This window comes from Camelus bactrianus, chromosome 18, assembly GCF_048773025.1.
Source record: "Camelus bactrianus isolate YW-2024 breed Bactrian camel chromosome 18, ASM4877302v1, whole genome shotgun sequence".
In the NCBI taxonomy this organism is placed as follows: domain Eukaryota; kingdom Metazoa; phylum Chordata; class Mammalia; order Artiodactyla; family Camelidae; genus Camelus; species Camelus bactrianus.
In genome coordinates this window covers 35,434,977-36,011,692 of record NC_133556.1, presented here as the reverse complement: position 1 = coordinate 36,011,692, position 576,716 = coordinate 35,434,977, and the positions used below count along the sequence as shown (strand labels likewise).

General features: G+C 43.7%; 1 protein-coding gene and 1 non-coding gene across 2 annotated transcripts; both read right to left on the bottom strand.

Annotated features, from left to right (window-relative positions):
- Positions 1-180,606: 180,606 nt before the first annotated feature.
- Positions 180,607-180,679, bottom strand: TRNAV-GAC (transfer RNA valine (anticodon GAC)). The gene has a single exon. It is a non-coding gene; the product is annotated as a tRNA-Val (tRNA).
- A 116,106-nt stretch (positions 180,680-296,785) lies between these two features.
- On the bottom strand, positions 296,786-562,831 carry SHISA9 (shisa family member 9). Its single transcript, XM_074345433.1, has 5 exons — positions 562,193-562,831; positions 549,818-549,945; positions 324,639-324,794; positions 317,509-317,556; positions 296,786-300,048 (listed from the first exon to the last, which is right to left on the bottom strand). The coding sequence occupies exons 1-5, from the start codon at positions 562,753-562,755 to the stop codon at positions 299,669-299,671; spliced, it is 1,275 nt and encodes a 424-aa protein (XP_074201534.1). The 5' UTR covers positions 562,756-562,831; the 3' UTR covers positions 296,786-299,668.
- Positions 562,832-576,716: the final 13,885 nt, after the last annotated feature.

The following is a 576,716-nucleotide window of genomic DNA, read 5'->3' as shown; positions in this document are numbered from 1 at the left end:
TTGGAGCTTTTTTAGAACGTATAGTTTTGTTCATTTTGCCTTGATTCAGTTCCAACACTGAGGAATTAAACTCAGTCATTTTACTTGTTCTGGGCCTTTTTAGAGAAATGCTCTTCCATTCATAGGCTTGTCCTACATCCTTGCTCGGAGAAAGAGGACGTCTTCCCTGATCCCAATCCTTTGTATCCAGACAGTGTTTTGAGGGGATAAACACACCCTTGTAAGTTTTCACTGTCTCTATCACAGATGAAGGAAGGCTGATGGCTTAAGTTAGTGGTGGAGTGAGGGTTAGATTAAGGGGATTTCAAATCCTTGTCCAACCACCCGTTTTCCACCACAATTCTTTTGTTTTCTGTACTGAGTTTGTCTTTTAAGATTAATATCAACATTAGCCCAAGAGGTCTGGGTACTGTTCAATATCATATACCACCAGTCCTACACAGGCTGAGCTCTAATAACACCAGCCAGCTCTTTGTTCTCCCAGACATCCTTTGGCCTTTTATGTCTTCCTGCTTTTGCATACGTGGTTCTCTCTCCTCTTCCTGCGTATCCACTTTTGTCTGGTGAGAGCCTCCACTTTCAGGCTCAGTTTAAATGTCACTTCCTCCAGGAAGCCCTCCAAGCTCTCATTTTTGCTCCAGCTTTTTTAGATGACTTTAATACTTTCTTTTAATATTCCTATCAAGTGTATAGAGCTCCAAGCTAAGAGAAGGCAAGAAACCTACTATCTGTGCCCTGTATCTCCAGGAATTCGTGGCAGAACCTGGAGTGGGGGGGACGTACTCTCTCCTGATCGTCACTTGCCCTGAGTCTCTGCCTTTGTTGAGTTTCTGACCTTCTGCTTCTTACCACCTCCTGCAATTTCTCTCTTCTCTGCATTCCCCCTGACCTGTACTGACATGGTCTTCAAACTACCGCTGACACAGTCTGTCCTGTCTAGCAGATATTTATTTAACAGAAGATTTTTTGCTCATAGGGGAAGATTACATCATGGAACAGAATAGACAATAACTTGAGAATGAAATGTTAGGTGTCACGATCCCAGGAACTCATCAAATGTTTCCTGGCACCCGGAGTTTCTCACTGGCCATGTCTTAGCTGAGGATTTCACTTTCTACACTTTTCTTGCCCTGCCTCCCTAGATGCCCCCCGCCACACACACACACACAGACGCGCGCGCGCGCGCTTTTGTCAGCCTTGAACTCTTAACCTTCTTGTGACTTAAAGGCAGAGCATTTTGGTGCTCTTCCTTCCCCTGCAGTAAGCTAATCTCTGGCCTACTTTACATATCCAAAATTTTCATTAAGATGACCCCACTGAATAAAGGGCTTTTACTCCTGGTATTTCCCTTTAGCACACAATGCACATCGCTTGTGGACATTATTTTTTAGTAGCATTTCCAATGGGTGAGAAAATGGAATCAATAGAAGGAAAGCAGTCAAGGACTCTGTTTTCTTTTCTTTTATTGTGTATCTCCTAAGGGTTTGCATTTTATTTTTACAGCAACTGTATATTGGTTTATTGGTGTATTTGTAATGAAATTGTTAATGCAAAAAAAGTTTAAAATGCACTTTGAAAACAAAGTACAGCCTTTTCCCAGTTCTTGGGATGCTATTCAGTTCTTGCACAGGAGTTTCTTTCGCAGGGGACTTGTAAACAGAAGAGAAGCAGCGTCAAGATTTATTCTCCTTCTGTCCTTTGTTGATGTCAGTTTTCCCAGATGCTGCGTAAGAAGTCGGGGACAATATCTTAATCATCTTTGTAGCGTAAGGAAAAGTGGAAAGTTTCCCTTTGCCTGGAGGGCATTCTTCCTGGTTATCGAATTCTAGGCTTTCACTGTCCTTGAGTTCTCTGATGACTCTGTAAGTTGTGGCTAACGGGTAGCAATGCAAAATCATTCCTGCCAGCAGACATGCAAAATTCTGTATCAAGAAGGTTCAGATCTGTACAGTGGAGGTTCCCAAACTGTGGAAGAGGCCGGTTTTGCCCCCATTTGCATATTCATTTCCAATTTCTGACCTATGCACGTGCTAAGCCTTTGCATTCTCCTTTGAACTGATAGTTGTATACTACCGGTTCCCTCATTAATGACAACTAAGTTCTTTTGTTATTGAAGTATAGTTGATTTACAGTGTTGTCTTAACTTCAGGTGTACAATATATAGGTGTGTGTATATATATATATTCTTTTTCAGATTCTTTCCCATTATAGGTTATTACAAGGTATTGAATATAGTTCCCTGTGCTGTACAGTAGGTCCTTGTTGTTTATCTATTTTATATGTAGTAGTGTGTATATGTTAATCCCAAATTCCTAATTTATCCTCCTCCTCTCTTTTCCCCTTTGGTAACCATAAAATTGTTTTCCATATCTGTGAGTCTATTTCTGGCTTGTAAATAAGTTCATTTGTATCATTCCACATATTATATGATACTTGTTTTTCTCTGTGTGACTTACTTCACTTAATGTGATAGTCTCTAGGTCCATCCATGATGCCGAAAATGGGATTATTTCATTCTTTTTATGGCTGAGTAGTATTCCACTATATGTATATACCATATTTTTTTTATCCAGTCATCTGCTGATGGACATTTAGGCTGTTTCCATGTCTCAGCTATTACAAATAGTGCTGCTATGAACATTGGGGTGCATGTATCTTTTTGAATTAGAGTTTCCTCCAGATAAATGCCCAGGGGTGGGATTGCTGGATCATAAGGTAACAACATTTTTAGTTTTTTAAGGAACCTCCATACTGTTCTCCATAGTGGCTGCACCAAACTGCATTCCCACCAACAGTGTAAGCTGAGTTCCCTTTTTCCACATGTTCTTTAGCATTTATTATTTGCAGACTTTCTAATGATGGCCCTTCTGACAGGTGTGAAGTGATACCTCATTGTAGTTTTGATTTAACTAAGTTCTCTAACACATTTTCACTTTACTTCTGTGGCAGAGTCATAATTTTACTTTTTCTGAAATTTCAGAAATAATCCTTAAACAATTTCTTTATTGCCTTGGTCAAGGAATGATGCATGGTCCCCATGATAAATGTTTGTCAAATGAATGACTAAATGAAAGAAAGGAATGTCTAACCTCATTGCTATTCACATAACATTAGTTCAAGTGGATGCATTATTAACAAGTGTGAACTTGCCCACTGCTGGCTAGGTAATGTCAGGTTTGGTGGTATCTTGAGTTATCTCCATTCCATTCCATTCTAATTAGAAAAATATTATTTACTCAGAAAAATCAGAAAAGATAGAAAGGATAAAGAATAATACATTGTAACCATCCCATAATCTCTCTCCCCTGAGTAATCGCTAGTAATTCTTGGTTGATTTCCTTCTAGATTTTTCTCTGCCTCTCTTCATTCAAAAAGAACTTACTAAGTGCTTAGTGTATGCCAGGTGCCATGACTATAGCAGTGAAGAAAACAGACAAAGCTCCCACCCTTTGGGAGCTGACATTCTAAGTGGGTGGGAGGGGAGAAAAAATAGACACATAAATGAATAGGAAGAGCTCAGTCAATAAAGAGCGTATGTGTGCTTCTCAATGAATGTTTTCTGCGTGTAGAGCTGGTGTGAGATAGTCAAGTTGGTTTTAAGTCATGCATCCCTGAGTAACAGCCCAAGCTCAAATGCAGCAGTATAGAATCGGTCTTTGAATTGGCATCCGACTCTCTCCTCTCTGGTCCCTCTCTCTCCTGCTCCTGCAACATTCTATAAGCAGGTATATGAAATTAAAGTTGGTCCCCGCCAAAGGTCAGTGGTTTAGCGGCTCCTCCATGTCCCTGAGACTCAGTCAGGCTTTCAACTTAAACATTCTCCTGGGGGAGCATAGAGTAAGAGTAATTTTGTTTTTTTTTTCTGTAGGGTTGCAAAGAAGAAAGGCATTCCCAAAGTGCGGGGAACTTGAATTTCCCTTTGATCTGTCCTTGGTTGGTGGGAGAGGACTATTATGTGGAGAGAGAGAAGCAACAGTGGCAGAGGATAAGGTGGGGAGATGAGGCAGCTAAGTTTGACATCTTCCTCTTGAGAAGGTCATGCTCCTGCAGGCACACCACACATATACGGGGAGAAATCAGTTTACGGGCATCCAGACATGATCGCTTTCTTTGCTTGTCAAGATGTTTCATTTAAGATAAAAAGGTTCCTCAAACTTGAAAACTTGTATTAAATTTGAGAACCTTATCTGAGAAGTCCTATCTTGGAGCTGAAGGAGTATGTGTGTGGTGTGTGTGTGTGTGTGTGTTTAAATTTTAGACTAGCTCCCGCACGGGGACTTTGCTCTGAGGTTGGGAAGCACGTGAGACTATTTGAAGGGCTTACCTTGAATCGATTCCAAGTCTTAGCTTAATACTGATTTATAATAAATTTCCTGTGGGGCAGATTCGTGAGTTGCTTCTTGCTGTGACCTGAGACATGAGAGCCCTGGTTTTGTGATAAATGATAATGGCCTTTTCACATGGTCAGAGTAGGGACAAGAGCAGAGTAGTCTGTTTAGCTTCTCCCCCTCCCCCTCCCTCTCCCTCCCTTTCTGATTCTGATGTCTCAGAATTCTTCTCCTAGAGGCAAGCAGAACAGTGTCTCAATTCAGACATCTGAGAAATTGGTAAAAGGGTTTACCAAACCCAGGCATTTGAGAGACACCACGTTCATTTTAAGGCACGTCTCCACTCACTCAAATATGTATATATTTAATTGAACTATAGTGGACATTGACTATGATATTAGTTTCAGGTGTACGACATTGTGATTCAACATTCATTTACATTACAAGATGTCATCACCGTAAAGCTAGTGACCATCTCTCGTCACTGAAAGTTACGACAGCACTATTCATTGTATTCCTAATGCTGTACATTACCTCCCCGTGACGTATTTATTTTATAGCTGGAAATGTGTGCCTCTTAGTCCTCCTTGATCTGTTTTGCCCATCTCCCCGCCTCCTTCCCCTGTGGAGACCACCTGTTTTTTCCCTGCATCAATGAGTCTGTTTCTCTTTTATGTTTATTTGCTTTATTTTCTAGCTTCCACATATATGTGAAATCATATTGTGTTTGTCTTTCTCTGTCTGACTTAACTTCCCTTGGCATGATACCCTCTAGGTCCATTCATATTGTCACAAATGGCAAGATTCGTTCTTTTTATGCCTGAGTAATATTCCATTGTGTGTGTGTGTGTGTGTGTGTGTGTGTGTGTGTGTATCTCACATCTTATTTTTCCATTTATCTATTGATGGACACTTCAGTTACTTGCATATCTTAGCTATTGAAAACAGTGCCACAGTGATCATAGGGGTGCATATGTCTTTTTGAATAAGTGTCTTTCTTTTCTTCAGATAAATACCCAGAAATGGAATTGCTGGATTATATGGTAGTTCTATTTTTAATTTTTTGAGGAACTTTCATACCATTTCCATATTACATTCCCACCAACAGTGGACGAGGGAGAAGATGTTTGAAAACCATATATCTGATAATGGGTTAAATCCAGAATATATAAAAAATGCATACAACCCAGTATCAGAAAAACCGGACAATTTGATTAAAAAATGGGCAGAGGAACCAAACAGACATTTTTCCAAAGAAGACATACAAATGGCCAAGAGGCACCCACACGAAAACCTCAGTATCACTAATCATCAGCTAATTAAAATCATGATGAGACATCACCTCACACTTGTCAGAATGTCTGTTATCAAAAAGAGAAGAAATAACAAGTGTTGGTGAGGATGTGGAGAAAAGGGAGCCCCTATTTCTCTCTCTCTCTCATACATATATATGCATATATATACACATACACATATATGTATATATACACATATATTTTAAATATTCCTTTTCTGATACTTTTAGGGGTGAGTCTCAGTTTCTTTCATCCAAATGTTGATGACTGATCTTTGATATGTTTTAGATTCTTTACCTAACATATTGAGTTATTGGGTGAAGGCTGCCAAGATCCCCCATCCCATCAGTTGCTGTGGCCGCGGGGTGATAGAGCTGATGATTGAGGGCGGGAAGAAAAGGAAGATTATTTGCATACCACCGCTTCCAACAGGAAAGACAGGAGGTTTGCACTTCCCTGTCCAAATTAACTGATAATTTAATTTTGTTGTTAAACTTTAGGATTAATGTCCTTCCTCTGTGGGTTTAAAAGTTTACCTTAACTGACTGTAAGCCCATGGTGGACAGGAATTGTCTGTGACGTCTTTCCCTAAGCCACATACTTTTCATTTAGGTTATTGCAACAGCCTCCTGAGTGGTCTCATTACTTGTACACCTGCCCCTGTAATATAACCTTCACACAGTGAAGTGGCCAAAGTTTTTTTTTTTCAAAAACATAACTCAAATCATATTACTCCCTTGCTAAACTATCCAGTGGCTTCCCATGCCCCTTAGTATAAAATGAAAATGTTACCACCGCTTACAAGGTCAACCTCTACATCCTGACTGTTTGTATTTCCTCCTCCATTCACTTGTTAAGGTTTCAAAAATCTAAAGTTCCTACCCCAAGGCCTTTGCACTACCCATTCCTTCTTCCTCCAACGCGCTTCCTTAAGGCTTTTGTGGAGCTGATTTCTTCTTGCTGTTCAGATCTCAGGTTAAATTTTACCTTCTCAACCAATGTCAAACAGCCTGCCTCTCATTCTCTTCCCTCGTTCCACTTTTACTTGCCTGAAAGAGCCCTCATCTCTGCACGACCTTTTTCTTCATTTTCTTCTTTCATTTGTCCGTCTTTGGTTTCTTCTCATGAAGACGTAAGTTCTTTGAGAGCAGAGGTCTTACCTGCCTTGTTCACAGCTGTATCCTTTCTTAGCATCCGGTACACAACTTGGCATATAGCGGGTGATCCACAGCTGTTGGCTGTTTGAGGACTGAATGGATGAAGTATATACTGTCCCCTCCACTCCACTGGTATAAACTGTTGCACATGGGCCGTGAGAGTGGGGGCGCCGACTGATGGAAACATCGGTGGCTGGGGTCACTGGCATTCAGCCTGGCATGCCTGAGCGACACTTACTCCCTCCCTGAGTGGTCACAGCTATTGGTGTCTGAGTGCGGTGCAGGTTCCACGGGCCCAGAGCAGCTGTAATTAGCCGCCTAAGCCTTGGAAAGGTTTTCTGAACTAACCGAGAGCAACCGACCTTTGTAAATAGCAGTTTAGCTAGAGGAAAAGGTAAAATTCTGTGTGTCATCCTGCTTTCTATCCTATGCATTTGAAAGTTCAAAGGGATTATATTAAAATGAATATTCCAGTGTTCTCATATGTACCTGCCTTCAAAAGAGCGAAGAAACCCAGATTTTTAGTAGAGTGGCTGGTACCCCTCTTTAAGGACTAAGACCAGGAGTGTTTGAGGTGCAAAACGACCAGGCTGGGGAGAACCATTTCTCATCGTTAACTCTGCCCAGTGAGACACGCTATGTTAACGGGTGCATTTGCTCTCAGAGTAATTTGCGGGACAGATATTGCCAGCCCTATTTTGTAGATGAAGGGAGATTGAAGCCTAGAGGTCAGTAATACACAGTCAAGTGATGTGTTTTTTTTCATTCAAGATTTATTAGGTACCCACGGGCAGCAGGGGCCGTTCCAGAAACGTGTACTCAGCAATGACCAAGACAGATGCACGAGGTCCTATTGTAGAGCACGGGGACCTACATTCAGTATCATGTAATTACCTAGAATGAAAAGGAATGTATATATAATTTGTATAACCAAATCACTGTGTTGTACACCATAAACTAACACAGCATTATAAATCACGACACAACATTCATTGTAAACTATATTTCAATATAAAAAAAAACCAAAAAACAAAGAATAGAGGCAGTTCTTTCCTGTCCTCATGGAGCTTAGAGTCCTCAGTAAGGAGGACAAGCATTGGACAAATAAATGTGCAGATCAATTATTTGATTACTGCAGTAGAGCAAAGGCTGTGAAGGGAAAGGACAGAATAATGTCAGAGGGGATGAGAGGGAACCTGCTTCGAATTAAGGGTTCAGGAAAGCCTCTCTGAGGAAGTGACATTCAGCTGAGACCAAAGAATGAGAAGAAGCTGGGGACAAAGTGCTCCGGGTGGAGGCAGTGGTGTGTGCAATCGACCTGGGCCAGGAAGGAGCTGTGTGTGAACCAGTGTTGGACATGACCATGTGGCTGGTTGATGGTGTGTCCGGGGGGAAAAGAAGCAGTGGCTGGTGGGAGGCCAGACTGTGAGAGGTCCTAGAAATTTGCAATTTATTCTGCAGTTAAGTGGAAGCCAAGACAGGGGATGTCTGAGACTGAACTTCCCTAGAAAGCTAAAAAAGGAGGGGTCCCCAACCTTGTCAGTGTTCCCTAACGCAGACGAATTTAAATTGGAATCAACCTTGGAGGAGTATAACTAATCCTCCTTTCTGACTCTTGGAGTCATTCTAACACCATCCAGTCCTTCTCAACAGCTAAGGATGTTGACTGTTACAAAACTCAAAGGAGATTCACTCAGATGATGGAATAATATGGACCCACTAAAATAATGAGGAAAAGAATTTAAAGGATGAGCAAAGATTGTGTCTGATTACAGAGCAGTATATACTGCATGATCCTGTTTTTAAAAAGTTAAAAAAAATCCATGTTTTCAAAAAGTGAAAATCTTGGATGAATATTTATCAAGATGGTGCTTCTAAGTGGTAGGATTTAACCCCCTCTCGTAACTTCAAGAATAGACACTGCCAGCTCTAATTTCTAGATGAGGGGACACTCAAGGTCAGAGGCAACACGCTGTTCTCATTCACTCATTCATTCAGGAAATATTTGGTAGGTATTTACTATGTAGCAGGGGCTGTGCTGGGCACTGAATTTTCAATGATGAATGTAACAGATGCCTTAAAAATGTATTCTGCATTATTTGAGACATACTGAAAAAAATATTAAAGAAAAAGTGTAACTGATATCCACGTATCCAATACTTAGCCCCCAAAATAAAACGTTACCAAAACAATTGAAGATTCCTGTATAGTATGACTTTCCTATTACACTCCATTCCTTCCCTTTAGGGGTAAACACTACTGTAACTTGGGTGTTTATCATTCTCAGGCATTTCTTGGATTAGAGTTAACTTTTATCTCCTTTTTGCACGCTCACATCTTTGAAATTTCCTGCCGTGAATACATATCTTTTCAAGGGAAAAAAAAAAAAACAAAACAGGAAAACTTATTTTGTGAAACCCAACAGAGATGATGGAATTCAGGCTTGAAAAAAAAGTCCCTTCAGGAAGCTGCAGTCAATGGCCTTCCTTCGTCCTGGTGGGTCCCTTGAACCCCCCTGCCCTAGCCGCTCCTCCTGGCCCCTCTCCTGAGATTTAGATAACCGTCGGACAGGAAGGACTCCTTCTTAGGTCCTCTTGCCTCCTAAAAATATTTAAAGGACAGTGTTTGTTGATGCCTGGAGCTGGGGTTGTCAGACGCCTGATGGCACTGTGTCCTGGATCTCTTGCTGCTCCAAGGACACCCATGTTCTTCCGGAAAACACTGACCAAGGGCAAAGGGGATCAAATGTTCAACCCCAGCGGCAGGAAGGGATGTCACCCGAATGCATTTCCGATACAAAAGCTGAAATTAGAATGAAACTTTCCCTTGCATTTTTTATGATGTGTGTCTTAGTCAACTTTTCTATTTGCAAAGACAGAGGGAATTAATATTTAATATGGGCGCAGGGAAAGGAGAGGGGGAAGAACCTCCCTCTGCTGTGTTTTGGAATCTTCAGTCTCCTTGAAATATCAGCCTATAATCTCTTGATTGTAAGACAGGCCTTGTCCTGTTCTGTTTCTCACTGATGTGGGGTAAGAACTGTTTTATCCTTGGACTCAGACCTGAGCTTTTGTTCCAGCTCTGCCATTTGTGTACTAGGTGACCTTGGGCTTCAGTTTCCTCTTCTGAAAAAATGGGGTAATAATCTCTACCTTGTGGGGTTGCATGAAGACTGAGTGAAATAACTAGGTGTAACCGATGATAACAGTATTTGGAACCCTACAAACCCAAAGGGACTGTCGCCCATGAGCCTTCGGGGGGATGAGGATGGGGTGGCTGTGTATGTCATAGGAAGGGTGAAAGAAAGACTGGTGTGGAAAAGAAGAGGGAGTGTCTGAAGTGTTAACGCTTCTGTCTGGTATTTGGTGCTGTGTAGAGACCCAGTCTTGGAATAGTTGACAGTTGATTTCAACAGAGGTATTTTTTTATGTTTATGAATATGAAGATGGGTCCAAGGCTAAATTGCCTTACAAAATAGGGGGAGGATCTGAGGATAAAGGAACCCGAGAAGGCAGAGAATGGAGGAGATAGTCTTGTCGGGGTAGAGAGCTGTTGGACAGGGCAATATGGGACCCAGCCCATGCGGGGAGAGCTGAGCTGGAATTTTAACCCCAGTCCATCCAACCCTAGGGCATCTTTTTTTTTTTTTCAGTACAGCCTTGCCTTACTTATTCCTTACACATGTGCGCGTGCGCGCACACACACACACACACACACACACACACACACACAGCCTCACATCCTTTGTCCCACTGCTTGCTGTCCTCCTGAACACAATTTGAATTTGATGTGCTTTAGACTTGCTGACCCCTCTGTCTGGAGAGGGCTCACCTCCCTCTACAGATTCCCTTTGTCAAAATTCCAGTTATCCTCCAGCCCAACTCCAGCGCCAGCTGCCCTCTGAAGCTTTCCCTGGCCCCTGGGATGAGTCTGCTCTTCCCTCACGTGTGCCCCTGCACGTGCATGCCTTGTGCACACCCTGCACACATCTTGCACCCGCCTCTCCTAGGCTGACCCCTCCCTTCCCAGCTTTACTTATTTGTGCCTTGGTCCTTTGCTTACAGTGGACTGTGGGCTTCCCGAGGGGCAGAGAGGGAGTCTCGTTCGTTTTTGCATTGTTAGTGTTGGGTACGGGGTCCGGGACATACCAGTTTGTTGAGTGAATCAACATGCTCATTTATTCAACAAACATTTATTGGGCATCTGCTCTGGGCTGGGCACTGTGCTAGGTGTTCCAGACGTTGTGATGGGTAAGAGACAAAAATTCTTGTCCTCACAGAGCTTGCATTCTAGTGGCCGGGTCATGGACAAACATAATAAATGGGTTAAATTATTTAGTACCTTTGAAGAGTCGGTGACATAGGAATATTAATGGTTGTGAGTCAGGGGGATTGAGAGAGTCAGGGTATGGGCTGCAATTTAAAAATAGGTGGTCATGGAGATTGTCCTACTAAGTGAATTAAGCCAGAAAGAAAAAGAAAAATACCATATGATATCACTCATATGTGGAAGTTTTAAAAACTGACACAAATGAACTTATTTACAAAATAGAAATAGACTCACAGACATACAAGACAAACATGGTTACCAAGGGGGAAACGGAGGGGGCAAGGGATAAATTGGGAGTTTGAGATTAGCAGATACAAACTACTGTATATAAAATAGATAAACAACAAGGTCCTACTGTATAGCACAGGGAACTATATGCAATATCTTACAGTAACCTATAATGAAAAAGAACATGAAAAGGAATATATATATATATATACACACACATACACACACATATATATATATACACACATATATATAACTGAATCACTATGCTGTACACCAGAAATTAACACAACATTGTAAACTGTGCTTTCATAAAAGAAATATGAATCATTTCACAGCTGCTAAAAAAAAAACAAAATAGATGGTCAGCAACACTGTAAATCAACTCTGCTTCAAAAAAAATAATAAGCTACAAGGATATATTTACAACACAGGGAATATAGCCCATATTTAATAATAACTATGAAAGGAGGGTAACCTTTAAAAATTGTGAATCACTAAAGATGCCTGCGTACATCACTCCACAGGTTTGTGTGAGAATCGGATAGTTTCCTAAAAGTACTCCAGCACTTTCTTGACCATAAAGACCTGTTAAAGTAAAGTTTGTTAAAAATACAGATTGCTGGCCCTCCTCCCAGGACTGCTAGTTAGACATCTTTAGGAGAGAAGCCCAGGATTGTGGGTTTTTAACAATCTCCCAGGTGAGCTGATAACCAAGCCAGTTTGAAATTCACAAGCCATTGTATATGGAGGAGCTTTGTAAAACTGTTAAGTGCTTCTCACATGCGAGGCTCACATGACTCTTGTCGTTGTCTCTTCCTGTCGCTAACCCAGTTTCCTTGGCAGGACTGATTTCCAGTCAGTTGATCCAACAAGCAGGGCCAGCTCATGAGTATGTGACCTGTGCACCCTCAGAGGGCCCCACCCTCAGAAGGACCCCGTGCTTGATTTAATGCTCTGCTGTCACCATCTTCAAATTCTTACTACATTTTTAACGAGGAGCCCCGTGTTTCCCTTCTACACTGGACCCTGCAGATTATGCAGTTGTTCCCAGATATAAGTAAGGAGACATTGCAGTGAAGCCAGTTGAAAATTGGAATTCCTTATACCTGTGCACAGCACTTGATAGAATTACCAACCACATCCACGTAGATTAACACCAGCCTTTGAAATGCATAGTTTTTTTAATTTAAATATTTTTTATTGAAGTATAGTCAGTTTACAATGTTGTGTCAGCATCTGGTGTACAGCTTAATGTTTCAGTCATACACATACATACATATATTCCTTTTCACATTCTTTTTCATTGTAGGTTTCTACAAGCTATTGAATATAGTCCTCTGTGCTATACAGTAGGACCTTGCTGTTTATCTATTTTACATATAGTAGTTAGTATCTGCAAATCCAAAACCCCTAATTTATCCTTCCCTCCCCCTTCCCCCTGGGAACTGTAAGCTTGTTTTCTATGTCCATGAGTCTGCTTCTGTTTTGTAAATAAATTTGAAGTGGATAGTTTTATATACCCATTGTTCAGATGAAGAAATTAAATCTTGCAGGAATTCGGGGTAACAAAATCAAGGAGCACAAAAGGAGCTGATGGTGAAATTTAGAGCCTTTTCTGCTGCAGGGAGTAAGAGTTGGTTCAGGGGTTTACAGATTCTTGGGTCCCCCTAAATTAGATTCCCCAGGAGAGGAGCCTGGGGATTAGCATTTTAAAATAAGTGTTCTGTGTGATTGGAAAAAAATCATCAAGTTTGGAAAGTTCCATTTTACAGTAATTACCAAATTCATTGCTTCCTAATCTGACCGTGGAAATGTTTAAAAATTCAGATTCCAGGGCTTTGGTCCAGGATGCTGAAGCAGCATCCCTGTGGTAGGGAAACTTTAAAATCTGTAGTCCATGCCATTTAGACGCTCTTCCTGGATTTCAAAGTACCGACACTGATGACCCTTTAGTCCCTCAGTGGCAGCCAGCCACCCCTTTCTTTCTGATCTACAGTTTGCCCCTGGCCAGCTGGCCACTGGAGGGCCTCTGGATTATCTGGCAAAGACCAAGTGAGAATCAGTCCGCATGCCCGAGGAGTTTCTCTCTCTGAAAGGAGATCAGGTCGAGGTGGTGACTCTGACGATGGTCACCATTCCAGAAGAAGACATTCTTTCTGCTACCCCTTTCTAAAAATCTGGATCCAAGACAAGTATCTCAATTTAAAGATCCCAAGCTTCTTCTTTTTCTTTTTTTTAATTTTACAGACCAGAGAAGAGAGCTGGGTCCCTATTATGGTCTTCCATGTCTCAGCAGGTGGAATCGAGGGAATTAACAGGGATGTTCTAAAAGAATCAGCTTCACCAAAGGAAGGACAGTAAGAAGGGGCACCTGCCGTTGTCTTAGGTGATGCTTCTCTAACTCTGATGTGCAGGCATGTCACCTGGAGACCTGCTTAAGGTACAGGTTCTGATTTAGCAGGTCTGGGCTGAGGCCGGAGAGTCTGCGTTTCTAACAAGCTCCCAGGTGGTGACGCTCTGCAAGTGCACAAGTCACTCTTAGAAGAATGAGGTCTTAGAGAATTCTTCTTCACTCATCTGACAAGTCCCTAGCAATGAATGGAGACTGCATTCTCAAATATTCCTGTGGGCTAGACAATTTATTCCACTTAGCTTTGAATATGAAAATGCTGTGTAACCTTGATGCATGCTAAGTCATACGGTTAGCAGCTGCCCAGAAGCCCTCATCAGGTGTACTCATGATGACCAAGGTTTCCTTTTAAAATATTCGTAACGTGCGTGGAAGCAAAATGAAGCATTGAGGAAAACAGTGCAGGGGTGGCACACTGATTCTTTGTGATTCTTTGGTCTCATGTTTAGAGATGCTGTGAATAAATAATTTGAAAAACAAAAGGAAACCCATGTGTGAGGGTCATGGAAAGTAATAGGGAATAGGGAGAAAGGCTCAAGGTCGAAGCTAGAGTGAAGTTCGCCCTCTTGATTTCTTTCTATCCAGGCTGTTTGATTAACTGGCTTTCAAGTGGGAGGACAAGCTTGGAGCTGAGCCTGGAAAGAGCTCAAACTTAAAGGTCCAGCCTCCCAGGGTGATTGTAACGATCAGCTAGGTAAGAATGAGTTAGTGTCTTAACTTATTAATGAATTCTTTGGACATGTAACCAGTTTTTACTGAGTGCCTATAATGTCTTCACGGAGTCACACACAGTGAACAAAGTGGATACTGTCCTTGCCCTCTTGGAGCTTAAAGTCCAGGAGGGTAGACAGACACGAGTCAATTAAAATAATGAATGAACATCAAGTCGCCAGTGCAGCTGGTGTGCTGTTCCCAGCCTTGCTGCCGGCCTTCCAGCTCACACCTACAATCCCCAGCAAAGGCTTCCCATTGTGGAACTGGGATTGCCTCAGAGTTCATAGGCTCCCCCCACCCCGACCGCCGGGCAGCTCTCAGTCTCTGACTGACTGATAACGGGGCTACAAAAAGACAGCTCCTTTTGCCTCAAGGCAGGACAAATTCAGCGGTTCATTTCCTGCTCCAGAGCTCCCCGAGGGCTGAGGCAACCTGTCGCCTGAACTACATTTTTTTGCTCAGCTTTTCCCACGTCGTCTCCTGCCTTCCGGACTCCCTTACAAGTTTCTCCCAAGTGCCTCCCCCTTAGGAAGCCAGTCAGTTACACAAGAATCCCCAGGCTCTGCTTCTAGGGAAACTGACTTGAAATGTAAGATAGCTCCTGGTCGTAATTAGGGCCATGAAGACAGAGAGCAGGAGAAATGTGGCAGAGGGTGATCAGGGGAAGGGTCTTATTTTAGATCAAGTGTCAAGGAAGGAGAAAGATGGGGCATTTTGAATATTTGAGACCCGGATGGTAATGAAGAGTGCCTGTGTGCTGACCTAGGAGGGAAGCGTTCCAGGGAAGAGCTGGTATATGAGCTTCAGTAGGAAATGAGCTGAAGCCTGGAAGACAGCCAGAGGGTGGAGTGTACTAGATCAGGGGAGCCTGGAAGGAGATTCGTCCAGAGAAGCAGTCATGGTGCCTTTCTTTGCAAGCTAGGGAAAGGAGCTGGGCTGTAGTCCAAATGTGATGGGAAGACATGGGGGTGGGGGTGGGGAGACCTGATACAGGCTTCAGAAAGATCACTTAGGGTGCCTGCCGTCCGATAAATAGGTGAGAGCTCAGTGCCTGGAAATAATCATTGCTGAATAAAAAGTAGCTCCACCAGCAACTCAATTCCCATCCTTCAGAGCTGTCTTAGAGAAGATTCCTGCGTGAGGAGGGAAATTGGCATGACCACCATCCAAGGGCTATTTGAAATCAACTAATTCAATGACCTATTATGCTGCTACACTTGTGGCCACACGGCTCAGTGGCTAAGACATTTTGTTATTACTGGGTTTCATTTATTGGAAAAACTGAAAAGGTTTAAGATTGTTACCAGATTTTTTCATTGGCAGATTCTTTTATTGACTTTTTTCCTTCTTTCACTGACTTTAAAACTTTTATTTTATTTTTTTATTGAAGTGTAGTTGATTTACAATATTAGTTTCAGGTGTCCAGCAAAGCATTTCATTGACTTTTAAATCTAGAAACTTGCAGAGTGCAGATATTTGACCCAATCTGGTTGTGATACAGTATGACTTTCCTTTTCTCCCCTTCAAATATTTAGTCTCCAGGCAACTGGCCCCTCCTTGCTCTCCACTAAAAATGTTGATTTTAAACATCTTCTATTATGTTTTCTAATTAGAGAAGGAATACAACCGTATTATAGAAAAAAATCATAAAATCCAGGCCAGCTAAACACTTACTAAAAAGTAATGGCTGAGATGTATTGCATACTTACTATGTATGCCAGACACTGAGTTTGGCATATATTTGCATTATATCATCTGTATTCTCACCATAACTCTGGGAGGCGGGACTGTTACTATCTCCATTTTAGAGAAGAGAAAACAATTTGAGTGGAGTCAAGTGGCTTGCTTAGCTAGGCAGCTAGTAGATGGCAAAAATAAAGTGAACTCAGTTTGCCTGACCCTAAAACTTGAGCTCTGAACCCCTCAGCCATTGTCCCACACTTGCATGAATTATCATTGGTGTTTGGTACATAGCCTGCCATATATTAGAATATAGGCAATATGCACATGCATAAATGTGATTTTATCCAACTTTACCATCCATCAAATATATCTCATTTCCAACCAGAGGTACAGATGTGTGTGTGTGTGTGTGTGTATCTCACATACACACATGCACAGTAGGATATAAACACCGTGAGAGGCTGGTCTCATCCCCCACCCTCCATATCCCTAGCATTTTGAACAGTGGAATGAAGTAGAAACTCAGTGAATATTTGTTAAATGAACAAGCTAAATAAATACTTGCTCAATCAGCAGCTTTTATCTATAAATATACAAATGCTTTGTAAGATGATTCTTCCCTTGAAGCAACATGTCACCAACATCTGTGACACCTGCTTTAGCATCACCTCGCTTTTCATGGCTGTGCATGGTTATAACTGGACATTTTCAGTCTTTGTTTGTTTTATTACCTCTGGGGAGCATCTTGAAACATTCTCCTTCACTAGCCCCTGGAATTCTACCCTTTCCTGGTCTTTCTGTGATCATTCTGGCTGCTCCAGTATCCTTTGCCTTCTCCTCTGCCACCTTCCTCTCCAAGGAATGCTAATGTTTCTTGGGGGCTTGAGTTGAGCCCCTGCCCCTCCTCTCTCTTCACACTTCCTGGGCAAGCCCATTCACATCCTTATCTTCAGTGAGGACCCTGGCATCTTCCGGCGCATGCGAGGTGCTCCACATCTCTGACCTTCTCTCACTGATTCTTCGAGATGCTGCTCTGAGGTGCGCACATCAAACTTGGGAGCTCCGTGAGGCTGCGTGACTTCACACATGCTGCCCAGCAGCTGGAGAGTGGAAGGGCTAGGATTTTAAGTCAGATCTGTCTGATCAAAACACAGGGGCTCTGTCCTCTATATTCTCCAGAGTGCTTAACACAGCACATCTTCTGCTGCTTAATAACTGCTTGTTGAAGCAGTAAATCCTAGTTTTTAATCCCCAAGGACTACTTTTGGGAGCCATTTCTTCTGACTGAATGGATTCTGCCTTGTATTGTCTTCATTTCTCTTCGCTTTGACTTTTCCTCCTGATTCTGGCTCTTCCTATTGTTTTGCCTTTTGAGTCCTCAAGCCTGACAACTGGAGATTCCACCCAAATGTAATTTGAGCTTCAGTGGAATTTCCAAGTCTGTCTTGTAACTTCGGAGCAGTTAACATCCACTAATTGAGTTTTGGCTGCCCAGAAATATCCTGAACTTAAGCCAGTCAAGTCACTGCACTCTGCTGGCTCAACTAATTAAACTGGGGATGTCCAGCTTCAAAGGAGCTGTTTGTCCCTGCTCACTCAGCACTGCTACATTTGGGGAATCAGGAGGCTTTAGCAACAGCACCATTACCCAGCCTCCTTTTCTCTCCCTTTCCTCTCTCAGCTCCTCTACCCCCATATGGATGCAACGTCCAGCCATGGAGAGGATCAATGGAGAAGAGGAGGATGACTGTGGAGGCAGAGGCTGGGCTTTGGGGATTCCAGGAGCCCCAGTGAGGTTAAACTGTGTGACCATCCAAAACCATCCAAAGCCATGTGTGTAGGGAAATGAGTCTTGGTGGCCCCCCTGGGAATGCATAATGCCTTCCTTTAGTTCAAATGGAACTTGCTGGGTGATTCTGAACATTGAGAGAAGCAATACTTCCATGTACATTAGTGTTAGGAATATCTCAGATGAGGATTTAACTATTAGAAAACCTACAGTGTCCTGAAATGGTCTATTCTGGGGAGTCCGATAGAACCTTCTGCAATGATGGAGATTTTGTGTATGTATGCTGTCTGATCCATTTGCCAGTAGCTACATGTGGCTACTGAGCCCTTGAAATGTGAGTAGAGCAAACAAAGAACTGAATTTTAAATTTTACTTAATTTTAATTAATTTAAATAGCCATGTGTGCAGTTGTTTCAAGAAAAACAAAGGCATGGAAAAGAATACCTAGAGAGTAAGTAGAAGGTTAAACATAAAATAATAGTGCTTAAAGGTAAGGAGATAACAAGGAGCAGACATTCATGTTCCTGCCCTCATGAAACTCATGGTCTAAGGAAAAAGACAGTAATCAAATAACCATACAAAGAGTTAACAATCATTATAAATGCAACAAGGAAAAGTTTGGCATGCTGTGAGAGCAAATCGTAGGACCACTTCACCTAATCTAAGAAGGATGGTAGCTGCCCTTATGTAAGATACAGGTCTAGTCTATTACATATCTCTCTCTCCATCCATCTATCGTTTCTATTTATCTATTTATCCTTCTTTCTCTCTGTGATGGGCTGGATTTTGTACCCCTAAAATTCGTATGTTTAAGTCCTAACCCTTAATTCTTCAGAATGTAACCTTACTTAGGAGATAGGGTCTTTAAAGAGATACTTAACTTACAATGAGGTTATGAGGGTGGGCCCTAGTCCAATTCGACTGCTGTTCTTAAAAGAGGAGATTAGTACACAGATGTACACAGAGGGGAGGGAGATCATGTGATTATATAGGGTGAAGACAGCCATCAACAAGTCAAGGAGAGAGGCCTCAGGAGAAACCAGCCCTGCTGATACCCGTAGTGCAGATTTCTAGTCTATAGTATTGGGAGAAAATAAATTTCTCTTGGTTAAGCCACCCAGTCTGTCGTACTGTTATGGCAGCCTGAGCAGACTAATACATTCTCTCTCCATCCATCCGTCCATCCATCCATCCATCCATCCATCCATCCTCCGATCCATTCTCCCATCTATCCATCCTTCTGTTTACCCATCCATCCATCCATCTATTCAGACATCCATCTATCTAGTAATTATGATTTCCTTAAACCACATCATGAATTTGAAACGCTACTAGAAGATCATGTCGTTCTCTGTCTTCAACACGTGTTACCGCTAACTTAAAATTGACATCAATAATGACAGCTACTGTTTCTGACCTCCCAGCTTGAGCTAGGTCTTTATACTTACTTTCTAATTTAAACTTCCCAACCAGCTCAGACATGTTAAATAAAATATTCACAATCAAAGTCTATAATCCGTGTCTCTTGGCCTCTCAAAGTATTTGATGATTTATCTCCTTCATTATTCATTATCTTCTACTTTATTCTTTCATACTCCCTCAGTTTCGATCACAAATGCCTCAAGCCAGGGATAGGGCAGGAGTGATTCATACATAGTCTCTTTTGCAATCATGAAGGAAAATAACCCGCAGCTTCTCAAAGCCCTGTTGGTTCTCTATATCTTAAAATACTCTCCCCCGATAATAGTCTTCTACTGTTAGGAAGAGATACAAGGTACGATGAGGAGAATGGCCTTGGAGCCAAATAGAACTAGGTTCAAATTCCAGCTCTACCATTTACTCACTGCCTGGTAACCTAAGGCAAGTTACTGAACCTTCTAAATTTTCCTATCTATGGAATGAAGATAATGGTATGTATCTTGATACATATCCACCTGTTGAACAATTATTTTTAAATAGTGAGTGCTGAGTATGTGGCTGGCACTGCATTAGATGGTGGCAGTAGAGCAGGGAGCATGACACACATTGTCCCTAACCACACAGAGCAGTGGTCTAAAGGGAAAGTCAGATATTAGTCAAATAATCATACAAATAGTTAACTACACTGATGATAAATGCAACAGGGGAGAAGTATGGTGAACTATGAGAGCACATAGTCATGGCATTTGAAGAGGTGACCTTTATCCTGGGATCCAGAGAATGAGGACGAGTTGGCCAAGTGACAGGGTTCATGAAGTGCCTCCCATACAGAAGAAGCACCAGCCTTGAATGTCCAGGAGGAGCTTGTTGTGGTTGAGAAGCCAAAGATGGCCAATGTGGCTGGACCAGTGAGGCTGGGTGGGAGAGGGTCAGGCAAGGGTCGTGGCACAGAACACTGCTCCAGCAGCAGATAAGGACAGATTGATACAGAACCTGAGCCTGGCTTTGCGGTATTGGTTTTAGCCAAGTTGCAACAGCAATGATATCAAGGAGAATGACAGCAGTGGCTAACTTTTACCAACCATGAACTAGGTAGTAGGCGCTGTTCTAAGAGCTTTACACATGTAATCTTATGTATTTATCTTCAAGATAACTAGTGCCATGGGCACTTCTATTATGCTAATTGTATAGATGAGGAATATTTGGCTTTGCAAATTCAGATCACACTACTGGTCAGTGCACATTTGGGTCAGTGCACATGAACTCAGGTCTGTGTGACTTCAAATTTTAAGCTTTTTACCACTATAGTCAGCCCTCCGTATCCTCGGGTTTTGCATCTGTCGATTCAACCAACAGCAGATAGAGGGCCAATTGGAGTCATTGTATTGCGCCATTGTATGTATTTTATTTTATTTATTCATTTTTACTGAACTATAGTTGATTTACAGTACACAATGGAATACTACTCAGCCATAAAAAAGAATGAAACAGTGCCATTTGCGGCAACATGAATGGACCTAGAGATTATTATACTAAGTGAAGTAAGTCAGATAAAGACAAATATCAAATGATATCACTTATATGTGGAATCTAAAATAGGACACAAATGAATGTATCATGCCATTTTATATAAGGGATTTGATAACTGTGGGTGCTCCTGGAACCAATCCCCTGTAGGCTACAAGGGACAACTGTACTTTGTACTGCCTCCCATGTCAGGAGGAGTCACTGCCATTACTATTACTATTTCTATTATATCTCTTCTTCCTCCTCCACCTCCTCTAACTGCTACCATTGTTACTAGTATTACCAATTTCACTATCACTTTTACTTCTACTATTACTTTTAATATATGCACTGTTAAAGAAATCATTATTCACGATACTTGTTGAAGACAGTAAGGCAGACTGTATTCAAGGAGGGCCATCAGATTAGGTGTAGGGACCCCTGTAATGGGGTCTTGCAGTGGGGGAGAGAGATTGGACTCAACTCTGAACACAGCAGGGCAAGCAGGATTTTACTACCAAAGGATCAGGGATCCTACTACCAAGGTCAACGGATGGAAAATTACTAAGAGGAAACGTGAAGGGTAAGCAGGATTCTGGCTAAACCAGCCTGACAAGATTCTTGCGGAAGGCGGGGTGATCAGACATCACCTGGGCTGTGGTAGGGGATGAGGTACCTGATTAGATACTGAGGGGGATCAGATATGAAAGATGGAGGATTCTCACTAGACCAACTTAGCAGGAGTCTTGCTCAAATCTGACAATGCAGAGACAAACATGGGAGTCCCAAAGTCAGTCCTAGGTGGAAAGGAATCGAGCAGAGCCTCCATCAGGTTGAGTCAGTGAGAGAATCTTTGTCACAGCTACGTTAACCTCTTTTGAATCTGCTACTTTTATTATTTCTACTACATCTACTACTATTATTTCTCTACTTTCACTTCTACTATTTCTACCACTTCTATTTCTGTGTCTGTTTGCCATTATCATTTTTCCCCCAGTGCTTCTGAAAGTTGAAATTTTAGCCAATGACCCATAGATAGAAACCTGATTTTTGCAAGAAAGCTTTAAGCTCTAGATGAGGCATAAAATGGTCTCAAATGGATAAGGATTATCGTAAACATAAGGAAGCAAAAGAAAAGACATTATCTTAACGTGTAGTCTTGGATTTTTCCATACTGAAGCGAGAAGGACGACTTTTTTTGCTTTGCTTCACACGGTCTTGCCCTTACTTGAAACGCGTTCTAATTAGAAGCTGTGAGTGTGTAAAGCATCTCGTCCCCCAGTCTAAAGAGCAGGACGCTCTTGGACCTGAGTTTCTGCCTGCCCACTTTTCCACGTGGTCACAGGGGTTTAAGCTTCATTCAAAGTCAAGGCTGAAAGCTCTCCATTTTTCTGTCTCCAAAACCCTGTGCAGAGGACAGAGCCTGGGGAGAGGGAGAACGCCATCATAATGCAATTATCTGTAGCTGGTGGGCCGGGAGGCACCACTGCCCACATTGAATGATGTAAGAGGGCCACTCTCATTCTGATCCATACATTATGGTTAGATATTAAGAAGCAGCAAAATTCCCATTTGGGGTGAGGGAGTGGGGACCCTGGGATCTAACGACTTCCTCCTGGTCCTAGGATGTAGAACTTAAAATACTCAGTGTACATTTTGGGGAAATGGTGTTTATTGTTTCATTTTAAACAAAATTGTATTAAAAATATGAATACAAAAAAATTAAAATATTTTGAAAATATAATAATGAAATCGACCCCCCCACCTCAGATCTCCCATTACTCTTCCCACAGACAACCAGTGTTTTTAGTTTTTTATGTATTTTTTACAAATTTTTTATGCACGTAGAAGCATATGTATGTCAATCTATCTTTTCTTTAAACATAAAAGGGATGAGACTAAGCACACTATTCTGTATATTGCACCTTTCACTTACTATTTCCAAATAAATAATGCAGATCTGCCTTAGTATCTTCTTTCCCCCTAAATCGGTATATACTGTCATCTATAAAACGAGCCAGTCTTGACCCACTTTAAAAATTTAACAGCACTCCTGTTGATGAATATTATTTAGGTTGTTTCCAATCTTTCTCTTTTATGAACAGTGTCACCATGAACTTTCTTGTGCTTTTCTGCAAGGAGAAGTATAGAGTAACTTCCTGGTAGATCATAGCATTGGTGTCTTACATACTGTACTGTTGGGGCTAACTTGCATTCCCAGAGTGTGCCTTGATTAACACACTCGTGTCGACTGAAATAAATGTGCAGCCTAAAAGTTGAGAGTTAACGTTTTATTTGGCAGGAGGACTCGAGCCGGGATGACAACCCCTCAGATGGCTCTGAGGGACGGCTCTGAAGAGGTAGGGGAGGAGCTAGGATATATAGGAGCTTTAAAACAAAGACCACGTAGTTGGAACAATAAAAGATTGCTTGTTAGCTAAAGAAAACCAGGCATCTCAAGTTAAAGAATTTAGTGCTTTTCTTTGTATGGGAGGAAGCAAACATTTGGGCTCACTGAATTCATTCCTTTGACCAGCTCCTAGCTACCTATGGCCAGTATCCTGTCCTTTCTTATTCTGAGTCCCCTCAGAGGGCACCACTGTGAGTGGCTGCAGTGGCCGGGCTGCAGGCCTGTCCTCGCTGGCGGGTGGCGGCAGCCGCTGATGGCTTGGTTTCAGCATTCTTTGTTTACTGACATGGTTGCGGTATTTTCGTTCACACTCACCATGTGGTCAAGCTCTCACTAACACTGTATATTACACATCTCTTAATATTTTCCAGGCTGTCAGGCAAATATTAAGGCCTCATAGTTGTTTTCATTTGCATTTCTTTAATTATGAGAGAGATTAGGCATCTTTTCATATGTTAATGGGCCATTTGACTTTTTTTCTTCCCCCTCCTGTGAACTGTTTATTGTCCCTTGTTGAGTTTTTCACTAGGATATAGGTCACTTTTTACTTCTTTGAAAGAGCACTTACTCAGTGAAAGAAATGGATCCTTCCTCTGTCGTAGGTGGTGTAAAAGTATTCTTCCCTTAGCTTGCGATTTTTCTTTTGTCTTATTATGGTTAGGCAGAAATGTATTTATTCCAATTTATTCCGATTTCCATAGTTGTTCCTAAAAGACAGCCAGTCCTTTGGCTCTTTTACCTAATGTCTTCTTAGTTCTCTGATTGATTCAGTCAACAAATACTTACTGAGCTCTTACTGTGTGTCAGGCATTGTTTTAGATTCTGGAAATACAGAAATTAAAAAAAAACAACCCCACAAAGCTTCATCCTCTAAGGGCTTCTGAGGAAAGTGAGATAGTCCCAAAGCAAGAAAACTAAAGTATGTTAAAGGTTAGATGATTGTAAACGCTAAGGAGGAAATAAAGCAAGCGAAAAGGATAGAAATGTCATGGGGGTCGGGGGGTGGGTAGGGTGGCAGTTGCAAAGTTTGAATTTTCAAAGCCTTATTGTGAAGGTGACATTGAATTAAAGGTGTGAGTGGGGAATGGGAATGAGCCACATGACTATCTGAGAGAAAACCATTCGGCTAGGAAAACAGCGAAGTAGCCAGTTGGAGCTGAGGCCAGACATGGACTGCCGAGGAGGGCAGACTCACTGACGTTGTCATTGTGAGGAGTAGAAGCTGGGGGAACAGCGCAGAGGCTATGGTCCTAATACGGGTAATAAATGATGGCTTTGGACCAAGGTGGTAGCAGGGGAGAGTACAGAAGAGGTGGGATTCTGGGGATAGTAGCATAAAGGAGGAGCCAAAGTGATACAGGAAAATGTGGGGCGAGAGGATGGCTATGTCCCAGGTCTCGGTTGAGTCCTTGGGATGTGCCCCGCCAAGTGAGGGTCCTTGGCTTCTTGCAGGAAAGAATTCAGAGCGAACCACAGTTGAGTAAAGGTAGATTTATTCAGAGACATACATACTCCATAGACAGAGCTCAGGCTGTTTCAGAAGGCGAGAGAAAGGCCACAAGGTGTGGGGGTAGGGTGCTTAGTTCAAAATAAAAGTAGGTACACACTCCATAGACGGAGTGCGGTCTTTCTCACTCAGAAGGGACAGTGGCCACGAGGTGTGGAGGTTGTTAGTTTTTATGGGCTTGGTAACTTCGTATGCCAACAAGTAGGAAGATTATTCCAACTTTGGGGAAGGGGCTGGGATTACCAGGAACTGGGCTAGCACTCACCCTTTGACCTTTTATGGTCAGCCTTGAAACTGTCCTGGCGCCTGTGGGAGCGCCATTCAGCAGCTGTTGTATTTCAGTGAGAGTATATTGAAGCTCAGGGTCTACTGGGAGTTGAATTGGTGCTAATTGCTGTGTCATTCTTTTAATGGCTGTGCCCTGCCCCCTTCCCTTCTGTCTCCAAAGGGGCTCTACTGAAGGATTTGCATGGGGTATGACAGAAAGGAGGGACCAAAGGAGGGCTTCAGTTTTGGTCAGCCTTTGCTGAGACTGGGAAGGGACAGATTTAAAGGTGCACACTCAAAAGTCCAGTTTTGGATGTGTTAAATCTGAAATGCCTGTTAGCCATCTAGAACTAATATTGAATAAATAGTTGAATACATGGGCCAGAAGTACAAGAGAGAGTTCTAGGCTGGTAATAAAATTTGGGGAGGGCATTAGCTTAAGGATACTGTTTAAAGACATGATGATGAATGCACAAGGAAATAAAAATAGATAGAAAATAGAAGTCCAAGGACAGAGTCCTGGGACCTTCCAAAAAGTGGCAAGAAAACTAGGAGTATGTGGTGTCATGGGCCAACTGCCTCTGCTACTTCAGGTGAGTAAAAAGTTCACTGTCTGAAGAGGCAAAGGTAGGAAACTATGTACCGAGCAGAGGGACCAGCATGTGCACAGGCCAAAGGGGAGGAAAACACGGTCTAGATCAGGATTGTAAACTGACAACTGGTAGACCTCATTTAGCCCACTCTTGGCTTCGATTTGTAGTCCCAAGGGCAAAAAAGCTATGCCCTAAAGTTTCTAAACGCGACCTTCTTTCAGTCTGGGTTCCTCCGCACTCCACCCTAGGATCAGGTGTGGTGGCTCCTGTTGGGGGTACGTCTAGGCTGGGTGTGTCGGGAGGCTGGGGGTTATGTCCTCCTGGTTCTGTGACTTACTGTGTGATCTGAATCAGTCTGACATTTAAGGTTACCGACTGCCCAGGTTGTCCCAGATGTGACAGGGTTTCCCATGATATGGGACTTTCCGTGCTAAAACCAGGAAGGACCCAGGCAAACTGGGATGGGCGGGTCTCCCATCTCTTTATTTTAAACCCACCTGGTCCTCCTGGTTGAATGGCAGGCATTGAAATGCCTTGCGTTTTTTCCTAAGACACAGACAATGCTCTTTAAAACTGGTTAAAGAAGGGGGGAGGGTATAGCTGAGTGGTAGAGCATATGCTCAGCATTTACAAGGTCCTGGGTTCAATCCCCAGTACCTCCTCCAAATATAAATGAATAAATAAATGTAACTCCCACCCCCCCACCGAAAAAAAAAGACAAAGCAAAAAGTTCCCCTTCTCTGAAAAACTGGTTGAAGATAAAACTTGTGTTAGAAAAAAGACTAGTCTTTGAAACCAAATCTTTATAATAGTGAGACATTACAGACAGGCCTTGTCGATGATGCTCATGACAATGATTACTAGAGTTGTAATAATAACAGATGACACTGACCGTGTGCCAGACCTTGGACTGAGCATTTTGTACGCGTTCACGCACTGCATGCTGGGAGTAGCCCCGTGAGGTAAGGACTGGTATCCCCTAATACAGATGGAGAAATTACATCTGTGTGTGTAACGTCACAGAGATACCAGTGACGGAGCCAGGATACACACCCAGGCCTGTGTGTGTCTGAAGTCAGCACTCTTTCGATCAGCGTCAAAAATCCAAACAGATACACATTACTGCATATAAAATAGACAACGAGGACCTGCTGTATAGCACAGGGAACTACATTCAGTTTCTCATAATGAGATGTAATTGGTATATAAATCAATCAATCAATCAATCTGAATCACTTTGCTGTACACCTGAAACTAACACTGTAAATCGACTATACTTCAATAAAAAATAAGAATTAAAATAAAAAAAAAACCCACATACTTCTTTAGGTGGCTTGCTTTGCCTAGATTGGTTGCAAGCTAAACAAAGCACTTCCCCCTACAATCTTCCAGGTCAAAACTCCCCACCAAAGGCCTCCCTGTTCCCCAGAAGTTGCAGGAGCCTCTGTGGAAAGCCACCTCCTCCTACTGTATTCTGATTACTTTGTTTTCTGCCGAGTGGCTTAATATCCTGGCAACACCAGCCCTGGCATTTTATTTCCTCCCTGTTTTCTGAAATTCGCAACCAAATGAGAAGTGCTTTGGGCTCATAATCTTAACCCCCTCATCTGCAAAGCAGAGATGGGATCAGCGCCAGCCCACGTGGCAGCTGCTCCCTTACGTGGACGTGGATTTAATCAGGCTTCTGTGTAACACAGGCTGGGGAGAGCTGTCTTTCTGTTGGGCTTGTGGCAGGTTGCTTCCCACCTGCCCTCCTGGTTCCCACAGTGGGTGGGGAAAAGGAGACTCTTTTCTCTGAAACTGAGCTGTGAGTCCCAAGGATGAGCCTTTGTGCTTTTTCTTCGGTGGGAGTCATTTTGAAATGGAGCAGGATCCCATGGGGCCTTCCCAAGACAGGACCTCCCCTCCAACCATGTCCTCCGCCCACCTCTTGTCTGTAGAAAAACTTTAGTCAAAGAATACGTTTAATCAGAGAAATAAGAAAATACAGAAACAAAGGGAAATAGTCAAGCAAAACAAAACAATGTTCATTTAGTCCAGGACCTTTAGTTCCTCCTCAAGGGCTCTAGGTAGTATTCTGAGCCATCTCCTTTGAGCTGTCCTGTAGATGCTAAACCCCCACCAGGTGGAAGACATTAACTACGTGATGACCAGCCTGTAGCCATGACAGAAGCTGCCACAGTTCCAAGAACTGGCCTCAAAGAAATGGGAGCAAACCGACCCTGGAACTCAAGATTAACTACACTTAAAACAATCAATATGACACTGATCAGAACCACCGCAGGACTGATTTCAGGAGGATTGTCAAAGCTGACTGTGCCGTTCCGTATGTAGCCCCCTACCTCCACCTGTACACCCCTGAAACTCCCCTTTATTTTATTTTTTTAAACATTTTTTATTGAGAAATAGTAATAGTCATTTTATAATGTTGTGTCAAATTCCAGGGTAGAGCACAATTTTTCAGTTATACATGAACATGCATATATTCATTGTCACATTTTTTTCGCTGTGAGCTACCACAAGGTCTTGTATATATTTCCCTGCGCTATACAGTATAATCTCGTTTATCTATCTACATTTTGAAATCCCAGTCTGTCTCTTTCCACCCCCCGCCCCCTTGGCAACCACAAGTTTGTATTCTATGTCAATGAGTCTGTTTCTGTTTTGTATTTATGTTTTGTTTTTTTGTTTGTTTGTTTTTTAGATTCCACATATGAGCAATCTCATATGGTATTTTTCTTTCTCTTTCTGGCTTACTTCACTTAGAATGACATTCTCCGGGGACATCCACGCTGCTGCAAGTGGCATTATGTTGTCGGTTTTTATGTCTGAATAGTATTCCATTGTATAAACATACCACATCTTCTTTATCCAGTCATCTGTTGATGGACATTTAGGCTGTGAAACTCCTCTTTAGAAGCTCTGACCCACTGATCAGCGTGGGGTGGGGTGGAGGGAGTTGGACAGGAGCAAACTTTCCTTTCTACCAACATGTGCTTTCTCTCTGTATTGGCTTTCGCTCTGCAAGCAGCGGGACCTGCGTTTTCCATTAAGAATTTGACAGCTTACATAGAGGCCAAAGCCATGTGCAAGTCTTGTCAGAGACAACAGGGGCCTGAGCACCCCTTCCATGCTCCGTTTGGGGATTCTGATGCCCCCAGGAGGCCAGGAATTCTATCAGACCTCTCTGGAGAAAAACATGCTCCTTACGTCTTCAACCCACGGATACTTCCCACCTCCTCTTCTTCACCCAGAACCTTGGGCCTTTGCAGCAGGCCCCAACTTGCTTCCCTTCACGTGACTAATTCCCACTTGTGCATCAAGAAATGCCCCTTTTCCAGGGACACCATTCCCGATCCTGTTGACGAGGTTAAACCCTCCTGTTGCCTGGCCCCCCAGCACACTGTGGTTTTCTCTCCTTCATACCCTTCCCAGCTCCCACGTGTTTGGTGTCTCTCTCCTCACCTAGAAGGATCTATCCAAGAATGATTTTTGAAAAGTCACCAGCGTGACTTTTCATGCAAATGTAAATTGAACTCACGTCTGGATCTTATCTCACTCTTTAACAAAGGAATCAGTCAAAAGGTAAAACTTACTCAAAGAGCATTGTGAAGAACTGGGTATCTACAGGCATTTTGAAAAGGAGAATGTTAGAATAAGACTGCCAGGTTAGATACAAAACCGAGGAAACTGTCGCCTACAGGACAAGAAAACTGTAACCTCTAGGGCCGTCTTTTCAATTGCACAGGAGCCTGCAAGTGGACATGGAGTTTCATAGTTGGTCTCCAATCAAAGAATAAATAGCAAAACCAATACAGATACATCCTCTAAAGGAATTAAATAAATCTTGAGTGAGCAGAACTGTTAAACAGGGCGCTGACATGATATGGAGAGCACATACTATGTTTTTTGACCCTAGGTCTACCTGTTAGATAATTTTTCTTAACAGCCTTTAAGGTCAGGGCCCGTTTTGTGATGTCGCCATAGCACCCAACCCAGGACTTGGCGTAGGGCTTTTGCTGTGGTCAGGGTCTGGTGGAGACTTGTCAGCTACTTACTGAAATAAAAGAACAAACACTATGTAGCAAATAAACCTGAGGCCTGTATCAGTCAGCTCAGGCTGCTAGGCTGGGTGGCCTGAACAACAGAATTTATTTTCTCGCATTTCTGGAGGCAAGAAGTCCAAGATCAAAGTTCTAATGATTTTCAATTCTGGTGAGAACTCTCTTCCTGGCTTGCGGAGACCTGCCTTCTTGCTGTGTCCTCACATGGACTTTCCTTGGTGTATATACAGGGGGAGAGAGAGAGAGCGAGCGAGCTCTGGTGTCTCTTCCTATAAAGGCACTAGTCCTATTGCATCAGAGCTCCACCTTGATGACCTCATTTAACCTTAATTACTTCCTTATTCCACGTACAGCCACGCTGGGAGTCACAGCTTCAACATAGGAGTTTGGGGAGGATACATACATTCAGTCCATGAGAAAGCCCAATTTTGAATGGAATCAGGTATGAATCAGGTGTATTCACTTTTATACATGACAGACCCTCTGGGCTTCTCCTTGTTCTGGATAAACTATGCAGGCTTCACCATTAAATGAGTGCCCATCCCGCGACTATTATTGAGACAGAAAGGGGGCAAGGCACAGCCATTCAAGGAATGCTACAGTAATTAACATCAAAATAGTGGAAGATTCAACCCCCAGTAGGCCTTGAGGCTCAAGATGGTGGGAGACTTGACTTCTAGCAGACCTTGAGCTTCATTATATGCCCATTGTAATATATTAACAAGGTGAATAACACGCCCACAGGCACCATGGCAGTCCCAAGGCTAGCCACAAAAGGTCAAAGGGTGGGAAATGGCCAACTTCCGGGGAACCCAAGCCCCTTCCCCAGGCTAGTTAGACTGGTCCTTCCACATATTAGCATATGAAGCTACCAAGCCCATAAAAACTGACAACACAGGCACTGCCCTCGCTCTCTCCCTCTTCAGAGAGGGCCCACACTCTGTCTGTGGAGTGTGTATCTACTTTTAATCTGAGCACCCAACCCCTTGTGGCCTTTCTCTTGCCTTTCAGTGTATGTCTCTGAATAAATCTACCTTTACTCAACTGTGGCTCACTCTTGAGTTCTTTCTTGTGCAAAGCCAAGGACCAACACTTGGCGGGGCACTTCCCAGGGGCTCAACTGAAGCCTGGGACAAGGCCCTCCTCACGCCCCACATCCATTTTTCCTGCATCATTATCACTCTTCTGGATTCACAAAAGTTTGTAGAGATCAGTATGAAGCAGTGCAGTAAAGCTTTTCTCCTCTTGTGTGGAACCCAGTAATATCCATTGACAGATAGTGAAGTGAATACCTGTCATTTTTGTCCACTCAACATCCATTCTCCTTCCTTCTGTTATCAAATGCTCGATTATCGTCTGGGGGACCACATGTCCCCTGCTCTCAATCCATGTGATTCAGAAAGGGTTTACTCCTCTGTTCTCACTTCCAGCAGTAGCCAAGGGATTCAGGCATACCCAGTCAGAGCACAACAAACCCCCTGGGCCTGATTCCTTTATGGTTGGGCTTGTGATTTGACCTGGGACAAAGTCTTACCTAGGACTTTTTCTGTAGCTACCAAGAAACAGTCTTTGTCTTTTCTTTTAGGGATGCTCAGCTTTTATAACATAAACCTAAAGGAGACTGATGGCCATTTTTGCAGGTTTATGGTGATATCTTGAGAATCAGGTTATTGAATAAATACCACCAAAACAATTTGCTGGTAAGACGGAGCTGAGTTGATTTTTATCACTCCAAGGAAGAGCACTACCTTAATAGACTCTTAGTAGCATCACAGAGGAGTGAGGACCAAGTTGAGATATTTATTGAGATTCTGAAGTTGATTTAAGCTGGGTCTGTAAGGGTGGGGACTTTGTTAGACTCAGTAAGGACTGTGATATCATAGTTTAGGACTGAAAGGCACAGCAGGATGAGAAATTTGAGATGAGGGATTCAAAGGGCCTTGGGGATAAACTATTGTTTAGTGCTTTCTGTTGAAGAATTGATGGGTCTTTCATGATGGTCCTTGAATGAATAATAATGTTATTTGCAACTTTTATCTTGCTGGGTAAGAGTTTTCCAGAACAGTAAAGTTATGTTGATGAAGACAGTGAAATAGTAAAGTCATGTTAATGCAGACATGGATGGATGGAAGTGGTTTCAGTATTCAGTGGAAGGCAGAGGGATGAAAGCTGTAATTCCTGTTAGCATCATTTGAATTTCTGAATCCAAACACACTGAAGTCAGAATGTGGGAGATTGAATCACTCTCTCTGCAGTAGAATTACACATTCCATGCCCTTTATCATGCATCCAATTAGAACACCTCATAATAAGCAATATGGATTCAGTTTCACAACTCTACAGATGTTGAGCTAGTCACATGACTGGTTTTGGCCAAGAGAATGTGGGCAGGAGTGATGGTTGTCAGTTTGAAGCAGAGACCCTGAAGCACTGGAATTTCCACACCCCCTTTTAAGCTCCTGTGGTCAGCCCTGAGATGATCCTGCCACTGCCCCAGGGTGGAGACCCATGGAGTAGTCAGAACCAACCAGAAGTCCTAAGTCTAGTCCAACTTGTATCTGCTAAAAAGCTGCCTCATGGACTCATGGGGAAGAAAAATAAAGATTTGTTGTTGAAAGCCACTGAGATTTGGAAGTTGTTTGTTACACATTGAAAAATGACTAATATTCATAGTTCACTCCTGGACTTTTAGCTATGTGATCCAATAGATTCTCCATATTGCTTTGATCAGTTTGACTTGGAGTTCTGTTTTTTATTAATCAGAAGAATTTTCTCCATTAGTGTCTTTTTATGGTGTTGCATCATTTTTGGCTCACATGAGCATTTATGACGCCCTGGATCTTTCTCATGGAAACCACAGCCAAGTCTGACCCTCTCCATTCTTTACTTGAGCAATTGATTTTTTAAAACAGTATTTATGCATGTTAATGCTTATCTTTTGGCTTGTGTCTAATGTTCCAGCCTAGCGAGATCTTTCTCAATTTGATTCGCTCATTCTGGGGCTTACCTGTCCCATTCAGCATTTTGTCAAACACAAATTGGATCAGTGTGGCCATGAGAGCCTCCTCCAAGCCCTTGAATTTCACTGTAATGATCTCGTGGTGTTGCACTAAAGACTGTCCTCAAGATTGAACCCAAACCACACAGGTGATCATTATTTAGGCCAGGTAGTCTAGATAAATGTCCACAGGACAGAAGTATCTTTTAGACCTTTTTTTCTTGCCACCATAATGATCTCAGAAGAGTTGAAATCAGGAGATATGATGTAGCAGCGGCCTGAAGCAAAATCTTCCCAGATACAATTTTCCAAATCTATCAGCAATGGAGTGACCCAATTTTCAAGGCAGTGGGTTGGAATTTGTTTCTCTCTTGAAAAAATAAAATTGCCCAGCTCTTGAGTTCTAGTCCTGACCATGATGTAAAACCATGGACCTTGAGCGAGTCACTTGTAGCTTTCCTCTGACCCTGCTACCGTAACTTGGACAGGATTTGTAAAGATCTCTTAAAGTCCAAAAGACCAAGGCAGCTATAAACTTACAGACTTCTTTGGTTGAATGAATAGAACTTGTTCTGAAGTTCTGTGTCTGTGTTGAAACAGCTGGATAATGTTAATCGTTAGCCTGAAGCCTTGGCTAATGTTAAATTTAAATTAAAATATACTCTTGGGTGACTACATCTTCAATTTCATGGTTGATTCCTTTGTGATTGACTTATTAAGCTAAACCAGGAGTTGAAAACTAAAATACCTCGAGGGGCCAGAAAGGAAATGTAATAAACAAGTGTGGTTAGATACAGCTGAAAAATATCCAGTATCTTCCTAGGAATAGACACCCAGTGTTGCTAGATTTTCTGTTTTTTTCAGAGTAGGATTTTAGTTTTAAAATGTGCTTTTAAGAAATGTAAAACTCCCGATCTATAAATTTTTTAGAATTCTGAAATACTGAAATGTAATTTCTAAAATATTGTATAGGCCAAATAAAATATAAAACGTATCTGCAGCCCAGATCCAATTCATAGGCCATCAATCTGAGAAATGGAGTTAAATGTTTTACACTTGTAATTGTATTTTAGTTTGCAATGAATATTTAATTTACAATGAATAACCCTGGATAGTATCAAATACTATGTTTATTGTTGAATGATATAAACCCGATGAAATTGATAGAGATTCAATTAAGGCTTGTGTTTGAAGCCTGAGGTTAGATTTTAGTGGACACACATCACAAAGGGTTTTCAAGATAGCAACTTACAGGAAAGATTATGGAATTAAAAATCAATCTTTAGCAACTGGTACTAGTATTTTACTAAACAAAATAGATACCTTGAGTCAGTTGTTTCCAGGTAACTGATCTCCATTATGGTTGAAATAATGGAAGTTATGTCACCCTTGAAAAGCTCCCTATCCCACCCCCTGTCCTGGCCCCATCATGTTCTCAATGGTTAGACATGAATATTCATAGAGAGAGATGGGTCTCTTAACTGCTTATAGCCTTCAGCCCATCAATTACTGCTCTTGGTTCATCCTACTCAGTTTAGTAACTACAAGTCAAGCATGTTAAAAGTCTTATGTATTTACCAAGATAGAAACCAGAATTTCACCTTGGACAAATGACCACATTAATCAAACCTTACAACTTCCCACAAGCGAAGTCCATCTGAGGGTTTCATTTTATTAACCATTCACTGAAAGACATATTTAATATTCATGCCTAATTGACCCTAGATACCAAATTGATAAGGCATTATATAGCATTTTTTTTTTTTAAGCAGCAAGATATTCAAATAACTCTGCAAGTAATGTCTGAAAGGACCACTGTATCTAGGACCTGGCCTTCCTATGAGAATCTGAAAAGAGAATTGTAGGTGCCTAAGAATGAGAACTCCAGTAAGGAAAGGAGTGGTGGGAGAGTAAAGATAGGGTGGAAGTGAGTAGAGTGAAAAATGTAGGGTGCTTTCCCACAGCAGGGATCTGATCTTTTATGCCAATACCTGTCAATGTGTAGAGAAGGGTGAGGATGCTCTACTGAGGATGATTTCAAGACCACACACTACTTTAGAGGGATGGAGTGCTGTAATCGATTAGTAATGTCTGCTACAGGTTCAGGAAGAAGAAATGGCAGTACGCATGCATATGCTACCTGTGGCCTAAATATAATAAATAAAACTGAATATTTACATAGGATTGTCATAAATTTCAATTTGACTAGGACAGTCTCAATTTATGTCTGTTGTAAATCAGTTAATCCTTGTTAGTTATGCACAGGATCTCTCTTTATTTTCAAGAGTGTCCTAGTCTGGGTAATGAGTTATCTATAGCCACTTAGGAAAGATTCTTGCATAATTATTGTTAGTTTACTTGTTTACTCAAGAAATATTCCTAAATCTCTTCTGTTGGGCCCTGATCACTCATTATTAACCACAATCTTCCTTTTTTGGGCCAGGGTTGTCTCAATATTCTGCTCAGAACATCTCAACACAACACAGCCTTTATTTCCTTTAGATACAAGCATGAGTTCACACTTCCCATCTAAAGCACTCTCTGATATACTCTGGAATACAGCCACCAGATCACACTCCTTAGCCATTCCTATATCTCTCATAATTCTCCCCTTCTCCCTCCCCAAAATAACTCCTGAAAAAAATGTAATCTCTCTTCTGAGTGGAACTCCTTTATATTTTCTGCCTAATGCGTACCCTGTCTGTATCACATAGTGATGATCTCCAAAAGCCCCAATCAGCAAAAGACTGCAGAACATATATATCTCAGACTTTTCCACTGCAGAGTTTAAAATCTTGGATTCTGTCTGAATTTTCCAGTTGGGCAGAGCCTGGGTCTTCTAACACAAACACCCACTGCAATGGAGGTTCTTAGCTAGATTTGCTCTGATGGACGTACCAGTCAATTTACTTGTTTGTAGCCAGGCTTTGGGAGAAGCCAGATTTCTCAGTCTCAGAATATTACCATTTTGGTCTGCATAATTCTTTGTGATGCGTGGGACTATCCGTGCATTGTTGGATGTTTAACAGCATCCCTGACTCTACCCACCAGATGCTGGTAGCACTCCCTCTCCCCCAACGGTGACAACAAAAATTTCTCCAGACATTGCCAAATGGCCCCCGGAGGTGAGACAGAATTGCCGCCTTTTGAGAAATACTGGAATAGTCACTCTGAACATCAAGACAAACCACTCTTTCTATTCTTGAGCAAGTCATATGAGCGACGACGTTACAAAACTCTTAAGTGCTCTGTTAAGAGCTTGGCAAACGTGCTGTGGGAGCCAAAGAAAGGGGAATGAATTTCTTCCCAGTCAAACAGAGCTTTACAGAGGGCCCACCTTTGGGGCTTCAGAGGGTAATTCAGTATTCTCTAGGTGGGAAAGAAGGGAGGGACATTCCAAGCAGAGGAATAGCATATGCAAAGGTGCTGAGATATGAAGGAAAATAGCATACCTGGAACAGAGTAAGCAGTTAGAGGGAATGGAGTGATGGGTACCCTGGGGAGAGAGTCAGGGATTCAGGGATAGGATGGGTTCTTAGATTTAAGTCCAATTCGGAAACTTATTAGGATATGGACCTGGACTTCACTAACTAGGCAGCAGAGAATCACAGAAGGCTCATAAAAGGGATATGGCCAGATCTGGACTTTAGAGAGAGCCCGTGTGGGTTGGCTAGAGGCAGGACATCAAGGTGAATGGCATTGTCTTTGGAATCAGGCTGCCCTGGGCTGGGATCTTGCTGTGAGTAGTATGTGGGCTCCTGGGCAAACCATTTCCTTTCCCTAAACCCGTTTCCTCCTCTGCAAAATGAAGATGATAATCCTATCTACCCCATAGGGTTGTTGCAAGGATTAAACAAATTAATCCATGTAATGCGCTTAAAATGTCTGGATATAGTTGAAACTCATTAAATAATTATTCTTCTTAGATTGCCAGGCGCCATGGAGGTCGGAAACTGAAGGCAGGGAGATCAGTTTAGAGGAGGTATTGAAACATGACGGGGAGCTAACACAATGATTCGGTGACGGAGAGGAGGTAAATTAGCTCCCACCTGGACTGAGTTGACTGAAGCAACTTATATTCTCTAAGGTCCCAGCCGCAAGACATCCAGTTCTCCAAACAGATGCACCATCCCTGGGGTTTCCTATCAACGTCCAGCTCTGGCCGGTCCCACGCAGAAAGTTTCCGCCATCTACAGCCTCCCTGACAATGTGAGCCTGTCATCTGAGAAAGTAGGAGTTAATTAAATGAGGGTCCACAGTTAGTTAGACAGTACGTCTTCATCTCATTCCGCCTCGTCTGTGCTTTCCTGTTCTTTTCTGCAGCCTGTCTTCTGTTCTGAGAAAGAGGGGCTGCAAATGACCTGCTTCAGGACCAAATAACAATTTAATAGAGTGGAGATTCATTAAGACAGTGCTGATGGCAACCGTAGTCTCCAGAATGGAGAAACAGCCCAGAGGATTTCAATTCTCTACCTGTTTTCTGACCTCAATTTACAAGGCAGAATTAAGTTCTGGAAACCTCAGAACAGAACAAAATAATGAAACTACTGGCTTTTAATCACTGGTGGAATCATGAGGAGTGAGTAGACCTTTAGCCTTCTCCTTAGGTCTCTCTTTTTTAAAGGGAAGTTTCGATATCAGTGACTCATAGCCCGATGTGACTGCTGTTTTCTCTCATTTTCAAAATGTATTCATCCAAAGATATTAAAAAAACAAACTATGTGCCAGAACAGTGCCAGGTATCGGGGAAACAGTGATAAACAAGACCGACCTAGTCCTTACTTTCAGGGAGAACCAGACAACAAAGAACTACCTTAAAAAATTGTGGCTATTACTAAAAAAGGAAATACACCAACTTCTCTTTATGTAGCTAAATGCAATGGATCCCAATTTTAAACATGCTTCTCAGGGTTTTGTTTTTTTTTTCTTTCAGATCATCAACATTATGAAGCAGACAGACAATTTTATATCCACCTCTGGCAGTTATTGGAATTGACTTAAATGTATTGAGTCAGGGGTTAATAAGCCAGAGTTATCACTTTTTTTATGTATCTAGGAAATCAGGGTTCCTTGGAGGAAAAGAGAAACTTTCTTGGTTTTAGTTTTTCCATAATTAGCTGAAGTTTGGTTTCTTAGGATATTTGGAGGAAACTTTAGTAACAAAATTCAAGTAGGGGTTAGGAGGATGGGCCCTGAAGTCAGATGCTTGGGTTCAAATCCGGGCTCACTGAGGGTCTTCAGCAGGCTTGTTCACCTTACCATGCCTCAGTTTATAAAAATGGGATAACAACACACTTCTTAGCGCTGTTGTGAGAGTTGAATGAGACAACGCATACAGAGGCATAGCAAAGTGTCTGACACATATCACATACTAAAAAAAATACTATAGCAGAGAAAGGAGATGGGTTATATTGCCAGGCGGGGTGGAGATTACTGACCTAGTCTCTAAACAGCAGCAGCTGGCAGCGAGGGACAGTAGGTTCAAGTGCAGCTTTGCTAGCTCCTAGCAGTATGACCTTGGACAATTCAGTGCCCCTCTCTCAACCTCAACTTCCTCCTCTGCAAAATAGGGACAATAATGACCATCTTCTGAGGCTGTAGTGAGGATATGAAGAAATGTACATAAAATATTTTGTATGTGGGCCAGTACATTTCACAGTCCTCAGCGCACATGGTAAGGACCACCACCACCACCATCATCATCACCACCATCATCATCATCACCATTATTAGGGTCAGTTGTTTCTGCTGCTTAGCATGTTTTTTCCATTCCCCTGTGCCTTAGGTTGTGTTGCCTATAAGCAGAATCTGCAATAGGGTTTCTTGTGCAAACGGTTTATTGAGGGACGGCTCTCAGAACAAACCTGCAACAGAGTATCAGGGAATCAGCAGAGGGTGGGAGGGAAAGGACGCAAAGAAGTGGTTTCAGATCCTGCAGGGAGCTCTGGTGCATTGCAGCACAGAGTTTGTCCTATCTAGAGGCCAGGGAGCTGGGCTTTATATAGAGGCCAGGGAGCTGGGCTTTATACCCCCATATCAGTCAGCCATTGGTTGCTGGCCACTCCCAGAAGAAGGACCTAATTTCCTAGGCAAGGGAAATCCTCCAGAGAAGGATGCAGGGTGAGCTATTGGCAGCCAGCATCACCGCAGCTGGGAGATGGATACACAGCATTGTATTGAGGAGATGGTTAGGACACCAGTAGCATATACTGCACCTTTCTAATGCACTTTGAATTTCTTCGGGGACCTCCCTCCCCTATATTCACTCTAAGATCCCAACTCTAAGGGGAGGCTTGTGACCTGGCCAAAGAAAGTATGAGATTTGCCTGCCCGTAGTGGTTTGTTCAGGGATGATCATGTGATCTCATGAGAGTCAATAAAACACAAGGAAACTTTTGCTAGGGATGCTGGCATGGAGCTGCATAGTCTTCTCTGCAGATACTGTGAGCAATTATAGGGTTATAAGCTAGACCAGCCAGGGGCCAAACAGGAGGTCAAGTGACAAGAGGGAAACAAAGGAGTACTCAGCTAAGTCCCTGGACCAAGACATGCTTGAAATTTACTCTCCCCTTGCACTTTTAAGTTACATGAGCCCATTTTTTCCCTTTTCTCCCTTTTGCCTAGTTCTCTGAGCTGAGAGTTCTGGGTACCTGCAACACAGAGTCCTGACTGATATCATTGCTATAATGGACCCAGAAGCACTATGTAAATTAGAAGCAGTCAATCAACTTACAGGATTATTGTTGTTATGTAAATAAAGTTCTCTTTTGACTGAGTGAGCAGAGCCTTCCAAGCCAGGGCAGCTTTCCAAATTAGATTCTCATTGTCTCAGCCAGAGAAGAGGCACTTTGGGTGACTCAGAGGGCACCACTGCTGCCCCTAGCTCTGAGAAAGAGATTTTCCTGCCAGCTCTCCCGGACAGTCTAGGACCAGGTGCTAGCAAAGTGACCTTCAAACAAAATGGCCATTGCAAGGCTGACAGCCCAAACCAAGCCAGAGGAAGGGACAGAACCACTTGAGAAGGAGAGGTAGGCCAAAGGAGGGTGGGGTTGGCCGATGGATAGTATCTTGATATTGCTAAAAGATAAACTGAGGCATATTTTAAAATTTAAGAGTTTATTTGAACAAAAATCACTTTAAATCTGCAGGCACCAAACAGGAAGTGGTTAGGAGTACTCCATCACAGGAGTTAGGGGAAAGACTTTTATAGAGAAGAGGAGTGAGGGGAAAGACTTTTATAGAGAAGAGGAGTTAGGGGAAAGACAGTGAAGAGTTGGAAGTAAAGCAAAGACATTGTTTGGCTATAGCTTAATGGGTGTCTTACTGTGGAGAGCCTAGTTGTCTGTGATTGGTTGTCCTTCAGTTTCAATTTCTTGACCTTGAGATATTTCAGGCCTGGGTTTTGGTTTGCTTATGCTGGCTACTAAGGTATTAAAATCACCTTTGTCTTTGACCTCCTTGTTTAATTAATTTAAAAACAGGAACAGAAGCAGTTCACAAACAAACAACAAAAATCCCTTTTAATCCACACAGAGACATCTACTATAATGTGAAATACATTAACCTTACTCATGGTTATTAGCATTTAAAAAACATTTATTATATTTTCATTTCTATTTCTTACCCCCCCCCCCTTTTTTTTGGAACCTTTTCGGTACTAATACAATATGCATTTAGATTGTCCACTGGCCTTAAGTCACACAATCTCCAAACTAGATGCACTCAGAAAAAGAACACTTAGAAAAATTTGTGGGGGAAAAAAAGGTGTTTTAAGAGCCATCAACACATTTCCATTGGACTGAGCTTCGTTTCTAACCTTTCTGAACAGAAAGAACATCTTTTCTATGAATCAATTTTGGAAACTTTGTAATGACTTTTCTTTTTGTTGGAGGATTCTTCCAGCCTAAGGGTGGAGAGGGCTCTGGTAGTTTTGGGGTGTTTAGGAGAATAAGAAGTCTAAAGCCACAAGGAGAAGACTTTTGGGGAGAGCCATCCAAAACCAGTGGAGTGACAGGTAAAAAGACAATGATAAGACAAGAAGTGACAGGAAAAAAAAATTTTGTGGATAAACCAGTGTAGAGAAAAAGGGAGGGGAGAAAAAAGTACGGATGTAAGTTCCAGTAATACGGCTCCAGTCTGCCTGGCTGATTGGGGCAAACTGGCCAGCTGTGCTTGGCATAGACCACCCCTGGCTGGGTTGACATCGCTAAGAGATGTATTTTCCTCGAGTAGCGTTTTTCAAAGTGCAGTTCAGGGACCACCTACATCAGCATGTCCTGGGAGGCCTATTAAAAAGATGGTTCTTGTATTTCACCTACTCAGTAACCATATCTGGGCATGAGACTGGAGGGTTGCATTAGTTTTACAGCTTTATTGAGGTATGATTGACTTACAATAATTTCACATAATAGAGTTTGGACATTATGATACATCTGTGAAATCATCACCACAATCAAGATTGTGAACATCTTCATCACCTCCAAAAGTTTCTTCATGCTCTTTTATAATGCCTTCATCTCCATTCCTTTCCCCTCCTCCCACCCCCAGATTATCATGGATCTGCTGTCTCTGCAGATTACTTTGTAATTTTCTAGAGTTTCATGTAAGTGGATTCACAGATTGCATACTTTTTTGTTTGGTAACTTTCACTTGTTTATCTGTCCATCTGATGAGAGACTGTTCAGATGCTTCTGTTTTTTGGCCATGACATGTAAAGCTTCTTTGACCATATGTCTACAAGGCTTTGTATGGACATATGCCTCAATTCCTCGTTGGTACATACCTAGGAGTGGAATAGTTGGATCATACATTAGTTGAATGTTTAAATTTTTAAGAAACTGGCAGACTGCATCCCAAAGCGCTTGTAACTGTTCACATTCTTGGCAGCAGTGTATGAGCATTCTAGTTCCTCCACATCTTCACAAAAACTTGGTGCAGTCCACCTTTTCCACTTCAGCCTTTCTGGTATGAGGGAAGTGGCATCTCAGTGTGGATTATTTTACATTTCCCCAGTGACTAATAATATTGAGCATTTTTGTGTGTGTGTTCATCTACCTTCTATATATCTTCTTTGGTGAAGTGTTTGTTCAAATATTTATATTGGGCTGTTTGTCTTATTATTCAGTGGTAGAATTTCTTTGTGTACTCCAGATAGAAGTCCCTTGTCATATATATGTTTGCAAGCATTTTCTCCCCATCTGTGGCTTCCTTTTCATTTTCGTAGACTTGCTTTGGTGTCTTTGTCAGAAATTAATTGACCATATACATGTAGGTCTACTTCTGGACTGTTTATTCTGTTCCATTGATCTTTGTGTCTGTCCTTTTGCCAATACCATGCCGTCTTGATTACTGTAGCTTTATAATAAGTACTGAAGGCTTGTAGTGCACATTTTCCAAATTCGTTCCTCTTTTCCAAAGTTACTTTTGCAATTCTAGGTCTTTTGCATTTCCACAAGAATTTCAAAAGTGGCCATTCAATTTATACAAACAAAGTCTGCTGGGGTTTTGAGTAAGTTTGTATTAACTCTATAGATCAATTTGAGAATTGACACCTTATGAATATTAAGTTTTTCAATTCACAAACACCAAATCTCTATTTATGTAAATGTTCTTTAAATTCTCTCATCAGTGTTTGGTGATTTTTAGCATATGGATCTTGCACAAATTTTGTTCAATTTATCCCTCAGAATTTAATATTTCTGGTGCTACTGGAAATCATATTGCTTTATAAATCTTACCTTCCATTTATTCATTGCCAGTGTATAGAGACAAAATTAATTTCTAAAACATATTGATCTAATGTCCAGAAAACATGTTAAACTGACCTATCAGTTCTAGTAGGTTTTTGGTAGATTCTATGAAATTTTCCTTATAAATGACCGTGTCTGTGAATGAAGACAGTTTTGCCTTTCCCTTTCCAATATGGCTGCCTTTTATTTAATTTTTCTTGCCCTACTGCACTGCCAGAACCTCTGGAATGACACTGAACAGAAGTAGTACAAGCAGGCATACTTACCGGATTCCTGATCTTGAAAGCATAGACTCTTTTACCATGAAGTATGGTGCCAGCTGTAGGTTTTCCACGGATGCTTCAGGTCAGTGAAGTTCCACACTCTATCCTAGTTTGCAGAGTTTTTATATTGAATGGATGTTTGTTTTTGTAAGGTTTTTTTCTGCCTCTATTATTGAAGGAATCATACTTCGTTTTCTTTTTCTTTCTTTCTTTCTTATAGGTTGCTTTTACAGTGAGTTTCATGGATTAGTTTTCAAATGTTAAACTAGGTTTGTATTCCTAAGACAAAACCCACATAGTTATGATTATCTCTTTTATAATGTTAGGTTTAATTTGCTCAAATCTTTTGTCTTTTTTTCCTCTTTTACTTCTATTTCTATGTCTTCAAGTTCACTATTTTTTTTCCTCTGTAGTGTCCAATCTGTTGCTAATATCACCAAGTGTATTTTTTTCATCTTAGAGATTCTATTTTTCCTTTATAGAAGTATGATATTTGGATCTTTTAAAATATCTTCTCTACTTAACACCTCTTGATCATATGGAATATAGTGTTAATAGCTGCTTTATTTTCCTTATCTACTTATTCTCTGATGTATGTCATTTCTGGGTCTCTATTGATTAATTGTTCTCCCTATTATAGGTGAGTTTTTTCTACTCCCTTGCATGCCTGGAAATTTATTATTGTCAGTCATTTTGAATTTTACCTTATTCACTGCTGAGTAGTTCTGTAATCCTATAAATATCTGGGGACTTTGTTCTGGGACATAGTTAAGTTTGATGCTTTCTAGGCTTGCTTTTTAAGTTTTGCTAAGCAGGTCCTCTAGTCCAGGGCGGACATTTCCACAGTGATAAGATGACACATTTTACAGTACTTTACCTCATATTCCCCATGAATTATGAGGTTTTTTTTTTTCTCTCCAGCTAATAGAAAAACAAACTATTCCTGGAACTTTGTCAGCTTTGGGAATTGTTCTGGGGTTAAATTTTTGACAAGCTTCCAGGGTACTTTTAGGTACACCTAGTTGTGAATTTTGTCCTAAGCAATTTGAGGATGCTGATAGAAACTAGTAGTGACTCGGATCACAAGATTAGGCAGCAAAGGGGCATCTATAAACTCATGGCTATTTTCTGACCTGAGGAACCTCAAGTCTGTGGAAGTCTGAGAACTTTCTTGTATCCTTTAATCAGATGGGTGAGAAGGGAAGGGGGTTATGTGCCGTGTTGTTTCCAATAGGCTTCAAGCCTGGGCATAATATAGGTCTCATGAGAAAGCACGTAAGGTGGCCTAGATGAGGCTGGAGTAAGCTGTTCTTCTTGGGCACGCCACCATTCCTTCCTGTTATGCTCTTAAGGACCTGTGTTTAGATACTCTTGAGAGTTTGTGTTTACTGGACACTCAAAAGCCAGTGGGAAGACTGTTGACTCAGAAATGCATTATTAATGTATAACATATCCAGCGGACACACAGAAAGACTCCTGATTGGTAGACAGTGAGGACAATCTCTTGGGACATGGCTAATGCCTGCTTAACTTGAAATTATACCACATGCCCACCAGGCCAGGGAATCACTTCCAGTCCCTCATTGAGCCATCAAACTCAGAGATCATTCCAAACAGGCATTCTGTTCCCATCACCCCACTGTTTCCACAGATCTTAATCTACATGAGAACAACAGCTGATAATGCATTATGTCAGGTCAACTTTGAGGATTGCATTAAAAAATTTATTGGAATTTTATTTGCCATCTATCAAAATGTATTTGATTCCAGTAGAATGTAAGCTTCACAAAGGTAGAAATTTTGTCTGTTTTTCCTACTGCTATATCCTCAGAAGGTAGGGTGGCACCTGGCACATAGTAGATGCTTAATTAATTTTTATTGAATGGCTGAATTGTAAAAGTTACACAATAGTTCATGCTTGTCATTGCAAATCAAATTACACCAAGTAACATGTAAGGAAATGATTAACCTCCCTGTACTCCAAACTCCTCTCCCCGCAAATTAGATTACTGACATTTACTTTTTTTTTTTTTTCATTTTTTTCAAGCTTCATTCAGAGATATGCAAAATTATACACATTTATATTGTTTATTCTCTTTTTTCTTCTTGTTTTATTTTGTTTCCTTTTCCCCTCCCTTTCTTGCTTTTTTTTTTCCCCTTAATTTAACAATGATGTCCTTTCAAGTTGGTGGGTCTCAACTCTAATTGCGCATTAAAATCACCATGGGAGTTTTCAAACAATTCCAAAGCCTGGGTTCATCCAATACCAGTAGAAAGACTTTGGACAGTGGCATTGTTAAAAGCTCTCTAGATGATTCATACATACACCCAGGGTGGAGAGCCCTTGATCTACCTCAATACAGAAAAATGTGACTCATCCATTTTTGTAGCTGCATAATATTTCATAGTAAGCGTGCATCCAAATCTGTTCATCTGCTTCTCCAGTCATGGTCCTTAGCTTGTTTCTGATTTCTTTCCCTAATGCTCTGCTGTTTGGTGCAGAAAGTTTCATGACTATTCTCTTTTCTCCACGGGTTACACTTTCTATCATTTTATAATCTCTCATTTGGGCAGATTTATGCTTTTGGCTTGAACTGTATCCTATCCAATGATACTATTACCAGTTATGCTTTCAATTGTTGCTTTTGCATTTGCCTACTTCGCTTTACCTGCAGATTTTTTCACAAACTTTTGTTGCCACTTGTGTTAGGCATAAATAACGTATAACTGGAATTAAACAAAAAATTCTGATCTAAAAGCCTTTGCCTTTTTATAAGGATATTAGCATTTTAAAAAGGATCCAGAAAGACTATAAAGTCTTCACGCCTCAAATTAATGGGCTTCATAGTGGAGTTTTGGGCACCAGGCCAGCCTGCGAGACCAGCAGGATGACGGTCCCAACCTCAATTCCTGTATACACAGCTGCCACACAAGCCACTTCTTATTGCAGATGCAAATTACAAATGTAAACTGTTTCTTTCTCAATTTTTATCACTTTCCCCTCCTAATTTTCAAGAGGCTTAAGTCATTAGCACTTGTCTGATCAATGCAGCAGCGCCTGGTGTCTCTTGAGGAAGTGTTGCCGATCACTTCCAAATGATGTCACCCCTGCAAGCACAGCTCCAAGCACCATTCCACCATGGGCATTGTTCGGAAAGAGCCTCAGTAATTCAGAGTGCCCCGCAGCCCTGATGCATTTGTAAAAACGCAAATTGAAAAGTAAGTCAGAAACTTCATTTCCACGTCTGGGGCTCTCAAAACTCCATATGTTTCCGAGGTACTGACACACCTCATCAGTGGGGGCAGGGAGAGGCTGGAGTAGCCTTCTAGGGGAGCTGAAAGATCAAGTTCCCTCTAGGATCTCCTTTTCTCAGGTCCTCAGCAGCAAATTGGGCATTTTGGGGAGTTGATTCCGTGCCTCCCCTTTCTGTAGTTTTCCACAGTAACGTTTATTAAACACGTACTCAGCTCCAGGCACTGTGGTAAGCATCCGAACAGATGATTGTATTTAATTAGCACCACAAGTCTATGAAGTAAGCACTGCTAGTTTCCCATTCTTCAGATGAGAAGACTGAGGTTCCAAGAAATGGTGTCACTTGCTCAAGATCACCCAGCAAGTTAGACAAGGAGTATGGATTTGACCCCAGCTTTGTGTGGTGCCAGAGTAATACCTTTATGCCCTGTGATAACCTGATTCAATACAGTATGAAGGACCCATCATGATCAGGTCCCTGTCAACCTCCCTGGTCTCATCTATCCCCCTGACACTCCCCCACAATCCATGCTCCAGCCACACCTGGTATCCCCTCAGTGTGCTTTGTTGTCTCACCCCACCACACCTTTGCTCACAGCGCTCACACTGAGAGGGAGTGACCCCTGGACTCCATGCAGAATTCTGTCACAGCTCCCCTGTGCTTTACAGCGCCCTGTGCACTCACCCCACCCCCCTTTACAGGTGGGCTCTCTGAGGGCAGGGACTCCGTCTCACTCACCTCTCTCTGATCGCCTGGCACAATGCCTGGCACACAGCAGAAACTCTGTATTAAACTGAATGTTACTCGTTCCCTGAACTTTCATTCCCCGCTGCTATGAAAAAAAAATCCATCCCTTTTGATCTGTCATTTCATTCCTCTTTAGACAAGTAGGAGACACGTTTGTTTCTACCACTTCATTGGTTGTTGGCCTTGAACACTGGATTGTCCACAGCGCCACAGGGTCTTGGACAGGCTTAGGGTTCCTCTCCAGGAGTTAGACAGACCAGCAGAGCGTGTGTTTCCTGGAGCTGATTCTGACTGCTGTGCTTCCATGAGATTTAATCGTATGCAGATGTCAAGGTGAATGGGTCTAAAGATCGAATGGACAGCATGATGACTCTAGTTAATGACACGGTATTGAATACTGGAAATTTACTAAGACAGTAGGTTTTGGGTGCCCTCACCACACACGTACGCGTGCACGCACACGCACAGAGGTAACTATGTGATGTGTTAATTAGTTTGGCTGTAGTGACCATTTCACTATGTACCTGTATGTCAAAACATCACATTATACACCTTAAACACACACACTTTTTATTTTAAAAAGTATGAATGGATGGCTTTCATCAGTGCCATCTTGGGTGACGTTTCTTTTTCTCATCTCACTTCTCATGTGGTAGAAATAAGAACGATCCCACATAGATTCTGTGCTAGGTGTCGGGTACTAGGGATATGGCCGTGATAAGTACAAATAGGAGTTTTCCCTCACGAAGTCTGCGGCAGAGCTCGTGAACTCAAATGCCCACAGGGACCAAGAAAGAAGCTTAAGTGAGAGAGGTGGTCCGGCGGGAGACTGGGGCAAACTGGAGAATACAGCCATGTTTCAAGGGGCAGTCCCTTCTTACTGCACCCAACTGTTGCCTCGTGGGAATTCTAGTTTACTGCCATCAGAAATTTCAGCTTTTCAAGACTACTTAGAAATCTAGATGGTTGTATAAAATCTGAATTTTAATCATGGCTGATCATTCTAAAATTAAAAAAAATAATCTTCCTGGTAAACACAGCCCATCTCTTGGCTTGATCTGGCTTGATTTTGCCAGTTTTCTATCTCTGGCTTGGATTTTCAGACAGGGCTAAGTAGTCAAACTGATCTGGGTTTGAATTCCCATTCTGTCACATGTTTCCTGGTCTCGGAGTGCTGGTTTCTTCATTCTGAAGATGGGCCCTCTCCACAAGTCTTCTGAATCCAACCAAGTCCATGGAAGTTCAACAAGAGAAGCATTGAGTTTGTTGAGCCGTCCTGAGTCCCTAGAACAGTGCCTGGCACATAGTAGGGGTCAGTGTGACATTACTAGAAAGAGTGAATATTATGCTATCTTGTCTTCAAAGCAGGTGATGTGACAAGCAGAACCCCAAGTGGTTTCTTGACACAATTTGAGCAAAATGGTCATTATCACTTAGGACTTATTTAGTTGCAAGTAATAGAAACCTAACTTCAGTGGTTTAGACAAAACAGGAAATCCATTGGCTCATGTCTCCACAAGGCTCAAGGCTCCAGGTATGACAAGATCCAGGGACACAGAATTGTCTCTTTCCATCTTTTGGCTCCACTTTCTTCTGTGTTGGCTTTAGCCTTGGACCAGATCTCCCTACATGGTGGTAAGATGGCTGCCAACTGCCTGGTTTTAGATCTTCCTGGGTGTAAACACTTTTCCCTTGCTCTGCAAGAGTCCCAGGTAATTCTCATTGACTCTGACTGGGTCATGTGCATTCCTGATCCATTCCCGGTGGCTGGGAGAATGAGATGCTCTGATTGGCTGGACCTGAGTCATACATCCATCCTTGGTCTGATCAATCATCTCCAAACTGTACAAAATAAGAACTGAGAGAGTGGTTCCCTAAAGAAAGAAGAGAGACTAAATGCAGGTGGTCAAAACAGTGTCTGCTCCAGAGGCTACATCTGAATGATTTGGATCTACAAATGCCCCACCTAACTGCCTTTAGAGAGCCCCCACATCTCTCCCCTGAGATGGAGAGGGCTACAGAGTGGAGGCACCAGCTGCAGACCTCCCACCATGCAGAAAGCCCGGGGTGCTTTGGCCCAAGGCAGATGAGGCATGGGGTATTTGCAAAGCCCTCTCCAGAGGGGTTGCAAAGCACAGAAGAAATGTAATACTATTATCAAGTAATCACACCGCACGCTGGACTCTTTAAAATGCACTCCTTCTTTCCTTTGATCTTGTTCTACTGGATAATGCCCATGGCATTCGCTGTGACCTAAATCCCTCACAAGATTGCTGGGGAGGAAAACCGCACCACAAGAGAACAGTGGCCTGGAATATCAAGTGTAAGGGGCCAATTATTCCTGCTCCTTGAGACCCCGTCTGCCCGGCTTGCATATTCATGGGCCTCATAGGCAGATGAGATGGCAGCTGCTGATTAAAACGACTCACTTTGTTGTGGGGGAATTTGGGGACTCTGGGGAGACCTCTTGAAGCTGATGGTTGGTGAAATGTCCTTGTCCTCTTCAGGGGTTGTGCTGTTCCCACTCAGTGTGGTCCTTTGGAATAATAAAAAATCTGGATCTTTCAGCTTCAAGGAGCAGATGCTTGCCTTCCAGCTGGGTTGTGCTGGGTGGTTAAAAGTCTGGATATAAATTGGGAAGAACAGATCCTTGGTTTACCTGCTACAAAACTGTCCTAAACAATCTCCCACCCTTTATTAAAAAGGGGTGGAAATGGGGGTGGAATAGAGGTAGAGGTCTGTGGAAATTTGACTTGGAAGAGTGCTGGAGACTTGGTGGCTCCTGTCTGGGATGGTCTGTGGCAGTACTTCTCAACCTTTGTTAAATAGACGCATGAACCACCTGAGTCTTTTGTTAGTGCTGCAGATTCTGTTTTGGGAGGTCTAGGGTGGGGACAGAGATTCTACATTTCCTGCAAGCTCCCAGGTGTTACCAGTGCTGCTGATCCATGGGCCACTCTTGTTTAAGAGTATAAAGCGATGGTCCCCAAACTTGGTTGCATATTGGAAATGCTTGAAGAGCTTTTAAAAATCAGGATGCCAGACCACACCCCAGGCCAGTGAGATCAGAATCTCACAGTGGCACCCGGGGGTCAAGCCTCCCAGATAGTTCCGGTGTGCAGCCAAGTTTGAGAAACAATGTTGCAGTGGTTCACAACTCTGTCTACTGCACATTAAAATCTCCTGGGAAGTCTGAAAAATACCAACACCCAGCCCTATCCCAAGCTGAACCTCCTGTGGGGTGTGTCTCGTGGGGATGGACCTGAGCATTTCTATGTTTTAAAAGCTTCGGAGCCGATGATCTGCAGCCAGGGTTGGTAATGAGAGATGCAGAAGGAATCACCCTTGTGGTTCTCTCCAGTCCTGAGACCTCGTGAATCTCTTTTGCTATTATCATCACTAGGGATATTATTACCACTTTTGGACTCAGATCTGTATCTCCTAAGGTAACTGTAGGTACATTGTTGTCTAGTGGACCTTTAGAGTTTATTCATCCTGCTTAACTGAAACTTGATGCCCACTGATTTGTAACTCCCCATTTCCTCCTCCCTCCAGCTCCTAGCAACCATCATTCTACCTTTTTATTCTAAGAAGTTGACTATTTTACACACTTCAAATAAGTGGAATCATGTGGTAGTTGTCCTTCTGTGACTGGCTTATTTCACTTAGCAAATGTCCTCAAGGTTCATCCAACTTGTAGTATATTGCAGAAACTCCTTTTTAAGGGTTGAATAGTATTCCGTTTTATGTATACACCACATTTTCTTTATTCAGTCATCTGTTGATGGACATTCAGGTTGTTTCCACATCTTGGTTGCTGTGAAAAGTGCTGAAATAAAAATGTGAGTGCTAATATCTCTTAGAGATCAAGTCTTTTGGATGAATACCCAACAGTGGGATGTCTAGATCATATGGTAGTTCTAATTTTTAACTTAATGTCCTTCTTGTCTTTCTTCTTTTCTAAGTGTGGAGTTGTTTCATTACCACATTTTCCCTCTTTTTAATATATCACTTCCCTTTTTCATTTCTTCTTCTATAAGACATTTCTTAATGCCTGTAGATTATCATAATTCATTTAACCATTCTTCCACTCTTGATAAATATTTCTGTTGCTTCTAACTTAAATATAATTTCTTTAAGAAAACTTGTTAGATATGGAATTGTGGGCTCAAAGAGCAGGAACATTTCTTTAGGAGAATGCATTCAAATTAGGGCTTCAAAATTATTACTCATTTTTTGAATATACAGTGCCTTGTATACAGTAATCACCTAGTTGTTGAATGAATGAGTGAATGAATAAAGTGAATCACTGCATCTCCAGCATGTAACAGGGCACCTGGCACATCAGAGTCATTCAACAAGTGTTCCTAGAAAGAATAAATGAGTAAACCGTAAAACTATAAAAACACTTTTAAAAAAATTATCCATGGTTGGGCTATGTCAGAAGGCTGACTCTAGAATATAACTTACTTTTGCTCCTCCCAAGCTGTCAAGCCCAATTACCTACAAATACTTCCCAAAGTGAGGGCTAACATCATCCTTTGCTCTTGGTAAGGTATCAGGAAATTAATTGTTCTATTTCTCAAAGACCTTTACTGTGCAATATTAAAAAAAACAAAAACTCCACTGTAGCAATTATCTATAATTACTAATGAAAACAGGTGTCTTCGATGCCTTTTCAAATTGAGACATGAATGGTTCATTATCATAGCAGGCAACTACCAATATCCAATTTTTAATGGGATGTTGAGATCACACATAATACGGAGGATCATTGGGGCACACAAAGGGAATGGGCGCTTCCTGGACGCTGCTCATTAGAAGACATTTGGTGGAAGGGGCAGAGGTTGACAAGCATTAAAATAAGAAGCAGAGTTTCTTGGGGATGTGGAGCGCTGCGTGGTTGAGAGAGGTGTAAAATAGCAACAGTGAGGGGTATAAAAACCTCTTCTTCCAAAAGCCTTTTCATGGAGTGAAATCAGCTCAATCAAGCTATTGTCTCTGAGCTTACTTTCAGCATCTGTTGAGTGGCCACGAGAAAAACCTAAATTTATTCGGCCAATGAACCCCTTTTATATGTAAGATATAGGGCTGTTATGGAGAAATAACTGAGAAAATGGGTAAAAGGGGAATAGCATAATATGTGGCACAGGCCTGGAGGTCGAGATGTGATTCCATTCTCCAGTGTCTCCTTTGAAGTTCTCTTTAATTCTCAATTTCTGTGAACTTGTGATAAGAAAGGTGGATCAGAGACATGGAAGCAACCTAAATGTCGATCAACAGATGACTGGTTAAAGAAGTTGTGATATATTTATACAATGGAATACTACTCTGCCATAAAAAAGAATAAAATAATGCCATTTGCAGCAACATGGATGGACCTAGAGATCATCATTCTAAGTGAAGTAAGCCAGAAAGAGAAAGAAAAACACCATATGATATCACTCATATATGATACCTAAAAAAAGGGGCAGGGGGAACACTATGAACTCACCTACAAAACAGAAAGAGACTCACAGACATAGTAAACAATCTTATGGTTACCGGGGAAAGAGGGTAGGAGGGGATAAATTTGAGATTTACAAATGTTAGCCACTATATATAAAAACAGATTTTTAAAAAAAAACTTTCTTCTGTATAGCACAGGGAACTATGTTCAATATCTTGTAATAACCTTTAATGGAAAAAATATGAAAATATATGTATGTATATGCATGACTGGGTTATTGTGCTGTACACCAGAGATAGACACATTGTAATTGACTGTACTTCAATTAAAGAAATAAAAAAAGAAGAAAGGTGGATCAGGTATAGTAGAGCATCTAAGCATTGCAGAAATTAGATCTCTGCACTCCTGTCCCTACAATTCCTGTTGCATTGCATGCTGGGAGTTACCTCTCATGAGCAGATGCCTAAGGCAAGAAGCCGACAGGAGAGAGGATGAGAAGTATCAGAACTCAGCCTGGCTGGCTCAGGTCACGGTCTCCATGCATTTGAAGGGTGGGCACATTTATTTGGGGGCATTTGCAGTCCCTGCGTCCTAGTTTTAGCCAGAAATAGTGAAGTGGGATGGATATTTTCTCTAATGTTGTTCTTCGGGGATACCTTGTTGTAATCCAGAGAACGGAGCTTGTGGTATCCATCCCACTGACAGTACACCTAGCAGAATGCCCCCTCAGACTTTGCGATTTCCATGAAACACAAGCTTCAGAGGGTGTTCTGCTCTAAAAGGTTTCCATGGCCTAACGCGTTTGAGGAAAACCGTTTACTACCTTTCCCTCCGAGGAAATCTGCAACGGAAACTGACGTATTTCTGCAGTGAGAGTCCTACAGCAGAGAAACCCGGGGAACTGGGTTCACCCAGTCTTTTCTAAATCTATTTGGCCACAGAACTCCTGTTATATGTAAGAACTATTAACATCCCACTAATCTTGTGTTCTGTGGAGCACGTTTTAAGAAACATTGGTTTATCGTCTTTCCTCTGGTTTTTCCCATCAAGTTTTGTGTTCCCATGTACCTCTACAAGTATGTTAACGAGAAATGAAGTTACAGAGGGCAATTTTGTTTCTGTCCATCCGACAGTCTGTGGGTTTATCCTTCCTCCCCTTGAGCTGGTGACTCTGGGGAGTTTCCAATCACAGAATCCTCATCCTGCCTCTGGCTACCACAGAGTTGCCAGATAAAATATAAGACACCCAGTTGGATTTGAATTGCAGATAAATAATTTTGTAGTGCATGCCTACACTGTCTTTTTTTTTTTTTTTTTTTTTTTGCTAAATCTGGCAAGCCTACCATTAGGGTAGCTGTGCACCTGTGCACCAAGGCTGGCCAGCCTTGGACCTCCTTTCCTCTGGTTCATAATGCCTGTTCCCAGGGGTGGTATCCAACCCTAGCAGGTTAATCAGAGAAGATCCCCGTCAGATTCCTAATTTGATGCTGAAGGAAAAGGACTTTGTGATTGATGTCACAAAACTGAAAGAAAGGTAGTCAGAGATTGGGGATGACCATCTTCCCCTCTAATTGGGGAAAGGCTATCTGTGGAAGGTGAGGATCAAGCCACCACCTACAGAGAAGCAAGCCAAGAGATGGAGAGAGACCAAACCTTACAGCTCCAACCATGTCTCTGGTTCAACTCCTGCCTGGAACTAGTTTCATCTTCAACTGTCCAGGTACATAAGCCAGTACATTTGTTTTTTGCTTTGTTGTTTTTTCTTTTTTTAAGCTAATTTGAATTGCAACCAATACAGAAGTATACCTGGCATTGCTTTCCTGCCGCAGTCCTATATGTTACTGAACATTTATTTAGCATCTACTGTATGACAGGACGTGCATGTGCTGGGTGATTCTTTTTGCTCATTGCCTGGCACTTAGGACCAATCAGGTCACTGCCTTGTCCTGTGTCACACGATCAGACTCACCGAGCCAGCCCTTCCTCTAGGTGGGAACTTCTGTCACCCCCGTCTTCCCACACGTGACCACTGCTGTGTCGTTAGTATCTGAATTGGAATGGAATCTTGAAGGACTGGAGTGCTTCAGCCCAAAACCCTAGCAAAAGTGTCAGGTGCAATTTTGCTGCAAACCTTTTCCCTCCTGACAGCTGTCAGCAGAACACGGAGAGGTTCCTGGCCACAGTTTCCTTCTCCCTTAGAATGCTTAGCAGTGGAGCAGCTGTTCCACATCAGTGTGAGAGTGAAGTCTTGGGAATAGAGACGGCCAGTGGAGCCGGTGTGTTGTGAGGAATGTGAGGCTGAATCCTCCCCCTTCAAACCCATGAGTTCTGTAAGGAAGGCAGTGACTGGTGAGAGGAGGTTGCTGGTTCTCTCAAAGACATTCCCTTGGATGAGTCATGCCCCTCTAATATTCTGGGGCTAGGTGCTGCCAAAGACGTCACTCGACATTGCAAATTTCTGACCCCAGTGTATGTATCATATTCAAAAAGATGTTAAGGGGAGAGGGCATAGCTCAAGTGGTTTTGTGCATGCTCAGCAGGCACGAGGTCCTGGGTTCAATCCCCAGTGCCTTCTCCAAATATAAACAGACAAACCTAATCACCTCCCCCTCATAAAAGCAAACAAACAAAACAAAAAACCAGTAAACTGTTAAGAAAAATAAATAACATGGAAAGAATTTGTTGTTATTATTCAAGGACTGAGATGGCCCTGTTATTTCTCTTGCTTCCTCTCCTTTTTTTGTGTGTGAAGTTTATGATCCAGCTGTCTCGAATTGCCAGAAATTCTTTGGGCAGTTCATGTCCTCTCCACCCTGTGTCTTTGCACACACCGTTCCCTCATGTTGGAATATTTTTTCCATCCTGATTCTTACTGTGAAATCCATCTGGGTAACTCTTCGCTCTTGTTGGACATCTGGCTCAGTCATTATCTTTTCCTTCGAGTTCTTTTCAGCCTATATGTGATGCCTCATCTCTTTGATTCCACAATGTCCTGAATTTACCTCTGTCATTGAGTGTACCACACGGTATCATAATGATTGGTGTATTTCTTTGCTTCATCTCTAGCTTGTGAACTTCTTTGGGGCTGGAGATTGGGAGTCTTTCATCTCCGTGTTCCCAGAAACTAGCATGGGACCTGGAACAATAATATTTGTGGATTAATAAATATTTTCTAGAAAATAGCTGTTTCTGAAATCTCTATTCTCACTTTGGGGAATTCCTTGAGGGTGTTTGGACTCATATGTGTGTTATAGTGTAATAGAAAATGGTCGCTTTCCAAGTATCCGTTCCCCTCCCCTCTTTCTACCAGCCTTGAATTTTGGTAGATTCTTCAGGTACTGGGAAAACTGACCCCAACCTCTGGATTTACAGTTGGAGCATGTGACCCAGCCCAGCCAGTCAGCAGCGTCCATTCCCCTCACTATGGGATTCAGGGGTAGCCAAGTGACCTAAGCCAGTTCATCAGAGTGAACCTCAGATCTCTGGCTGGAAGCTCTGGACCACGGAAGCTCTTTTCTTCCGAATGCTGTTTTGGGTAGATGCTAAATCTTGGGCTCCTGCAGGCAGTTTGCTACTGTAAGGGAAGCCATCCTGAAAATGCAGCTAAGATAACTGCGGAGAAATCAAGCTGCAAAACTGCAAACTCAGTGATAGCTTTAACCTCTGGAGCAGCCCACATTGAAAGTCCTCTCTAACCCTGGACTTCCTGGTTGCACAAGTCAGTAAATTCTTTGTCTTGCTCATTTGAAAGCCGATCTGAGATTAGTTTTTCATTATTTGCCATACAAAGTTTTGACTGGTCCTCAGAGCCTCTCTTTCTACCCCATGAACTTTTTCCAGGGTGAGCTATTGCTGAAAAGTAAGTAAGTCATTCCAATAGGTGTGATTGACTTTAGCTGAAGGTACAGGCTGCATTTTGATCTTCTGGGAACACCCTCCACCTTTTCTGTACGTAATCCACCCTGTCAGTGTTTAATGAACACTGCTCTGTTCCAAGCACTGGGCTAGATGCTCTGTGACATCCCAATAATAGCAAAGGTCCCATCTGCAAGGTACTGACTGTATAGTGAAGCCAGAGGAGCCCTGAAGCATGGCTTAGGAAATACTTACTTGCTTTGCCCCCAGTTTGCTTTGTGACTTTGTGCTGATCACCCCCCAACCCCCTTCCCTGGGCTTCAGCTTCTCATCTATGATGTGAGGGCCTTGGTTGATAATTCTCTAAAATCCTTCCCAGCATTAACATGCCACACTCTGTGTACAAATAATGGAAATACATTTGACATGGCGTCTGGTCAAAACAGAGCTTCAGGCTTATTTACCCAGCAACATATTTTTTTTCTTGAAGTATAGTTGATTTACAATGTTGTGTTAGTTTCTGGTGTACAGCATAGTGATTCAGTTATAAAATATATATTCTTTTTCATTATAGATTATTACAAGATATTGAGCATAGTTCCTTGTGCTATACAGTGGGACCTTGTTTATTTTATATATAATAGTTTGTATCTGCTAATCTCAAACTCCTAATTTATTCCTCCCCCACTTCCCCTTTGGTAATTATAAACTGTTTTCTATGTCTGAGATTTGTAAATAAGTTCATTTGTATCTTATTTTAGATTCCACATGTAAGTGATATCATACGGTATTTGTCTTTTCTCTGTCTGACTTACTTCACTTAGTATGATAATCTCTAGATCCATCCATGTTGCTGCCAGTGACATTATTTCATTACTCTTTATGGCTGAGTGGTATTCCATTGTGTTTTTATATATATACATATCACAACTTCTTTATCCAGTCATTTGTGTAAGGAACATTTAGGTTGATGAACATTTGGGTTTCTTCCGTGTCTTGGCTATTGTAAATAGTGCTGCTATGAACATTGGGGTGCATGTATTTTTTCGAATTAGAGTTCCCTCCAGATTCATGCCCAGGAGCGGGATTGCTGGATCATATGGTTAAGTCTATTGTTAGTTTTTAAAGGACTCTCCATACTGCTTTCCATAATGGCTGCACCAGATTCCATTCCCACCAGCAGTGTAGGAGGGGTCGCTTTGCTCCACACCCTCTCTGGCATTCATCACTTGTTACCTAACCAATATTTGTTGAGAGTCTATTATATTCCAGGTGCTGGAATCACAGCCATGAACACAAGAGACAAAAGCACCTGCTCTTTTGGAGTTTACATGCTGGTGGCAGATAATAGATAAATATCTAAGTGAGATTTACTGTAGATTTTCATTATTCATGGAGTCAGTATTTGTGAATTTGCCTACTTGCTAAAATTTCTTTGTAACCCCCAAATCAATACTTGAGACACTTTGACGGCCATTGGCTGACAAGTGGGAAGCGGTCAGAAATCCGAGCCCTCTAATGCACACTTTCCCACCTGAGGTCAAACAAGATGGTGCCTCCTTGTTGCTGTTCTCACGTTGTAAACAGATGTTCTTTTAGCACAAAACTTTTAGTGCCAAGGTTTTCACGTTTTTGTGCTCTTTGTGAGTGATTTTGCTGTTGAAAATAGCACTCGAGTGTAGTTCTAAAGTGCTGTCTGGTCTTCCTAAGGGCAAGAAAGCTGCAGTGCGCCTTACAGAGAAAATACGTGCGTGAAGCTTCATTCAGCCATGAGTTACAGTGCTTGTTGGTTGGGAGTTCAATATTAATGAAGCCATAGATATTAAGTAAGGTGCCTTTAGATGAAAACATGAAAAACACGGTTAGGTATTGATTAGTTGACAAAATCTGGAGGCCAGAGTCTTGCAGGAACCAAATGTTACGTTACCTCTAGGAGCCAGTGGTTCAGTGTTTGCTAATTCAGAGTTCACTGCAGCTTCATGGAACATCACTACCCAAGAAACAGCAGGACACTGTGTCAGATGGTGATAAGAGCTATGGAGGAGAGCAAAGTGGGCAAGCAGGGAAAGGAGTTCGTATCTTAAAAGGATGCCAGAAAAGCACGTTTCAGGCAGAAAAAGTGTCTAGAATGAGAACTCTGCAGGGAGGGTGTGCTTTGCATGTTGAAGGGGCAGCCTGGCGGCTGGTGTCACAGGAAAGGAATTAGCACCGGGGACAACAGGAGGAGATGAGGTTGAGAAAGTAGCAGAAGCCATTCCGTGTAGGGCTTTGCGGGCTATGGCGAGTACTTTGCATTCGGAGCCAAATGGGAAACCATGGGAGGGTTTTGGCAGAGGAGGGATATGATCTGAGTTTGTTTTATCGGGGTCTCTCAGGCTGTGGCATGGAGAACAGACTGAACCAGGACAAGGAAGAGGACAGCAGATGAGTCAGGAGGCTGAGCCAGTGTCTTGGGTGAGAACTGACAGTCAGTCTTGAACAACAGACCTGCACCAGCACATCAGCCTCCTAATGGAGCGGAGGTTGCTGGGAGTTGGAGAGACTTGCTCTTATTGCAAAAGTCCTTGAACTTGAGCAGTAAATTATCCTCCAAGTTTCATTAGCGCACCTTGGCATGGTTCTCTCCTCGGGCGCGCTGTGCCATGTTCTTCTGGAGAAGTGGCTATAAATAACCTGTGATTCTGCTCTCATCAGGGAGAACAGGACCTGGAATCGCCTTCCGGACACATTAATAACCACCCTCTCCTGACCCCCAAATTAATCTTGTTGTGAGGCAGCTTTGCCCCGGGTACCTTCTAATCACCATTTAATCCCAGGACTCAGCCATCCTGTTATGCACTAAGCTGTGCCTTTCCTTAGTGGCCTCAGAGGAGCACTGGGTTCCATTGACTTTCCTGCCAAACATTTTTTTCCCCAAACAAATCACATTGTGATAGAGAGACTGTATTTTTGATCGAATGCACTGAATTCATCTTGATGGCTGTTTACGTGTAATTTGGGGCACATTGAGGGCAAAATTCAAGGTTGAAGGAGAAGGCAAAAGATTTGAATTCAACTTTCACTAACTCCTTAGGGACAGCAAGAAGGGAGGAAGGAAGAGGGAACTGACATTTGTTGGGAATGTCCTATTCATGCCTCCATTTCTTCATTCAATATTTATTGAACACTTACTATGTGCAAGGCATTGTTCCAGGTGTTGGGGACAGAGCAGAGACCAAGACATGTATTAAGCAATGAAGTAAGAAGCAGAGTGGTGCAGATTAAGACCATGAACTCTGGAGCCAAACTGCTTACACCCCAACCCCAGCTGTGTAACCTTGGGCCAATACTTCACCTCCCCAAACCTCAGTTGCATCATCTGTAAAATGGGAGCTAATAAAAATACCTGGATCACAGCTCATTCAGTTAAGTGAGTTCACATTCAATGTCTTAAGTATCAGTCTGGTTGTTAGTGCTTGGTAAGTTACATGAATAAACACGTGTCCTGAAGGAGGAATTAAGGGAAAGCTGAGAGTGTAAGGGAGGGGGGCTGGCCTTGTCTAGTTAGGCATTGTGTTCAGGGCTTTGTTCATCTCCTCTAAATCTCCACACAATCTCAAGAGGTCAGCTGTATGTCCTCTTTCTGAGAAATGAGGAAACTGAGAATAAGGAATGGGAGGGTGTTCACTGCTGAGTGCATGGAATGCGATCTGTGTGGCCGAGTGAGGAATCGAGCCCAGGTATGTTTGATTCCAAAGTCCCACTTCCCCCTAGGCTGAACTTCACTGTGGGGCTAACAGGCAGAAAGTCATTTTACCCCTAAATACTCTGCCCCTTCCCTCCACCTAAGCAGTGCTGAGGACAAGGATCTCTAGGAAGAGAACATGGAGTATCAGTGTAGCCAGTAGCCTTAATGCTCAGCTGGTCCAACACTCCCTTTATATGACCTTGCAACAACCAACAGCGATGTGTTTTCTTGAACTCCTCTCGGTGTGGGGAACTCACTACCTCCCCAGGTGAGTCCGTCTCATTTGAAGTCCTCTTGGTTTGCCTGAGATGCCTACTGTATAAGTTAATAAATTCTCTCTCTTGCTCATTTTTTAAGTGGTTGGACTTGTTCATTCTAAAATGGTTTATTCTCATGCAGCTCATGTATGCCCCTTTCCTCCCGTCTTTTGAAGGAGCTACCAAATTTTCTTGAGTTCAGGTTAAAAAATTTTTTTCTTTCCCCCAGCAGTTCTTAGAAGGGTTCTTGAGGGTGGTTATGCCATCCTTATTTGCCATAAAAGAGGCCTCTATGTGAGTGACAGGACTAATGTTTTCTAAGTCCAGATTGGACTCTGGGCCTGATAACACATGTTTTGCACAGGTAGAATATTCGAGAGATAACAATAGCTAACTTCTATTAAGTGCTTTTTATGACCAAGTGCTGTACTAATGCCACATGTAGATTGCTTGCTCATTTAATCCTAACAACAACCCTAAGAGGTTTTGATCAGCCTGTTGAATAGATGTGAAAACTGAGGCTCAGAGAACTCAGTTACTTGTCTAATAACAGATAACTGTGGTGGAGTCACTTTTTGAATGCATGTCATCTGACTTCAGAGCCAGCTTCTTTAACCACCAGATCACAAACTCCCTGCTTCACAAAAATTCTAATGATGTGATATAAAATACTGTGTATACTTTAAATCACTATATGGCTGCAAGTCTAACAGTTTGTCTCTGTGCCAAGTGGCATGCTTAGAATATAGTCAGCACTCAGTAAGCACTGAATGAATGAATGAATGAATGAATGACTTCCGGCATAGGATTGGTACAGTCTCTGCATGGCTTTTTTTTTTTTTTTTTTAATGATGTTTAGTTGATTTACAGTGTTGTGTTGTGTTAGTTTCTGGTGTACAGCATAGTGATTCAGTTATATATTCTTTTTCATATTCTTTTTCATTATAGGTTATTAGAAGGTATTGAATATAGTTCCCTGTGCTATACAGTTGGGCCTTGTTGTTTATCTATTTTTTAAATCTATTTTATATACAGTAGTTTGTATCTGCTAATCCCAAACTCCTACATTATCCTTCTCCCCCACCCCTTTCACTTTTAGTAATCGTAAGTTCGTTTTCTATGTCTGTGAGTCTCTGTTTTGTAAACAAGTTTATTTGTATCATTTTTTTAGATTCCACATATAAGTGATATCATATGATATTTTTCTTTCTCTGTCTGGCTTGCTTCACTTAGTATGATAATCTCTAGATCCATCCATGTTGCTACAAATGCCATTTTTCTTTATTTTTTATGGCTGAGTAGTAGTTCATTATATATATATTCCATATATATATCTATCACATCTTCTTTATTTAGTCATCTGTTGATGAACATTTAGGTTGCTTTCATGTCTTGGCTATTGTAAATAGTTCTGCTATGAATATTGAGGTGCATGCATTTTTTTGAATTAGAGTTTCCCTCTGGATATATGCCCAGGAGTGGGATTGCTGGATCATATGGTAACTCTATTTTTAGGTTTTTTGTTTTTATTTTATTTTATTATTTTTTAAACTTTTTTTTATAGAGTTATAGTCATTTTACAATGTTGTGTCAAATTCCAGTGTACAGCACAATTTTTCAGTTATACATGAATATACATACATTCATTGTTGCATTCTCTTTTGCTGTGAGCCACCACAAGATCCTGTATATATTTCCCTGTGCTACACAGTACAATCTTGTTTATCTATTCTACATTTTGAAATCCCACTCTGTCCCTTCCCACCCCCCATCCCCCTGGTAACCACAAGTTTGTATTCTATGTCTATGAGTCTGTTTCTCTTTTGTATTTATGTTTTGCTTTTGTTTGTTTGTTTGTTTAGATTCCGCATATGAGCAATCTCATATGGTATTTTTCTTTCTCTTTCTGGTTTACTTCACTTAGAATGACATTCTCCAGGAACATCCATGTTGCTGCAAATGGTGTTATGTTGTCAGTTTTTATGGCTGAATAGTATTCCGTTGTATAAATACACCACATCTTCTTTATCCAGTTATCTGCTAATGGACATTTAGGCTGTTTCCATGTCTTGGCTATTGTAAATAGTGCTGCTATGAACATTGGGGTGCAGGTGTCATTTTGAAGTAGAGTTCCTTCTGGATATATGCTCAGGAGAGGGATTCTTGGGTCATATGGTAAGTCTATTCCTAGTCTTTTGAGCAATCTCCATACTGTTTTCCATAGTGGCTGCACCAAATTCCATTCCCAACAGCAATGTAGGAGAGTTCCCTTTTCTCCACAGCCTCTCCAGCATTTGTTATTTGTGGACTTTTTAATTATGGCCATTCTGACTGGTGTGAGGGTATACCTCATCATAGTTTTGATTTGCATTTCTCTGTCAATTAGTGATATTGGCATCTTTTCATGTGCCTACTGATCATTTGTATTTCTTCCTTGGAGAATTGCTTGTTTAGGTATTCTGCCCATTTTTGGATTGGGTTGTTTGTATTTTTCTTATTAAGTCGTATGAGCCGCTTATATATTCTGGGGATCAAGCCTTTGTCAGTTTCATTTGCAAAAATTTTCTCCCATTCCGTAGGTTGTCTTTTTGTTTTACTTATGGTTTCCTTTGCTGTGCAGAAGCTTGTAAGTTTCATTAGGTCCCATTTGTTTATTCTTGATTTTATTTCTATTGCTTGGGTAGACTGCCCTAGGAGAACATTTTTGAGATGTATGTCAGTTAATGTTTTGCCTATATTTTCTTCTAGGAAGTTTATTGTACCTTGTCTTATGTTTAAGTCTTTGATCCATTTTGAGTTGATTTTTGTGTATGGTATAAGGGAGTGTTCTAGCTTCACTGATTTACATGCTGCTGTCCGGTTTTCCCAACACCGTTTGCTGAAGAGTCTGTCTTTATTCCATTGTATATTCTTGCCTCCTTTGTCGAAGATGAGTTGACCAAAAGTTTGTGGGTTCATTTCTGGGCTCTCTATTCTGTTCCATTGGTCCATATGTCTGTTTTTTGTACCAGTACCATGCTGTCTTGATTACTGTAGCTCTGTTAAGTATTGTCTGAAGTCTGGAAGAGTTATTCCTCCAGCCTCTTTTTCTTCAGTAATGCTTTGGCAATTCTAGGTCTTTTGTGGTTCCATATAAATTTTATTATGATTTGTTCTAGTTCTGTGAAATATGTCCTGGGTAATTTGGTAGAGATTGCATTAAATCTGTAGATTGCCTTGGGCAGTGTGACCATTTTAACAATATTGATTCTTCCAATCCAAGAGCATGGGATATCTTTCCATTTTTTTAAGTCTTCTTTAATTTCCTTAATCAGTGTTTTATAGTTTTCCTATTTTTAGTTTTTTAAGGAACCGCCATACTGTTTTCTATAATGGCTGTACCAAACTACATTCTCGCTGTGTAGGAGGGTTCCCTTTTCTCCACACACGCTCCAGTGTATATCATTTATGGACTTTTTAATAATGGCCATTCTGACCAGTGTGAGATGATACCTCATTGCTGTTTTGATTTGCATTTCTCTGATAATTAGTGATATTCTGCATGGCCTTTTAAACTTGCTTTAACAAAATCAATTTTCCTTCATTGACTGTCAAAGTTAATATTGAATACAAAAATTCTAATCTCTTGGGATTAGAGTTTTGGGAACTTCCTGGTAACAGTAACCTTGGCTTTGGGGAATTGGAAGCAATTATAGGACCCCAGAAACTTGCAGTCTCTCTTTCCCTGTCCAGGTTGGCTTAACCTTGGTAATTCCTAGTTATTCTTTTAGGTCAACCGTGGGGTATTAAGAAAACAAACTTGAAAGCTCCAGTGTCAAAGAGATTTTATTGCTATTGGCTTTTTCTTGAATGTATTATGAATAGGATATTTGAAGGAACCAATGAGCTGTGGATTATTTGCATATTCACGTAGTCCATTCATTTATTCATTCGTCTGGCTGTGGAATGAAATGAAGGAGACGACGTTAATTTTACTAGAGAGTGCATGCTACTTTTTGCTCCAGACTAATGTGTCTGTAAGAGCTGATGATTCAGAGTTGGGAGTTCTGGGGGAAGGTGCAGCTGAAATTTGGACATAACTGCTCGTTAGCAGTGTCCCCAGATATCGCATCATGAAGCCATGATAAAGTAAAGGGCACGACCTCTTTAATAGCTACATTCACAAGTTGTCGATCTCATTTAAAGAGTTTGTTTAAAATAGTGGTACTGTGAGTGAAAGAAGTCCCCAATGCAGGTTTTCAGAAGCAGGAGGATACAGTATTTTGAAGTTAAGGAGTCTTAGCCTCCCAGCTCCACTGCTTCTTAGTGGTTTGGATTCCTTGTCAGTGAGGATGTCAGTCTGCGTGGAATCTTGGGGAGGCCAGGCGGTTTAATCCAGGGATGATTTGCCCCCCCCCCCCCCCCGGGGCCATTTGGTGATGACTGGAGGCATGTTTGGTTGTCACAGCCAATTGAGGGGAGCTACTGACATCCAGTGTGTAGAGGCCAGGGATGCAGCTCAATATCCCACAATGCACAGGACAGTCTCCCTGCAACAAAAAACTGCCTGGTTCAAAATGTCAGTAGTGCCCCAGGCTGAGAAACTGCTATCGTTAAAAGCCTGAACCAGCTCATCCTTTGTTCCTTTGTGGCTTTTGTGACTTCTGCTTCCCAAGGAAAGTTGTTCCCATGGGACAGAGACTAACGATCAGAGAGGAGCCAGACTGGCCTTGTGAAATGGATTGCGCTTCTGCTCGTTTTAAAAGTCTGTTTAAAAATAAAGCTTTTTTTAAAAAAAAAAAAACAAAACCCTCATTGTTCTAAAACTCCAGGCTCTACCACCTGCTGGGACTATCTTTCCAAATCCAGCCTGGGCTCAAAGGGCAGCCTCATCAGTTGTGACCGTGAGCCAGTTCTCACCTCCCTTAGCCTCACTCTACTCACCTGCAAAATGGTGATAACAGTACATTTCCTTTCTCAGGGTTATTGCAGGAGTTCTGTGAGTTAAAGGAACAGCAGCACTCAGCCCACCGCCAGCACCATAGAAGATGTGAAATCACTGCCGTGGTTCCTGGGGGTGATTAACTCTTCCAAGGCATCAGGACACCTGCCCTTACCACCTTGCGTTGCAGCTAAAAAAAAACAAAAACAAAAACAAAAACAGCGAACACAGAAGTGAAATCGTCTCCCCAACCCACCCCGCCCCCACCCACCCCAAGTCAAAAGGAATGATAAACATAAGTGTGTTGCTATGAATTAGCAGGATGGTGAGGACTATCCTGGGAGACTACCTCTGGTGAGGATTTCATGAATTTCAAGAGCAGAGATCTGGCTCCCCGCAGAGCCAAACCTCCTCATCCTCCTGGTCTTTGCAGAGATGAATACCAGAGCCCGCTTCCCCCGAGCCTGCATCTGATTTTCTGGCTGCTTCACTTCTTTCACTAGAATTGATTTTCCATTTCATAACGGGGGTAAAAAAAAAAGCACAGCAGAAGCAAAAATGCCTCCTCAATCTTCTACCAATTGTATTTCTTTTGCTCTGCTTATTTAGGAAAACAATAGGAAGCCCCTGAGTGTGTGTGTCCGCACACAGCAATTGTGTGTCCACACGTAGCAACTGTGTGTCTGCCTGCTGGGGTCGGGGGAGCCATCACATGCATGTCATTTGAGTGCTTCTGAGTACTTCTGCACGTGAGTGCATGCCTGTGCGTGTGCCCACAGTTACATGTGGGTCAGTGTGTGGCCTCGTGTGCCTGTCTTTATATTTATGTGTGAGTTTCTCAGAACTTACATCTGAGGCTGTGTGTGTACCCGCATGTCTGTGCTGTGTGTGCACGTGTTAGCGTGTGAGTGCTCTATTGCAAACGCACATTGGTTTTCTGTTTGTAAGTATGACAGTGGATGGATGTGTGGCTTATGTGACTATCATTGTAAGCGTGTCGGGTGCATGTGAATATTCATACGTGTAGGCAGTTTTTGCTTGTGAATACTTGTGCAGGCACTGCAGGCTGTTAATATAAGTCTGTGTCTGTGCTTGTGTGTTTTTTAGTGACTATCATCAATGACTGTGCATCTGATACATTGGTATGTGATTGCAGGGGTGTGTGTGTGTGTAAAAGACAGAAAGGGAGCAAAGAGCATCAGTGGATTTTTATCTTTGTGTCCATTAATAAATACTTGGATTGAATGTTCTCCCCGACTTAGTCATTTCAAGGAAGAAACAGTGACAGAGATCATGGAAACGCAGAGGGAAAAAAGTTATTAGTCCATTAGTTCCTCCTTCCCCTTTCAAAGTGACTACTTAGATATTTTTTAAAAAAACAAGAGTGTAGGGAGGAAGCTATTTTAAAAAGCTTCATTATGGATCTGATATTCCCAGAAAGGCCTGGAGTCAGAAGGGCCAGACTGTCATCCAAGAATCTTGCTTTGTTGATGTTCTGACGAACTGCGCATCTGAGAGACCGTGCTGTAAATTCTCAGCTCAGCTGTGTGTTTGCAGATCCATGTTTAAGAGTTGCCACTTTGGTGGTTTTAAAAATGATGATGAGAATGTTTTGCTGGTGCTGTAAGGGGAAGCCAATGCATTTTAACTCTGTAATCTCAGAAGCTCAAGTTCTATATAGGCTTGAGCCGGCGAGGCACTGACACATTGTCTAGTTTACCTTTCTTGTTGCAGGGATGAGGAAACTGAGAACCAAGGTAGGAGCGTTTGTTTCTAGGAACTGGAAAGACAACAGTGAACAAAATAAGTGAGGTCTCAAACCTACCAAGGGAGAAGGGGGACACCTCACCCATGCTCACTGGGCTCCAGCCACTTTGCTTTCTTTCAATTCCTCAAAGTTCCTTCCTGCCCCCAGGACCTTTGCACCTGCTGTTCCCTATTTTTGTAATATTCTACACTTCATATGTTTCACTCCTTCTTGTCACTCAGCTCTCAGCTCCGAAATTAACCTTTCAGTGCACTCTGCCTAACATACTCCCCACCCAGTGTTGTCTTCATAGCCCTTCTCACTAAATGAAATGATTCTGTGTGTATGTTAACGTAATTATTTTTTGTTTCCCTCAATTAGAATGTGAGCTCCACTCACATTCTAATGACAGAAACATTTCTGTCTCATCCACTGGCCTATACCATTTGCCTCACACATAGTAAACACTCAATAAACATTTGCTGAATGAATAAATTATTTAAGTAAAGGAATAAATGTAGAATTTCCCAAGTAATATGTATAGTAAAGAAAGTAAAACAGTGGAATGGTCTCTCTGAGGCATTTGAGGTAGGAGCTTGGTGGTGAAAAGTCAGCCCTGTGAAGACACAAGGAGGGACATTGGTCCATGGAGAGGAGGGGCTTCACGGAGGCCGGTGTGGCTGGGGCAGAGGAGGATGGTGGACGGTCCTGTGGGTGAGCCAGAGACCAGAGCCAGATGATGTCAGGCAGGGGTCGGCACACTTTCCCAGTAACGGGCCACATGGTAAATAGTTCGGGGTTTGCGGACCATATGGTTTCTGTTGCAACACTCAACTTTGCCATTTACAGAAAAAGCAGCCTCAAATGACACAAAAATGAGTGGGTGTGGCTGTGTTCCAAAAAACCTTTCTGATGAAAACAAATGTTTGACTGTCTTTGGCCCAAGGGCCACAGTTTGCAGACCTCTGATGTTGGGGCACCAGAGGCTAGGGGAAAGCGTTTGCAGTTCATCCTCAAGGCGTCAGGAATCACTCTAAGGAAAATGGAATAGAGGGGGCAGGAAGGAGCAGGGAGACCGGGAGTCTTATCAGCATCATCGTGGCTTAGACTAAGGTCGTAGCACAGAAGGTGTTCTGGGATGGCTGTTACGAGCAGCAAATCCTTAACTCCCCTCTCTGGGTACCTCATTCCCCTAATGGACCAAAGGCGTGTTCGGATGTACCTGAACTCAGCTGTCCTCCTTAGTCTCCTCAACTAATAACAGTTCCATCTGTAAAGTGGGGTGCTTATGCTTTTCCCATATGGAAAATTAAAGGAGGGCTGTGCACGAAACATGCTGGGGCAGGAGAGGCACACCCAGCCAACCACAGCCCACGACCTTATCCTCCAAGCTCAGAGGCTAAGGAGTGAGTGTGTGAGCTCACACATGCTCAGGAGGAAACAGAACACATGCACACACAACACAAACATACATACACATACCAAACACACATAAATATGCACACCACATATGTAAATACATACACACAAAGAGAACATATATCAAACACATGCACGCCTGTGTGCGCACACACACACCGGCCTAGAACTTAGAGTCAGACAAATCTAGGTTCAAATCCTTAGGAGACTTGGACAGGCAACTCAATTTCTCCGAGTCTTTCCTTCTTCAAAAGAGATGCATAGAGATTTGGTGAGGATCCCACAATGAGAACATCTTGTGTTTGAACTCTTACATTCCCATCACAGTGTGTGTCCTGTTTCTATTCACATCTAATGATAATATGAACTATTAGTTTATGATGGTGTAGTATAATAATAAATATTGTAAGGATTAATTTTTTAAATATTTGTAGAGGGCTTAGAATACTGCCTGGTGTTAGATGTCTTCTCGTCCTTCATTCTGCGAGTTCACCATCCTTTCCTAGTGACTGATACACTCACAGTTACGAGTTCTGAAGAATCATCCTCACTCTCTTGACCAGTCCACCCTTTCAATCAATGCTGGTTGAATTAGATGGTGGTTTAGCTCTTAACAACCTTGGGAAGGAGATGCTATTCCTGAAGACATGACCTGGAAACTAAGCAAATGTCCATCAACAGAGAATACACAAACAGTCTGTGATATGTCCATCTGTATGATGGAATACTCCTCAGCAATAGAAAGAGGCAACAATTATTATATGCAACAATGTGGATGAATCTCAAAAACATTATGCTGATGGAAAGATGACAGACACAAAAAGGACAAACTATGATTTCATTCATAGGAAAATTTAGAAAAAGCAAAGCTAAACTATAGTGACAGAAAACAAAAAGTGATTGCTTCTGGGGTTGGGTGGGAGACGTATTGACTCAAAAGAGTTATGAAAGAACTTTTTGGAGTGATGCATATATTCTGTAAGTTGAATATAATGATGGTTACTCTGATGTACGTATCCAAATTCATCCAACTTCATTTAAATGATTGCATATTACTGCATATAAATTACAACTTTAAATAAAGGTGATTAAAAAATAGCTTTAAAAAGAGTGAAGGAACATAAGGGGACATTAAGAGTGTCTTCTGTAAGGGGTTTAACATGTGAGTACACATGTATGTTGTGTATATATAACTGGACATTGATTTGAGGAAGGGATGTAAGCATTGGGTTGAAAGTTAGACTAAAAACCCTTAAAGATCTATCCAGCCCTAACCTTTCATGACACTCCAACATCAACAGGATGTGTTGGTTGCTATGCATTATCCTCCATGGGTCATCTCTCTTGACCCCCAAGATGATGTCAAAGACCCTCAGAGAGCATTAGAATTCACATTTAGAGCAGGCTCCTTGAGTGATCAACTTCCAGCTGTCAAAGTTTTGGCTTTGCAGTTAACTCATTGAAGCCATTTCCCTTCTCAGTATGAGTCAGCAGCCTTTTCTTATCATCCCTGTACACATTTTATATCAAATGGCATTTTTTAATCCAAAAAAGATTGTGTTATTAAAGTTTTGTGTGAAGCTGTGATTGCCATCCTTGGAACTGAAGATGCAATCAGGGGACAGAATTGATGCCTTATAATTCAATGAATGGATGTGCTTCTGTGGTAATTTCTTCAGTAATTACTTGTGTACACTGTGTGTTTCTGTAATTGAAACTCAACAGTGTGGGATAATTTATCAAAATCTATAATTTATTATAGCTTCTCCATCTTGTTTCTTGGTTTCTCTGCTTGTCCTCATTAGCATGTTGTCCCCTCACCACCACTTCAGTTCATCATAACCGTTCAGACAAGGAGGCAAAAACATATATTGCGTTTGGGAAAAACTTTCTGACGGAATGGAAGTTTAAAATCCATTTTCTAAAGGACACAATTGTTATTGTTGTTTGCAATATGTATTTTCTGACAGATTCCAAGATGTGATTTATGAAATAGTTTTGAGGAGATTATCTACTTCAAGAGTTTAGATAATAACACAGTTTTTCTCTGGTCGTCACCAAGTATTCTGAGTGTGTCTCATGTTTCTTCACAAAAGCCTGGAAAGGGAGGCAGGGACCGGGGTGTGGGTTTGTTAGCAGAGGACATTGAATCACAGAGCCTTCTAAGAGAAAAGCTATATCTTCTGACCTGAGAATTGCCATGGGGCGATGGAAGTGGGCGTCTGTTAGAATCCCATGCAAAGTTCATGCTAAAGCCACCCTAGCAAATGCCCAGGAGCTGTCCATGGTGCTTACCACCATTTCCTCTCCAGTAAATCATAGATATCAAGCAAAGTGGTGTAAGCTGTTTGAAGGACCCTAAAGCCAAAGACAATCAAAAGAAACTTTAGAGAAACTTCCATAACGTAACATATTTTTAAAGGAAACTTTACTTCTTTCATCATCAGAATGAAGCACAGAAAAGGAAAAAAAAAATCTAGAAAACGTCTGCTGTCCCACCACCAATAGATAATCTACTGTTAGTATTTTGGCATAGTTTCTTCTAGTATGTTTTTCTGTACATAGTTCTATGTTACTTGATATTGTTTCATATCGCATGTGTAATTTCCCCATGGCACTCAAAATAATAAAAAAATACAGTTTAAAATTTTTCTTGAGGATTTTGGGGGTATAGTTTACACATGGTAAAATTCACCCATTTTAGTGCACAAAATTCTCTGAATTTTGACAAATGTGTACCATTACCATAATCAAGATATGAAACAGCCCCACTGTCACCAAAATTTTTCTCATAAACCTTTTAAATCATCTCCTCCCAGCCCTAGATTTTGGTAGCCACCTGTTTTTTTTTTTTTTTCTGACCCTCTAGAAAAATATTATTTTAATGACTGCATAAAACCACAATAAGTAGGTGTACCATATTTTTCTTAACAATTTTGTTTCTGTTAAGTATTTAGTTAAATATGCATTTTCTCCTATTATAAATAATACTGCAGTGAACACTGTTGCATGTATAGTTCTTATAAGACTTTAGGTAATTACTGTATTATGGAATTCTAAGAATGAGTTTGGTGCAGGAGAGATTATGAAAATTTTGAAACTTGACTCTAGAACCAGATACCAAATTAATACCCTTAATAGTGAAAATCCAGAGGAACTATTTATAAAAACTTCATAGTAGAGGAGAGACAATTTGGGATGTACAGTAGGACATCACTAATACTGGATACCAGCATTTCTGATCATGTCATAATTATTCTATTTAGTCTTCAGTAACTTCTCGATGACCTCAGAAATGCATAAACATCTTAGCTTGACATTCACGGTCTTTTATCATCTTCTGCATATCTATTTCCACCTCCCTCACCCTGATCTATGTGATCTGTGGTATGCTCTCTATGTGCCTCTACTTGTGCTCTCCTAAGTGTGCCACCTTCTCTCATAGTGCCTGTCTTTGGACAAATTTCCCACTCTTCTTTCTGCCCCTTCCACTGTCTCCTCTTCTAACCTTTTTTTTTTTTTTTGAGTAAAGGTATATTTATTTAGAGAGATACATACTGCATAGAGTGCAGGCTGTTTCAAAAGGCAAGGAAAGAGGTGTGGGAGTTGGGTGCTCAGGTTAAAGTAAAAGTAGGTACACATTCCATAGACAGAGTGCAGGCTGTCTCCAAAGAGGAGGGAGTGAAAAAGGGGCCTCTTTTCTAGCCTTCTTAACCATCCCTTAGTGCTATATGCCTTTGTTTTGTTATCCCACGGTTCCTTTTGCTCATCTCTATGTTAGAAGTCATTCATTTATACCCTCAGTGATTATATATTGAGAGTCTACAATAGGAGGGCACTGTGGACATGGCAGTGAATGAGAGAGACAAAATCCCTGTCAAATAAAAAATGACATTCTTATAACAGATGAGATACTGGAACAGAGACCTGAATAATGAAAAGAAGGAGCCATGGGGATATGTGGATGGAAAGTGCTTTAGGCAGATTGCAAAACATGTACAAAGACCCTGAAGAATGAAAGAGCTTGGCTTATCTGAGGAACAGTAAAAAGGCTATAGGGCTGGAGTCTGCTGAGTAAGAAGAAAAGTTGTAGGAAACAAAGTTGGAGAGGAAAGTAGGTCCTGATCATTTATGGCCTTGTAGGTCGTGACACAGAGTGTGGCTTTTATTGCAAATATGATTGAACAATTAGAGCCTTTTAATTAGGGGAGTGACAACACATGATATGTATTTTAAGAACACCATTCTGATTTCTGGGTGAATAAAAAGGAAAATAATGGAAGAAAGACTGCCAGCTAGGAAGCCAGGGCAGTCACACAGGAATGAAACAATGGTAGGTTAGGCCAACAGGCAGCAGACTTTTTCTGTAATGGTCCAAGTGGTGAAAGTTTTAGATTTTGTGGACCAGATGATTTCTGTCACAAGCACTCAGTTCTACTACTGTAGCATGAACGCAGACACAGACAATATACAAATGTGGAGGTTGGCTGTTTTCCAGTAAAACACATTTACAAAAAACAGATGGTGGGCTGGATTTGGCCCAAGGGCCATAGTTTGTTAAGCTCTGCCTTACGATAAGAGTTATGATGAAGGTAGTAATGAATGATAAGATTAAAAATACATTTTTTTTTGGATATGGAGTAGGTTTTCTCCGAGAAGTCAAAAGTTCTGTTTTTGACCCAACGTACTCAGGATGCTCATTAGATGTCTACATGAAGATTTTGAATCAGCGATAGGAGAGGTCAGGGAAGAGTAGAGGACTGTGGAAAGGTTGGCTGGCAATGTTAATTCTGGGGTTATTAACATGCAGGTGATAAATGAGAAAGGGATGACTCCATCTAGAGAAGAGCAGAGGAGAGGGGAGGGGAGGCAAGGGAAGATGAGGCTAAGGATCAAGCCTTGGATTATTTCAGCATCGAGAAGTTAATATATGAGAAAGATCTAGCAAAAGACACTGAAGACGAGCTTCCAGTGAAGAAGAAAAGGGTGATATCTCCGAATTTAGGTGCAAACTGTTTTTTTTTTTAATTGAAGTGTAGTTGACTTACAATGTTATATTAGTCTCAAGTATACACCATAGTGATTTGATGTTTTTATAGATTACACTCTATTTAAATTTATTATAAAAAGTTAGTTCTGTTGCCTTGCCATACATTAATTCTTTGTATCTTTTTTATTGTATTCCTTGTAGGTAATACCTCTTAATCCCTTTTCTCTATCTTGCTCCTCCTGCAACCTTCTTCCCGCTGATAACCACCAGTTTGTTCTCTGTATCTATGAGTCTGTTTCTGTTTTGTTGTATTCATTCGTTTGTTCCATATTTTGAAGAAGGAAGAATGGCCCCATGTATCAAAGATTGCTGAGAATTCTCGTAAGAGGAGGGCTGAGAGTTGACTGTTAATTTTGGCAACATGGAGGTTATTGGCAGCCTTGATAAATGAAATGGTGTAGCTAAGACTCACATAGATACCGTTAGAATAAGCCTGGATTGTGGCGTAGTTAGCAGTAAGTTGAAAACAATGGGATGCTAAAGGGAAGGAGATATAGTATCCAGGGAAGTTTTCTTAAAACGAGAGCTGCCATAGCTCATCTGTGTGCTTATGGGAATGATCCATAAAGAGGGGAGAATTGATGCAGGGGAAAGAAGAGACAACTGAAGCAGTAAAGTCTTTGAGGAGGAAAGAGTCGTAGTGGAGGGGTTGGTCCAGCCTAGACAGTCCACCCAGCATAACAGGGAAGAAAGAATCAGTCTGTACTGGTGCCTGTAAATTTGGTGGTGGTGGTGGGACAGTGAAAGAGTTTTTTGAATCCTTCTAGTTTTTAGTGAAATAAGAGAAAAGTCACCTGCTTTCCAAGGAAGAGAGAAGAGGCATGGGAATTTGGGGAAAAAGATATTGAATAGTCATCCTGGAAAAACAGAAAGGCAAACGTTCCAGGGAAACACAACTAGATTTTCCAGTATGACTATGGTCATAAGGGTAAAGTGAAGTCAGTCAGCTGGGTTTGTGTTTCTCCAATCATGTTGTGTTGTTGGGCTGCAGGCTCAGAAGAGGTGAAGCATTGGCTTGACCTGGATGGGGAAACAAAACAGAGGGAAGGGGAAGTAAAAGAGTTAATGGTTGTCCCCAAGAGATATGGTTTAGTGTTTGAGAACGCAACTGTGTGAAGAAGAAAGGAAGAGTGGACAAAAGATGATCCGTGAGGGGGTACTATGGGTTGGAGACCTTAATGGTGGGGGAAGAGTAATTGGATTAGAGGTTCCCGCCAAGGATGAGTTAGAAAAGTAAGAGGAGGGAATACCTAAGTTTGAGGTCTCAGACCTGGTGCTCTCAAAGTTCTAGAGTGTAGTCATGCAAATGCGTGGCTGAGGTGAGACAAAAGAACAGATCTATGGCAGTAGGGTGGCCAAGGACCCAAGGAACTGGATCCTTGGATGGATAATTGGATAATTCACATGGATATTGAAGTTACAAGGAAGGATGAAGGGAATAAGGGTGGACAGGAAGACAGTGGTCCAGGTGCTAGAATCTTCAGTGAGTGGCTGTGAAGCCATTAGAAGGCTGTGAAGAGAAGGGGCCGTGGATGGTAAAGGCTTGGCTTGAACTTCAAAGAAGCTGAAATTTTGGAAGCAGGAAGGAAAAGAAATGGCTGGGAAGCAGCCATGTTGAAGCAAGAAGGATGCTTTCCCACTTCATGGTACATAAGAAGAAAAATTGTTGCTCTCGGGGGATGGTCATATTTTATTAGCATCTCTGTATACAGGCACACCTCATTTTATTGTGCCTCACTTTATTGCTTTTCACGGATGTTGGTGGGTTTTTTTTACCCCTCCCCCCCAAAAGAAAACCCCAAGACAGAAACAGACTCACAGATATAGAGAACACTCTAGTGGTTACCAGTGGGAAAAGGGATGGAGGAGGGGCAAGGTAAGGGTAGGGGATTAAGTGGTACAAACTATTATGTATAAAATAAATAAAATGCAAGGATATGTTGTGCAGCACAGGGAATATAGCCAATATTTTATAATAACTTTAAATGGAATATAATCTATAAAATCTATAAAAATACTGAATCTCTATGTTGTACACCTGAAATTAATGTAATGTTGTAAATCAACTTGAGGTTTGTGGCCACCCTATGTCAGGTAAGTCTATTGGTGTCATTTTTCCAATGCCATTTGCCTACTTTGTGTCTCTGTGTCCCATTTTGGTAATGTTAATGAGTCCAAGCTCATATTGTTTGCCGCACAACAGGCCAATAAATCAGGAGATGAGATAGTAGGGCAAGGAATAGCAACTTTATTTGGAAAGCTAGCAGACTGAGAAGATGGTGGACTAGTGTCCCAAAGAACCATCTTGCTTGGGTTTGGATACTAGTTTCTTTTATAGAGCAAAGAGAGGGGGAGGTGAAGAGGTAAAGCTAAAAAGGAGAGTTGTTGCAAATATTTCCTGGTTCTAGCCAGAGTCAGGAGGGGATATGTTAATTTCTTCTTTCCTGCTGCCTTTCACAAGTGGGCTGGGACAGGATGTTTCCTGTGAGTGTAAACAAAAGGATTTTAGCTTAACACTAAGGCATGGGAGGCAGGGTTCCCAGAGGGCCATTATGTATACTTTAAGCTATAGGCAACACCCTTTTAGTGAGTAATTTGTAGCAAAAGCAAGAAAATACAAAGGTTAAAGTAAAAGAAACAGACCTCTACTGGAGTCAGATTTGTTCTTCCCTATTACAGTAATTCTTGCAATATTTCAAACTTTTTCACTATTATTGTATTTGTTATGGTGATTGGGATCAGTGATCTTTGATATTCTGCTGTGACTCTCTGAAGGCTCAAGATGATGGTTAGTGGTTTTTAGCAATAAAGTATTTTTAATTGAGGTATGTACAGTGTTTTTTTAAGACATGATGCTATTGCACACTTAACAGTCTACAGTACAGTGTGAACATAACTTTTATATGCACTGGGAAACCGGATACCTCGTGTGACCCACGTTATTGCAATATTCGCTTTATTGCGGTGGCCTGGGACCAAACCCACAGTATCTCTGAGATATGCCTGTATAGGTTATTATTCCATTACACAGGCAAGAAAACCGAGGCTCAGCAAGATTAGGGAACCTGCCCAAGGTCACAGGGCTGCTTGGATTCTAGCCCGCGGAACCTGCGTTCTGGTTTGGTATGATTCACAAATCCAGACATCATGCTGTCTTCATTTCGGCCACGTGTTACTTCTTCTGTCCTGACTGTGGAGCTTCCTCCTTCAAAGGTCATTCCCTGAGGTTACTCAGAAGGTTCCTGGCATTTGAAGCCTTACCCAGGGCAGGGCTAGGCCAAGAATCCTTGGATATTGTCCTCGGGGTTAATGACCCGTACAGGGAATTCACCCTCGACTTCTTCTCCTTCCCAGATTCTATTCCGAGCAGGGACAAGTTGGTCATGACAGCTGGTCTTCGTTCTCATGGTGCTGACAGGGAGATAATGAGTCCAATTGGCCTTGGTTATGAAATGAAGCCCTGGAAGGGAATTAACATCAGACTGCGTAGTGAGGAGATCAGAGAAAGGGATTTCAATTACAGTGGTAACTGCCACCTTGGTTGGCATTCAGATAGTCTCCTGAAGTCTTTCTTCCTCTTCATGTCATCATTAAATGAGGCAGAACAGGCAACCGGTAAATGGGAGAAAGGTGGGGAAATGCTCAATGCTGTGATAGCTGATCTCTGATGGCTCTCGTTTAGTCTCTGACTCACACACTGGACGGGAAGCATTCTACCCAGTCAGTCCCCACAGCCATCCCACGAGGTAGGCAAACCCCCTGCCCCCTTTACGAGTCAGCAGTTGAGTCACAGTGTTATCTTACTCGAGGTCACACATACATCCCTGACTCCCAGATCAGCCCCCTCCCTACCTCGTGGTGGTCCCTCTCTAAGGACCCTCTGCATCTTCCTTGACTTTGCTTAGAAGTTGGAAGGAAGAAGGGAGGCCAAATCAGGATATCAGATCAGATTTCCTTGCAGTCTTCCTCTCCTCTGTATCACAGGTTCTGGTGCTTGGCCCCCCTGGGTTTAAATATTGCTTCTATCACCTACCGGCTGCGTAACCTTAGGGAAATGACTTAATCTCTCTGAACCTCCTTCTCTCCTCTGTGAAATTGGTATAACTATGCATCTATCTCATAGGGCTGTTGTGAAGATGGAATCATTTAAGTATGTTGAGCACTTAAAACTGCCGGCACAGGGGCAATGTTCGCTGTCATTTTTATTATTCTTGGCTAGTGATGAAAATGATTCTGATGGCGTCAACAGTAAGAGCTAACCGTTTGTTGTGCCCTTACTGGGGTGCCAGGGCTGACTGGGACTAGTGGTTTACACGTGGTATGTCAATGAGCTCTCATCAGTCAGGATACTTTTGGATGCAAGAAACAGAAATTGCACATCCAGCTGGTTTCGGTGATGTCACTCACAATGTCTCTGCCTGTAACAGGAAACTCAGAGATGAGGCAGGTTTCAAAGTAGGCTGATTCAGAGGATCAGTAGGGATCCAGGACTCCAGGCTCTTTTTTATCCTTCTCTGTTTTTCTCAGTGTTAGTTTTATCCATAGGCTGGCCTCAAGATGGTTGAGGAAGCCCCAGACATTGCATCTGGACCAGATAACATCCAGGAATGGAAAAGATTCTTGGAAAGACAGAACTTTTCTGAAAAGTCCCTAGTAATCTGCTCTTGTCTTGTTGACCAAAGCTGTGTCGTATGCTTATTCTGAATCAATTGAGAGAATAGGGTTTCCTCCAGACGGATCAGGTCATCTTGGGAGCTGAGGGTGTGACCAGCCTTCCAGGAGCATATGGACACCTGGGAAAATCATGGCACCTGAAAAAAAAAAAAGTCACATACTCTGTGAGGAAGAAAGGGAAATGGATCTGGATGGGCAAGATCAGGTTCCACTCTAGGGAGGTGCTGTTACTTTTAACAGAGGAGGAAACCGAGGGTCTTGAAGTTTCAGGAATTTCACTCGGCCGTCAAATTAAAAGCAGAACTCAAACCCAACTATGTCTGATGCCAAAATGCATGTTCTTCAGGGACACATTAAAGTTTTATGGGGTTATTGGTTGAGCGCGTGCCGTGTGCTGGGTACTTTACACGAATCTTACTTAATTCCTTTAATTAGCCCAATAAATTAGGTGTTTGAGTTCCATTTAATAGGGTTGGGGGTAAACTGAGGTTAAAACAGGAGATGTGACTGGCTGAAAAGCCACAGATCTAAGCAAAAAAAAGTCAAAACTTGAACCCAGGTCTCTCTGGCTCGAAAGCCCAAACTTTTCATATGACCCCCAAATAACCAAATGTCATTCTCATAGTCCTCTATTATTTGGGATGCATAAAAGTCAAACTTTTGGGGCGGGAGGGTATAGCTCAAGGGGTAGAGCGCATGCTTAGCATGCACAAGGTCCTGGTTTCAATCCCCAGTGCCTCCTCTAAAAATAAATAAATAGACCTAATTACCCACCCCCTCCCCCCCAAAACTCAAACTTTTACTGAGGACCCTGATGAATTTCAATTCCATGACCCAGTTTTGTTTTTCTAATTTTTATTTCAAAATAAGACTTTGAAAGCACAGGCAGCCGTGAACTTTTTCTCTCTTTTTGCACTCCAAGCTCTGTGACCTCCTCTTTCCACCTGCCTTCACTGAGGACTTTCAGGATAAAACATCTTAATTGGCTGCTCTGATGCCCTCGGGGCTGCATGAGGTCAGGACTATGGAAATGGCCTCCTTGGGTGTCAGGCTGGTTTGCCTCCTCTTCTCCCTGGGTCAGGAGCACGCAGGGAGCTGAAGGGATCATGATCACTTGAAATCCAGGTCCTGCAGAGATCTTGGGTGGTAGCCCTCAGCGGTTTCTCCTCTTCATCTCCCTGAGAGCCCTTCTAGTTCTAAGACAGGGAAAGGAATTCTGGCTAGTTGAGGCCCCAGCAGAGTGCCAGGCAGCATCCTACTGTTTAATTTTCACAACCTCCACATGAAATATTGGTGTCCTTAGTGAAGGGGAAAAAACGGTGGTTCACAGAGGTACAGTAACCACCTAAGGTAATACAGCTGGTGCGTGAGGGTTTGGGGCTGACCTGTGTCTGACTCTAGATCTTTGCTTTTTCTCTAGTGTTTCCTGGATCATAAATTCCTGCAGGGAATCAGCCAAAGTCTGATACTTCTGTGCACCTCTCCTCTGTCTCCTCTGCATAGTCATCTTAATTTATTTTGGTTGCAACTAACAGAAAACCACTGAGATTAGATTAAGCAAATAGAGAAATTTATTACTAGAACACTGGTGCCTCACGGAGCCCAAAAGCAGGTCTGAGTGTCAGAGCAAATAGGAATAATCAGGGCCTTGAATGCCACATAGATGCTCCCTCCATTATATGAGCTCCTATGTGTTTTACTTCATTCTTGTTCATTTATACTAGCTTCCTTTACTTCCCACAAATTTAAAAAAAAAAAAAAGACTGCTCCTCTAGTTTGCATGTGACTGGATTATTCACCCAAAAGGCTTTTCTTTTTTCCTTCTTGTCCTCTGTCTCAACCCAGCTCAAACCCCTCCACATTATGTGCTCTCAGGGAAGGGACTGATTGGCCTGGCTGAGGCTTGTGTCCAGCATGGGTCCAATCATCTGTGTCTAAAGGCTGGGAGTAACGTTCGACCAAATGGCAGCTTCCCTTGGAACTTCGTGGATGAAGGGTGGAGGAAGTGGTCTCAGAAAAACAGGGGGAGATTCCAGCAGCTGTGGTTACACTAGATAGGAATCTAATGGTTCTCCTTGATAATAAATACTGCAACTGCGCCACCTCATTAAGAAGATCCAGTGAATTACAGATAAAAGCATGTAGAATTGCTCAATAAATGCAGAGGGTTTTTAATTCCCTTCTTTGACTCTTGAGGTGGAGAACAGAAGTTGCCATGTGGAGAGGAGAAAAAGTCAGTGCATGAGCTCGGGGGGTCATGGATAAAAGGCCGTGGAGTTCTTCTTAGAATTGAAATTGGTGCATGCTTATCTCTAAGGCAGAGGTCCTTTGGTTACAGGGAGGATCAAAGTATTTCCAGACTTTTTTCTTCTTCACTTAAAACCATGTTCTTAACCATGGATGCACATTTGGACTTTGAAAACAGAAGTGTTTTAAAAATACTGATGCTTAAAATCCCACCTCCAGGGACTCTGATTCAATTGGTCTGGGGTGGGGCACATGCATTAATTTTTCTAAAAGCTTCTGAGGTGAGTCTAATACACACAGAAGGGAGTGCTACTAGTTGAAAGCGAGTAGCAGTTGCCTGAGGACCTGAGTCTATTCCAAGGAGATGCTAAAACCAAAATGCCACTTGATCACAGGCAGGCAGGCAATGAAGGTGGCTTTGGCTCCAGGCAGACGTGGGCCAGGCTCCGAAATGAAGTCCTCTCCAGGAGGTGCTATGCTGAAGCCATTGATAGGTCTCTTCTGGAGTGAGACCTGTTTTTTGGTAATTACAAGAGAAGTAACTGAATCTCGGGGGGAATCTTGTTAGTTTCAAGTATACTCCTCCTGGCTTCAAATTGCTCTGCCCTTTTAATTCATCATCTCCCATTTGAAACGGCATTAGGGCATGTTAGGAAGAGCTCTTAAAGACCGAAGGGGATGGGATAACAGGCTCAAGTGCCCATTCCTGGTGCACAGCCAAACTTTAAGAGCAGAAGAGGAATGTATGCTTGCTGCGTGAGCGCATGTCAGGGATGGCTACCCGGTCTCAACATTTGCTCCTTTTTAAGACAGTTACAACAATCACCCTGCCTAGACAAAGCTAGTAACAGCACCTTGACTCTGTACAACACTTTGCAACCTATAAAGCACTGTTCCAAACCTCAGTGCTCCCCCAAGTGTGATAACGTGAACCATGGGAGGTACACAAGATGATTTTAAGGGGTATATGGGGATTTTTCAGAGTTATCTTAATGCCTATTTGGGAAAACATAATTATCAAGTGAAAACTGCTTTCACAGATATTATTTCTTATGAGAAAAGAGATGATTAAGGTTTTTTTCCCCCTGCCTCTTTGAGTGAGTTGATTTAAACAGAAGCATTAATTTCAGGTTATGGTAAATATGGTAAGTGACATGTTTTGAGGATGATCGAAATTTGGGGAACACTAGGTTATTTCATTGAGTCCCCAACAGTCCAGAGTAAGCTGATTGTCACTTGTTCTTGCCTTTATTTTATGGATCAGGAAGCTGGAGCTTTGAGAGTTTAAAAAGTCACCCAGTCTTTTTTTTTTTTTTTTTTTTTTATAAGCTCGAATTCACATCTTCTGAGTCTAACTCGAGGCTTCTTTCACTGCTTGACTCTTCTGTTAAGGACAGTGTCTAAGCCAGAAGCTTTGTTTTTCTGGCAGGTGAGGGGGACCTTCCCAGAGTCATCCACACTCAGGATTAATGACATGCATGGTTCTGGATGCAGTATGGAATGGACTAACTCAGTGGTTCTCTGAGGGTGGTTTCTGGGCTAACAGCAGAAGCATCACTTGGAGTTTGTGCAAATTCTTAGACCCACCCTAGAACTGCTGGGTCAGAAACTCTGAAGATGGGATCCAGGTATCTCTATTTTATCAACCCTGTAGGGCAGGTCTAAGGTACACTAAAGTTTGGGAACTATCCTGTGGTTCTCAACTGGGGGTGATTTTGTCCCCCTAGGAGACATCTAACCATGTCTGGAGACATTTTTGGTTGTCCCACCTAGAGCAGAGTGTGCTGCTGTCATCTAGTGAGTAGAGGCCAGGGATTCTGCTAACTGTCTTACAAATGCACAGCACAGCCCCTGTAACAAAGAGTTATCCTTCCCCAGATATTGGTGGTGCCAAGACTGAGAAACCCTGCACCAAACTTACTGGTCTTGGCTTAATTAGAGCTGTGGTTAGGCCCATGGAATACAGCTTAGAGACCAAAAGCTGTCTTAACATGGCAGCTTACTTTGACCTCTGGTTGGGTGAATAGCATAACTGCCATTTGCCAGTGCTCAGAGATGAACGGTCAGGGGGCAAGGATCTTCCCCAAGCTGCCCCCAGCCATTTTCATGGTATCTGAAATGGATATCAAATTGTGGTCAGTGTTGGTGGTGGAGTCTCGCCCAAGAAACCAGGGCAGCCCAAGAAAAATGTGTGGGACTTGGGTTTTGTAGAATGGTACCTTGCCTTCTCAGCACCTAGTACTTCAAACTGTCCACTGGATGCTAAGATTCCAGACCCTCCAGAAAAGAATGCATCTCCAGTCCCCTGACAATGAGGCAGTGTGGCATAAAAGTCAACAACACTATTTGAGAAATCCAGTCATTTGGAATCAAATCTCAGCTTTACTGTTGCTTGGTTGTGTGACTTTGGGCAATTCCTCACTTGTCCTGAGCCTCAGTTTCCCCATCTGTAAAATACAGGTGATGATAATTGTAGTTCTTATGAGGACATATGACACAATGCATGTCAAACTCCTAGAACAATGCCAGAGCCAAGGAAAATGCTTGTCACATGCAAAGTATAAATATTATTAATTCTCTGTGTTTTCTTTTTAGGTCCTGCATCTTTACAATGGCAAGTCTGTCCCCTTCGTGCTAAATCAGAATACCTGGTGCCCCACCTCTTTGGGCTCCTTCCAGCTCTGGTCTCCTCACTCTACCTCAAATCTGACAGTGGATGTGGCTTGTTCAGAACCAACCTCTTCTCCCTCTTCACCTCCAATATGCCAGGTAATGACTTGGATCATATACCTTCAGCTTCTTGGACTCCACCCTGATCCAGGTAATGACTTGGATCATATACCCTCAGCTTCTTGGACTCCACCCTGGTCCTGGAATGTTGGTGTTATTATTACATGGGGATGGGACAGGTGTCTGGCACTACATGAGCTGCTCTCAGTTTCAAAGAATGCATTTTGAATGATGGGTTATCAGCATCAGGGGAGATATTTTCAGGCGATTGATGGCTTCCCCCAACATGGGCAGACTCTCACTGCAGCTTTCATAAGGTCAGCCTTGCCCAGGTTAATATGGCTTTCAAAATAATAAAGGGGAAGAATCAAAATCTGTTTGCATTCATTAAGCCTAACCCTTTCCTGCATATTAGAATATGTATAAATCAGCACCATGGAGAAGGATGGCTGGCCTCCAGGTCAAGCTAGGTCCAAAGGAGAAGAATGAAGCTCCTCATTAATGGTCCAGGAAGCAAACGGGGTCAACATCATTAATACCAGAGCATCCCCAATTTGTCTTCAGATGATCAAACCACTAAGGGAGGGGCCAGTGGGGGAAGCTCTGAACAGGTCATTAGGATAAGAACGGTTCAAGCTTCTTTTTTTCTCTATATAACCTCAGAAGTATGCGGCTCACAGCTCAAACCATCGTCTTCCTCTTGCAAAAGCCTCTTTCTGTCTTTGCATCTCAGCATCACAGTGGGAACTCCCAAATCAAAACAGAATAAAAAAAAAAGGAAAATCTCACACAGATGGCTATGCAGCCTTCTTGATAACAGTGCCCTCATCTTATTTGGAAAGCAATATGAACAGGCTTTGGGTTCCAAGGCTGGGGGAGGAGAGAAGCTGGGGGGTTTAGACATTATGGGGGCTCGCGTCAGGTCTGTTGTTGTTATTGTTGTTCCAGAGTTCTGTTTCTGGGCCACAGAGTATCTCCCAGGGTATACGTGGGCTTCGTGCAAAAATAATAAAGTCAACAGCCAGCCTCCCTCCTTCAGAGGGAGTTATTTCTCAAGTGTTTTTATGAGCCGCCCTAGGAGGAGGGCAATGATGGATGGAGACTTCTGTTTCAAAGGTTTGTTTAGTTTTTCAGGGAGAAGTGATATTTTGGTGACTCATCCTAACAACAGTCGTAGGGGGGAAATCTGCTACAGGTTAAGAGCATTAAACATGAGGAACACGAAACAGTTAAATGATGGGGGATAGCACACCAAGCCCTGTGCTGGGTGGAGGGACAATAGCGCTCAACATTGGCTGTGCATGAGCGCTAACCTTGGCACTCAGAAACAATTTGATACAAAAGCACAACCCAGTGCCAAACCCTAGACTCATTAAACTGGAACCTCTGGGGATTCTCCCAGGCATCCCTAGTTCTTCAAGTTCCCCAGGAGAACCCCTGACCTCACTTGACAGTTGAATAGGATATAATTTGCTCCCTTGAGAAAGTAAACAGGGACAATCATGTCAATAAATGCATGGGATATAAGACATTAGATGCACTAATCATAATGCGTACAAGGAATAGGGGTTTTGGAGAGAATGGATACACTAACTTTCCTTGGGAGGATCAGGGAATACTTCATGGAAGAGATGACGGATGACATCAGAACAATTTTGAAGAAGACAAAGGATTTTTAGCAAGTTGACAAGCAGGGGAGAAGATTGGAGGGGGGCTGGAAGCACACATGCTGTGCATGCAGGTAGAGAAAAGTTGAGAAGATCCTGGAGATGTACAACCTACAATATCAGACATAGAACAATCTGTGGGGAATGGTCACCACACCCAATCCAAGAGCAGCTCTTGGCTGATGAGAAATGAGTGGCTGGGAAAAGCCCCCTTTCTCTTTAGTGCAGCTTGTGGTGTGAGAGAGCTGAGAGCTGAAAGGTGGTACACGTGCAGAGATGCCCTTCCCAGATTGAGGGATGACAGAGGGGACGCTGAATGACAGCCAACCTTTTATGCTACTAGTATTTTTAAGGCATTTTTTTCAGCAAGACCCCTCTTCCTGCTCTTAATCTTCTCCTTGGCTCTTTTGGTGAAGAAACTGACCTTTAAGATGACAGGTGGCTTTGGGAGCTTCCCTTCTCCAGAATGTTTTTTAGTAGCGTGGTTGTATGTATCACACCCACCATGAGGGCATCTCCAGTCTTGTTTTTGGTAACATTTACCCAGGTCTGCTGACTGGCTAAGATCCATAATTTATAGAAGTTGACAGTGGGGCAGAAGTGCCAATTCCTCTTTAAGGAGTAATGTCTCATAGTAACCTCGTCAAAGTAACCTGGGTAGGATTTGTCTAAGCTGATCGTACGGTGATGCCTGCCACCAGCACGACCCCACTTCCCTGGTGCTTCTGGTTCTTGCTGATGTGGCTGTTGCCATGGCTCATGGGGTCCTGAAGTTGATGGGTCTTCCCTAGTCTGGACGGCAGGTCAGTGACCGAGACAAATGAGATAGATTACTATGTTTTTGAAGTTGCAGCCTTTTCACGAGTGGATGCTGTAGCTGATAGAAACAAAGACAGCTGTCGTTACAGAGATACAATTTATGAAGTCTTGGTACTTGGTGCAAATTTTGAAAACTTAGTGTGAATTCTGGCAGTGGCCTTCGTGTTTGGACATAGTGCTTGATGTCAACACCAGTCAAGCCGCATACTCATCACCAGTTCAGTTGTGACATCTTGTCAGTTGCCACAGTTCATAGTGGAATCGCCCATAACAGTGCGACAAGTAAAGCAACAACTACAATTAACAAGTATATTGAAGGCTTACTGTGCCCTAAATGTGATAACTATTTTAAGCAATCTTTGATTCTGTTTTGCCACTTATACTCCATTTGCTTTATTCTTGTTTTAAAAAACATTTTTTTATTGAGTTACAGTCATTTTACAATGTGTCAAATTCCAGGGTGGAGCACAATTTTTCAGTTATACATGAACATACATACATTCATTGTCACATTCTCTTTCGCTGTGAGCCATTTGCTTTATTCTTAATACTCCTGATCACAAGTTTTACTTGCATATCAGTTTACTCATAATGAGGATGCTATTTTGAAAAAATTTGAAGAGATGGGTTTTCTCCTTTTTGTGGTAAATCATGTTCTTCCAACACAGCCGTAGAATAAGAAGGAAGGAAAATGCCAGCTTGTGGAAGAGAAGAGCGTAGACTAGGGAACATCACTGTGAAACAGGAAGAGGAGCTGACGGCCCATTCCTGCTGTTTCAGGTGGGGCTGGAAGTTAGCAGCTCAACCAAGCAGGTGGTGAAACACATTATCTTTATCAAGCTCTCTGGGCTGAATTGCAGGGAGGAGAAACCAGCTAGATACATTGGAGTTGGGGGGAGGCAGTGAAAGCAGAAGGAGGTTTTTCTTTTCCTTCTTTTTGTTTGCAGTCAGAGAGAAGGATTTATAATATGTCCCCCATGTTAACATGGCAGGGGCTACTTCAGAGCCAAGTCAGCTAAGACACGCTGTGCTTAGGGGAAGAATTAGTCTGAGACAGTATCTTAAGCCTCCCTTGGCTCTTGCGGGGACTGGAAAAAGCCAGAATTTTTTTCCGAATTACTGAGGGACCCGGATGTTAGCTGGGCACGACTACAGAGCTTGCCTTAGGGGTTGCTGCTCTGGAGGCCAAGTGACCTAGGGTAGGATGCTACAGGGCGGGCCGCCTGGCCAGGGGAGGTGCTGAAAGGGAGCGGTCAACTTCAGAGGGATGTGCAGCTTGAGGAGAAGCAGTGAGGGACCTGTCGCAGGCCCTGAATGGGTTAGGTGAGCACAGGTCTAAAGTTTATGGGTCATGGGTTTCCAAGTGGTCCACTGCCAAGCAGGGCGCCCAGAAACCGGGCAACGAGGGACATCACCATGGAGACCAGGGGAGCCTAGATTCAGTGGATGGGCCTGTGTAGATGGCTCCGAGGCCCCTTCCTGCCCAACCACACTCCTGCCTCCTGATTCCCATCCAGTGCCCAGTGGAGAATAAGTGTATGGAGAGGAGAAGGAAACGGGGAACACCAGAAAGATGCTAACTCACGGTAAGAGATTGAAGTGTTGCATCAGACTGCGTTACGCTGATTAAACTAACTCCATGTTTTCCCCACGACCACTTGGGATAAGGATTTGGGAGGGTAATCAGGTTAATTCAGGAGCTATAAATGGTGCACTTTCTTTGAATTCTGAGTGTAATGTACAAATCTGTAATCCAGCGATACTCATTTCCAGGACTGCCGCAACAATGAGTGGCTTAAAAATAAAAGGAATGTATACTCTCATGCTTTGGGTGGCTAGAAAGAGGAAATCAGGGTGTCAGCAGTGTAGGTTCCTTCTGGAGCTTCTGAGGGAGCTCCTCGGGGTTGCAGGCAGTCCTGGGTATTCTTTGGCACGGAGAGTTATCCCTCAAAACCTGCCTCCATCTTCACCTGGCATCTGTTCTCCTCTGTGTCTCTGTGTCTCCTCTTCTTCTCTTATAAAGATGCCAGTTGCTGGGTTTGGGACCCACGCTAATCCAGTATGACGCCATCTTAGCTAATTACATTGGCAAAGAGCCTCTTTGCAAACATGCTGAGGTTCTGGATGGCATGGGTACTTGGGGATACCATTCAACCCAGGACACCAACAGTACTTACTGATTTCCCTCTCACTACCCTGTAAATTCTAGGAGGGCAATGACCAGATCGGTTTTATTTACCATATTTGGCAAATCACACAGAATGTGTTCCCAGCATGTATTTATCCACTAACTTTAAGAATGGATGCACTTCACTGGTTATGACTTTCACTCCTTCCCTGCAGTTAATTCTTCCACCCGTCCCAGCAGTTCCTCTTTAGTCCATCTTGGGTCAAACTAGTCCTTTGTCCTCATTACCCAGGACCCACACCCACCTTCTTCCAGCCTCTGCAGGAAGTTTCTCCAACAATATGGCTTCTACCTGTGAGCAAGTCCTCAAAATGTATTCCCCCTGCTTCTAAGTAGAAGGTGAATCCTGAACCTTATTCTGCCTCCTCTAGCATTTCTTGAGCAAAAGAGGAGCCCTGCCTCTGCACATGCAGAGGACATTGATTTCTCACCTTGCAAGACTGGGAGAGGCCAAAGCCCTGTGCCCCCCTCCCGCCCCTCCGTTAGCTCTGCTGTTTATCTGAGTCGAGGATTAGCCGGGCAAGCAGGACCCCTCCTCTGCAGGAGGGAATGTCTCCGAGCAGAATTTTGGAAGGCTTTTGATCAGCCTGCCATGTAATTAGGAGATAAAATAAGGCATAGGCAACTGATGAAAATGGAAAAAAAGTAAGTTATTCAGTCAGTTACAGCCATTGTGCCTCATCTGTGGTATAACGATGATTACTTCTGGTGGCTTATCTTGCTGTATGCTTGCAACAAAAGGGATTAACCTAGGCAGGGGTGGTCAGATGTTTAGGACCTCCAGACTAAATTCAGTGTAAGACCAGGTACCAAAACTGCTCGCACAACCCGGAGAGCCTCCGTTTTCCCTGTAACAGCTGTATTCCAAACCGAGATCTAAAGTGTGGCCGAAATCAGGTCCCTCTTCCATCCTCAACGCTGCCAGCCTATTCTAATCCCCCTCTCTCTAAAATGCTCCTGGAGGAGGGGAGAGCTCAGTGGTAGAGCACGTGCTTAGCAGGCATGAGGTCCTGGGTTCAATCCCCAGTACCCCTGTTAAAAATAAATAAATAAGCCTAATTACCTCCCTCCAAAATAAAATAAAATAAAATAATTCTCTTACCTTTGTTTACTGGCAGTGAAACTCAAAATTAACATCCAAGCCATGAAGTCAGACAGACCCAGCTGTGCATTAGCTGTGTTCTCTACCAGTGTTCTCAGCCCTGGCTGCATGGTAAAGTTACCTGGGGAGCTTAAAAGTCCTCATACCCAAGCCCCGTCCTACACCAGTGAAAGCACAGTCTTTGGGGATGGGACCCAGGCATCAGTATTTATTAAATCTCCCCAGGCAATGACAACGTGCATCTACATTTCAGAACCAGGGACCTCAGACAAGTCATCTGTCTTTCTAAATCTCAGTTTGCTCTTCTGTAAATGGCGATAACTTCTATTCTCATAGAGTTTGGGGATTAAGTGACAGTATGTGAAACACGCTTAGTACAGTGCCTGTCAGTTAATAATCTCTCAGTATATGATAACTATTGCTATTATCTTTAGTCTTTTTTTTTTCCTTAAATGGTTTCTTACGTCTTATTTCCAAAGTAAAATAGTAAGTGCCCCTCCTAGGGACTGTTACATTGTGTTCTTAATTAACTAATTAAACAAATATTTATCGTGGCATGTCTCCATAGTAAGTACTACAGGGAAGAGGATTTAAAAATAGTTAAGACAAGGCTTCTTATCTCCATGAGCTCAGCATGGAGCAGGGACAGAGGACGCAACATACGCGGCTCTAGTCCAAAGTGCGCTCCGGGATAAGCACGTGGCTATAAGTGCCCAGGATAGGCAGTCGGGGAGCGCGCAGTTTATCCTGGTTGGGGTGCTTGGAAGGCTTCTTAGAGAAAGTGGAGCCTGAACTCACTGGGCTTTGTGGAATGAGGAAGTCTGAGATGGACATCTCGGTGCGGCCAGAGAGCGTGAAGTGGGAACAGCTTGTGCAAAGACACGGGATGAAGAACATGGGATTTTTTTTTTTTTCTCCCAGAAAAGCAAGCGGTTCGTGTCTCAAGAGTGCATTCTGGGAGGAACCACAGTGGTAGAAAAGAACATAAAGTTGGGTAGAGGCGGTTTCTGGATGGCTTAGAAGTCCAAGGTAAAGAGTTTGGATTTTTAATTTTTTTGTCTGTTTCACTGGTTGGGAGCACAGGTTGTTGGTTGTTATGATCTCCTTGCTGCTTGGAATTGAGCTGTGCAAATAAAGAGCAGTCCTGCTTGCAGCCTCCCGTGAGGCCCTGTCACATCAGGCCCGTTAGCATCAAGCCTCATACGAAAGAATGTACACTTCCCAAAATGTGTGTCGGACAGACAGTGGTCAAAATGCGGTCCATTGACCAGCCACATCAGCATCACCTCAGGGCTTCTTAGAAAAGCACAATCTTGAATCCTATCCCAGACCTATTAAATCTAAATCTGAATTTTAACAAGCTCCCCAGTGACTGATACGCACATTAACATCTGAGACGCATTGGACTAGCCTCTTCTCTTTGTAACATCTTTCCCAATCTCCGTCCAGTGGAACATTTCTCTCATCACCATAGCAACTCGTATCCCATAATAACCAAGAAGGATTTTCGCAGAAAAGAGCAAGTTGGCAAATATAGCCTCTGCCCCCAATTTAGAAATGTTTTGTTTCCAGGAGTCTCTGCTGGTAACACCAGTTTCTTCTTTTGGGTACTCCTCACGCTTTAACATTCAATATTTACTTATTAATGTTGGAAATGTCACCAGTAGAGTATGGGCATTCTTGCCACCAGTGACCTCACTCAATGCATACTTGCATTTTCCAAAATCCAGCAAAAATACTAAGGGTACATAAACTTCGAGGATTGCATCCTCTGATTACCTGGTATCTTGATTGCCAACAAGAGAGTATTTAAGTTATGCTCTAGTACTAAGAGTTGCATGAAGAAGTTTCCTGGGGTAAAATTATTATGGGAAGTCCCATATATTTTCTTTCCTCGCTTAGAGATTTATAATGTATGCTAACACATTTAAGATTTTATGGTATCCGATAGGAAATAAGCCTGCTGAATTGACTGTTCCCACGTGTTTCACACACAGAACACACTTAATGATGTGCTCATTGCTCATACAGCACAGTGAGAGAAATTCTGCTCTGGGAAAGACAGGGATACACCACATCAGGAAGCATAAAATGAACCATTTAGAAATGCCCTGTTCACAGAGAAATGAGGTGGAGAGGAAATTGTGCCAAGACAAACCTAAGATCCACTGGCCTCCGACTTCTGTCCTGCAAGCAGGTACTCAGTTAGTCCAGATCCATTCTGATTGACTGCATTCTGTTTTAAGCCCCTCCACATTTCTGAATATGTTCTCAGTAAATCAAAATATATGAATCAATTTCACAGTGAGAACCATGTAACACATGGTTACAACCATAGAACCATAAACTTCTTGGAAGGGGCGAGGGCTTTGGTGACAGACGTATCTGTGACCCTGGCTGAGTCCTTCATGTATATGAGCCTTAGTTTTCTCATCTCTAAAATGGGAACACTGATTTCCACATGCCAAATCCTTGTGAGTATTATTATATATACTTTAAACAGTTAGGTCTTAAAGAAATTAAAAATACAAGAACAATCACATACGTACCCCTGTGGTTACCATTTCTGGTCCTCTGCATTCTTCCATGTTGCTCCAGATTTCCATCTGAGATCATTCTTCTTCTGCCCAAAGGAATTCCTTTGACATTTCTTCTCGTGCCAATCTGCTTCTACTAAAATATTTGGATTTTGTATGTGTGAGAAATTCTTTTTTTCACCTTCATTTTTAAAAGACATTCTCATTGGTTATAGAATCCTAGGTTGACAGGTTTTTTTTAAATTGAAGTATAGTTGCTGTACCATATTATATAAGTTACAAGTGTCCTATATAGTGATTCACAATTTTTAAAGGTTCTACTCCATGTATAGTTATAAAATACTGTATTCTCTGTGTTGTACAATATATCCTTGTAGCTTATCGTATATTTAATAGTTTGTACCTCTTACCCCTCATCCTTATACTGCCCCTCCCCATTTCCCTCTCCCTCCTAGTAAATCAGATAATTTACCAAGAATGTGACCGCTAGTTGTTCTGTGTATCTGTAAGTCTGCTTCGCTTTGTTATATTCACTAGTTTGTGGTATTTAGATTTCACATGTAAGTGATAACATACAGTATTTGTCTTCCTCTGCCTGACTTATTTCACTTACCATAATGCCCTCCAAGTAAGTCCATCCGTGTTGCTGTTGCTGCAAATGGCAAGATTTTGTTCTTTTTTATGACTGAGTAATATTCCTGTGTGTGTGTGTGTGTGTGTGTGTGTGTGTGTGTGTGTGTGTGTAACCACTCCCCTCCTTCCCTCTCCTCTCCACTACTCTTCCCAGAGACCAATGACCTTGGTCTCTCTGAATTTCCATCTCCACCTTAACTCAGAGAGATCATTGGACTTTGCCTAAGTTTCTCTTCCTTACACTGTGGCCTGAAAACTCTCCAGTAGTTAGGTGGGACAGTTTGTGAGACTTACCTGATTTGGTTCCTTTATTCCAGGGATCACTGCATTGCACTGCCTGATGACCAGTATCAGAAAACAGAAGTTTCATTTATTGCACCCACTTTTTTAGGTGTGTTAAGAAGATAAATCTGGTCCTTGTTACTTCACGTTGGTTGCAAACAAAAGATCTATATATGAAAAATGCTGAATGCAGGCAGACAGTAGATAAATAATATCCATTTACATCTCCTTATGTTATAATTTATAATCTTAAACTGAGGTCTCCATTTATTCTTAGACATTTCTGCTTCTTATGTTCAAAAAAATGTTTTGACTATCACAACTATGTGTGAATTCCACCTATTAGCAGTGGGGTCTCATATCAGTGGCTAATCCCCCCTCCCCAAAATTTACAGTGAAGTCCAGGGGTCAGGTTTCGGCTTATCAGTGACTTTTTATGTGGGTATAACTACAATCTGGGCTGTCATTAATTGACTTATTAGTAATTAGTCACAATTTATGAACATCTGTCAGAGTTTTGTCTTTAGCCAAGATATATGACTAAGATATTGATGTACCCAAAAAGTGAACCATGGGCTAAATTTTGCTTTCTCTAGGTACCCGTACCTGGGGAAAATCTAGTTGGTCTGTGAAGGCAGAGACAAATGCCATCTAGTGGCTGCTTCACAAATTGCAGGCATAGTTCTAGTAGGTGTTAACAGGTTCTACCACAACACTGGGTTCCCAGGCCGAAGTACCTCGACAATGAAGGTGTTTGATTGCAGAGACGGCAACCTCTAAACTATGTTTTTATATCATAAAACCTCAACAGAAAACTCGCATTTCTCAGCAGTGAGCCTACACAGCTTAACTACAGGGTCATTTATCATTGTTGTTTCTTTGGGCCAAGATGATAAAATACGAAAATAATGACCACTGCTTAATAAGCAAATATTCTGCTCAAGCCATCATTTCGAGGCCTCAAAACAACTGTGGAATAAAGGCAGAAGTGAGAAAACAGAGGCACTGTTTTCAGCACAGTGTGCTTTTCTGCTTGGTAAGAAAGCTGTTTAGCAGTTACAATTTTGTTTGACTGATAGGATTGTGAGAATGAATGGATAATTACCACCCCAGTACAGTTTGTCAACGCGATATAGTAAAATGGGTATGGTCTTTGGAATCAGACATACGGATTCCAGTCTCAGCTCACTCATTAGTTTTGTGATCCTGGGAAAGTTACATAACTTACCTGAATGACCCTCAGCTTCTTTACTATCAGTAAAGTAAATGATACATAAATAATAATAAGGTTCTGCATGACTTGAGCACTTAATATGTGCCAGCTATCACAGTAAGGTGAAGTCAAGATTATTATTAGCCTTGTTTTACATGCGAGGAAAATGAAGCTTAGAGAGGTCACCTGCCCTGAATCACGTGGTTAATAAAGTGAAGATACAGGACTTGAACCCTGATTCACAGTAGTATGCAAAAATAGGGCAAAATGACTCCTATCTTAAAAAGTCGCTGGTAAGGATTAAATGCCATGATGCGTGTTTCTGATACATGGTGATGCTTCAGTCAGTGGCACTTTATGTCTTCACTGTAATTTCTTAAACAAGGATTCCATAGCAGGGGATCTAATGCTTTTAAAAATGTAGTTCTTGGTGTGAGAATACTTGAGGTCAACAGGCAAATTCAAATGCAGACAATGAAGGAGACTTATAGGATCTCTTCGGAATACTATTGATTTACTCTGTCTGGGCTCCATGCCCGAGGCTATTCTCAGATCATCTTTGCAGCTATCGTAGGAGGCAGGCTCTATCATCCTCACTTCTAATAAGAATTGTGAAGGGTATGTCAGTTCCATTCAAGTTCATCTGGGAAGGACTGGGAAACAGAGTCAGTCTTTGACTTCATACAGTCCAAGTCCAGAGTTCCAGTTCTAACCACTAAACCTACTGCCTCTTCCTAGCTCTTACACATTGTTTTTAACCAGCATTTTTGCATTTCTGGTGGAAACCAGCAATGGGCTTGCACTAGGATTGTCTTAATCACCTAAGAAGATTCTACCCCACTCACAGATGCAGCATCCCACTTAAAGTTCACATTGCAAGTTCATGACAGGTTATGCAAGTATTTCTGCTGCACTTTGCATTGTATAATTACCCTCTTGCCACAGCCTGATTTCACATTCCCGCTCACGGAAGCGGATTTGGAGCCAGGCAGGGCTGAATGTGTGAAATCCTGGAAATCAGATGAGAAATCCCTTTTCCTCCCAGGTTTACAGCAATTAAATCCTTGATAATGAATTGCTCATCAGTTCTGCAGGCGTTGGAAGTGATTGCCTCTGCAGGTAGCAGTCATTTTGCACGATTGCCACAATTACCAACCCCCTTCAGGATGATTGGAATTTAGCAATAGGGACCAGAAAAGTGGAAGGTTTTTCAAGATAGGGACTAATATTAGAAACTTGCCAATGAGAAATGAGGTCTTTCTGCTAATGAAGGTCTCTTAGAAAGTGAGCAGAGGTTAGAAAATGATCAGCATTTTCTGAATCTCTTCCTTTACAGACTTGCACGTGCTGTACACACCCAGAAGATGTGATAATTTTAAACATCTGTCACGGATGTTACCTTTCCTCTTCACGACTTCCACCAATTATGCTGCTGACACACATTCATTTCTGACGTGTTAACTTCTAGGTAACTTTTAATGGTAGTCACGGTATTGTGAGTAAACATTTCCCCCCCTAGAAAAATAATTTGGCAGCATACATAAAAAAGTCTTAAAATGTTTATTATGCTCTCTGTCCTTGTCATACCTTTTCTGGAAGTCTATGCAAAGAAAAGCAGAGAGGGAGGAAAAGATGTAAACACTCAGTGTTATTTCTAATGGAAAAATATTAGAAAAACACTTCAATGCTCAATAACAGAATAGTTAAGTAAATTATAGTTCATTAAATGATGGCGTATTATGCAGCCATTAAAAGTCATGTTTTTGAAGAGTGGTTAATGACACATGGAAAACATTCATTATAGAATGTCAAGTGGAAAAAATAAACACAATCAAAACTGAGTAACAGTAGATATAATATAATTTAGTAAGCATCCATTGTAGAACCCTGAAGCATAGTTATTTTTATCCTCATATATCACAAAAGGAAACAAAGATTCCCAGAGATTAGGAAAGACAGAGAGAAAGAGGAAGAGAGGGAAGGAGGAAGAATGCGATATGAAAAGATACAAAATTTGTTGGTAGTTACCCTGGAGGAATAGCAACTAAAAGCAATGTTTTTTCATTATGCATGGTGGTAATTTCCACCGTAAGCATGCATTATATTTGCAATTAGAAAATAATAAATATCATTAAGATATTCTGGGCACCTAAGAAACAAACAGCTTTGGGAAAGAATTGGGGGGGGCAGGCTATGTGAAGCAGGAAGCAAACCTGAGTTCTAACCTTCAAACTCCCAGACTTGACCAGTCTTTCTTGTTGCTCTGGCCCCCGGATAGGGGTGATTCAGACACGGGAATTGGCCCAACCTGGTACAGGGCTAGTAGTCTCCTTCCAGCTGTCTCCTCTCATTATGTATGAGTCTCTGTCCCAGCATGAAACATCTGGTAAACTCACCCACACTCAGGTGTTTGGCACTAAAAGTGGTGTTTCTCAAAACACCTGGTTCTGGTTCTGGAACCGCTGACATAGGGATCAGCTGGGCTCCTTATTAAAAATATAGATTCCTGGCTCTTTGGGTCAGGATGAGGCTGGGGATTCTGCAGCTGCAGCAAGAGTTCCAGGTGATTCTTACATACACTCTTGTTAGAGAGCCATTGCCCCGGAAGAACCTACTGTTAACAGGAAGAGAATAGAGAAGGAAATGTTGGACCCAGTGAGAGCTTCTAAAGGAATATCTGGGGGGCAGAAAACCCCTTTAATCACATCAGGTAGGCAACTTCCTCCTAGGATTCTGGCTCTGTTCCTTCTCACTTGGGTGACCTTAACCCTGGGAAAGTTACTTCCCCTCTCTGAGAGCCTCATTACTTTCATCTGTGAAATGGGAACAACATGGTGATGATGATGATGATGTTGATGAGGAGGATGAGGAGGATGATGATGAGGATGGTGATGGCTGGGTCAACTTTATAGAACCGTAGCCTGAAAACTAATGTGCAATGGATTCCTCAAGCCAGATCTTTTGAAAGGCCTACAAGGTCCTACAGGATCCACTCTCTACCCGCCTAAGCTCCCTGACCCCACTGTGTTCTTTGCTTCTGTTTAATCAAGCCAAACACATGCCCATTGATAGGCTCTTCCATTTGCTATTCAGACTGGCTATTCCCATGTCTAATTCAGTGACGTGTCTTGCTCAAAGTTACCTTTTCTATGAGGCCATCATATTTTAAATTTCAACCCATGCCTCCTCATGACACTCTCGATCACCCCTCACTTACTTTCCTTTTTAAAAAAAAATATATATTACTTTAAATTACTTTTTTCTTCCAATTTTTAAAAAAAAATTTATTGAAGTGTAGTTGATTTACAATGTTAGTTTCAGGTGTACAGCAGAGTGATTCAGTTATACATATACATGCATATATATATTCTTTTCAGATTCTTTTCCATTATATGTTATTACAAGAAAATAAATGTAGTTCTCTGTGCTGTACAGTAGGTCCTTGTTGTTTATCTATTTTATATATAGTCATGTGTGTCTGTTAATCCCCAAGCCCTAATTTATCCCTCCTCACCCTTTCTCCTTTGGTAACCATGGTTTATTTTCTATGTCTGTGAGTCTCTTTTTCGGTTTGGAAATAGAATTTGTATTTTTTTTTTTTTTTTTAGATCCCACATGTAAGTGATATCATGTGGCCGTTGTCTTTCTCTGTCTCACTTAACTTTACTTAGTATGATAATGTCTAGGTCCTTCCATGTTGTTGCAAATGGCATTAATCCATTCTTTTTTATGGCTGAGTAATAATCCATTGTGTGTGTGTGTGTGTGTGTGTGTGTGTGTGTGTCACACACACACACCACATCTTTACCCAGTCATCTGCTGATGGACATTTAGGTGGTTTGCTTCCCTTTTTATTAGACACTGCAGTTGTCACCTTTGAACACACTGGGTAATTGACTTGTTTATTATTCTTACTGTTTTTTGCACACCCTCTCCCCCCACCTATCTGTTGAAATGTAAACCACTGCAAACCAGGGATCTTTGTCTTTTTGTTGTTGTTAATCAGTGTCCTCAGGTGCTTTGAACAGTGCCTGGAACCCAGTAGGTGCTCAGTAGATGGTTGGTGAATGAGTGCATGGGTGAATGAATGAATGAATAAAAAAGAACTTGATGCATCTGTATTCTCTTCTTCACCGGGATACTTTCTTAGGGAAGAATGGCTTTAATGTTATAGTATTTACTTATTTGCCTCTGATTGTTTCTGAGTTTTAACTAAGTCTTTGGAAGTCTCCATGAATCTACCATATTCTTCTTGCCAAAGTTTTTGTGTCTCTGGGACCTAGATCTATGTACGGGTGACTTGGATTGTTCAGCAGCTGGCCAGTGGGCAAGGGTCTGGAGAGCTGTTTGCCACGGGCATCATTTAAAAAAACAAACAGATGTCTCTGAAAAAGATGGGTTGTGTGCCTTCCTGCTGCAGGCATGGGGACAAGGCTTTCCGCAACGGACACAGACCTGGACTGTAGTGTATTCCATCAAGACAAGATTGCACTATTACAATGATCTCACCAGAGGAGCCTCTTGACATGAATCTAATATAATTTCCCAAGTTCTGACTCTGCCTTCTCTGAGTTCTCCTTGCGACCCTCAGAAAACGGGACTACTGGCTCAGAAATCAAAATATGTGTAGGGGGGGAGATGTTACAGACTGTAAAACACACCCCATTTTAGTGATGGGTATTATTATTATTACCATTGTTATTTATTTGCCTTCCACTGTACACAGGAAGGAAGACTTGGTAACCGTGTTCTTGCTTCCTTGCTCTAAAAGCCTTCACATTTGCCCCAAATTGGCCTGAATGGTACATTTAGCCCAGAACAGCCACTCCTTGTTATCCTGATAAAAGCAAGATTTCTCCAGGCCAGCCAGCTTTCTCTATTACCTCGGACCTCCAGGAAGGGGATCGATAAGGATTATAAAGCACCCAGAAGGGCATGGTTCTGGGGAGAGGGGACCGGGGGGCAGAGCCACAAAGGGCTTCTCAGGGCTGCCTGGACTCCCTGACGCCCAGCCCCTGGACGTGAGTGATTGTGTTCGTCATTCTGCACAGCAAGATGCAATTTCTCTGTTCTGAGATTTCAGGACAGAATGCTCTCCTCTTGGGCATGGGGCTGTTTTGCATAACCACCCTGGGTTCTTTAGCAATCCCGCACAGCGGCACACACCAGAAAGTGGAAAGAGAAGAAACAGGCAGCTCATGGAACAGTCAAATGCCATCCAGCAGCCTCTGTGTAACTCCTGGCACACCAGGCACAGATCACGAGGCAGCCTGGGGAATCAGACCGACCTGACCTGATCTATCTAGAAGGTGATCCAGAACAACGGGACGGTGGGATAGCCAGGGCGCGGGTCTCAGCCAAGGAAGACCTTGATTCCAGTCGTGGTTCTGCTGCTTTCCATCAACGTGAGCCTGGGTAACTTACTGAAACATTCTGTGACTCAGTTTCTTCGTCTGTAAGTTGGGAACAATAACACCTCTTATAGAGCTGTCGTGAGAATTACAGCTGATTATGTAAAGATCTGGGTACATCACTGGTACTGAATACATCATTATTACGTGGAGAAATGCCCGTTTTGAATCCCACAGGGGCTGGTGGCCCATATGTTGTGAACAGTGGGTTCATCACACCACAACTGAAGTCCCTCTAATCTCTCAGTCTTTCTGTATCACTGGTTATTTTTCCCCCTCAGGCAAAGATCTCTGGTGATGGCGATGATTTCCAAAATCTTGTCACCTTAATTGCTGCTGTCACTGTAGGTATCGAAGTTAATTTTGATTTCTTTTTGTTTCTACTTAGCACTTCGGAATGTGACTAATGGGATTATTTTGGGGTTTGGTGTAGAGCAGTGTTCCTGGCAGCTAGAAGAGCAAGCCTGAGCTTTCTTTCCACGTGGGGCCACTAGTTCTGTCCAGGGACAAGCAAGGGTGTCAGAAATCTCAGGGAAGGGAATCAGCTGGTTGTGGTCCTTTCGGCCACGTGGCACATAAATGGTGTGTGCTTTCTGATTGTCAGTTCCCTCTTTTTAATTTTTTTAACCTTTTTTAAAAAATGGAGGTACTGGGGATTGAACCTAAGTCCTCACGTATGCTAAGCATGTGCTCTGCCACTGAACTATACCCTCCCCCTGTCAATTCCCTCTTGCACACCCCAGTGAAACCTTCCGTGTTGGTCTTACCACAATCCGGGTACTGGAAGGAAGGAAAGAAAAGAAAATTTATTGAAGGTCTAGAGATTTTGTTGCTTTATGTGAATTATGGGACTCACCATAAAAACGCCAGGAGCCGGGGTGACTATGTCATGAATGTTAGACCCTTCACATGCTGCCTGCCTGGAATCCAGTCTGGAGGGAGACAGTGGATTCACCTCAGCTGATCCTGCTGCAGCTTCCAGAGGAGACCAGTCTAGCTTTCTGAAGATTCTTGGAGCTGCCTTTTTTCAGGCTAGTTCTTTAAGCTTCTTGGTGATTCTTGGAGCCACCTCATATTCTTTCGGAAAGTTCCCTTTCTCCCTTGGTTAGTTAGTGTCAGTGTCTGTGACCTAGGATCAGAGAACCCTAAATTCTCCTATGAACTTTACATTTTAGGGTACCAGTAGTGACAGTCTCTCTGTCTCTCTCTCGGTCTCTGTCTATGTCTCTTTCTCTCTCTCTCTTACTCCCTTTACTGTGCCTGAAATACCCTGCCCACCTAGCCATCCATCCTTCAAGATCCAGATCAAATGTGACTTCCATCCCTGAATGTCCCAGGGAGCCTTGATGCGGGTTCCTCCGTGTCCCCCACGGGGCAGTGTGCATTCCTCCAGGGTAGCAGCTGTCCCAGCACACTGCTTTATTTGTTTGCATGTTCACCTTTCTGCCCCATAGCATTCCTTTGGGGGTGACAGTCGAAATTCTGAGGGTTACACGTATGACTCTGAGCACAGTGGCACCCACAGGGTCCCTGCTCAGTCATCGTTCCTGGCACATGTCGGTGGATGCATGGATGCACTGACCCCGTGCAGGGACAGAAGGTCTGAGAGTTGTCAGATGCCCTGGCTGAGAGCAATGGCACTGAATTGTCTCAGAATAAACCTTTAGTGGGTTTGTACTCATATGTTCAAAGTGCCCTGGGCCAAAATCAAAGAGTTTATTCCTCCTGATGAGCAGAGGACAAATAGTGCAAAGTCACTATGACCTCTAAGATCCTGCTTTCTTCAAAAATAACATGGATTTTTTTTCTGCTTATAAAATCAGTACAAACATATTGTAGAGAATTTCTATAATACCAAAAAGACAGAAAGGAAAAAATAAGAATCATGCATAGCCCCACCATCCAGAGATAAATGCTGGCATTTTAAAGTACCTTCTGGTCTTGTTCCCCCTACGTATCGCAGTTTGTCGGTGTATTTATTTACACACTGTTTTTGTTACATGCTTTCTCCCATTTGATCTTAGATATGGCCCATGTTCTTTTATGTGCCACTTTTAGAGTTTGTATGATACACGATCCTATAGAGAAACTAACACTGAGTTAGTCAGTTCCCTCACTTGCCATATCTATGTTGTCCTGTTTCTGGTGTGTGTTACAAATAACGTAGAGTTGGGGCCTGGGAGTGGAGTTAATAAGCAGTATCCTCTGTTCCCACCCACCCTCGGAGCCACACAGAGAATTAGGACAGGTGGGGGTCAAACTGTCAACTTAGTTACTGATTGGTTACTAATCTGGAGGATGTGGAGTAACAAAGACCCCCCTGGTACCCCACCCCAAAATATTTTTTTCCAGTTTTGTTGAGATGCAATTGCCCTATGCCACTGTGTACGTTTAAGATGTAAAGCAATGGTTTGACATATGTATATGTCGTGAACTGGTTACCACAATGAGGTCAGTGAACACATCCCTCACCTCGCGTAGTTCCAGTTATTTTTGTATGTGTGCTAAGACATACAAGATCCACCCCCTCAGCCGCTTCCGACGTCAAGTACAGTATTGCTAGCTGCAGTCACCGTGCTGTGCATTAGGTCCTCAGCACTTGCTCATCTCGTAACTGGAAGTGTGGACCCTTTGACCAACATCTTCCTGTTTCCCCCACACCCCCAGCCTCTGGCAACCACCAATCTGTTTTTGTTTCTTTGAGTTCTTTTTTTTTTTTTTTTTTAATATTTCACATGTAAGCAAGATTATACAGTATTTGTCTCCCTCTGTCTGACTTACTTCCCTGAGCATAATGCCCTTAGGTTTCATCCACGCTGTCACAAGAGGCAGAATGAAATGCATATATATGTGTATATATATATACATATTCCAGAATTTGACAGGCTTACCCACGCAGGCGCAGGCAGCTCCAGCAAACCTCAGGACTTCTTTCAGATGAGCTTCTCACCATAAAAAGAGAGGAGGATGGAAGGCATCCTCTCTGCGGGGAGGCAGAGTCCACCCAAAGGGAGGAGAGAGGAGGCGGGACTTCTCAGCCCCAGTGTCTTCTCCCAGATTCACCAGCCAGACAGATGTCTCCCCTGTCCCTCAACCCCCCCAACCCCGGTGACCAAGAAGTAATACACTAGTGATATCTTCTCCCTGGCTGACTGTCGGATTTTCTGAAGTGCAAGCCCATGAGTGTTTCCTTGAGGAAGATTTCTGGAAGAGTTACTGGGAGATTGAATATTCTTAAGTCTTTCGAAATGGATTTCCAACTTGCTTATTGCAAAGTTTGTTCCAGTTTACCTGGCCGCCAGCAGTGTGCTCAGCTGACCGTGTCACTGAACCTACATCAGCACTGAGCGATGTCCCTTTCAAACTTTTCTTCTCTGCTAGAAAAAAGGGGCCGCTTAGTTTTTCATTTCTGTTTATCTGCATAGTAACAAAACTGATCTCTTTTTTTTTTTTTCATCAGTTGTAATTTGAGCTCCCTTTTGCTCTGAATTGTGTCCTTTGGGCATTTTTCTGCCGAATTTTAATTTTTTATGAACTCATATCCCAAGTATAGCAAATTTATTTGATATATTTTTAATTTGTTTTATTTCGTGTAGAGTTTAAATAAGTTATGTAGTGTTGAATTTGTCGAGTGTTTGCTTTGTGATTCTTCTGTTGCTTGTAAATTTCTTCCTTTTTCAGATTAAAAAATATTTGTCTACACATTTTTATGATTCTAACATTTTAATATGGTTAGAATTTACTTTGCTGTGTGTTTCAGGCTAAGGCTTCTTTCCCTCCATAACAAACAGATAATTCATTGCCTCAAAACCATTTATTTTTTTCATGCTATTTTATGTAGTATCTTATTAGAAATTAAATGTCTAGCAGGACAAGATGCCCCTCCTTTTGCTTCTGTCCTGTTCCCCCCCGGATCTCTTGGTCAGTCTCATCTCATATTTTCAAGTGAACTTTAGAATAATTTTATTATGTTCTAAAACAATCTCTTGTAAAACTCTGTTTTGCCTTGAATTAAATGCATGAATTAATTTTAGGAGAAGTGGCATTTTAATAAGATTAAGTTTCCCATTCAGGAAAATGGCATACTGAGCTCTTCAAATCTTTATGCATATTCCTTGGTCAAGATTGCCTCTGTGTGTGTCTGTGTGTCTGTGTGTGTGTGTTTTGCCCATCAGTTCTGGGTGTTTTTATTTTATTTTTTGCTACTGTAAATCAAGTTTTTTTGTAATTTCTTTATTTTATATATATAAATTTTCTTTATTTCATATATATATATATGAAAAATGTAGGCATATTAATTTTGCAACTCATCCCCTTCAAAACATAATTATTTCCATTTTTTCCCAGCTTATTTTTTTTTCCTAAGTAGGCAGTCATATCTTATGGAAGGAGGAATGAATTTCCCTGCTCCTTTATTTCTCATGACCTGTCGGATAGATTAGAATATCCAACATATTAATAAGTAATAGTGGGCTTTCTTGTAATGTTAACGAAAATATCTCCTTCTGTGATGTTGACCGTTGACTTAAGACAATTAAGACGTTGTGTTGAGCCCTTTTGTTTATTCTCGTTGCACTAGGCTTTTGTTAGTAATGCCATGAGTGTCAACCGTATCCAATGCCTGTTTTTGCTTATTAGATGATTTTGTCTTTGCTTCATGCACTGACACCAAGTTGGAGATTTGGTGGAGATTCATAATCTTTCCTCCTCAAATCTTGATGATATGGAAGAAAAGCTTGAGACCAGTTTGATGTTATAGTTTTTCTAGGAAACAAAACCATTTTTTAAATTGTTTTTTTTTTTTTTCCTGCTTGGCGGCATATAGGATTTTTAAAATTTCTCCTTGAAATTCTAAAACTTTATCACATTGTTTCTAGGTGGTGTCATTCATTGTGTCTGTCAGAATTACACATTCAGGTCAGCCATCAATCTGGAAGGAGTTTTGCTGTTTTCTCTCTGGTTATTGCTCTTGTCTTACTTTTTTTTTTCTGATTGCTTTTTAAGAAACATCCGTGGAATGCTGAATCTCCATGTTTGGTCCTATGATCTGCCGTTCCCTTTACTATTTCCTGTCTTTATTCTTTCACACAGCATCCTGGACGAGGTTTGTTGACCTGGGCTACGCATCATTGGTTCGTCTCTGTAGTATTCAGCACTGCTTTCAACGTATGGTTTAATTTTGCTATTACATTTTGTACTTCTTTGCAATGTTTCTTTATCTTATCAGGATATTTTCTTCTCTGCCCTTCTTTCTCCCAGTTCCCTTTTATAACACTAACATACGTGTTTTACCTTGAATATTATTCATTGGTCAAATGTTTTATTTCAATGACTAAATTTTGAATTAATCAGCTTTTTTTTAGTATCTAAAAGTAACATATTTACTGCAAAGAGTTTAAGAAATACAGAAAATTATATAGAAGAATATAAAATGACCTTTATCCCATTAATCAGGAAAAAAAATCACTGCTAGTATGATGGAGTATTAGCTTGTAGTCAAACTTCATATTTCTTTGGCATACATTTTTTTCCCCTTAACTTTTACTTTGAAATAATTATAGACTCACAGTAAGCTGCAAAAATAGCACGTAAGTTCCCATGAGCCCTTCACTCTGCTTCCCCCAGTGGTGCCAACACACAGAGCTTTAGTATGATACCAAGCCAGGAGGTTGACATTGGTAAAATACTGTTTTCTAGACATAGATTTTACTGAGTTTTCACCATTTTTTAAATGCATTTATTTGCATGTGTCTGTGTATTCAGCTATGTAATTTTATCCTATGAGGAGATTTATGGAACAACTACTTCTACCGTCAAGGCACAGAACTGCTCCATCACCACAAAGGAACGCCCTGGTACGTACTCCCTTATCTTCACACCTCCGTCCTTGTACCTTGGCAACCACTAATTGGTTTCCATGTCTCCAGTTTTGTCATTTCCAAAATGTTCTATAAATGGAATCATACAGTACATAGCCTTTGGGGGTTGACTTATTTTATATGCCTAATGTCCTTGAGATCCATCCAGGATATGTTGTATGTATCAACGCATGGGGGGACCAGAGTTTATGTAAACATTCACCCACTGAAGAACCTTTGAGTTGCTTCCAGGTTTTTCCTATTATGAGTAAAGCTACTGTGAACATGCGTGCACAGATTGGGAATCTTTGGCATTCACTGTTTTTAAATTCCACTTTCAAAATAGAGCATTCTACTGTGAGCATTTCTCTGTATTATTATTTAGACTCTGGAAACATAGTTTTTAATGGCTGTGTAATATTCCACCACATGGCTGCACCTCCATTTATTTAACCATTTCCCTACAAGTTCATGTGGCCTTGAATTTTATTGAAACTGCACTAGAGACTTTTAAAATTTTTCTTCTTTTTCTCAGGAATTCTTTTTAAAAATGTGTGCACTTTCTGTTATTTTGAGTGCAGTGTTCCATGTTTTTTATCATAGGAAGTTGTTTCATAGATGCCAGGTTGTTGGCTTTTCTAAAATTCTTCTTCCCTTTTCTCAGAAATGAAGAGAGGCTCAGGCTGGCTTGGTATTTGCTGATAGGCTGGGTGGATCTTCCTGGGTCTCCGTAATTGTCTACCTGGGTGCAGTTAGACCTCCCTCCCTCAGACCTGTTGATGGATGGCTGATGAATGCATCCCACTGCCAGCCATATTTCTGAGGCCTGGTGGCTATATATTGAGCATGGACAGAAGAGAGATCTTTGCTCCACTGATGCTGCAGCAGTTTATTCAGGGGTCATTTCACAGGGTGTGCAGTCCTTCCCTCGTCAGAGGCAGTACGTGAAGCACCGCACAGAGTACACCGTTCCTACTGCTCCTTCTCTCTCCCTGACTCCTCCCCCTTTGATTGTCACATCTTGCATCCCAGGTGACAGTAAGCAACCACGGTTCACTCTTTCTCTTTGCACCCTTCACCGTGTCACAATTCTGGCTATCACAGCCTCCAAGTGAATAATAAGAACGGCACAGTACTGGAGGGATGAGCCAATGAAGGAATCATGACCTCATCGGATTTTATCTCCTACATAGCAGAATCCTATGTGTCTCAGATATCAGGGGGCAGGGAACATCAATTACCTTTTTCCCCTTCCTGACCTTGCTGTTCTGCCTCAAGTGGCCAGGAGTGAATTCTTCATAGAAATGTCTTCTGGAGGCTGGTCAGTGCTATTGCAACTGTGCATCTGGATGTGGTTTGAAATTGTTTCAACAGAAAAGAAATGCTGCAAAAATCAGATGCCTCTAGATTTCTACCCTCATTACCCAGAAGTCTGTAACAGCTTTGTGATCTAAGAGGATGGTATTGGGGGCAGTTCCTTATTCTCCTCTAAATGATGATGACTGTCAATTCTGAAACACTCCTTTGTTTAGAAAGCACTTTATATGCATTATCTCAGCTCATTCTTCCAGGTTCTGAGCGCCTGTTATATGCCAAGCACTGGGGACACCAAGTGAATGACATCTCTTTTTTTTTCCCTTTTTCTTTTTGCTTAAAATCCTTCAATGGCTTCACATAACACTTAGAATTAAATTTCAGTTCCATACCCTCACTATGGGAGCTGACCCTTTCCATCTCTCCAACCGTATCTCCTCTCACTATATCCATTTTCCATTTCTCTCTAGCCACAGAGGCCTCTGCCTGCCTCTCAGATCCTCTTTCCCACCCCCAAAATCTGTTATTTCTTTCTGCTGAAATTCTCTTTCTTCCTAGTCACTAACTTGCTGCTTCCTGTCATCCAAATCTCAGCTTAAATGTCACCTCCTAGAGAGGTCAAAACATTCTGCTTTGAATTACCAAATATAGAAAAGACAGGCACTTTGCCCCAACCAATCATCTCTTGTGTTATCTGCAATCAATCAACTAATTGATTAATAATGAGTAAGTGTCCAGTATGAGTCAGGCATTGTTTGGCACTGTGTATACAGTGGGGGTATTGCTTAACTTGGCCCCTAACTTTCTGGAGCCTGCATTCTTTTGGGACTTAGTCTTCAGACAGACCAGACCTTGGCAGAGGATGGGCAAGACAGGTAATAGGAGGTGATGTCAGCCTAAGAAGATAGCTGTGATGGTCTGAAACCCCTTGCCAGGAACCCTCATTGTTCCTCCTCTTTGATTTCTAATCTGCTCTTTTATGAGCTCAGATTCTGAAAGAAAAAGGATTAATTTTCAAAGTGACCCAAAGGCTCTCCAAGAGCACCATTAACCTTACCTATTTAGGAAGCTGGCCAGCCTCCCAGCTCCAGATCCAGGAGTGATTCACTCTATTTGAGTGAGGACACAGAGGCCCGAGCACACTGGCCGTGGTGTTGGCCCACAGAATGTTCCCATGGAAGCTCTGTTTGACTTTTGCTTTTCCCCTCCGTGTGAAGAAATTGACTGGGACTCGTTGTCATGGTGACACAGGATGCTGAGAACCTCACGCTGGGAGAACATTTTCTTTGTTCTTCCTCCTTAGTGGAGAAGAGGTGAGATGGTTAGGGCCACGCGTGGAATCTGGAATCTGAAACAGGCAAGTACCTCAATTTCAGAGGCCACTAGCTCTGCTTTAAAATCCCAACCCTGCCAAGAATACACTGTTTGATCCCAGCAAGTTGTTTCACCCTTGTTAATCTCAGTTTCCTCCTCAGAAAATTGGAGATAATAAAGAGCTTTGTTTTAGAAGGTTTCTGAAAAAATAAATGAAGTTATTCTTTTAAGTGCTGAGGTCAGTACCTGGCACATAGCAAGGCAATCATTACTTTTGCAGATGTTCACAGTGATTACTTCTATGACTCCTGTTACCATCATCATCCTCACCAACAGCTTCTCAGTAGTGCCTTTGTAGAAGGAAAGTGCCCTGGCAAAGAACAGAGAGAACCAAGTTCAAATCCTGACTCCACCATGAATGAGCAAATCTGTGGACATGTCTCATAAAGTGGAGACAATGAAATCGCCTTTTCAGGGTTATTTTAAAGATTCGATGAACTTAGTTAAGTGAAAGCATCCGGCACATAGTAAGTGCTTATTAACGCAAATTAGTTGAACCTCAATTTGAAGACGGTGCTTGCAGCAAAATAGCCTTTGGTTTTAGGGTGTCTCTCACTGCTCAGACTTGAAAGGGGCTTAATAATGAAAGAAAAAATAAAAACCAACACCCCCCTCCCCTAGACCGTGAAAACCAGAGAATATCTTACAACCTGTTTGAAGTAACAGTTAACCCTGCAATAACTTCTCTGGCAACCTGATGTTACCATCACCACAGTCAGGTGCTGGGCAGTCAGTTGGCTGATCAGCAGACACCTTCTGTGTGCCAAGTGTTGTTCTTAGTGCTCTACAGAAGGAAAGAACATACAGAAGGCCCCAAAGATCTTGAGTAAGTCAGTACATGTATTGCACCAGAAAGCTAATTGGGCAAGGAGTCAGAGATCCTGTAATTCCCAGACAAAAGGCTCAAACTCAGTCTACCCCCAGGACCTTCGGGCTCTGGTCTCTCCCTGTCTTCCCAGCCTAGTTTCCTACCATTCTTCACAAGCACTCAAAGCCCTGGTCAGTAGGATTGTGTGATGTGCTCTGATGCCCCAGTAACTTGGCTCCTGCTATGGCTTCTGCCTAGGTCACTCTGCCCCCAAGTTTCTGTGCCTCATCATCTTTGCAAACTCAGTGAATCTCAGCACCCCCCAGGGGGCCCGCTTTGACCTGCCGTCTTGGGTGTCTGCCACATTTCCATCTATCTTCTGTTCGCTCGAACTGTATGAAATCGCCGTTTTGTCCGTGAAGAGTGGTGGAGTGGTGTTAATTTCACTTGGCTAGGCCAAATCCCTGAGCATTTGGTGTATGAATCTGTGCACGGCTTCCAGCCCCACCTGTACTGCTTATCTGCACTGTGACCTTGGGAAAGTCACCTAACTGCTCTGTGCTTCAGTTTCCCCATTTGTAAAGTGGAAATAATAGAACCTATCTCGTAACATTCATGGGGGGATTAAATGAGACTATATATAAAGTTTGACAGACTCTTAGGCATATAGCTATTGATAAATAATGGTAAGTGTGTCAGTTGATTATTACAACATAATAGCTGGTTTATTTTGCTGGGCTCCCCTTCTGCACTGTAAGCTCTCTGAGGTCATGTCCCGACCTTACTACCCTACTGCCGAGAAAAGCAACAGTGATAGTGACTAACAGATACTTACTGAATATATAAAGAGCTGGATATGAGATCCCGTTGTGTGTTCTTGGGCAAACACTCAGCCTCTCTGAACCTCTTTTTTTTTTTTTAAATCTAAAAAATGAGAATAATAATTTAAAAATGCCTTTTCTACCTCTTAACATTTCTGTAGCTAACAAATGGCATTCATTAATTCTACAAATATTTTTCACGCCTGCTATGTGCGCGCCTGGGTGTATGCGTACTGCCCGAACATTTTGGAGGTGAAGATGCCTTGTCACCTGTAAAACTCTAATCACATGTAAGGGGTTACTTATGGAAAGAATCAGCCACTGGGCATGAGGGAAGAAATAAAAAAAGATGTCTTAATATGAAAGCTTCCCAGATGATAGAGAAGAATGAAGCATTTCTACTGATTCTGAGACCTGAGGTCTGACAGTAGGTCAATAACAGTCCATAATTAGATTTTTTTAAATTGTCCTCAAATACACATTTCACAGTCTTTGACATAAAATTAGAAATAACTCCTTTTTCTGCAGTTTGAGGGAGTTTGGTATCCTTAGGCCGAGCACATTTAATGCAGAAGGAAGAAGGGAGAGGGTGATGAAGCCATGAGGGGCCTTAGATGGGAAGAGAGGGAGACAGATGGCTGCTGGAGTCAAGTTTGCAGGCTAACACGCCTCCCTGGTGACCCATCATTTTTCCAAAACATCAAAGGGGATATTTGGGATGGACACCACGGTTTGTTACTTTGGATGCAAGCCAAGTTCAGGTGCTGGCCTTGTCAGAAGGTCTGTCTGGCCTCGCTGAGTTTGGTCAATTGCTTTAAAAGGGATTCCCCTCCCCCATCCCAGCCTGTTCTCACCACCCCACTCGCAGGAACATCGCCATTGTCCCAGCCCAGACTGTCCAGGCTCAAATACACATACAAGCAATGGGCAAAGTCAAAGCAGACTTGATGTGGAGTGAAAATGAGTTGGCAGGAAGTCTAAACTTTATTTTGAAATAAAAATTTTTAAAAACCAAGTTGATAGATGTTAATCTCTTACCTGAGTGTTGACTCTTGGTTGCAAGGGATAGAAATCCAAAGAGTCTCAGAAAAGTAGAATATTGAGGTGACCCACAGAGGCCAAGAGAGCAATCTGACTGGGCCTCAGGTCTACTGGGAGCCAGGGAGTGTTCTCAAGATAACCTCGTCTCAGTCCACCTCCTCGCTGAGTGGCGATTCCATTTTCCTTCTCTCACCCCAGACTGGCTTTCTCCACTTCTGACCAGCACCTTTCTAGCTTTACATCTTTACAGTCCTGAAGACAGAGAGGGTCTCTTTCCCAGGTCCAGATCCCCGGTTCTCGGGGAAGGAATCTGATTGTAGTGGACGGGCGTCCAGGGACCATCTGGAGTCAGCTCTGCCCAGGAGTGGGATAACACTCTTCTAACAAGGCACCTTCTAGGATGACCCTCTGGATGGAGTGAGAGGGGAGACAAAGAGGTCTGGGCAGATACTCAGCACGGGGATGAAGAGGATGTAATGGTACAGGGAAAAGGGGGTAAGTGTTATCCCTGCAGCGTAGAAACACCTGCCACTCAGAAGTTCTCTATACAGCCAAAGAGGTGACACTTAACCAGTTAACAACGGCTCGTGTCCAAGGTCTGCCTGTAAGTGTGCTGGGCGCTCACACCTGGCTGTGGGCTGGAGCTGTATGGGGTGGGGGTGGGGCAGAAGGAGGGTGACCAGCCGTTTTATCTGCTGTATTGTCTATGTCTTGTTCTGGCGCTTTACATACTTACATCTCGTTCAGCTCTCACCCCCATTTTGCTGGCGTGAAAACTGAGCCTCCAAGAGGTGAGGTGACTTACTCCAAGTCACAGCTGTAACAAGTGGTAAAAACAAATCCTAAAAGCAGTGCAGTTTCCAGAACCTTTCTCACTCTGAAATCAAGCTCAGTTGTGACCACTCTTCTCTCCTCCCCAGTATCTTTTCAAACTTAGAAAAAGTTTTAACTTTAAAGAATAAAGTTAAGCAGCAAGCATCGGGTTTCCTTCCAATTTCTCTAAAGCCTTTGGTTCCACTCTGGCCTCAGGGAGATGCTTGCCAACATCTCTGAATCAGTCCAACCATCCCTTTTAAAGAATGAAAAAAAAAAATGCAACCAACCCAGCCCTAAATGATTCATGGCACCCAGCATACATATTTATGGGCTGTATGCGAGGGTGAAACCCACTGGAGGCTCCCTTGTTCACATCCCAGCGCATCTGCGCACCCGTGTTGGGCACTTGCAGGAACCAGAGACCCTGCCGCCTGCTCACCCACACATGTCTGTGATGGAGTTTGAGCTCTCAGTGAACCGCCAGCAACTTGCAGAGCCAAACCCTAAGTGCCCATCTGTGGAAGTGGAGTTCTGAAATGAGAGTTCTGCCCTTGGCTCCCACGAAGCCTTCTTCTAGGCAGTTTTTCTTTGAGTTCCATCTCCCTTCCCTTTGGAGATGGGGGTAAGGGGCACTGGCATGAGAGTTGGGCAGGTCTAGGTGTGATTATCTGTTCCTACCGACTCTGACCTTGGACACATCTCTTAATCCTTTTGAGATATAAGGCCCTGTCTTTAAAAAGGAGCTATTAAGAACCTGCACCATGGGACTGCTGCTGTGAGTAAAGTATGGGGTGGGTTTCAGGAAACCCACAGGCATAGTCAGTGCCTCTGAGGTAGTAACAGAAGGCAACTGATATCACTCCGAAGCCAGAAAGGGCACGAGGAGGAAGCGGTTACTGGGACCCAGAGAAGGTAGCCGTATGGAGAGGGCTTGTGGACAGAAACTGTTGTCTATAGCTGGGTGATGCAGCCAGCTCACTCATGGTGACCTGGTGGGGGGTGGGAGCCAGGGAACTAAATACCTTGACCATATTCTATACCTTCCCTCTGACATTTGCTGGTGCCTCCCATTTGTTGAATCCATGTAGAGCTAGAGGAATAGAGGACCTTTGAAGTCTATACACGTTAGCATCCCAGCACCCAGAGCAGGATGAAGAAGGGGTGAAGGGCGAGCCTGGAGGGGCCAATGGGACACATGCAACTCCAGTAACATAGAGAGGGAGGGATACACGCAGAGGGTGTCAGCCCACTGCTTGGCAGGTGGTGTGTGTTTAATAAATATTGGCCCTGATTACTCTAAGTGTGTAGAATTAGAGATCCTTTCTACTTCAGATTTTGAGGATTTATGGATTCCATTCGACTTCAAATTTCAAGGTTCAGTTTTATGGGAAAACTAGGGGAAGATGGTTTCCATTCTCAGTGTTATTTGCTTTGCAGATTGGCAGACCCTCTTCACCCCGGCAATGGCTGCTGGCACTTTCTATATTTCTTCTTAAGGAGGGCGTTCATTCATTTCGTCAGTTACTCAGCAATGATTTACTAAGCACCTTCTGTTTGCCAGGCATGGGAGCCCACGGTGGTGGACACACACCTTGTCTCCATGTTTGGATGGTAAGTGATGTCAGTCTGGCCCCTGAACCATCCTGGCAGAGGGCAGGGACACATAAGCTGCTAATTATGAGACAGCATGTGAGATGTGAGGCAGCTGCAGTGAGAGGATGGAGGGTGCGCACCCACAGCATAGTCTGGGCTCCGTTACTGCTAAACCTTTGAAAGTCAGCACGCAAGGATTAGCAAAGAGGAGAAGCTTTTTGCAAAGGAAGATCGGTCTTTGAATGCAGAGGTTTGAGGATTCGCACAAGTAGTTGCCAGCCCCAACTTTGGTGCCTTTCCAACTTTGTGGTGGTGTGTGTGTTTAAATGAAGAAGCGTAGGGTCGTTTCTAATTACTTATAGAAAAAGACTCTTGTTTATGTGCTGAAGCACATTCTTTTCCAACTAATTAGCTCAACAAAGCTGAACACAGAGTCATTTCTGACCCTCCCTAGGCAATTAAACATAAGTGTTTTATACCATCTACAACCCTTCCACCGCCTTCTGAGTTTCGGCTGCCAGGGAGGGGTGTGCAAGGGATGTATGCGCATGTAACTAAGGAATCATGGTGGCGTCAGGGGCTCTGGTCGTGATGGCAGCCTTGGCCCATTCTCAGCCTCTTATCTCTGCCTACCTATGAAAGAAAACAACTGTGAGAAAAGTCGGACTTGGTTTGCCCCAGAAGATGTCCAGCATATTGTGGCAGAAAGAGCATAACTCAAAGATGGCAAGACCCTAGAATGTCCCCTCCCTTGTTATCTGGGAGTAGCAGAGGATAAATAGAAGTGGCCAATTGTCCCCAAATGGATGCACTGAGATTCCCAAGGTTCTGAGTGATGAACAAGGGACATCTCCCCACTCCCCATGCCCTGAGAGAGAGCAACCAAATGTTTCCCATGCTCAAGAGAGGCTGAGAGTGACTGAAGCCTAGAGTGGCCATGACTTTGACCAGAAGGGGCAGAGCAATGCTCAGGGGGTGCTAGCACAGACTGATAATGATAGAAAAATAGAATACTTCCTCCCTTAGTGCGATGTCACCAAAATTAAGTCACAACCTGTTGAGAAAGGAGAGAAGAACCCCAGGTGGTCCAAGATTTAGTTTTCTCTGCTTGGTGGAATTGAGGTCCAAAGCAAAAATTAAGGTGTATTATTGAAAAAGAGTTTCCTGTCTTGCCACAAGTTTCCTATGGTCCTACCTCTGTCTCACACACACCAAGCAAAGCACAGGTCCAGGTGTCAGAATCACTGGGTGCAGGGCTCCAGTGCTCACTGCCTGTTAATAGCTGTGAAACCCATTTTGCAGATGAGGAAACTGATGGACAAGAAGGTTAAGTAACATGTAGCTAGTAAGTGACTGCGGCAAGATGCTAATTGATGTTAGTCTGGCCCCTAAACCATCTTGTTTAATAGTCCGGACACTGTCCTCTGAAAAGAATATGTTTACAGTCATGAAGTGGAGGGGCAATTTCTGATTACCTAGTGGGATATGAATCATTATTAGCAAGCATTTCAATGGCGTCTCCTAGAGTCAGTTCATTGGCTTTTACAAGAGAAAAATTACAGCAACTAATTTGGAGACCCTTCTGTGAACCCCAGCAAAAACAAGAGGACCTGTGATTAGATGAGTCATGGCCCCCAAAGTTGTCCCTGTCCTAATGCCCAGAACTTGTGAGTATGTTACTTATATGCCAAAAGGGACTTTATAGACATATTCAGTGAAGGATCTTGAGATAGGAAGATTATCCTGGATTATCCGATTGGGTCCAATGTAATCACAAGAGTCCTTTAAAGAGGGAGGAAGGGAGATCAGAATTCAAGTCCGAGGAGATGTGACAGAGGAAACAGTAGGAGTGAGGCAGGGACACAAGCCAAGGAATTTGAACATCTGCTAGATGCTAGAAAAAGCAAGGAACTGAATTCTTCCAGAAGGAGGCCCTGCCGACACCTTGATTTTAGCCCAGTGAAACTAATTTAAGACTTCTAAACCTCCAGAACTATAAAGTAACAAATTTGTGTTGTTTTAAGCCACTAAATTTATGGTAATTTGTTATAGCAGCAAATTGGAAACTAATACAGCGGGTAGCCTGGGAAACATCAGATGCCCCAATGGTGCATCAGAATCACCTAGGCAGCAGATCCCCAGGCGCCACCCCAGGCATTAGGATTCATTAGATCTAAGTCCAGCCCGTGAGTGCATTTTTAACACCCTCCCCTCCCCCAACACCCCAGTGGTTCTGATTCGGGGGCATTGAGAAATAGCCCAGTAGGGAAATGGAGACTAAGAGGACCTTGAAGGTTGTTTTTCAGAAGACAGGTAATGGTTTTTGTAATATGTTTGGCAGAATCACTAAACTAGAAGTAGGTTATTCATAAAATCCTAGACTGTTAGAACAGAAGTGGACCTTGGATGGATGATCTCAGTCAATGCCTGCACTTTTCAGCCCTAGGAATGGGTGCAGCAGGAGGGCCTGGATTTCTGGGGATTAAACTATGGAGTCTGAGTCTGGATCAGAATCCAGCACTGCTGGATAATTCCATTAGAACAAAGCAAGAGGGAAACATTGGTTCTTTCTAGGGTGTAATCTTCTGTTTTGGGAAAACAACATTGATTTGAAAATGTGCTTTCTCTTAGATCTACAGACAGTGCAAACTAAATAAAAAACCCAGTTTTCATGCTGATATGTAATTTTGGATTGTATATTAACATATTATATTTTCCTGTTGTCTTACCTTTCTACTTTCTATCTATCTATCTATTTCCCTGGATTTTAAAAAAGTTTTCTATTAGTGAAATTTTATGAATTCTTACAGGTCATCTTGAGTTGCTAGTGGAATGAAAAGACTGATGTATATATATTTTTAATTCCCTGAGCTGTTTCTTCAAAAAAAATGAGATAAAAGACATTAAAATAAACTGAACATCAAATAACTAGGGAGTTTTCCCTGAAGTGCTCTGCCGTGGGATCAGGAACAGACAGAATTCTCATACAAGTTGCAGCACAAACCCTGGTAGACCAGAAGCCCTCTTCTCACAAATTCCTGCAAGAGTTTGTATGTCTGCGTCTGTGTGCAAGCATGCACATATATGTGTGCGTGCATGTTGTACATGTGTGCTTGTGTGTACACGTGTGTCATGGAAAGCTAACAGGATAAAAAGAGCAGGAGAAGAATTAAATATATTTTTCCTTACAAGGTAAAACTTTCAAGGTAATAACCCAGGAGAGTTCCCTAAACAGTACTCTCGAACTCCACGAAGAAGCCCCCAAACTCTCAGCGCTGAGAGAACTTTGGCGACAGTCCCTGGAACAGAAACAGAAGGAACAGAGGAATGCCCTAAGTGACTCCAGATCCCTTTCTGTGTTTAAAAAGATACACAGACAATAGATTCTGTCAGGATCCTGACATGTTCCCCCTGGCAGGTTCCCTTTTTAGTTAAAGAAATGGTTGGATGAAAGAGAGACAGACAGAATTTCAGATGAAAACGTCGAGATGTCCCCCCAACAAAAGAGGATCCATGATCAGAATACAGCAGGTCCCCAGAAAGGAAGATGGGGAGAAAACTGACAAAGTCTAGTCTTTTATATGCAGATTCCAGTTTGTACTGGGAAGTCCTTCCCTGCCTTTTTTGGGGGGGAAGGGGGGAGAAGGAAAGGAGGATGGAAGAAAGAGAGGAAGGAAAGAGTGTGGCGAAAAGGCTTTGTAATGAATTCATGGGGAGACAGGCTGGGACCGTCATCTCTCTCCCTCCTCTCTTTCACTTTATGGTCCCAGCACATCCTAGTCCCCTGCACTTGTGTCTAATTTCAGACTTCTATGACTTCACTTGGACTGCACTGTCTGCTTTAGAATCCTTTTTTACCCCTTCTTTTTGTATGGAAAATCCTTCTCCTCCTTCTCCTTCCTCTAAGAGAGCTTTTGTAATAACTTCCCCAGTGTCATATGTCCTCCCCTGGGCCCTGGTGCTGTCCCCTGCTGATCTCTATCGTGACACTAATTATGCTGGATTAAATAACTGTTTCTGATTCTGTTTTCCAATTAGACTGTGGGCTCCTTGAGGACAGGAAGATCTCTTTCTCATTTTTGATTCCTTAGTAACCAGCCCAAAGCCCGACACATAGTAGGTACTCAGTAGATGTGTGTTGGCACTCCTGTGATAATCACTAGTGGAGCATGTGAGGAGAGAAAGTGAAAGAAAAAAAATCCACAGGTGCTTGTGGCACAAACCCAAGCAAAAGACAAGGCAGCAGGAAGGGTCTATACCATCCAAACGCTTGGGTTTCTCCCCTCAAACCCTGGGAAATTCAATCAATTATAACATGAGGTATCGCATGAGCTTTGGCTTATAAAGACTGAGTTTGCATTTCCGATTCTTTTGAGCACTTTAGTAATGAGGCAAAATATTCTCTGTGCCTCTGGATGGGTGTGTGTGTGTTATTATTTATATGCTGTTTTCTCCTCTGTGGCTGTGAATTCCATGAGGAACCATGACTGTCTTGGCTACTCATTTCTTCTGTACCTCACACATATTTGTTAAATGAATAAATAAAGACATTAGAAATGAATGTGATGGGCTAGCTGTGTGACCTTTGGCAAGTTACATAATCTTTATATATAAAATCTCTCTCTCTCTCCAGCCTTTCTTTTTTTACTTTATGGTCTGAGCATATCATAGTTCCCTGAACTTGTATGTTATTTCAAACCTCTATGATTTTACTTGAATTGCTCTGTCTGCCTTAGAATTATTTATAGCTATCTGTCTTTCTATCTATCTACTATCTATCTGTCTACTATCTATCTATCCATCTATCTGCTATCTATCTACCTACCTACTATCTATCTGCTATCTACCTACATACTATCTATCTGCTGTCTGTCTATCTATCTATCTCCTTATATATAAAATGGGGGTGATAATTCCTTAGCCAGAATCTTAAGAGCAATTCCTGATCCTCCTCTCATAGCTCATAGCCAGTCCATGAGTAAGCTCTGAAAACTCCACCTTAAAAACATATTCCAATTTCATGTTCATCCCTCCGGTCTTTACTCTCACCATATCCAAGCTGACAGCTGCAAAGCTTCCTAATTCATTTTCCTACTTCCACTCTAGCCTCTCATAATCTATTCATTCAAGAGCAGCCAGATTGATTTTGTAAAATACAAATCACATCATAGCGCTACCTTGCTTAAAATCCCCCAGTGATCTACCATGGCCCTTGGAATGGCATAAAAACTCCTGACCTTGCTTTACTGAGTTCTTCATGACTGTCATGTCCTGTCTCTTCTTATTCTCCACTCTCCAGCCATATTGGCTTTCTATTCTTTTCTTCTTCTCCTTCTCCTTCCTCTTCTTCCTCTTCTTCTTCTCCTCCTCCTCCCCCCCCCCCTTGTCCTTCCTCTTCTTCTTCTTCTTCTTTTTTTTTTTTTTTTTTTTTTTGCTCTTCTTTGAATTCACCATGCTTGTTCTCAGCTAGCTATGCTCTCTGCCTGGGCATGCCCTGATTTTCACACAATAGTCTCACTCTTGTCATTCAGATTTCCCCTTAAGTGGCACCTCAGAGACGCCTTCCACAATGACCTGATCTGAAAGTTAACACATGTTCTATATTTATCACATGTTTTAATGATGTTTGGAGATCTCCTCATAGTCTTGCACTTCCATTTGATTTATTTATTCAGTGTTGTCTGTCTCCCTTACCAGAATGTAACTCCATGGATGGAATGTCCTGTGTATAAGTCAATGTCCACAGTACCTAGAATAGTTCTAACAACTCAGAAATACTTGTTAAGTAAATATACAAATCCCTAAATCTTAGTGTGGTTTTGAAGATCAAATGAGATAATTTATGTGAAGAACTAAGGCCAGTGTTTGGCACACAAATAACATGCAGAAAATGTAGTAATTTCCACATCAGTTCTGGCAAACCCATTGGGAATTGGGGTGGAGGAGATCCTCTAAGCAGAATTGAATTGTTTCTGTTTTCTCTGTTTGGGTAATTGCATAGACAAGAACTGTTACCTATGGAGGAAAGGAACAGAGGGCTATAAATCAAGATAATACTCAGCTGCAAGTAACAGAAACCAAGAAAAACACTGATTTAAGCCAGTAAAGGGTTTTCTTTTTCCTCACATAGCAATATCTGAAGAGACTACCTCTTGAATATTTGGCTAAATACAGATTAGCACATGCATGTGAGGAAACCACCTGATGTGAGGGAAAGAATCACCCAGTAAGATTCCAGGTAGCAGTGCTTAGCGCTCATATGGGACTGGGAATAGTGATTCTTCCCCCGGCCAAACTAGAAAACCTCTGATTTATGAGGCACTGGAGTGAGAACAGAGATAGATCTTGCCTCATAATGGGGAATAATTGTATCAAGATGGAGCACTTCTCTGGTCCTGCCCAACAAATATTAAAAGCAAGATTGGAAAGAGTGAAACTTTTCCAAGGAATTTGTGTCCCAACACAAAGCTTAAGAATATTTATAGGAATACAAAGATTTTGAGCATCCAACAAGGCATAATTCACAATGTCTGGCATCCAATCCAAAATTAACAGGCAGGAAAATATGACCCTTAATGAAGAAAATAATTAATCAAAATGGACGCAGAACTGACACAGATACTAGAATGAGCATATAAGGACATAAAAATAGTTACAATAATTGTATTCAGAGTGTTCAAAATTTAAGTAGATATATGGAAGTTTTTTTTTAAACTCACATTGACATTGTTGAGATGAAAACTACAATGTGTGAGATTAAAAATACTAGATGAGATTAATAGGAGATTTTATATGGCAGAAGAAAAGACATAGCAGTAGAAACTATCCAGAATTAAACAGAGAGAAAAGATAATTTTGAAATATTAACAGAGCATCAGTGGGCTGTGAGATGTATTCAAACAGTAGAATATATGTGTAAGTGGATTCTCCCAAGGAGAGAAGCAGAAAAATACTTGCATATAGGTTACAGAGTCAAGATTTTAGAGCTACCTTAAATAGGAAAATACAGGGAAAGCAAATTGGAATACACAAGAGTAGCAGACATGGATTCAGTCATTCATGCCTATAGGCCAGCAAGTGTATGTTTTGTATTGAGCCCATTTAAAGAGCCAAGCGCAGGGCATAGAAGCACAGAACTCAGATCCCTTTTACTTTTCAGAAAGAGTTTGATCCATATCTGCTCCCATCAAATTAAACACCTTCTTGACCATCTCATTCTGCAGAAATGGGACATTTCCATGCATTGCTTAAGCCTCTCTCCTAGTCCTTTCTTCACCTGTCTTTATGGTTCTGTTAGTTACACTAAGAAATACAGACAACAGTCCAGTCTTTCTTTATCCTCTCTTTGGGTTTTTTTGTTGTTGTTATAACACTAACTGACCCATATCCGATATCTTGTGTAAGGAATATTCTAGATATTACAGTGACCTTTTGCTTCTCTGTGGCTGTATTCTCTAAGATTGTTGCACTATTCAGGGTAGGCTAGGCTTTGCTGTGATAAAAACAAAGTCCTAAATTCCAATGGATTGACCCGTAAAAGCTAATTTACTGTTCACTCAAAATCCACTGCAGGTCAGTCAGCTCACTGGGGTAGTCCTTTCTAAAGTCACTCAGGGATCCAGCCCGCTTCCTTCTTGTGGCCATCTCACTAGGTGCATTCAGAGTTGCCACTGCCGGGGAAAAGAAGGATGGAGAACTGGACAGAAACTGTTACTATCTCAGTTTGGAAGTGACAGATACTGCTCAATTGTTAGTCTGTGGACCAGGATTAGTCACTGCAAGGGGGCTGGAGGACCAGATATAGATGTGCAATGATAATTTCAAACAGAGCAGTGTTTCCTGAATTATGTACATAGAATACAAATGTGTTGGATGTTAATAACCTAAAATTCTAAGGAATTTTAAACTGTATGGTATAGTAAGTATTTGTGATGACCATAAGTTTTTAGCATCCCCCCCTGATTTCAGCACTGCTATGGTGGACAGCTCCATGCCCCATTGTCAGTCTCCATTCTGCTCTTCCCAAATTTGGGGAATGCTTATCAACTGATCACCTCAGAAGTACAGGAAAGTTAAATTCCTTTAGGGAAACTCCCAAACAATGAGGGATATGGGTCAGTAGATAAATGTCTAAGCTCTCCTATCCAACAGCGGAACAGGTCTGTGATGCATTCTCCGTGAGTCTTTAGGAGGACCCCTTAGCAAGACTAACCCCCATTGTCTATAGCACTAATGGGTTCATTAATACACTCTTGATTGGCTTTCTTCCCTACTCTGCCTCATTTCCCCCACCCTTTGGCTTCTGTTTTCTAAACTCTCTGCTCTATAAACTAACTATACCCAAGTCCTAATCTTAGGGTCATCTTTGGGGGAAAAGGAAAGTAAAGTATATGGTAAAATAAATTTGGAAAATATTGAGTTAACTTAATTGCAGTTAAACATCCTTTCTTTTTACATGAGTGCTAGTGCTTTAATATGCTAATCTTCATTCTGACTCTTCATGAGGGGAATATAGAAATTTGAGCTTCCCAAGTTTGGATTGTAAGCTTTTACCCTAAGGCAACTTGGAGAATTACACTCCATGAAACACATGCTAGGGATGCTTGATGTAAGGTTTTTTTTTTTTTTTTTACAGCTTTTCTTATTTTTAAATAAAGGAAAACGTTAAAAAATTTAAAACATCTAGAAGAGTTAGGGGAAGAAACAGGATTTTAAAATATATCAAAACATGAATACCTCATTTTGTACTACCATCAAAACCAAAATTGGCTACAATGCTGATACCTAGCCCCCAGAAGAAGAGACTCCAGTAGCAGGTCCCTGGGGTGGACGCTGAATGGCCAGACATTCCCTGGAAAACTTCCTGCAACTGGAGGATGGAACCATGTGCTCTTTAGTGGAAAAGGAGCAAACTCTTCCTCTCCCCCACTAATTACCGTGCTGGATGGTGAAATTAAACCCAGCAGGTAGGCAGCTCCTATACAGATTTCTGGAGCTATCTCATGCTCTGGTTAATTGTGTCAGCCTGTAGAGGCTGATTAGTATAATTAATCTTACCCTGTGATTACCCTGAGGAGGAAGAAGTTCTGAATGCACAGGTGGGATCTGGCGACTGCGTGTCTGTGTCTGTCTCCAAGGGACAAAGAAGCATGGGAGAAGGTTTGAGAACCAGAGCTAGAGTCACTTGGAGCAGGGCTTCATGGGATAGGAGAAGAGAGGAGGAGAGAGGCAGTTTGCACAAGTCATTGCCTATGGCCGGGATGTGCCCACATATCTTTATATAGTTGCAGAATTCCCAGTCTCCTTTCTCTGCCAGGAGCTCCCTGAGGACCAGGTCTTTGTCTTCTACATCTTCTGGAGTTCTTCCATCACCTGATACAGGGATGGGTCTCCTATTAGCTTTGGGTAAAATAAGATATTTGGGATGAGACAGGGAAAGCAAAAGAATAGATGGAATTAGAGGAAGAAATGAAAGTACTGTATGAAAAATAGCGGAAGATAGATGGTTAGACGGATGGATGAGTAAGTAGATAGAAAGATAGACTGTTGTGTGACACTGACCACTTGCCAGGCTCTGAGCAGCTTCAGAACTGCTCTCTGTATAGCATCTTATTTAATCATGACAACAGCCCACTGCACACATTGTTTCTCAACTTAAAGGCACATAAGAATCACAACAATGCTTGTTAGAATGAATGTTAATGAGTTGCACCTAAAGGGATTTTAGGTCTATAATCTTCAAATAGGAGCTAGGAATCTGCATCATTTAGTGGCCCAGGTGGTTCCCATGTGGTTGGGCCTAGGACCTCACTTTGGGAAATGTTCTTGAATGAATGAAGGGATGAGCCTGTCCTTTGAGGCTGTTATTCTAGTAATCATTTTAGAAAGGGAGGGGCCGAGGAGCAGAGCCAGCGAGGAGCCTGTTCAGGCTCTTGCAGCCAGTGACTGAGGGTGTGTGTGCCGCATCTTTTCCCTCCCTACTGGAGGAGACCTTTAGCGAAGTTTATAAAAGAGATCCCCTGTGCCTTGCAGCCCATTTCCTTAGAGCAGAAAAGGAGGCAGAGGCTCAGAAGGATGTACCCAATTTGAATAATTTCTTCCTTCCTTCCTTCAACCAATATCTTAAGTACATACTCTGTGCCAGACACTGAGATTGTAATAATGAACAAAACACACTTGATTCCAGCCTTTTTAAAGTTTACAGTCTGGAGTAAATAGATGTAAATACAAACTTCTTAATTGCTCCAAATATATATAGACTTTTTTTTTTTTTTTATAAATACAGTGTTTATGGTGTTAACAGAAGATATGACAGGGGGCCCTGACCTGGCCATGAGAGTCAGGGAGACACTCCTATTTGAGTTGGTGTCTTCAGTATGAGTTCGAGGTATCCAAATGAACAAGATAGGAAGCAGAGAGTTCCAGGCAGTGGGAAAAGCATGCACAAAACTCTGGGGGGTCCAGAGAGCAGAGGGCTTGAAAAACGGGGAGGATGTATATAAGGCTAGATCCCTGGAGCTGCATCTCCTGGGAACCAAAGGGTGGTCTGGGCAGTTGGATAAGGCACATCTTCAGCAAAGAAGGATGGAGCCCCAGTCATAGTTTGGGGATGGGGAAAAGCACAACTCTCTGAAGGCAGGTTTATATGTTGGAGAAATTTAGTCAGAAGGAGAATCTGAGTGGTCAGAAGCTGGTCTGGAATATAAGGATGGTCTAGGAGAAAAGGTTCTGGAATAAGCTTGTGAACAGAGTGAGGGTGTTATAGACCTGCTTTATTTGATGCCAGCTGCAAAATCCAGGCGCTTCAAGGAGCCCAGTGGGGTTAAAGAAGCCTTTAGGAAGGCATATCATAAAGGAGGGTGGAAAGACAAATTCCCACCAGTCCCACTGTCCATTATAATGAAAGCATTTGCATGTTACCTCTGGCCCAGAGCTTGAAGGTCATATTAGCTAGTTAGTATATGAATACTGAGCATATACAGTGTGTCAGGCACTAGATACTGTTTATACGGCAGTGAACAGAACTACTAGGTAAGTTTCCACCTTCATGAAGTTTACAGAGGAATGTGAGACACCCTTATTAAGTAAATAATGACAAGTGTGATCAGTGGGATGAAGAGAAAGTGCAAGGAAATGAGAATTTCACCAGGAACCTTACCTAGTCTGAGAAGTCAGTGGTTGGGGTCGGGAGGGGCACTTTAAGGACATGGCATTTAAACTGAGACCTAAAGAACAAGGAAGGATTAGATGGGTTTAAAAAAAAAGTGGCTGGTGGGGTGGGGAATGCATAAATGGACCCTGTGGTGGTGGGTACAGCCATCGGTATGGCTACAGAGCAAAAGTCCATTGAGAGAATAAACCGGAGTTTGTGAAAGCGTAGACCGTGCGGGGGTTAGCAGCCATGGTCCAGTGAGTGACTTTCTTTCAAGAGAAATGGGTGACTATTGAGAGATTTCCCACCCTCAGAGGATGGCAAGACCTGGCACGTTTTCATTCTGCAGGGTGTTACATCTCAGCAGAGCACTGGGCAGGGATTTTTATCCCGAGCAAAGTCTATGCCTCAACTCAAGAAAATGGAAAGTATCCAACAGCTATAAGAAGGAAGGATGTGCGCAGGAGTCCGGACTCTGAGCAAGTCACACCCCCCATCTGAGCCTTTTCCCTCCCCTAGCCACCAAGAATTTGGGTCCAGCGCTCAGCAAGTACTTACTGAATCACTGGAGATAAATATACTTGCTTTCCAGCCATAAGCTTTTTCTGGAGTGGAGCTCACTTCCCCTCCTTTAAAAGGCCTCTTGAAATACAAGAACATCATTAAAAATGAGACCTTGCTGTAGATTGATACGTCCCAATACTAGACGAGAAAGGGAATGAAACCACATCCATTTACAATCCGACAGAGGAACAGGAGAATAAACCCCTCTCTGTCTAATGGCGGGACTGAGCTGGGCTTTGCTGTGACTTTTAGTTGCCATTCAGTCTCTCAGCTCTTCTGAAGAGAGAGAAAACACCCTCAAGAATCATGACGGGTCGAACTGGTGAATTTCAGGGGCATTCGCACATGCAATTTGTGCTGCAAGTCTTCCTCCCTGAATTGTTTTCACTCTTCAGTTGAGGCATTTTTCTAGTGGAGACAAATGAACCTGGTGTTAGATCAACGGAGGAGCAAGCCAGAAACGTGGCTGGCAGCCCAAGATTCCGTGTGGGAGTGGAGGAAGGAGTTCAGTGAGACAAGCCCAACGTCTGGCTGTCCCCTTGGCTCCACCCAGCATGGCACCCACTGGAAAATATCAGTAGAGAACCGTTCTCTGAATAAGGGGCTGGTAAACTTTCAGTAAAGGATCAGACGGTTAATTGTTTGGACTTTTCAGGACATGCCTTCTCTGTTACTACTGGTCAAGTCTGTGGTTGTAGCACAAAAGCAGTTTTAGATACGGAATGGGTCCATGAATGGGTCTAGCTGTGCTTCTGAAAACAGGCAGTCAGCCACTTTGACCCATGGGCTGTGGTTTGCTGACTCCTACTCTCAATCATCTTGGTGGCTTCGTCTTTTCTAAGAGGCAAAGGGGAAAGAGAAAGGGCTGTGGAGGCCAGATGTTGGCTTGAAACTGACTCTACCTTTATAGGACTATGACCTGGAGAGAAATGACTATGTTTCTGAGGCTCTGTGCTGGATGTCATTTGGTGTATTTGCTGCCTAGCATCCTGTACTCCTTTTTGAGATAACAAGATGTCAGGTTTTGTGAAGTTTTTTGTGGGGAAGGGGGTCTTACATCTCCACCACCCTCAACCTACATGGTTCTGGTGAAGATGACTCCATTTCTGGATCCAGAGGTGAATCATGTGACCTGGGCAGTACCAATCAATCTGCACCATTCTCCTGGCTTCAGTGATTGGTTCAAAATGACTTGACACAGCAAAGTCAAGCCAATCAGAGTCAAGGGGATCTATTCTAAGATCTTTGCTTGAGTTTGGAGGGAAGCGCACTGAAATGACCAAGCCTAGATAAATTGGGAGCAACAACTTGGGATGTGCGACCAAAGCCAACACAGAGAACAGCAGAGCCAAGAGAGAGAAAGCCTGAGTTCTGAAGTTAAGGTTTGAGCCCTGGCTCCAACTGGACTCAAAACCAAATTTTTCAGTTTCAAGAGATAACAAATTAATTTCTTTGGCTCAAGCCAGTTTAAATTGACTCGTTAGTCATTGAGGTCCAAAGATATCAGCATCTCTAATATCTTAATCCATCTCGATTTCCTCATCTGTAAAATGGAAAGAGTGATGCCTACGTGATACACTGTGTTCTGATGGGCAACTGTACACAAAGCATTTATCGCAGAGCCTTGATTGCAATTTGGTGCCCGCAGTGACTGCTGTGGTTTGCCATGAGATCTCTTTTTTAGGATCAAGGCATTTATTCCCCAAGCTGTCAAGAGATCTGGCTGCTAGGGACTCATAGCGTAGTCTCTGCCATGGATTTTCCCTGGTTTATATCTCCTCCAGGGGCGAGTCAGCATCCAAGAAATGGTCAACAGAAGAACAAATGCCTCATTTCTGTCTGTCAATTTGGGGCAATTCTGAGGGACACCCTCGCTCCACAGCCAGCCATGGGACCACCAGAGACCTCTGTTGTTCTGCCCAATCCTGCATCTCTCACTCTCTGATGGGTGCTGTTCCTAAGGCACCCCCTCAGTCAGCCTGACCAAAGATGGTGGCTTTTCACCTTCCTGCCCCACACCCTACTAGAGATCTTATCCTTGCCGGGCAAAATCTTGTGCCTTGGGCTTTTCCCATGACCTCCAGACCTACCCCAAATGAAACTGCCCCATGTTCAACTCCATTTGAGAGATGACTCCTGGCACTATTCTGTGCTTTAGAATCTGAGGAGTGGGGATGACTGGGGATCCAGAAGACATTTGGCAACATCTGGAGATATTTTTGGTTGGCACATCTTGGTGGAGGTTGCAGGGGAACTGGCATTGGTGGATAGAGACCAGAGAGGCTGCTAAACATCCCACAAGCACAGGACAGCCCTTCACAATGAGTAATTCATAATGTGTCCCCAAACATTAAGACTGCTAAGGCAAAGAAACCCTACAATGACATTAATAGCTAATAGTAACTTTCTCTTTGACAAAACATTGTGTTTTAGGATGGAGCCTCCATGCTCCTTTGTAACAAAATCTTTGCCAAGATCCTTAAATATCAACATCAGAATGAGACTTTTTGAGCATTTGTGAAAGCCTTCACCTAGATGTCGTACTTCATGAATTTCTCCTGTTCTCACTTCTCTCAACTGTAAAATGGGCATAAGGATGGAACCCATCTCAGGAATTTTATGCGAACTAAAGAATATTATACACGTGACTTCCTGAGCACAGTGCCCAGGTCACAGAGAGCACTCGATCTTAGCCACCACTATTATTTAATAATTAATAGTTACTGTGGACATCTTCCAGTTTCTCTACTCAGGGGAAATGGATCAGCGATTTTGGCAACAAAGGGGGCAATTTCGGTCTTAGCGAAAACAAAATATAAATAAAGTTCCAAGAAGGAGGCTTTAGCTCAAGACCAGGAAACCCGATTCAGACTTTCTTTACAAAGTGGAACTAGACAGCTGAAGCATCGGAGAACTTAGGCCAAGATGGAGAGACCAGAGTGGGGAAAATGCAACCTGCTGTGGTTTTGTGGGGTTGGGAGTTTGGGACTATCTCAGATGAAGCTTAGCAGCCATCCAGTGAGAAAGCTATAAGGAGACAGCCCAATGCAGGAATGATGAAATCTAGCAAGTGCAATTCTAAGACTTCAGAGTCCTCTAATAGATCAGGAAGGCTTTGATCACATCTGCCTACAAATGGGGCGATCATTATTTATAGCTATGCTTTATTGAACCCTCACAAAGTACCAGGCAGTACACTCAGCTAGAAGGCATCTTCTATTCCTCACAATTACTCTATAAAGGAAGTAATGGAGTTAAATGAATTATGCCCATTTTAGAGAGAAGGGAACTGAGGCACAGGAAGTTTAAGCAATGAAACTGCTGGGTAATTCTCACAGCACACTCGTAGTGGGGTAAGGAGAAAGGAGTTGTGTACTTTGAGCCCGGGAGAGCCTGGACCTTTCTATTAATTAGCATTCCTTTAGGGCATAAGGTAACTAGGAAAATAAAAATAAAAAAGAACAATCGTGTCAACTAAATAGTGAAGCAATTAGATGAAAGTCAATATTAACAAGCTTCTGTGATTCCAGGGACCCAAAGGCAAGGATTCAGAAGTCTGTACCACTTAGCAGCCTTCTAGACGTGCAGCCTAGCGGGGAGGGATGTGACACAGGAATCGATTCTTTGCCAGCTGATTGCTTGCGGGATATTTCCCAAGCCGCCAATAGTCCCGTTCCAGCCAAAACCATGAGGATGCTGCAGACAGTAACTGGTTAAATACAGAATCTGTTAAGGAAGCTCTTTCTTTTAGGAAACACCCCACCCCCACCCCGCCACTCTACAGAAAGACACAATTTGCAAAGCGTGTTTTTCCTACTTCTCATCCTTGGCTACCCAAAGCACCAAGCCAAGAACAGAGTCAGTGTTATCATAGTTGACATTAAAATCCCCTCATTTATATATGGAGAGAGAGAGAGAGAAAGAAAGTGATTTATTCTGAGGGATTGGCTCATGCAATGATCGAAACTGAGAAGTCCTCCAGTCTATTGTCTGTAAGCTGGAGGCCTTGGAAAGCCAGTGGTGTAATTCAGCCTGAATCCAAAGGCCCAATAACCAGGAACAACAAGGTCCAACAGCAGGAGAAGATGGATGTCCCAGCTCAAGTAGAAAGAATAAATTCACCTTTTCTCTGCCTTTTTGTTCTATTTGGGCCCTCAGCAAATTGGATGATACCCACTCTTATTGGTGAGAGTGATCACCTTCGTTCAGTCTGCCAGTTCAATGCTAATCTCAGTGCTAATCCAGACATGATGTTTTACCAGCTATCTGCAAGTCCCTTAGCCCAGCCAAGCTGACCCTCAGAATTAACCGTCACAAGAGGCTTTTGCGTCTACAGCCTGGGCAGAGCTCAGAAGGGAAGTCTCCCCTCTACTCCACTTGGCGTGAGCTGTGGCTACTCCCCTGTGAGCTGAGAATCTGCTTCCAAGATGGGTCACCCTCGTGGTTTCCAAGTCAGAGCCGGCTGCTGGCTGGGAATTCTACAAGAACTCTGGGGTCCTTGGTCTCTCCCCATGGATGCACCTTCGTGTGTCCTGGGTTTCCTCACAGCATGACGGCTGGGTTCAAAAGTGACTCTCGGCAGAGAGAGCCAGGCGGAGCTGTATCTCCCATTATGCAGCCTTAGAAGTCACATAACATTACACCTACCAGACTCTATTATCCTAGACCATCACAGAGCCACTCAGGTGCAAGGGGAGGGGACATAGACTTCATGTCTTGATAGGGGTGGCAAGATTCTGTAGGACATGTGGAATAGGACAATCCAATCCACCATGACTTTATTGTGATAATTCAATAAGATGATGAATATAAAGTGCTTAGCTTGGTATCTGGCAAACAGTATGTGTTTTATAAATATTTGTTAGATGAATGATAAGTGATAAATTTACCAGCTGTGTGACATTAGGGAAGCTGCAAAGCTTTTAAACGTGAGCGTTCTCATCTGTAATATGGGATTAGTGTGATAGAACTCAGGGGCTTGCTGTGAAGTTTACAGCACACAGTAAGCAATCAGTACCTGCTAAAAGTCTTTGTATTACTATTATTTTGACCTTAATGATACCTTTCCTCTCTCCGAGGCACTCAGAACCGACTCATTTGGAGGTTGTTTATATGTTATATTTATGTACCAATAGACTCTGTCTCCAAGAGGGCTGGGACTGTGTCTCCCCTTTGGCATCATCTATGACCCCAGTGTTGCTAAGTAGCAGTGGGCACTCAGTTACTGCCCACTGAATATGCAAACGTGCATTTGAGGGATCATATCAATAAATGTATGGAGCTTGATACTGACTATAGGGATATCTAAGGATGTGTGCAAATGTATTTCTTTTTCCATACCTGTTATTTTAAGGTAGAGGAGCTTCTAATGGCCAGATATCAGCACAATGCCTTTATTTTTCCTTTGTTCCTAAGTTAATTATGTTAAAATGCCTTCATTAAGGTCTCCAGACATGGTATGTGGGGTCAATCACAGTGTAATATTAGTGACAAATAGGCTGGAAAAGGTGAAGAGGAATGGACATTTCCCTCTCCCCTGAAATGTAAACTTTCCCTATCTGTTATATGAACTCCAGTGACTTCAGATTTTGATGTATGGCCTGGGGCACCAAATAACCTGGTTATGGCTTATTTGGAAAAACAAAGGAGATACGGCCCCCTGAAGAAATAGAATAAAAAAATCAATAGGCTAGAACATCTCCAGGCAAACGTGAAGGTGACACACTAATTTATCTTGTTTCTCTGGGTGATGCTCCCTTTGTCTCCTACTCCCCTTGTCATATGTGTGGTGACATGGGGGCAGGGGGGTGGCATTGAGAGAGGGAGAGTGGAGGTTTGCTTTATAAAGTCTGTAAAGTCCTTTCTCCCTGAGGGATGCCTAGACCAGGACTGTGCTCGGCTCATAAGGCATGGGCACGTGCTAAGAATAGCCAAGATCCTTCCAGTCAAAGAGTCTCCATCATTTTTGTGACGTTCCATGGTCCCCAAAGATCAACAACTGGTGGAAGGAGAGGGTGAACAATAACAAAATAAGTGTCCCCAAGAGGTTGTTCTTATTATCCCCTGTGTTTCCTTCTGATGCCCCCCAGCCCAGCAGGTTGACTGGTAGAGTGAGTACATCTTTATCATCCATCACTGTAGCTCCAGTCCCTAGTACAGTGAATAAAATATGGTAAGTGCTCAGTATACGTGAGTTCATCCACACATTGAACAAATACTGCAAATATTTATTGAGCTTCTAATAACATGTCAGACACTGTCCTTGACATAATTGAGGGAAAGAAGGAATGAAGAAAAGTGACAAGTGAGGAATTCTCCCTGAAGTCTTGCCTAGAGAGACCCTGGTCATATTTCTTATTTCTCATTATGGAGCCATTACATCATTCAATCTTCTTTTTGTTTCTCAGGTAAGTTACCTGGACCTTTAGTTCCTGTTTGGGGACTGTCCTAAGCATAAAGGGTGGCAATAGGAGGTTTGGGGGACTGTGTTAATTGGTGGTTGAGTAGCCAATATGAAGAAGCTTGTTCAAGAGAATTTAATACCATAGATGGTAAAAAGGTTCTAGGTGAGATAAAAAGGACATGGGAGAAGAAAGAGAAGCTGGAATAATGAAAAGCCGTACAGAGATGGTACCTGTATAGGGAACAAGCCAAAGGGAGGCATTCAGAACTTAGGCTGTGAGCTGTAAGTATGTGTAAGATCTTCCTTTTAACGTGGTAGCATGGGGCAGGCACGTGGCTGTGAGAGTGAAACAGCCCTATAGTAGAGGGAACAAAATCTGCACAAGGATGATCTCACTTCTGACCAATTGTAGGCTAGGGGGTCCCCAAAAACACTTTCAATTTTGGTAATTTGCCGGAAGGATTCATGGAACTCACTGAAAGCTGCGATACTCATGGTTACAGTTTCTTACTGATTTCATAAAATCAGTTAATGGAGGAAGTTCATGGACAGCATCCAGGAAGTTTCAAATTTGAAGCTTCAATCAACCTTTCTTCATGATGTTATGGGTAGCATGACTCTCCCAGCATCAGTGTGTGACCGTATGCACACAGTATTGCCAACCAGGGAAGCTCACTTGAGATTCTAATGTTCATATTGAGGCTTGATCACATAATGCTTGTGTGGCAGTCCATCTGGCGGTCTTCAGCTCCTTCATAGACAGAACTGATACTGTATGGCCCAAAGCCTCCCTTATAAGTCACATTGTTAGACTGTCTGGTGGCCAACCAGGGTCCAGGAAATCAAGGACACTCCTATCAGGCATGACATTCCAAGGGTCAAGGGGTTGCATCCCAGGAGCCAAAAATAAAGGCTAGGTCTCTCTTAGGGTAAGGTTAATTCTTCACTGCCCAGTGTCCCAAAGAGGACATGCAGATGGCATTTTTCGCTCAACATTGCTATCATCAGGGAAATGCAAGTTAAAACCACAAAGAGGTATCACCTCACACTTGTCAGAACAGCTATCATCAAAAAAGAACACAAATAACAAATGTTGGCAATGATGTGGAACAAAGAGAACCCTCATACACGGTTGATAGGAATGTAAATTGGTGTAGCCCCTCTGGAAAACAGTGTGGAGGTTCCTCACAAAACTAAAAATAGAGTTGCTGTAATGATTCAGCAGTTCCACTCCTGGGCATATAACTGAAAAAAAACAAAAACATTATTTCAAAAAAGTACACCCCCCCAGTGTTCATAGCAGCATTATTTACAATTGCCAAGATATGGAAGCAACTTAAGTGTCCAGTAACAGATGACTGGATAAGGAAGATGTGGTATGTACACACGCACACACACTGGAATATTACTCAACCATAAAAAAGAACAAAATGTTGCCATTTACAGCAACCTGGATGGACTTGGAGGGCGTTACGCTAAGTGAAGTAAGTCGGGCAGAGAAAGACAAGTACTGTATGATATCACTTTTATTTGGAAACTAAGAATATAGCGAACTAGTGAATATAACAAAAAAGAAGACTCATAGTTGTAGAGAACAAATTAATGGTTACCAGTGGGGAAAGGGAAGTGAGATAATAAAGGAGTAGGGGATTAAGAGGCACAAAGTATTATGTATAAAATAAGCTACAAGGATGTATTGTACTACAGGGAATGTAGCCAATATTCTAGTGTAACTATAAATGGAGCATAACCCTTAAAAATTGTGAATCACTATATTGTACACCTGTAACATATAATATTGTGCATCAACTATATTTCAATTTTAAAAATAGACATCCCAGAATTGCCCCATTGAATCATTCATTCATTCATTCATGTCTCTGTGCAAATATTGTGCTAGGCATTTTAGAGGAAATGGTGGTGAAGGCAAGATTCTTCAGCTGACTCAGATGTGAGCAACAATTGGAGACAGGGAGCAGGTAAAAGATGGAGAAGTGATCTAGCTAGCTAAAGAGGGTAGCACCAAAGATGAAAAGAGGAAAATGCACAATCTAAGGGGGTAAGGGACCCCCAGTTCTTATTCCAGAAGGGTGAAAATGAGGAAGTCCAACCATATGGCTAGGGCATGGTGATAAGTCATTCAGATCCACCGGATCTTTACCCCATTTTACTTCCCTTCTAGAATTTACTGCATCTGAAATTATCTGATTTTCTTATTCCTTTCTTCAGTGTGCGTCTCTCTCAGTAGGATAAGAGAGGATGTTTGCCTGTCTTTCCCACCAGTCTATTCCCAGTTCCTAGAAGAGTACCTACCACAAGGTACACACTCATTATTCATTTGTTCAGTGAATTTTATTCCAACCCCATGCCATAAGAAGGATCTCTGAGCATTCTAACTACAGGGCTTAGATCTCTCCAGCCAAATCAAAGACAAAATCACAGCCACCAACAGAGTGTCTAGTTCCAAGTCGACTCCTGTTCATTTTTTTTCCCCCGCCAAGAGAGCAATGCATTGTATCAGGAGGAGCAGGAGGCTGCGGGTGGTGTGGTTCGTTTGTCCGTTTAGATCTGCTTGAAAGCGGAGGGGTAATTGTAGGTGCAAAACTGCTGCCTTTAGCTGTAAAAACTCCACACCGAGTTAATCAAGAACTGGCCACTTAGCTTCATGTTTTTGCATCTTAACACATGAAGTCATTTTTCAAAGGGTTGAATGAACATAATTATCAATTTCTACATGCATATTATGATTCAGCTGGGATCAGGCAAATGCTTCCTAAACACGGGCTCTTGACAATGGCAATGAGCACTTCTACTCACGGCTCTCATCCACCATGTGCAAATTTGTGTCACTTTCTTTTGACTTCATTTTCTTATTTTCACGTAAATCTCTGGTGAATGCAAAACACTGAAGCTGCTCTTGAAATCAGTCAAAATAGACTTGGACTTTGTTTTGTGTAGAGGAAATTAGAGATACATCCTGATTGGGGGGGTCGTGTATAAATTGGCAAGGGATGACTTGGGGGCAACGCAGAGGTGAACCTCTTTTACTTACTGGCAGACGAGAAATTCAAAGACTAGGGTGAGGGATGATGCAAAATATTGAATATAAAGGGAATCTTTTGTTTTGGAGAGGGAGCGTATTCTAAATTGTGTATATAAAGTGAATTTGGAGAAATGGTTTATAAAGATAAATTATGTGGTTATATGCATTTGGAGACAATCTGGTGTAGAAATTGAATGGACTAAAATAATGGAGTTAGAATATGACTTGGGAAATAAGATGAAAAAGAGGTGGTTGATTCTGTTTCTGTGATGGTACTAATGAGGTGAGGCAAGAACACAGGTGGAATTCAACAGTAGAGTGGAGTGTCCTACTACAGGTGAAAAAATAAGTAAAATTCCAAATTGCCTGGCTCTGAGAGCTCCATCCCTCAGGCTAATAAATGCCTTTGTGGTGACTAGAGCCACGTGCCTGGAAGTGTATAGTGACCAGGGGGGAGAACGACGTGGGTCTAGCAGCTCCAGTTTGGAAGACGGTCCAAAGTGGGATACAGAAGAAGCAGTTCTCCTTCCCACAGCCAAGGTCTAATGCTGCATCATGGGCTACAAGGCACAGTGTGGCTTCTTTCCTAAAGACTGCATACACAGGCATCAGGTTAGTCTGCCTGGATTTGAATCCCACGTCCATCCCTTACCACCTTTGTGGCTTTGGGTAAATCTGACTCTTTCCTTCTTCATCTGTAAAACAAGGATGATAACCGCCATCTCAAGTTATAATGAGAGTTAAATGAGCTTGTACAATGGCATGTCATGATCAGTCATCAAACTTTTTCTATTACGATACTGAATACTCTAAATAGAGGACACACGAGTGTGAGTCTGGGTGGAAAGTGGGATGGCGTCACTGAAGGCAAAATCCCTTCCTGAAGTACCTCTTATGCTCTGCCAGCATCTCCTAGTCCTTGTTCCTTCTGCCTGAATCTTTCCCCTCGGTTCTCTCTCTTATGAATTAATTGACATAGTTTCTCCTTCGATTTCAAAAGCAAGCAAGCAAACGCTTATAGGGGAAGAGGGTGTTCTGGAAGCGTCAGCCTTTTACAACTGTGCATGGTTGGTCAGATATGTCCTGTAGGGGGAGCCATTCCCTTTCCCTCGCCTCTTCTTATAACCACTCCATAGAAGAGAAAGTTCTGTCCTCTCAAAAGGATCGAGTTGCCATCTCATTACCTCTCACTAGTACCCCCTGAAGGGTGACGGGTTCTTTACTAGACTTATGAGGTGAAGGGATTAGAACATAAAGTGGACCAGCCTTCTCTATTGGAAAGAATGAATGTGCTAAAGGCGGTGGACGCCTCGGTTTCTCACCTCTTTTCTCTTGATAAGAGTGAGGTGAGCTATGGTTTTTCATGCGGCTGAACAACGACCAGCCAGACCTAAATCTTCACCTACCTGGGCCCTTCTAGCATTTAGCGATTGGCATACAATAAAGCACCTTAAAACACAGTGGCTTAAAGCAACGACTTACGATTGTTTACAAGTCTATGGGCAATTGAGGTAGTTTTGCCCGTTTGTGGGGGGAGGTGCTCCTTCATGCATCTGCAGGCAGCTGGAGGGCTGGCCAGAGGCTGGCTGGTCTCAGGGGGCCTTGCTCTGCTCCATGGGTCTCTCATCCCCAAAAGGTTAGCCCAGGCTTGCTCTTGTGGTGGTGGTAGGGATCCAAGAGTGAGTAAACCTAGTTGTATATGAAGACGAGAAGAGACTCACATGTGCTTTCAAGCTTCTGATTGCATGTAGTTTGCTATAATCTTTTTAAAAATGTTTTAATTGAAGTATTCTTGATTTACAATGTTGTAGTAATTTCTGGTGTACAGCATAGTGATTCAGTTATACATATATATATATTTATATATATTCCTTTTCATATTCTTTTTCATTATAGGCTATTATAAGATATTGAATATAGTTCCCTGTGCTCTACAGTAGGACTTTGTTGTTTATCTGTCTTATAGATATTCACTTTATAGTAGTTAGTATCTACAAATCCCAAACTCCCATTTTATCCATTCCCATCCCCTTTTCCCCTAGTAACCATAAGTTTGTTTTCTATGTCTGTGAGTCTGTTTCTACTTTATAAATAAATTCGTGTCCTTTTTTTTTTAGATTCAACATATAAGTGATAGCATATGATATTTGTCTCTCTCTTACTTCACTTAGTATGATAATCTCTAGGTCCATCCATGTTGCAAATGACATTATTTTATTCTTTTTTATGGCTGAGTAGTATTCCATTGTATATGTGTACTACAGCTTCTTTATCCAATCTTCTAAGTTTGCTATAATCTTATCTTTCAAAACAAGTCACACATCTGAGCCAGGGGACTCCAGAATGACAGGCGAAGGGTGTAGATACAGGCAGGTCATTCACTGGGGCCATTCTTACAGTCAATCTACTCCAGTCCCGAAGTCTGCAATATGGGAGTTTGTGGGTACACAGATTGCAAAGGTGGGGACAGTGTTACCTGGGGAGTCTGGGACAGCTTTACAGTGGAGGAGATTCCTGAGCCAAGCTTTATTTATTTATTTTTTTAATTTTGTTTAAGATTTATTTTAGTTTCAAATTATGTCAACATCCCATATTTGTTCATAACAGAAAAGGATTATTAAAGGACTCATTCATATAATTTCATCTGAACACAGAAAATATAGGTGTTAGATGACGATGGCCCAAAACAGAACTACAGACTTGACTATAGGTCTTATAAATAGAACACTTATCTTGTTTTAGAGTCAAGCAAATGCTAGGAGGCACTGTTTATGAGTCTGTAAAACTCCAGTTAACTATTTGTCCTGCTTGAGAAAATGGGACTTGTTTTTCTTATTAGCAAATTAACAGTCTTTTTAAATACTGTAGTGCCGTAATGTATTAAAAAATTGCTGATTTCTATTTCTAAATTTATCGTCTTGTTTAAATATAATGGAGAAAGTTTTCCAGTGGGCTTGTAGCTCTTGAGTGCTGTAGCAATAGCTTGGGACGCTTGCACGGCATTTCGAGTTGCTGAGGTGTACTTTGGGCCTCAAAGTTATAGATACTTCTAGGGAAAACTAGGCTACTGTCCAATCATAGGTACTGTTTTTTCATTACATGATTAAGGCAGAAAATACAGAATGATCCTAGATCCAAACCTCTCTGTGGCCTGTGTCCAAACCTCTTGTGTGAGAGAGTGTTCACTGATCGCTACAAATTCTGAAATCTGCAACTTTTTCGTCACTGTAAGATTACGTTACCTTTTCTCTCTTCTAGTTGTGTTGGCAAGTGATGGACTGCTCGTCAGTGGAATGCAAGTTTCAGTCAAGGGATTAGTGAAATCTGTATCTTTCAAGATCAAATGTCTGAATCTTAAGTTAAATATAGATGATGAGAAACCTGTGTCAAAAAACTGAGCTTTACAGTTTGACAGGTCTTGCCGAGCCAAGCTTCAGAAGGCAGCACGTGTGCTTTCAGAAGGCTCAGAGGCCTGACCAGCTTCGTGCTTTGGAGGGACCAGCAAAGTAAGTAAAAGGCACGCTGTGCCAGCTGAGGGGGAGAGGTCGAGCTGAAGAGCTTAGATTTTTTTTTTTTTTTTGTCTCCCATCTACTGGAAACCACTGAAGGTTTTTACATTTTCAAATGAGATGCTCCGCCTTCCTTTGGAAAGATGACCTTGTCCCAGGGTTAGGAAGAGGAGGAAGAGCTTTGCACCCACCAGATCTGCGAGTCAGGAGACTTCTGTGTCCGATCATACTCCTTTCTCCACCCCCCTGCTTTGTTTAGCTCTTTTGTTCCCCTCAGGAACACAGCTAAGTAGTTCTGATTCACAAACCTGGAGGCCAGCTCTTTTTGTAGTCGTCAGGCAATAACATATCCGGATTCTGGCCACACACATACACACAAAAGAACACCAGAAATAACGGCTGGAATAAGAAGCGAAGCCCCAGTTTGAGGCTCTCTCTTGCATTCTCCTCCTGAAGCCTCTATAATTAGACCAGGGAGAAATGATTTATTTAATTCATGTTATTTCACGCAAGATCATTAGCTGCGTTCGACCGTATCTTTATTACGCCTGTGCACGCGACCTCTAGAACAGTTGAGAGCAACAATGGGGCTTTACTTATCTTCAGGAAGCCAGCCCATTGTTTTGATGAAGGAAAAATGGCCCCAGCCCCAGGTTGCCATAGACACTGGAGAAGGCTGTCACGGAGCTGCGGCCCACCTAATTCTTGGTGACGTGCAGAATTAGCGGTGCTGGGGAATCAGAGGGGAAGCTAGCCTGGGGAAACAGAGGGTCCCTTCACCTTCTCCTGACATGCTTCTTTGCAGAAGGAGCCTCCCCGTGCCCCTTCTCTGTCTCCCCTCCTCCCTGAAGCCAGGTGAATGAATTTGAATCCCAAGAATGGAGGCAGTAACCGCCCTGCTTAGCTCAAATCCAAAGACCTTCCTTAAATCATTATTAGTGGCTTCCCATGGTTGCAAACTTCTTGATGTGCCTACAGGCCCTGAAAGGTCGGTCACCTGCCAGCGTCCCCACGTTCCCTAGTCACTCCGCCACTGCCATACTGTCTTCCTCCGAGTTCCTAAACAGGCAGTGCATTTTCCCACCTGGGAGACCTTTGTCCCCAGTGCTCCCTCCCCCTGCCTAAACTCTCTCGCTCTTGCCCTTTGTGTGACTGGCTTCTTCTTACTCTCCAGGTCTCATTTGAAGTTGGCTTTCCCTGGATAGCCTGCCTGACCGTTGGGAGGAACCTAGATCTAAAATCATTCCTCTACCCCACTTCATTCTCCATCACATCATCTTGGTTCTTGCCTGGTAATTTTCACAATCTGTAATTATCTTTTATTTCCTGTTTGTTTACTTATGGCTGGCCTCCCCCACTAGGGTGCAAGCTGCAGAAAGGCAGGTGCCTGATAGATGTATTGGCTCATCTTTGCTTGGTTTCCTCCCACAGCAGACAGCGAGGCAAGGATTCAAGTGCCAGTGGTTTATTTGGGAGGTGAAGGGAGTGCAGTAAAGGAATGACAGTGAGACAAGGAAAAGAAAGGTAGCCAGTAAAACTCTGTCACAAGAAGTTACATTCTGCATGCCTTATAAGCAGCAGAAATTTATTTCTCACAGTTCTGAAGGCTGGAAGTCTGAGATCAGCCTTTGTGATCAAGTTCGGATGGGAACCCTCTTCCAGATTTTCCTTGTGTCCTTTCATGGCAGAAGGGGAAGACAGCTCTCTCCCATTCATAAAAGCTCCGCCCTCCTGACCTAATTACTTCCCAAAGCCCGCCAAGACCATCGCACTGGAGATTACATTTTAACAGATGAATTTGGGGGATGCATTCTGTCTATAGCAGTTGTGTTATCAAGTGAGATACCGTTGGGGCAACTGGGATAGGATGGTCCTTGGACTCTAGGAGCCAGTGTAGACACACACTCAGTGTTGCCCCACCCGAGGAGTTTGGTTGTTACACATCAGCTCCTGTCAGTCATTGAGGACTGTGCCCAGGGAGCAGGAAGTCTCCAGCGCTGTCATCCTGCCATGTCCATGGGCAGAGGATATCAGGTAAGGACTTGAGGATACCAGCACTGGGAGTTGGGTTGTGTGTGCTATATTGATACGGCCTCAGAGGAAATGGAGGGGATGCTGACAGCATCTGTTACAGCCCTCCACAGGCATCTGTTGAATGAATGAATGGATGAACGAATGCTACGCTTTTTGCTGCAGCTAAGATCTGACCCTCAAGAAATGTTCAACAACTAGCACACATAAAAGAAGAAAAAGCACAGATTTTTGACTCAGGTGGAGCTGGGTTCAAATCCACCTGGGTCACCTTAAACAAATGACATGGCCTCTCTGAGTCTCAGTTTCCTCACCTGTAAAATGGGGATAATAATCCCCACCTCATAGGAATATTGTAAAATGATTAGAGATAATGTAAACCAAATTCATAACTGTGTCTGGCATCCAGTAGGTCACCAATAAATCTCATTTGTCTTTGCCATGAAATAGTAAGTTCCACAGGGCAATGTGTGGTTAAGGGCTAAATTGGACAACAAAAATTAGGAGACCCATGAAAGCTGGAGTGGTCATGAATGGCTTCTAGAGGGGTAGATAAGTTTTGAACAATGGAAGGGGGCAGGGTGGATCAGGGCGAGATGCAAGACTAGTCTGGCTAAGAATAATATTCACCTCTACTTATTAGATGCTCAAAACGTCTTAGCAGGAGGCATTTTGTAGATGTAATTCATAATCTGCACAATATCACCTTATGAAGTTAGGTATCATTAACCCCCTGCCCTCAACCCTGAAGATGAAAAAACGAAAGGATAAGTTACTTACCTGAGACCACTCAGCAAGTAAATAGGGGAATATGGACTTAAAGTACGAATTGTCTTTGGAGAGCTCTGTAGGAAAGAGACAATGTAGTTCTTCCCAGAAGGTGCCTACAACGTAAAGGTGGGAGTAGGACATGTGGGTGGGAGAAGCTCAACAGGATGACGGGAGCCACATGGACATGAGAGCTGGCCGAAAGTATCATGGAAGCAAGGCAAGTGGGGGCTGCACGTAGTCAAAGGGATGCAAGGGTCAACATGCTGTGTTTTTTAAACTGAGGTGAAAGTTGCATACAGTGGAGCATACACATGTTGATGGTACAACTCAGTGAATTTGTACCTCTGTATACATCTATATAACCACCACTTGCGTCAGGATAGAGAATGTCTTCATCACTCTAGAAAGTTCCCTCATGCCCCCTTCCAATCAGTAGCTCCCACTCTGCCCACACCCCAGGAATCACTCTTCTGCCTTTTATCACCAAAGATTAGATTTTTTTTTATTGAAGTGTAGTTGATTTACAATGTTGTGTTAGTTTCTGGTGTACAGCACAGTGATTCAGTTTTATACACACACACACACACACACACACACACACACACACACACACATACACATATTCTTTTTAATTATAGGTTATTACAAGATGTTGACTGTAGTTCCCTGTGCTATACAATAGGACCTTGTTGTTTATCTGTTTTTAAAATCTATTTTATATATAGTAGTTTGTACCTGCTAGTCCCAAACTCCCAATTTATCTGTCTCCCCTTTCCCCCTAGAAACCATAAGTTTGTTTTCTATGTCTGTGACTTTCTTTCTGTTTTGTAAATAAGTTCATTTGTGTCATTTTTTATATTCCATGTATAAGTGATATCATATGACATTTGTCTTTCTCTGTGTGACTTACTTCACTTAGTATGATAATCTCTAGGTCCATCCATGTTGCTGCAAATGGCATCATGTCATCCTTTTTTATGGCTGAGTAGTATTCCATTGTGTATATATAGTACATCTTCTTTATCCAGTCATCTGTCAGTGGACATTTATGTTGCTTCCATGTCTTGGCTTTTGTAAGTAGTGCTGCTGTGAACATTTGGGTACATGTATCTTTTGGAATTGGAGTTTCCTCCAGATGTATGCCCAGGAGTGGGATTGCTAGATCATATGGTAAGTCTATTTTTAGTTTTTTAAGGAATCTCCATACTGTTTTCCAAAGTGGCTGCACCAGATTACATTCCTACCAACAGTGTAGGAAGGTTCCCTTCTCTCCACACCTTTTCCAACATTTATCATTTGTGAACTTTTTAACGATGGCCATTCTGTCCTATGTGAGGTGATACCTCATTGTAGTTCTGATTTGCATTTCTCTGATAATTAGCAATATTGAGCATCTTTTCATGTGTCTATTGGCCATCTGTGCATCTTCATTTAAGAAATGTCTGTCTAGGTAGATTTTCAAGGTAATATCTTTTTAATGTGTAAAAGAAATACAGGCTTATAGAAAAGGGATACAATGACAAAAAGATTGAAAATAGTAAGTTAAATCACCTATAATCCTGTAACTTGGAAGTAACCACCTTGAACATTTTGGTTTATTCTTTGCTGTCTTTACTGTAGATTTTAAAATTTTAACTTGAAACCATTCTATATATTCAGTTTTATATATATATATTTAAATTAATCATTAGGACAGAAGCATTGTCCCAGGTTAATTACAAACTGTAAATTTCATTTCACATGACTTCCAATATTCCACTGAGCAATTCAGCAAAAGGTACTTACCAGTCTGCTGCATGTTGGCTGTTTTAGTTTGCTTCCAATGTTTCTTAGTCATGAATGACGTTTTCCATAAAGCTGCCTGGATTTCAGACTGTTTTATTAGAATTGGGTGGAAATACTGGTTAAAATAACACATACTCTTCACGCCCTTGATGCATACAGTCGAACAGTTTCCCAGAGCAGATACATTGCTGTCATCAAGGTCCACAAAGGGCACCCAGTGAACTTCTCCGTGGGTTTTTGGGTGAAACTTGAAGGGCTGTCAAGGAAAACTCAGAAAACTCTCGTCCCAGAAGCTCGAGGCTTGTCCACACTGAAGGATGATGCTGGTTTGTTTTTCATGTTTTGTAACGCGGAGCTGTTCGCAATAGGTGACCTCGAAAATCACTTTGGCTCGACATCTGGAACCATCAAGGAGCCATGAGTCGGGAGGACAGACAAGGGACATTTGCGGGCTGCCTTGGAGCAGGGTCACAGATGGCCTCCTGTTATATAATCTCCTTCTGAAGAGTACATTCTGCCCACTTCCCATTTCATCACGGGCCGAGGGAAGGAAGAAGTTGACAGACCCAGGCTGTGACTTGGGCAGCTTCAAAGGGGGCCTTTGTGAGGATGGGAGCAGCATGAGCGCCGATAATTACAGTGGAGGGCACAGCTGAGAGGCCTAATGATCAGGGCCAACCTAACATTTAGGTCAGACTCCATAACGACCTTTGAAGGCATGTTCCGCTGTTTAAAATTACCCTCCCATCTCCAGGAAATCTGGCCTTTTGCACTGGAATAAAAGGCCAGAGTATGTGTGCAAAGCCCTAACAGGACACTTCCAAACTTGCTTCCAGGAAAACCACTCCAACAAAAATTCTCCACCATGAGCAGGAAAACTCACTTCTCAGAGACTTTGAAAAGTCCCCAAAGAGGAAGTGCAGTGACGATTGTGTCTGAGAGCCAGAGGCGCGGGTGAACGGGTGGCCTCCTTCCAAACCCACCTTGGAAGGACTGCTTCCTTGTCTCAGGTTAGAAACCTGTGCTTATTGGACATAAGGCTTCCCTCCCGGGTTCTCCCCTTTGTGACTTTGGGTCACACAGTGGCCATCATCACCCTCTTTCTTTCATACCTCCATTCTCAAATCCATCCTGCATGATATTCATGGGCACATGATGATTTTTGTTGTGAGTGTGTGTGTGTGTGTGTGTGTGTGTGTGTGTGTGTGTGTTTTCCAGAATCCATTATTAGGTGCTGTAATGTTTATCCACAACAGTAGTTATGACATTTCTGTAACAGTCTTTCACTACCTAGGAAAAGAAAAGAGAAAAAGAAAGGTTTTGTGTGTGTAAACAGTGTGCAGCTGGCAAGTTTATGCTCTCCGAGTCCCCTGAACCCTGACATCCTTGGTTCCTTTGTGTATATTCTGTGATTTGCCATTTATAATGCATGCCCACCCACTCTCCCCGCAAAATGATTCCAATTTCCATGGAGCTTAGACTGCAGCTAAACAGGCAAATACCTGGATGCTGGATGCCCCGGTAGCCTGGATTTACCCATTGGTGCGGCATCTGTAGTGGGGTGGGCAGGTGCCCTGTCTTCCCCTACCTGCTCCCTGGTGCTGGGTTAGCTACCTGACCTTGCAGCCATGCCGTGAGGCCAGGGATTGGGCAACAGGTGACCGACCTCCCTATACATCTCTGTCATTCCTCCCAGAGTTCCTGCCACCTCCTTGGGACACTGTGAACATGTAGGATGCAAGTTCCCAGTACATTTGGAATGCAAATCACCACTTCTAGAATTAGGAACACTCCTGTTGCTCCTGCAGCTTCTGACTAAATGTGCTCAAAACACAGTCCCCACTCCCCTCATTCACATACTCTCTTAATGGATTTGGGGGAGTAAAAATCAGAAAGGGGTATGATGGTATCTTCAGCTTTGACCAAATACGCTCATTACAAAGGCACACAAATGCCAGGCTTTCTCTGCTTCCTCCTCTGCCTCTTCCTCTTCCTCCTTTTTTCATGGTTTAATGCCCATGGTTTTATTATACCCAAGCAATGATCAACAGCAAAAGGAGAAACAGCTAACACAATAGAATAGTATTCAGCCGTAAAAATGAGGAAATCCTGCTATTCACTTCGTGAAGGTGAGAGGAGGTGATCTTCCTTCTAAGATGAGTTGTATAAAACGTAGATCTTGAGAGAGAGCTCTGCTATGAACGATTATTGCTTCTTCAGGCCAAGAAATACTTCAAATAAGTAACTGGACTTCCAGGCTGGACTCCTACTTTATATGAGATAGAAACGGCCCTTAAAGAAGATTGATGTTCAGATTATTCTGTAAGCAACAGAAAATAATGTCAAGGTGGGGAGAAAAAATGAATAAAGCCAGGCCTGAGAAGAATAATGAAGGGGCATTAGTGGGGTGGTTTATGATGCATGGCATTTTGTTAATGTTAAACTTTCCCAGGTGTGCCGTATAACTCACAGAACAAGGCAATGGATGGAAGTTTTATTTTCTTGTGTGAACAACGAGCACCTATGAACTATAAATAAAAATACAGGGGCTTGGGAACATGGGGAGTGGGTTACCAGGGCATAAAATTGATCTCAGGTACTACATCCCACCACGTACCAATGAAACAACCAGCATGGCTTATGTTTGTTCACTGCTTTAAAGATTATCAAGTGCTTTCCCATTGCATTATTCATGTGATTTTATCTCGGCCCTGGGAAGCAGAAATTGGATCATCCCCACTTTATAGATGATGGAGAAGGTGATGGATGAGTCCTGCTCAAGGTCTTTCAGCTGGGAGGGACCCAAACCGGAATTTGAACTCAGGTGCGGTGACTCTTAAAATGAATTCATTTGTTGTGTGTAGCACCTCCTCCCTGGCAGCCTTAGCACTGTCTGCTCGCCTTTGGGTGAGTTATAACTCTGGAGAAGCAAAGCAGTCTCTCAACACTGGGGGGAGTGGGGTAGATATAGCTGCCCAACCTCGTTTTGTTTGCAGAGCATGTTGTTTTGAGCCACTTTTCCCTTCGTTTTTAACGCCTTAACATCATTATAGATTCACTAGAAGTTGCAAAAACAGTACAGAGAGTTCCATGTACCCTTCACCCAGCTTCCCCCAATGCTAACATCTAATGTATCTATAGTACAATATCATTGCAGAGCAATCGTGATTTTTTTTTCTGAGTTAGCAAAACTAATACAAAACAAACAAGCAAACATTAGCAACAAAACTGGGACAGCTAACATAGAAGTTAGAGTTCTGGTCTTTCTTGGAAGCTTGGAAGATCTGGCAGGGTGATTCTTGCATGGGCACTATTGCCAGCTAGTATGGCTGCCCCTGTCCACAGGCTGGCACCTTCCTTGTTACGTGGGGCGAAGGTCTGTGAGGCCTCCTTCGTTTGCATTACCTGCCTGGCATCTGGAGGCAGCTGAGTTTTAACTGCATTCTTCAGAAGGGGAAGTTGTTGGTTTTTGTTCTCAAGTTATAATTAACATGTACTATATTGTATTAGTTTCAGGTGTATAACATAGCGACTCAATATTTTTATCCATCAGGAAATAGTCACTACATTAAGTCCAGTTACCATCTGTCACCAAACAAAGTTGTTACAATTTTTTTGAATATATTGCCTGCTATTTACAAGAGCCAAGACATGGAAGCAACCTAAGTGTCCATCAACAGATGACTGGATAAAGAAGATGTGAGATATAGATGATACATAGTGGAATATTACCCAGCCATAAAAAAGAAAGAAGTCTTACCATTTGCAATAACATAGGTGGACCTTGAGGGTATTGTGCTAAATGAAGTAAGTCAGACAGAGAAAGACAAATATCATAAGATTTCACTTATAGGTAGAATCTAAAAAACAAAATACATGAACAAACAAGTCAAAACAGAAGGGAAAGTTTTGAGTGACCTTTGGGTACCTCTCCAGCACCTTCCTTAAGACATGGCTTCACCCATACATAACAGCTCCAGGTCAGAACACCTCTGAACTCAGGGTTCTTAAACTGGGGTCCACAGATCCCTATTGTTGGGATTTGGTGATTCAAGGAACCTCTGGAAAGTGTGGGACATTTTTGTGTCCCTATGATCTGTGAAGGATTAAGCATTTCCAGCTTATAAAGATATGTTACTGCTGTCTACGCTTCCTCTGCTGTAATTCAGCTCACACATCCCCTACAGACAGAAATGGGGCTCCAAGCACACCTCACTATTTTCTTTCAACTGCTTTTATTTTTCCATACGTTACTTCTTCTTTGCCATCTACTGTTCCTCTCCACTCTCTCCTCAAACCCCATCACTTCACCTAATTTTTGCTGTTGTGAGTTGGATTAATCCCAGGATTTAGAATATGATCAGATCCCTTCTTTAAACACAACATATGCAGGTTTTAAGCTAATGGAAAAGACATTTGGGAAGGAAATTTGAAGCAGAAAAAAAAGGAGACTGTTAACAGAATAACTAGGAGACATAAGAGGTAGCCAGTGTTGACATTTCCAAATCTGACGTCTTGTATTTTCTCTGTTTTAAAGCCAGACAATGACAAAGGCCTTCTTTCTCCTTCTCCTCCAATAAAAGGGCTTAAACTCTATCCTTGATCCCCAACACAGCAGGAAACTGGATAGACCGGATCTAATGATTGACAACTCTCCCTGAAACCAAAGAAAGGACAAGAGGAGCACTGCTTGCGAAGCGAAGGTGTTAAAGGGACATGATGCCATGGACTGGGAATGGGGCATAGAGGAGATACAAAGGGGAGAGGTTTCCTTCTAAGGAAAGGGAGCCTCTGGCATCTAAAATGAGCTCCCCCCATGTACACACACTATTAGAAGCCATCTGCAAACTCATAGCTTCTGTGGGGGCATTTGAGGGCATACTAGTAAGACCGATAATTCCCCAGGTCTCCTCCTCCAGTAAGTGCAGGAAGACCATGACCCTCCCAGAACACACATCCTCCTCCCTTGTGCCTGCCTACATTTTAACTCAGCCCCGTAATAGCATTTCATCTAATCGTAGCCCCAGCTGCCCATGCTGGTAAATCACTGAGATCACTGCCCCTCTAATGGAAAGTTTGGAAGGTCAAAAGAAGCAGAGTTGGCTCCCAACTGGGCTTTTGAGAGCTGACCTTTCATTTCCTCCGTGGCTCTGCGGCAGAAGCAAGTCCTTGCTTCCCCAGAAGGTCCCTGTAATTGGGTTTAACACAATGGCAGCTGCAGAGGGACTTAGGAAGGTGGAGATTCAGGCTCATAATCAAGGAATTAAAAATCTGAGAACTCGAGGGGCCACCAGAAGCCGATTGGTCCAGTCTCTTGCCTTCAGTTCTGACCATTCTTTTATTAAGATGTAGCACATCCTCCCCCTTACCTCCCACATTCCGGACATGTCACACCTGACAGACAGGCTTTCCTGGAAAGACAAATCAAGACTCTCTTCTGGTAGCTTTTTAAGTGTTTACTTTATGAAATAATGTCCTGAGAACTGCGCCTGCATTTCCTTTGCTTTATTTTTAAGTCAGCTTCTTGAGTTTTCTCATTAGCGGAGATGGAAGCGATGGAGGACACCTCATTTTGCGAAGGGATGAACACAGTAATTAAGTTGCCAGTGTCGTCTCTTCCTTTCTGGGCTAAGTAATCCCAATTATTTTTAACCTTTTCATATGGGCCCTTTTTTCTGACCTTTTAATGAATTTTTCACTGCTTACCTCTGGTCCATCTCCAGAGGTTACATATTCTTCACAGTTTGCCAAAGCTTTTCAATAGTAATAATGAAATGATTACTATTTTCTCCCTAGTTGTAATAGCAGACTCCCATTTTTGAGAAATAGCTAACAACAATTATATGCCTCATTTTCAGCTACGTTTCTGCAGTGACATTCCTACCAAAGACATCAGCTACACTCTTTTTTCTTGCAGCTAAATGTTTTATCTACAAAATAAAATGATTATTTAAGATATTTTCAAACAGTTTTCAAAGCCCTACTCGGTATGTTAGAGTGTGTGCTACGTACTGTAATAGACAGAAAGTAGGTATTTTTTGGTCCTTGTAATATAAACACCCCAATAACGAGCATGGGGACCTGAGGTTCCTTTGAGTACCTACTATGTGTCCAATACAGACTTAATCTCTTAATCCTCCTAGAATCCCTGCAAGATGGATGATATCATTGCTGCTTTTCAGATGAGCCAACTAACGTTCAAAGAATTTGAATGGCTTGCACAAGTTCTCATGGTTAACTGAGTGGTAGAAAAGCACTATAAACCCAGACTTGTCTTGCCCGAAAGCCAATAAATGGAATTTTAGAGGGTAGATGGTTTTCTGCTCTATTCATGTCTATGACCTTGGATCTCTTCCCCTGCCAGTCAAGGGTCACCTTGAAAATACGAAGCTGATATTAGTCACTGTTACATGAGATAAGTGTTGTTGTCCCCAAGAAGCCCAGGGGGTGTTTACAGGCGAGAGGATGAAAACCCATCAGGATCTTCCCAATGAAGTCACGGTGGTCCTGTCCTTCATGGTTGCCGAGGACGCACAGAATGGAGAGCAAACATATGGCCCCTGGGTGGGACTGGGCTGGTTTTCATCCCAGCCTCTCCACATAATGACGGTGCAGCCTTGGGAAAAATGTTTCCCCTCTTGGCTCCCATTGTCTCCTCTGTGCAATAGAAACATTGGTAGCATTTACCTCACTGGGCTGTCTGGTGTCTTAATACATTTAAAGTGAGTAGAATTGAGCCGGAAATAGGTTAAATGCGGAGAAATTAGTAACCGTCACTCTCACAGAATTCTCTTCTCCCCAGGGTGGAGCAGCTTTTCATGTCCATCTTTTCTGGAATCATGTTGTCTTCATGGTCACCATGGCAAACAACCCTGTCTAGATGTTTCCAGGGCGTGGTTTTTGTTTTTTTTTTTTTTTTTTTTTTTTTTGCTAAAACAAAAACTTGAAAATCTCTTTTGAAAACCAAAGATATCTAATTCTTCCAGGCCAACAGGAATCTAAATTTCCATCAGAGCTGTAAAATGCTTTCAGCAAGGATGGCGGATTAGACAGGATGTCCTAAAGCAATTAACTACACCAATGGATGAGACAAAAATCAAATCTATCTGAAATTCAAGGTCATTATGTTTCAAGGTAACGGTGGCAACTTCAGCAGGAGCAGGAAATGGAAAGAATTCTGAAGTGTCCTTGCTTACCGGGGTAGTTTATTCCTTTCTGTTTTCTTAAATATAAAATTTCTATTGACGTAGAACCTGTATATTTTATGGGCAAGGATACAAATCTTACATGAACTTTTACAAAGTGAGCACACACAGGTATAACCAGCATTCAGATCAGAAGCCAGAGCATTGCCAGAACCTCTGCCACCTTACTTCACTATTTTTTCTTCATACACACAGCCCTACTGAGGAATGACAATATTCAAATGTTGAAAATCAAACTATTTCGCTTGAACTTATCAGAAGCTGTGGGGTGAACGAATTTTCTTTTTCCTCAAATTTTGGCCATGATTGAAGCCACCAGAAAAAATTTTTCAAAGCATCTGGGTAGTTTATATATTAGCTACTCATTGAAAACTACCTTTTCCCAGTTCTATGTCAATAAACATAAAATTGTAAAAAAAAAAAAAAATTCCATTGGAACAAATGTCATTCTTCACCAAGCTGGGCTCAGTTATGCACAGGTGTCGGCCCTTTCTTGCGACATAATTTACTATCATTTGCCCAGTGTTTTGTGATGTAACTTTTGTGTGTGTTTATCTTCTCTTTTCAAACACATTTCAGATTCCTGTAGGGAGAGCTCTTGCTGGACTTCTTTGAAGCCCTTGCCCTTCTGAGTGTTCATGACAGACAGTCATCTCACTATATGATACTGAAGAAGCGACTCCAGGAGTGGGTGTATCTCCCATCAGACTGGGAGTTCAAAATTTGTAGATACTGACGGGCATGTGCAGAACAGATAAACAAGATTATACTGTATCGCACAGGGAAATGTATACAAGATCTTGTGTAGCTCACAGCGAAAAAAAATGTGACAATGAACATATGTATGTTCACGTATAACTGAAAAATTGTGCTCTACACTGGAATTTGACACAACATTGTAAAATGACTATAACTCAACAAAAAATGTTAAAAAAAAAAAAAAAGAATGGGTGTATCTATCCTCTCTGGCAATACATACTGTTAAAGTAATAGAAATTTTACTACACTAAACAAAAACAAAAAGAAAACCTTGCTTCTTGAAAGCTGGTGTTTGCATTAATTAGCATAACGGATCCAGGATAAATAGGGAAGAAGTTACGTCTGCAAAAGAACAGATTACCTACAGGGCTGGAATCCTGTCACACAATACATCTGCAATGTTAGTGTATTTTTCACTTTAAAGAGGGGTTATTAATTAAGCCTAAAGGCATTCTCTGTTCACAGCATATTCTGACAAATACCAATCTTTTTCCAATCAAAGGAGACTCCATCTACTTTGTAATAAGAAGACTGGCTAAGAGGCTGTTGAATGTTACTGAGTTAGTTAGCTAAAGTTCTGCTAAAAATCTGGAACACCAATCCACCTTAATTAGTTAATTAGTTAATTAATTAATTAATTAACAAGAATCACTGAGGGTCTGTTGTGTACCAGGCATAGCTTGTCTAACACAGAAATGTCACCAAGCTGTCAAAATCTGGCAACAAATGGTCTTGAACCAAAGCACACACAGTCTCTCTATCCTGAGGTGATGAGGTTAAGTCAGGTGGGCAGATCCTCCAGGCCGTGCACAGATGCTACCTGTTCCGTGCATCCATTCATCTGTTTCCCCCTGCAGTCTCAAAGTTTTTACCTGGTACTTCCATTTTCACGTTATTTCCTTGTGTGTTATATTATTGTTACCTTGGATGCTGGGAAACAAGGTGGTAAGAATCTGAATTTTAGACTCACATTGAGATTCGGATCCTAGCTTTAACCCTTACTTGCTCTGCGTCCTCAAACAGGAATTAATGCCTCTGGACCTCAGTTTCTTCACTGATGAAATAAGGATGATAGAAGATTGCGACAAGGTGTAATAGTGCAGTGTGTTTCATGCACTTAGAGATGATAGCAGTTGTAACTCACATGTAGAGCGCTCGCTGAATCTTTCTGGGTACTTTAGATATATTAGCTCATTTAATTCTCACGATAACCGCAGGGAGTAGGCACTTTGGTTACTGCAGATGAGAAACTGAGATGCAGAGTGGTTAAGGAACTCTCCCAACGTCAAACGGTGAGTTAAGTGGTGGATCAAAGTTTTGAATTGAGGGATTTTGCCTCCAGCCTTCACAATCGTATCACTCTGCTCTACTGTCTTTTCTAGAAGAACGTGGTTGGCATTAGTAAGTGGTAGCTGTTATAGTAAACCCATTTTAATCATCTTTTCCCACCACTATGTTAATAGCATCTTGAAACAAAAACTGTCATATTCATCCTTGTCTTCCTACTTTTGTGCTTTGCACATAGTAGTTCCACAGCATTTGTTCACTGAATTGAAATGCCTTTCCGAAAAACAAAACAGAGCAAAAAAAAAAAAAAAAAAAAAAAAAAAAAACCCAACTAAGGGCTACACTACCTTAAATTATAATTCTATCAATTTTTTTGATAAATGTTTTTCCCATGACCCTAGAGACTAGTGCAAAATGCAAATTTTTGAACATTTTAGGATGTCACCCTCCATTTCAGTCCTTTCACAGCTCACCAGCTTCCAGTTTTTTCCTTCCTCTCTCAATCCCTCACAATAAGCCATTCTTAGAAAATAATTCTCACCTTCCATTCCAGATTTGCAGCTTCTTTTTTTTCTTTTTTCAATCTTGTAATTAGTCACCTGCCCACTGGCCCAGGGGAACAGGCTTCTGTGGGAAGAGGTTTAAAAAGAGTACAGATGTCCTACATCTTCTGAACTTGGAAGTATAGAACAGAGCAATGTGGGAGGACTGACCAGCTTTTTCAATTGGTTGTGCAGCTTTTCATCTTTCAGAGACTATGGGAAAGAAATTTGTAACATGAGACCTTGCAAGTCCTCTTATCAAATAAACATCGTGTAATCACTCTTCATATAACTTAATATCAAGTTCCTTCATCTTTCTGATCATCTTTTGCTGATAAAAATAAAATTAACTATTTATTGAGTCCTTTTCAGGACTAAGCATATTTCGTGTATTATCTCCATCTTCACCACAAATCCTTGAGAGACTCTTTTTTACCCCACTCACAAATGAGAAAGTGAAGGCTCAGAAAAGTCACCTGCCCAAAGTAACACACCAGAGCCTTGGCTTTTAGCAGCTGATGGTAGTGCTGCCTAGATTCCCACTTTATTTAAATGATCAGAGACAAAGGCTTAAGATATCCTTGTCTACCTTTTAGCTGAATGAAAGCATTATGTCAAGGAAATAGGATGCACTGGAACCAATCAGGAAAATGAAGTGAAACTCCTGTCTGTAATTGTATTTGGCCTGGCACTCTATGTTCTGAGTAGGGAGGACAATGTCTTTGTTAGAAGAAATGTGGTGTAACTGTTGTGTTAAGTACGTGGACTCCGCTGTCTGAACTGTGAAGGGTCAGTCACAGCTGTAGTTGTGCCTGGTAAACACAGCACACCGTGTGCCACACCCAGGCATCTACAACTCCAAAACCATGGAATTCTGCAAGAGCCACGCCCTCCATCCCTGTCTTCCTATCATTTCGTGTTTTTATGTTTCTTCACCTTCTGCCCTTCATTCTAGAAAATCTAAATGACCGTTTACATATTTTATGAGAAATCACACCATGGATCACGGGCAGTTTCCACCCCATGGGACACTTGGCAAAGTCTGGGGACAGTTTTGGTTGTCACAACTGGGGGTGTGGGGATGAGAGTGGGTGATGCTGGTACCTAGTGAGTGGAGGCCAGGGATGCTGTTAAACATCCTGTGGTGCACAGGACAGCCCCAGACAGCACAGAAGGATCCAGCCTCAAATGTCAGTGGTGCCGAGGCTGAGAAACCCTACGTTCACTCATTCATCTCTCATTCTCCATCCCCTTTTCCTCTCCCCTAACTTCTCTTTTTTTCCCTTCTTCCATTTTGTCTTCCCTTTCCCACCATTTCTTTTTCCCTTTCCTCTCGAATCCTCTTGTCTGTTCAACTTCCTTCCCCTGTCAACGGCAGATAAAGTGAAACACTGCTTTTCCTCACTGAGCGAAGTTTGCATCTAAATACCCAAGTGCTAATGGTTACCAGGAGCAAATAATATGGCAGCATTTAGGATGCCAGGACTTGTTAAAGTAGGTGGGTGCCCTCTAAATACTTCTTTCTCTGAGCTTCAGGCCTGCTGGAGTTTGCAAACCGTCAGATTCCCAGAAGGCAGCACTAATCTTGTACTTTGGCAGATGAGAATCTGGTTACCTGGAAAGACTCAGCATTCTCTACGTCCAAGTGTTATTTCCTGTACTGATCAGGCAGGTCGGGCATGAATCTAATATCCTCATTAGATTATTAAGGCCTGTGTTTTAGTGTGCGAGGGCTGCCATCACAAAGCACCACAAACCGCGTGGCTTACACAACACACATTTGTGTTCTCACACTTCTAGATGCTGGAGGTCTGGGATCAAGATGCCTGCAGGGTTATTTCTTCCGAGACCTCCCTCCTCGGCTTACAGATGGCTGTCTTCTCCCTGTGTCCTCACGTCGCCTTTCTTCTGTGCTTTTCTCTTCTTCTTTCTTCAGCTTTTTATTTTTTCCAGCTTTACTGAGGTATACTTGACAAATAAAAATTGTATGTATTTAAGGACTATAACACGATGTTTTGATACATGTGTACATTGTGAAGTGATTACCACCACCAAGCCAATTAACATATCCGTCACCTCCTCTTTTAAGGACGCCAGTCATTGGATTATCTCCCCTCCCTAATGACCTCGTGTAACCTTCATTGTCTCTTTAAAGGCCCTGTCTCCAAATATAGCTGCATTCTGAGAGACTGGACTTAAACATCAATTTTGGTGGAAGGGACACACTTTCAGCCCCTGACAAGGTCATTGCAACTCATGTTTAATATCCCCTTCACCTGCAAAATAGCTTAATTCACAAATAATAAAAACATACTCAATCAGTCACCAAGTCAGTTATAACTCCAAAAATCTCCAAAGTACCTCTGAAATGGGTCTTGTCATGGGTTGAGTTGCGTCCCCCCAAAATTCATATATTCTAACCTCAGTACCTCCAAATGTGACCTTATTTGGAAATAGAGACTTTGCAGGTGTAACTAGTTAAGATAAGGTGATACGGGGGGTAAGGAGGGTCCCAGTATGACTGGCATCGTTAGAAAACAGTCAAATTGGCCCACAGAGACAGATGTGTGCAGAGGGAAAATGATGTGAGACACACAGGGAAATAGCACGTAAATATGGCAGGAGGGATTCGGGTGTCGGAGCAGAAGCCGTGGAATGCCAAAGATGACCAGCAAGCCACCAAGAGCGAGGAGAGAGGCGTTGAACAGACTCTCCCCGAGAGCCCTCCAGAAGATCTCACTGCTGACACCTTGGTCTTGGACTTCTAGCCCCCAGAACTATAAGGCAATACATTTCTGTTGTTTAAGCAGCCCAGTTTGTTGTCGTACTTTGTTGCAACAGCCCTAGCAAACCAGTAGTATTACTAGTATACAGGTCCCCTCCTCTATATCTGTAAAAAACTAGTAAACAGAAATCTCAATTAAATAGAGTCTAGAGACCAGAAGGGGGAGCTCTCACGCCCTGTGATGATAGCACAGCCCATCAGGAAGAGGAAAGAATCCTTTCCTGGCAAGGAGTCAGCCAATGAAAGGCCAAGGGGTCACAGTTTACTACAGCCCTCTCAACTTCCTTTCCTCTCTGTGAAAGTGCTCTTCCCTTGCCGTGTAGGAATTTGCACATGGCTTGCCATGGCTGCACACCTCAAATTGCAATTCTCTGCTGATCCCAAATAAACCCATCTTTGCTGAAGAAATATCTGGCAGTCTGTTTGTTTCAGGTCAACAGCCCATAACTACGGCTGAAATTGAGGTCTTCATCATTTCTAACCTAGTCTATCGCAATCAGCGTCAGGGACTGTTGCCACGGCAAGACTAACACCCTCTCCTTCTGTTCATTCTCCACCCACTTGTCTAGTGACCTTTCTACAATTCAAGTGTCACCTTGTAAGGAATCTTCACCATTATCCTCAGGATGTGTGCCAGGATTAGCAGCTCCTTTGCAGGTACAAAGCCCTCCATTAATAAAATTACTTCTCTTCCTGGAGCATTATCTATCGAATTTTTAGATCTCATAAGTGTCTTCTTAGGGGTCAGAATTCATTTGGGCATGAAATGGAAAGGATGACCCACTGTCAGGAAAGTGAGTTATCTTCTGGAAGCTATCCACCAGAAGTGAACATATCTATCTTTAGGATTGGAGATCACCAGAGTCTCCCAAGCAGACGTCTCTCTCTGGTCAGAGTGTGTGTATTTTGAGATAAGAAATCCCCAATTGTTTTGCACTCCTGATCAGTGTACTTGACAATCTAGCCCTTGTCATCTCCTTGGTGGCCCACCCAGGAGGATCCCCAGTGATGGAATCCAGCCAAGGATGTAGCTCAGTGATAAAAGTGTTCTATGACTGCATTTCTTTCTTTTTATTTTTCCCCTTGCTGGAGATTCTAAGCACGAATAATCAGCTTTATTATGCTGGGTTAAGAGGATGCCCTTCCACAGAAAATTACCCACAGCAAATAAAAACAATTCCATATGGCAGCCCCATTCACTGCAAGACTAGTTAAACCTTGACCACACAGTTTGCGCTAGTGTTTCATCTTTCTTGTTGTCTTGGCTGTTTGCCAGCATATGGTGTTCTATGTCCTCAGTGACAAATTCAATCCAGAAAATTCCTCGCAGGGTTCCCTTTATCCCTAGACTTCTAGTGGTTCTTTCTGTTTTGTCCTCAGGGCAGACTCTAAACCTCAGATACACTTCTCCTGGAAATCATTCAATGTCCAATAAATATTTGTTAAAATACCTATTGTGTGATGTGCCAAGCACTCTGTAAAACTCCAGCACTGCTGTGCTTCTACAAAAGATGAGGCTTTTGACTCATTAGTGAGTGGGTTTGTACCTTCAGTGTTTTTTTCTAGTTGTGAGGCTGAGTTGGTCTAGAATAATCCCATGTTCACACATCCTTATAGCTAGGAGAACAAAACCTGTAATCTGTCATCAGTCTGCCTTTCGTCTCATCTCCTGCTGCCTATTTCTCTCCTCTCAAGCCCCACCTCGCCATTTACCCACACTGCATTAACTATCCTGTCTTATTCTGTGCTCTCCCATCTCTATGCATTTCCTGGAATGCAGCTCCCCATCGTTTAAGATCCATCTCAAGCCACATCTCCACAACGCTTTGCCTGTCAATTTTTAGCTCTTCCACTACCCAATTAGAATTATTTATCCCCTACAATTCTTTTTTTTTTTTTAGCATTTTTTATTGATTTAAAATCATTTTACAATGTTATATCAAATTCCAGTGTAGAGCACAATTTTTCAGTTATACATGAACATATATATATTCATTGTCACATTTTTTTCTCTGTGAGCTACCATAAGATCTTGTATATATTTCCCTGTGCTATACAGTATAATCTTGTTTATCTGTTCTACAATTTTGAAATCCCAGTCTATCCCTTCCCACCCTCCGCCCTCTTGGCAACCACAAGTTTGTATTCTATGTCTATGAGTCTATTTCTGTTTTGTATTTATGCTTTGTGGGGTTTTTTTGTTTTTGTTTTTGTTTTTTAGATTCCACATTGAGCGATCTTATATGGTATTTTTCTTTCTCTTTCTGGCTTGCTTCACTTAGGATGACATTCTCCAGGAGCATCCATCTTGCTGCAAATGGCGTTATGTTGTTGGTTTTTATGGCTGAGTAGTATTCCACTGTATAAATATACCACATCTTATTTATCCAGTCATCTGTTGATGGACATTTAGGCTGTCTCCATGTCTTGGCTATTGTAAATAGTGCTGCTATGAACATTGGCATCCCCTACAATTCTTTCGAGTTTTATTTTTCATTTTATTTTTCATTCAATTGCCTCTTAATCTATTTTGTATTACAGCAACCTGTTCACACTTTTTTATCCAAGAGGGAGAAGAGTGAGTTAGAAAGCCACATCTTGGCTCAACTGTTGATCTGGCTACATAATCCTGGATAGGCTTTCCCTTTGTCATGAGATTCTGGCTGATGAGTTTGCACTAAAGGGACATGTGACATTTCTAGACTTGAGCATTGAATTGGTGAAGTGCGATGCTTCCAGAACTCTCTTTCTGTCTGCAATGACAACCAGTGACATTCCAGACCAGTTCCTGGTCCAGCTGACTACTACAGAGGTACAGCATGAGCAAGAAATACAACCTCTTTTTATAGCCTCTAAGATTTGGAGGTTGCCTGTTACTGCAGCAAAGCCTAAACTATCCTGACTGATGCAGAGGGTTATTATGAGAATTAAATATGATAATGTAAGTAGAATGTTTGGTGATACTTGGCAAACAGGAAGCGCTCTATCATTGTTAACACCCTTCGTAAAGCACACAGTGAAGTAGAGATGATGTCAATTCTAAATTACCTCAGCACAGCCATTCCATTTCAGGGTTATATTTTGATGTGGTCTGAAAGATCCAACAAGTAAAGAAGCTTTATTAAGTTAGCTCTGTTTGCACTTGCTTCCTCCTTATATATTGTTCTGTCTGAAATTAAGCCCTCCAGCCCGACTTGAACTAATAGAACATCAATAGAAGTACTTTATTAAATGGCCTTGGTGTTAAGAGAATGTCAAAAATCTCTATGGTGCCCTTCATAAGAGGGGCTATTTCCTTCTATCACTTTGGGGACAGAGGGAATATACACAGAGAATGTGTCCCCAGGGGACTTGGTCTCTTTGCAGGGGCTCCTGGGTGTAGTGGCTAGGGGAAATGGTCTGTAGTCAGAGAGCCCTGTGTTCGAGATTGACTCCACCACTCTCCGGCTCTGTGAACCTGGGGACTGGATTAACCTCTTGATACTACAGGTTCCCTTGCAGAAAATGGAAGGAGCAGTAATGCCTGTCTCACAGAATGGTTTTGAGAATCAGACGAGAAAACACATAGAAAACACTTGGCAAAGCCCTGGCATGGAGTATGCTCCCAATAAATGGCAGCTATTATTATTACAGAAAGTTGCAGCTCAAACTACATTTTCTGCCAAATACTCAACAGAACCCAATGAACAGTGAAGTTCCTATTATAATAGGAAGAAAAAAAGAAAGAAAGAAAGAAAGAAAACAGAGACCTTTGATGTTGGCATGGGAAAAGGGAAGGTAAGTCTTCTGTTGTCTGCTTCCTGCCCGTTGTATACCCCTTACGGAGTGGCTGTAGGGAGGGGAGCACAAGTTACTTGATGTTGAAGTATGCCTGAGAACTCCATTTATATCTACAGAATCCACAAAACAACAATGACCCTAGTGTCTAGTTTCTTCTCGGTCATTGGGTTGCTTAAGAATTCTTCTCTGGGAAGAAACAGATGAATAGATAAACAATAACAACAGTGACCCTCAAATTGGTTTTTCTGAGGTAATGTTAATCCAGAATGAAAATCAGGACCATGGAGAGCGACAACTGTTTTTCATACAAATGAAAATGAATAGTTCTTTTTGAAAGGAGAGTTCCTCTGGATGTTATGAAGTTTGACTTTCCTATGGTGACCTGGGGCAGGAGTTTCCTTCACCCTCGAGGGATAAAGAAGAGACTCATCATATCTTGGTCAATGGATTTCCTGTAGCTACACAGAATGGGGGTGTGTGGTAGGCACAATTCTAAGCCAGCTCCCAAGATTCCTGCCTCCCATACATGCTTTATATAATCCTCCCTCCTTGAGAGTGGGTGGGACCAGTGAATATGTCTGGATATAACTCCCTTGATTGGGTTACGAATCATCGACTTGGCGTTAATCAAAAAGGGAGACCATCTGGGTGGGTCTGACCTAATCAAATGAGTCCTGAAAAAGGCCAGGGCTCTTCCTGTAAAGAGAGTCAAAGCATGAGAGAAGCCCAAAGTGCCCTGGCTGACTTAAAGATTGGGGAATGTGGAAAGAAAATCAAAATAGAGTCATTATTGCTAGGAGGACTCTCAGAAGTGGAGCCAGGAGGCCACTGAGTAAGTGTGACTTACGCACGTCTCAGCTTGGATAGAATCTGACCTTTTGACCACTTAGGCGTCCAGGACATCTTCACAATGTTGCAGAAACTCAAGATACTTATTGGACCCTCACCCTAAATAACTTGCAACCACCTATCTCTTAAGGACAAATACTTCCTTTCTTGTGTCAGAGTCAATTATAATTCTTGCCAGACAACGTTAACAACCTTGTGGCTTTTGCCTTTATGATTTCCTGACCATTTCTTTTCCCCAGAACACTCTTTCAGCTTTACTTGACTCTGTGTCTCCCGAATTGCAATTCCTGAGACGCCAAATAAAGCTCTCTGTGCTTTGCAGAACAATCTGGATACAGATGATTGTTCAACAGGAGACAGATGTGTGGTGAGGGATGCAGGCAGCCTCTTGGATCTGAGAGTAGCTCTTGGTTGAAAGGCAACAAGGAAGCAGGGACCCCAGTCCTACAATTGCAAAGACCTGAATTCAGCCATAGTCTGAATGAGCTTGGAAATGACTTCATTCCTGGAGCCTCCAGAATGGAACACAGCCCAGATAGCACCTTGATTTCAGCCACATAAATCCCTGAGCAGGGGACTCAGCCATATCATGCCTGAGCTTTGTTATCAGCTCCTACATTTGTGGTCATTGTTTACGCAGAACCAACACAAGGAAAATGAGTTATTTCATTTGTGTATTAAATGAAAGACTGCTCATAGAAAGCTGAAGAACATGGGGATGATTTCAGTAAATGGTGACTTTCACTTGGACATATTGAAAGCAGGTCTGGAGGATGTATGACAAAAATTAACTGTGAGTATTTTTGGGGGGTTGGGTAGATTACAAGTGTTATTTCTTCTTTTTGCTTTCCTCTTCCTTTGAGCATGTCTCACTTTCCAAATAAGACAAAAATAAAGGAAGCAATTTCCAGGAAAACACAAGGCAGATATCAGATGGCCAGAGACCACAAAAATGAGCGGACAATCATTTTTGCCCTGCCTGACAGCTCAAAGCCTTCTTTATTCTCCAACAAACATTTGGATACCTGGTCCCCATGAGCTCATGGATGCAGTTCAGAGAAGACACCCAGAATAAGCCTTTTGCATCACTGACTAATAAAACCTGGATGCACTCAAGCCCACCCCTCTCTTTTTGTAGGTAAGGGAACTGATTCTCAGAGAGACTAAATTACTGATCCAAGGCTGTGCAGCTGATTGGTGGTAGAGTTGGGATAAGAATTCAAGCTCTCTTTCTTCCCATCTGGAGCTCTTTTCTCCTCGCTCCAAAGTTGCCACGGGAACATTCCATTTTAGAGCTGGAAAGAATCTTCAGTCTCATCTGGAGTCAGAGCCTCATTTGGGAGACAAGGAAACAGAGACGCAGAATTGGCGAAATACTATCACTAAGCTGACATGCCAGACAGTGGAAATTACAGGGTTAGAATTCCAATTTCACTCCTTTCCCAGTTGTCTTCTGTTGACCATTTTGAATGTACTTTTCTCCAGTCTATTTGAAGGTTGGTGGCATTGAGAAACACTTTTTTAGTTGAAATATAATTGATTTACAATGTTGTGTTAGTTTCTGTTCTATAGCACAGTGATTCAGTTATATATATATATATATTCTTTTTCATATTATTTTTCATTATAGGTTAGTACAAGATATTGGATATAGTTCTCTGGGCTATACAGTAGGACCTTGTTGTTTATTTTATGTATAGTAGCTTATATCTGCTAATCCCAAACTCCTAATTTATCCCTCCCCCTCTCTTCCCCCTTGGTAACCATAAGTTTGTTTTCTATGCCTCTGAGTCTATTTCTGTTTTGTAAATAAGTTCATTTGTTTCATTTTTTAGGTTCCATGTATAAGTGATATTATGTGATATTTGTCTTTCTTCATCTGACTTCACTTAGTATAATAATCTCTAGGTCCATCCTTGTTGCTGCAAATGGCATTATTTTATTTTTTATGGCTGAGTAATATTCCATTATGTGTGTGTGTACCATCTTTATCCAGTCATCTGTTGATGGACATTTAAGTTGCTTCCACATCTTGGCTATTGTAAATAGTGCTGTTATGAACATTGGGGTGCATGTACCTTTTGGAATTGGTGTTTTCTCTGGATATATGCCCAGAAGTGGGATTGCTGGATCATATGGTAATTCTATTTTTAGTTTTTAAAGGAATCTCCACACTGTTTTCCTTAGTGGCTGCACAAGATTACACTCCCACCAACAGTGTAGGAGGGTTCCCTTTTCTCCACACCCTCTCCAGCATCTATCATTTGTCAACTTTTTAATGATGGCCATTCTGACCAGTGTGAGGTGATACCTCATTATGGTTTTGATTTACATGAAAAACTTTTTTTTTAACCTGACATTTATAGCAGGGAGAGAAACATATCTTCCACTTGCTTTCTGCTTTGGCCTGGGAGCGTAGTTAACACCCCATGCACATTTGGCACCTCTGTCCTGGCTCTAGGGGCACATTTGCAGAATGCATTTGACTGTGGCATCAGGGGCCACATTTTACTAGGGGGTGCTTCTGGGTCCTTGAGAATGCTCTCCTCTGCAGCCCTCCTTTTCCTGTGGCCACAGAGCGATAGGAAACTGAGCAGCTGCTGCTCGGTTGTCTCTGCAAACTCGGTCCTCCATTAGAGGACACAAGGAGTAAAAAGCCCCACAGTTAGGGGCCGACCTAGCCATTCCCCATGCTTGTCACCAGGCATTTAGCTTCTCCTTTGCATCCTGCTGATCGGACCTTTCTTTCCGGGTGACTGGAAAGGATTTGTTCCAACCTGGGATTTATTTATGCAGATGTACCCAAGGCATCTGGTGACATGGGAAATGTGGCCCAGGAGAGATTTTATGAGACTTCAGACAAAAGTGTTATACAGTAGCATGACCTAGAAGAAAGAGAAGAGAATGAATATTTGATACCCCCTGCATGTCACATATTGTGCTAGGTCCTTTAACATACAAAATAATGGAAGTTAAAATTTACCAAGTGTTTACTGAGTTCCACTGAATGAAGTTCACCGCTGGGTTAATCAGAGCCCAAGGACGGTATATCGGAATTATATGGAATGCAGAAAGTGCTTATTGTGGATAATGACACAGATTAGAAATGGCACTTCCTCTAGGAGATCTAAATGCAGTGGACCCTCTCTTACCTGGCACTGGCAAGGGATGGAGAGTTCCAGCCAAATGCATATTCTTGTGCAAGGGAAAGGCTCACTTCCAAGTGCTCTCTAGGTTTGCATTAATTGGTGCCAGTTTAATCAGTGTTGAAAATGATGTGGAAATCAACTCTCTCCTTGCCTGGTGTGTGGGAAGAGAAGTTGGATCCCTGCTTTCCCCTGAAGCAAATTTTAACTGATTGGCTTAGAGTAGCCATAACACCATCTTCTCAGGAGTGTAATCAATGTCTGAGTGAGAGGATTTTACCGTGTTTGTCATTTGTAGAATCTCAGTTGTTTCCAAACAGGGCTGATTATCATACATCCTGATGCTGGAGAGAATATGGGCTCTTGCTGGGGGGTCAGGGACGCTTCACTACTTGTGTAATTCTTTGGGTGATCCCAATTTCTTGACGCCTCCAAGTTCGTCTCTCCCCCGTTCCTTCCTCGCTCTCTCTGTTGCAGCCAGCCTGAACTTTTCTTAGTTTTGCTAATGAAACCCACTCTCTCTCACCTCTATGCATCTGAAACAGCTGTTCCTTCTAGAGGGAACACTTCTATGCTCCTTAATATCCCTACTTCCACAGAGCATCTGTGCTAAGAACGAGGTTCCTCCAGTCTCAGATTAAACGTCACTTCCTTGGGGAAGTCACTTTGTGGCTCCTCTATGGTCTTAAGATTAGGTTAGATCCTATTACATCTTTCCTTCCCCCTTCCCCTAGGTTGGAAGCTCTCGGAGGGGAGGGTCCTGTCTACCAGTTCAGCTTTTTAATCCTCCTTGACCAGCACAGCGCTAAGCACACAATGAACCTGGAGTAAACATCTGCTGAGTGAACCGCTTCGGTGTCATGTTCTTAGCACCCATGGTCAGCTTAGGGTAGATCTCCATAAACATTCACAGCATGCAGTAGAAGGTCTAGTGCAGGGCTTATGTGCCAAATCCAGCCTGCCACTTGGTTTTATTGAAGCTGCTTTTAGTGATTTTATTGCAACACAGTCATATCCATTTGGTTATGGACTGTCCATCTGTAGCCGACCGAGCGCTACAACAGCAGAGCTGAGTGATCACAGTAAAGACTTTATGGCCCACAAAGCCAAAAATATTTACTCTCTCGCCAACTCCTGGTCTGGATTCTTTCCTTTCGAGTCTGAGAAGAGAGATAAGTCAATAACTACTTCAAAACCCCTCCTCTCCTTTTGGTTTTTCAATCCCCTCTTACAACCACATTTAACCTTCCCATTAATCTTCAAACCCCAGAGTTCCACACATTACACACTGAAAATGGCTAAGGTGATGCTGTAACTGATGACACTTCAATTTAAAAAACTGTTTTAACGTTTAGAAAAAATAATTGTGTCTTGGGCCAAAGCCATTAAAAAAAAATATTGAGTTTTGAAATGTCTTCCATTCTCTGCTTCTCCTCTGCCTAATTATATTTTACCAACTTCCCTAGCACGGATCAACTTCCCCTCTTTCAGGAGGCCCTGCTGTTCCTTCCAGCTCTCAGAATGTCTTTTTTCTCTGAGGTTATTCCTATAAAACTTAAAGCATGAGCCATTTATTTGGGGCTCCCTGGTGACAGCTGTTTTATTGTCTTACACCATTATTTAATGTATATTAATTTTATTTTCCCAATTAGATGCTAAACCCCTGAGGGTGAGGTCATTAAGTACAAAGCTTGAACTAGAAATATTATCAAATTTAATTCACATCTTCACAATCCAGTTTGTGCAAATGGGCTTATATAAGATTGCGTATCCACATTTCACTAGTTTTGCTTCAACTACTTCCAAAGAACCACCGAGTCTCGGTAGAGGGTTCCTAGTTTGTGTCTGGGAATCTCCCAAGGGCTGTCTCATTTGTGCTCATTAACCAGGCTGTTAGCCTGGCCACTGTGTATATGCAACATGTTCTTTCTCTCCTGCTCTGCCGTTTGCTGTTAATTCTGCCCCTTGGGCTGGCTGATGGTATCTCACCGTGACCATGCCAAGCATACGGCCTCCTGTGTTCCTAAGGCTAGATAATGACTGGCAGGACTTAAGATGCTCGAGCCGTATTGTATGGTTATGAAATCACGCAGCAGGTGAATAGGATCACCCCACCCACGTGCCGCTTTGCCGTCTGGACCACAGAGCATCTCTGCTTGGTTCCCCATCATTAGAGCTCCTGCAGCTTCTGCTCTCTCCTTGGACCCAGGCAGGAGTCTTTGGGTCTGGTTGAGGGGATCCAAACAGACCCCCCATTATACAGTTTATTTCCTCTGTGATAATGAATCTCTGATGATGTTTCATCCCTCAGCACCTGTGTAACTAACAGAATGTACCAGAAGTGATGCTGTGTGACTTCTAAAGGCTAAGTTCTAAGAGGCTTTTCAGCTTCCGTTTGGGGCTCTTTGAACACTTGCTCTGGGGGAAGTCAGCTATCATGTAACTAGGTTGAGTGTCCTGAGACCACCATATTGTAAGGAAGCCCTACCCAGTCATATGGAGAAAAAGCAGTGCCAGTCGACCCCCTAATGTTTCAGTCACCTCGGCCCATTCACCAGGCATGTGAGTGATGTCATCATCTGGGATATTCCAGTTTCAGCAGATGCCTTATGGTACAGAGTTGAGGCCCCAGATATCCAGCCCCAGTGGAGCCATTCCAGCCATCTCCAGTCATTCAAATTCACCAGACGTTGCGGAAGACGGACATGCATGGAAGGACAAACTATCTCTCTACGTGCTTTCAAATTCCCGACCCACAGAATCATGAGCATATTAAAACGGCCATCCTTCTATGCCACAAAGCCCGGGGCTGTTTTACTACACAGCAATAAATAACTGGAACACCTCTTTCTACTTCTTTCTTTAAATAGCTTGCTAATAAACAAGGGTAGGCCAACGACTCTAACAGCAGATCGGACATGCCTAGACAAGCCACATCCTCAGAGATGAGTATAACCTCATTTCCAGCGAGGGACTCCACTGTAAAATATGTCAGGTGTCTGTTGGATGAAGGAGTAAAGAAAGGAAGGAATGATTTGAAGAAGGAAGGGAGGGAGGAAGAAAATAAGAAATTCTTGGTTTCATCAAGAAAAATACAAGCTGGGGCTTACGTTAGGGTATCATTTGGCACAGGCCTTTCAAAGTGGTTTTCAGAGCTCTACCAGCTGCACCGCACCAGCGCTTCAAGCATCCTCTGTTTGACTCCAGGGTTTGGTACGTAAGTCATAATGACCACGTCAGTAGGGTACGCTGCCACCCCCTCTCCTTGCTCTGCTCAGTGGAGTTAATCTGCCCATTGTCTCTGCTCAGGGAAGCTGCAGTGGGCTGCTCCTGGGGCCGGGGCTGCCACACATCTAGCCATCACCCACGCACGAGGCGTCTTTGTAGCTGATGCTCGCTGAAGCCGCCTGTGCTGGGGAGGTCTCCCCGGGGGCGTGATGCCCATGCCTGTGCCATTCAAGTCAGCTGCTTCTGGGTTGGAAATGAGGGACACAGTGGGAGTTAGCAGGTCAAAAGAGACCCACAGTGTAGACTTGTAGAAAGGAACCCAATCGCTAACGAGAGAAACAGTGAATTAACTGAGCAAGTAGCTATTTGCCCAGCCTAGCTGCTGTTTCTGGCTACTTCCTGGTTCCAGTCCAGTTCTTAGGAGTAACACCCTTGTCCTTTAGTGGATGGTTAGTCTCTGATTTTTTTTTTTCCAGCCTAAAATCCTCCAAATAACACAAGTGACAAGAAGAGAAAGTTGGCTTCCATTTTCACTTTCTAAGTGCCTCCATCTCTGAATTCCCCCAAGTGACAAAACATATCATAAAACATGCAACACATACCATTCTCTCCTTCGGGTGCCAACCATCCTTCAACACATCGTCACAAATCCCACACTGATGTTAACAGTCATCTAACTTCCTGAAAATGGCGGCATCCATCCACGTCTTCTCCAGTTGCTCCGCAGTGATATAGGCAGTGATTTATTCAAAAAGAGCCTTCGGCAAGCAGAAAGTAAAAGCCCTCATGATTTGCTCGGTGGCTGCCCTACATTTTTGATAAGCAGTCTTTCTCCAGCTCCGTTAACACTGGATTTTGATTTAAACATTTTCTTTTCTTCCAGAGGTAACGTAAGGGAATTTATCCCAATGTCTTAGGTTTCTGAGTGGTTGTCACAGGAATTAACGTGACTCAAACTGCTCCTGGGTGACCCAGGTTGTCCCAGTGTTGGAGAGACTATGTCACATGATGGTTAAGATGTGGACCCTGGAGGTGGGCTGCTTTGGTTGGAGTATCTGCTCTACTGCTTATCTGCAGGGTGGTCTAGGTTAAGGTAATTAAGATTTTGAGCCTCTCTTTTACCTTCTAAGAATGGGGTAACAATGGTATTCACTTTGTGATGCTGAAAGAATGAAATAAACAAATGCGTAAAAACTCAAGACTCTAAGAAGCCTAAGATAAAGGGCCAGCTACTATTATTATTATTTAGAAATATTTTGATAGCCATCATCTAGCTTGTTTCTTAACTTTGAATTTGCTTTTTTTTTTAATTTTTGAGGTTTTATTCATGTATATATAAAAGGGTGCTGAGGTCATAAGAGTACAGCTCAATGAATTCTCACAAACTGATCACCGTCATGTAAGCAGTCCCAGATCGAGAAACAGAGAACATTATCAGGACCCAAGAAGCGTCCGCCCCACATCCCCTTCTGGTCACTACTTCCCGAGGAGAACAGCTGTTCTGATTTCTAACACCATACGTTAGTTTTGCCTGCTTTTGAATTTTATGGAAATATCATCTTCCTGTATTTACTCTTGTGGGTCTGTCTTATTTTGCTCAATATTTTATTTGTATGATTTCACCCCTGCTGCGGCATGTGTAACACCCCTTGTATATAATACCCCACCGTGTGAATACACCAAGGTTGATTTGTCTGTCCTGCTGCTGATGGGAATTTGGGTAGCTTCCAGTGTGGGGATGTTATGAATGGTGTTACAGGCGTTCTTGAGCATTCCTTTGGGTGGGCAGGGGTGCACATTACTGTTGGCAGTAGAATGCGCGGTTCATAGAGGATGTATGTATGTAGCTTAGGGGACAAGCCAAACAAGTATTTCCTGTCTTTTCCATTTTAGCCATTTTGATAGGTGTGTTGGTTTTGCTTTTAAAAGTCAGTCTGGCCAAGAACAATGAAAAGAACATTACAGTAAAGAAAACAAAAAATTTTTTTTGATTGGAGCCCCTAACTCTAATTTGCCAAATCCATTTCCTAGATGGGTAACATGGTGAGTCATGTTACTTCCCTGAGCCTATTTCCTTGTGCTTCAAATGAGGCTACCAATGTCCCCGGGAGATTCAAAGCCCTTGTTTCAAGGAGTGCTGTGCGGGCATTTGCGAACTCCTACTCCATCCTGTTTGCAAGTCCATTTCTCCTTGTATGCTAGAACTTACTCATCTGCTGGGACTGTACACCAATAACAAATTGTCATCATTAGGTCGAGGTAGTAATTTCTGTGGTTGGGAAGTCAGGGCTTAAGGGGTCTTGCTGCTCTCTCAACGGGACTTTTGAATACAAGATTACAACACGGAGAGGTGGCAGAGGGTTTGTTCCCTCCTGTTTACTAAATTAAGAAGCGGAAACAGAACCTAGTGACAGTTTAAAACTGTACACGTATTTTAGGACCCCTAACTCTGTCTCGTTTGTTGACCAAGTGAGAAAGCAAAATTTAACTCCTGGGGGAAAAAAAGCCACAAAAAAGACTTACCAAGATGATCTTTGAATGGTGGGACACAGTGAGAACAGGTCAGTCTGGTCACAGAAATCCCCTAATGACCCTGCAGTTAACCTTCTTCAGTTCCGGTCGCTGCTGCACTTCCAGGATGACTTCAGACTATGTGATAAAATGACCCAGGTTCAGCTTAGAGAAGTCCTGCTGCCTTTTCTACTTAATATCCCACTGAAGATATACTAATAGATACCCAGAATGGCAACTAGCTGATTCAGACATCTGGTAAGCCAGTTTCTCCCCACATGTGTACATGCAGACTGCCCAAAGCAGCAATGCATGTTTAACTAGAATCTCGGCATCAAAGATGCTTCCATTCACTCTATAAGCCAAGGCCTTTTAATGTTTTCAAGAGAGAAATTCCTTCTTTTCAGAGCTGTGAAGAGCCTCAGAAATAGTTCATCTGCTCCTGTTACAAATGATAGAACTGATGACAAGAAGGGATAAATGACTTACACAAGGTTAAATTTAGTGACAGTCTGTGTTTGTCCAAATTTCCTGATTTTGGATCATGGGATTTTCTTCAAATTCCATGAGGGAATTTGGAGGTGGGCATGCAACTGACAGTAAAGACCTTAATTATGATTGCATGGGGGTCTCTGTCTACTGAAAAAAAAAAAAAAAACACATTACAAACTGCTCCTTATCCTTCAGAGTCAGACTAAATGTCTCCTTTGAGGAAAGTTCCCTGAGCTTTCACTTGATCCAGATGAAATTAATCGCTTCTTTTTCTGTGTGCCTCGGTTAATTTTGCTTATTTCTCTGCTATACTATTTTTATTCATTCACTCATTCATTGTTTATTTTTTCATGTGTGTACGTATGAATGCATTTCCCCAAGCATATCACATTTAGCATATCACAAAGTTTGTTACCTAATCATCCTTCTTCTTGAATCTGAGAGCTGCCTGAAGTCAGGGACCACAAGAGGTTCATCTTTGCATCTTGCATAATGGCTATCACAGTGAGAGAAATACAGAGACAGAGACAGAGACAGAAACAAAGAAAGAGACAGAGAGAAGGAGAAGAGAGGAAGGAGAAAGAGAATGTAGGGTAGGGGAAGGAAGGGAGAGGAAAGAAAAGAGAGGGGAGAATTTAGGAGATGGTATGGACATCTGTTGATTTTGCCTACTGAGCATCCACAGTCCTTTCTTCCATCTTCAGCATCAATATTTTCACCTGGGAAACCAGCCCTCTCTAGTATATCACCCAACTCATGAATCTCATGTAGGGCTGACCTCACAGTCCCTCACTCTGGGGATGAACACACAAGGCAGGCTATCCGATCAGCCTGTCCCATTTTTTGACCATAATGATGGGCGTGTGTGAACAAGTCAGATTGGTGTAACTCAATTCTGGGAATTCGATTAGAACTACTGAAAAGAGAAACTCTCTTTCCATGGGTTTCAAGGGAGTGGGTCTGGGTCTGCCAGCAGCCATTTTGTCACCATGAGGGGAGGGATCTGCCAGTGAGCAAAGTGTATTCAGATAGAAGCAGAGATGAAAATAGATTCCTGGTGCTGTGATTTGAGCCTCTGTATCCAGCTGTGCCTGAAGCTGGCTTATTTATGAATCTAGTTATAGGAGCCAATATATTTCCTTTTTCATGCTAAAACCGGTTTGAGTTAGATTTCTTTCCTCTGTAATCAACAGAGCTCCAGTTAATACAAGTGTTATTAAGAGAGGGAAGGAAGATAGTAAGAAGAGGAGAGGCTTTGGGCTTTGAGTTCTACTGGTAGGTCCTCTCCACTGGGAGTATTCATGAGGTAACACATCAGCAGAGCTAGTGAATGGACTTTCTTGTTAGATGGGAAGGAAAGGCCATGCCAGGACAGAGCCATGGTGGAGGTGTGTTTGGACAACGGCCCCTTTCTCAGCCCTCTGCAATTTACTCTACCTATCTCTACACTTAGGAAATGTCATAACCATGGGTAGAGCTCTCCCTTTCTTATGTTCAGCAACTCTAACCATAAAATGAGTGTTTGGCCTGTATTTTCAAGGCCCTTTTTTTTTTTTATCTCTGACACCCCAGGTGCCTCAGTTGGGCCTGTGGAGGATTGTGGAACACAGGAGTTTTAATGCTAAAACCCAGAACATCCCAGGAAACTGGGACAAGTTTGTCTGCCCAGACTGACATCTTCCCCTTAGCTACTGCAGCCCCAGGACGAGGCTCCCTCTGACAGAGTGACTGTAACCTGTCTCTTAAGCATTTCATAACTTTGCAACAGTGAGTGCCTTGTAAAAACATTGCTTAATTTTTTAAGTCTCATGATGATAAAGATCAACATGTTATTTGTAGAAAAGTAGATTGGAATAGATAGGTACCTAAGAAGATGATAGATAGATAGATAGAGATAGATAGAAAGAGAGGGGGTACGCCCATACTTCCCTTACCTTGCCTTCATCCATCTTGCTGTTTGGAATTTAGATGTGCTATCAAGCCATCTTTGCTGATGCAAACAGGAACAGCCCAGGGATGGCAGAGCAACAAGGAAGGAGGGTCCTGGATCCCTGAATGACCTCACGGAGCAGAGAGGCCATACTGGCTTGGACTGCTTGCCTTGGATCTCATCTTCTTCATGTCTAAGTCATTACTATTCTGAGCTACCGATACACACAGGTGAACTCATTAACACACGCATTATCTCCTCTGACTGTTGCTAGAGCTGTTTCTGAGGAAGAGAGTTAAGGACTCTGCCCTTGACCATGTACCTGGTTAGTGGCTGGGTTTCCAGCAGAATCGAGTCTTGATCTGGATATGATTTGGGCTCCTAATCACCATGTTCTACTGTCATTGCCACTTTGCTTTTTATGTAGTACCTTCTAGTTTCCAAGGTGTTCCACAATTACTACTCAGTTAAGGAGGCAGGAATTATTATTATTGTCCCCATTAGTCAGATCAGTTAGGTAATTTGACTAAAATCATCCAATGAATTAGTGATGGATCTAGGATGAAAGTCTCAGTCTTTGAAACTTTGAGACTTTGCCCTTTTCACTTGACTCCATCAATCAGGATCTCTTGGAAGGACCAGACTCCACCAGCCTCTCCTAATATATTTTTTAAATACTCTAAGCAACTCATTCATGTTTTAAATTCAAGAACACTAATAACAGCTGTTTTCTTTGAATTAAGATGTATTTGACAGAAAAAAATTAATTTGTTAGTCAAGCAGAAATGAAGTTACGGTCAATTTCAGTCTCCCCTCCCACAGACAGTATCTTTTTCAATAGGTTTATTCATAATTTTTATCAGTGAAAGGGAATTTACGTTAAACACCCGCTCTTTGAGCAAACAAATGATCTAATTCAGCCACAACCTGTCAGACGGCTTTGTTTATTGAGATTTAACAACGGTACCTAATTCTTATCATCAGTTTAGCATCCTTGAAGCAGTCAGCTTAGCTCCCCAGTACTAAAGTTTCTGACAAACGCTCTATTTTACTTGCATATTTTCTGAACTGTAGGTTCTAATTCTGTGTTCCAGTTAATTAGCACCGTCTGTAATTTTAGACAACCCGTATCTGTTAAGACACCCAAAATTCCATCTTTGTTTCCAAAGGTGGCTGTTTGTTGTGCCAGAAGGTATTTAGCTGCCGAAATAAATAGATGACGTATCACTTATAAAAAGTGCTGTCGCCTCATTGGGCAGATGTCTCTTGGTGACGGTGACTAAATATAGTATGCCGATTTTAGGGCAAAGATGTAATTTTAAAAAGTAATCATAAAACTATTGATTGGAAAGACGTCACTTTGATTTCCTGTTCACTGCAATTATAAAGACCTTCGTCCTTTCCAGGCATAGAAATTTTTAACCCCTGAAAACTAAAGCCCTCTCAGGAACAAATTTTATATTGGAAAACGAAATAGGTATATCCACCTAGAGGTAGAAAAGTGTGTATCGAAGACTTGTTTCAGTCCTTTGATTCCAGCAATGAAAACATTCAGGAGGCAAAAAACAAAACAAAACAGAACAAAACAAAACTGTGGGAGGGAGGTACCATCTTAAATAATACTAATACTGCTAAAAATATAATAGTTGCTACCATATTTCAAAGTTTGCTATGTGCCAGACATTGTGCTAAGCACTTTATTTATATTATGGGTTTATGATCAGAGGAAGATGTATTTAAGGTGAAGCAAACAGACCTTAAGCTATAGGGTCCCCTCTCTTGCATGGACCATTTCTAAGGCCCTAGCAACATCACCTTATGTTGTTCTGAAAATTTGTCGAAGTAGATGTTTGGACTGTGATGGTTTAAGGCTGGGAATTCTTCCGACTGGAATTTCTCCTTTGTCACACATCCCGTCATGTTGGTTGGCGCTAGCGAGGCTGAGAGCATCTGGGGATTTGGGATTCAGTAATACATCAGGATGGAGTTTAGCGGAATACGTTTATGTGATTCTCATTCATTTCCACGAGTAGTCAAGTTACTCTAAGCTACGCGGGAGTAACTTATCCCTTTGGCTTCCAGGAATACTCCTGCCACCACTCTGCTGACTCATCTGGTATCTTGCTATGAAACAGCAAGGCTGGAGGTGGTATTGCAATGGAGATAGAAGAAATGCAGGTAACAGAAATTAGGTTTGAAGTGTAAGGAGTCAGAAGCTAGTCTGTGGGGGACTCTTCTAAAGCATGCAACTCATCTATGAAACAACCTCCTCAGAGCTTTCCCCAAACTTAGTGACAATCCAGTTTACATGACATGACTCATGATGAGTTGTGAAGCTGGAAGAAAATTTTCTGAACTATCAATAGTAATATTAATTTTTCATCAACCATGCTAGAAAAAATGTTAGAACTATTTATTCTCTCTATAGAAGGTATTTTTTACAAAGTTATTATCATATGAAGTCAGAGTAAGCAGCCTGAACATACAGGTTTATTAGTCAGTTAGTGTTAAAAACTATTATTTTAAGAAAAATTGTGTGATATGGGCATTTATCAGCTTTTAACATTTGGAATCTGCTGTAGCTTCCTTTTTAATTCTAAGTAAATATTTATTTTCACATCTAGTTTTGATATTTTAAATTTTGTATTCTTTTACTGAAAGAATATATACTATTTAGTGTAACTTTCAGATCCCATAAAATGTGAAAAAAAAAAGGTCTAAGCGGTAGAGATATTTATTTCTCGTATGATAAAACATCTAGAGATAGATGTTTCAAGGAAAGCAGATTCAGCACCTAAACACCGTCAGGGCTCTGTATGGCTTTTCTGTGATTTTCTTGACCCGTAACGTCTGCTCCAACTGGTGTAACAAAACATCGTAGATTGGGTGACTTAAACAACAGAAATGTATTCACTCCCAGCTCTGGAAACTAGCAAGTCCAAAATCAAGTCAATTCAGTTTCTGGTGAGGGCTCTCTTCCTGACTTGCAGTTGGCAGCCTTCTTTCTGTGTCCTCACACGGTGGGGAGAGAGAGATCTCTGGGGTCTCTTCCTCTTCTTATAAGGGCACCAGCCCTATCAGGTTAAGACCCCACTCTTATGACCTCATTTCCCCTTTATCACCTCCTCACAGGCGCTATATCCAAATACAGTCACAGTGGGGCTGAGGGCCTCAACATGTAAATTTGTGGGGGACACAGGCATTCAGTCCCTAACCTGGTCTTCACAAGGACTGGAGGTAGCACGCATGAGCCCTTTTCAGTTTCTGGGCTCCAGTATGGTGGGAAGGGTATGGCTCTGGAGCCAGGTTGGCAGTTTGAATCCTGGCTTCTCTGGGTCTAGCTGTGTGACCTCAGGCAAGTTCCTTAACTTCTCTGTGCCATAGTTTTCTCATCTATAAAATGAAGCTGATAAGTATATCTAACTCATAAGGTTATTAAGAAGTTAAAGAAGTAGATGCAGGTAAAGAGCTCAGAAGAGTAACTGCAGCATAGGCACTTGATAAATTGTCTTTAAACTTTGGAAGATTCCATGGGATGTGCATTACTCTGACGACTTATAGTGGTAATTCCAAAAGTGTGGTCAAACTGTCTAGGGCTGGACCTGGAAATATGCATTTTAGCACATTCCCAGCGTGACTTGGATGTAGGCTTACACTGGAGAATCACCAGCCCACCTGCTAAGAGAGGTTGGTTAAACATGTCTGCTTCACTCTCTTTGTTTGGTTCTCAAATACAAGTTTCTTCCACGGGGATGAAAGATGTCAGTGTCAAGAAGAGAGGGCCCCGTCACTGCCCCGGACAGCTGACGTTCAGTGCCTTCTTGGCTGTGTCCTTCAACAGCTGACTCATTCAGGGTCAGTGCGATGTGTTTAAACATGGAGTGAAGCTGGTTGGGATGAATTTTTCACTTGTCATCTGATCGGGTCACCATTGTTGGGACCCAGGCAGCAACTGCCTCCCTTACTGGAGAGGATGCTCCCTGGAGGGCAAGGAGAACCGTGGCTGGAGCCGCCACCACCACCACCATGAGACTCGGTGGGTGGTGTCTGAATGTGGCCCCCCAACAATCATGCTTGATCTTTGTGAAAAAAAAATAATGATCTTATGTTCTGATGATTTTGGCCCTGTCAAAAATCCAGAAATACCAAAATTATCCATTTCTAGTCAATTTTTGTGTATGCTGTGAGGGAGTGTTCTATTGATTTACACGTAACTGCCCAGCTTTCCCAACACCACTTGCCAAAGACTTTCTTTTCTCCTTTGTTACATTTTTGCCTCCTTTATTGAAGATTGACTATAGGTATGGGAGGTTTGCTTCTGGTCTCTCCAATCTGTTGCATTGATCCATACCTCTGTTTTTCTGCCGTACCTTGCTGTTTTGATTACTGTAGCTCTGTAGTGTTGTCTGAAATCTGGGAGGGTCATTCCTCCAGCTTCATCCTTTTTCTTCAGTGTTGCTTTGGCAATTCTGGGTCTCTTGTGATGCGTTATAAGTGTTAGGATTATTTGTTCTATTTCTGTGAAAAAAATGTCCTGGGTCATTTGATAGGGATCCCATTAAATCTATAGGTTGCTTTGGGTAGTGTGGCCATTTTGACAATATCAATTCTTCCACTCCAAGAGCATAGGGTATCTTTCCACAGACATAGCAAAACTAAAATGACCAAATCAGTAAACAGTATTTACTAAGGGTTTATTGTGCATACAAGAACAGTCTGTGAGCAGGGAGCTTTCAAATTTAAAAACTGATACAAAGCTCAGGGGCATGACATTACAGGATGGCTTATAAAGTAAAAAATAGGGAAGCTGTTTAACCTTTACAGTGATTGGTTATTACCGAGGGGGTTTCCAGATGGCAGGAGATTAAAATTGATTACCTTATTCCCTCACCATAGGAGGCATGTGGTTTAAGGATATAAACTTGCAACTAGTAGATAAATAAGTCCTGGAGGCCTCAAGCACAGCATCGTGATTACAGACTGCAGTGTCGTAACAGAAACATGAAACTGGCCAAGAAAGTAGAACTTAATTACTCCCATCACAAAAAAGAAATGATGATTATGCAATGTGATAGAGGTATTAGCTAAATCTACAGTGACGATCGTATCACGATACATAAATGCATCAAATTAACATATCATACGCCTTAAACTTATACACTGTTATATGCCAAGTATATTTCAATAGAGAAATTTTTTAAAGTGGTTATCTTATACCAATTTCAGCAAGATGACCTATGTTTCCTTTGATTATCAGAGGCATTTATGAGAAACAACATAAGTTTCACTTTTGTTCATGAAATAAGCTAGATTTAATTTGGCTTAAATGATTTTGTCTGTTTAGAGAATTTTCAAGTCTGATCTCCATTTTGTATTTAATTTGAACAGCCCCCCAAAGGAAACAGGCCTTTGGTCTCAGTTTGAGTTCCTCCGAAATCAAACCCAGAAGCAAGGATGAGAGTCAAAAAGAGTTTACCTGAGATCCTGTTGTTTGAGCTGCCCGGATTTGGGTGCTTTACGGCAGCCCTAGCAAACCCAATACGCTGGGTTTGACAAATGCATTAATCTGTGCAACTCAAGCTCCTAACAAAAAATCAAACATGATTACCCCCCAGAATATTCTCTCATTCCCTTCCCAGTCCATCCCCACCCAAATATTATTCTGAATTTTTCTACTGTTGGTTAGTTTTGTCCATTTTAGAACTTCATAAAAATGGAATTATGCGTATGTACTCTTTTTGTAAGGTTTCTTTCACTCAGTATAATGTTTCTGAGATTCACCTGTGTTTTTCCATGTATCGGTACTTCATTCCTTTTATTGCTAAGTATCATCCCATGGTATGAATGCCCCGCAGTGTATCTATACCTTCTCCTATCAGTGGACATTTAGACTGCTGCCAGTGTTTGGATATTATGAATAAACCTATTGTGAATATTCTTGTATACACACACACACACAAAGAGTTTACCTGGGAGATAGTTGCTGGACATACCACACTGGGGAGGGAGAGAGATGGGGAAGAGAAAAAAATCAGTTAACAGGTGTTATCAACCAGGTGGGTAGTTGTGGCTTTATTCTCTGGGGAACTCTGGGAGCCCATATAAATTGATGCCTCAGAAAGATTCCACCAGAGGAGCAAGGGAGATGGGGCCTTTATGTCCCAGTTTCCTGTCCATCATTGGTTGGAGATTGATGTAGGGGGCCTTTGCTTTCCAGCATTTCCGGTCTGCCTCTCATGAGGGCCAGTCTTGCTGTCGTGGGCTGGAAAAGTAGCAGGTCTTCACGGTGGGAAGTGTTGGGCACAAGGAGCTGAGTTCTGACACTGGTGGGCAGGTTACTAACACTGTCTCCTACACCTCAAAGCATTGGCAAAATGATCGGCCCTACTTTACAGGCGTGAAAATGATCACAGCCAACGTGGACTGAGCATTTACTGGGCCCACATCCTCCATCCTCGCTGCTCCAAGTGTGGGTCCATGGACCAGCAGAGTCAGCAGCACCTGGAGGCCTACCAGAAATACAGAATCTCAGGGCCCTCCCCGCACTGCTGTCAGAACCTGAATTTTAACCAGACCCCCAGGCAGTTCAGATATACTCAGCTACCCTCCTCATTTCTGGGCTGTAAAACCACAGCTGGCCTGTTGTGCAGCAGTGAAGAATTGGGGTTGGGGGGGGGCTCCAATGTAAGGCCAAAAAGCCACGCTCCTGGAAGGAACCAGAAGTAATAGGGCCAGGGGTGATGTGGCAACTGGACCAGGAGGTGAGGAATGAGAACATACGAGGACTGGTCTTGGAGCACATGAGAAACATTCCTGAGGACTCAGGTAAATAACTGAGGGAGATCTCAGGGGAGGGTAAAGTCATGCAGTTCTTTGCTGGTGACAAAGAGCCATTGCAATTTAAGTGCTTATGCTAATTTGGCTCCGTTTGTGGTTAAATCAGGAGAAACCTGGGTGATTTTGGATATACCTGTGCACGTTTCTGCACTGGATTTTGATCACCCAGAAGGAAAGACCCTGGTCTCGTATGACTTTTAATCCCAGCATCCGGTGCTCAAAATTGGTGCTTCATTGATACTTGCTGAAAGGCCCAATGAACTCCATTCATTTATTTAACAGTTAATTACTGACATCCATTATAGTCCAGACACTATGTTTTAAGCTGAGTTAACATTGGTGAATACGCCACATTGTTAGCTGCCCTTGTAAAGCACGTAATCTAGTTGAGGGACGTACAAGCGCATAAAGTTAATATCTAATTGCAAATTATGACAAGTGCTACATACAGTACGTAGTGATAAGTGTAAATGGGAAGGGGAAATGCGTTCCAACGGGGTACCAAGGGAAAAATAAAACCCTTTGAGGACTGATGTATAAGCCAAAAACTGAAGAATGAGAAGGATTGAGCCATGGGGAGGTAGAAGAGCATTCTAAGCAGCCACCACAGCAAGTGCAAAGGCCCTGAGGCAAGAATTCACGGAGTGGTACATGATTGATAAGACATGTAACCCACCCTCTAGACTGCTGCTCGCTGAACAGCCACCCTCTTTAGGCAATGGAAACCCTGAAAGAGGAGTCGAGTCAAGTCTGTCTGAGACACACCAGGTTCTGCTGTGAGCCCTCGGAGTTAATTTAGTTTGTGGTCCTAGTAAAAGGAGAGTCATCCATTTGGAAAATCCAAGCACTGCAGAGTTTGAGCTCCTGTGAGACGTTAGAGCATCTGGGGGCTCAACATAGAATCCCATCTCGTGAGGACTTACAATTCGTTACGCTTTCTCCCGCTCTCGATCATGGAAGATGAGCACATGAGTCATACAATTTAGAATGTATCATAGTGTCACATTTCAGGGCCAGGTTCCAGATAGAAAGAAATATATATTTTTTCAGAATATAATGAAAAGTTCTAGGTCTTTATTTATTATTTATGTGACCCAGAACATGTGACCTCAACTTCCCATGCCTGGTTTCTTCCTCTCTAAAATGATCTTAGTGATCCCCATGGTGTTTATGAGAATTGGTTGGTTTTCATGCAGCATTTAATGGTCAGTCACTCATTTGACAAATGTACTGAGGCCCCTTTCAGTATGTTCCAGGCACTGTGTTAGGCTCAGGAGATGGCATAATAAAGTATGACAGAGCATCCCACCTTCCAAAAGCAGACCAACTTTTCCTGACCCACCGGGAAAGACAGGCTTAAAGTGGAGCAGATGCAAATTTAAAACCAAAATATCAAGATGCAAGGAATAGCCAAGATATTTATTGTCTGTAAAATCAAGTTAAGTCTCATTCCAAGCCCCAGTCCTGTCTGGCTAGCAAGTAATTTTCTCTGGCATGACTATGGCTCGCTCACTCGATGTGGGATTTTGCAAAGGACCTTGATTTCAGCCTGTGAGACTCCACATAGAGAACTCAGTTACATCCTGCCTGGATTCCTGACCCCTAGAAAGGGTGAGATAATAAATTTGTGTTGTTTTAAGCCACTAGATTTGTGGTAGTTCTAGTGTAGCAATGGAAAATGACTACACAGGGGTCTCCACCCTTCCCTTGGCGTCCCTGGTTTCTGTGAGAGCCCTGCTGTGTGAGTCTTCATGACTCCTGCCCTTGTTTCCGTGTCACCTAAGAAACAGGCATTCTTGCTGATCGGGAGGGAGCCTGGATGTCGGGGTCCAGCCCCTCTTTGGTGCCCCAGACCTCCAAGTCCTGGTGCCGAGCATCCAACCCCACTATCCATCCTTGCTCCAGGGGAATGTCTTTTCTCACAGCTAGAGCCCAAAGCCGTGCTCTTTCCTCATCATCCCCCTGCTGGGATGACGCCAGAATGGCTTAGGGTTTCACAAGATGCTGGGGGGGAAAAAAAAAAAAGCAGATTCTCATTTTGCTTTAAAATGACATGGAAACAAAGGATCCTGTAGACTCCCTGGGATTGGTAGTGGGTGGGGAAGGGAGCCTGCAGCCTGCAAAGCCAAGCATGGCTATCTCTCATTTGTTCTGATCCTTCTGCAGCAGTGACAACAGAACACAAATAAACGTCTCAATATACTTTCCTACCAAACTAGTGATGACAATATAGTGTTTCAAGTGCTGTGATAGGAGAAGCACATGGTGCCACAGAGGCACAGAACTGGGGCCATTAGCATTTCCTACTGAGCCTTCAAAGAGATTCACTGGTGGAAGTGGAATTTAGACTGAGAACCAAAGGATGAGAAGGCGTTAAGGAGGTGAAAGGGTAGTGGGCTTGGGAGCGGGGATGGAAGGAGAGAATGTGTTATTGACTCAAAGCCAAGTGAGACACACAGCGTATTTAAAGAATGAAAGAACGGAGCGGGTCGTCGAGAGAAGGGGATGGAGGGTCGCGGGGATACGGCTGGGTAAATAAGGAAGGAGCAGCCAGGAAAAGCCATGCAAACCTAATCAATACATTATTTCTGTATCAGTCAGCTTTTGCTGGGATCACTCTGCATAACAAACCCCCCCCCAAACTCACTGGGCTATAGAAACAAGCCTTTAAGTTTGGCTTATGGGTCTCTGGAGGGGCTGGGACGCTTCTGGGCTTGACTGGGATCGGCTAGGCTTGAATCTAGGCTGGGCATTGGGTCAGCTGCACATGTTTCCTCATCCTCTTTGGACCGATGATGACATGAGGCATGTTCTTCTCATGGCAGATGGCAGATAGGCAAGGAGGCGAGAGGAGACACGTAATGTCTCTTAAGGTCTCAGCTGGGAACTGGCACAAGGACAGTTCCATTCAAGTTCATTGGCCAAGGCAGGTCACCTGGCCAGCCCATCCGTGGGGCAGGGAAGGTCACCGCCCGCAGAGGGATGGACACACTGCAGAGGGCCATGGTAAAGGGCGGGGATGTACAGTTTCTAATTCAGGGAGGGAGGAAAGAAGTGGGAACAACAGGCCAACTCGTCACAGCAACCTAGGGATGAGAGAAACCCATGCCAGGGTTTCAAGGAGAGTGGTGAATAAAATGATCAGATTAGCAAAACGTTATGAAAACATGAGTGGCTGGCACTTTCCAGCGCTCCCTCCATGATTCTCCGTCACACTCGGTCACCTGAGCCCTGAGGCTGGACTGCCGGTTCCCAGAGAGACACGGTCTTTCACAAACGGCTGCTCCTTCCCTCAGCCGTGGTCCTTAATGGGACTGCGAACAAACAAGAGACTCCTATTCAAACTGGAACACACGACTTGGATGTCCAACACAGTCACCTTCTGCCATCCCCTCCTGCCCCACATCCCTGCAGATGACCAAAACAATGTCATTAAAAGGGAACCTTCATAATGTCATTGAAAAACAAAAAGCGAGTGACATTAGTGGACCAGAAACAAGGAGAAACTCCCATGAGGAAGTAGACAGGCTCTGACTGAAGGAAGGAAAATTGGTGGGAGGCTTGGGGACGGGACTGGCTCCAGAATTTGCAGGCCCTGGGGGCAAAGTGAAATGCTGGGCTCGTGTTTTATTTTGTTTTTGTTTTCAACACTGTCTTTTAATTTTTTCAAAATGTTTGTTTGTTTGTTTGGTGAGAGGAGGTAATCAGGTTTATTTACTTACTTATTTTAATGGAGGTACTGGGGATTGAACCCAGGACCTTGTGCATGTCAGGCACACTCTCTACCACTGAGCTATACCCTCCCCACCCAGGATGGGCCTGTGTTAAAAACGATTCAGGATGTCAAGATGGTGACACCAGAGAATTAAAACAAGCCCGAGATCCCTCCGAAGTGTGGACCCGTCCGCCACGGAACAGGTCTGGTTCTCACGTAGCCGGCCTGCTGGGGGCAGCAGGTACAGTGAGCAGGAGGGCGTCCGGAGCGGCAGTTATGGGGACTGGTTTGGAATCAGGCTGGGAACCTGACTGGCTCAGGGCCTGTCCTGGCCCAAGCCTGAAACCCTCCACTTGTTCCCGTCAGTGGGCAGAACGGGTTCTTCCATGCTGGGGTGCCGTATTCCTTTGCCACGGCCGCTGTGACAATGAACCACCACCCGGGTGGCTTAGACGACAGACGTGTACTGTCTCAGAGCAAGTCTGACACCCTGGTGTCGGCAGGGCTGGTTGCTTCTGAAGCCGGGAGGGAGGTCTGTCTCCTGCCTCTTCTCTAGCTGCTGGAGATTTGGTGGCAATCTTCGGTGGTCCTGGGTGTCTAGATGCATCGGCCCCATCTCTGCCTGCAGCGTCCCTTGGCGGACTGCCCGTGCGCATGTCTCTGTGTCCAAATGTCCATTTTCCCTAAGACACCACTCCTCCTGGGTTAGGGGCCCACCCTACTCCGGCATGACCTCTTCTGAACTAATTATATCTGCAACGACCCTGTTTCTAAATAAGGGCACATGCGAAAGCACTGGAGGGGAGGAATCCAACGTATGAATTTGACCAGGGACACAATTCAACCCATAGTAAGTGTATCACGGGTGCTTGAGCCAGAGGTGCAGGGTCCTGCCCTGGCCCAGGCTTTTCCACTCCCAACAGATGAACGGGTAGGAAAGCCGCCCTGCCGCCCACCTCGCCTGGCTGTGCGCTGCCCCCACCATCACCGGCAGCAGACGGCCATAAACAGACAGCAGCAACCAGGACCATCGAACACTCGGGGCGAACCAGATGTCAGGGAGCGAGATAGTTGCTCGTGAAGAGTATCATTTGATTAAACCGCATCACTTATCCAGAACAGATGGAATTTTCATAGTCCTGTGACAGTCCTGAATTGTTACCTTAATTACCCAACAGGTGCAGTCATTTCTTGAGCAGCCTTACCTGTGGCAGTCAGGTTAGAGAGTCTGGAAACACTGTGACTTGGTTCACTGGCTTCTCCAAGATCAGAGGTCATCAACCTTGGCTACACACGAGAGTCACCTGGGGGGGGGGCTGTGAAAATACTGATGCTAGGGTCCTACCATTTAATTGGTCTGGGGGTGCCACCCGGGCCCTGAGATTTTTTCTTTCTAAAGCTCTCAGGTGATTACAGTGCATGGCGAAGTTGAGAACCACTGGCTTGGAACTCTCCCAGAGCCCAGCCATCTGCGTGTCTGTAGTGATGCGTATTGATTGCAGATGGCATGGCATGGGCTGGTTGGGGGTTGTTTTTTGTTTGTTGCTTCCAAATAAAATGCATCCATCTCTCTCTGCTTTAACTCTGCAACGCCATGTGCTCTCTTTTCTTTTGTTTTGTCTAACTTCTTTCAGTTGCTAAGGAGCCAAATCTCTGCTGTATGGAGTTTGGCTTTTGCTTCCAAAGGCAGCATCTCAGCTGGACACTGAGGCTGCGGCAGCACAGTGAATTGTACTAAAGTGGAATTGAACAGACAATAGGCTTGCATTTAGTGCAGTTTATTACAAGGAGCAATAATGTGGGTCATAGCATCTTTTTTCCACGGACGCAGGTTGGTCTTGCTTACTCTATTCAGCAGAAGACATTGGTCTATGGTGTCCAGGAATCCCTCCCCCTCTCTCATGTTTTCTTACTTTTACCCTCTCTTGTTGGCTCTCTTTCTACCCTCTTTTATTCTCATTCTCTCTCATGTTCTCTGCCGTGTTGTCTCTCTCTTCCCCTTTCTCTTTTCAAAACTCTTGCTTTCATAGATTGTCATGGTTGGGGTAGAGGGAGGGGTAGATTCAACAGCCAAAGGGCTATGAGAATCAAGACATACCATGTGCACACCCTGCAGTCTTCTGGGACATTTCCTGTTGCCTCTTGTAAAAGATGTGAGGAGAAACCGCACAGCCAGGAGAACTAACCTAGTTCTGTGTCTCTGTTTCCCTCAGCCCATGAAGTCTTTCTCTCCCAAAGCCTTCTCTTTCTAATCTTCTGTGTCACCCTGTTTGCTGGTCCCAGAAACTACCTGGGGAAGTTGGCTACCCAAATTTGGGGAATAATAATAATGATTGACTATAACATGCTGATTACATGCCAGGTAGCCTGCTAAGCACATTTGACGGATCAGGAGACCGACGCCCAAAGAGAGGAGGTGATTTCAAGCCTAGACTATTTGTTCCAGCATCTTTATATGACAAGCACTTCAGAAGGAGGCAGTGAGAGGAAAGGAACATCACAGAGTATGATAGCAAGACAGAAAGAGAAAAAGCAGAGAGACCAAAGACACAGAGGGAAGGCGAGAGACAGCCACCAAGATGCAAAGAATCAGAAACTGGATGAGACCATAAAAACCACAGTAACAACCACAGAGCCGAGAGAGAGAGAGGCCTGGTGAACACACTTCACATTGGCTCCGAATTGGATAAAACAACTCAGGTCTGGGGCCAGTTTAGATGAGATATTCCCACCGTATGAGATGTAAGTCCGGTTCAGGTGTGGATTGAAGAATATTTTGATGTCAAGGTTGACTGGTTCTAGAAAATGCATGCTTGCTTCTGGTTCACCTGCTATCTTTTGAAAAGGGAGAGAAAAAAAAATTCCCCTTTAGCCCTAGGTTCAGTCCAGAGAAAACGAACAAAAATAAAATATAGTACTTAAATTGTGTTTAATTAAGCCTTCAGGAAACCAAGGCAAAACATTCTGATTTGTTCTCAAGTCTTACTTGCACTCGCCAGCTGAGGTTCTTCAAAGACCTTATAGTTGGTGGAGATACCACGTTGGGATTTTCAGGCCAGTCTCAGCACCCCCAGCTAATCAATGTTGTTTCTTTAATTTCGTAACGTGCTGGGGGTTGTGATGCTAGAGACCTAAGACTTGTCTTTTGCTGTGCATCGGTGGGACCCTGGGTTATTGGGAGGAACCCGTTTCACCTCCAAGTGGTCTCTGAATGCTGCTATCTGCTCATTCTATGCCGTGGTCATCCAGCTGTAAGGTGGAGACCTAATTTAATGTAATAAAAGATGTATGTTCTTCAGTAGGTGAATGGATAAGTGAACTGTGGTCCATCTATTATTCAGCGTTAAAAGGAAACAAGCTATCAAGCCACGAAAAGACATGGAGGAAACGTAAATGAATGTGCCTAAGTGAAAGAAGGCAATCTGAAAAGGCCACGTACTGCTTAATAGTCCTTGTGTTTTGATGTGAACCTAAAACTGCTCTAAAAAAATATCTCTTTAAAAACCTTTAAGGTGTATGTATTGAACAGTTGATAATCCCATTTGTTAGGATGCTATTAGACGTAGTAATTCCCTTTCCTCCTCATCTTTTCCATCTCCTCTGGCATTAGGTCCTATTTTTGTTTGGTTTTACTTCAATCTAAATTCATCCATGATAGGACACCTACTATGTGCCGAGATCCTCTATTTTACAAATAAGACAAGCTCAGAAAAGCTATCAATATTTCTGAAGGACAGAGAGCATGTGGTAGAGTCAGGATTTTCAAACACAAGATTTTACAAATTCTGAGCTTCCCCACTACCTCTCCATCCTGAGAGTCAGCTAGAGGTTTGGCAGTCATTCCCATGCAGGTTTCTGTAGGTTCCTGTTTAACTTCTGGGAATGAATACTCTCATCTCCCGTTCCATCTTGTGATTCACAAAGACTACCCCAGAACTGATAATTGGGGGGGCCACCAGGACCCAGATTTCAACGAACAGGGATTGCTTTGCAAGACATAGAGCTCCCGGAGTGGAATGGGCTGCACACTGACCCCGCCTCCCCCCGCCACAGGTATTCAAGCGGCCATCGGAGAGACAGAAAGACCAAGGCTTCTTAAACTGGGTTCACGGGTGGGCTCTGGGGCATCTAAAATTGCCAAATTTGGAGTGTGGAGATAAGTATACCTTTTTTCTTGGGATTTCACCAAGTTTTCAAAATTTGCTTGACACAATGAGTGCTGTAGAAACCAAGAGAGGAGAGGAGGGTGGAATGAAGTTGTATCCCAAACTTGACCACCTAAGAGTCTTTTACTGAGTCATTTTCATGAGTGAAAAATGTGTCATCAAGGATAATACAAATCTGAGAATCAGCAGAAGGATTTGGTTCTCCTCCCTACTCCGTCTTAGGACTCAGGGCTTTCCTAGAGTCGGAGAAACAGTAACTGTAAACATGCATGAGGAGTCTTATTAAGGTGATGAAAACGTTCTAAATGTGTATATGTGTATTAGTTTCCACTTAAAAAACTATCTAAAAAAACCCACTAAAAACGAATGTGTATTAGTTTCCTAGAACTTCTGTAACAAAGTACCACAAACTGGGTGGCTTAAAACAACAGAAAGTCATACTTAACTAATTATACTTACAACCACCTTGTTTTCAAATAAGGTCACATTCCGGGGTACTGGGGCACAGGACTTCAACGTATCTTGTTTGGTTGGACACAGTTTAATACACAACAAAGTGAATCAAAGCACTGCTTGCAATTTTGCATAAATTTACAGAGATGGGTAAGTTTTATAATATGGAAGTTATACCTTGTGGAAAAAAAATTAATGAACAGAAACCTCCATTAACAGAGTTAGGGAGACCAGAAGGGGGAGCTCTCATGCCCTGAGATGACAGCACAGCCTATTCGGGAGAAGACAGACTCCTTTTCTCTCCTGGCAAGGACTCAGCCAATGAAAAGCCATGGACTCTTTGTTTGCTACAGACCCCCACCCCCATCCCTGTCTTCCTTTTTTCTCTATAGAAGCCATCTTCTCTTGTTGTCTGGGGACTTGCCATGGTTGCAGACCCTGAATTACAATTACCTGCTTATTCCGAATAAATCCATCTTTGAAGGAGAAATATTAGCAGTCCATTTGTCTCAGGTCAACATTTTCAGTCAAGTAACTTTTAAAGAGTGGCAAGGAGATTTTTTCAAGCCATTGCTGGGGGTCCTGAAACTTATATAGACAGCACTGAATCCTGACACATCATCTGAAAATTTCAAAGGCATGTTTAGTGAAGCAGCTTTTCCATTTCTCAAATATGTATCCCAGAGACACACTCACAGGAGTTTAGACAGCACAAAACTTAGGAGCAATCTGAATCTCCACCAATAAGGAAATGGTAACAAAATTTAGGTCTAGCCAACCATGGAATACTATGCAACAATTACAGAGAAGGAGATAGCTTGATATTTAATGACATGGGAAGAAATCTAAGACATACTTTGTGGGGGGAGAAAAAAGTAAATAACAGACTGACACAGAGAGCATGACACTGTTAATATGAAACACAAAAATCAAAATCAAAGAAAGTTACGCTCCATGTTTTCTGAGATTCATGCGTAATAAAATCAGTATCAAGCATTCACCAGGTGCAGGCACTATTCTAGCAGACCGACACACGGTAACTTACTGACTTCTCGGAACAAGCTGACTACTGTTACTGTAGCCCGTTTAATGAAGAGGAGGCTAAGCTAAGGCACAAAGAGGTTAAGTTTCTCCTCCAAAGCTACTGAGTCGTGGAATCAGAATTTGAACCCAGGCTTCTCTGAGTTCACAGGGCTCTTTCTTCTCCTGCTGTCTTATGTATTCTGGAATAATACACATAAAAGTAACGAATGGTCACCTGCAGGAGTGAGTGAGAGGGGCGTCATGACTCCAGTCAGTGACCAGTGGGATTTTAATATTTTGACAGTTGTAAGAAATAATACAGAGAGAGCCAGTGTAACATTTACTCAGTTTTCCAGAATAATGATGTCTTGCCGAACTACTAAAATACCACACTCAGGGTACTGACAATGGTATAATCCACTGAAGCTTGTTCACATTTACCTATTTTTACTCATTTGTGTGTATGTACTTGGCTCTGTGCACTTTTTTGATCATAGTATATGATCCTCTTAATGTGCTGTTGAATTTTATTTGCTAGTATTTTTTGAGGATTTTTATATCTGTATTTATCACAGATATTGGCCTGTAATTTTCTTTTCTAGTAGATCCTTATCTGGCTTTTATATCAGGTTAATGTGGCCTCATAAAATGAGTTTAGGAACATTCCCTTACTCTTCAATCATTTGTAGGAGTTTGAGAAGGACTGACCTTAACTATTCTTCAAATGTTTGGTAGAATCTACCCATGAAGCCATTGGGTCCTGGGCTTTTCTTTGTTGAGAGGTTTTTAATTACTGATACAATCTCTTTATTAGTAATTGACCTATTCAGATTGTCTATTTCTTCATGATTAAGAAAGACTTAGTCATTTGCATGTTTCTAGGAATTTATCCATTCCTTATTGGCTGTCCAATTTGTTGGTATATAATTGTTCACAGTAGTCTCTTACGATCCTTTGTATTTCTGTGGTATCATTTGTAATACCTTCTCTTTCATTTTTTAAATTTTATTTATTTGAATCTTCTCTCTTCTTGTCATAGTCTTGCTAAAGATTTGTCAATTTTGTTTATCTTTACAAAATATCAGCTCAGACTATCATTGATCTTTTCTGTTCTTTTTCTAGTTTCTATTTCTTTTATTTCTGCCCTGATATTTATTTTCTTCCTTATGCTAACTTTACTTAATTTGTTCTTCTTTTTCTACTTCTTTGAGATATAAAGTCAGGTTGTTTGTTTGGGATCTCTCTTTATTCTTAATGTAGGCATTTATTGCTATACATTTCCCTCTTAGAACTGCTTTGGCTGTCTCCCATAAGTTTTTGTATGTTGTGTTTTCATTTGCATTTCTCCCAAGATTTTTAAATTAATTCCTTCTGATTTCTTCTTTGACCCACTGATTGTTCAGGAGTTTGCTGTTTAATCCCACATATTTGTGAATTTGTGTTTTCCTCCTTTTTTTGATTTCTAGTATGAAACTCTTGTCACTGGAAAATATACTTGGTAAAATTTAATATTCTTAAATTTACTAAGACTTATTTTGTGACCTAAGATATGAATTGTTCTGGAGAATGTTTCACGTGTGCTTGAGAAGAATGTGTGTTCTGCTGCTGTTGGATGGAATGTTACGTAAATATCTGTTGGTTTTGTTTATTCTAAAGTATAATTCAAGTCTAATATTTCTTTATTGATTATCTATCTGGATGATATATCTGTTGCTAAAAGTGGAGAATTGAAGCTCACTACTATTACTGCATTGCTATTACTGCCTTCAGAAATTTGCTTAATACATTTAGTATTTGCATAATATATTTATGTGCTCTGATGTTGAGTGCATATATTTGACAATTGTTATATCCTCTTGATAAATTATCCCTTTATCATTGTATAATGACCTTCTTTGTTTCTTTGAGGTTTTACTTAAAGTTTATATTTTATCTGATGTTAGTATGGCCACCGCTGCCCTCTTTTGGTTACCATTTGAATGGAATATCTTTTTTTCATCCCTGAACTTTCAGCCTATGTGTGTCCTTAAATCTAAGGTGAGTCTCTTTTAACAAGATATAATTGGGTCTTGTGTTTTATTTAATCCATTCAGCCACTTTATATCTTTTGAATGGAGTATTTCATCCATTTACATTTAAAGTAATTATTGATAAATAAGGACTATTTTCGTCTTGCTTATTATCTTCTGATTGTTTTGTAGTTCTTTTCCCAACTCCTCCAATAAAATCATATCTCAAATACAACCGCACATTCAATATTTACAACGTAACCAGTGCTCGTTGGTAGCTCATGACCCAGTTAGTACATAGAAGTTTACTGCTGAGTCAGGCGGTAACCGTGGAGTATCTTTTCTCAGTTATGTAACTTAATGTTTTCCTGAAGTGGATAGCTGCTCAATTTTTCTCTTGCTTAGTTTTCTATTTCACACTCTCCACGGAACGTTAGAAATCTTTTTGATACTCTTTTTCTCACAGTCAAATGAAACAGTTAATCTACTGGCTCCACTTTTTGCTGGAGATACTCTATATATAGCTCTCAAGTTCCTCTGTTTTCCTTTTCTGAACTTTTGTAGTTGCTCTCTGGGCCTAGTTCTCACTATCATCTGGAGACTTTCCTGCAAAATCATTCTTTAAATTACCTTTGCTTTTATTCTCTGCTAGATCCCTTTCTTAAGAATCTTATTTTTTGGTCTTTTGGCATACTTCTTCTTTTTGGAGGAACATATTGCCCAATAGCTTTCAGAGAACTTACAAATTTGAAGGAAAAAAAAATTTTCTACTGTATACTTGATCTAGTTTGAATGGGTATAGAATTCTCATCTGGAAATCATGATTCACCACAATATTGAAATCATTGCTCTGTTGTCTCCTAGTTTCCAGTGGCATTGTTAAGAAGTCTAATACCACACTGATTTTCAATTCTTCGTACATTATCTACTTTTCTTCCCTCTTTTGAAGCATTTTAATGTTTTCTCTGTTCCCCTTGTCTTAAAAGCTAATGATGATATGTCTTAGCTTATTTATTTATTTACTTAGTTATGAGCATGTGTTTAGAAAAAGAGTGTTTCTCAAACCGGGAAATTTTTCTTGTATTTTTTTCTTGTATTTTTTCTTGTATTTTCTTTCGTCTGTAATTCCTCTACATTTTGCAAACTCTTTTTAATGAAATATCGGATGTCTTGCATTGATGCTCAAATGAAAATTATGTATGTATATGTCTGTGTGTCTTTATGTTTTGGTCCTACTTTCTCTGAGTTATCTTCAATTTTATCTTCAAACTCTTATGCTTATTTAGATCTTTAAAAAGATTGGTTATGATGTTTTAACTTAACAGTTGTCTTTCATACAATCTGATAGTTTCCTTATTTATGGTATCCTGTTTCATGAATTATGATAGAAAGTAAAATTATCTGTAATGATAGCTAGTATTAATTGACCCAGAGAATATTTTAAGAACTTTATAAAATTAGCTCTTTTAATCCCCGGAACCATAGATTGAGGTAAGAGAGTACATCTCCAAAACAAAAGAAAGGCATTGAGAAGAGAAGAAAAGAAAATGAATGTGGAATGCCAGAAATGACAGATGCCCACGACAGAATGATTCAAGATACTATTTGCCTACCAGGACCCAGGCACTACAGTAGTCACAGGGGCCGGGAGCTCGGAGAGGGGCATCAGGCACCACCCCTGCTGTTCTCACATCCTTCAATGTAGCTGAAAGCTAATGGCATTTGCCACTTGTCAGCCCCTGATGCATTCCTCCCCCAGTGCCTGGAAGCAGCCAGAAGCTCTACAGGAAAGGCAGCCTGGAGCAGGAGAAGGGAAGGGAGGGGACCAAGGAGTTGCTCTTCTTTGTGAAAAACTCTGATGGGAAAATTGTCAGCTGCACTCCCACTCTCTCTGAAAGTCAGTGTGATGCTGCATCCATCTTAATCACCGTCGGAGGGAGCAGGCATTTTAATAGGCAGCATTATTCATGAAAACTTTGTTCTCCTTTCCCACTTCCTTCCAAAATAAGATAGACATGAACTTGGAATGAACTCCTCATGCGTCTCCTTCTTCTTGCCTCCTCTTTATATTCGAACCTACTACCTTCTCCCCATGGCCCCCATCCTCTGGGCATCTTCTGGGGAATAGGTGAGGAGCAGCTGTCCACCTCAGGGGAGGGAGAGTGTGGCTGGAGGTGTCTGGGTCCCTAGTGGGTAGGAACCACTGGGCCTGTTGCTGGGAATTGAGAGACAAAGGAGATGGATTCCTGCTGTGGTGGAACTTAGAGGTCATTCACTCAACCAGTTACTTATTTAACAAGTATTAATTGGTCACTTCACGTGTGCTTCACTGAGAAGGCAGTGAATCAGCTATGATGTCTATCCCCAGACAAACTATCAATTCATTCAACAAATACTTTTGAGCTGCGGGACAGACCCCAGACAAGATCGTTAGAACGCATATGGCCCCTGTAATTCCTTGCATCGTAGGAACAGTTATTGATTGCCTGTATGTCATAGGCATTGTACTAGACCCTGGGCTTACAAAGACACAGAGAGTCCAAGCCTTTGTGCTGCTTGGCATCTAGAAGAGAAGAAATTTAGGGGAAAAAATGAAATCTATAACACACATTGCCTGTTATGGTAAAAGACATGGATAACAGCTCACAACTTCTCCCACCTCATTAAGTTCTCCATGTGGTTCAGAGGCGCTAACCTCACTCTGTGCTCAGAGATGGGCTCGTGAAACAGGGCTGGCCAAGTGACGCGTCGCATCTTCCTGGATGTAGTGATTGCTTCAGAGGTGGGAGCAGGACTCGGGCAGGGCTAATAACACAACACTTTGTGGGGACTTTGCTGGGGCTCTGTGGTAGTAAGCACTCTGTCTATGCGAGGGTTGTAGTGTGTACAGTCACCCTGTTACCGCACAGAGGAGCCTGACTGAGAACAAAACCAATGCAGAGCAAAATGGAGCAAACAGATGGAAAGGGTCCAAACTCTTGTGACATTATTTGAGTGTCTGGAACCAGTCATACCTGAAGTAGCCAAATAAGAATAATCACCAAATTGTTCCGGAGCAAGCAGACCTCATTTTATTGTGTTTCATAGATACTGTGGTTTTTTGTTTTTTTTTTTTTAATAAATTGAAGGCTTGTGTAAATGCTACATAGAGCAAGTCTATCCATGTCATTTCTCCTACGACATTTGTTCACTTTGTTTTTCTGTGTCACATTTTGGTAATTCTCACAGTATTTCAAAACTTTTCATTATAATTTTGTTATCATGGTCTGTTACCAGTGATCTTTGATGTTACTATTTTGACTCACTGAAGGTTCAGATGATGGCTAGCATTTTCTTTAGCAATACAGTATTTTTAAACTAAAGTATGTATGTTGTCTTTTTAGACATAATGCTGTTACACATTTAATAGACTACAGCATAGTATAAACACAACTTTTCTATGCGCTGGGAAACAAAAAAATTTGTGTGACTTGCTTTATCGTGGTATTTGCTTTATTGCAGTGGTCTGGAACTGAGCCTACAGTATCTCCAAGATATGCCTGTATGTTAATCATTAAATCTCCCCCTTGACTTAAGCCGGTTTGAGTTCTGTTCCTAAGTGATGTAAGATCTGAGACACATATCCCAATTCTTCAGCCTTTGCAGATTCAGTGAGGGCCACATTTCACGTTTCTTCAATATTTACAATGAGGATTCTTTTTTTCATGCAGAAAAAAAAAAACGAGAAAAATGAGGCTCAGAGAAGTTAACCAATTTTCCTAAGGTTACACAGCAACCATGTGGCAGAGTTGAGATTTGGATTTAGGTTAGTCTTATTCCAAAAAAGAAAAAAAATCATCATGGTGAAGGTACCATATAACTACCACTCAGAAAAGATAACTCTTACCTGGCAGTCGCCAGAAGTTTTACACAGAAATTGTGTATCCGTGTGTGTGTGTGTTTGTGTAGTATGTAATGCTCACAGAATTCTATGAACTGGATAATTTTTATGTTCACTCTACAAATGAGAAAACTGAAGCTCAGAGAGGTCACTTGGGTGAGATCACATACCATTAAGAGGCAAATCTTGAATTAAAACCTAAATCCCTCTAGTTCCAGAAGCCTGTTCATACTTCTTCCAGAAAATCAGTTTCCCAAGCTCACTCAGCGGTGGCAACAGGAGACCTGTTTATTTTCCGGGAGCGAGCTCTCCGTGGTGCGCGGCTGCGGCCCGGCTCGCTGCTGGCCCACAGCTCTTTGCCCTGCGCACGTTCCGAACCCCGGGGTGGGGGGGGGGGAGAGTGCTGAGTCCTCTGCGTCAAAACGGCATTTTAAGAAATGTTCCTTCTACCTCCACCTTCAACAGTCACAGAGACATCGTTGTGTAGTTTACTTTTAATCTGCTTTTTAAAATAGCTCTCGTGCTAAAACTGAAACAATGCCAAAGTACTTACAGTGAAACCTGCGTCTCTCTCCCACCTGAGATCCCAGGCCTGCACTACACAGGCAGCCTCCACCAGTGATTCAGATGCTTGTTCTAAAAACATTCTGTGCATTCGCAGACACCCATCGCTCGTAAGTTCCATGAATCGAGAGTAGTGGTTCTTAACCAGGGATGCTTGGGCCCTCCTCTCCCCAGGGGACAGCTGGCGATGCCTGAGGACATTTTTTATTGTCATGACTTGAGAGTGGTAGGAATTGCTCCTGGCATCTGGTTGGTAGATGCTGCGAAACACCCTACAATGCACGGGACAGCCCCCAACAACAAAGAGTTATCTGGCCCAAAGTGTCATTAGTGCTGAAGTTGAAAACCCCTCATCTACAAGAATCAGCTTCACTGGAGAGGATGTGGGGCAAAGGGAACCCTCCTACACTGTTGGTGGAAACGCAATGTGTTGTAGCCATTATGGAAAACAGTATGGAGTTTTCTTTAAAAACTAAAAATAGAGTTATCATATGATCCAGCAATCCCATTCCTGGGCATATATCTGGAGGAAACTCTAATTTGAAAAGATACATGTACCCCAATGTTCATAGCAGCACTATTTACAATAGCCAAGAAATGGAAGCAACCTAAATGTCCATTGAAAGATGACTGAATAAAGAAGTTGTGGTATAGCAATGGAATACTACTTAGTCATAAAAAAGAATGAAATAATGCCATTTGTAGCAACATGGATGGACCTAGAGATTACCATACTAAATGAAGTAAGTCAGAGAAAGACAAATATTATATAATATCATTTGTATGTGGAATCTAAAAAAATGATACAACTGAACTTAGTTACAAAACAGAAGCAGATTCACAGACATAGAAAACAAACTTACGGTTACCAATAGAGAAAGGTGGGGAAGGGATAAATTAGGACTTTGGGATTAGCAGATACAAACTACTATATGTAAAACAGATAAACAATATGGTCCTACTGTATAGCACAGGGAACTATATTCAATATTTTGTAATAGCCTATAATGAAAAAGAAGATGAAAAGGAGTATGTAGAGAGATGTATAACTGAATCACTATGCTGTACACCAGAAACTAACACAACATCATAAATCAACTATAATTCAATAAAAAAAAGAATCATTTTCTAACTTGCTTTTAACACTAGCAAGATGTGTTGAACATCCTTCCATACCAGCTTACACTGATATTTTTCAGTGTTTTAAACAGCTTCGTGGTGTTCTATTATATGGATATGTTCATAATTCATTTAATTAGCCTGCTATTGATAAACATTTAGGTTATTTACCGTATTAGGCAAGTATAGTACAATATTATGCAGCCAGGGGAAAGCTGGTCTAAACATGTCTTTGCACACAGATTAATGTTTCTGTAAGATACAGTCACAGAGGGTCAGTCACTGAACCAAAGGGAAAGCATTTTTCTCTTTGCCTTGACAGGTATTTCTAAAGTGCTCTTCAAAGAAGCCCCACCGGATGACACACCCACACCAGTGAATGAGAATGCCAGTTTCTTCACACTCTCACCCATACTGGCTTTTACCAAACATTTAAATTTGTGTCAATTTGATAGATAAATAATTGGATCTCAGTGCTATTTAAAATAGCATTTTATTAATCATGAGCATCCTTGAACATCTTGGATGTGCCTAAGTTCTGAAGTTCTAGAAATGATCCCTTGTTGCTATAGGACCAGGAGATGTGCCCTTTAGGAGGGAGGCTTTACCACCTCTTTCCTTTGCACCTAGAGACCGACTGATTCTCTGGCAGAGCCCTCAGAAAGTGTGAAGATGATGTCAGCACACTCATGACTACCTGCTTCTCAGAAACCTACATATTAGAATCAGTGGGCAATCCCGAGTCGCTCCCTAATGTACCTGAGGCCATTCCAGTCCTTATCTTTATGATCAGAGGTCTTTTTTTCTAGAGATTCCAAGAGAGATGAAAGTTGCAGAAAATCAGAAGCAGGACTGTGCCTGTGAATAAGCAGATTAATTCATTCCAGGCTGATTAAAAACTAAATTTCTGCTTCCCGGAGTAGAGCTGAGAGAACATTCCTTATTCTGTAAATGATGAGATCTTTATATCAAGAAGGCTGATATACCCAAAGGGAAAGTAAAACAGAAGGAAGCTTTAATGCCACCGCTACCCTCTCAGGAGGCAGGAGAGAGGAAAGAGTTGCAGCATCTCATCACTCAGCAAAGGCACAACACTCACCAGTGGTGGAGAACAGGGTGGGCTCCCAGGAGCTGGATTGTGCCTTGGATGGTTAAGGAACGAAGAACTCTTCTACCAGGATGGGCAGCAATAACCATGCGCAGTATATATGTGCTGTAGCTCAGGTTGTCCAAGTACAGAAAGCTACGGGCTGATCTTTTTATGGGGTGAGCTGAGTATGAAGGGCAGCCAGATACTCGGGTGCTGGTAACCCATCAGTTCTTTTGCATTGCATTGCCAAATACCAGTCATTCATTTATTTCTCAAACATCTCATTTTTTCTTAATTTTAATGTCTAATAAACTTGTGGGGAGGGGAGGGCAAAGAGGATTGTCCTGACACTGCTCCGTGATGACTCGACCCCGTGTTAGTACGTTGTCAGCCTATCTGAAATATCCCTCGTGGTGTATCATGGAGCTGCTCGAGATTTTTACTCCCCCTCTCTAAAGGGGGAGTATACATTTTTCTCACTGATACCAGGCTTGGCCATGTGACTTGCTTTGGCAAATGTAACATGAACCGAAGCGACGTCAGCCAATTATGAGAGGAAGTTTGAAAAGTCATCACATGTATTCCACCTTGTCAGTGGCCTTGAGGTGAATTAAGGCTGTGGGACCCAAGGCCACGATCACGGCATGTTTGTAGTATGCAGCAAATAATGACTGTACGCATGCGTCAGTTATATAAAATTTAGAACAAAGAAAATAGAAGTATGCACGTGCTAGAGATATTCTGTAAGCCTCACAAAGAAATTGACACTGCGCATGTGCTGGCAAAAAAATAGATTAAAACAGGACAGCTGCACCATCGAGCACACGCACCACCTTATGACACTAAAATAAATAAAGTTTTGTAAACTCCATGTTTGCTCCAGATAAAGTCTGTTTGGCTGTATGGCAGCTCCCTTTACATTTTTTCGGTTGGGCCACTCACCTCCTCGAATTCCACTTCAGCCTCCCTTGGCTGACACACCTCCTCTCTTTTTTCTCTGCAACTCTACCGGCAAGGCCCCAGGTAGACGTCTTCAATCAGCCTGGATACTTGTGTTGCTTGCTGTAACGTCTGAATCTAGGAAATTTTGAGTCCTCCAACTTTGCTCTTTTTCAAGATTGTTTCGGCTGTTTAAGATCCTTTGCATTTCCATGTGACTTTTAGGATCAGCATGTCAACTGCTACAAAAATAGGGGAAAAATTTTAATAGGCATTGTGTTGAATCTGTAGATCAGTTTGGGGAGTATTGCCACTCTACAATATTAAGTCTTCTGATTCATAAATACATTGTATCTTTCCATTTTCTTTTAGGTCTTCTTTAGTTGTTAGCAGTGATGTTCTGGTTTCCACTGCACGAGTCTGACACTTCTTTTATTAAATTTCCCAAATATTTTATTATTTTTAGTACTAGTATTAGTGGAATTGTTTTCTTCATTTCCTCTTTGGATTGCTCATTGCTGCTGTATAAAAATACAACTGATTTTTGCATGTCGATTTTTTTATCCTATATCTTGCTGAAATAATTTGTTAGCTTTAGCAGCCTGTTTTTATTCCTCTGGATAGTCTGTATACAAATCTTGTCATCTGCAAATAGATGCCAAGGTGCCAGTTTTATTTCCAATATGCATACCTTCTATTTCTTTTTCTTGTCTAATTGCCTTGGTTAGAAACCCTCATAGAATTTTGAATGAAGGTGGCTGAAGTGGACATCCCTGTCTTGTTCCTGATCTTAACGGGAAAGTTTTCATTCCTTCACCATTAAATGTTCTCAAATGCCTTTTCTGCATTTGTTGAAATTACAGTGTGCTTTTATCCTTAATTCTATTAGTGAGACATACTACATTGATTGGTTTTTCATACATTCAACCACCATTATATTTTTGTAATAAATCCCACTTGGTGATAGTATATAATTCTCTTTATATTTTGTTGGATGTATTTTTTAGCATTATGTTGAAGATTTTTCTGACTATATACACAAGAGATATTGGCTTATAGTTTTCCTTTCTTGTAATGCCTTTGTCTCATTTCAGCATCAGGGTGCTATTAGCCTAATAGAATGAGTTGGACAGTATTTCCTCCTTTTCTGTTTTTTAAGAATATTTTGTGAAAGATTGTTGTTATGTCTTCTTTAAACATTTGATAGAATTTGCCAGTGAAGCTATCTGGGATTTGTTTTACATAAGTTTTTTTCTTAACTTGATATTCAGGATCTTTTTGAGTCAGTGCTGGTAATCCTTGTCTTTCTAGGAACTTGTCCATTATATCTAGACTTTCTGTTTGCTGGTGCACAGTTATTCATAATAGTCTCTTACAGTTCTTTTTATTTCTATGAGATTGGTAGCAGTGACCCCATTTTCATTCCTGATTTTAGTAATGTGAGTCCTCTCCTTTTTTCTTGATCAGTCTAGTTAAGGATTTGTCAATTTTATTTGTATTTTCCAAGAGCCAAAGTTTGGTTTCATTGATCATTTTCTCTGTTATTTTTCTTTTCTCTATCAGTATTCCTCTCTAGTCTTTATTATTTCCTTCCATCTGTTTGCTTTGGGTTCAGTTTAGGCTTCCTTTTCTGGTTTGTTAGTGCAGGAAGGCTAGGCTACTGACTTGAGCTCTTCCTGATTCTCCCACCACGTTTTGTTCTTGTCTTTGCTGCTGCTGCTTGTTTAGTGACTTTCCTGAACTAATTACTTAAAATTTGTATTCCTTGTTATGTGTGGACATTGAAGTTTCTGTTTGCTTAGCCCCATAGTCAGCTAATAATTGAACAGAAATTTCTTTAAATTTTGGAACCAGTAAGCCACCCAGCCTTTGCCCAGGGTCTCTGTCTGTATGGGGAGGCATCCCCTCAGAGCTCAGGTAGGCATTTTACAGTGCTTCCTCAGCCTTCACCTCCTGCTTGTGCAAAGCCTCAAGGTCAGCAGTGAGAACTTAGGGCCTTCTGAGGGCTTTCCTGAGCATGTGCAGCCTGTGCATACGTATATTCTTCTAGATTCTCAGGGACATGTCAGAAATTTTCAAAACCTTCAACAGACATCTCATTTTTCAAGTTTTCCTTAAAAATCTTTTTTGTCAGCTTTTTGTTTGCTCAAATTTTTTATTGCCACCTCAGGCAGCTACTATGTTAAACAATTGCTGCTGGTTGTTTTTGACAAATGCCTAGAAGGAAAAAGTTGTTCATGAAGAGAAGCCTCTGAGACAGGTCAGGTAATTGCAAGCTTTGTTAGTGGGTGTTTCCTGGCAACTGTCAGACAGGTCAGTAATGACAATTATCTGAGAATGGTGCGCTTTTAGAAAGCTTTGAACTTCCTCTTTCCCTTCCAGTAGCCATGAGGCTGCTGGCTTTCACTGTGGTTTCAGGGTTTTGGTTTTTAAGGCTATCATGAAGCTGAGGAAGGGTGTTTGAATGGAGCAAGTTAAAATGCCACAAAATTCTCTGTTCTTGCTGATATTTATCTGTTTTTCTGGAATAAATTTTTCTTAGATTGTTGCAAGCCTTTGGTTAATTTCCAGAGTTCTGAAAAAAGTTTGTTTTTGACAATTTTTACTAGTGTTGTTTATATGAAAGAACAGATTTTTGGAGTTCGTTACAATGCTATTCCCACTGATGTCCCTCTGATGAATGTTAAATCTGAGCCTAAATACTTTACTTTTATAATCATTAAAAAATATCTCTCTCATTAAACTGAAGGCTCCACAAGGGCAGTAATTGAGTTTTACCATCTCGTTTTCTTGTTACTGCATAGTACAACGCAATGTAGCAAGCACTCACTACATATGTGATGAGTCAAGGAATGAATAAATGAGTGAATGAATGAATGTTCCCCATAGCCAACCAAAATACAATGAAAAATTTAAACTAATCAAATACCTATTTACATTCCCACAAACAATGAACTAGAGTTCCCTTATCTCCACGTTCTCACCAACATTTGTTGCATGTTGTCTTTTTGATGATAGACATTCTGACAGGTGTGAGGTGATAGCTCACTGTGTTTTTGATTTTCATTTCCCTGATGATTAGTGATGTGGAGCATCTTTTCATATGCCTGTTGGCTATCTGTATGTCTTCTTTGTAAAGATGTCTATTCAGGTCTTCTGCCCAGTTTTTAATCAGGTTGTTTTGGTTTTTTTATATTGAGTTATATGAGCTCTTTATATATTTAGAATATTAACCCCTTATCACACATATCAGCCACTATGGGAAACAGTATGGAGATTCCTCAGAAAAACCGAAAACAGACCCACCATGTAATCCAGCAATTTCATTTCTGGGTATATACCCAAAGAAAATGAAAACACTAATTTGAAAAGATATACACACCCAGTGTTCTTAGGAGTATTATTTACAATTGCCAAGATATGGAAGCAACCTAAATGTTTATAAATAGAAAAATGGATATGGAAAATGTGAGGTATCTATATCTATACCTAGGTATAAATATATACACACAACTGAATATTACTCAGCCATAAAAAAGAGTAAAAATTTTCCATTTGCAACAAATAGAATGGGTGGACCTGGAAGGTATTATGCTTGGTGAAGAGTTAGACGAATACTGTATGTTTTCAGTTATATGTGGAGTCTAAAAAAATAAAGCAAACAAATACATATGACAAAACAGAAGCAGACCCATAGATATAGAGGGCAAACTAGTGGTTACCAGAGGGGAGAGGGGCGAGAGGAGGCAAGATAGGGAAAGGAGATGAAGGGGATAAGCTACTATATACAAAATAAATAAAATATAAGGATGTAATGTACATCACAGGGACTATAACCAATATTTTACAATAACTTTAAATGGAGTATAATCTATAAAACTATTGAATCACTGTGTTGTATGCCTGAAACTAATATAACACTGTAGATCAACTCTACCTCAATTTAAAAAATAAATAATAAATAAATAAAAATAATCAGTGATCTTACTCAGGGAAGAATTAGAACCACCGGGGAAGGTTGTGACTCATCGGGTGTGGGATGGAACCCACTGAGTGATCCCACGGTGGGAACCAAGGTTGAAAAATCACTGCTTCATTGCCTCCCAGCTCTAACTTGATTCAATGGTGTGTTTAGAGGGTCTCAAACTACAGGTTCATCATCTTCAACTGCAGAGCTTGCTCAAAAAGTCCAGATGCCAAGAATCCACCCTTAAGCCTATTATCTCAGAAACTGTGGAGATGAGGAGAGCCGTCTGGATTTTAGCAAATCCACCAGTTGCCCAGTCAAGTTGAGAACCAGTGATCTGGCTTTATTCTTCCACTCTACACAGGAGGAAGCTGCCCAGAGAGGAAAATGATTTTTCTGAGTCTGTCTCTCTCAGGTTTCAGGTCCTCTCACCAGGCACGGTGCTCAACCTTAGTAGACACAGAATAGATGTTTGCTGATGGAATCGTCCATGAATGGCTTTCACCGTGTTAAGTGAGAGAGGCAGCACATTGTTGTGGGGAAATTAACAGGCTCTGGAGCTGGGGACTTCCTTAGTTCAAAGCCCAGCCCTGCCACATTACTAGCTTTGTCACGTTGGGTGAGTTACCCAACACTCTGCCCCTGTTTTCTCAACCGTGTCATAGGAATTATAATAGAACCTCCCTTGTAAGGAATAAATGGGGTTTATTCACTTCGTGAGTTGACAGAATCAGCAAAGAAAAATGCAGGGACTTATGCTAAAGAAGCATTCACTGTTTATTTGTAATCCAAGCTTAACTGGATTTCTTGTTTTTATTTGCTAAATCTGGCAACTCTATCACTTAGAGCACCCAGCAAGTGCTAATAAATGTTTTCGATTATTATTTTTTTATTTTTATCATTAAGCCCACTCTATTCCAAGCCATTTTCTCAGAGTGAAGAGCCCTTCAGAACCTTATTAATTTGGCTTCCAATAATGTTAATGCATAGCCATTCAAACAGAGGGGAGGCTGGGGCTTTTCATTTCTAAGCAAACACTCCTTCAAAAATAAAATAATTTTATGCTAAAACAAGATCAGAGTGGGAACACTTAAAATAGTTAACTGAACAAGATGTTTTTATGAACCTTCACATGTTTGAGAAGCTCTCATTTCCGTACAATTAGGATAATTATAAATTATTTTGTGCTTGAAAGAAGGTCCATTTAATAGCATCTTCTTAAGCCAGTTCAGGTTAACAATATCGTGTCTGGAAAATAAACCCTTATTAATAGAATTTCCTTTAATTTTGTTTTCAAGATGGTGTCAGGAAATTAGCATTTGAATCCTGGATCTACTGCTAAATTAGTTGTGTGTCTTTGGGTTGAGGTATTTTGTGTTTCAGGACCTTCATTTCCTCACTTTGAAAACAGAGCCACCATATTACATAGTCTCAGAGATTCTGTTAAGGGCCATTGACTCTGCTCTCCTTTTCCCACTGAGGTCTGTGTCCAAGTAGAAAAGGCCACCAGCAGGGCAGGCAAGGCCATGTGTATTTGCAGATACAAGTTACATTGGTTGTTACCAGCCCAGGAGTGAAAACAGACAGAACCGATGGTTACGGCGCTCTGGAGCACACATTATATCCCAAGGGCCTCAGCCTAGGCTGCGCACTGAACTAAACTGGGAAACTTTCAATTAAATGCCCATGCCAGGTCTCCACTCCCAGAGATGCTGTTCCAGTTGGTCCAGAGAGGGGACAGCCACCCTTAAGCTGCCCAGATGTTGCCGATATGCAGCTGGCGCTGGGAACCACTGGCCTAACTGGCCTCTGTAAGCTCAGTTCTTACCCTTCTCTCATAGACTTCTCAGTTTCACCCCAGATTCTCCAAGGCGGGGCTCACGGGATCACAGGTCACCCTGCTTCAGATCACTGGATTCTCATTGGCATGTGGCTCTGCTAATTATGGTGCAGTTAGCATGAAGAGGGGAGTCCCATGCAGGACTGACCCCGAGGCCCCAGAAGTGGCAACAGCACAGCTCAGCCTCCGGCTCTCCTGGCTGAACGTGCTGTTCGTTTCAGTTCCACTCATCTCGCTCTTGAGGTCACAAGAAAGTAAAGCCCCGCATTGTGACTTCTAAGTCTCATTGTCCAGGATATGGTCTCCTCGATGCACCAATTCAGCGCATTTCCCTCCTTGGACTCCTATGAAATGTTTTGAACATGCGGAAGATAGATTCATTTCAGAAACCAGCGAGCGGCCACTCCCATCTCCCAGGGCGTGAACAAATGCTAATGCTTTGTTCAGTCTTTCTTTGTGGTCTTTTCTAATCTTATGCCCTTGATGTGCTCCCAGGTGCTACCACTACCCAGAAATTAGCGAGCACCCCTCTTATCCGTGATGTTACAGGCTTTTACGTGTGCAAATGTTAATAAACATCAAAAGATATTGTTGTGTATGTTTTGAAAACTATGCATGAAGGGAATCACACTGAACACATTATGCTGTAGCTTACTTTCTTCATGTGGCATTTTGATTGAGATCTATCTAAATTCAGTGTATTCAACAAGTTCTGTAACGTTCCATTATGCAAACATCCAACGCTTCATTCATTCCAGTGCATTCTCTTTCTGCCAACATAACATTTAGAGTATTTCCCAGCCCGCGTACTCACACATGAATGACCTTGCTGGCTGAAGAGCCTCCTCTCTACCGGGGAGAATGTTTGATCATACGCCCAAATGTGTGCATATTCATTTATACGCTGCGCACTTATCCCCCTGTCAATCATATGTTAAAGATCCACAAAGCTTAATTTCTTTCTTAATCTGAAGTAAAAATAAACATTTTAAGAAGCTCTAATACTTTCTTCCCACATTCCAAGGGGATTTTTTTTGTACACATCTTGCTTTGGAGACCGTTGCTCTAAGTGGTGCATCTTCTAACTGAATGGAATGTTTTTCTGTCCTCTAAGACAAGAGAATTCTCTTCTGATCAGCACAACTTATTTTTCCACCAGAGGCATGTGTCTTTTAAAAGTCTTCTCTCAATGTTAAAACAAGTGCACACTGCATTACACACACCCCTCTCTCCTCGTCTAGACCACCTCTCCATCTCCCATCCATCCAGCTTTAAAACCTGAGCAATCCCAACAGGTTCCGAGTTCCCAGGGGTCTTTCGCCGGAGAGTTATGTCATGGTCCCTCCCATAAGCATGTATCTGTATATAGAGGGGATAGTGGTTCAGTGCGAGCTGGGCCTGTTGCAACCCCTTGGACAGCAGTGACAAGAAAGAGCCTACCTATGGTCATGCTGCCAAAATTTCTTGAAGTTCCCCCTCTTCCCGCCTCACTGTGTCAGAAGCCACCTCTGGCTCCCCACGGGATAGAAAAGTAGTTGCAGAATCATCCTCATGATTACACCTGCCAGTGCCCACTGCTCAGATATGGCTGATTAGAAATGCCTTTGCAGGTGATTTCAGCCTGGTTTTAAGGACTTGTTGATTAACTTGGTTGATTAATCACCTGGAGCACAGTAGGGAATTGCCAATCTGTGGGTATTTTGGAGATTTTTCTGAATTATACATGATTACAGCCATTGACAATATGGATTTGGATTGTAACTGGGGGCTAATGGCCTGGAAGACTGTGGGATGCCCAGGGATAAGTGAGGGCTCGTTAACAGATCTGCTTCTGGGCCAGATTTTAGATTTAGGGAAGGAGACCAAGACCAGCTCAGTTCTGTGTGTGTGTGTGTATCTGTCTGTCTGTCTGTGTGTCTGTATACGTGCCACCTATTTTAGGAGAGATCTTTGTTTTCTCAGTGCATTCTGATAGCTCTTCATCTTGTTTTAGGACTGGGAGTGGCATTTCTGTTCCAAAATGATGCAAAATTCTGTGGAAGCTGAGTAATCGACTCATTAATAAAAAGACTGAAGGTTTAATTCTTGGTTTTCCATTCAAGAATGATGAGAATTTGAGCAAATGGCTTGACTTCTCTGTGTTTTGACCCCCTGTTCTGAAAAACAGGGACAACGATAGTATTTTCGTCTTAACATTGTGAAGATTAAATGGGAGAATGACTGTGAAGTGCCTGGCACAGCACAAGAGCTTAATAAATGGTACCCATGGGTGTCATCTTCCCTTCTGTTTAATGTATCCTGTTTTCCTGAATTCAGATCTCAGCATGGCTGGGTACCACAGAGTAAACTCTGCATGATGCCTGGCATTCAGTGAGCACTCCACACACGGTAGTTGCAAGAAGTTTGATCTCTGAATGGTTGTTGGCCCTTATGGTAGGACATTTATTTAGAAGTTCACCCTGGTAGTTGGTTTAACTCTTTGAGTTTAAATTTTGTTGATTGGAACTCCTTGCGGTGCTGGTTGGAGGTTATTAAGATCTTTGAGTGAGGAGAGAATTGTTGACACACATTAACTCAGATTTTTCACCCCAGATCCTTGATACTCATAGTCTGGAGACCAGCAACACCGGCATCACCTGGGAGCTTGTTACAAATGCAGAATCTCAGCACCCTCAGACCGACTGAATCAGAATCTGTATTTTAAGAAGGACCTTGGGTGATTCGTATGCATGATTAATTTGAAATGTATTTACCTAAATATGTATACTGCATGTGAAAACACACTTCTACTCTCCTTAGATAGATGTACCCTCTGTGCATGCTGACTCTGTCTATAGCTGACATGATAGGAAAGTGAGTGGACAAGACTCAATGGTACATTAAAGCCATACCTGTTGAGTTACCAGTAAGATCTTTTCAAATAACATTAGCCACTCAAACAATAGATTGGCTATTTTGTCGCTGAGTGAACTGAAGGCAGTTTTGTATACACATTTTTCATGTGGCCCTTGAATGATCCATAATTCTCTGGACCCACTGCAAAACAAGATTACCAACATTATACCATGTGATGACACCAAAGTTGGGGCTCTGTGCATTTTGATTCAAAGCAATCTGGAAGACGTCAGTGGAGCTTTTACTTGCTATGAGATAAAACTTTCTCTGGGGAGAATTTATTAAGTTATGGAGTCATTCCACTCTGTGAGTTTTTTGAGATTCAGTTCCATAGGTGGTCCTTGGAGTGCCACAGATAGATGCAAATCTGGGAGTCTTTCCTGACTCATCACCATCATCACCACCATCCTCACCATCATCATCCTTTTGGAACGTCATTATGAAGTCCCAAGGTCCTTGTATGTTACCATCCACTTCCACCCTCTCCATTGTTCCATACCCCAAATGGCTCATGTCCTCATTCTTACTGCCCACACAAGGATTGAACCCCTAACCCTGGCATTGCCAGCAACTTGCTCAAATAGGCGTGATGCCCCAACCAAAGAAATTAATCAGATACAGAAGCTTTCATTATAACTGTCACTTGCATTATTCAAAAAGTGATTAATGCCCAGGGAAGGAACCTATTCTGAGCTCACAATATCCTTAGACATTGGGAATCAGGCCTCTTTCAGAGGTTGATCAGAGAATTAGTGAAATATGAAACAATCTTCCAGGAGCCTCTTATCATTAAATTGTCTATTTAATAAAAATATTCCCTGGTGTTCATTATAATTGGGTATTGTCTGTTTAATATTGTCTGTATGGTATATTGTCTGTTGAATAAAAATACTGAATGGTGTTAATTATATTTGGGTGGATAGAATCATCTTGCATATTCATTGAAAGACATAAACCACCCAAATTCTGCATGTTGAGTGAATGCTGAATGGGGAACTATTTCTCGTTGCTTATTCTAAATTTGCTCTTCTTTATTTTCTCAGGGCGTCTCTTGTCTTTGTGTGATTCTTTGTCTTTGGCAAGAGACAATTGCTTTTCCTCCCTTACTTGGAGTATGCGAACATTAGAGACTAGCCTTTCTTCTCTCCCCAGATTCTGGTCTATTTCGTATTTTTATTAAGGACCTAGTGGACACAGGGCTTTCAGAGGAAGTCCAAGCTAGTTCTAAAAGGCGGAGTAAATCTGTCCACCTGGTGCTAAGCCAATGGCAACAAAAATTGGACAGATCATCAAAGAGATTTGTGTTTTTGTTTCATTTTGATTTTCAGTATAGATTTTTAACCCTGCGTCTTGAATCAGGCGTCTTCACACTTGAGGATGCATCAGAAATCACTTGGAACGTTTGTTAAAATACAGATTGTTGGGCCCCACCCCCATGGGTGTCTGATCCACAAGGTTTGGGAGGCGCCTGAGAAAGTGCATTCCTGACAAGTTGACAGGAGATGCTGGCGTTGCTGGTCTGCCCTAGAAGTCCTGCACCAGAATATTCTGAGACTTGAGAATGCACCTGTCTGTCAGGCATGCTATGGAACTGTGCACCCCAAAGTTTAAGACAACCATGTACACTTACTCTGAAGCCAGACTGTGCTAGATTCAGCACAGAGGCTGCAGGCGAGGCTGAGCCCTGCTGGCCTCTGGGGCTCCATCCTCCACATGCCCCGGCCCTGCTTCATGGCCCAGCTCTACCAAGCCACTGACAGTTCTCCAAGTTCAAAGCTGTTCTGCACTTCCACATCCTTGCACGCACCTTTTGGTCTGTTTAGAATCCTCTTCCCCACTTACTGGTTTCATCCTTCAAAGCTCAGTTCAGATATCCTATTCCTCACCCTCCCCTGAGGAGACTTGTTCTTCAAGGAAAACCTTTCCCTCAAGGAAATCACAATCTGGAGAGAGAGTCAGGAAATGACAAGTTCCAGATTGGGATACTGCCTCTGTATTTTGCCTTACACATATTCCAGTGTTGGGCTTATTACCTAACAGTGAAATAGGTGCTTTCTATGTCCGCGTCTCCCCTTAGACCATGGCCTCTCCGACGGCCAAACCTGCATCTTTTCATCTCTGTGTGCTTAGTTCCTGTAGAGACTTGGTCACATGGTTGAAGGTTTTCTGAATGTTTTCTGAGTTCAACACGACATAGCTCTTCTTCCCAAAGGGATGACAGCCTTACACACTAACACTAGTGCAGCCGATGTGGAAACCTTCATTATGTTATTAGTTGGCATCAGAATTCTCTTTATATGTGGGGACTGTTTCTGTTGAGAGAAATCCCTTGAGAAGCCACTGGAGGCTTGAAGAAAAGCTCAGAGTGCCTGGATTTGTTGGGGGGAAAAAACCAAGGCAATGAAAGAACAGGCCACACGGCTTTGTGTGAGATGATGGAAGGGAGGCGTCTTTGCCCTTGGGGCAGGAGGAGAAGGAATACGGGAGAAAAGGAAAGGGAATGGGAAAGTGACAGGTGAATGAGACTGAGAAAGAGAGGCACCTGTCACCAGTGAGACGGGCTGAGGCCAAGGCACAAGACGGGATGACGCAGCCCATGAGAATTCTCTAGTTTCAGTATGACCAAAGCATTTCAGTGACAGATGAGGTTTTTTGTAGGACTTTGATTGGGAAACTCTTCTCTGTGTGCCTGCTACACCCAGTAATCTTCAATAAAATTCACCAACTCCCAAACGCCTTCTACAAATGCTTTTTGTTAGTGTTTGCTTTGGGCAACTAAAGGAAGAGTCTGAGTTTGGTGTCTGGGTCAGCACACTGAGGACTGGAGCCAGGATTTGCGGGACAATGGCAAGATGATGTGTGAGATGAAGTGATTCAGGTGGATCAGGACGCCGCCCAGTCAAGAAATAGTCCCTGAGCGTGACTGGGTGCTGGTCATTCCTGTGGAACTGGCAGTATGCAGCAAACAAAATGGAAAATTCCTTCATCTTGCAGAGTTTATGTGCTTGTAGAGGAGACACTGAATGTAATCAGGATGCTGAGTGCTAAGCAGAAAAATTAAGTTAAACGATGGTGTCGTGATGGTACGTGGTGACTGGGGAAAGCCTCTCTGAGGGGGAGATGATGGAGCAGAGGCCTGAGTGAAATAAAAGGGTGAGTCCTAAGCCATCTGGGGTAAGAGCCCTCTGGGCAGAGGGAACAAGTGAACAAGCCCTGAAATGCAGAATGATTGGTCCAACTGAGAACAGCAAGGACGGCCGCACATCCGGAGCAGAGTGAGTGCAGGGAGGGAAGGAGAGGAGGTCGGCCAGACAGCAGGGGGAGGACCGCCTGGGCTGTTGAATGGCCGGGAATCTGGGTTTCACCCTGAGTGGAGTGGGCTGTGGCATGGCAACCATCGAAGGGTTGAGAGCAAGGAAGGGACATGATCTGGTTTGAGTTTTAAAGGCTTTTTCTGGCTGCTGTGTGAGAACAGGCTATATGTGGCGTAGGTAGAAAGAAGGAAACCAAATGACCTTAAAAATTAAAGGAAATCTTGAGAAGGGCTTCGAACTTCCCCTGGCCATGGACTCAAGGTTCATCTCTTGTAGATTGCATGTGGTTGGAAGACCCCCTTAATATCTGAATTTAGCACTACTGCTACTTCTACTATTATTCACTGTTACTGCTATTACTAATAGTAAGTAATAATCACTAATAAGTAGCAAGCAATAATTACTAGTAAACAGTAACACTAGTACTGTTACTACTGCTGCTGTTACTACTGCCATCGCTGCTGCTTAGTACTGTCTTACTAAGAGGGTACTTTGTTACTACTACGCTGCTTTATCGCTACAGACTGATAAACATTTATTATGTGGCAGAAGCGTGGAAGAGTGATTTGCATGTATCAGTGATCTCTTTCAGTTCTCTCAACAAACCGACCTACGGGATAGGAGCTATTTTTAATTCATATTTTACAGACAAGGAAACTAATGCTGAAACGTGCTCAGTGAGTTACCCAAAGCCGCCTCACTATTAAGTGACGGCAGTGGGGCTTGACCGTAGTAGCCCTTTGCACGCCAAATTCCTTCCCTCTCTTCAGAGATGACTAACCACAGTGAACGCTTCAGCGTTAATGTGAACAGCATGCCTAGGGGAAGAGCTGGTTAGATAAAGGCCCGTTCTCTCCACAGGTCATTTGTGTGAGACCGCCATAGAAACAGAGGAGACGTCAGCTTGGGTGAGGGAGGAAAGAAAGAAGCCCTGTGACTGGGGAGGGTGGAGACGGTGGAGTGGGAAGGAGCAGCAGGAGAGTGTGATGCCTTGGGAGAGGTGGGGAAGTAGATGGTTAAGATCATGAGCTCTGCAGTTAGGAACTGGATTGACATTTCATTTCCCCACGCACTCACTCAAACACCCTCGGGCAAGTACCTGGACCTCTCTGTGCCTCACTGTTGTCATCTACAAATGAGAGGAAAATAGTACCATCCCTACAGGGATGTCAATAAAATAAAGCATGTAAAGCTCATAAGATGCTTATATATATATATATATATATATATATATATATATATATATATATATATATATAGCATATGGCAAATACTCAAAAGAAAAGTTAGCCATTATTAATTTAAAGAGAAATGGACAAAACTGAGAAATGATTAGCATTTGGTGATTGATTCCAGGATGAGAAGAGAATGACCCTCTGCTTCCTGGATGAAGAAGCTGAGGGGATAGTGGTGTCATTAATTGAAATGCATGACCCTGGTGGAGAATTGGGCTTTTTCCCTTCAACTTATCTTGTAGTCCTATTTCCCAAAGAAAGAAAGATGGGGCAAGAGATATAGAGGAAAAGGAGGTGGTGGATTTTTCTCAGTCTTTAAGGCAGGACTTGGATCTCCATGAGTGTGGGAAATGAAGGAGGAAGAGTGTGTTAGAAAGGGGAAGAATACTTAGCATAGCCATGGTGTTAGTTAGAAATCTTCCCAGACAGAACCTGAGACAAGGACGTGGGTGCAGGCGGTTTATTTGAGAGGTTATCTATCTCTAAAAGTCAGAATTGGGAGTAGGGCATGTGAGATGAGAAAGGAAGGAAAGTGGATAATGGGGACATTATTGAGCTGATTATCACTATGGCAACCAGAGAGCTTCCTGCTGGGGACCATCTGAGAAGCCATGCAGAATGCACCTCAGAATGCCCCCTCCAACGGCCGCCGGGAAGTTGGGGCATTCACCTCCTGACTCCCATCTCCCATTGGCTAAGGGTCACCATGTTGGCATTAACCCTACTGTGTTCCTCTGTGTGGCCTGAGTGAGCTGCCACCATTTTGAAAAAAGCCCCAAGACAGAAAAGTGGGGACACACAGTGGGGACTGGAAGTTGGACAAGGGCAGTGACCGTTTAGCTCAGCTAAAATCAAGAGGTGGGCTGAGGGAAAGTGACACCAGACTCCAGTAGCCTCTGCTAGGTGGTAATTGGGGTTTAAACCCATGTTGGGTGGAATCCAAAACTCACGCACCACAGTGCCAGCCTTCAGCAAAGAATTCTATTTAAATGAAAATGGGAACAGCATTAATGGGCCAACTCGTCGTCCCAGGACTAATTATTGAAATCTTGCTGACTTATTGTTTTCCAGTCCAGGACCTAAAAATACCCATTTCTTGAGAGACTAGATACACATCACAGACTCTAAAGAGGAAAATGAGAGCCTCAGAGAATCCGAAATTGGGTATTCTTCTCCAGCTGAAGTCCAAGGGATGGGAATTGCATTTCTCAGCCCAATCATGAAATTCTTTACCTCTAGGAATACGTAGCTATTAAAGCGCCAGGCTTTTGGCCTCGGAGAAGGAATTCCAAAAATTCCATCTGTAATCTGCTTAGCTCAGCAATGTGCCTAGTGAACTGAGCTATTTTTCTGTTTTCCTCATTCTGACAGATCCTTTAAACACTGTTTGGTCCTACAAACACCGTGTCTTCTTGGCCTGTCAACCACATCATGTTCATTTTCCTAGGGCTGCGCAGAAAACAGCACAGAGAGCAGGTGTTACAGTTGCTGTTGACATCTGGAGTCCAAACCCCTCAACAGTCTAGCGTAAATGAGGCATAAGGTGCTGGAGAGGGTTCTAATCCTTCTGTAACCTTGGGACCTTCCACTGGGTGGTTGAAGCATTTAGAATTGTGCTGAATTTATGAGAGTCCTGAAAATAGGGTAAAGTTTTCTTATGGTCTTTGTGTCCTGCGGGATGAAAAGGAACAGGAAGGGGAGGGGAGGGGAGAGAGAAATTTATTGAGCATTTACTTATGCCTGCTACACACTCGTAGATCCATTTCATCTAATTCCCAGAGGTTGGAAACAGATCCAAGAAAATTAGGGTGACTTTTTAAGGTTCACAAACTCGTACTCAAAGCCAGCACCTGAACTCGGGTGTCTGACTTCAAACTTGGCTGGCAAGTACAGCCCCTCTGCTGCCACTTCCTCTCCTGCGCCCAGGTAGACATCACTAATCAATCAGGCCTTTCAAAACCTTTCTCACCTCAGTGTCCCAGGTAGTCACTACCAATTGAGTAAGAGCCAATTGCTACTCTTCCCACCGTTAGCCTAAAACAGTAAAGCAGCCAGTTATTTTTACAAGCAAAACGGGTCCCTTTAGAAACAGTAGAGAATTGCAATTCAGGATATACAACTACAGGGAATCACATGCAAATGTGGTAAAACAAAAGAGAGGAAACTCCTTTATAGAGGAGAAGGGGCAGTTGGGAGGGGCTGTTATAACCAAAAGTCCATTGGAGGAAACCGGAAGTTTGAAGTGTACTGGCTTTTCATTGGCTGAGTTATGATAGTCTCTCATTGGCTAAGCTTTTGCTAGGTTACAAGAAAAAAAAATTTTTTTTTTCTTTTCAGGTTGGGTAGTAGTGTCAATTTCTGCTGGAGATGCAAAGTAGCCTCTTCCTTTGGGATCTGTATTGACAGCCAATGGTACAGGTGTGAGAGCGCCCCCTTCTGGCCTCCAGACTTCTGACATTTAAGTGAGGTTTTTCTTTGTTAATTTTCACATCACTTAGCAAAGATTTGCAGGCAAAAGGAAGATTCTCTTTCCTTAGGGGAGGCCAGGCCCATCACAGAAGCATGCCATTACTGTCCAGACCAATCTAAAAGGTCATCACAAGACAATAGGTGTGCCCCAGACTCCCGCCAGGATCAGCCTTTTATAGTAACGAAGAGTGCTGGCCGAAAACTATCCTCCCATCACCCAACAGCAACCACTGATAACATATTAATGCATTTATTTTCAGTATTTCCTCACTCTGGAAATTTTGCTGCTGACTTGAACTTACTGTGATCACACTGCAGCTGCATTTCAAATCCTGCCTTTTCCATGTAACAAAAGCATTAAACAAACTCTCCTATCACAGTGCTCTCTATTTATTAATTTTTATTTCTGCCTCGGATAGATGAACACAAAGAAATCAGACCATGCACTCCCTTCTCCCTCTCTTCTGCACCCTGTGGCTCAGAATGCCTGTTTAAAGGAGACATAAGTGGGCATCGCTACTCAGCTTGGAAAAAGTGGAGACTTTGGGTTGGAATAGGGGAGGCATGGGTGGGAGAATGTTTGTGTTAGAATTTCTAGCTGGAGAAGTTTTCCTTCAGCCGTCACTTCTTGGCTCCATGATCACTGGAGCTTCCTGCTCCATGATCACTACCAATACGCATCTCTCCTGCCTCCTTTGATGTCGGCAAGTCCATTTTATTTGGGCAGCAGCCAGAAGGACCATGGCTGATTCACCACCTGTTGTCATTTCCCCCCTCTCCTCCAGCAGTGAATGTAGAAAAACTCTTCACAGGATAGCAGCGTGTTTGCTATGGTACCGCAGTCCCCTGCTTTTGATCTCATGTTTCTTGCCTGCAGCTTGTATTCCAGACTAGAGTAAATTATTTACCAGTGTTAGCCACCAAGTCTTGTGTTATTCAAAATATAAATGTGAGATATCGCAGCAATCAGACCTCGCCAGCTGACACTGTTTATGCTCTGCAGATACAGAGACAGATCAAAGGATGAATCATAATTATCCCAACACATCAATTTTTCCAAGTGAAAGAGGAGGAGATGCAATTTGCTCTGGCGACCATGAACTTAAAGAAATAAACATTAATTTGAGCGAGTGCCTCCTCCCCAGTCCTCCCCAGACCCATGACAGCCTGGAAAAGGGAGGGCGGGCGTGAGTGGGCGGCCGTCTGGCCCCCTTCCTTTGCTCTTTCAGCCCCCTTGGCCGCCAGGGGCCCTTGGCCGGTACGTCTGCTCATCGCGGTGCGTGTTACTTGCTTTTCGTCTCCCTTCCCTTCCCTGCCACCCGCCGGTCTATGAGATCCTGAAGGGCAGGAAACCAGGTTATACAAAAAAGTGTGTTTACGTGGAAGCAGCTGCCATCCGCTTAAACACTGTGCGGCTAGAAACCCTGTTTGTCCATCTGCTGGGCAGCTTCCTTTGGGATGGAGAAAAATAAGTGCCCTGTGGCGGGCATTGTGAGTAAGATGGAGCCTTGGGGTGACATGGGTCCGGGTTTGAGTCCTGGCTCTGCTGCATTTGGCCGTGTGCCCTTGAGAAAGCTACTTGATCTCTCTGACTCCTAATTTTCTCCTCTGTATAGTGGGGATTATTATGAAAATTGACAGGCAATTCATATAGAAGAATTGACTCCTATCAAGAATTTAGCATTGTGCCTGCACATCAGAGCTTAATAAATGATAGCTGTTTTTTACTGTTGGGAAGACCTGCAAATCTTTCATAGATCCATGAAGGACTGTTGGTAGAAGATTCGAGGACACCACATTCTCTGAAAGAGCTGGGTTCCACGTGAGATAAATTCTTCCTTACTCTGACTTTGCCAGAGCCCCTTTTGAAGAATAAAGAGGGAATCTGTGTGGTAAGGAGCCACATCTTAAAATCAGCCACTCAATGAGCCATTCAGACTTAATCCTCCGGGGCTTGCCCCTTTCCCTCATTGCCTCTCCCTCTCCCTGCAAAAATGAGCGTGGCCACTTAGGCGAGTCCCAGAATGACTTGTGCCCCTGGGGTCTGAAAGCACATCTGGAAGGGACCCACTTCTGTAAACTCATCTCTGCCTTGTGGATGCAGAGGTGCAGACCCGAAGCTCCCAAGGACGGCTCTGAGAGGACTGAGCCCTGAGCCTGTTTCCAGGCGCATCTCAGTGGACATAATATGTACCTTTATCAGTTTAGGAGCCTTTTGGAAAGCTCTAGTGAAAAGAATGGGCGCCCTAACTTCTGCACTTCTCGGGGGTTAGGTCTGTCTTTCTCTTTGACCCAGTCCCTCACTTTCAGAGCGGACCCCTCAGTCTGCTCCCCTAAACAAAAGTAACCATCCCCACCTGAGGTTTATCACCATGCTTTCAAGATTCTAAGACACCCTCTTTGTAAGACACATCATTGATTTGATAGCGTCCTTCTGGAAGAAAAACACAAAAGGAAAGGTACACATCAATCATCAGTTGTAACATGCTTTCAGAAATGTTAAAATGTGGTTAGATGTACTACTTGGAATCAAAAAAATCTAGTCAGATTAGCTAAAGGGCACTTGTTGCAACAGAAATGCTACAGTTGTCTGTGGATTTGAAAGGGAGTGAGGGCTTTAGGTTTCCCAGCCCCCCCAGCCCTTGTCCTGTCTCTGTCCTGTGGTCCTCAGGGAACTTGCACCTGGCTTCAGAGAGCTGGTGCTTAACCAGTGAAGCCACACACACATTGATAATATCTGTCCCCTGTGACTGCAACCTCTCTCCTTACTTAGGTAATTTTTGTATTTTCTGCAGAAAATCAGACTGCCACAATGAGAGATCCCTTCCCCTTTATTCACCGTGTATTACTGCTGCGGGTGATTAAGACACACTGAGTATCGATACAGAAAATCTAAACTGATGGCTGCCTTGCAAACCTCATTGGCACGTTGCTGGCAGGGACACAGAGGACAAAGGGGGTTAATATTTACTACATGAAGATCTAGATGGGAATTACATGCCTCATACATCAGTTTGGCTCGCCCAAACAGATCTCTCCTTGGTTACAAAGACCCCCTTACCTGAATAGAGAACGAAGTGGACACAGCCATTTGTTAATTCCAGAGTGTGTGGAAAGTGTTTGAAAGTGACCTTGGGGGACCATTAACCTACCCACTTTGGGTGTCCGTTGTCAGAGGGGAAGATGAGTCCACATCGAGTGGAGAGTGGAAGGGAGAAGAGCTGATGGGGCCACAAAGTACCAAAATGAGGGAACTCTGTAATAGACACCTTTCGGTGGGATGACAAGTTGTCCTGTATGTCTTTCTTTTATCTGTGGAGGTGGACAGCCCCCGCCCCGTAGTTGCCGTACATAACCCCACCTCCCTGAGTATCATCTGATTAGATGAGAGCTGACCGCCTGATTCATCGGGGCCAATCCCATTCTCTCTAACAGAACTCAGACTCCAGTCAGGCAGTGGCTTTTCAGTCTCTTATCTGTGGTTGGCTAAGAGAATTAAGTGATAGAGTCAGACACCTGGGGTTAGCTGTACCACCTCCTAGCTACATATATATGTCCAACTGCCTGGTCATGATCTAAATTGAGTGCTCCAATTTTAAATAGGGCTCTCTTGTTTGATCTTAGTCCTGTTAAGGACCAGGGCTGAGGGAAGGAACAGCCATTTGTGAAGGACTGCGTGACCCCCTGGAACCTGTCAGTCCAGCCGTGGGGCTCAGGTGACCAAGTGTGACCGAGAATCGTGGCGGGAGCACTGTATCCCTCAAGACCTCTGGAAGTGGTCATATATGACCTTAGTAGGTGAATTAATATAAAACCAAGATCAAAATGACGGCCAAATTCAGCCCTATTGGTTAGGTCTCCAATCTCAGCACTCCCCTCCTTGGTTGTCCATGAAATCAGTGAGTCAGGAAAGCTCTGATTCTGCCCAGTGACTCACACACAGTGAGTTTCTTGATATCATTAAAAGTATAATAATTTCAGGGTTTTCCTGTGAATGAAATAATCCATACTGGTGACAGAATTGTCTTGTCATTTGTCGCTGCCGACAGTAATGTTTTGAAAGTCCTGGGCTATGAGACTGACGGTGACCCTAAGGCTGTGACAGGCCATGGTCTTCAGTGCCCTGGACTCATTTTTTTAAGGAAATTTCTGCCTTTGTACCAGGACAGTGGCGATTAATCTCATCCAAATGACACTTTCTTTCATTGTTAGTCCACTGTGTTTTTCTGAAAACTTTCCTCTGGATTAGTATTGATGCTTGGGGTTCCTTGAAGGGACCAGCCGCTGTAGCAAAAGCTTCCCAAGATGTGTACTGATGTTCGTCTCATATTGATCTAATTAAAGACCATGATGCCTAATATAATTGGTTCAGTTGTCCTCTCTGTCTCAATAGTTCTTACACGTTTAGACATGTAACCACAAGAGATAAGTTACTCTGGGATAATGCTTTGCAATTCTGAAAGAAATGACTTCAGGATTTCCCCCTTTATTACTATTTTTTTTTTAGCAATTGATGCTTATGTTCCTACTTGACTTTATCCATCTAGAGGCCAGACACCCGGCAACATTATCTGGAACATACTTTAAATTCTCTGCTTAATGGATTGTACAGAGCACGGGGGTGTGGGAGCTGGTGACTTAATACTTTAGTTCAGGTGATGATTAGCATTTTATTTATGGTATAAGAAAGAAAGTGGGAAAATGTAAATGTCTTAAGAAAGCAAAAGCATGTTAAGAGCCAGATCATATGTTAAGGGATTGACTTTGGGAAGAGGAAAAAAAAAATGATACCAGAAGAGCTATTGGGATGGTTGGAGATTTGGTGATAGCAAGATTAGGGAGTTTGTGTCTGAAGTTTTCTAGTTTCTCAGTTAACTATGAGGTCATCAGGTGAGAGGAGGGTGGATTAATGACAATAACAACAACAGCAATAATAATAATGTGAACAATAGCCAACATCCATTGAGTGCTTCCCATGTGCCAGGCAATATTTTAATCATTTTGCATTTATTAACTCAGTCTTTACAACAGCTTTATGCATTTGGTTGGATCTTGGAGGGCAGGAAAGTAAGCTCGGTAGAAATACATTATAGGATAAAAAGCCAGGATCCTGGTTTTATTTTCTCTCTATTGCTTTTAGCCACTCAGAGGTAGCCACAGAGAAGGCAGATGGCTTGCTATGTCTGGGGTTGGGTTTTGCCAGGTCAATATGGCGGAGAGAGGAAAGGAGTCAAGGATATGGAGTAAATGAGCCTTTGGGAGCAGGTAATTGCGAGCGATGGGTCGTGAAATCAGAATAAGAATGAGAAGAAAAGGGGCTAAGGGATGTGGAGAATGTATATAAATTGCTTAGGGTCATAGTGAAGTTGAAGAAGGATGTCTGAGAATTAGTTGCCTTCAGGCTGGAAGAATAGGAATTTGCAGTCACAAAGAAGGAAGAGGGTGGGCATGACATTTGTAAGTGAGGCAGTGTTCAGTGATAATGAGATCTAAGACCTTGAGTGGCAGCTGTGATACAAAGGAGGTGAAGTAATAGACACGATCAGATTTGTGATTGGAAAGATGAGCACCGTGGAATGGGCAAGCCTGGAAGCAGGGAGACGATGAGAAAAGAATTTCAGTCACCCTGGAGAGAAATCTTGACAGTGTGGCTAGGATGGTGGCAATGAGGGTGCAGGTAACGAAGCAGGTGGATTGAGGAGATACTTAGCAGATACAGTGATGGATGGTTTAATTGAGTGGGGGCTCAGGGAAAGGGAAGAAGCAGAGTGATGCCCAGATGCTAAGTCGTGGTTTAGGTAATTGGGTGAATGTTGGTCTGGTTCAATTACAAAAAGAAAAGCCTGGGAAGGAGAGAAACAATGAATCCAGGGGGGTAGACCTGAAGAGCTGGAGACACCTGAAGACAAACCTAGATTTTTTTGCAAAGTATAAAAAGGATCCTCAAGTTGCTTTCAATGTTTTCATCTCCTGGAAGGAGATTTTTGCATTTAACTAGGTTACTAAGTAACTCAAAGGAGGTCTGTGGTGGGAAAGAATGTTGCCAATAGAGAAGTGAATACAGAAGCTAGGGAAAGCATTGTAAGGACTGAAGGTAGGACCCCACAAAAACTAGAAAGAACAGAAGCGGAGTTCCCTGGTCAGTCTGGGTGGTCTGCTGAGCCAGGGTGTCAACAGCAGGTATCAGAAGCAGCAAGGTAGGATGACTGAAGTCATCATCGTTGCCTGTGCTGCAGATCCTCATTTTGAACCATCTTGGAAGAAGAAACCTCTTGGGATTATTTCAGTCTTCATCTCCTTACAGCAGCATAAAGGGTCTCACTGGGTTACAGACAAGAGAACCCCACTCCAAGAGATTAAACAGGGGAAGGATGGTGAGGGCATTTCATTGCTTCAAATACATACATATACAAAGGAAAGCAGACTTCAAGGAGAGCGGGTGTGGGCACCAGGACGAGTCTCAGACCTCAGCCGCAGCGGTGTGTGGACTTTCACCCTGTAGCTCTTCTCAGCCCTGGTGCCGATTCATTCGTTCGGCAAGTACTTACTGAGCATCTGCTGTGGACCAGACCCTGTGCCAGGTACGAGGGATATAAAAGTGAACACAAGGAGAGATGACTTCACCCCGATGGGGTCTGGAATCTGCTAGGAGTTACCATCATTAATCAGATAATTGTGCGTATTCAAGTAGAATCACAGCTGTACCTAACGTTAGGATGCAAAGGCACACAGTGCCAGCGAAAGCCCGTACTGCACAAGTGTGCCCCAGTCAGGGAGGTGTGGGAGGGCTTCCTTGGGAAAGTAACCACAGAAATGATACTGGAAATGTGAGCAGGAGAGTAGACGGGCTGGTGTTCCAGGCAGAGGGAACAGCATGTGCAAAGGTCCTTTAGCAAGAGGGCACGTGGTGCACTAAACGGCCGGTGAAGGCCAGTATAGATAAAGCACTAAAGAGAAAGGTGAGACTGTGGTGTGAGATGAGGCCCTGAAAGTCCATGGTGTCTAAGGCCAGACTAAGCAGGTCCTTATTCCAAGGGCAGTAGAGAGCCACAGATGTGTTTGAAGCAAGAGGAACGTGATTGATTTTCAAAAGAATCACTCGCTGAATTGTGATGTTGGCTTTGGAGGAACCCAGCTTTCAATTCCCAGCTCCTCAGAGAGTGATTCTGATTGGCCTGGTTTGGATCAGGTGTCCAACCCTGGTCCAATCGTACAACAGGAGGTGGTGTCCCATGGCAAGAACTCGGCTTCTGAGGACCCACCTGGGGGGAAATTTTCAGAAAAGAACTCCCCAAATAACTGACATCAATTCGCATGGCACCACCCCTTTGCATGATATGAAAACCCAAAGACTGCCACTGTCCCCTAAATGTTCCCAGCATTCTTCAGAGAAGATCATTTCTGGGGAGTGAAAAGGGGAAGGGGTTTTGGGAAAGACACTTGGCCAAACCATCTGTGTGTCTGTAGGCAGATGGCTGAACCACCCTTACTTCCTCCTCTGTAAAATGAAGTGGGAGGGGGGAGTGGGTATAGCTCAGTGGTGGAGCACATGCTTGGTATGCAGGATGTCCTGGGTTCAATCCACAGTACCTCCACTTAAAAAAATAGAATTAAAATACTTTAAAAATAAATAAAAATAAAATGAAACGGGAGACCATCACAACAGCGAGTATGTCCCGAGCTGGTAAACTGCGATCTCATTTTAATGTCGTTTGAACCCCAAGAGGTAGAAACTATAATCTCTGTTTTATAAAAGTAAAAATGAAGGTTGAGCATATTTTAAACCAGGAATGATGTCAAAGTCTATATACTCTTCATCATTTTCCTCCCCAAATCTCTTAACCCTCTACATCAAATGAGTAATTATTATCATTATTCTTAACAGAAATAATAGCAGGGTTCAATTAATAATACAATGAACTACTGATAGCTAAGTTGTATAGCACACCCCATGCCAGGCATGATTCTAAACACCTCCATATCTAGAATGACTAGTCATGCAACCTTCATAACAATCTATGAGGTAAAATAGTACCCTTATCTTTACTGTACAGATAGGTAACTGAGACACTGAGAAATTAAGTAATTTGTGCAGGTTAACTAAGTAATAGGGCCATCACTGGAACCCCAGCAGGCTGGCCTCCGAGTCCAGATGGTTACGTAACATCTGTTCTGTTCTTCTTCATTCTCTCTCTCTCTTCTTCTCTTCCTCGCAACCTCTCTCTTAAGTTGTTTCAGTTCACTCACACACACGCGCGTGCACATACACACACCCCAAAGGGGGAAAAAACTAGGACTATTATTGTTCATAAATTCTTATCTGAATATCTTTTAAAAATGAGACACAGGGGAATATACACTTTGGGCAACACCTGTGTGACATTATTGTGCTATCATAATTGTCTCCATTTTACTGATAAAGAAACTGAGGCTCAGAGAGATGCATACCTTATTTGAGATAACACAGATTGTAACTGAAAGAATTAGGACTCAAATCCAGATCTGCTTTATCCCAAAGTTCTGTTGCTATGAGGACATGAAAACAATTTTCCCATCATTCTCTCTCCACTGTTTCCATGGGAGCCCTTCTCGAATGAAATTTGGGACCCTTGTGAAAAAGTAAAGACCAATGATTAAAAGTGCCTATTAGCCCTGAAGTTATGCCATCTCCCACTCTGTGACTCCCATGTACCCATACCAAGCTGTGTCCCCATTAAAAAAAAAAAATCACAACCTGGGATTAATCTCTGGTATTTTCTGCTTCAGTTACAATCTCTGACATGGAAATGAGTTGTTTAGATTGCTGGGAGCTGCCAGTCCCCATACATTGCAAGAGGGGGTTCAGCAGGGTAACAGGTGACACTGTTTTGCTTTCTGCCGTACTGTCTGTCTCTCTCATTACAATCTCTCTCTGCACTTCCGCGTACCAAGTGGCCATGAATTATACATGTACTTTCTGAAGTTTGATGAAAGTTCTCCCACCTATTAAATTACCAGGTTCCCAAGTCTAACATAAATCCAATCCAAACACACTTAGGAAAGTATTGTGCCATTTGTTCTTCTATTATTGTGTCTTTTGCTTTATTGCATCATGTATTCAAAGCGCCGGGAGCATTGGCTTACTGTATTTTCACCGGGGGATTACAAACCAGTCAAATGAATCCGCAACATGGCTCAGAGATGTTAGAAATCCAGAAAACACAGCCTCAATCATTCCACCCCATCACGCAGAAGAAAGTCAGTCCACTGTTTTGGAAGTAACGAGCAGGAAAAAACAGGACCTGCAGGAGAGGTGCCAAATAACAATCCCAAGGCAGGGAAAGCTGGGGTCACTTCCCAAGACTTTCCCTGGCCTCCTATTGCCTTTGAGTGAAGAAATAAACTTTTAAGGAAAGCATCCTAGGTTTTTCGTGGTGTAGCTTCTTTCTGTCTGTGCAATTTGCTCTGGTCCCAATGCACGTTCTTTTCTAGCCATTTCAAACCACAGCAGATCCCTACTTAGCACGTTCACATTGAACAACCCTGTTATCAACTATTTATGAATGACTCTGAGGTCTTTCTTATTGATTGGGTTTTTTTTTTTCTTCAGTTGCAAGTAAAAGAACCATAACTCAAACTGATTTAAAGTAAAAGGAAGAAATTGCTAGGCTGTGCAACTGGGAAGTTCAGGAATGTCAAAAGCTTCAGGTGTGGCTGGATCCAGGGGTTCAAATGACATCCCCAGGACTCAGCTTCTCATCATCTCTCAGCCCTGCTTTCTTTATCTAAAACGTTGGTGTCAGTTTCGATAAGCTCTCTCCCTAAGTTGACAGGAAGGCCCCTGAGAGTGCTTGGCTCCCATCCTATCCCTTCAGCCAAGCTAGAATAAAGACTGTGCATCACCCCCTCCCTCCACTTTTTCAATACCAGTAGAACAGCTTCAAGTATTTAATAAAATTTAAGTCAAGAAAAAAATCAGAGTATCACATATGAATATCCTGGTTGAAATTATCTCTAGAAAAGTCAGATGACCTGGCAATATCGAGCCTTCACTGGTAGGTGGTAATCAGGCGCTGGTCCCTTAGAAGTGCTCCCTGGAAACAGGGCACAGCTTCAGTTTATTACCATCCCTCCCACACCCTGTTGTCTCCCAAACTCTAGGGCAGTTGTCATTCATCCCCATGCTTTTGCTGTTGTTTTTATTTTAAAAGAGAAGTATTTCTTTGTGGCCACATCTTTAAGAAAAGTGGGTCAATTAATGAACACTGAGAGAGCCATGTGAGTTATCTCACACCTGCCCCACTTTCGTTGTGTAGGTTTCCTGCCTAGCTTCAGAGGGTGAGGAAGCTTGAGCCTTCATGGGAAAGTAGTCCTACTTTGGTGGTGCAGTGAGTGGGAGAGCTAGCAGTACTTAGAGAGCCAGGGTCCAGGGGTGGACAAAGGGGTGTGGACAGAACGAAGGCACTGATGATATTCATCCACAGTTTGAATATTTCACCTCCCCTCACCCCAGACTGAATCCCCTTACCCAATATTTGGTTCACAGCTAAATTGACAGCTGTTGGTGAAGTCCAAGGGCACATACGTAGGAAATACATTCCTCATCTTCCAAGCTGACCATCCTCTTGGGATGGAGAGAAAATAATCTCCAACTATTTAAAAAAAAGCAATGCTGAAGGTTGCTACATACTTTCAACAAGCGAGCTTCCTTTCTGGAATGAGAATGATTCATTGAGTGCTTTTTGTCTGGGACCAGAAAAAAAATTTTTTTTTCTTTTACATCTTTTCTATGAATGCTGAACAAGGACTCAGATTCATAACAGGAACCCCCAAGTATGCATTCATTAAATGCTTGATTATTTACTTGGATTCGTTCATGACACACGATCTTGATCGGCTCTTTATTTGGCGTTGTGGTTAACCCTTTTTAAAATAAGGAAGGATCAGTATTATGCCTCCACTTTCGAGCTGGAGAAAGTTGATTCCGGAAAGGTTGGCTGGCATGCCTGCACGTGCCTGGGTGAGTCTGAGCAGAGCAACCACGCAGCCTTTCCACTAAACTCCCAGGAAAGGGGTTCTGATCTGACAAGGCTCCACATTGGAACCTTTCCCTTCAGTATTTAACTATAATTAGCGAGAACCATCCATATGGTGACTCTTCTCAGGCCAGATGGGTGCTTGTCAGGCGGCACATGATCTTTGCTTCACTTCAGAGGAGACATGAGTAATCCTGGGGATATTAATCCAACAAGGGCTATATTTATCTCCATTTCTTTGGTTGATAGCACATCTCTATTTCTTCTCTAGGGATCTGGGAGTACAGGGCACCAACATGATCCTGCCTAGAGCTGAAGGAAACAGGATGCCTTCACTCTGTGTTTCCTTCTTGACTCCACAGACCCATCCTTAAATGGCCTCGGCCACCCTTGAAGGCACAGAGCATTGGAACCTTGTCGGGTGTCGGAGCCTGAGAGTCTGTCCAGGCAGTTAGACAGGTGAGGAGACGGAGGCTCAGAGAGGGTGTGTGGCAAGTTAAGGCTGGGGCTGGTGTAACAGTCACATCATCTCTCTCTGGTTTCGTAAGAGTGGTTGACATCCTATTTTGCATCTACTGAAGCAAAACATGAAAAATTATATTGTTGCCATATTTTAAGAGACTACAGTCACCTTTCAAAGGAGGCAGAGTGGGTAGACACTTTCAGCATATGTATGGTGTAAGTGGAACTAGAAAAGCTGTCAGGACTCAAGGTGGTTCTACAGAAACCTACACTATCCACCTCTCTCCTTCTCCTACTGGTGGCTCTGCGTCTCCTCTCTCAACTGCATTGCCCTCTCCCTTTCACCCAACTGGTCCTCTTCATGTTGATGGGCCACATTCCCCAGGAAGTCAGTCTGATTGGCTCGACTGACAGCCATCAACCCAACGGGCCAATCTCCTTTGCTTCAGGTGACCTCATAGGTCACTAGCCAGCCAATGGATGAGCTTCAGATCCCCAGATCAGAAACGCCCCATGGAGACAGCAGCTCAGCTGAGTAGGGACTGAGAGGGGGCCTGTTTCAGCTAGAAGAGGCTGTTGGGCGCGGGGAGCTTTGGGTTGTGAAAAGCAGGGTCCTCCTTAGAATTTTGTTAATGACTTTATTAATAAGTCTCTATCAAAATGATAACACACTTCTTTTGAGCCCTTCCTGGCACCAACTAAGCGCTTTATGTTTATTTTCTTAATCTTCACACACTCATGTGGGGCATGTATATTCCCATTTTACAGATAAGGAAATAGGGGGTCCAGAGATTCAATAATTTGCCTAAGGTAACTCTAATGCAGCTTTTAAAATGCTGTTTTGACCTAGCTTGGAAGCCCTGGCTAGAGGCTAGTCAGTTCTCCTTCTTGAAAAGACAAATCTACACCTCAAGCATCTGCTTAAAGAGCTCTCACATTCCAGGAGGATTCGTCCACCCAAGTACCCCTGGGCCAGGGAACCTGGGGCAGCAACTATGCCCCAGAGCCCACTGAAATTATTCAAATAAGCCAATTGTCAACGAGCTGACCCTGCCTCTCCCTTTCCTTCCCAAAGAAACCACAATAAGGTTGCCTGCCCACAGTCCCCTGTTCACCCCTTCTCTGCCTCATGATGAACCAAGTATGTCCCCGGAGTGGCCCTGCATGGCTCACTGTTTCTCCCCAGGGAGCCATGAGTAGAACAAACCACCAAACTCTTCTCCATTTCTCTCTCTTGATCTGCATCTGGCCACACCATACATCACCCAAGGCAATACCCAAGGTAATATGGTTCAAAAGTGATGTAGCTGGGAAGAGGTGAAGCCAGGGTTCAGACCCAGGGAGCCCTATCATCGAGAGCCACACACATGATTGTGATGCCCTGTCTCTCATCCATTGCCAAGTACACCCTCCCAGGGCTGGGTACCACCGTCTTGCTACTCTGAGTTGACTCTGACCTTGGCATAGACAGAGTTGCTATAAGTAACTTGAGCCCCTCCTTCCAAGAGTTGTCTTGGGCGTCTTTTGCCTTCTTTTCTAGGCTGGATACCTGCCACATCCTACTTTGAAGGTCCTTGATATCAAGTAAATATTTCGGCCAACATGACCTGGCAAAGTTTATGGTATCTTTCTCATTTCTTATAGTTGTCATTGTTGTTACTATTTTGCATTTTATTAGTAGTCTGGAGAGCCTTCACGATCTAAAAGTAGGAACTTCAGCTGCAATACAAAAGAAAAGGGGAAAAGACTCAAAATGCAGGTAGCACACACCTGCGAGTCTGGACAGGTAACAATCTTTCAGAAGCTCCATGTCTTCATCTGTAAAATGAGAACAGTACTTCCAACCTTGTGGAGTTGTTGTGAGGGTTGAATGAGAAAACGCCCATGGAAGTGCCGAGCAGGGTCTCTGCACCTAGTACTTGCGCAGTAAGTATTTATACCCTGGCTCGAATAATTCCTCAGGCATCACCCTTGTGCTATCCATGTGGCCCTCCAACAGTCATGCATCATTCTCCTTCTTTGTCCTGAAGTCTCTGCCACGAGTTCTTTCTCCAGGGTATCTGAATTGATTATCTCTGGGTCTGATTCATTACCTACTTACCTATTCTCCTTTTTCTGACCTTAACTAGCCCGTCACACCCGAAGCCCTACTCTTCTTCCTCACTGTGGCCATCGGATTTTGTGGATGGGTGACTTGCCTCCTCTTTGCCCCACCCACGAGACGTAAATCAGTTAGGGTCTTCTCTTGTTTCCTAAGCTAGAGATGGCAAATATCTTTCCAACTGAAGGCTGACTGTGATTGTGTGAGAGTGGCTGGGTTCTTAACATTCTAAGTCCATGAACGGATTCGGTGCAAAGGAGTTCCTTGATCAATGAGCAATGTCTGCCTGGGCACAGAGTGGAGAGTGACAACCCATATTCCATAGCTACCCTCTGATTATTACCCTGATTTGCTCCTAGAATTGTAGCCACATCATGCTGTTGGTCAGGATGCAGGTGAGGTCATAAGCAAGCACTAAGTGCACAAGCCCCCACTGCCATTTGACAAACCCCTCAAATGCTTTCAGTCCTGGTTCATCAGAGAGTCCATCTTCACATGCAGAAATGCACATTGTGTGATTCACTCATTGTTGCATAAGAAAAACAGACCCACCGAACCATCCTTCCTGGGTCGTTGAGGGAATTAGGCCAGGAGGGTCTCTCCATCTTTTTCACATGTCTTCAAAGAGCCAGGCAATTAGGAAGGAAAACTCTGGGACACAAGGTGTTCTTTAGGACACAAGAGCAGTTGCATTATTAATGATGCTTACTATATATGAAATAAACAACCAATTTCTTGTGTATCGCACAGGAAACTACATTCAATATCTTGTAGTAACCTATAACGAAAAAGACTATGAAAATGAATATATTTATGTATATGTATGACTAAAACATTATGCTATGCATCAGAAATTGACACAACATTGTAAACCTACTATAATTCAATTAAAAAATTTTTTAAAATAACAACACCTTAAGGGGTCCCACTGCTATCTAGCTAGGATTGTGATTGAAGCAAAGCCTTTGGCTTCTTGTAACTTTATAGCCACCCTCTGAGGTCAATACTATTAGTATTTTCATTTTATAGATGAGGAACTTGTCCACATTCACCCTGGAGTTGAGTAGTAGAGCTGGATTTTACCATGGGTGCTGCCTGTGGCCAAAATCCAAGTTCTTCCCAAAAGATCATGCTTCTGAGCAAGGGTCTGGGAGACCTTATCTACAGGTCAGCCCTCCTGGCCTAAATATGCCCTTTCCTTATTTGCTGTTTAATTGGTATTTGAGATAGAGTGTGTGTGTGTGTGTGTGTGTGTGTGTGTGTGTGTGTGTGTTTCTGCAGTCAGCCCGCCTTTCTGCAATAGATTAGACTTAAAAGATTTGGGCACAAAGTGCTGGGCTGTGCAGCATGCATCTGCTGGGTCGCCGAACGGAGGGCAGGGGGTGGGGAGATTCTAAACTGGGCTTCACCCCCTGGCTGGAAAGATCTGGATGAGCCCATCTCCTGGTATGCTGGCTTCCTGGGTCTGCCATAACAAAATAGCCCAAATTAGGTGACTTACACATCAGAAATTTATTATCTCACAATTCTGGAGGCCAGAAGTCCAAAATTAAGGAATGGGCAGACCCATGCTCCCTCTGATCACCTCCTAAAGACCCTACCTCCAAATAAGGTAACATCCTGAAGTACTAGAATTTAGGACCTCAATCTATATTTTTTGGAGGGGACACAATGTGACCCCCCCCACCCCCGCTCCTAACTCTAACCCTAACCCTGACTCCTGGGTTCTCTGTATGGGAATCAGAATTGAAGAATTAGCTTTGCACATGGAAAGAATCAAAAGACAAGAGTAAGGAAGCGGGGAAAGTCCTAGAATGAAAGGTGGGATTCACATAGCCTCTCAGAACACTTGGGTCCGAAGCACACAAAACTGGAGCAGAATATCCAGCTCTAGGAGGGGTGGGCAGATAACACTTGCTGAGCACCTACTATGTGCCAGGCTCCCTGTTAAGCGCTTTCCAATTAGTACTCTATTTAGCTCAATTAGTAATGAGCAAACAAATATTCCAGTCAGTTCATCAATCCTTCAAAACAAACCCAGGAGGTGGGGATTCCTATTGGCTCCATTTTACAGAAGAGAAACCGAAAGCCTAGAGAAGGGATGATGGCTCAGCCAGCAGGATTAGATTTCCAAACCAGGAGCAGTGAGCTGTTTCTCCCCATCAGCATCGGTCATATGTGTCCGTGGGGATTGGTGGTGACCAGCACGGGCTCAGACTTCATACAACTGGGCCAACGACCACCAAGAGGCAGATTCTTCCCCTCAGAGGCGGTGAAAACATGAAAAACCCAAGAAAGGGGAAACCAAACACAGAGTTCATTGACTAATGACAGTCATCTGTCTCCAGAGAGATGAAAAGCAACTGGATTTCTCTTCTTGATGTTCAACTTTTGACATTAAACTTCAAAACTCAGCCCGAAAGTCCAAAGATCAAACCTCAGTGTCCTCATCTGAAAACTGGGGACACGAATGTGGCTGGGGAGTCAAATGGAATTAGATGAGTGTAGAAACAGGAAAACGTGACGAGAATGTTTATCTGTTTAGTCTCCGTGGTCGTAATTAGAGCAGAGACAGTTTGGAGGTAGATAAGATGACCCTTTTCTGAGAGCTGCGGCCACTGTCTCCTTTGCAATAAGGTTGTGGAGTTTTAACAAGGAAGCAGAGGGCAGAAATTCTGTCAGCAAGCAGGGGCACTGGAGAACCCCTCCACCTCCACATCTTTTTGCTGCTAAGGACTGCATGGTTACTTTAAGGCAAGGGAGTTTATGTAGATAATTGCATAAATATGCAGATATTTACATAATGATTTTCCTTCCGTTCCTGTTTTAGGACATACCTGCTGAGCTCGCTCACCCTTCTCTCCCAGACCTTTTAGTGGGTAAGTGGAAACCTGGGTTATCATTTCTCAAAGTTAGAAAACTTGTCCCTTCAAATGCAGGATGTGGCTCTTGGCTCCAGAAAGTCTGAGATGGTTGGAAGATGTCCAGAAGCTTCATTCACCCTGGATGCCATGAAATATGCATGACACCAAAATAGGCAGACTTGAAAACCTCCCTCCCTTCTGGGTGTCGGGAGGGCAGTGTTTGTGATCTACATGCATCTCAGTCAAATGTATATCTGGGGACAAGCTTGAAGCATATCAATAATTCCATCAGGGTGATAACACTTCACTCGCTACTCAAACCAGCTTCCTCCTTTCCAGATTACCTGAAGAGCTTTGACTGCAGCTGGAAGGGCTCCAGAACCTCCGGCTGTGGCTTTATTTCCTTTCCCTTGAAAGAGAGAAGACAGGCTATTTGGTGTTTGGCTGGGTGTTCTTATCATGCATGCACGTGGATGACCCCCTCCTCCGCAATTTGCAAGGTCTGAGAGCTGGACCAAACACCATTCTCTTTCTCCTTCCTCCAGTGAAGGGTAGTTTTTCCAGGCCTCTGACTCCCGAAAAGAGACACTGCAGAGGACCTCGTGCTGAGAATAGAAGCAGGATGAAGGGCTGGATATCTTTAAAAGACAAACACAGACTTTGAAAGAGGAGTTAATCTGGGGAGGGCAGAACAGACCCCAGGGCAGCTCGGCACATGTCAGGCAACCCTGGGAGTTGCTGGCAGTCCAAACCCTGGGCCAGTCAGCACCTGTGCCCCGAGAGGGGATGGGAGAGGCCTGAGCAAGACCAGGACAGAACACACAGATGCGCAAAGGCAAATGCCCAATTACTTTACTGTGTCATTAATGATCCTCCCACGTGGATCTGAGAGTCCTCTGGAAGTCACAGCCCGGATGGATTTTTTTCATTCTCCAGTTCCTCTTCTTTCTCTGTAGGGAGACACCACCTTAGCTACTCCGGGACCTCTGAGGACATCAGGCATCTCATCTGAGCAGTATCACTTCTCTGCTTCTCCGGTGGAGGAGTCTTGTCCTTGTTTGGGGGAAGAATGTCCTTTCTAATCAAATCTGAAGCTTCTTGAGGAGTCCAAGTGGATCTGTGAGGGAGGATGGGGACTCTCCCGGCCAACTGGGGCAGGCAAATCATTCCCCAGTTATAATCTGCCTCATCTCTAGTGTTTCCTTGGTCCAGTGTTCTCTCACCTGCCCTTTCGATAGTTCTCCAGCAAGAAAAGGAGATGACTTAGCCGCCATGTTTACAGGAAGTCCACCCATGGAAGGGTGGACTCATGACTTCCAAAAGCTTAAGGCACAGGGTGACTAACATGCCTCAGTCTGGGTCTCTCCTGGTTCTAGGAATTGAAAGTCCCACATCTTGGGCCCTTTCTCAGGCCCAGGCTGACCAAGATAGTTGGTCATTCTAGAGGTGCCTCCCTGTGCCTTCCCAAAGACCTGTCTTCTCCAGTATAACTACAGAGGGTCTCTATTTTTTTTCTGATGTCACCATTTGCTTGAAATCTACCTCCAGTCATTTCTCTAGACTCCAGGTCCCTCACTTTTTTTCCCCTAAATACCATTATTGATAATACTAGATACTATATATAAAATAGATAAACAAGGTCCTACTATATAGCACAGGGACTATATTCAATACCTTGTAATAGCCTGTACTGAAAAAGAATATGAAAAGGAATATATATACACATCTGACTCACAATGCTGTACACCAAAAATTAACACAACATTGTAAATTGACTATACTTCAATTTGAAAATAATTAGGAGTGGGGTGGGAAGGGACAGACTGGGAGTTCAAAATTTGTAGATACTGACAGGCATATGTAGAATAGATAAACAAGATCATACTGTATAGCACAGGGAAATATATACAAGATCTTATGGTAGCTCACAGAGAAAAAGAATATGATAATGAATGTATGTATGTTCATGTATAACTGAAAAATTGTGCTCTACATTGGAAATTGACACAACATTATAAACTGACTATAACTCAATAAAAAAATGTTTAAAAAATAAAAATAAAATAAAATAAAAAATAATTTAAAAAAAAAGATAAGGAAAAGAATGCCACTATCTAATTTCTTCCCCCATCCAGGTTAGCAAGAAGGACAGCTGGCCCAAGATAATCGGGAGAATTTTCTGAAGGATATTAGGAAATGCAAACAGAACCTGAAGCCAACCTAATACATGCCCAGAACTGTACCAGCTACTTAACGCACCATGCTTTCCTTGCAAAGTGAGGTAAGTAATATTATCATTTCCACTCTCCAGATAGGAAAGCAAAGATTAGGAAGATTAAGTGACTATTGGGAAGTCACACTGCACACATACACTGGAGCTGGAGTCAGAGTCCAGGCCTGGTCTAGAGAAGAGAAGAGATCATCTTGGAAGGGAAGTCTGAGATGACAGTTAAAAATTTCCCAAAGTGTTGACGGCAGGGGGAAAGAATCCGCTGCGACAGAGGAGAGCAGATGAAGCAGCAACGTGGGAAACCTGAAATGTATGCATCTCTCTCTTTTAAAAAAAATGTTAACACTCTTTATGGAGCTTAAGTCATTTTGTAAGCTTTGAAACATAAAAATGTATTATGTATAATGTGCTTTGCTCATAAAATTATCATGTTTGGTGTATTTAAAGATGTGAGAACATAGGAAGAAGGAGAAGAGTTTTGGGGAAATAGATTTCTCCTTTTTTTGAAAAAAGTTAAAAGGTTTTGAAGAAAAAAAAACATGTTAAATAGAAGTTTTCTGTATTTTCACCAGATGTTCACAGTTCTATTTGCAGCCATTCATTTTTCTCTTTCTCTCTCAACCTTCGGGAACCCACATACTGACCCTCTGGGGTTCCCCCATCTGCCCAGAGGCCGATGCTCAGCATCATTATCCCCACCCCCTCTGCACCCCCTCGTTCTCTCTAGTTGTGGGTACTTCACAGCTCTGGCATCTTCAGTTTTTCCTGGTCTTTTTTCAAGTCCCTGCCTCTTATCCAGCTTCCTACTCAGTAGCTCTTAGTCGGTTCTGCCTCGTCATAATCAACTACTCCTTATGAGTAGTTAGTGTCTGTGGTAGTTCATGGTGGCTGCTGGTCATCTCACTGAGATCATTTATGGTCTCTGGGATTGCTGGATTCAGATTCAGATTCTAGATACTAGATTCAGAAGACTGCCTCTTTAAGACTTTCAGAGGGGTGAAGCCAAGGAGCTCCCTTTTTACCACGCCTGTATGGATCGGGGATACAGCCCTGCACTAGGGCTGCTCATTTGATGACTGGAGTGTGGGCTTGAGTGTCACTCCCAGTTGGCCTCTTGGCCAAGTGCCCATCCCTGCTAGTCCCAGAGCAAGCCATGATTTTCAAAAGAGTTTGGTCCAAAGACTGGAAATAATCTAGCTGCCCACAGTAGGACTGGTTAAATTATGATGTATCCATAAAATGGGATACTGTGCCGCTACAACAATATCAGGGTAGAGCTATGTCTACCAAATATGGTACTATCTTTAAGGAAATTAAACTGAGAAAGGTGAAACACAAAATAATGTGGAAATATGCCCCATATACATAAAGAAGAATAGAAATGGGAGGATGGGTGCATATTTGCTTGTTTGTCCATAAAATATCTTCCCAGTCTCTGCAGTACCCACGGAGCTACAGCGGAGGCGACCTAGGGGATTAAGGCGGAAGAGCAGGAGAGGCTAGGCTTTGAGTGGACGTCATCTTGCAGTGCTTACGTTCTGTCATTTGCACGCATTGCCTTCTGGTCGTTGGTCAACCAGATAGTTAAACAAATAGATAAAGGAAAATTTAAAGGTAAGCTGACACATTGGATGCATTTAATAAGCATGCTGTAAACTAATTAAATGAAAAATACTGCTGATTGATCAATTCATCTTTGCATAAGGGATAGCATGCATGTAGTCCAGCGAATCTGAAAATATTTGTTTGTCTCTGAGGAAGGAAGGTACATGAACTTGCTGCCTGTCTGGATGTGCCTCTAGATGGTCCCTCAGATATTTAGTTATTTCTACAACAAACACTGAGAACTCTTGTTCCAGCATGGAGATAGACACTTGTGCTGAGGAGCTGATCTGTCTGGATCTCACAGTGAACAAGAGGGGCAGACACATCAGTAAATCACTAGCACAATGTAATAAAAGCTCAACCCAAAGATACTGTGGGATGATTCACTAATGGGATTACTGGAGGTCTGGAGAAGATGCTGAATAATTTAAGAGATAAAAAGGACCCTTAAGAATCTTCTACTTCAATCCCTTGATGAAAGCTGAGGAAACAGACCTGACCAAGATCACAGAAGCATAAAGTGGCAGAGCTGGGTGTATGGTCCAGATATAAATTTTCAATTCTGCTGTGTAATGAACACCCCCAGTATCTCAATGGCATGCAACAGTAAGCATTTATATGGCTCAAGTTCTGTAGACTGGCTGGGGGTAGGCCCAGAGTTATATGGGGTGGCTCTGCTCTGCTCCATTTGATTTCATCTAGTGGGCCATCCTGGGCACGTCCTTCTCCTGGTATGGCAGAGACACAAGAAAGCAAAGGGAAGCATACCAGGCCTCAGAGGTGCAATCTCAGAATGGGCACGATGCCACTTTTGCCTCGTTCTCTTGGCTAAAGGAGGTCACATAGCTGAACCTGAATTAGAAGAGTGGGAAGTTATTTTCCACTCTGTCAGTGGAAGAAAATAAAAGTCGTAAGGCAAAAGGCATGGCTAGAGAGAAGGGTGAAGAATTAGAGTCAACAATATGATCTACCACATGAATTTTCACTCATCTTTTGGTCCCAAGCCCAGTGCAGTAGGCTACCTCTTAGCAAAAAAAGAAAATTGTTGCTAATGTGAGGAAGTCCAAACTCCCTGCTGAGCAGGGGGACCTGTAGACTATGCATGTGTAATCACACTGGTGTTGTTAAGGAGGAAAACAGATCCTGGCTAGAAAGCTGACACGTGGGAGTTGATCTTTTCTTCTTTTTCAAAGCTATTTCAACCTTTGCAGAGGTGTGCAAGGGCATCTGCTCCAGCCCAGTTTGAAATGGAGAGTAGGGGGAAGGGGACACAGTGCACTTAGCAGGGGACAGGAGTGACAGTGTTCTCCTCTTTGCGCAACTGTCAAAAGTGGAATCTTTTCAGTTATTTGTTCACATTCTATATGAACATGATGTTGTTTTGAGACTGATGAGTCATTTTTAGATGAGACAAGTGTCAAATTGCAACCTTGAGGCCCAAAGAAATGCCAAAGCTAGTGCCTTTATCAGATAGCTCGATGATCTGCCAAGGAAGAGGCTCAGGCCCCACCCCAAGAGGCCCCACCCAACAGACCCCACCGCAACAGGCCCCATCCCAACAGGCCCCACCCCCAGCTCCTTTCCTCACTGGCTGTTCCTCCAGTGGGGTGGCCAGAGAGAAAGGCTGGTAATTCTCTACTAGCTTGTTGTATTAGGAAGTGTAACTTAGAGTATTACTTTCACAGAGTGATAATGTCTCCTGGAGGCAAGACTTCTAAAACTTGGTAAATGCTATAGCAAGAACTGAAATAACTGTTACCATGCTGTTTAACACCTAAGTTGTATATATTGTTGCTGCGGAAGAAGCAAATTGGGCTGGTTTGCTTTTCAGGTTGTTTTCAGGATAAGCAGGTTGCAAAGACATTCTGTGATGATTCACTGAATTACTGACCATAAGGCAGAGAGAGGAGAGAAACAAAAATAATAACAATAGCTACCCGTAGAGGGAATACCTGTTATGTACTGATATTGCACAGATCACTTTTCTCACTACCCTAATACAGTAGGGACTGGTACATGACTTAATATCAACCAATCAAATTCTTCCTGGGACTTTGATTCGTCAGTGAAATGATGCAAGGACCATGGAAACCAGTGAGCTTTGTTTATTCCAATGTTGGCACCTGGGTGAGACCACTGTAATGGTTAATTTTTTTAACTGAAGTATAGTTGATTTACAATGTTGTGTTAGTTTCTGGGTTACAGCATAGAGATTTGGTTATACACATATATTCTTTGTCATATTCTTTTTTTATAATAGGTTATTATAAGATATTGAATATAGCTCCCTGTACTATATAGTAGGACCTTGTTATTTATCTATTTTATATATAGTAGTTTGTATCTGCTAATCCCAAAGTCCTAATTTATTCCTCCCCATCTTTCCCCTTTGGTAGCCATAAATTTGTTTTCTATGTCTGAGAGTGTCTGTTTCTGTTTTGTAAATAAGTTCATTTGTATCATTTTCTAGATTCCATATATAAGTGATATCATATGATATTTCTCTTTCTCTGTCTGACTTACTTCACTTAGTATGATAATCTCTAGGTCCATCCATGTTGCTGCAAATGGCATTATTTCATTCTTTTTTATGGCTGAGTAATATTCCAGTGTGTGTGAGTGAGTGTGTGTGTGTGTATCACATCTTTTTTATCTATTCTTTCTCTCTCTGACTTACTTGTGATGGTTAACTTTATGTGTCCACTTGACTGGACCACCAGGTGCCCAGAATACTTTGTCAAACATTATTCTGGATGAGATTAATGTTTGAATGGGTAGATGCATAAAGTCGATTGCCCTCCCCATTGATCATGGACCTCAGCCATCCACCAGTCTGTTGGAAGCCTGAATAGTAAAAAAGCTGGGGTAAGAGAAAATCTGCTCTCTCTGCCTGACTGTTTTCAAGCTAGGACATTGGTCTTCTGCATCAGACTGGAACTTACCCTATCAGCCCTCTTGGTTCTCAAGCCTTTGGATTCAGACTGCAATCACACCACGAGCTTTCCTGGGTCCACAGCAGAAGAAGGGACTTCTCAGCCTGTATAACTGTGTGAGCCAATTTCTTACACTAAATCTCTTTGATAGATAGATAGATACATAGATACATAGATACATAGATATATAGATGATAGATAGATCCTACTGATTCTCTCTGGAGAATCCTGACTAACATAACCATCACAAGGTTTGTGTTACCAAGGCCTTTTGGAGAGGCTCAGCTACTTTGTACCATCTGTTCCCTTCTATACTGGAAGCTGCTCCATATTTTTCTAATTAATTTCTTTTGGCTTAAGCAATTCAGAAACAGATTCTGTTGCTTATGACCAAAGAATCATAGCTGATAATGTAACCCTAGTAGATTGGTAAGTACTATTCCCCAATAAAGGTAAAAATAAACAAAATCAAAATGCACAAAAATAACTGCAATTCATGGAGGTGGAGCTATGCCACACAGCCAGTGAATGGTGGGTGGCGGTGAGCGGCGGGGGAGCTGGGATTTGAAATCAAGATCTGGTGCGCTTTCCCCTTTTTCCTTTGGGGTTGCTGGACTTAAACTGGCTGGAAACTGGGCTGGGACTCTGGAGGTGACCCTCCACCAACTCTTGAGCTACCGAAACTCCCAAGGGGCAGCTGACCTGGCTCATTCTGGAGCAAGGAAGATGCTAAGAAGTCAAAGATTTATAGAACTAAAGGCGTCAACTCTAATTCAGGGCTAAGCATTAAATTTGGGGTCTGCCACTAAGTCACTGGAGGTTCTGCCTCCTGAGGGACATGGGAGACAAAGTAAATGGATTGGTCCCATGCCGAGTGCAGACTTTGTGACAGGACATCGCCAGCCTGACTCCTGGCCACGAGACTGATCATGTTTCATTTCCAAAAGTGTGTTTGGTACAAATGGAATGATAATGAGAGCTAGCATTTATTGGATGCTTATTTTGTGCTAGGCGCTGTCCTAAATGTGTCCCGTGCATTATCTCCTTTAATTGTCGCACCAGTATCGACATTATTATTATCCCCAGTTAGAAAAGACAAAACAGAATGTTAAATAACTCTAAAAGGTCTCAGAGCTGGGACTTTTAACCAATTTGATTCCAGAGTGTACACTTTTAAGCAAACACAGCAGGAAGAGCCTGGGAACCTCAGATGCCTCATTTATCAGGAAACCCCTCCCCCATGCACCTACCTCTCAGGATGTGGCCCAGCACCTGGGACAGCATAATCAAGGCACAGACTGGCTGGCAGCGTCTTAGATTTTACTGACTGCATAGTATCTCTCATGACACGGGCTCTTCAGGCCAGGTTTGATGTAAAGGGGGATGTCACAAAGACTTTACAGCTCCAGAATTGGAGTTCTATCTCAAGTTTCCTGCACTGCACCCCACGTCGTCCCTCCTGGACAGACAACTTCGCAGCCACCCACATCCCTAGAACAGGGATGGGGGTGAGGTAGAGGGAAGCTCCCCTGGTGAGGCAGCTCTGGTTCTGTCCTGGTTCTCTGGCCTGAGCCGCTTTATCTCAGCCTTTGACATTCAAAATAGGCCTTGACTAGCCTCCTGGGCGCCCCTGCTAGACTTCGTAAACCAGAGAGTCTGGGTTTTGTATGCAAAAAAGAAGGAAACTGACATTCCCCGCTTCCCCACCTGCAGGCTTCTATCCTTGGGCTCTGAGCCTGGAGCCACGTTCGGCTGGCTGACTTTGCCCAGAGAGGAAAGGATGGGCACCACTGTGCAGCTGTCTGGCTACTCAGGGCCCTTCTGGCTCCAGGCGCCTTAGCAGAATTCTTTTCACACCAGACTGCCGTGTGGTCCCTATTGTTGCTCTTCAGCACTGCTGACCTGCTGATCTATTAGGCTGAACTCAGTTAAGATGCTCTGCTTCTCTGAGGCCATTCCCATCTGTAAAACGAGGCTAACATACTCGTGGTTATGAGAATTAAAGGTCAGAATATGTGTAATCCATGTAATATGATTACTAAGAATTATAACAATATGTAGACACAATATGTGATCCCAATTCACATACGTTGTTTAGAAACCATGTGTCAAGCACCTGTGATCCATCAGGTGTTGTATTAGGTACTTCAGAAAAAAACCTTACTTACCACCAGCCCCTAGGATATAATTCCTATTGTTATCTCTGTTTCGTGGCTAGAGGATTCCAAAAGGTCAAGCACTCAGTCGAGGTCACGTTAGCTATTACTTGCTGGAGACTTTACTATAGTGACTGGGGTTTGGGGCTGGCTTCCTCAAGGTGTGCCACCCTGGCACGTGGATTATTTTGAGCTGAAAACAAGAAAGGCCCCAAAGACTCGGGAAGGGCCTTTGATCTTTCCCCTTCCCGCCTAAAAGAATTCAAGGGGGAAAGCCTGTCCCCAGGAGGAGCCATTAGCATAGATGATACAGTGAAGTATGAACTCGGGGTAGCAGACGGGGAGGAACCTGGCAAGGCCGATTGATCCGAGTCCTCTCTGTATCCCCTTGTCTCTAGGTGGCCCAGCAAACATTTGTTCTTTGAACACGAATTCTTTCCATCTTCTTGTGAATTACCGACTTCCCCTTGAAGTCCCAGACCCTGCCTCCTTCTCCGCAGTCCAGAATGGTATAAAGACCTCATCTTGCCTGACTGTCTTTGGAATTCTTCCTCCTTATGTGATTTCCCCATCCATACATACTCAATTTGATTTTCTCCTGTTTTTCTGCCTTATGTCATTTTAATTGCCAGCCAAAAGAACTCAGAGAAAAGAAGGGGAAATTCCCCTCCCCGACATGACGATTATTATTTTTGTCACATGGAGCCCGACTGTCTAAACAATGCAGATCCCCCATCTGTATATGACACACATCTATGCTCAGACACAACCAGAAGTTCTCAGACAGACACGCCTGACCACACGAGGAAACACATGCATTGTGCAACACATAGCCTCCCCGAAGCATTTCGCTTCTCCCTTTACTATCAAAGTGGCCTTCTCCTTTGTACTATTCCTTTCAACGCTGCACTAATCTGACAGAGTAATGCAGGTGGGATGTTAATAATGACTTCATTGCAATGCCTTCCCCAGGGCGGCTGCATTTTAAAGGATGCAGTGTGGCTACCACAATGTAAAGGCTGCCAGATGTATTGGCTTTTAGGGGAACTTCATGCCTATGGTAGGAAGAGAAAAGAGAGGACCCTGGGAAAAGAGTATTCATTCATTCACTGAAATGTGAGTGAGTATCAGCGACGTGCTACAAGTGGATGAGGCGCGAGAGAGGAAGCGTAACAGGAGAGACATGATAGTTGACTTCACAGGTATTGGAATCTGCTGGTGTTAAAACTGTTCTTAACCACGTCCTCCCAATGCCACCTATAGATGGAGATCATCATAGTCTGGGGATTGTAGTTCCATTTAGATCCTCATTGTGGCTTCCCAGAATATTGGAGCAGTGCTATCCAAAATGGTAGCCACTATCCAAGTGGGCTGTTTACATTTGAATTTAAATTGATCGAAATTAAATAAGATTGAAAATTCAGTCCCATGCTATCCAATATGGTAGCCACTAGCCATGTGGGCTATTTACATTTGAATTTAAATTGATCGAAATTAAATAAGGTTGAAAATTCAGTCCCATGCTATCCAATATGGTAGCCACTAGCCATGTGGGCTATTTACATTTGAATTTAAATTGATCGAAATTAAATAAGGTTAAAAATTCAGTTCCTGGTTCCGCTAACCACATAGCAAGTGCTCGGTACATCCGTCTGGCTCATGGTTACCATCTTGGGCGACACGGATATAGAATGTGTCCATCATTGCAGAGAGCTTCATTGAACAGCGCCAGACTAGAGTACTTCAAAGCGTGAAGATAGTTTAGAGATGCTCAAACTCTACCCTCTTCATTGTACAAATGGTAAAACTGAGGCCCACGGAGAAGTGGCCCGAGAACGAGCCCATGGTGAGTCCAGCTATAAATGGAATTCTTTCAGTGCCTTTGCCAAATAATAGCCTCACCCTCAGCCCTGCCCACCCAGGTTGTCAGCCTCCCTTCACAAAACAAGGCAAAGAATCACTGCCTTCAGATTCGACCTCACTGTACACTGTACACGTTCCAGGGATTCTGAAGACTTGGCCTTCAGAAGAAGCCGTTCTCTAGAGGTGACCTTGCTATCTTCCCAGAAGGTTTTGTGTGTCAAAAACTACAAAACAGCAGCGACAAAGAAGCCTTCCCTTTATGCGTGGAGAACTTGGCGTGCCTTAGCTCTACTTAGCTTCCCCAGCAAAGAGTTGGTATCATTATTACAGATAAGGAAACCAAGGCTCAGGAGGATAACTTCCTGAAGAGAGAAACTGTGACCAGACCAAACTTGGGTCCCCTCGCCTGCATGCACAGTAGAGCCAACCTGATACCGGGCTGTGGTGAAGGGAAGTGCAGTGCTTATTGTCAGGTGCCAAGCAAGGAGCCCAGGGCAGCGAGTGCTCAGAAAGGCCCAACTCCCTGGTGGGTTTCAGCAAGTCATCTTTAAAGGTCAAGTGAGGGAGGGGCGTCGCAGGGCACGTGGTCAGCTCGTGCACAGTTCTCTGGTGGACTGATGATGAGGTCGCAGGACGGTGGCACAGGGGTTAACGTTATCAACCCTTAGGCGCCTGTACGTGTGCTCTTGGCCATCAAGTAGTTAACATCTTCCATTTGGTGGGAGTTTTCACTTCTGTAAAACAGCTCAGGAACCGTGCAGCAGGCAGGAATGTGTAGGTGCTTCAGAGAGGAGCTGAAGCAGAGGACTGGGGGAGGGGTCTGCCCCCGGGAAGGCCCCGTGGGGTCCTGCTCGGTTACAGAACCTGAATTGGAGCCCGGCTCTCCTGACCCCAGAGCCCACTGCTGGTTTGCCTCCATTCTAACCTAACATTTCATTTTAGAGCTTCACTTTAACAGGATAAGAAGCAATTATAATTGCAGATTTTCCTCGTTCCTGGCCCTGCTTCAAATTCAAATACCAAAACAAATGTAAAAGCAAAGTTTAAACAAGAACCATCCTTGCTGGAAAAGCCACACGTGTTCTGTTCCTTGTTTTTTCAATCAGCTCTGTGCACATCTCTGCACTGAAGTCCCTTAGAAACCCTTCCATGGGGCTGGGAAGGACCCCCAAAAAGTCAGAGTTGAAAGCCAGGGCTTCCTGCTGTAAACTCAGGACTGCACCTAGTGGGCGAACATGAAAGGCTAAAATTCAGACCTGGAGAACCATCCCCCTCAACACACACACACACACAGACACACACACACACACACACACACACACACACACACACACACTCACTCTCTCTCTCTCTCTCTCTCTCTCTCTCTCTCTCTCTCTCTCTCTCTCTCTCCCTCCCTCCCCCACCCTCATCCTGGAAGTCAGAGAGGAAGAAACAAATGTCAGGAAGGCGCTCTTGAACTTGGGATCTTTCCAAACACAGCCTCAGCAGTACCATTTCAAATCTGGGTCAGGCAAGGAGGAGAGTCAGCTTTATTCTTGTGCAATAAAGCATTATCATATCTTATTCATGTAGGGTTTACCTCTCAGTGTCACGCTGACGACTGAAATATTTGTTTGAGACTTCTCCTGGCCAATCTCTTAGGGCAGGAGAAATGCAGCTGGCTGGAGAGCTTTCCTGCCAAACAGTTGGGTTCGTTTTGCAAAATAAATACGATGAAATGAGTCCATGGGGACTGCCTTAGTCCTAACAGGAGCATATGACTGAGAATGTAGGCTGGACCCGAGTCCGGTAGGGCTTCAGACGTCAGCTAAGGAATCTGGACTTGACTTAGGAAGTGATAGGGGAAGGTGGAAGCGGGTTTTTGCTGGTTTGTTTCATTTTTAGCAGAAGATTATTTGATCATTTTGCAAATATAAAGCACCTACTATGTGCCAGCTACTCTTCCAGGCCCTGGATATTTAACGATGAACCAGACAGACACAGGCAGGTTCCCATGGACCTTATGTTTATCTAGAATAGTGGTTTTCAACTAAGGGCATAGTGCCTTCCCAGGGGAGGAGGAATCTTGGGTTTTCATAACTAGGGGAAGGCGAATTTGCTACTAGCATACAGGAATAGAGGCTAGGGCAGTTGTTAAACATCCTACAGTGCACAGGACAGCCCCCACAGCAGAGAACTGGCAAAATATCAATGGTATAAAGTTTGGAAGTCTCTGACCTAGTAAGTCACAAGCTCGTGAATGATAAAGATCTTTTCTCCTTGCGTATAAATCTTAGACATTACTCCAGTGCTGGACACAGAGCATGTAAATAGCAGGTCGAATCAAATAAGGCATATGTGGGATGGCTTTAGAAATTACCCATTTACATGCCACTGTCAGATATTAGTTATTTCCGACAGAAAATTTAAGCACCAAGCAGAAGCCCCAGAAAATCAAATATGAGGCATTTCCACCCTTGGAGACTTGAGGTACCTTTTAGGGAAAAAATGATACATGAAGCTCTAGGTATCAGGAAGATTCTGCAAAAAGCAGCCATAGCTTTTGACATTTGTCATGTGAGGAGAGGAGTGACAGCTGTCATTTATTAAGCACTTAATATGTGCAGAGTACGATGCATTATCTCCTGTATCCCCCCAACTACAGTGTAGGGTAAGGCTGGTGTGATCTCCATCTTACAGATGAAGGAACGGACGTTCAGAGGGGTTAATTAACTTGCCTCAGGTCACCCAGTTAGCAGACAGAGCCAGCCTGGGAGAAAAGGCAGTTGGACACCAGAGCCTCCACTCTTCACCCACATTTCCATTTGGGGAACTGCCACTGTGCATGGTGTAGGGGAACCACCAGTGAGCAACTCCTGCCATAACTCACACCAGGCCAACTGGAGTTTCTGGCCTGGAATGTTGACTCTTAAATTTTGTGACACAAAGACAGGAAAATTAAACAGAAAAGGTTGATACATGTCCCTTCAAGCGGATGTGTGAAGACTCCCTGGCATCTAGATTCCTTGTGTTGTCTGGGGTCCCGCGTTCCTGTCCATGCTGCCAGCTGCCTCTTTTCTCACCAGTAAACTCCCTCTTCTGCTTCTGTAGGTCATCGTTAGTTTCTGTTGTTTGCAACCAGAGAATTCTGGTACAGAAAAGATGCAGGAGGGGGATTGTGGACATCTTGGACCCTGCTGGCCTCTTAAAGCAGCTAGAGAGTCAGTCTGTGGAGCAGGGAAGGCTGGAAGGTGTGAAGACAGGCCTAAGGTTCAGCAGAGAAATGGGGGGAAGGAGCTAAAAAGAGCCATCGAGCCCTTGCCTTAAGGGCATGGAGAACAGACGAGCTGCAGATTCCCGGAAGTGCGTGGACTTCCTCCAACCTGCCTAGATTTAAGCTGTGGCTCTCTCTTACAGGTTGTGTAACTTTGAACAAGCTATTTAATGTCTCTGAGCCAGCTTCCTCTTCTTAAAGGGGGTGTATATTAATACCTGCTTTGTAGAGTTGATGGGAGGACCAAGCGAGCTAACAGTGTGTTTCATCACTTCTATGGTGTGCATTTTATCATCTCTAAAAATTAGAAGGTGGCTTCCCATGGATAATGCAACACAGATTATTGTGTGGAGTGGGTTTTTTTTCTTGATGGTACATAAAATGAAGGTGAAAGTTATTGCTGCCATCTTAGATGCAGGGATACAGTGTGCCTGGACTTAGGACTTAAAATATTAGAAATTATTGTTCCTGTTTCTGTCACCAACTCCTAGCACATCAGAAGCACTCAGTAATCGTAGGCTCGAAGAAGATCCCTCATGAGCCTGAACCTGACCTGGAGGTGTATTTGAACACCTAAACCCAGTAAAGATCACGGAGAGGTCACACTTGGGCTCCCTTCCTGGGGAGAGAGGTCAATACAAACCTACAAACAGAAGCCTCTGGACAGGAAGAAACAATGAAAGTCTGGTTGCAATAAATCACTCTGGACAAATTTCCTGTGCTCTCAGGGAACTTTCCCAATCGTGTTTTTCCTTTGTTCCACAATTTGCAATACAAAACCACTCACCCCTCCACCCCTGCTTCCTGCCCCACCAACCAGCCACCCAGACGATAGGCAGCAACTGAGAAGCCGGCAGTGAGTGCGTGCTCCACGCTGAGGCTCTGCCGGACCAGCGACAAGCCCTTTCCAAATGCCATCGCTCATCTTCAGCTTGGCCACAAAACCGGGCATTTGCAGCTCTCTGCTGGTTATTGATGTAATTGTTCAGATCACAACACTTTTTATCAGATTTTGTTTACTCTGGCCTAGACATGCAGTGCTAAGTGAGCCTGCAGTTCGTCTGGGCATTTTTATGCACACTCACGGGAAATAGTTGAGCAGGGAGAGGGGAAAGACAGCGTGATGATTAAGAAAGCAAGCGCTGCCATGGAGCCGTCTGGGTTTGCGTCTTCACTCCTAAGCACGTGACCTTCCTCCACAGGAAAGCGATCCAACTGCTTTCAGCCCCAGGAACCTCAACTATAAGACAAGAATAGTAACAGCTAACATTGTCAGGTCCCAGGCACTAGCTACCCCCTGCAGTTAACAAACAGCTGTTTATTTAATCCCCACAACCGTCTCTGAGATGGGCATCCTGTTAACACCCTCATTTAACAGATGAGTAAAAGGGTGCTTCAGGAGGTTCTGTAACTTGCCCGATGACACGGCTAAGCGGTGGTAGGCTGGCAGTCCCCAGAGTGCACGCTCTTAACCACAACTCTGTGTTGTCTCCTCAATCTGATAGAAGTTGCCTCCCTGATCGCAAGAGTGTGGCAAGATGAAGTGAGATAGTGAGTGCAAAGCATATAGTTCAGTGCCAGGCTTTATAAACACAATCAGGTTTGGTGGCTGTTGTGACTGCTTTCGTTTACCAAGCGTGCTGTGTCCCTGACCATGCAATCTCTCTCACCCTCACAGTGACCCTGGGAAATAGAAATTATTGTTACCCTCCTCTTCAAGATGAGGAGCTAAGTTCAAGTGTTCAAATACACCTCCAGGTCATCCTTACAATTACTCTGTGCCAGTCACCACTATAGGTGCTGAGAGGTGATTTGCGGTGGGGCACACAGCTACTGAGTGGGTAGGTCTCCCTGACTCCAAGACGTATGGGTTTAATCTCTCTCCATTAAACCCATGGCTCCAACAACAGGTTCTATGTATCCTGAGAAGGCTGCTGAGATTATTTCAAAGGGACCAAGCAAGGCTGTTGTGGACCACAATGATCAGAGAGAAGGAGTTGTTCCCAGTGCATAATGAATTGCCCTAGAATTGGTCATAAGATGCCAGAACAAGAAGGGAGCTTGGCAATCATTTCATTCCCAGCCTTCTCTTTGCAGTAGAAGAAAGACTGGAGACCTGCCCGAGGGATGCAGCCCCTCAGCGGAGCCAGAGCAAGACCCCATGGCTCCTGACTCCCAGCTGAACCATCCTGTTCGCCAACCACTCCACACAAAGAGAGGATGGCAAACTGCGCCGAAGGGCATCCATTCAAGTCTTTTAATATATAGTTAATTTTGGTATCATAAAAGCTGTGCATGTTTTGCTATAGAAAATGGGGAAAATACGGAAATGAACGAAGTTGTGACAAAAATAAAAGGATGCTGTTTCCCACCACCCAGAGAGCTGTAGATAACTTGGCATGGTTCCTCCTAGGCCGTTTCCTATGTGGAGCTTTGTGTTTGTTTTGTTTTTAGTTTTTAAATACTTGTGAATGCACTGTGTATGCAATTTGTTACCAACCTTCCCACTTAAATTATAAATATTTTCCATGTTATTACAGACTCTTCATAAACAATGTTCCTTTTCAATTATGAAATGTAATAGCCTCCTGCTCTGTTCCTACACCTTCCCTGCTCAAACACATATACCTTCTGAGATCCCCTGGGGAACCACTTTTAACCACCTACGTTTAAGGTTTTTCTGACTGTTACCTCCATATAGCTCGATAATATGTGACTTCTAGATTATTCCACTTTGAGAATTATCTGTTGATTTCCTGCTGTGATGGGTGGGAATTGAGTTTATTTCTGCCACCACCTCTAGATACACCCTTCCCCCTGTTTCTTCTCCCAATAATTATGCCGTTATTGTTTTTCATTCCCTTCTTGGTTGCCGTTATGATGGTGAAGAACCTACCCACATCTCATCTTCTCTTTCTACTAATTACATTGGGTCTTTGTTCAATATTTTGCAAGATAAGGATCTTGTTTTTCTCTGACACTTCAACTTTTGTTAACTGTAGTTTTTCTTTTAATTTGTCAGTTTTGATGTTTATATTCTGTCCTCAATTCATAATTAAGACATTAATGCTTTCTTTTTTTTTCTTTTTAATTGAAGTATGTCAGTCTACAATGTTGTGTTAATTTCTGGTGTACAGCATAGTGATTCAGTTATACATACATATATTCCTTTTCATATTCTTTTTCATTATGTGTTATTACAAGGTGTTGAATATAGTTCTCTGTGCCATACAGTAGGACCTTGCTGTTTATCTGTTTTATGTACGGTAGTTAGTATCTGCAAATCCCAAACTCCCAATTTATCCCTCCCCACCTATTTTCCTATAGGTAACCACAAGTTTGTTTCCTATGTCTGTGAGTCTGTTTCTGTTTCATAAATAAGTTTATTTGTATCCTTTTTTAGATTCCACATATGAGTGAAATCATATGGTATTTTTCATTCTCTTTCTGGTTTACTTCACTTAGTATGACAGTCTCCAGGTTCATCCATGTTGCTGCAAATGGCATTATTTTATTCTTTTTTATGGCTGAGTAATATTCCTGTGTGTGTGTGTGTGTGTGTGTGTGTGTGTGTGTGTGTGTGTGTGTGTATCACATTTTCTTCTTTATACATTGATTCTGGAACTTGAAAGCTAATAAACAACATTTACATTATTATGAGGAATGGGAATCTATCATGCTCCATAATATTCTGTAGCATGGTTGTCCCTCAGTTTCCCTACCATTAAATATTTAAGTTGGGTTTAAAGAGATTTTTTTCTCCCCAATTATTTGCTATTATAAATCACACTGTGATGAAAGTCTTTGATATTTTTGTGTCTGAATCTGCTTGTCTGATGATTTCTTTAGGAGAGATACCCAGCAGTGGCCAGTAGGGTGCCTGACATATTGTGACTTCTTATTCAATATTTGTCAAAGTAATGAATGAGGTGTGGCAGGTCTGAACAGTTTTAAGGCTCTTGATATATTGCAAAACTGCTTTCCAGGAAGTATTCTGAACATTCACTGCTGAATGTTTGTGAAATCCATGATTAAGAGTGGGGCTAGGAGGAATAATTTATATTTGCTCATTTGAAAAAAAAAAAAGAAAGAAAAGGTGTGGAATTGTGACAGTGGAAGGGCTAGAGCAGGGGTCAGCAAATTAGGGTCCACTGGCCAAATCCAGCCCACATCTGTTTTTGTAAACAGAGTTTTATTGGAACACAGCCATGCCCATTTGCTTATAAATTATCAGTAGATCTGTAGCTGCTATAAAGCTTGGTTAAGTCACTGTAACAAACATTAAATGACCCATGAAGCCTAAAATGTTTATCATCTGGGCCTTTAGAGAACTATTTGTAGACTTCTGGGCTAGAAGATCTGGAAGAATAAAGCTGAAGGTTGGTGTACACTGTTTCAGAAATTGAGGGTTATCCAGTTCCTTATCCTTCTTCCTGGACATCCTTCCTGAAACTGTTATTGCAGGAGAAAAATAACAAGCAATTGTACGTTTTTACTATGTTACAAGCAGAGTACTAAGGACTTAACATATTATTTAATTTTCACAACACTCTATGAGGGAGTTACCATTATCATCATAAGCTCATTTTTGTAGATGAGGAAACTGACAGCAAGTAACTTGCCACCGTTATAACTCTGGTAAGTGGTGGAGGGAGGAATCATGCCTGGAAGGCAGACTTCAGAGCCTGTGCTCCTAATTGCCACATTATAGAGAAATGAGAGCAGAAGGGACCAAAAAGAGCAATCTCCACTTGCTTGTAAACAGAAATTTTCAGGAGTGGACATTTTGTATTCTCCCAGCTCACAGTCACCTTTATTTGTAGCACTGCTTAATCTAAAAAATTCTTCATTTTTTAATCTGAAATTCAAATTTAACTGGGTGTAATACATATGCATATATACACACATGACACATACCATATAAAATACATAATATGTAATATATAAAATATGTTATATATGAATATGTATATATGCATATTTGGGGGCTAAATCTGGTAGCCCTATGAATACCCTTATTTTGGAGAAAGTCTGCATGCAGAGCAAGAAAGACCAAGCAGACACACAGAGAGAAGCAGAGGCAAGAGAGAGGAAGTATCTCCTAGCCCCTGACGCAGTTCCTTCCTATAGTCACAGCTTTGGATTCCACCTGGACTCCCTCCACTTACAACAAAAAGAACCCTTAGACGATAATCCTTCAGTAGAAAATGTGAACGTTCTAGTGTAAAATCAACGCCATTAACTACAGTGCATTGTGGCGACTTTAGACCAAACATTCAGACCTCTCTCTCAATTTTTTTTCTAGAATTCTTCAAGATAGTCTGGGGTAAATGGACACATAATTCCACAAAATAGTCTTTCTTCCATCCCCATCTTATTGAGTTAGAATACCTCTATTAAACAAACATGCCTCTAGGAATGATAAAAAAACATCAAGAAAGCAATTCTGTGGGTTGAGAGGGCAGGATAAGACTGAGGGGCACACAGAGGACTTCAATTAAAGTATAGTGTTTTATTTCTTTAACTATATGATCAATACCTAGAAGATCACTAAATTTTTCTTTCTACACATTTTACATCCTAAATATTTCATAGTTGAAAAATAAAACTTTTTTTTAAAGCCTGACTGAGTTCTTGAACTTAGTTAAAACGCTCTAAGCATGGGTTGGGTAGAAAAGATTTAAAATCTCTTTACATTCTATTTGATATTCAAAATAGGGAAACTTGTATTTTTTGAGATTTGGCCTGCAGGTCCTAGGAATGTTGTCATCATTCATATGGAATTTTAGCTTTCTCAGTACAAAAGCTTCAGCACCGAGAACAGCACCTGGCAAATAGTGTTCAGTGTGTATTGATTAAGTGGATGGCAAAAACACTAAAATCACAACTGTATACCCTCTTTTATGTCAAGGTTTTCTCTGTATCTTTCCATCTCAAATTATGGTTATGCTAAGAGTTATGCTGGGAGTGGGAGAGGATTGGCAGGACAGGATTTGAAGGAGTTACTATCTTTGAGATACATAGGATATCCAGGATGTTTGTTTGAGATCCTGTGGTCAGCGTCATCTCCACCAATATTCCTGCTGAAATGGTCTACCTTGAATAATGTCACCCTGGGACCTTTAGCACTATGGCCACAGGGGATGGAGAACGACCAGAGGTCATTACAATCGGCGGGAGTCTCCCGTCCTGCCACTCCACCTCCACAATGACATCTGAAATGTATATGATGCTTTTCCTCCACATCCTCACTTACAGGCACCAGAACAAGTCTCTCCCCCAGGAGGATGAGCCCAGAGCAAAGACTACTTTGATGAATATAATAGAGCAGTTCATACAATCTGCTGCTTTGGGGGTTAAAAAGTCCCAGAACATTCTATTCCCTTCTTCACTGCCCTATTATTCATGTGGTGCCTCAAAACAATTATTTTCTGAGAGTATTTTAGTATCCCAGATGCATTTTGAATGTCACGAAAGAGCAGAGGAAACATGAGCATTAGATGTGGAACGAGGCAAGAACAGAAAACACATTGCCGGGGCCTGTGATGTATGGCACCCAGAATAAACACGATGCACTTTGTGAAAGCAGGTTTTTTATTTACAGGGAAATCCAACTTTAATTGTCGGCAGGACCATTAATTGTCTTCACCTAATCATGGAAATAAGCCCATCTAAATTTTCCTGAAAATTCCAACTCACTGGGTAGGTAAGAGGGATGGTCTTTTTAAAAGGGAAAACATTTAAAAGGCACTTTCATAAAGTGGCAAAACCTGCCTTCTGTTCATTTCCTCTCAATTAAAGGTGCCTAAACAACTTATCGATTCCTGTAAAGAGAAAGAGCAGGAAAAAAAAAAGATCATGTACAAACTGAATAAAGACTTAGGGGTTTATTACACTAGAGCTATAATTCAAACAGGCTTTAGAAAGAACTTTTGTCTAATTAGTCATTGTAATCAGGTATCTATGGGAATAAGTGTTAATGCTTGGAAAAGACAACCTATTAATCATGTCTACAGAATAACTGGCATCAGGCTGCCTGCTTTTTAGACTTTTATACAGCAAGTACAAAAAAGGAAGCTATCCTGTGCTTTTACCAGAATAGAATGCACATCCCCTTTCTGGACTAGGAGGCCCCTGTGATCACTCATCCCTAGATGTCCCAATGCCTGCAGCCTCAACCACCAGCCAAGGGGAAAACAGCAGCAGAAAATACAGGGAAAGCACATGAAAGGCCACTCCATTCAGGAACGCATGATATTTACAATAAATGACATTAGAAATAACTACTGTGTGACAGTCAGGGGGCTTAGTCCTGTGCATATATCAGATCATTTAACCTCTATAACAACTCTGATAATGGGGGGCTAGATTCTCTGTATAGATGATGAAACTGAGCTGTGGAGTAGTTAGATGCCTTGTTCAAGTCTGCACAGATGGAGCCAGGATTCACATTCAAGCCAGTCTGACTGCAAAGTATACGATGTATCAATTTCTTAATACCATAGAACCATGCTTGTAATATATTCAATGAAATAGGTTAAAACTTCTGCATATAGTGTAATTATTTCACTCAAAAATATGTACTGAGTACCTACTATGAGCTAGGCACTGGCAGAGAGACATATGTGTGTGTGTGTGTGTGTGTGTGTGTATAAAGATACGTTTACATATTTTTTGATGTTCCTCACTTCTAATGAACGGAAGAAAGCAGAAGTGACAGTGTATGACTTAGGAAACCAGGTTACAGAATGCCTTCTGGCCTCCTGCTTATTCTCTCACTCTTGGCTTGCTTTGCTCTGGAGGAAGTTAGCTCTTGTGTGGAGCATCCCTGTGGAGAAGCTCATATGGAAAGGAACTGAGGCCTCCAGCCAACAGCCATGTAAGCGTAGATCCAACAGCCCCATTCAAGCCTTCAGATGATAACAGCAATGCCCAACATCTTGACATCTTGACTATAATTTCTTGAGAAACCCTGAGCAGCTAAGTCACTCTCAGAATGCTGACCATCAGAAACTTAATAAATATTTGTTGTTTTAACTCTCTAAGATTTGGGGTAATTAATGGCATAGCAATAGATAAGTAATACTCTGCGTGCGTGTGTGTGTTTGTGTGATCCCAAATAGTGATCAAAGAAAACTAAAGAACAACACCCTGAAAGATATCCAGGGCCTGTCCCAAAGGCTCACTGCTCTTTTCCTGTGATTGCCATCTTAGCTGATGGCACAACAAACCACTTCTTTAACAAAACATAAAAACCCAGGTCACCTTTGATTCCTCACTTCCTACAGGTTGGACACCAAATCAGGATAAGCCCACTTCCTAAATGGTCTTGCTTCCCATCTTTTACCACTCTAGCTTGTTCATTCAAAAAATTATTGTTTGTAGCATCTTTTTAGTGAACTCCTACTCATATGTCAAGGCCCTAGAACTCTTCATGGATGCCAGATGCCCTCTACCAGCTTTGCACCTTGCACACACTTGTAACGCTCCATTTTAAATTATTCTGTTTTCATCTTACTAGCCCATGAGTTCCTGGAGGGTAGAGACTTGTCTCATTCCTCTCAGTCTTTCCTGTCTCTAGCAATAGCCTATTACTGATTATCAATGACTATATAATAAATAACCATCTTCAGCTCCTCCTGCTATGTTCCCCTCCCAGAGGACAGGAGCCAACTCCTCTGCTCCCTGTTGATCAATGAATGGCAGTCCTTCTCTAGACTCAGTTCATCCATTCATTTATTATGTTTTTCAGCCCTGGGCATGTTGCTTAACCTCGCTCATGTTCCAGCTCCCCATCTGTAAAATGGGCTGAATAATAGCACTCACCTTGTAAGTTTGTTGTGAAGCTTAAAAATGCACATACTAACTCATAGTTAGCATCGTTCTCAAAGCAATGTAACTCCTCAATAAACAAAAGCTACCTTTACTGTTGTTGTTGACTACTGTTATAATTTGTCCATGAAAGTCAAGATATCTAAAAGACAGCATCTGTGTGGCAGGTGGCAGGAAGCCACCACAGATAAAAATCTTCCCAGAAATAGACATTCAAAAAAAATCCAAGGAAGAGAATGTAGGACCCCATTGGTACGTGAGTGTGGACGCCCCAAGATAGAGGCTGGAAGTAGTTTGAGAGTAAGTTCCCCCAAAGCTGTAGTATGGATAGAAATCAGACTGGAGAGGGGGAATTTTTATACATTGCCTTCTTTAAAAAAAAAATAACACTTGGTTTCCTTAAGCAAATACTATGGTTCTTTAAAAGTTAAGGATAACTCACCTCTGCTAAGGGACCCAGGGATATGATGCATACAGTCTGTAAAAAGATTAAGTCTGGGAAGAGGAAGGGAAATGGCATTTACTGAGTGACAGTTACTCAGCCACAGAGTGCATTTGGAGTTCTACTTGCATTATCTCATCACTCTCACCCAGCCGCATTAGGCCGGTAATTATTCCTAACTCCCACGGTTAAAAGTGGTGAAATCCACATAATTAGCCATTTTAAAGTGAACAATTCAGTGGCACGTAGTGCGTTCACAGTGCTGTGTAGCCACCACCTCGACGTTGCTCCAAAGCATTTTCATCACCCTAAAAGGAAACCCTGTACCAATTAAGCACTTATTTCCCATCCGTTTCCCACCCCCAGCCCCTGGCAATGACCAGTCTGCAGTCTGTCTCTCTGGATTTACCTCTGCTGGATATTTAACACTAATGGAATCGTACACTGTGTGACTTTTTGCGTCTGGCTTCTTTCACTTCATGTTTTCATATAATGTTTTTGAGGTTCATCTACATTGTAGCATGCATTCACACTGCTTTGCCTTTTATGATTGAATATAGCACGATTTGTTTACCCATTTATCCTCTGGTGGACATTTGGGCTGTTTCCACGTTTTGGGTGTGGCGAACGATGCTGCTGTGAACATGCGCACAGGAGTTTGTTTGAGTATCTGTTTTTCAGTTCTTCAGGGGTATATTTCTAGGAGTGGAATTGCTAGATCATACGACAAAATTATGTTTAACCTTTTGAGGAACCGCTTCATATAGTTTTTTTTTTTTTTACAGATGGAGAAAATAACACGAATGCTCTAAGTTGAGAGTAATCAGGCTACTCAGGCATAAAAGTCATTGCTGTCTCACGGGGTTACAGCGCCATGAGGGAAGGCTTCCTGGAGGAGGTGAGGCAGCGTAAGGGAAGCATGTTGCTTCTGCAGGATGAAGCAGAGCAGGCAAGGTGTAGATGCCAGGATGGTGCGAACAGAGACAGAAGCATTAGTCTGGTTGCAGCCAAGGGCCTGTCTGCAAAAAACTCAGGCCGAGGGGCTCCATTCCTTCCTCCAGGCTATCAGGCTGCATGTATCATTATTTACCTTTCAGACGCAGAGAAGCTGATCTCTGCTAGGTTTCATTTTAGGAAGAACTGTTTACCCCAGGATACGCTTTGGGCTCTGTCCAGCTCACTCACAAGCTATGGGGTTTTTTGCTTTCTAAAAAAAAAAAATAGGTTAATTTCTTGCCTGCACCCCAGTTCTATGGGAGCAGAAATGAGAGATTACATGGATAGATTGTCAGCTCTCCTGTTCCCCTATTAACAATCATGACTCAGCCGGACCAAGAGACAAAAATCTAGGTCCTACAATGTGAGAAAGAAGGAAATGACTAACTTAGATCCTGCCACCCCACTCTAATAAAACGTTCTCTGGTGGCCCATGTCTTTTCACATCAGGCACATTCCACAAACTATCTTTTTTAGCCCTCATGACAACTCTGCGAGGTACATGAGAGCATCCTCATTTCACAAAGAGAAGAGTTTGGTTCCAGGAGAATAAGTTGGGGAGAATCAGGGTTTGAGCTCAAGTCTTGGCCGAATTGCAAAACCCATGTTCCTTCTGCTGCACTGTGTACCCAACTTCACTCACCCTGCTGTCTAGCACATCTCTGTAACTTACTTATCTTGAGCAACTGAGACTCTGTGACCTTTGACCAATGTCATCCCATTTCCCTCTCCCCCCAGCCCCTGGCAACCACCATTCTGCTCTCTGCTTCTATGAGTTTGGCTATTGTAGTAGCATTTTTGAAAAAGCAAAGCGAATAGTTAGAGAAATAAGGAGGGTGGGGAGGAGGAACCACAGAGCGAATGTAGACAGGAAAGAAAGCTGATGAGGGGGAGAGTGGGAGAGAGAGAAGCTGGGTGGGGAGGGGGCAGGTGGAACAGCATGTGGAGAGAAGGAAAGAGAGAGAGATCTTACCACAGGGCTGAGAAGTGCCCCCTTTTGTGCATTTGGCAGAACCCCCATGTCTCTTAAGTGAAACCTGGTCCCTTGGAATGATCTCCCCCAGGCTGGGGAGAGTGGAGCCGGGAGACAGTGACACAAGCACATTTATCAATTCCAGATAGACCCCGCCGGAGCCCATCAGAATGATTGTCAGGATTCAATTGAATTGACTCATTCTTTCAATTAAATTCTTTCATTGCCGCTCAGCTCCTCAACAATCACCCAGTTCTGTCCTAAAGGGGCCCCGATTCCCAATTAATAAAGGAGACCTTGCGTAATCTCAGGTCTCCCAGTGGGAGTGGATCACATAACAGAACAGGTCTGGGGAAATGCAGGAGCATACACCTCTCTGAATTTTTCCTCCCAGAGGGCCCACCTGGATGAGCTAGTTTGGGGGAAGGGTAGGGGAAGAGTGCGGTTACATGTTCAGGGAAGCTCAAAAGACAGGTCCTTGTTCGAGGGGAGCCAGCTTCTCTTTGTGGCTCGTTCCATCATGCGACCCCACTCAGAAACGGAATCCGAGGGTGGATCAGGTCTAAGAAGTCAGCGCCCCTTGGAATGCAGGATTATCGGAGGGAAAGGTGGGCAGGAACCTGCTCCTTCTGGACTGGGTTCCCCTTCCCTCCATCACTTTGAATTCTTTCTTTCCCTTGGATCAAGAGGAAGTTTCACATATTGGAGGATGGAAATAGCTGGGCTGCTTTGAAGTAGGGGCTGAACATAAAACTTCGGAGAGTGAGTCTTTTGGGGAGACCACACTCCTCCCTGGAGCATCACATGCACCATCTCATTTATCTTCACAATTATCCTAGGCAGTGGATAGTGCTAGCACCTGTATCTCTCAGATGAGGAAACTGAGGCTCAGAAGACTTAAAGGATGTCCCCCCGAGCACGTAGCAGGATGAGGTATAGCCGGCATGGGCACACAGGTCTGCTCATCTCCAGCTCCACGGAACAGTTAGGAGTATGGTTCTAGATCCAGCCGACCTATATTTGAATCTGAGCTCCTCCCTCTAACAGCTGTGCGGCCTTGAGCAAGTTACATAATATGTCTGTGCCTGATGTCATCTTGTAAAAGAGAGACGAAAGTGTGCCCACTTCACAGGTTGTGAAAGGGTATCTAAATCTGAATGATCAAGGTCCTACTGCGGAGCACAGGGAACTACATTCAGTGCCTTGTAATAGCCTATAATGGAAAAGAATAGGAAAAGGAATATATGTATTCTGGACACCAGAAGCTAACACAACATTACGAATCAACTGTACTTCAGTTAAAAATTTTTTTTTAAAAAGGAAAAAATCTAAATGATCAGAATGGTCAGTGGTTGAGAGCAGTGACTACCTGCATGAGGTAAGTCCTAATGAGAGTCTGGCAAATGAATTTTTACATCCTTAGCCACTAAGCAATATTCAGCCCAAGAAAAGAGAGGGTGTTTGTCTGCTGGACTTCACTGCATGAGCAGGAAGTCGTCAGACTGTCCTTCCGAGCGTCCTTCTGCGGGTCCCCTCCAAGGCACTCTTCCCCTAATTCTTGCAGCTCCAAGGGGAGCCAAGGAGACTGTTCATTTCAGCCAGTGGATCTGGGGACAGGCCTGCAGACACCTGCCCAGGGAGCTTCCCACTTGGTGACCAGAACTCAGCGGTGTGTAGCAGGGAGGCTGCACGTGCTCTCCCGACACATGGAGCCCCTTCCATTGCTCCGAAAGCCCTAATTAGGCCAGATCTCAGCGTGGCAGCCGGGAGGTGTTAGAGGGGAATGTCCAGCCCTCCTTCCCCAGAGCCTAGTTAACAGAATAAACTCTTCCAAAAGGCTGCATAGCAGCATTTCCCCAGATAAAATATGGCTCGAACAGAGCTTCCACTGTGAGGCAAACCAAAAGGCAGAGTTCTTCAGACAGAAGTGTGTTCAAATCCCAGCTCCACCACTTCCAGCACTGAGATCCTAAAGAAGTTACTTAACCGCTCCAAACCCCAATGTCCTCCTCTGTAACATCAGGACAGTAATATTACTGGCTTCTTAAGGGCGTTGTAAAGATTAATATGAGATAATCCACATAAAGCTTTCAGCACAATGCCTGAGAGGTCATCTTTTTTTTTCTCATTTTTTTTGAAGAACTTTACTTTTTATTTTTTTTACATTTTTTATTGAGTAATAGTTACTTTACAATGTTGTATCAAATTCTAGTGTAGAGCACAATTTCTCAGTCATACATGAACATGTATATATTCATTGTTACATTTTTTTTTCGCTGGGAGCTACCACAAGATCTTGTATATATTTCCCTGTGCTATACAGTATAATCTTGTTTATCTATTCTGCATTTTGAAATCCCAGTCTGTCCCTTCCCACCCCCTGCCCCCTTCTTTTTCTCATTTTTTATTATTTTATTTTATTTTTGTTTGTTTGGGGGCTGGTAATTGGGTTTATTCATTTCTTTCTATTTGGAGGAGGTGCTGGGGATTGAACCTAGGACCTTGTGCATGTCAAGCATGAACTCTACCACTTGAGCTATACCCTCCCTCTTCTCAGTTTTTAAAATGAAGTATAGCTGATTTACAATGTTTTGTTAGTTTCAGGTGTACGGCAAAGTGATTTAATTATGTATGTATATGTATGTGTGTATATATATATATATACACAAACACACACATATACATATATATGTATATGTATATATAGACATATTCTTTTTCAGGTTCTTTTCCTTTATAGCTTATTACAAGATATTGACTATATTCCCTGTTCTGTACAGTAGGTCCTTCTTGTTATCTATTTTATGTATAGTAGTGTGTATACGTTAATTCCAAACTCCTAATTTATCTCTCCCCCTCATCTCCTTCTCCTTTAGTAACCTTAGTTTGTTATGTGAGTCTGTGAGTCTATTACTGGTTTGTAAATAAATTCACTTCTATCATTTTTTTAAGATTCCACATACAAGTGATATGTGATATTTGTCTGTCTGACTTACTTCACTTAGCATGATCATCTCTAGGTCCATCCATGTTGCTGCAAATGGCATTATTTCATTCTTTTTATGGCGGAGTAGTATTCCATTGTATAAATACACCACATCGTCTTTATCTAGTCATCTGTCAGTGGACATTTAGGCTGCTTCCATGTCTTGGCTATTGCATATAGTGCTGCTATGAACACTGAGGTGCATGTATCTTTTCAAATTAGAGTTTTCTCTGGTTATATGTCCAGGAGTGGGATTGCTGGGTCATAGGGGAACTCTTATTTTTAGTTTTTTAAGGAATCTCCACACTGTTCTCCATAGTGGCTGCACCAATTTACATTCTCACCAACAGTGTAGGAGGGTTCCTTTTTCTCCACACCCTGCCTGAGAGATAATCTTAGTATTTATTATGTTTATTATTTGATAATCTATTGATGTTAATAATTGATACCATTAATGTTAACGGAAATTAGAGTTTTCCGGGGCTTTTTCCTGTCGGGGCTTCATCATGCATTCCTTCTAGCTTAGTGGGTCCCTCAAAGTCTATATCCTCTAAACTTCTGAGCCATCTGAAGGACAGGACCATGGCCAGGAAGCTTGCTAAGAGTTTCTATAAGGAAGGGAGCATCTCTACATGTGAATAAAAATCTCCTTTTTTTCAGTTGAATGGCAAGTGTCAATGATTTGGATCACTCCCCTGAGCAGATTTTCCTGCATTCAGGAAGTTCCTTGAAGGTAGGAATTCCAGAAGGCACTGATCCCCTGAGCTTAAGCTGCCCTTCTTACTCTGTCAGGAAGTTCAAAGCCAACAGTCAGGCCATCCTTCTTACTTTTTCTTTGCTAGGACAAACCTTTGCTGCCTGGAGGGACTCTGTGTCTGCTGTATCCTTGCAGGGACTCCGCTCAGATATATGGGTGGGTCTCTCTCACCTCATTCAGGTGTCTGTCATTGTCTTGGTCAGTTTGGGCTGCTACAATAGCGTACCATAATCAATCCGGTGGCTTATACATAGCGTACATTTATTTTTCATGGTTCTGGAGGCTAGAAGTCTGAGATCAGGGTGCCAGCGTGGTGTGGTTCTGATGAGAGCCCTCTTCTGCACTGCAGCCTGCTGAGTTCTTTGCTGTATCCTCATGTGGAGGGAGCAGGGAGAGAAAGCAAGCTTGCTCTCTTGTGACTCTTATAAGGGCACTAATCGCATTCATTAGGACTCCATCCCCATGACTTCATCGAATCCTAATTACCTCTTGAAGGCTCCACTTCCTAATACCATCAAATTGCAAGGTAGGGTTTCAACACATGACTCTGGGGACACAGACATTCAATCCATAGCAGTCACCATAGGGACACCATACCTGACTGTTCTATTGCAAATCTCAACTCCACCTCAGGCATTCTCCAGTCCTGAAAGTGTTTTTATTCCCCTGAGGGCAAAGGGAAGCCTCAAATACAGACTGACCTAGACCTGGTCTCAGAAGACCTCACAGTATACATTTGTATCAATTTCCTATAAAATTATCAAGAGACTTAAAATATCCATTCCATTTGACTCATATAAATAGCCTTAAGATAATAATATGAGACTCAAAAGAATGATAAGCAACAGCATTCATCCAAGTAGCATTTGTAGAAGTGAAATTTTGGCGATCACCTAAATATTGAACCATAAGGGGATGGATGAAAATGTTATTGCACACCAATGTGCTGGAACACCATGCAGGCATTTTAAGTCTTTAATACCATAGGGATACCATTAGAGTACAAAATAAATCTGGCTATTAATGTTTACTTACAGTGTAACTCTGAATGGGTGCATGGGAGACTATATTTCAAACTATTAAGTTTTTCACCGATGGAAAGAAATACAGGTGATTATTCTCTTTACTCCTCTTATATTTTCTGAGATATGTTTACAATGAACATGCATTACACTTATAATAAGGAAATAACAGTGTAATCTACGTGAAGGTTTTTTTTTTATCAAGTCCCATCATGTGTTTTGTTGCCGTGAATACAATTGTCAGTCCCACCAACAGAATGTGGTCCCTCGGAAAGAATGTTACTAACCGCATTCCCAGTGTTCCTGGACACAGTGAGGCAGGAATCTGCTTTTTTTCCCCCCTGTGTGCTATTCAAAAACCAGCAGGCACAGCAAATAACAACCCTCTAGATAATACAAATGGGTAAATATTGCTAGGATTTGTTACACAAAGTGCTAAAAAATACAACTTGAGGGTGTAATCATTTATTTTCCCACCTTCAGAAAGCCCAGCATCTGTTCTTGCCAAAAAGATGGAGGGTGGGGAATTTGGCAGAGAAAAAAAAATTCCTAAGTCTGTTCTTTCAGACTGACAGAGGAAGAGGTGGGGTTGATAATGGAGGAAATGCTGCACTAAAGAAAATAAGATACTTGGCTGTTATCACTACCGAAATATAAGTGAGCTGGATTTTGCAGCATGAGAGTGACAAGTGAGACCTCCGGAAGGACAGGGGATTAAGGGACAATTTTCAGACTTGCAAGGAAGGCAGGGAAAGTCCTTCCCCTTCGCTAACTAATAGACACACAGAGTCTGATACAGCTCAAAGAGAGGTAGGCTGATTCCACCAGGACTTGCCTTGTGATTTGGGGCAATTCAAGGAAAAGCTTTAGGAAAAGGAGGAGAAAGTTCTCTTTGAATCAGTGTTCCTTGCCTGGCGTTTTCAAACTTTCTCTTTGCCACGCCCACCACAGGCACTGTTCCTCTCTTACTGCTGGACCCAGGCCTGATCTGCAGACTCAATTTCCAGTGCCCTCTAAAGGACTGACCAATGTGCCTACCTGATGCCCTGGACCAATGCCAGGGTGGGAGAATCAGCCAGAGTTTTGTGAAGACACTACCAGGATCTTGGAGATTGATTTCTGAAGCTCTGATTGAGTTCAGTATTTTTCCAGAAGAGTAGGAGGCCTGGAGTGTCTGGGCAGCTACCCTGACTTCAGGATGATAAAATTGTCCCGAGCAGACCAAACCTCTAGGTCGAGCAGTGGTCTGAAATTAGATGTCCACAGCCAAATTAAGCCTGTCAATATATTTTCCTTGTCCTGCACAATGACTTTTATGTATTTAAATGACTTATCAAGATATAAAACTTGAACGATTCCATGGGGAATCTGCATTTCTGGCTTTTTTTTTAAAATAAAAAGATTTGGTGGTGGAGTGTGATATTTAACAACATGAACTCTGGAGCCAGGTTGCCTGGTTTAGAATCCCAGCTCTGTGATTTGGGGCAAGGTATTAAACCTCTCTGGGCCTCAATGTTCTCACCTGTAAAATGGGAAGAATAATAATGATACCTATCTCAAGTGCATGTTGTGAAGATTAAATGAACTAATATAAACAATGCTTTTAGAACAGTACCTACAGTATATACGTATTAGAACAGTTCCTACACTACGTCGCTATTGACACCCGGTGGGGCATTCACAACAGTCATCTCCCCGTGCTCCAGATAGGCATGACCTCTCCATTTAATTAAGCTTCTCACTCCACTCTATTTACTCATTAGCTTCCTGACCTCTCTAAGTATTTATGATCGAGACCCCTGGTGGCAAGTGGAGGTACAGTATTTGCCAATGTGACCTTTGTAAACCCATGAGGGTAATTCCACCTTGGGCAACAACCAACAGATCCTACAGCTGCAAATTTCCTCACACCAGGAAATCTGTTAGCATAATAGGTGGACGTTACTTCTTGCTCTTCATTTTGCCATATGACTCGGTTTGCTTTGGCAACTGCATGAAATAGAATTGATGTTGTGCCGGTTCTGAGCCTAAGGCGTCCGTGTTTCTTCTTGCATTTTCACTATTTCTATTGAGAAGGAAAAGCTCAGGCTAGATGCTCATCCCTCGAAGAAAAGGATACCAGAAGCAGGGCTTCCTCAGTTAAGGTGACCTCTCCAATCCAACAAAGAGTAGGGTCCCAGCTGACTTGCAGAAGTATTAGCAAACTCAGCAGAGATCTGCTGAAACCAACCTAGATCAGCCAAGCCATAGTGAACCCACACTCGTACAAGACATAATAATAAATGGTTGTTATTTTAAGCCACTGAGTTTTGGGGTGGATTGTTACACAGCTAACACTATCAGATAAATTGTTCAATGGACCCCCTTAGCATCACCCAGTAACAAAATGGGACATTGCGCATTTTTCCAGGATCCAGCGATGATGCCATCTGTGTTAGGCATGATCTGAAGCTCTCTGAGAACTGGGCTGTTCTCTAACTCACATAACGAGTCAAACATTCAAGGGCTGTAGAGTTAGATAGTCGGTTGGGTTCCCCAACCCTTCACATGACCTTGGACAAAACCCTAGGACACAGGAGAATACAACCCAAAGCCCTTCATGAATTTTCTTAGTTTCCATGGCTTATTTTCTCATGGTTCTTGTCATCTCCACATCCTCACACATACACACAATAGCACCAATTTTTGCCCATTTGTTAGTTTTAACTGTTCATCCTGACTACCCAGTGTGAGAATGGACTTACGGAGGCAGAGTCAGGAAGCTGTTGGAGTGGGGTGGGTATAACTCAGTGGTAGAGCGTGTGCTTAGCATGCACCAGGTCCTGGGTTCAATCCCCAATAACTGCATTAAAACATGTTATTGGAGGTGCCCAGATGGATGGTAGTATTGGCTTGAATGAAGATAGTGTGATTGAGGAAGGACATAAGTGAGGAGATTCAGTAATAAAAACAATGTCAATAACAACACTTCTCAGGTGCTTGTGTGTCAACCACTGTTCTAAGGGCATTATGTATGTTCAATCAACAATTTTACGGATTAGGTACTGTTACTCCCTCCATTTTATAGATCTTGATGCAAAAGGCAGATTGAAACCCAGGAAGTCTAGATCCTGAGTCTGGGATCCCAACCACTGCATGATTCTGCTCCTGCGTTACTTAAGGGCTTTGCAGGTGGTAGAATAAGCAAGATTCAGTGGTTGATTAGCCATAGGGGGTGAGGAACAGGGCGTTCAAAACAATTCGAAAACAACATGGTCTTCTCATTTGTTCTAGGGAAGAGAGTGTCTGTCTTGTGTGTGTGGCCACTTACAGTGACAAACAAGGTAATTCCACTAAGAAGAGAAGATTCATGGAGAAGTGACTACAGATATTTGGTGGACTGCCTCATATTTGGTTCTGACTTGTTCTCTGGGGATCAAGGAATTAGAACTGAGACAAAGGGGTGGGAGTTTCTGAAAGAAGAAGTTTGATTTTAATGTAAAGAAAAATTTTCAGTGGTCAGAACTTTACATGGATAGGGTGAGCTGCTTTGGAGGGACAGAGAAGCCTGGCCCTGCAGTGTCTAAGCAGGGATCGATATAACTGGGCAGGGATGACGAGCAGAAGACTGCAGCAGTGGCTCGCGCGCGCGCGCGTGTGTGTGTGTCTTAAACAAGTAAATTATTTCAAAACAACCACAGAACCATTTTGTGAAAGAACTTCTGACTTGTCTATGACAGCTGAGTTCTCGTTTCACTCTTGTGGAGTAAGTGGAGGCTATTTGAAATCTGTTTGCCTGTTTGGTTTTTCTACTTAATACAGTAGCCAGGACTCAACAAGATAAATAGCCATTTGGAAGGGAAAAACTGGGTATTCTTGGCTTTGTCTCATTATTTAAAGGAAAAAAAAAAAAGATCCTTGTTTGATGAAGAGCAGCATTCCATCTCTTTAGAGCAGAGATCAATAATAGCTTTTCTGCTAGAGCTAGCATGTGTATTTTCTTTATTTCCAAAAGATGACTTCTGGGAGCAGGGAGGCAGAGAGTCCTCATTTAACTGGATGTCCTGTAACTTTTGCTCTTTGACAAAAATTTTGAAAAGTGCTTTGGAAGCGCTCACTTCCTAGACAGCCCCTCAGGCTCCAAGTCTTTGACCTTCTCCCTGCACTTGCCTTGAAGTTAAGATTTCTTTCTGTATGACTCCCCCTTGTCTGAGTGATGGGTGCTATCTGGTAGGGACCAGATAGCCAATTAGAGGATGATGAATGTATATCTCTGGGACTTGTGCCTGACTATATGGTGGAGGCCACCAGGAATAGATAGAGATGTTAGTGCAAACTGGATATTTGAGATAGAATTCAAAGGATGTGGAAAAAAACTCAGAAAATCTGCCACAAGATTTGGTATGAGCACAGAGATAGGTAACAGAGTCTAAATAGAAAGGTTAGAGAAGTGTAAACACAGAGCTATTCTAAGAGGTGAGGTACAAAGATAGAAACAAAGAGAGAAACCCAAGCTTTTCTTGATGAGCTGAGCAGGGATACCCACCTCCTCTGTTGTAGGGTTCCAACTGTTTGATATGAAAGAGTGTGTTATGAGTGGCCTGGTTTAGAAGCAGCAGTTAGGACAAACACACACACATTCTGAGTGTAATTGGACTCCTGTCAGTCACAGCCTAGGGACTCTTAGAAATCAGGGACTCAGTCCATCTTTGATTTTTCCTTGGCTCAGCACCATGGACAGAACAATGGGAGCATGGTGGCTCCACATTTGGTCTCTGCTCCTTATTAAGATCACATTTTAAAAGAAAAATGAAACTGATCATAGGAAAACTCCACTGAGGTTACAAAGAGGAAGAGCAGAGAAACTTGTTAAAGTGGGTCATGAACTCCAAGGGAGGGAATGCAGTCTTGACAGGAGGCTCTGTGACCAAAAGATGGAAAGTCTACTTTCTCCATCTGTCTCTGCAGTAGCCATGTGTTGTGCTCTTCCTGGTGTCTCCTGGGAAGCCCAGAGTCAAGTTTGCAGTTTGCCTATCAAAAGTGGCTAAGGACATAAGGCTATCATTTTTAAGTCATTTCTGGCTCCATTTTATTGCTCTTATCTTCTGGGTATTTTTAAAAATTATATTGCATTTACTTTAAATTTGGTCTTTGTCTTTGATATTATGTATCTGTGGGATGAGCAGGCCGGAGAAGTGAATCCCCAAAGCCCCTTTAGGTTCTGATAGTCCCTGTTCGTGTGACTAAAGCATGCCTTCTCAGCTCTTTAGTCACAGCAGGAGCTCTGGAGTTCTATCGTGACAGGCTGGAAGCCAGCGAGGGGGAGGCAGGGGGTTGTGTTTCATTCTGTCAGCTACCCTTCTTCTAAAGGGTAATGTTGTCACTCACAGCTTATCTTGCTGTGAACTTTCCTTAATGGTTTAGCTGGATTCAGGCTCAGATTAATCATCCTGGGCAACAGGCAACACGACAAACTCATCACTAATTAATTGGCAGCAACACAAGATACCACATTCCCTGGTGCAGACGGTCTGTTTCTATATCAGCCTCCATCCTCCTGGGTCCTAACAATGATGCGCCATTTCACTCTCCGCGCACTCTTCTTGGCTAAAAGCGTAAGTGGATACTCACCATGGGGAAGAATAACCATGGGGAAGGTTCAGTTCAGGAAAGTGTGTTTCTGTTTATATCTTTGTTCCTAAAACCAATGTTGTATTTAAGGCAGAAGTTCTCTGGCTGTCTTCCATAAATGAAAATGTTTGCCCTTACAGTATTAAGAAAATGTTCAATATTATTGCTACACATGCAATACTGTGGACGTGAAGATTAGGTCATTCCATAAATAGGCTCTGAATTTTGATTTTCAGCAGAATTTTTATCAAAGAGATTTATTCATGCTCAGCTGTACGCATACATGGATATATAGACATCTATCACCTATGCTCAATGCTAACTCTCCAGTGCACAGAACAGTAAATGTTTGTGGAAGGAAAGGGTGAACCTCTCTCACAGACCAGCTACGCTTTTCTGTGCTTTCTCATCCTCTATTGGTTCCTCGGATCTCACCGCGTTCTTGCTTTCATCTCCACACCGACAATCTCAGTATTACTCAAGATTCTCCAAAATTTTTAGGAGCATCAACACAACTTTTAGCTTAAGCAAAAGAGGAAATTTGGGGGTTGTGTATCTGGAAAGAAAGTTGGGGGGCTTATGGTGATCAGAGGAAAAGATCTGGGAGTTTGGGAATTGAAGGTTCATCCTGAAACTCAATGTTTCCAGAAATCAATCAAAAAACCAATATTGTCTCTCTCTGTCTCTGTCTCTGTCTCTGTCTCTCTCCGCCATGTATGGACACAGCAAGAAGGTGGCTGTCTGTAAACCAGGAAGCAGGAGGTGGGCTCTCACCAGAACCCAACCATTCAGGCACCCTAATCTTGAACTTCCAGCCTCCAGAGTGGTGAGAAAATAAATTTCTGTCATTTAAGCCACCCAGTTGGTGGTATTTTATATGGCAGCCTGAGCTGACTAATACACCAATCTAAGCTAGTTTTCTCACCTCCCTCTCTAATATTTTATCTTTTATACTCTTTTTGGTTGACTTTTACCTAGTCCCATGTTTTCAATTATCATTACCACTTAGGCCTCCCAGATACAATCTTCAGCTCAGATTCCCATAGGAGCTACAAATTAATCTTCCTGCCCTCTATGCTGCTCCACTGGTGCCTCCCACTCAGAAATCTACAACTGAAGACACTGTCTTCTCCCAAATCTCATCCTCCATCATTGTTCTCATCCACACTCCTCATCTCTGCGAGTGGACCTGCATTCACCCATCAGTGAACAGATACCAACATCAGTGCACTCTTCTCCCTCATTCTCAGGTGCAAACACTCACCAGATTCCACTTACATTACAACTGCCAAGTAGTTCTAGAACTCCTCCGTGTATCTTCACTGACGCTGGCAAGACCTTGGTAAGAGTGATCACCATTGCTCAGCTGGACTTCTATACCACTCCCTGAAGAGGTCCCCATGATTCCAGTTCTGCTCTGTATTCTACATTCTGCAGCCAAGCTTGATCATGCTGTTCCTCTGCCGGAAACTCATCACGCGTCAAAGATCCTGCATGCTGTGACTCCCACCTGGCTTTCCAGCAGTATTTCTTGCTCTTTGCCCCTCGCACTCTTGACCTCAGTCGTGTGGACCTACTTACAGTGCTTTTGGATCAGATCATTCTCACTAATGCTTCTGAATGTTTGAACTCCTATTTTCTCTACCTAAAAAAAAATCCTTTCCATTGCTCTCTGCCTGATTAATTTCTACCGGTCCTTCCGGCTTCAGCTTGGTTGTTCTTCCTTTGGGAAATCTTATCTTCCCCTGACCCCAGTTTAATTAGGTTCTATGGGATCTCATAGACCATGTTATTAGTCTTATTGTATGATCAGTTTATGGTATTATAAATTATGTGCTTACTCTTTCCCTCTTCTGTTCGACTGTAAACTCTTTAGTTGTGGGATTAGTGTTTGGTGTCTGTTGTGAATACTTAATTTATATTTGTTTAATGAGCGAATAAAGTAATGAGTGGAAAAATACACAAAAAATCTACAAACCTATTCCTACACTCCAGTTGCATGGTGACCATAATTCATTCAGCTCAGTGCTTCCTACAAAAATAAACAATAAATAAAAAACTCCATAGCTTCACCTTTTTAATGGAAATATGTTTGTAAGAAGTATCACTTTTACACTTATGTACAAGGTCAAGAAGTTTATGCGTTATCTATGCTAATTCCATTATCTTCTTCTGGAAAATCTATTCTATCCATCAGTCTCTGCTGTTCCAAGGAACTTTGAATGAAGATCTGTTTCATCAACAGTTGTCCCCTAGTGATAAATAAATACACAGTAAATCCCTCAGATGGGCTTTGCAAATGACATGTTCCTTCTTGTTACTCCTTTTCCGAATATGAATTTAATTGTTTCCTAATCACTGTGGAAGAAACAGACACTGGCTATTATGTTTTGCTCAAACAAGTGGCTCACTCAGATCTGGTTGCTTGGTTTATCTAGGCTTCTTCAGTTTGATTTTACATGGATGTGAATACATATGGTGATAAAGGAAATGCTTAGGTACAAGTGGTTACTGAAAAATAGAATATAAAATTGTAAGTGGAGACTTGTGGTTTAATACGCAGGACTAAGATGACAGAAGAAACATATTCACATTTTAAAACATCCACAGTAGACCTGGAGAGACAGGAAGGGTACCAACAAAACAATGTGATGGAAGAGAAAAAGAAGTGGAAAAAACTGTCAGTGGGAGTAGAAGGGACAAAGGACAAATGGCCATGGGTTGTTAGCATGGTGAGTAATTACAAAATAGAGCCATTAAGCCAGGCCCTGCACATCAGAGTGTCTTCATCTGACATTTGTCCCTAAGATAATGTTTTTGTTTTTGTTTTTACTGAGGTATAGTCAGTTTACAATGCTGTGTCAATTTCTGGTGTAGAGCACAATGTTTCAGTCATATATGAACATACATATATTCATTTTCACATTCTTTTTCACTGTAAACTACTACAAGGTATTGAATATATTTCCCTGTGCTATACAGTATAAACTTGTTTATCTATTTTATATATACCAGTCAGTATCTGCAAATCTCAAACTCCCAGTTTATCCCTTCCCACTTCCCTCCCCACTTGCAACCACAAGTCTGTATTCTATGTCTGTGAGTCTGTTTCTGTTTTATATGTAAGTTCATTTGTCTTATTTTTTTAGATTCCACATATGAATGATATCATATGGCATTTTTCTTTCTCTTTCTGGCTTCCTTCACTTAAAATTACATCCCCCTAGGGACAGCCTTGTTGCTGCAAATGGTATTATTTTATCATTTTTTTATGGCTGAGTAGTATTCCATTGTATAAATATACCACAACTTTTTATCCAGTCATCTGTCAATGGACATTTAGGTTGTTTCCATGTCTTGGCTATTGTAAATAGTGTGGCTGTGAACACTGGGGTGCACATATCTTTTTGAATTAAGTTTCCCTCTGGATATATGCTCAGGAGTGGAATTGCTGGGCCATATGGTAAGTCTAGGAGGATAATGTTTTATGTACAATTCTCCACCTAGAAATTCTGACAAAGACTCCTGAGATGTATGGCCAGTGAAATGGGGCTGTGCCTCAGACAAAGTACAACTTCCAGGAAAGACAGAGAGATCACATATTCCAAGTAAAAAAAAAACCCTCCACTTACACACCTTAAAGGAAACTCCACTTAGTCTTCCATCCCCTTCTCTCATAAAAACATGAACATTAAGGCACTTACGATCTGAATCTGTAGTCACTGCCAAGAGAACGTGAAATTTCACTTGGGCTGAGGAATTACTCCCCAGCTGCCAACGTCGCTCGACTTAAACTCCATCAATAATGGTGAACAACCACCAATAAATACCAGAAGTTGGGAGAAGCCAAACCGTGTGAAAAGGAATTTCAAAATGCAGTAAACAACAAAGTAATGAATGTGCGAGACCAGGTAACACAGTAAGTGGAGGGAAATCTATCGAGTTACCGCACCAACAGGGAAGAGCAGGCTGCAAAGGAAAAGAAACAACCAGAACTCTCAAAAGAGAAATTTTTAAACCATGATTGCCCACCTAAAGTCTAAAACTTGGTAGGTGGATGGTCTGCCTAGAAGAAGAATAAATATCCATGAAGACTAAAGTCTGGAATGGGGCACTAAACTGAGTGATTCTCTCAGAACGGGCGGAAACAGATCAAATATGGCAGAGGCACAACATTGTAAACTGATTATATATATAAAACCCAGGGGACAGGGGTGTTAAGATACATGACAGATCTATCCAGGAGGTCCAGCATCTATTTAGTAAATGCTCCAGAAAGAGTGGAAGGAAAGAAATTATCAAATACATAATAAGGGGGATTTTTCCTGAGATGAAGAAAGGGCCGACCAGGTAATCGGCTGGCTTGTTTTATTTATTAAACAAATTTTTACTGAGCACCTGGGTCTCAGGCACTATTTTAAATGCAGTGATAAGGAAGACAACCATCACACCCAAATAGATCCTGGTTGGTGTTGGGCGGGGGGCATAGCTCAGTGGGAGAGCGTATGCTTAGCATGCACGAGGTCCTAGGTTCAGTCCCCAGTACCTCCATTAAAATTAAATATATATATATATATATATCCTTGTGAAGTTGTCTGTATTCCAGATATTAAAACAAAATGCTAGGGGGGAGGATGTAGCTCAAGTGGTAGAGTGTATGCTTAGCACGCACAAGGTCCTGGGTTCAATCCCCAGTACCTCCTCTAAAAATAAATAAATAGACCTAATTACCTCCCCCCCTGCTACCAAAACAAATACAAATAAATTAAAAATTTTTAAAAAATGCTAAACTCTTCTGCTTCTGACTATGATAGAGGAACTGGGACTGGACTAGCCTCCCTACTGTTTATAGTAAACAACTGTAAAACCAGACAAAATAGACCATCCAACAGATTTTCAGACAGCACCACAAGACTGTGATACCTGGAGGAGGGGACATCCCCTCCGGTGAGCCACATGATCACACAGCTCTCTGCCTGGGGATAACCTCCCCCGCGTGACACAGAGAGCAGGAGTCTGAGGCTAGAACAGCGGTTCTGCTAGGTTGAGGAGGCAGAGGGCGGAGTTTGGGACATCGGAAATGAAGCCAATTTGTCTAAGGAGTGGATCAGTGAAATAATGAAGTCCTATTTAATGAAGACATCAAAGAGATGGAGGCTGTGCGGAGGGGCAACCCTAGAAGTCCACGCAGGTGGTCCCTTGCAAGTCTATCTGGGTCAATGGATGTTCACGAAACCTATTGTGGTAATCATTCCACGATGTTAAGTCTAATCATGCTGTTCACCGTAAACGTATAGAGTGCTGTATATCCATTACACCTCAATAAAACTGGAAGAGAAATACGCAAATGCAGATTTCCAGAAAAGTAATTAAATAAATTAAAGTGGCATAGCAAATGCTAAAATGCTGAAGGAAAAGAAAAACGTTTACACAAAAAGAAATCAGAACTATGTCAACATCGTCTTATCGGAACGACAGAGCGGGGAGCACCTGGAGTTCTTTATAGCACAGGGTTCTGAACTTTAACTTTTATATCAGACGAAATTGTATATGCACTGTCATCTCAATTATGTAAAAAGATGCATAGAAAATGTCTGAAAAGGAATGTGTGTTGAGCACCTAACCATTTCCAGTATTAAGTGTTTTGGAAATATTTTTGGAAATATTCAGACAAGGCAGGCAAGGGAATGAGAAATTTAAAACAAGGGACTCATGAGACCTTGAAAAAGATGGATAAGCCAGATGTTCTGAGGCCCTGGTTTACACCCCTCTTCGCTTTTCCTTCCCACATACAAACAAGGGATTTCTAGATACGAGTGGGCATGAGTGCTCGCGAGATACAAAAATACCATCACAGGGAGGGGGCATAACAAAGCCCTTCCAGCCACCTGCAGACACAGCTCCTCCGCTGTCCACGGAGGTCCTGTCCCTCTGTGCTATCCCTTCAGCTAATAAAAACTTGCCGTGTGCCGTTAACTCTAGAGTCTCCTGTGAATTCTTTCACCGAGGATGGTGGGTCACTGACCCCTTCCCTGCACCGATGACCACACTTGATCCTCCCAGCAGCCCTGGAAGGCAGGGAGTATATTCCTCTTTATTGGCCAGTCTCTCAGGGCTGTTGGAGAGTAGAACTGAAGCCAAGTCCATGCCTTCTGCAGAGGAGGACATCCGGCTGCACGCCCTGTCACCAGATGTGAGGCATTTTCACTTGATATTGAGTGACAGATATCCCTTGCTGCATCAAATGACCAACGCCCCCCACTCAAAGTGGACCCAGCGTCCAGCACTCTGGACCGGACTTCCGGTGGAGCTGGGGAATTTGTATTTGACAAGGGAGAGGACAACTTGACTAGATTCTCAGCATTGGCTGATGTATTTCTGCTGCTGGGAGTTAGCGAGATCCCCCTGAAACCTGTTTGATTCCACTGGGTTTCCTCCAAAGGGATGGTTTGCGTTGCTACAGTGGCTTTTCCAGCTTCAGGGCAGCAGGGATGACTTTTTCAAGCATTCGGATTCCACACAGAGTCAGCAAGTCATGGAATTTGGGCGACTTGATATAATCGGGGGCTTTCTCTTCCCGCCTTCTTTCAGGGTCAGCCAGCAGTAACTTGGCTACCTTCTGTCTGCTCACATTATCTCTACCACTTCACTGCACAGCCGCTAGAGGCTGGAATAATTAATTAAAAATTTAAAATAAAGCCATTTATGAGCCTTTGCATCTGAAACTATAGGAATGGATAACCTCTTCCAGGCATTGCAACTGAAAGCTTCCCCCCCCCAAGAAGATATTAGCAATATAAGTGTATTTCTTAAGTGTCTATATAAATAATCAAACCGTAAAAGCAGACATTAAAGAAGAACAATCTTGTTGTGTACAACAATTGGAAATTTATCCACAGGATCAAGAAGGATTCATGCAGGGAAAGAGAGAGCTAGGATACGAAATTAAAAGCACGGATGAATAAAAGTGACAATTCAAGATGATAACCGGCCCATCTTTCCCTTTTATGAGGTGCCCCCAGAATTCGTGGAATAGTCCAATAACTGATGGACAGAAACACATTTTTATGTTTTGATTTTCTGAGCCTTCAAAGGAGACGTAAGCAAGCTAACGGCATATGTTAGAAACACTTGTCTAGCCAGATGTGTTACTTCTGCCTAGGTGAGAAAACTAAGACATCTCTCTCAAGTCATTGAAGTGACTTCCTCAAGGTCACGCAGCAAGTGATTCCTTCCTAAAAACAGCCTCATTGGAAGAGTCCTGATTTACTTTCAGCAGTGGCATTTTCCGTTTCAGCCCGACCAGAACTGATGCTCTGACATGGACTGCCCAAGTTGCAAGTGCTTGGAAAGTTGATGACAATAATGCAGTTTCTTGATTTTTCTGAGGCTTGGAGAAGAGAATGGGTACTCACTGAGCCTCTGTCCTGTGCTTGGACGCTTTGTGTAAATAATCTCATTGAATTTTCACAACCGCCTTGTGCAAGAGGCCTTCCCACTTAACAGACCAAAAAAAAAAAAAAAAAAAAAAAGCCTGGAGAGCTAAGCAACTTGCCCACAGTCACATAGCTGCTCAAACGCGCACCTGAGATTTCAAACCGCCTCCACTGGGCCACCTCATTGAGATGTTTGCCAGTGGCGGGGCGGGGGGGCAGTTCTCTTTGTTTGCACTGGGGTGAAAGGTGCAGAGGCAGCAATGGGGTCTTTAGCAGGTGCTCCTGTACGCTGTTCACAGCAGATGGCGGGCTGAGTCAGTGTGATGCGGTGAAAAGTACCAATTCTGATGGCAATCAGTTCGGGGCTTGGCCCAGTCACCGTCACTGCTGAGTCCCTGGCTCTCCCAGTTCAGAAAATGAGAAAGAAAGCAATAACTCTAGTTCTCCTGAGTTTAAAATCCCAAATAAAAACAGTGTGAGAGGGAGAGGGAGAGGGGGAAAGAGATTATTGGTGTGAGTCTACCAAAAAAAAAAAAAATCTTCAGTACAGACAAAGGACGTGGGTGAGTCTAAGGGCTGTGGAGAAAAATGAAAACGCCATCTGATACATGGACAGTTCTGGTGGTAAACAATGGGGTGAGAGCATATCATAAAGAAGAGGAGAGAAAGACAGTAAGCTTTGGCCGAGGCAGAGGAGAAGGGCACCTGTGTCTACTGCACATCTTCCCCTGCTAAGGCACGATGTTTATATACGTATCATTTCACTTAATCCTCAATTCATTGGTCTCAGATGCTCTATAAACTTAGTGTGAAAATATGGTGATAATTCTTTTATTTTTTAAAAAATAATCCTAGCATCCTCACCTTCTAGATTGGCAAAAAAAAAAAAAAAAAAAAATCTGATAGCCCTCTCATGGGTCTCCCCATTAACTTCACATACGCCAGAAAGAACTTGGGTTTTATGCTGTCTGCATGTGGTGGTGGGGAGGGTGGGCGGGTTGTCCAACTTCCACACTCAGGCAGGAAAATCCGTGACTTTTAAACAGTCCACCTCCACCATTGCTTCTTGCTGCCTCACTGAATTGCTTTTATAAACAACTTTATTAAGGTACAGTTTACATATCATGAAATTCAGCCATCTCAGTTACACACTTTGATCATTCTAGTAACTCTACTAAATGGTGCAACCATCATCATAAATCGGTTTGAGAAAAATTTTGCACAAACACCCCCCTCGCCATGCTAATCTGTGGTCCCTGTGTCTGTCTTTTCTTTTTCACTTTGCATAATGTATTTGAGGCTTATCCATGATGTGGTATTGTGTCCATAGTTCATTCCTTTTCATTGTTGAAAAGCATCCCATTGTATGGATAGACCACATTTTTTCTGTCCATTTACCAGAGTCCACAGACTTGCACACGGATGTTCATAGCTGCGTTATTCATAACGGCTCCAAAATGAAAACAACCTCGTTGCTTTTTAACATTTGTCTACACTGGTGGTTTCCAAGCCTGGCCCCACAAGATAGTTTTGATTTAATGGGGCTGGTATAGAGCTCACAACATGTGTTGGTTTTCAGAGCTTTCCAGACTATTCAACAGGCCAAGAGAATCCCTGTTCTACAGAGTCGACCAGATAACCTTTGTCCTCTTGCTTTACATTGAGGTAACAGTTCTTGGATCGCCAGGGTGCTTCTTGGATCACATCCCCTCAGAATTAAGCTTGGCCAAAGATACCCAAATGTGAGCTGCGTATTACAGAATTTCATGTGTGTCCGCCTTGGGACATACCCCTGCTACCCCCAGAACCTCAGAGTTCCATCCATTTCCCCTCTCAGAGTCTGACGTCCGTGGTCAGCTCACACTTTCTCTTAAACCCTTAGAATCCAAATGCCTTATACACATCTCCTTTCCTAGAGAATGGGGCACTTGATCTGCTTCCCACATGAAACTCCAAACCCTATTCCCCTCTCTAGGGATGCTGCTTTCAATGGATCAAAAGCAATTTCTTTCTAAGGGAGACTCCAACTAACTCCAAGTTGCCAACTACTATCCTCCTAATTAGAGGCTACTTTTATGACTCCAAGGTGCTCTGCACCTCCCTTCTTCCTGTTGATTGTACATATTTCTTGGTTAATAAGGCAGAGAAAAAAATACATTCGGTGACCGCTGTGTCACAACCTGCATAATCACACCATCCTGTAAGTATATTATTATCCTCATTTTCAGACGTTGATTCCCAGCTCGGTTAATTGGCCAAGGTTATATAGCTGATAATTGCAGATCAACACTTCAACTCAAGTCTTTCTTGACTCCAAAGCCTGTGTCACTTTCTAAGTTTCTGCTGCGATTTGCTGGCCTCTCTCCACCTTGCTTCTTTGCAGAGCAAGGATTTCCACATTCCCTGTAAAAATGCAATTTAATTGTAAATACCTTCTTGCAAAAGCACATTCTATCTCCCTCATTTTCTCCTTTCCTTCCTCACTCTCCTAAGAGAGAGTCATTAGGAAGGTACATTCTGTTTCTAAGTCTGCTTTGCCTTGTACCGAAGGCACAAGGGAAACCGGGTGGGAATGCCTAGGAGAGTTGCAACGGTGTCCTTACACACTCTCTGTTGTGTCTGTAGAATCTTTTAGCCTTGAGGAACATATCCTACTCTTTTTCCCAGCCAGGCTGCAGCCTGCAGACCCTCACCATCAGGGGAAATATAAATTAAAGGCAAACTGTATTTTTCATCAAATAAACAGTCGGATTTTGTTGGAGTCTGGTGAGCCAGGCAGGGCATTGCTCCATTTAAGCCCTTATCAGAGCCCAGCAAACATTTCCTCCCAATGTAGCTGGTTTTAAATTTTCTGAGACAGGTGCAGTGATGATGATTGGGTCAGCCTCTCAGGGTCTTGTGCCAATGCCCATTCATCCAACTATAACTAACTTTTGGCAAATGTCAGCCTTACTACTGAGGTGGGGTGAGGGGAGCATTCTAGAGGTCAAATCTCATTGGTCTATAATGATTGCAGGGGCATGGATTTTGGTAGCTTGGACCTAGCGTCAAATCCCAGATCCGCTATTTTTACAAGGTATGTGGCCTTGGGCAACTTCTGTCACCTCTTTGAGTCACAGATTTCCACCTACCTCTGCGGATTTAGTTCAGTCATTGCCTCCTTATTCTTTCTCTTCATTCATTCTGCCTCAAATATATTACCCCCAGGACCTTTGCATAGACTGTTTTCTCTGCCTAGATCACGCACATTATAACTGAAAGAGGCCATTGTGCCTACCTCCCTCATGTTATAGATGAGGAAGCTGAAGCACAGAGACAGGAAGTGACTTTTCCAAGATCGCCCAGTGAATCAGTAGCAGAAGAGTCTAGTCGGTAGTCTTACCAGTAAGAGAGCAAGCAGAGAGGGGTAGGCAAGGAAGCCGGAGGAGCAAACAGATCTTCATCTTATGAAAAGTACTTTCTATTTATCATCACCAGGCGTCTGAGCGCTCCTGGGTACTGGAGAAAGAGTCACTGCTGTATATGCCCCATACGGCGTATTGCTCTTCCCATTTTACGTATGAGAAGAGTGAGGCTTAGAGAGATTGGTTAGCATTTGCAGCAGGCACGGCTGGTAACTGACTGAGCTGGGATTTAATCCAGGGCTCTCTGCCCTCAAAGCCCTACTTTCACACCCGAGAAAGATGCAGGTGTGTTGCAGCACCTCTCCCTGCTTTCCTTTCAAACATTCACAAGCTTATTCCCCTCAAGGATCAGCTCAAATTCACCACCTCCTGAGACCTTTCTTGATACTTTGGCCGAACACTTCCCTCTCTTTTCCTCTGCCGCCACTGCACCTTGCTGTGTCATTGTGAGTCTCTCCTGGCTCCATGTCATGGTTATTTCTTGACCTGGGTGTTTCCGCCACCCACTGCTTGCTTGCTGAGGACCAAGACCATGAGTTAACTTCCACATCTGTCCATTACAGACACATAATCGCCCTACCTAGAGCTGATGGGAGGTATCCAGGTATAACTGGTATTACGTGTCCGGGGTGTGGTGGGGGGCATGAAGTTGGTATCCAGCAAATACCTGCTGAATGGGTCACAAAGCTAGTGATGGCGGTTTTCTCTAAGAATTGTGATTTATTCTGGCTGCAAGTTAAGTTTTTTATTAAACGATTCCCGATTGATATAAAGACATTTTAGCTCATTTGAAAGGAAATATCATAAGGAATTGTGCCCACCATAGGAGAAAGGAAAACATGCTGACATTAAAGATGAAAACGAGACCATAAACACTACAGAGAGAGGTTCCTTCACTTTCTCCTGAACAAGGAGAGTATTATGTGCTCATAAGCATCATGCAAGTCATGAATATTTTAGAGAGAAAATTTTTCATTGAACGTAAGGAACGGCTTATTCGTCTCCACATTCAAAACATCTCCCCAACCCCTACCCTTAGCCTCAGTGTCTAGCACAAAAACGTCTATTCAATCCCAATTGAACGGGGAGAGTCTTAGGAGAGAAGCAAGAGGCGGGTATGTGGGGTCCTTGAAGACCTCCCCCCTAGATTTATGTAGCAGCTGTATCCCCTCTGACCCCCAAGTATTATAAGCCTTTCGCTCTCTGCTAATGCTTTCCTAGTGAAATCCTTTGGACACAAGGAGCCTTTGAATCACAGGAGTATTTCTCCCAACATTTGGAAGAACATTGCCAGGTGCCAAGTCAAGAAAGACTGAGAAACAAGAAAAGTATCCCTGGTCAGTGTACCCAATACCAAGTCAAAATTCTCACGATCACCCAGCAGGGTCCCCTTAGTTCAATTTTACAGACAAGGAAGCACAATCAGACATGGAAGCAGAATTCCCTGGGACACAGGGAAGATAAGCAAGGAACAGATCCAGCTTGGTCAGACCCACTACTAATTCCTTAGAATAATCCAGCAAATGGATTTCATCACTTACATAATGATCCCCCCTCTTGTTATACATTTAGGTTGCATTCTCCTTTTCACCATTGTAAACAACACTGCAATGAAGTATTTTTTGATATAAAACCCCTTGGCTGCCTTTAGGATTGCCGCCTTGAGGGTAGAACTGTTAAATTAAGGAGCTTTTGACACCCATTGCCAAATTGCCTTCCAAAAGGGCCGAAGGAAATCGCTTTGCCTCCAGCAACGCACGAGAGTATCAGCTTTATTACCACACCCCCATCAGTTCGGGTATTCTGCTTTTTTTGGAAAGGTTACACATTTGCTAGCTGAAAATAGTATCTCCATGTCAATTTGCATTTCTTTGATTACTAGCAAGGTTGAACATTTTCCCGCATGTTTTTCCAAGCCGTTTTGTTTCCTCTTTGTGATTTTTTATTTTCCTGTCTATTTTAGCTTCCAGGATCTTAGTGATTTTCATAATAATTTAATACGCCCTTTCATGTGAAGAATATCAAGCCTTGGTTTGTCATCTTTGCTTAGAATATTGTCCCATTTTGCTTCCTTTTGACAATTTTAAGCCAAAGACTTTAAAAATAGATAATGAAATACATCAATCTTTGATTTTGTGATTTTTATCTACCCATATCTCTCTGTTTCGGCAACTCGATAAATGTTCAATTTTATTTTGTTCTGGTGCTTATTTTTAACTAAAAATGTTAACGCTTTTACTCTATCTGGAAGGTGTTTTTTTTTTTTTTTTTCCCTTTTTTCAGTGCTAAATCTGATGTGAGGGATCAACCTGAGTTTTTGCCAAGTTGCTAACCAACGTTTCTCCCAGCAGTGTTCACTGAATAATTCCTCAGCTTCCCCATGGCTTGTTACCATTTATTAAGGTCTTATTCCTGAGAGTGACTGTTTTTCATCCTCTCTTCTCCGAGCTGTACAAGGGCCTATGAGATGTCCTTTCTCCTCTCTGCTCCACCCATCACCATCTACTCAGTGCCCCCTCCAGGAGGGTCCCCAGAGCTATCCTTGGACTTCCAACCAGTTTTCCATCTTGAAAGTTTTGTTGTAAAAGCATTTGCAATGCTGGCCTATATTCCAGGACGCCTAGACCTCCCTGAGTAATTCCAACTGGGAAACAGCCACAACCAGTGCCCGTGGGAAGACTGCTTATATGTTTGAATCTGGCAACACTGCCCCCATCAAAGCTCTCTCTCTCTCCAGCCTGGACAAGCCTCAAGGTAGGAACAGCCTGTGTAGGATTCCAAGAGGCACTGCAGGCTCTGAGAATCACAGAATCCTTGTTTTAGTCCAAGATAAAGAAAATAACTCCCCCACTTATAAGAGAACTAAATCCTTATCTTCCCAAAGAGAGAAATCAATAAATAATGCCTGGGGAAAATTAGTCAAGAAATAGCAATACAAGCATATTTAGAAACATAGAGCTAACCATTATAAATCCTTGCCTTTGGGAAGGTACCCAGCAGAGGAGAATCGGACACCTGGAGAAAGATGACCTCTGATTTTCCTTATAAAACTGATTGATATTTTTAACTCTGTGCATGAAATTGCTTTGCTATAAAATTAACATATCTTAAAAAACATCCATTGGACATGACAATGCAAAACCAAAACAAACCAAAATATGCACCTACTTTCTTGTCTGATGTCTGGTGAGCAGAATTGAATCTTTCTTTTCTGATCCCGTATCTTAAGAACAGAAATTCTCACCGCCCAAGCCTGCAGATGGAGATGAATTCAAGTTTAGAAGATTGATTGCAATATGAATGGGTGGCCAAAACACTCTGGATGTTGGCAATTATTCTTTTTAAAATTAAAATCCTCTAAAGCGGCTTGCTTTTGTTTGATTAACTTTTGCCTAGAAAGGAGTAATTTCTGTCTCCTGTACTAAACTCTGCACTCTTGGAGAGAAGGCATAGGTAACTCTAGTTTCCATAGCCTCAGCATATATCACATATGTATACGCTCAATGAATATTTGTTGAATGAATTGATGGATAGGATAGGATGGAATAGCATAGGATAGAATTCCCCTGGGTCTCAGGAACTCAATGTGCCCACTCCCTTTCCTCCAGGTGGGAATACATTAAAACCTCCTATGCCAGAGATGTATCTGACCTCTGCCTTGGGTCTGCAGTTGTGGCAGTCAGTGTTTCTCATTTAGGTAACATTTGCAGCAAATACAGCACAAGGTTTGGTCTGTATCCAGATCCTATATCCAGGTCATTGCTAGCCCCATCTTTTCCCTCAGCGATAACAATCTCTAAGTTTTGTATATCACTTTGGAGTTTTCAAAGTCCTTTCACAGGCCGGTTCTGTGCCATTCTCATGACTCTACCATGAGAATAATGTTACCTTTCTCAGCCAGAAGAGAGAAAATCAAGGCCTGGAAAGATGATGTGGCCTATCCAAAGTCTCAGAGCAGATAACCAGTGGAACCAACACTCAAACCCAGTTCTTCTGTCTCCAGGTCCCGCCAATTTCTGAACCCAGCACAGCGGCCACGCTGCCTGTTTCATGGGGTGGAAGATACGGTGGCCACGTTTCTAACTGGAAGAAAAGATTTGATGACTCTGGATAGCTCTGCTATTGAACACCATGGTTTGCTTCCCTGGAAAGATCAGTACCAGAAATATATACTCTTTTCATTCAACTTCTATTATGACTCCTAAACCAAGGCTCACTATCAAGTCAAACCTAAGATATTAAAGGGAGGGGCTTCTGAAACATAACTCAAGGCTAGCAACAAGAGAGACATCCCGTTTAGCATAGTGATGTAGGGGAGAACTACTAGGATGGAGGTAATCTTTGTAGTACAAAAGATTTTCCTGTATTTTAGTTGCTCCATTCTGAGGTCAGACAACCAGGGAGAACCCTGCTCCTGGTTGTCTCCATTCTCAAGGTTTAAAGCAATTCCTCTCTTCCTCCCACCCCCTTTAGTTGCGGACGTAGACCTAGGTGATGGTGAATGACAACACACAGGGAGGACATACTATGGTGGGGGACAAAGGCACTAAGGCTCAGAATTGTGGAAGTAGCTATGTCAGTGTTAACAGAATTTTGTGGATCAAATTTCACTTTAAGAAATGGATTTAAAAAAAAAAGAAATGGATGAAAGATATGAATCTTTTCCTTGAAAATTAAATAGGTACGTGCACAAGATTTTTTTTTTCAATTTTACGTATTTGGTTGCTTTACCAGATTTTTAAGGACTTTTTATTTCAACTTATTTCTAGACTCACAAGAAATTTTTGAAATACCGGAGGCAAGTCCCATGCACCCTTCCCCCAGCTTCTCCTAACAGTGGCATCTTACATAACTATAGTCCTTTCTCAGAACTAAGAAGCTGATACTGGCACAGTCCCACACAAGATTTTATATACAATTTCGAAGGAATTATGGATTCCTAAAGGCTAGTCACAAACTCCATGGCCATGGACTTGCCAAGTTAGGTGCTGCCTTTGTTTATAACAACTCCCCTCACTAGAAGAAATAGCTAAGAGAGACATTCATGAGAAAGGGTAGGATATCGTTGGATTGAGATGAGGGGAGCAGAGTGAAGACCCTGGAAATGGGGCTTAAGATATGAGACATACTCTGAATGCAGGGAGAGGTCAGTCATTTAAGGTGGGTAAACAGAGGATTTTGGTACTTGGATTGAGGTTTGGACTAAAGAGATCCCCATGGCTATGCATGAGTGAAAGGTGTGGGTGCACCTAGGGAGAGTGATTTACCAGGAACAGAACAGAGAAACAGTTGACGTCCCCTTCTGAAACTCAAGGCTGAATGAGCAAAGACTGCCTTTATATCTCTCAGTTGGGCGTCATAGTGAATGAAATCCACCCCAATCACCATGCTTCATGCTGGAGTGTCCCATTACATAGGCAGAATGGCTGAAATCTCTTCCTTCCTTCCTTCCTTCCTTCCACAAAAAAATGTTTCAAGAACCTACTTCCTGAACCAGAATAGGGAAGCTCTGTTGGTCCTACCATGAACCAAGTTTTAAAAGTAAACAAGATAGTTTCTACCTTTAAGGATCTCCCAGGTAGGTGAATAAGGCATCAGGTAAACAGTGTGGTAAGTAGACAGAGTGCAGTGAGAGCTAAAAGAGACTAGTGTGTTTGGGGAAGGAGGAAACTGAGAAATGAGGCTGAAATTCACCAGAGGGCTGTGGATTCCAGAATCAGGAATTTGGACTTTTAAGAATGTTTCATGAAAACCAATATACTTTGGCCATGGTCACCTGTGTAGGAGCTCAAGCTGCCTCACATCAATTTATAGCTGGTCTCAACCCCCTTCTCTCATGGCACTAAGCATATCAGGACCAGTTTCCTTCACTGGGTAACTGACAACATGCTATTTTGCCAGACTGTCTGAGGGCATTTGAAAGTGGTAGAGATGTTGGTTTCCTCTCACTCTCAACCTCAGAGGGAATGCCAGGCTCTTATCTCTGCTTTGTGAGCAGAGGATGGCTCCACTTTCTACATGGAATGGCTGAGTTAATTAATGTCTATGTCATCCATCTGCCACCTTTGAAGCTGCTGTCAAGTTGTTGATATTAAAGCTGTACAGTGACACCCCTGTGGGCTCCACCTGCCAGCCAACTCCCATCTCCTGTCATCCTCCGCCATGGCCCTAGAGGCAAGGCAAGAGATGCTTTGATCTTGAGGATGTTCAGAGCTGATTCTGAGAGAGTTAACCACAGATGAGTTTGAATCTCACTCACTCCCATCTCACAATGTTCTTTGCCAAAGTCTTCTCAGACTCATGAAAGCCATGGTTACCAGCTCACAGGAAGTATTCATGGTCACATGGCCTCAGCACATGGCATTTGAGAGGCATTAACCCACCAGCTTCTTCCTGTATGAAGCTATAAAATATTGAAAACAGTGCATTTGGATTAAAAGAAAGAATATAGTGGATGTCATCACAGTGCAAGGATTTGGATGCTCCAGTTTTCATTCCTGTTTCATTTCAGAGTAAATCTTCAATCTCCATGAGCTTGGAGAGATCTGGTGAGCGTCTTGGGCTCTGGAGTTAGGAAGAACTTCAGTTTGAACTGGACTCTGACACTTATCAGCTGTGTGGCCTTGGTCACATCACTTACTGTCAGTGCTCAGCTCAAAATGTGAGCGCTAGCAGCAGCAGCAGCAGCATTGTCATCATCACAGTCACGATCACTAGCATCATCGTCGCCATCACAATCAGGATCACTAGCATCATCGTCGCCATCACAATCAGGATCACTAGCATCATCATCGCCATCACAGTCACAATCACTAGCATCATCGTCGCCATCACAGTCACGATCACTAGCATCATCGTCGCCATCACAGTCACGATCACTAGCATCATCGTCATCATCATCACAATCATGATCACTAGCGTTATCATCACCGCCATCATGTTGCTGTAGGTGATAACCACCATCAGTACCATCATCATCTATAATCCCATCTATCATCCACAAACAAATCCAGGCTGGGTTAGATTCCTCTCCTGTGGACTCCCAAATCACCCTAAATTTCCCCATCTTAGAGCATGTCACATTTTACCACTAGACTTCTCAAGAGCCTGGGAAATAGGGTTCTGCTTGTGAAAAAGTAGAAGAGAAGGGAACCGACTCTGATTGAGAACCTATTATGTGCCATATACTTTGCAAATTTATTCCTAATCCTCAAAGAAATCTTAAAATATTTCCATTCCCATTCTCATTTCTTGGCTGAAGAGTAATAACGACCCTGGAAAGTGACTTGACTGAAGACACACAGTTAATATGTGGCAGAGACAGTACTAAAAAACAGCCAGCCCGATGATCTTTCTCTACTGTATGACTCCCTAATGAACCAGAAAATTTACTTACTCAGAATCTTCTTTACTCTGACTATTGTAGGTAATCAAAGTTTTACTGTCTCCAAATGGGGTCGTAGGGGAAGAGCACCAAAGTTGGGGAAGTGGACGGCAGATGGTGTCAGAAGCACTAAATTACATGGCCTCAGGGTTGCTAAGATTTTCTAGTCAAATTCCAGGCACTTGAAATTAAGAAACTGCACATTTTTTTTTTCCATTTGCAAAGCCGTCCATGCACACAGGGTGTGCTGAGCAGTCTGGTCATGATGTTTTTATTTGCAGAGGGCTGCTTTCAAAATCTCAGAGTTCTTTGCAAAGAAAATGGCAAACACAGGTTTAAGTCACCAAGAAAATTAAGCGCTTAAACTGGGTTTTCCTATGAAAAGCACATAATGGGCAGATTTCAGATTTCATCAGCTTCAGGTAGCACAGAAGGGAGTCAAAAACATTAAGGCAAGAGAAAGCATTCCAGCTCTAAAGGTCAAGTTGAGGGCTTTTGCGGAAATGTTTGATTCCAGGTGGACACTCACAAAGAGGTGGTGGCATCTGCAAAGATACCCACCCGGGTTGTTCCTCAGAAGTACAATATTTAAATTGGTGGAAATGACACCTGGAGGGAAAGATATCTGCCAGCACCCCTCCTGCTTTCCAAAAAGGAGTGATCAAAATAAGATCATGTTGTAAAGGTAAAGCATCGCTTGGTCAGATCAGGAGACCTGAATCCTAGGTGTAACCATGATAGTGGTGGTGATGACGATGAAGATGATGGCATGATTGTTGAACATGCACCACATACCAGATACTGTCCTAGTCACCACCCTTGAGTGTGACCTGTTTAACTCCTTGTGGGTCTGTTATTATTAGTCCAGTCTTAATGAGGAGGAGAGAGAGTCCCGGAAGTTAACTGGCCATGTAATTAATAAGAGATAGACCAGGTGCCACGTAGACCAACCAACTTAATTACATTCAATTACCATAAGCAACATCTCCAAGAAACACTTTCCAGGGTTATAACGAAGCACCTCGCAACAGCAGCAACACAGAAAAAACACATTGTCTAAAGAAGGTTCCAACATCAGTGGCCAAAGTCTTCAGCCAAGAGAGTATGTGATGTCCCAGGGGAAACAGAAGCATGAAGTTCTAATTCAATCTCTGCTCCTACAAAGCTTAAACGGACAGAGATTCTCTGGCAGATCATTTGTATCCTGGTTTCATTTCTAGAGTTGGAGTTCTTACTGGTGGGTTCAAGGGATCCAGAGGGCAACATATGGGCATCAAGAATCCATGATTTCTCTACAACTATATCAGATATATTGTGTGTGTGTTTCCTAGGAAAAGTGTCACGTCAGGTGCTCAGAGGGATCTAAGACACCCCCCCTGCTACTACCAAAGGAAGGTTTTCAGTCCCTAGGTCTTTCAAAACACAAATTGTCCCTTGTGCTCAGTGAGTCCTAGACTATTCAACACTCAGAAAGGCAACAAGGTGTAGTAAAAAATTTGCATCCATCCATTCAAGTATTTATCCACTGCCTTACTTTATACCCTGTTCCAGGCAGTGGGAATTCAGAGACAAATTCATTTTTAAGGAGCTCCCAGTCTAATAGAAAGAAAGATCCCTAAGCAGATGATAAACATAAAACAATCTTACAGTTTCAATAATAGATATTTACAGGCCATGAGGAGGAGCATCCAATCCAGGATGAGAGGGTGGGGAAGATTCTGATCTGAATCTTAAACAACAGGTACAGTTAACCAGATGGAGAAGGAAAGTCATTCTGGGGAGAGGAAAGAACCATGCCAGGTGGCAGGAAACAGGACGGTGGATATATGAGGGAACTTCCAATAGCCTAATTTTGCCAGGACATGAAAAGGTAGAGAATGGTATGAGGTGAGCCTGGGGAGGTGGCAGGAAAGGCTGTGGAAACTGTTGTATGACACATACTTATTCTACAGGGAAGAGATTGTATCAAAGGGTTTAAACAAAATTGTAGGTAATTTAGCTGCGGTATGGAGAGTGGGTTGAGAAAAATTTGATTTATTAGCCCAGGCATGAAGTTATGAAAACATAACAAAGATCGTGGTCATGTTTTTCTATGGTAGACTTAGATCATGTCTTATTCTACCTTTTCTGTCACTTGTCCCAGACCTACTCTGATACTGACATATAGAAGGTACACAAGTAGTATATGTTGAATGAACAAATTGATAGGAAGGATGGAGAGGTGGATATCACGTTTGAGAGATATTTGGAGTATTACATGGGTAAGAACTGGAAATAGACTGGACATGGAAAGTGAGGAAGAGGGAAACTGAGGCAGCTTCTAACAGCACAAGCTTTGGAGTCATCCAGACATGGATTTAACTTCTGTCTTCCGACCTTGAATGGTGCTTGTTTGGGACAAGACATGTAGGGATGGAAGATGGTTTAATGTGGACTGTCCTTGAGACAGAATTAATGCTTTGTATGTCGATGAAAAAGGGAGAGAATTAGAGAAACAGAGAGACAGAAAAGACAGAGATAGAGAGTCCCAAAGATGGAAAGCCAGAGAGGAGAAACAGAAAAAGGAGACTAGAAAGAAAGAAAATTAGAGAGAAAAAGAGGAGAGCGAGAGTGAGCGAGAGAGAAAGGAAGGAAGGAAGATGGATGGAAGGATGGATGGATGGGTAAATGGAAGGGGAAAAGGGAGGAAGGAAGGGGGGAAGGAAAGAAGGGGAAGGAAAGAAGGGAGGGAGGGAGGAAGGAAGAAATTAAGTTGATGAAAGAATATGGGAGAGAAAGACATAAGAAGGGGTAGAACCAGAACAGAAGAGGGGAGGAGGCAGCGTGAGAAGGCAGTGGGGGGGTGTGAGGAGTTACCCCAGGTGCTAATAATTCTCTTGACCTGGTGAAGTCAGGTGTACAGGTATGTGCTGTTATTAAGTAGAAGCTCAGAGGATGAGTAGAGGAGAGAGTAGGAAGATAGAGAAAGGAGAGAAAAAGCAAAACGAAAGAGGCTCCCGCTGGAAGGAGAGGGAACAGACCCAACTCCTCTCTTGCTGCGCGGCAGACAGTCCTGGCTTACACCTGATCCTCCGTTACCTGGTATTAATCTGCCGATCTATCGCACACCCGCGTTGCCTCTGGGCACGTCTGCTCAGCAAGACGCCTGGCACGTAACAAGCCTGGAAGGGGCTGTTCCTTCCTTTGCGAACGTCCGGTTCTCTCACTTTGCCCCCAAGGTGTATCCACCGTGGACTCGCAGGGAAGCCGTGGAGACAGCCGAAGTTTGATGCCACAGCAGGAAGATTTGCCCCGAGACTCTGTTCGGTCCTGGGTGAGGTGGCGTGCCAGACCAGGAGGGCCCTTTCTGGGAAAACACCATGGTGATTGCTGGCAGCCGCTGTTCAGTAGGTAGAAGAGTTCAGAAATAACAGAAGAATAAATAAGCAATCAGTCTGTTCTTGGGTCCGCTACTACTCTGCTTCCGACTGGGTGTCTCAGAGTCCCCTGGGATTCCCTCAACTACAGCATTGCTCCCAGAGGGACCACGAAGCTGAGGCTGAAGACGTAACAGCTCATAAGCAACATTCTGATCGGACTTGGTGGCCATGCCGGAAGTGGTGACACGTTGTCCTGTTGTCTTATCTTCTCTCTCCCCACGATCCCCTGTGAAGCCTGAACGTGAAAAGTTCCTGACCGGAGAGCAGACTTGAGCTCGCATCCCGGGTCTGCCGGTCCCTAGTTGCCCGGCTCCAGGCCAACCACGTCACCAGCCTGAGCCTCTGAAACTTAGGGCTAATGGTTCCCACCTCATATGATTTCTTGCTAATACATGCAAATTGCCTGGCACATAGTAGACTTTCAATAAATGATAGCTTTTCGTATTATTATTATGGAGGGCATCTTTGGCACGGATGCAAAAGACTGGCAGCCTGACAAACAAGAAGCCAGAGCCACATTTTGAAAACTACCACCGAAGTGTGCAGTAGCCCTAATTAGAATTCTCATTAAGTTCTGATAATGAGAAATGTACGAGAAGACACTTTTCAATCTCCCGAGAGAAAACAGGAAGTGGGAGGATTAAACCAAAAAAAAAAAAAAAAAAGTGAAGAAAAGAAAAGTAATTCTCAGTGGCATCTTATTTTTGTCTTCTTAGTCTTAGGGGGCGTTAGGAGAAATTAAGTGAGACCTTTCTTCCGTGCTCAACTTTTGACCTAATGGGGGCGTTTCATAATACTCTTGTCCAAAGACAATTAGTGTCCAAGAGGATGTATTTCCCTCCCAGCTCAAGAACTGATAGGACTTCGGAATAACTGAGGACGTTGTAGGAGGGAGCATGATGTGAGCAGGTGGGTTTGGCTTGCAATATTCTTTTTCCCGTAGTGTCTTTGCCTGGCTTTGGTATGAGAGTGACAGTGGCTTCATAGAATGACTTTGGGAGTGTTCCCTCCTCTTCAATCTTTTGTCAGTGTTTGAGAAGGATTGGTGTGGGTTCTTCTTTGTATGTTTGGTAGAACTCCCCCAGAGAAGCCGTCCAGTCCTGGATTTTTGTTTGAAGGGAGTTTTTTTTTTTTTTTAATTATTATTATTGTTACGGGTTCTATTTCACTTCTAGTGATTGGTCTGTTCATCTGTTTTGGCAGGCTGTTATGTTTCTAGAACTGTCCATTCCTTCTAGGTCGTCTGGTGGGTTTGGATAAGAGGCTCAGGATTAAGGTTGTAATTGGCAGAATGGCTCTAGAGAATCTCTTTTTTTTATGAGATTTGCCATGAGACACGGGTTCGAAGTAGAAGCTTAAAGGTAGTTCTTTGGGGAAATGATCCTTAGGAAAAGGGAGGCAGAGACTGGGAAGAGGAAGTAGGAAAGGAGGAAGAGCCAACTGCAGGGGGCTTTATGCATCTGAAGACCACTGCAGGTAGGAGGGCTCCAGCCCACCAGGACCTCTGGGGGAGCCGATAGAAGGAACCCAGAGTTGTCTGCCCAAGAGACGGAAGTGGGGAATTTCTACCACCAACTCCCATCCCACTGGTCAGCGCTTGGCCCATGGGGGGTTAACCCCTCTCACCTGCCGCACTGCGCATGCTTCAGGACAATCGGGCTGGTTCCTGATATGACCCTACCTGATAGAGGCAGGAAGGCGCCGCGACAGAAAATAAGAGCGCTGTAGCTCACCTGGCCCGGGTGCTGTCTGGGTGCACCCGCTTAGCTGGTTGTCACAGCCACAGCTAAAGTGAAAACAGCCGACCGAGAGGAAGCAAAGTGGGGCTTGAGACGTGTGTGATGTAGGAGGTGGGGTGACGGGCCAAGGCGTTCACGCTGATATTCTCTGTCTGAAGTCCCTTTGTCTCCGAGAGTAGAGAAGTGGGACCTTGGGGGGAATGCAACCTCACACGCAAAGGGCATCCATCACCTTTGATTCTCAGAATGTTCCCATCTTCCATTTCAACTCTTCCTGACAGAAACCCTGCAGAATACAGGGCAGGGGCAAAGAGCCCATTGGGTGGACGGGGAAGGATGCTCAGAGACCTTCCACAGCTACGCTGGGGCATCGGGGGCAGAGCCAAGCCCAGGTGTCTAGAAGTGATTCTCAAGCTGTGGTCAGTCAACTACCCACATAAAAATTCCTGATGTGTCTCTTAAAATGCTGATTCCAGGGCTCCCAGAGCTACTGAATTATGATAAACGAGTCTGAGTTCTGTCTTAGACAAGCCACCAGAGTTTCCCCCTCCACCCGGAGCAGCTGCCCTTAACTTTGCAATAAAATGGTACCTGTGTTCCAGCCCCAACAGAGTCTGTTTCCAGGGCTCTGGATGCACATGTTTCTCAAGCCTAATGCTCCTCATCCCCCAGAATCTTGGGATGAAAAAAAAGTTGGTTGTTATTATAGGAGCACCTAGTATAGGTACCATTCCAAGACACAAGGTGCGGGAAGAGTCAGAGGTTTTTGAGAGCAGCATTCCTGCCCAAGAGGACCTGAGCCATCCTGAAAGATCACAGCCTCTGTATCAGGTGGATGAGAAAAACAGCGTCCAAGATCATGCGCTAGTTCCAGAGCTGGAGTCAAAACCACACGAATTGCCTGACTCCTAACCCGGGGCCCTTGGGAGGTCGCCCATCTGCAAAACAGCAAGGTAATCCCCTCTTGTCCAGACTCTCCCCCCGCCCTCCAACCCCCACTTCCCCCAAAGTAATGAGCCATACATTCTATTGGCCAGTCCCCAGAGATGCCTACTTACAGTCACTTCCCCACAACCCTGCCCACGCCTGAGCTTTAACCGAGGTTCTGGTTGGTTTTCTGTTATCTCCAAGTCAGCTTCTGGCACACGTGCGGGTCTGGGTGGAATTGAATTCCCCAGAACTTCACAGATTCTGCAACCTTCAGAAGGGCCCTCGGAAAACAACAGCGGGAGGCAGGAACTTCACAGGCAGAAGGTTGGATATTGTCCAGTTGATAGAGGAACTAGGTCTGTGTGGTAGGTGGCTGCAAGACAGAAATACGGAGAGCAAGTGAAGGAAGAAAGAAGTGGGGCTGGGCTGGAAGGGGGAAGAGAAGAAGGGACAGCAACCAAAATAAAAGAGAGGGGGACAGAGAGAGAGAGGGAGAGTGTACAAGGAAGGACATGGCCTGTGATTTATGTCTGCCTCCCCCACCCAGTGACAAGGCCTCAGAAGGCGGGACCCATGTCTGATTCATTTCAGGGTCCCAGTGCTTGTTAGCCGTGCGCTGACACATAGCAGATGCTCAATATGCGTTTGTCAAATAAATCAGCAAACATAAAGACATCTCCACCTAGAACAAACCTACACAAAGTATATCATCATTCTTAGTTTATAAACGAGAAACTTGGGAGTCAGAGAGGCTACAGCAGTTGAGATTTTTGTCTTCAATCAGGCTGACCTCAAAGCTATGCCCTTAACACACCTCCCATTGGCTGGATTTAGACAGATAAATTCTCCAAACTTCCGGTGCTTATACACCAAGGAAAATTCATCTTACTTATCAGGGCTGGTTGGGCCAGGGCTAATGTCCTCCAGAAGTCAGAAAGGAGGTAAGACCAACAGAGCCAGTGCTTCACCCAGATGCCCTCATATCCCCTTTCCTGTTTCCATGCACCTCTCTTCCAGATTCTGTGCGCCCTTGGTTCTAACTTCTAGCACCTGAGACCCTCTGGTTAGCAGCTGTAAGAATGAAAACCCAGTGTCTGTGCTTGGCAGGTGCAAAATCTGAGGAGTAGTACACACCAGAGCTTCCCTCTATGAGACGTGACTTGAAATGGCACCCATGTTTGGTTCCTTCCCCTTGTGTCTAACTTCCAGCATTTCCTTCTGGTTTCTTTCTACCTTGCACATGAAACCTTGTCTTGGGATCTGTTCCTGGGGATCCTAACCTAAACAAAAGGCAGAAACCAAGCTGGTTTCCAATGACGAGGAATCAATGATAAGCAAATGCTTCATAATGGCTCCGATTTATTGAACATCCCCCATGATTGAATGTTTCACAAACCTTATCTCAGATGCTCAAACAGTTGCAAGGTAGGCTATGGCTGTGTCCATTCTAGAGATGGGAAAACCTAGGCTCTGGAAAGTTCAGTAATTGCCCCAAGGTCTCAGAGCTAGAAGTGCTAGGGCAGAAATTTGAATCCAAGGCTAACTGACATCAAGGTTTTCCTCTACTCATGACATCTCTCTATATGGTACTTGCTTGTCCATTTGCCCATCTTCCATCTTCCTTTGTTTTTTAAGGGGGGGGGGGCAATGGCAGAGAGGTCCTTGTATCTTCGGGGGCTAGTGTAACACTTGCCCCATAGTAGGTGCTGTATTTGTTGAGTAAATAACTAAATAAAGTGCTTTGAGAGGAACCAAACAGAAGTGTCACTAAATTTTACCCCCAATTTTGTTGGCCCAGTGTAAGGAGATACCCATGGCAGATACCCATGGCAAATAAGGAGCCCCGGGATAAAGGCTCTAAGACCAACCTGGTGTTAACTTTTGGTACCCTGAATCTGAGGACTCAGCTGACACCCAGCCTGCAGAATCCCTGTATATTCATCTCAATTGCCTTTGGTACGTGGACACTGAGACATAAAAACAAAATTACAGCATCAAAAACGGCTTCCAGTTACCAGGAAATAAGGCACCTGCGCATCATAAATTGCCTTTTCAGAATTTTCCCATTTTGTACCTTTTAAGATGAAGACAATGAACTGTTCTACTTGGACACTGAGATTTAAAAAAAAATGAGATGCCCTTTTATAATATTTGAAAAAGAGGCATTATGGGATTTGAATCTAACTGAAACCTCTGAACTGGCAAAGAAGAAAATTTCAAGAGGATGTGACAAAATTATTTCTAGCAACCATGACATTTCTTGATGTGAAGTGATTTCTTTGAACTGTACAACACAGCACGGGCTGGGATTTGGAATCTGACAAGAAAGTAAGTGAGATGCCAAGCTGCCGATGAAGGTGTTCTTCTCCTTCGAAGGCTTTTACCTCCATAACTGGATCTAGATCATAGCAGCAACGCCAAGAGGGCTAAGTAGGGTGCTGGAAATGGCAGGACCGGATAATATAAGCCAGGTTTAGAATACCACTCCAGCACTTGCTCTGTGACCTTAAGTCAGTCGCTTAACTTCTCGGTTTCCTTATCTACGAAATGGAGTTGCTAACGCTTTCAGAGTTGCTGGAAAGAGTGAAGACTAGGTATGTACATTTCTTAGCACTGAGTAGAAGTTTAGTCAATTAAGATGATGATGATGGTGCTGAAGTGTTTCTGATGTGCCAGACACTGTTCAAGATGTGTCATCTGTTGCATTTCTTAAGGAAATTCTAGCTCTTCAAACAGATGAACCCTGAAATCTCAGGGCTTACTCAATGTAAGATTAGCTCTCACTCATATGAAGTTCGGTTAGTGGTGGGAATGATGGCAAAGGAGGCTACTGCTGCACAAAATCACGAAGACGTGGGCTGACCAAAGCTCCGCCATCTTCGATGTGCAGTTTCCAAGGTTGTGCTGGGTGCTGGCATCCATCCAGCCAACGGGGAAGGAGGTAGGAGGGTTATGCTGCAGGGTTTTATGAGCTGGGTCTGATAGTGGTTTACGTCACTTCCACTCACATTGTCCAAAACTCTTACTGTCCAAACTCATCCAAAACGTGACCCTCATCCAGATGAAAGAGGACAGAAGGTGGGGAGCATAGTTTTGAGTAGCCATAACTCTAGATTAGGGCTTTATTGGGCAATCATGTGTTTTATTTCTCATACACTCCATAGTGAAGGCCTCACACAATCAACCTGAGGAGCGGGGTTATTATTATCTCTAGTACTGAAGATGGAGAAACTGAGGCACAGACAGTGGTGGAGCTAAGATTCGATCCAAGTCGAGTTATCTCTCTGAAAGTGATCATGGGCCGTAATTTTGCTCAGCAACGCACTTCTCACAAAAGACCTAATAGCTCATACTTCTGTACTGGAGGGGCCTCAGTTACCACCTGCGACAGGCAGCCTCTAAGTTGACCCCCCTCATCCCCATCTTCTGGTCTTCACAGCCTTACGTAACCCACTTCCTTTGGACAACTTGCTTCTAGCCAGCAGAATAGGGCAATGAGGAGAGGTGCTCACTTCTGTTATTAGGTGACAAGAGCTTGCAAGTTCTGTCTTGCCAGCAGACACTCTCCTGCTGCCTTTGCTAAGACACTGGAGAGGTCCCCATGGCAAGGAACTTAGGACGGCCTCTGGCCACGAGCCAGGTAGGAACCAAGGCCCTCGGTCCAACAGTCCTTGAGAACTGATCTTACAAGCAGATCTTTCCCCTCTTGAGCCTTCAGATGAGACTCCAACCCTGGCTGACTCCTTCACTGTAGGCTCATCGGATGTCGCTAAGTGATGCTCATATCCCTGACCCCTGACAATAAATGTGTGTTGTTTGAAGGAGCTAAGTTTTAGAGTAATTACCTAGTTATGCTGCAATCAATAATGAATAAGCCATCCAAAGCCAGGAGTTCACAACCATTATTACAACCATGGATTTCATTTATTATGTCTTTATCCCCTGTAGACCGCTAGGTCTGAAAAGTTCAATCTATCAAGAAAACCACATTCATGGAGCAAGTACTTTCTTTCCTGTTTTTTAAAACTACATCTAATTGGGTCTGCAGGAAAATCAGTTCCTCGACATGCTCAAGACATCACCAACAGCCACAGAACTGGAGGACAAGGAGTCACACCGAGTTCAGATATGTCTTACCCAAAGCCAAGATGCGTGATTTTCTTCTAGTCCCTTCTGTGGAGCCTGGGTGTGTGATGGTTTCTGAATGAGGTTTTAAAATAGTAAAGATAGTAAAGATAGTATTGCCTGGGAACTGTGCTCAGAGCTTTGTAGAAGTTGTCTTATTTCATTCTCCTAACAACCCTCTGATAGGTGCTATTATTATGCCCCCAATGGATTCAGACTTGGACCCTTGAACTCCTGAGGTCCTACTCTTAGCCAGAAGATTGCACGGCTTCCTGGAGAGGGCAAGTGACTTTTCCAAGGTCATACAAAACTTAAGGCACACTGAGTTAAAATTTCTAGTTTTCTGTCTCCTTGCCCCAGAGGCCTCTTCTGGGCCTGCTTTCCTTCCACCTCACAGACACTAAAGCATTCAAAAGATCAAGCCTGTTTTGCTGGAGGACAGTCTTGAAGGACATGAGTGACAGAAACATCAGCTGAGGCAGCGTCAGGCCAAGCTCAGTTCTTCCAGGTCAGTGACAACTCGTAGGGGTGAACACTGACCAGTGGACACTCTCCGATCCAGAGGATACATTTCCCTGGATTTAACTGTATCTCCTGGGATATGATTTTGGTATGCATGACAGTTCCCAGTTCTTTCCCTCAGAGGAAGCAAGCACAGGTATGGGTCATACGAGAATGAAATGGATCACTGTGATAGGGTTGGCTTTGGAATCATACAGATCTGGTTTAAATTCCAACTCACTAGATGCAAGATCTTGGATGAGTCATTTCACCTCCCTGAGCCTCAGTGTCCCCCACCTCAAAAATGGGGAAAATGCCTCATCCTCAGAGCACTGTTGAAAGGAGAAAATGAGGCAATGCTCAAACAGTGCCTGGCAGGTCATGAAAATCTCAGTAATTGGTAACAGAAGGAGTTGTTGAGGTTATTATCATGATGATGATGATGATGATCTTTCAAGGCTGAGAACGTCTGAATTATTTCAGTTTTAGGTGATGAGTACATTTCTAATGGGATTGATTTAAAGAAAAAAAAAAAAAACCCTGAAAATTTGTGGGACAGTGAGGTCCTAGTCACTGGGATCTTCTAAGCAGAGGGCTGGGAAGAGCCTGTTTTGAACAGGAAGACATTATTATTAACTGTCTCCAACATGGCTTTAAATGCAGAGTCCCCAGGCAGGTCTGACAAGAGTTTCCTAAATCTCTGACATCTGCTTTCTCCTTGGAGAGGGGAGACATTGAAGACATCACTGGGTTCTACCCCAGTGTCTGGCTGGCCTCATTCCAGGGCGTAGTATAATTGCTTGAAAGAAGGAGGAGAAGAAGTATACAACATGATATGTGATCAGGAGCCTGAGTTTGCATCGCAGAGATCTGGGTTTCAATCAGCTCTGACACTCGCTTGCTGTCTGTCCTTGTGCAAATCTCTCCGAGCCTCAGTTCCTTCTTGGAGTGGGGGATATAATAAAATGCTGTTTCATAGGGTTATCATAAGGTTTCACTGAAATAATAATTATGGTAACAAGAGCTAACTTTTAAGTGTTTACTAAGAGTTCATTAGTAGGTTTTAATCTCTTATTTTATTTCTCACAACCGCCAATGATAAAGATGCTGTTATCATCCCTATTTTAAAGGTGAGAAAATAGAAGCACTGAGAACATAGGGAAGTAGCTCTAAGTCCCACGAACCCAATGAGCACTTAACCTAGACCCACAGACCCTCAAGGGGACCCACGGATAGCATTCAGTGGGTTTAGGAACTTGGATGGTACAAAATAACATCTTCATTTTCACTAGCCTCCAATTGAAATGTAGAATGTCCCTCAATTGGTGACGATGTCACCAACAGAAGCACAGATATTGTCACATCAAATTGCGGTTGTAGCAGATACCTCCAAGAATTATTTGTGCTGAACACTGCATTGAAACCTGTCATTTGGTCTTGTTAGTTAACGCATGAGTTAAAAATCGCATATACTGCTGTATCAACAAATGTGGACTTCTAAAATACTTTCATCACTATATTTCAAGCTAATAGGTTTATTTTGCAATCCTATGCATTTTATTTTATGCCTTTAATAGTATCATTCTGAGAATGGATCCAGAGGCTTCAGGAGACCCCCCCCCCCCGAGGGGTCAGTGGCACAAAACAAGTTAAGAACCTCCCCGCTAGTCCATAGCTGTTGAAGAAATGGAAAGCCCTTAGTGTAAAGCCAGGTACGTAGCACATGCTCAGTGCCCAAAAGCCATTACAATAGTGGTTATTATTACACCCAGCGAAATCCTGTTTATCCAGGAGCAAACTTTTGGAAGTAGGAAGAGACTCAGTCTGGGTGAGGGGAGGGTATAGCTCAGTGGTAGAGTGCATGCTTAGCGTGCATGAGGTCCTGGGTTCAGTCCCCAGTGACTCCATTTTAAAAAAACTAAAACAAATGAAGAAATAAACCTAGTTACCTTCCCTGCAAACCATCTCCGCAAAAGGAAGAAGGGAGTCAATCCTGTTGGCTATCCTAATGGCACAGTGATGAGGAGCGGGAACGCTCAGCCAAGCAGGATTGGAGATGACCTGTCCCGGTCTCCTCCTTGGGATGAAGAAATAGAGTCCCAAAGAGGGCTATTTTCAAGCCCCAGTGCACATGGAAAATTAGTGTTGGAATCAATACCAGCAACCAGTTCTTCGGGAGTCAGTCTTCTGTCCAGTAGAGGACCCAACCTTCCAACGTTGGACATGAGACTTAAAGATGAAGGTCCCTCTCTCTGGAAGAACACACCTTCATCCCATTTCCTTCTGCATCCCAAGGTCCACAGAATGAGCCTGCAGATGTTAGATGGTCAGGGCACACGGCATCATGCAATGCCTCTCAGCGGGTGTGGTCCAGGAGCAACTGCATAGCGAGGTGAGGTATCTCTTACAAACACTGAATCCTGGGCCCCCCATTCAGACCCACGGAGCTCGGGAATCAGCATCTTTTAAATCAAGTTCCCCCCGCTGATTCGCAAGCTCATGCAAGTGATAGCTACTGTACAAGAGTGAACGTGTGAGCTCTGGAGTTCAAATCCCAGTTCCACTCCTCAATAGTTGGATCGCTTTGGGCAAAATTTCTCAAGTTTTAGGTAGATCTCTCACCTCCAGAGCTAATAATGCCTGCCTTATACAGTTGTGAGGATCAAATGCGACAGTCACATCAAGTCTTCAACAGTGTTTGGCACCGAATGAGGACGTGAGAGCTCTACACATACAATTTATAAGTTTGTTGTTGTTGTTGTCTGTGACTTGTAACCAAGCAGACAGCTTCTCTAGAGGAGGACTCTATGGCTGCCCCTCCCCCTACCACACAGAGTCATGATTCTCTGTGGGCTGTGATGTGCGCTGATTAGTGACGCCACTGATCTGAACAGTTCCCAAGTACTGGAAAAGTGTCTTCTGCCATCCAGAAGTCTCCGATGACCACAACTATGCCCCAGAGAGAGAGAGAGCCCATGGGATCTGCTCTGGGAGACATCAGATGGCCCGTGACCAATGAAGGATCTCCAGATCCCTGGGTAAGGACCCTCACTCTGACTCCAGTCTGTGGTCCACTATTCCCTATTGACAACTTCCTTAAGGATCCAGAGAGTGGAGGCTTCATTCCCAGGAAACCTCAGACATCTGGCCTTGAGCAGTTCCTGTAAGCCCCCATCCTCATCCCCAGGGTCTTCAGGACTTCAGTACACGTGGCTGACTTCCACTTAGTGCCAGCGTATGGGATAGGGAAGGAACTGTCTCCCTGCTTTGTTCTGGCGTCTCCCCTCTAAGTCTCCCTTCTCCAGCATCTCTGTGCCTGGGGCTTTCTCTGACACCATGGAAATCCCTCTGTCCTTGCATGTGATAGCCTGGGAGTGTCTGAACATTAATACTCCCTGAAAGCAGTGCTCAAATGATGTCTAATGGGAGTTGGTGTGTAAACACCCCAGCTCCACTTGGATGAGATAATTCTCCCAGTTTCCCTGCAACATTAAACTCTAGGGCCCTAGAAAGAGACATGGCAATCTGAATCACATATAATCAGTTTTATTGCCAGGTAAGAAATTCATATTAATATAGTGAATACATATGTTTACAAATAAACATTCTTAGAAAACAAACAAATGTTTTTTTTTCATTGTAGGAAGTATTGTTGGTATCATAAACTCTGCAGTTGTTGACAAGTATTAACACAGGTTTACTTGCAGAACATACGGTTACTAAAATACTTGCACATAAAATATGCTCCATTTACACAAAAAAAACTGGGGGGGAGTTAGATGGGGATGCCAGGCGGCGGAGCCCAAGGCAGATGGAGGCTGAGACGCTCTGGGAGGGCAAAGGGAGGTCAAACTCTGGTCCCACTGGGTTGGAAGTTGGGGGGGAGCTAAAGGTAAGAAGTAGAGGCTAGCGCCGCGGCATGGGATGGGGAAGGGATAGGCTCTCTGCTCTGTTCTGGTTTCTCTCTCCTAAGACTCCTCACTTGAGCTGGAGGATCCTTGTTGATACATGGTAGCCACAGTTCCATGAAGCATCCATCATGATCTTCCAGTGTCTTGGTGTCTATCCACCCCCCCTAGAAGAGGCCAAAGAATTGACTTCCCTATCCAGACCCCCCCCCCACTTCCCCCATCTCAGTTCAGCTCCCAAAGCCAAATGGGAGGCTGAGAAGTACTACTCTCCCTGGTCTAGCATCCCGGCTGCCTCTCACTGACCGTGCTGCAACTTGGCCGCCAAGTTGATAGCTCCAGACCGCCAATGAACACAGCTCCCTGCGTGAAGTGTACTCAGGAGAGAAGGAGCATGAAGAATAAACCCCGTAACTTCAGAGACCAAGAAAGGTCCTTAATCAGGGCCGGGATAAAGGTCAGATGCAGACATGAGCAAAGAGGGAGACTAGGATGAGAGAACTTTTGAGCTGGAGGGTATCTCACAGACAAGCCAGCCCAGTATTTCCTGAAGCGAGTGTGGTGTACCACTAGTGTATGCAAAGTAATCTTCAGTGGGACGTGGACAGCGCTAAGTAACACTGAATTGTACAGGAAAGGATTCCCTTTTCCTCAAGGAGAAGGTCTCCATGGGGTGCTGGTATATCTTTAACAACTCTTTAAAATCTGCTGATCTGTTTTTAATTTAAAAAGGAGAGGGGAGAGCGAGAGAAAAAAGGAAGGGAAGGGAGAGAAGAGAAAGGAGGGGAGCAAATGTCAGGCTCCGGGTTCAAACCCTTCCACAGGCAGCAGTCTGCGGCTTGAATTTAACAGTCGCTGCATTGTTGCCTTTACACTTGTTTTATTATTACTATTTATCGTGACTGATACTGGTTTTCCATTTGTGATAATGGCAGGAAGTTCTCCTTTCAGAAGTTAAACATATTAAGAATGTATCAATTTAGATACAAGTACGGTGACAGTGATACACAGGGATACCAAAAGTGTGTTGCAGGCACACGGATAACTAACGTCAGGGAAACACTGACCAAGCCCAGTGGCGTTTCCTCCACGGTGAGGGGCACTGGGATACAGCCAAGAGGCTGAGGCAGCGGGCGCTAAACCTGCCATCCCTGCTCAGTCCAGCACAGAGCCTCGTTGTAAGTGGCATCTTCCAGAGGCTCTTCTCTGCACAGGATCATTGTTTTTCAAAGGGCAGGAATTTTGCTATTTCAAAAAGTTTGAAAAGCTCGATCTCACTCCAATTGCCCACATTTCAGATGGGAGACTAAAGCCTAGAGAAATAAAATGCGCTCTCAATAGCCCCAGATCAGCCGGGAGTGAAAATGAGAATAAACAACTGGTTTCCCTGATCTCACGGCGTCAGAGTGGGGAGACCAGAAGGCAGAACGCTGAAGTCCAGCAGGCCAGGAAGGGTCTTGTTGGACCAGACCACGTGCAGCTTCTGACACCACAGAGCTAGGGGTCTCTCCGAGGTTCCTGTTCATTAAGCTAAGCTTTTTTAGGGGCCGGTTGAAAACTTCTCACCTTAAATGAAAATCTTTTCTCTGTCAACTCCCCTCATTGGGCTTCCCCTAAACGAATCAAACTAGTAAGGAAAATTGTCTTTGTGGGAACCCCCAAGGGCTAGGAGAACCAACCTGAATGACAACCTCAGGGAATCGTAGATACGGGGATGAACGCATTGCAGCACCTGGGGTGGGGGGGTTGGCGGGACCGTGGGAGTTAGGGGACCCAGCAATGTTCGATCGGTTTGGAAAGCAAGAAAATGGTGGGGCGCGGGGGAGTTTTGACGGTGTGGGAGGGAGGGAGGTCGTGGTCTTTGCAAGTCGCAGTAGCCCCCTCAGAGAGTGTGATGGGTTGGGCTCACCAACAAAGGGAGGGTGGAAACATCTTCTACCACTGCAGAAAAAACAGGAGGGAGGAAGGCGAAAAGAACACACGTTGCACTTGGGAAACAAGACTGTCATTCAACAGTGACACATTGAAGGCACCACCCACGCTTATGACATTTTCAGTTCAAAGCAGTTGAAATTCGGCAGCGGCAGCAGCAACAGGCTGAAGGGGGGAGGGAGGTGGGGATAGACAGTGAATGGAGGACTGGTTCCTGTGTCTGTTTCTTGTCTCGGAGGCCAGATGGGAAACGCCAGAAATCAGAGGCTCTGGGTCCCCTTCCCACCTCTTGCCAACGTTTCAGCTGTGAATTCTTTTTCTTTGCTTTTCAATTCATGTCGTTGTTGATTTCCTTAAGTCTTGAAGATGCTGGACAAAAATTAATCTGCTGTTTTTGTCTGTTTTGTAGTGGGATTATATTTTCTTTTAAAAAAATGTTAGTTAAGACTCTCTGGACCCTCTCCCCGCCATGAAAGCTTACCCCTCCCATTTCCATGGTCACGGTCTTTTTGGGAGTTCTCTAAAATGTTCTTTCTTCCCCATCACTGTCGGTGGGTTCAGGGTCTATTCATTTTTTGTGTGAGTTTGTGTGTGTGTTGTTTTTTGCTTCCAACATTGATGATATGAAAGGTCCTGTAAATAGCATGGTTGGGGTCCGGTTACTGTCTCACTGCTCATCCAAATTTTATGCCCACCTCACTACTTCCTGGGATGAGAAAACGCTCATCACGGGTCCAGAGTTTCCTCCGCAAACATTTCCTCTTCTCAACACCCCCTCATCCTCCCACCTTGGCTTTTCTGCCCAGAAACAGACAAGGCGTGGTAAATGGTATATGTGCTCAAAGGGACAATTTCTCTAAATTGTGCTACTGTGATTTTTTTTCACCGTGGGTTTCAGTTTCAAGTGAGGAGGACAAGAAAAGTCAGCCCCACGGTTTGGGCACGTCGAGTCGGCCCCCTGGACCCCAAAGTCGAAAGAGGGTGTCGTGGCGTCCCCTCCGCTGTATTGCTCCGGTCTTGCTCAGCTGCCCGCCGACCCGTGCTTGGCGTGACCCGGGGAAAGCATGACTCCATGTCGCCGGTAGGTTTGCCATCGGTTGGTGTGGAGAGTGAGTGTGGGTGGGTGTGCGGCCGGGGGACGGGGAGGGTGTGGGCCGGGATTTTTTTTTTTTTTTTTTTTTTTTTGCCTCTCTCGGTTGAGTGTGGTCTCCAGGATGTCCCCTGGGGTGACAGCTCAGACCGTCACTTCTGTTTTGCTGTTGGTGATGAAGTATGGCTGTGGGGGTGGGTAGTGCTGGGGGCGAGTCCCCAAGGGGTCGCTGGAGCCCGACTCGGCCACGCCAAGCTTGCCCTTGTTCCCGTAACCCTGCCGCCGGAGGGACTGATCCTTGGGGTCCCAGCTCTTAAAGTTGGCGGTGGAGTTGTAGGCCAGGGGGTGGGGGGGAGTCTTGTTGGTGCGAGACTTCTGTCCATTCTGCTTGGCGGGGCCGTGCTCGGGACTGAAGGTCCGCGGCTCGTCCTCCACTCTCACGGGATGCAGGGGCAGGTTCCCCTTGGCCGCCAGCTCGGCCAGGTGCCGGCGCTTGGAGTAGAAGTCGTCGTTTACCTTGTCCGCTGTACGGTGGGTCGGGCAGGGAGGGGGACGAAGAAGGGAAGGAGAGAGCAGAGACAGAGAGAAAGGAGAGAGAGACAGTTAGGGACCAGCAGGTCAACCCAAGAACAGCATCTAAGTGGGCCAACAGTCCAGACGAGACACACACTAGAAACTCCACCTGGAACAGACAGAAGGAAGGAGGACAGGGTCATATTCTCTCCACACAAGAGCAGGACCAAGAAGGCGGGCGAGGGCATCCCCAGAGGAATCTCTAGGTCCCCTCCTTAAATCCTTCTTCTCTCTCGCACCTAGCACTCCTCCATCCTCGCCTTTCTTACAAAATGCAAATATTGTCTCATTACGAAAAGGATGCATCCTCATTACAGAAAATACAGAATGTGTTGAGAAATATTCCTCTCTATCAGCCACCGCTCGAGACAGCTGATGTCAACACTTGGCTGCATTTTCTCCAGGTTTTCTCAATAAACAGAGTTTCATTTGGGGTTTGTATTAGTGCCTTGGTTTGCTTTTGTTTTTGCTTTTACCTGTGTTCACCTCCCAGCTCTGCCACCTACTAGTGGTGTAACTTTGGCTAAATAACTTTCATTACCGTTGGGTTCTGCATAAAGACAGCAGTGACAATAAAAAAAGCATATTTCGTAGGATTGCATGGGGGGTAAGTGATATGACGTATGTAATGTGCTGAGATGTTAGCACCACCATTATCATCATTATCATTATAAATAACTGTTGAGTTTCTCATTGCAACATTCTAGCAAGAAATTCTTCACATTGTTATAAGTTGCCAGCAAACAGCATTCCAACACCTACGTGATATTTCAGTGAGTGGAGCAACAGAAATTAGTCAGTCGTCAGGCTGATGAGCATTCAAGCTGCGTCAATACATTGCCGATACGAATAAAGCCGAGATGAGAATCTCCTCGACCAAAGCTCTCTTTGTAGTTAGAATCTTGGATGTAGCATAATTCTAAAAATACTTTCAAATCTATACCAGAGAATGGGAAACTATAGCCCATGGGTCAGTCTAGCCACCACCTGTTTTTGTACTTGAAGTTTGACCTGAACGCTGCCATGCGCATTCTCTTCCCTGTTGTCTGTGGCTGCTTTTGCTCTGCAACGGTACATTTGAGTTCTTGTGGCAGAAACTGCACGGCCCACAGAACGTGAATATTTACTATCCAGCCTTCAAATGGATTATCAGAAGTGGAATTACTTGGCCAAAGGGTGTAAACATTATTCAGGCCCTTTATACATATTGCCAGCTCTGCTACAAAAGCATTATGCCAATTTCCACTTCATTCGCCACACGCTAGAGCACGGAGTGACTTCCTTTCCCTTCCTTCCTTCCTTCCTTCCTTCCTTCCTTCCTTCCTTCCTTCCTTCCTTCCTTCCTTCCTTCCTGTCTTTCTTTTCCGTTCCTTTTCTTTTCCTTCTTTCCTTTCTTTCTTTCCCTTTCTTCCTCCTTTCTCAATTTATCTGATACTTTCCTGAGCCTTTCTTTTCTTTTATTTTCCCTCACCATTCTTTTAGTAGAAGATTTCCTATACTTGCAAAATTAATTTTAGTGATAAACCTTTGAACTGCCATCCCCCAGGAGTCCGGAAATATTTGCTGCTCTTTTATGCACATTTCCAGCACCCCTCACTGTTTACATGTGTGAATTTATGTAAATCCCAGGAGGTCACTGCCCTTCCATGTTTCTTTTCTCATTTGATCCTTTCAACAACCACAAGAGGTAGGCAAGATGGGGACTATAACCTCTGCTCGACGGATTAGGAAACTGGCGAGCGGAGGCAGGTGGAACGATTTCGCTGCCATCACCCACAGCCAGTGGGTGAGCCAGGGTGGAGCCTAACTCCAGTCGACATGATTTGATGCTTTTGAAAGGCCGTAGAGGGAAAAGCTTTGTTTTCAGGAGTGAGTGGGCAAATCTGCCCCTACTTGCCCGCTCTGTGTCCAGGGCAGACATCACTCTTTGATCACAGCGCTGTTTCCTAGCAAGGTTGGCCTCTGCTGAGACTCCCCAACACAACAGCCCAGCAAGCCACATGGAACTTTCCATGCTTAATGCAGTTTCAGTTGGGTTTCTGTCCCTGTTAATGTAAACAGCCTTGAATAATGCAATCTTTCAAAAGAAAGTCCCCCCGTCCTTCCATTCTAGAGCCGTCTGAAGATACAGAATATCAGTGCCAAGAGGAACTATGGAATAGCTCCCGACGTGGGAAGACCACACATTCCCGAATTACGATGCACTGCTTAAGGTGGCATGAGTTACATTCAAGCCGATGTTAGAATCATATCTTTCTGCCTTCCAGAGGTCAGTTCAAGGTTTCCAGTGTGACGATGTTTCAACAGAAGAACGCTCTGACATTCACCCTTGGACTTCAAAGTTCATGTACCCAGCTCCCTCCAGGACAGATGCACTGGGATCTCTCACTCAAGGGGGCCAAGCCTGAATCCATCAACATCACTCACTTCTGTTCTCCAGACTCGCCCTTCCCTCCTGTGGGAACACCAACTCTCTAGTCACTGGAGCCGGAAACATGGGAGCAGTGGCTGACGTCATCCTCCTCATTCCCCAAGGACAACTGCCAACCTACGGGTCCTTCCTGCCATATCTACCAAAGGCTTCCAGAACCTATCCCACGTCTCCTCCCTGCTTTGAACACTACTCCACTTCCACCACCAAACTGGCCCCCCTCCCTCGAGTTTCACCTCCCTCAGTCCAAAGGCATACTTCTAAAATGCAAAACTGACCATGTCACCCATCTACCAAAACCCCTCCGAGCAATTTTGTTCAGTCATTTAGTGATGCGTCAAATGGGTATGGGCCAGGTGATAGATACTGGAAATCTGAGGAAGAATCAGAAACAGACAAGGTCCCCGTCCTCGTGAGGGGGACCTTCTACTAGGGAGGGACAGAATGTGACCAAATAATCCCCTAAGTCACAGAAAAGGAGACCTACCGTTAGTGCCGTGAACTATCCTGTCTTATGAGTATTTATAACGAGGTCTCTGAGCTGGTTGGAGAACCAGATGCCAGAGCTGAGGTGTCTCCCCTCTTCATTTACACAGGTGCTCTGTTAATTCATCTTTCAAGACTACGCTAAGGTGTTACTTCCTGATCTCCCCACTCCCGGCTCCCTCAGCAATCTCGGCTCTATCATAGCACTGACTCTGCCGTCTTCTAATTTTCCACTTTCACATCTATGGGCTCTCACTGGACTGTGAGGGCTTTGAGAGCAGGAACCTAATCTTTCCATCTGTGTGGCTCGGTGGTTCTCCATCCTGGCAGCGCACAGGAACTGCAGGAGAGAGCTGTGACAGCATTCAGACTCCTGGATCCCTCCCCCAAACAATTTAATCAGAATCTCTGCGGATGTGGCCCAGACACAGGTTTTTCTTTAAGCTTCCCAGGGTGATTCTAATGTACAGCCAGAGTTGAGAACCACAGGTACAGCCCTGGCGTCTAGCATGGTGCCTGCAAAATAGTTTTTTTTTGGGGGGGGTGAGAATTAAAAAGAAGTGACTTCCCATCTTACTCCGGCTAATCCCACCTGCCTCCCTGCTCAGGCACCCCTCCCTTCCAGGGAGTCTGACAAGGTCAGGTCCCTCCATAACAGGCCCTTCTCCAGGGCACGGATCAGAGCTGCCTTTTTCCTCTGTTTACGTAGTTCGTTCATTACTGTCTCTCTCTCCCACTAGAGTTCCAAGAAAGTGAGGCCAGGTCTGATTTTTGCCCACCATTGCATGAGCAATGTCCAGCCTAGTTCCTGGCAGATATTAGGTACCCAATAAATACTCAGTGAATAAATTATGCACAAAATACAAAGCACAGAGACTATCAGGACCATAGTAGGAGTGGAAGCTCCTTTCCCCCTTTCAGTCTCTTACTGAATGTCGCTCGCCCTCACTATGTGCCCCGGCGTGATCCAGAACCATTCATTCCCACATTCCTCTTTCTAGATGATGGACTAGTCTTAGGTCAGCTCAGAGCAGGGGCTGCAATTGAGGGTCCCTGTTTCTGACAAACAAAGGACATTGATTATGACGTTGGTGTCCCAACAAAAAAGTTCTAAAGAAAGAGAGTCACAGGCATTCAACTCTTGCCATATCAGAGTGGGTAGAGGGAGAGGCCCCCCCGTGAAGAGGAATCATGAAGTCCCTCGTGGAGAATCTACAACCTGCTCCACAGCCAACCCTGAACTGGTCCCTTAGTGAACGTGGCACTGGGCACCCCCAGAGATTGATACCTGGGGTAGGGGTGGAGTAGACAGAGAAATCTATAGACTCTGGAATCGGACAGACCTGAGTTTACAAGGCCTCAGGAAGGTCACATATCTCTTAGACCTCTAGTTCCTTTGGTGTAAAATGGGGATAATATTGCTACTCTCAGGTTTACTGTGAGGAATAAATTACATGAGACATATAAGCTTTATAGCGCAATTCTGAAAGAGAGTTAACTATTCAGTACATATATTTTGTCTGTCTCCTGGCTTATGAAATAGGCACTGGATTAAATCCAGCAGACATTTACTGAGCACTCACTCTGTGCCAGACAACCTGCTAAGCACAAAAGAGGCACTTATCCAAACCAAGCATCCTTCATTCCTGCCTTCCTAGCTCCCCTCCACCTGCCATGCATGTTGAGTGCCTAGTTTTTTCCCTAGGAGATGACCTAAGAAGGGACTTGATCTGTTTGGGATGAGGGGCTGCTGAGGGAAGGCATCCTTGAGGATGCTCTTTTAGTTGTAATCTGAAGGTGAAGGGCAGCAGAAACAGCATGCTGGCGAGGGCACACAGGGTGTACTGCAAAATGGCCATGAAACTCTGCAGTTCCCTCCATCAAGAGGCGGAGTCTGTTTCACCATCCCTTGAATGTGGCCTGACCTTGTGATTGGCTTTAACCAGTAAACTACAGCAGAAGGGATGTCAGGCACAACCCAAGCCTGGGCTTTTAGAAGTACTTCAGCTTCTGCTATCAGGCTCTTGGAACCCTGCCTCCATGCAAAGAAGGAAGACCAGGTTAGCCTCCCGAAAGATGAGAACCATGCAGTCCAGTTGCCCATGTACACCAAAGCCAACAGCAGCCTGCTATCTGCCAGATGCCAACTGCAGCCATCCTAGACCGTACATCCATTAGCCCACTTGCCAACTGACCACAGATACTCAGTAAGTCTGGCCAAGAACAGCCAATCCAGCCAAAACATGAAGAAATGCCCAGCTGACCCAGAACCACAATCCTAGTAAGCAGTTGCTATGTCAAGACACTAATTTTGGGGGGTAACTTGTTACACAGCAGTAGATAACTGATACAGACCAACATTTGCAAAAGCCCTGAGGTGGGAAGTAGCATGGTAGTTTGAAAAAACTGGAAGGGTATCTATGTAGAAAGCAAAGAAAACAAGGGTTATCAGATCATCTAATGTCCTGAAGGCAGGGTTATGTCATTCACATCTATTTATTTGTCTGACCAATCTTCCCTCCACAAGACTCTGAGGTGTTGTAGCCAAGTGCAGAACAGGAACAGACTTAATTGCCTGGGGCATGAAAGTGTCCTTCAGAGAGTTATTTTCAAGATTATTTCAACAAGGATGTGTTTGGTGGTTAGGTGGGTGAACTGTTCCCTTAACCAGGAAATGCAATTTTTGTGAAATCCTCTTTCTGGTCCCCTCCAATTTAGATACAGAGGATGGGGAAGAAATACTTAACCTGGCCACTCTTGGCTTTGTGCGTTGTGGTTCCTGTCTTAGTATATGAACAAGTTGCTTGTGAAAGAAATCACAGATTCATTGAACAGCCTTGTAGGCCCCATTAAATAAATGTATTAACCTAATCAGCCTGGGTACCTCGTGGGCAGATGGCTGACAAGTCGACCAGGAAACAGATTGTGTGAAGCTTTCGACAACACTAGTCCTCTCTAGTTTGATTTTTCTTCATTTCAAAAGAGGAAGAAAGAATGAAAAAGGTGCTTCCCTTCCAACAAGCCTAATTGCCTTGAAGGAACCAAGTCTTTAGAATTAAACTGAACCGTCCCCCATCTGTCTCTCTCTTAATTAGCAGCAGACACTTGTACAGGTGCAGGGCGGGATGGCACCTCGCCTCCGTGCAGATGGAGAGACTCAAGGTAGTAACCAGTTTTCCAAACAAGCTGCACAGCTGAGGGTCTCGGCAGGTGGCCTCCCACCTACCTTCTCTCCTTGGGCCAAAGATATCTTAAGGAGGGGGTTCCTACAGCCCATTCTCACTTGGTGATGATCTCGGGTCTCAGGTGATGGATTGCGCCTGGTAAGCAATGCCCCAACCTAAGCTTTCACCCATTCCTCGTTTGTCCCTCCCTTTGGTCCCAGAGTATGCTGAAATGGAGATTGATGTCCACAGGGCCGTGCTCCCTCTGCAGGCTCTAGTGGAGGATCCTTTCTTGCCTCTTCTAGCTTCTGGTGGTTGCGGTAGTCCTGGCATTCCTTACCGGTAGCTGCCTCTCGAGTCCCTGCCTCTGACTTCGTGTGGCCCTCCTTTCCATGTGTGTCTACATGTCCAAATTCCCCTCTTCTTAGAAGGACACCAGTCATTGGATTTAGGACCCATGTGAATCCAGTATGACCTCGTTTTAACTTGGTTACATCTGCAAAGACCCTGTTACCAAGTGTGGTCACATTCTGGGGTTCTGAGTGGATTTGGTAGGGGGAGATGCTATGCAACCCAGTATGCACAAGATTCCTCTCTGTTCCTGAACACATCAAGCTTTTCACCATCTCAGAGCCACTGGACCTGGCCCCTGCAGTTCTCACTGCCACAATGCCCTTCTTTTTGGTTGCATCTCTGGCCCTTCTGGTCGTCTGGTTCTCGGATCAAAGGTCAATTCTTCAGAAAAATCCCTTCTATTGAGACCATCAGGAGAGATTCCCCCATCCCCAGCTGCTTTCATCACCTCTCCCTGTTTTAATATGAAAATATCTCCATCATTATCTGCAATTATCTTTCTTAGTTACTTGTGTGTTGTCTGTCTCCCTTGACAAGAGTATAAGCCCCGATTAGGTTAGAGATCATATCTGCTCTGCTCCTTCCTGTATCCCCAGCATCTAGCCCAGCACCGGGCACATAGCAGGGTGCAACTATACACATCTGATAAAAGAAGAAAAGCAACAGAGGTATTTCAATTCCAATGACATTCTCTCAAATATTAGAAATGGGCAGGATGTGTCATCTTCTGGTCATCTAGTCTGTGGTAGTTAATTTTATGTGTCCACTTGACTGGTCCATGGGGTGTCCAGATTAAATATGATTTCTGGGTCTGTATGAGATTAACATATAAATCAGTGGATGCAGCAAGTACACCAACCTTTCCCATCTAGGCGGGCATCAACCTAATTTGTTAAGGGACTGACTACAACCAAAAGCAGAGGAAGGGAGGATCCGTGTCCTTCCCTGCCTGCCTGCCCGAACTGGGACATTGGTCTTCTCCTGCCCTTGAACTGGGATTTACAACATCGGCTCCCTTGGTTCTCAGGCCTTCAGACTTGGACCGGGACTACGCCACCGGCCTCCTGGGTTTCCAGCTTGCAGGTAAAAAATAGTCTGTGGGACTTCTCAGCCTCCATAATTGCATGAATCAATTCCTTGTAATAAATAAATACATATATATACACACACACATATATAGTATCCTACGTGTATAATGTATCCTACTTATGTACAATATATATATCCTATGTATCTATCACACAGATGTAATCAAGTTAAAATGAGGTCATACTGAATTAATGTGGATCCCAACCCAATGACGGGTGTCCATATATGAGTAAAGAAATTTGGACACATAGACACACACAGAGGAGGGCCATGTGAAATTAGAGGCAGAGACCGGAATGATGTAGCTACAAGGCAAAGACTGCCAAGGATTGCCACATCCACCAGAAGCTATATATATAATACACACATATATAAGAATACAAATCTCCAATTGGTTCTGTTTCTCTGAGTAACACATAGTCCACATCACCAAAAGCTAAGTGGCCTGTGCTTTACAGGGACAGAGTGCCTGGAGCTTCTGATGCTGCTAAGCTCCATACCCCTGGCTGAAAACCAGCAGAGGCGTGGGTGTTGTCCAGCAGTGGCAGCTCCGGGGAGGGACCATGAAGTCAGGTTCAGGAAGCAGGGATCGGTTAAGGAGGCCCCCTGGCTGTGGTGACACGCCTCCTCTCCCGGCCCCCGCAGCGGGCAGCTCAGTACAGGAGCACCTTTACTAAGTGCGTGCTTTGTTCCAGGCACCTGGCTAGGAAGCTGACATCTGTCATCCCCTTTACTACTCAGTCTCCTAACGAGGTAGGTGCTGTCATTGGTCTCACTTTATAAATGGGGAAACTGATGACAGAGAGCTTTAGCAACATGTGCAAGTGACAGCACTGGGATCCGAACCCAGGACTCCAGGCTGAATCCCAAGTATCCCGGAATTTATGAATCGGTGATGACAGCCCTCGCCATTTAGTCAACCATCTGCCTGCCTTATAGAAGAAGCTTTTGTTTCTGCCACAAGTTCCTATCTGCAGGAAACTACTCCCTCCCAAACTAAAGAAAATGGAGGACAGAGTGGGAATTATACAGAGAAAGCACTTTCCTTGATTCTTTCTCTCAAAACATCAGGGATTGAGATACACGTGTAAATATCTTACTCACAAAGAGGAGACATCAGAATGTCACAACTGGAAATTTCCCCTGAAAGCAAAATAGGTTTGCCTTTTTATGCCTTAAGGTGGAGCAGGAGAAGGGAGCTGGGACGTAGGGAGACTGTCTCTGCCCGGTCCTGGGTCTCCCAGAACTCCGGGTTGGCTGTGACACTGAGGTGCCCTGGCATTGGCTGGAGTGCTGGACAGTCACCAATCAAAAGTGGCTTCCTGTCTCTGAGCTGGGTTAGATAAGGAGCTAAATGCTTCTCTAGAACCAAGAGGAACCTGAGGCTTCCTCACTGCTCCAGCCCAGGCACCGTCAAGGTGCCTTCCACGTTTCATCTCACTTACTTGGCTCCCTGCCCCAGCCTGAGCCAATGAGGTGGACGTGGTTGCCTGGGCTCTTCATGCTACATCACCCCGATTCCTTCTGTGACAATGTAGGGTGATCCCATTTGGAGACATTAACCCATATTTCTTTGCCCTGCGCTTCCACTGTCTCCTCCCCCACTCAGAGCAGCAGTCACTTTGGATAATGACAGAGTATTCATGTTGCTTTTGAATCCTACACTGAGCTCTCAACAGCCAGAGTAGAGTCTTGGAAGGCGAGACTTCAGCACTAAGATCTGAGAATGTTGAGAGAGCAAGAAGGATTAGTGAGGTCGAGAGCTTGGAGGCTTCGGTGCACCAGGTTTATACAGCAGATGGCGGAGTCTGGAAGAAGTCACACTGCTTTTTTTTGTGACTGTAAAATCTTCCTTACAAGATGGTGGGAAAGAGCATATGAGCTTTGAGAGCAGATGTATCTGTGTTCAAATCCCAACTCTCTCACTTATCAGCTGGAAACCCTGAGCAAGCGACCTAAGTTCTCAAAACTTCACCAATAACACTGGAAAGGAAAGAGCAGTGCCTGTGCGGCAGCGAGTTGAGGGTGTCCGAGAGAATCACGTAAAGTACTTCACATGCTGTAAAGTGCCAGGGTCCTTGCTCCACAGTAAGTATTCAACGATGGTAGGTGCTATTGCTGTCATTGTCAGAAGATAAAAAGAACATAAAATGAGAATAAGAAGACCTACTTTGCAGAGTGCAGCAGAGAGGTAAGCAAGACACGGCGTGAAAGCGAAGCTACTATGCATGGCACATAGTAGGGCTCCTTAAACGTGTACCCAACCTGAGAAGATACTGTAAAAGTCTGCTGCTTGTCTCCCAGATCTCTTGTCCCTTTTACTCTTGGGCACATGGCCACTCAGCCCTGAGCTAGACTTCTCCAGCCTTCTGGGAAGCTAAATTTGGCCATGTGGCTGATCTCACACCAATGGAATGTGAGCAAAAGTGATGCATCCAATTTCCACTTCACCTTACCTGCTTAAAAGAAAATTGGTTGCCCTGGATGTCCTCTCTCCCCCTTCCCATAGGCTTTAACAGCAACCAACTTTAACAATGCAGATGAGGGCAATACAGTGCCAGGTGGGATAGCAACAATGCTGGAAGAACCTGGGTCCCTGAGTGACGGCTTGGAGTGGAGCTGCCCTGCCCACCCAGACCACTCCCTTTGGGACTGTTGCCCGAGAGAGGAGTACACTTCTTTCTCTTAAGCCACTGTATTTTGGGGGCCTTTTGGTTCACTAGGACAGTGTTTACTTTTGATTTATATAGGAATGTTTTCTGGGTCCCTACTTTTTTTCTCTCCATCACAAGCTGAATTAAAAAAGTAAAAGGGGGAACAGTTCATGTTAGAAAAAAAATACCCAAGTATGAACATCCCTCTTACGACTGCTTTGCTGCATCCCATAGATTTTGCATGATTGTATTTTCATTGTCATTTGTCTTAAGGTATTTTTTAATTTCTTCTTTGATTTCATTGTTGACCCATTGGCTTTTTAGTAGTCTGTTCTTTAGTAGCCCATGTTTAGTCTCCACCTTTTTTCTCATTTGTTTTTCTGTGGTTGATTTCTACTTTCATGCCATTGTGCCCAGAAAAGATGCTTGAAATAATTTCTATCCTCTTAAATTTGTTGAGGCTTATTTTGTGCCTGAGAATGTGTCTATCCTAGAGAATGTTCCATGAGCACTTGAAAAGAATGTATGTTCTGTTCTGGGGGGATGTAATGTTTCTACTGCAGAGCACAGGGAACTCTATTCAATGTCTTGTAGTAACCTATAATGAAAAAGAATATGAAAAGGAATCTATGTATGTATATGTATGACTGAGACATTATGCTGTGCACCAGAATTGGACACTGTGTGATAAACTGACTATACTTCAATTTAAAAAATAGCCAAGTGCTTCTCTCTTCTTTTGAAATACGTGGTCTAAGTCTGCACAGGCTCCCGGGGCTATCTCAGTAGGCAGAAACAAGGAAGGCAGGGGAAAAGCTGAGCTTCCCAGGCAGGAAGGGGCCGGGGAGGAGACGGGAAGGTTTGTCTTTATGGAAAATGAGCCCCGTTTCACCTGGTTCTGGGCCTTGTGGCAGAGACACAAGGAAGGAGAAATCACATTTGAATCAGGTTCGAATGAAGCTCAGGACTCCTGGCTGTTCCTACAGGGCCCCATATCTTTCCTGAAGCCATATCTCTCTAAGAGAGAAAATTGCAGAGGGGAGTCCAGGAGCCTGGTCTTTTTTTGTCTCAGCCCTGAGGGCTCCCAAGAGGAGGCACTGCTGCCTTTGCTGGTGAGGATTCTGAAACTGCCCGGCTTGGGCTTTGCACCAAAGCTGTCCAGTTGTACCATCAGGCCCTCTGTTGTGGCTGCAGGGGGCCCTCTGTGAATGTCTCGCTGCCAATAGACCTATGAACCCTCAGGCTCTCTGCCTCTTCCCTTAGGCAGTCCTGATGGGCACTCATCACTTTCTGAAAGTCTATTGAAGATGGATGGACTCATGCTGCATCCGTGGCCAACCACAACGCCCCCTGGATGGAAATTGTGCATTCATCCACCACCCTTCCAGGCATCCTGCATTGCTGCTTCATAGATGAAGACATTTCTTTTCAGAAATCCATTGCACGGTTTGTCTTATGATCAGCCTCCTGGCTGGTGAAATTTTATACAACTAGTGGGTTTTTTAAAGGAAGGAAATAAAGGTTAACTATTTCTAATCCTACATACTTCCTTCCAATTTGCTATAGCAAAGGACCATCTCCAAGTAGATAATGATAAGATTTGGGACCCTGTGTTAGACTAACTGATGAATGATCTCAATTCTTCCCCATCCCCTGTATTCACACTCTTTTTCTGTGACTTTGAAACTCACCCTCAAAAAGGATGATCTTGTTTCCCCACCACTGGGTTCTGAGTTCTTCCACATGATTATGAAGGTAGCAGACATGACACAAACATAAGTTTGAAAAGTGCTTGCTGGCATTTGGTTGCTCCCTTCCACCTCTTCCCCCATCATGAGAATGTGTGTAGGCTACCCTCTCTGAGGATGGAAGACACCTGGAGCAGAGCTAAGTCACCCCAGTCATCCCAGCTAAAACCAGCCTACATCAGCCAACACCCAGCCAACCTCCAAATATATGGGTGAACTCAGCTGAGACTAGAAGAACTTCCCACATCAGCATAAATCACTGGCACAGAGACCCCTCCCCATCTCAATAAATGCTGAGCTAAATAATTTTAAGTCACAAGATTTGAGGTTGTTTGTTATGCAACATTATTGTGACAAGAGATAACTGCTACAAATGCCAATCATTCACTCAACCTAGTCTTCGAAAGAGCCCCAGTTTCAAGGTAGGGATCCATGCCTCCTCTACTCTTAATCCACATGGCTTGGATGACATACTCCTCCACTCCCTCACCCGCTAGCCATTCCCCGGTGGCCACAAACAATCCATTTCCCTGCCTTCACCATAACAATTTGTTCAGAGGTGGCCACGTGACAAGGCAAGCCAATCAGTATGAAGCCTGAGATCTTTACTTACAGAGACAGAGCAGCCAATGACATCAATGATCCCACCTTCCATTTATAGGAGAGGCAACTGGAGCCCAAGGACACCCAACAGAGCAGAATCAGCACTGGATCTAAACACAGGTCTCCTGACTTCCACCTGGTTGATGTTTCTGCTCTTTCCCAGTGCCTCTTCAGAAAAGACAACAGGATTCCCTTCAAATGCTATGCTTAACTTCATTTAATAACTTCTTAATAAAATGTATGTTGAGTGTTTTCTATAGGATGGGGGCACCATGCAAGATTCTGTGAAGTTTAGCATGAATGGTATCTAGCTGGCTTAGCCTCATAGGGACATACTTCCAAACGAGTAAACTATTTTTTGCAATCTTGCTGTAGTGACATTTTCTGCAAAGCAGAGAACTCCTTCCACTGGCTCATGTCCTATGAGTTCCCAAGGATGCTCATCAAAACTCCAGTGCTTGCTGTGCGCTTTTCAAAAGAGGCTGAGCTCGGGAGCTGGTAGGATTTGATTTTTATTAAAAAAAAAAAAAAATCACCTGCTCTGTACCCTACTGCTCATCAACAAACCAATAACTGAAGTCAGAAAATTGCAAAAGCCTGAATTTCATGAAGTACTGTTTATAGGCTGCTTTTAGGTGGGTCCTTTCCCAGGCTGTATGCACTCTGACGGAATTGTAACCCAACTCCCACATCTTCTGTTGCCCTGTGCCTTCTGTAACGTCCCCTGGGTGAACATTTATCAGTGAGGTACATCAATTTTCATAGGAGAAAGAAAGAACTAGGATTTATTGAGTACCTACCAGGTACTAGACACTGTTTTAGCAATTATACCTACATTATCTCATTTAAATCCTCTTAAAGGTAGATGAGGAGACATTATCATTTTTTTTTTCATGTGACAGATGAGAACTAAGGCCCAGAGATACTGAGTAATTTGGCTGCCAAATGACTCTGCCACAGCTAAGCGGTGGCAGAGCAGGGAACCAAATCCAAGACTGTCCACCTCCAATATTCTTACCTTCCTGCTGTCGCCCTCAGATCAAACCTCAACTAAGAAAAGTTTTATTTCAACGAATGGTAGAAATCCTGTTTGGAGGAAAGCTGGCATGTGAACATTGGTGCTCTGGGCTACACTGTGTTTGTATCTAGGGTTGGGTCTGAGAAAAAGGTAGGTCCAGAATTTAGTGTACATAGAATTACCCAGGAGGTGCGTTTTAAAAATACATGTGAAATGAAAAGTGAAAAAAATGTAGAGGCCCCATGCCTGTAGGAATGGGCGGGCCCAGACTGACGTTGGTAAGAGGCATCGCTGGTGATCCTGGGTCAAGTTCTCAAGCCGTTCTTTGAGCTCTGGGACCTGGTCCTGGGTGTGATGTAATGTCTGGTGCGGCTTTCGGCAACAAGGGGGCTCAGTCCCCTTGCCTACGGAAGCTCAAAGGGCGAAACAGTGTATTTTCTTCATTGTCTTCATCAAAGGGTATTATTTACATTGTCTCGTAAAGTTACCCCCCCCAGCCTGATGGGCTGCGAACACTATCGTGGCCGCCGTTTTGAAAATGGCAGAAATGAGTCAGGATGGAAGTGGCTTGGACAAGACCACATGACCTGACTCCAGCCAGAGCCAGAGTGAGTACATCATTGCGCTGCGCCTGCGGCTTCCCCCACGTTCAGGGCTCCAGTGGGGCACTGGATTAGGTTCAAAGATTCATTTTACAAAATAAAAGATTTCCAAGACACACCTTCATATTGATTAGAAAAGTCCACTGGCTTGAGGTTGGTGTCTTCCATCCTGGCTATTAAGTAAATATGCCAGGAGTCCCCGGGGCTGGGCACGAGTGGAGCCACAGCAGCGACCCTAGGGAGCAGCTTGCCCTGGAAACCTCAGGTAGTGAAAAATGAATAGTACAAACTGGTGAAATCTGTTTGCCATTTCCTGGCAGATATGTTCCCCTCCAAGGTGAGTTACAGTGGATACAGGTGGAAGCAGGAGACTTGCATCTTCAGGGACCTAGTCCTTCTCCTTCCCAGCTACTGCTTCCTTATCCAACCTCCCCACGAGACACGCACCCCTCTGCCCATGCGCTGTGTTCCCAAAGTGGGTTCCATTCAAATCACCGGATCTGAAGACGTGAACTAGTTTTCTGGAGAGAAAAGAGATCAGACATCGAATGTGTTTGCGAAATGATTGGTTGTACAGAGTTTGACAGTTTTTGTTACCATGAGATTTTTCAGGGCTTTAATTTGCTCACCTGATAATAATACTAATAACACTGCCAGTTACACCTTCCTGTGCTGATCACTTTGGACGCGCCAGGCACTGGACCCATGTCGTACGCATTAGCTCATCTCGTCCTCACAACAACCGAGCGGGGAGGTGAGAGCGTTGTCTCCACTTTGTAGATCAGAAAAGAGGGGCTCAGAGGTGTTGAATGACTTGGAGGAGGCAAGAAGACTAACCCCATGACGGGGCCACGAGTGGAACCCAGGTGTGTCTGAGGCTAAGTGCATCACACCCCGACTGTATCTCCACTTCAAGACAGTGGCAGGGTGGGTGGTGGGGGGACATACGAACACCCAGCCTTGTCATCATGCCTTATGTAGTGTCTGGAGGTCGAGTAGGAAACACTAGGGGCAGATCAGTGACCCCAGAGGAACTTGGACCATCCCTCTCTGGGACCCCCTTTCTCCTCCCCAGACAAAGCAGCATAAATAAAGGCGCATTTAACAGAACAGTGGAAACTAGCCTGGTCTGAGTAGAAAAATAGCTTATAAGCCCTTGCTTTTGACCTGTCCTGAGATCTCTTCTAAATGCATCAGACAACAACCAGCTGATATAAAGACAGGGAGGCTGACTGCCTCTAAATGCTGTCACGGGAATCATAATGGCTTTGTTTTTCACAAGGGAAGGGAGGAAAAAAGTTTATGCCTCAAATTAGCAGGTCTGTCGTGTTCCAAATTGTTTGCATTTCTAAAAATGGACGTTGACATGTGAATGGTTATTATCTAATGCAAGACCCAAAAATCTGCCTCTCTCAAGGCAACAACTGGGTAATCAAGAGATGCTCATTAGACACATGGGTCTACAGCTCTCTCTCCCAATTCTGGAATATGGAGTGACCCCCTTCATCCCCTCTCCTCGCCCCAGGGCTCAAGTTGCTTCCGAGCCTCTGGGACCCTGGTCAGACTCCTCTTTTCAGAATCCTCAACTCACAGAAAGATGCTTGGAGACTCAATCCAAAGGTCTTAGTTCCCCAACAAGATTTTTCTCCCGCAAGTGGTTTTTATGGTCCCCAGACCAGCAGCATCCGTATCACCTGGGAGACTGTCAGTAATTTGAGTCTCCAGGACACACCCAAGGCCGAGCGAATCAGAAGTTCTGGGGTGGGGTCCAGGAATTGGGTTTTAACAACCTTCCAGGGGGCCGCTGCTACACACTTAAGTGGCCAACGTGAGACTCGCAGGTCGGTCGGCCCACAGCCGCCTCCTCCCCACGCCCATGCACACACTCGCTGCGTTCCGCGGTCTCTTCGTTATCCTCTGCTCCCTTTTCTTCTCTTCATCCTCTACCCACCCCAGTTCAGGTCACCGCCCACCTGGATGACTCCAACTCCAGCCCACCCACCCCACCTCCAGTCTCCACTTGGAAACTAGAACTATCTTCCGAGAAAGCAAAATGATCCTGCCAGCATCTTACCTAGAGCCCTGCAATGTCTTCTAACTTCTCCCAGTTCAAGGTCACTAAAGAGTTTCACCTCCACCTGCTTGGTCAGCTCTATCCTCCCGATCATCAAATCCAACAGAGCATAAGGAGTAGAGAAAGAAGAGAACTGAGTTTCCGGTCTGTTCTGGAAAAGAGCTTCTCCCGTCACAACCCAGTGGGAAATAACTTAAGCATTTGAGTCAGAAAGATATGGGTTCAAATTGCAGCTCTGCCACTTAGCTGCTCTATGTCTTTAGACAAGCAAGACCTATCTTCACTTAGACACCCATGTCCTCATCTCTAAAGGAGAGGGACAATGTGTACACAGCTGGGGCATGGGAGACTCAGTGATCCAATGACAGAAAGGGCCCAGCCCTCTGTCTGGCACAGAGCAGGGAGTTAATAAATTACAGCTACCACGTGGCCTGGCCACCCAAGCCAGTGAGCTCACAGACTCAACTGGACCAACTCCTTAACATTTTTTTTTTACTGAAGTATAGCTGATTTACAATGTTGTGTTAATTTCTGATGCACAGCGTCGTGATTCAGTTATACATATATATGTTCTTTTTCATATTCTTTTCATTATAGGCTATTACAAGTCATTGAATGTAGTTCCTTGTGCTATACAGTAGGACCTTGCTGTTTATTTTATACACAATTCCTTAACTTTTGATGCTCACCGCGGTTGCCAGGAAAGTTGAAAATAGCATCCTGTTCCCCAGAAGCCAAATCATTCCCAAGACCCAAGCCTAACAACCTGACTCTGTTTACCTCTCCCTCAGAAGGTGTGTTTTTTTCCCCCTGCATTAATTTACCTTATGTTTTGCCATTTGCCTGTGTAGCTTCTGGAGGAAAAACAACATTTCCTGGATGTCTTACCCGGGGTGGTTTCTGATAGTGACATTTTCCTTCAGGCAATGAATGTTGGGAAATGACGAGTAGTACGCTTTTCAACAACAGAGCGGAGCAGAGACACGCCATGCCAGGTGCACACGCGCGCGCACACACACACTCACATACATACACAACACCAACACACTGGAACTCAGACGGACCTGCAGGTCCACCCAACGCGGACACACGTGTGCACTGGTCACACACAGACACTCTGTGCCTTCACCGATTAACGTCAAATCCAACAACACCTGGACAAGAGGGCTAGAAAAAGCCGTACGGTACCTTTTGGTGACTTAAGTGTCGCCACTGCCCAGTCACCCTCAGAACTTCCTAAAAAAATAACAATGGAGAGATGCTGATCTGTTGGCCAGCTTCCCGTGTGCGCTGGGCCCTCACACCCAGGTGCGGCTGGCTGGCACCCCAGCTGCAGCCTCCCAGGGGGGCAGGTCTCAGGGGACCTGGGGAAGAGGGCCAGGGACCAAATGCACAACTGTGATTATGTGAACACCTCTTTCTGCAAGGCCCTGAAGCACTGTCAAGATAACACCCAACACAGGATCAAAAGAGGTTCCCTCAAAAAGGCCTAGATGTTTTCAGGGAGAGAGAGAATTCTCAGGTGGTGAATCTGGCTCTAAATTTCAACCCTCTAAGAAAGAAAGGAAAATCTGAGTTACGTGAGGTCACTCTGGCTGACAGCAACATTCAGTAGACAAGAGAGAAATTTTTATCTTTTACTGCAATCTCCCTCTTAAAAAGGGGGGCGGGGGTGCTTTATTAGCTCCAAATTCAAGGTGGGGGCAGGCTCTGCTGACTGCAGCTCTAAATGCTGGGTGATAGGCGAGGGGTGGAGAGTGCAGAGGGTGGAGATCGCCCTACCACACTGCCTGGCACCCAGTCTGTGTTTGCAAAATCCTGTTGAATGCATGAATGAATTCAAGGTTCTCCACAGAGTCACTTTTCCTAAGGAAAGGAATTCCCCTAAACGCTAAAGGGATCAGTTTTGTTATCTGAGAATCCCATAATGCCTGGAATTTTTCTTATCATAAATCGGTTTGTCTGAATTGAATTCCGTTTCAGATGTTTGGCTGAACATGGCAGCACCCTACCCCGGATTCCTGGACAGGCCTCCTCCGGAACATCGGGTTTTGCTCAAAGCGGGGCAAACCCACCCACGGGCCCGTGCAGCAGCCTCTGCCCATTGGCTGGAGGCCTGACCAATCAGCGTGCGCTCCTAGCTCGCCTGTCCTTTCTTAGGAATCTACCTGGAAAAACCAAGTCTTCAACATTTCTGCCCAATTTCCAGAGATATCAGGCTGCCAGCTGGGAGGAGACGCAGGGAACAGTTTGTGATCTGAATGATTACAGAGCACGGATCCGGCCCCATTTAAGCATTTCTGGTTGGCCTCCCAGGCGTGCCAAAGGACGCTTAAATTGCCACGTTCCCCCTGCGGATATGAACTCTACACCCTCATCACTCACAACGGAGGGGAAATTGGAATGACAGGAGACGAGTGACGAAGTTAAAATTAACTGGGACCCGCCTGGGATGACTTGGTGTTTCTTCTCCTCTGAGACAGGGTCACTGACATCTGGAAATAGTGACGTGGCCCCAGATCTTCCTGTGCAGGTGGACACAAGCCTGTTGGCGTCACTGAGTCATTGGGCCCAAGGAAGCCACCTTGTCCCCAAGTCAAATCCATCACTGTTTGCTTTTGAAGGCAGGAAACATCCAGTGGTCACCTCTGTCCCCACTACCTAAGACAGGGCTTAGCTCTGGCAAGGCAGTAACAAATTTTGTTTCATAAATCCATTGCTAATAAGGGCATTTAATAAGATGTCACACAAACTACCAAATACATAGTTAAGGTCTCCTTGTGTGCTTGGTGGCACTAGTGGACAATAGATAAATACTTCTTGGGTGAAAAATTGAACCCTTATATAAAGGGGATGAGCCTAAGGCAATGAGGAAGGGGACATGAGGGAACTTTCTGGGAGATGAAAATATTTTTTATCCTTAACAGGATATTAATTACCCTAGTGAATGTATATTTCAACAATCACACTATTGTAAAATTATGACCTGTGTATTGTACTATATATATCAATTTATACCTTGACTATCATATACTTGAAAAACGTTAGACCTCAGTTATACTCAGCAAACAAAGAAAAACAATGACTACCTTAGTAAGTTCTCCCCTACAAAAGAAGAGAATGGGCCTCTTCAATTTTTGTTTTGCCTGTTTCTGCCCTTCCGGTGCCAGAAATTGCTCTGCGGAAGACAGCATCATTCCGTGGGAGGAAGACGGCCTGAATCAGTCAACCCTGAATATGATTCTTGGCTCTTCGGGTGTGACTGTAGGGAAATTACTTAACTATACTGGGCCTCAGTTTCCCCATCTGCAAAGCATTGGGCCTGATACCTCCCTCAGAGGTGTACTGTTTGAGAGTGAGTTCAATGATACTAGCTCCCTTTCTTCCATAACTTAAAAAACAAACAAACAAACAAAAAACTAGCAGTGGCGGAAGGGCTTATGTATCATGTAGCCTTTTCACATGTGATTCCTCCAGAAAGAGTGAAAAAGGAATTCTTGCCGCGTCGAAGTGCATTGCTGCCGTGGTGGTAAAAGGCACTGTTGGAAAATGGAACACGGTGCTAGCAAAAACAGTCTGTCCACTGTCAAACAGCAACAGAGCAAAGATTTTCTTATTAAAATTTTGAACTACAAACAAAGGCACCGTAGCATTTTATCAGTAATACTGGTGCCTCCTCTCTTGATCTCCCTGGGCAGCATAAGTTGCGCTGAAGCATCTGAAGGGCACATGGTCAGGAACCTTAGGCAGCCAAGGATTTAAACTCTCAGATACCTGGAGGGAAAAAACCTCTCGACGTGAGGCCAATAGAAGTTAAAGCCAATGTGCAAGTGATTTTTCCTTTACAATGCTCATCAGGAATTAATAAAATAAAAAAAAGTGGTCTTTTGCCAGCTCTGGAAGCAGGAGTCACCCATCTCTGAACCATCAGATGACCCTTAGGGATATCTTCACCACTGTCTTGGAAACATTTACCGGAGAGGAGCCATAACGTGGGTTCTCACATTGTAACCACCCATCACACCAGTGGCTCAGGCCAGAGGATGTGTGTGCTTAACTGGATTTTCAGGTTATAGTTCGGCTGAGTCTAGAACAAGACACACATCTCAACTTTCCTTAGTAGAAAATATTTCTAAAATGTTTAACCCCACATTTCTGACTTTAGTAAGAAGCATTAGTTGAGTAAAACCGAACCTTTCTTTGATGGATTTTAGGAGTCGTAGGTCTGGGCACATGGGCCTTCTTTGTCCAGGCTATTGATGGGGAGAGTGAAGAGGTTTGGGCTGTCTCTCTGCCGGCCCTAAGCACAGCTCAGAGAAGTCATTTGTTGTCTGCTTGCTTGTTTGTTTCATCAGATCCCTAAAATGAGTTAGCCTTCGTGCACGTCTTCCCCATCAAACTGGAGTGAAGGATATGGACACAACTCTGTATTTCCTTCAAAATGAAATCTACCAATTGCATGTAAATCACGGGACCGGTGTGTTTGGAGATTCGAGGAAAAAATATGACCAGCAAACGACTCTGCCTGGAGACTCTCATATGTGGCAGGATGGACGGAAGGCTGACTCTGCACCGAGTTAAGCATGTTCCCTGCACTACATCGCTGAATCTTCCCAAGAAACCGTTGTTGTGTGTTTTTATTATCTCCATTGTACACATGGGGAAACTGAGACCTGAGGCGGTTAAGTAATTTCTGCAATAAACATGTGAAACAAATCTTGAACTCAGTCCTGACCCACTGCTGAGGCTGTGCTACAGTCTAGCATCCTGCTAGTCCCCTCCTGCTCCTGGCCTGATGTGAGCAGCGCCTGTCACGTGGTATTATCGTTCACCGGTTTTGCCCATATGTTTGGGGGGGGGGCTTATTGAGTTCCCTTCAAAGTGATAGGAGCTGGGGATACACTGATGAATGAGACAGACTTGGTTCATGCCTCGGGGGACCTTACAGTCAAGGGACGCCAGATTAAATGTTTGGAGAATGAATGAATGAACTGAACAAAAAATGATCCAACTCCATCACTCCTTCTTGTACAGAGGACCACGTGGTTTTAGCTCCTTACATTTCCCTAGTGCGTGTTAATCTTTTACCAACAACTGGGCAGTGAACTCCTTGGGAACAGAGGTCATTCTGTAGCCACATGCTATATGTGACCAGATGTTCCCAAATCCCTAAATTATAGAGAGAGAAGAGTTCTCTTTAGACATGAATGAGTAGGATTTCCACAAGCAAACAATAATAAATAAAATAAAATAAGATAAAGCAAAATTAAATAAAATTAAATTAAAAATAAGATAGACATGAAGGCTTTTGGGGGGCAGAATTTTTCTTAAGAACAACCAGTTCCCACCCATTTCTCCCCAGAGTTGGTAGTGAATGAATGGGACATACTTAATGGCCCACAAGCATTCTAATAACAAGGATGAGTAGAATTATTCAATTTTCTAATTTGTAAAATTAAAATGGAGCTTGGAAGCTATAGAATTCAGCTTCGTCATTTTTCACACGAAGCAGCTTAGATCAGAGGGTTGTGGTGACCGGCTCAAAGCCACCGGATGTTCTGAATATTAGAGCCTCCAAGAGAAATTTATTTTTCAGAAGAGCTTGTGAACTTGGCAGTTAACCCTGAAGGTTGTCCAAGCCTCCGCTTATTTGCTGAACTGAGAGTTTCAGAAAATGAGTCTGGTTCTCAGAGACCGCCGTGCTTTCAACAGCAGACCACTTTTTAAACAGCTTCTCTCCTGGGTGGTAATGATTTTGATAATGAAATGCATTTCCTCATTCACACCATGGTCACATTGTATCTTAATAAAGAACCCTTGAAAGAATGTTTATTATGGGATTTGCATGTCATTTGGGCAGGCAGACTCTGGACTCCTGGGTAGCCCTTTGGGTCAGGCAGTCGCTCAGCCTGCCCCTCTCGGGACCTCTACTTGCTAGAGATTCACAGGACCATCCGTGACTCAGATAAAGCTTGTGAACTCTTGTCACAGTCAGAAAAGAAGGACAGAGAAGAGGAGCACACGGTCCATATCCAGGATTGGGGTGGGTCCCCCAAGTGAGATCCCTCAGAGTTTTTAGAAGATACAAGGATGCTCCCTTCCAACTAAGCTATTCTTTGATTCTTGTCGAAGACAAACTCATTCATTCATTCAACAAACATTTAAGGAGTTTCTGCGTTGTAGAAGAAAGAGTTACTCAAAGTCAAAGAAACTTTCAGACTTCAAATTTAATTCCAAAGGCATGGCAGACCTTTGCTATACAAAGGAGCCTTGTGTAAATAGGGAACTCTGTTGGAATATCAATTTATGATTTATCCAAAGAGCTACTGGGTGTTGAGGGGGAATGAGACACCAAGCGTACGTTGAAGACATGAGTTGTTTTTGGTAATGTGACCAGTTCCAAAAAAAAAAAAAAAAAAAAAAAGATGTCTGGGTGGATTCTTTTTCTGTTTGTTTTTTTGTTTGGGGTCGGGGAGGTAATTAGGTTTGTTTATTTACTTATTTATTTAAATGGAGGTACTGGGGATTGAACCCAGGACTTTGTGCTTGCTAGGCATGCCCTCTACCACTGAGCTATACCCTCCCTCCTGGGGTAGATTCTTTTTATGCCCAAAGAATCAAATGTAAGGGCAGATGCTAATTATCACCCAAATGCAAGGCTGAGAGAGGGAGGCAGGTTACCAAATCATGCATGAAGGCTTCCGAAGTTACATCCACACAGATACCCTAACTCTTTCTCTCCTAGGCAGCGGCCCTCATCCCTTCCTAGTAATGTCTGCGTCTCTTTGAACATGCTCAGGATGGATATGCTATAGAAACAGGCAATACGGAATAGAGGAAATCTGTCATGGGGTGTAGATGATGGTTGAGTTGGATGTAAAAATTCAACATGAAAAATGGGGGGCAGGTGTGTAAGATCTTACGAAGCTTGGGATTTAGGAAGCACATAATACATAAACACCCTTCAACCTTTTTCCAAATGATCCCATTTGGAAGTCCTAGGAGATGGGGGAACATGAATTGCTAAAGATAGACTTCTGGTTCTCACGCTAAGCTTCAACTATGTGCCTGGCCCTCTGCCGGGCACCAGTATGCTTGTTCTATGAATCTGAAGTGCATAGACCATGGTTACTACAGCAGCCTAGACACGTGATTGTGTCTGTGCTTTGGTTTCTGTCCTCAGTTGGTAATGTAGTTAAGATTTCATACTGGAATTGATTAGCAAGTGTCTCCTATCCCAGGTCCAAGGAGGAGCTTGGCAGTGGGGGAAGGAAATAGGATGAGAAGCTGGTAATAAAAGAAGCACAGGGTCCGTGGGTCTTCTGCCTGCCCCAGAGCTTGACTTTGTTGTGGCTGTGGCTTCCATCCCACAGAACGCAGCCAGGAGGAATCTGTTCAGGAGCCTAGGTCACGTCAGGGTCGCTGTCACACTCCCTCATGTACGAATTGGGGGCGACGGACTGAACCCTCCCGGGGCTGGGGGTGGGGGTGGGGGTGGTCAGCAACAGGAGCACAGGCTTTGGAGTGAAAAACACGAGTCCAAGTCTCAGTTCAAGTCGCCCAGAGGCTGCTTGATTTGGGGCAAGTTAAACTAGCCTCTTCGAGTCTCAGCTTTCCGAATCTGAAAACTGGACAATATTGATGCCTTCCTCTTTGGATCGCTGTGACAAAATGAGACAGTGTCTATAAAAGGACCAACACAACGTCTCACACTCGATAAGAACTCAGGTAACAGTAGCTCTCCAGGCTGCCGCCCCAGGAACTATCTACATCTGGATGAGCAGAAGCTGCCAGGATAGGAACGTGCAGGCTTACCGACTTCTCAGGGAGCGGATGGATGGTGGGAATGCTGAGTGTCACCCACGAAAGGGCAGGGGGTTTGGGAACCAGGTGTCCTGAGTCCTACGTCTAGGTTCTGGGAGGATTCACTCGGACAGATGGTCAATGACAGAGGGGCTGAGGTATCAGTGGGACCAGGTGAGTATCCATGGTCTCTTCCTTGGGAAACAGCCCCCACAGGTGTCCTTCCCCCTCACCCCACCCCACACAGCAAAGGAGGATTAGATCTGGGGCTGAGAGAAAGCAGCTGAGGGGTTCTGGTCACTAGTGAACTGTGTCCCAAACAGAGAGGCCCAGATTATATGAGAGACAGAGAAATTTTGAAAGGTAGACAGATAGATGATGGGTGGATAGATAGATAGACAGACAGACAGATGAGAGAGACCAGAAAGATAGAAAAAGGAGTAGAAAAGGAGGCAAGGAAGCTTAGAAGGAACAGAGAAGTTCTGGGGAGAGAGGAGAAACAGAACAGCCCTTACCGACCGCCTTCAAGGAGGCGTACTTGTTGAGCTCTTTGCCGGGCGGCTGCTGTTCGTAGGGGTTGGAGATCTGGCCCAGGCTCGGGTAGGAATGTGGATGGCCCATCTGCTGGAGCGAAGGGGAGGTGGGCACTGCGTTGTTTGCCTGGGCGGTGTCTGGAAGCGAAGAGAACAGAGGGAAATGGTCACATACGGGCAGGACCTGCTACCCACCCTGCCCACGGCCACATCCCTCGAGACCCAAAGTCCCCACCCTTTGGGGACCCGAGAGGGGGGAGCGGCAGAGGATGTGCAGGTTCACCAGCGACAACCCCCTGTACAGGCTTCGCTGGAAGCAGCCGAGGACGGATGGGTAAAGAGCAAAGGATGAGCTTAAAACGTTCCCATCTCCCCACCAAATTAACACAAGGTCCTATCGCTGCAGGGCTATGTCTGTTATCAAAACAATGTACGTGTGAAAGGATGAGCAGCTTCAGTAACAGCCAAGGAAATGCAAGTCAGGACAGCAAGAAGCCACTCCTCTGCCGAGAGCTGGGCAAAAATGGAAAGGTTTGAAGGACACCAATCTGGCAAAGATGTTGGAAACAGAGTGGTCTCAAAAATGCATCGTGGCCAGGCGATTTGCTATATTTGCAGAAAGAAATCTGGCAGTGTGTATTGAAATATAAAGTGCACGTGTATGTTGACCAGATAACACCACTTCTGAAGGACTGAGCCTTCAGAAATGGAAGTAGCAGCATGTGAGCTTATTTCCTCAGAGATGTTCTTTGCACCACTGTTGGGAACGTGAAAAATAAAAACCACCCTAGTGTATATAAATATTATTCTGGCATTTATAATATCTCTCGTTGGCCACCTGCACTCTGAACTCCTACCAAAATAGGAATTCTTAGATGATTGTACATCCCTATTATGTACATGATATAGACATACATGTAATGGGATATCATTCAGCTGTTAGAAAACAATGACTTAAAAATCAGTTAACTAATCCCACTCCTGGGCATATTATATTCAGGAAAAAACTCAAATTCAAAAGGTACATGCACCCCAATGTTCACAGCAGCACTATTTACAATAGCCAAGACTTGGAAGCAACCTAAATGTCCATCAACAGATAAGTAGATAAAGATGTGGTGTATATATATATACACACACATATACATACAATGGAATATTGCCCAGCTATAAAAAAGAATGAAGTGATGCCATTTGCAGCAACATGGATGGACCTAGATTTTATCATACTAAGTGAAGTAAGTCAGACTGAGAAAGACAAATATCATATGGTATCACTTATATGTGGAATCTAAAAAAATGAGACAAATAAGCTTTTGTAAATACGAAACAGGAATAGACTCATAGATACAGAGAACAAACTTATGATTACCAAAGAAGGTGGGGAGGAACAAATTAGGAGTTTGGGATTAGCAGACACAGACTGCTATATATAAAATAGATAAACAACAAGGTCCTACTGTAGAGCACAGGGAATTATATTCAATATCTTGTAATAACCTCTAATGAAAAAGAATATGAAAAAGAATACATATGTGTATAACTGAATCATTATGCTGTACACCAGAAACGAACATGACATTATAAATCAACTATACTTTGGTTAAAAAAAAAGAAAAGGGTAAAATTGAAAAAAAAAATCAGTTAGCTATACATGTCAAACTAAAGAATTTTCTTAAGGTTTGTATTGTTAAAGGGAAAAAGCAAATGTCAAAGTAATGCAAATAATATAGCATTTGGTTTAAAGAAAGGAAAATCTATGCCTATTTTTGTGTGCTGTGGTTTGCAAAGACTGAACGAAATACATAAAGATACACAAACTGAATATTGGCTACTTAGAGGGAATGAGATTCATGGGAAGAGAAGTTCAGGAAGATTTCTCCAAGGAAATATACGCCGAGCTGAGATCTGAGATCTAGACGCTGGTTAAGGGCGGTGGATGGTGGAATGTGCGGGGGAGGGTGCCGCAGGCAGAGGAAACAGCAGGGGCAAAAGCCTCGAGTGGGAAGGAACGCTGCATCCTCACAAACAGAAAGATCCCCCCCCACGCCCCGCCCCCAGTCTCTAACCAGAGTGTGAGGAAGGTGGGACAAAGTGGGCCTGGAGAGGCCGGCAGGACCCAGTAGAACTTGGTGAGCGTGTCTGTCTTCACCCTGAGAGCAATGAGATGGACGGACCAGAGGCAAGAGTGAGGTGGGAGTCAGGGAGTCCAGGTGAGATCATTATGGTCCAGCTTCCGGCAGGAAACCAGGGTTCTCTCTAGCCTCATGAAGCGTGTCTGGAGAGCCAGATTAATGTGGCAGCAGTTGCTGGTGGTGCCCTGGAAGATCCCCCTCCCCCAGCATGTTTACGCATTTCCCAGCTGCTGTGTTGGCTGCTAACAGCTCACAGCTGCCCCTAATGTCCAGAAAATTGTTCTCAGTTGACGGGGAGCCACCATCCTGGCTTAGTCTGCTTGACGCACCTCACCCTCCACACCAGGGGAGGGCAGCACCCAGTGCCCAGCTGACACCGAGGTGCACAGCCCAGCCCCTGGCCTCACAGGTGGGGATAACTCGATGGAGCAGTGGGCGCCCCAGAGCTCCCCTGGGCTGGGATAAGTTTAGAGCAGCGGTCAGCAAACTCATTCTGTAAAAAGCTGGACTGTAAATAGTTTAGGCTTTGCGGCTGGAGCAGTCTCTTTGGCAACTACTCGACACGGCCCTTGTAGCAAGAAAGCAAACATAGACATTATGTAAACAAGTAGGTGTGGCTGTGTGCCAATAAAACTTTATTTACAAAGACAGCTGGCAACTGAATTTGGTCCGAGGGCCATAGCTTGACAACCCCTGGGGTAGACTTTATCTGAAACTGAGACTGCCCCCAACCTTGTATGGCTCTTTTATCTTTCCTATTTTGTTTCCCTCACAACCTTTAGAGGTGTGTGTGGGTGGATGGGTGACTGAATGTGTGTATTTTACTGAAGAGCCCTCCCTCAGAGTTTCACACACCTGAGCCCCTCTCGCCGGCACGGCATCTAGACAATTCAACCCATGGCATGTATGGAATAAGCTTGGCTTTAGAAACCAATATACTCCAGTGGAAAGAAGCCGGGACACCACAGCTGAGACACAGAGATAAGGAGAGTATTTTTATCACTGCACATGCATGGACCATCACACCAGCCTAACTGGCTCATGGGAATATCGCCAAACATAAGCCAAGTCACACAGCCTCTGGCCAGCATCTGAGGAGGCAGACGTGTCCTTCCGCCGTGATAGCCTTTTGGCTGGGATTTAGCTGGGGTGGAAGAGTCCTCAGATTAGTGAACTGTTGGTGGAAATGTTGTCTCATATAAATGCAGCTCTCCCTGTAGCCTGGACCCCAAGATCCTCTGACATCTTCCTCTCCGGATCAGCTGGTCCGTCTGCTTCCATTGGGCAACATGTTTTGTGCCCAAATGCTCATGCAGAAGGAATAACTTCTCATTGTTTGCTGCTCTCTGGGTTTTTTCCCCCGTTACATGCATGTGCATGTGTGTGCGCGTGTGAGCGTGCATAGGCAGCTGCTATTTTTGTGTATTTAGAACCACCACCTCTTCTGGCACACTGCTCCAGCCCCATCTGAGTCACGTGGTGAGCTGCTAGTCACAGTAACTCTCTTGGTTTGGGTTTTCCCAGAAGAATTCACGAAGTACAAGCCTATTTTGGGGTGATGTCTGGACATACTGCAGAAAAGGGGTGAGGGGCAAGACAGGGAAGAGAGAGGAGCCAATAAAGAGTGCCGTGCCAAGCAAGGGCAACTGTGGTGAGCCAGAATTTAATCCCGCTCTGGAATTCTGGCGAATGGTGTTGAGCACACGTCTCAGAATTGCATCACCCCTCGGGCAAGTGAGCCCCCGAGTGTATGCCAGCTCCCATCAGTCACCGTTCGAGGGCTGGTTCTGGAAGACAGTAATTCCTCAGCACTTGTAACCCACCATGTTTGTGGACGGAGGGAGCTCTGGTGGCAGAGAACTCTTACTGAGGGATGTAAGAAAGAGCTGGCAGTGGGAAATCAGGCCAGTAACTCACCGCTATGGCCACAGAGTGAGCACATGAATCAAAAGAGACCAGTCACAACCACTCCAACTCACAGTGAATCGGGCCAGAAGCGAGCATGTGATCTAGGCTGGGCCAATCAGAGTTCTTGCCTGAAGTTTTTCTATTTGGAAGCCTTGGAATCAAGAAGCCAGGAGGCCAGGAATTCAAGTGAGTTTGAATCTACCACATGGAGAAAATCGTTCTTCATTGTGGAAACATAAGGACAAATGGAAGAGAAAGCAAAGGAGACGGGAAGCCTCTTTCTAAATAAGCTAGTGTGCTTTGGGGTAACTGTCACGTGCAACGGAGAGTTCTGACTGATGCAACTGTGGTCCGGATCCCCTCTGGGAAGCTGACACTGGCTTCCCATGGGGCCCGCAAAGTGCATCAAGGCTGAACGGGCACTGGCCTTGGGTTTTCTGCAGAGCTTCAGCAGATTTTCAAAGAGCAAATTGTCTCAATAGCACATAAAGAGTGCCCAAAGACATTCAGAAGTTAATTAACTAACATTCTAATGTTTTGTTGTTGTTTTTTTGTTTTTTCTCTGTAAATAGATCCCAAACACTAGCCAGTCTAGTTAAAGAGCGGACACCACCCAAACCCAGGATCCGGTGTGAGCCCTCACTGCCATCTCTTTGTGCCCATAGTCCCAGGTCCCACCCTCTGTGTTCAGACCCTGCTTCCAGTCCAGCCAGGGGAAATGCTGAACACTTCATTAAGGAAAAAAAATGTGTAGAGATGTTCCTTACCACTTGGGATAGCCTTTCATATTATTAAACAGAATACTTAATACTCCATTATAAAGCATTTGCTTTTGGACGATTTCTCCCAAATCCTGAGCTCACTCAGGGGAAGCAAGCAGTTACTTAATGGAAGTGGGTCTGACCGAGATAGCCCACCAAAGTGACCCCTCACAGAAGAAGACCAGGCTGCCCCAGGGTCACGTTCCCGCTTTCACATTCAGAACAGCAGGCAGCAAATTTCTGGCAGTTTTAGATAGCCATTTTGTGCTAGCTTCCAGGCATTGCTTATTCAGAAATATTGAAATCCCGTCTCAGGGCAGCAATCAAGAATTATTACACAGACATTGGTGATGGGGGATTTTAAATGCTATTTTCACTTTACAGAACGGGAAGATGGGCCAGGCCTGGCGACCTAGTTTCTTGGTGAGTTTTCCACACATATATCCAAGTATAGAGGACAAACTAAAGAGTAGATGGGCGGTAAGCTCAGGTTGGCATCCAAGAAAAACAGAACAATAGGGTTTGTGAAGAGAGAGGAGTGGGTGAGATCTGGGTTATTATCTGCAAATCCTGTCCTTGTCAATTGAGAGAAGAAACACAAAGAGAGGTAGGTAAATATTTGACTATATGTATATATGTAGTATGTGTATATGTCTACACATGTGTTTGCATTTATATATGCAATATATAATTATATATTGTTTTATCTATTATGTAATACATATTTATATGTGCTTGTACATATAAATACATTTGTATTTTATATATTTATATATAAATATATATACACTGCAAAAGAAATTACATATAAATATACGTAATTTATATATAAATGATATAATGCATATATAATTAATTTACTTAAATTTATATACTCTCTCTCTATATATATATACATATAGATAATTATAATTATAATCTATCTACTCCCTATCTATCTACCTATCTATCTATCTCTATAAAATTTCTTTTGCATAGACACAACCGTAGAGGGAATCCAGTGGGTCCAGCAATGTCTTGCTCCCATCAGTATGGTTTCTATTCTAGACACGCCTCAGCCCCAGAGATATCTGACCCATCTCACCTCTGTAGGAAGGTACTTCCTACCCAGTGTCACCAAAGAAACTTTCCCTGCCTCATTATAATTTTGTAACTCATTCTGACCCTTAGAAATAGCTAACAAGGACTTGCTGTTCTGGGATGCTGCGTTCCATCAAGACCCTCAATCTGTAAACAAGAAGTTGATTACGACACCATGCTCTCCTTCCTAGGCCAGAAAAGGGGCCTCGTGGATGTGACACACATTTTCAAGGAAAGTTAAGGTACACTTACTCTAAATGGAAGTATCTGGCAGACTTACACCAAGGTAACTGCCATGTAAGTACCATTACTATGTACTAAATGGAGGTGAAATGAATGCAGTCCTCATAGGGTCAATTAAGGCAAAAATGCTCAGTTATAAACACTCTGGTGACGATTGATGCTCTAGTTTTCTCAGTGCAAAAGAGACGACTATCAGAAACTAGGCTGTTTGGCTCATCTTGGAGGAAAGGCAACAACAGTAAGTTCTTCACGGAACATCACGAGGAAGAATAGCACAGAAGGGCACATGATGGCCAAACAGTGTTGTTTTGTGGAGCATATACTACGTGCCAGTCACCTGGTAATGAAGTATTCACGCACTACCTCCTTAAATCATTGTATCACTCCTACGAAGTAACGATATAAGGATGACAATCTTTTTAAATAATTTTTTTTTATTGTAGAACAATTTTAGATTTATAGAAATACTGCAAAGACAGCACAGAGAGTTCCCACGTAGCCCAGAGCCAGTTTATCCTATTAGTAATATCCTATTACGAGGGTACACTTGTTACAATTAATGAACCAATACTGATATATTACTATTAGGTAAAATCCACACTTTATTCAGGTTTCCTTAGCTTTTGCTTAATGTCCTTTTTCTGTTCCAGAATCTCATCCAGGTAGCACTTTAAATTTAATCATCATGTTTCTTTGGATGTCTCTTGCAAAGAGAATCTCAGAAGAAGCAAAAAGTTTCTCAGACTTCACTTATTTTTTGATGACTTTGTCCGTTTTGAGGAGCCTTGGTCAGGTATTTTGTAGAATGTCCCTCGTTTGGAATTTGTCTGATGTTTTTGTTTTTCCCCCATGACTAGACTGGAGTTATGGGGTTGGGTTTGGGGGAGGACAACCTGACAAATAAGGTGACATTCTCATCAGACCATCTCAAGGACGCGTTCTGCGATGACGTCGCTGTTGATAGTAACCTTCCTCACTGCCTGCGGCAGTGTTTATCAAGTCTCTCCACTATAAAGTTACTCTGTTTTTCCCTCTTTCCGTACCATACTCCTTGGAAGGAAGTCACTGTATACAACCCACACCTGAGGAGTGGGGAGCTATGTTATGCTCCACCTCTGTGAGAACAGACTATCTACATAAATTATTTGGAATTCTTCATGGGAGTTCTGTCTCTTCTTCCCCCTTTAACTGTTTATCCAATCATTTGATGCATATATCAGTGTGGACACGTGGATATGTACTTTATACTCTGGATTATAATCCAGCACTATGTAATTTGGTTCTTTGTTCAAATTTTCCCAGGTTTGGCCATTGAAGCTCTTTCGGTCGGCTCTTACGTTCCCCCCAGACCCACCCACCACCTTTTGTTTTTTGAGAACTTCCTTACTTTCTGCCAATCCCAGATGCTCTAAGTTCACATTGTTTATTTCCTGTCCCATCCCCGTATCAGCCATTTTTTCAAGGACCCTGGTTCTTTGTCTTGGAGAATAGTATTAGAAACCAAAATCTGGGTGCTAAGTGTGCTCAGGGCTTCTGGTCCCTCTCAGCTGACAGGAAATATGTGTGTACACCAACTCGTACATATATACACAGCTGCAAATATTTATATATGTAACCATCTGTATCTGTATTAAAGCTAAACCTGAATTCACCTCCAACTCTAATCCATGGGTCATTCCATCCCCTCTCCCTGTGCTCACTTGTAACCTCTCACCCCAACAATGAGATGCCTGGCTCCCATCCTCCACCATCAATATACTTAGTTGTTTAATTCCAGTACACATGTCTAGCGGTATCAGAATTGTTAACCCCACAGCCCTGTGGGAAAACAACTGTATCCACTAGACTACAGGTCTTCAGGACAATGTAGTTTTCAAATTATTAACGTGCTTTTCTGTTTTGTCTTCCTGAGTATGTGAGTTTTGTACTACATGGTCCATGGCATCCATATATCTGGGTAAGGCTAAGAAATTAGGATTTGTTGAAGAAGGAACACAAAGAAAAATGATAATGAGGATACTGATTAATAAGAAAGAAGGTGAAGACACACTTATATGCATACTAAACAGGTGGCATTAGGTGCCAAGCACTATTCCATATACAAACTAATGTATCATTCCAAGAATCCCTGTGAGATACTATCAACTCCATCTTGCACAGAGACGTTTCGTAATTTACCCAAAGCTACACCGCTTGTAAGCGGCAGAGACGCGCTTTGGCCAGGCAGCCCGCCCCTAGAATCTGTGATCCTAGGCACTTCTTTACTGTCTCTAAGGAAGTTAAATGCCAATTTCTGGCATTCACAAAATGACTCTGCAGCCAGACGATAATAAAATTTTAAGCCACGCTATTGACTTTGAAAGGTGGTTTTTACTAAATTCCTTTATCTCTTCTCTTTAGCATCTTAAGGACCAGAGTTGGTTAGCAAGACCACAGAAGTTTTTGGCAAGGGTGGACCAGAGAGGAAAGCAGGTAAGAAGCCCGAGCATTCTTATTCTAGGGAATTGTGGGAATGAAAAGAAAGAAAGAAGAGGGACTAAGATCACGTCACTCAACGTTCCCTCTTTGGTCTTCAGACCCAGATGAAGGAGGAGAATAATGGATAAAGTTGAGAGAAACGCTGAGGGTAAAGGGATAAAGTGGTATGGTCCAATTACAGGACGGCCTCGCTGACATCCTCGGTGACCCTCATATACCACATGGCCGCAGAGCCAGGATCTTGCCACAGAGCCTTGCACTCTGGGGCAGTGGGCCCACGTAGTGGCGTGGAGTGATTTTCTTTCCACTTTATTCTGTACTTTCTCTCCCAAGAAGATGGCTAGCCAACTCAGACAAAAGTCATATACCCAGAAAGGCCAAATAAAAATTAACCATGTGAAAAATGTACCCCTGTTTCTCTGAGTGTTAACAATTCTAGTTTACAAATAAGGAAACCGAAGCTCAGAGAGGTTGAGGTGCTTGTCCGAAGTCACACAGCATGCTAGTAACCATCATGATTCGATCCCAGGTATGTCTAATTGCAACATTGGTATTTCCTCCAGTAAGCTAGGCTACACTTAGCATGGACCAGGCTCAGCATTGCGCCTCCCCTGTGGAGAGAGACTCTTCTGTCTTGAGTATCTTTGCTTGTAAAATTTCACACTCAAATGAGTAAACTATTGGCCAGATCTATGCCTGTTTGTTTCCTCTTTTATCCAGAGAATAGAACTTACAAGGGCTCCCCTATCCTGAGAATCCCCTACTGCCTTGTGGAACCCACCTGTGCCCTGACCTCTCCAACTTGGCTCATCCTTCTATTCCTCCTTACATATTTGTGTCTACAGTGAGTCAGGCATTGTGCTTGATGGGCAAGTCGTAGCTCTTACACCACTTACTAACTAGAGGAACTCATAACGTTTTTCCAAAGCTTTTTTCACCCTTGAGAAGTACCATATTTTTGCCTGATCCTTGAGGCCATGTTGGTCCTGTCCAGGGTCCTTCTTCATCCCCTCTGCTTCTAACACACTCTCTGTGCCCCATGAGGTAGCCTTCACAGACTCCCCACAGACCATGCCATCCAGACGGCATCCTGGATTCAAATTCTGACTCTTCCATTTCCCAACAGCATCCTTGGGTGTGTCATAAAGCCTTTTGGAGCCTCGGTCTTCTCAACTCTAAAAGAGGACCACAACAGCTTTCTAATGGGTTTGCTATGAGGTAAGAGACCACACATACCCCACACTCAGCATCGCACATGAAGCATCGTAAGCATCTGACATATTGTAGATAAGCTTTATTGCCTCCAATTGTCCAGGTACCCAAGACAACATGATGGGTGGCCACGAGAAGAGGAGAGTGTTAAGTTTCCTTAAGGCCCCCTCTGGATTCAGAATTCTTGGACATATCCCAGATTATTCAGTTGTCCCAGAAGTGGACAAATGAGAGGGAAGAGGCAGGATGTGTTCCTGCAGGAGTCAATTGCACCAGTAATTCTCCTAACAACCAAAAAAGCAGAATAGACATTCAGAAACCATAACAAGAGCTCTGGCTCTTAGCTCTGTTTTCCTTTCTGTCTTTTCCAAACCTTTATGCCCATCATCCTTTTAAAGAGAAAACCTAAAAATTATAGTTTGAAACATCATACAGGTTTTACTCTGGCCACAAGCAACCAAAAAAAAAAAAAAAATCAGATCTAACTCAAAATTACCCTGAATTTGTCAAAAAAGAACACAGCAGGCTAGGCTGTCACCAGAAAAGAGTTGATGTAAAAAGAGAATTAAATTCATCTTATTGAATCTTGGTGGCATAGGGATTGGCAGGGATTTGCAATGGAGAAAAAATGTACATATACCATTTTAAAGCCTTTGGCAAATTGGGCATTTGTGTTGCCCAAGGGTTTATATCTTTAAGCATGCAAAAAAAATTTTTTTTTTAATTTTGACCACTTAGGATGTGAATGTTTTGAAGGAGTTGTTAAACAAATATTTGTTTAATGTTTTAATGGCCAAAAGCTATTTTGTATGCAGCCTCTGGGGGACAGAGATTCACTTCAGATTTCAGGTTGTGCTCCGAGGTGATGCAACCTAGGATCGGGGGCAGATCAGAACAACTCAGGTGCGATGGAGGAGTTAAAATCAGCGTGATCAATCAGTGCTATGATACAGCAAAATGCAGTTCTGTGAAGGCCCAGGGGAGAGGGACCTAACCCAGTTTTAGAAGGTACATTTTGAAAAGGGGACTCTCAAAGACAGCAACAAGAAGAGAAGGACCATTTTAATTTGAAGTAGCATCGTGTGCAATAAACCACAGTTTATTAGAGTCACTTCTGATATAGGACACCTCTGAGGTGGCTGCGCTCACCCTTGATGGCTCAGCATTGTCATTAAAGGTGTTTTATGCTCCAAGCAGCCGTTTCCCCAGAAGTCAGTTTCAGGAGCTAGTGTAACCGTGGCTGCTGGTCCCTTCGCTCAAAAGCCCCCGCGTGGACAGGTGGTTTCATTTCTGCTCCTTCTTCCCTTCTCCCTCTGTGTCTTCCTCCTCCTCATGTCACGTATTTAAGTCTCCTTTTCTCCTCCATCATGGTCAGTCCGTTTTACCAGCCACAAAGTGGGTAGCAGCCAGTCCTTTTGGACTTCGTCGGTTCTAGTCCTCAACGTCTTGTGGGACTCAAAACCAAGACACCACACTTGGCAGAATAAATTATAAAGTAAGCACTAACCGTACATCAAAATGCTATTTCTTCTGTCAAATGCTCTCTTATTTTCTACCTATTTCCCAAGCTGTCTCTGAATTATCTTTCCAGCCTCTGCTTAAACATCCTGTTCTCCGAGGGGCCCCCTACTCCAGCCCTCTCCTATCTTAGGTACGCCTGGAGCTCTCTGTACTCACTTGCCAGGGCTGACGTAACAAAGTAACACAGAATGGGTTGGGGAAGGGGTGTTGCTTGGACAACAGAAATGCATCATCTCACAGTGCTGGGGGCTAGAGTCCGAGATCTAGGCGTCTGCAGAGTTGGTTCCTTTTGAGGATGGTTCCAAGCCTCTCGCCCAGCTTCCGGTGGTTTGCACGATCTTCGGTGTCCCTCGGCTCCGCAGAGCATCACGTCCATCGCTGCCTTCATCTTCACGTGCTGTTCTCCGTGTGTGCACGTCTGTGACCAAATCCCCCTTTTTCCGTAAGGACACCAGTCATACTGAATGACCGCCCTCCTCCAGGATGATCTCAACTGAACCAGTCACACCTGCCACGATCCTTTTCCTAAGGTCCCTTTCCAAGGTACTGAGAACTAGGACTTTAGCAGATCAGTCCAGGGACAGGAGGACACGATTCGATTCCTGATACTCCTTTTACTTTGCTTCTTTATCCACATGAGCACATTTATTCATTTTTAATGCCTGTTTTCCCACACCACTCAGGTCAGGGAATACATTTATCCCTTCCACCCCACCATTTACCAGTGACTGTCCAAGCTCCTTGCATGGAACTGAATTCTAATACAGGAAAGGACGAGAGAGAGAAAAAAAAAGAACGATTTTCAGGCACCTGCTGTATGACAGGCAGCATGCAAGGTGTTTCACCTAAAAGTCAACTATTTCTCTAAGAAAAGTGCATTGATTGTATTGTCCATTTTATTTGCTCTGAAATTGGTTTCTTTCTTTCTTTTTGGAGTGTATGTGTGGTGAGTAAGTGTTTTGTCAGCGAGCCATCTGATGCCTGGGACAGCGAATAAAAACAAAGACAAAGTAAAGCAACGTAACAGATGAAAAAACGGGGCTCAGCTTAACCAAAGACTGTGGATGCTACACTGCTCAGGTGTGCACCCTGCAGGTGATAACGCAGCACGCATGCCCCACGGATGGAGGATGAATTCTGTTCTACACCAAGTCTCCAGCAAAGACGATTCCATACAGGGGTTGAAGGACCCTCTAGCCAGTCCCACTCCAGGGGTTGTGCAAGGAATTTCCCCACGTGCACCAAAAAGGCCTTTATCTCACGCTGTGGTTGAAGCTTTGCAAAACCAACGCATGGGGCGTACGACTCTTCAATTTCCCTAAAACCCATGCGTTCTGGCTATTCAAGAGCCCACTTGATTGAGGTGCAAATCTCTCCCACTTAGGGCCTGTCACAAAGAGTATAAGTGACTGATTATAAAAATTCACAGTGATGGATACTACCATCTCTCTCCCTCTTTTCCGGGTCTTCTGAGGTCCCCCCAAATGGCCTCCTCTCAATCAAGATACCAGTCCCTCCTCTTGAAAAATGTTTGAGAGCAAAGTGAGGTTATGGAGAGAGAATAGATCATTTAGAAACAGAAAACCTGAGTTCAAATCCTGCTCCAGCAGTGTATCAGCTGTGAGGCCTTAGTCAAATTAATTGACCTCTGGCACCTCTGCTTCATCGCGTTTTAAATGGGGAAAATGGGAAACTAAGTATTACTGAATGCAACACACATGCCAAGCAAAGAGTTAAAAGCAGGATCTCGAAGAGGTATTTGCTCACCCATGTACCTTGCTGCACTCTTCACAATAGCCAAGACGTGCTCATCAAAGGATGAATGATATTAAAATGTGGGATATTCATACAATGGAATATTATTCAGCTTTAAAAAGGAAAGAAATTTTGACACAGGCTACAACATAGATGAGCTTTGAGGACATTATGTTAAGTGAAGTAAGCCGGTTACAAAAAGACACATACTATAGGAGGCCCCTAGGGTAGTCAGATTCATAGACAGTCGAATGATGGTTGCCAGGGGCTGGGCAGGGAGAAGGGAATGGGGAGTCAGTGTTTGATGGGTATCAGAATTTCAATTTTGTACAATAAAAAATGACTGGAGATGGACGGTGGTGATGGTTGCATAACAACGTGACTATACATTACACCACTGAACTACACACTTAGAAATGGTCAAGGTGGTAGAATATGAAAATGAATACATGTATGTATGTGCACGACTGGGACACTGTGCTGTACACCAGAAATGGACACACTGTAACTGACTGTACTTCAATATAAATAATAAATAGATAAATAAATAAATAAATTTAAAAAATTAAAATAAATTTAAAAAATAAACTGCAGAAATGGTTAAGGTGGTAAATTTTATGTTACGCATTCTGTACCACAATTAAAAAAAACACACGAAATACTTTACCCACACCTCCTTTAATATACCCAAACCCACACCGTAAGTTAGGCATTACTGTCCTCATTTTGCAGATGAGAAAACTGAGGCAAAGGGAGGCTTTGAACCCCTTGGTCAAGGTCACAAGGCAAGAGACAGACTCCAGCTTTATCCAAAGCCAGTGCTCCCTCCTCTATACTAAGTGATCGTCTATGACAGAGTTCAGGAAGGGACAAAACAAGACACATCCTGAAAACACTGGCCTTCACGCTTGGCACACATGACAGCCTGTAATGTTACATCCTTTCCCCTGTAACAATTCCATTTTTTTAAAAATTTAAGCCCCAAGGAAAACAACCCAACCATTTCCTTCTCTGAGAACGCTCAAGGTGGTGATTGTTGAATAAATCCAATTCTTCCTAATTACAGGTTGGGCGAATTCATTCATTGAATAACCCACTTATGAAATAATCACCATGCATCATTTCTAGGTCAGGCATCATTCTGGGTGCTGCAGAAGGAGGAATGGATAAGACCCACTCCAGCCTTTGGGAAGCTCACAGTTCAATGGGGGAAACAGACAGGAAATACCTTCCCTGTAACACATGTGATATTTATTAACAGTAGGTCCACAAGCCAGAAGCAATGTCTGTTTCAAGATGGGGCATAACTTAGAGTAATCCCTCCAAACTCCTAAAAACAAAATATCAAATATCAAAAGGAAACTTAAAAAATGCAAAATGATACCATAACAAGCCATCATTACCCAACTATGAGTGATAAAAACAAAACAAAATAAAAAACCTGGCAGTGCCGGGTCCTGGTGAGGAGATGGGGCAGCTGAAGCTCTCGTTCCTTTATGGTACATTGCAAATGTCTAGACCTAATGGACCCTCAAAACTGTTCGTCCTATGTTCCTGGGCAGTTCAGGGTAAGAAATTAAGTTAACCAGAGGCCATTTGCCTTACAGACTCTTAGAAAATTTTCCTAATTGCCTGATAACCCTCTCAGTTCATAAAGCCATCAGTGTCCTGGGTCAACGTCAACCCCAAGAAAGAGACCAAAACAAACACTGCAAACACTTACCCATCCTGCTCCCAACACATTTTAATGCCTAGATCCTTCTGCCAGGGAGAGGTTGCAAGAGGGAGATTTGGGCTATGACCCTTCCTCTTTATGTTAAGGGGAATCTTATTCCCATCCAGTGGCCTTGTCTCCTCCTTGAATTTGGACCATCTGGACCATATGGAACCATCTGAACCATAAATTCTTGGATTTCTACACTGAACCTAAAAAATTATTAATTCACAGAAGAAATAAGGGTGAACAGTCACTTTCCCCAGCCCCACCCTCCTTCCCAGAGGACCGTCGTCACCGGGGCCAAGGCCAGGAGGCCTGCTTATTTAATAGGGGGTTTTCCCTCAATTACTTGGGGAGGAAGAGAGGTGGATTTGCTTGGGTGTGAATCTTGGTTCTGCCTTTTAGTACCTGTATAGTATCGAGGACATTTCTTAACACCTCTTGTTCTCTGTTTCCTTAATATAAAATAATGATAATCATTGTATCTATCTTTTCATGGTGTTGGAAGGGTAAAGTGACATAGTGCTTGTAAAGATGTTTATGCCTAGCATATAGTCAGCCCTCGGCAGCCTTCAGGGAGCTGTTGTCGTCATGAAAATATCTGGCCACTCAGAAGCCTTCAGTGTGAGCAAATGAGGCAAGAATAAGGTTTGTTTCAATTCTCAACCCACCTGATAATTAATATCAAGCCTTTCCAGGATGACTGATATTATTACCGAATAGGGCAGCAAAAACAAGCCAGTCGGCCTCTGAGAAGTTGGGCCCGGAAATAGACGGAGCTAGTTAATGTTTGTCTGGGCACCAGCTCATCATCTTCTGCTGCTGGGCAAGATTGCTAAGCCCAAACATGGCTTCTCTCTAAGGCCTCATTGCCCCATGGCCGGAAGCTGGCTTCTCCGTTCCCAGTTCCCCAGGTCCCTGGGGCAGACGGCATGGTGGGTGGGAAGCTGTCTGTGGGGCTGGCGACTGGGAGGGCTATCCCGGAGTCTCGGAGCTAGATGACTCTGTCAAACAGCCAAGTGGTTAAATGTTGAAGGCTGTAAATGAGGCTCGCCTGTCAGTCGTGGGCGGGCACTGGTTGCATCTGCTGTGTCAAGGAGTCTAGAGAGTGACTGGAGGAAGAACTTACAAAGCACGAGGCCCAAGATGGGAGGCAGAAGCCGCCTCCCATTGTAGAACCCAGCCCCTTCAAAAGTTTGACAGATGAAAAATGAACCCACAAAAGACCTAAAGAGGAGCTGGACTTGGCCATGGTCGCTCAGCAAACGTGCAGGATGAGTGTCTGGAAGAGAGTAAGCTCTCCAGAATTCCAGATCGCTTCTCTCTCCACGCAGACACACCTGACCCAACTTACACATCACCCAGGGGTAGAGGAGATGCTCTGAACAACTTGAGAATAAAATATCCCAGGTCTCTTTCTACACTTGCATTTGTTTTTCAAGTTCAAGTACCTCTCCCTCTCTGTAGAACCTCCGAGTAGACCTGGTCACATTCATTCATTCAGTAGATAATTTTGGAGTGCCTCTATGCACAAGGCATCACCCCAAGCATCGGGAACACATTGATGGAAAAATGGACCTAGTTCTTACTTCTGGGACCTCACAGTCTAGTGGGCAAGACAGACATTAGGGAAAAAAGAAAAGAAAATCTTATGAATATATATTTATATATCGACAAATTATGTCAGTTTTTTAAAGAAAAAGTGTTGAGCACTGGTTGTTCCTGATTCACATCTTGTGGAATATTACGAAGGACGGAGTTTGCTGTATTTCCTCTCAATACCACACTTCTTTTTATACAGTGACTCTTTCTTATTGGGCAGATGGCCACAGGGCGGCCACAGTTTTGATGGAGAGTTCCCACAGCGGAATCAGACAATGAAGGGGTCAGATTCCAGGTTTGTGAGTGTCAAAACACAGCATTGAGATGGACAAACATTTGCTAAACTAGTGTTTTATTCCTGGCCTGGAAGATACGAGATGTTCTGGCTACAGGAGAGGCAAAAGTTAGATAAGAGAGCAGTTGAGTCAGCTGTTGGTGTGTATTCTCCAAGGTGGGGTTCTGTATGCTGCCCATAGAAACAGAACACAGATCTCCCCAGTTCTCAGGTCCACAGGCACCCTGGATCAGAGATAGCACCAGCTGAGGAGCTGAGCAGGGGAAAGGAAATGCGGAGAGAATCAGGCCTTCCCCAGACAGCAACTGAGGCGGCTCCCCAGGCCTGGGTCCTCCAAGATCAAAGGCTGGCCGACAGTCTATAATTGGAGTCCCGTGTCCTCCCCAGCCTTGGAGTGACCACATGGCTGAATAACACCACGTCTACACCATGGCTTAGTTATTGTCTCGACAGCAGAGTAAAAGCAGGAAGAAGAGAAGCAAGGTGGGTGATCCGAGAGAAGCAGCCGTGGAAGGCCATTATCCGTCTTAAGCTTCGGCCCACCCTACCACCCACTCCTCCGTGTGAGGTTATAATACAACAGTAAGCCTGCAATTATATTTTACTTGTGAAAAAAAGATAGCGGTGAGTCAAAGGCAGCTCACAGATGTGACTGGCACCACTAGTTATGTAAGTGGGAGGGGGCCACGTCGTGGGCTGAGTTCAGGCTCCCCCACGGTGGGTCTACGTGCTTGGGCCCGCCTGGCTGGGCCTCCCAGGAGCGCTTGGCCCTGGCTGGGTCAGCCCACCGGACCGAAGAGGGGTGGCGGTTAAGGCCTGGGCTCTGGAAGGAGACCGCGGGACTTCGGGCGGACCTCGGGGTCCGGGCAAAGAGGCACAGCATTAGCGCGGCGGGGACCATGTGACCAGAGACTGAAGAGGAAAGGGGGCACCTCTGCAGGTGTCAGGACAGATGCCCCAGGCCAGCTGAGAGCCAGGCTGCGTGCTGCGCCCGTCAGTAGAAGCATCATAGACATATAATCACCGAAGGCCAGATCTGTACCCCAGATATGCCTGGGCATCATGCCAGCCCCCTCTGAATTCAGATGCAGTCTTGGGACAAGGGTGAAGGCAGAACACATTGAGTAAGGAAATCTTAATTGACATCTGTAAGTTTTTAACATCAAGCAGGATAAGAACATAAAATAGAATTAAGCTAAGTTATAAATATAAAAATAAATATATATGTATATATTATATACACACATGTATATTTCTATCTGAACAATCTGTTTCATGTATTTAGGTATATATAAATTATTAACATAAATATTATGTACACATAAATTATTAATATAAGCATCAATATTCATATACATAAATATTAGTAAGAATATGTGCAAAAACAAAGTATCATATAAATATATGATAATAAGTACATATTATATACATATATAATAAACACATAATTATGTTTATATAATACTTCACATTTATATATAATCTATAAAATAATTATATATAGTAAATATATCTATTAAAAACATGTAAACTTTATATGAATGTATAATTTATATTTACATAATACTTTACATTTTTACACATATGCTTAGTTATATTTATGTATGTATATTTACATTTTCAGAAAGAGGGAGAAAATGAAGCTCAGTTCAAACCCCAGTCATGTCGCTTAGCAGCTAGCTTTGAGGCTTCGAGCCCAGCTCCTCGCTCTCTCGATTGGTTTCCTTACATGTGATGTTCGAATCAGAGTGACCCTACACTCCCACCCACCCCTGGAAGCTTGTTGTTGTGTGGGAGAAACTATTTTTTATTGTCAGTGATGAAGAAGAGGCCCTGGCCGTGGGGATGACGGTCCTGCCTCGTGTGGGGTCCCGCGTGGGGAGTCATCCCATCCAAGGAGCTGACAGCGCCCCTGCTGGAAAACACTGGAACTAACCTCGTGTCCCGTGAAGACTAGCTGGAGAATCACTATTAACCAGCTCTGCCTCCATGGGTCACCCTCTTCCAGAACCCTGCCCCTGGGCATGTCCCACCCAGATCACAGAACCTTCCAGCCTCCAAAGAATTCTTTTCATCCATTCTCTCACTTACTCCTTGCAGCATCTCTGGAACACAGGCAGTATCGCCTATTTAAAGGGGGGAAGTGAAGTCCAGAAAGCAGCCGAGACTCCAGCTCAGATTCTTTCACTCACATTCGAGTCCCTTTTGGTGCCCCATGCTGAGGACAAGGGCCATCATAGGTTTCTCTGGTGCCCTGGCCTGGCTCTGTCACAAGTGCTCAGGAAGTAAGTGGTCAGAGAGCATAAGGTGGCTTCTTCCCCACATAAGGACTTTCCTATCCCAGCACTGCCCCCGTCTAGAGACAGTAAGGGAGTCTGCTTGGCCCCTTTGGACCCCTCCTGCTCCCACAGCCCCCTCCCCTGGCCCCATTACCAGGAAGAAGGGCCTCGAGCACCATCTTCATATGAAACCAGCGTCTTCTCTGCCTCCTCTTCTTCTGATAGAAGGGCACACCCCTCCCTCACTGCTCAAGTCAAAACCTCGGGCCCCCTCTGGGACTTCATCACCCCATCCCATAAGCCTAATAACAGACTGAGACCTACTCATCCTTTCTCATAAACACTCCTCAAAATTTGTAGTCCCCATCCCTGACTCCAGCTCCGTTTCCATCTTCGTGCCCTCTATAGGCCACCACCATCTCTCCTAGGACCACCACCCAGGGAAGAGGTCAGTGCACCAAACCAATGAGTTCACAGTTCTTCAGCTCCCAAGAGATGTTCAGGGACCATTACAGTGAAGGAGGGGGGCTTCCATGAACAGATTTGGGGGCCAGATTTTCAGTTGCATGAGGAGGAGAAATATCTGTGTTCTCAGAACCCAGCATGAGGCTGGGCCCAGAGGAAAGTCATTTGTTGGGGAAACAAACAAGATGCTGGAAATTTTTATGTGAGAATGCTCTACCATGAAAACAAAACAAAATAAAAATCAAATACTGTATTTAACAAATGGATGCCAGCTAGAGGCATAGAATAATAAACATTCTAGGAAGGACTTTGGATCATCTGGTGCGACATATAATTTTATAATTAGGAGTGGATGGGTGGGAAACTGAGGCCAAGCAAGGTGATAGTACACATTTAGGGTCACACCATGAGCTAGCCTGTGGGCTCTGCCATGATGCTGACTCTCTAGTTAGTGTGATGTTTCCCAGAACATATTTTTTCCTATTTATTTTTCTCCTTAATGTCTTTTTACCCCTTCAGACTCAGTACTGCCATCACCTCCTCCAGGAAGTCTTCCTTGAACTCCTAAGCTGGGTTAGATACCCTGATAGCCTTCTAATCTTCCTCTGGCACAGAATCCACTTAGCAGATCTATCAATAATTGCTGCATTTTTTTTTTTCATTTATCTTTTCTAGACCACACTTTCTTAATCTTGGCACAATTGGCATCTTGGGCTGGATCATTCTTTGCTCTTGGGGGGTGCAGTCCTGTGCACTGTGGGATGTTTAGCAGCATTTGTGACCTCTACCCACTAAAAGCCAGTAACAGCTCCCCCCCAATTTGTGACAACCAAAAATATCCCCAGACATTGCTAAATACCCCTGGGGTGGGGGTAGGGGTGGGGACAGGAGAGCAAAATCACCCCCCAGTTGATAACTGCTGATCTGGACTTCACAGTCGAGATCTATAAGTTCTATGAGAGTAGAAATGGTGTCTTCTTGATCTTTATATTTCTATTACGTAGCACAGGGACTGGAACATGGTCAACATATAATGAATTGGATCTGTGCTTATGAAAATGCGCATGTGGAATGCGTGTGTGTGTACATGGGCACGCATGGACACACGTGCTATTCCCACATTGTGGTTTCCAAAATAAACTGTCAAAGGATACAAGATTTTTTGTTTTTCTGGGATGCATCAATACTTCTGTGTGTTTATATTGCATTGTTAAAACAAAAGTAACAAGAAAAAAATTGCTGTTAATTGGAATTTAACAACCCTTTGTTTCCTGGATTGGTGATTGTGTGTGTGTGTGTGTGTGTGTGTGTGTGTGTGTGTGTGTTCATCTCTTTTGACTGATAACACTTCCCTTTCAAACAATATTCACTTGGCGAAGAAAAGGAATTTTCAGTGAAATAAGAAAGCCCTTTCTTCATTCCACAAAAGAGACAATATCAGGTCATTAAAGCACCATTATACATTGAGCCCCTAATGCACTGGTCTTTACTTCGGAGCACACGGCAATCACAAGGAAGAATTTTTATTGCCAGATGAACAGATCGTGAAGTAAGATATTATGAAATGTGCTATTAGGCAGCAGATAAGTAATTAGATGACAAGCAAAATACATTATTCGGCATTTCAAAATATTTCCACTTCATCACCAGTTCATTAAAATCCTGCTTTCTCCCTCATGGCCCACCAGGAATTTACATCAAGATTATTTACACACACACACACACACACACACACACACAAATCATCAGGGTAAGTGAATTGTGATTAAGTCTTATGATTGTTTTTTTTTTTTTTAACACTTTTCGATGAGCCAAAACAGGTTCAAATTGCTGCAGGCAGGCTGAATGATGCTATGCTTGCCAGCACGAAGGTGATAGTGAAATGGTGTTTTCATGATTATTGCACACACAAAAAAAGAAATTGAGGGGCTATGCATGGTGCCCCCAAGAAGGGAGAATAGTCTAAACCATAATCAAGATGACTGTGCGTCTTTAAAGAGGCTCCGTATGTGGATTTGATGCCATGACTAATGACTGGACTCAGTCACAGAGTCCCCCGAGGACGAGCAATCAGTTGCCCGGTTTCTGTGCAGCTTTCTGCTCCTAACACCACCTGCTTAAGTAAGGACCACGTGCCGTTCATGCCATAAAGTGCACAGGTGTTATTACAAGGAAACTTCCCATCCCCCGGTCCTCTCGCAGAACCAGGCGTAATGTTAGTTCTCATTTCACACTCATTGACTGAATTGATAGCCGACTGATTTAATAGGAGCAACAGGCAAGCGAAGCGAAGAGTCCCTCGCTTTTTTGGGTTTTTGGGTTTTTTTTTAATAGGCCTTGAGTTCTAAAAGTTAAAAGAATTAAAATTCCTCGGTTAGTTTTTTTTTTTTCTCACTGAGGATATTCGCTTGATATACACAAAAGAGAGGTAGGAGGGAGAGAGAAAGATGGAAAGAAGGAAGGAAGTAAGGAAGGGAGGAAACAAGGGAGGCAGGGAGGAAGGGAGGATGGAAGGAAGGAAGGAAAGAAGGGAGGGAGGAAGGAGGGAAGGATGGAAAGAAGGAAATTTTCTTATGTACAGAATACCAAGAGCTAGGAGAAACATTTGCACTTGGGTTATTTCATATAATAGCTATTGTAAAACCAGAGGTAAGTCCTACTGTTAGCATCATTTAATACATATGGGAAGGTTCAGAGAGAGAAGGCAGTTCACTAAGTATCACATATTTAACGTTCCATCTTTTTTTTTTTAATTTATTTTTACTGTTTGGAAGGGGAGGTAATTAGGTTTTTTATTTATGTACTTATTTATTTTAATGAAAGTACTGGGATTGAACCCAGGACCTTGTGCATGCTAAGCATGCACTTTACCAGTGAGCTATGCCCTCCCCTTTAACGTTCCATCTTTACGACCCATATATGTGTCCGTGTGTACACATATTTGTAAACACAATCATGTCACCCCCTAAATTTCTCCAATGGTTTTTCCATTCTCTTAGGATAAAGATGACAGTCCTCAACAGATCCTACACAGCCCCGGCCACTTCTCCAGTGTCAGACCTCTCCCACCTCATTCATACTTTCAGCCACCTGACCTCCTTTCCGTTTCCCAAATGTCCTTGTCCTTTGTTCTCTCTCTCCCACAGCAAGAACTCTGCAGGTTTCCCCTGCCTGAGAAAACTCCTATTCATCTGCTCCACCCCACCTACTTAACCGCTTCTGTTCCGTCATGTCAGCTTCAGGGGGAGCCTTTCCTGAACCTCCCTGACAATATCAACAGCTTCAGTTACTGACACTCTCAGCAAGGGATGCCTCCTCACCCATCACTTCTGTCCCATTTGCAACTTCACAGCACTCTCTGGGATTCACTGGTTAGTGGACAACCCCTTCATTACACAAGAGGCATCTAAGTTCAGGGGCCACTCCATCGCCACCATAGCCCTGCCCCTAGCACAGTCTATGGCAAAGTGGCTCAACAGATATTTACCCTAGGGATGAATACATCAACAAATGAATATACATTTTAAATGCCTTTATTCTTAAGTGCACAGGTAAGAATTCAGAATGTGATAGCCACACCAGCCAGAGACCCAGTGCAACCCAGGAAAGCCCCAAGACAAGGGGCTGGGTCACAGAGCATAAGTTTCCACCCAGAGTGATCATCTGTCATCATTAGTTTCGGGGGAAGGCTAGAGACTGAACTACAAAGACTGCATTCCTCTCTGACTTCTGTCCCAGGATGCTCACAACTGTTTTAGAAATCCAAAGCCAGGAGTCTGACAAAATATGTTTGTTTTTTTTAATTTCCCTTAAAAATGATAGATCAGCTGTTTGGTGTTTTTCATAAATTCTTCCACGAGAGTTGCGTTTTTCCATCCACATTTTGCATTAAGGATTCTTTATGGAAATGGCCATAAGAGACGAATTTAATGCAATTATGGTTTTTTAAAGCTCCATCTCTCTAATTAATACCCCAGAGGGGGGAATTTTTTTCTCACATAATGGCCCTTCAGTGTTAAAAGGGCTTAATATTATGGTAAAATATGTTAACTTGCCTGGCACTCTGACCCAACTGATAAAATGAAAAGGGGGCACATCTGTCTTCCCAGAGCTTCTGCCACCACAAATGGTGTTGTTTTCGGTGTTTTCATAATGAACTAATCAACTGCTTGTTCACTAATTGCTTCTACATTCAAAACTTATTACCCTGGAACAGGGCTGAGCGGCAACGGACCTTCTAACTAGAGTTGGGAGGGTTAGGAAGGCTGAGGCTCACACGGCACCTGGAAGACAAAAGAAATGGCCAAACCCAGGGCAGGACATTTTTCTCTTCTCTGAAACAGGAGTGAGGTCTCCCGTGGAAGTCGCCAAACACAAGCAGTTGAAAATCCAAAAGCTGGAAGCTCCTTCCACTTTGCTAGGTGAGGTTCTTGCCTCAGTAAGTTTCATGATGATTACCAAGGTAATAAAAACAACTCTAATGATGACAGTCACTCATTGAGCAAACTATTCGTGCCGGGCACAAGGCATGTATAATCTCTGACTCTCCTGTTAACTCTAAGGGACAGATGTTGATGCCCGGCTCAGACAGGTGAAGCAACTTGCCTAAAGCCACACAGCCGGTCAGGGACAGAAGTGGATGTGAACCATGACCTTCTAACTTCACATCCTGGGCTCCTAGCCTCTCAGGGGATGCTGGAAACATGAGGAACTAGGTGCTGGTGAGATCGATAGCAAATCCAACATCTCCAGCTGCTCCTAAGCTCTCACTGCTTCCCGGCCAGCTCTTCCAAGACTCCCTCCTCTCTTTCACGGTGCAGCGTGGAGAGACAATGCTTTGCAGTTGGTCACACTAGGGCACACGGGAAGACTACCTTTCCCAGCCTCCTTTGCTGGCAGACTTGGACCACATGGTTAAAGGCTGGCCAGTGGAGCACTGGCAGAAGTGATGTACAGCACTGCCAGACCACTGCTGTGGCAGTTCTGCAGGCCATATATTTGGAGGGCATGGCTCCAAGCTGGAGGTCTGCTGTTCCTGTAAATAAGAAATAAAACCTTCTTGTATTAAGCTACCAAGCTTCTGGATTTTTTTCGTCACTGATGCATAGCCTAGCCTCACCTAACTAGACTGCCCTCTCAGAGATTAATCAATCATAAGTCTGCATTCAGTTGAAAGACATTATTAAGCACCTCCTGTATCCAGAGATACAATCGAGGCAGACATGATTCTAGCTCTCTCTGATGGTTAATTCTACGTGTCAACCTGACTGGGCCACAAGATGCCCAGATATTTGGTCAGACATTACTCTGCATGTGTCTATGATGGTGTTTCTGGATGAGATTAACATTTGAATCAGCAGACTGAGTGAAGCAGAGTAAGAGGGGTCTTCGCCGACCTGACTATTTGAGCTGGGACATTAATATTTTCCTGCCTTCAGACTTTTCTTGGGTCTCAAGTCTGCCAGCTTTTGAACTCGAACTTCAAAAAGACAGAGATAGGGATAGAGATAGAAAGATAGATATATACATAGATACATCTCCTGCTGGTTCTGCTTCTCTGACTAATTCAGCCTCAGAGAGTCTGGTGGAAGTAGAGAGATGATTAAGCAGACAAGTAAACACATCAATTAAATAATTACAGCCTATGGTACTTTTTATGAAGGGAGTCAACACATTTGCTGAGACTAAGGATTACAGGTGGTTGAGAAAAGGCTCTCCAGGGAGATGACATTGTTTTAAAATGCAGGTTTTATTAGTATTCAGATATGGCAAGGCCAACAGATCAAGGGATCAGGAAATAATCAACAGTGAAAAGATGGCTTGTTAGATCCCAAGAGGAGGGGGCCACATGGGGAAGCACCAGGGTCAGTCAAGGGGCAGAGGGAGGAGCAAGGGGGGAAACACACACAAGAGCCTTTACTGTGGTTTCTGCAGGAAGAAACAGGAGATGCAGAGTAAGGAGGTTTAGGAATGGTTACTTTGAATAATCTTGGGTGGCTCTGAGACATACGAACTATTCCTAATTGTCTAGTACCTGGACCTGGGTGATTAAGGTAGAGGAACAGTGAGCGGCCTGAAGTGTAACAACCCTGTGAAGGAGGTGGTTGGGGGTAGAGGCTCTGGATTGGTTGGTTTGCATATGAAAGACACTGTTGAAGTGAGTCCTTTCTTATCTCCAGGCACTGGCTAACCCATGGATGGGCGCTCCCACCAGGGTCCAACATGGCTAAAAGCTATCAAAGCATCAAACACAGAAACTAGAAGATGTGGTTATTAACAGGCATGTGAGCTGAGACCTGAATAGTGAGAAGCCATCAACCATGGTAACAGCAAGAAGACAAGCTCAAAGCAGATAGAACAGCACAGAAAATCAAAGAAATGAGACACAGGAGGAGTGGCCAGAAACATAGGGAGAAAAATCAAGTCAAGGGAGGAGAGTGTTCCAAGAAAAAGGGCGTGGGCAATTGCACTGCCAAGAAGTGGAATAAAATAAGAATTGAAAAGTATTCTCCTAATGAACAACAACAACAACAACAAAATTCTAGATGTTCTACCCACTGCCTCCTCGACGTCCCTACTTCTTCCATCATGGTCTGGGTTCTTTGCCCAGAGCCACGTTGTGAAGGTCATTGGTGGCTTGACACGGATCACGTCCAATGACCTTTCCTTTGCCCTCATTTTGACAATACCTCTGCAAAATTTGGGGGTAGGTACCAGGGAGACGGCAGCAAACGAAAGACAAAAATACATGTCCTCATGGTGGTGACATTCTAATGGGGAGGAAAGATGAGACGATAGACAAATGTATACTGTCAGGTAATATGGAGACCACGGAGAAATGTAAAGCAGGAAAAGGGAGAGTCTGGAGGGAGGAGGAGAAGACTTTTATTAGAAGAAGTGCTTAGGAAAGGCTTCTCCAGTCTTGCCTGGTCAGCCATGCCAAGACAAGTGCCTTTGATTCTAAAGTAAAGGAGATAGTCTAAGTCTGGTGAGCAGGAGAGTGCCATGACCAGATCTGTTTTATCAAAGGAGCTGAGATGTGAAGAAGGAGTGCGAATGTGCTCCAGCAAAAGCCCAGACACGTGAAAGAATAACACAATTGCGAGGGCCGTTAGGGGTCTGATACAGCTGCAGGTGAGAGAGAGGGACTTGGTGAAAAACCACCATCTTGGGCAGGTCCCGTCACTTCTTAGGACCTAGACAATCTCGTCTACGAAATGGGAGATGTTAAAACTGACATCTGCAGGATCAGACAGAGCATGTATAAAATCCCAAGCACAATCTCCTGCAAACAGTAGTCATTAACAAATGATAACTATGATTAGGAGAATGATTTCCCACTGAAAGTTTTGTGGCTAGAGAATCACCAGCTCCAGACACTGAGAGCAGATAATATCTGCCATTTTCTTCAAGGCTGTATTGAGCCCACCTTGTGGGACCAATGCTGCCTCTTGGGCCTGATGTAAAAGCTCCCCACTGTTTTTAAAAAGATCTGTTGACACGATTTATTGGGAACTGGGTCCATTAACATTTTTAAGTGCTGAATAAATCCCCCAATCACCCTAGTAAATTAATCTTAATAAATTCACAGCAGAAAGAACTTTGCTTGCCAATCAGCATATGATAGAGTGCCTGCTCTCCTGTCGATTACATTAAATTCCATCAATTAAACGTGAAAAAAAAAAAGAGGAAGGAATGATGTGTGTAGAACTGTGAACGTCCTGAAGACAGAGAGAAAAGACACTGTAAAGTGCTTTCTCCACTCACAGTCAGAGGACTCTTAACCCACCACAGCCTCAGTTTCCCCATCCATCCAGGGGGACAGGGGTTGTAATAGGAATTTTTGTAAACTTATGACACTTTGATGGCTTTTGCCAAATTTGCTCACTATGTATTTATGAAATAATTAAACATTGTTTATGAAATAGTTCTTTAAACTCAGGTCTAATATCACTACTTTTGCTTTATTCTAAGCAGTAACACCTATAAAATTGAAGATTTGATGTGCTAGTTAGACTCTTTCTAATAAATTATTGAAGTGATATAAATCTACTTATCTACTACCTAAAATTTCCTTATGTGCAACTAGGGGCATGTATATTACACTGAGCCGACGTCCTAGAGACGCAATGAGGCTGTTAAGTCTGACTGCCTGAATTCTCGTCCTGGTTCTCTTGCTTTTGGGGTGATTTGGAGCATACCACTTAACTTCTCCAAGACTCAGTTAACTCATTTTAATGGTATGTAAACAGTAAGATTTAATAATTTAAGATAAATAAGATAAAATATTTACCTCAGGCTTATTTTAAGCATAAAAAAGGAAAGAAAACTTAAAAAGATAGACTAGTACCTAGCATATAGTATGTACTCAATAAATCATTTTTTATACTTGTTGTTCATACTAACATTTTCTCAAGAAAACTTAGCACAGTTGGTAGGCATGCTTGTGCAGAAACTGCATAAGGCTAAGAAAAGAGCCACGTGAAAGGACCAAAGAGAAGAATTCTCAGAGCTCGTTCAGGGCTGGCATAGCTCCTGTCATCACTGTCACAGTGGAAAGTTTCCTAGATCATGGGGCACTGGGTAGACTATCCCCAGAATAAATGTTTCTATTTTCCTAATTCGTGAAACTTAAAATCAATACTCAAAAGGATAAAACTGTTTCAAGTAACTCAACTGTATCCTAGAGAAAATTTCAAGAATATTCATGGAAACAAAAAGCATTCTCTCTATAATGTAATTTTAAAGTGTCTAGCATTCAATAAAAAATCACTAGGCATTCAGAGAAGCAGAAAAATAACCCATCATGAGCATAAAAATCAATCAATTGAAACACCATAAATGATAGAATTAGTAGACAAAGACGTTAAAGTCACTGATTGTAACTGAATTCTCTACATTCAACAAGTTAGACAAAATACTGAGTATGTTAAGTGTAGAAACGGAAGACATATAAAAGACTCAACTCAAATGTCTAAGGATAAAAACTGCAATATACAAAAGGAAATAAATATGATAGATTGGGTTAAAAGTAGATTACGCAATGAAGAAGAAAATATCAGTGAACTGGAAGACACAGTAAAAGAATCAATTAAAATGAAACATTGAGATTTAAAAGAAAAAAAACAGCCAATGTATGAACAGACCATCTGCAAGATGTGGAAAGTATCAAATGGCTTAGAAATGTCTTCCCAAGGTCAAATGAAGCCCACACCTCTCCCCTCCCTTAAATGACATTTGGAACTTACTGCCCCTCTTCCCAGGACCTGCTCTTGGTGGATACTTTCAAGCTCATCCTTATGATGACCCTAGCAGTTTATCAGCTTCCTTCACAGACAAGGAAACTGAGGCTCAGGTTAGCTAAGTGACTTGCTCAGGGTCACTCATGGTCTTTAAGAAAAAGAAAAGGAAGAAAAGGATTGGTCTTTAAGGAAAATGAACTTAGAACCTCTCTCTCTCTCTCAGTCTAGCAAGTAAAAATAAAAAATTGTAAATGAAATTCCATAAGATTGAGGATTGAAAAATTACTGTATATAAAATAGATAAACAACAAGGTCCTAGTGTCTAGCACAGAGAAATATATTCAATATCTTGTAAGAACTTATAATGAAAATATGAAAAAGAATATTATAAAAATGTATAACTGAACCACTAGGCTGTATGTACACCAGCAACTAACACAACATTGTAAATCAACTACACTTCAACTGAAAACAAAAGAAAAGGAAAGAAAAGAAAAGAGTTTGAGGATTGAGAAGAGCCGTCTTTTGACAGGATAAGGATTCCAAGGTGAGAAAACAGGATGTGCTCAAAACCCCTTCCTCATCTTCTCATATCAGGATTTTTTTTTTTTCATGAAATGACTGACTTAATTTGCTTTCCTTTCTAGAGCACTTGCTACTGAAGTCTTTTTCAAGTGTTCTGACATCTACATTCTTGAGATTCTCTCCCATTTTCTCTTATTACAATGATCATATACCTACACACAACAGCCACCAACTTTGTCAAATGGCATTACAGCGAAGTCCTGTGTGTAACACGCCATCAAGGCCCAGGAGTGGCCTACTTATTTCCAAGTCCATTTGCTCTACTCCAATTCTATTACAGAAAAAAAAAAAATTGGACAAGCCTTGAATTTATTTTAATGGAATCTGGTTTATCCTTCTAGCAATCAACCCCATGTATTAAAGATGTCTTCTCCACTCGGCATGGTGATTGATGCTAATGCAAGGTACAAAAGAACATCCTTACCTCTCGAAGTGCTTTTCTTGACAGTCCTATTAGAATCAGCTGACAATCTTGTTTAATTTTTTCTTAATGACTCCTCTATCCAAACAAATATCTTCTTTCCCTGATTCCCCAAAAAAGAATTACACCGTTCTACACTAACTCATACATCTTTAAAAGAAAAACTCATATTTATTTTCCTTATTCTTCTATACTAACTAGTCCTCCAAAGAACCCAAGACTGATAGCCATACTCTCTGTCCCCAAGAAAAAGCTCTCTCCCACCTCCTTCTAAACACCCACTCTTCTGACTACTTTTGCTAAACCTTATGTTACCTGCCTGAGAACACTGGGGCCCACATGGACCAATTCATCTTCTACTGACAGCCACATCCGAGGCCCACCTCTGCCTGTCCACCACATTTTCCCATTCCCCAAAGTAAACTCTCCAAGGAAGCAAATCATTCGAAACTTCTCATGTCTAGCACTGGTAGGTGTTTTTCTTGCAGGGCAGCATCCACATTCTCCAAGCCTGGCCCACCCATCATTTTATCTTGCATGTGGCATGTACCCAAATGATCCAATGCCTGTAACAGAGGCTGGCAGACACAAGAGTCAGGGAGTGACGATGTTGAATGCAGAAACAAGGAAGTTAGGGTCCTCACTGCCTGGGTCCTAGACTTGGGTCTGGGCCAGCACAGGAGACTCAGGATGGCTGGGACAGAAAAATGCCTTTGAATCTGTGTGGACACGGCATCTTAGCTGGAGGGGGACAGTCAAGGTTGAGATGGGAAAAGTGCCAAAAGTCAAGACCAAAATGAAGGAGATTGATGAACTGGTTCAGAAGCTGGTCAGAAAAAAACATTGCCAGACAGGCAAGGGGAGGTTGTTTAGAAATAAGAGAGGGCAATTGAGAAGGTGTCAGGGTCCAGGTCTGATGTGGGGCTATCCACGTGGGCAGCTGAGTCTGAAGACACAACGGCCTGGGCAGCTGGCAAAGATATCAGTGATGTTACAAGGAGCCAGCAAAACAGCAGAGAGCCCTCTTCCCTTGGCTTTTGACCCTCCTGGGAGGTTCCACTTTTCCATAGCCTGTAATAATTCTCTCTGCTCACTGCTCCCTGGAAGCAGCCAGGGCCGACAAGTCTGAGAGTTTCTATGGCTTCTTTGAAATACGTACGTCTCTGGTTATAATCAATGTTTGTCTTTTCCAGCAAATTATCTGTAAAGCTTTGGCTCAAGGGCCAAGTTTTCAAATTCTCTTGCCATGGGGAAGGAAACCAGGGCCGTGTCCACACCATTATCTACCCTGAGGCTGAGAATCGACGTTCGACGTGTTTCCCTGAAGCCATCCAGTCTGAAAAGGAGAGGGCTGCTTTCTCACTTACCTTGTCTCAGCCAGAGGCAGCGGAATGAGGACGCTTCAGGGAGACACGATCACTCCCCTCCTGTCGGAATGCTCCTAGCTGAAGTGCTCAGGTAGATCTCTGCACGTAGGTGGCAAGGAGCTTGTTAAATGTGAGGTTCAGAGGGCCGTCTCTTTCAACTGAGCCCAAAGAGGTACTAAAACTCTTCCCCAAAGAGCACAGACTAGAGTTTTCTCACCAGATTTTGGCCCTCATATTCGATGCTTGGGTTCAGGCCTCCTGATTTGACTGCATTGGCAAAACATGACCCAACTTTCATGAGGTGCGCCCTATGTCAGCTACGTAGGACCCCACATCTTTCTGCTTTGGGCTGCGCTATTTTGTGGAAAGAGCAACTTGAAGGGACCAGGACCACCCAGGCAGCATAATACACAACTGGGGGAGGAACGAGTGTCCAGCAACGGGAGTCAACTTAAGTATCCCTTCAGTGCACAGTACACTTGAAGCACAATTAGTAGCAGGGAGACACCAAGAAGTAGAAGACACAGGCTTGACTGCAGAAAACCCGGTTTAATAAGCCAACATACAAAATACTGTTAGCTAAGCCCTTGGTACCATCTCTCCTTCCCTCGCTGTCCTCTGGCCGTGCTAACCCTCTGTCTGTACCTGGAGCGCAGCAGCTCACACCTGCGTCGGCGCCTGTGCAGCCTGGCTCCCTCTGCCTGGAGCCCCCCTCCCCTGCATCTTCACGTGGCTCTGTCTTCCTTAGAAGGGACCTCACGGACATCCACGTGTAGTTTCCCAGCCTCCCCGGTTGTCATTGTTTCAAAGAATCCGTAGCCCTCACCCCATCACAGTATGAAATTATTTTATTTCTTGTTGATTTTCTCCTCCCCCTACTAGAATGAAATTTCTCTGAGAGTTGATAGCTTGGTTGTCTTATTATCAACTTTATATCCAGTCCCTGGAACCCAGTAGGCCATCAGTGAATATTTGTGGAAGGAAGAACAAGAGTGAGAAAGAAGGGGGAGTAATGTGGGCTACACGAGTGCTCATAGAAGGGAGAGAGTTCTGGGGGCTGAATGGTCATAGACAGCATCACCCAGGGGTTGGACTTGAACCTGGGCCTCGGAGCGTGAGCAAATGATCCAGACATCTCCATGAGCCCGTATTCTCCTCCTAGGGGAGGCCACCTCTAGATATCTGAAGCAGGGAAGGCTTCGACGGCGTAGAAATGCACCAAATGTCTATCAAGAGGAAAGCATATGCTCAAAGGATGCTCTGATTAGTGAGCCAAGGGCCATTCCTCCATTTCTGCCAATCTCCCAAATGAAATGTAACTCATTCTAGGCGAGGGAACAAGACAATCCGGAGCTCCTTCTCAGAAGTGGATAGTAGTGGGCCCCTTTCCCTCATATCTCAAGAAGAGTCATTCTCAGCAACTTCCATGAGCCACTGTGGGTCTGGAGACAAATCAGCATCAAAAACCAAGGCAGCCTCCACCGCTCACACAGCTGGGAGGGGGCAGCCTTCTGGGGACCACCCCTGAAGCCCAGCCCCTGGAGTAGTTTCTAGAAACAGGGACAGGAAAGAGGCATTTGTTGAGGACACATAATGTGCTGGGTACCCTGCCCTAACATTTCAGGAGGGTTAACTCATACAACCTTCACAATGATTCTTAGAGATGAGTCTTGTTTTCCCAGTTCTACAAAGGAGAAATCAGTATCGTAGTTGACAGGGCTAGTTTAGTTGAGTCTTTTATTTTTGTTTCAGTCACCTTAATCACCGCTTCCTATGTTTGGGGATGTTTGGGGAGCTCCCCGTCTTATGAGTCTTGGAGAGAGATGGACTCTACCTCCCACAGGTTGAAAGGACCAGAAACTTGCTCTCCCAGCCTCCCTTGCGGCTCAGGCAAGGAGCATGTGACCTCGGGTTGGCCAATCAGATGCGTCAGCTGTAAACTTTGAATTGGGAGCTGGAGGCACAAGAGACAGGGACAGCGAAGAAGCCATCTTGGGAGTGGAAACACCATGGCAACATCCAGTGTCCAGTGGGAGCCAGAGAGGGTCCTCACAGGACAGCTTCTGTGACGTGGTTTTAATGGTGGCTCTGGCCATTGTATCTCTTAGTCTCTGCTTGTTTTACAAGCTAGTGTCCCGGACACCCCGGAAATTCTATGAGCTCCATAATATCCTTTTAACAAGTTTGTTTTCTGCTAGAATGAGGCAGATTTGGGTCCCTTTGCTTGCAACTAAGAACTCAGGCTGAGCCAGCTTGGAGAAGACCAGCAAGGTCATTCAGGGAGAGGCAGAGCTGGGATTTGGCTGGATGAGGTCCCGCCGACAGACGAGGCACAGAGAGGAGAGGTGACCACGCAGCTTGGAAAGGGACTGCAAGCCACCACTTGCCACCACCACTTCCCCACATAAAAATCTTGTTTCAAACTAATTGAGGAGCCCAGGTTGGAGGGACTGAGATCCTGGACGTGAATAGAAGTGGGAGCTTCTCAGACAAGCAGAGAGGTGGGGGCTCTCTTTGCAGAACAAGATTCAAATTGGTGATAACTGCCAGTTCCTGGGAAACTGGGAGAGGGAAGGAATGACCGTCTGGGGTGTGTGTCGGGGGGGTGGTCTCTCTCCTGGGAGCAAGGGACAACACGGAATTGCTCTGTTCCTGTTTTCAGATTGCAGTGAGGGAGACCACTGCCTGCATGGGTCTGTCTGGGAGAATCAGCGACAGCAGTTTGAACAACAGCCCATAGCACTTAATATGAGCCACACACTGTTTTAAGGGCTTTTCTAATATGAATTTTTCCAATCTTCATCAAAACATCACGAAATGGGTACTTTTGTGATCTCTGTTTTACTGATGAGAAAGCGGGGTCACAGAAAGTTTAAGCAGGTTGACTAATTACAGCAAGTAATTGGTACAGCTGGGATTTGAACCCAGTATTCTAGCATCAAAAATCAGATCCTCAGTACAGTGCGAGTATTACAGTGGATGCAATAGAGCTTTGCGACTGTAAATGGTTTCACACATATTAGCAAACAATTTTCTTGATGCCAGGATAGATTAGAGTTTCTGATTAGGGAGACATGTATCTGTTTTACAGCCTAGCACCCAGCACCATGCTTAGCTGACAATAGACATAGAAAGCTTGCTGGGGGAATGAATAAATGAATGAGTGAATGAACAAAGGAACGAATAAACACACAAGATGAGGATTCAGACGGTAGCAAGGAGATGGAGAGGAAAGCGCCATTTGGAACCAAGAAAAGTAGGATACAGAAACACGGCTCTAAATGGGGATCCTCTGATGCAAGCTTGAAAAGCCCTCAGCCAAGTTTCCACAGGAAACTAGCAAATCACTCCTATATATCTGTTGTATTAAAAAAAAAAAACACTCCGTAAGTGCTCAGTTCCTTTGTGCCTTCGTGTTTTGATGGTGCACACAGCGTGGAGTCATGTGCACACCCAGTTGTACATAAGCACAGTTAGGGGTGTGCATAGGGTTCTGTCTATAAATAGAATCCCACAGGTGTGCGCAGCTTTTGGTGAGCACAGCTGTGCAAGGACCTAATTTTACGTTGCATACAATTGGACCCATCCATGAACATCTGCAGGATTGGGTTCGTACGCACATGGGCGCACAGTTAATAAGCAGCTAACACTAACTGGAACTTACTATGTGCCAGGCTCTGTCTTGAGCACGTTGCAAATACCACCACACTTAATCCTCACAGCGGATACGGATGCACCCAGCTTTGCCTGTGTGCACGGCTCTGTCTGAGCTGCGTATACACAGACTTCCCTGGGGTAAGCGCGGGCTCAGACCGACTGTCAACTTTCTGCTGCTTAACCCAGGCTATATGGATAATGCCAGGAAGGCACACTTCCCTGGGCTGGAAGGAGTAACAATGAACCAAAAGACAGATCATAAAGTCCTTTCAAAATACCATCCACTTAAGAAACAGCAGACACCCAGCCTGCGTTTTCTTGCTGTGTAAACACATTCCTACCACCCCACTCACTTAAATAAGGCTCACTCTACTTTGGCATCCCCGCAAACACATTTTTTTTTTACAGTTTCTTTTTCAAAAACAAGATTGCTCCCTCGGCAACTGTTTCCAAGCACATTCCCTCATTCTGGGAGAGGGAAGGAGAAAACAGAGAAAGCCTCCTGTTACTATACAGGGAACACAGAACAGGGGCGGGGAAGGGGGAGAAATGGGGAACAGGCTGAGAAGCCGATGGGACAGTAAGATGTTCTTCCCCAAAATGGAACTGGCCAAATGGCCCCATGACCCAGCAATATTTCCCCAGGTCCCAGTGACTGCTAGTTTCAAAGGCTGTGGTCTGGGTCCTCCAGTCAGGATCATCCTCTACCACATAGTGTGTGTGTGTGTGTGTGTGTGTGTGTGTGTGTGTGTGTACGCGTGCGCGCACGTGCATACTATTAAAGGTCAGAAGCCATCCGTGAAGCAGCCAAAATTATGTCCCTCAGAGAGGGTACATCTTATTAACAATGGCATTCTCTCAACAGGACGTTGACTACTTAGAACAACAAAAACAGTCCCCAGGGGCAGAGGTTAGGGGTGGGGGTGGGGATAGGTGACTCCAAGAAAAGAGCTCATTTCATCCCAGTCTATGCCTTTAATCCAATGAATAATTTTGTTCCATCCAAGTCACTCCATTCCACCCAATCCGAATCTTTCACTCCGTATCACGCCCCACATGCCACACCAAGCTATTCCATTCTCGGCCCTTCCATCCCATCCAAATTCCAACTCACTCCATCCTATCCCGTTCTGTCCTAATCTACTTCCATGTCATCTCATCCCAATGCAACACAAGCTCTTCCATTTCAGGCCATTTCATCATTTCAGTGTCTTCTTAACCATTTCGATCTGTTCCTGTAACTCCTGCCAGAGGTATTTCGGCTGCATGCATCTATGCTGTGAGCAGCCCTGTGTGCCAGGAGCGATCTGGAGAGAGGGGCTGAGCCCTCATCTTTGCACTTGTCTTAGGGAGACAAAAGAACCCTTACAAAACAAAATGAGGACCATGTCAGCCTATTGCCTTCACAGACCCAGATGAATTGAGAATCATGGGCAAAACACCTGAACTCCTACCTCTCTACAGAGATCTCCAGGCTTTGGGGCCATGCGGAGTAGAGGTAAGAGCTTAAACTTTGAAGCCAGACTAATAAGTGGTCAAATTCTGGGTCTTCTCCTTAGAAGCTATGGTGGACAAGGTTATGTATCAAACAGCCTTGGAAACCTCAGTGGCTTAAAACAAAAGTTTTCTTTCTCACTCATGACTCACGGCTCTCCTACACTGGATGGGGGCTCTGCTCACTGCCAAGACCCAGCTGACAGGGCAGCCTCCACCTGGGACGTTGCCCATCACAGTGGTGGGGAGAAACAGCACATGGCCATCTATGTATTGGCACTTGATGCTTCCACCCGAAAGAGGTACACCTCATTTCTACTCACATTTTATTGTCCAAAAAAAAAAAATTTACGTGCTTCCACTCACATTCAAAGGTCAGGGAAGAGAAACCGCAATTTGGGAAGTACAAAGACCAGAGAAATGTTCATGTTCTTAGGAGAAGAACTGGCAATACGTGATGGGTAACACTAATGGCCACACACCAGCTGGGTTTCTCTAAGCCCCTCACTTAACGTTCTTGAGCCTCAGTTTTCTCACCTGACAAATGGGGATAAATAGAACCTCCTTCTTAGGTCTAGCGTAAATGTTAAGTGAAATAGGTGATGAATAGAACCCAGCACATAGCAGGTGCTTAATAAATCTGAATTCCCTTCCTCAAGCCTCTGCATTTATCTCCCTGCCAACCTCCTTGCAAAAACATCAGAGACACAAGCTAGATGACTCTTATTTGGGAACAGAGGGGAGCTTTCAGCCCCACCCCCACCTCACTCCAGCCCTCAGATCTGTCGCCTCTATTTGCGACAGGCGCTTCAGCCACGTGCTCACTGATGTTCCATCTGCTTCGCAAATGTAATTATATCACAACACTGATTTCTGACAGGCATAGACCAATAGCCAGTGCTGTTTTGTTCCCAAACATTGCAGAAAAAAAAGCACCCTCCTCCCTGGAGCAGAAGCGTAATCAAAATGAAGGATTGTCAAGTACAATATTTTCTTATGCTCCAGAAAGACTGGCACACATTCTGGAACATCAGGTTTGGACCCCTCCAGAGCGCCACATCCCCCTGCCTGCTGGAGCTTATAATGGGTGGGACTGATACTCTGGGGCATGATCTGGCCTTATCTGAAGGCCCTGTGGGAAGCAGGGCCCTGCGGGCACCACCCTCCCTTCTTGGGGGGTCGCCCATTGAAGTCCCACCACAAGGTTCTAGAACAGTGGGCACAGAGCACCTCTACATCCACTGAACCAAAAGGATCTGGAGAACCCAGATCCCGGAAGTTCCACTGCCTGTCAATGTATGAAGCCGACATTCATCAGACACCTCCTTGGTGCTAGGTCCTGGGAACTATAACCATGACTCTCCATTCGTGAGCGGATTGCAACCACCAAGCTTTCCATCAGAATTCCAGTCTGGAAATGAACACTGACAGGCCCACCCTGTGTTGCTTTCCCTGATGATAGCCATGTCTATTTCCCAATGCCACTGGGATAAACTACCACAAACTTAGTGACTTAAAACTACACGAATCTTATTTTTTTGCAGGTCAGAAATTCAAATGGGTTTCACAGGGCTAAAATCACGCGTTAGCAGAGCTGCATTCCTTCCTGGAGCCTCTTAGGGAGAATCTTTTTTTTTAAAAACCTTTTTCGTCCTCTAGAGAATTCCCTCATTGTTTGGCTCACGGCCCTCTTCTATCGTTAAAGTCAGCATTGGCTGGTTGAGTTTTCCTCCTAACGCATCACTCTGACACTCTTCTCTCTACCTTGTCCACTTGTAAAGGACTCCTGTGATTACACTGGATAACCCACGACAAACTCTGTATCTTACAGTCAATTGATTAGCAACCTTAGTACCACCCGTAGCCTCAACTCCCCCTTGCCATGTTCCATAACGTATTCACAGTTTCTGAAATTAGAATGTCGACATTGTTGGAGGCCCATTATTCAGCCTACCATATTGTCTACTCTTCTATTCAGCTTTGATCAATCCACCAAACTGGGTATTCTATCCTTGCCCGTCCAAGGATAGAATGAACATGTGACCCAAGGTAAGCCAGTCAGACACCCTGTCCCCAGGATTTGAATCTTGATTTCAAGGACCCAATAACGGAAGATGGTTGAAGTTCAAACATCTCAACCACAGGGTGTGCTGAAAGGACCACACTGGTTGGTTTTCTGAAACTTCCCTGGTCCCTTTCATTTCCCAAGTGAGGTTCTCTAGCATTTCCTCTGATTCCATTTGCTAACCTACATTTCGTCCAACAGATCGTTTATTGGCTTAAGTCATACGGAGGGAGTTTCTATTGCACACAACCCATAAGCCCTGAAATATTCAGACTCATGGAGAAAAGCAGAGAAATGCACAGAACCTAAAGATAAAACAGGCATACAGACAAACTCTCCTGACTTGCATGGAGGACAGCAGAATTATTTTGGGAAAAAAAAAAAAGTGAGTCTGGAATAAATAGCTTGGCCAGATGAATTTATTTCTAGGGAGTGGCAGACTTGTTATATGCATCTCCGAGTATGTTCACAGTTCCATTGTTGGAACTAGCCCCTTTTATTTATTTACACTGAATGACAAAAGCAGTATGATAATATGCGTGAAGTAAGGTTTCTGCTTTCTTTTCTTCCCTGATCTTTTTCTTCTATAATTTAATCGAGGGAGCCAGACCGATTCCTGCAGAACTGGCTGCCCCTCCTGTCCATTCATTCATTCAAAATAAATTCTAACACCTACTTTGTGCCAGGAACCTCGGGGATGTGGAGATAAAAAGTCCGGACTCCCTGGGCCCAAGGGAGCTATGGAGTCATTCATTTAAGCACACCTACAAGGTGCCAGCTGATATCCATCATCCTGTTGTCATGGAGATTAGAGTCTAGAGATAAAGTTAGGAAGGAGGCAGGTGCTGATGTACAGAAGGATCAGCAGGGAAATTTACATTTTCTGAATGAGTAAGTGCATGTGGCTAATTAATAAATAAATAAAACATATTTAGTTCAAGAGTTTGTAAAATTTTCATTATGCAGTTATGTAAATTGGGAAATATGCTTTCCATAAGAGCAGTAGAGATGGATATGATTGAGGAGAACTGAGGGATTATATCTTGGTGGACAAGAGATATAAAGGGGATACAGCTACAGAGTCTTCATATTCTTGTGATTATAAGAGGAAACTGAATTTTTTGTTGTTCAGCCAAGTGGAAGGAGGATACAATCCATTGAAAAATAAAAAGAGATTGGGTACCACTCTTGGTTTGTTCTCTTTGTGGACCTTCCTCGTCCTGTTAATGATCATATAAAAAGAAAATCCATATGCAAGTAAACATGCAATTACTAGAGGCAGAGTAACCCACAGTCTGCTGGTTCCATCTTGGAAATACGGGGGTGGAGTTTGCGGGAGGTTTAAGATGAAGGCAAAAAAAAGATAATGCGGAGAGAATTTGGGGGCTCAATAAAAGGGATAGACCAAGATTGAATTCTTGACTACATCTTACATACATATGATATCCACCTGGGGTCTCCTCCATGGTCATGGTTGAAACCAGACTAAATAAATCAAGTTTTCATGGATGCACATTACTTCACTTGTCCTGCTTGTCACCATCACTGCATGGGGGGAGCCTTAGACAGTGCTTCTCAAATGTTATTATGCAAATGAATCCTTTCATTATCAAAATTTATATTCTGATTCAGAAGGTCTGGGGTAGGGTTGAAATTCTGCATCTCAAACAAGCTCCCAGGTGGTGAGGACGACCCCAGAACACATGTGGAGTAGCAAGGCTAGGAGTAGACTGATACCATTAACCTAGAGACAACTGGGGTCCCTTTTTGTTAGCTACTCTCTCCATCTCTTGCTGAGGCCAAAGAGGGCCAAGTCGGCCACAACAGCAAAGGATGGAGAGCAGGGGTCACCAAGCATAAGGAGCCAAAAGAGAGCAAAAAAACCCACCTAACTGGGCCTTAGGGGAACTGGGCATGCTACCCAGGGCAAGTAACTCTTGAGCCCACTCTTGAAAGATGAGTAAAAGTTGCCAAGCCAACAAAGGGGAGGATGGAGGACATGGAGATAAGCCAGCATGAGGAAAGACAGAGTGGCACGAGCAAATATAGGATATTTGGGGGAACTACTGAAAGGTCATTTACGGGCGAAGAGTAGAGTGCAAACTTCAAAGGAAAAATAAAAGATTAGGACTTCCTTAGAGTTCAGCCCTGGCCAGAGTCAACGCACAGAGCAATAGGCTTGGTTGAGAAAACCAAAATGACGAGAATGATGATGACTATCGAGCCCTCTGGTCCCCGTGCGTTAGGCGTTGTGCGATGCACTTTTCATGGTTATCTCTTCGGACATCACAACAATCCCTGTTTTAGAGTTGGGAAAAGGAAGGCTTGGAGAAGCGTAGTAACTTGCTCAGGGTCAAGGAGTTAATAGATGAGGGAGATGGACTTTGACCCAAAGCAACCCAACTCCAGGCACCGTGTGCTTACACTATGCTATACTACCCCCTACCTGGTAATACACGGCCGCTCCCTCCCTGCCAGTAGGGAGTTTTCTGGAAGCCCTCTGTGGCCCTGTGCCCGCTGAGCAGGGGCAGCAAAGCCCGAGGCATCGAGCCGCAGTCCTCCCACACGGGCCCCTTCATCTCTGTTCTCAGCTGCCCCTCAACATTCAGGCTCAAAACACGAGCCAGGTCAGCAAAGTCCCCACTTTTTCCCGACACCTGTCCCACATCAAGAGAGCTGAGGAAAGGGTATATGGCAAGAACAGACCATTCTTCATACATCAGTCTGGGCTTCAGTCTTCACCAAGCAGGGCTCACTGTGGCCAGGAAGCTCATCTAACTGGCTGAGAGCGTCACTTCCCCCCAGATGTTCCATCCCTTCCCCAGAGCAGTAAATATCCCTTTGCCTAGAACACCTGCCGCTGCCGCTGCTGGATGAAAGGGCCGTGCACGCCCGTCACCGTCACCGGTGGCGGAGCAGGCGCTGACGTCAAGAGTCAGAGCTGTCGGGGTTACATAATCCCAGCGGCTGCTTGAGCGTGGAATAAGGCCACATTTAACCTTAAGGGAGCTAAAAATAGACAAATAGAATTTTATTTCCCCATAAAATTTTTTAAGCTTTAAATAATATTTTTTTAGTGATTGCAGGCAAGAATTGTGTTTGGTCCCAGGCAATTTTTTTCACTGTTGAATTATGATCCCTAGGAAATAAATAGAGTATATATGCATGGCATATTTGCATGTGCACATATGTGGGAATGAGGGTGTGCGTGTGTGGATGGATATAGATATGGATAAGGATATGGATATTAGATATATAGAATGTGGACTGTGTTTTGCTGTGATGAGGTGGTAGAGAAATGAGTGCTGGTGTGACTTTGGGTGGGTAGGTAAGTATGAGGTGTGTAAATTTTGTGGGTGCAAAGTTTTTGACACAGATGTGTGGCATATTTCTGTGGCTAAGAGCTTGAGTTGTATTTTTGTGTGGCGGAAACTGGGCATGCTGTGTGTAGTGTCGGTGTGTCTGCAGGGCTGTGCAAGGTATGTGAACCCAAGGTGTTGCATCTGCTCTTGCTTATGTCAGTGTGCGGTGGGTATATTTCACTGAGGGTGGGGAAGGTACATTTGGGTGTATTTAGATTGTGCGGGGATGGGTGGAAACGCACGTGCGCAGTCTGCATGTGTGGGAAGGGCGGCAAGGGTGAGGTGATGATGCAGGTGTGTGCTGGGAGGGGTGGGTGCTTGTTTGTGTCTGTGCAAGTCTGGGTGCGTCTGTGTGTGCTCACACACATCATGGCTGATGACACCAGGAAAGACGGTCACAGAGGCTTGAGCACCCTCCCCAGTGTTTTACAACATCCTAGATCTCCCTCCAGTGTATTTCCAGAGACCTATTTGAAGGTGTTCTCCAGAATGCTGACCCACTGCTCTCCCTTGCTCCCCTGGGACTCTAATTACTCCTTTGACCAGGCACAGAGTGTTTGGGGCAGTCACCATGTCTAGGTAGATACAGACTTCTCTCAAACTGTGGTCTATAGGCAGAGATTTTCCAACCTGATGGAGAGATGGTCAAAAATAAAAAATAAAAAAAATAAAACCTGTCCTGAGCAGAAATAGCCTAGAGTTAAAGCTCAGTTCACATTTTCCAGTAAGAATTAAGGAAACACAGTGTGGCTTAGAAGAAATTCTCCAGCTTTAGAGTTTCTAGTTTCTGCTTTTATTACTCTGCGGTCTGACCTTGGGCAAACCTTTCCTCTTCTTGGTTCTAGAATCTTTGTCTTAACTCTTACCCATGGCAGCCATGTATTTACGTATTTAACAACTCTTCACTGTCCCCCTACAGCCTTTGGATAGAGTCCAGTCTCCTTAGCGTGCCACCCAAGGCCTTCCACCACCTGATCCTACTAGTTTCTCATTTCCTGCCATCCTTCCATGATGCCATATTTTCCAGGCTCACCAGTCTACTGATGGTTCTCGAAGACCAAGTTATCTCAGCAAAGAAATGCATATCACCGCCCTTTGTGCTGAATAAGTATAACTCATTTGTCTTCCCTTCTGCAAAGACCAACAAGGACCAGGAAGGCCACATCTTACCAAACTCATTGACTGATTCATTCATTCATTCGTTCAAAGTATTTTGGGGGGGTAATTAATAAGTTCCAGAAGCTCTATTAGCTTCTAGAATACCACAGCCAGGCAAAAACCAAAAATCAAAAAACAAAAACAAAACAAACAAACAAAAATGTTCCCTGCCCTTGAAAAGCTAACTAAAATTAACTAAAATCAGACTTTTCTCCAGGAACCTAGTGCCCTAACCTATGCCTGAATCTGGAGTGAAGGACAGTCTGAAGGAAAGATTCCATGCGTCAAGTTGGCGTCTCGTTTTTGTCATGGCTAAGATGAGCTCAGGATTAGGTACACCTGGGTCTGACATCTGACTCTACCAATGTTAAGATGGCTGGTCTTGGGTAAGTTTGCTAAACTGTCTCCATTGCTTCATGTAACAAACCTACCTCAAAAGATTGGATGATATGCTGCTTCATTGTAAGGGCTCAATAAATGTTGCTTTAGGAAGCATGCACCTAACTTCCTCCCAGTGGGCATGGGTCATGGGCCTCTCATTTCCTGAATGCAGGAATTTGGGCTTCTGTTAAGAGCCATGTCCAACAGACTGAGGCTTCCAGTGTCTTCTCAACTCAGACGGTATTTTTCACTGTGAATTTTTAATAAGGTACTAGGAGAGCACATCATGATGACCTCCATGAGGTCAGGGATTTTTTTTCTCATCTGTTTTGTTCACTGATACAACTTCAACGTCTAGAACAGTTCCTGGCATATACTAGGTTCTCAGTAAGTATTTGCTAGGATAACGAGTACTGTACTGTTGGTAGGCTGCAGAAATTCATTTATCCAATCATAACTATTATTAACTGCTGCCACTCCCCCCATGAACTGTGAAAAGTCACCCGCAGCTCATCTTTAATTCTCTCATCAAAGTCATGAGGCAAGTCTGATTATTCTATTTTACAGGTGAGCAAGTTAAGTAATCTAAAACCTGGTAAGATTAACAACTTGCCTAAGGCCACCTAAATGCTAAGTGACAGAATTGGGACTTGAATCCAAGTCTTGTTCCAACACTGTCCGACGATGCACTCCAGGAACTCCTCTGGTTTCCCGGGGAGAAGCAGAAAATCTTCTTTCCTTTTGATGGAGCCCACAAACTAGACAGTGAGGGGCACAGGGGGAAAGGCTGGCCTTAAGAAAACAATAGGGCTGAAGAAACTGCATTGTCAATAACTTGCTGAAAAATCGTGACACTAATTAAGAACGATGCTCTTTGTTCTGCCAAAAGCTCTGTCTTCTTGCAGAGATCAATAAATCAGAAATAATTGTCTACTTTGTCTAAGCTCCTTCCCTTCTGCCTGTGTTTTTTTCCTTCTTTCTTTGTATAATGTGAAAGTTGATGAAGGGGCCTCATTTTCACTAATGAAAGAAACTTAATTTTTTTTTGGCACTATATCCCTCATTAAGAAGAGCGAAATCCACTTAGTGGTGGCTTCTGCTGCTTTCCATTTGTCCAAACCAAGCCCCCAAATCAGCAGAAGGCCAGTTTTAGCACGAAATTTAAGCTTCCATGAAATACATGTCTATTGTTTTAGGAAAGACATTTAATGATAGATGGTAACAGTCTCTAAAAGTGACCACAGCCCTCTTCCCCACTCTTGCTTTTGGTTTCCTCTCTCCTCTCTCTCCCCAAGAGTGTATGCCAGGCCAGCAATGAGGTGGCCCCGAAGAGCCTGGAATCTAGAAACCAGGTTATCCATTGAATGTAAGATGGACACTAGAGGAGAAATGAGTAATAGTAACTTAAAGAACTAGCAAGAAAAAAAAAAAAATCCCCCAGGCTAGTACATAATAGCAGATCCACCCAACAGAAGGGTTCCTGCCCAGCCACACACATGCCAAGGAGGAAAAAGGAAGAAGACATGGGGTGTGCCCTTCTCAAGACTGTCTAGGACACGTCCAGGACTATCCTATTAACTTAAATATGTTTAGGGCACATGTAATAGTTCAAATGATATGCTAGTAAATGATTAACAACCAGATTTTGAGGGAGGAAAAAAAAGCTCTAATTTGTAACATCTGCCAATTATCAGAGTGTAAATATTCCCACCATGGTCTATTGCAAGCAACCAACATGAATGTCGGATTTGGGAAGGAATGGATATGATTCTCTGTGTACAGACGTGTATAAACCATTGAATGTGGATTTGGGAAGAGATGTGTATGATCGGTTCTTGTCGATCAAAGCCAGCAGGCTCTGGCAGCCCCAGTGGTATCCTTGGCCTCAGGAATTCTTTGGTTATAATTTAGCTTCCTGCGTGGTTTGGGAGGGAGGAAACTCACTTATCTGCCTCAGCATTGTCTGCTTAATGGCTGGCTCTTTTGTTCAGTGGCAATAGATACATTTTCATGATGGTTTCTATGTGAGTCTAGCAGAAGTCAGTTGCTGGAGTCAGATCACACCAAGAGCGATGGCCAACAAGGCTGGGGAACACAGCTGGAGCACGGGGAACAGCCCACATGGCTTCTCACCGGGACCCGTGCAGCTACCCAGTGGTCCTTCCCTTACCTCCTCTGAAATCCTTATCCCCCTCTTTTGTGGCAGATTCCTTCCTCCTTATCAGTCTCTTCAGGTAGGTGCTGAAATCCAGAAGGACGGATAGAGAGACATGTTCATCTTTGTCACACTGGGGTGTTAGGCTGAAAACCTTCACTAATATTAGTGAGCAGTTTAATTAGAAGAAAGGAAACATCTACTGAGGACCTTTACCCACCCCTGCGTGCTGATAAGTTCATCCCCACAAACTTGAATATATCTTCCCCCATAAAACATATAAAAAGAGAAATTAGGAAGGGCCTTATAGACCCTGTTACAGACTCTCTAACCCTCTTTAAAAAATTCCTGAGCGCTGTGCTAACGTGCTTGAACTTGGTTCAAAGTGGTAAAGTCTTTACGTCACTATAGAAATATCCCCCTCAAATACTCCCATTGAAGTAATGAGATGGTAATAAACTAATGAACTTGGGGTAAACAAGAGGCAGAAATTCTTTGAGCCAGATGATGGACAATCAAAAGACTATTTGGCAATGCACTGTCTGCAGACTTCATGGCTGGGGGCAAGATAGCCATGTACAAATCTAACATCAAGACTCAGAGTTTGAGTACTGTAGACCACTGGTTCCGACTTGTAAAATTCCCAGGGTGGCTGGCCAGAGGGGTGTCCCTCCCTGCATTTAGCCAACGTGTGAAAACTAAGTGGATGCCAGAGGGACTCAGAAGTGGCAAAGATTCAGGCGGTACTGTTTGGGGGACCCAAGCGTCATAGAGACAGGAGGTAACATGTGAGCTACTACGGATCTGGAGCTGAGGAAGAACTAAATAAGTAGTTATGGCTACACCTTGCAGTGTGGTCATGCTAAACACCCCATTTCTAATACAATCATAATGATTCCTATCCTCCCACTTCACTCCCCAGCCCACCCTCAGACAAGAAAGGCTCAGAGTCAGACCCAGCAGAGCCATCCTCAACTGGCTGTGGGTTCAAGGATGAGCCTTAAAAATGTTCCTCCACTGGGAATGCTAAACTTTTATTTCAGGTAGAATGGAAAGCTATGTTTATTTCAGCTCATGTAGTAGCGAATCTTTATACCATCTGAGTTAATTTCCTGCCTCAGCGTAGAAGATCTACAGATGTGTCCCTTCGGGGTTATCAGTGTGAACTCTCAGTTTTCCATGTCCAACATTACAGCTGCAAAGGATATGGGAGGCACCAAGCGGCAGCCACCATTGTTATGTTTTTGGACAAATCCCTATGGCTTTTTTCTTATTTGACTAATAACGAGTAGTGGCAATAAACCTCAATTAATTAAAAGACTATTAAATGGGAACTGGGTGAGGGGTATACAGGAGTTCTGTGGACTACTGTCTGGGCCACTTTTCTGTAAATCTAAACTATTCTAAAACAAAGCATTTCAAAACACACAAAAAAAGCATTAAGTAATCTGCAGTTTATTGAGATGCTGCATAAGGTTCCATAAAGTGATTGTCTTCCTGTTTAAAATTCTCCATTGGTATCATCTCCATTGTATAAAAAACTGCATAGAAAAAAAAAAAAGACAGGAAGATAATAAGCAAGCATGGTAAAAATGGTAGCCTTTGGAGGGTGGGCTTCCATAGGAAAGGTGGAAGGTTTTTTTATTTTTTCCTACCTCTTTTCATTTTTCTTTGTCACCTAAACTTCCCACCATTACTTTTTAGGGAAAAGGGATTTGCTAAAAGGCTTTGCTGACATCCTACCACCTCCAAGGTAAAGCTTCTCACTGTAATACACCTTCATGCTCTGGTCTTGTTTGTCCGGTTGCACCCTCCACCACTCCCTCTCCTCCTGGAGATGCCAGTATTTCTGGATAATTTTAGATGCCCACAGTTGTTCCAGACATGCTCTGAGTCTTTGTACATCTAATCTGACAGCACTAAATGCCTTCCCACCCATTTAGCCCAATTTTTGGATGTTCCCTTTAAAACCTAGCTAAGATGGCATCTTTCTTGGGAAACCTTCCCTGACCCCACTGTGCCTCTGTGCAGAATTCCCACTCTCCCCACACTGCCATCCATAGGTTTCTATCATTGCACATAAGACACTGATTGGTACTGATCTGTTTGCATGTCAAGCCTGACTCAGATCACTGAGGGAAGAATAGTGTCTGATGTATTACTGTATTCCCAGTACAATACCTGGTGTATGGAACTTGGTGTAATAAATCGCTGGGTGGACTGGGTGGATTTAGTGCATGGTCTCATGAGTGTATGTTTGGCTTCCCCTGGAAGGGAACACTATCTACTCATTAAAAAAGAGCAAAGAGCCAAAGGAGACAGCCAGAGACAAACTAGGAAGTCAGGTGTGAGGTGGGTAGACACCATGACAAAGGCACAGGGACCTCATCTGAGTCAGAGCCAGCGTGAATGACTCTGAGAAGGGAGGGCTGCCTCTTCTGAGGTCCCAGAGTGACACTTTTAAAGTTGCCTTACCATATATCTGGAAAAAAACTATAATTTGAAAAGATACATGCGCCCCAATGTTCATAGCACTATTTACAATAGCCAAGACATGGAAGCAACCTAAATGTCCATCAACAGATGACTGGATAAAGAAGATGTGGTATATATACACAATGGAATACTCAGTCATAAAAAAGTAATGACATAATGCCATTTGCAGCAACATGGATGGACCTAACGATCACCATACTAAGCGAAGTAAATCAGAAAGAGAAAGAAAAATACCATAAAACAGCACTTACGTGTGGAATCTAAAATATGACACAAGTGAACTCATTTCTGAAACAGAAACAGACTCACAGACATAGAAAACAAACTTGTGGTTACCAAAGGGGAAAAGGAATGGAGGAAGATAATTGGGAGTTTGGGACTAGCAGATACAAACTACTATACACAAAATAGATAAACAAGGTCTTACTGTGTAGCACAGGGAACTATATTCAATATCCCACTATAAACTATAATGGAAAAGAATATGAAAAAATATGTATATATATGTATAGCTGAATCACTCTGCTGTACATCTGAAACACAATATTATAAATCAACTGTAATTCAATGAAATACATATGTAGTCTAACCAGACTTGTTTACTCATCTGTATCTTACACTGTTAGGAACAAAATACCCATCAGAGATCATCAAATCCAGTGGTTTGTAAACTGCATTTCACAGAAACCTGGGATTCTGGAGAACTGTCTCACAGACAGGGAATGTGGGGAAGGCTGGTGCCGCAGACCAGGCAGTGAGCCCTCCAACTGGGGCATCTCCATCTGTGACTGGCTTATGTATCAGCTGTCCCCTGAAAACTCTTGAGGAAATGGTTCTGCTGATGAAATAAAGGAAGGGATGGAGGGAGGAGGAAAGAGAGAAGGAGGGAGGGGGAAGGTGGAGGAGAAGGATGAGAAGGAAGGGAAAAAGAAGAGAGAAGAGGAGAGAGGAAGGGAGATGGAGAGAAGGAAGGGGGGGAGGGAAGGAAGGATGGGAAGAAGGAAAGAAGGAAATGAAAGGGAGGTGAGTGGAGGAAGGCTAAGGGAAAGAAACAATGGAAGAAAACAAACTGCTGATAAAACCCAAACCTGTCATGAGAAAATGAAGAGTCAGGAGAAAAGCAGTATTTCTGAGGTCACGGAGGAAGGAGGTGGTGCTTTCATGATGATTACTCTGGTCCTCTCGTTCCCAACTCAGGCCTCCATGTTTGAGGACGGAAGTTCCACCAGCTGCTTCTTCCTTCCCACAGGGCGACAGGGTGCCCTCACAGATGCTGCAAGCGCAGGATTCCCAGTGTAGCCCAAAGCAAAGGTGAAAAGTGGGTATTGTAAAATGAAAAACTTCAAATAGGAGATCAGACATGCTGGCCAGCTCATGAGCCATGAATCCTGCAAAAAGATGTTGCCAAATAGAGAATCCTTGTGACCTGCTCACATGGACAGGGGGAAATGACTCGTAATTAGGGCAGCAGTTGTGTGCATGTACATAAGAGCTGGTGTGCCTGGAAACCCCTTGTCCTCCTAATGGTTCAAATACTCCCCTTGTGAGGCATCTATAATCCTGAATCACTGAGGAAAAGAATCTATCTTCAAAGACCATATGAAAGAGAACTTGAATAAGACTCAGGGGTCTGATTAGTGGAGTCCAAGGTCTGGGAGCTACCATATTTGTTTGCTCAACATGCATTTTCTAAGGGCCTCCTGTATGCCCAGTACTGTTCTAGGAGATGGATATATAGGGGTTATATATGGGGTCCCTGTTCTCAAAGCTCAAAGTCTTAGAGGTAGACATCTTGGTCACAATAATGTGTGATAAGGGCTACTCATGATGTAGGAGAGGGGTGGTGAGAAGGTGCTAGCACCTATCCCAGCACAGGAGAGTCAGAGAAGGCTGAAGACTTCCTGGAGGTGGTTCTCAACTTTCATCTGCATGTGTATTACCAGGGTGTATTGTTCAAGTGCAGGTTCTGATTTAGTAGCTCTTGGATAGGGTCTCAGATTTTGCATGTCTAACAAGCTCCCAGATGATACTAATGCTATTATTCAGAGAACAAACATGGAGAAGCCAGGTCCCAGAACAGAGCCACTCAAGACATGGTCCATGCATGGAAGCAAACTGAATGCCCATTGACAGATTTTGGATACAGAAGTTGCGGCATACATATACAATGGAATACTACTCAGCCATAAAAAGAATGAAGCAATGACATTTGTAGCAACATGGATGGACCTAGGGATTATCATACTAAGTGAAGTCAGTCATAGAGAGAGAGACAAATATCATATGAGATCACTTACACATGGAATCTAAAAAAATGACACAAATGAACTTATTTACAAAACAGAAAACAGACATAGGAAATAAACTTATGGCTACCAAAGGGGAAAGGTAGGGGGAAGGATAAATTAGGAGTTTGGGATTAGTAGATACAAACTACTATATATAAAATAGATAAACAACAAGGTCCTACTGTATAGCAGAGAGAACTATATTCAATAGCTTATAATAACCTATACTGAAAAAGAATATGAAAAACAATGTGTGTGTGTGTGTGTGTATATATATATATGAATTACTGTGCTGTACGCCAGAAACTAACACAACATTGTAAATCAACTATACTTCAGTTTCAAAAAAAATCGTCCACAGACTAGCAGCATTACCATTACTTTTGAGTATACATATACAGAAATCCTCAGACTTTACCCAGACCTACTAAACCAAAATCTCTGAGGATGGAGCCCAGAATTCTGTTCAACCAAACCCTCAAGTTGATTCTTACATATGCTAACATTTGAGAAGCAGCATCCTTGGGAATGGAACTGAGTCCTAAAGAAAGAGGTAAGACTGCCATGCTCAGAACCTCATACAACAGCATCACTGTCTGCTTCCCATTTCAGTGCCAACAGTAATTTCCATTCACTTGGCCAGACAGAGTAGACGACCATCATTGCCAAGGCAAAACTGGACCTGATTTCCCATAAGCTGACAGGCTTGAAAACTCCTGGAGAGGGGAAGAAGTTTACATCCTGCTGAAATGCCACAAAGACGGCAAGTGTGGCATACGTGCCACTGTATCCTCATTCTGTTCCTGTGACAGACATTGTTAATCAATCCCTGTTCTCTTTCCTGCTTAGCCCAGACAATATCTCAGAAACCTCAACCTAACCCTCCAGGCATCCCCTACTGATGGAGAGAAGCCTGGACGCAATAGGGAATCTTTCTAATCCTTTAACTCATCGTTGACTGATAACATCAGTTAAACCAAACGTTTTACCAGGTACAGGGAAAAAAAAAGTGCCACCATCACTTTTCTTCATGGTGTGCATTTCTCAGGAAGAAGAATCCTTATTCCAGGGTTATCAGGTGAAGAAAGCAAACTACCCATTGAGCAAGTGATATTTGCATATTTCATCCAAAGGGAAGGAAGGGGGAGGAAATGCATATTTACTGAGCCCCTACTATGCACCATGCACCTTCCTATGGGATTTACATACAGAATAGTTCATCTAACCATCACTATAACCATGTGGGGTGAATGCTATCATCCACATTCTACAAAGGAGGTTCAGAGAAGTTAAGTGACTTGCTTGCTGTCAAACAGCTAGTGGAGAGGTCTCTGTGGCTTGAAATATGGGTCCTTTTCCAGTATTCTCTAATAAACAGAGACATCACAGATATGGTATTGATTTATTAAAGAAAAGAAAAGAAGAAAAGAAAAACATGACCACATACTAGCAAGGGCTTGAGAATGATTATTCCTAAAGAACTCTGACAGTTAAAGGGCCAGTAGATTCTCTTAAAGAGCCCTTCGTGGCCCAGAATCTCTGAGTTTCAGACAGCCTGGGACCCAGATTTCAGCTTCTTTTTGATCACAACAGGACCTGATAGTGGTTCTGGAATATCTACTCCAGGAGCACGAAACCCTTAAGGAAAAAAATAGTGGCTTTATCAGACAAAACCCGAAGGGATGATCTGTTGTTTAATTACTAATTCTGCAACCTGGTTTATTTCCCTTTGTTGGCCCTTGATGGAGAGTATACCTACATCTTGTTTTGACATTACTGTATATCATAACAGTAACTACATTATTCTCATTATTACTGTTATAGGAATGTCAGAGGTTGGGGTCTCCAGAAGCAGATGTGAGATGGAACTTAGGGAGCAAGTTATTTATTGGGGATCAACATCTTTGAAGGGAAAGAGGAGGGAAACAGGATAAATAAAGCAGGGTGAGAAGTTGAATTGCCATCAGGCTTGGAAAGCCTGGGACACCCCAGCAAGGAGCTCTGGAACAAATATTGTCTGACGGGGTTGTCCCCCTTCAGGCCAAAATGGTCCAACCCTTATATACCTGCCTCATTCAATACTAGATGCTGGGCGCTCTGGGAAGAATGTGATGGTGCTTCTTTCTATGGCAGAGGCAGATCTGAAAGGAGCTAATAGCTAAGGCCATCTGCTGACCACACTCTTTGTAGCTGGACCCAAGTCCTTCTTTGAAGGAGGACCCAGGTGGTGCACCTATATCTACCAAAATGAATAATAATTCTTGATATCTGAATGGGGCTCTACAATTTATGACATTTTAACATCTGTTAGCACATGTGATCCTCATAATCCAGATGTGACCATGGCATGCTGTCATATCTGCTGTTCTTCCCTATGAGAGAATTACTTCTGCCCCATTGACATCAGGCTCAGTCATGTGACTTGTGTTGACCAATGAGATACAAGTGAAAGTAACATGTACCACTTCTGAGCAGAAGCTTCAAGAGCCATTACATGTGCTGTCATCTTTTTTTTTTTTTTTCTTTTCTTCTGCTTAAGAGTCCAGGATTTCCCACACAGGAGCTGCTCCTTCAGTTCCCAAGTAAAGGCTCTGGAACAAAAGCTGCAAGCTCTCCACAATGGACATGTGTGTGAGTGAGACAGAGACCTGCATTTTTTCAAGCCACTAAGATGTTTGGGGATCTTTGTTACTACAGCATAACTTAGTCTAGACTGACTGAAACACCTCCCATCACCTACAAGACACAAAGCCCATGCTCCCCAGCAAGGCTTTATATAATCCAGCCTCTGACCATCTCTCCAGTCTTATCTCCCACCATGCCTCACCTCCTTGCTTTGATCCAACCACATCAAACCCATATGTCTCCTTGCAAAGCTCCTACTGCTTCTCAAAGATATAGCTCACATAGTCTCTACTCTATGCAATTTTCCATCATCCCCTCTCCATAAGCAGAAATAACTCCTCCAATACTCCCCATTGGGCTGGGTAGAAACTATTTTGTTAATCTTTGTCCAGTGCCTAGCACACTGTCAGGCATTCAGCAGGGGATCAATAAATATTTGATGGAATAAATCATGGCATATACTGATGTGCTAGTGTGTGCCAGGAACTGTTATCGAGTGCTTGATAAAGATTTTAATTTAACTTAAATTAAGGCAGCTATTATTACTGTTCCCTAGTTTACAAATGGGAAAACTGACAAGTTTATACAGTATAGCACAGAGAACTATATTCAATATCTTGTAATAACTTATGGTGAAAGAGAACATGAAAATGAATATATGTATGTTCCTATATAACTGAAGTATTGTGCTGTACACCAGAAATTGACACAACATTGTAAACTGACCATACTTTAGTGAAAATACGTTTAAAAAAAACAAATGGGAAAACTGAGGCTCAGAGAGGTTAAGTGACTTAGCTGGTACCTGACATTAACAAAATCAGGCATTCTGGTTTTACTGCCCATTTCTTCACTACTGTGCTATCTTGTAGCAATCTGTGGGTGCCCACAGTCCAACAGAGATTCATACACATAGTGGATACTCAACAAATGGTAGCAGTGGTATTTCAGGTCGAGGTATTTGGAAAGACCCGTCCCTAGTACAGGCATAGAAGGAGTACACTGACTGCGGGAAATTTAAAAGCAACAGTAAAATCAACTAAAATTTGGTCTTCTTTATAATATTGCAATACACCTGCCATTCTAAACAATTCTAGCAACTCTAAGAGTCAGTGGTAAAATATTCTTCCCTGCCAAGGTGGATCATTTCCACCCTCCACCTCCTTGATACAACACTGAATGGTTGCTAAGTGAATAAATGAGCTAGTTGATGGAATTGCTGATAATGAGAAGGATGAGGATGCAGCAGTCAGCAGAGAATGAGCCAACTGCTTCCATGGCTCTCAATTAAAGCAAAGCCCATAGCCTAGTTTGACAGGTTGCCTCCCTTGGGTAATGTGGGAGAAACTGTGGGGGAAACCAGCCAACCCAACTGGATGGGTCAGACAGTCCCAAAAGGATTTTGCAAACCCAAAGGGTCTTGTATCACCCAGCAACCTGACGTATGAGGACAGAGAAATATCTCATTTTGGTGCCCCTGTGTCACCTGTGTCAGTAAGCAGAGCTGCAGAGATGCAGGACTCAGGGCGGAACCTGGAACCTGAATGTGCATGGGCACCATTAGGCAGTGGTGCATGTTTCCACAGCCCACTGCTCACCAGACTATTGTTCGATCAGAAAAAAGAGAAATGAACGTCATGAACATTTCTTACGAGTAAGTTCTGTTTCTTGTGCCTTTGATGATAATTTTATGGACATCTTATCATAATAAAGGACAGGAATTTCAATAGTTCCACTCTTCCACATAATGCAGAATTCTCTAATATTTGATGAAGCCAAGGCCTAGGAAAATAAAGGAATTGTCTGAAGTTCCCACCTAGCTCTGTAGACCCCATCTGGGAGATTGCTCACTTACTTGTCTGTCTCTTTCACTAGATTGTGAGCTTCTGGAATGTGGGGGTGCAATCTCCCTCCTCATTGCTTTTTGAGCTATTCAAGTAGCTCTTGGTTTGTTGAGTGACTAAATGATGACTTTACCCCTTTCTGTCATGGTCTAACCTGGTGACTCTCTCCTAGTATACCTTCCCCAAGTGACTGGGTCACATAGAATGTCCGCCCTGTTCATGGAATGAACCTAGAGATCGGGGTCAGGACACAAATCCTGAAATATTTGCTTTCCATCAGAAATGCTTCCCACAAGCTACTCACTTTCTCCCCAAAGCTTTCTCCAATGACCTTCAGTGGATCATATCAGTGAGAGGGTCTCAATTAGGGGTTAGTTGACTTCCGTACTTTCTTAACACCTGTTAATTTCTCTCTTCATAAGGAAGGCACGTGTCAGGACTTGCCAAACAGTCACAAGGAGGGGTGGTGACATTACAGCAATGGTTCTCAGTTGGGGCAGGGGTGGGGAGATTTTGTCCCCAGAACCCAGGGGACATCTGGCAATGTCTAGACACACTTTGGGGTGTCATAACTGGGGGAGGAGATGCTACTGAAGCTAGAGGGTAGACGCCAGGATGCTGCTAAACATCCTGTAGTGCACAGGACAGCACGCCCCCCCCCCCATAACAGAGAATTATCCAGCCCCAAATGTCAATAGCGTTGAGGGTAAGAAACTGTATTACAGGCACTGGAGCTTAGAAGCAGTAATCATATGAAGTCACAAATTCCATGTAGGAAAAATAATGATCATAATGATCATAGCAGCAGCAGCAGTCAACACCTACTGGGTGGCAGACACCCTTCTAAGTACTCTGCACCTGAACTGTTTCAATCCTCATCCAGTAGCCCTCAGAGGCAGGAACAATTCCCATTCCTATTGTACTAATGAGGAAACCAAGGCACCCAAAGTCACCTAGCTAGTAAGTACCAGGGCTGTCCTTCCCACCTCAACTGCCTGGCTCCACATCTGTATTCTTAACCCCTCTGGTGTGTTGGAAATCAGCGGTAGTTTCTGTTCTGGCTTCTAGATTCATGTCTTTAGGGAAGAGACAATGCAACCGAGCAAAAGCATTTGCACTTCTGTAGATCTTGGTGGAAGAAAGATTATGTTTGCAGTTGAGGGAAACAAGTGGCAAATCCATGAGTCCGAGATGGACATGTTTCTATTTCCGCCATAGTAGTTAATGAGGGAGGTTGGTGTAGTGGAAAGAACATTGTGTCAGGAGGCAAGAAACATGGATTTGGGGCACAGCTCTGCCACAAATATGGTGTGGAACTTTGGGCAAGTTTCTTAAACTCCCAAGCCTGATTTCTGTTTTTTCCTTTTTCTTTTTTGTTTCTTTTTTTTTTTTTTTTTTTTGGCATTTTCCATGTTTTCCATTTTAGTTCTGGCAGTTATGTAGAGCATGAATTGACAAACTATAGCCCACAGACAAAATACGGCTGTCACCTGTTTTTGTCAATAAAGTTTTATTGAGACATGGTCACACCCATCTTTTACATGTTGACTATGACAGCTGTTGTGCTACTATGACGGGCCTGAGTAGTTGTAATAGACATTGTAGGGTCCACAAATATTCAAAATACTTATTCCTTTACAGAAAAAGTTTGTCGAGCCCTAGTGTAGAGGTAACTCTGTAGATTTTCTTTCTAAATCTGTGAAGTAGAAAAACACAAACTCAGACTTGAGTTTGCACACTACACTGAACTAACGTGATGCTGTCATTTGACATGAAATGACCCATGTGAAAGTATTTTGAAAAAGAACTAAGAAATGTGTGCATCGTGGTATTAATGTTAATACCACCTGATGGGGTTGCAATAAAAAACCAACCAACGAGCAGCATAGGACTTGGAACCAAGCACACATGGGTTTGAATCCAAGTCCAACCGGTGATTACTATGGTGATTTGGGGAGTGGTTATTAAATTCCTTGAGTCTCAGTTTTCTTAACTGAGGATAATATTATTAAATTTTATTTAATAAAGGGGGCGGAGAGGGAATAATGCATAAAGGGGATAATTATACTTATTTCCTCAGGTTGCTGGGAGGATTAAATAAAATATATTCAATTATTTATGCATTTGTTCATTAAATATGTCATATGGCTGCCCCTCCGTGTACCAGGAGCTATGCCAATCACCGATGTACAGCTATGCTCAGACGGCCGTGGTCCCAGCCATTGGGGGCACCTAGGGTCTAGTGGAATTGAGAGACCTTGAGTAAGAAATTTCAGCACGTGAAAATTCACTGAAAACTCTGAAGGCCATTCAGATAAAGAAGTAGCATTACTATGAGTGCTACTTAGCTATTAGGCTAAGAATTTTTCAAAGGTACAAGACATCCTCTGGGTTCCCAGTTGTGAGAAGGCTAGTGGGGGGATTCATGGGGGCAGGAGAGCTTAACTCAGGGAAGGAAGGGAAGAAGGCACGCAGCAGAGGACTGTGTCGGTCTGAGCACTGGATAAGACCTGGAGTAAGAGACGGCAAAGGGAGAGAAAGGAAGATGTGAAAAAGGCAGGCCTAGAGGTCAAATTTCCCTCCTGGACATCATGAGGCCACAGAGAACACTACACATCCACCAAGGATGCCTCCTCCTCTAGCAGAAACCAGCCCCTCTCAGCCCCTCCAAAGCAGCTCCCTTAACTATGAACACACCACAGAGCATTGCACAACCACACTTGTGTACACTGTAGCAGAGGGGGTATGTATTTTTACTAAACTGGTTCCTTTTCTTCCTGAGAAACTAGCTACACCATATCCACCAACACTTCTTGTAAGTAGGTCCAGCCACACAATAGTCCTGGCCAACAGAACCTCAGCAGAAGTTATGTTGGTCCCTCAAAGCCCATGCTAGTAAAAGCCTCCCATCTAGTTCTCTCCTAGTTGGCTGGTCAGATGCAGAGGACCCAGGGGAGAACTGCAAGGCCCTACGAGAATGGTGGAGCCAGGAGATAAAAGAATCCTGGGTCCCTGAATGATGGCATGGAGCAGAGCTCACTGTGGCGTGCACAAGAAAAAGCACTGACTATATTAATGCACTGAGGGTTTGGGGTTGTTTCTCTTCTTCATAACCCTAATTAAAACATGTATGTGTCGTATTTTCCCTTCATACATTTATGGCCAACAGAATGGGAGCTTCATGAAGACAAGAACTATGTCCTCTTATTTGCTCCTCAGTCTAGAACAGTCTGACATAAAGAAGATGCTCAGAAAACAACTGCAGAAATGTGAGCAAGTCGTGGGTATAATAAATGGCTCTCAGTGACCTAAAGAACTTGGAAAGATGAGGTAAAAGCATGCATGCAAAACTGCTCCTCTGTAAATAGCAAAGTTCTGGGCAGATACTCATTTTTACCATCAGCCCAGAGGTGGGTCTACAAATGCACAGGCACAGAGCGTGCGTCCAGGCGCAGCCACACCGAGCTCTGATGGCATCACAATGCAGACACAAGTACCCAGACACAGCATGGCTGAATCCTTACAGCGTGATGAGAACCCAAAGTGCTCATGTTCCAAACAGAATAAGGGACTTCCAAACCTCACATACACTGGGGACCCATGTCCATGTGGGACCCACATCCATCTCCCAGGGGAACATAAGCTGGGCTCACAGATTCATAGACCAAGTGTAAGCTTTGGGTCCAGATAATCTGGGAATAAATAAGAAAGCTAACTCACACTTACTGAGTTCTTTGTAGCTGCCCAGCACTGTGAGGACTGTTAGGTATGTCCCGTAGTACTGAAGTTTCTTATTAACCCTACATGGTAGTATTATTTTTATCTTCATTTTCCAAATCAGCAAACTCAGGCTTAGAACGGAAGTGCTCAGCAGGGCTTCCTGGATGCTTGACCCGGGCACAAGCCTTCACCCCTCCATCACCCTGTATCTTCACTTGTCAGATGGAAGCCACAACACACACCTGATGATCTAGTAGGAGATGAAATAAAACCAGACAATGTGTGTAGGATTCCCCCGCAGACCACCTGACACTTAGAAGGAGCTCAATAATATGCCACCTTTCTCCCCTTCCTTCTCTTCTCCTTCTTTGCCCCAAAGAGCTGTTTCGTCCTGGGTGAGGTTCTGGCCTCCAAAAACCAGCAGCAAGTTGAGGCTGTGTCCCCGAATGACTCCGCCACCAGGGCCAGCCAGTGTGCACCAAAACCTTCATAGTATTTAAACTTTGTCTGGGCATCTAATTATCTTAATGATGCAGAATTCGAAATGGCACAGTCTGTGTGCTCCCCAGGAAATGTCCCGTTCACAGACATGGGTCTATTAAGTCAGAGAAAAAATGTCTTATAACAGAATTGAACAACTGCGGTACTTAAAACAGGAAAGGCTGACGGGTCGTCACCGAAAGCTGGGCTCTCGCCAAGATCCCTGCCTCCGGGCTGAGCCTCTCAAGATGCTCTCACCTCCCAAGTGCTGCATCTCGGCTTCAGCCTCCCAGCCTTCGGGGCTGTGACCCTTTCTTTGTGATTATGTGGTTTAATTCTCACAACAATCGTGAGAGGTCAACTTGGTTAAGCCCATTTCACAGACAGAGACGGAGCTGTAGAGAGTTTGGTCTGGAACAAAATCTTAAGCTCACCCTGCAGCCCCGTGTCCACATTGATGGCTTAAGAATTCATGTCTTGGAAAAGAGCCAAAGAGAAACTCTTCAAAAGTGGGTCTGTTGATTCTGCCTTTCCTTCCCGTCTCTCCTTCCCCTTCTCTTGCCTCTTCCCTCTTCCTTCCTTCTTCCCTTCCTTCTTTTTTTCCTTCTTTCCTTTTAACTTCCTTTTCTCTTTACTTTTATTCCCTTAGTCTCCATCCCCCCTTTGTTTTCTCTTTTTTCTTCCCTTTTTCCTTCTTTATCTCTTCTCCTCCCTTAGTCTCTCTCTGTCTCGCTTGGTATCTCTCTCTGTCTCTCACTACCTCGCTGTTTCTGTCTCTGTCTTTCTCTTTTCCCCTATGGCTCTCTATCTCTGTCCCTCTCTATCCCCCTCTGTCTCTGTCTCCCCTACTCTCTCCCACTTCCTCACTCTCACGCACTCTGGCTGTCTCTCTGTATTGATTAACTCCCTACTCTTTGCCTGACCTCATGCACCACATTGGGACCTGCTGATCAATTAGCCTTTCTCCTCCAGGAACTCATTCTCAGGTGGAGTGTGGAGATAAAGGGGCACGCAGACAGGTGCAGTAGTAGGTGAGCATGTGATGGTGGGGTGGGGGTCAGAGGGGCTGTAGGAGAGAGAAGGAGGGCCCCAGGGAAGGCTTGCTCTTCAAGGCAGCCACTACATCACTGTCCACACTGCTGTCCAAGCTCAAGATGTCACCATCTGCACACATGGGGCTGCCAAGGCTTTGTCAGCCTCTGCAGGTCACTGAGTTCTCGACTTGTACCGTAAAACATTTAAGGGCTTGCCAATAGTTTGGATGTGTCCCAGAACTGGACCCTTCCTCACATCCTGTCGATCTCAGATAGGACTGGCCATTGCTGAGAGAGTCGTATTTGTCATTAAGAGAAAAATAAGATGGTCTTCTGTCTGCCTGGCTCTGTCCCGGACAAAGGTGAATAGCCGGTTAACATCAGACATCAGTCAGCCAATGTCCAACAGTAGCCTCAGAGCTGATCAATGACCCGTGTTCGTGAGACTAGATTAATGAACAGCAAACATATAAACATGTCTTGAGCAGCTCTGATAGTCTGGGTGTTTCACGTCAGAGATGGTCTCATGTTGGGGTCATCTTGTGTAGACGGGATAAAACATTGTATTTGGAGTCAAACAGATTTGAGTTCCTGATTGGGAGGTCTTGGATGAGAACCCTCAACTCTACTAGGCCCAATGGCACATTTTTATAAGGTGGGTAATAACACCTAGATCGCAGGACTGTTGCTCAGAATGGAGATGGACAGTGGCTCCTCCTTCATAAAACAAGAATGCAGTAAGTGATGCTTATGATTTCTAAATATTATGACTCTAATCCATCATCGTGGTTCTGTGAGATACGTGTCATCATCCCCTTGTTTCAGGAGAGAAGTGGGGACTCAAAGGCATGCTGCCATTAAAACAGGGGGCCAGAATCTGAGACACAACTCCTTCCACACAGGGGGTCCCAGCCCATCGGAAGTTACTCTCAGGAAGGAAATCAATGGTGAATTCACATGTCAAGTCCATCCAGACTGTGGTGGATGCCAGTGGGTTCTCAGTTTTATTACCCTGCCTGGAACTGATGGGGCAAGAGGTGTGCCTGTCCTCTTACCCCAGACTTGGAAATTCACCAGGTAAACTGCATACAGTGAAAAGCTCCAAGTGCTTCATGGTTTAACAGGTCCAGCCTTTCTCGGGCTTGGGGAACTGACCCTACCTCTCCATCCCTCCCCAGCCCGGCTAATAACTCTTTCCAAAGCCCTTCTTTCTTTAGTCTCAGCTTGAGAAAGCTCCAATCTAGTGATTGTTCATTATCCCCCCATTTAGACAATTTTCAACACACAGTGGAACCTTTAAACAGTGTGAACAATGTTGCCAATCTTTCTGCGGGCTGCCTCTGCTAGGCATTAAGAGGTAAATTGACTGCAGCCGGAGGGGAATTAGGAACATAGTTTCCATTAATAGTAATAGGGGAAGCCAAGTGCATCCTGAAGTTGGGTCATGGGAGGGGACATTAGAGACACCTGTATATCAAGGGCTGGACTAAGACTGAGTCAGGATTCAGTGCCCCTCAGTTGAGTCTTTCCTGACCACGGAGAGCATCCCCAAGTGCAGGGCACAATGGGGTGCAGAAGGGAACATTCATGCAATGAGTACCTGCTGTATGCAAAACCTTTTAATAATGTTATCTCACTTCATCTTCAGAATAACACCAAGAGTTGGGAGTAGCATTCCTGTTTTGCGGATGAGAATACAGAGGTAAAAATCCAAGTCACATAATTCATAAGCGTTGGATCCAGGATTTGAAATGTGGTCTCTAACTCTAAAAGTCCCACTGCTAATAACCACTTTACTATGAGAAGGGCTTTCTTCCTGGATTCTTCCAAATGTCTCTCTTTTACCCAGACAGGGCTGCTTTCAGAGGCAGTTGGAGAATTATAAGCTCACGATCTTCTGTTATAACACAAAATGAGAGCTTTGCCCATTCTTACTAGATTCTCAGTTTCTGCCAGCTGTGCTCCCCGTTGACCTCATACCTTAGTTTTAACAAAGATATAAACCACCCACCCTAATCTGTGCCATTCAATAGAGTAGTCTTCCGCATTGTCTGGAACAACCACTTCTCTGCTTCATGAGCAGGTATCAAAGAAACAGCAACTGGACCACCAATCCCCCATCCCACTACCGTAGCAGGCATTATTAATCAATTTCCCACTGAGCAGCCACTACCAATGGATAAGATTAGGCACTCAAGATTCAATCTACTCACCAGCCCTGACCCAAGCCAATCATAGCTCCTAAACAAATGAATGAATTTATCCTTTTGATTAACAACATTTCTCCTTTCTTGCCTCGCTTCCCAAGAGAGCAGAAAAACTGACTATATTCTACCGTCTACATTTAACACCACATATCTTTTATTTTTATGTCCCCCACATACACTCCCAAGGGTTTGTTTTGGATCCAGATAAATATCCTAGTTCTCAAGCCCTCGTTCCATCTCATTTGTTTGAGTGATAGGACCTTAGGCACATTGGTTTCTTCATCTATAAAACAGGAGTGATAACGTTGTCCCTGCAGCGTTGTTTGAGATTCAAAGAGCAAACATACCTAGAGCACCAAACACAATGCCTGGACAACGGACAGTCTGTTAGTGTCAACACGCTTCTCCCTTTTCCCCAACCACCAATCATTATACTTGCCTATTTGCTCCTTATAGAAAACCGGTGCTTGAATACACTATGCAGCAAACCTACAAACCCAAGTGACACTACAGCCTTCTCTTCCAACTTCTTCTTGAAAAGATGCCCAAACATCTTAGAGGCACCTCCTACCTCCTCCTCCACCACCGCCTGGCTGGTTCCCTACGTTACAGAGACTTTTTCTGCTCCATACCCTCCAGCGTTTAGGAAGGATAGGAGTCTCAAGTTGGTGTGAGGATAGTCACTTGCTACAGGCAACAACAGTCACTGCTGGCTTGGCAAGAAATCATCATGTCCCAAAAGGACAGCCGAAGAGGGCCTTAGGCTGAGGGACAGCCGAAGAGGACCTTAGGCTGAACAGCAGTGAGAAAATTCTGCAGTGGCTGGTAACTGCCGAGAGCTGCACTGCACACAGAGGCTGAATTTCTTTCTCACAGTGTCAGTCCCAGTGTGTTTATCTTTTCAACAACAACAGCAATGACAAAAGCATTGAGCCCCTACTATGGGCAAGGCATGTGCTACATCCATCCATCACCCCTCCAGACACTTCCTCAATGAGCTGGAAAAAATCCCTGGGTATGGATTGAGAGCTTCTGGTGTGCTGGGCACTGCAGTACTGGATGTGGACTACCTCACTCCGTCCTCACAAAATCCCAGGAAATAAGACTTTTATTATCATCATTTTGCCAAAGAGGAAACTGATGGTGAGAAGGAAGGATGCTGGATATGCCTGTTATAGAGACCTGTCCTCTGCGTCAGTGTGTATGAGTGTTGAATTGAATAACCTATTATAAAAGTCCTAATGTTCATTGTAAAAATTGCAAACAGAAATGGACAAAATGAAACATTAAAGTTGCCCATTCTCCTTCCTGCCCACAAGATTAACACTGATACCATCTGGGTTAGACACCTGCCAGACATTTTGCCCATCCCCCCAAAAAGACATATTAAATATAATTCCTCATGCATTAGAGGTTTCTTCTATTGGAGTTTTTGTACTAATATCTTTTTTAAAAGAATTTCTTTTATTATTTATTTGTTTTTCTTGAAGTATAGTCAGTTTACCATGTGTCAACTTCCAGTGTACAGCATAATGTTTCTGTCATATGTATACACTTATATATACTCATTTTCATTTTCTTTTTCATTACAGGTTACTACGAGATACTGAATATAGTTCCCTGTGCTATATAGAGGAAACCTGTTATTTGATTTTTTGAGGATTTTCTTATATTTCAGAAGTAAGGGGCTATTCTGACAAAGTTCAGTAAGTGTTCTGTGCAAATTGTTCCATATTTATATGTAATGTATCACGTTATTTGTGAGACAGGGTGAGCTACGCATCTTTCTACTCCACCATCTTGGCTAGCTCCCTCTGTACTAATAACTTTAATGTTTATATTTCTAGTTTAAAAAGTAACACATAGTTATTACAGGAAATGCACAGAATGCAGAGATAGATTCTCTCAGTCGCCCATCGCATTACTGCCCAGGCCTGAACTGGGTCAGACAACTGGAGTTTAGTGGCAGAAGGACCACTGGGCTAGGAGACAAGTCAATACGCATGGAATCCCAGCTCTCTTCTTATATACCAGCTGAGTAACTTCAATCTCTTTGAGTCTTAGTTTTCCTATCTGTAAAATGGGTTATTAATGCCTAGCGCCAAGAATTACATAGCAGCATGACTGTCTTACAGGTACTAAAAACACAAGTAAAAAGTGTCCATCCTCCTCCCTTCCTAATGGCATTATTATTTGATTAGTCTTGCCCTCCATATCTTCTTCGTCCAAGAAGGCAGCCTTCCCCCGCTCCCTTCCCCCATCCTTGATGTCTCTCTTCCCTTCCTTGCCAAACCTCTGGGGCTATTTTCCTCTCTCAGCATTTTTATCTCTCATAAATATTTGCAAAAAAGTCAGGTTGCTCCATCTCATTGTTTTCACGCCTGGTTTTGCCACCTTCTCTGCAGAGCTTATTTGACACAAATATTTATGTGTAAAAACGTGTTCTCCTGGTGCCCCGTGTTCTCCGCCCTACATACTGTCATGGAGGCACTGCTAACATGGTGCTGCCACGCAGCCTGGTGGGGCACTCAGGCCACCAACTTCATCCTGAGCCGTGGGAGGAACAGATGTTTGATGCAAAGTCCTCTGTTAGCAAGTCCCCTGGTAACAGGTCCTTGCTGACAGGCCAAAGGGCTCCACAGCTCTAGAATGGAATCTATCAGCTTTCACTGCGTTTTTACAGATAGTCCCATGGCCAAACTAGTTTGGCCAAAGCTAAGAGAAATATATACATATATATACATATAATTGTATGTCTGCATGCTCTCTTCCTTTAATTCCCTCTCGGAGCTGCCTGCAGACACATCTACACTGCTTGTCCTCCTCCTGTGGTCAATTACAGTCACACCATTTTGAAGGTCATGTCAGCTGCAGTCACCCCATTCCCACCTGACCTCCAAGCCCACACTGTTTTCATCCCTTTATGTCTCTCTGCCATGTTCTCGTTCTCCCTGGAGTCCAGTCCCCTCTTTCCAAGGACATCTACCATCCTTCTTCCAAAAAATGCACTTCCTCGTTACTGTTGCTATGGAAGGTGGACTTGCATGGTGGCCTAGATCTCATGCAATCCAGAAAAACAACAGCAAAATACAAGTTCCCTTTTCACAGTCAGTACTCATCTGACTTTAAACCGCACAGGTTTTTCTCTAGAGCTCTTTTCTATGGAGCACCGTCCTGTGCATCCTCTGTTCTAGGTACAAGAATGTTAAGAGAGTCCCAAAGCCGGAGCTGAACGTCATACCCAGCAGAGGGGAAGGGGACCACTGCATCTGCAAAAACAAGCACGAGTTTGCAGAATATGAAAACGATGTATGTTCATGTCTGACTGAAGCACTGTGCTGCACACCAGAACTGACACAACACTGTAAACTGACTATACTTCAATAAATATATATGTATATTTATATAAAGAAAAAGTTTGCAGCAGTCTTTTACCCTGTATGTGACCTCTATGGGAACTAGCTCTGCCCCTTGAACCCTTGAAATTTTACTACAAACCCCCCTGCCTCCTCTCCCCAGCAGATTCACAGTCTTAGAGGCATCAGCCCACCGTGACCTCCTTTGCCTGGCAAAGAAATAAAGCTGCCTTTTCTACTTCATCCAAAACTCTGTCCTCGAGTCTCCATTCAGTAAGCAGGGTATGGAGTCCTTGTTTCAGCAACACAGTCAGACTGTTCTAAAACACAGGAACGGACGAGAGTTACCCTCATCACTGTACAACGGTAGTATCATCTTGGTACCAAGACTGGATAAAGATGGTTAGAAATGTACCCCAACCCAGTCTCCCTTACTGAAGAAGGACCACACGAGAAAACCCGCGTCCATTATACACGGAGGTGCAAGACAAAACGAAACACCTAACCGAACCAAGGCGTCTTCCATGCCTGGCCCTGATTAGTAGGACGTCGTGACTTATACTATGATTAGAAAAATAATTTTCTTTCCCTCCCTCTCGCACTTTCAGCGTCTTCGAAGTGTTTTAACAACGGAAGCCACTGCAAGATGAAACTGAACCAAGCAACCTTGGGAAAAGAGGGTAAGTCTGACAGGTTTGAAGGAAAAGGCAAATTACACACAATAAACAACACCAACAAGAGTGAAAGAAATGTACAGCCCACGCACATGCACACATTCCCCCCAAACTTTACTAATTAAATTGAAAATGAGACTCTTTGGAGTAAGAAGGACAATGGAGCGAAACAGAAGAGAGTCAACATCCACTTTTTTCCAAGCTTTTTCGCAATAATAAATGAAAGGATTCTACCCCAATTTTACTGTTAACAGATGAAGAAGAATTAAATGTACTCGTTAAAAATAAAAAGGTGAAGGGGGAAGGGTATAGTTCAGTGGTAAAACGTGTGCTTAGCATGCACAAGGTCCTGGGTTCAATCCCCAGTACCTCCATTAAATAAATAAATAAACAAACCAATAAACCGAATTACCTCTCCCCCAAAGAAAAATAAACAAACAAAAATATATAAAGGTGACCAGCAGAAGAACTTTTAAAATGACAATAGAAATCATGGAAATTGCAGAAAGTTGGGGGGGGTGGGGGGAACGAAGCTTTAAAAAAAAAAAGTTGAGCTCAGTGAGTCCCATCTTGGGTTGCTCATTAGAATACCTGGGGAAGATTTTTTAAAACCCTGATGCCTATGCCACATGCCAGAGCAAATAAATCCAAATCTCGGGTGGGAGCCAGTCATCAGAATTCGTTAAAGCTCTCAAAGTGATTCCAGTGTGTGGAGTTAATGCTGGGAAGCACCAACTTAGAGTGAAAGATACAAAAGGGAAACATGAAAATTGCAAGGAGGTATTAAGAACAAGAGCATCACCCCAAAATGACAGAATGAATCATAAACGTGCAAGTTATATCAATAAGTGGAAATGCGATAAAAATGATATATTAAAAGAAAAAGACCCTCAGACTGGGTCAAAGAAAATCAAAACCTAGACTTCATTTGCAAGTCATAATACATTGCATGATGAGCTATTTAAGAGCACTGTATTCAAAGTCAGAAAGCCTGAGTTCCAAAATCGAAGATATCATTTGAGGGGGAAGTGTATATAGCTCAGTGGTAGAGTGCACGCCTAGCATGCACGAAATCCTGGGTTCAATTCCCAGTACCTCCATTGAAAAATAAACAAATAAGTAAATAAACCTAATTACCTCCCCACCATAAAAAATAAAACTTAAAAAAAATTTTTTTAAAAAGATGTCATTTGAGGCTGTGACCTTGGGCGAGGCACCTCCTCTCTATAAGCTTCCACTTTCACAGCTGCAAATCGAGGACATGGCTACCTCCAGGGGAGGCTCAAAAGTGGTCAAAAATGTTATAAACTTCAGAATGCCAAGGCCTTACACCTCAAAGTATGGTCTACTGACCAGCCCTCCTGGCATCTTCTAAGAGCACGTAAGAAATGGAGGATGTCTGGACCTGCCCCAGACCCAGTGAGTCAGAATCTGCATTATAACAAGGTTTCCCAGGTGATCTGTGTACATCTTAATGTTTGAGAAACATCACTGTGGGTGGCTATCTGACCTCCCCGAGAGTTAGAAAGACGAGAGTTACCGCCTGTTCTTGCTGTTTCATTGCGGCTGTATGCAGCTCCCTCTACTGAAATGCCCTTCCCCCATCCCTGCCTCGCTAATTCCTCCTCGATCTTTGAGGCACAGCTTAGACAAGCTCCAGGAAATACATCTGGAAACACCCACATGGATACCTCCCTGCTGGGTAACCTGCCCTCTCTGTGCTTCCCTCTCTATCAAAACCCTCACCTGCTGTGTTATATAATTGTTGGTTTATGTGTTACCTCCCAGCACTATACTGTGAACTTTTAAAAAATTGAAATAGAGCAAATTTGCAATGTTGTATTAATTTCTGATGTACAGCAGAGTAATTCAGTTATACATACATCTCTCTATGTATATTCCTTTTCATATTCTTTTTCAATATAGGTTATTACAAGATATTGAATATAGTTCCCTGTGCTGTACAGTGTGACCTTGTTGTTTATCTATGTTATATATAATAGTGTGTATCTGCAAATCCTGAACTCCCAATTTATCCCTCCACCCACCTCCTCTTTTCCCTCAGTAACCATAAGTTTGTTTTCTATGTCTGTCAGTCTGTTTCTGTTTTGTAAATAAGTTCATTTATCTCATTTTTTTAGATTCCATATATAAGTGATATCATACAGTATTTTTCTTTCTCTTTCTGGCTTACATCACTTAGTATGATGATCTCCAGGTCCATCCATGTTGCTGCAAATGAAATTATTTCATTCTTTTTTATGGCTGGGTAATATTCCACACACACCACAATTTCTTTATTCATTCATCTGTTGATAAATTGAGGTTGCTTCCATGTCTTGGCTATTATACTGTGAACTTTTGAAGGGCATGTCAGGAAACACCTGGAGTGTGCAAAAGGTTCTCACATAATCAGAACTTAGCACAGAAACCATCTGTATTAGTTTCCTGCAGCTGCTGTAACAAATTATCACAAACTTGATGGCTTAAAACAACAGAACTTGATTCTTTCACAGCTCTGAAGGCCAGAAGTCTGAAATCAAGGTCCAGACAGGGCTGCTGGTGGGGGGGGTGGAGAGGGGATTCTGTTCCTTTCTTCTTCCAGCTTCTGGAGGCTCCAAGATCTCTGCCTCCCTGGTCACACTGCCTCCTCTGTGTGTCTCCTATAAGGACACATCACTGGATTTAGGGCTCCTGTAGGTAAGCCAAGATGAAATCCCTCATCTCAAGAACCTTAACTTTATTACATCTGCAAAGATCCTTTCTTTTCCTCAAATAAATTCACACTCACAGTTTTCAGAAGTCAGGATTTGGCTCTATCTTCTTGAAGGTCACCATTCAGCCCATGACACCATCTTGTACTAGGTATCCCAAAAAAGTCTGCTGTGTTAACGCATACTCACTTTACAGACACAGAAACTAAAGCTGAACGTGTTTAAAAACAAATCAAAACAGCACCAGCAAAACCCTCCCCAGCACTGGGACAAACGCCACGTCTGTCTCCTGGGTGTCTGCCCCTAGTGTACACAAGAGCCCTAGCTTCTAGCAAGTGCAAAGCGTTTACTGCACACATACCATGTGCCAGTAGGGGTGTTAGGTATGATGCATCTATGAAATCTCCTTCGTCCAACAACCCTGAAGGGCGGGCATCATTGTCACCGTTTTTCAGACAGGGAAACTGAGATTCAGTTCAGACAAGAAATGTGTCCGAAATCTCACAGGTGGCAGCAAGTATCAGAGCCCGGATTTGAACACATGGCTCTCTGGCTCCATCCACACACTCAGCAAAGATTGACTGAATGCCTGCCACATGCCGGGAATGACAGGATTCGAGATGCATGCTCTTCTAGAATCTTTTTGAGGCACAGACACAGCTCCAAAGCCAGGGCTCTGCTCACTGCTCCGCACCACCTGGCTCTCAACCAACAGCTCTGTTTCACCTTTTCAAAGCACTGGTCACATCTGAAACCTTAGCTCTTTCTGAGAACTTCCACAATGTCACTCGGCCACACAGGAAACCATGTTGCTCTCAGAGCTAAGAATCTTTAGAGTCAGGAACCTTGAGAAGTTTCTGTGAATGAGAATCCGAGGACCCGACATCTTCAAGTTGTCCCTCCCACACACCCAAACACCTCACACAGAGCAGACTCCACAGGGAGCTATGTTCAACACCTTGTAATAGCCTATACAGAAAAAGAATATAAAAAGGAATATACATACATATGTGTGTAACTGACTCACTGTGCTGTACACCAGAAACTAACAACATTGCAAATTGACTATACTTCAATTAAAAAAAAAAAAAGGAAACAAAAAAATTCATGACTCTAACTGCCTGGTTGGGAGAGGGTGGGATATGACACTGGGAGATGGCCCTGGAGAAGAAACAATTTCAACATTATCTGTAATGTATTGGTTCTGATGTCAAAAAAAAATTGTCTGTAGAAATACGACCAAAAGTTAACACTGTTGATTTTGGGTGGTGGAAAGCTGGGTGCTTGATACTAAGTTCTTTGTACTTTTCTGTATCATGTTTCATTTCCTCAAATAGAAATTACAATGTAAGAAGAAAATTGGGGGTGGGGAAATTTCTGTATTATGACTTAGCTAATTGTTAAATCTCTGTGCTCTGGGAACAACAGTCATTTATTTCTAGGAATATTTAAACCAACACAGGTTAATCCCTAAAACTTTTCCTGGTATAATTCCAGGCTTATAGTAGGTACTGGGCAAGTATTTGCTAAAGGAAGGAAAGAAGGGAGGGAGGGAGTGAGGGAGGGAGAGGGGAAGGGAGGAGCGATCCCTGCTAGGTAGTTTAGGGCAGAAGCCGACACTGACTGGGGATCAGATTAAGTGACCACTTAACTATGGCCACAAAACCCTTTTCTTCCATAAGATACCAGTCTGGGCCTTTTTCCAGTTTCCATTGTGTTCAGCCCTCCCTCCTCCATGGGCTCCAGGAACACAGCCTGAGAATGCAAACAGATGAGCCAGTAATTTTCAGGACATTCTCAATTCCTTGGCTGGGTCCCTGCAGCAACTGAATATTAAGCACATTAACTCTGACCTCCTTGCCCAAATTCCTTTGTATTGGCTGCAGTAATGAGCCTCTCGGGCAAGACAATTTTCCCAAGGCTTCAATGTCTATTCTTGTCCAAAGGGTGACACCCACAAGTCCTAAAGGAGCCAATTAATTCAGAGATGTCACACCAAACATGGATGACCACTCGCTACGGTGGGTGATGGCAAATTCAGATCCGGCAACCCCCAGGCTGGGTCAGGACAGGCACAGCCTGGAAAAACAGATCATTCTATCCTTGCCCTAACCTGACCCCAACCTTAACAGACTGTGAGAGCCCTCTTATCTAAACAGTAGGTGCTGTATCATTGGTCCCTTGGGAACCACCATTGTCACCATGACTACAACTAGTGAAAACACTTTTGATTTAGGTCAATTGAGACCTGAAAATCAGGAAGATGTGTTCAAATGTGTTGCTCTACCAACAGGGATAAAGGCAAAAGGAAATTCTCACTCCGGATGGTGTAGGGTTTGCTTTAAAAGGAAAATAACAACCCCACACTGTCCTTGGCCTTCACCAAGTTCAGCTGCAGCCGTGACCCAGGGGCGCCCTTCCGTGGTCCCTGAAAAGCATCACTGAGGGCCCCCTCCCAGCAAGGACAACATCAGGAAACCTCCAGGTAAGAGATGGAGCCACCAACCCGGATCCACGAACCAGAACAAATCATTAGCTAAAGCAGCCAACCCTACATTTGCTTAAAAACAGCAACAGCCAAAACCCCTACAAACGCATGGTTCTCAATGAGAGGTACAATTTGGAGTCATCGGTGTTTATTTGCCCTGGTGGTTCCGATTCAAGAGGTGTGGGGTGTGGCCCGAGAATACATACTTTGAAAAGGTTCCTCTGAAAATTCTAATGCATAACCCTGGTAATGTCCCACAAATTTAATATAGTCCAAAGGTGTGTCTAGTGAATGAAAACCAAAACCTCCTCTTTCCTACTTATAACAAAGAGGCATTGCATGTACCTTGTTAACCAAAATGCCAGATTGCTTTTCAAATCTAGCAAGAAAGTTCTACTTGGCAAATGACTCAAGTCCTCAAGTCTTTCTTTGTCCAATCATGAGGCAATCATAGACTTATCCCCACCCCCCTAGTCTTTACCTCTTTTCTTTTTAATGGTGCGACCACCTGGACGTAAGGTGGAGAGGCCTTTGGGGTGATTTTTAGAAGGCAAATGGTAACGAGTGAGCGCTCTGAAGTCAGATAGACCTGGTTTTGCATCTCAGAGCCATATCTTAGCTGTGTGTCTTAAGGCAAGTTTCCTAACCTCTCTGGGCTTCAATTCCTAAATCTGCAAATACAAGATTAAATGGACCCCCATGGATAGGTGTCGGCCTGGACACAGATGAAAACTAAAGACCAGATGGCTTCTCACCTAGTCAGCGATGATCATACTCCCATCTTGCTTCGGATACAACCTTCCCACATAGTCACCAAATCAAAATCTTTGGGGAGAGGAAATACTGAATTGCCTGGGATTACTTAGAACAGACCAAGATTCCATTTTGCCCATCTGGTAGAATAGAGGCTCAAAAGAGAAAATTACCTTGGTAATAAAATATAAATTTAAAAGTAGAAGTAATGATAATGTTTACTGTGGTCTTTCTACGTATCCATCACTACACTAAGTGTTTTGCAGAGATAATCTCGGTTCACCCTCAAAACAGGGAGGTATTATTTTCAGTCCCATTTATAGATGAGAAAACCAAGGCACAGAGAAGTTAAATAAATTATCCAATGGGCTTCTACAAGCAAGATTTCAACCCCGGCAGCTGATATCTGGGATCATGTTCTTAACAAGAAAGAGAGTTCACAGGCTGAGCTACAGTGAAATCTTGGAAACATAATTTTGAATATTTTTTGTCACCTTCAATCCTATTAGAGGATCCGTTATCTCCAAGGAGCCTGGTAACGTTGGCATCTGTTCAATGTATACGGATCTCTTGTCTCTTAGACACACAGAAGTTCAATTCAGGACTTGCTGAGACCAAATTCTCAGGTGCCCCCAGGATGAACAAGGCCACGTGTGGCTGTCTGATCACAAGCCCTCTCTTCGTCACAGCTCCCTGGCTGACTGACCGGCCCCCTTGACCTGCCACCTCATCAGGAGACCATCTCCGAGTCCCCCGCAACCTTTGATTCTTGCTAAAGTTTCAGGTCTCCCTTCTCTGTGCTTCTGGATGTTGAAACAGACCAAGCAGTAGCCAACGCTGAAAAGGGACCGCGTCTCCTCCCAGAGAAGCGAGGAGCAGACATCGCGTGCTATTCATCCCAGCTACCAAGGTTCACCTCCCGAGCACAACATTCATCTTTTTTGTCTCTTGCATGAAAAGCCCTTTTCAGCAGGGAAACGTCACAGCTGCTTTCGCAGGACTGCACCTGTCTCATCTGGAGAAAAAGCCAAATTCAGGCAGCTGTAGCCATCTGTGTGTTCCTTCTTCCTCGGGGGTTGGCTGGGGCAAGAAGAGGATGCTTGGAGGAGCGACTGGTGGGGTGGAACCACTCCAGCAAAAGGCAGGGCGTGGAGGGCCTGAAAATCCCGCTGCAGACTGGCCAGCAGTCACGTATGGAGGATATCCAGGGCCACAAAGGATGCTCATCCATTGCCCTTTTGATGTGGCAGAAAGGACATTTTAACTCAAGGCTTAAAAACCAAGCCATAAGTTTCTTGAAAACTTAAATATAATCTTACTGTAGAACCCAACAATTCTACTCCTAGATACCTACCGCCCCAAAAATGAAATCTTATCTCCACCCAAAGACTTGCACAAGAATATTCAGAGCAGCATTATTCATAATATCGCCCAAGTGGAAAAAGCCCAGGTGCCCACTGATGGATGAATGGAGTGGTCCAGCCACACAATGGAATATTACTCAGCAATAAAAAAAAAGAAATGAAGCATTGATACCTGCTGCAACATGCATGCACCTCAAAAACAGCACGCAAAGTACAAGAAGCCTGACACCCAGGACCACATAGTCCGTTGATATTAAATAGCCACAAATTTATAGAAAGAGGAAATAGTAGTTGCCTGAGGCTAAGAGTGGGAACAAGAACAGGATTTTATTCGGGGGTGACGAAAATGGTCCAAAACTGCATGGTGGTGAGAGATGCACATTTGTGAAAATTTACTTAGAAATGGAATTGTACAGTTAAAATGGGTGAATGTTATGCTATATAGAGTACACCTTCATAAGCTTGGAGTTTTTAAAATTCTTTTTATTGAAGTATGGTTGATTTATCATGTTGTGTTAGTATCAGGGGTAAAGCAAAGTGATTCAGTTATACATAAATGTATAAGAATATATATATTCTTTTCAGGTTCCTTTTATGATAGGTAATTACAAGATACTGAATATAGTTCCCTGTGCCGTACAGTAGGACCTTGATGTTTATCTATTATATATGCAGTAGTGTGTATCTGTTAATCCCAAGCTCCTTATTTAGCCCTCCTCCCCTTTCTCCTTTAGTAACCATAAGTTTTCTATGTCTGTGAGTCTGTTTCTGTTTTGTAAATACGTTCACTTGTATCTTCCTTTTTAGATTCCACATATAACTGATACCATATATTTGTCTTTCTCTGACTTACTTCACTTAATATGAAAATCTCTAGGTCCGTCCATGTTGCTTCAAATAGCATTATTTCATTCTTTTTTATGGCTGAGTAGTATTTCAGTGTGTGTGTGTGTGTGTGTGTGTGTGTGTGTGTGTGTGTGTGTGTACACATCTTCTTTATCCAGTCATCTGTCAGTGGACACTTAGCATAAACTTGGGGTTTTTTAAAAGTCACCAAACATTCAGATATTTTTAAGTAACCAAATGATGCATGAATGCCACTTTGCAACAGTGCCACCATCACCCCATCCCTGAGCTGGAGAGACTCAGCGTGAGGAATAAGGCCAGCATTGGGTAACCCTTGAAGGCTGGAAATGGGATGTGGAGGGCTGATGCCCAAGACACTTGTTAATTTTTAAATGGTTTGATTTTTAGAATCCTGCTCATAAATATCACATAATTCTGGAATCAAGAGGCCAGGTCAAATAACCATTTGAATCATGGCACACCTGTCACAAGCCTGGAGATGACAGTCCTGTCTGGTCCATGTCACCCAACGCTACCTGCTCGGAGAATCCTGGGAGGTTTTAGTCCATTCCAGACACTACACTGTAGGAGGAATGTTGAAAAGTTGACTCTGTCCTGGGAAGCTGCTCTCTCAGCCCACGACAGCCTCTTGTGTTATAACCAATTGTGCTTTGAGTTGTGTCAAATCATGGGGAAAAACAAAAAAAACAAAAAAACCTTGCTTGAAAAAAAAGAAAAATTTGGATCAGAGTGAAGATTTCCTAGGTGGTAAAAGCAATCTCTTTCTAGCCCAGTCTGCTTTCTAGTTCCTGGGCTGACTTGTGTTCCATTTTGTGTTACATTGTGAACATATTTCCGGAGATTAAGAAGCACACCCTCTTAGGTGTCTTGATTTTAAGGTAGACTTCCTTATCAACTTTCCTTGCCCACACCCTTAAATAGCACCTCCCTCCCCACTCCCATCCTCCCACCCAAATTTCTTTCCTTCCTAGCTCTGATCATCACCTAACAGATTACAAACTCACCGCCCCGTGAAAAGTGCAGTCTGAGATGTCTCGGATTTTTTCTCTCTCTTTTTTTTGTTTTTTGTTTTGTTTTTTTTTTTTTGTTTTTTACCAGCTGGAGCCCAAGTGCCTAGTACAACGCCTGGTCTGTGACAAGTGCTCTATAAATACGTGTTGAATGAATCTGTGAAGTGAATGAAATTTAGGATTCTAGCTGACAAGGTTGGTTCCTTAAAAAAAAAAAAAATCAAATCAAACCAATTCACGTCTATAGGATTTACTACATGTAGGCTTTACCAGTCTAGACCACCGCTCATCTCCACTCCCCAGTCTGGTTTATGGTGACTCAGGTTTAAGCACTTCATACACACAACCACTGTCCTCATCAGTCCCAGTCAGTCTGGCCTTTGCTTTTACCTTCCACCATTTATCCTCCAAATGCAGAATCACGGCAACTAAGCCTCTTGGTGACCTGGCCTCAACCTAATGGTGTCTTACCTGCCACCCTTATTGCCCAGCCGCAGGTGGCTCTCACACGAGAATATAATTCAGCCTCCATGCCCTTCATCCTACTGAAGAAACATTCACTCTGTGAATTCCAGCCCTATTACCTGTCCTCACCTCGCCTGCCTATCTAATTATCTGATCTTTGCTAAATCTCAAGTTCAACTTGGATCTATGAGCACATCTTATTCCGTCCACTCCTTCACCCACTGAACATTTAAATTAAAACAAGACTTGCCACTTTAAAATGCCTACAATGTGAAACAGAAATTTCATCCCCAAGTGGCAAAGCCAACTGAAGCTAGCTTGACCCAGGGAAAGAGAAACAGAGAGAGAGACGATAGAGGAAGAGAGGCAGAAGGGGAGGGAGAAAGAGACAGTTCATTGGTTCATGTGCTGGAAAGGTAGTTGCATCACTGAATCCAGGAACTCAGTGTGATCCCAACTCTCACTCACCCTCCTTCTCTTGGTTCTGTTTCCTCTGGGTCGCCTTCCTTCTTAAGAAAGTGCTTTCCCAGCAGATGGCAACAACAACTCAGTGTTTATGTGGCCCTTAGCATCCACCATCATCTCAGAGGATGAAAAGTGCCTCTTCCTGTTATTTCTAGCCAAACTCCCAGAGAAGGCATGGATTGGTTCATCCAGGTCACATGTCCACCTCGAACCAATCTGTGGCTGGGGTAACTCAGCACTCTGGCCACCAGCCAGGGTCATGGCACTGTCCCTGGAGCTGGAGATTAAGGTAAACTCCCTCTGAACTGAGTGGGCTGAGGGTAAATGAGGTCCGGGTGCCCAAAGGAAAACAAAACTGTCCATCATACTTAGTTCCCACCAGGCACCCATCTATGCATCACCTCACCAAAATCACAAACACACTGGGGAGGTATTAATACCCCCTAATGAGGAAACTGAGGCTCAGAAAGGTTAAACAAGTCACTCAATGCCACAGAGCTAGTAAGTGGTAGACAGAAGCAGGGTCTGACTCAGGAACTTACCACGCGCCAAACTCACTCCTGTACTCAGGCTCTGTGCTGGGCACAGTCTGTGCACAGGGGGAGCAGATGTGCCAGCACACCTCCAGGATATAATGCGATAACATGTACTGTGATTCACACCAAAGTTTGGGAGGTAATAGAGCTTTGTAGCTCGGGCTCTTGAGTCACTGAAAACTGGGTTCTAATCCCAGCTCTGTCACTTACTAGCCATGTGACCTTGAACGAGGTTCAATTCCCACATCTGCAAAAAGAAGGAGGACAAGGCGTCCAAGACAAAGGCAAAGAGGCAGAGGGAGAGCAGCATCTGGGGAAATGGGAAGACCAGGGAAAGACAGAGGAAACAAACCCTGGTGAGGTGCAAGAGTGATGGGTGTTCAGGGTAGGAGCCAAATGATGACGGCTTGAAGTGCCAGTATCCAAGATGGAGCTCTTGACTTCTGTTCAACACTTCCCAGCCTCGAAGCTCTGTCTTCCCCACCAGGCAGTGCCAAGTTTTCAGTAAACCCAAGAGGAGCTCGGTAACCCGTAAGGATGGAGTTTCTCAGCCCCTGGCAGCTCTCTTCAGCAGATGAGCTTGATCCCTCCTGACAGCACCAGCGATTGCTATGCCCAAAATGAAACTGGCGGCTGAGGAAGTTCAGCTCCCTTTCTGCACTCTGTTCTCTCTCCCCAGACTCGCAGCCATCCTGCTGGCACAAGCCCAGACCGCCCTCCTCCAGAATCTCCCCACAACTAGTCTAATTGGGATGCTGTGGGAAGCCCCATGGGGACATCCTGCCCCACCTCCTTCTAAGGCTCCCTACAAGAAGCTTTGCAAAAATAGGAAGCAGGAGCTGGGAAGACTGAAAGACCTGTCGTGGTGAGCAAGGAGGAAGGAGGCTGGTGGCCTGAAATGCAGTTCACGCAGGACCCACTTGGGACTGAACGCGCCAGGCAACCACGATAATACGGCATCTCCTCCAGTCTTATACACCTGCCATCCACAGATGCACTGTGTGTTCAGAAACACTTCCCGAGATAAAACCAATCCAGTTACTCTGCTATTACGGTACATTTCAAAAATGCTAATAATAAACAAAATGTCTTAGCAGAAAGGAAAGATGATTAAAAATTAATTTTTATTGAGCATGTAGTATATAAATGTTTGGTCTTTTTATAAATTTTAATTTTTATTGTCATTATATTTTCTGGATGCTAAGCATTTCTCACGTTCGAGCTAATTTGTATCTTCACAAAAACCCAATCAAATAGTGTTTATGCCCATTTCATGGAAAAGGAAACTGATGCTCAATTAAATTAAGTAATCCATGATGGCATAGCTAGTGAGCAATGGAACAGGAACTCCAATTAAGGTCTGTTTGAATCAGAGCCCATATATTTTTCAAAATCAGTTTCATTGAGATATAATTTACATACTATAAACTTCAGCCATTGTTAAGTACACCATGCTCTGATTTTTTTTTTTTAGTAAATGTATAATATTTCGATCATTATCACTCTCCAAATGTAGACATTTCCAGTACCCCAAGAAGTTCCCTCATAGCTATTTGCTCTTGATTTTTGCTCCTACCTCTAGCCTCAGGCAATCACTAATCTACATACTATCTCCATACGGTTGCCTTTTCTGGATTATTTCATAATGGAATCATACAACAGATAGCGTATACATCTGGTTTATTTCATTTAGAATAATATTCTTAAGATCACTCATGTTGTAGCAGTTATCATATTTCATTCCTTTTTATTGTTGAATTGTATTCCACTACATAGATGTACCACATTTTTTATATACATTCATTGCCTGATGGACATTTTGGTTGTTTCATTGTGGGGCTATTATGAATAATGCTTGTACAAATATTCACAGATAGGTCTTTGTGTGAACATATGCTTTCATTTCTCTTGGGTACATTCCTAGGAGTGAAATTGCTGGATTTATAGTAAGTTTCTATTTTAAGTAACTGCCAAACGGTTTTGCCACTGCACCATTTCACATTCCCATCCATGCCCATACTATTCAATATGACCATGTCCTGCTTTGAAGTCCAACTGACATTCAGACATGTCTGAGGGCATGGAGAACTGATGCCCTGAGCCCCCTGGGACAATGCTTCTACCGAAGTCCACTGCATGAGAGCAATGGTTGGAGATAAAGAGGAAAGCAAGAGGCTTTGATGGCCCGAGAGAGAAATGTGGGGATGAAGCACAAAGCAGGTGCCTGGCCCCTGGAGCAATCTAGAAAGGGGATGAATGAAGAAACCAAAGGCTCTGTTTTCATGAGACGCTTTAGGGTAAAGCCCTCGTAGGATGGCCTTGGAGCTCGGACAGTAGACTCTGTATCAGATTTGGGGAGAGATGACTCCTCGCTGCTCGAGAAACTTTAGAGTTGGCCCTTTTGTGAACATCAGCAGAGTCCACATGCGATGATACAAGGGCACCAGCGCCATGAAGCAACCTCAAGAGCTTCTTAAGCTGCAGACGATGACAATGAGGCCAAAAGAGAAGGGAAAAAACACGGCAAACACTGTGAGACGGACGCGGGCAAAGGCACGTGCACAGTGAACCTCCCGCAAGAAGCCTCAGACAGAGAGAAGGTTCGCGGGGCAGGAGTCCTGTGTGTGTGAAGGATGGTAAGAGCCAGAAGACGTGAGCAGCCCCTGCTCTTGTGGCTCCATCTTCCCCAGCGGCTGAGGAGCTTGGGAAGGCTGGGCTATGTATGGTGTTCAAGAGCAGGGCCGATTCTGCCCTGAGACTTCTTGCTTGGCAGATGTGACCCTGGCTTCCTTCCCATGAGCCCCTGCTTCTCCCCCTCATCTGCTCCTGAGACATTAAGGACACTCTGTGGCTCCACATGTACAACAATTCATCCTAGCAACACGGTCATGCCCCCTTGTGCATAACCAGAACTTTATACGTCAGGCTCAACATGAGATGAGCCATCAAGCTCATGCCAGGAGGAAGTTTCTAAGGAAGGAGTTTTTACGCCTATCCTGGGAGATGAGTAAGGTTGAAAGGCAGGAGGATGGAGGTCCTGGGGGCAGGGTGGGGGGTCCTGTTCCTCAATGTATGGTGTAAGCTTTGGAGTCTAACACACTTGAGTGCCAGTCCCAGCTCTGCCACCAACTGGTTGTATGGCCCTGGGCAAGTTATATAATCTTCTTGCCTCCATTTCTTGATGTTTTAAATGAAGAAACTACCTCCCAGGCTGTTGAGAAGACTGGAGATAATGTAGTCAAAGAGATTTGCACATGGTAGGTCCTCAGGAAAACAGAAATAAGAAAAGATTTGAACGGGTACGGCTCTATGAATAGACTCTCAGAAATTGTCAGCTCCCTCTGCCAACCCGTGACCTGTCTCCCTTAAGAATGAAGTCTGGAAGTTGACTTAGCAATTTATCCTTTAAATTAAGATGACTTTTGGCCCAGGCAGAATAATAATTATTTTTTCTGAACAGTGACTGCATCGGATGTCACATATTGATTGGGGATTAACAGGGACAAAACAAGTCATGGAAAGTGAATTCTCCCCAAATGTTAAGGGGAATCAGTGACGCATCACGGCAGCAGAGAAAGGGTAGGGGTAGGGTGGGTGCCAGGCAGGAGGGAGGACAGAAGGAGGGAAACCAATTTACAACATCGTGGACGAAATGTTTCCCAAGGCCCAGCTGTGACCCTGACTTTGCCCAGTGATCAACGGGTCCAAGAAGTCTGCATTGGGGCATCAGATGGGGTGGGGGGAAAATCTGTCCTCTCTCTCTTGCTCCTAGTATTTCAGAGGCACAGCAATGGCTACCAAAGACCTCTGGTCCTGAGGACCACCTGAGAACAGAGGGGCCTGGCAGAGGTGAGGAAAGTATACCTCTTGGACACACAAGGCAGGTCAGAATTCTACCAAAATAGCAGCCTTTATGCTGCATGTAATTCCTTCTGAAGGCTGCTCTGCCCTGGAGGTTCAGCCTGGAGCACTGTGCTTAGGGATGCAGCAAGAAATAGGAGCCATCGTAACTGGTCATCAATTGGCCACGGCAGACACTTTAGGTTCTGGGTCCGGGGGACAAGCACGGAAGTTTATGCAGACCAGACTCAGCCCCAAGTGTGCTACTCAGAACTGTAGCCCCAACTTCAAGAGGTTCAAACCCCAAAGCCTTCAGGGAGGAGGGATACAGTCAGGGTAAAGTGGGCCTGGCCTGCGAGTGAGTTGGGAGCACGTGCCCCACCTGAAACAGGCAGCCGTTCTCAGCATCACCACCGTCCACGTAGGAAGTTGGGCCCTGTTTGGCTAGATCCTCCTAATGTTTCATGAGAAGCCCAGATTTGGAATTTACTATGAAATCTTTTGATTTTCAAAAGACAGCAACTAGCTTAAAACGGTTTTTATTACATACATAATTGTGCAAGTCAAACAAAACATGATTGCTGGCCAGGTCTGCCGAAGGATTCGTTTGCAACCTGGCACGAGCCAGTGTTTCCCTGTCTTTAAGGACATTTGTGCTACCCTTTTTCCTAGAGTGGAAACTTCAGGAGGGCAAGAGCAAGCCAGTAACCGCTCAGTCTCTTGGACAGTCCTGAACACAGGGTCAGGCCTGGGGTAGGAATGAGCCAGGCAAGCACCCATCATTGCTGTGCAAGCTACACCCACAAATCCCATCATGGTCCTTCTCAGCTCTATACCATCCAGTGCTCCCAGCTCACTTGGGAGAAAAGACACAGGGTCCACGAAAGAACCCACAAGGTCTCAGGCAACTGGTCTTGAGATGCCCGCCTCTTGAGATGAGGATTCTCATCTCCTGCTTCTCCCCATTTCTCTCCCCTACCCATTCTGCTCCAGCCACACTGGACTTCTCACTGCTTTCAGGATGCACCAAGCACTCTCCTGCCTCGGGGCCTTTGCACTTGTCACCCCTACCACCTACATGCTCTTTCCCTAGATACCGCACCGCTCATTTCTTCATCTCCTTCGGAAATGCCCCTTTCTCAGTAAAACTGGCTCTGGCCACCCTATTCAAAATCACCACTCTAGTCCCTCCCCAGCATACCCTGTCACTCACCCTGCTTTTATTTTTCTCTATTGTTCTTACCACCTTCTTATGCAAATTGAAGTTTAATTATTTATTTGATTTATTATCTGTCTCCTGTCTCCAAGAATTTCCCATTATACTAGGGAAGAAGTGTGTGTGTGTGCGTGTCTGTGCGTGTGTGTGTGTGTGTGTGCATGTGTGTGTGTGTGTGTGTTGTTTACTCTCTGTGTCATTACCTAGATCAGGGGTCGGAAAACTCTATCTGTGAAGGGCCAGCTAGTAAGTAAGTTGGGGTTTGCAGGCCATATGGTCCCGGTCACAATGACTCAACTCTGCTGTTGTAGCACCAAATCAGCCATGGAAAATACATAAATGAATAGTTGTAGGCGTGTCCAATAACGTTTTAATAGGCAGCATCTGGATTTGACCTGCAGGCCATAGTCTGCAAACCCTGGGCCTCAGAACAGTGCCTTATACACTCAGGAAAGATTTGTTGAATAAACCCAGCAGCCTTAATGTCAGTCTCTCACACATATATAATATTTCCTTTTAACTAGCCACTGTTCCTTCATTTACTAACTACAGCCACCCCCTGTTGTCGATGAAGAAACCGAGTCTTAGAGAGGCAAAGGGAGCTGTCCAGTGTCACAGGTCCTGAAGAGGGCAGAGCCAGGCGTCTGTCTGAACCACGCAGCCTCCTTGTGACACCATCCAACTCAGAACTGAGCTCCATTCCTGAGGCAGCAACTGCTGCATGCACAGAGTGGTGGGAGCCCAGAGCTGATCCTTGAAGAGAATCCAGACACTCTGCGCGATGCATCCTCCAGAAGCCAGTTAAGCCCTTTGGGTTAATTCCAGGTGTCACTTTCTCTGAGCCTCCTTCCTCTCTTGCTGCAGCCTGGAAGTGGCTCCTGCATTCCACACAGAGAAAACTCCCTCCCCCTCACTTGCAGAGAACAGGATTCAGAAACTCAGAAAGCACAAAGCAGAGCCCAGGGCCAGCAAATGAGAGGGAAATAGAGACTCCCTGCCTTGCTGGGAAGGTAATGGGTCTACGGCGACACAGAACAGCTAGTCCTGAATCAGTTAAGGAAAAGGAGAGCAGCCGTTAACCATCGGAGCTGACACTTATGGACGCCAATTACGCACGAGGGTTTTTTTGGCACTTTGTATACCTTGTATCTAAATCTTACAAGGTTCTGGCGGGGACTGTCTTTTTATTCCACTTCCACAGATGAGGAAACCAAGGTTCAGGGAGGTTGCCACGTTGCGCGAGATCACACAGCTCTTAAGTGTCACAGCCAGGATTTGAGTCCAAGTTTCTGTGACTCTTCAGCCTCCACATTAGGAGCACATGTCCTGGAGTCAACCAACGTTTGTTCAAAACCCTGAACAGGGTACCTCCTCCCTCTGGGCCTCGATTTCTTCTGTGAAGTGAAGGGGTGATAACATAGCACCTAATCAACGTGTTATTGAGAAGAACCTGCCCATAAAGCGCCAAGCACAGTGGCTCACACGTAGCGAGCACCTACGTTGGCTGTGGTGGCCATCAGTACTGCTGGTACCAGGGCGAGAGCCAGCGCTGCTGTCACCACCAGCTTCTTCGCTCTGAGAATCACAAGGTTCTCAACACAGGCCGGGGCAACCTAGCGAGGCAGGATGTTGTCCGCCGCGATCGTCCACTGTACCCACGTCAAAAACTCCTTCCTAGTGCACCCCCAGGCCCCCGGTGCTATGAAGCTACGTTCTGTACAGGAAGGACCCTCCCACCCGGAGACTCCAGCACCAGACAGCGCCGCTATGGCGTGGGGCTTTCCGCCATCCAGTGACCCGTCCCATAGAGTGCCTGTTCTCTGTTTGGGCTAGAAGAGCTGGCCCAAGGGCACTCAGCCCCAGGGCTGAGCACTGTTCTAGGACTCAAGGGTCCTGGGTTCAAGGCCAGACCTGACGCCAGCCCACTGTGTGGCCCTGGACAGCGCCCTTCCCCTCCCTGGGCTTCAATTTCTTCCAACGTAACATTAAAGAGTGGAACTGGAGATTCTCCAGGGACCTCCGTAGGACTCTTCAGAGACTCTCTCCCTCGCCCACTGTCTCAGTTACTCTTACATTCATTCAACAAACACTTCTCAAGGGCTCCCTGTGAACCAAGCCCTTACAGTGCAAGACGTAGTCCCGTTTTTATGGAGCTGAACTTCTAGTGGGGGCGAGAGACGATAAACAAGTTAACGAATACGTAAGTCCAGGGGGTGGTGAAACATGCCTTGAAGAAAAATAAAACAGAGTAAGAAGAGAGTGAGGAGAACAGAAGAGTTACTTTCAAACAGGTGTTGAGAATGGCCTGTCTCGGCAGCTGGTGTGCAGGGAAGAGAGCCATCGAGGAGAAGGTCTGCAGAAGAGAGTTCTCGGTGGAAGGACCCGCACGTGCAAATGCCTGGGGCAAGAACAGGACGGGAAGCATCATGGAGTGTCCGAAGGTCAAAGAGGACGGGGCTGAGCAAGTGAGTTGTGGGGGTGGGCAGGGCAGTCTATGCCCAATGAGGGTTTAGTGAGTTAAACTTCCAAGATAGGACTTGCCTTGACCCCAAGGAATCATAGTAATTCAGGCATCATGAAAGGCTTTGGGGGACCTTCAGGGGCCCCATAGGGATGATTCCTGCTCTATCCAAACATTATCTCTGCCGGGAACAAAATTCCTCCATCTTCTCTTCATTTCTTAAGCTTCAGCGTGGGTATCAGCCTTGCCCAGGCTCCATCTCCAAGCCTCCAGCCCCAGCTGGGTGTGTGTCTCCCTCTGTGCTCACACAGAAGCCTACCACTGTCACCTGTGGTCATGGCAGCTAATTACTGGTGTAACCATCTGCCTTCCCCACTCACCTGTAAACTTCCTGAGGGCAGGGACCATATCTTGCATGTTGCTGCCCTCCCTAATTGCACAGCTCAGGGCCTCATACACAGTAGGTGCTCAGTAGATAATCAAACTAGTTTTCATTCATTGAATATTTGCTATGAGTTGGGCCTCCAGTAAGCACTTTAAGGGCATCCTCTGTTTAACCTTCTCAACCACCTTATGACACAGGTGTTATTCCCATTTTGTAGATATAGAAACTGAGGCTCAGAGCAATAAAGTGACTTGCTCAGAGTTACCCAACCAACACCTTGTGAAGTAAGGATTCAAACTCAAGGATTCCTGACTGCAAAGCTTGTACTCCTGACCACCTGAGACGTGGCTCTCAAAATGTCAGTTCTCAGGCCCCACCCCTGACCTAACCGTCTGGCTCAGTGATCTGTGTTTTCACAAGCCCTCCCTGTGACTCTGATACACACGCAAGTTTGAGAACCACTGACTAGCGTTTATTGTCAAGGAGAGTACACCCACTCACTAGGTATTGAGTATTCACGAGGTGCCAGAGAGTGTGTTCACTGCTGGGGATACACAGATGAAAATGGACTATCACCAGCTCCTGCCTGCGTGGAGCTAAGTGTCCAGCATTTGCTGAGTGAGTGTTCTATTCTATCATCCTTGGAAATGCAAAGCTGGGGCTCTGTAAAACCAGGACTGTCTGGACCGCCACCTTTTTCCTTAACACATGGTGAATATTGTGCCTGAAGTCCACATGAGCTAGAACAGTCCTGAGGAGGAAGCTGGCAGCCTCCCCACACTTCTTTTTAGATCCTTCTTCCCTAGAGAAGACAGCTGAGGATTTCCATACGATTACGGCATTCAGCTCAAAAGCCAGTATCTTTGATTCTTGTCCAGTAGTCTCTCCTGTGTTGGGATATGGGTCCTTGGGGTCCAAAGACATAAAATCCTGATACAAAGGCAGAATTTGTATCATGTCAAGGACAGCAACATGTCTTTCCATTAATTTAGCGTCACAGCCATCCTGGAGGCGAGGCAGTCCAAGATCAAGGCAAAAATAGCAGACGAGGTATCTGGTGAGATTCCTCTGTGTGGTTCAGAGATGGCTGGTTGCCTTCTCAGTGTTTCCATACGTGGCAGAAGCAACACATTGGGTTTTTTTTGTTTGTTTGTTTGTTTGTTTTGTCTCCCTTCCCTGACCCCGGGAGGTAGCCACACACCTATTTGAGAAACAATCATTTTCCTTTTCTCATCCATCGTACCTTTCCCATTTAATTAAGATATGCAGAATGAAGGGGCTCAACCAACCCAGACACGAAACAGCAAGGCTGACCACTTCTCAGAACCTTTAGCCTGAAAGCACAAAGACAGATTGTGCACTGTGGGCTAATGGGTCTGCTTGTCCCCAGAGCAGAGACAGGAAGGAAAAAACATTTCAAGTAGATGCCTGCTGGTCTCCTGAGAAACGGGTTCCAAATGCAAGGTGCCAGGAAGCATGGTTGCCCACCATAGTTGCCAAAAAAATTCTCCTCTTCTTTCTCACAGCTATCCCTGGGGCCCAGGAAGTATTTGACAAACCACTGAACCCAGCAAATGTGCTCTATCAAGGAGGAGGGGGAAGAAAATTGATCATAAGTAAAAAGAGGAAGATATGAGGAAAAGGAACGTTATTTACTAAGCACCTACTGTGTGGCAGGCACTGTATTAATTGCCTTACATATATGTCATTATTAATTTCTCTGACATTCTTACTTAGTTAAACTAATATCTTTATTTTAGAAGAAGAAATCAGGACTCAGAGGAGTTAAGTGACTTACCCAAGGACACACAGCTAGTACAGAGCATAACTTGAATTCAATCTCAGCCATGCTTGACCACAAAGGCCGCAGTCTTGTTGATTATATAACACGTTACTTCTCATTACACCCAAAGCAAAGTCTATAAGCCAATCAGGAGACAGGTCCAGAAAAGTCCTATACCATATATTTCATCCCCAATCTCAAAAGTATGAATCTCATTTAATAGAAAAAAACAGCCTGTGTGGTATTGACACTGAGACCAAATGGAATTAAAGTTGGCTTTCCCTCCGGCCTGGAGAAAATATTCTGAGTATGTTTTTCTATTTTCGGCACAGTTACAACCAGAGCAGTCAAAGTGAATTAGTTTGGGATATTTCTTTTTTTTTTTTTTTTTCACTTTTGCCTAGTCATCTGTAAACAAGATCTATTAAAATAATTAAATGCAAATTCAGTAATTTCCGCAACATTTAACTCAAAAATAGCAGAGTTTATAAGAATGGGTATATTTAGCATGAAATTGTCCCTTCCCTTACTTTTGTCTAATGGCCTATTTTAAAGTCATCTTCCGAGGATGCGAAGTTCGGCCGCATGTTTTGTCAATTGTTTCATGCAGTTCCGGCGGGGTTAGGGGGCGGGGGGGGGGGGGAAGGGGACGCCTCTTTTATCCTCATCCCAAATCAGAGGAGCACATTTAGGGAATTCATCACATTTTACCTTTTCTCCTTTCTTGTGACAATGACAATCTTTTCTTTCCCAGAATCCCTTCTGCGGGAGACTTGACGAAGGACAAAGAGAGAAAGGAAAAGTACCAAGATGCAGAGATGATGGGGGCAGCCTCCTTGAAACGGCAGACTCGGGCAGCCTCGGGAGGCTCCTGAGCGGGCCTTCTCCCGTCTGGGCATTTCTTTATGGGGTGTGGCCTGAAGCCGGGCAGAGCAGAGAGACAGCAGAGGCAGAGGAGGGAGGAGGCAGAGGGAGGGGGAAAGTCAGCCACACGCACTGAAATCCTTCGGTGCCGCCCCTCTTCTGCCAGAGGAGTATCTGACTCAGCGACAATTTCATCTGAACCAGTTTGCCTTCGCGCTGTATGTATAGATCCCGGACGGTACCGCGGCGCCTATATGGACAGGCCTGTCACCTGGAGATGCAAAGGGATACAAAGACGATCCATGTTGTAACGCCGTTTGCAGCAACGTGGACAGACCTGGAGATCGTTCATCCTAAGTGAAGTAAGCCAGAAAAAGAAAGAAAAATACCATAGGATACCACTCATACGTGGAATCTAAAAAAAGAAAAGAGAAGACATTAATGAACTCATCTATAAAACAGAATCAGACTCGCAGACATAGTGAACAATCTTATGGTTACCAGGGGGAAAGGGGGAGAGAAGAGTTAGATTGGGAGTTCGAGATTTGCAAATATTAACAACTATATATAAGAATAGATAAAAAGACAAATTTCTTCTGTATAGCACAAGGAACTATATTCAATATCTTGTAGTAACCTTTAATGAAAAAGAATATGAAAAGGAATATATGCATGTATATGCATGACTGGGACATTGTGCTGCACACCAGAAATTGATACATTGTAACTGACCATATTTCAATAATAAATAAACAAATAAATAACAAAGACTGTAGGTGAGGGAGGCCAGAGAATAAAAATACCCAACTCCCAAGGAAATTCTCAAAGCACATCTGAGCACCTGGAAAAAAAAAATTCAGGGCTGAACTGGAGCAATAGCTACCCACAGGGAAAAAGGATTTTATATCTGTCTGCTCCCTCCATCTCCCACATGCACGTGGCTTACCTTGAATTATAATAGTTAAATCACTCTTTTCCATCTTTACCTGGAAATCCATGACAGCTAATGCTCACAGGTTCCCCCATAGGTGGACGCTTTCCATCCCAGATTCTCAACTGTATCCAGAATAGTCATGACTAACTATCATTCTGCTAACATTTATTGTAAATTTTACTACCAACCTGCCATTGTATGCATTACTCAGTTAATGTTGTCTAAAGCTCAGTAAGGTAAGTCTTATTAGCACCCCCACTTTACAGATGAACAGAGGCCCAGAGACAGAAAGCAACTGGATGAAGATCACACAGCTAGAGGCAGAGTCAGGCTTTCTTAACCCCTTTGTTACAGTGAGAGATAGGATCTGCAAGTTCCTCCCATCTAAGTTACCTGGTTACCTGAGGTTGAAGGCAAGTCCTGGGCCAAGTCCCGGAAGAAGAGAGACCCAGCCCCCAAGCTGTCTGCCCCCTATTCCCACCCCCTCCAACTCTCCTACTGCCAGATCTGGGACTCTATGTCCCCAGCAAAACCTCAAAGCTGCATCCCTTTCCATCCCAGCTCAGTAGTTCCACAAATGGGCTTTGGTGTCAAAAAGAGCTGGGTGTACATTCCCGTCTCTAGTGTGCATAATAATAATTCATAATCTCTCCAAGCCTGGCTCTTAGAAAAATGAAATATTCCTGATAATGCAGGAAAATTGGCCTCTCTGCAACTTCCACCCACTGGTCATTGGTTTCCCCCCAGAGGACTAGCACGCTACTCCCTGCCTCAGCATATTCTTCTCCTGAAATACAAAGTATCCTAAATTTCATTCTAAACCATCCTCCACTCTCCATTTTCACTGGTACCACTTTTGCCCGGGACACCACAACTGAAGCATCCTCTGAATCGACGCTTGACTTCTTCCAAACCACCAACACCATTTTTTTACACTCTGGATGATTTCTTTCAGTCCATCTTTCAATTCACTAACTCTCTCTGAAGCAACGTCTAATTGGCTGTTTAACTCTGAAATAGAGTATTTAATTTCAATGAGGATATTCTTGATTTCTATAACAATGTTAGTTGGCTTAAAAAAAAAAAAAAACTTCCTATCTCTTCTTTACAGTATCCGGTGCTTTTGTTACTATCTTTCATCCTTCTTTTCTCTCTTTGATCATTTTCAACAAACGTTTTACAGTCTCTTCCAGGTGGTTCTATTGTCTCAAGTTCTTGAGATGTTACTTCTTCTTATTATACCTGTTAACTTTCCTTTACATAAAATGTTTCATCATGTAGCCTGTAATTTTTTAATTATGAGCTCATCTTCAGCAGAAGTTCTTTATTCTGTAAAAATTCTGTGAGCCAAGGAATGTAAAAGTGACCTTACAAAGGGATTTTAACTCCCCAAGTACTTCCTTGGCCCTAGATTTGTTTATACCTTAATTTCTCACGTTAAAATGTCTACCCTCCAGGTGGGTAAGCTCACGTAAAACACAGATTTGGCCTTTTGCCTTCTCATTGGACATTTTCTTTTGTCAACCTTGAACCCTGGGTAGGCAATAACCTTTCTTGGACATGTGGGCAGAGTTTTTCTAGCCCTTTAATAAAAGAAGCAGAGTTCTAGCCTTATGTGGGGATCAGCTGCAACTGTATATTAATATTATGTTATATTAATTAATAATAATTAATGTATTAATTAATATATTTTATGCATAATATACTATATATATCTTTCTCTCTCCAATAATCCTCTGTGCTTTGAAGAAGGGAAAAGGCAACACCAGTTGAGTCTACCATCTTGCTAAGTATATTCCTTCATGCCGTAACTACTAGAATGATAAAAAACACACATCTTCTCCTGAGACCCTAAACACACACACCCCCCTCGATCTTCACATCCACTCTTGTTTACCTTCATTTAATGTCTTCCTCTTGACCAAAGAGTCAGATCTCTATCCTCATCTCTCAGCACATCCATTCTCACCCTACTCTCCAGCCACCTTGACCTTCCTCAAATACCCTTCCCCACCTTGGAGATCACGCACAAGCTTTTCCTTCCCCCAGCAATGTTCTTCCATCCCCTTCCTCCATTCCCGCCCCCATTCCTAACTTCTCTTCATTCTTTAGATCTCTGTTTGAACATCACTCCCATAAGAGAAAAGCTTTCTGGCCCCAAACCAGGTCAGGTTACTTGGTTATATGTTCACACAACCCCTTGAACATCTCTGTACCCCTTACCACAATGGTCACTTTAATTGCACCAAGAGTAGTGTAATTTTTGTCTTTCCCACTGGACTGTAACCTCCAGAGGGAGAAACCCATCTGGATGGTGCACTGCGGCAACCCCCACTGTCTAGCACAATAAATATTTATTCAATAACTGTGAGCACCCTGGTGCCAGCCCTCTCGGTCACCCTCTCTATCATGCACCTGAGCTCACCACACTTCCCCGCAAGCCTCTTCTGAAGCAAGAACATTGTCTAGGAGGCTGATTCACCACATGATCAAAATTTGCTTCTAAATAGCAGGGAGGGGATCCCTGAGTTCATGGGAACATATTTCCACAATGCAACAGCAGCTTCCTTCGTGGGCGATTTTCAAAGAGCAGCAGCAGAGTGGGGCTCGCTGGGTTTGAAGACAGATATGTTCCTGCGGATTCAGATATGTTCCTGTAGGATCTGCCTTACTCTCTCCGGGAATTTGGGTCACTTGGTCCTTTCTGGGCCTCTGTTTCTTTGTTTTTAAAATTAAGGGGCTGGTCCATATAATCTATAAGAAATGGTTCAGCTTTTTTTAAGAAAACTGATGGTAGGAATAAACTCATTACAAGAGGCAAGAAGTTTGCCTCTCCCTTCCTCCTCCACTGCCTGCTGGCACGCGGGCCTCATCTTCCCACTTCAGCTCCCGTGTCTATAAACTAGAGCTCCTCTCAAGCTCTGTCTCCCTCCGCCTTGTCACCAGATTGTATCCAGCATGGTGTGGTGTCTGCCCTTGGTGCCCTGCCCAGTTCTCACCACCAGGAATGGCGTCATCCCCCAGCTGTTGAGAATGATGATTGCAAATGACTCACAGCCACCCTTGTCCGTGGAAAACTGACTCCAACTGAATGGGAGTTGCCTCACCAGGGAGGTTACACCCCCAGGCCCTTGGAGCAGCCCACAGTCGATGACTGAATGACACAGGAGCACAGATGGCCAGACCCCTGGCCTTAAAGTGGGACCAGCTCTGAGATGCAATGGATGCTCAGGGCTCCCCATGGGACCAGGCTGCAGACCAACTGAGACCATCACTACATCCTTGCTGAGTACTGCTACCCATCTCTGGAGTGCATTCTTCAATAGATCACCTACACAAAAATCCCTATTTGAGATTCTGCTCCTGGGGAACAAAATCTAGGACACAAAGGGAGGCACTCTTGCTTTGCATACACCATCTCCTGTAATGCCTCCACTAATCCTCAGAATAGATCATGCATATGACCGTTGCATGGATGAGGCATGAGCAACGTATCCAAGCCTGAGTCTTAACACATCCTTATCCCATTCCTTCACCAGACCCATGGGGTAGCCAGCACGAGGCCCACGGAGACAAGGCAAGACAGCAAAGGAGAAACCGTGTCTACTTCTCAGGTTATTCCTTTGCCAGCCAAGGGGCGCCCCATGGTTGGCTGCTTGCCCACAAATCCTTCAGTGCTGGGAAAGCTCAGGCTTACTGGGCACATCAGCTCTGAGCCAAACACACAAACACACACACACCCACACACACACACACACACACAGCAGGGCTGTTCGGGAGGCAAAGCTGGTGGAGCAATCCAGTGGAAAAATTGGTCCACGCCAATTTTGCAGTAAGAGGTGGGAGAGGAGGTGACGACCTCTCTCTCGGGAAGGAAAAGATTTTCTCTAAAGCGTGTACCTTGACAACTTTTGGACAAAATCAACTTTCCATCTTTTCCTTATCCTCATTTTATTTAAGGAATGGCTTTTAGGAAACAGACTTCAGCACCTCACCAATCTACCCACACATGCACAAGCGACCGCTGCACAGAATAATCGTTATTGCCTCCTCAGCATCCGTTCTCCCCTCCCTTCAATCATATCCTGGAAATTTACCTTCACTCCAATCTCAGTCACGTGGTTTGAGTGGGACTGATTCTTTTTCTCATTTCAAAGGATGACCTTCACGCCATCCCCACCCCCAAACTAGTGATTGGTTCAGAGAGATGGAGGACGTGCTCCAATCCAGGCCAATGAGAATGAGAGACGCCCAGGACTCGAGAAGGAGCTGTCCAAAGAGACATTCTCTCTTCTCTGAATGGAGTGGGCTGAAGATGGAAAGTCTGCAACTGCTGCAGCTGTTTTTGGACCAGGAGAAAAGAGCATGGAGCTATTGATGACCCACAAAGAGGTGCCTGAGGATGAAGCTGCTACCATGGAAAAGCAAAGTGGGAGGAAACCAGGTCTTTAAACTGCTAGATCAAGCCTCACCTGAACTGAGCATCATCCCTTGAATTTCCTGTGGCTTCAATCAATTAAGTTGCATAAATTGTTTATGCCAGAGTGATTTGTGTTTTCTTTCTGTATAAAATGTAAAAAGTCTTAAGTGATATGTATCTCTTCTGTTTATTCTCAAGGGAGTTAAAACTTCTGGCTAATACCTCACTTCTGCTTTAAAGAATTCACCCCTAGAAGATTGTCTGTCCTTTTTTCTCTCTCCCTAGGGGTTTTCTGTTGTTGTGTTGTCATGGTTGTAGCCTTGGCAATTATCTAATGAGTTGGCAATAACTTCCAAGGATGGCGAAATATTGAAGAGATATTTAGTACGGACCCTGTTTCCATTCATAATCTCAATTCGGAATCTGGATTTGGGGCAAGAAATTGTGTCACCTCCCCCGCCCCCACTTGCCAGGCTGATCGATCAGTGGAAGCCATCTCAAGTGCCAGGTTAAGAACTATTCCGAAATCCAGTCCTACCTAGATGGGATGCTGTGGTTACCTGGGGATGCCTGTCATAGATGTTGGAATTAGGGGCAAACGGGGGGAAGTGGCACTACTTGGTCACCTCGGATCAAAATCATCCCTTGAAGGCTTGCTACAATGTCTGACTTCCCTTGCAGCCAGCAAGTCTTTCCTCATGTTCTGTCTAAATAATTTATACTGCAATTTCAGTCCAGCTTTCCTTAGCCTATTCACAGTGGCCGGCAGAACTGGCTTGTCAGCCTCATCTGACCCTATTATACTCATGATAAAGAGTGCTAGGAAGTTGTCTTTCCCATCTCTTCTTCTTCCCCAGGCTAAATGATCCCTTCCCACAGCTTTGGGTCTAACTGTAGATGTGGCATCCTCTCTCCGTATAAAATGACTGCAAAGCCCAGATCACTAAGAGACTCCACCTCTGGGAGTCACATTTTCCTGTCCATTCTTGGGCACAGCAAAAACTCCCTGAATTAAATCAAATAAGACTGGGAATGGTTTGAAAACCCCAATCCTCCATAATCTAGCAAATCCCCTCTTGCACATCATGTCTGTTTCATATCTCCAGTGAGAGTCAATACACGGCTGCAGTTGGACATTAATCAATCCTTGCAAAGCACTGATTGCAATTCTGGTAAAGGACGGCTAAAGAAAAGGTGCAGATATGCCACATCCCCATTCCTGCTCTTCCTTTGGGAAATTTCCTCTCCCCCAATGGTCTTGATGAAACTATTAATTCACCAGGTCTCATCTTCTACCCAAGAGGCAGACATACAATCCAGGCAAGACCAATGGGACTCATCCTGGGACCTCAACTTCCACTGAAACAAAACAAGGTTGAGATAATGGTTGGAGGTGATCAAGAAATGATGTCTTGATGAGACTATCCAATTTCCCTGCTTCCTACACGCCCAGATTCCCTGGTCCCTAGTTCCCTAGCCTTCCTGTCTCTTATCCATTCATTGCGTTTCTCACGTTCTCATCTCACTTACGTCAGCCGAGGTTGGTTTCTGCTGCTTGCATCAACGAACACTAATGTCTACTGTTAACACTCCAAGAAGGTGTTTCCTAGAGTTTTTTTTTAAATCTTCATTATATATTTTTAAAAATAACCATTTCACACTTGTGCTGGCATGAGAATCTAGGCCAGGAAATCAATGGCAAAGATTCTTCATGTATCAACCGAATAATATCCTGACAACAGAATTTTTGTCAAGGGACCAGAGTCATCTGAAATTACTTTGGGGATGTTGATCTAATGCCTCATTAAAATTAGGCAAGTCAAGGGGGATGCAAACGCCGTCAAAATGAATAAGCATTGTTGGGAGAATATGGAACTTCCTGGAGAAATGAATTGTTTATGGGGCAGCATGATTGGCACAAGTGTCCTCCTCTTGTTAAAGTCCTTTTGCAAAAAAAAAAAAAAAAAGAAGAACAACAAAAAAAAAAACAAGTGTAATTTGCTAATTGCACAGTGCAGATCACTTAACAGTGGAATGGGTTTCACGTCGTCATCTGCCATGGCCCACCTTTTCTCTGTTATCTTGGTTGCTCATCCTAGAATTCTGGTGATCATAATAACAACAAGCTTATATTATGTGATACATAGTACTAAGGGCTTCACCTACATCACCTGAATTCTTCCTCGTGAGACCTCGCGAGGTAGGATCTACCATCAAACAGGTTTTTCACATGAGAAAATGGAAGCTTTTAGAGAAGGAATTCCAAGTGTGCAAAGCTTGTAAGGTGCACAGCTGGAATCCAGCTGTATCCTCAACCACTGTATCATGGCACTTATTAAGGGTCTTCTATGTGCCAGGGGCTGTACTAGGCATTTCAGAGTCCCTCTGTCACATTTAATCCTCACCACAATCATCTCAGGTAAGTTTTGCTTGTCCCCATTTTACAGAAGAGAAAGCTGAGGTTCAGAGATATTAAGTAACTTGCACAGGTCACATAGCTAGATTCAAACCCAGGCTGTCTGGTTGCTGCAGAATCCCAGCTCTAAGCCACTCTGTTTGCCTCCCCTAGAGAAGGTTAGACATGCCCTCACTTTTTATCCTCTTAATTAATTTCAAAGGTACTTTTGTAGAGCTTGGGCAACCCCCCTCCACTTCCAGAGTGTAGTACTAGGTTTCACACCCTTTAGAATCTCCATCACCAAGTTGCTGCAGGATTAAATGAGTTGCTTTAGAATCTATCAAACGCTTAGAGCAGCGCCTGCCCCACAGAAAATGCTGTATACGCATTAGCTATTTCTCTTTTTTGTCATTATTATTATTTAAGAGAATCAAACAAGCACCTGTTTTCATTCCAATCATTTATGTCTTCATTGCAACCGTTACAGTTTGATTCAATAAAGCAGGTCCCCTGGGATTTCTAGTGCTTAGTCTTCTATTTGTCTTCCTTGGCTTCTTTTGACTTGTTCTTGCCACATTTTTATGATTGGAGCGTAACTTGTTACGTGTCCTTACCAGCCATCAAAACAAAGGGCTACACATACCAGGCTTTTCTTTCGTGTAAACTGGACTTCCGGGCCCAATGAATTCAAATGGACTCAGGCTGGCTGGAATTAGACATGGCAGCAGTGAGGACGGGAAGCGTGTGCTACTGCAACTTCCCTCCAGGGCCTCCTTCCAAGTCTTTTTGTCTGGTGTCCACCCGAGGCTAGCATGCCAACACCCAGTTCTCCCACCTTCAAAGGATTCTTCTTGAGTACATGCCTTTGGCCAGGCAGGACGGAGGTACCACCTCTCAGCTGGGCAAAGAAAGTGTAGTAGAGGTTTTGTGGGGGGTGGGGGGAAGGGGTGGTTCCCCATGCCCTGCTCCTCACACATAGAAATGGGCCCCTGGGATGATTTTTATACTAAGCAAGTCCTACCTACTTCCTGGACGTTCCTGATTGGCCCAGACATGATCACCTGATCCAAGCTGAGCCAATCAGATTCTTCCTCCTGAAAATTTGAAATTAGTGGTGAGACACCTTCCTTGGTCTGCATTTGTGTTTGAACTAAGAGGTCAAGTAAATGTGAGGATCAAGCTTTCAGTTTTGAGGAGATCATCTTTTGCCACATGGATGAAGTAGAGGAAGCGGTTCTGGACAGGGAGAGGGAACAAAAAGATACAAAGGTGGGGAGGGGAAGCAGAAAGAACAGAGACGCAGGGAGATGAAGTCAATCACTAAACCAAGTTGAGATCAGAAGCTATTCATGCAGAGACAAAGGCAGGGTAATGGCTTCAGTCCTGTTTTCCCTTCCTGTCCCTGGTCCCTCATGAAGCTGGGCTAGATGTCTGCCCTTGGAGTCTATGAGATATCTGTGGGTCTTCCCAGTAAATAGCCTTTTCACTTTATCTAGCTTGAAGGGGTTTCCACTTCTTGTCCCCAAAACCAATGGTAACCAAGGCAAGCTGTCATTGACACTAAGCATTAACGAATGCTCTTGTGATTTCAATTCATGGGAAGGACCCTAAAAGAGATTTATTCATTAATTCAACAAGAATTTACTGAGAACCTACTACGTGCCGGGCAGCCCGACAGGCACTGGGGATATAGTGTCGAACACACTAGAGACAGCTGTTCATCTGTGGAGAGGACAACCAACCAAGTAGATTCCTAGGAAAGACTGGAGGGAAAATAAGGAAACCAGTTTTCTCAAGATGCTCTGGTTAATGTCACCTAATGAAGCCTCCAGAAGCCCATCCAGTAACTTACTGTTTGAGCTTAAAACAAATGGACAAATCTCTATGTTGATCCACACCTCTAAAATGGCAGGGGTGTGTGTGTGTGTGTGTGTGTGTGTGTGTGTGTGTGTTTGGAAGAGGGGTTGGCTGGGAGGTAATGGGGCTAATGAGTTGCATCACATATAACTTTACATATATGGTGACTCAGAGGTGCTTAGATTTGGAATGTTAGCAGAGGCAGAGCAGCATCTAAGAAAGAACACAGGATCCAAAGTTAGACCCCTGTTTCTCAATGTGGGGTGATTTTTACCCCCAGTGGGACACTGGGCAACGTCCGGAGACATTTTTGATTGTCACAATGGGAAATTGCTATTGACATCTAGTGGGTGGAGGCCAGGGATGCTGCTAAACACCCTACAGTGCACAGGATGGTCTCCTCAACAGAGAATTATCCAGCCCCGAGTATCAACAGCACTAAGGTTAAGAAACGCTGAGCGAGATGAATCCTGGTTCTGCCTTACCAGCTGCATGGCCTTCGGCAGGCTGCTTCTTCCCTGGGCCTTATTTCATCTGAAAAGTGAGAATCAATAACACCTTCAGCAGAGGGCCTTGATGAGGGCTAACTAAGACAATACATGCAAAGTGGCTGCGTTGAGGGGACAACCACAGCTAACAATAGACAGTATTAACTGAGTGGGCTCAGTAGTTCTAGAAATCTCCAAGCTGAGTTTCCCAAACCCACAGGATCCCTTGGGGAGTGAATAGCCTTAGCTGACGGTTCTCCCAGTCCAGCCTGGCTGGTCTCCCCATCTTCCTGTCTCTTGCAGGCAGCAGGTACAGAGAGCACCTTGGATTCACAAGACCTTCCTAAGTATTTAAACCATGAGGATGGACTTGGGATCCCTTGGCTATAGGACCCAGAGGGCCAGGCAAGAATCTCCTGCCAGCCAGGCCCTCTGTCTCTGGAGGGGCTGCCACCAGGTGCTGGAGATCAGAATGTGGTGAATGATGGAAACTTCTCAGGTATGTAATTATGTTGCCCTCATTACACCGTCCAAGCAGATGATTAGGAAATTTCCACCCGCCCCTCCTGCTCTGCTTCCTTGGTGGTCCTGCCCCCAGATGTGGGTCAGGGAGCCTCATGCCTCTCCACTTTATCATCTTCTCATCCAGGCTCTGATGCTTTGTGCAGTGAGCTGGAGTCAGTTACAGTACAGGACAGACGGAGGGTCCTAAACGGGTGTGTGTGTGTCTCTACCATAAACCATGTTCCCTGTCTTGCCCTGCTGGATGCCAAGAAACAGAAAAAGCCAGCAAAAAAATTAATAGTGATCATGATAACAAGAAAAAAACAGTTCTGCAAGTGCAGAAAGCTGGCGAAAGAAGGCTGTCTCTCTTTGGGCTGGTATGGCCAGGCAGGGAAGGAGAGACAAAAGGCATCTACTCACAGAGAAACACTCCTCAAGGCTAAATGCTCTCCATTCTTAGTTTGCATAAAAAATCACCGTAGAAGCTTGATCAACTTATTGACAGAACAGAAAGAGACTCACAGACATAGAAAACAAACTTACGGTTACCAAAGGGGAAAGGTGGGGGGAGGGATAAATTGGGAGTTTGGGATTAGCAGATACACACTACTATATATAAAATAGATAAACAACAAGGTCCTACTCTAGAGCACAGGGAACTATATTCAATAGCTTGTAATAACCTATTATGAAAAAGAATATATATAAAAATATGTATATAGATACACACACCTCTGAATTGGGGTTGATTTTAATTGGGTGGACAAGGGGTCGGGCCTCTGTACCCGCCCTTGGGGAAGTACTGCTCTGAGCCAGGGCGTCTCACGTGCACCAGAATCACCTGGAGGACATCGTGCTAGGTTCCTGTGGTCACCGTAACAAATGAGCACACACTGGGTGGTTGAAAACAGAAATGCATTCTCTCACTGTTCTGGCAGCCAGAGGTCTAAAATCAAGGCATCTGCCAGCTTGGTTCCTTCCAGAGGCTTCCTTCTGGCTTCTGGGGCCTCCAATCCTTGGTTTACAGAGGCATCATTCCAATCTCTGCCTCTGTCTCCACATGCATTTTCCACCGTGTGTCCTTTCCTCATTTCTCCTCTTACAAGGACACTTGTCATTGGATTTAGGGCTCATCCTAATTCAGGATGACCTCATCTCATCATCCTTACCTTCATTACGTCTGCAAAGACCTTTTATCCAAATAAGGTCACCTCCCAAGTTCCAGTTGGACACATCTTTGGTGGGGGGGCACCCGTCAACACAGATTGCTCGCCCCACCCCCTAGAATTTGCATAGCTAACAAGTCCCCAGGTGATGCTGATGCTTTGGTCCAGAGACCACACTTTGAGGACTGCTGCCTTAGGCAAAAACTCCACATCCGAGTGATGTGATTCTCTGACAAGTGTTGGACATCTACATGGAACAGAACAACGAAAGATGGCAAAGACTCTTGCCCCCGTCTTTCATCCTTGCCCACCTCATCAGTGCCTGCCCTGCCTCTCTAGTGACCCCAGTTCATCTTCAGGAAGCAGTAAGGCCTATTGTACGCAAAAAGTGGGGGTGGGCGGCATTGAGCTTAGCCAGACCTGGCTCTGGCTCTTATCAGCTGTGTGGGTTTGGATGAACTGTTTCATCTCTCTGATCCTTAGTTTCCTCCTTTCTAAAATGGGACTAAGCATCTTGCCTGGCCCAATCGTACTTCTTGAAAAGGTTGCATGGACCATATAGGTAAATGCAGCTGTTGCTACAGCCAAATATCTCAGCGAGCCAGTTGCCCTGGTAAGTGGCCCAGCTGCTATGTGCACTGGCCCATGGTAGCAGGAAGGACGGTGGTTCTAATTTTGCCGCGTGATGACTGGAACAAAGCGTGTCATGCCCCGTCCTTTCTTCTCCTAGTCCCACAGAGCTGCGAATCCCTCCCTGCCCACCAAGCTCCTGCCAAGCCAGAATCCAGGCGGGCAGGTAATCACCCTCGTTGTCGCCCACCTTCGTGGCATTTCCCCAGGACGAGCCTCGTTAGCTTTGATCTGACCAGCCTATCAACCTTGGTCCCAGGTTTATTTCCAGCTGCCGCTTTGCAACATCACTGAAGTGGCTTTGACACTTTGAGGACATCGGGGAAGCAGCCTGGGCCTGTCTCCTGGCAGGCACTCAGGCCTTCAGAAGGAACTGAGCTGGAACCAGAGACAAGGGATCATCTGATGTCCTGGGACTATAGAGAAGCAGGGCTCTCTCGTCTGCATCCCTGCGATGGGAAAGCATCATGCAATTCAGGAGGCACTGTGATGTCAGAAAGGCCTGGGTTCAAAGCAGGCTGCCTCTCCAGCTAGCTACGTACCCTCCAGCCATCCCTCAACCTCACGGAGCCTCGGGGACTTCATCTGTAAAGTGGAGGTAGGAAGAGAAACTGCCTTGTAGGGTACCGGGAGGACACTAAGAAATGCTCCATGTTTAAGCGTCTGTGTGAGTGCTTGCCCAGCATGGAGGAAGTGCCCAAAGCACCCTGACGGCGGGTTATTGTCCCTTTTACGGGAAAAGCACAGGACCCGAGAATCACAGGCTCACAAGCACCCAGTGGGATGTACCTAGGACCCTCGTCACCCTTTTCTTTAAATACACAAAGTATAAAACTTACCATTTAACCGTTTTTAAGTGTACAGCTCTGTGGCATTAAGTACATTCATACTGCTATGCAACCATCACCACCATCCGTCTCCAGAACCCCTTGTCATTCTTATCCAGTGAAAAAAAACAGGTGTCACTCCAGTTCCTCAGACCTGCAGGGCTCAGCTGGTTACTCGAGGGAGAGAAGAACCAGCTCAAAGGATGGGGGTCACAGGGGGCAGAAAGGGTCTTGAGAAGCATCTCATGTACCCCTCTACCTCTATGAGCCTGGGCCCCACACCTCCCACCCCTTCTCTAGGGTCCCCAGCGATGGTGGCTATGCAGACTTCTGAATGACAAAACACACCAGGGTTCAGATCTCAGCTCTGTGTAGTCTTAGCCACGTTATTTGTCTCTCAGCCTCCTTCTTCTAATCTGTAAAATGGGGAGAAAAATATCACCTCCTTCATAGGCTCGCTGATAAAATTAGCAAACAGAGACCGGTGAGAAGGTGGCAGCTATTATGAGAGCCCCTCCCAGCCGCCTTCATTAATGTCTCTATGGAAATCTGTTAAAGTGACCTCTGTCTGCAGCTCAGAGTCCTCATTAGGATAGGAATTCCCTCCCCAGCTTGGGAGTCCTGCCCACCTTGGCACAGTAGGGTGCCTTTCATATTCTGGAGAATGTCCCTCCCCCAAAGGGGACTGAGAACAAGAATGGTCCCCAAATCTGCCCGCCAACCCAGAGTCGGGCCCCAGCCTGGCCAATCACATGTGCTCTCCCGGCAATGGTTTCCTAGGCAACGAGCACTCCTGTGCCAATCCAGAGAGAAGGGATGCTGGGCGAGGGGGCGCTGAGGGGAAGACCCAGAGAAAGACCAGGGGAGTGGCGGCCCGACAGCGAGAGGGCCAGCACCAGAGGGGCACAGAGGACAGGGACAGTCATGGAGATGAAGGGGCACAGGCAGGGCCAGAGGGGGAAGAAACGGAGAAGAGTGGAAGGAGAAAAAAAAAGAAAGGGGATCTCATCTCTTCTTTTGCTGTCTTCACACGTACACATACACATATATACACACATGCACATACCCACCTGCACACACAGAAGATCAAAACACACACGTAGACACAAATACACACACACAGACACAAGTCACAGCAGAAGCTGGGCTTCCTAACAGTCCAGCTGCAATATTTGTTGGCATTCCAGAAGCCGATCAAAACCTTGGCTCAAAACCAATTTCTTTATGGAGCTCCCAGGATGGGATGGAAGTGGAGGCCAGTCTCGCTCCCCGTCTCAAAGCAAAGCCACTTCCGACTGTCGCACAAGGTTTGGCACTTTGAGGGGACTATCCCCAAGGTCCCTTAATGATGAGGAGAGTGAGAAGGAGCACATGGGTGTCTGTGTGTGTGTGTGTGTGTGTGTGTGTGTTCACCCTTTTATGAACCTTTTGATTTTCAGGTCCGTGAAGCAACAGGAAAGTGGTGAAAATCCCCACGAGGTGTAAGGCATTTCCTCGGTACCAGGCACCGTTTCCCCGCATCGGCTCATTTCACCCGCATGACAGTGATGGCTGTTAGCCCATTTTACGGAGGAGAAAACTGAGTCATGGGAAGATAGAGAGTGCCGCCCGAGGGCTAACACCTGTCACTCATGGACCCATGACTCAAACCCAGGGAGCCTGGTCTCAGAGCCTGTGTGCAGAACCACTCAGCTATTCAGCCCCCCAGGGTAACGGCCCCATCCAAGCCCGCCTTGACCTGACGGCCTGTTAGAGGCTGTGCATTGTCAGTCAATGCTGCTATCTGAGCACTTGACAAGTGACATCTAAAGTGAGATTTGAAGGTTGAGGAGGAATTAATGGCAGGACAGAAGCCAGGGTGGAAGGCGGGAGTGCAGGGTATGCCGAGCAGGTGAGAAATGGCACGAAGCCCTATTACAAAGCCTGGTTGGAGTCAGTGTGGCAGAAGCAGCAGATGCAGGTGGAAATGGACAGGTGGGCAAAGGCCAGTCAAGGCAGGGCCTCAGCTGGAATGGAGAGTTTAGACTCTACCCCAAAGGCAATGTCAAGTCACTGAAGATTTTTCCTTTAGATGAGGAATCACAGGACCAGATTTGCTCTTAGAAAGATTGCCTTGACTTCAGCCAAGAGAATAGATTGTGGGTGAGAAGTCCTGCTAGAGAGACACAGAATCTCATCTGATTCTTCCCTGAGGGGCAGATGAGGAAACCAAGGCGCAGAGAGGAAAAGCCATTCGCCCAAATTCACTCATCTGGAAGGTCATGGAACCCAGATTCGAACCTGACTTCATCCAACTCTAAAGCCCAGATCTGCAGCACCTGCACACGCCCCGCCCATCCGGGCATCACTTAGAGTCTCATTGATCTCCTGGCCACCAAAAGCTGTATGAGATTCTGCTGTGGCCATTTCTCCTGCATCAGGACCCGATTCTACATTCAGCACTGAAAAGGAAGTAAGTGTAAGCACCCAGTCTGGGCGTTTCTGACTTCGGAAGTTTAATTCTCCAGGTAGTGTCACTAACCCTATCCCTAGAGGCCTCATAGGCACTAACTAGTCCTTCCTATCTGAACCATTCATCTTAAGACTCAAAGCATCTAAAGCTCTAGGGGGCCTTGATGGCGCGAGCTCCAGCCCAACCCAGACGAGATACTTTCCCCAGATTCCATGCCCAGCCTGTGCTCTAAAAGCAGGCACTTAGAACAAGCCTGCTGGAGCCTCTATGGGTGAGGACCCTGGATTCCGACATCACGATGCCACCCCTTTGCTAAGGAACCTTCATTAAGTCTGGGGAGGGAGGAGGACACAGCTTAGTGGCAGAGCATACTCTTAGCATGCATCGGGTCCTAGGTTCAATCCCCAGCACCTCCATTTAAAAAAAATAAGTTAAATAAATAATCTAGTTACCTACCTCCCCCTAAAAACCCTAAATAAATAAATAAACAATAAAATGAAAAAATAGGTCTGGGAAATAGTATAAATATATCTACTAAAGGTAACTGATCATCTAGAGGCCCTATTTGGGGTTCACGGGACTGACGATCATTACAGACACAGCAGCCTATGCTTACTGCATGCCTGCTATATGCCAGGCATGCTGCAAAGTGCTTGACCTTCACTTCTCTTTAATTCTTGGAGCATCCCTATGAGGTAGGTTTGGTTAATATTCCCATTTTAGAGATGAGGAATGTGAGGCTCATAGATGTGAAGTGACCTGTCCACATTAACCAAACTATTAATCACTTTATCCAACACATATATTCACTGAGTGCCTACCATGAACTAGGCACGCTTCAAGCACTGGAGCTACTCCACTGAACACCAACAAGCAACAGCCAAAAAACGGTTCTCATGGAAATTATAGTCTAGGAAAAAGAGGCCAAAGATAAACAAATAAATATGCAAAGTATAAATAAGCATGATGATGGTGATAAATGCTATAAAGAAAAAAGAAAACAATTAAAAGTGATACTGTATCAGTCAGGATCCATTAGGTTTTGCTGCAGTAACAAACAACCCCTAAGTCTCAGTGGCTGGTCCATGTCTCACTCACACCACACGTGGGATGCAGGTAGGAAGAGGGATATGTTTACCACAGTCCCTCAGGGACTGAAGCTAATGGAGGCTTCATCTCAATGTATTCCATCTCCACAGCAAGGGGAAGAGGACACGGAAAATCACACACTGGCTCTTAGAGCTTCCACCGAGAAGTGACATGTGTCACTCTCATTTCATTGATCAAAGAAAGTCACATAGCCACTACTACCTTAAAATAGATGGAGAAGAGTGACCCTAGCCTGTCCCTAGGAGATGGAGAAACAAGAGTATTGTGATCAGCCCTCCTCGTGTCTCCCTCAGTGAGGGATGGAGAGTAACTGAGGGAGCTGCTTTGAGCAAAGAGATCAGAGAAGGCCCTTTGGGTATCAAATTGCAGGACTGGGACTTAAACCCTGGTCTTTCACAAGCCCACACCTTCTCACCGGGCCAACCTACTAGGATGAATCACCAACAGACCCTGACACAAAAGAGAGTTCATACACCACTGGTGCACAAGACCCACGGCCTGCAGATAGAGCTGTGGCCGTCAGTGCAATGCCAAGGTCTAGTTCAGACTGATGAAAGACTTGCCAAGTCATCCTGACAAGCAGAGATTCCAGGAACTCCAGACAACAGTCACTGTTTCTGCCTTTCTTGCAGAATTCAAAGGACTTACACCCTGGTTCTGAAACTTATTTTCCTTTCTCTATTCCTTTCGACAGAAGAGTGCGGTGTAGAAAACATGGCAAGCCTTCTAACCCTTCCATAGCAACAGAATTGTTAAAATAGGCAAAGGACATTAAAAGCATTTAAAAAGAGGAAAAAAATTTTCCCAAGAGCTAGAAACAAGGGTAAAAGGCCACCTGGATGCCCAAATTTATCATTTTTAAATCCAGTGGTTGAACAAATGTGCCCTTTCCGTGTGAACAGTGTTAGTTTCCATTGGTGGTGCCCTGGACATGGTTTTGACCTTAAATTCTGTCCTCTTCTGTCTAAAACCTTCATGTTTATATTTCCATCCAGTCCTGACCCAGAGGATCAGCTGGTATCCTGACTGGTGGTTAAGGGATGGGTTTGAGGGAAAGAGAAAGAGGAAGAAAATAAGGAAGAGAGAAGAGGAGAGAAGAGAGAGGCTGAGGATGGGAGAGGGAGGGAGAGAGGCGGAGGGGCAAAACCCAGCACCAATCAAGTGTGCTCACTGTCAAGGATGCAGACAGAGGACCAGAAAAAGCAGGTAGAGGAGTGAGATTCAGACATGACACCTTTGTTAGAGGGGACCATGGTCTAGGGGACCCAGGGGAGATAAAGGCTAGACTGACCACATTAAGGCAACCTGCCTACTTCTCACTGTCCTCTTGAGAGGTGGGACTTATCCCCATCACCCAGATGAAGATTCAAAGCTCAAAGGAGGGATGGAGTACGTGGCCCATCAGGCATCAGCTTGAACATCACACCTCAGCAAGGCTGCCCCTCCTCTTGGCCCTGGCTGGTTTCCTCCCCATCGCTGCTCATGTATTTTGTTCTCTTGTTTCTCACCTGCCACCACAGTGGGGAGACCACAAAGATAAGCTACCTGAGTGTGAGAAGCTGTCTCTGTTCACTTCCTGCTGAATCCTCGGCATCTGCAGAAGTGCCCAGCACATAGTAGGTGCTCAGAAATATCTGTCGACTGAGCAAGTGAATGACTGGGACCTGCCATTACACCCCTTTGAGTCTTGGCTCTCAGCAATGGAAGTTGAGAGTTGAAAGTTAAAATAGAAGAAATAAGGGGTGAAGGCAAGGGGGCAGACAGAGGCATGCAGGATCGCCATGAGCCTCAGGCACCATACAGAACTGCCTGAGACAGGAAACCTCAAAAGCACTGGGCAGGGCAGAGTCACGGCTGGGGTGAGGGTGGGGGTCAGAGACAGGGGCCAAGCCAAGCTCAGAAATGGGTGGGGGCTGCCCAAAGAGTGGAAGCCTCTGCGTTTTCCTGGTGCCAGGACGTTCCAGGATGGATTTCTCAGGGTCATGGTCAGCATATCCAGTCTCCTAGTGGGCACATGTCTGCTGGCCTCTGCTTCAGGGTCCCCATTGCCTGTGTCTCACTTGTAGCCTCTCCCGCCTATGTGCCCTTGATTAGAAGCCATCTGGGATCCCTGCTGGAACATGGTAAGATGCAAATAAAAATGCCCCAATATGTAAAAATAACCTGCTTTCCTGGTGTGAGGAAAGGAGAGGATGATGAAGGACCCGGCACTCAGACATCCTGCACCATTATTTCATTGATGCCCCACAGGAAATCACTGAGGTGGAAGTTAGTGAAACTGAGGTTCAAAAATAAACGTGGTGATGGCTAATCTGTCCGGAACACTTTGTAAATGCCAGGCACTATCCTAAGCACTTGACATAATTTTTTTTTTCAAGTTAAAGTCACAATCAACTTTGAGATAGGTGCTTTTATTAAACCTATTTTACAGATAGGGAAACTAAGGCACCTGCTAAGCTTCTAAGCAGCGGGTCTAGAAGCACTCAGGCAAGTTTTTCTGGCTCCCAGCACTGTAGTCTCTACATCAGAAACCAGGACTAAAGTAAAAGCAAGTGAGCCACTCTCCTTGGGCGCAAAATATAAGGGCAGCACCAAAACACTGAGTCATCAAGATAAATAATATTTTAATGCAGTAGTTTTAAAAATCATAATTAATTCCAAATAATCCATGATGCAAAGTGTCCAAATTTAAAATAAAGACAGAATCAGTAAGTATGCTTACTTACTTTGTACCAAGACAAATTAGAGCCTGTGGCCAAAGGAATAATCAGGAATCCCTCCTCACCCTTGTCCAGGAAACTCCTGACTAACCTGGGTGTCAGGGGCTCATAAAGGCCGTGGTAACTTACGCCCTCGGACAATAAAAATCCCAGCACACTTTGCAGCACTTTAGCAAGCGTTCTGCAAACAAAGCCTCAGTAAAACCTGTTGAGGTACATAAGACCTAAATCACTTTTCAGCTGTGACACTTGGGACACAGAGAGGTTAAGCAACCTGCTCTAGATCACACAGCAGAGTCCACTGTACCTCACCACAGCCCTTGCCATAGAACTTCCAGATGCAAAACAAATCACCATCTTTGCCCATGAGATTTCGCTGAACACTCTGCCATTTCCCCAGTCTGCATGGAGTTAGCTGATCACTCCCGAGAGGGCTGCCAGATTTCACAAATAAAAATACAAGATGCCCAGTTAAACCTGAATTCCAGATAAACAAAGGGTAATTTTTTAAGTGAAGTATAGTTGGTTTACAATGTTGTGTTAATTTTTGGTGTACAGCATAGTGATATATATGTATATATTCCTTTTCATATTCTTTTTCATTATAGGCCATTACAAGGCATTGAATATAGTTCCCCATGCTATACGGTAGAAACTTGTGTATCTATTTTATATATAGTAGTTAGTATCTGCAAATCTCAAATCCCCAATTTATCCCTTCCCACCCCCTTTCCCTCCGGTAACCATAGTTTGTTTTCTGTGTCTCTGAGTCTATTTCTGTTTTGTATATAAGTTCATTTGCATCATTTTTTTTTAGTGTCTACATATAAGTGATATCATATGATATTTGTCTTTCCCTGTCTGACTTATTTCACTGAGTATGATAATCTTTAGATCCATCCATGTTGCTGCGAATGGCATTATTTTATTCTTTTTTATGGCTGAGTAGTATTCCATTACATAAATACACCACAACTTCTTTATCCAGTCATCTGTTGATTGACATTTAGGTGGCTTCCAGGTCTCAGCTATTGTAAATAGTGCTGCTGTGAACACTGGGGTGCATGTGTCTTTTTGAATTAGAGTTTTCTCCAGATAGATGCCCAGGAGTGAGATACAAAAGATAATCTTTGAGTATAAGTCCCATGCAATATTTGGGACACGCTTATACTAACATTTATCTGTTGCTTATCTGAAATTCGAATTTATCTGGGCATGCTGTGTTTTACTTGGCAACCCTAGCTGTAACAGACCTGGGGTAACAAAAATAACCAGATACTACAAACAATCACTTAACTGGGTACTTACTTGGCCATCATTTGCTCCCTGCCCCCACATCAAGTTCAGCCCCATTTTCCTTCTCTCCTTTTCTCAGGCACATGAAGTTCTTTCCAACCTGAAAGACCTTGCAAGGGGTCCTTCTGTCTGCTTGAAAGCTTCCTTCCCCCACTATTCAATCACTCCGTCTTTTCTGTCCTTTGAGTCTTGGCTAAATCTTCCTCCTCTGAGAAGCCTTCCCATCACCTCACGTCTCACGCTTTCTGCCTCCTGTTTCTTCCCTTTAGAGCAGGACTCGCAGCTTATGGTTTTATCTGATGGCCGGTTATTTGGTTTGAGGCTGCCTCTCCCCAGTGGACTGCAAGCTCCAGAAGGCAGAGGCTGCACCTGTCCCCTCCCGCCTCCACCCCCAGCACCTAACAGAGCGCCTGGCACTTAGCAAGTGCTCAGTATATGTGTTGAGCCAATGGAGCCACTGGGCAGCCCCAGTCCAGCAGCACCTCGCATGTCCCCAAAGCAACCTCCTAAGTGGCCTCATACTCGTGTTCCCTTTAACCCAGATCTGTCAAGTTCAAAGGCTTTGCCCACATCAAACAGTCTTAGACCTTCGAACTCACCAACTTTCAGATTACTTCTCCTAAAAACAATAACAAATCCCTCTCCAGAAAAAAGTATTATATAACCCTAGATGGAGGAATAATCATCAAAAGTATTTCCTTGCCTAACATCATCCTGTTATTATTTTGACATCTGTGTAGGCTGCAGAATGATTCTTTTAACGCTGTGTGTGAGGCATATTATATCTCTGGCTGGAGCACGGAGCACACGCAAAGGCTTTGGAAGCCTATTCCAGTGTGTCTCGCTTGTAGCCATATCAGGCCCCGGGCGGAGGGCCTGCAAAAGCATCTTTGCTGTTTACTATGTTTAAGGGGATTCATATCCGAGTGGCAGGGGAATAACCATGCCCTGCTGTTCCTACCTGCCAGTGCCGTTGGTCCCAATGGAGACGGGAAGGTCGGGGGCAAAGGGCTCCCCTCCCCCACCCCACACACCTGGGCTTGAAGGGGACACCCTCTGCTTCCAAGTAGCAGCAGGAGCAGCTGCCAGCGACGGGGAGCCTGTTCTGCCCAGCGTCCCACTCCAGTGTTTCCAGGCATCATTTCTTCCAATCCTCACCATCATCCTCTATGATCGGTTCCACTCTCCCCACTTCTCAGAAGAAACTGAGCCCCTGAGAGAGGTTTAAAAAAAAAAAGCCTGCCTCATGTCTCTGGTCAATAGGACACAGAGCAGGGGACTTCAAGCTCAGTCTGCTTTTTCCAAAGGCAGATATGCATTTTAGGGACAGTCCGGCCCAGATCATCACTGTCCTCACCAGCAGCACCCGGCAGAGGAAGAGGGGGAGGAAATCTGGATGGTTTTCACGGGGAAGATGCCCGTTCTGCCTAAATGACGTGCACAGTGGGGCACAGCAAGGGGGTGGTGAGGACTGTGGCTTTGGAGTCAGGCCTGTTCGGGGTGCAGTGGGGACACCGGCACATCGCTGACGTGGAACCCTGATCCGGGGTCAGGACCTTTCGAGTCCCAGCTGCCTCACCTGCAAACTGGGGACACTAATGGTAATGACCCCCTGTGTTAGCTTGCTAGGTCTGTACTAGCAAAGTACCAGAGACTGGGTGGCTTATATTCATTCTCTCACAACATCAAGGTGTCGGCAGAGTTGGTCCCTTCTGAGGGCTGTGAGGGAAGGATGTGCCCCAGGCCTCTCTCCTTGTCTGGGAGGTGGCTGTCTTCTCCCTGTGTCTCTCCACATCGCCTTCTCTCTCCAAATTTCCTCTTTTATAAGGACATCAGTCATACTGGACCAGGGCCCACCCGTATGACCTCACTTGAACTTGATTGCCGCTGTAAAGACCCCACCTCTTGAACAGATAAAGAAGATGTGGTATATATACACAACAGTATATCACTCAAACATAAAAAAGAATGAAATGATGCCATATGCAGCAATGCGGATGAACCTAGAGGTGATCATGCTAAGTGAAGTAAGTCAGACAGAGAAAGAGAAATTTCATATGATATCACGTATATGTGGAATCTAAAAACAAAGATACAAATTTGCAAAACAGAACTAGACTCACCAACATAGAAAACAAGCTTATGGTTACCAAAGGGGAAAGGCGGGGAGGGATAAATTAAGAATTTGGGATTAAAATATATACACTACTATATAAAAAACAGATAAACAACAAGGACCTACTATATAGCACTGGCAACCATATTCAATATTTTGCAATAACCTATAGTGGAAAAGAATCTGAAAAAGAATATGAATATATATATATATATATGTATGTATATATGACAGAATCACTTTGCTGTGCACCTGAAACATTGCAAATCAACTATACTTCAACTTTAAAATTTTTTAATAAAAAAATGGGAAAAAAAGACCCCATCTCTGAATAAGGTCACACTCTGAGGTACTGGGACTTCAACATATGAATTTGGGGGAAGATACAATTCAACTCATTACACGGCCTCATAAGAATGTATTATTGATTAATACAAAATATATATATTCAAACACCTTCCCAAATGTCCATTCCCCAAACACACAGCCATCACATACCTTGGTCAAACGGTCTAGGATTACGTACTGTCCTGTGGTGGGCTGCTTGAGTAGTTGGTAATGATGCTCGTGTGAATTGGTCCTGATCTGGGTCCTACAGCTGGAGACACCTTCTCCAACAACACACACACACACACACACACACATCCACTGTCCCAGGCAGGCCAAAGGCACGGAGCCAGCATGGTGTGCGGCGGTCCTGAGTACATGCGAAGCCGTCAATGACCCACCCCTACAAGCTTATACCTGCCGCTCTGTTGGGCTCAGAGTGAAAGCTAGGAAGAGGACCTCTGCAGCTCTAGCACCCTCTTCCCAGCTTCGCCACTTCCTAACATCACGGCTTCCTCCCTAGGCCTCAACTTTGCTCACCTGCAGAATGGGGGAGATAACGAACACCTATTGTGATAGTTGTGAGAATAATAAAAGAAGAAGCATAAAGTGCCTCATGGCTCAAGGCTGAACATGGCAGGTATTTGTCAACATCAGTTCCCTTTGCTGAGTAACAAGCACAGGGAAGGACCATGTGTTCCAGACTTCGTGATGTTAAGAATCACCTCTTCCTGTAGAGGCGAAAATTCAGTCACTTGTGGACCAGGCCTGGGAGCCTGCATTTTAACCAGCTTTCTGTATTATCACCAGACAATGAGCAAGTCAAAGTGGTATTCACTCAATCATTGGAAAAGTTTTCGTTTTTTTCCCAAAAGTCATATGCCTGGACTCTGCCACAGCCCAGCCCTACTGAATCAGTCTCCTAGGGGCCAGACCTGCACATCTGCATGCGGAAACAGCCCACTCCCCGGGTGATTTTGAGGTGCACTCTTGGTTGAGAATCACCTAACAGAGTAGGTCTTCAAACTGTGTAATTAATGTATCTAATCCCCTTGGGAATGTATTCAAAATGCAGACTCCTGGGCTCTGACTCCCCAAACTCTGATTCTTGGGTGTGTAATGAGGCCCGATAATCTGCATATTAAGAAGCCTCTCGGGTTAATCAGGACATAGGGAATCAGGGAGCCCTGCCACCTGCCCCTCCATAAGTGGGAGTCTATTCCATGGCAGGCAGCTCAGGCTCAGGAATGTTCCAGCATGGGCACTCCGGGAGCCTCAGCTAAGCACAAGACTCCTACTCAGTAGCGCCCTCTGCTGGCAGGTCCACTGCACCAAGGCCAACTCCTTGGACTTCAGGCTTACGTTTTTCTCTCCCACCTGTTTTCTGCACCGACCCCTCCAATCCATACTCTCCTCTGCCAGCCTCATAGCTAACATACCACAGAGCCTGTCTTCACTTTAAACTTACAAACCTGCCAGACTCACTGTCTCCCCATACCTCCTGTATCTTACATTCTCCCACTTCTTCCTGATAATGCTAGAGGTTAACCAGCCCAGAAAAAGAAATCTTGGTTGCATTCGATTACCCCTTTCCCACCCTAATTAGGTAATGCCTGTATTGCACTCACGCTGTGCTCAGCGGTCCTCTAAGTGCACCATGTATACGGATTCATCTGATCCTCAGCCACGACAGTATGAGGCGGGAGGTCCATTTCATAGATGGGGAAACTGAGGCTCAGAGAGGTGATGTAACTGAACTAAGCCCACAGAGCACGTTAAGGAGCAGACCCTGGGACTGAACTCAGGCAACCTGGTTCCAGAGCCATGCTATTTGTCACCCATTAAATTTTGATCTAGTCTTCTCCTGATCTGTTGTATGGGTCCCTCCCCAGATCTAACAATGGTCCACATGTCGGGCTTTGATGTCTATAGGTGATTCCAACAGAGATGGGCCAACACAGACGCTACTGGCCAAGGGAAGTGGATTTAGACAGTTGACTTGTGTTCATACCCCCAATTAAGTGATCGGACCCTTCTGCAGATGAAGCCTCGTTTGCCTCCACCCTGGAAAATGCACTTCTCTCCTTCTCCTGCCAACGCATCTTCGAACAAAGTGAACATCCCCCAGCACACTTGCTGCCACTGAGCGCTAAGTAACGCACGCGGGATTTCCCTGATCTCCTGCTGTCCTCATCTGAAGAATGCCCGAGCTCAGCCCATTTAAGCATATGACCCCTACAAACTCATACATCCACTCTGCTGGCACTTCTTGAGCTCCTGCTGTGTCAGACCCTGAACTGTGCCCTGGGGAGTCCGTGCTGAGTCCTGGCCCCCACCCTAGAGCTACTAGAGCGATGATCTCCCGAGGGAGCCAGATCTGCAGCCCAAAAAGGACATTGGTGTCCCGAGCATCCTGAGAACCGCGTGTTGTGGCATGAGCAAGAGTTTGCGGATCTAGGCGGCAGCCCCCATGCCTTCCATGTAGCAAGGGCTCGCTGGTTGTCACCAAGGAGAGCTGGTAGTTTTTTAGCCATTCTCAGCTGAGCCCAAAGAAAAGGTTTTTCCTAAAAATGCCTGGGTTGAGTAACAAACAGCAGAACAGCAACTCTGCTGCAATCTTGGCTGTTCCAGTGACTTCTCTGCTGCCCAGGAATGTATTTCAGCATTCCTCTGGGTGGTGCATGGCCTCCGGAGCTCTGTGAAGGAAGCAGGTGGGTGGACATGGAGGGCGAATTTAGAATCTGCTCGGCTATTGTAAATCAGAGTGGGACGCTGCCTCATTCTTCAATGGGTCCAACAAAGCGGCATTACAGTTCTCATGAAACTGTAATGAGGTTCAGGCTGGGAGTCAGGGCACCATCCTGTGACCATTACCAAGACTAAAGAAACAGAGGAACCAGGGCACAGAAACAGAGAGAGAGAGAGAGAGCCATTCATTCATTTATCCCCCAAATATTTAGGTGGGGCCTACTATGTGTTAGGCCTTATGCTAGATCTGGACAGTGAGCAGCAAAAATCAACATGGTCATTGCTTCCACTGAGCTTAAAGGAAACAGAACAGGGCAGGGAGGATATAGCTCAAGTGCTAAAGTACATGCTTAGCATGCACAAGGTCCTGGGTTCAATTCCCAGTACCTCCTTTAAAATAAATAAATAAACCTAATTACCGCCTCCCTAAAAAAAAAAAAAAAGATAAACAAAAGAAAATAAATTTAAAAAAAGATAAATGAACTTATTTACAAGATAGAAAGAGACTCACAGACATAGAAAACAAACTTATGGTTACCAGGGGGAGAAGGGATAAATTGGGAGCTTGAGATTTGCAGATACTAACTACTATATATAAAACAGATAAACAAGATTCTTGTGTATCGCACAGGGAACTCTATTCAATATCTTGTAGTAACCTCTAATGAAAAATATGAAAACGAATATATGTATGACTGAACTATTATGCTGTACACCAGAAACTGACACAACATTGCAAACTGACTATACTTCAATTTAAAAAAAAAAAAAGGAAACAGAACAGCCTAGGGATTACACGCACAGATTCGAGAACAAGGATGCCTGAGTTCTAATCCCAGTCCTATATACTTGCAGTGTGATCTTAGGTAAATCACTTACCTTCTGTGTGGCTCAGTGTCCTCATCTGTAAAATGGGCATAATCGTAGTGCCTACCTCATGAGATTGTTGTGTGGATAATATACATTAATATGAGTACAATGCTTAGAACACTGCCTGGCACAGAGAAAAAAATTCTAAAAGTGTGAGCTATGGTGATGATGAAGAGGGCCAAATTGGCGGGGGGAAACTAATTAATTTAACAGTGAGACACAATGATGTGAACTTGCATCTGTGATCACTGGGACACTCTGAGACTACAGGGTAAAGGGATTCGATTTGGAGGTGTCAGGGAAAGATTCCCTAATGAAAAGCTATTTGAATGGACAGGTAAAAGCTAACTTGGGTTAGGCTAGAGAGAATAGCAAACCAGCGGGAGCAGCATGTGCAAAGGCCCTGTGGCAGGAGGGAACATGGACATTTCCAAGCACTAAAATGAGGTCTGCATGACTGGAAGACAGAGAGTAAGGGGAACATAGGTCAAAGATGGGGCTGGAGGTGAAGGCAGAGACCAGAAAGAGGCAGCCCATGTTGAAGACTTTTCTCTAAGCATTTGCCTCGAGGCAAGTCTAAACCCTCCCCCATACCAGGCAGTTCGCTATTTGCCTTTTTAACAACCATCTCCAGAAGAGTTTCACAGAACCCCTTAGCAAAAATCCTACTGTTGCCCTGAAAATAAGTCAAACTTGTCAGCTATTTTTAAAAGGAGGTTATGATGGAAAGTTAAAGGCATACTCCTTGATTCTTCAATAAGAATTTCTGTGGCTGTGTGTGTAGTCAAATGACTTACAAGGCTCCTTGGTTCCCAGAAATATCGGGGAGTTTAAAATAGAACAATTCATCATTTGCTGCTTAGGAAACTAGCATTACACAAAAAGGTGGAAGAATTAGGGAGTAACATTCATTGAAGGCCAACTGTGCCCCCAGCGCTAAGCCGAGTGTGGGCGCCACACAGGTGTTTCTTATGTGGTCCTCGCGCCAACCTGGTCAGGTAAAGATCATCACTGTCCCCTTTTACAGATGATAAAACTGAATCTCCTTAGATGGTCTGCCTAAGGCCAGTATTTAAACCCAAAGCCTGAGTCTCTAGTCTTTCTACTACCCTTGATTTGTGGTCAAGGTAAGGAAGAAAGACATGTGAGTGGGTGGTCATGTGAGCTGGTCCGCTCTCACTAAGGTGGCCAACCTTGCTGGTTTTCCTGGGACTGATTTTAACACTCAAAATCCCACATCCCAGGACACTCCCCAGTCCTAGGCAGACCAGCCTGGTTGCTCACCCCGCCTCCTCTGGTGCCAAAGCAGCCAGGGAAACCCTCTCAAGGCAGGCTCCTGAGCGCATTTCAAGCTGAGTTAATATTACTGGGCATGGAGGTGCTTTGTTGAATGGCAGGCTTCCAACACCCCCGAGCCCCGATCAAATTAAAACATACAAAAGCAGGTGAAAACAAAGAATTTTAAGAGCTGATGGCATATAGAGTGACCATGTTTTCCAAACTCACGAACAGAACCATTTATTCAGTCATCAGCCATCTGTTGAACTCGGACTAATTGCCAGGTGCGGTTCTGTGTGCGAGGAACACGCAGCTCTAATTTCTGCTCTTGTGGAAGTTACAGGCTCAAGAAGCAAGACATCAAATTAAGCAAGCCTGTCTGCAGGCAAAACAATTCCAGGGGCCAAGATGGGCTTTAAAGAAGAGAAAGTAGGTGATGTGAAAGGGAGTGGCGGGGTGAGGAGGCCAGACGTCTCTGGCTGGGACTGTCACCTAGAGCCTCTTGGGCAGGTGACGCTTGACCTGAGAGGCAGACACGAAGCCACACCCAGTACCTGGAGGCAGAGCACTCCAGGCAGAAAGGAGAGCTGGTGCAAATGTCTGTCACTGAGGCAGGAAGGAGCTTGGCAGATGTAAGATCTGTGAGGAAAGATAAGGGAGGCTGAGCTCAGGGAGAGAGGGAGGGATCCGGCCAGGTGAAGACAGAGGTGATGGTGAGGAGTTCAGAGATTAATCCAGGCAACAAAACCTCTGGGGGGTGCCATCGTGGAATCATATGATCAATTTGCCTTTTTAAAATGAACACTTGGACTGCTATGTGGAGAATGGATTGTGAGGCACTAGAATGGTAGCAGAGAGACTCTGGTTGTAGCTCAAGTGACAAGTGATGGAAACATGGACCAGGGTTGGAGCAGTGGAGCAGAAAGGAAGTGATCAGCTAGAAAATACATCGTGGAGGTGGAATGCCAGCCCTCCATTGATGAAGGACTGGATGCGGGGAGTAGAGAGAGAAGGGGATCTTAAGAGAGTTCTGGATTCCTAACAGCTGTATCAACTTGAGCAACTCAATCCTCTGAGCCTCAGTTTCTCCAGCCATAAATGAGAATAACCATGTCCCCACTGAGGGTTGCTGGGAGGACCCCATACAGGCTTAACACAGGGCTCAGCCCACGTAGCATCTCTTTTTTAAAAACCTGTTTCTCCATTAGTGTGCTTGAGGTTTGGCTGCCACTGGAAAAGAACTATATATGGCTAAAGAAGCTTAATCCAGGAAAATAGAAACGACTCTCCAGCAGCTTGGAGCCACGTGGATGTCTTGGTTGGGCTGGACTCGTCTGAACAGGGTTTTATACAGTGTCTGTCGGTCCGTTGTAATTTTGCCATTGATGAGGTTCAAGACTCGATTATTTGAGTGCAATTGGCAGCCTTAGGTATTTTAAGAGATGTGGCTGATTCATTCCTCAACAAGCAGGGTGGGACAAGGGAGGAATCTCTCCTAATAATGACTTTCTTCAGAGCTCTCCGAAGACGCAGCCCAGCAAAAGGTCTCTTTGGCCTGATTTCCTCCCTTCCTCACACATAATCTTTAATCATCCTCAGAGCCATACAGTTGGGGATGACACACTCACCAAGAGTTATTGCAGAAAAACTATTTCATTTCCACAGCCCAGAAGTATACTTAGAAAGGGGGAACGACCTCTAAATCACCAATGGAAGCGTCAAGCCCTGAGGGGACCGGCTTGTAATTTGGAGTTTTACACAGTATTGCTTGTTCCTTCTTTTCTTTTCTTGGGTTTATCCTTATTATTATTTTTAATGACTGGGGGACCTTCTAGCATCTGTGAGTAATTGAGGTTGGATGGGTCTTTCCTCAAAGACTTAGAGCTTGCAATGAGAAGTATTAAAAGTTGACAAATGCTTTAAAAAAAAATCACACACACACAAATTGGGTGGGAGCATGATGGAGGGCAAACTGGGCTGTGATGTACAGTGGTCCTCCCTCTGGAAATATGGACTCGCTTCCAAGGTCCACTTTTAATTTCTCCCTTGTTTGTCTAAGCCGGGCTGCCTTAGCACAATGGCTGCTCTTGCCAGTGAAGCAGAAGAGGGAGAAGGAAGGAGGAGAATGAAGAGGAGGGGAAGTAAGAAGAAGGAAAGAAAGGGGAGGGAAGGGGGGGAAGAAGAAAAGGTAGAAGAGGGAAAATCGCAGGCAGACAAGAAAGTGGGTAGTAAGAACTAATCACACAGAGAGTGAGCAACTTTTCTGAACCCAAAACTGGAGTGTGCTGGGCACCCAGTGGTAGCTACTGCAGGCGCTCAATACATACTCTGTGTTAAGCAGTCTTTAGAAGTGTCATCTCACTGAATCCACACAAACATCCTCTGAGACCAGAATTATTATTAACCCCATTTTTCAGATGGCAAAACTGAGACCCAAGTCACAGAGTTAAGGAGTGGTAAAGCAGAACCCCACAGTACATTAAATCATACTGCTTCTGTGCCTAGGGATTTACTCATGGGAGAGAAGTGGCAAAATATTTGAGGTTTCCCAGCAGGATCCTCCTTGGTGAACCTTTAAGAGATAGGATGTCACATGAAAAGAGCTTGAACTTAGATGCAGAAAGACTTAACCCTAATCTGTTACTAATTTGTTAAGTGACTAAAGAAAGACAGATGACATCCCCATGTTCTAGCTTCTCCATTTAGGTTCTGTGATAAGTTTTACTGTATTTTTTACCACAAGTGTCATAGACATTTACATAGAAAATTATAAAACTATGAGCAAGTATAAAAAAATAAAATGTATCCACAGTATCTCTATCCAAAGATTAACTCTAACATTTTGTTACATATCAATATGTCTATATCCGTATCTCTATCCATTTCACAAGGAGGATCATGTAATTCAATAAATCTTCTAGCCATGCTTTTGAAAAACTTCCCTGTACACCACAGACATCTCTCCATGTCAACAGTGACTCTACATCGTCATGATACAGTGTCCTAGTGTTTCATTTACCCAGCATCCCCTTTTGTGGGACACTCAGCTTGACACCTCCAAGCTGGTTTCCTTAGGATAAATTCCCAGAAGTTGTATCTCCTTTTTGAGAGGAAGATGCCTAACCTCTGCCCCTGGAGAGAGATGTGTAGGGACAAACGAGAAAACAAATACCAAACAGAAAGGATCACGAGTGGAGATACAGACGCTGAACGAAGCCGCAGAGAGGGCAGGTCTGACCCCCACGCCATCACCTCTCCTATCAGCGTTTCACACGGTGAGACTCACCCAGCAGCAGAAACTCAGTTGAGGGGTGGGAGGGTGAAGCCAGGACATTTTGACGGCACTGCCCCAGGAGGAAAGCAGCGGGAAGGAAAGAGGACTCATTATCCTTCCAGAGTTTTTCTTTTGTCTAATTTTCCCCTCTTGACAGGGAAGATTTAAGCTATGGATAGAGAAGACATTGGCGCTGTCAAGAGTGGTTCTTGTTTTAGTTACAACACACGCAGCTAGTCCCACTACCTCCTGCTCCCTCGCCACTGCCAGCGATCCATCCAGTGGGGGAAACAACAGAGAGGGCACGTTTTCCTCCCCAGAGTGTAAAGACTAAAGCCAGACTTGGGGGAATCCTCATAGCAAACCTGGAACAAAAGAAACAAAGTGATTACCTACTGAGAGCAGAGCGCACACCGACCTCTCAGTCACCTGGTCAACCTGCTTACTCTGCAGACTTAAAGGTGCGCCTTGACTCATTAGAAACAACACAGTTGTTAAGGAACAGGGCCATCCCAGAGCCAGGTATGCTGACTTCCAACAAGAGCAGTCTGGGACCACCCATCAATACTGTTTTCCTCCCCTGCGCTGTGAAACACTTTCATGACTCTTCAACTCATGCCTGGCAAAATACCAAGCAAAGGCAACACACACACACATACACACTCCTAACTGGAAATTAGAATGGCTGCTCCAAGCTTTGGATTTGCCAATAATTCCTGGATAGTGCCTGCTGAGCCTGGAACAAAAAGCAGATTTCTTTTTCAGGTTACTTCTCCTTTTGAAGATTCCAGCACCTCCCACATAAGACCAGAAACGTTTGTTGAATGACTAAAGGGTTTAATGAATTGAATGACAGAATCACTCAATAAATAATAGGAGGAATGAAATATTAAATGAATGAGTGAATGTATTTAATTGAATAATTAATTCAGGTCTGACTGGCCTATTCAATGAAACCCACACATATTTGACCAATTAAACCTCATGACCTCCCTCTATCCACTGTGGAGTTCTCTTAAAGTCCAAAGCTCATCTTACAACAGAGTTTCCTTTCTAGACTCCAAGACCCATAAAGCACTTTTTAAAAGATGCTTTTAAGCCTATAAGCCATTTTCAATGGCTCAAAAAGCTTATTAGAAATTGCACACTCTAGAGATGCCTGGATTTGCTTTGGGTTATGTAAATGCCTGCCCTCTTTATCATGCTGATCAGAAGTTCTGAAGATCCCATCTGATTTTGAGTTATGCAAAATGAAAAAAAATCAAAGAAATTGCTTGTTGCTTCATCATCACACTTTGTTTGAGATATGCCATTTATCAAAACAACAGGGTTTGTGCGGGGAAAACAAATTTAAAAAGGAGTTATTTTGCATGCAGATGTTAGAGACACGCTACCTCAAAGCTGAGCCTACTAAATCCATCTCAAGAAATTCCTGGTGTGGGGGACTGTGCCCTGGGAAAGACTCACAAGGCTTGGTGGCACTCTAGGCTAACCACTAAGCAGGAATGCTGGACACTGACAATAACATGAGCCTTGGCTCCTGCTGGACAGAATTGGAATCCCACTGCCAGATGATGTAAAGCCATGCACTTTTCTCAGCTTCTCCGGGTTCCCGTATCCCTTTACACAAAGGAACATTGATAACTTCCACTTTACAGGGAGGTGGTGATGATCCAATGAGGTGATGCATTTCCAGCACTCAGCATAAAGTTTAGGACATAGTAATTGTTCAGTATGCTTTAGCAATTTTACTATTAAATATTAGTCTTGTTAAACTCATAAGATTGTGTGAGCCTCAGGTGAGATAAAGGTTCTAAAGAATCTAGCACAGATTCTGGCACTCAGGAGGTACTTGATACGCGTTCATTTCTTGTTACTTTTCCCAGATGGCCCTATTGGGGATCTTCTGCATTTATTCTTTTTCTAAAAGGGCAAAACCGTTATGCAGTGAACATCCAGGCACCCTCCAGAAAGCCACTATCACCAAGCTAATCCCCACGGCCCTGGGTAGGCCAACAGACTGCAAACCTCTCTCTGTTGCCTAAGTTCCTTTAAAACAAAAACTGCACACCTGCCACAATCTGGGGCTGGATACATCCCAGCATTGGGAGACACAGCTGGAGGCCCTGACCCTGACCCCAAAGGCTCCAAGAAGTTTTTCTGATTTTCCCCCACAATGGATGAGATACCATGGACTGAGGGTCTGACTGATGGAGGGCCAGGGAGCTCGCTGGCCAGCGGCAAGGAATGAGCTGGCTCCTGTCTTCCCGTGGTGGGAAGAAGGGGCAGAGAAGGAGTTATCCAAGCTTTAAGGAAATGCCAGAGTAAGTCGGGAAACACTGCTCCCAGAGGCATTAAATCAAGGCAAGTCTGAAGAGTTGGGAATTGGGGAGATCCCCATGGATTAAACTTGTAGCCTTCTGCAGTTTACCTTTCTGAAAAATACCTAGCTAGACCCACTGGAGAGAGAACCACACATGAGCCATCATCTTCAACGTTAATACTGGTTGTCAGGTTTCTTTTCGGGGCACAGTAGTGTGTTGGAGGAGTACAGGGTGTAATGAAAACATGGAGCAGGAGAAGTTACTCTAATCCAGAGGGTCCAGGGAGATATCCTGGCTGAAATGATGCTGTAACTGAAGCATGAAGGATGAGCGGGAATTATACAGGTGAAGTAGCAGTGTGTGTTTTAGGCAGAGGAACTGATGGTATCAAAGACTTAAAGGTGAAAAAAGACTAAACTGTCTAAGGAACTGAAAAAGTTCATGATTGCTGGATTAGAAAATGTGAGGGAGGAGGGAAGTGAGAAGTCAAAATAGACCAGGGCCAGATCAGATAGGGTGTTGGAGATTATGGTAAGGAGTTTAACTTTGCTTGTTAGAGCAATAGGGAGCCATGGAGGGCTTTAGGCAGGAGGAGGCGCAGTGAAATTCCCTTTTATGAAGTATGCCCTAGCTGCCTCATCGGGAATATTAGTTTAACTAACACCTTCTCTGAGCTCTTTTCTGGAAGATGAGAAAAGAGGACTGATGATATGAAATCATAGCAAGAATCCATCCCGGCTCCCACCACGGCAGGCCCAACAAACGCTCTGTGTCACGTAGCCCCCAAATGGTCTAGAAACTCCACTCTCTGGGAGCCTGAATCCCATATCCTGAATGCCTCTCACACTTACAAGCAGCTCAAGAATCCTTTGTCAGCTCAAGAGGATCTGAATTTAGGTTCAGAAAACACAGGCTCCTTCAATAAGGTCCCTTCTAGTTCAAACGTACTGTGATTCTATGTTCGTCTTGGACACGAGACTTTGTACAATACACAGCCACAGCAGAAAACTTGCCTCTTCCCGGGAAAGGGGTGGGGGGAGGGGGTAAGTAGGTAGCTCTCTGTCTTACATCAGCATCACCTCCAGACCACAGCTTCTTGCTGATGTCTGATTAATATGCCATCACGCTGGAGAAAATTAATGGGTTTTGATGGCTATTTGGGGCTTGCCTCCTCCATTCCACTGTGAGACAGTTACGGATTTAAACAAACATTGACATCGAATAAATCTGTGCTCTGCACACTCGTTGGAAGGTCTGACTTACTAGGCCTGACCGACTTGAAATTTGGATTGAATTCAAAACCATGACGTGGCCTGGCTGATCAGGGAAGACAAGCCACAGCTGGGGCAACGACAAACCCCTTCCTTTCCAGTCGCCGTGGGACCTCTCCCACAGGGCAGCTGCACAGAAGTTCCCCAGTCACTCTCTATCCCGTTATCCAGCTTTATTTTCTCCCCAGGACTTATCTGGGTCTAAAATGATCTCATTTATGTCTTTGTTTACTGATGATAAATCCGTAGACCGAAGCTCTGCAGGAGATTTACAGCTTATCATTTGTGACCCTAGCGTTTTCAACAGAGCCAGGCACATAGCAGATGCTCAATAAATATTTCTTGGTTGAACAAGGGAGTGAATGGCCTTTCATTACTCATCTCACATCCATGGACCATGTATGGACCGAGGCAGTGTGGTGTAATGGTGAGTGGTACAGGATCTGGAGGCAGAACTCCAGCAGTGAAATCCTTGTTCTGCCATTAACACTGTCCCTGGGCAAACTGCTTATCTGTCTGCACCTGTAAAATGGGTTAACAACACTCACCTTAGAGTGAGCATTCAATGAGATAACAGATGTAAGGTACAGACAACAGCACCTCGCAACTACCTAATCACCACTGGCTACTATTAACTTATTTTCCTATGGACTCACCATTTTGACTTAAATACATTTGTCAGACTTTAAATTTCTCCCACTAATTTTAACAAACGTGTTGAATCTCTATAAGAACCCTGTGAGGTATGTACTATTATTAGCCCCATCTTACAGATCAGGAGACTGAGGCACAAGGAACTGGCATGAGGTCCCAGAGTTAGAAACCACAGAGCAGGGTTCAAACAGGGAGAATCTACATGCTTAACTACCAACTGCTCTGCCCCGGGCAATACTCACATGGCCTTTCAAATAAAGACTGTAAGTTTCAACAGAACTATTTATTTTCATTTGACTCTAGATGGTGGAAAGTTTCAAACTCACAAAAAGTGGAGAGAATACTATTTTAAGTGGTCCCTAGGCTGCCATCGTAGAATTATCCTGAGAACCATCAGTGACTCTTTCTTCACATGCTGGAAAATTGCATGAGTTCATTTAATCCCCCCAACAACATAACAAGGACCCCTCTCACTTCTGGACCTTCATATATGCACACTGTTGCCTCTGCAGGGAATCCTCCTGTAACCCCTTCCTCTGCTGTATCTTGCTTACCTTCCGGTCTCAGCCCCAAAGCTTCCTGGGGACATTTTCCCTTGAAGTCCTCTCTTTGCATTGCAACCACAGGCCTTATATGAAGGCCATTGGCCCAACACCCCTAGTGTCTAAGGTCTATATTCTTTTCATTCACTCCCATACAGGCAACACCTACTTCAGGGCCAGCACTTAATAGACACTCAGCAAACATGTTTTGTAAAAGTCATCATTTGATGCATGAGAAAACCAAGGTTCAGAGAGGTTTAGTAACTTGCCCAAGGTCAGACAGCCAGTGAACAGCAGGGCTGAGATTCCAACCTGTGTATTTCTGGATCCAAGTTCTTTCTACCACACAGATACCCACAAATGCGACGTTGATTTGACTGTTGCCTGTCAGAAATCAGGGGACTAAACCAGACTTCCTCTAGGACCCCTGCCCTCAGCAGGATTTTTAGATTCCATCTCGTGAAACCGATCACAGGTTAAGTCTGCAAAATCCCATGGGCCAGTTTCCGAGCAGAATTTAAATAAGGCCCTGTCCTATAGCTTGGGGACCACAAACACATATTTCTTTGGCCAGGCTAAGTTCAGGAGTATGATGCCAAAAATATATACTTTTTATAGTCTAGAAGGATACAAGCTAGGTAGACGAGTAAGGATGGGGGAAGGCACGATGAAATGAAGCAGAGAAGCAAGCCTCATGCTGCTAGATCACAGAGGGACAGAGTTGGGTTCCACTGGGAGGGACACCAAGGGGGCTTCCTGGAGGAGAGAGATTTGGGGCTGGACCTTGAAGGATCAATTAGTAAAATTTCAGTGAGTTTAAGTTAATAAGGCATTCTTGGCGGAGAGAAAAGCAAAAGCCCTAAACTGTAATGTGCATGGACCACGGAGCATCTGTTCAAGGAGAGGTGCGGGGCTGTTGGGATGGTGCGTTCAGACAAAGGAGGCTGAACCTCCTGCTGCAAATAGAGAGATGTCAACGCGGGGTGCTCAGAGAAACACGGCACATCTTATTTAAAGTCCAACTCAGGAGTCACAGAGCAACCACAAAAGCCCCCGTGATAAGTGTGTATCTTTTAATCTCAAATTCCTAACTTATCCCTCCCCTCCTTTCCCTTTTGGTAACCATAAGTTCATTTTCTATGTCGGATGCAATGGATGGACCCACTTCCCAGTCAGACCCATTAAATCCTCCCAAGAGAGCCTCCATTCTTCCGTCTATACCACCCCCAGTCCCATAATGTCTAGATAATGATGCCCAGGTAATGAAAACCATATGATGAAGCTGGAACTCCCTCCATCATCCTGGGTCCTTGAACAACTGCATGGAGCAGAGTATCCCATCTCTGCTTCCAATCTCCAACTGCTGTCTAGGAACACATAACTGGACTTTATTTGAACACAAAATGAAGTTCTGTTTTATTAAGTCCCTGAGATCCCGGGGTTCATCTGATCTGAAAGTTAGTACGACCTTAAGCAAAATACCCCTCAAGTTAGTTTACTCCACAAATAATTTTTAAACATCAACTCTGCACCAGGGATGCTTTGAGGCATTAGTGATGCGGTGGTGAACACAGAGAAGGGCACTGCTTTTATGAAATTAAGTGGGAAGAGACAGACTGCAAGTAAGTAAGCAAGTGAGATCGTTTTAGACCATGATAAGAGCTGTAAAGAAAATAAAATAAGATGATGTAACTAGAGAGGAGAGAACAGGGCGCTGAACCCTAAACTGGGCAGCCATTTCCCTCTGCTTTTTTTTTCTGAAACAGAAAACCCTGTTTGGGCAGCCAGATGCATTCTAGACACTACAGGACCACAGAACTTCCAAAAAGGGGTGGCTCTTGATCCCTTTCATCAAAAAATTGAGCATCCAACTCAGTGGAAGCCAAATGATCTTGTCTTGGTAAGACTTTGATCAGAATAACTAAGACATTCACTCGGTGTCTGGTCAGATGTTTACAAAGAGTGTCTACGCCCTCTAAGCTGAGTTTGGCTCAGCTCTGTTTTGTCCTATAAATTGCTATTGTATTTCCCATTAATTACAGTCAAAGCAAATCTGCCATTTCGTTAATCCTATATACTAGCCCCCAAAGGAACAGATTCTGTCAATGAGCAGAAGGCAATCACCAGGGTGGTATTAGAATTTTCCAAGGAGCAGGTAGGAGCCCCTTTCAGATGCTGGTCAATGTGAACATGGTCACAGGGTGAGGTGGATGTGGCAACTGGTCCAAGACTCCCAGTTTTCTTTATGGCTTGAGTTCAAACTGTGTTCTGCAAGCCTTCCACCCAGCATAACACGGAAAAGCGTGGTAGTCACACCAGTTATTAAAATACAGATATGCTTCCATACCTGTTGGGTATGGAAGCTGGCCTGAGATCCCTGAATATCCACCTGATTATCCCAATGCTATAACCACTCTGTCAGAGTCCCCTAGACCTTCTCCCAATCCAGAAGCCAGAAGCTCAACCCAGGCATCTGGGGAGGGGTTGAGAGAGAGCTCCAACATCTTGTTGATTGGCTGATGTTCGTGTCAGAACCTGTGCTAAATATTCTTGATATTACCCCTGGAACTGCATCAGAATCTCCAGGGAATCTGTTCAAAATGCAGATTCCTGAGTCCCACCAAACACATCCTGGGCTGGAATCTGTGGAGGTGAAGGCCAGCAACTGGGATTTTATCAAGCTCCCTCAGCCCACCTCATGCACTCTAAAACTTAAGAACTGCTAGTCTAGGCACTGCGTTGACATTTTGCTAAAATGCGGAGACCCGGGGTTATGCATTCATTTGATCTGATCAGTGATTTGGAAACTTGATCAGAGCCTTCCTTAACACAGATTCTTCATCAGGATTTCAGAACACAAAACAAATCAGAGTGGCGCTGCCTAGAGCCCCTTGTTCGCAAGCCCAAGCCGCGGGATGGCTGGCGAAGGTAGAGCGCGTGTGCCACGGAAGCCACGCCTGAGGCTGCCTGGCTCGGACAGGGGATAGAACAGCCAAAGACAGCACAGGGTCTGAGGCTGGAGGATGGGAGGATCCACGCAGGTTGCAAAGTCTGATGATGACAGAGCAGAGAGCCAGGGATCGGCCAAGCCCAGGATCCTAAATCTGGATCAGCCCTGATTGAGAGCTGGAGCCCCAGGCACAAAGGGACACAGGGTGTGAGACAGAGAGACTAACAGGAGATCAGTTTGGCCAAATAAGCAAGCTCCATTTGGCCAGAGAGGAAATGATGAGGAAGAGAACTTCTTTGGGGGATCCTGGACTGCTCTTGTGGACAGCTACAGAACTCTGATAAAGTACAGCTGTGAGCTGTTGGGAGAAGATGTGTGTTTGTTCAATGCTGCATGCCGAGTACCTAGACCAGTACTTGCATAGAGGCTGCCCGGAACAACAGTCGTTTTCTGGGTGGATGGAAGGAAGGAAGGATGGACGGATTGATGGATGGATGAAGGGTTTTGTATCTGCAACAGGACCCTTGTTACTCGCCTCTGGCGATCTGGGGTCACTGGGGTGAGATCCAGGATCCCACACTTGCTCCCCACTCCAAATGCCAGGAAAGTCAGGTTTTCTCTAGGAAAAAAAAAAAGACTTGCGAAGCTCAGTAGGGCACCTGAAGACAATGTTTGCTTATGAGTCTTTAAAAATCGTATGTTTGTTATTCACTTTCACCAAAAACCTACCTCTAGGAGTCCTCAGGCCTCAGCACAAGGAAAAGAAGGAGGAAAAAGGCTTTTCTTTACTGAGTGACTCTTCAATATTCTTAATTCAAAAATTCTATTGCGATGTTTTATGCATCAGACACTGTGCAAGGCACTGGTGATGGAGCAGGGGCTAAAAATGGGCCAGATCCTTCTCTCTTGAAGTTTATATTCTAATGAGGGAGTCAGGCCATAAACATGAAAACATGCAAATGAATGAGATCATTTGGAATGTGATCAATGCTATAAAAAATTTAAATAGGGATATTCAAAAGAAAGAGACTAGCAGGGCAGGAAGCTTTTTAGAAAAAGGAGACCATTTCTAGAAATGGCATTTGAGCTGAAGTTGGAATGACAAGAAGATACCAACATTAGAAACATTACAAACATTAGAGAGAATAGCAAACCAGGCAGCAGCACTAACAACAAGTGCAAAGGCCCTGGGGTGAAGACAAGTGTCATGTGTTAAAGGAATAGAAAGGAGGCCTGTGTGATTGGAACTGAGTAGTACAGACAGAGGAAGATGAGTAAGAAAAAGAGGCAGAGACCAGTCGAGCACAGTGAGGATTATGCAGGTAGGTGGTTTGATGCTCTGATTTGGTTTTGAAGGATAACTCTGACTGTTGTGTGGCAAACGGACTGTAAAGGGAGCCAGACTGGAATCAGAAAGCCGGGTAGGAGGCTATGGCAATCCACCAGCAGGGAGATGACTTGGACCAAGATGATGCCAAGAAGCAGAGAGATTCGGGACACATTAGGGAAGTGGAATTGACAGGACTCAAAGGAGAAAGGAATTAAGCAGATCAAGGGATGATGAAAAATGGCTTCTCGTTCCCACTTTTCAGATAAGGAGACTGAGGTCCAGGTCACGGGGCTGGAGACTATCAGGGGGCCAGCATCTGAAACCAAGTCTGTGTGGCTCTAGGGCCCCCACGTTCTTTCCAACCTTCTTTCCTTTTATGGAGCTTTTATCCTTGCGGTCACTGCCAAAGAACAGGTGTGTGGGGTTTGTGCTTTCCCTGTGTGCCAGCTCTCCTCATTTGGGGAGGAAAAATGAACCTCGCACTAGTTAATGCCATGCTGCTTATTGATTTAGGCAAATGCCTGGCAGCTCCAATTCATCTTCCAAAGGGTAATGTAATAAGAGCCTGGATTATACGGTAGCTTTCCCTGGGCTCTCAACATGCCACCCTCCTTAGTATCACAATCTTCTCGAAGAGTTATAGAAATAAACAAACCCATGGCAGTGACACAGTGGCCAGGCATGTCTTTTTCCAAATAAGGAAGCTGGAGGTGGAGGTCCTCTTGTCCTAGTCACTTAGCCTCTCTGAGCCTTAAAGTTCCTTATCTGAAAAATGGGGTAATAGCCCTGTCCTGTCAATCCTGGAAAGTTCAAGTAAAATTGTATAGGATGCTGTATGTCATTTGTGAACTGAAATATATACCATTATGATGAATATTATAAATTGTTTAGTATTAAATGAGAGGAGGTACAGAGAGCCATTGAGTGATTCAGTAAGTATTTATGGAGCCTCTACTGTGTGCCAGACACTAGTAATTCAGTGGTGAGTAAATTAGACATGACCTGTGGTCTCTGACTCCATGAAGCTTATAAGTCAAGTTGGGGAGAAAATTAATAAATGATCACAGCTGCAAATATACAATTTCACACTGTCAGTACATGCATTTAAGGAAACATGCAGGGTAACTGACTATACTTCAATAAAAATAAAGTTAAAGGAAAAGACCCCACACAGGGTGATATTAAACCCCAGAGAGGGTGTCCCAGGAAAAATGATGGAGCTGAATTCTGAAGGATGCAACAGAATAAACTATGAGATGGACAACTGTGGGGAAGGATGAGAGCATTTCAGTCAGAAGGAATAGCATTTGCAAAGATCCTGAGGCAAGAAGGAGTATGGAGCACATTGGAAGACCTGAAAAAAAAACAGGGTAGTTGGAACAGAGTGAACAAGAATGAGAGGACTCAACAAGATGAGGCTAGAGTGGGAACAGGGGGCTATCTTATGCAGGACCTTGTGTACGATATCCTAGTTGCTCTTGAAGGAAATAGAAGAAAGGGACAGAGATGAAGAAAAGAAAGCAAATTACAGATAATTAAACAGACTAGTGTAATACCACGTGGAATTTCTAACTGGGGACTGGAATAAGGATACTGTAGGACACAGAGAAGGGGTTTCTGACCCAGCTGGGAGGACTATAATGGGTGTAGAGGATGAGGAAGACTCTGAGAGAGGCTGCCACCTGAGTTCTTGATTGGAGGGTATTTGGGAGCTAGAGAGATAGCTGAGGCAAGAAAGGGCATTCAGGTAGAGGGAACCACGTAGGCAGAATACAGCACTACGTGATGCATTCAGGGGCCTGCAGATAGGTCAGTAGGATGAGGATGGAGAGGGCATAGGAGCAAAGAAAGAAACTGGTGATGTAGTCAGGGCCCAAATTCTGAACAGCACCTGATGCTTATGAAGGGCTCTACATAAGGAAGTTCAGTTTGCAGGGAATGGTTAAGACATTTGAGAGAAGTCAGTGAGAGAAATAGATATACATGCATATAAAGATCTAGGGTCAAGACAGGGAAAGGCTGGACGTGAGAAGACAAGTTAGGAGGCTGCTTCTGGAGTTCAGGCAAGAGATGGGGCATGGAGCCATGAGGATAATACTGTGGATGGGAGGAGATGCTGGCAGGCAGGGACCCTGGGGTTCAAGCTCCCAGCTCAAATTTTTGCCCAAACTCCTATGAGAAGACTTCATCTCTGCCCCATTCTCTCACCAGCATCCTACCCAGAACCTCAGCCTTCAAGACTCAGCTATAACTTGCATCCTCCTTTGCTGCTGCCCACCCCCCAATCTTGGTCAGATGTTCTGCAAAACCAACACTGCTGATGCCTGTTATGTAACACTGTTGTTTCTATCTTATGAGCACTAAGAAGAAAAAAAAAGTCTGCTTGACAAGTAATTTTGTATGTAAAAAAACAATCTGCCAGAGGCTTGGGAAAATATACCTGCAGTTCCTGCACACACTGGCAGGTACACCTGCTTGCCTCATGACTACTCTGCCTTCAGACATCCTGGAAGGAGAGCATGATCGCACAAGAGAGGTAAAAACGCCCTTTCCCACTTCAGGACCTGAGAACAACATTTTGAAGTTTAACATTGTGTGTGTGTGTGTGTGTGTGTGTGTGTGTGTGTGTGTGTGTGTGTTCATTGTTCTCTGCTTTCCTTTTCCTTATAAAATTGCACTGAGGAAAACGTTTGATTTCTCAACTGCAAAGTGAGGATAACAGTCACTGGTGAGAATAAAATGAAATAATGCATATAAATAGTGCTTACATGATACCTGGAATATAGTAGGCATTTGTGAAAGGGTGTTTTTGAGCTGCCTTTTAGTGAGGGCTTACTCGGTTGCCAGGCTCTGTGCTAATGGCTTTACCTGCATTTTAACATTTAATACTGAGGTGCTGTCCGTGGTCCTGAATTGTCTTCGCCAGGTGGGGCTTTTTCCTCCTAATCCCGGGAAGCTGATTGTGAGACCCTATCCACCATCTCCCAGGAATTCCTAAGCATATGACTTTCAGAAGACATAATTTTAAGTCTTTTTTTTAAAAAATCAACTTCATTGGTTATGATTTACATACTTAAATACACCCTTTTTAATTGTACATTTGATGGCTTTTGACAAATGTATGTACCAGTTTAACTAACCATCAAGATACAGAACAGTTCCCTTATCACTTGGGATCCATCTTAATAAATCCCCCAACCACCGGCCACAGAAAAACACTTTATTTGCCTTTAGTCACTAGAGATTTTATTGTCAATTCTAGACTTTCTATATGTAAAAATATATAGTATGTATTCGTTTATAGTCTGCCTTCTTTCTCTCAGCATATTTTTTTGAATTCATCCATATTAATGAATATATCAGCAGTTTATTCATTTATGTTGTTATGTAACATCCCACAAGTAGTTTGCTTATTTACCTATAGATGGATTTTTGGGTTGTTTCCAGTTTAGAGCTATTTTGAATAAAGCTACTATGAATACTGGTGTACAAATCTTTGCATGGACACATTTACATGAATCTTGAATAAAAACCTAGGATTAAAATTGATGAGCCATGTGGTAAGTGTAGATGTAACTTTTTAAAAAAACTGCCAAACTCTTTCCTGTTTTTATACCTGCAATGTATGAGAATTCTAGTTGCTCCATATTTTCCCCATCACTCAATATTGTCACTCTTTTTAATTTAAGCCATTCTTTTGGGTGATAGCTATCTGATTATGGTTTTAATTTGCATTTCCCTGATGACTAATAATGTTGAGCATCCATTCATGTGCTTAGCAATCAATCATTTGTATATTTTCTATGGTGAGTTGTCTGTTCAAATCTTTGCCCTTTTAAATACGATTCTAATGCTATCAACAAATCCAAGATCTTTATGGTAGAAGTTATTTAACCTGAGACTAACAGGAAGACATAATCAGCCTCAGGATAACATGGTCCACAAGAATGTCTCCTTTCACTCTGAATTATTGAGCTCTTTGGACTAACAGCTATTGCCAACTTGGGAGTCTGGGTGTAGATAGACCACAGAGAGGTAGGTAGATTGGTATGATGGGAAGGATCTGTCTTGCTATCTCAAATCAACCCCTTATTCACTGGTTGGCCCCACGTAAGTCGCTTAACCACTATAATTCTCATCTCAGTTACCTACAAAATGCGACCTACCCTACAAGTGGTGGGAAGACTGAAGCCAGTATGCATAAGGTGTCAGTTGCATAGTAGATACTCAAGATACAAAGCTGTTAGTTCTATCTTAAACGTATCAGTTATAGGTTGCCACAAAAATGCTGCTTTAAAAGCCATTCTCTCTATGAATCACTATATTGTACACCTGTAACTTATATTGTACATCAACTATACTTCAATGTAAAAAAAAATCATCCCTCCAAATACTGCAGTTTTTTTTTTTTTCAAAATGTGTTTATTTAGGTCCCAAGTCTGTGATCAACGACTTAAATGAGGACCATCCAGCCATCCCTTCTGGTCTCAGGGTAGCTCATTCACATGTCTAGGATTGGCTGACTGTTGACTAATTTAAGATAATCTCAGATAGGGTTACGAGATGTCCCAGCTCTGTTTTACACATCTCTCATCCTCTAGAAGGCTAGTCTGGGCATGGCCTCTGGGCAATGGCAGAGGTACAAGAGAGCAAGCAGAAACACACAAGGACACTTCAGCTCCAGGCTCAGAACTGCAGAGTAACTTCTACCATATTCTATGGGTCAAAGCAAATCACAGGCCAGTCCAAATTCAAGAGGTGGGAAAACAGCTCCACCTCTTTGGTGACAGAAACTGCAAAGTCACATGGAAAAGAGTATGTATCAAGGGAGGCTGAAGAATTGGGTCTATCATGACTATCTGCCACACAAAACAATCTCCAAGAGGACTCGAAAGACGAACTTAAATTACTTCCTGCTCTCATAGCCCACTAATCCTGGACTGAGGCTGAATATCTATGATCCAATTCCCCTCATCCCAGAAAAAAAGAACATTCCAGTGACCTGACCTCTGAAAGATGTGAGTCAGTGTCACTGTTCATCATCAAGTCTAACAGGATCAGGAGGTGAAACAGAAACTGAGAAGTTGGGTCATTTGTAAGGAGATGCTCATGGTACTCACTGCCTCTACCCACCACCAACTCCATTTCTCTGTGTTCCCCTCTATCCTGCTAAATGGGCTAGATTTCAAGGAGCCAAGCAGACTACTTCTGTGCTTGGGGGAGGTGAAGGCTCTTGGCCTCAGAGAGAGGTATTTAACAAGACTCCACCACTTTATCAGCCATGAGCTAAGCCACCTTGGACTTGAATACTGAGAGCCGTGGAGGCATACTGGAGCAACCTGAGAAGACCTGCTGTGTTATGGACACCTACTAGGTAGTCTGAGCAAGTCACAGTGACCATTACTGTTGGCCTCCCCATCTATAGACACATCAGTGGGCTCCTGACAGTTTATTTACACAACAGAACAGCAACACCCCCATGCCTGAGTTGGTTGTTTAAAATGTAAATTAGCCCCTGATCCAAACTGGGTCAGAATCCTTCCTTTAGAATTTTAATTTGACGTAGTTACTCCTTCTGGTGGCTGGCTCTGTAATAGTTCGGGAAGTGTGGGGTTGGCAGATTCTGCCCACTATGAAAATCACGTGGATCAGAAAAGCAGAGAAAGAAAGGTTTCAGGAAAAGAAAACAGTAAAAGAGCAGTAGAGAAAATCTAAATGGCTTCCAAATCCCTGGTTTGGGTAACTTCTTATAGTGGAATTTTGCGGGGGGGGGGGGGGAGTTGCCCATCTAATAGTCATTCTTCCTTATTCAAGTCCTAATACTTCGAATTTCCCATGGAGAACCATCCTTCTCCCACTCTCAGTCCAGGTCTCTTTGCATAAGAGCTGGCTATATCCTAATTCCAGGGGAGGGTATGACATCCACGCCTGACCAGATACGAGCGTTCCATCTCTCTGGCCACAGTTGTAAATTTCAAGGATGAGACTCTAACCCAGTTACAGCCAGTAAATCTCAGGATTTAGGCAGATGAGACTGGATGAAAGCAGCACCCTCTCTTTTCCACCAGGCTTGAAGCTGTATGGATGTGAGCCAGGAACTGCTGGCCGCCATCTTGCCACCGCTAGGATAAAGCCCACTTGAAAATAGAGCCAACACAGCAGAAGGGAGGGCTGAGACACAAAATCTACGTCCTGGTGATACAGCACAGCTTTAGGTCCTTGATTCAGCTGTGACTGAAAGAAGTCTTCAGGGAACTTTTTAGTTACAAGCCAATAAACTTTTTCTTATCTTAACAAGTGTGAGCTGAGTCTACTGTTTCTTACAACTATAGGTCATAGCTATGACTTGAGTGAAGCCAAGTTACATTCCTGTCCACGAGAGATCCAATGGAATTCTAACAAATCCCTCTTTCTTTTCTACCTATGAAGCTCTAGTATTTTCTCTAAGAATCAAGAGTCACAATTCAGCTCTTTCTATTTTTTATCATATGAGGATGAAGAGTGAGGATTGAGGGCACTCTAATATTTACTCTGTGCTCTGCCCTGTGCCAGACTCTTTATCTCATTATACAGTCACTTCTGCTACCATACAACATACGTATTCCTAAAATTCACTGCACCACTGAAAAGTGTACAATAAAAACTACAAGCTCTATGGGGGAAAGAGGTTGGGCACGACCCTCAAAAACTTCAGCAACACATAAAAAACATGGAAAAACGGTAGCACAGTTTTACACATATTAAATGTTTCTTAAATACACACATACTACAATAAATATGACACTTTACCTTGGAAAAGACCTGAGGCTGGCTCGTGAAGGTGGGTGTTGGAAAAACGGCAGCTTATGAGTAGTGAGGTGGTGGAACTGGTGTCGGTGATCTGAAGTCAGACAGGAAGTTTTAACACCAGATATGGATGGGTATGGCTCATAATTTATATATCTGGTAGATGCTTTAAGTGTGTGTGTGTGTGTGTGTGTGTGTGTGTGTGTGTGTGTGTGTGCATATTTTGTCTATTCTTACGTGGTTCGTTTCAGCTGAGAGCAGTTTCCTTCCTTCACCTATTATTTCTCACTGATGAAATTACACATAAGCAAATGCGAAATTCACATTATGTTCAAATTGTTTCCTCATATATCAATCTCACTGGAAAAAAGTCATATTTCTGGGACCAGTATTGTAGCCAAACTAACTATGTCATACGAGCTTAACCATCATCTTTTGACACAGACAGTATTTCTCCCATTTTAAATGTGAAGACCTGGAGGGTCAGGGAGCCAGTGATTAGCCAAGCTAAGATTCAAACCCACGTCTGTCAGACTCTAGTGCTCACATGTTTTTGACACGGGCATCCTCCATCTCAACACCAGTTTCCTAGGTTACGTGTATAAGTTGCCTTACTCTTGGCTGTCTTCTCGTCAGGTCTCAGGAATTACATAAGACTCTGCGCTGAAATTTTTAACACCTGGCACAGTAATGTTTTTCACTCTCCCTCAGTTACTCCATCTGTAAAGTGGAGCAAAGTCCGTATGCTACCCACCCACCTCATGGACAAGGTACAATGTCTGAATACAGTGTTGACAAGGCAACAGCCTCATAAAGCATGAATAACTGGAGCCTCTCCATCCAAACCACTCCATCAAACAGAGGAAGAAATTGAGGGCCAGAGAGCGCAGGGGACTCACCAAGGTCACATAGGAAGGTAGCAGCAAGAGAGGGATTAAAATCAAGGACTGTGGATCCCTAGCAAAGTCATTTCCAATACACCTGGAATAAGACCCATGGTAACGGTGGTGCCCAGTGGCACCCGGTTTAGTCATTGTTTACTCAAACTAGCCCCTCCATCAACACAGCAGGGCTACAGGAATGGCCAGGGGGGGTGTGTCCAGCTTCCTAAGCTTTGCAAGTTTCACAGAGTCACTTGGCCACACATTAAACCCACAGCCCATTATTCTGACACTGAGTAATAGCCCGATGCTTGGAGCCAGGCTAATCAATCAACCAACCAATATTTACTGAGAACTCCCCTATCAGTGACTCCCTCCTTTTTTTTTCATGAAAGAATCTTTCAGGATTCATCTTCCCCATTGCATTCCTCTCTCCAAAAATGTTTTTATACAACTTGCCTTCCTAGCAAACTGCATTTGTTAAGGAATAAGTAATTCTTTTCTACCATATTTTATTCACCAACGCCTTAAAGAACTGCCAATCAATGCCTCTGGCCTGCAGAAGAGAACTGCTCTACACTATGACACTACACAATGCTGTGTGATTCGAGCCAAGAGCCGAAAAAAAAAAAGTGATGTTTGAATTCACTCATGGGGTCTGGATCTGAAATAAAATTTGAATGCAAATAGTTTATTTAGTAAGTAAGGAGGGACCAGGAAGTTAGATGGGGAAGGAGCGTAAGCCAATCCCATGTTAAATGGCAAGGGGCAACTGAGTCTCAATCCCAGTATGGGAGAGAGATGCTGTGGAACGTGCTTCAGAGCCATCTCACCCAAAAGATGAGAAGCCTGGGGTATCTGTCACCAGCTGAGAGCTACTCCCAGGGGCCTCAAGTCTCCATCACTTCTAGCCCAGCTCACAGGCAGGAGAGCGTGCAGGGAAAGCCCTCCTTCACAGACAGTGAGTGGGAGGTTCCCGGAGGGGGATGCTATCACTGTATATGGGAGTGAAAGTGCCGAGGAGATACGGGCAGGGCTCCAATACACCTGCTACACCTGGTTACAGGTAAATACTCTATTTTTTAAAGTCATTTGAAATATTAAAGATAGTAATAATAGATGGCATTGATTCAGTGCTTACTGTGTGCCAAGCACTGTGTAAATACTTGATATGAATGATCTCACAGCCCTGTCATGGGGTAGGTCTTAACAATTACCTTCATCTCATAAATAAGGAAATTGACTCCTGGAGAGCCTAAATAAATTGCCTAGGGTCAAGGGGTCAAGAAGAAGCCAAGAAGAGCTGAGATTTGAATCCACAGGTATCTGACTCCAATGCCTTTGCCTTTCCACCACCTTCATGCCGGTAAAAACCACAAACATGATGAGATAGGTGGATCTGTCTAATTCTGGAGGATGAGGAGTCTGAAAGAGAGATGGGTGCCCAGCTGGGAAGGTTACGTCTAGGGAAGACCTGTGTAGAGGACCTCTACGACATCCAGATCCATTCTTCCGTCTTCTAGTAACAGCACCTCTACTGTCCTTTGGGAAAAGACCCCTCCCCTATTCACACTCTGTAGTTTTGAAAGGCTGATCCCACCTCCTGGCTCCAGCACATGACCCAGCCTGACCAATCAGAGAATTACACTACCATCCCCAGACAGTGATTGGTTCAAGAAAGGTCATATGATCCCAGTTAGTCCCATGACAATCTATGCCATTACTATGATACAGGGAGATGCTCTTTTCTCCCTTGGGGTAGCTGAACTGAGGGGCATCAATTGCTGAGAGTGGTCTTTGCTACCACAGGGGGAAGAGCCTGCCTGCAAATGAAGCCACACAGAGGTAAGCAGAGCCAGAGAGAGAAGTGGATTTTGTAATAAAACTTTTTGAGGCATAATTTACACAAAATAAAATGGGTCTGTGTAGAGTGTACAGTTTGATAAATGTTGACACGTATATATAGTCAAGTAACCACCATGACAATCAAGATATAGATTGTTTTCTTCACCTCAGAAAGTTCTCTCACACCTGTTTGCAATTACTCCATCCCAACTCTAGGCAACCACTGGTCTATTTCCTATCACTATAGGTTTACCTTGTTAGAATCTCATTCATATAAATAGAATCCTACAGACATGCATGGCTTCCTTCACTCAATATAATGCTTTTGAGATTCAACCTTGCTTTTGTGTGTATCAATATTCATTCTTTTTACTGCTGAGGATTATCTCATTATGTGGCTACTCCACAGTTTGTTTATTAATTCTCCTGTTGATAGACATTTGGATTGTTTCCAGTTTGGGGCTGTTATGAATAAAGCTCCTACGAATATCAGTGAAGTTTCCACTGTTGAGTGGACATAATTTTCAGTTATCTTGGGTAAACACACAGGAGTGGGATTTCTCGATGGTAGGCTAAGTGTGTGTTGAATTTTATGCTTCACTTTATAAGGCACAAAAGGTACACTTCTGACACCGTCTTTTGAGCACCTGTTTCCAGTTGGATTCCTGGACTTTTTGTTACATGATCCAGTTAATAATGTTAATTGTTTAAGTAACTTTGAGATGGGTTTTATTGCTGCTTATAACTGAAAGAATACTGGTGGAGTCCATCTTCCAGGTAATAATCTCTGTAGGTGTTGGCCAGTTTCCAAAGAAACCTGGGAATTCTTCATCCAACCCTTGACAACCAATAGTACAGCTCAGTATTGAGAACAGAAATCCTGGGGATCCCGAAATATTTTGTTGTTCAGTAGATGAACTATTGACTTTTGTGCAGTGGTTCAGGTGAGCAGCGGGGAGGCTCTTCAAGTCTCTTCTAGAAAACAAAACTCCAGGGAAGTTATGGCACCCTGAAGGCTGACCTAATGGTTTTGAACCCTAAAACCTGAAGCCTTGACTTTGAACCAGGAGGGGCACTGATTTCCCCTCTCCTTGCCAAAGTCTCTGAGCTTCATATTATTTTCGTATAAAATGGAGATAATACTATTTATCAGAGCTAATTGGGAGATTTTCATTGTATCAAGTATTTTACATGCATTATATAGGTAATCCTCAAAACAATTCTAGAAGATTCCCATTACTACTCATATTTATAGGTATGGAAATTATGGTTTATAGAGGTTAAGAACTGACCCACAGTGAAAGTAAAATGGTATAATTGCTATGAAAAAGTATAGAGTTTCCTCAAAAAAAAAAAAAAAAACCAATTAAAATAGAACCACCATAGGATCCCACAATCCCACTAAGTATATACCCCAAAGAATTGAAATCAGGATCTCAAAGAGGCATCTGCTCTCTCATGTTCATAGCAGCCTTATTCACAGCAGCCAAGACAGGAAAACAATCTAAATGTCCATTGATAGATGAAGATAAAGTGTAATATATACATATGGTGGAATATTATACAGCCTTAAAAAAGAAGGAAATCCTGCTATATGCGACAACATGGATGAATCTGGAGGACAAGATTATGCTGAGTTAAATAAGCCGGTCCCAGAAGGACAAACGCTGCATGATTCCACTTACAAGAGGGATCTAAAGTAATAAGCTTGCAGAAGCAGAAAGTAGAATGGTGGCTGCCAGGAGCTGGGGGGAGCGGGGAACGGGGAGTTGCTGTTCAGAGAGTGTAAAGTGTCATGTATGCATGCATGATGAGTAAGTTCTAGAGATCTGCTGTACAAAACAGTGTCTATCATTAAAGATACTGTAATAAAAATTGTAAAAGTTTTATAAGAGGGCAGATTTCACGCTAAGTATTCTTGCCACATTTTTTAAAAATACTGGGAAGAAGAAAACAACGGACCCACAGTTAGGAAGAAGGATGTTAGGGTGTCATCTGTGTCTGACTCCCAAGCAGCCCTGAACCAGCACGTTCTGCTCATTAAACAAATGCACGTTGAGTGCCTATTAGAAATGATGTTCCATGTTGCTGGTGTTCACCCATGGCTGAACATCAGAATCCTCTGGAGACTTAAAAGAACCCCAATGTCCAGGGCACACCCCAAAACAATTAAATCAGAATCTCTGGAAATGAAACCAAGGCCTCACAACTTCCTAAAGCTCCCCAGGGCTTCCAGAGCATCACCAAACTTGAGAACCAGGGGTCTGGGGCCATGGTTTTCCAACTTGAACATGCAAGCAAATCACGTGCAGGGCTTGTTAACACAGATTGTCGGGCCCATGCCCACACAGTCTCTGATCCAGTAGGTGTGGGGAGTGTCTTGAGAATGTGCATTTCTAACAAGTTTCCAGGTGATACTGATGCTGACGATCTGGGGACCAAATTTTGAAAACCACTGAGCTAGGAAGATGGAGGAAAAGAATAATTAGCCCTTGCCTTTAAATGTGTCCCTATATAATAAACAGGCAGTTGTCACACAATGTCCTAAGTATTATGATACAAAAAGCATGGATATTCCAGAAACTCAGAGAAGGTAGACATCATGTGTGCCTAGAGGCTCAGAGAAAATTTCAAGAGGAGACGATGTTGTGCTGAGTTTTAAAGAATCCTCCTAAAATGCGGATATCAACCCCAAGGTGACTCTGAGCATAAATGAGAGGAGGTACTAAAGCATCAGCACAGGGCCTGGCTCACAGTAGACACTCATTAACGGCCCTCCCAGGCCAAGTCACATGGGATCCCACAGTCTTCCACCCAGACATCCCTTCTCCAAGATCTGCCCCCTTTCATTAGCAGTGATGCTCAACGCATTTGCATTTGGCAGAAGGTACCTGGCAATGAGATGCCAGGGCTACCACTGCCGCTTTCAGGCAAGCAGAGCCCTCACCCTACAGACATAGGGAAATATCACAGGAACTTGCAGATTTACCCCAACCCCAACCCAGGAACTCTAAGCCTACGGTGTGGCAGGCGTCGTTCAAGGCACTTGATGGGTGTGCTCTGCAAAGGAGGACACTACCAGCCTCAAGTTCGTAGTTGAGGACGCTGAGGCTCAGAGAGCTGAAATCAAACACCTGTGGTCACACAACCCATAAGCGGCAAAGATGGGATTTGAACTGGAGTCTGTCTTGTTCCAACCTTCTCCTTCTGGCTTTACCACATGGCATCTCTCAGAAAATCCTGCCCAGTTTGCTCCAATTCCAGCACCGGTGGGAGAAGGCAATCCAAACCCTTTAATATTTGTCTGTGGGACTGGCTCCTCTGAAGTGCCAAGTGGCCAAGGGTGCCAAAAGGGTGTTTTCTCTAAACCAGCCAAAATCTGCGTCTGTATCCCGCCAGCTGGGCTGTCCAGCACCTGCGTTCTGGCTGCCAGAGGCAAGCAGGTGAACGCCTGGCTGGCAGAGGCCCAGGATGAGCAATGACAGCTTCTCTCTCGCAAAACAGATGTTCTGGACTTGACCTCCCCCTACCGCTGCTAGTAAGAGGGAGGCTATGCAAATGCTCCCTTTATCCTAGAAAGAGCCCACATTCAAGAACCAGCAGACCTGTGTTCAGTTTCCTCATGTGCTTGCTTACTTTCCCTGAGCTTCTGTTTCCATCTTTAAAGTGGAGACATCCAATCCACCCAGTGTCGGCAAAGATTAACCACGACGAGAAATGGAGAACTTTAGTCCCGTTCCTGGCACACGGTAGATGCTGCCTCTCTTCTGCAGCCTCTCCTTTCCTTGAATTGTAGGTGGGAAATCATATTCCATAGTGTTCTTTTATCCCCTTTTATCTTCATGTTTTATCCTATTCTGTAGCAGCTTGGAGAGCATCCTCCCAAAAGTGTGTCCAAATCCTAATTCCCAGACCCTGTGAACGTGACCTTATTTAGAAAGAGGAACTTTTTGCAGATACAGTCAAATTAAGGATCTCATGATGCGATCATCTTGAATCACCCAGGTGGGCTCTAAATTCAGTGACAGGTGTCCTTATAAGAGAAATGCAGAGGGGACAAGGGTAGAGCTCAGCGGTAGGGCATGTGCTTAGCATGCACAAGGTCCTAGGTTCAATCCCCAGTACCTCCATTAAAATAAATAAATAAATAACCTAATTACCTCCCCTTACCAAAACAACATTTTAAATTTTAAAAATCTTAAAAAGAGATGTGCAAAGGGAGACTTGAAATACACGAACACAGAGGGGAAAAGGCCACATGAAGACAAAGGCAGAGGTTAGAGTTACCTGAGTCAAGGAACACCTGGAGCCAAGAACCCAAGGAAGCATTCTCCTTTTAGACTTCTGAGTGTGTGTGACCCTACCGACACCTCGATCACAGACTTTCGGCCTCCAAAACTGTAAGAAGATAACTTTGCGTGGTTTTAAAGAGATGCAGTGTGCAGTGATTCATCACAGCAACCACAGGACGCTATTGCGTCTTCTCCCCCTACATTTCCACCTCCACCCTTGGAGGACAGAATGGTCAGTTACTTGGTCTCCATCTAGTTCCTGCTCACCCCACCTCCCAGTCTTCTTACTTCCCATGGGAAGAGAAGTTGCTCATCTCGATGTATGGAATTAGATACACTGATCGAGCCACACTGTACCAGGGGGCATGATAACTGAGCCTTGAATATCAGAAGCCAGGCTCCCTGTCTCTGTTTTACACTTCCTGCCCTCATACATAGAACGCTGTTTTGCAAACATGCCTTCAACCCGACCTCGAGAACAGAATTTCCCAATGTCATCACCACTGTTTGGACTGGATATTACTTCATTATAGAAAGGAGGGGGTTTTGTGTATTCTAGAATATTTAGCAGTATCCCTGGCCTTTACGCACTTAGATGCCAAGAGCCACCACCCTCCTCCAGTGATGATGTCCAAGAGTGACTACAGACACTGCGAAATACCACGGAGGGAGGAAAAGAGGGGCAAAATCACCCCTGGTTGATCCACCCCTGCTCTACAGGAGCATCTAGCATCTCTGAGGCTTGTAGGAAAGACAGAAACACCCCATCATCTTGGTCTGTGAGGTTGAATGGGCAGGCTCAGCCTGGCACACCTAGCCCTTACCAGATTCAAGAGAACCAAGAAGAGAAATCCCTATTTAGGCTTCTGGGCTTGAGCTTCTTGCCCCAGCAGCAATCACTAGAGAAGCCCAGGACTGCGAGATACTAGGTGTTTGCAGCTAAGACTAAATGCAAGAATTACACACTATATACCCTAGTGTATAATTCCTCAAAGTGAGGGGGAGGGGCGGTGTTTGATAAGGTATCAAACTCACATTGAATGCCTGACAGTTATAACTGCTGGGGTCTGGGAACCAATCCCTCCAAAATATTAGAGGCCTAGTATAAATTTGGTACGTTTGGAGTGCAGGCTACAATGAGGAAGGGATATTGAAGACACAAAAGATATGCTATGGATATGGTCTTGTGTGCCATACTGACACAGACTGAATGTTTGTGTCGTCCCCCCCCCCACCAAAACTCATACTTTGAAGCCCTAACCATCCAATGTGACTATGTTTGGAGATGGGCCTTTAAAGGAAGTAATTAAGGTTAAATGAGGTCATAAGGGTGGGGCCCTGATCCAATAGGATTAGTGTCCTTATAAAAAGAGATACCAAAGAGTTCTCTGCACTCTCTCTCTCTTTCTCTCCCTCTACCTCTATCTCTTGTCTTGCACACACACCAAGAAAAGGTCATGTGAAGACATCAACATGTTGAGAAGGCACCATCTGCAAGCCAGGAAGAGAGCCCTCACCAAAAATTGAATCAGCTGGAACCTTGATCTTAGACTTCCATCCTCCAGAACTGTGAGAAAATAGATTGCTTATGTTTGTTTAGGCCACTAAGTCTATGGCATTTTGTTGTGGCAGACTGAGCAGACCAAGACGCATTCTAAGGAGTCTGGACTTTGTCCTGCAGGTCAAAAATCTCTAAAGTTTGGTTCTTAGACCCTCTGCATCACAATCTCCTGGAAAGTCACATGAATACAAATAACCCACGTCTACTGGGTCAGGTGCTCTTGCAAGTGGAGCCTATGAATCTGCATTTTCACAAGCTCATGTTAAAATTGTATGACCAAAGCTAAGAAGTGACTGAGAATCCATAAAGAATTTTATGCAGACTTAAATTTTGAAACTGTTACAGGCTGCAGTGCCTCTCCTGGACTGGAAATGACTGTGATGGAGGCAGAGAGAAGACTTAAAGTCTGCACATGTCCTGCCTGGGACTCTTCTCTGCTACTCTGCAAAATGCTTTCATCCCATGAAACACTCTCCTTCCCCCACCTTGCTCAAATGTGTAAGTTGTAAAGGATGACCCACAAAGTGGAGGATGTGTGGCTGAGCAAACCCTAGGAGGCAGGGTAGGCAGGCTGAGGGTAAGAGAAGAGACCAAGAATAAAGGCCAGGACAGAAACAGGAGATGCTGAGAAACTGGTCTTAACTGACCGTGGTCAATGGCTTCCTCAGGAAGTGGGGCCAACTGGCGTGAGGCTACATTCAGATTGGAGGCCAGATCCATCTCGTCAGATCTGGGGCCAAAGCTCTGAGTGCAGGGCATGAATGGTAAGTGGAAGCCAGGCCAGCACTAGCTCAATAAGCCCTCTCGACAGTAGAGTTCTGCTGATTATGAACGCTTTCAAGAAAGTACAAAGATTGGAGAGCAAAGGCTGGCCTGGGTAGGGGTCCAGCTGGGGCTACCTCTGTCCAGCCAAAGGTTGGGGCTCTGAGCCAGCCCCTTAGTGAGGAACAACAGAGGACTTGGAGAAGAATGAATACTCTTGGTTGGTACAAAGAAGAAGTTCATGCTCAGAGCTTTCTCTTTTAAGTAACCAAAAATCTCTTTTTAGAAGGGAATATGGACATGAGGGAGTTTCCTTAAGACACGGTTGACCACTTGTTGGATAAAGGGGTTAGATGAGATGGCCCCTAAGGAAAGACATTCAGGTTGAGCTCATGAATCACCATGACTTGAGAAGGGCAGAAGTTAGCAGAGCATTGATGTCACCCAACGATGTATTCAAGTCCCTTCTCTGACATTTACAAGCTGGGGAGCCTTGAGCCAGTGACTTAACTGCCTTGAACCTCAGTTTCTCTTATCTGTAAAATGGGGATATCCTACCTCATAAGGCTATCATGAGGATTCAATGAGATAATCCACGGACAGTGCTGACACAAAGCTTGCAGTCGTGCATCATCCACTATTACTACTGTTTACGATGCTATCGTTATTTTCAAAGAGTTAAGACTTTCAATAAGACAGATCTAAATGGGAATCCCAGCTTAGCCAGTAGCTGTGAGACTCTCAACAAATTACTTAATAATTTTGAGTTTCAGTTCCCTTTTCTAGAAAATGGGGGTAATTATTCTAACATGGATATGTGTTTATGGAGCTCCATTGAGATAATGTATAAAAACAGTGCCTTGCACAAACTCTCAGATCCCATCCTTTCAGAATAGCAGTTTCCCCATGGGTCAGGGGCCCCCAAGACACATACAAACCTTCACAGACTCTTTCTCATCACCTCAAAATGCACTTTGAAATCTCCAATGCCACAGTATACTCACTAAGTCAAAATTGCCTTTCTTGGGGACTGTGTTTTTAAATGTCCCAGAAAAGGGTCTAAAGAATACCAAGACAGCATGTCCCTGGACCTCCGAGATGGTGTTGACTCATGTCATTTCATGATTTTCCACAAAGCCCATTCCTCTAACACATGATATAATGCTTCTGTAATACTTTCAATATAAAGAGTCGTAGGTCCCATCCATCAGTCAACCAAGCAACAGAGTGAATATACTGAGTCTGGGTTTGGTTATTAGCCTCGTAGGGTCTGCCCAACACAAATGTAAGTGATGGAGACTCCAACAACTGGGGAGACTGGCTCCCTGCGTCTTCTTTCCAGAGACAAGAATATTCTCTGCTCTCATCACCACCCATTATATAACCAACCACGTGGACCGTGCTTGTGTATTCAGTTTTACTACTCAGAACCCTCACCCCTGCATAGTAGGTAAGTCACCAAAGATTTAGACAGCTCTAAACGACTGGGAAGACTTTACAGCTGAAAGTGTTAGGAGGGTTGAAACCATTCAGCCCTAAGAAGCTAAAGAAATTCATCTGTCTTTGTGAAACTGGCACCAGACTTCAAGTGTGCTGATGAATCAGCTGCCCCAGACACCTTCGATCTCCAGGAGGGAATCTGTGTAGCTATGCACAGAGTAATGGTCCCCTCCAGCTACAAGCTACCCATACATCCTGTCTGCCTTCTTGGGTGATTTTAGGCTGGCAGCATTCTCACAGAGCCCAAGAGAATCAACCCTAGATGTTCAGAAGACTTGGCTCAAAAGTCAAGGTGAAAAAATTCAATCTGTTCTCAATTTTCTGCAGAATTGAGAAACGGGTGGCATAAAGCAGAGAAAAAGTATCAGCTTTGAAGATGGAGACCTGAGTCTGAACCCTGCACCCACCACTTAGCAGCTGGTAAAATTGTTTAACCTCCTTGAACCTTGACCTTCTCGTCTGTGAAACAGGAACACTGCCTTTCGAGTTTGTCATGAGAGTTAAAAAGACATCGCATGTGTGTATAAAGCAGGGATCAGCCAACTTTTCCTGCCAAGGGCCAGATGGTAAATATTTTGGGCTTTGCAAGGTCCTGTAGTCTCCATCCCAACTACTCAACCTTGCCATTGCAGCGCAAAAGCAGCCACAGACAATACACGCATAAATAGGCATGGCTGTTTTCCAATAATACTTTATTTACAAAAACAAGCAGCCAGCTGAATTTGGCTCATGGGCTGCAGTGTGCCATCTCCTGGCTGTAAAGCATAAAGCCCAGTGTATACACATGGAAGACAACCAATAAATGGTAGCTTTGATGAGGAGGGGGAGGGGAGGGGGAGGGGCATACCAATACCAATGCCGACGCAGAAGACCCACCAATCAGTCATTTGTTGAGTGCGTCTGCATGTCCAGCCTTCTACTGGACACAGAAGGTTGTGTTGTGGTTTTCTTTCTGAAAGTAAAACCTGCCATAAACTAGGAATCGATTTCCCAAAATAAAATCTTTTTTCGTATGATGGTATACAGTTTTCAGTAATGATGTATACATTGTATGGATGTCTACCAGGTAGACAGGTGATGCCCTCACCTTCGAGGCATCTTTGCACTCCAAACAGGCAAACAATAAAGGAAAAGGAATACGGCAATGGAAAAATATCAGAGGGCTGCCTTCAAAGTCCTGTGACTCCATCATATTTTAAACAAGAAGACAAAGTCCCACAGTGAGAGCTGATTCATCAGGGTGTATGTGTGTGTGTGCGTGTGTGTGTGTGTGTGTGTGTGTGTGTGTAACAGCCTCCACTCTGGTTCAGAATTCACACCAGCCCTCTGCTGTGACAGACAGCGTCACATTTCAGATCGGTGCAAAGCAGTAACCCAAGAGGAGATGCTCTTTGAAAATGCCCCTTTTGGTGTTCGTGCTCTTTCTGGAGTCAGAAGGAATAACTGAGGATATGGTTGTTGAAGCCCTACTATTGGAACTATTGCCAATATAAGGAAATAAGCACAAATGAAAGAGACTGAAATGGATTAATTAAGGACATCATCTCTTGCTCTGTTTAATTACCTCCTAGCAGTCATCCCCAAACTGCTGTCAGAAGATGTTAACAAGTGTGCCCAGAAAATAAAAAGGAAAGGGTCAAATGATTGTAGGAAATGCCTCTTCTTTGAGATTCACAACTCCTGTTAATCTATTAAACGCCTTTGAATCCTAAAGCTGAGGATCCTGTTTAAATCTGTCACCCTGAGAGGCTGGCTCTGGAGTCAGGCAAACCTGAGAGTTAATCTCAAATCTGATACCCACTGTATTAGCTTGGGCATGGTCCTTTAACTGCTCTGTGCCTCGGCTTCCTTATCTGTGAAATGGGGATAACAAATAGACCCATTTCATTGAGTTGTCACGAGGGTGAAACGAGACAGCGCAGGTGGCTCTCCCAGCACAGTTCTTATGTGCAGCAAGAGTTTTAAAGGTATCCATTATTTTCCAACCTAATTTGACCACATTAACATCCAGAGCCAGCAAACTTGGGCAAAGCAGAAGCAAATGGGGAGATAGGAAAAAAGGTGCCTCATAGTAAAAGATGATGGCCCTTCCAAGTTAGCCTTTTTAACAGGTGCATAGCAGGATATTTGGGGAATAATCCTGGCATTTAGAAACTCTAAGTGCTGTATGCTGGGGCATGGGCAAGCAAACTGAATGTAACCGTTGGCCACTTGGAACTTAGAGTCAAATGTGTTTCCATGGAGTCCATGGCCCCTGAGTCACTTCCAGGGGGCCACTGGCCATGTGCTCTGGGCAGACGTAAGCCCAGCGTCCTTGCAAGGCTCTGAATACCACAGGCAAAAAGCCTTGAAGACCAACATAGGCCCCAGGCTAAGAAATAAAGAGCTGCCAGCATCCTTGTCTCTGGGCCCGTCACTCCAGAGGAAGCTGGTGGCAGCTGGCCCGGCAGAGGACAAACAGCCTGCAGGGGACGTGTTTCTGGTCAAAGCTGTAGGCTTCAGAGCTCATTAGCACCGGGTGCTTGGAAGCCTGCCAGCCCTAGGATCCCTGATTCGGTTAGCAAGGCCCACCGCATGGCCAAAAAGCCCCCTCTGATCCCAGCAGAGCGTGGAAAGTTCCTGCCTCCGTGGCCTCTGAGAGGGAGAGAGAGAGAGACAGTCACTGGGGAAGGCAGGCCCCCTCCTCCCTGTCTCCCTCCACTCTCCCTCCCTCCGGGGTGCTGAAAATAGCCTAATTAGATTGTCCCCCTGCCTGGGTGCCATGGAGATAGAAAGCACAGAGGCTGTGACAGCTCTCACACACACTTCTGAAAGTTGTCTCTCCTTCCTGTCTGGCCGTCGCGGTTGGAGACACGGGACCCCCCAGCACTGCAGGACCAGAGAAGAGGGGATGTCACAAGGCAGCAGCAATGAGCAGCTGGTTTAAGTATAGAAGAAGATGCTTGCAAAAGCACTGGAAATACAGCTGTGGACCCTTGTAGGAAGCGGCGGCCGAGGTTGGTGCTTAATCCTCACCTCATTCTGTGACCTGGTTTCTGCATCCAAAACACTTAGCAAGCACTTCCATACAATGTGTAGTGGGCAGCAGGTTAAACACATGTGCCGAAAGTTTCTCGTTATTTATTTGAAACGAAAAGAGCGTGCGCTCCTGCCCAGAAATCTGGCCTCACCACCCTGCCCCGTTCCCCCTACCATTCATTGTGCTTTGGCCACGTCGGTGTTCTTGCCACACCTCAATCCCACAAGCTTGTCCCCCACCTCAGGGCCTTTGCACTTGCTGTTCCCCCTGCCTGGAGCTCCCTTCCCCCCTGCTCTTCCCATGGCTGGCTCCTCCTCATCATTTAGGTCTCCTCTCCAAAGAGGAGAGGGCCACCCTGATCATCCCACCAGGTCACTTTCCGTAATATTATTCTGTTTCGTTTCTCCTTAGAAATGATCACTGTCTAAAACCATCTTTCGTGTGTGTTTTTCTGCCTGCCCACCTGCACAAGAATGTAAGCTACATTATAGGAGGCACTGTGTCTCTCTGGTTCACGGATTCCCATATTTATCAGGTGCTCAATAAAAATATTTTTGGAAGAAATGAACAAGAATATCTGGGGGTCAGTGGGCAGTTCATTCAAGCAGAGATTTGCCAAGTATATTTATTCAATTAGTGTTTCTTAGAGGCCAGATACTTGCTGTAGAAGGCATCTGATTCCAATAACGCTTGATTATGAGATTTCAGAGGTTAATGAGTCAAGGTCCAGGCTCCAAAAACCAATAATGCTAATCATCCTGATTTTCTGCTTATATGATTTTATGCACCTGAGATTTCAGCTGAAATTCTTGTGTCTGTTTTCCTAACGATTCCACGTGCCAAGTATCTAAGAGAGAATCTTAAGTCTACGAACCTAAAACACGAATGATTCTGACACTAAGATTCTTTTAGCTTCTTATAATTTATTTACAATGGATTCTGTCAAGCTAAGCACAATACTCCTCTTTTGTCTCAGGTCAGAGGTCTTAACATGGGGCTTGTAACTGAATCTGACTCACTAACACATTTTGTTTGAGCCCCTCGATGTTAGCCTGAAAAGTCTTTTAAAAATTAATTTATTGCCAATATTTGAGATTTGGAATATTTCATCTTTGTGTGTGTGTGTGTGTGTGTGTGTGTGTGTGTGTGTGTGTGTTTTGCCTTTTAAAAAGTGGATTTCTGGTTTCTCTTTCTTTTCTAGAAGAGAAAAGACAGCCAGGCTGAGTCCCCACTCCCACCAAGCAATGATGGGGCTGCGGAAGGGTGTTCCCTGCCTCCTCCAGGCAGGCTGCCACCATGTACCATTCTAGATAGCTGTGCTTAGCTTGGCTGCCCAGCCCTTGCAGGCACTGGGGTTTGCAACCTTGGATATGAGGCTCTGGGAGCCAGTGATTTTGAACCTTCAGTTCCAGTGCAGATTTGAGACTCTTGCAAACTCTAACTAAAATAAGGAAAGCTACAGAAGACAATCTGCTGGTGCAGCATCTGCAGCAAGACTCCTCAGAGGTTTCCGATTCCAGCTTTTGGCCCTTCAGCCCTCCCCACGTCCCCTGGTGCTGAAAATAACACGAGGGGATGGGGGAAACGGAGGAGGAAATGAGATCGTTTGCAGAATGCAGGCCTTCCTGCAAATACACTCCCCCACCACCCCAGGGCGTATGACCCTGAGCAAGGCCTGCACTGTCTCATCTTGCTTTTGCTCCTGCCGACCTGCCTTCCTGAAATGCCCTTCCTCACCCCTTCCAATCATCCAAGACCCAGATCAAGTCTCACCCCCTCGACGAGGCACGGCGGTTCAGAACCCAGCGCAAAACCAGACCATCCAGAGCCAACTCCCGGCTCCTCCACCTGCAGCTGGGAAGGCTTGGGCTTGACATTTCTGCCTGCCAGAGCACTCCCGCGTTTGTAAACCGGGATTATCATAGCACTACCGCGCGATGCTGTGATGTTTACATAAGGAAAAGTACACACAGGGGTGAGTAGAGCTCAGTGGTAGAGCACATGCTTAGCATGCACGAGGCCCTGGGTTCAATCCCCAGCACCTCCTCTAAAAATAAATAAATAAACCTAATTTAAATCAATAAATAGACCTAATTACCTCTCCCTTCAAAAAAAAAAAATATATATATATATATACACAGACACACACTCTTAGAACAGAGCCTTGAACACAGTCAACGCCTGGTGAGTATTAACTTGTATTAGTCCCCATTCTCACTGGGGTCCTTCTCTTCTGATTTACAAAGGCTTTGAAATGGCTGATTCTTGGTTATAAACTGTCTGGTGTTGCTCACTTACAGTTTTATGGATATTTTATAGTCATTGGATTACATTCGGTTATTCAGTCATCAAACATCTTTTTAAGGCACTCTCTTAGTTGGGCAGAGGCAGACACTGAGACAAAGATTTGGATGCAATAGTTTCTATCAGATGACAATCCCAGGAGGTCCCAGGAGAGGAGTAGGGACATGCTACAAGGGGAGGGTGTGTTAATGAGCAAGTTACCACTGACACAACTAGGGCATATTCACGATGGGGACCTCTAGGAGAGCGTGTGAAAATCATCTTATAGTCCTTGTACCCAAGGAGTACGGAAGCTGGGCTATTAATCCTCCAGTGTCCATCCTTATTTAACAGATATTTTAATTATTATTTACTCACCAACGTTCCCTAGACCGTTAACTCCATGGTACTTCCGATCTGCTCTGTTCACACCCCAGGCATCATGCCCCTGTGGTCAAGGAAAGCACTCAGGCAGGAAGTCACATGTGCTGGCAAGTAGAAGCCTGTTGCTTGTATGGGGAAGGGGAAAGCTGAAGGAATTAAGAGCAGGGAGCCAATAACATCTGCTATGGTCGCCTACAAGTGCCAGGCACTGGGAATCCTAAGACACGGCTCCTTCCATTGTGGGATTTAAAAGCGAGAGAGATGTAAACATGCACGTGCAATAAGAATTGTAGGGGCAGAGATAGATGTTGGGGCACAGGACGGGTCTGAGGCAGCAAGAGGCCAGTTCTAGGCAGGAAATTGGAAGAAAGATAGGCAAGGGCGAAGGGTTGCAGGGTCACACTCAAGGAACTGAGAGCAAATCTGCATGGGCCACATGTGAGTGGAGGCTGGGGAGGTGTACAGTGAGGGGCAAGTCATGATGGACCCTGGAGGCCATGCTGAAAAGCTTGAGTTGTCACCCAAGGGCAGTGGAAGGCCCTCAAGTGTTTACGTAATGGAGCAATGTGATATGGGGATCTTGGATTCCTGTGGCTGCAGCGGGACGATAAGTCGAAATGAGGCAAGAACAAAAGCAGCAAGACTGATATGGCGGCCACGGCAATAAATCCAGGCAAGAGATAAAGAGCACTTGTGCCGGGAGGGTGGAGGAGAGGAGGCTAACACGGAAGATGTGGGAACTACAGGACTGGAACCTATTGGGTGTGGGAGGTGTGGGAAGAGGGCAGAGTCTAGGGTGAGTCCCTGTTCTCTGGTCTGGGGAACCAGGTGGTGGAAAGAACCATCTGCTGAGATGCATGAACCAGAGGAGGGGCTGGTCTGGGGGGAGAGAGGAAGAATCTCCTTGTGGATGTTTAACAGAATGTCAAGTATACATTTGGCTACATGACTCTGGAGCTCAAGACAGTGTTGAGAGTGGGAGACTGACGTTGTTTGAGGACAAGGACTTGGTCTGTGTTGTTCACAGTGTTATCTCTAACGTCTAGATAGACCCTGAATGGGCACATGAATAGTACCTTGTAAATATCTGTTGAGTGAATGAAGGAATGTTCTTGGGGGTGCTCATCGGCAAATGTAGCCAAGTAGGCTGGAGGAGACAGTACGTTCAATTCGGTGATGGGTACCTGTTCAGTGATGGGTGCCTAGGTCCCCCTCATGAGTGTAAACTTCCAAAAGCAGGTTCCCAGTCCTTTCATCACAGGGTCTAACACAGTTCATTTTCTCATTTCCTCCCTCATTTGTGCAGCCAACAAATATTTGCTAAATATCTATTGTGAGCCAGACAGCATGCAAGGCCTTGGCAATACGATAATGAACAAGACAGATAAAAATTCTGATGAATGAACGAACGAGTGTGTGAATGAATGAATCAAGTCCCTAAGTGACTTGCAAAGTCCTTGAGGACAGAGCTCTGAGGCATGCTTCACTAGCACCCTCTTTGCCCTCAGCCACAAGTCGGAGAGACAGAGGAAGCGCTCGGTGAGTGTTGACCGAGTGTCAGGGGCTGACTGGTGTGCTGATGTAGTAGCAGGCAGTGGGCCCCCACTCCCCCCCGTCTCACTGCTGACGGCTTGCGGTTTGCCCTCTCCCATTCCAGGTTTAGGAAACAAGCCAAGGGACAGGTGCTCAGAGCACACACCCCTACCCAGATTGCTGAAGTCTCTGTGCCCCTTCCTTTGTGGGAGGAAGGGAACAGTCTGGCAGGCTTATTTTTCTTTCCTTCAAATGATGCAAATACTCAAATGTGAGTCTCTTCTTTGCACAGATGATATACTAGCTAATAAAAGCTCGTCTGAAATCAGTCTCTTGGAGTGTGTGTGTGTGTGTGTACGTATGTGTGTGTGTGTGTGTGTTCACTGCCCATCTGTAGCCTGAGCTGCAGGGAGACATATGCCTCTGTGGGTGACTTTGCAATCGAAAAGGACTCCAACATCCTGTGCTCAACTCTCTGAAATAAGAGCCTCCCACTGCTTGAGACCTTCCTTGCTCACAAGCCGAGGTCACCCAAGAGATGCCATGAGGTGGCATTGATTTTCCAAAAAGGCAGCAGTCCCTGGGATACTGGTGCCCAAGGGGCAAAGTGTTTGTCTGCAAAGAGCACCTGCCCCTGGTCCCCATCAGTGTCCACACCCCCTTTTCTGGTCACAGCTCCTTCCCTTACCATGTGGTCCCAGCCACGTGGTCAGTGGGGCTAATACTAGTGCCCAATTTCAGGGGTTGGCACCTGTCTCAGACCCAGCCAATCAGAAGGTCCCAATGCCCTGAGTGACGGATGCAGGGATGAAACAGTATTCAGATTTATCCAGTGAGAGTCAATCCCAGGACCTTCATGGGAGACTTTTTTCCCCTAGACACAAAAGAGGGAAAGACCTGGATTTAAACCCACATCTGCCACCACTTACTAGCCGCATGCCCTTAGGCAAATGACTTAACTTCTCTGAGCCTCATTTTCCTCCTTGGCAAAATGGGCATCCATCCACACAGTGCTTGCATGTTGCATCATGACCTGACACATAGTAGGTGCTTCATTAATATTGGGGGTCCTTCACCCACATCCGAGCCTATTCTCCCTCTCCATTTCTTAACAGCTGAGCTCATCTGTCCAGAAATCTTCCAAACCTCCCAAATTTAAATATCCAGCCCTGATCTCTCTCCTGAACTCCAGACTCATCCATCCAACAGCTGTCTTGGCATCTCTGTCTGGATGGCTCCCAAGTGTCCCAAACTTAACAGTGCCTCCAACTGAGCGAGTGAGCCACCCTGCCCCCCACCAACTCCCCAAACCATCTTAGGAATGACACCTCCATTGATCTCAATTTCCCAAACCAGAAGTCCAGGAGGCGTCCTAGAAGCCTCTTTTGCCCACCATCAGAACTAAATCGTCACCAGGTTCTGTTGATTGTATCCCCCATCTATTTCTTGAATCTATCTCCTTTTCAGGACCTCCTCCATCTGCTCTAGGCTCAGTCACTGTCATCTCCTGCCACTCTAGACCAAGCATCCCGTGATCTCTTTGTACAATACAAATCTGGTTGAAATCACCCCCACTGCTTAAAGCCTTCCCATGCTTCCTGGGACTTTTAGAGTAATATCAAAATCCTTACCTTAGCTCAAAAAAGAGTATGAACAGGTCCAGTCCAGCCTTCTGGCCTCACCACTGACCATACCTTTGGCTCTGACTTTGGCGATGTTTAACACATGGACCTGGCCATCAAGCAACCTGGCTTCTGGCTTCTGAAAGACCGCGGGCTCCCTGTTAAGACTTGACGGCGTAACATCTTTTCTCTGAGTCTCTTCAAAATAGACAAATTGGTCACTAGGAACCCTTCTAGATCTGTCAAAAGCTGGGCTTCTTCCTACAGCCCCTTTGAGGCAGGCTTAAAGAAGAGATCTGTAATCCTCTTCTCAGACACTTTTCCGAACACATAAAGCGGAGTACCAAGAACACGTGAGACATCTCCACCCTGACCTCCCCATCCTGCTTTGTTTCCCCCTGGGGCCCAGCATATTGTTTCCCCAGAACACCTGTATGACAGACGTCATCAAGAATGCATGGCTGAGAAAGAGAAAGAAAAATACCATATGATATCACGTATATGTGGAATCAAAAAAAAAAAAAAATGAACACAAAACAGAGACAGACTCAAGAGACAAACAAACTTATGGTTACCAGGGGGGAAAGGGAGTGAGAAGGGATAATTTGGAAGTTTGGGATTTGTAGATACTAACTACTGTATATAAAATAGATAAACAACAAGGTCCTACTGTAGGGCACAGGGAACTATACTCAACACCTTGTAATAACCTATAATGAAAAAGAATATGAAAAGGAATATATATGTATATAATTGAATCACTATGGTGTACACCAGAAATTAACACAACATTGTAAATCAACTATACTTCAATTTAAAAAAAAAAAGAATGCATGGCCATCACACAGCTTATCCAGCATCCATTCGTTCACTAGTCCTGCCACACAGAATATTATGGATGCTGTCACTTCTGATTATTATTATTTGTTGTTAGTAGTATTGGTAAGTTGCTTTTATGCCCTCTGCCTTATAACCATGAGAATTTTTCTTGCCATTCAAGCAGGTTGGGGTTTTGCAGATGGCCAAAACAAGTAGTTCTTGGAAACACACCAGCGTTTGAAAAGTTCAAATCCATCAACCTTAGGGAGACGAAGTCTTCGAGGGCAGAGAGATCTGGGTCTAAATCTGGATTTGGCCATTTTTGAATTTACGTAACCTGGAGCCAAATGGGTCGTGTTCTTCCCATGTTTGAAGCCCTCCCATGGTTCCCCGATGATCTGGGGCTAAAGTCCTGGGTCAATCCCAAGGTGTATCAGACCCGGTATGGTCTGGCCGCTGCATGCTGCTGATCTCACGTGGACCCTCACCCCACCCGTCTCTCTGCTTCAGCCACACTGACTTTCTTGCCCCTGAAGTCTTTCCCACTTTGAGGTTTCTGCACATGCTGTTCCCTCCAATGGAATGTGAGCCTCTTGGCAACACCAACTATTCAGATTTCAGCTCGATGTTACTCTCTTAGGGACGCTTTTTTTTTTGGAAGATATCCCCATCCCCATGGCTCAGTCTAATGTCTTTTTTAGATACTTTCACAGCTCCCTCTAATTAGATTTCTGCAGCATATATCATGATTGTCATTCAATACTTAGAGAAGGCATTTTTGAGCTTCCATTCCTACTAGAGTGTAAGCTGTATGAAGACAGGGACCACTGACTCTCTCCCAGAGCATGGCCAGCTCTGAGCACGGTGCCTGGCTTATAGATGTTTATCAAATGAATGAGTGACTGCTAAGTGATTTAACTTCCTTTAACCTCTGCTTTTGCACGATGAGGATAATCATGACTAAGTCCTAGGATGATTGCAGGCAGAAGCAGTGAAATTCTGCAGGCTTATTATCAATGCCTGGCACATATTAAGGGGATACATAAAAGGTCACAGTTTAGGGATATAGAACATGGTGTTTCCAAATCTGACTCTTCCAATTAGTAGCCATGTGACCATGAACATGTGACACCTCTCTGATCACTCAGAGACGTTGTCAGGGATCAAATGAGATCTTGTATGTGAAGGTCCTGGCATATAATAGGCACTTTACAAAGCCCAAATGCTATTACTCTGAGTCAGGTCATTAGGTTTCTATCACAGGGAGCTTTATAAAGCACTGATGGCCAGGGCCCATTCCAGACCAATTAAATCCATTTATCTGGGATAGTGTCCTGGCCATTGGCACTTTCCCAATGTTTTTATTATGAACATTTTCAAGCCCACAAAAGAGATGAAGGATTTTTACACTGAACACTCATATACCCATAACCTAACTTCCACATTTAACATTTTACTATTCTTGCTTTATCACATATTTATCCATCTTTCCACCCATCAATCATCCTCTTTTTTTTTTTTTTTTTTTTTGCATTTCAAAGTCAGTTGCAGATAGTAGCACATTTCCACCTAAAGACTTCTGCATGACTGTCATGTCACTAACTGAAGTTCGATCTCTGTTTACATTTTTCTCTTTGGAGATAAAATCTATTTAGACTATAACCCACAAATCGGAAGTACATCACTTTCTGGGTTTAACATTGCCTAGGCCCATGTTACCTCGATCTGTGTCAAGAGAGAAAACATTACCGTCCCCTAGAACATTCCTGCATACCACTCCTCACTCAGTCCATGCCTGTGCTCCCCAGAATCAACCACTCTTCTGATTTTTTTTTCTAGTATATATTAGTTTGGGGCATTGCAGTTTTAAATGCTCTAGAGGAGATTCTTTGTGAAGCCAAGAATCAGAACCAAAACCCTAGGTAAATGCATTTACCCTAGTGAGTCTCAGGAGAGGAGAGGAGACCCAAAGAGAAGCAGAAATGCTTCCTGACCTTTCATCAAGGAGCCCTTGGGATCAGCCAGGTAGAGGAGGAGGAAAAGAAGCAAACACAAAGGACTTCACAGGCTATATCTTGGTTTAGACAATGCCTAGGAGAAGGTGAAACTATTTAATGGTAAAAGAAATCAGAACAGTGGCTTCCTCTAGCGGGTGGAGGAGGCTGACTGAGAAGAGGCATAAGGGAATTTTGGGGGGTGATGGAAAGGTTCTTCATCTTGATAGGGGAGTCTGTGACACGGGCATATGCATCAGTCAAAGCTCATTGAATCGCTCATTTAAGCTACGTGCAGTTCACTGTCTGTAAATTATACTGATGAAGACAAATTCTAGGCTAAGGATTTGGCAGTTGGGGGCTGCAGACACCAATTACATGCATTCTGAGTGGTTTTATCCCCAGAAGACGCAGCACTGGGCGCCTTACATAAAACTAACTTTGGCAGTCCTCTTTTTCAAATTTTCTTAACTTTTTTTTTTCCAAAATCAAAATACTATTCAGCATTCCAAAGCAGAGGACCAAAAGGAAGTTTTCTGTTTGAAGTGGAGATAAGCAAGTGAAGGTTCCTCCAAGGCCCCACCCTCAGGGTGTGCCCTTCCATCCTACAAGACCCTTGAGACACATCCAGAGATCCTTAGGGGATCATGGTTCTCAGATTGAGAACCACAGATCCAAGTCAGATAGCAGGGTTGCTGAGTCCAGTTGCACAGTTGAGCACTGCACATCTCCAGACTTCGATGTGAATGGCATCAGTTGGAGGTGTGTGACGCAGCAGACCTGGGGGCCGTGCCGGTAACACAAGCAAGTAAAGTAGGCCTGAAAAAGGTGAGAAATGGTAACTAGAACTTAGCCAGAGCGCCAAGCTCAAGAGAGCATGGTGGGGCTTGTAACAAACTGGTAAACACAGCCCTGCTAAAAGTAAGGACAGCAGCTACTCACCTCCAACTGATTGTTGCTATTTGGGAAAACCAGCTCAGCGCTGCCAGATCTGATTTTTTTCAAGAGAAGCCCAAAATCTGGATTTTATATGAAGCCTCCCAGTTTTTAAATACTGAGAATTAAGTTGCATCATGTAGCCTAAATCAAACGTATCTGCAAGACAACTCCACCAAACGTATCTGCAAGACAACTCCACCGTCTGGGTTAACAATCTTGCAGCTTTGAGTTTAATACTTTCATCAAAAAGTATCTGAGGTCTTGGCAACAAATAAAAAGAGGCATATATGTGTCACCCCCTCTGTGCCTTGGATACATTCAGGAATTGGAGCTGTCTGCCTTCTGAGAGTCAGGAGACTTCAGTTACACTTCCCTGTAATTTCCAAGGAATTATGCAATAGGCATTACCAGAGTCACAGGCAGAAACCGCAACTCAAGAAGCACGGAAAGAACTATGGGTACTGCCTCCCGCATGTCCATCCACCCCTTGGCCAATGATGCACCCAAATGGCCACCATCATGATGGTGAAGGTTACAAGACTGTGGTACCCAGATCCCAACCTCAAGCAGCTCAGCATAGGCACCATCTAAGTGAATAAATAAGATAAAGTTGCTTAACTAAAATGCTCATTAGAAACAACAAGGTCCTACTGTACAGCACAGGGAACTATATATAGCTTGTAATAACCTACAATGAAAAAGAATATAGACATAATACATACGTATAACTGAATCACTGTGCTGTACACCAGAAACTAACACAACATTGTAAATCAACTATGCTTCAATTTAAAAACTAAATTGGCAGCAAAAGCTGACCTGAACTCAAAAAAAAAAAAATCTTCTAAAGGCAGACCTTTCTATATACATAAATAAACTGAATGCAAACATCTTATTTCTTTTCAAGCCCTTCTTCCATATGATCACTTTGAGAAATCCTCCATGGCTCAGGAACTCTAACAATGGAAGGTAGAAGCAAATGAAGGAGCAGTAGAGAGCAGGCATAAATTCAGAAACCAAGCCCATCATTTTTGTCGGGCTGAAGGCCCTTCGGACATTCAAAAAATGCTCTTGTTTGGCTTTGAGACGTCCCTCCTCAAGGAGGTCAGTGTTTCTCAAGTGTGGTTCACAGACTTCATAGAATCACCTGGGGATATTCTTAAAAATTCAAATCCCTGGGTTCCACCTGGGTCTATGGAGTCAGAATCTCCATGGGTGTGACCAAGGCACATGCTCTCTCAGCAAGCATCTTCAAGAGATTCAGATGTAAACCAAAGGTCAAGAAACACTGTCCCAAAAGATCTTTTCCACTCCTATGCTTTGAATATTGTTTGCCCATCAGGGAAAAAAAAACATACCTTTATCCCAGGACTCTCTTGTGAGCTCAAGGCACATAAGACCATCTACAGACTTGATATCGCTACTTGAGCACCTCACAGGTGTCTCAAATTCCCAAGGACAAAACTGAACTCTTGATCTTCTTAATCTTAGTAAATGACACCTCTGTCAGTCAGCTGCTTATGCCAAAAATTCAGGAACTATCCTTGACACCTCTATTTTCCTTACCCATGACATCATATCCCTGACCACGATCCATTCTGTAAGGGTTGGGTTTTGCTGCAATAACAAGTAACTCCAAAACTTAGTGGCTGAAGACCACAGTGGGTCAGCTAGAGCTCCGATCGACTCTGCTGAGCTTATTCTCAAGATGCAGGTCAAGTTCAGGTCTCCGCCATGTGTCTCCTCACTCCAGAACCACAATCACCACTACCAATCTGAGGCTTGCCATCCTCATGGCAAATGACAGGAGCACAAGAGGCTGGTAGACACATACAAGTCCTTCTAAAGCCTCTTCTCAAGACTGTACTCTGTTGGTCCTGCCCAGAGTCCATTTGCCAAAGCATGTCACATGGCCAAGCCCAAAATCAGCAGAGTGAGGGAGTACATCCTTCCGACAGAAGAGAGCAAAGTGAGTATTTGCAGAACGATGATACAGTCATCCGTGTCTGTCCACCTCCACAATCTATCCCAGATCCATCCACTTCTCTCCATTACCTTGGCTCCCACCCTGGCCCAAGCCACCATCATCTCTCAACTGGATGTCCACACAGCCTTCCAACTATCTCCCTCCCTTCCATGGCTCCTCCAATCTGTTCTCCACAAAGGAGGCGGCACAATTTGTTTACTGGGTTGATCAGCTCATGGTGAGCTCACCGATGGCTTTCACTGCACTCAGGAAAAATCCAAATTCTGTACCCCAATCTCTGAGACCCTACAAAAGCCGTCCCCTGACCATCTCTCTAGCCCAGGGATATTGAGCCTCACTGGGTATCTACCTTCATTTCCCCGACTTTCCGCCCTCACTCATGCTGTAGCCACACTGGCCTTCCTTCAGGTCCCCCTAACTTACCACCCTCTTTCTGTGCCCCAGTCATTCTCTCCACCTGGAACATCCTTTCCATTCTCCTTGCCACGTTGGATTCTCCCAGTCACCTTGCAGATCTCAGCTTATGTTGGCTCAGAAAGGCAAGGGATTGCCCAGTCCAAATGGACTTTTCATATAGTTTCTTAAATAACCTATATTTATTACAAATTGAAATTATAAGTGGGCAGTCATCAGCTTGATGCCTGCCTCTCTGCTGCAGGATAAACTCCACATGGGCAGGTGCTGTATCTACCCTGCCCATCACCAAGTCGGGAGCATTGGACACAGTGTACATAGTAGATGCTTGATAATTAATTGTTAAAGGAATAGCAATCAATCTTCTACCGAGCACCTAGGTAACTTCCATATCGTTTTGTTTCATCCTCATGCCTGATCTGGGTATACGAATCCAAGGAAACTGAAGCTCTGAAAGGTGGAGGAATGTGCCTAAAGTCACACTGTTAGGAAAAATCGGAGCCCAGATACAAATCCAGCTGTGTCCATTTCTGAGGTCTGGGACACAAGTAACTGTCACGCCATGTTGCTTCCTCTAGAAGAAAACCCAAAAGTAGTTTGTCAAGACTTGAGATGACCCGTCATGTCCGCGTTCTTGGCAATCTAAGCCAGCCTCAAAGACAAGGAGCAAGTCAACTCTTTCCTCCTGCAGAAAACCTGCCTGAGGTGAGGCACAGTGGGGGCTCATGGAGGGACTGAGCTGTCCCATCCTCCTTTCTGCCCAATCTCCACCATGACATGTGTGATCTCTTTGAGAGAAGGAGATACAAATACAAACAAAAATGAATTTCTTAAGAATCCAAGAGGAAAGCAAAGAGTACGTCACTGGCAGTGTGTGTGTCAGGGGCAAATGGATCATACAGGCAATACTGGACCAGAAGTGGGATGTCCTCTTGCTGTGCCTCAGTTTTCCCAGCTGTGAAATGGGGTAACAAGGCTCATCCCTACCTCACAGAGGTATGGGGAGGAAGCCAAGCATTTGAAATGCTTGGTTTTGCCTAGAACATGGTGAGTATTCAGGTCCTACCCTCTTGCAAAACACAAGCCACCCCCGGTCATTTTCCAAAGCAAAAATGACAGAGTGATCTCTGTAGATACAGCAGATACAACAGTGAAGAATGGAATTCCATAATAAAATTGCTGGAAACAAACTTTTCTTATGACTAAAACGGCCCTGGTCTTCGAGACAGAAAAACTGGGAGCTAGACCAGATTCAGCGTCTTACCATGTGACCTTGGGCAGCTTTTTTCTTCTTAGTTTTCTTGTCTGCAGTCAAGGATGCTAATGGCACTATTTCTCAAACTTTTCATTCTCCTATGGTCTTCACAGTTTTTACTGTAAAGTATCTGCCTACCAGCCATAATATTGCTTATTTAGTATTTCTTACTTATAGCCATTTATGCAACAAATATTTTTTGAGCACCTGCAATATGCCAGACAATCCCCTAGATACTGAGGCACTGTTCTAGATGACTTTTTTTATTTTGTCACTTAATGTCTTGTTTACTCTTGTCCTAAGCAATAATAACCTGAACTCAGGGGCCTGATAAGCTAATGATAGGGTTTTTTTTTTCTAATGTACCTGAAAATCAATGTAAAAATACCTAAAGGAAACAGGTCCAGGAGTGTCCTCCCTGATCTTAGGTGCCACCAGTGATGCAAGGCAGGTGCTTTTGGACACACGGGCTTGGATAACAGTTAAGAGTCCGGGTAACTCTCAAAATTGTGCTGTTCTGCTCTCCTCTGAAGGGACTGACACAGTTTATCTTCTCTTCCAATCCACTCTGCTAGAGCCATGAACAGAGTGACGTTAATTAAGTCATCATTCAGCGGTTACAGGAACATCTTTTTTTCTGAGCCAGCGATGAGGGCTCTGTCAGTTTGAGAACACGCTTGAACTTCCTGGTTCTCCGCTTCCCATTCACACCCCTAACCTCAGACACTTTCATCTCCTTCTCTTCAGTCACACGGGACGTTCGTTTACACCCAGGCGTCGTTTTCATCTTCAAAGAACATCATCAACTTCCAATGGCTTCTCTACATCTGACACGGGGAGAGGCTCCCAGAGAACCCATAATCACCCTGCCAGACAGCTCTTACCAAACAAGATTTAATAAGTTATGCATAATGAGGCAAAAATGTATGTTCCGAGGTGCCTTTGAAATCCAAAAAAGGTTTGAGAAAGGAAAATGTTCCCACCAACCAATTAAAAACCCCTAAAACTTCAGTAGAAAAGTGGGCTAAGGACCTGAGCTGCTAATTCACAGGAGAAGAAATATAAACAATGACTAAGCATATGGAAAGGTACTCAACTCCTTAATAATCAAAGGAAATGCAAATTAAAACAACAAGAGAGCACTTTTACCAGTTTCAAATTAACAAGGGATTATTACACAATAATTTTTCACGCTAGCTAGAGTGGGGCTTAATAGGGACGGGTGTTAGAAGAATGACATTTCTACATTGCTGGAAAGCAATTCGATATTGTGTTTGGGGATCCTTCAGAAAGGTTATCGTTTTTGGCTGGGTAACTCCCCTTCTAGGAATCAACCGTAGGAAGCCATGGGAGATCTGTCTGTCAAACATGTTTGGTTTAATGGACAAAGATGTCTATCATGATGGTATTGCTAAGATCAGAGTTTCTCAACCGCAGCACTGTTGACGTCTGGGGCTAGACAATTAATTCTCTGTTGTAGGGGCTGTCCTATGGGTGTACAGGATGTTGGCAGCACCCCTGGTCCCTGTGCCCTAGAGGTCAAGAGCACACCCACCCACCCCTAGTTCTGACAATTAAAATTGTCTCCATCCATTGCCAAATGTCCCTTGGGGTGACAAAACCCCCACTGAGAACAACTGATCCAAGAATAAACACTTTTAAACCACCTAAATGTCCACATATAATAAGATGGTCAATGTGTCATGGTCTGTTCAGGTGATGGACTGTTATGTATTCACGGACAATGTTGCTTTCAAGGAGCATCTAATGACATGGAAACCCAATCATAATAAGATGGTCCAGGAGAAAAAGCAAAGAAGAAAAGTATTTAATTAATTGCTAATTAACCACTTAATCATGTAATTAGTCATGTTTTTCTTAGAAAAACGGACTGAATGGAAATAAAACAAACGCCCACTGTGATTAACTTTAGGTAGCAGGATTTTTTTTCAAAGTAGTTTTCATTTCCTTTTTCAAAACATCTGTTGGTTCTATAAGCTCAGAAAATGGGTTTCTAGTCTGAATAACCTGGCTTTAAATGCCAGCACGGCTACCGACTAGCTCGCTCTTACTCTTACTGACTCTTCACTGCGCCGTGACTTCACCTACAAAACGGGGATGGCCGTGTACCTACTGCGAAGAGTGTTAAGAGTACACGTGTTAATGCAAAGAAAGGGCTAAGCAAGGTGCCTGGTGGCTCGTCAGTAATTCAGTTAAAATTTAGTTCCTATTAACAGGTGCTACCTTCTTAATTAAAATCTTCTTCTAAAGAAGAAAGCAAACACACAACACCAAGCCGGGAGCTCGTCTAGTTTCTCTGGGCAGAGACACTGAGAATGAGTGATCACCGCTGATGGGGATCTGGCATCGGGTGGAACTCTGTTAGTGGTGGAATGAAGACAGGGAAGAAAAACCCACCTGGCAGAGGAGACGGCCTGCAGGAAAACGTTACTGGTATTGGATGGGATGGAGAGAGAGCTTCAAGTCAAGTGTATTGAAGCGTCAAGAGGAATAAAGAGTTTAACTGCCTAACAGTTAAAAACTACCAATCAAGGACTTCCAAAGAGGCCCTGGGAATTGGGTCTGGAAGTGTCACTGTGCATGTCGTGGTCCATTTCCACTAAAGCCTGAAGAGTCAGAGGTCCCACGTCATTGGAGGAGAATGTAAGAGAACTGTGGGCACTGTCACTGAGACATGCTGAAGGATTCTGGAGACTTGGCTTCAAGATCTTTTGATCTTGTCCTGCAAGTTCCTTTTCCTCTTTGAGTCACTCACTATTGATGTATGCAGACAAGCAGGCTAGCTTAGTTAATAAGAATAGGAAAACCGCAGACCAACCACTCAGAGGTGAATCCTAGCTATTGTAACTCTGGGCACGTTGCTGACTCCAAGGATCTAAGCCTTCATTTCTGCATCTATAAGCCGGGTAGCCTCCAATAAGTACTTGATAAAATGGCAGCTCTAATTGCTTTTTAAAAAGCTGCTCCAAAAAAATTATTTTAATTAAAAAAAAATTTTTTTAAAAGCTACTCCGGAGAACTAGAGCTTTCCTCAAAGTGGGATTCATGATTTCAGAGCTTTGAACGTGGGGTAGCTCAGTGGGCAGATGTCCAAAGGATGACTTACCAGCAACAACTCTTCAGCCCATCAAGACTTCTCAGGTGTTTCCAGGGTTTATCACAACACGGACCACAATTCTCTCTTCTTTTCATCACTTACCTACCTGTGCCAGGCCCTGGGTAGGGCCTTGGGGGGTGGGGGTGGGGGGCCACTGTGATGGGCAAGAAACAGTCCCTTGGCCTCAAGTTGCTCAGAACCCAGTGGAGAAGATAGACATGGAAGATACAGATATACTTCATTCTGGCAGCGAGAAGAGGATGCAATATCAGGTCATGGTAGCACTCAGGCCCTGGGGCCAGGCTACCCAGTTTTATCTCCAGATCTCAGAGCCATGTGAACCTGGACCGGTTACTTCACCTCTTCCAGTCTCAGCCTTCTCATCTGTAAAATGGGGGTAATAATAGCAGTGCTTCTCTCTCATAGGGTTGTGGCAGGACAAAATAATCAGACGCCCTTAGCCCCATGCCCAGCACACAGGGTTTAATAAATGTTCACTTTTACCATTATTAACATCTGGGTGACTAGATATGCAGATCCTAGAAAGACTGTCTGATGCTCTGACCTGCAGAGGGATGACATCTTCCCAGCGTGTGGGATTCAGCCCATGCCCTCCAATGTCCAATCTGGGCAGACCTCGGGGGTCATGATCTCACCATACCTGAATTCCCACTCAACATCACCACACAGATCTAGAGAAAACTTCCTCGGGAATCAAGATATACACTTTTTATTGTTTTAACCTCCTCCCGCCAAACCACAGAAGACTGTTCAACCGTTTTCTAAATGGAAAGGAGACTCGAGATCACTTCTAAACACAATATCCTACTGTCTCCATCTTCCCTTCCCCCTGCCCCCTCCCCTCCAACACACACACACACCCTGAAGAGTTGGGGAGAGGGGGAGGGAGTGAGGGAAGGATGGGAGGGAAGAAGGAGGTCCTTTAACAGCAACAGGAAAGGGTGATGGGGAAATAACTGTGGGCAAGGCAGGATTGTCTGAGGATGAACAGAGACTAGACACACTCTCTTCTGCCTCACCTGACAGCAGACAGGCGACAGGTGTCTCCTCTGTGACTATTCCACCTGAACACCTGCTTCCCTGCAGCCCCCTCAGGCCACCCTGGGTGATCTTCAGGCTGAATGGACTCATGGCCTCACGCTGATTTCCAACAGAAGCCCATTCTTACTCCTTTCTGGCATGAGTCTGGGCATTTGGGCAGAGACAAAAATGCTGCAGGGTTTTGTTAAACAAGGGACGCATTGTGACCTCTGGGGGAAACGCCACCACAAAATGATAAATTGGGGCTGCCTGCCTGCCATTCTTAATTCCCAATACCCACATACACACACACACACACACACACACACACACACACACACACACACACTTCCAAGTAACCCCATGTGTGCCTATTTGACAGGGTGATAAACAAAATATTTAACAACCCTGACAGTGCATCTACTAACCAATCAGATTGGACACTAACCAGAGCTTTGGCGAAGGTTCTAGAAGCCCCTGGCTGTTATCCTTTCATTTAAAAAAAATCTCGGGAAGGCTTAGGGGATACAAGGGGAGGGTCAGGGTGGCAGGCGGGCACCAGGGGCACCAGGGAAGTGGCTGTTTCCCAACTGGCATGGAAGTACTTCAGTATTTTAATGCCCACTATGGGCACACTGTGCACACCAGCTAGACTGAACCCGGACGCTGAGATGAGGGTTTGTATTTGTACGTGGGTGATTTATTAAGAAGCTGTCGCCAGGGGAAAACAAAAACAAGCAAACAACACACTAAGGAAGCAAGTGATGCAGAACCAAAAACGGAGGGAAGCCCAGCCAGGATGAGGACTTTAATCAAAGCCCCACAGATGGTGACCTCAACCTGATCCCACAGGGGAGTCTGGAGCCTAAATCAGCCCCATGGTCGGCCTGATCTGAGGCAAGAGAACCCGGCTTTCGTACCCATGCACCCAGAAGTCACGCGTTAAGGGACGTCCTGGGAGCAGGACACAAAGCAGAGCAAAGCTCTGGGAAGTCCTCCAAACAAGAGCCACTGGGACCGCCTGTTGGAAGCAAAAGCACAGGACAGTCAAAGGTTGGAGACCATAAAAATGGCCAAAAAAAAAAAAAAAAGGTTTAGTGGATCTGGGTGGAGTGCCAGCATTGTCCATAACACCAGCTGAAAGTCAGCCCAAACCCTTAGACAAGGAAGGAACGCTTGCGTACAAACGATGGCTATAGAGCATACGGTAGCTCGGGTTACCTGCTCAGGTGCCCAACGTTTCTCTTACTGGGTTTTTCAATTCTAAATGAACTCCTTGCCTCCGATCTCACCCCTTTCCATCCCAAATAGTCATAAGAGCTAAAATGTATAGAGTGCCCACCATGGGCTGGGACCACACAGATGACACATCCAACCTCACAACAACTTCTCAAGGAGAGTCATAACCTTTCCACTTTACAGACGGGCAAACTGAGGCTCGGAGAGTTTCAGAATCTTCTAAAAGTTTTCACGACAAATACGTGGCAAGAGAAATTCCAATCACTCTCAAGTCTGCGGGAATGCAGAGCTTATGTTCTTTCCAACCCCCTTCCCCACCCAACATCTCCTCCTTTGGATGCAGACATGACCCAGAAGCAGACCCTGAGATGAGGATTCATGTGCAATTCAGGTCATGCAACACATCATGCAGGAAGAGCTTGCAGGAGAAACTGGGAAGGGAGCAGAGGAAGCAGGACAGGGAAGGGGAAGAAGTCGGGGCATGGGTGATTTCAGGGAACGTCCCAGCCTCAGCTGGATCCCACATGGAGCTCTGGAGGGTACTTGGGGCTTCAGAGTTAGTTTCAAGTCGAGGACAGAGAACTGAGCTTCCAAATGCCTGCACCACTTAGGCACCCAGGGCGTGCAGACTCCCCGGCAGAGTGGCTCCAGTAACCCAAGGGAGTCCTTCAAAGAGAGGCGTGTGAGCAGAGCATGAGAGCAAGGCATATAGAGGCACATCCAAGGAACCACAGGAGATCTGCACCCCACACCCGCATCCACCATTCGAGTCCAGGCCCACAGCCCTTTCCCGAACCCTTGGCATTAAACCCCAAGAACCAATTTCCCTGCTGCCTTGGGAGGAAAGAATCTCCCTTCCTGATAGTCTAAACATCATCTCCAAGACCGTTTTCAAGAGCTGATTACCTGGGCAGGGCTCTAATCTAAGGAAAGTACCCCATTTCCCACCCCTACAGAGATAGACGTGTAATCAAGTGACTTGTCCCTGGATCTTCAGTTTCATTCATACAGATACCCAGTAAATAAGAGCAAATTTGACTGTTCACAGAACTTCAGCAAATTGAGCTCATATTTGGGGGCAAAATAAAAGGCCACTGAGCTCTCACATGAAATCCTTCTACAAGGGAGATGATTGAATACATTACAGGGGCTCCAATTTTTACTGAGGCAGATATTGAATGTGCCTTTCATTTCTTTCTGCCGCTCGGTACCTCTGCTCATTTCCTGGATGCTTGAGGCTCTGATATTGAGGAAGCTTAAAGAGATGGGGATCAGTGTGCTGGCAGTGGAGACACAAGGGCAAACTGGGAGGAAGCCCAAGGGCTCCAACTGGAAAAACTGGGATTGCAAGAATGTGGTCTCCTATGGGGAGCTCAGGATGGGCTTGCGCTTCAAAAATCAATGTTAAATACAAACAGTTACATTAAAAAAACACCAACAGCAGAGTAGAATGGGTGCCAACGTGGGAGTCATGAGCAGGCGCTAATGCCGAGAACCAGCACGGACTCATTATCTTTTTTTTTTTTAATTGAAGTATAGTCAGTTTTCAATGTGGTGTCGATTTCTGGTGTAGAGCGTAATGTTTCAGTCACACATGTACATGCACATATTCCTTTTCATATTCTTTTTCATTATATGTTACTACAAGGTATTGAATATAGTCCCCTGTGCTGTACAGAAGAAACTTGTTGCTTATCTATTTTATATGTAGTAGTTAGTTAACTGCAAATCTCGAACTCCCAATTTATCCCTTCCCATCCCTCCTCTCCCCGCTGGTAACCATAAGTTTGTTTTCTATGTCTGTGAATCTGTTTCTGTTTTGTAAATAAGTTCATTTGTGTCTTTTTTTTTTTTAGATTCCACATATAAGTGATATCATATGGTATTTTTCTTTGCCTTTCTGGCTTACTCAGAATGATGATCTCTAGGTCCATTCATGCTGCAGCAAATGGCGTTATTTTAGTCTTTTTATGGCAGAGTAGTATTCCATTGTATAAATAGACCACATCTTCTTTATCCAGCCATCTGTCAATGGGCATTTAGGTTGTTTCCGTGTCTTGGCTATTGTAAATAGTGCTGCTGTGAACATTGGGGTGCATGGATCTTTTTGAATCAGCGTTTCCTCCAGACAGATGATCAAGAGTAGGATTGCTGGATCATCTGGTAACTCTATTTTTAGTTTTTTAAGGAGACAAAAAAAAAAATTTTTTTAACTTAGTGATATGGAGGATAGAAGAGAATCACCAACATCAAAATAAGAAGATTCCCAGAAAGAGAGAGAAATGAAAGTGCTGAGGAGTAACCAGTCAAAGAAATATTGGATACAGAGTTCTCAGAAATTTTTTTAAAGTTCTATAAAGTTCCAAAGAGGAGACATGAGGAAAAACCCACATTTAGACACATTATGGTGAAAGTTAAGAAAGTATCAAAAGCAAAGTGGAAATTCTAAAAGCTTCCAAGGAGAAAGGGAAGATACATTTTTTAAAAGAAAGAATCAGATTGACGTCAGGATTATTTCATCAGCGCTACTGAATGCAAGAATACATGAGGGAATATTTAAAGGACTTGAATGAAAAAACAAAAAGAGAGCTCAAAACACTATATCCAGTTAAGCCATCATTCAAACATGAAACTATAATAAAACTATTTTCAGGCATAGAAGACCTCAAAGGTTTCCCACACAAAGCCCCACATTGAACATAATTTTGGATGCGTTACCTAAATAAGAGGAAAAGCATAGTCAGGAGATGGCAACAGGTGTATAGATAGAGGTGATCAAATGTCTTGATGCTGTCTTTAAACAAATAGCTGACACCAAATGAAAAGAGGAATTATATCCAGAAAAACAGAGAGCCAGACGTCTCTAGATTCGACTCAAATTGCAGACCCTGGACGAACAGCAAGAGTGTCCCCTGGGCTTGTTAAAAATGCAGGAGCTGAGGTCCCACCCACAACGTCCTGAAACAGACTCTGCATTTTAATAAGATCCCCAGGTGATTTGAATACACAGTAAAACTGAGAAGATTTAGTCCAGATAATGTCAAAGTGTAAAAGATGTAGTGGTTGGGGAGGAAAGAGACCAAGGGGTGGGAAAGTATGTCATTCCTATCTTGTTAGAGGGGAGATACAGATATCCACTTTTGAAAAGAAAGGAAGGGTTAAAAATAAAAAAGTGAAACAGACTGAAATCAATTAAGAGGGATAAACAGCAGTCAAAGTAAATGAGGCATAGCAACACACAGCCTTATGGATGAATCTTAGGAAGGGGAGGAAAAAGTGGAAGTCCCAAAAATTATATACAGTGTGATACACATTTTATAAAATTAAAAAGCAAGCAAAATAAAACTGTAAGCAGTGAGGAATATAGAGAAGCAATAAATATATCAAAAGGAAAGCAAGCATATGATGAAACAGAAGAGAATGGTGGTGGACTTGGATGGAGGAAGGCAGGGGGCCAGGAAGGGGGCTGGCAGGGAACCACATGGTTGGGTGTACCACCAATATTCTAGATTTTGTCTGGGGCATGAGTCCAGAGGTGCTTATTACATTATTAAAAAATAACTAACTATAACTTTAAAGATAATTAACTAAACAAAAGCAAGTCCTGCATGAAATGACAGGATTGTGTTATCAACTAAGGGTTATAATCAATCCAGTTCTGTGTACCTGAGGTCAACAGTCACCTGGCACATTGTCTTGCATATGGCAGATACTCAGAAGGTGCTTAATGAATAAATAGAGTGCTTTGACAGCAGTGTGAAGGAGCTGCCAGAGAGGGATCGGATAAAGATCGGCTAAGGGGGCATGGCTGAATAACCCAGGCAAGGTCTGATGGAGGTAGAAGTCGTGGGAACAGGTAAGGAGAGGATGCTATCTGAAGACTGAATGGGATGTAGAATCCACAGGACTTGGTGATTAGATACAGAGATTGAAAGCAGAAAGGAATAGAGGTTGGTGACCAAGTTCTAGGATCTCAAATAGATCACGAACCATCCTGTAATTCAAAGACACTGTGTCTCGCTGTTTTATTCCCTCAACATTTTATTATGGAAACTTTCCAGTGTACAGAAAATCTGAAAGAATTGTATGGTGAATACATACACCTACATACCTCACTCACACTTAGATTCTACAATTAATACTTGGGGATATTTTCTTTCGCATACATTTATCCTTTTATCTATCTCTGCAGTCACCCATCAACCTGTCTTTTCTTTTCTTTTTCTTTTTTTTTTTTTCTTTTTTTAAGGAGGTGGTTCTGGTACAGGATCTGTCACGTCGCAGTGGAAAGAAAACAAATTTCGAAGAAAATGCCGCACCTCCTTAAAGATAGAAACCAAATGTTCTGCAATGATCTCAAACACCACCCCCCACAAGGTAGCTGTACCCTTTGGGACTGCTTATAACATCATTCACATTAGATATTAAACAGATTATTCTGAAAACAAATGCTGTTGTCCTAAATTGTTCTTTATGGGAGTTTTACGAAGGTGGCAATCTGCATCACTGGCATTTGGTCTGGGGTTTGGAAACACACTCATTGCCTAACATTTCAAATTATTTACCATCTACATGGAGCGTAATTAAATTCTGAGTGCTTCAAGTAACACTCAGACATCAGTTACACTCAAAAGCGACTCCTTGGGTTACACAGTTCTCTTCCTCCTCACTATAAATCGGCAATCGTAATTTGATGAAATAGGGCTGTACTTACGAAAATTCTTCCCCAGGGAGAAAGAGAAGTCAGGCTTGTTTCTTCCAGAATAAACAGCGAGCAGCTCTATTATCCTAGACCAGGTAGGTGGTGCCACATTTGTTAGTGAAAGAGGAATCTAGATGTGGACCAAATTCAGGCTTCCATCTTATTTCCTGGAGAACAGCGTCCTCCTGCTATGTCATCAGCCCATTTCCAAGGACTCTCTCTCTCTTCCCTGTCTCTGCACCACGCAGTCCCTCTGCAAGCTTCCTCCCTACCCTCCACCTTTATTCACAGAAAGTGAATATCTCCCATCATTCTTCACAACTTCACTCAAGTATCAGTTCCCAGGAGGCCTTATCTGAGTCCCTCCAGTTGGACTGTGTTCTCCACAGCACCACGTGGTTCCCTCTATCATGAGATCCCTGAAGACAGGGGCCACTTCTTTCCTTTATAAGCCCAGCGCCTGCTGTAGGATTATCCAAAATGGTATCTTCCCTTTTCATTCATTCATTAGCTCTTCGATGAGTATCTACTAAGACCTCTTCTAAGCACGCGGAACACAGTCAAGGAGACGGTTAGTGACCTGCCTTCATGGTGCGTACTGTCCAGTGGGAACATCACACACACACACATACACACACACATATGACAGGAGCTGCCATGTTCCTATATGGGCCCCATCTCCCTTTCAACTGGAAAGATAGAACCTGAGCTTTGATGTAAGAGAAGCCTGGGTTCAAGTCAAGAATCTAAAAATTTACTAAATGCATAGCCTGGGGCAAATTTAGATTAGCCCTTTGGGACCTCAGTTTCTTCATACATAAAATGGGCATGATGAAAATCTACCAGAAAAAGTAGGTTGTGAAGACTCAGATTCTAATGCGTGAAGACTCAGTTTCTAATGCGTGTAAATCATTAGCCAGTGCCTGGAATGTCATATGTGCACCATGATTTGTAGCTGTAATTATAATGCTCATCAGTCACCCCAGAACAAGACTCATATCACATAAGGATGCGAAACCAAATGATTCCAAACCGATGTTATAATTCTGTTTGTGGTCATTCCTTCTGTCCACAGATACTTCCCACTCTCCTCCTTCCAGGCAGGGATTTTACAACATCCATGAAGTTAGGGATAGCCATGCCACTTGAATTCAAAGACTCACCCTAGACAGATCTTCATGGCCATTCTCTAGATACCCTGGAACTCCCTGGTTCCTGTCCTTCTGAGTCCTCATACGTCAGCCAGCTTTGGCTTCTGTTGTTTGCCACCCCAGAATCCTGACTGAGCCAAAGCTGAAGACCCCACCCTGTGTCCTCACCCCTCCCTCAGCAACACTCCCAATAAATAAGCTTGATGTCACTTATGCATGGTAAAGAAATCAAGCATACTTTTATGCCACAGGCTACAGAATCCAGAAGGGAGCTTAGAGAACCCCTCATTAATCCCGTCCAGACAATATCTGGACACAGGAAGAGCGTTTCCCAGGGCCACACAGCCAACTGGTGCAAAACTCAGACTAGAACACAGGCCTCTGGAGCCCCAAACCACTGTTCTTTTCACTGTACCCAAATCAGTGATGCCATCCTTGCCTCTATGGGTCTTAATATGAAAATTTTGAAATATTTCTCAGGGACCTACCACTAACAGAGTGGCTATGAAAATTCAGTGTGTTACATAAGTTGTGTAGCTCAGATGTACCAAAAAAAAAAAAAAAAGGCAATGATCATTAACATCTGCAGATTTTATCAAGACTATTTTGTCTACAGAAGGAAAGAAAAGCGATAGAGTGAATTAGCCTTACCTTGTCCAGTGGTCTGACAATTCTGCTCTGAAATCAAGAAGTTCTGCTCACCCAGTGAGTGCCCAGTGGTTAACTAGCTTGGTCTGTAGACCATATCTTTACGAAGTCGAGAATCCCTTCCACTAGAATTGTGCTGTCCATTAAAACAAAATGCACCCTCTCTGTGACTGTCTATTTTCCAAAAGAATCAGCTCAGTCCTGATCTCGTACCATTCCAGTAAAGCTGATGGCATTTGAAAGGGAAAAGAACAAAAGGAAAACTTTCTTTGAATATTGGATTCAGCTGCCAGGCTCCTCAGAGAAAGTGAATGGAATGTAACAGCCTCTGAAATGGACCCCTGCTTCTACTCTTGCCCTAAAAATCCATTCTCCGGAAAAATATTACCCAATCATACCAATCCACTGAGCAACACCACTCACTGGTGCCTGGATCATTTATAACTGCACTTAATATGGTAGCCGAGAACTACATGCAGCTATTCCAATTTAACTTCGAATTAACTAAAATTAGCTAAAATTAAGAATTCAGTACCTCAATTGCACAAGCCACATGTCAATTGCCCAATAGTTACATATGGTTCGTGGCCGCTGTACTGAGCACAGCAGATGCAGGACATCCTCACAGAAAGTTCTGTTGCACAGTGCTGACTCAAAAGAAAGTCTTACTGGAGTCTGAAAGATTCTATACAACTTCTCTCCTTCCAATAACCCTAACCCCATTACACATCACCCTGTACTTGCTCACTTGGTTCAAACTACATTGGATTTTGTTTGGTTTTAGACCTTGCCAAACTCGGTCCTGCCTCAGGACCTTTGCACCTATGCTTCTCTTTGGCTGGAACAGTCTTCCACTCTGCCCTATTGTTTCTTCTTATCTTTCAGGTCCTAATTCAAATATTTCCTTTCCAGAGAGCCCTCCCTGACCACCCTAGCTAATGTATGCCCCTACAGTTTTAATATTAGTGCTCACAACTATTGTGAATATTTGTTTATTTGTTTCTCCTCCAGGCTTCCCATTCTCACACACACACAAACACATGCGTGCACACATGCGCTAAAATATAAACTCCAAGACAGTGAGATTTTGCCTAATTTATTTACAACAACATCCCTAGTGTCTAGATGATGCCTAGGGTTCAAGAGAAAATTTTTGGAATAAATAGACTAAATATAATGCAAAGACAGGCCAGGATCCGTGGGGGCAATCCTGTAAAGAGAAAGCTAGTATGAATAACCCCATGAGTACCACTATAATTGAGCTGAACGCTGAGCTGAAAAGGAGCTAGGAAAGTCTGCCAGATACTGGCTTTCTCCATTTTTACAGGATCTTCTTTACTTTGGCTGCTTTGATTAATTGCCTCACAGATCCACCCCAAGAATAACGATGATGGCATTAATAATAATGGTGATCATAAAAATAATCAGGTACAGTGCAGGGCTCTCAGGGCTCATCCTCCTAAACAGAGATGATCCACACAACAGCACAGGGTGAGTTAGGAGATCCACAAATTTTTTAAACGACAGCATCCCCAGAGCACAAGGAAGATGCTCGCCTCCCCAGTTATGCACCAAATTAGGCCACAGTTTCCCCCCACCTCCTCCCCAAGCTTCAGAGGCTGACTCAGGCTTCATGGGAAGACCTTTTTCCCATTCAAGACTGGGCAGCCAGCCAAGAGACAAGCGGCTTTCTGCCTGCCTCTCCAACACAGCGGGGCACAGCCTCCAACCCTTCCGTCCCCTCCTTCCCCCATCAGTGACCAGAGGTGATCTGGGCTTCCTGGCTCTTGACAAAGGCATCGGGGTTTTCTGGACAGCCTGGCAAAGCAGGCAGGCCGAGGGGTCCTCACAGCCTTTCCCGCACAAACTCGGGATTTGGAGAGGGGACAAAGTCAGCAGGTGTCCTCTTTTAAGTGTTTGCCTCAAAGTTTTGATCTTGCCATTTTGGCTGGGAAATTAGTAGCTTTGAAGACTAGGCAAAAGGGGGCCCCTGGTAGAGCTTGTCTCACTGCCCAGGTCTCAGGCAGGGGGCTTTAGAGAGTCTCTGGTTCCCCTTCCCTCCAAATTCCCATCACATCTGCAAAATGTACTCTTTAGTCTATCAGTAACTGTCTCATGTGATGAGTGTTTCATTTATTCATTCATTCAACAAATATTTGGGGAGTGCTTACTATGTATCAGGCCCTATTCTAGGCACTAGAGATAAATAAAAGAATCAGGGAAAAACCACTGCCCTCGTGGGGTCATATTCTTCTGAACTTTAAAGCATGTACAGAAAATAGGAATATTATCAGCGATGCTTTTTGCTATTATTATTATTGAGTTTTTGTACACATAAAAGGAAATAAAGGATAACACAATAAAGCCCATTTATTTGTCCCTCAGTTCAAGAAATAAAAAAATTGCAATTGCACAAAAAGCCCCCTGTGGACCCCTCCCCAGCCCATTTTCCTCCTCCTTCCCACGTCAAGGTATCTACCATCCTGAACTGGGTGGTTACTCTTCCCCCGAACATCTTCTCAATCTTAACCTAGTGTGTGGTCCCCAAACAGTTCATTACATTGTTTTGTCTATTTTACGTTCTGTATATATCTTCCAAAAATCACTTTTTCTGGCACATTATGATTTAATGCAGATCGCTTTAGTTCATTTGTTTATTGGCTGCTTCTCATGCAAACTTCACACTGAAGGATAGTCTCACCTAGAAAAGTGGACACATCACAAGTGCGCAGAATGACCAACTGCCACGAAGGGAACACAGCAGCATCGTCAGAAGCCAGATGAGAGGGAAAAAAGATCATCTCCTGAGTCCCAGCAGCTGCCTTGCTATTCCCTACCCTCTACCTGGCTAACAAGTCTCATGGCAGTTTCACCATAGATTAAAGTTGCTTGCTTTAGAATAGGGATCAGCAAACTAAAGCAAACTACCAATGGTGGACCAAAGCCAGCCCACCACCTGCTTTTATAAATAAAGTTTTATTGGAACACAGACACGCTCACTCATTTACACAGAAGGGTTTGCTGACTCCTGTCTAGACCATCACATACTTGGAATCGTGCAGTCTATCCACCATTCTGCCAGGCTTCTGTCACTCAACAGTCTTTGAGACTCACACACATAATCGTGCTTTCTTCATTCTCACCAATGTATCAAAGCCCCTTTATGATCACACCACGATTTATTTCCCATTCTACTGTTGATGGATTTTTGGATTGTTTCCAGTTTGGCCCTGTTATGAATAGCGCTGCTACAAACATTCTTGTACATGTCTTTTGGTGTAGTTTATTTGCTATAATTACAGCAAGGTAATTCATTCTGTAAGTACATAATAATTTATTTATGCATTCAGCTGATAATGGTCATTTAGATCAGTGGTTCCCAAACAAGTCTGCACACTGGAATTACTCGGAAGCTTCAAAACATAGTGATGGCTGTGTCTCACCCTCAGAGGCTGTGATTTACTTGATATGGAATGCAGCCTGAATTTTTAAAAAATCTCCAGGTGATTCTAATGTACAGACATGTTTTTGAACCACTGAATTAGGTGGTTTCCAATTTTTTCGCTGTTACCAACAACACTGCAGTAAGTATTCTTGGCGGGTCTCACTGTGCCCATGTTCCTTTAGGACCTCCACGTGGGTGGGAGAGAGATTGCTAGTTTCAAGGATATGACCATCTTCAACTTTCCAAAAAGTTTCCAAACTGGTTTCCAAATTATTTCCACCAGCAAGACAACGTCTTCTTCATTTCTCGACCCCTCAGAGATTATCACAAGAGGCACACAGAAGGAGCTCAGGAAAATTCTGCTGAATGACTAGAATCAGACACAAATTTAAGAGGTAATGTGGACAACTGCCTTCCTTTTGGAAGGTGAATATTTAACCATCCTGGGTAGATCTGAGTCCTTCCCAAATTGAAAGGGCTTCGTAACCACACCTGACAGCCTCCTCTAAGACTTCTTCTTTTCATTTATTCATTCAACAAACATTTCTTAGCCCTCACGGTGCCAGGCACTGTGCTGGACATGAACGGGACAGGGGATCTGCCATCTTCAGAGGAACCACGTTTTGTATACTGATCACTACAGTGCAAAGGAGAAACGGGTCATCCCGAAGACTGTGTGGGGTGGGAGAAGAAGCTTAAACTTTGAGGTGCACAAAGAGGTCCTGGTTCTGCCACTTTCCAGCTCTGTGACCTCGAGCAACTTACACAGCTTTCCTGAGCCGTGGCTTCCTCACCTGTAAATGAGAGTAATGACGTCTTCCTGGTGGAAAGACTATGAGGACTGTGAAGTGCAAACCGGGGACGTAGCCGGCACTCGCTATCATACGGGACACAGAGATAAAGTGCTTTAGGGATTCCGTACGGAACAAGGGGGAGGAAGCTCTTTCAACAGAGATGATACAGGAAGGAAGTAGCATCGAGCTTGGCCTTGAAGGCCAGTGGTGGATCTGGACATCGTGGAGGTGGGGAAGTGGGTGTCCCCGAGGTGCGAGGAATCCTAGATGCAGGAAAGCAAAGTGTTCTTCAGACAACACTTGGGAGTTCTGTTTTGACCAGTGGTGCCCAAGGAGGGGCTATTTTGCCCTCCAGGGTACATGTGGCTGTGCCTGGAAACAACTTTGGTTGTGACAACTCAGAAAATGCTAATGGCATCTGGCGGATAGAGCCCAGGGATGCTGTTAAACATCCTTCAATAGACAGGAAGCCCCCACAACAGAGGATTTTCTAGCCCAAGGTGATAATAGTGCCAAGTTCAGACCAGTTTTAATGGAGTAGTTGGTGACAAAATTTTCCTGAGATGAGCACTCACCTTCCTTTACTGTAATTTTTTCAATAAACACTACTTTTTTTGATCACTCATTTCAAGCATACTATTGTTATCATTTATCGGCCACTAACTACATGCTGGATGCTGTGCTAAGCCCTTTACAGGCGTCATCTCTTGTTACCCTAGGAACAATCCTTGGAGGTAGGTGACATTTTTGAAACAAGAAAACTGAGGCTCAACAGGACCAAGGCCACATGGCTGCCAAGTTGTGGCAGAGCGAGTGACCTCCGCCCCACCTGATTCTGCCTCTCCCTGAAAAAGCAGTCACCCCACTGGCAGTCAGCTAATTCCATTCTTTTTTTTTTTTTTTTTTTTTTTTTTGCCTGAGTAATTTAGAGTTTGCTCATCTGATTCCAAATCACTTGGGAGAATTTGCACCTGACAGAGAGCCTTGCACACAGTAGGTGCTCAATAAAAGACAGACAGAAAGGAGATTGTCTTACAGGGGCTAGGGTGAGGGGGAATGAGAAAGACTGCTAATGAGAATGGGGTTTCTTTTGCGGTGATGAAAGTGTTCTGTGAATTTTCACACTTTTGTGAATGTACTAACAACCACTGAACTGTACACCTTAAAAAGCTGAAATTTTATTGTATGTAAATTGTATCTCGATATATATACACACATGTATACATATGGCAAACAGGCTTCAAACAGAGCTGTAATTTAAGCACATCACCTCATAAATTTCCTATAGGCTGAGCTTTCAAGACAAAAATGATAATTTGATGGCACTGCTGGATCAAACCTTTTCTAAATGTATATATACATTCATTATATAAATGAATGAATGTATAAATGAGTGAATCAGCCTAAGCACCTAGTAGAAGAAATGCCATTATCAATAACCAGTTAATTCCCATGATCACTAATTATGATTGCTCATTTGTGTAGAATTCTAATAGATGTATTTTCTCAGCTGAGCTGTTTGACAGCGCCAAGCATTAAATAGGCAGAAATGACTATGTTTATTGCAAGGAAACAAGGCTCAGAGAGATTTAAAACAACTTATCTGAGGTTAACGCAGGTAGGATTTGCCTTCATTCTCTCTCATGTTCTTGAATTCTGTTGATCTGCTCCTCTGTACTTCACAAAAAATTTGGCAATCTAGTGAATTCTTTCCATCTCAGGCCAGATTGTGTGTCTATAAAATACTGCCGTTGACCAAACTACAGTATCAGACTTCAAACAGAGGTGTAGTATAAACACATCCTGTCTTGAATTTCCCAGGGTCTGAGCTTTCACAACAAAAACAATAATTTCATTACACTGGCATTGCTAGATCAAGCCTTTCCTGAAGCCCACTATCCCTTGGGACATTTTCATGACATGGCCAATAAATTCTGTTACTTAAGTCAGTTTGAATTTCTGATGTGTAAAAAAGCAGAAAACCCTAAGGTCTTGACTGATATACCAGCATGCTTTTGGTTATACCTATGGTTTTCCATAGGATTAATTGCCTTTGAACCATTTTTATTTGTTTAGGCAACAGATGATTATTAAACACCTGCTGGGTCCAAGGTCCTGGGCCTGAGGTCAAGAAACACACTCTTGCTTCCCTCAAGATCAGCTCTGTCTGTATCCTGGCTCCAAATTCTTTTCGAACTTGGCATCTCAGGCCAGATTCAGAAATGGACTGATTCTTAACATAGCCAGGGCAGTCCTGGGACCTGGCCCAACTTCAGGAGGAAATTGTTCTAATGAAAACTATGATTTGTCAGTGTTATTAGTCTGCAAGCAGCAGCCCATCGAAGATCCCTTGTTTGCGGGGAGCTTTTCATTTAGTTAATTATGAGGATGTGACTTGAAGGGCTGCGGAAGCCCCCTCTCTGAGGACTCAAGGGAAGGGATGATATGAATGATCTTTCTCAGCTACAACATCCAGAACCTGTGAAAAAGCCGGTTTTAATGCCTTCTGCCTGAGGTGAGTGTCAGCTGACACTGGGCTAAATTTTCTCCGCCGTCTTTCACATGTCAACTCCAAAGTCTCCGCCCTGTGATACCTTGTGAAGCCATGGGCTGGGGAGCCAGAACGGGGAGGGTTTCCAACAATTTCCCAGCCCTGTAACCTTGGGTCAGTTGTATTACCTCTTTGTGCCTCAGTCTCCCCATCTGGAAAATGGGAGAAATAATAGTAGCTACCTCCTAGAGTTATTATGAAGATTAAATGTCATAAGCATATAAAACAATACATAAGACACATGCATCCCAGTGTTCATAGCAGCACTATTTACAATAGCCAAGACATGGAAGCAGCCTAAATGCCCATCGACAGATGACTGGATAAAGAAGACGTGGTGTATATATATATACATTGGAATACTACTCCACCATAAAAGAATGAAATAATGCCATTTCCAGCAACATGGATGGACCTAAAGCTTATCATACCAAGTGAAGTAAATCAGAGAAGGACAAATATCACTTATAAGTGAAATCTTAAAAAAAGATACAAATTTTATTTACAAACCAAAAATAGACTGACAGACATAGAAAACATACTATGGTTAGCAAAGGGAAAAGGTGGGGAGGGATAAATTAGGAGTTTGGAATTGACAGATACACACGACTATATATAAAATAGACAAACAACAAGGACCTACTGTAGAGCACAGGGAAATATATTCAATATCTTGTAATAACCTATAATAGAAAATAATCTGAAAAAAATATATACCTATATATGTATAACTGAATCACTTTGCTGTACATCTGAAACTAACACAGCATTGGAAATCAACTATACTTCAATTTAAAAAAAAGAATTTGCATTTAAAATTTAAAAAAAAACCCATGCTATAAGGCACCTGGCACATAATAAGGGTTCAATAAATGCTACCTATGATCACTGCTACTCTTATTGTTATAAATCATCCCACACCCTAAGCAATCTCTTTCTCCTCTGAATCCCCACCGCCCAGCTTGTCTCCCTCACACCCTTATTCCATGCACCCTGACACGGTTATTTATGTCCCTGTCACATCTCCCCTGCTATACTTTGAGTCCCTGATGGCCAAGGACATGTTGCATTCAGCTTTGACTCCTCCACTCCGCTCATGCTGGAGGAGTGGGCCCAGACTGCTGTCTTGTTTATATCTCCCTCTTTCCCCAGCCCTACATCCTGCAGAGACATCCTCCACAACCCTCATCTTTCTCACTCATCTTGCTCATCACATGCACGCGTTTCCTCATGACACACTCTTAGCTGACGATTAAAAACAAATGGTATTTAGTGCATCTGAACTTTTAGTTATGGAAGGTGAAAAAGTCCTAGAGATTTGCTGTACAACATTGAGTCTATAGCTCACAATAATGGACTGGGCACTTAAAAAGTTGCTAAGAGGGTAGATTTCATATTCTGTGTTTTTTTTAAACCACATTAAAAAAAAAAAAAAAAGCAGTGAAGTATTGATAGGTGCTACAACATGAATGAGCCTTGAAAACACTGTGAGTTTAAGAAGCCAGACCCAAAAGACCACATATTGTGTGATTTTTTTTTAATACAAAATGCCCATAATGGGCAAATCTATATGATAGAAAGTAAATTAGAAACTGCCAGAGCCGAGGGGAGGAAGAAATGGGGGATAACTGCTCATGGGTATGGGATTCCTCTGGGGATGATGAAAATGTCCTAATACGTGACAGTGGTGACAGACACACAACTCTATGAATATACTAAACCCAATGAATTGCACGCATTAAAAGGGTAATTTTATGATCTGCAAATTATATATCAATAAAGCTATTTTTTAAAAACGAAAACAAACAAACAAAACAAGTAGCACTGAAAGTCCCCAGAACCAGGCTACCCACGTCTTCGGGAACCTCTGGCTGCAAGCAACAGAAATGATGGTGAGGAACTTAAGCAGAAAAGGACGTGATTGGATCAACCCTAAGTAGCTTGCAGAGTGGATGGAAAGGCTGAGAACCAGGTTTGGAAGCAGGATTGGGATGAAGCAACGGAAGCCAATCTCCCTCCCCTGTGGGGGGAACATGCAGGGCTGGAAGAGTCTGTGCAGAGGCCAGGCCTGGGGAGGCGAATTCTGGTTGGCCCAGGGTGGTGACATGGCAACCATTGGTCAGTGCCAACAAGATGCAGCTAGTGAGGGGAACAAAATTCTCCAAATGGAAATCAGAGTACTTTAAGGAAGGAGGGTAGAGGCAAGTTGTTTTAGCTCAGGATGCCAATAACAAGTGCCGTAGATCCAGTGGCTTAAACAACACACATTTATTTCTCACAGTTCTGGAGGCTGGGAAGTCCAAGGTCAAGGTGCCAGGTGATTCATTTCACCATGAGGGCTTCCTGACTTGCAGACAGAGGGCTTCCTGGCTCACATGGCAGAAAGAGCTCTGGTGTCTCTTCTTATAAGGGCACTTACTCCCATCGTGGGGGGCTCCACCCTCACGGCTTCATCTACACCTCCAAAGGCCCCACTTCCTAATACCATCATCACATTGTGGGCTAGGGCTTCAACATGGGAACTTAGGGAGGCCAGAAACATTCAATCCATAACAGCAGTGACTGTGGCAAGCGTCATCCTCACAACCGAAAGACTGAAAAGTAATGGTGAGGGAGGTCAGAATACGCTGAACCCGATGGCCCCAGGATGCGTGGCTGCATTCTGACTCTGGCTCCCACTGTCTGTGGGCAGGTCCTGGAGCCTCCTTGGGCCTCAGTTCCCCTTCCTGCCTCGTAGAGCTGTTGTCTTGAGAATCTGAAGTCATGTGTATGAAGTGACAACAGCAGAGCATGGGCACATGATGGCCAGAAAGTGGAGGGCGCTTCCTTCCTGTCCGGTTGGGGTGAGCCTGGCCAGGGCGAGCAAGGTGGGCAGGGCGCCAGTCCTCAGGGAGCAAGTCCGGCCGTGGCCAGAGGCCTCCATGCTGGGAGCGTTGATGTCGATGTCGCCTCAGGGACCACTGATCCCATTTTAATTACTCTTACTGGGCCTGAGATGCCAGCCCCTGGGTTTTCAGTCTCAGCCATGCTGGAGGTTGTAACTCCCCAGCAGAGAAAGGCCAGCTCTGGCAGGTACGTGTGATCACACCTGACAGTCACTCGACATGCAGGGCTCGGCCGAAACCTGACTTACTGTGAGGAACTCGCTGCTCCCTTGGGGGACTGTTTTAGTGCAATGTGCTTCAGACTCATGTACAGGCTGCTCTGGTTTTACCAGCATTTCGGAAGATGATGATGCTGCCATTCTTCCCCTTCTTCCTGCTCCCTCTCCCTCCTCCCTCTTCACCTGGAGAACACCCTATTGGGCATTATGGGCCTGGTTCCCAGGACATCCATCATCTCTTCAGTTTTATTTCTCATCACGCCACTGGCCCCACATACACACTTAATTGCATCATGCCTCCAGGCCTTTGTCCCTGCTGTCCCCTCTACTCTGAGGCCACACCAGCCCTTCACCAGTCCTCCCAACCAATTCCTCCTCATCCACCAAAACTTAGGTCAAGGGTCACCTCCTCCAAGAAGCCCTCCCTGACCACCTCCTGTCTCTAATTATACCCCACCCATTCTGGACTTCCTTGTCTAATGCCACTTATTAAATGTCCACTTGATATCAGTTTGTTCATTTCCATGCCTGGTTCACCGATGACACCACCGTATCATTTTACCATTGAACCCCCAGCTCCAAGGCTGACACATAGTGACTGCTCAGCTAAGCAAGGGATGAATCTTGGGAGCTGACCACAGACGCGTCATAAGGCAAAGGGACGTAGTGATAGCAGGGAAAGGCATACATCAGAAAGGGGGTTGCCTGGAGGAAAAATGGCATGAAGCCCACGCACAGTATCAAGGCCCCCACCCACCTCCCAGCTCCTCCCCCAGGGTGGTTCCAGAGCATTCATAGTTCCACCATCAGGATCCACTGCTTCCTGCCTTGAGGCCTCTGCACAGGCTGTTTCCTCTCTCTGGAACGCCCTCCCCTCAAAATGCCCTCCAGGCTCTTATTGAGCTCCTATACATAACACAAGAGTTATGTCTAACTAAAGCATCTCTTCTTCCAGGAAGCCTTCCCTGATTCCCTTCCCCCATTTCTTCGGGCTTTGCACATACTCCGGGTTGAAGCCTCTGTCAGACTACATAACGGTTACATGGGGAAGTTCTGTCGGCTCTCTGGATCGTGCGATCTGTGAGAGCAAAACCTGCCTCGTAATCATCAGGGTATTTCTAGCCTCTAACCCAGTGCCGGCGCCTCAAGGGCACCTTGCAAACAGCCATCTAATTAGTACATGCCCCCATCTTACCCTGGGCTGATGCAGGCTGACCTCTGAGGGCGACCTTGAACAAAGCACCTCACTTTTCCATGCCTCGGTCTGCGTGTCCACAGAACAGTGGTGCTGGTTGTTGTGAAAATTAAATACAACCCTACAGGTGGAGCCTCTGCCTCTGGCATGTTGTACGTGCTCAGTACAAGTTAGATAACATTGCCCTGCAGCTGGGGCAACTCTCCAACAACTGTCGCAGGTAAGATGTTGATGAATTTCTGGTATTAAGACAAAAGTCTGGTTGGAGGAGGAAACACGAGACCAAGGGGCTGTTTGTGCAATAAATGATTAAAACATCAATATCAGTGAAAGGAAAGAAAATCTTCTGAAAGGAGACCGAAAGTTTATTGAGAATTTCCCATCAAGAATCGACAGGGGAGGGGAGGGGAGGGGCTAGCTCAGTGGTGGAGCGCACACTTAGCATGCGTGAGGTCCCGGGTTCAATCCCCACTACCTCCATTTAAAAAAAGAAAAAAAGGTGGAAAAAAGGAGTTTTAAAAAAAGAAAGAGAAAGAAAAAAGCTCACATCCCCTTACCCTCGCCCCACCCTCAAACGCACAACCACTGCTGTTAGAGCCCAGCTCAGCTCATTTTTATTCAGTCTTTGAATAATAAGCCATACACGGGGCCCAAAGTCACAGCAGAGTCAGAAGGGACACATAGGGGCATCTGTAAGCCCGCCCCTGTCCCTGTCCGCCTCGCCTCTCACACAAGACATACATGGCCGTTTGTGGTACTTCTTTCTTCACCCTTCCAGTATTTCCTTAATCAAATATACGTAAATCCTAATACACAGTCATATCCTCCTCTTCTTGACACTGTTCTGCACCTTGGTTTTTGCCATTCAACATGTCATTCTGGGGACTGTATCAGGAGACAGAATGTGCCTTTGTGGGGAGGAGAGGGTTCCACAGTTCCCCTTCCCCACCCTTATCAGTGGAGCCACCTACCCCTCTGGCCTATGATGGACTTTCAGAAATGAATTCCAACTGCATTCTTTTTTTCTGCTTAAACCCTTTCCACAGATTTCCATTGCTGGCAAGATAAATGCCAAAATCTCCCCCACGGCCTCTGAGACTTTGCCTGCCCCGCAGGTACCTGCCTCTCTATGTCCCCCTCTGCTTTCTCTGCTCCGGCCACACAGGTCTCCTGTGCATTCTTCCGAAGACCCAGGCCACTCCCCACCTCAAGGGTTTCCCAGAACCATGCCGTTCCCTCTGCCTGGATTGCTGTTCCACCCTCTCCCTTCCTTGGCTCTCCTTCTCCCACTCATCCTACAGGTCTCAGCTGGAGCAACAATTGGTCAATTGATTGGGAAAGTGTTCCCTGATCCCTGACCAGTGGCCCCCATCACAGGCTCCCCTGGCATCCGTTCTTCACTCCGCGTGGAACCCATGTGATTTTATAAGTGATTGCACTTCTAGCTGTGTGGTGACGGGTCTCCCCAAGTGGATGCAAAGCTCCGTCGGAGAGGAAACTCATTCACCTTATTCATCACTGAATCCCCAATGCCTGCAAAGCACTTGGCACCGTTTTACAGTAGAAACATTCGTGGAAGGAAACGAGGAGAGTGAGAGACAGAGGGAGGGAGAGAGAAGGGGTTAGGAGGGTTTGGAAGGGAAGAGAGGGAGGGAGGGAAAGATGGAGGAAGGAGGTTGGGAGGAGGGGGAGGGGGTGAAATGGATTTATTCAGCAAATTCCCTTACCTGGTACCATGCTAGACACTGTGATGGAGGGAAGGGGAATGATAAATAAAAAATAAACAAATAAAAAGACCAAAAGAACGCTGCTTGCAGTCTCCCTGGAGATGATTCATTTACACAAGAAAATGTAACTAGAGTTCAAGGCTACATAAGATCAGGGCCAAAAGTCAAATGAGCACACCAGGCAAATAAACACATGAAGGTCTATTTATAAAGCATTTCTTCAAAGATTCCATAAATACCTGGTCCCAACTGCTATGTAATTAGAAATCCTAATTCCTATGCCTGAAGGAAAACTTTGCACTTTGTTTCACTTTCAATGTAAACGATCTTTCTGGGGTTGGTTTTTAATCAAAAAAAATGTGTCTTAATTCAAAATAAACACCATTGTTTTCTTCCCCCTAACTCGTACTTAGAGTGTTTATTTAAATTGTTGGCTTAAAGGTGAGTGTTCCAGGCAGCGTGAAGCAAAGAACCCCAGGGGCAGCAGCTGGGAGTCGGGTCTCGTGGGCTGGGTGCTAGTTTGCTGGGCCCATCTTGAGCAATGGGTCCCCCTAAGGGCCTGGGTTTCCTCTCCCATGCGAAGAGCTGGGTGAAATGATGGACACAGGATTCTCCACCCCGAACAGTGACTGCCCCCCGCTGCCCCGGTTATTTGACCCCAGTAAAGAGGACCTTGTCTCTCAAGAGTCGGAGCCCCTTGTATGCATCAGCTGCCCTGGGGTCTTCCTCCTCAGAAGAAGAGAGCATGGCGGAGAATGATTTCATCTGAGGTCTCTAGAGCATTTGCAAAGTCGCAGTCTTCCCTCTGCTGGTGTGGACATCCCAGAGGATGCACCCGGTAAATGTTCTCTGAGTTCGTGAAATGAATGCATAAATGAACAATCCTACCAATGGATCTTGGTCAGAGAAGCCAACCAGCTTACCACCTCCTCGCACAGAATGGGACTGCACCCCGTTCCTCAGGTCTTGCACTACACTGCCTTCTCTGGAAACTAGGTTCATTATTAACCCAGTAAAATATTTATGGAGCATCTGTTATGAAACCAGCAATGAAAATTTAACATTGAACAAACAAGTCCAAATAATCTTTTAAAACATAAGTCAGATCACATTATTCTCCTACGTAAAATCCTTCCATAGCTTCCCATTGCAATAAACGTAAGATTCAGACCCCTCACTATGACCTTTAAGGTCATGGTCAAGCCTTCCTCTACGACATCTGTTCTCACTGTCCCCTTTGTCCCCGAAGCCTAGCTACACCATCTCAGCTGAGATCAGCCAAACCACAGCCAACCCTCAAGCTCAACTGTCATGGGAGAATGTAAAAATAATGGTTGATGTAAGATACGGAGATTTTTTGGAGGGTGGAGAGTTATTTGTTATGCAGCATTATTGCAGTAACAGCTGACTAATACAGAATGCCACCACTTACTAGATGCATGATCTTAGGAAAGTCACTTGACCTCTTTGATCCTCGGTATGCCTTAAATTTTTTAAAGGTATATTCGTCTCTTTGCCATTTACCTCATGAAGTGACTGTGGGACAACAGGTGAAAAGGGTTTTGAAAACTGTAAAAGGCTGTTGCAAATATCAGATAGCATCCTCAGCATCGGTCTTGCCAGCCCAGGCCCAGGGGAACGTCTGTTGCTGTCCTGACAACAGAGCATGACTCAGCAGGCCAACACGAGCCGTCTGTTATGAAGATATACACTGTGTCCAGCATATACACCCTCTGAACTGAGGCCCACACTCCTGGCCTGTCAAACAAAGATTTGGCCTTCTGAGGAAAACTTCCACAAGCCAGGAACCAAAAGACATTTTTACTTCTAAGACTATCTGAGAGAAAGGATCATGAGTACACACAAGGTTGGAAGTATAAAGATGCCCATTATAATTTTGTTCACAGTGGTGAAAAACAGAAAGCAACCTAGATCTCCAACAACAGGAAACCAGATACAATGAAGTACAATACAACCATTTAAAATAATGTCAGATGAGGATTTTTTAATTTTATTTAATTTTTTATTTAGAAAACAGTGCTTCTTGGAAATACAGAAGATCCATGAAGTTAATTTAGGAGCCAATTTAGGAGTTAATTTAGGAGAAAAAAAAAAGAAAAACAAAGCAGGCAGAATTTCAGTTCCTCTATTTCAGCTTCAATCAAAGTTTTGCTTTTGTTTGTGTTATGGATTGAATGTCTGTGTCCCCCACAAATTTATACGTTGAAGCCTTAACTCCTTATGTGATAATATTAGGAGGTGGGGCTTTGGGAGGTGACTAGGTTTAGATGAAGTCGTGAGAGTGGAGACCCCATGATGGGTTATTGCCCCTATAAGAAGAGGAAGAGACATCAGTGTTCTCTCTCTCCCCAGTGTGTGAGAACACAGCAAGAAGGTGGCCATCTGCTAACCAGGAATAGGGTCTCTCAGGAACCAAGTGGGCCGGCACATTGATCTTGGGCTCCCCAGTCTCCAGTACTGTGAGAAACAAATGTCTGCTGTTTAAGCCCCACAGTCTGTGGTTTTCATCATAGCAGCCCAGGCTGATTAAGACAATCTGTCTAATAAATTTCATTTCCAAAGACGGTGCTTGCAGAAATGGTTCTGAGGCTGCTAAAACAAGTCTGAAAACCATCGCTGGAGAAGAATGTCAAGGTGCAGCTGCCAAGCTGTGAAAGGAGAATGACCAATTACCAAAAAGAATGCATAGTATGAGTTCATTTTGTAATAATCCCAGTCTGTCCCTTCCCACCCCCTGCCCCCTTGGCAACCACAAGTTTGTATTCTATGTCTATGAGTCTGTTTCTGTTTTGTATTTATGTTCTTTTTTTTTTTTAAGATTCCACATATGAGCAATCTCATATGGTATTTTTCTTTCTCTTTCTGGCTTACTTCACTTAGAATGACATTCTCCAGGGCCATCCATGTTGCTGCAAATGAGGTTGTGTTGTCATTTTTAATGGCTGAATACTATTCCGTTGTATAAATATACCACTTCTTCTTTATCCAGTCATCTGTCGATGGAAATTTAGGCTGTTTCCATATCTTGGCTGTTGTAAATAGTGCTGCTATGAACATTGGGGTGCAGGTGTCATCCTGAAGTAGGGTTCCTTCTGGATAGATGCCCAGGAGCGGGATTCCTGGGTCGTATGGTAAGTCTATTCCTAGTCTTTTGAGGAATCTCCATACTGTTTTCCATAGTGGCTGCACCAAACTGCATTCCCACCAGCAGTGTAGGAGGGTTCCCTTTTCTCCACAGCCTCTCCAGCATTTGTCATTTGTGCATTTTTGAATGATGGCCATTCTGACTGGTGTGAGGTGATACCTCATTGTAGTTTTGATTTGCATTTCTCTGACAATTAGTGATATTGAGCATTTTTTCATGTGCCAATTGATCATTTGTATTTCTTCTTTAGAGAATTGCTTGTTTAGATCTTCTGCCCATTTTTGGATTGGGTTGTTTGTTTTTTTCTTATTATGTCATATGAGCTGCTTATATATTCTGGAGATCAATCCTTTGTCAGTTTCATCATTTGCTAAAATTTTCTCCCATTCCATAAGTTGTCTTTTTGTTTTACTTATGGTTTCGTTTGCTGTGCAGAAGCTTGTAAGTTTCATTAGGTCCCATTTGTTTATTCTTGCTTTTATTTCTATTGCTTGGGTAGACTGTCCTAGGAGAACATTTTTGAGATGTATGTCAGATAATGTTTTGCCTATGTTTTCTTCTAGGAGGTTTATTGTATCTTGTCTTATGTTTAAGTCTTTGATCCATTTTGAGTTGATTTTTGTGTATGGTATAAGGGAGTGTCCTAGCTTCATTGATTTACATGCTGCTGTCCAGTTTTCCTAATACCATTTGCTGAAGAGACTGTCTTTATTCCATTGTATATTTTTGCCTCCTTTGTCGAAGATTAGTTGACCAAAAGTTTGTGGGTTCATTTCTGGGCTCTCTATTCTGTTCCACTGGTCCATATGTCTGTTTTTGTACCAGTACCATGCTGTCTTGATTACTGTAGCTCTATAGTATTGTCTGAAGTCTGGGAGAGTTATTTCTCCAGCCTCTTTCTTTTTCTTCAGTAATGCTTTGGGAATTCTAGGTCTTTTGTGGTTCCAAATAAATTTTATTATTATTTATTCTGGTTCTGTGAAATATGTCCTGGGTAATTTGATAGGGATTGCATTAAACCTGTTGATTGCCTTGGGCAGTGTGACCATTTTAACAATATTGATTCTTCCAATCCAGGAGCATGGGATATCTTTCCATTTTTTAAGTCTTCTTTAATTTCCTTCATCAATGGTTTATAGTTTTCTGTGTATAATTCTTTCACCTTCTTGGTTAGATTTATTCCTAGGTATTTTATTACTTTGGGTGCTATTTTAAAGGAGATTGTTTCTTTACTTTCTGTTTCTGTTGATTCATCGTTAGTGTAAAGAAATGCAACTGATTTTGAATGTTAATCTTGTAACCTGCTACCTTGCTGAATTCTTCGATTAGTTCCAGTAGTTTTTGTGTGGACATTTTAGGGTTTTCTATGCATAGTATCATGTCATTGGCATATAGTGACACTTTTACCTCTTCTTTTCCAATTTGGATCCCTCTTATTTCTCTCTCTTGCCTGATTGCTGTGGCTAGGACTTCCAAGACTATGTTGAATAGGAGTAGTGATAGTGGGCAGCCTTGTCTTGTCCCATATTCCAGTGGGAAGCTTTTGAGTTTTTCACCGTTGAGTGCTATGCTGGCTGTAGTTTGTCATACATAGCTTTTATTATGTTGAGATATGTTCCTTCTATACTCACTTTGGTGAGAGTTTTTATCATAAGTGGGTGTGGATTGATTCCTTCTTTTTGCTTATTGAAACACTTTAAATGTTTAGTGATGAATAGATACCACTTTAGGAATAAGAAGCAACATACAAGTATAACTTTTTTGTGTTATCTATAATAAATCAGTCATGCCATCATGAGGAAAAGTGAAGTCAGGGTCTTTGGGACCTGGGAATTGGTCTCTGGGAATGCAAGCACCCCAGTGGGAATAGACACTCAGAGATATACATCAGTCCAAAGCCTGGAGGGCTTGGTTCTTCTCAGAGGCGTGATGAGCACTGGCCTGGAGAGAAGGTTGGTGATGGAAGGGGTCACCTGGCAAGGAAACCAAGAAGCAATGACCACTAAGTGAACCAATCCTAATGTGGCCACTGGCGAGATTGCTTGCTGGGGAAAGTGTGGGCAATCCCATAGGAAGGAGAAGTAGTTAAAGATGCAGAAGACTGAGGAGGCAGCTTAGGAAGCCCTCAGGGAGAAGCACTAAACAGGGGGAAAAAAACCCAGCAACCCCACCTCCCGGTTCAGTTTTCTCATCTTTTAAGAGAAGACATGCTGCATCAGGCTATTGTTACAAAAGAATAGTGATAATATGTACAGAGCTGTCCACCACACCCCAAGTGCACAGCAGGTGCTCAGATGTGCCTTCTTCATTCCCTGCCCTCTGAGTATGGGAGTAAGACAAGTGCACGTCACAAAATGAGTCATGAAAGCATCGTGGCTTATATTGTGGCCTCTGGAATTATAATCCCTGGGCTGTAATCCCTGCTTCACCAATTAATGGCTATCTCATTTAATATATGCCATTTAGCTCTATGACACTCATCCGTTAAACAGAAATGTTCGCAATATCTATTATACAGAGTGTTTTTTAGGATTAAATAAGATTAAAAATGTAAAGTACTCAGCATAGAATCTACTCAGCCCCTGGTATGTGCCCACTAAGAATTAGCTACAATTAGTGGGGAGGGTATAGCTCAGCGGTTAGAGTACACGCTTAGTATGCATGAGGTCCTGAGTTCAATCCCTAGTGCCCCCATTAAAATAGCTAACTAAATAAATAAACCTACCTACCTCCCCACCAAAAACAAAAACAAAAAAACCCACAAACAAAATAAACTTTTTTTTAAAAAAAGGGAATTAGCTACAATTACTATTCATTAACATAAATAAGGAGAAAGTTTAATTTCCCCTGGGTTGATAGGAAGGTGTCAAGAAGAAGTGGGTGGGTAACATGTACCCCATCAAACCATCCCGTGCACACGCTAAATGCTGCCCATGCGGTCTTCTAACAACTCCAAATCCATCCATGTCACTCCTTACTTAGAATCATTCCACAGCTCCCCATTGCCCTCAGGATAAAACCCAAGTTCCTTAAGCAATCTAAACTCTGCCCACATTTCCCATCTCATGAGCTTTTATTTCCCCACGTGGACTCTGCTACCTTTAAGGACTTTTCCTTCCCTGAGCGCACCCTGATCCTATGCCTTTGCACAGACTGTTTCCTCTGCCTGCCATACCCTTTCTGACTTCTGTTTCCCCACTTTCCACAGTTCCCATCCAACACTGCCTTCCTGCAACCTCATCCTTCAAGTCTCAATGCATCTTGTCACTTCTTCTGAACGGTCTTCCGTGATCATCCCTCCACTGTGCCAGGCTCAGACAAGATCATGTACTCATCGGTTGTAAAACAGTTCTCAGCAAGCCTGAGCCCCCAGGCTGTCTCTACCCTGAGGCAGTAAGAGAGGAAAAGGTCTTACGTCTGTCTGCTTGGCTCATATTAGGTCCTCTATGAACGAGAGATTAGAATAAATCCATGAATCCAATATTCAATAAATCAACGTCCCAATGCTTTCTGATGTTAAGAGCACTTGGAGCCAGAGGCCTGGGTTCAAACCCCACCCCATCTGACCACTGATGAACTTGGCATTCTTGGGCCAAAGACTTCACCTTTCTATACATCAGGTTCTCATCTGCCGAGCGAGGCTCATTGCAGCTCTGCCTCATTGCACTCTCATGAAGATTAATCAGTCAATGTCTGAGAAGCTCGCTAAACAGTGCTTAGCCCACAGTAGGCGCTGTGTAAGCTCTGGCTGTTTTCATCCTAATTTTAGGCCTTCTTTCAAATGGCACTTTCTCAAAAAGACCTCTCCTGCCCACCCTGAGACCCCCCCCACACACCATCACTCCCAAGCCTTTCGCCCTTTTTTATTTTTTTTTTTCCATAGCCCTTATCACTTGGTGAAGTTGTATCATTTACTTATTTATTTACAAATTGATTATGGGTCTTCCCTACTAGCAGACTAAGCCTGACGCTATGTGGTACCTAAAACAGGCTGGGCGCACAACAGATGTTCGATAAATATTTGTCAAAGGAAAAGAGGACAGAAAAGAGGAAGATGCCGATTCTGCCTTGAAGGAACAGGATTCTGATTGGAGGAGACTGAAGTTTGGGGAGACCACCCCAATACATCAGTGGGTTTAAAAAAAAATGGGAAGAATCTTCTGCAAACTAGCTGAAGGGGCCTTTGGAAAACTCTCAGTATTTACAAGGAGGGGCAGGGCCATGGGGCTGCCAGAGGAAACGCACAGAGCCAGCGGAGATATCTGGGTCCAGTTTAGGTCTCTGAAAGAAAGGTCTCTGAAGTCCAAAGAATCATTGTAATTGAGCAATTCCACCTTGGGGAAGCATGAGTTGCAGAAATGCCATTCCTCCAGAATTTGTATTAATTATTTCCTGGCCTAAGGCATTCTATGTTAATTGGTCTCAATTGAAAAACTTCATGTTTATGTTGGCAAAAAGTGAGGGGCAGAGGGTGTGGGTGGGGGATTAAAAAATCATTTAAATTCCCAAGATGAGACTGCCTCCACCTTCCAGGGTAGCCCAGTTGCACAGACCTTCAGAATACCAAAGAGCATCTTCAAATGCCATATTGACATGCATATGTTCCTCTCCTCCAATTCTGAGAAGGAAATAAATGTTTGGTCTTGTTTTCCTTCCTTCTGCCTATTTCTCCATCTTCAGCCTCACAGTCCAAGCTTCCTGAAATAAAGCCCCACCACCACCAGCTTCCACTTTTAGAGACAAAATATCTAGAGGTCAGCAGTAAAACCTAGGGGAAATCATTTGGGAAAAGAATTATTTTCTAACCAGGAGAAAATAAATGGGAGTACCAGACTGGTACACCCCTCCACCACCACCATCCCCAGCTGGTGTGAGCACTGGCTGCTCACAGTTCACAACTGATTTTTCTTTCTAGAGCCAGGATCAGAAAACTATAGCCTATGGGCCAAGTCCAGCCCACCACTTGCTTTTTATCAATAAAGTTTTATTGGGACACAGCCATGCCCATTCATTATTTATGTTTTGTCTACAGCTGTCTTCCCCACAACTGCAGAGTTGAGTAGTTGCAATGGAGATTGCATGTCTAAAATACTAACTCTCTGGCCTTTTACAGAAAAAGTTTGCCAACCCCTACTTCAGAGCAACACTGCCCAACAGAAATATAATGTGAGCCACATATGTAAGCTCAAATTTTCAAGCAGTCACATTGAAAATAAATAAATAAAAAGAAACAAGTGAAATTAATTCCAATAATATATTTTACTTAACCTGATATACTCAAAATGTTACCATTTCAACATGGAATCAATTTTAAAATCACTCATGATGGAGACGTCTATTTCTTCACCCTAAGTCTTCAGACTCTGATGTGTATTTTGTATTTACAATACGTTGCAATTAAGACTAGCCACATTTCAAGTGCTTAGTAGCCACACATGGCTAGGGGCTACCATATTGGAAAGGAGAGTCTCCCTTGGTTGACTAGGAGAAGTCTGACCCAGAGGTTTTTAACCTGTGAAACAACAAAAAATACATATATTGGTCCCTGCCCCTGGTTCCCGGCACACAGCTCCTGAAACCTTTGTAATTTCCTAAGTTATCAAAGCACTATAAGCATCTTTTTGTTCTAGTATTTGGTCTTTGAAGCCAAGTCCTGATACAGAGTTCCTAAATCCTTTGGAACATCCTGGGTGAGAGGAATGTCTTTTGTTTTAATAAGGCAATGCTTGATGGGCTCCTGGGATAGGGGGTGGGCACCAGAAAGACCAAGCCGTGATTGGAAGCTTGGCATTTTCAGCCCCATTCCCTGTCCTCCAGGAAAGGAAAGGGGGCTAAAAATTGAGTTAAGGATCAATCATGCTTGTATGATGAAGACACTATAAAAATCCCAATAGTGTGGGGTTCAAAGAGCTCCCAGGTTGCTGAACACATGGAGGAGCTGGAAGTTCTGAACCCCTTCCCTTATAGTTTTCCTATGTATCTCTTCCATCTGGATGTTCATCTGCACCTTATCAGATCTTTTTATAATAAACCAGTAAATGTAAGGAAGTGTTTCCCTGAGTTCTATAAGTGATCTTAACAAATTGCTGAACCCAAGGAGGGGATCATGGGAAGCCTGATTTTATAACTGGTCAATCAGAAGCACAGGTGACCACCTGGGACTTGAGATGGGCATCAGAGATGGACGTGATCCGCGCTTGGTCCTGTTAGCATCAGAATTGAATGGAATTACAGGACAACCAGCCGGTGTCACAGACAATCATTTGGGTGGGGAAAATAACCCCCCACATCTGGTGTCAGAAGTGTGAGAGAGTGAAGGAGACCCACACAGGAGGAAGGGTGGGCATTTCCTACATGACATCACAGCCAACGACCACTAACGTGCAGTCGTAAAAGGTTGACCCCGCAGCCTGAAGGCGGGACCGTCTCTGTGATGATGCAAGTCGTGCTCCAGAGCCCCCTGGGGATCAGGCTGCAGCTGGGCTTCAGAGCAGGGCATGTCCTGCTCTCCTGCCCACGCCTGCCCCCATCACTCCCGTCCAGACTTCTCCTGAGAGCACCCCGTCAAAAAGTGACCCGTGCCAGACTCCCCATCTCAAGCTCTGATTCTAGGAAGCTCATCCACATGCAGGGAGAGAAGTATACAAATATTTCCTGAGCATCTCTCATATGTCAGACACTTAATAACCATTATCGCATCTCAGCACAAAGCTATGAGGTTGGGAATATTAGCCACATTTCAAAGATAAGGAAACTAACACGGATAAGTATATTCAGCCATACAACATATCATGGAGTTATTTAACGTTATACTTGCAAAAGTATGTAATAACATTTAAACACTTATGATGGAAGGTTGATTTGGGAAAATAAGACAAAATGTACTAGGTGAACACAAGTGTTTTTAAAATGTGAATTTTCTTTTTTTACTGTTTTCTTTCTGTTCTACTTTTTGGTTTTTCCATTTTTTTTTTCTTTTTTAACATACACATATTTTTCTTTCTTTTTAATTTTTTTATTTTGCTTTTTTAGAAAAATTGGGGGGGTAATTAGATTTATTTACTTAAGGAAATTTATTTATTTATTTATTTTAAATAATGGAGGTACTGGGGATTGAACCCAGGACCTCATGCATGGTAAGCATGCTCTTTATCACTGAGCTATACCCTTCCCCACCCCGCACAAAATGTGAACATTTTTAAAAATCCTAAAAGGATATACACCACAGTGTTATTATGTTTATTAATGGTTGTTCATTTTAAAACCAAGCAGGACCTTGCAAGGACTCCCTAGTAACAGACCCACTGTGTCCCCTACTTCTTGTTTGTAAAAGCAATTCTCAGTCTCCGAGGCCTTCCCCAAGTTCCAAGGAACAGACTCAAGCAGTGAATGATTAGAGAAGTAGAGAAACAGAAACAAGGAGAAAACAGCCAAGCAAAGCAAGTAATAATAACTTAAATAATAGGTCGGCCATAAAGAGTCACAGGATCCCAAATTCCTCCTCAAAGGACGTAGAGAAGAGGCCGATGCATGTCCTTGAGCTATTTTTCAAAAAACCAGGACCCCACTGGACAGAAACACATAGACCCCAGACTGGAGGGAACCAGAAGGTTGATGGTCAAAATCTCCAAAAATATCACCTTGTTACCTCAGCACCAACCAGTCAGAAAAAAATCCATGAGCTGATCATGTATCCTGTGACCTTCATCTCTAATGTTGCCTTTTTTTCCCCAGCTCCCCCACTCCGAAGTTCCCCGACCTTTGGCAAAAGAGTTAATGTCCGTAAACCTCAATTTTCACATCTGTAAAAGGGGGACGGTGACCCTCAAAGGATCGTTGTGAGGGCTAAAGGAGGGTTTGCATTTAAAGTGTTTGGTAGTTGCCTGGCACACAGTAGGCTCTTGGCAGATGGTAGACCTATAAATGGAGGCTGCCTGGCCCCCAAAAACATGGTCTTTACCCTACTCCATGTCTCCTTAAATGTCATCCCCAGATCCCCATCATGGTCTTGTGGTCTTCTCAGTTCCAGTTGCCCCAGGCTCTGCAACAGAGCCCACAATTGGCAATTTTTGAGTCAAGGAACAGTCCCCATGTGGGGGGATCACTCTTGTCTCCATCTGTGCCTAATTATGCCACTTGAGTTCCATTTCTCAGTCTCCATTTCACAGCCCTACACTAATAGCTTCAAGGGGCAGGGAGTTCTTCCCCCTTCGCCTGGATGTGATTAATGAGACTTAAATTGGCCCCATGATAGATGAGTTATCCTAAAGGCATCGAATATTTAAAACTGAATTCTCCTTTGACAAAAATAGTTCATGAGTTTCAAGAGCTACTGTCCCCATGTCCCTGTTAGCGAGCACGTGATGTCTGCCGGCGCTGAATGAATTCCTGTTAAGTGTTCCCCAATACCAAGAATGGAGATGCCTCTTCTTTTGCTGTTCCTATGAAGGTGACGTGTGTGCTCTACATCTTTATCTTAAGTGACCAGGCTTGTTTATAGCTACTCCAAATAATTACGTCTGAATGCACCACGTTTAGCACACCCTAGACCATGCAGTCCTCTGATTAAGGGCTTCTAAATGGAATTCTTCCCTGGAAATGAGCCCGTAAGTGGATTTCTTCACTTAAACAAGCTACTGTCCCAGATACCCGTGTGGTCCTTGGGGAGAAGTTTCTGTACCACGTCACGCTCCCTGGTACAGTCTTCCATCTTTTTCTGGGTGTATTTGCTCCCCCTGTAAGTGCATGAATGTGCCTGCCCTTGAAGGTCTTTTGGATTCCTCACCTCTAACCCAAGTCCCAGAGAAAAGTGACCTCTGGGAGACTTCGGGGCCACCCTGAACTATGCTGAACTCCTCTCTCTTCTCTGAACCCCTGGACTGGTCGCTGGGAACAGTCAATATTTTAGCTTTGGAGGTCATGTGGTCTCTGTCACAACTACTCAACTCAGCCCTTGTAGCACAAACTGCCATAGACAATACATAAATGAATGAGCATGTCTGTGTTCTAAGAAAACTTTATTTACAAAAACAGCAGCAAGCAGGAGTTGACTGGCGGGCTGTAGTTTGCTGAGTCCCACACCAGACACCTAGTGGCTGCTCTTCGAGCCCAGCTCCAATCCTCTTTCCCAGCTGCTGATGGTTCACAGCTGCCCCTCCTCCACCTTCGCTAGCAAGACATCTCACCTAGAAAGTTACTTTGCCCCTCTGTCCATCCAGGGGGGCAGCCAGAGCCAGTGAATGGGTGACTGATGGGAAAGTACAAAAAGCTAGCCACCTGCCTCAAGGCAGGACCAACTTTGTGATAGAACTCAGGCTCCAGAGTTCCCTCTGCAATCAGGTGAAGCCGGTCTCCAGTCAAGACCAGTGCTTGCTTAACTTCATTCCTCTGCGCCATCCGGCTTCTCATCCCCCTTCTCCTTAGAGCCTCCCTCAGTAAATTAAGTACTCCTGAATCTTTGTCTCTGGTTTTGCTTCTAGGAAACCCAACCTGAGATAAGACATTAAAACCCAACTGCATGCATGGACCTAGAGATCACCATACTGAGTGAAGCCAGACAGAGAAAGAGAACTATCATACGATATGACTTATATGGGGAATTTTTTTTAAATGATACAATGAACTTATTTACAAAACAGAATCAGACTCACAGACATAGAAAACAAGCAAGGTTACCAAAAGGGAAAGGGGAGAGGGATAAATTAGGAGTTTGGGATTAGCAGGTACAGTCTACTATATATAAAATAAACAACAAAGTCCTACTGTATAGCACAGGGAACTACATTCAATATCTTGTAATGACCTACAATGAAAAATAATATGAAAAGGAATATATATCTCCATACATATGTAACTGAATCACTATGCTGTACACCAAAAACTAACACAACATTGTAAATCAACTATACTTCAATTAAAAAAAAAAAAAGGCATTAAAACCCATCCGAGCTGCCTACTGGTATTGTCTTTTTCTCTTGGCTGTCTTCTGCTCTAAATTGTATTTCCCAATAAGGCTATGAGATTCTTGGAGGGTGGGGAATGAAACAGGGGATATGTCTTCAGCACGGTGGTACAGGACAAAGAACACAGGCTTTTTAGTTTAACAGGCCTGGGTTAAAAGTGCTGGCTCTGTCCCTGACTCGGTGTGTGACTTAAGGAGAGTGACAATAAAAACAGCAGTAACGGCAGTGACAGAGGGTCTCACGTCCTGAGCAGTACGCTGTGCGGCAGGCACTGTGCTAAGCCCTTCACGCCAGGTAGGTCAGCATCCTCACAGCACTGCCGTAAGGAAGGTTCCATGGTTAGCCCATTTGTGAATGAGGATCCCTAGGCTCAGAGGCTGCCCAAGTCACCCGCTTTATAGGTAAGAACAAGGATGGCTACCTTGAAGAGCTGCTATGATTCCTATCACGAAGGTCAAAACACCCAGCAACCAACAGCTGCCCCCAAAATATTTCCCTTTATTATCAAGTCTTAGTATTAGTTGACTGGTATCCACACAGGAGATCTTTTTTCACTTGATTTGACTCCTTTTTTCCGGCACCTTGCTACAAATGTTTGCACCTCAAGCCCCCTCTCAGAATTTCCCTTTTAATGGGACCAGAAACTCTAAGATGAAAAGATCAAGCTTTGTCATGAGCTTCAAGGCATTTCTAGCACCCCAACTTAGACCCCTTCCTATGAACCAAAGATTCTTTCTCTCAGAAATAATCCGAATATCCTGCAACAGAAAGAGAATTGCATCATATCCACTCATTTATTTATTCAACAAGGGATTTTACGAGTACGCACATACTTGCCAGGCAACGGTAGCAGCCAGCCTCCAAGACAGCCTCCAGTGATTCTTACATCCTGGAACTCACACCATCACCAAGACTGCTCCATCTTGACCCACTCAAACCTTCAGACGATGGCGGTCCCAGCCAACGTCTTGACTGCAGCCTTATGACAGATCCTAAGCCAGAAACACCCAGCTAAGCTACTCCCAAATTCCTCACCCGTAGAAACTGTGTGAGATAATAAATGGTTATTGTTATTTTAAGCCACTAAGTGGGTTATGCGGCATTAAATAGCACTCAATGGAATATTACACAACACTTTAAAAGAATGTTTATGAAATATTTTAAGGCCATGAGAACAGGCCATCAAAATATAGACATCCCTTGGTATTGGTTCCAGGGACTGGTTCCAGGAGCCCATGCAGATGCCAAAATCCAGGGATGTTCAGTCCCTTTCAGTCAGCCTTCCTATCTGCTGGTTTTACAACAACCAGCCAGACTGAAAACACTGTATTCTTAGGTTGGTTGAATCTGAGGATGCACATCCCATAGATATGGAGGGCTGACTGTAATTCTAAACAAAACACACACAAAAAAGTGAAATAGGACACATGAAAATATTATATGAAGAACTGTAATTCCTGAGGACACGCCAATAATCTTATTCTCATTTTTTATAGATGAATTTGCATATACCATATTTGATGAGCCCTTACTCAACATATATTATCTCATTTGACTCTTAAAACAGCCCTGTAAGATATTATTATTCCCACTTTTCAGTTGGGAAATCTAAGGCTCAGAAAGGTTAACTAACTTGTCCAAAGTCACATAGCCAGTAAGTGGTAGAGTTTGATTTGAAGCCAGGACTGTCTGACTTTCAACTCAGTTTTTCTAACCACACTGCCTAGAGACAGAATAAAAAGGAAACACATCAAATTGTGGGGTTTTCATGGATTTTCTCTTGCACTTTTCATGTTTTCTACAGGAGCATCTATGCCATGTGTCATCGGGAAAAAAATATCAGTTATTGTTTTTATAAATAAAAATAAAACAAAAAGTGTTCTTTCTTCTAGGAACCCAAAAGAGAAAGGAAATATCCATTCTTTTTTTAATAGATGTACATTCTATATTTACCATTCTTATATACACAACTCCTGTTAGGGTCTTAGAACGGTTCCCAAATCTGGCCTCATTCTCCATTCTTGTTATTCATGTTTCTCAAAGGGATGCCTACTGGCATTCGGGGTGGGGTAGTTCTTCCTTGGGAGGGTCTGCCCTGTGTGCTGTATGATGTTTAGCATCACTGCCCTTGGCCATCAAATGTCCCCCCCGTAGCAGACACTGTGTGTGTCTTGCCAATATCCACTCAGCATTCTCCTCTTCGACCAGAGCTGCCAGCTACAAACACCTGTGACTCTCTGTCTGCCAACCTGAGCTCCGGCTGGAAGGCACACTTGGGCTCCCAGTTGCCCAGGTGGTCACTGGCCTGAAAACAGACCCTTTGTTGCCCACCTAACAGCATTTTTTGGGGATCGCCTCCCCTAAAACATGACTTGCCCTCAAGTCTTGTCTCAGGGTCAGTTTCTGGAGGAAATCAAGCCAAGGCAGCTCCCCAGGTATCTCGACACTGGAGGAAGTTTCTACACCTTTCCAAATGCCTGTACTGAAGTGCAGGGGGGTGACGACCTACTATTTGTTTGAGCTGCACAGCTGAGATCTGGCTCTAAGAAAAGTCCGTGGGGGAAAAAAAAAAAAAAAAAGACAGAGAGAGAGCTTAAGAGGAGCAAAAAAAAAAAAAAAAGGAAAAAGGAAGAAAAAGAAAAAAGGAAAGTCCATGGCAAGGTCGTCTTACAGAGAGCTACTCCTAAAAGTCCTTGGAGCACACACTTTGTGCCTGCCACTGCTCCCTCTCTTTCCAGCTATTTCAGTCCAGTACCTCCCTGCGGTTCAAAAGACAGCAATGATTTTTAGGACAAAATAACCACATGGCTTTGGGCTTAGCACTATTCCAGAAAAGAAATAATATTAATAATAGTAACGCCAGGAGTGAACATTCCTTGAGTGCTTGTCATGTACCTTAAGCAAGGTGAGACTTTACACAAACTATTTTAGCTCTCCTAACAAGAAGAACTGGGGCTGCTTAGAGGCCAAGAAGACCTAGACAAAAGTTCAGAGTGGGCCAGGTCGTTTAGTCGACAAAGATTTATTAGGGGGAAAAAAAGATTTATTGAGCATCTATGAAGTTTCAGACAAGTGCTAGGTAGAAGGATTAAACAGTGACAACGTCATACAAGGTCCCTCTTTTCTCAGAAGCCACATTCTGATAGAGCAGTGGTTTCCAACCAGGACAATTTTGGAAGCATCTGGAGACATTTTTAGTTGTCACACCTGGAGGGAAGGACCACTGGCATCTAGTGACTAGAAACCAGGGATGCTGCTAAACATCTTATAGCTCACAGGACAGCCCTCCCAACAGAGAATTATCTGGCCCAGGATGTCAAAAGTGCCAAGACTGAGAAAACTTGTAATAAAGGTAGGAGAAGACAGAATAACAAAAACAAAAAGAAAAAAAGAAAAGAAAAGAAAAGAAAAAAAGCGAAGAATTTCAAGATGTGAACCCTGAGCGAGTGTCTTCCTTTTAGCTTTTGTTATCAATCTGAAAAATGCTATTGACATTATATGAGCCCCTCAGCAGCATCTACAGAGGCAGGGTCATTTTTCTAACAGGCATGCCAGTAACAGTACACCGTGGGCAATCAGAAACAAGTTTTCCACCCCCAGCATGTTCCAGAGCTCAACCTGGGGCTGACTGTTACCTCTAATCAGCCCCTCCCTCCTTTTGTAAGGAGGGATCCACTGATGTGTCTGTTCAGTTTACACATCTTGTCATTTTTTCATTCTGCCTCATTTCACAAAGGGTTTCAGGCAGGGAAGCAAAACATAAATAAACAATCATACATCAAAACCAGGGACAATATAAATTAGAACAAGGGTTGTGTAGGTTTTTTGTTATGGTTGTTGTCTGCTTGGAATCTCTTTTCTGAAGAACTCCCCTTGGAATATGCCACATGTACACACACACACACACACACACACACACACACACACACACACACACTCTCACAGTCCAACAGTGGACACATGATCCCAGACTAACCAATCAGAGCACTACTTCCCCTGGTCAGTATGACTGGTCCAGGGATGGGCATGTGACCTATGAGAGACCAATCACAGACCACTGCAAGTTTTTTCCCCAAGTTGTAGAGAAACAGGCTCTCTCCTTCTCTGGGGGTCTACAGGTTAAGGTCAATGTTGGATTGAGACTCCCAGAAGCCATTTTGCCACCCCAGGGAAAGAGCCTGTCTGAAAATTAAGTTGAAGGAAGCACACAAAATCTAGAGCTGGAGAGACAGAGCCCTAAGAACATCTGTTGAGACCTAGCCATGCCTGAAGATCATGGCCCAGTAAATTCCTCTTTCTGCTTGCATTAGGTTTCTTGTCACTTGAACCGAAAAGATCCTGATATATTACAGGGCATACGCTAAGAGGAGAGCAAAATGGATACCAGGCAGCAGGGGATGAGGGTGTATCACGCCTGGTTTGAAGTCAGCTGTGTGCCTCTGGGTAGACAAAGTGAAAAGGGAAAGCTGATCAGTTACACCGTTCTCATTAGTATAGTGAGAACATTCAAACACCTTAGGAGAAGAAACGCTTTTTCCCAGCACTGACTTCTCAAAGCACCCTGGGCTTTGTGAACAGAAATACTGCGATATGAAGTTGGTGTCCTCCTTTGATTGACACCCTCTGCGAATGCAATAATGGGACCTAAAACCTGCTTTTTACAGACTCTTTTATGGTTGCTGAGGGACTCCCCCTTAGATGGTTGGTCAACTTGATTCTGTGGGATTGAAAGAGGCAGGGTGCTCAGAGCCTGCACATTCCAGAAGGTTCTCCCCACATGTGAACATCCCTAGAGCTGGTTCCAGAACATTTTAGCCACTACTAATTCTCAGCCCGTTCCTGCCCTTTCCTTCTCAGGAATGGGCTCATTTGTACCAGCTTCTGAATGTTCCACTCTCTCCTACCAAGGAGGGAAGTTCAAACAAATTGGAGGCTCCTGCCCTCCATCCCTAAGGAAGACTGCACCGAGGTACCAGTAGACGTAGGGGTTGTCCTCGAGAGCTTCCCTCTTCCTCACCTCCCGTCTCCATGATTAATTTAAGCCGTTGGGAGCTTACGTTACCAACGGGCTGTCACTGCACTGAGGATTTCAAATGGCTCCAGCCCAAGTAACAGATTGTCCCAGGCTCCCTGTCCCTACAAGCAAAAAAGAAAAAAGAAAAAGCCACTGTGCCCACAAACTCGTCTTGGAGAGGTGATGCTTTGTTTTTCTAACCACGTGCCTCACTCGCATACTATACACAAAGGCAGGTATGCAGCAAAATATTATAACTGGGACACCAAAGAAGACAACGTTTGGTTGTCATACTTGTTTCCTTGTCTGTTTGTTTGATTGATCGTTTGCACTACCCTAGGAACTGCGCCAAGGGTTTTTTTATATGCATTATGTAATTGCATCTTCACCGTGATCCAAGGAACCAGACAGTAACACCATTTCCCAGGAGAGGTGCCCAGGTCACACCATTAGTAAGAGGCAGAACCCATGAACTTGAACTCATGTCTAAAGGACCCCTGAGCCCATGCTCTAACCTCTGCCTCAGACCCTGGAAGGTAGACACCACGGAACCACTGAGGAGGAGAAGAATCCCTGCCTCCGGAGGTTCATCCAACCAAAAGTGCCTTCCTTCCCATCAGGCCCACATGTTAATCACACCACTCAAATGTGATATCTGGGAGGAGTCAACTTTTAACTGAGCGTCTTCCACCTACACAGAGTATGAATTAGTTGGCTGGACAATTAGGACTCTCAGTATTTCTCAAAGCATGGCCCAAGGACCATCTACATCAGAATCACCCGAAGGGCGAGGCTGTTAAGTAGGCATATATCCACTCTTACGGACTGAATGTTTGTGTCCCCTGCAAATGCATGTGTTAAAGCCCTGACCCCCGAGGTGACTGTCCTTTGGTGACAGGGCTTCTGAGGAGATGATAAAGTGTTACAACATGAGGCCGTAAGGGTGGGGTCCTAATCTGATAGGGCCAGTGCCCTTTTAAGAAGAGGCAGAGGCACCAGAGATCTCTCTCTCTCCACGAGGTGAGGACACAGCGAGAAGGCAGCCAACTGCGAGCCAGGGTGAGAGTTCCCACCAGGGACCGAATTGGCCGGCATCTTGACCCGGGACTTCCCAGCCTCCAAAACGATGAGAAAACACGTTTCTGTTGTTTAAGCCACATAGTCGGGCGTGTTCTATCATGGTAGCCTGAGCAGATGAACACATCCGCTAGTAAGTGAAATCAGCAAGGTACAAAAATGTTTATAATATATCTTTGGATATAATACCTGTGGAAGAACAGACAATGAGGAGAACTGGGGGCTGGAGGGTAGGGGACACCTAACCTAGTGTTTACACCCTTTTGTGCCGCTTGATATTTTTTCTCCATATACATGTTGATCTATTCAAATAGATGAATACATTAATTTTTTTAAAGTACTGTAATGGAAATGGCAAAGGACTCTGCCCAGAGGCTGGGTGAGCTGTCCTTCTGGGGAAAATCCCCAACTCCACCAATCACCTAAATCAATCCCTAAAAGACCAACAAATATGCACTGCTCGAGCTATAGAAACAGAGAGCAAACAGGTGGTTGCCAAAAGGGTGAGGGCAGAGGGGTAGGAGGAGGAAAGAAATAGGTGAGGGAGATTAAGAGGCACAAAATTCTAGTTGCAAAATAAATGAGTCACAGGTATGATGTACAGTGTGGGGAATATGGTCAATAACCATGTAATATCATTGTATGGTGACAGATCATAACTTGACTTTTCATGGTGATCATTTTGAAATGCATAGAAGTATCATATCTCTATGCTGTGTACCAGGAACTAATGCAGTGTTATAGGTCAATTACACTTCACAAACAAACTCATTAGAAAAAGAGATCGGATTTGTGGTTACCAAAGGCAGGGGCGGGAAAGAATAAGATGAAGGCAGTCAGAAGGTACAGACTTTCAGTTACAAGGTAAATAAGTACTAGGGATGTAAGGTGCACATGATAAATACAATTAACACTGCTGCACATTACATAGGAAAGTTGTTAAGAGAGTAAATCCTAAGAGTTCTCGTCAAAGGGAAAAATTTTTTTCTCTTTGTTTAATTTTGTATCTATATGAGATGATGGAGGCTCACTAAACATACTGTGATAATTATTTCATGATGCTTGTTAATTCAAATCATTATCCTGTACACAAACTGACACAGTGCTGTATGTCAGTTGTATCTCAATAAAACGGGAAGGAAAAAAATACTGTAAGTAAATGGCAAGAGGCCTCTGTAAGCTGTCCTTCTGGGAACTCCCCAGCCCCACCACCTACCTAAAAATCAACCCCTAAAAGTCCAACAAATATGCACTGCTAGGGCAGTGGTGGGCTTGCAGGGGGTGGGGCTGATGGTATGAGGGTACCTGGCGGTGTTTTCTGCTCCAGGTTATAACCGTGATCTCAGAAGAGACATCACTGGGGTAAGGAACAAACAAATAAGCCCCACTACCCTCCAGCCAGTCCACACTATGCCAAGGGGTGGGCAAGCAGGTGAACAGAGTTATAGGGGGTTATCCATGGGCACCAAGTAGGGATTTCACAGAACTATACCTTGGAGTCCTCTCTTGTGCAGGAATCTGAGGCCAGAGGGAGCAGCTAAAATCACATTCAGCCAAAATTACCCATGATGGCTGTTTCTCTGGTTGGGCACCAGACGAAGTAACTGGCTTGTGTTTAGGGGCCAAGTTATATGAAAAATGCATATCTTTAAATGCTAGAATCACACTCAGGAGAAGCTCGTGGGAAGTGAATCTGTCTGCGGCAAAAGCAGACTCATGTCTCCCGTCTCACTCTGAGCATCTGCTCATTGTGTGGAAGGGTGGGCAGAAATACTCACGTTATTTATGTTGCTCCCTCCCTCTCTCTTTCTCACTCCCCCTCTCCAGTTCGCTTCCCCCCGTCCCTGACCTGAGATCACAGAACAGAACTCACATATCTTCAAGGCACTTCAGCCTCACTCTACTCCATAGTAAGGTAAGAAAACATGGCATTGGACTGACCTGGCTCTTCCTCCAACCATGGAAACTTAGAGAATTATTATAATCAGATCCCAACTGTTAAGCATCCCCAGTTTCCTAGCAACCCTCAAAATGCTTTGGTGAGGGGAGGAGGAGGGTATAGCTCAGTGGTAGAGCACATACTTAGCATGCACAAGGTCCTGGGTTCAATCCCTAGTACCTCCATTGAACAAACAAACATCCCTAGTACCTCCATTGAACAAACAAACAAACAAGCAAACAAACAAACAAGCAAACAAACCTAATTACCTCCCCGCTGCCAAAAAAAAAAAAAAATTTAATGAAGTGTACAAATCCAGAAGAGAGATCAGGCAGAAGATGAAATCTGTTTGGTCCTCGGTTTCTCTTTTTGAATACCCAGCATCCATTCCCTACAACTTCTACCCAGAAGCTCAGTTTCCTTTGGGAGACTTTCATCTTCCTCACTTTGTGCAATCTGGGTGACTGCCAATCAAGGGAGGGTACCTGCCCTCCCTAGCCAAGGTCAAGCATGTGACTCAATGTGGGCCAGACTCTCCCCAGGACCTCATATTTAAGTGGAGTGGACACAGAGAGAAAAATGGTTACAATGATTGAGAACCACAGGGGAGCTTTGATAAGACCACATATTAGCTCATGCCACCAGCCCTGGTTAGAGCTGCCCTGGTTCTTACTAGGCCAAGCTTTGTTCTTCAAATATTCCTTCAGTTCTATGAACCATCCCATATTCTTCAAAAGAGCTGCTTTTTGCTTAAGTCACCCAGCACTAGTTTTCTATCACTTGTAACCAAAACACCCTGATATGGACTATTTGCCTTGAGCCTTGAAGGATAACAGAGACTAGTGGGCACAAAGGATAGGAAAGAGAATTATTAATAGCTTTGACCTCCACATCCTCTATTAGGCCGTTCTAAGGGGCTTGGCTGATAACTTTGGAACGGGCATGAGCACACTCCCTACCGAAGAGGTCTGCCTAAAAGCAGAACAGATTGCCTTGGGTCATGATAAGTTTACCACCATAGAAGGTGCTTAAGTGGGCCAAGTAAACATCAATCCAGAGACATTCTTCAAAGTTAGCTCTCCGGCATAGTGTTCCTTATCCATATCAATAATTGCTACACAAAAAGATGTCTAATATAAATACCCATTTGAAAAACATTGAAATGAATGCAATTATAAATGGCTCTATTACTTTCATACTGTCTTTAATGTGCTGACAATATGCACTGAAAACCTCCAAGAGGTGGAGAGAGTAGGTATCTATTCCCAAATTTATTTGGCCAAGAAACTCTAATTTTGCAGAATGTCTCAAAGGACTAGTGTTCAGTGGAACATCCACTGGGAAACACTTTAAGAGGGACAATCACTGAGACACAGTATAACAGGTGTGAAGGCACCTAACACAGTGCCTAGCACATAGTAGGTGCCCAAAAATTGTAGTTATAGTCTATACCCACACACCTCAGAGATCCTGCAGACTCAGTGAATATAGCAATAAACAAGTCACCTGACTTTTTTGGTTTTCCAGTGCATATAAAAGGCATGTTTATACTATCCTGTAGTGCATTAGGTATGCAATAGCATTAGGTCTAAAAAATGTGCATACCTTAATTTTAAGATACTTTATTGCTAAAGGATGCTAACCATCATCTGAGCCTTCAATGAATCATGAACTTTTGCTGGCAAAGGGCTTGAAATATTTTAAGAATTACCAAAATGTGACACAGAGACACAAAGTGAGCAAATGCTGTTGGAAAAATGGCGCTGATTGACTTGCTCAATATAGGGTTGCCACAAACCTTTAATTTGTAAATAAATAAATGAATAAATAAATAAATAAATAATTTTTAAAATGCAGCATCTGCAAAACAACCAAACAACCCAATCCAAAAACGGGCAAAAGACCTAAACAAGCAATTCTCCAAGGAAGAAATACAAATGATCAATAGGCACATGAAAAAAATGCTCAGTATCACTAATTATCAGAGAAATGCAAATCAAAACTACAATGAGGTATCACCTCACACCAGTCAGAACGGCCATCATTCAAAAATGCACAAATGACAAATGCTGGAGAGGCTGTGGAGAAAAGGGAACCCTCCTACACTGCTGGTGGGAATGCAGTTTGGTGCAGCCACTGTGGAAAGCAGTATGGAGATTCCTCAAAAGACTAGGAATAGACTTACCATATGACCCAGGAATCCTGCTCCTGGGCATCTATCCAGAAGGAATCCTACTTCAGGATGACACCTGGACCCCAATGTTCATAGCAGCACTATTTACAACAGCCAAGACATGGAAACAGCCTAAATGTCCATCAACGGATGACTGGATAAAGAAGCTGTGGTATACTTATGCAATGGAATACTACTCAACCATAAAAACTGACAACATAACCTCATTTGCAGCAACATGGATGCTCCTGGAGAATGTCATTCTAAGTGAAGTAAGCCAGAAAGAGAAAGAAAAATACCGTATGAGATCGCTCATAGGTGGAATCTAAACAAACAAACAAACAAACAAAGCATAAATACAAAACAGAAACAGACTCATAGACATATAATACAAACTTGTGGTTGCCAAGGAGGCAGAGGGTGGGAAGGGATAGACAGGATTTCAAAATTGTAGAATAGATAAACAAGATTATACTGTACAGCACAGGGAAATATGCACAAGATCTTATGGTAGCTCACAGAGAAAAAAATGTGACAATGCATATATATATGTTCATGTATAACTGAAAAATTGTGCTCTACACTGGAATTTAACACAACATTGTAAAATGATTTTAAATCAATCAAAAAATGCAGCATCTGCAAAGCTCGATAAAATGAGGTATGCCATGCCTGTGATTAGTATCTCACTTTGTCCACATTTCTGAATAGCATTTTCTCCACATTTATGTATATAACTTTTTCCCTTTCCTCACCAGACTCTAGCCCCCCGGGCTTCCTTTATTTCCACAAACGAAGTATTTCCTGCCTCAGGACCTTTGCACATTCTGCTTTTTCTGCCTTCACTTTCCCCCACCCTTCACTTGGATGATTCCTTCTTATCCATCATTGGGTATCACATGAATTGTCACTTCCTCAGGGATGTTCCTTGTTATCCTTTATCACACACCTTCCTTTGTTCCCTCTCATACTTACCACAAGTAATAACTCCTACTTTTTTTAATCTATTAGATCTGAGAACAGTCTTACCTACTCAAATGTGGACTCAAGAGGTCAGAGATCTGATTATATTTCTTTCTCCATTAGCACAGTGTCTAACTAGATAATGAAAGAAAAAGATTTGTTGAATAAACATGTAATTCAGAAGTCATTCTCTGTACAAAGGCTATTGAACATAACATGCCCCATTTTCAACAGCAGATTTACCAGAATGCAGATACATTCTTCATGCTGCCCTTTGTTATATCAACTATGATTTTTTTTAAAAATCAAATACATACTATTAAAATTCAGATCTGGGTTGGCATCCCTATAGGAAAAAAAGGAATGCAGTTCTGTTATGTAGTTTTATGGTGGTATGACTTGATATATGTAAAGCCTAGGAGGATAAAGGCTTATAGTATGCCTCAAACTATCCACTCACCTATTCAGTCATTCATTAAACAAAGATATGCTAATCACCTACTATATACATCCAAACACCATATGTTAGGCACTACGTACTTGGGGACTTCCCAATCCACCAATAGGGTTTATACCCTCATTTTATATTACAGTTATCTCCCCTCATCTACAAAATCATAAGTTCTTTGATTTAAGGGACTTGTATCAAATGTGTAATGGAGATAGGACTGTAACACAACATTGTAAAATGACTATAACTCAATAAAAAAAAATTTAAAAATAGGACTGTAAGTATATGGCAAACAAGCACTACCTTCCTAACCATCTCTCAGCAGACATGGCTAATCAATCACTGCACTCATGCCCACTGAGCTTGAATCTAAGCCTCAGAATCCCTTTCAACACTCTGCTTCAGGCAGCCATTTCCAGTCATCAGTGACTGCACCCGTAAGGAAACCTCTGTGCCTTCTCTAGGTAGAAGGGAGAGCCCAGGCTTTGGAGTCAGACCACATTGTAACTGAATCCACATATCAGATGGATAGCCTGTGCCTGTTTCCTCTGTCAGATATAGATAATCCTACCCACCATGCAGATGTGTTAGAATTAAATGAGATAATACATTTGAAACACCTGGCACACAGCAGGTATCCAATGAATGCTCACTATTGGTGTTATTACTTTTACCCCAAGTAAGCCTCACAGAGTATTTCACATACAGTGATGTTTAATAAAATGGGCTGGCACGAACAGTAACCTGTTAATGGAACCACAGTGGACACAAAGATAGGAAACCAGGCAAGAGGAACCAAGAACAATCTCCTCCCTCCGTGCCCTCTCCCCACAATGATATACCCATTTCTTTCCCGTACTTTTACTAAAAAGTATCCTGGGAGGCAGGGGATGCTCAGAGCATTCATGATTGAAAATCCAGAGACTACACCTTTCGTTCTTGAGTGCTTTTCTTAGCTTGATTTGATTTTGCTCCAGGGGGTGAGGATTATATGATGCAGTGGCATATTTGGGGCATTTTGGGGTCCAGAGTCAAAGGGTAGGTGAGTACTTGATCTTAACCATAGATACGCCAGGGCTTACCGTTTGCCGTTGGAGAACTGCCCAGTTATAGGATATGAGATGAATCCATGGATCTGCTGTGCTTTTTTCCCTTTGTACCCACCGCCACCTCCCTCTGGATTTTAAGACTTCCTCTTAACTATAATAATTAAATGTGGAACATAGCTGTTGGGGATTTAATAGCCTGCTTGGCAATACTTTGAAATCAATATTATAATCCTAAGCAGGCAATTATTAAGTTACTTTGCATCACCAGAGTTAAGTTTTTTTTATTATTCACATCAACACAACATAGTTATTTCATAAATATTGAATACACCCAATTCCCTCCTTAGTTTGCTTTCATGCTAATGAAACTGAGAGCCAACATGGAGAGGGACATCAGGAGGTGATCTAAGATACAGAAAAGCCGAAAGGAATGAAATGTTGGGGAAATGCTACTGAAAAAACTCAATTGTGATCAAATCAGTGAACTGGAACTTTGAAAACATCGCCTTTGTGTGACATTTCATAATTTCCAGATAATGCTGAAATATATATTCATGATTTTTTAAACATATGTAACCTCTCTCGGCATGTAACTTAGCATTTGCTAAACTTTGATAAAAACACTGAAGGTTTAGCCCATGAGAAATAAAACTCCGATGAACTGACAAAGAAAAACTAAGAATAGCATTTACTTGAGAAAATGTGCCCCATGTTGTATTTTGACAGCATTCATTCAACAAATTTTTCTTGAGCAACTACTGTATGGGGAGAGAGGGCCAGGCACTGTGCTAGGTATGGGGAATACAGCGGGAAACAAGGCAGACAAGGTCCCTGGTCTCACGAAGCTGACTTTTGGGGCGGGGGAAGATACAAAAGAAACAAGTAAACAAGATGATGTTTAGATAGTGATATGAGTTATGATAAAAAGAAAACGGTGATCTAATAGGGAGGGATGGGGGTGGGATTCTGTACCTAGAGCGGGCTACTTTCTACAGGGAGGCTTCCCTGAAGGGGTAACAGTTTAGCCAAGACCTAAATGATGGAAAGGAGCCTGGGCTACAAAGAAGTGGGGGAAGAGTGATGCAGGAAGAGGGAAAAGCAAAAGGGAAGCCTCTCCCTAAGGTGAAAGCAATCCTGGCTCATTTAAATGAGAAAAAAGAGAGCTCTGCTGTGATCAAGTGGGGAGATCGTTCTTGGGCCAGGTGATGTGGGACCCTATAGGAAAGTGAGGAGTTTAATTGTTATTATTACTGCCATAGAAGTGGGCAGCGAAGAGCTCAAATGGAGAGCTTTAAGCAGGAAGTGACGTAATGAAGTTCAGGTAAAGACCCACATGTCACTATAGCCCGAATTGCCCAAAGCCATATGGAAGATGGGGAAGCAAGAGCACTAGACCTGGAGTGTGGAGACTGGGGTTCTAGCCCTGGTTCTGCCACTTAACTAGTGCTGTTAGCTTAGAATGGTTAAGTGGCAGGGCTTCATTAGTCTATTCACCAAGCATTTACTAACTGCCTACTGTGTGTTCAGGTCTAATGCTGGGAATAGAGATACAAAGAAAAGGACTCAGTCTGAGACCTCAAAGAGCTCACAGTCCAGCAGGATAAAATCACAACAGAGTTAGCACGTTTCTGGGGAGATTTGGGTATTCCTGGCTAAGAGGCTAGGGTGATTTTTCTAAGAACTGGATTGGATAACATATGCATTGAAAACTGTGGATAATTTGCAAGTGGTAGCTTTTGCTTACAGAAGTCAGCATTCATTCCATTGCATGTGACAGAAATCCAACTCAAACTGATTAAATTTGAAAAAATAATCATTCTCTTACGTCATTGAAAAGCCTCTGGCTTCAGGTATGGCTGGATCGAGGAAGCCAAACAATATCGGAACTAAAGCCACTCTCTTCCCATCTCCATTCTGCCCTTCTCTTCACTTGGCTTTATTTCATGGAAGGTTCACCCTTTGTGCTGTTACGATGGCTTCAAGCAGCTCCATATGTGCATCCTATCCACCTAGTGATTTTTCTCTCCAATAGTTCAACAACAGAATTTATGCTGAAATAAAATGAAATACTCTAGTTTACATAGAATTAATAATTATATGACTTGAGATTATATTGTATCTATAAAGAGGCCATTATTAATGACAAAAGCAAGGTTTTCAGTACCACATTATGTGAAGATTTTCATAATTATATATAATATTCCTGTAAAGAAAATAATAATAAATACAGGTTCTGAAGTACCATACCAGGATCTGAACCTAGGCACCTCTAAGCTGATTAGCAGAACAAAAATGTTCAAAAGAAACAGGTTTTAAGATCATGCTTACACAGTGGTGATCATTTTGCAATGTATGAAAGTGTCAAATCACTATGTTGTGTACCTGGAATTAACATGGTGTTGTGGGTCAATTATACTTCAATGAAAAAAAAAAGAAGAAGAAAGACCAGGGTTTAACTTGAATCATTTTTCTAGTCTTTTGATTTGGGGAGACTACCTCAATTTGTATTTTCTTTAGACAAAGACAATAGCCTCTCATGTCTTAAGAGTACATTCTTATCCTCACTAACGTTAATTTTTAACATATTAAACATGCAAGTTCTCTCTTTAAAAAAAAAAAGACATGCTTATACAATCTCCTTGTCAGCTATTATCAAAGAATTATCTGATCGATGGCCTTCCTTGACTTTGAATATATGCACTAAAATTTTTAAGCAATGCCTCTGAAGAATAAGGTGCTTTCTCCATGTCTTGTTGCCAGTCAATAGAGGAAATCAAAAATTACACGCTGTCCTTGCACAATTTCCAATTCACGGGCTTTAGGCAATTCAACATTTTGTTAAAATGTCGAGAATATTTAAATATTTCAAAGGGCTACCTTTGAATAACAGGTGAAGCATCAAACTAAAGGGGCACTGCACTAACAGCTATGAAACCTATCCCTCCCTTTCACATCCTTAAGTCCACTTCAGAGGACCACCAAGTGAACATGTATTTGTGGTCAGTAATTGTGTCCTACATATTCAATAATATTTTTTAAATAATGTTAACCTGACAAGTTTCATGGTTGTGTAACTTTAAGATAACCCATACAGTTCCCTGGACCTCAGTTTCCTTATTTGTTAAATGCAGAAAATGGACTGACTATAAGCTCCATGAATTTATACACACACACACACACACACACACACACACACACACACACACATATACCTACATACATATACGGCACACACACATACAGACACACACTGCCAATCTCTGTAGCCCTAGCACCAAGCCCCAGAACCTAATACATAGAAGTACCAAACTCGTCCAACGAGCAAACCATTCTCATTTTCAACTGATTGGAGCCCCCCCCCAAAACAAGAAAATACAAGGATGGCAGAATGAATTTTTCATGAACCTAATTTCATTTGATTTAGGAACTGTATTTTATCTTGATATCTATTTCTTACCTAAATGTTTGGTGTTAAAATGCCCATATTATTTATGAAATGATGATGACAGTATTTAGTAGTTACTTTTTACATAATTTCCTTTCCTGGCAAAATTGAAAGTTAGCATACTATGTTGGTCCCCCACTTCTTCTTTTTCTAAATTTCCAGTCATCTTTGAAACCAAAAGTTGATGATTCCTGAAGTTCCCTCCAGCTCCGAAATTCTGTAAGATCCGCTTTTCTTGGTTTGAACTGAAAACTACATCCAGGGCGTGTTTCAGCACCGTGGACAGGTCTCGGAGAAGAAGCCCGTCTGCCTGAACAAAGGGCTGGATTTAAATGTGCAAAATCCAGGCTCAGCTGGGAGGATGGCAGTCTTCGTGCAAGCACACAACTCCAGGCCTGATACCTAAATTAATGAGTTTAAGTCTCCATTTAATGAAATATTCAGGTTATGATCACACTTAGTTTTATTAACTGCATTCTCAGACTAATCAGATGGGATTTCGTTTTCAACTTGTAATTAACTTTACTGAGAATTCTTACTGGGATTTTTCAGACAGTTTCCTAAAACCTTATTATCAATTATTTTAACATATGTTATGGTATTAAACTGTGTTGCCTGGTTTTATATTGGCTGTTATTTTTTGAAAGAAGGAAATACTTAATACTAATCTCAGAACAGCAAGCTGACTTGAACTGAAAGTGTTCTGAAAAGAATCTGCATTCAACTCCTGAAAGCTGGTCCTGAGGTTTTGATCTCCCCATGTCAAGCATGGCATTTTCATTTTCCTACCAAAAGCAGTGTGACCCTAACCGAACAAAATCCTCTTCTCCTTTTATATAATTTGCGTGAAATTAATCAGACCTGCAAGAGAGATCTATATTCTAGGACTGATAATTCTCTCCTCAATCAAAGGCAAGTGAAGTCAGTACATAAACATGTTCTGTTTTCTTCCACTCGAATTCTTGGAAAGTTGTTGGGGAGCATATCTCTCTCTGAACAAAAATACCTACTTCTCGAGAAAATCTATCCTCATCTCTCTTCCCTCCCCATCAGCCCCAGGGGCTTTGAGGAGGCTCCCCACATTCCCCCCCTAGCATTCCCATACTTACTCCTACATGCTGATTTGCAATTACCTGTTTACCCTTCCATCTCCCTGACAGTATCATAAGCTCCACGAGGATATTTCCTATTTTTGTCTCCTTCATCCTTGTAGCTCCAATCCTCCTAGCACATTGTCTGACACATAGCAGAATTTTAATAAATATCAGCTCAGTGTTGGTTGATGAAACAGAAATATTAATGACAAGAAAGCACACAATTGGCTAATATTTGAGTCCTCCAGGACAGAAATAGTGGCTTTATCTAGTTGGTCCATTTTCAAAGGTGAGCATTGTCTAATACAGTGATTCCTAGTGAGAATCAATAAATAAGGGAGAGAAGGAAAAAAAGAGACATAATCTGGTACATCACCCAGGGTGAGTCCTTGGGAAAGACATGAATAGAGTTCATGCCTGGACCCTTGCCTAGGGTCTGAATTCCTTACCAAATATCTCGGTGGCCTTGGTCCGGCTACATAAACTCTCTGTGCAACAGTTTCCTCATCTATAATACGTGGGTGCAGAAATTATTTTAATTACTTCATAGACTTGGTGTGAGAAGGAAGATGCATGCATGTGGTAGGGGCACACAGTTCTGTTTTACTCGTGCCTCTTTTTTTAATCCACAAGTGTCAATCACATAGTAGGCATGCTGCATCTTTTAATCCCAATATATAAATAGAAATGCTATTCCTAAGGAACCGTGTCCAAGGATAGGCTTTTCCTAGTATGGAAGGAGCAGAACTTGGCATCTTTTAAGCTAAACCAGACACTGTGATAAGCACTTAGACTTTCTTTACAAATAGCCCTACAGCTGGTTGGAAGCACTTTGGAAAGGCAATGAGATCCAATTAGGCAACGCCACGTGGCCAGCCTTAGTAGCAATTTTTGAAAAGGAGATGACTTACACAAAGTGGTGATTTTTTTTTTCCTTTTAAAGGCTCTGTTGCTTGCGCACGTGTGTGTGTGCATGTGCACATACAAAATCTCATTTTCTAGGTGGAAATACAAGACATATTTGGGGCCAGACAGATTCCTATTGGCCCGGTCTGCCAGTGTAAATAAAATATTAAAGTCGACACTCCTAACAGAACAAAAGCTCATGTGTTTTAATGGGAATAGAAGAAAAACATAAGACAGGAACAAATGGCTAAGAATGGGACAGCTGCTCCATCTGAGCTATTTCCTTGGGAAGGAATTGACAGTTTCTTCAGTTCTCATTTGCATCAAAAACATTAGTAGTAACAAATACACACTTGCACACACACACAAATGGGGTTATCAGCTGGTACACGAAGTGAAAACATTTTCACTGCGAGAACAACTGCGCAATGAATCCATGCTGATGTGTTTCCCTGTCCCCTAGTGAACAGGCCACCTTAGCAGGAATGTGTACTCATTCCACGAATAATAATGGTAACAACCAACATGTATGTTACCAGGCATTATGTTAGGTTCTTTATATATGTGAACCCCTGTAACAGCCACAACAATCTTGTAAGGTAGATGTTAATTTATTCTTTTCATAGGGTGGAAATCTGTAGTTTAGAGAATTAAGTTAATTGTTCCAAGATTACACAGCTAACAGGTGACAGAGCAGACACCCATTCCAGCCATGTCTACCTCCCAAGCCTGTATCCCCCACGCCCTCACTGCACTATCTCAAAGGCTCATTCGACACATTTAATGAGCATCATCTCATGTCAGGATCTCATCTACAACACTGAATATGACAAGAGAAAACCAGAGTTCTTGATCTAAAACCACACAAAGTCAACTCAGCCAACAGCGCTGAACCTAAAAATGGTTCTGGCTGATCCAATATAGATCGACCCCCAACTCTTATTAACTCGATAATTTACTGACCCAAAACCATTACAGTCATAGATCTTCAAATGGAACAACTAACCTGTCCAACTATGGAAAAGAATGTTTGGGTTTCAGGAATGAGAGTATTGGTAGCTGCCACTTCTTAGAAGATAGTTTAAGCCTAATATCAGAGTTGGAATTAGCCAAGTTCCTTCAAAATTTAAAATCCCAAGGGTCCTGCTAGTGGGTTCCCCTGGACTTCTTAGTGAGTCTGTGCTAGGGATTCATTCATACATGCATGTATTCATTCATTCCACAAACATCCATTGAGCACTATGTAATTTCTAGGCACTGGAGGTACAGAGGAGAGTAAAGCAAATGTAATCCCTGCCATCTGCCCCAGGTAAGCTTAATAAAACAGCAATCTCCAGCCTGCTTCTCAAGCTCAGCCTTCTTGGAGAACTGGCCCCACTACAGTCCTGAAAAGCAGTCCTGAGATACTCCCCAGCTCACCCAACTGATTGACCCGGGGTCGGACAGCTGATCCGGAAGCCAGGCTATTGGTTAGTCAGAAACCAATCACAGTTTCTCTCTCCCTGGATAATGTGAACTTAAAAAACACAGTGATTCTGTGCCATGCACCAGAAACTAACACAACATTGTAAATCGACTGACTATACTTCAATTAAAAATAATAAAAAATAAAAATAAAGGCATAGTGATTGAGCACATTAAGGACAGAAACGACAGGGCTGGTCTCCACCTCCTGAAGTCCCTGAGCAGTGTTGATTCCCACCCTTCCTGAGCCGGGATTGTCACCAGAAGATAACCCATGTGAATCCAGTGAAGTTCAGGCTACAGAGTCAGACAGATCTGGCTTTGAATCCTGGCTCCTGTTTATTAACTATAATAGCACGGGCAAGCTCTTTAATTGTATTATGGGGATTTTCAAATACACACGATGGAGAGAATAGAATAAGGAAGCCCCATGTATCTGGTCACCCTGCAACAATCACAATATTTTTCCCATTTTATTTCATCTACCATCCCCCACTATTTTATGTTTTCTTGGGGGGGGGCGGTTAAAAGTACATCTCACTCATCATGTTAGATGAGTTCTTTTATTTCTATGAATTGCAGTTTTCTCCTTCATAAAGCAGGAATAATGACACCTCTTTCCATAGGCTTTGTCACTTATTGGACAAAGATTTATGGAGCTGCTGCCATGAGCCAGGCCAGTTCCTGCCATGGGGAGCACAGCTGTGACAACAGAAAGCATTTGCTCTCATGGAGTTTACATTGTAGTGAAAGAGGCATAAATAAAATAAGAGTAAGACAACTTCAGAGACGCAAAAGTTACAAAGAGAATCATGGGGAAATGGGGAACAGTGAAGGCCAGAGGTGAACAAGGAAGCCCTATCTAATGAGAAGGCAATAGGGGTAATATGTGAGATAGAAGAGGTCTGGGAGCAGCAGAAACCAGAGCATATGCAAAGGCCCTGAGGCAGGACTGAGTTAGGCTGTTTGACGGTTATTTTCTACATGAAATGAGCTAATATATTCAAAGCATTTAGCACAATGCCTGGCACATAGCAAGAGCTCAACAAATATTAGTTATTATCCCTCCTGAGGGAGGGCAGATCACAAGACACAACATTGGAGTGTATTTTGGAACCAGCTCTTTCCTGGGGTGCCAACTGATCTTTGGTTCACTTACTATATCCTTTCTTCCCCATTTGGCAAACACCTGTACCAGGAGAAGAGATAATGCAGTATAGCGGTTAAAAACACAGACCTTGGGATCTGACTGGTCCCATTTAAATCCCAGCCTCATCACTGAGTACCTTTACGAATTTCAGACAAGCCACTTAAGCTTTCTGACTTTAGTTTATCCATCCTTATGGTGGTGGAAAATAACAGTAACAACCTAGGGTTCAATGTGTTAGGGGTTTAGAATGTTGTCTGTTCAGGTTCCTGTTACTGTTACTGTTACACTATCTTACATATTTCTCTCACATCTATATTTACCTTTTTTATTGAAGAATGGCTGGTTTACAATGCTGTCCTAATTTCTGGTGTACAGCATAGTGATTCAGTTATACACATATATATATGTATACACTCCTTTTCATATTCTTTTTCATTGTAGACTATTACAAGGTATTAAATATAGTTCCCTGTCTTATACAATAGGACCTTGTTGTTTATCTATTTTATGTATAGTAGCTTGTGCCAGCTAATCTCAAACTCCTAATTTATCCCTCCCCTTTCTTTCCCCTTTGGTAACCATATTTATTTTCTGTCTGTGAGTGTTTTTCAGTTTTGTAAGTAAGTTCATTTGTGTCTTTTTTTTTTAGATCCCACATACATATTTACCTTTTTACCTGCCCTGTTTATGAAATTACTCCCAATTTTTAAAAATTAACCGGGAATATTCCTTCCAATATCTCCAAAAGCCGAGTATGGGACATCCCAGGTGCCTTGGTAAATATGGATAAATGAATGGAAATCCACTGGGCCCTAGATATGAGCTGTACAACCTCTTCAGAAACTAAACCATGGATTTGCTCTTCATCTGATTCCTTGTAAATCCACTTAGGAATGGTCCTGGGGGAGGAAGGAGTGGAGTGAGGCTGGAGTAGGAACCTGGTCTTTCTGATGGATTCTGTGTCCTGAAACATCAAAGTCAGCATTTCTCCTCAATTTGGGTATAAGTTCTCACTTGCTCAGGTTATGTCATGAAATAAATAGTGTGACATCAACCCAACTCCAAAGCAAGGTCGTGTGTTTATACGGAGCATGAGGATACTTTGTCCCATGATTACAGGTGAGAGTGCAGAAAGGACAGCACTGATCAGGTGACTAATTTAATGTGGGTGTTTTCATAGACACTGGGAGACACTTTTTATATGCCGGCAATAAAGGCTTTGAAATTGCCACTGACTTATTTAGTGTTGTTTCCAGCCTCTACCACATCATTAAACAATATTGCACCACCAAACTTCTACTATCAAGTTGGCTGTACTAACTATAATGTCCTATCCTGGATTAGATCCTGGAACAGAAAAGGGACGTCAGTGAAGAAACTAGTGAAATCCCAACAATACCTATAATGTAAAATAATGTATTAATGTTGATTTCTTTATTTTGACAGGTGTACCAGAGTAATGCAAGATGTTAACGTTAGGGGAAAATGGGCGAGGAGTCTACAGAGCTCTGTGTATTATCTCTGCAACCTTTTCGTAAATACAAAATTATTTCCAAATTAAAATTTTATTTCCAAAAAGAATGTGTTTTAGTACAAGCAAGCTGAGAAACGTTGATGCAGTTTGTATCTTATTCTCACAGCCATTTGCTCACATCTCCCATTCTTAACACTAAGGGAAGCCTGACTCTCACAGGGGTGGGGGTGTCACTGGTAGGCAGGGAGGCTGGGGTCGGGGAGACAGAGTATGTTCACAGCACTGGAAGACAAAATGCGCCTTCAAAAGCAAATTTTAATGTACAGAAGCCGAGGAGCGTTCGCAGAAAATCACTATCTCATCTGAATCCACATCCTGTTCATCAAAGGGGTCGAAGCCCTTTTGATTATCAGACTAACTATTTTTAGGCAATATCCCTGAATGCCTGGAAAGACCATGAACAGCATCCACCGAAGAAAAAAATCCAGCTTCAGATAAAAAGGCAAGGTATGCATATCACAGGAAAAACCCACCATAGGAAACTGATAAAGAAAGGCTGGAAAAAAAAAAAATTTCCCCATATTGAAGCTTTTCTCCTCTCTATTTTTCTTCACCCGAGTCCTTCTCCTTCCACATATCCAGACTTCTACACTGACTTTTGATTCTCTTATCATTTGAACAAAGCATAAGGGAAAGATCAGAAAATGATCTGGCATTAGTATCGAGAGGAGGAGAGAGAAATAGATGGGGATGGTTATTCTTTTAAAGCAATGTCAGGTGGGTCACTGAACAGAGATGAAAACAGCATTTAAGTTGGGACAATTGAATTTCCAGTCAACTCGAATGTTTAGTGAAGAACGTCATAAAAACGGTGTGATGGACCCCTTCTGGTTATATCACAAACAGATGCATCTTTCTTTCCATTTTTTTGTATTGCTAAGTCTTTGAGCTCCCCTAATGTCCAGGAAAGGGTTTTATATTCAATAGGTGTATTCCAATTCTGGCACCAAGAACTGGTCCTACTTTCTATTTATCAGACTGGATTCCTTCTCTCCTAGTTCTTCATTGGTCAGGGTGAGGTCTGGTGGCTGCTTGGCTTCTTGAACCCTTAATAACTGATAAATCTCAGTCATCTAGCCCTATGTTCTCGATGAACTCCCCAAATCATTCTTTCTTCCGAACATGCAAATTTTTCCCATGTGTCTACAGTATATAAATAGCTCCTGTAACTCATTAGAGGACACACAAGTCATTACAAGGGAACATTATCACTATCAACTACGGAGTTAATTTGTTATATAAATTAAACATATTAAAGTAAATCTGTGGAAAAGTTATATGCTTCTTATTTTTCAGATATTCCCAAAAAACACTAGGAAATAAGAATCGGACCAAAGGAGCAGGGTTATATGAAATTAACGTCTGTGGTAATTCTTATGAGAATGCAATGTTTGTGACATGACACCTGGAATTCTCTCCTGTAGTTTACCAGGAATGCTCTGGTGTAATTTCACCCAGTAGAATATTACAAGACAACACATTTTTTTTTCTTGGTATAAAAGATCATTGATTACTGAAACACAAATATAGACTGAAAAAGCAAGACTCATAAATAAACCAAGGGAGCCTGTCACAAGGGACGACTGCACTGATCAGTGTCTAGACACCCATCTCTGAACAGTAATTTATTTTCAGTAGGACTTTAAACAGAAATCCCTTACTAAAGCAAGGTTCATTCATGTCTCCCGACCTTTCGCCTGGTGGAATGGTGAAACTTGGGTGACTTCGATGAGTTTGTTATTCCATTTGAGTGCTGATTCGAAATCATTCTGAAGATTGAAACTTCAAATGAGAAACTCTGAACAGCCGCGTTTTATAGCCAGGGACTCAACACCATTTTCACTTCCTCTACTCCGTGGTCACGTTCGCTTAGTTACGATGTTTGGGCCCCCAACGTATAGGGTTATGTCATAAGCTAGATTCAATTCATTTCCCAGTTCACTCTGTAAGAGAACGTGCTCATTTCCAACAAGGCCAGAAGTGGATGCAGCAAGTGTCATATCAAGAGGGCACCACTTACGTATCTTTCAGGGCTGGGAGATTTGGCCATAACATTTCCAGTTGCTGGTATATTTTGCTCTAAAATGTGGTTATTTCTCATATCATTTTTATGATCCAGTTCAGAAATAGTGTCAAATTATTTAATATAATTAAACCTAAGACATTCTACTTAGAAGCCCATTTTCGAACCGTGTAAACACTGACTTTGCAAACACACTGCAACATTTCCAAGGCCATAAATGATCATCACCATGCAGAATCTGAGAATTCCCATCACTTCTGTCAAATTCCACAGGCTTATTCCTCTACCCATTCAGCATGAAAATCTGCAACCAAACAGCCCAAAACTATAATTCAGCAAATAAAACACCAGTGCAACTCCTGGTGGAGTTTTAGCAAAGGCAACTCAGACTACAAAATGTGCAATGCCAGAACTGCTTCTCTGTTTAAGACCCTCCAGTCACAACTAAATGCATCCTTTAAATCATCTGGCTTTTGTTATTTTAAACCAAGCCCTCCACATTACTTTAATGTGAGGGTTACTTGAGAACATAATTGCTAGGAATAACCATAGTAGTACACTTTTGTCAAAAACGAAGTGACCCTATATTTCCCCCACTCCCAGGAGTCAGGCCATGAGCTCCATAATGTATGTTGTACATACAGATCTTTGAAAGGAAAATCTTTGAAACCATATTAAGATTCCCAAGTATGACCACTCAGCTAAAGGATACCTATTGAAACACCATAGTAAATGCAGCTTTTTTTTTTTTTTTTTGGCAGAACAAGGGAACAGAATTTGTACTATTGAATCACACATACATACCCCAAATCAACAGAACCACAACTCAACACATCACACACAAAAGCACACACACACACAGTCTGTGGATTATGTTTATCAGACTCTAGTTTTATGAAAAATAAATCTAATTCTTCTGAATCAGCATCTGAAAGCAGCATGCAACCAAAAGTCACAACTGGTCTACCTCAGATGGCAGCTAGATAAGCAAATGAACCATTGGTTAACAGACAACCCAATCAAGATGAACCAACAAAATAAGTTATTGGCTAACAGATTAACTACCTAAGATGAGTCAACCAAGTAATCCATTAGTTAACTAAGTACCAAACCATGATGAGGCAACCAAGAGAGCCATTTGTTAACAGACCAACCAAGATGAACCACCCAAGTGGTCTATTAGTTAACAGAAGAATCAACAATGAGAAACCAACCAAGTGGATCACTCTTTACCAGAGAAACAAATCAAGTGATCTGTGATGATGCCATGCACAGTTTGATCCAGGAGAGAGAAAAAAGAGACGCTCCTGAGGAGCCCAGACACACACTGTGAAATCTGGAGGTGTGACCACCGCAGGGGTCACTACGCGAGACTGGAAATGGATCACACAGCTGTACTTACGAAGATTATTTATGGGGGTTCTGGTGTCCATGTTCTCATAATGCTGTACGTGGACCACGATGTTGAGGTCTCTCTCCATGTGGTCAGTGTTGCAGTGGCCCTGTGGCCTCATGACATCTGCAAGGGCCCTGGAAGAAGAGAGAATTTAAATCTCTTCATTCAAAACAATGACTGGCACCACTGTGCTCTGGGCACGGGGCTTATGAACAAAAGAACAGTCCCCTTGGAACTGCCATTCTTCTTAGAGGCAAAGGGAGGAAAAAGACAGAAGTCAGTCAGTAGGATCACTGCCGTTAGAGATTACATAAGGGCTTCATGAAGAACTGTTCACATGCCTCTCACAATAGCTGTGTCATAGCAGTGTTACCTGCTTTATAGCTGTTGAAAGGATTAAATAATAAATACATGTAATGTGTCTATACCCCACAAGTTTAGTCCCCACCTATAACTACTCTAGATACCAATATGTACAGCAATGATCCATGATTCATAACCATAACTAATATTTATGGAGTACTTACCATAAGCCAGGCACTACACTAGTCACATTACATGCCTTAATTCAACTAAGCAGCATACAAACGCCTTATGAGGATTATTACTCCTTCTTTGCAGATGAGTAAACACAGGCTCAGAGAGGTGAATTAACCTGCTCAAGGTCATACAGCAAATAAAATGTAGCACAGGGATTTGATCCAGAGTTTGTAGTCACAGCCCTGCACACTGTGTGCACTGGGTTTCCTGTAGCTCTGGAGGATCTGTCACATCCCATGCTGGTGCCCCTTTAATCAGTAGTAGGGGGAGGGGAGGCCTAGAACCTGGGACACCAGCTGCATTTTGAGCCCTTTCCGTTTATCATCGTATTTAATCCCCTAGACGCTCACCTAAGGGTCAATATTCCTATCCCTATTATTTTTACAAGTAAGGAAAAAAGGGGGGGCAGTGTTAAGTGACTGTGTCAGCTTCCTAGGGTTGCTGTTACGAAGTACCACAAACTAGGTGGCTTCAAACAACAGGAATGTGTTGTCTCACAGGTCTGGAGGCTAGAAGTCCAAAATCAAGATGTTAGCAGGGCCATGCTGCCTCTGAAACTCTAGGGGAAGCCTTCCTTGCCTCTTCCCCACTTTGGGTGGCTTGCTGGAATACTCTGGTATGCACTGCTTTGCAGCTGCATGGCTCAGGTCTCTGCCTCCATCTTCACAGAGCATTCTCCCTGTGTCTCTGTCTTTACAGGGACGTCTTCTTATAAGGGCACACACCAGACATACTGGATTAGGGCCCCATCCTTCTCCAGTATGACCTCATCTTTAACTAACTACGCCTAGAACCATCTTATTTCCAAATCAGGTCATACTCTGAGGACGAGGGCGGGTGAGGACTTCAACATATCTTTTGAGGGGCGGGGGGGACACAGTTCAACCCATAACAGTGACCTTCGCCATTAAATATCAACTTAGGAAGGACACTTGGTGTTTGCACACACAACAGAGCAGAGATAACTGTCACACAGAAATGCACCTACGATCAGACCTCACTAACGTGTTTTCTTCTCTTTATCTATCTTCCATGTGTTTATTTAGATATTTAGATAAATATCCTCAAAAGACATACAGTCAGCCCTTGAATGATGCAGGGGCTAGGGGTACAGTCAAAAATCCACCTGTAACTTACAGTCGGCCCTCCTTACACTCAGTTCTTCCTCACACTCGGTTCCTCCACATCCCTGGTTCTGCATCTGTGGATTCAACCAATCACAGATCATGCGGTACTGCAGTATTTACTATTGGGGAAAAAAATAACCTGTATAAGTGGACCCACACAACTCACAACAGTGTTGTTTAAGGGCCAACTGTGTGCTACTGCAGGTATTATTGGATATGTGTGTGTCTTTTACTCGCTCACAAGTGCTCTCTAGTATTCCAACACACGCAACCCCCGTCATTTCATTTACCTACAGGGTTGACTGTCTCAGTATACAGCAAGTAGGATGGTAGAGGGACTAACCAATCAGAATGGATGTCACAACTGGATAACCAGTCAGAATGGACGTTTCACTGTGAACCAGCAGAACATCAGTCCTGCTTGTTCGTACGTTTCCCTGAGTCTGGGCACCTAGACGGTCACCAGCTCCCTGCCTCTGTAAACAGCACAAGAGTCAACATCCTCATACAGGCCCCCTCCAGGACCAGGGAGAGTCTCTCCAGGGTATGTAGCCACAAGTTGATACTGCCATGTTTTAGGGTATATCTCGATGTTTTCAACAGACTGGAACCCTCTGAGTCCACATCAAGGGAGGCAGAGAAGGCAGGTGAGGCCCACACATCCGACCTGTGAACTCTGTGGGCCCAGGCTGTCTGCTGAGATTTATACTCCTCTGCAGCAGTGATTCTCAAAGCTGTCGGCCAACCAGCAGCAACAGCATCATCTGGGAACTTGTGAAAATGCAAAACTTTCAGATCCACCCAGACCTACTGACTCAGGATCGCCAGGGGTGGGGCCCAGACATCTGTGTTTTCACAGGCTGTCCCTGTGAGTCTGTATTAGGGTAAGAGAGGCCCCAAGCTTGGGGGGATGGTTGCTCATGGGACACTGGGGCGATGGGCCAAGAACCACAGCCAGTAAGAAGTGTCAGATGTGAGACACAGGTCAACACAGCAAGAGCCCCCATGAATCAGAGGAAAGACTGAGTTGCTAAGAGAATCACAGCTCCCTTCATTCATTCACTCATTCACTTAACAAATATTTACTGCTTACTATGTGCCAGGCACTATTCAAGGATGTAGCAGTGTGCAAGCTGGACAAGGTCATCGTCTTCATGGAGCTTACATTCTAGGGGAGAGGATAAAAATAAGTGTCATCAACAAGAATGGATAAAGAAGATGTTGTATGAGTGTGTGTGTGTGTGTGTGTGTGTGTACACACAACAGTATATTACTCAGCCATAAAAAAGTGAAACATTGCCATTTGCAGCAACATGGATGGACCTAGAGATTATCATACTAAGTAAAGTCTGACAAAGACAAATGTCATATGACATCACTTATATGTGGAATCTAAAAAAATAATACAAATCAACTTATTTACAAAACAGAAACAGACTGACAGATGTAGAAAATAAACTTAAGGGTTACCAAAGGTAAAAGATGGGGAGGGATAAATTAGAAGTATGGTATTAACAGATACACACTACTATCTATAAAACAGATAAACAACAAGGATTTACTGTACAGCACAGGGAACTACATTCAATATTTTGTAGCAACCTATAATGGAAGAGAACCTGAAAAAGAATATATGTTCTTCTTTTCACTTTCACTTCCTTTTTTCACTTCTAAACAGGTTCTTTATATGAGTTTCAAGGGATCTCTGAACCCCTCTGGAATTGAATGGTAATTTTGTTGGTGCACTTTTCCCAAACAAGAAGCCATGGCTTTCATCAGATTCTCTAAGAAGTCTTCTCCAAATTTCAAAATATTCAGATATTCAAGAGGATAGGGAAGTAAGTAATCAGGATGGCTATCCATGAACTTGCCATTGGCAGATTCCCTGGGCTTCCTCTGAGTGTGAAAATTCATGAAATTTACACAAAAGCCATGGATACTTTTTCCCAAGGCAGCCCTTCCCAGAGCATGTGGTGGAGACGGAGATTCTTAGAGACCTCCACATCCTGGACAAGGAGTCTTCAAGGTGTGGGTCACTCACTCAGGGACTGCCTAAAATCATCTGGCATAGGGAAGGAAATACGAGAACTTCTATATATGGCCTTTAGTCATTAAAAATGAGAAACTGATTTAATATGTGAATTGATATTGGTGGCTTCACTCGGAACACCCAAGTCAGCTGGTAAGAACTGAGAACCCTGGACCAAGGAGGGTGACTGGCAGCAGCACCATCATTAGGGTGTATCTGTGGTGTTGTAGCTATGTGCACCCCGAAAGGGGACATGCAGGTAAATTATCTAGTTTTATTAAACTAACCATCACTACACAGACATGCAGCTTAAAAATAGACCACCCCTCATAACAAAACCACAGCCTGGAGGTAATACTGATGAAGCAAGCACAGGGAAAAGACAGACTTGACTCTCCCCTTTCTCTTTGACAGCATCTCACAAAGTTAAACCAATGATGGTCTATTCAGATCAAAATGAAGTCAGCCAAAAATAATCAAAACTCTTGTGAAGAATATTCAAAATATGGATTTAATTATGAAAGATGAGTTTCATCCTCACCACATGTTAGGCTTTACGATATGAGCTCACCACTGCACGAAATCATCACCATTAACAAATTGTAAATATTTACTTCACCTTCAGCTTGGGTTCAAAATCCCTGTGCTTTAAAGAATCTGAAAAGAAAATACATGTAGGTATGTATATGTGTAACTGAATTGCTTTGCTGTACACCTGAAACTAACACTGTAAATCAACTACACTTCAATAAAGAATAAAATTAGGCTTTGAGAAAAACTTTCTGGCCTTTACAATGGTACCTGATTATCGTTCACTGATATGTGCATACACTTACCAGTAAAACAAACGTGCATATATTGGGTTGGCTACTAAAAACTATGTCCCAAATAGGGACATGTTTTGAAAAATCAGTGAATTAGACAGTGGAAAAGCCGACTAGGTACAATAAGCCAAACAAATGCCCAAGCTGGTCTTTATTTGTGGCACATACTTTGGGTGCTTCTCAAACTTGAATGTGCATTCAGATTACCTCAGGTTCTTGTTAAAATGCAGATTCTGATTCAAGACGTCTGAGGCAGGGCCGGAGATTCTGCTCAAAGCCCCAACTGATGAAGATGCTGTTGGTCCCCAGGCCACACTCTGAAGATCAAGATCCTAAAGGGACTATGATGGTAAATTTTCTGGGTGCCACAGGCTGCCCAATGATTTGGTCAAACAGTCTTCTAGATGCAACTGAAAGGGCATGAGATTTTTGGATGAGATTAACATTTAGCTTGATAGACTGAGGAAAGCAGATTGCCCTCCATCATTTGGGTGGGCCTCATCCTATCAGTTGAAGGCCTGAATAGAAGCAAAACAAAAGGCTGACCCTCCCCTAAGAATGAGAGAATTTTCCTGCCTAATGGCCTTTGCACTGGGACGTCAGTTCTTCATGATTCTACAGCAACCTACTGGCTTTCAGATTCAAACTGGGACATTGACTCTGCAGATTTTGGACCCGCCAGCCTCCATTAGCAGGCTAGACAGGTTAGGCAATTCTACACAATAAGTCTCTCCTATAAGTTGTTTCTCTGGAGAATCCTGACTAATACGGGCACCTTATTGAAGAAACTACACTTTTCCTTGATATCCCTTAACCTAGTTCCAAAAAATTATGTTGAAACATTGCCATTTGTGAGGTCAAAGATGTTGGAATATTGGCAATTTCACACTGTTCAACTCAGTGTCAGTTCACTCGTAGGCTGGCCTGTGTGTTACCTGCCTCCCGCCATCTGACTGTGAGCTCTGTGCCTGCATATTCACTGTGTCCTCAGAGCTCTCGGCACAGTGCTGGGCACACTGTAGGTCCTCAGTAAATACCTACTGAGTGAATATATGAATGAGCAAAGGAATGATCAGATGAGGAGCTACCTGATGTCATGTAAACCGGGATGCCAAAAACCAGAACTCCTACGTGACAGGTACTGTTCAGGGCACTCAGGTGACAACAGGGAAGAGACGGTTGGCATCCCCACTCTCCTTACTGTGAATGGTAATGGAAGGAGACAGATAATAAACTAGTAAACCAGTACATTAGTGAGTTAATTTCAGACTGTAATGTGAAATGAAGCAAATGACACTGAGTGATGGCCTGGAGAGGGTGGGGGGGGGGGTACTGGGAAGGAAGCCTGGGTGGTCAGGGACAGCTTCTCAGAGAAGGTGACATTGAGTGGAGACTTGCATATAGAGGAGGGCCCAGCCAGAGAATTTGAGGCAAGCCAACACAATAACTCCAAGGCAGCAACAAGCCTGACACATTTAAGAACAAAAAGAAAAGGCTGATAGACATAGAATACAAACTTGTGGTTGCCAAGGGGGTAGGGGCTGGGAAGGGACAGACTGGGAGTTCAAAATTTGTAGATACTGACAGGCATATGCAGAACAGATAAACAAGGTCATACTGTATTGCACAGGGAAATATATACAAGATCTTGTGGTAGCTCACAGCGAAAAAAAATGTGACAATGAATATGTGTATGTCCATGTATAACTGAAAAATTGTGCTCTACACTGGAATTTGACACAGCATTGTAAAATGACTATAACTCAATAAAAAAAGTTTAAAAAAAAAAAGGAAAGAAAAGGCTGCATCCGTTTTCTTTCCAATTACAGTGAGCACATAAAAGACCCCAACATTTCCGAACAGAGCTCAGAGTCCCAGCATCCTGCTTCAAAGGGCTTCCAAAGCCTAAACTATGTTCTGGGCTTTTAAACATTTGAGTAAGGTTCCTGAGAATTGCTTCTTGCACCAGAAGCATCAGTTATGTTACAAGAATCTAAGGGTCATGGGCATGAGGTAACTTTCTGGAGTAGTGGTCAGAAGGATGCAGACATTTGTCAAAGCTCATCAGTCTACATAATGTGTGTGCATTTTATTGTACAAATTATACTTCAATAAAAGTTAATTTTTAAAATGTAAGGATGCAGTGCCCAAAGAGAAGCAAACATATTCTTCAAAGAAAAGTAATTTATAGAGACTTTCTCGTGGCCATCGGTATATGCATACCTGGGCTTCTCCAGCCTGCGGAGTAGGTGGAAGGCTCAGGATAATCACAAATGTGTAGGAAGAAGGAGAGAGGGGAGGAAAGTTGGAATAAGGGAGAAAAGGCAAGGGAAGGAGGGACATTTATCACTTGGTGCCATTTCTTTGCAGGTGACTCTAGCTCTTTGTGAAGCATGTTTGAAAAATACACAGGGCAAGGTGCTCTGTAATTTGCCGCTCGGATTCCTGATTCTGTTTGAAGGTGGGCAAAACAACAGCACGTGTTCCCTAATGGCTTCAAGTGTAGAAAGCTTCAAACATTCATTCCTGCCCCCAAGGTCATTTCTCACCAATGCCTCCACCAAGAGGGCTGGCCCGGTCAGGGGTAGATGCAGAAAATCTTCCTAGTCTTGTCTGACAGTGGCTCTGGCGCCTTGAACTGACTGGCCCTGATGCATGCACTGTTATTTGCAGGGCATCGAGCACCTTTTGTAATCTGAGAAGACTGAGGTCCTCCGTGTTTGTGCTCCAAGGCAGTGTAGCCTAATTGTCAAGGACTCGTCCTACGGCTTCAGACTGTCCGGCCTTCAAGTCCAGCTCCTCCGCTCACCAGGGCCTTGTGCATCCTCTTAGAAAGCAATCTGTGCCTCTGTGAAAGGCAGATTGTCACAAGGCTGACCTCACTGGGGAGGGACACGAAGTTAAATGAGAATTTACATACAAGCTTATGGCAAAATAGCAAAACCAGCAGGTGTTCTTCAATGTCTCCCAGGCCAAAACTTTGTCATGCATCTAATGTAGTCATACCTGGATCCAACATCTCTCCTGTTCAGAACCTGCCACCTCTCCTGCTAAAGGCAAGCCCAGAGAGGTGACGAGAATTGGCCAATGTCACATAGCTAAAGAGATGTAGCAGAGCAAGGGCTGGACAGCGTTCCAGGCTATAACATCACCCCCCTTCAGTAGATAAGGGGTAGAAAATTCCAATAATAAGGATAACGACAAAGAGTAACAGTCACTGAGCAGTGACCATACGGTAGGACCATATGGCGCTAAGAGCGTTCTAACGTCCAGTCTCAGTGAATCCTCACACAAGCTTATGACATAGGGACCCTCATCATATAGACGAGAACCTGAAACTCAGAGGAGTGAAGTAACTTTCCCAAAAATCACACAGCTATTACGTGGCTGAGCTGGGACTGAATCTGGAGCCATCTGACTTGAGCCCATTTCTGTTAAGATCAGGCTGACTGTCCTCTCTGGGGACTGCAGGTGACCGAACTGAGTGAATGGAGGGAGGGGAATGGGTGGCAACTGAGAGGAAGCAGAGAGGAGCAGTCCCGCTCAGCAGTAACCAAACAGCTGCCATTTGAAAATGCAGGTCCAGTGTTACCTGACCTATCGCTTTCTCAAGGGAAATCCGAAATCTGGATTTCTGTGTGGAATCTCCCAGTTTTTAAATGTTGGCAATCGGTTCTAAGTTGGTTTTAAAACACTGTACATAATAGAGACTAAAGAGATTTCACAGCCAAATGCAGTGAGCCTTGACTGGATCCCAGTTTGAAAAACCAAGCTCTGAAAGACATTTCTGCTGTATGATTGGGAAAACTGTAATATGACTGGACATTTGATGATCTTAAGGGATTTTTGTTCTTTCTTGGGTGTGATACTGGAATTGTGTTATGTGTGAGAATGCCCTTGTTCTAAGGAGCCCCACACTGAAGTGTGTAGGATAAAATGTCCCATCTGCAACTCATTTTCAAATGCCTCAGGTGAAAAAGAGAAAAAAGGAGAGGAGGGTGGAGAGAGGGAGGAAGGGAAAAAAAAAAAACAGAAGGAAGGATAGAAAGAATATATGGAAAGAGAGATAGCCATAAAGCCAACATGACAAAACACTAATAATTGTTCTATCTAAATTAGTAGTTCTCAACTCGGAGTGATTCTGCCTCTGCCTTTGGGCAACATCTGAGGACCTATTTAACTGTCCCGACTGGAGTGTGGGGTCGGTGCTACTGGCACCTAGTACTGGCACCCGGGATACTGCCAAACATCCTGCAACGCACAGGATGGCCTCCCGCAGCAAAGGATTATCCAGCCCCCCCCCGTGTCTAGGGTGCCGCGGGTAAGAAGCCCAGCTCTAGATGAAGGATATACTGGAGTTTGCGTTTATTCTTCTTTCAAGTTTTCTAACTGTTTTAAATGTTCCACAATTTTAAAAATTGAGGAAAAATTAAAAATAAGAATACGTGAATAGAATAACCTTGCAGACCAAATAAAAAACGTGTCTGCACCATTTGTTACCCATAACTGACCACCATTTGCGGTCACTTCTTCTAATAAACAGTGGTTGAAGGTGACTGCTGTTACAGGGGCTCGATGAGCATCTGTCCAGTTTTCCCAACACCACAGACGAGGCCCGCACGCCCTCCTGGAATTGCCATCTCTCCCCTTTTTCAGTCCTAATCAGCCCAGAAAGAAGACGGTGATGTGCCCAGGGCTCTGAGCCTGGAAATTGACATCACCAAACTCAAGCACACTGGGCACCAGGAACAGTTAGTGTTTGACGTGGGAGCAGCACGTGCTGTAAGTCTTTGAGGAGAAGGTCCTTTTAGATGAGGTTAAGAATAAATCCCCCATCCCAGTGACCTTAGCAGCCCGAGGCAAAATAAACAGACTGCAGCCAGCAGGTTAATTTTACCTGGAAGCCACAGCATCGGCTCTCTGATGCCAAGCTTGGTGTGCTGGACCCACCCAAACATCCCATAGCACATACAGGCAAAAGCTAAGGAGCACACCGCTGTGTCTGGGACTTGAAATGATTAACTGCATGAGCAGCGCATGATGCCTTTGGTGAATTCTCGGGGCAGCCCCCAGCACCACAGAAATACACATAAAGGCTACACACTCGGGGCAAACCAGCAACAGAATGTAAATAAGAGTCACACTGGTTTAATTCATCCATCCTCAACCCTGTAAAATATTCCCAAATCAAGACCAGTATTTCTCCAAGTGTGGATCACTTCACATGAGCCATTCAGGGAGGTGGTTAAATGCAAATTTCTGAGGCCCAGACTGGTGGATGCAGAATCTCTCCGGACCAAACTCAAGAATGTGCATTTTAGGAAGCTTCTCAAATTCTGACACTCATTGAAACAGAATACTGTGTGTCCCAGACATAGCTGAAACCAGGGGATTAGGGATTGTACAATTTTTCCATGTGACCTTGAGCAAGCTACCCAACCTCAACCATGATTTGCACCTATGTGAGGGGGGTGCTTTAAAATAGCACCAGTCTCATAGCTGCGCAGACTGAGAGGTTTACACACACACACACACACACACACACGCATGCACATGCACACGTACACACCCCTAGTATAGTGCCTGGCACTCGGAACTGCACTCAGCAAATGTTACTTCCTTTTCCTGGACAGTGATTGGCTGAACACTGTAAAACCTGGAGGAGAGCTTTAAGAAAGAGTGGATGTTCAGGCCCTACCCCTAGAGATTCTGATGTGAACCGTCTAGGGTGGGGCCCCGGACAACAGGATTTTTAGAAAAGCATTCCAGGTGATCCTAAATATTTGCCAAGGTTGAAAACCATACCTAGGAGTTAACCAGTAAAAATCAACCATCCTTTCTCTTCAGCATTTCCATTCCATTCTGGAATTCCCAAAATGTATGCAAGCAGAGCCTGCATTGAGGCTCTGTTACCCCAGGACTGGGTACCCCTAGATTTCACCTCCAAGCAATCCTTTCCTGGTACCTGCAGAAGGTGGCTGCAGCCTGCTGGGCTGGAATAAATAGAGCTGCAAGGGGGCAGGACCAGGAAGTTGAGTCCTTGCCGGCCTGAAGCTAGCATCACCTTCTCCCACAGATGCCCAGAGGTTAGTTCCACACCCCATACCCTCATCCCTCCTCCCGCCTCTCCACCCCCAACCCTACCCGAAACAACGAGGAAGATTCCCGGAAGCGCTGGTTTGCAAAGCCAAGGCTCCAGGGAGATTTTAGCAGAGGAATTAACCCGAATCTGCAAGGCAGCCTACCTCTCCCTGAGTGAATCCTTCCCTACCAAGGCAACAGTCGCTGCTGCAGTCCTGCTTCCGTATCTCACTCTCACCTTAACACAGACCCCTGGCGAGGACTGCAAGGGTTGGAAGCGAGACCAGGCGGCCCGCCTGGCCCGTGGGGTTGGCGACGGGGCACCTGGGGGTTGCAGGAGGTGGGCGTGGCTCGCGCTTTACTCTTTTAGTAGGTCAGGCTTTCTTGAATTCCCTGGGAGCTTACTTCTGTGCCTCCAGACCTCACCATCCATCCCCACATTCCTGCTGACCCAAACTGAGATGAACTTCCTCACCTCTTCCCCCAATCGCTCCCGTCTGGGGGAAAAAAATATATCGGATACTCTGCGTATAAACAGAAAATAATTACTAGTGAGATGGTGATGTTCCTTCGCCTATTTTTGGTGGGTCTCTTTGTTGAGATTTTTTTAGGCAGGCACACGGAGCGCGTGCAGACACACGCGCGCACACAGGCACCCGGAGGTGCGGGGTGTGTGTGTGTGCGCGCGTGTGTGTAGGGGGTGGGGACATATGGCAACTCTGCTGCCCAAATTCGGAAAGAGAATAAACCTGCGCCCCAGTCATCCAGTTGTTCACAGGCCGCCAGCGGCACTTCAACCCCACCCGCCCGGACCTCACGCTAACCCTTGGCCTCTCCCTGGCGAGGGGCTGAATCCTAGCGGCTGCGCCCTCCGCCTCCAAGTTACTGGGTTGTGCGAATCGATTTAGACACTTAAAAACAAAAAAGGCAAAAGGCAAATAGCTCCATTAATCCCCAGATGCCTTCTCCCATCTGCTGCGACTTGCTCGTGCTGGGACTTGCATAATGAATAAGGCAAAAGGGAAAGTTGACGAATCAGGGTGTCTGGGAGGTGAAGGCGCGCGGGGAGGGGGGTCTGGCCCATGGAGGCCACGCCAGCCCGGGCGAGGGGCGCAGAGCGCAGTTGAGGTCGCTGTCCCCGGCAGGGAGAGGTGGCGACAGGAGAGAGGGACGAGGGGGTTAAGGGAGGGGATGGGGGGAGCGAGGTCCCAATTTTCAGGGACCTGGCAGCTCAGGGAAAGCGAGGCGGCCTCTCCAAGCAAAGCTTTTGTTCTCGCCCTCCCCGCACTCTCCACCTCCCTCGCGACATTTTCGCGAGTCGTACGAGTTGCAGGCGGCACACACTCTTTGCCTCCCTCCCTCCCTCCCGCACACACGCGCGCGCGGGCTCACACACGCCCCCCTTCCCTTTCGGGCTTGGCTGCCCCTGTTTACCTAGAGGATAGTATCTGGAATGCGAGGGCTGGACCCCCTCCCCAAAACCCATGATTTCGGAGCCACGGGCTCTCGGGCTCTATGTCTCAAGTCCGCTTCAATCCTCGGTGGGAGGGGGCCGCAAGAGGGCAAGGATGGGGGGAAAACCCCAACACACACGCGTATATCCACACCTGTGCTGAGCCCAGCGCCCCCTCTCCGCGCTCCTAACCGAAGTTGGCTCCCCGAGTGACATTCCCCGCCGAGAGGCCGGGGTTGGGGGAGAGCCATTGCCTCCGGAAAGGTGGAGAGGGGAGAGTAGGGAGAGCGGCGCCCAGAGGAGAGGGCAAGGGGGGAGGCGGCCCACCTGGACATGTGCTCCCTTTGGGGCCGGTGCGCCTTCTCCAGCCCCAGCTTGGTGAAGATGCCCACAAGCACCATGACGGCCACCACCCCGCAGATGATGTAAACGATCAGGTTGGTCTTGTCCTTGGTGGGGTCGTGTAGGGGGTCGTCCTTGCGCGCGGGGGGCTTGCCGGTGTTGAGCCAGAGCGGAGTGTCGTAGTTGGTGCAGGTGCTTTGGTTCAGTCGTCGCTTCTTAAACGTGCAGCAGAACCGGAAGCCACAAGTCCCGCAGCAGAAGATGAAGTCGCCCGAGCTGCAGTTGAACGGCGGGTCCCACTGGCCCATGACATCGAAGTAGCCCCGGCAGAAGTCCGGCGTGGGCGCCCGGGTCGGGGGCGCGTCCGAGACCCCCACGCCCTCGCCAACCTCTCCGGAGGCGGCCCCGGAGCGGTTGCCCCCCGCCAGCACCACCACGCCGCCCAGCTGCGCCAGCTGCCCGTGCCCCGCTCGCTCCTGCGCCCGGCACACGCGGGCGCACAGCTCGGTGAGGAAGCAGCCGAGGAGCAGCCGGAGGACGCGGCGCATCGTGTCTCCCAGCCCGGGCTCGGCCGCTCGGCCGCCGCTGGAGCCGCTGCAGCCGCCTCTCGAGGCGCGGCCGAAGCTGCCGAGGCTGCTGCCGGGGGCTGCGAGCCGCCGCGGGCCGCACATGCAGGGAGCCGCGCGGGGCGCTCGGTGGTCGGCGGCCACTGCGCTCGGCTCAGCCCGCGTTCGCCTCCAGCGCGCCGCGCGCCGAGGGGCTGGCCGGGGAGGAGCGCGCGGGGCCGGGCGGGGGGAGGAGGAGCGGGTGCAGGTCCGGCTGGCTGCAGGGGGAGGCGGGGGCCGGAGAGCAGGGGCGAGTGGGTCTGTTCGCGCCTCCCGAAGGCCGGCGGCTACAGACTCGCCGCTCTAAGCCGGCTCGCAGGATGCCTCTCACCTCTCCAGCTCGCCAAGTGCGCCGGAGAGAGCGAAGCGACACTTGTGGAATGAAGGGAGGGCAGGAGGGAAGGGGGAGGGGGAGAAGGGCGGGCAGAGGAGGCGCGAGGGGGGGAGGGGGCGGGCTCGAGAGGGGCGGGGGCGCGGGAGAGGTGACTCGGGCGGGCGGGAGCCAGTTGGGGGGCGTGCAGAGCTGAACCAGGCTGGCGGGCGGAGAGGAGGAAGCTCCGGCAGCCGCCGAGGCTGAAGGCACAGCTCGGATTTCCCGGCAGGTGGAGGACGGCGGCGGGACCTCCCGCGCCCTCTCTGGGCGGGAGCCGCGGCTCAGACCTGTTCAGGGCGCAGAGGCGGCTCCGCCCGTGGCTTCTTCCCTGGAGCGTGCGCAGGAACTGCGGCTCCAGGCGGCCCACCAGGGAAGGGGTGACATGGAGGGTTTAGGGGCAGACTAGGTGGCTTCCACTCCAAGGCAGACTGGGGCGCAGTCTGATCAGGATCGCCCCTCCCAGGTGTGCGGGCCCGCCTTGCCCTTTCCCGACTGTGCCCTTTAGCCAGAGGCGCCACCCTGCTGGCTCAACTCCCTGGACCCAGGCGGGACCAAGGTTGAGCTGGGGGTGGCAAGCGCCTGGGCCCGGGGTAAGCACCCCCGGGAGAGGGGCTAGGGATGAAATAAGTCACAGAAGTGCAGGGGCAAGGAGAGGCAACGGTCAAGGCGGAGGACGAGACAATGACCTGTACCAGAGGGCCTTTCGTTGGGACTCTCCCAGGCCACTGGACCTGCTACTTTCTGTCCCTCTTTGCCCTCATCTCCTTCCCTGCGCTCCACAGGAGGGCTCACCGCGGCGCCGCCTCTGCGCGCCCAGATCTGGTGCAGCGCCAAGGCCTGGGCGCCCATCCTTAGCCGCCCTCCGGTACCTGGAGTCCGCGGGCATCGGTCTCCGAAGCTGGCTGGCCCCTGTACCCGCTGAGCACCCCCAGACATCCTCACCCGGAGCTGCCGAGCCCGACCTTGCTTCCTCGGCTTCCAGACTCCCGTCGCCCGTCAGCGTTTCCAAATCTGCCCTCTCTCAAATCAGCGGATTCCAGCCATCCTCCGGCCCGCTCCCATTTCTCCCACTTCTTCCTCTCCTCGGCTTGAATTTGACTCCAGTAGCCCCCAAAACAGGATTTGTACTAAAGCTGCTACACCAAATTTAGATCCCTACCCGCCCCTGCGTTTTGTTTTTTAATTGCATTAACCAAGTATACACTTTGCAGTCGGCTAGGGGATTTGCAGGGAAATGATGTTTCCACCACCCTTCTCTCCATTTGGCTGCAGTCAAGGGCTTCTCCGGGCATTTTCAAAGAACCAAGAGATTGGGCCACATATAAACTGACATACTGGGGGAGGGGAGCTTAATTGAAAACGCATGGGAAGTTTTATTGGGACTTCATTGGCAAGCTTTCTCAGAATGAGAGGGATTTTGGCTAATTGTGCCTTCCCTTTGAAGAACTGGTCACCCACTGTCTCCCCAAAGACTTGCAGAGAATGACCCTATTCCAATAAAAACACACCAGGTAATATTGACAGAGCATGTCCATGGGTGTACCAGCCCTGCAAGACTCATTGAATTATGCACTGCATTACGTCCCAAACCCACCGACAGAAGGTGGGAGATTGTGTTGCTGAACTCATCGGATTCATCAAATGGGATCCCCAGAACAAGACAGTGTGGTATTCTTGTCCACCCACACCCACCACCACTGTGTGAGTCTCCAAACACAAGCACTGGTGTGTGAGGGCTGAATCTAGCTGACATTTATTCAGTGCTTGTAACATACCCACTAAGCTTAGTTGTTCTAAAATCACCTCCTCACGCATGCTTAGAGCAGTGCCTAACATCTAGCAGACCATCTGGAAATACTTGCTGAGCCATCGAGTGACCAATCTCATTTAACTCTACCTGTTAGGTAATCTCACCAAGTCCACACAGTAGAGGGAGAGACTGAGGCCCAAAGCAATTAAGCCAGGTGCCCAGGGTAGCTCGGCAACGAAGTACTGCCGTTGGCATCTGACCCAAGAAATTTGACTCAGGAGCCTGTGTTCTAATCACTGCAGGTAGTGCCTTCCTAAAATAGGCCTGCAGACTCTCCATCCACCTGACATTATATTGTGTATTTGTTTTTGGTCTGTCTTCCCATATTGAAATGTAAACTCCAGGGCAGAAAAGGCCCTGACTCTTCCAGAGTCCCAGCACCTAAAACAATGTGGATTTGGGAAGCACTCAAAAAATATGTACAGGCTCTTTTAATGAGCTCATTAAAGTCTTTTATGCAAGACCCTGTCTTAAACTAAGAGAGGAAAGGAACACTTAGGGCTGAGACAGATGTGCAGATGGGGCTGGGATACACACTATTTCAGAACTGGAAAGGGCTGCTCCAACAAATTTGCTACAGTCCAGGAAGCTGAGGCTCAGAGAGGTTCAGGGCTTTGTCCAAGGTCAGACAGCCAGCAAATGGGAAAGCTCGTTGCAGACTGCTGGTCTCCTAGTCTCAGGTCTCCTGCCATCCTACCCCACTGCACCCCGTGTGACGCTTCCCAGTAAGCATCAGGGCTGAGAGCTGTGAGCAATGACCCCATAGAAGGATAGGTCACAGACACCTTCCTGCAAGAGTTGAGGGATTTGGGGCAGTTCTAAATTTGATTTAAAAAAAAAAAAAAAGAAAAATTTTAGTGAAAAGAGACAAAATCTAGACAGAAAAGTCCATTTCAGAATCTGCCCCCCATCTCTGTAAAATATTGCCTGTCACCAGGACATTTGAGTTGAGTCCTCAGAGGAGACTGGCTCTGAGCTGCTGCTCCCGGCTTTAATTAACAGATACTGCCCCCTGTTTGTGACACGGAGAGTGCAGGGATCTGGCTTTGGAAAGAAGCAGACCTGATTTACTCTGTGTGGATTATTTACCAGATTCCAAACCTGAATCCCCGTGAGCTTTGCCCAAACCAAACTCCCTTCCTGCTCCCAGTAGCTGCCAAAGCCCCTTCAAATACTGCATAAGCCTATGTCTAAGGTATTTGAAAAACATTTAGGAGAGAAAAGATTCAGCGTTTGGTTCATTTTACTCTACAAAGGAAAAACGCTAATTTCCTCTGGGTATGTGAGGTCAGTAAATAGAATCACTACTTCCTACTAGATGTGTGATTATTGGGAACACGCTCCCATTTGGAACATGTGATTGAGAAGGTATTTCTTTCGGGGCTTCTGGGGGTGGGGGGACATTTATAAACTTCCTAATTAAAACACCTGCAAGTGTTAATGGAAGATGAAAAATTGTCATCAAATGCCACCCCCCACCACTATCCAAATGAATTCATGCAAATGTGTTGAAATTAAAATGCAGCTCTTAATGAAAGTGCTTTCTATAAAAGAGATGATGACTTTATTATTTACAAGACAGGGGCTTTTAATACCTAAAGAAGAATCTCATTTGCTCTAATCTTAATTATGTCAGACTGCAGTGCACGAGGCATGGAGAATGCAATTGTACTCCCCAACAATTAGGGGAGGGAGCGATGTAACAAAGGATGTTTGCTTACCAGGACTTACAACCAACGTCCAGAAGCAGCTCAACAAATTAGATTATTTGTGCTGTGGCCCTCACCCAAAGGAGCTTTTGGTTAATTGTCCTCATCAGGTGGCTTTTGGGGCTTCCAAGAGGTTTCTAAGCAACTGTTAGCCTTGAGGGGAAAAAAAAGAGTTGAAACAGAAGCTGTTGGTTTATAACCTCAGGGAGCTTCTCGGGTGATAATGGAAACTGGTCCGTCTCAGGAGAGAGACGAAAGAAAAAGGCAGCCACTTCAGATTGGCAGGATTAATAAGCAAGGGAACTTACAGGTGAGTTTGTCTTGGGTGATGGTTGCAAGCGGAGTAGAACTCTGCACCCATTTACCAGGATCTTAACAGTTTGTTTGGACTTTTCTTCCTTGAAACAGCTTCTAGTGCAAGAATGGTGAGTGGAATGAACGTATGCATATTTCAAGGACAGAGGAGGGAGCAAGGAGCCTCTGACTGCCCCGATCCAGCTGGTGGGTGGTAGGTGGTCATGTCCTCTCGATGACCTTCCCCAACAGAAGCCAAAATGTAACTAACACCTTGCCATGTTCAAGCAACACACTGATTTGATATATTTTATTCCCTTGTTCCAAAAAGTTAAGGAAAGCCTTATAGAAGAAGCGACGTGAAAAAAAAAAAAAAAAAAAGCAGCAGCAGCAGCAGCGACGTGGGTCTACAGTATAGTTCTCTCACAGACTGGAGGTGGTATGTGAGATGATTTTGGGTAGTACCCCAACAAAGGTTTTTTTTTATTAGTTTTATATTTATTGCAATGTGTATCGGGGGAAAAAATAATGACATGTCAAACACATGGCTTAAATGTTTAAGGTGTAGTTAATTCTTTTAGGTATATCAATTTAAAGTCCATTTAAAAAGAAGAGAAAAATACATGATAGTATTTATTGATGTAATACAAACAAAGGAATATAAAGTAGCTGGTACTGAAAACCCAAGTTTAGGAAACTTGGGCTTTGGTATCAGAACGGGGTTTCTCAACTTCAGCCTCGCTGACGTTTTGGAGTGATGAGTAAATTCTTTGCTGTGGGGGCCATCCTGTAGGATGTTTCATCCCTGGCCCATACCCATTAGATGCCAGCAGCATCTCCCGGTCATGACAACCAAAAACTGTGGATAAAATAGCCCCTGGGGGTAAAATTGATCCACTTGCCTATGAGGTTTATGACCTTGAAAAAGTCACTTAGCCCCTCCAAGCCTCTGTTTCCTCATCTATAAGATGAGGATAAGAATGGTGCCTCTGCCCAGGTGTGTTACAGACACTCCAGACCTCCTGTACAGGGCTCAGCACAGTGAATGAAACCTTATGCAGACCCTAAAAATAAAATGGCCAGGTTTTTTGTTTTTTTTTTTTTTAACAAGCAAAATGGGCTTATTTGAGAATATCACAGAATCACAATTTGGGACAAACAAAGCTATAGGCAAGTCCAGCAAACATAGCAGAGGAGTGTTACTTTATAGAGAAAAAGGAGAAAGTTGGTAAGCGGAGTGCTTTGAATAAAAATCCCCCTGGAGATAAGCCCGATTTCAGGCTGGCGACGGCTCCCCATTGGCTACGTTTGGACAGTTCCCATTGGCTGGGTTTGTTGCGGGGCGGGGAGAAGTCCTCCTGCCTGCCCGGGTGGCAGAGACACCTTCCAGCGGGGAAGGGGAGGGCAAGGTACGTCTCTTCCTGTTGGGGTCTGTGATTGTCTGAAGTTACGTGGAGTCCTGAGAGCTTCTCCTTCAAACCTCCAGACTCCATTTAAAATGCGGTTTCCTTTATTCATTTTCACACTAAGCAGTGCTTAATAAACAATCACTGTTGTTACCATAAACCTGAAGGGCACTGCACTGAGCGCTAGGAAAACGGATGACTGAGACAAGATTCTTGCTCTCCGGAATCGCAGCGTCTCCAGAGCCAGATAGAATATCTGCTCTGGAGGGAGGGCTGGTTTCCTGGGTGTACAGTCTGCAGTCTGGCAGGGACCCATGCTCAGGAGGGCCCCGTTCTTGTTTTAATGCTCTATAATTGCCTTCTTGAAATTCCAAATGATTTTTGAACAAGGGGTCCCACCAGTTATGTAGCTGGTCCTGTAAACAGGTGATGCAACTCCAGCAGAAATAAGAGGTGAAACTTATGGAAACTTGGAGGAGGGTGTTTAGCTCCAGCAGCACAGGAAAGGAGGACTTCTCAGAGGTGGTGACACTTGGGCAGTCCTAAGTTAAATGTATGTAAGCATTCTCAGAAACACAGCAGGAAGAATTTTGATAGACTCCATTTAAAGGTGGTTCTCAAAAGTTAGTCCACAGAACAATACTAATATGTGTGGAGGTTTTCACTGGGCCATAGAAAATTGAGAAAACTTAAAGCTGATCAAATAAGTGTTCAAAAACACCTCTTTTAATTATTGTATATTCTATTTGTATTACAATTTACTTTCTAAAGTTACTTGATATTAGTTTTGTATTTAGAGAGAGAGAGAGAGAGAGAGAGAGTGTGTGTGTGTGTGTGTGTGTGTGTGTGTGTGTGTGTGTGTGACTTTAAAAATATTGTCAAGGAAAAACTGGCAAACCTATCCTTCCCAATTTTTGGTCATTTTATTGTAGATGAAAACCCAGGGTCTCGGACAACTAATTTAAAAAACATCACAGGAGCTTCTGTTCACAAGTAAAGTGGTAAGTTGAAGCAATTATCTGAATAATTTAAATCCCTTCAACTCTACTGAAACCAAAATAGGTTTGGGGTCATGCATTTTTCCAGCTGGCTATATTGGTTAAAATAACTACGTGTATCCCTAGGAATCAACTGAGACTAGATGAAAACCCCACAGCTGGTTATTCCCCAGACCTGCGTCTCCCTGCTCAGACAAATGCCTATAAATACAGATTGTATTGGTTAGTTTTTACCATGTAACAGATCCTCCTAAAACTTAGCTGCTTAAAACAGCAACTGTTTATTAAACTAACAGTTCTATGAATTAGCAGCTTAGATTGACCTGAACTCAGTGGTTCTTCTGGTCTTGGCTGGGCTCATTCAGGCGTTTGCTATTAACTGCCAGGTCAGTAGGGTGCTGGTTGGTCTGGGACAGCCTTCAGTTAGGACAGCTCCTCTCTGCTCTATAAAATTTCTCATATGCCATCAGGCCAGCCCAGGGATTTTCACATGGCGCCTGGGAAGGGTTCCTAGAAATTGAGAGAAAGCATGCAAGCCCTATTGAGACCCAAGTTAGAACAGTCACACCATCACCTCTGCCACATCCTACTGGTGCAAGGCAAGCCATAAAGTCAGTCCATATTCAAAAGATAGGGAAATAGACTTCTGTCTCTTGATGGGAAAAGCTGCAAAAAGTCACACTGAAGTGGGATATGCATACAAGGATGTATGACTGACTGTAGCCATTTAAAAAAAAAATTATTCGTCTTGATCCAATCTTGGTCAAAGAGCCATTGTTTGCTTTCCACAATTTAACCAGACATTTCATTTATTTATTGTTGTTGTTGGGGGGAGGTAATTAGGCTTGTTTGTTTGTTTATTTGTTTTTAATGGAGGTATTGGGGATTGAACCCAGGACCTTGGGCATGCTAAGCATGTGCTCTACCACTGAGCTATACCCACCCCCCAATACAGCCATTTTTAATGTCAACTGTCTTTGTCTGTTTGGGCTGCTATAACAAAATATCATGGTCTGGGTGGCTTATAAACAACAGAGTTTTATCTTGCCCAGTCTGGTGCCTGGAGAGTATAAAATCAAGGCATGAGTATGGTCACATTTTGGTTAGGGCTTTTTCCTGGTTCACAGCCAGCAATTTTTCACTGCATCCTCACATGGTGGGAGGGACAAGGGATCTCTGTGGGGTCTCTTTCATAGGAACACCAATCCCATACATGAGGGCTCCATCCTCATGACCTAAGCATCTCCCACAGGCCCCATCTTCTAATACATCACATTGGACATTAGGATCTCAACATATGAATGTGTCAGGGACATAAACATTCTGACCATAGCATCAACCTACGCCCAGCTCAAATGTCATTACTACCACAAGTAGAATAAAAATCTCCATATCACCAAGCTTGCCCAGCCAACAGTATTCAAGGAGAAACTTACATACATGAATTTTGCTGCAACCAAAGAAGCAACAGTCACACAGAGCTGTGTTTTCACCTACATATTCAGAACCACCCTCAGACATTTGAAAGTTCAGTGCATCAGTGTGTCCCTCCATATGTCAAAACCAGTAAACTGGAAGGTCTTTGATGCCACATCTTTTATCTCAACTTCCATTTCCTATCAATCACCAAGTTCTGTCAAGTCTCCCTTCTAAATAAATATCAGATCCTTCCCCTCCTTTCATCCCCATTGTCACTGCTTCAGTTCAGCCATCATCATTTCTCAGTGACAATGACACATCCCCCTAGTTTCACCCAGCCACTGTGTCTTCATCTTGAATCAAACTGCCTTCCATTCACTTAACAATCTGCTATTGAGTATTTACTTTGTACCAAGCACTGTGCTAGGGTTGGGGGAGGAAGGTACAAGAGGAAATAAGATAGAGCTAATAATTTGGTAAAGAAAAGAAACAAGAAAACAAACTTATTGGTCAGGATAGATCATCTGCTATAACCACAAATTCAAGATCTTAGGGGCTTAACGTTGTAAATGATGACTTAGGAATCCAGGTCCCTCCCATCATGTAGCACTGCCATCCTGAAGTCATTTACTTCTAGCCATGTGGACACCATTGGGGGCCATGTGGATGAAAGAGCAAAAGGATTGAGTGAGGCAATTTATGGCTGTGTCTGGAGGGGACCTACATCATTCCCAACATTTTCCATTAGCCGAACTTGATCACATGATCCCAACTTAAGTGCAAAGGAGGCTGGGAAATGTAGTCTTCCTATGAGCTCAGAAGAGGAAAGAGAATTGGTGAGTATATAACCAGTCTTTGCCTGAACATATGATTGTAATGCAGGTAATAGATGTTATGGTTGGGAAAGGATAGCATCCGATGGGAACCAGGGGGCAGTTTTAATACATTTAATATATCCTGGGATTCAAGAAGGTATGGTGGTGGGCTGAATATTGGCCCCCAAAGATATCCATGTCCTTATCCCCAGAATCTGAATCAAATACCTAGCAGAAGGGACTTTGTAGATGTGATTAAGTGAAGGATCTTGAGTTGGAGAAATTACCCTGGATTATCCACGTGGGCCCTAAATGTAATCAGAAATATTCTTATAAAAGGAGACAAAGGAAAATATGACTACAGAAGAGGAAAGGGAAATGGGATGAAAGAGGCAGAGATTGGAGTGATGCTCTTTGAAGGTGAAGAAAGTTTCCGCAAGCCCGGGAAGCTGAAAAAGGACACTTGAAGCTGAAAAGGCAAGGAACAGATTCTCCCCTGGAGCCTCCAGAAGGAATCGGCCCTGCTGACACCTTGATTTTAGCTCATTAAGACCCAGCTCAGACTTCTGGCCTCCGGAAATGTAAGGGAATACATTTTTCTTGTTTTAAGACACTAAGTTTGTGGTAGTTTGTTACAACAGTAAGAAGAAACTAATACAGGCGGTCATGCCAACACTGAGTTCCAGAGAGGGATCACTCATTAGTGAGCCAGGCACAAAGACAGGAAGGTGCATGGGGTAGGGGGTGGAGGTTAAGGCTAGGAGGTAGCCAAGGTCCAGATCTAACAGGCTTTGGGAGGAGGGTTAAATTTTAACCCTAGGGCACTGGAGAGGCATTGAAGCAGGTGTGGCCTGACCAGGATTAGCACTGTTGAAGGATGACTCTACCTGCTCTGTGGAGAACAGACCAGGGGAATTAATACTGGAGGTAGAAGGCAGTCATTTGCTTTATAGAGAAAAGTAGAAAGGCAATAATCCAGGGTCATGGCAGAGGACTAATTCAATACGTAGGGGGACTCAACAGCAAGGTCCTACTGTAGAACACAGGGAACTATATTCAATACCTTGTAATAATCTATAATGAAAATGAATATGAAAAAGAATATATATATATAAAACTAAATCACTGTGCTGAGCAGCTGAAATAACACAATGTTGTTACTCAATTATACATCAATTAAAAAAATACACAGGTGGACTCAGTAGGACTTGATGATGGACTGCCTGGGCTCCAACTGTTTACCAGGGCAAAGGAGACATCCTCTCCATCCATATAAGCTGTACCAGCCCTGATGGTCAGCAGTATCTTCAGACGCCATAACCAGCTTAATCACCTATTCAGGACAGAGACGAAACAGGGAGGTCTGAAGGAACAGGGACAGTGCCTATACCCCTTGAGATTCTCCTCCAAATCCTGTTGCTTACCAGGGCCACCATGCTCTTTGTAAATTTGAGCAAAATAGTTCAGATATCATCTCTATGTAGTGGGAAATCCAGGGCTGAGCCCCATCTCCACCCCACCCCATCATCAATAGGGGTTTGTATTTCTCCTAATCTCCTCTGGCTCTTATGTCCTGCTTCTGTTTGTATAGTGATGCCTTACTTGTGCCCAGGATGTTACATATTTAGATACACACACACACACACACACAAGCACACACACATATTCAAGATATGATAAAAAAAAAAAAGCAAGGAAAAAATAAAAACACATTTGTTGTTAGATTATATGGACTATTTCTGGAAAGATATACTAGAAAAAGTGGCAGCCTCTAAGCATAGGAACTAGAAAGAAGGGAGAATTACTTTCCTCTGTATATGTTTGTGCACTTTTTTTTTAAACCATCTGTATGCTTTACCTATTCAAGAAAAGTAATCAAAGAGTATTTAAAAGGAAAGAAAAGGAGGAGGGATGGGTGAGGGTAGATGAAAAGGAAAAGAAGAAAAGAAAGAGCCTCAAAAAACTCGACAACCATCACCGCCTGTGTTCTGTTCCTGACGCCCCTATGATGAGAGATCCTTGACCTTGACCAAATCATCTCCCTTCTTTGGGCCTTGGCTTTTTCATCTGGAAAATAGGTCAGCAGGATTCGATGCTCTCTAAGGTCCCAACTCCAAAACTTCACCGACACAGCTAATCGCTCAGGCAGAACTTTCAAATTAAAGCCGTGACTGTGCCGGCTCCCCACTGCCACCTGTGATGTTACCATCATCATGTGAAATGGCTTTTTCTTTATTAGAGTCATCTTTGGGAACTGGCACCTTAAAGGATAGAAAACGAATCATAAATAATATATTTGCAAATCATGTAGAATACGGATGATTTTTTACAAGAGGCACATTTGAGTGCCTGACCAGCCCTTGACCCCTCTTCAGAGAAGTCTCTGCTCTCCCGTCCTTTATAGCCTGATCAGAGATGCCCCCAGCTGCCTGACCCAGAAGGATCCAACGAATTATAATGCTACCTCAAAGCCAATTAGATTTCCCCCTCAGGAACTTGAACTAAGAAGCAAGATTGGGGGAGGATGACGGTGAAGAGGCCCGTTACATTAGTGCTTAGGAACCAGACTGAAAGTTGCATGAGGGCAGAGATTGTACATACCTGGTGTCTGCCACCATTTCGGCACACAGTAAGTGCTCAATAAATGACAGCTGAAAGAAAAAAGACAAAATATCCATAAACTCTTATTGCTGCAGATCCCCGGTATCACCCTAGCTCCTTTCCATTTTTTTTTTTGGTTTGTTTTTTATGTATTTATTTTTTATTGAAGCATAGCCGGTTTACAATGTGTTAGTTTCTGGTGTACAGCATAGTGATTCAGTTATACATATATTTATATATATTCCTTTTCATATACTTTTTCATTATAGGCTATTACAAGATATTGAATATAGTTCCCTGGGCTCTACAGTAGGATCTTTCTGTTTATCTATTTTATATATAATAGTTTCTATCTGCAAATCCTGAACTCCCAATTTATCCCTCCCCACTCCCTTACCCTACTGGTAACCATTAGTTTGTTTTCTATGTCTGTGAGTCTGTTTCTGTTTTGTATGTAAGCTCATTTGTGTCATTTTTTTTCTTTTCTTTTCTTTTTTCCTTTTTTTTCTTTTTTCCATGAGCACATTTGTGTCATTTTTAAAGATTCCACATATAAGTGATATCATACAGTATTTGTCTTTCTCTTTCTGGTTTACTTCACTTAGTATGATAATCTCTAGGTCCATAGAATTATGTACTTTAAAATGGTGAGGGGGGAAGGACTCAAGCCTGAGTTTGAGGAAGGTCATATTCTAAGACAGATTATACTGACAGCGGTGAAACTTGGCAGGTGAGTGTTGTTTTATACATGGGGACAATTCAGTAAATCAATACAATGATATATATGGACAACATTTTTTTCCCATTTAAGAGTAAAATAACTGAAGAAATGGGCCCTCCGTTGATTGGTGGTGAATACTCTTACCAGTCCCCATCAGTGAGAGTATACAATTGTACCACCATTTACAGGGTGTGTGTTGGAGGTGAGCATTTCACTTCATCATCTAAAATATTTGCTGCATGAATCTTGGTATCAACAATTCTCCTTTAAGGAGTCTGTATTTCTGTACCAGATGCTTGCATCCTTGTACACAAGACTGTAGACAAAAAAGTGTGTTGTAACACTGTGTTAATGAAAAACTGGAAACCACCTAAATTTCCAGTCTCCTCTTCCATCAAGAGGAGACTGGCTAAATAAAGAGAAGAATAAGTAAACAGGGTAAACCACTAGATTGCTTACCTCTAGGCAGTGCTACTTAAGAGGGAGATTTTCCCATTCAATTTTTTCATTTCTTACTTGATTTCTTGTGGCATGCCTTACTTTTGTAACTTTGATAAATCCGCAAGTTTTCTTTAATCAAAAATGGCTTTATTGAGTCCCATGGGAAATATGTGTATTCTTCAACTTAGCTTACTCACTTTATTGAACGGAACAACGTTAATAAAACAATGAAGTCTATCTTTATTTTATGCACATTCGAGGCACAAAAATACTCAAAGCTGGGCATGTTTTAGAGATGGCAACCTGAAAGATACTTCTTAATCTTGCATTAGATTAGGGCCATGTTATAAAACCAGTGTCTGTCATCTACTAGTTGTCCAGTGGTGAATTCATAAAATGCATACAAATGACTAGATTTGTCAAATCAGTGATTTTGGACCAGGAACTATTGGTGCTCCTCCCACATCCCCTTGGAGTCCTTTGACCATGTCTTGTGACCCTTGCCAGCACTGATGTGCTTTGGCTTCTGTTGCCATGCGCAAGGAAATCTTTAGAGGAAGAAAACTGTCTCAGGCTATTGGAGCAGATTTGCTTGGATGTTCTAAACCAGAAGTACTCAGAGGTTGGCTCCCTCTGAGGAACATTTGGTCAAGGACTTATGAGCGCAGGAGTATGAAATTCCAGCTCTCCTGCCTTGGGTCAGAACAAACTCTGAGATATACGTTACACTCCAGCGTCCCCTGCGGGATCAGGCTGGAGTTACCTTCTGTGGTGCTTTGCCCAAAGTCACACTTTTGCTTGGCTTCTTGTCCTTCCCTGGTGGGGTTCTCCTGCAAGTGCTATTTAATAAATCGACAACATATGGATTCTCATCTCAGGGTCTTCTTCTGTAGAACTCAGTCTTGGGCAATCATTCTTATAAATTTAAACTCAAAACCAGAAACAAAAAGTGCAAAAACCATTGCTCCAAGACCAGCTTCAGAAAGATCCAGTTCCAAGTTTTCACAAAACAGGATGATTCGAATCATGGCTGATATGATAACAGTTTCTTGCAGCTTCAACTCTAGTACTTTCTACTTAGACTCCAACCTACTCATGATTCTGTCTATGAAAATATGCGTTATCTTCTCTTGCCCACATGTATAAGACCAGTAGGTTGCATTAAAGAAATCAATTAAGCTCTCCTTGAAACTATCAGCATCTGGAAAGTCAGTGAAAACCATGGGTTCTTTTATTTCTTGCATCTCTCTATCTTGTTTAAAGAGTAGTATTGCTGTTCTAGTTCAATCCAAAATCATTTTGAAAATCTAAGGGGAG

Bases quoted from the DNA above. Each gene is read 5' to 3' on its own strand.
- SHISA9 (XM_074345433.1), bottom strand. From the start codon at position 562,755: ATGCGCCGCGTCCTCCGGCTGCTCCTCGGCTGCTTCCTCACCGAGCTG. The intron at 549,946-562,192 runs GTGGGCCGCCTC...CTCTTCTTCCAG, and splicing joins CAAAGGGAGCACATGTCCAG to GGCCCTTGCAGATGTCATGA. The intron at 300,049-317,508 runs GTACCGTACGGC...CCCACCGTACAG, and splicing joins GACACTTAAGTCACCAAAAG to CGGACAAGGTAAACGACGAC.